Genomic DNA, 565,000 nt, shown 5'->3' with positions numbered 1-565,000 from the left:
GTGGATCGTACTGTGTCTGCAGCAGTCATTAGAGCTTCAGTTGGCACCAGATCGACACGTCGAACTGTAAAATACCGATTACTTGAGGGACACCTCCGAGCCATACGTCCTGCAGCGTTTATGTCACTAACTCCAAATCAATGCCATCTGCGACTTTAGTGCTGTCAAACTAGAGCTCATTGGAGGTCGGAGTGGCGATCTGTTGTGTTCTCAGATGAGAGCCGTTTCTATCTTGGTGCCAGTGATGGGCGTAGGTTGGTAAAGTGAGTGCTTGTAACGAAGATGTCTGTGGCGTCGACACACTGGACCTACAGTACCCCAGGATTTACGGTTTGAGGAGCGATTCCCTTTGACAGCAGGCACACACGTCATTATCCCACAAACTTTAACAGAGGTGTACATCAAAATGATGACTGAACCGGTTGTGCTGTCATTTATTCACAGTACTCAATGGCGAGTTTCCATCATGATAACTCATCCTTATACCGCCGCTGTCACCCAACGTGCTCCACAGAGTGTCGACCAATTCCCTTGGCCGGCGAGATCACAAGACTTTTAGCCCATTGAGCACGTATACCAGCATTAGCCATTTGTTATTTGACTGGCCAAGTGCAACAGGTGTGTTACTCCAACCCACAAAATGACATACGGCACCTGTACGACATAATGCATGCACGTTTGCATGCTTGCGTTCAAACTCGTGGTGACTATAAGGATTATCAATGTACCACCATGCCTCATGTCTTCCAGCGCAAACTTGAACCTGTGACCCGAAAACTTTAATCAAATAGATATATGTTACCTGGACAATTGTTTAGCCTAGATTGCATTCCTCTAAACTAATGTTTTCTTGGTGTTGGGGATTTTAAATTCCACCAGTGCATATTATATGCAGTTAGACTTTTTACAATATACGATATTTGAAAGAATCACATCAATGTTACAACCTTCGCTTTCTGAGACATTTCCTAGACCTTAACTACGTTATAGAATACAGGATATCTCTTCTTGTGTACTCCTAATACATGTGAATGGACGAAGACAGTGAACAGAATCCCCCTCCCCCGGTCTCGGATGACATCCAAGAATATTCGCCCATAGAAATCATCGCAATCACATGCGATAAATAAAAATAATAAAAAACACCATACTCATTCTTACATTCTTACCGCACATGAATGGACGAAGACAACGAAAATATCCCTCCCCACCCCCAGTCACGGCTGACCACCAGCTGGGGACGAGAACATCCGCCCACACCAATCATAGCAATCGCATGCAATTATAGTACGCGTACCTTTTAGTTATACATGACACCCTAGTGCTGAATTGGTCGACGTCAGTTATCTTTGAGATTCGTATTGGCAACCTTTGAAACACAAACTATGAATCGCGTACGCATCGCTATGCGACATCTGGCGTACACTTTAAGTACTCGTACTGTTGTTGTTTACACAGCAAAGCCAAACTGTAGAATTCATGCTAGAAACAAGATTCGCATCGAGAAATGTTATATAATGTGTGTATGACAGAGTTATTGGCTTAAGATAATAAAGGTTTAGAAAATTGATATCGATCGATCATATTATCGATTCAATTCAGATTTCATTTCCATTCAGTTGGCAGTATTACCGGAACCGGGAGAGGTCCCTCCTTACTCCTCACCCCCGTACAAAGAAATATCGCTTAAAGGTGAGCGGAATATAGTTTTGTTGTTAATAAAAAATACCTAAATTATTGCAGCTAAAAGTACTGTCACAGCACATGACTGCACTATCGTTTACTCCTACGGTGCGTTATATAAACTCAGCTTTTTAGGTACTGCCTAGACTTTAACGTCCTAGAGTCTAGTATACCTATACACATATGTTCTTACTACTAACTACATGAATTTTCTCTGTCTTCATTCTGTTTTAATTTCTTTTCCCGCATTCCTCTCATAATATTAGATAGTTTTGCTGTGTTTCCTGATGCCTTCCATTCAGTTTAGTAACTTAGCAACAGTGAAAAGTTCAGGTTCATATTCGATTTTACTTATCTCCTTCCCATCTATATACTGATATTTCTCTCTTACCTTTTTTGTTTCATTCATCCCTCTATACTTGGGTTAGATCTTCCCCATCCCACTATGTTTACTTGGATTTGACCTCTCACCCCGTTTCTTATATATAGGGCAAATGACTCCTCCTGCCATGATTTGGGTACACTCACTCCTTCAAATATCTTATTGAATATGCTTACTATGCTTTCGAGGATAAAATTGTTTTTTATGTACATCTTTACAAAATTCATTATTGACACCTGAAATTTCTCTTGCTCTACCTTTCCACACTTTCTTGATTAAATCTTTTACTTCACTAATTTAAATTTCCTGGTGTAGGTTAGGAAGCGTGCACTCCTCGCGAAATCCCAGTCTTTTCTATATTGGGTTTCCAACTATCCACCTAATAGCCGTCTGAAATGCAGAATTGGTTTATTATAATCCACACTTTCCTACTGCCCTTTCTTTTAGAATCTCTGTTTATTTTCAGCTTGATTCTTCTGTGATGAATACTTTGTGTTTAGTAATAGTTCTCTATACTTTTTCGTTTGCTACAGAATGCAATTCTTGTTTCAAGACCCCCTACCTTCCTGTATGATTTTAAAGCTTTCTTTACTTCCGCCCTTTTCTTCCTTCATTGTACAATCAAGTATTTCTTGGCAGTCCTGTTCCCTTCACTCGCATCTTCTTTCCTGCTATCAATATAGTATGTTCTATAAGCTGTATTGTCACATCTATTTTGGTACCGGTATTTTCAATCGTCCTCCCGCTTCTGTTATATATGTCAAGTTACCCATTTCATCTCCTAGCCACCACCCATTCAGAATATACAGTTCTTCTGCACCATGTACTTCTAGAAATTTTTCACCGTACCTATTATACCCTTCGTCTTCACTTGCTCTCTTTTTAACTGCTCTACCTGTTTACCACACACTGGTTTTCTATCTGCAATCCTTGCATTGATGTCCCCCATAAGCAGAATACCTACATGTTCACACATATTCCTGAATCTATTTCCGTTCCCACCTGAAGGAAGAAATATTTGTTTTGCAAATGGAGAAACTTCCGTAGGCTATGTACAAGACCAAGATATAATTATTTAACCCTGCCCATTCGTCTTTACTTTTAACCAAAGAACTCCTTCCATTTCTGTTTCTATAGGTTCAATTTTCTCCTGTATATCGTCCCTTATTAGGGGTAGTATTCCACCAGGATACCTGCCCATTCGAACACTCCTATATCTTGTCTTGCTATTTATTTTAAAACCGTCCACATGGACTTCGGATCCTGGTGCAATCTAACTCTCAATAAAGGTAATAATATCCATTTCGGCCTTTAATTTCTTCACCTCCTCGTTTCCTATCTTGTTCAAAAATCCCCCTGTGTTCACATATCCTAGTCTCCATTCTAGTTATTTTTACCATCTATCAGATTGGTAGCCTTGCTTCTTGTTACCCTAGAGGTTTCTACTTCTAAAATACTGCCTTATAGTGAACTAATCATTTGCTTGTCCATAGTGTCATGTGACTTGCCCTGTTTGGACCATAAGTCCTTTAAACTTAAACCTTTGACATTGGCCATTGTTTCTCTCCTCCTGTCTTCTGTCCCTCTGTTGGATCATGCACATGACTCGAATCGGCAGTATGCTAGTCCGACGTCCAAGCCTTCTGCAGGTACAGCCGCGTGTTCACATCCTCCCTCCGACATTGCAATGCACGGAACCTCACCATTATCAAATACACTATAGAGAATACGTGACACTTTGGCATATATCGCTAAACAAAGATTGCCAGCGCACCTTTCGGGACGATCTTAAAACTGAGTATAGTAGTAATACCGATCATCTTATGCAGTGTGAAATTTTGATCTTGAATTTGCGTTAAGAAGAAGATTTCCGAGGAAATGTAATTTATCTGGTGACAAAAGTTCTTAGAATTACAATCATACAAGCACTGAACCATGTTTGGTAAAGTTAGTGCTGATTTTGGCTGCAATAATATCTTTTGCTACTTGCTTTACGTCGCATCGACACAGATAGGTCTTATGGCGACGATGGGATAGGAAAGGTCTAGGAATGTGAAGGATACGGCCGTGGCCTTATTAAGGTACAGGCCCAGCATTTGCCAGGTGTGAAAATGGGAAACAACGGAACACCATTTTCAGGGCTGCAGACAGTGGGATTCGAACCCACTATCTCCTGGGTGCAAGCTCACAGCTGCGCGCTCCTAACAGCACGGGCAATAACTTGAACTTGTTCAGCTATAGAAATCTTTCTTCCGCTTTCCTCGAGATAAAACATTGTAAGTAAATTGCAATACTGTAAAATATTAGAGTTCACATCACATTAGGTTTAACATTTAGTTGTCAAGAATTCTTACCTTAGATGAATTACATGAAGAAAATTACAACAAAATACATAAAACAAAAATACTTCTCTTTCTACAGCTTTTCCCAGATCTGTGGGGTCGCGGGTGCGAGCTGTGTCGAACAAGTAGATTTGACCCTATTTTTCGGCCGGATGTCCTTCTTTGCGCCAACCCTATATGGAGGGATGTAATCACTACATCTCGGATTTTAGGGAGAAGTATATTTTGTTCTTGAAGGTAGAACTTAAAATGAAGTTGTATTTACACATTTCATGTATTTATAATGTTAGTGATGGTGGTTCTGTAGTGCCGAAAAATGCCTGAATTGAAGTTAGAACCTATATTTACCTATATTCCTATAATTACTACCTTCGTCCCTAAACCCGTTAACATGCTTTTAATATATTCAGAGAAAGTACAATATTTGCCGACTCGTTTTCAGTATCTTAAACAAAATCTTAAAATCGGAAAGTTGTAAACCACACACCCCGGAAAGCCTCAAGAACCTCCCGCAGCGAACACTTCCGTAGTCTGTAACGAGGCTGGAGACAGTATCCACCGAAAAACTCAATTTCATTCTGTGAGAACATTTCGGTATTCCCGTTTATTCAGTGTGTGAATTACGCTGAAAGTTTCAGGTACCATGTTCCCTGTAAATTAAAAAGTTACATGTGTTTCACTATTTTACATCGGATGTTAAAATAATATTCTGTCACGTTTGCAGCAAAGAGTTGAGGGCAACCTTATTTTAGATTTCTCCCTAACGAGTTATTACCAATTTAGCAAACTAAACATGTAATTTTAATTGACACCTATTAAAATACATCAAATGGAAGCTGCCTAAAAATATTTTAGAACCTATAAGACAGCCAATTTAGGCAAATAAATAACATTTTACCACCTAAATATCGGAGGTCTAGTAATCGCTGTTCCGCATGTTTCTGTGGAGGTTGGAAGTGTAGTGTGTTGTCTGAATATGAAGGGAAAGTGTTGGAACTACACAAACACCCAGTCCCCAAACCAGAAGAATTAATTAGACGCGATTAAAATCTCCGATCCCGCCGGGAATCGAATCCGCGACCTTCTGAAGAGAAGGCCTCAACGCTGACCATTCAGTGAAGAATTCGGACAATACGAAATCATCATAGAGTTTCAATGCAATCATAATTACTTTGTTTCATTATTTCTATCAACTTTAACATGCAACTCGTGTAGCTTCAATCTCACCACCTGACGTTTAAGGTCGGGCCATCAGGTGTGCCATTTTCAACAAGTCTTGCAGTTTAGTATGGGATAATGCGGAATTGTCCAGTATTGTCAATAGTGTATTGGCCATTATCTTCCGTTTCACATGTTGCTGCACAAGCACTATAATTACTCGTAGCAATCTTGCACATTCCTCCACCTGTCGTACGCACCACACTATGCTGTTGCTGCTGTTTCTCATCCATTCTTTTAGCTGCGCTGGTGTCCAAGGTCGCCACCAATTACCATCACCAACGATCAGGCGCTGTCCTCGTATGCACGCCCTGAGTCCTGAGATCAATGTTCTTCCTGCATGTAAATGCAGAATTATCAGCTCCACGATGGTATCTTTGTCCATGTCCCTTCTCACCCAAATTTGTTATCTTTTTATGTTCCTAGTGTCCCTTATAATTGTATTTACCCACAGAGCCGATAATAACCTGTCTTTAACTGGCATTTTTCCCTTCAACCGCCCTACGCTGTGAACGTCATCTATGTTTGCTTCACTGCAATTAACCTTCATACGGTTTTGTATAACATCCAACACCTTATCCACTGTATATTTTATATTTTCAAACTCAGGCTAATAGGCGATGGAGGAGTATTCATCCAGATAATCCTCCAGAACGTGGAATAGCTTACTCAAAGGATGGTAGATAATGTTTATATCCAAGCTTATTTATAAATTCAAGTAAAAGTCTGGGCCTTACGGACCATGGATCCAGCCAGGAAGACTGTAGAAGTCATCACATCATTGGCTGATCTTCGACATTACCTAAGAACATATCTCTTACAGAACTGCTCCAGTTTGAAAATTATGTCCCATTTCTTAAGAGGATGGAGTCTCAACAGTTGTTAGATGTTTACAGCATTTACCCGACTTCTATAAAGAACCAACGTGGTCAAGGAGATTGTCGTGTCGTGTATGCATACATCCCCAAGGGTCGAACCGGCGGACTGTCAGAGAATCGGCAGCCGGGACTCGATCCCACTGAATCGGGAAATGAACAACTCTGTAAAGGAATATCAAGTTGTAATAGGGTATATCTTGTAATGGCATACAATTATATTTAAAACTATTATACTTTTGAATTCAGTAATGAAGGAAAATTGCCTAGTAAACCAGGCTAAGGAATGGTCTTAGTCAGGCGGTGAGCTTGCTTCACATGTTTATGAGTACGGATGTTTGTTATTGACAAACCAATGTTTACCTAGACCGTACAAGTTAATGCGGCTTCGGCAAACAAAGGGAGCAAAGACAGTATTCTCAGTGTAAGGATTTTCGAGCCGTGATAGAGAAGTAAGAGAACAAAGTAAAAGACGGAGATATTAGCGTCCTGAGGACCATCAGAGGGCAACACTTAGCAGGCTAAATGGCTCGGAAATGCCCAGAACCCAGCCCTAAGGTAGTGGGAAGGGACTGACCTTTGCTTAACAGTGGATGAAAAAAACTAATTCAAGATGGCAGGGGGGACACTAGACAGTGAATTTGCATACACTTCTACGTAAGGTGCCGCAATGTAGGGTTTGCGCGGAGAGTATGAGTTTAGTCGGCAAGCTCCCGCCAGGACAATATAGTGATAATTTGTATATATTGTATTTAGCCTAGTTTTCTTCGTTCTTCTATAATAAAATGCAGCATTTTTGTACTTCGTGTTGTAATTTTGGGAGTTCCGGGGCCAATTACGTACCTATTTACCTTCCTACAAAAACTTATAATGGTCGCTGACCAACCACAAGAACTCACAGGACAGGTAGGTCACAACAGACCTACCTTTTGGTGCCAGATGTGGGGTCCCAAGTTCGACTTTCGAACAGTGAACTTACCGGAATAACGCAAGAAAACTGCGGCTTCGTCGCAGATTGCCCTAAGAGAGCCGAGGCTTCACAGATGATTGCCCGAATCGCTCTACCGCGAAAGGTCGCGCATCGCAGAAAAGGGGCTTCGTTATCGCAGCCTACCAAGCAGCGCAGCAGCAGACGATGCTATCCAGTGGACGAAGCAGCACCACAGCGGACTACTCATGCAACCTGCAATCTAACTCAAGCAGGCAACGGAAGCGGACGTGCTGAGTGGATTATGCAGAGTAATGGTTGGAGTGGAACAGTACCCGTCCGTGATAGGAAGGTGGCAATGCCGAATGAAGATGAAAACAACTGAGAAAATGGAGTGTAAGGGAGATTTATGGAAGACGGGAGAGATGGTTTTGGTGGAAGCTGTGTTAACGATGCTGCTAGTTATTGGGGGCGTGGAACTAATACCCGACCTGAATGCTAGTGGCAATATGAGCTGGGACGATATTGAGACTATTAAAGAGAAAGTGAAACAGGTGGTGAAGGAAGTCTGCCCAATAGAACAATTAATGGAGCTGATCCAGAACCAGACCAAGGAATGTGAAGAAATGGATAAAGAAGAAAGCAGGAGAAACAATAGCAGAGACGGGAAGTAATGAAGCAGAAATTGTGAAATTGAAAGAGAAAGTTAAAAATTTGGAAAAGGAGGTGGAGAAATTGAAGAAAGTAGAGGCGAACTGCTGTCAGGAGCGTATGAAGAAAAGCGTATTCATATATGTAGTGAAGGAAGATGTAAAGAAGCTAAAGTAGTTCACATATCCGGTGGTGGAAGTTATACAGAATAACATGAAGATCAACTTCAGCGAAGTGGATATTGACGATGCTGAATGGGTGGGAAAAGTGAAAGGGAATAGGCCAACCTGAGTGAAGTTGCTATCAACTTTGGTGGCGGAAATTATCGTGAAGAATGCGGAAAATCTGCAAGGCGAAAAAAATATGGGTGAAAAGAGACATGGGGAGTGAAATCAGTAAGAGCATGAACAGTTTAATGAGGCATCTATGGAGAGAAAGACACCAAGGACTAAGAGCGCATATCAGTGGCCAGCAGCTGAATTTATCTAACGGCAGATGGGTGTGACGTTGACCGGTGGCGAAGCTGCAACAGAGTGGTGATACACTAAAGCGGGAAGAACTTATGTAAACAAGGCAAGATGACACACAGGCTGCTGACCAAGCAGAACGGGGCCGCGAGGCAAGAGAGGACAGCACGCCTAGGATCAGTGTACAGAGCAGACCAGGAGAAGAGGTGAGTAGTCAGAAAGTGCTGATAGAAGGAGATTCACAAGAACCGGAAAGTTCAAATGTAAGTAGGCAATTGCAAAGTATAGAAAAATGTGCACACGATTAAATAAATGGGCGAGATGCCATGAATAAAGGGAGAAGTTTGAGTTTAAAGGATTTATGGGGAAAGAACTGAAGATAAAGAGGACAAGGTGTGCTCCAAAGTACAAAAAGAAGGCTTGGGAGTAGAAGAGGATAGGGCCATAATAACAGGAAAATAGGGAGGAAATTGAGAGGCGTGGGTGGGTAAGTTATAGCTAGACTGAAAGATAGGGCTCGTAAATATTGAAGGATTATTAAATAAGTTAGGTAATGAGGATGTCATAAAAACGGTGGAAAGTTTTGACATTGTGGTGCTCCTAGGAACGTGGCTTGAAATCGGGAAGGAGATAGAATGGAAAGGGTATGAGGTCTGAGGTCAAGTATAAATCCAAAAGAAAAAGCACGGAAAGGCTAGAATGCCGCGAGGAATAGTGTTATTAATAAAAGAAGAGATTAGTGAACTAATAGAGGGCATCGAAGATCAGATGGAAGAGGTAGTTTGGATCAAGTTTAATATGGGGAAGTTACAAGGGAGAGAAAAAAGATATGTTTGGTTTTGCATATTGTCACCCCCAGAACTCTACTTACGCTAACGAAAAATTCTTTGAGGAATTATTACTAGAAACAAGTATCATAAAAGGGAAATTTGATGAATATGGAATGTTGCTGTTTGGGGACTGGAACGCTAGAATAGGAGAACTGTGCCAAGTATACAGGAAAGAAGGCGAGATGACGATGACGGGGGAAGACGAAATGCAGATAAAGGAAGGAATGGTTATGGATCAAAGCTGTTGAAATTATCTGCCGCAGGGAAATTTTATATTTTGAATGGTTGGTGGGAAGGAGATAGGGGTAAGCTGACATTCACTGCAGGACAGGGTGGTGTGCTATTGATTTAGTAATGAGTTCGGAAGACATGTTAGAGAAAATCGAAAAGATGCAGGTGGCTGACTGGGCGAAATCCCATCATGCGCCGGTATGGGTGATGATAGAAAAATATGAGAGAGAAATCGAGGATGGGGAGGAAAGGAGGTGTATCGAAAAGGGCGATGGACGGAAAAGACAAAACAGGAATTAGAAAGTCTTATAGAAAAAAACTGGATTTAATTAGGTGTGGGTGGGAAGAGGCCTTTAAAAAGGTAATATTGACAGGGTGTCAGAGTTAATTGAACTGAATTGAATACCCAATTAAAGTGGTAGCATAGGCGGATAGAGTCACGAGGAAGAAGAAGAGGGGCGAAGAAGGTTTGTACTACAAGGGGTGTAAAGAATACAGAAAATTAATTACGGAGGCACTAAAAGAATTCAGGAATAATGGAAGGTGTAAAGAAAGAATAACGTTTTGCAACCTAAGAAAAGAATCAAAATTGAAATTTGCCGAGAGGAAGAAAATTTGGATGAAAGAACAAGCCGAGGTAATAAATAGAGAGTGTAAGATGAATTAAACTGAGAAGTTTATTGACAATAGTGACAATAGGGGTATGTTATCCCCTCCCTCTCATTTCGAAACTATCAGATGCCATAGGCAAGGCGACATATTTCTCGACTCTTGATCTCGCGGGTGGTTATTACCAAGTGTTATTGAAACCATAAGATAGTCCTAAGACAGCATTATCTGCACTAGGGCACAAGTATGACTTTAAGCAGATACCAATGGGGTTGAAAGACACGCCGGCCACGTTTACCAGGCTGATGAATGCTGTACTTCCAGGATTATTGCAATTGCCTAATTGCAATTTTCATATCTATTTGTGCTTAATAATGACCTATTGTAATTAGGATACGTCTGAACATAGTTAAAATACTGCTGTAGCGTATTGTAGTGATATTAGACATTAGAGTGCTTATTCTATTATTTTAAGTAGTCTTGCGAATTTCAAACTTTAATTGTAAATTCCACTTCAGTTGTGCTTAGTAATAACCTGTTGTATTACAATGAGGATGCGTCTGAACGTAGTTTAAATCATTGTAGTTTATTATAGTAGGTATCTTATTATAAATTAGTGTGTTTATTCTATTACTGTGAAATATTTGTGTAGTATAGTATCTGTAAAATCTATAGTATCTTTGGTATCTGTATTGACTCTCTTACTAGAATTCTGCTGCAGTAATTAGGGTAGACTTAACTGCAGTTTAGAATTGTGTAGACCTAATTCTTATGTATTACCTTCGGTTTTCAGTAATTAACAGTAATTTTCATTCTGTTAGGGTGTTGTAGAAAAAAAGTTCGCACAACTAAGTAGTATTGTAGTGTAGTAGTAGCTTATATTATTTACCTTGTGGTTTTGTGATCTTTGTGAACTATCCTAGACAATATTTCTTTCCTATTATTTTTATAGGCAATATTTCTTTCCTTTCATTTATATTTTGTACAGAATAAGTTTTTATTTTTTATTTTCTTCCCATTATTCGTTAAATAATGCTAAGGAGTGCAAGTGTAGGAACTGTGTGTGTGGCCAAGCATTAAGGAGTATGAGGGAGGAGTTAGAGAGTTTGAAGGAGATGATTAGGATTCTCTCAGAGGACAGGAAGGAAAGTAGGCCTACCTCAAATAATATACAGGATACACTAGGTGTAAAGGAGGGATGAGAAGGAAATGGGGGAATTACAGAACACAGGTGCTCTAATGTTTTAAAGGGAAGGAGATTGCAGGCTAAGAGCTCTGTTCAGAATCAGAAGTCAGGACAGGTGTCTGTGAGAAATCGGTACGAGTCAGTGCAGGTAGAATAACCGAGGGAAGAAGAGGAACAGGGAAGTTTTGCTGAGATGTGTGGAAGTAGGAGGAAAGGAAAGGTAGGAAAGGGAAATATAGTGTAGTGGAAAGGAAAAGACGGGTGGAAGAGGGTCATGGAGGGAGAAAAGGCAGGAGGAAGTAGCTTCTGCAGCAGTGAGAGGAGATAGGGATGACCAGGAGGGGAGGGGATCAATTGAAGTGGGTAGGGTTGAGGCTCTGGTCATGGCGGATTCCATCGTTACACATGTGGGAAAGTTTGTGGAGGAAAGGGAACCAAGGTAGACTGTTATCCAGGAATTAGGTTGAGGCAGATGTTGAGGAAAGTAGAAGAGAGAGAGGAGGGGAAGGAAAACGTGGTAGTGTTTCACGTTGGTACTAACAACGTAAGGCAAGCAGGTATAAGTACCAACATAGTTGGGGATGTGTGGGATCTGGTAAATGCAGCACGCATGAAGCTTAAGGAAGCGGAGATTGTTGTCAGTGGAATACTGTGTAGGAGGGATACTGACTAGGTGATTGGGGAATTAAATGAGACTATGGAGTGGGTATGTGGGAAACTGGGAGTGAGATTTCTAGATCCTAATGGGTGGGTAGGAGACAGGGATCTGCGCTCAGATGGCCTTCACTTAAACCGCAGTGGTATATGTAAGTTAGGAAACCTGTTTAGAAGGGTTACGGGCAGGTACATTCAGGGAAACGGGGTGGCCTAGGGAGCGGTGATAAACGAACAGGGAACAGGAAATCAAGTAGGGATGACATAAAAATGTTAGTGCTCAATTGTAGAAGCATTGTAAACAAAGGAATCGAATTAAATAATTTAATAGATACATACTTACCAGATATTTAATAGGAGTTGAATCATGGCTGAGAAATGATATAATGGATGCAGAAATATTCTCACGGAACTGGAGTGTATATCGTAAAGATAGGATAGGAATGGTATGAGGGGGGTATTCACTCTGGTCAAAGAAGGATTTGTAAGATACGAAAAAGTTAAGGATGAAAAGATGCAATTCTGGGTGTAAGACTCATCTCTAAAGATAATAGGCAACTTGACGTCTTTGGAGTGTACAGACTGGGAAAGGGTAGCACTGCCGCTGATTCAGAATTATTTGATTAGATAATCAGCTATGTTGGAAATGATATGGAAAGGAATGTTATAGTAGCAGGTGATCTCAATTTATCAAATGTCAATTGGGAAGGTAATGCGTACGACTGGAAGCATGAACAACAAATGGCAAATACGTTAATATGGGAAGGGTAGCTGTTTCAGAAAGTTATGGAACCAACTAGAGGGAAGAATATTTTGGATGTGGTGCTGATAAAACCAGATGAGCTCTATAGAGAAACCGAAGTAATAGATGGTATTAGTGATCACGAGGCTGTTTTTGTCGTAGTTAAAAAGAAATGTGAAAGAAAGGAAGGTATTAAAATTAGGACTATTAGGCAGTACCATACGGCTGAGGGAGTTTTTAAAAAGTAACTGTGATCGCTGAAAATGGTAAATAAAAATGCAAACAGACACTGGGATTGGTTTAAGCAATTGTTGAGGAATGTGAAAATAGTTTTGTACCTTTAAAGGTGGTAAGGAATGGTAAATATCCACTATATTATAACAGAGAAGTGGAGAGACCAAGAAGGAGGTGCAGGTTGGAACGAAATAGAGCTAGAAATGGTTATGGAAATAAGGAGAAATTGAAGGAACTTAGGAGGAAATTGAATCTAGCAAAGAAGTCAGCTAAGGATTACATGATGGCAAGCATAATTTGTGGTCATACAAATTTTAGTGAAAAATGGAAGGGTATGTATAGGTATTTTAAGGCAGAAACAGGCTCAGAGAAGGACATTCCAGGAATCATTAATGAACAAGGGGAGTGTGTATGCGAGGATCTTCAAAAGGCAGAAGTATTCAGTCAGCAGTATGTAAAGATTGTTGGTTACAGGGACAATGTCCAGATAGGGGAGGTGAGTAATACTAAAGAAGTATTAAAATTTACCTATGATAAAAATGACATTTTCAGTAAGATGCAAAAGTTGAAAACTAGGAAAGCAGCTGGAATTGATAAGATTTCTGGGGATGTACTAAAGGCAATGGGTTGGGATATAGTACCATATCTGAAATACTTATTTGATTATTGCTTGGCTGAAGGAGCTATACCAAATGAATGGAGAGTTGCTATAGTAGCCCCTGTGTATAAAGGAAAGGGTGATAGACATAAAGCTGAAAATTACAGACCAGTCAGTTTGACATGCATTGCATGTAAGTTTTGGGAAAGCTTTCTTTCTGATTATATTAGACATGTTTGCGAAATTAATAACTGGTTTGACAGAAGGCAGTTTGGGTTTAGGAAAGGTTATTCCACTGAAGCTCAGCTTGAAGGATTTCAGCGAGATATAGCAGATATCCTGGATTGAGAAGGCCAAATGGACTGCATTGCGATTGACCTATCCAAGGCATTTGATAGTGTAGATCATGGAAGACTACTGGCAAAAATGAGTGCTATTGGACTAGAAAAAAGAGTGACTGAATAGGTGGCAATATTTCTAGAAAATAGAACTCAGAGAATCAGAGTAGGCGAAGCTTTATCTGTCCGTGTAATAATTAAGAGGGGAATTCCTCAGGGCAGTATTATTGGACCTTTATGTTTTCTTATATATATATCAATGATATGTGTAAATAACTGGAATCAGATCTGTTTGCAGATGATGTTATTCTGTACAGATTAATAAATAAGTTACAAGATGGTGAGCGGCTGCAGGGTGACCTCGATAGTGTTGTGAGATGGACGGTGGGCAATGGTATGATGATAAACGGGGTTAAAAGTCAGGTTGTGAGTTTCGCCAATAGGAAAAGTCCTCTCAGTTTTAATTACTGTATTGATGGGGTGAATGTTCCTTTTGGTGATCATTTTAAGTAACTAGGTGTTAATATAAGAAAAGACCTTCATTGGAGCAATCACATAAATATGTTTGTTAATAAAGGGCACAGATATCTGCACATGGTTACGAGGGTATTTAAGGGTTGTAGTAAGGATGTAAAGGAGTGGGCGTATAATTCTCTAGTAAGACCCCAACTAGAGTATGGTTCCAGTGTATTGGACTCTAACCTGGATTACTTGATTCAAGAACTGGAAAAAATCCAAAGAAAAGCATCTCGATTTGTTCTGGGTGATTTCCGACAAAAGAGTAGCGTTCCAAAAAGTTTGCAAAGATTGGGAAGACTTGGGAGAAAGAATACGAGCTCCTCGATTAAGTGGTACGTTCTGAGCTGTCTGTGGAGAGATGGCGTGGTAGGACATCAGTAGACGGATAAGTTTGAGTGGTGTCTTTAAAAGTAGGAAAGATCGCAATATTAAGATAAAGTTGGAATTCAAGATGACAAATTGGGGCAAATATTCGTTTACAGGAAGGGGAGTTAGGGATTGGAATAACTTACGAAGGGAGATGCTCAATAATTTTCCAATTTCATTGCGATCTTTTAAGAAAAGTTTAGGAAAACAACCGGTAGGGAATCTGCCACCTGGGCGACTGCCCTAAAGGCAGATCAGTAGTTATTGATTATCAGATATCAATTGTTTGTGCTACCTGGATGACGTCATAGTGTACGGTAGCTCATTTCATGTGCACAATGAGAAGTTAAGGGATGTATTCCAAACACTGAGAGAGAACATGTTGAAGCTCCAGCCGGATAAGTGTGAGTTCCTACGAACCGAAGTAGCATTCTTGGGACATGTTTTCATGGACGATTATGTCTTTCCAGACCCACGCAATGTACAGCCCGTTAAGGACATTCCGAAGCAACTACTAGCCCTCAGATCAAGCAGTTCTGCAGACTGAGTGTGTACTATATGATGTTCATCCCTAAATATAGTGAAATCGCGAAACCACTATATCAATTTGTAAAGGAGGACGTTCCCTTTGTGTGGGCAGACGAGCAGGAACAAGCGTTTGAAACTCTGAAAGAAAGACTAATTGAGGAACCTATACTGCAGTATTCGGATTTTGAAAAGCCCTTCGTTGTTACCGCTGATGCAAGCAATGAATCGTTGGGGTAGTTCTGTCATAAGGACTTGTTTGGAAAGACTTTCCAATTGCCTACGCAAGCAGAACTCTTAATAAGGCAGAAATGAACTACAGCGTAATAGGGAAGGATTTGTTTGCAATAGTGTGGGCTGTGAAGTATCTCAGGACGTACTTGTTTGGGTGGCATTTCACTGTAGTGACAGACAACAAGCCATTGAAGTAGGTCATCAATGTGGAAGATCCATCTTCACGCCTGCTGAAGTTCAGGCCGAAGCTGGCAGAATACTACTTCGAAGTCGTATACAAGCAAGGCAAACGGAACTTCAATGCCGAGGCCCTAGGCAAAATCCCACTGAAGCCAAGTGCCAAGCACGAGTGGTCAACTCTGCTAGGTACAGACCTCGTCAGGAGGCGGGAATGGAGGCTCAGACCTCAGACGAGAGTAGAGAGGAGGTACTGTCTTGAGAATCCGACGACACGACAGCAGATGGACTTGAAGCAGAAGGTACCGAGTTTTCCGAGAACACTAACGCAGAGGAATTTTTTCCCGAGAATAACTCATCTGAGGAAGTGAATGATTTGGATGAAGCCGAGAAATTGGCCATCGTGAATGAGTGTCACGATTCCTTGGTGGGAGGTCACCAAGGAATAGCTCGCACGTACGCTATTGTACGTGAGCGAATTCAGTGGAAGGACATGAAGGGGGACATTGAGCGCTATGTACGCAAATATCCCTCCTGGCAGAAGAATGAGGGGACCAGACCAGGCTTCATAGACCCCATGGTGATTACGGACACAACTAGCATGGTCTTTGGAAAGATATCCCTAGACCTAGGTGGCCCTCTTCCTTGACTGAGGCTGGGAACAGGTATATTCTGGCATGCCAGGATCAGCTGTCGAAGTACCTCGTGGCGAGTACCATGCCCGATCAAGAGGCAAAAACTGTGGCACGGAAGCTATTCAATAACGTGATAAGTAACTATGGGATACCAGAGCAGATCCTCACTGACGAGGGCAGTACTTTCATGAGTGATGTGTTCAAGGTGCTTTGTAAAATGCTGCGCATCTGAAAAACGCATACTACGGCCGTTATATTGCAGTAGAACGGCAGTGTATACAGATCCCATAAGGTGCTCACGGAGTGCCTACGGCATTTTGCCTACTCAGGGGAGCAAAATGACTGGGACAAGTATATGTACACGGCTAGCTTGGTGTATAACACCACGGAGAGCACAAGTACGGGGTTCATCCCTATGAATTAACTTTCGGAAGGAAACCAAATACCCCAGGTTTGCTGCAATAGCCACCCTAGGCGAGTTGAAATGTGTATCAGAACGTGGTGGAGGAACTGACTGCACAGCTCAGGCGATATCACGAGGCTGCCAGAGAGACTTTAATTGAACGAAAATAATTAGGGAAAGAACACTATGAAAAAGTGCAACATGAGATCACCTATCAGATAGGTGACAAGGCCCTATTCCGCAATGGTGCATTGCGAAGGAGAAAATCCAAGAATTTGAGCCCAACATTCCAAGGTCCCTACGAGCTAATAGAAGTTTCAGGGGTGAATTGCACCCTACAACTGAATAAAAGATGACATAAGAACCGTTTGAAACTGTATTTGTAGGTAAGTAATATGGGAATTTGGGAAGAAAAGTATCTATAGCAAGGAGGTACAAGTCTTTAGAAAACAATAAGCCGTACATTTATGAAATGTGCATATCCGCATACTCCACACAGGATGTGAAGCCGAGTCTCTGGGCAAGAGAACGTGAAGTGAGTTAGTGAATAAATAGGAACGCAGGTAGAAAGGTGACGAATATCTTGACATAGGACGATGGTGCAATTGGTACGATTGTTCCTCATCGTTGTAGCAGTGGTAGTATTGATGTAACCACGTTACGAAATAGCCGGAGAGGTGTTGGATGGCCAGGTGATATCGTACGAGAACATCCAGGGTGTTACATACAGTTATACCACACTGAATTGACATTGGTCACGCATGTGAACTTGAGTCAATTGAATGATGTATTTTCGAATGTCAGAGGGCCCGCACACTGGACATAATTGGGGCCAATAACCTAGCTGTTAGGCCCCTTTAAACTGCAATCATCATCATCACTGGACACAATTAGTATCTACACTGCTAGAAAGAAACACTAATTTAACGTGTCAGCAAGACGTTAAAATGCTAAGTGTACAGTTACAAAGAGTTAAAGAATCAAAAGAAATAATTATTCGGATTACTAAACCGATAGTGGAAATTGAAAATACTAGGCGAAAGTAAGATTTGATTAACGCAGTAGGTTGCATTGCAAAGGCATTGTTTGGAGCATTAAGTCAGAATGATGCAAAGAAATACAAGTCAAAGATCAATGAATTAGAACAAGAGCAACTCTCAATCATGAAAATTGCAAAAGAAAAAATGATAGTAGTAAAGTCTACATTGTAATCTATGAACAGCGCCATTTATGATGTCACCGCAAACGAACAGAGATTAACTCAGAATATTGCAGTAATTATATCTTATCTTGTCAATGGCACGCTTCATATTACGGAAGCAACTAAATAAGCAAAATTAGGAAATCGAGTATATATAAACATTTGATTGAGATCGAACGCCTTCTCTTATAACTGTATAAGTATTAAAGTGTTGTATTGTCAGGTATAATGTATGCACAGGTAGGAGTCCTTCAAATGCAGATCATTTCACCGGATGACATTAAGTATTATAAGAAAGCTCGGAGATTTCCCTAAAGGCTTATCTTTGCCACTTGATTTAAGGTCAGCTTACGGTTACCTGCTCTACAAGGTAGCCACGCTAGAAATGTTCACAAATAAGAATTACTTAATGTATATTATAAGGACACCCCTTACAGATAGAGTGACTTATACGCTCGTCGAATGGGATAACTTACTAAAGGAAACTACGGAAACCTTGGTACGATCGATGCCAAATAGGTTAGCTGAGATTATAAAGAGGAAAGGAAGTCCTACCAAGTATTGAAACGTTCATGAAGGATCAACGAACTGCGTTATATTAATTCAGACCAATACCTTTTAGGTGGCAGTGAAAACGATTGTTTTAAGTTATGATTTTTAGTTAAATGGGCATTGAAGTATGATTTTCGTACAATGTACATGTTACACAAGATGATAAATAATCAAGCATCCTTGTATATGTCAATTTTTATCATAATTCCATTCGATTCCTCATCCTCACATGTAGCATATCTCGATAGACCAACACTTTTTGAGCCACTGTATACAGGGTGGTCAACCAGCCCCTTGCGATCCTGTTTTTATGCATTTTTTCACATTCACTACATTTCTGAAAGACATCCGTCCCTCTACCTAAACCGGAGTAATATAATGAGATGTGTGCTTACGGGCTGGAAGAAAGCAGGAATCGTGAGCGCCACTATTAATTCATTATGGGTACCACGAATGAACCCGTAAAACGAATAAAGATGCGCAGAACACGTACTTAAAAACAGGAGGTGGACGCACAGACCGGGAGCACGGTAATGTATAGGCTGGGAAGCGGGCGCCGTATTTCAACTGTCGCAGTAGCTCACATGGCAAGCGGGTGGGGAGATATGTGATAGTGGCCAGTGCTCGCGGTAGGAGGTTCGAATCCCACATAAGAATATTTTTTAACAGCCAGTTGCCTGGGATGTGGTAAGACGGCATACTTGATAGCTTCCAAGGACTGATTTGTTTATTTGACACTGTATAGTCCGCCTCTGTGGTGTAGTGGTTAGCGTGATTAGCTGCCACCCCCGGAGGTCCGGGTTCGATTCCCGGCTCTGCCACGAAGTTTGAAAAGTGGTACGAGGGCTGGAACGGGGTCCACTCAGCCTCGGGAGGTCAACTGAGTAGAGGTGGGTTCGATTCCCACCTCAGCCATCCTCGAAGTGGTTTTCCGTGGTTCCCACTTCACCTCCAGGCGAATGCCGGGATGGTACCTAACTTAAGGCCACGGCCGCTTCCTTCCCTCTTCCTTGTCTATCCCTTCCACTCTGCCCATCCCCCTACAAGGGCCCTGTTCACCATAGCAGGTGAGGCCGCCTGGGCGAGGTACTGGTCATACTCCCCAGTTGTATCCCCGACCAAGAGTCTTGAAGCTCCAGGACACTGCCCTTGAGGCGGTAGAGGTGGGATCCCTCGCTGAGTCCGAGGGAAAAGCCGAACCTGGAGGGTAAACAGATGATGATGATGATGATGATGATGATGATGACACTGTACTGTAATGAATTAATAGTGGCGCTCAAGATTCCTGCTGTCTTCTAGCCCGTAAACACACATCTCGTTATATTATCCTGGTTTCGGGAGAGAGACCGATGCCTTTCCGAATTGTAGCAAATGTGAAGGAATGCATAAAACTGGATCTCAAGGGGCTGGTGGACCACCCGGTATATATATATCCCCAGAAGAAATTAAGGTAACATTTATGTATACTACCGGTGATATGAGGTTAGCAGGCACTGGTAATCTTGTGTTAAATACAGGCTTTACAAAATATGGCACACATAGCCAAATACAAGGTGTAGTGAAGATAACACTACTAAGAGTAGGGATTTCGTACCAGAAGTGACACTTGCTTATGACTGCTCTGAACAGATAGGTAGTGAAATTAAATTAGAAGAGGTGCCTCAAATGAACAAGTTGTCTTTGAATAATCTTTTGAATCACATTGGCGATCTAAAGTGGGCCACCCATAAGGCAGATGACGTTGAGGAAATGGTGAAATAGAAATAAGAAGAAGAAATGCACATACACATTATGTAACAACACGTTAATGTGTATAAAATTATTGTTTGGAATGATATTAGTATTATAGATTTAATTTTATGATGTTATTGCTGTAATTGTTGCTGTCCCAAATTATGGCTTCTGGCAAAGAGACGGTTGGATGGTGTACGGGTGCGATGTCCAAATATTTGCATAAAGCAAACAGTAATTACGAATGGAGGAAAGATTAAAATCTCAGACGAAAATCCTGGGACGCTGGGAGATGTCTGAGGAAATTACGGAATTACACTCCAGGCCTGCTGGGGGACGCCTTAGTACGCCTATGAGGTTCAAAGAATCAGCATAAATAAATACAAATATTGGCAAGCTTAAAGAACAACCGTCCCCTTCAGCACAGATTCGTAGATCCTTACGCACCGGCGACAGTAGAGTGCAAATTTTATACGACAGAAATGGACGTAACGGATCTTTGCATCTATTTCTTCCCTAAGGGGGGAGATATCGTGTATGCAGACATCCCCAAGTGTCAAACTGACGGACTGTCAGAGAAGCGGCAGCCGGGACTCGACCCCACTGTACCGGGAAAGGAACAACCCAGTATAGGAATATTAATGTTGTAATAAGCTTTACCTTGTAATGGCATGCTATTATATTTAATGGTATTATATTTTATTAATTCAGTAATGAAGCAAAATATCCTAGTAAACCAGACTAGGAATAGTCTTAGTCAGGCGGTGAGCTTGCTTCACATGTTTACGAGCACAGATATTTGTTATTGACAAACCAATAATTAAGTAGACCGTACAATTGTACGCGGCTTCGGCCGACAAACGGAGAAAAAACAGTATTCCCAGTGCAGGGATTTTCCTGCCAAGAGAGAGAAATAAAACTACAGAGTCATAGATGGAGGTGTTAGTGTCCTGAGGAACGTTAGAGGGCAGCACATATCAGGGTAAATGGCTCGGAAACGCCCAGAACCCAGCCCCTAATGTAATGGGAAGGGACTGACCTTTGTTTTGCTTGGGTGGATAAAAACTCGAATTCAATATGACAGGATGGATTCTCGACAGTGCACTTGCATGCAGATGTACGTAAGGTGCCTGAAGGCAGGGTTTGAATTGTGCGGAGAGTAGGAGGTTAGTCGGCAAGCTCCCGACAGGACAATATAATGGTAATTTGTATACATTGTATATAGCCTAGTTTTCTTCGTTCTTCTATAATAAAGTGCAGCATTTTTGTACTTCATGTTGTTATTTCGGGAGTGCCGAGGCCAAGTACGTACCTAACTACCTCCCTACAAGACCGCTCGGTAGAAAGAAAAGTACATCAACTTATGACGCTCGGTGACCAACCACAAGAGCGTCTCACAAGACAGGTAGGTCACGACAGTCGCTCTTCGTTTAAACTCGTGTAGGTCAAATTGAATTTGAGCCAGTCACTGGGTTTAGATTTGTGCGTGTCTAATTGGTTTGTATTTAAATTATAATACCATTAAGTATTGTCGGGCAATGCCCTCGCTCAAGAGTCTCGAGACTGACATCACAGATCTCGAGACACTAGCGAGAATCTCGAGACCTGTCCCCATGTGCTGCGATATTTACTACGCTCCAGTAACTACGAGCGTAAGATTGATAGTATTTCAGCAGCATTTACTGTGAAATTACGTCCTCATATGTAAACGTGTGTGCCGATAAATTTTGTCAAGAGGATGCATAAATACTGCATGTTTAACTATGAGCCCCTTAATACAATTAACGAAAGTGAAAAGAGAATGTCAATATCCTAAACTGTTTACGAATTATTTGAGGTGGTCACCTTAGCTGAATAACCCTGAATAATACGTGAATAACTGTACATAGGATGTACATGAACCTGGCTACCTGGCAATTGTTGTCGACAGGGTAGCTTCTTGTGATGCAGACCGGGCCGGAGGTGTTCTATCTGACGATTCCCCTTCAATGATATTGTGTTTTTAAGTGCCGGATCATCTCCCAGATATTTCTGCTGATGTATTTTACTTCTTTTGAACGAAAAACACAGCGCTCTTCAAAATAATCCCACATCCACGACTTGCTTTGTGTTTCGGACATCGTCTTAAAGTTGTCGCCCACAATCAGATACAGTTACACATTGCGCGGTCAAATGCAGAAGTGCCTAATTATGACGCGAATACTCTATTACATTGTAAGGAATTATTTTCTTTGTCATAAAAATTTCGGCAAACAGAAGCACTGGTCATCTCGATATTGGATATGAGGTCTGATAACGGTATACACCTACAGCAGCCTTCAGATCCTATACTTAGCCTACTCATTCGTGTACTCACCGCTTCATACAATGCCAGAATGCGTAGATATCCTTTATAATCATGTTATATTGTGCAAATAATAGACCTCGATAGAAATTAACACCCAAGTTGTTTGTTGACACGTATATTTTGTGGAATGGAGAATATCTGTGGTAGTTCTTCACATAATTGGCACAAACAACATTCATCTCCGACTACCGGTAGGCCTACGAAACGCTTCTCGCCGCACAATCAGGGGACAGAGCTCTCATGATCTTTCGAAATTTTTCTCGAGAAAAAGTGCTTGCGCTAGTCTCAAGAAATCTCTAGAGCCCGTCTCAGACAGCCCATCACTACCAATAAATGTAATCTAAGATCTTAATTTAACTATTTTAGTTGAAATGACGGTCGATAGTGGGGGTATTTTGCTCGGGAGACTTCCCGGTACTGATTCTACTGAAATGGTGTATGGCTTTTAGTGCCGGGAGTGACCGAGGACAAGTTCGGCTCACCAGATGTAGGTCTTTTGATTTGACACCCATAGGCGACCTGTGCGTCGTGATGAGGATGAAATGATGATGAATACGACACATATACCCCAGCCCCGTGTCAGCGAAAAGAACCAATTATGGTTAAAATTCCCGACCCTGCCGGGATTCGAACCTAGGACCACTGTGACCAAAGGCCAGCACGCTAAACATTTAGCCAGGGAGCCGTACACTGATTCTACTGAAAACATCCTATTAGAAGAGGTTAATCTTGAACAAATGTTATTAATAAATGGCACTGATGAGCTATGTGAATATAAAAAATGTAGAGGATAAGAACAAAGATAACATTAAACCACAAAAACAGAAAAATTATACATCTCATCATATAGGTCCACGTGTAGTTCATGTAGATCCTACAGCACCCAATCTAAAAATAGGAAGGTCTAATCTACAGCCAACAACTTTTCAACCAATCCTGTTATTGACGAAAAGAAATTCTATGGATTCATTCCCTCCTCTAGTGTAATAGAGTAGGAGTAATCCGTAGTGTTGATAAATCACATGCCGAGGACGAAATTGTTGAATATAATGCCCTGATTTACCCTTCTAGATAGCTGGTAAACATGAGGTATCCCGAGGTGGATCGTTCGTTTCAGCACAACCGGAAATTAGGGCATTTATTATTATTAATATTATTATTGTGGCGGTGTCGGAATATGACAAAAATACACTAAAACAATATTTATTTAATGAAATCAAAGTCAAGTTTTTACAAAATCAAATTCTGTTTCCTTAAGGTTTTTTAAATTAACAAAATTTATGGATTTTATTCTCACTCACTTTCCTGTAAATGGAATTATAATATTTGAAAGGAAATATATATGTCTTCCTTTCGTCGACGATGGAAATTAAAGAAGATCATTTTTTTGCTAGGGGCTTTACGTCGCACCGACACAGATAGGTCTTATGGCGACGATGGGATGGGAAAGGCCTAGGAGTTGGAAGGAAGCGGCCGTGGCCTTAATTAAGGTACAGCCCCAGCATTTGCCTGGTATGAAAATGGGAAACCACGGAAAACCATCTTCAGGGCTGCCGATAGTGGGATTCGAACCTACTATCTCCCGGATGCAAGCTCACAGCCGCGCGCCTCTACGCGCACGGCCAACTCGCCCGGTAAAGAAGATCAAAACTCCTATTAGTTAACAAACAATTCCACTGGAATAGAAGTCAGAACTTCCATGCTTCTGCCATAATTTATCAAAACTATACGTTCTAAAATCAATCATATTGATCCTGTTTCTTATTTACAAAGAAATACAAATTTAAGGAGTCGAGTCCTACACTCCTATACTTTTTTAAACCTTTACAATATCGTTTGAAAGTTTCTTGACGTAGAATAAGTTTCCATTTACGCTTACTTAAATCAACACATTAATTAATTCTATCATTCCATTCATATCACTCCTGTTATCAACCTCAGATTCCTAAAATCTGGTTTTACACTTCACCAGTTTCGTTTTAAATCTTATGATTTTCGTCGTATTTGTGTGAGTCCAATTTAACACCTAAGAATGTTAATTATTTGATCTACCCCTGTACCATTAACCGATTACCAAATAATATAATTCAATTCAAACTTCAAACGCTTTAACTAATTACAGTATTCATTAAATTTCCATCATTCAGTCGTTTTAATTCAACATTATTCAAGAACTAGACGACTTTAATAACTGTGTGAAGCTGTGCATAACTTTACAGTGACAAACCATTATTTACAGAAACAATATTTTCAGAAACGATATATTAATTTGACTTGATTCAGCGAGCATAATATGGATTTACTTCCTATTAAACATCCTTCAATTTAAACAAGTTGTAACTAAAATTCAATTTTTGTCATTTATTTTGAAGCATCCTTCCACTTGGCTTTCCTATTCAACGGTGCAGAGTAATTTTTCATGGCAGAACATGAAAAATCTGAGCCATAAACACATCACAAATGCAAGAAATAAGTAAACGATTCTACACAGCATTCGTTCAATCACATGAATTCTCAGGGCACGCGTGTTTTAATTCAAAGTTTTTAACACGTCGTCGGGTTCCTTTAACTTACATCAGATTTAAATCTACGTTGGATTCCTGAATTTCAAAGGCCTAATTAATAAAACAATTACTAATATCTCTAAGCTGGCGGACTAATAATCAGAACAAGGCACAATCATTTCACCAGACCTGGAGTGTATTCTCATGGGTTCAAAACATGGGCCATACATTTCAAAGACACACGCCCAAATGACTACTCTCACAGATACATAATACTCTATTCAATATTCATAATTAACACAACAGGGTTTACTAATATTAACACCGAGCTCGATAGCTGCAGTCGCTTAAGTGCGGCCAGTATCCAGTATTCGGGAGATAGTGGGTTCGAACACAACTGTCGGCAGCCCTGAAGGTGGTTTTCCGTGGTTTCCCATTTTCACACCAGGCAAATGCTGGGGCTGTACCTTAATTAAGGACACGGCCGCTTCCTTCCTATTCCTAGGCCTTTTCTCTCCCATCGTCGCCATAATACCTATCTGTGTCGGTGCAACGTAAAACAAATAGCAAAAACTAATATTGATTGAGTGTATTTTACAATAATTATTACAAACACTAACTCTCTCGTTGCTTCCATACAATAATACGTGTTCAGTCAAATTCCTCATTCACACTATCACGACGAAAATTTAGTAATAACCACCACCAAGGGTGGACCTATATTATTCACGCTATTTAGTATTAGATCAATATCTGTACACACTTCGCTATCTGTGAGACATTAACTGACTAATAGCTTATTAATCACTCAGTTACATTTATGACCTACAGTAACAGCCGTGCGAATTGAATTGTTACTATCCTTCTTCTTTCTTCTTTTCGGCCTGCTGTGGACCACGTTATTTCAACCGTTTGCATCCTTGAGCTTTAATTCTACCCCAGTACTCACGCATTCTCGTTCTGTGAGCCTCCTTTCTTTCATCAGTCCACTTCTTGCCTGTTTTCAACTTTGACCTTTCTTGGAACCTCTTGTATCCCTGCAGCTTTCTCTGGAGAAGAGCACGTTTTTGGATGTCTTCGAATGTGATTCCTATTTCTTGAAGGTCTTTTTCAACTTCGATAAACCAGGGTCCCTTGCTTTTCTTGTTAAGAAAGTAGGAAAAGATCCTATTGGTCTGTCTCTGTGTGCTCATGCGTGCAATGTGGCCATAAAAATTAATCCTCCTTTACCGAATCGTGTCCGTTATCCTCTCCATATGCTGGTATAGATCGCTGTTGTGTCGTCTCCTGTACTCACCATTTTCTTTGATTGGTCCAAGAATCATTCTCAGGATTTTTCTTTCTTTAGCTTCTAGCTTCTCCATAAGACCTTTTCTGTTCATTGCAAGGCATTCTGCTGCGTACAGTGCTTCCGGGCGTATAACCGAACAATAATGCCTAGCTTGGCGTTGATGGACACTGATCCTTTGTTGTAGACATTCCTAGTCAGCTGATATGCCTCCTCCATCTTGTTGATTCTGCACATGATTGCTTCTTTCTCGGAGTTGTTAGGTACTATCCACTCGCCTAAGTACTTAAACTTTTCCACCTGCTTGATTTTTCCCTGTTCCACAATGAGCTCTCTGGGAGCTGGCTTGATGTTGCTTATAAACTCTGTTTTCTGGAAAGAGATTTGGAGGCCAGCTTTTGCTGCTTGGATTCTCAGTTGGTTAATTTGTTTTTCAGCAGTATCTAGGGAATCAGAAAAGATCGCTAGGTCATCTGAAAATGCTAGGCAGTCTATGATAAGATCATCTTTCTTATATCCTATTCTAAGGCCATTCTCAACCTCTTCCTTGCACATCTCCTTGCGCCATTCCTGAATGATTTTCTCCAGAACGCAGTTGAAGAGAAGCGGTGAAAGTCCATCCCCTTGCCTAACACCAGTCTTGATTTCGAAGACGTTCGAAATTTCTCCCCTGAATTTCACCCTGGATGTAGTGCTGGTTAAAGTCTGTTGAATGATAGCTCTCGTTTTGTTGTCTAAGCCCATTTCCTTCTGAATGCGCAGGAGTGTGTGTCGATCTATGGAGTCGTAGGCTTTTTGGAAGTCAACAAAAGTAACTACAAAATTCTTATTCCTGGATTTTAGGTACGACAGGACAGACTTAAGGTTCATGATCTGCTCTGCATAAGATCGTCCTTTTCTAAAGCCTCCTTGGTATTCATCCAACTGTGAATCAAGTTGCTCTTCTCCCCGACTTTGAAGGGCTTTGGGGAGAATTTTGTATGTTACTGAGAGAAGGGAGATGCCGCGATATTTGTTTATATCTTTTTTGTCACCTTTCTTATGTAGGGTATGAATCACGGCTGCTGTCCAATCATTTGGGATTTTCTCTGTTTCCCAGATCTCGCGAATGATCTCAGTTAGTTTATCGATCGCCTTTTCACCTGCAGACTTCCAGAGTTCTGCAATTATCGCATCTTCTGCAGGTGCTTTGTTGTTCTTTAATGATGTAATTATCTGTTTGATTTCCTCTTTTGTGGGGGGGAGAAGAGTCTGGGTTGGGATGTCTGGACTCTTCCAAGATGAATTCTGTTTCTGGTTCTTCGCAGTTAAGAAGAGATTCAAAATATTTAGTCAAGATTTGGTAGTTATCCTTGTCGTTGTAGGCAACTTTTCCATTGTGATCTCGGAAATGTAGACTTGGGGGGGTGTACTTGGTGAGGTTGCGTTTGAAGGTTCTATAGAAATCCCTAGTATTATTATTATTGAAGTCCTGCTCGATTTGTGTCAGTTGTTTTTGTCAAATGCGCGCTTTATTGGCGGATCACTATTGCTGCATGTTTCATAGCCTCCAGAAAGTCTTCATATCTTTCTGGATTCTTCAGGGAATTCCATCTTTGCCAAGCGATTTGTCTTTGTGTTATGGCTTAATCACATTCTTGAGTCCACCACGGATGCTTCTTTGGTTTCTTTAGCAATACTGTCTCCTCAGCCGTTTCAACAATGGCATTTTTCAGTTGTTCCCAATTTTCTGTGTGCAAAGACTGAAGTTTCTGAGTGAATTCTTAGCTGGTTTTCAGCTTTTCTGTATCAAATTTGCTAGTTTTCTTTACCTTAACTCTTTTGGTGTTTCTTGGATGAAGCTTAATTTTGATCTTGGATAGATAGTGGTCTGAGTCAAGGTTAGCACTTCTCAGGACTTTAAGATTTTGGATCTCTTGTGTTGCCTTTCGTGCAATGGAAACATGATCTATTTGAAATTCTCCCAAATGAGGATTTGGTGATATCCATGTCTTTTGTTTTCTCGGTAGATGTTTGAAGGCTGTTGACTTAAGAACAAGATTGAATACCTTACAAAGCTCTATAAGCCTTTCCCCATTTCGGTTGGTTCGTCTGTGGGCTGGATACTTTCCAACGATATTTTGGAATTTCCTTTCTTTGCCGATCTGGGCATTGAAGTCTCCAAGTAAAATGATTGTGTGTTTGTCAGGAATTTTTTATATAACATCTTCCAGGTCCTCCCAGAATTTGTCTGTTCCTTCTGGGTCTTTCTCGTTTGCCTGGTTGATTGGCGCATGTACGTTCACAAGCGTGTGTACGTTGTTCATACTCCAAAAGCTAAGCATCGAGACCCTGCTGTTAGGAAAGCTGAAATCAGTGACTGAATCAATAATTTTCCTGCTGACAATAAATCCTGTGCCAAGGTGTAGAACAGTTTTCATCACACGTTTGGCAGTTTTCCATTTGAAGATTCTATAACCTTGTGATTCAAACGCATGTTCATCAGTAAACCTTGACTCTTGAATTGCTGTAATTAGGATTTCATGATGGGAGAGGACATCCGTAAGATTTTGAGTTTATCAACTTTCAAGAGGGAGTTGTCATTCAAAGTAGCAAAAAATGTCGGTGTTTGTGGCTGATTTTGTTCCTAGGGGTCTCCGATACCTCCTTGCCTGTAGGTGCAGGCTCCCCAGAATCCGAAGGCCTGCTTGCGTCACTCAAGGCGACGGTGGATTGGTTACCACCTGGGGTACAATTTCCTGTTGAATTTTCCTCCATGCTTTGCAGTTGAAAACTTGTAGTTTGGGGCCGGTGTAGCTTTACATCGACCAAGTTACTCCAAGGTTGTAAGCCTTGAAGAGAGCCTGATGTTCGACTCGGGATGGCATTTCCTTCATACCCCATGCTTCGGTTCTCCCGCCGGTACTCGGGTGGCTGATTGCAAATCTAACCAACCCTAATAAGAGATTGAAAGGATATTCAAAATATTCAAACTAATAGGACATACTGTAACGAGGAAGAATATCATATTTTACTCTGCCGAAGAATGAAAAGAATTGAACAATGGTAGATACTATTATTATTATTATTGTACCGGGAGGTACACCTCTAAGCCGCTAGTTTAAATATTGCGCCAATAAGTACTCTTCTACAGGAGATACTCTGAACTTTAAAAACTGGATGAACTCATTAGTTTCTCAGAGGATGTCACTACAGTAAATTTTGTGATTACGAAGTTGTCAATACCGTGTGGAGTTCAACTTGTTTTGGTTTTCCATTGATCAAGAAGTGTGGACAATCTCTCATAGATGTCACCGCCTAAAAACTATGATCATGCACCCTGGTGCGAAATGAAGGAACTTTCCTGAATAATTTTGTATTCATAAGTTTTTGTTTTTACTAAATTTCGTTCTTTCATGTGTGGGTTGGCAATATTAATATTTTCTTTCCGCCTGTTTTGAATTGAGCCAATCCAGAATTTTTGTAATTAATTTTTGACCAATCATGTATTTCTTCTTCGACTTTGAGTGTATTTTGATTATTCATGAAAGGTCTCGAATCCTCCACGAGGGTATATAAACTGATGATTTTCTTGTCTCTCGGCCACATCATCAACATTTAGCTTAGTGTATGGACGTGTAGCAGGGGGAGGGTAGCGCCTCTTCCTTCGGGCAGCAGCTCTTCAACAAGGTAATGGCCGTTTAACATCTTTATTTCTTGCTGGCTCAGCAGTTTAACCCTCGGGGAAGGTCCGAAACCTTTTTGTTATGTAACCTATCTCTTAAACATGTAAAATTTTGTATAACTTCACATATCTTTAACTGTAAATCGGGGATAGAGAGTGCTTTACCCTCTCGAGCTCCCCTTCCTTTTGATTTGAGGTGACTACGTTTTCGTAACTGCTTTTCTACTCTTCCTTAATGTGTTAAATTTATTCTGTATACGAGTCACCTCCATAGTTTGGGAATAGCCCCTGTTTCATTGGCCTAATGCCTCTTAGGTTTTAAGAAGTTTCATGTAGGAGTGCAGATTCTCGCCTCCATTCATTTTGCATTTTGGGCCATTAACTTAACCTGTTATTTTTCTACTAAGGCCCAGTAGGTTGGGTACAAGATACCCCTGTTTCATTTGATGTAAGCTGTGCCTTGATGGCAATTTTGTGTAAAAGTCTGGTATTGCCTTTAATAGGCTGGAAAAATTGAGAGCGGGTCAGCTCTTTCTTGTATTTGGATATGTGCCTCTAGGAGGCTTGACATTACTAGGTGGGAGCAAGTGCTCCATAGAATTAGGGGATTTCTGCCCTTCGGTAATATGTGGTTGTGAGCTGAGTGCTCAGATCGTGTAAAAATTAGGAAATGGCCAGATTGTTTAATTGTCTCTAAATCTTGTCTTTCCTGGTCTTGTACCTGATTTAACTTGTTGTTATTGGTTAAAATCTAAAGTTTTATGTGAAACTTGTTAAGTTTTGCTGTTGTTGAAAATATAACCTTTAATGCAATTTTAATCAATATCTCTGCTTTGTAGTTAGACCCATTCCATCCCGCACCCTCTTTCACCTCTGCATTCCACGGGTAACCCCGTAACAAGTGGTAGCAGAGCGTGGTTGAATGGATCTCAATTAAGCCCCTTTTGACGGCTAAACATTGTCTTTGATTTGAACTCTAACAATTTTCTCATTTGCTGGAATTTTCCTTTCTATTTTTTCTAAATTTGTCAAGTTTTTGTCATCATGTCCGGCCCTCGCGAAGTCCCCCATCCCGGCTATTTGCGCAAGGAGGAATAGATTTATGAATTAACCATTAGAAATGTTCAATCTGGAGGTACGGTTGCGGTAGACACAAACAAACTGAAGGAGTCATTAGAGTTACCAATTTGTATCCCAACATTGGGAGAGAAAGATATTGATGAGGCTCTCTCCACTATCACTAACAATACTACTGAGCTAGCATCTGTAGTTAGTTTTTGAAGTGAGTGATCCATCTCCACATCAACTCAAAAAGTACAGGCTAGATTGTAACATTTTTCCAATAGAGTTAGCGATCTATTGTCTCTTAAGTTAAATGAACTTCAGGGTAAGGAGGTTAGTGCTCTTGTTGAACACCTTTCTAAAATGTCCAGTAAAGTTGGTCAATTGTTATCTGGATCCGCTACTCCCAAAACCGAGCAGCCCGCGGTGGTAAACGTAGCTAGTGAGGAGGATTCGTCCAAGGGTGAAGAAGGTAGAAAATCCGTGGCAACTAAACAAACTTCTGCCCCATTAGAAAATGAATCTGAGCGTCGTACCTCAATACCACCATTTGTGTTGAATAATGCACCCTCTGAAGCAGCTTCTCCGCCCCTTAGGCCTTTACCTACCATGTCACCCGGGTACAGTAGTTTGCCTCATCCATTAGCGATGTTGCTTAGGGGTATTTCCAAGTTTTCCGTTAACTCTACCAGTGATGTCATTTCATTTTTAAGATTTTTTAGTCGAGTTCCAGGATCACGCCCTTGTCTTTTCTCTTTCCCCATGACAAATTCTTCAGATTATTTATCCCTATGCCATCGGTGTCCTTTCAGACAAAATATTAAGAGCCATAGCTGATGAATCCTCAATAGAAAACTTCCATGCCCTCATTCCGGCTCGAGCTAGGTCATCTCTAATTCAAAAGTATTATTATAGAATACAGCGACTGGATGAAAATCTTGCCGACTTCATCCAAGACATTAAATTTTATACTAGGGTATTTGCTCTACATTTCCCTGAAGATCAAATTGTACAGGCCATTGTGGGAGGAATTTCACCATCCTACAGGTCATATATGTGTTTCGCGTCGCGTCCGCAAAATTTTGCCTAGTTAGAGGCTATGGCTGTCTCAGACGAAGGTGTTAGGTATGCTAACACATTACGTGTCGCGAAGGAGCCCACTCCGTCTTTAAGTAATTTTTGGCTTCCACCTAGCCGAACTGTCATTGCCCGCAAATATTATGCGTGTGGGTCGGCAGATCATCTCCGGAACAAGTGTCCCTTGGTTAAATCTAGCGGGACATGGAATGGAGCAGGGTCATCCCAAGGCTCCTTTAAATGCGGCTCGTTTTCCCATATAGCCAATAATTGCCCGAATACTAATTGCACCACCTCCTGCTCAACTTCTGTTGCAACAGCCACCAACACCAATAATCAAAAGTGACTAGTGGCACCGGCTGAGTAGGCACATTCATCTCTCCAAGGCTCAGCCCCGGTTAAAGCCTCCGAAAGCTTGGAACCGGATAGAAGTTCTTCTAAACCGGCAGTTGAATGCCCTAAAGAATGTCTTAGGATTGCGTCGGATTCCCCCGCACCTGTACCATTTCTCAAAATTGAATTAAATAATGAACCTGTTACTGCTTTATTAGATTCTGGGAGTGTTTGCTCCATTATTTCGGTTGAATGGTACTCTCTAAGTTAAAGTCTGTCTGTAAATTTTCTGATTTTTGTTCGTCTTCGTTTCAATGCATTTCGGCTAACACTTCTCCGTTAGAAATTTCAGGTTTCATATTTGCTAAATTTACTTGGAAAGTAAAATTGTTTGTGGCTAAGCACTTGTCTTGCCCCATTATATTAGGAGCGGATTTCATTCTCACACCGGTCTTGTGCTCGACATTCAGAGCAAGTAGTGCACTTTCAAATTTGCTAATAATTTCAAAATCCCCTTGTTAAAATGTAATTCTGTGTCATGTTCATCTGTTTCGCCTACCCTGGATGAGCTGTTGTTAAACCTTAGACATCTACCTGAGGAGCAGGCTGAAAGTATTCGTAAGCTGTGTCAGTCGTTTCCAGATGTTTTCTCCGATACTCTTGGTGTTACTGACCTTATCGAATACAAGATTGAAGTTACGGATTCGATTCCTGTTCGATTTCCACCTTATAGGTTATCTCCACCTAAAATGAAGGCTCTGAAGGAGATCATAGGTAAGATGCTGAAGGACGGTATAATTCAGCCCTCTAAGTCGGCATATTCATCGCCTATTTTCTTAGTCCCGAAACCCCAAGGAGGCTTCAGGCCTGTGATTGACTATAGGGCTTTAAATCGGAAGGTGGTGTTACACACTGTGCCTCATCCCGACCTTCACTCTTGCTTTTCATGGTTTCGAAAAGCGAAGTTCCTCACCATCTTAGACCTTAATCAGGCGTATAATCAGATCCCTCTAGCCGAAGAATCCAAACATCTGACAGCTTTTGCCACGGCTTGGAACTTGTATGAGTACAACCGGGTGCCTTTCGGGCTCCCCACGGGAGCAGCCGTGCTTACGAGACTGCTAGACAGGGTCTTCTCCGACATCAAATTTGAGTACTTATACCATTATCTTGATGATGTCGTCGTATTTTCTGAGACCTTTGAAGAACATCTAGATCATCTGAAAGAGGTCCTTAATCGCCTTCGTAAGGCAGGGTTAAGGGTGAAGTTGTCTAAGGTTGCTTTCGCCAAGCCTTCCATGTCATTTCTAGGGCATATCGTGTCGCCCGATGGTGTCGCAGTAGATCATTCTAGAACACAGGCCATCCGTGATTTCAACCCTCCCAAGGACATTAAAGGTATTGCCAGATTCATTGGTATGGTGAATTTCTTCAGGAAATTCATTCCTAACTTCGCTAATAGAGCGGCGCCCTTGAACTAACTCCGTAGGAAAGGCGTTAAATTCGAGTGGGGGCCTTCTCAACAAGCCGCTTTCGAAGACCACAAATTAGCTCTTTGTAACGCCCCTGTCCTTGCTATGCCTGATTTCTCGAGGAAATTCATCGTCCAAACCGACGCGTCGTCGTCGGCGGTGGCTGCAGTCCTTCTTCAAGAGACTGAACTAGGGAGGCGACACATCGCCTATGCATCTAGGACATTATCGGCTCAAGAACCAAGTATTCCATCTATGAACTTGAAGGTTTGGCAGTCTTGTTTGCATTGGAGAAGTTCCTCATCTATCTGGAACACGTCAAGTTCGACTTGGAAACGGATAACCAAGCCTTAAGTTGGGTCTTAGCCAGGCCGCGTCGTACTGGTTGCATAGCCCGCTGGGCCATCAGGATTTTGGCCTTCCCATTTGATGTTAGGCATATAAGAGGGTCTGAAAATGTTGTGGCAGACGGACTAAGCCCTATGTTTTCTAACGACGTAGAGAACTCTGAACAGGAAGACTATTCTTCACTTCCCGAGTCCATACCTCTGGGGGTTAATGCCATTCTAACTGATGCCCCCACGCTGTTTAGGGATCTGAAAAATATCAAAGTGAAGATCCAGTGCTGGCTCCTATTATGGAAACCCTTTCACGTGGGGAACATGTCGTCCCTTATGCATTGATGAATGGTGTTTTATGTTGCCCGTCGCGGCATGATAAGAAAATGAAAGTTGTGGTTCCAGCTGTTCTTGTACCTATGATCTTCAAGTATTACCGTGAGACCCCATTTGGGGGGCATTTAGGCATCTTCAAAACCCGAGAAAAGATCCGAGAGATGTTCATTTGGAAAGGTGTGGACGGTGAAATTCGTGAATTGTTAAAAGCCTGTAAAACTTGTTGGCTTAGTAAACCTACCATATCCACTAAGAAAGGGCTATTGTCTTCTCATCAAGCGTCGCGCCCCATGGAACGACTCTATATCGACTACGTAGGACCCTTCCCCCAATCAAAGGGGAATGCCAATAAATTCATTCTTGTGTGTGTAGATGGTTTCACAAGATTTTCCTGGTTATTTCCGACTAGGCTGGCTACCGCTCAGTCCATTATTTCTTGTTTAAATTCCATCTTTGCTTCTTTTGGTCCGTGTCAGTATATAGTTTCTGATAATACTAAAGCCTTTACCTCCAATCTCTTCCGTAAATTCTGTTTTGATCTATTCATCTCACATGTAACAACATCAGCGTACTATCCTCAATCATCTCTGGCTGAACGGGTCAATCGTAATCTGAGGTCGGCTCTAATTGCCTATCATCATGATGATCACTCCAGGTGGGACACATCCCTGCATTGGTTGGCCTTCGCTTTGAATTCGGCGGTTCATGAATCTCATAAATTCACTCCAGCGTCATTGATGTTTAAGTTAGTACCAAACACGCCGCTCTCTAACCTTTGGTCTCTTAGTGATATTCTACCTGAGACAATAGACCCTGGTAATATTAGAGATCTATGGAAGAAGGCTAAGGCCGATCTTAAAGGTTCTCATGAAAAGATTAGGGAAAGATATGATCGTGGACGGAGGCCCACCAATCTAAAAGTAGGAGACCAAGTAATGATTAAGAACTTTGTTCCCGCGGGCAAGCTTGCCCCCAGATTTCATGGGCCGTGCATCATTTTAGATTTCCTTACTCCAGTTATATTATTAGTGAGCAATCCAGCCACCGAGAGGATCTGTATGGTTCACGTGTCGCAGGTGAAACCTGTGTAATATCCTTGCTAACTTAGTCTTTAACATTTTGTAAGAAATTAGAAGGTTATATTTTTGTTGTATTTTAAGGCCTTCTGCCCTTGGATTAAGTTCCTTGTGTCTATGTGTTAATTGTACGGTCTTCCCCTCGTGTTGTTCTGCTGTGCCTTGATCTTGTGGCCATTACCAAGCTCCCGTCTCCTGCTAAACCATACCAGTGGCTATTATTTTTCCACGCCGCTGGTACCTCAGCCTCACCCACAAGATCTTACCCTAAAATAAAAGTCACCAACAACACCTTTCTGGCGCCGAGATATTTTTGTATCAGTGCCCTCAGCCGTTCGTCGCCTTACTGCCACCGTGGTGGGGTAAGGGCCCACTCCACTTCCGTGATGTCCTTCTGTGTACTGCGCGCCGGAGGGTATCTCCCGGCACAGGCTGAAGTGCGGCGCACCAACCGCAAACTTATCTGGGGACTGTAAACAAACTTCGCATCTGCGGCGTCCTTCACCACGACCCTTATCATAGTGCGGGAGAGAGGTATCTCAGGGTACTTGAGGGGTCCGGGGGACCTCCACTGGACATCGGCAGCGGCGGCTGGTCTTGCCGCCAAAATGATCATTATGTAGTTGGCATTCTACGGCAACAAAGACGCTCTCAAGTCGGAGTTCAACTAACTCCTAACTATCTACTTCAAAAAAAGGAGACTTTAAAAAATTTTAGTAGTTTAAAATTCTTCAAAATTCTTCTACTAAACTTGAGAAATTCCTGATGTCTTTTCCATCCTCTTCCTCAATTCTATTTGCAAGGAAGCAGGAATTCAACTAACTTCAAATTATCAAGCACAAAAACTTGGAATTTTTTTGGAAAACAACTTTCTTCAGTATTCTTCTGTGACACCCCTTGGAAGGACTTTTGGGGGGGAGGTCTGTACCGGGAGGTACACCTCTACGCCGCAAGTTTAAATATTGCGCCAATAAGTACTCCTCTACAGGAGAAAATCTGAACTTTAAAAACTGGATCAACTCATTAGTTTCTCAGAGGATGTCACTGCAGTAAATTTTGTGATTACGAAGTTGTCAATACGGTGTGGAGTTCAACTTGTTTTGGTTTTCCATTGATCAAGAAGTGTGGACATTCTCTCATAGATGTCACCGCCTAAAAACTATGATCATGCACCCTGGTGCGAAGTGAAGGAACTTTCCTGAAGAAATTTGTATTCATAAGTTTTTGTTTTTACTAAATTTCGTTCTTTCAATCCAGAATTTCTGTAATTAATTTTTGACCAATCATGTATTTCTTCTTCGACTTTGAGTGTATTTTCAGGACGGACCAATAAACAAAGAGGGTGCGCCTTGATAATTCGTTAAAGGTCTCGAATCTTCCACGAGGGTATAAAAACTGCTGATTTTCTTGTCTCTCGGCCACATCATCAACATTTAGCTTAGTGTATGGACGTGTAGCAGGGGGCGGGTAGCGCCTCTTCCTTCGGGCAGCAGCTCTTCAACAAGGTAATGGCTGTTTAACATCTTTATTTCTTGCTGGCTCAGCAGTTTAACCCTCGCGGAAGGTCCGAAACCTTTTTGTTATGTAACCTATCTCTTAAACATGTAAACTTTTGTAAAACTTCACATATCTTTAACTGTAAATCGGGGATAGAGAGTGCTTTACCCTCTCGAGCTCCCCTTCCTTTTGATTTGAGGTGACTACGTTTTCGTAACTGCTTTTCTACTCTTCCTTAATGTGTTAAATTTATTCTGTATACGAGTCACCTCCATAGTTTGGGAATAGCCCCTGTTTCATTGGCCTAATGCCTCTTAGGTTTTAAGAAGTTTCATGTAGGAGTGCAGATTCTCGCCTCCATTCATTTTGCATTTTGGGCCATTAACTTAATCTGTTATTTTTCTACTAAGGCCCAGTAGGTTGGGTACAAGATACCCCCGTTTCATTTGATGTAAGCTGTGCCTTGATGGCAAAATTTTGTAAAAGTCTGGTATTGCCTTTAATAGGCTGGAAAAATTGAGAGCGGGTCAGCTCTTTCTTGTATTTGGATATGTGCCTCTAGGAGGCTTGACATTGCTAGGTGGGAGCAAGTGCTCCATAAAATTAGGGGATTTCTGCTCTTCGGTAATATGTGGTTATGAGCTGAGTGCTCAGAAAGTGTAAAAATTAGGAAATGGCCCAGATTGTTTAATTGTCTCTAAATCTTGTCTTTCCTGGTCTTGTACCTGATTTAACTTGTTGTTATTGGTTAAAATCTAAAGTTTTATGTGAAACTTGTTAAGTTTTGCTGTTGTTGAAAATATAACCTTTAATGCAATTTTAATCAATATCTCTGCTTTGTAGTTAGACCCATTCCAGCCCGCAACTTCTTTCACCTCTGCTTTCCGCGGGTAAACCCGTAACAATTTTTATTATTATTATTATTATTATTATTATTATTATTATTATTATTATTATTATTATTATTATTATTATTATTATTATTATTATATACAACCATTTAACCCTACATTGTCCTGCTCTATGGCTAAACAGTTAGCGTGCTGGCCTTTGGTCACAGGGGGCCCGGGTTAATTCCCGGAGTGGTCGGGAATTTTAACAATAGGTGGGTAATTCTCCTAGCATGGGGAAAGGGCGTATGTCTCCTTTATTATCATTTAAGATTCATCACGAAGCGCAGGGCGCCTTCGGACGTTGAACCAGTAGACCTGCACCGGGTGAGCCGGACACCTCGGACACATTCCGGCACTAAAAGCTATACGCTATTTCATTGCATTACCCTACATTCACAAGACTAGGTAAGAACGGTCCTTAATACGTAAGATAATCACGTCAGAAGAGCATAAACACCGCCGTGGAATTATTTATAATTTGAAACACAAGTTTTTAACATTACTAAAATGTTCTTTGACGGAGTGATCGTTTATTGCTAAGTTTGAGTATTATTCGGAAGAGTTTAACATTATACCTGAAAGAACTTAGTTAATACACCAAGCCAGTCAAATTCAAAAGATAGATCTACGTCACATACACCAAATCTAACCAAACCTAATAAGAGATTGAAAGGATATTAAAATATTCCAACTAATAGGAAATACTGTAACCAGGAAGAATTTCATATTTTACTCTGCTGAAAAATGAAAAGAATTGAACAATGGTAGATACTAGTATGAGCAATGTATGTTCTAAACAACGGGTGCTGAGTCAGCATCTTCCGACGAGGTCACTGACCCATAGATTTGTAGTAAGGTTATGTCGATTCTGGAATGAGGTCATTGACCCCTGGTTAAGTAGTAAAGCTATGTAGGTTCTAGAACATTGAACACGGAACAATGTCATAGCTATGCGCACGACAGCAAGCCTAACATCACAGACTCAATTGGACGGGCCTAATTGGCCAGGGAATGATATGGGGGTACTTTTTGGTCCCCTAGGTGAGGTTATGGTGTCATACGCACACTTACGAGGGAAATGCTAACCTCGCTGGTCACTCTGGAGTGTTGGTGGCCGCTAGGTGTGTTTATGACGTCATACCCTTACGTACGAGGTCAACGCTAACCTCAAGGACCATATCAGAGGAGCCGAATCGGACGGGCCCCCCGTTGGAGGAGCCGAGTCGGATGGTTCACGGACACCCTTGGAGGAGCCGAATCGATCGGGCCCCCATTGAGGAGCCACAAATCGGTTAGGTGATGAGGTTAAGACGTCATTATAACTTGTAAGCCTAACCTTGCGCACGAACGCTAACCTAACCTCACACACAGGCTCCTCTTCAATGAGTTCAATCGGTTAGCTGACTGGTAGTTGAGTTTATGACGCGTTAACCTAACCTCGCTACGGGGAACGCCATCCTAACAGGCGACGGGTTCCCCTTGGAGGAGCCGACCTATTGAGGTGACTTGTAGTTGTGGTTAACACGTGTGTTAACCTATCCTTGGCCTCGAACGGTAACCTAACCTCACACACGCTCTTTGTGGTCTCCCCCTCGGAGTACTGACGGTCTGTGACGTTATAAGCGCGGGCGATTTAAGAAAGCGTGCTTATTTTTACAGAACTGAACGCGCAGGCCTTTTCCTGACAGAGCTGTGACGTGACAGCGTGAAAGTGACTATCAGATCCCGCTACAGATATATCAAAGTGCTCTCGCGAAAGCTTCGTGATTTACTGTAATCAAAAGATTATTAGATCCCGCAAGAGATATAAACAGTGCGCATGTGCGTGTGTACATTAGCTTGAGGTACACTGTGACGGCGAGTTTGCAAGCTACTGTAAAACGGATTACTCATGCACTCACAGGTTCTTTGCCCGGCTCCCCCTTGGTGTAGTGATGGAGCTTTGACGTAATAAGCGCGGGCGATTTAAAAATGCATGCTTATCTTTACATATGCGAACGCGTATGCATTCTTCTGAGAGAGCTGTGAGGTCACAGCGTGGGTGATTTGAAATGCGGATGCTGGCAAATCGTGCATGACGTTATAACTTAACTAGTGTCTATTCGTTGTCCCGTTTATCTACGGTCTTCAGTTTGTGGTGAGATATTCTAAAATGGATTTTTATAACCGCATGCACTTCCTGACGTCAACCTCATCAGGGAATATAATAATATTATATGAATGAGATGATATATGATAGTAGGAAGGAGCAGGTAGTGGCACATAGCCTTCTCGGGAGGTCTGCTCAAGGCTTTACGTCTCCATCGAACGGACAAATAATCATCAACAGCGGTATATACCCTCACTACACATGAGCACTGCTGAGAGGATTGGAATTTAATCAAGGCTTTTTGGACACAATCTAGCAATTAGGAATTGTATACCACCACCTACATTACCCTGCCAGGCTGAGTGGCTCAGACGGTTGAGACGCTAGCCTTCCGTGGCAAACTTTTCAAGTTCACCTCACCTCATACACGACACCGTAGGGATACGGGATAATGGTTGAACATGTCAAAATCGATTTTTAACAGGATGCCCTTCCTGACGTCAATCTCATCAAGGAAGACAATAATATGAAACGAATGACAGGATATATGATACTAGGAAGGGAGAGGGTAAAACCCGGTAGTGGCACTTAGCCTTCTCCTGTCGAATAGCATCGAGAGGTCTGCTCAATGCTTTACGTCTCCATCCGACAGGAAAATAACCATCAACACTCCTCCTCCAAAATCACATCTCTACTTAGTAAAGCATCTATGCCAGAGTTGATTCCGTTTCAATCCTTGTACCACTTTTCAAATTTCGTAACGGAGCTGCGAATCAAACACATTGTACATACGTCATGTGTAGTTCTATAATAGCGGGACTGAGCATGTGCCATACTAAGGTCACACTATTTTAACACGCAGCGATCACGTTGACATGGTTATGCATGTTTAGATTTACTCGTTATAAAGGTGTCTCTCTAGTAATCTCAAGCCTTTATATATCCTATAAGTGAGAATATTTTCTGTAGTTCTAAGATACTGTGATAGAGAGTAGGGCGCTTTATTCCATCATGACAAGAACATTAATAGTTGATGTAGAAGGCTTTAATGTGAACGGAAACAACTTTATCTTGAAAGAGGGCTGTGTTGGATTGCACTGCGTTGTTGGCACCAAAACCTGTCAGTTTAGTATTTATCCCACCGTTCCCTTACTGTTTGGAAATAGATGAAGACAAAAAGCAGACACAATGGATAGAAAATTAGGTCTGTAGTGGGAAGAAAAATGAATGCCTTATCGCTTTCTAGCTATGATCACGAACGCTCTTTTTTCAAGAGTAGATCTTGTTTTTAAAGGGTTGTGTAAAGAAGGAATGGTTGCGTGAGTATCTACTATCAACGTGTGAAATAATCGACATGCATGAATTAGGATGTCCGTCATTAAAACTCTTCTCAAGGAGCATAGTGGAGAAACAATTAAACAGTCTTCACGCCATGTGTGCACGCTCTTTGATTGGTTGTATCCCAGTGCATGCCAGGAGGTGAACAACATATGTAAATTGCAGTGTCAAAATGTCAACAGTGTGAAAGAAACATTTGTAGAGTAAAGACGTCATATCATTTCTATCTGATACTATGTGTAACGTAGTTGAAAAGGCAATGTTTAGATTTACTCGTTATAAAGGTGTCTCTCTAGTAATCTATGCATGCAAAAAGAAACTGAAAACTTTTACTGAAGAAGAGTTGAATGCAATACCAAATGAATTTTTGGTCAATGTAGCTGGGAACTCAGTAAAGAAGATCTGGGATAAGGTGCCACGTGAGTGGACTCAAGAGCCTATTTTGTCAGAACTTCAAATGTGTCTTACGTATCTGTATTAGTAAATCATGAACAAGTGAGTTTAGCCAAGAGACCTTCAGTGAGACCGTGCCATACATGTCAACTCATTAAACTGTATCACGGACCTAGAACTAACGAGTTGTCTTCGCTTATAAACACTTATCATGGCTGCGAAAGTGTAAGCAAGCTGTCGCAGAAAACTGTGAAGAAACGTGCTGGGAGAAAGGTGAGGAAGCATGCTGGGCATGTACTCATTAATAAGGTGATTGACCTTCTTTCTATTGAGCTTCATCTTCCTAGTTACCAGTACTGTGACCCTGGAACTCGACTTGACGTGCGCTTGGCAAGTGGGGATCCTGGTATTAATATGTTAGATCCTGCTTGCAAAAATCGTGGCATTGCTTATCGTCAAAACAAACCTGAACTAATATGTGTAGCTGATGGAAATCTGCTTCGTAAAACTATGCAGCGTGTGATGTCAACTACTACTACAGTTGTGCGAGAAGATAGCAGCACTTGTCGTTGCCGGTGCAATGAAAGGAAAATTGTTACTGGATGGTGGCATTAAACAGCGGAGACAGTAGAAATGATTTATGTAAGAAAGGACAGAAGGGATTTACCTGAAGAAAGAAAAATATACTGTATATATACCAAAATAAATAGACTTTTGAAACATAATGCAGGTGTTGTTTTATTTTTTATATTAATCCTACCCTACAGCATGTCCTAAATTAACTAGTAGTAATAATGTTGACTTGCAAGGTTAAACTTGTCTTATGCAGTAGAAGAAATGAGAGGTAGAAGTTCGAGAATTAAAAAATCAAGTTTTAAAATACATCCACTTTATTAATCCATGAATTGAATTTGTTATTAAAACCAAACCATTTGATATACATTTTATTTCCACAACGACGAATAACACGTTCGATTAAATAGTGATCAGGATACTTCGTTTTCTGCCGTTCTTCGATGTAGAATCCTCCTGCCCTGAAAGATCGCGGAAGTAATTACGTATCTGTATTAGTAAGCTTAACAATCCTAATTTGAAAATTTTCTGTGCTCCAGTTAGGTGTGTATCCTTTGGCAAAGTTAGACCTGCGTTTGCTGATGCGAACGAAATAACCCTTTTTAAAGCGATGGCGACGCAGATCACCGTTTTGATTACAACATGAATAGCATCTAAGCGTGATGTATTCTATGTAACAAGACGTGGCTTTTTGCCAATAGTGGAATGAGGTGTATCGTTGTAGGTAGACACGAGTCTAGGAAGCAGTTCAATCCAACGATAAGAACCTTGAGCTGTAAATTCTCGCCACATCATTGTCTTGACTGTACGATTAAAGCGTTCTCAACACTTGCCTTGAGATTACTGTACGTAGAGTAGTGATGAATTCCAAGTAAGTTGAATAAAGAAGAAAAATCTTCTTGGTAAAACTCTTTACCTTGATCGGTTTGAAGAAGCTTTGGACAGCGTTTTGTTTGTTCAACAATATGCTTAAATGCGTCTTTGACATGAGCTGCTGTCTTAGAACGCACAGGTAGTGCAAAAGCAAACTTAGAGTACACATCGATGCTAGAGGCATATGGAATCATTTCTACTAAGTCTGCTAGCCAGACATCACCTTTTCCGCGTGTAATAACGCGTCTGCGATAGTAGGTGCAACGAGCCATTTTGTGTAACTCGTGTGCGATGCTCATCTTTACGGGTGCGGTCTTATCTTGACGAGCCGTTACTGAATAATACCCGCATGACGTAATTTTCTCTGTATTTCTGGAATTTCTGATTCGTGACCTATGTGACCAGCATCTTGCGAAATACTTAGAAGTTGTAAACGTTCTACGAATAAATTAAGGCAGTCCAGTATCTTAAGTCTACTTACGGTAACAAATGCTTTTAGATAACATTAAGATCACGTGCAGTCGGTCGATGTGACGGAAACAGCGTAGAAATAAACTCTCGATACTTGCGACTCTTATATGCATTTAGAGCTTCTGTCCTCTTGTAATTACGTTGTGTTGCGACAGTAGCAAAAAGTATTCCTTTATATTTTTAAGATCCTCTTGTAAAATTATATCCTTATCAGGTATTCGTGAGAAAAAAAGTTCTAAGAAGCTTTTAGTAGGTATATAGGTAACACCTTTTACGATGAGACTGTTGGCATTTATCTTTACATTTGCATTACCTATTATAACCTTCCAATGTATGTCAGGATAAAGTTGGTAAATACATTGGAAGTTTATGATGAAATTAACATAAATGAAATAATATGTCTGATCATCATACGTCCAGGAATGTCTGAACTCAAGTGACTCGTCCAATTATCTGAACGATAGGCGGCGGATTGAAAGGAGCCGACGGAATGATGATAAGCTCTAAACCCCGTGGTGCCTCGTCAAAATTTCGGTAAATAATAAGACGTCGTGGTACATAATGCAGGATTAAATGAATGTTACACTTTCCTCAAGTAAAGCCTGCTAAAATGCGTATAAATGGCGAAAATATCATTGGAAGAGAGGTATCGGAGGCCATTGAATGAGTTGAATTAATCGGAATAAGCTGAGTTTATATGTGATGGCCATACCTTGTTCATCTAGTCTGGTACGATTCGATGATCGAGATTGATGACGAAATTGTCGATTAATAACCTAAAATCCGATGCAGTAAATTGTTAAACGAGTTCCTTTGCCGACATAAATGATTCGTACGGGATCACTACGTATTATGTGTCATGTGTTTTAATTGTCAAAAACATATGGGAGCTGGAAGTATGGAGAGATTATAAAATGCAAACCGTCTGTTATTATGTAATGTGGAATGTGTTTCCTGATGCGGCGATAAGATTGGTAGTCTTCAACGTGAAATGCCTAAATAGATTTCCTAAAGTAATGTGGATTCGCTGTGCATGGCATATGAATGTTGTGATAAAGTGTTTAATATAATAGTTTCGTTGAAATATGCAAATGGTTAACGTAATGTGAGTTGTTATAGAAGTGTCATTGGGATTACGTATTCTTAGGTTGATGCGATATGAAGGACCTGATGAGTTGTTATGGTAGGAATTGAATCAGCCATGCGTGTGAATTTTGATATTGTTATAATGAATGATAATTATTTGGGCATGAGGCCGTGTTCGGAATAGTATTCTTAGGATTCGTTTCGAGAACATTGATAGTATGATCGTCAAATTACTCCAATTAAATACAATGTAGATATGTGCGCACAGTATCAATGGAAATATTTGGATCTTCACGAAGTAAATAATATTGAATGATATCGGATCACGTTATAAAGGAGATGATCTTCGATGATGGGTAAGTCAATTTTATCTGCTAGTCGAACATTTCTGTAGATTATTTGAATTGGTGCCTAGAGCTGGCGTAGTATTCCAGGCTGAACTTCGCAGAGGACTCCAAAGATGCAGAATCAACGTAGTTAGAAAATCATTGTAGATGTTGCAATATTTCTTTGATGTCCATTATCTAGGTGCAGATGTTGGTGAAGGTCCAAGAGGGATCGAGCTTATTCTTCACCTGTACAATGTTGTTGAATGTTGCATTTTGTAATCTTATGTCATTTGAACATTTTCTTGCCTGCGCGATGATTATGAACCTAATTTACCGGTGTGTTCAAGTTGTCAAGTAGACTTTTCTCAACAGTCAATGCAATGATTTGAATAAGAAGTAACGGAATGTTGAGACATATTTAAGTAGGGATAGTTCTGCGATGCTATTGATTTAGCAATTCCCAGTTACCTGTTTAAAAATATGTGATGGACGATAAACTTTATTCACCTTAAGCCTTCAGCACTGAGATATTTGTTTCTTTTATTTTCGATTTTTAATTGATGTTATTACCAATGTACGAAAGTATATTAACAAGAGTGGAAATTTAGGCATCTTATTTTCCTAATTAACGTAACATTCAGTTTTCATGTCCATTTATGTTGCTTGTCAATTTAATTACTATGTAGTTGTCATTTAAAGCTTATTTTCTTAGTCATTAAACGGAAAATCCTTCCATAAAAGAAATCTTTTCAATGTTCTCATTTATCGTAGTATAAGGATTATTAGGATAATAATTTAATTCAGGATAATTAGTAATAACCATTTCTTCGCATCAACCGTACCAATATTAATCCACCGTAAGATATAAAATTTTCAAAAAATTCCGACACCCAACTGTAAAAATCTGTGACCCAACTCGTCGAACTTGCACGTACCCTTGAGTGGAGACTCAAGTATCACCGCGTGACACCAGCCGAGGCGTACCCAACATTAAGAACCATGAATTGAGAAGTACGTGAAAGGTCACAATATCCAGAAACAGTCGTCTTCTTAGCGAATATCGTATGTTGTGTCAGTTTGTCCTGTAAAAATTGTTTCTATATAAGGAGCAAAGAGAGATCCATACTTATTTTGAATAAAAGTCTTAAACTGATTACGATACTCTGGTGAGATCATAACCTCAGACAAAGAAGTAGATGTTGTGTTGATGTAGTAGGTGTTTCAGCAAAAAAAATTAAAGTTAAAAACTTAACACGCTTAGATAATGAATTATCTTTAATTTCTTCCTCATCTTCATCCCTATCAAGCATCTCCTCTTCTTCATCCTGCTTCTCTTTTTCTTCAGGCTTTTCTTGTTCTTGCTTCTCTTTATCATGAGATATTTGCATAGAAACAGAATTTGTAGTAAACTTGGACAATGAAGTAGAATTAAAATTTTCTTTCAGTGGTGTATCTAGTTGCATTTTATAAAATAAATCAGGGTATGCTTGAATGCGTTTAATCTCTTTGAATTTTCGTCGAATATTGTTTCGAGCACGGATTAAATGTTTTGTAATCTCTTTGCTGTATGTTGTCATGTAGCGGTTTTTGATCAAGTGGAGTCTGAAACTCTGTGTTGATGCATATAAAATGATCAAAACCCACGCGATATAGTCCATTATGAACATCACTTTCTTTTCAATAACTAAAAAGCAGTAACGATGTAATGACCAGCATGTAGCACACATACGTTTAATGTCATGGTATGTCATATCAGTGTTAATATGATCATCATACACATGTCACATATTGCGTTCATCTTGCCGAAAAAGCACAATAATATTTGCGTTGTCGCGTATCGACTGCTTAGGCACACGAGAATAGGGTTGACATAAATAGATGCAATCTACATATTTATGCCGTACCATAATGAAGTATGCACGAATAACGATTTGCTGATGTATATCGACATCGTCAAAGATGATAAGAAAATTGGAAAGGACATCATCCGGTGATGGTACACTTAAGAAAATGGAAATTGCAACACTCAGAAAGAGTGGTGCTATATTCCTGCAATTGAACATGCAGGACAAGTGTTCAGCTCTGATTCGATGATTAGACTTTCAGGTCCCTCTGACCGCAAGTTTGGACAACAATTAATACAGGTTGTGCCCAGCACGAGCTGCAATACATTGATGAATTCGTCGAGGCATGGAGTCAATAAGGCCCTGGATCGCTTCCTGAGGAATTGTGGTCCATGCTTGCTGCACTTCCACGGGTTAGTTGTTCCAGAGTTGTGGGTGGCTGAGGACGGTTGGCCAGTTGTCGACCCATCATGTCCCACACATGCTCAATAAGACTGAGGTCCGGGATCTGGCGGGCCATTCTAAGGTTGTGATGTCGTGGAGAGCTTCTCTGAAGATGCGTGCAGTGTGAACTCGGGCATTGTCCTGCTGAAACATCCCATTAACAATGTTTGCCAACATAGGGACAACCACTGCATTGAGTACCCTATCAACGTACTGTCGAGCAGTCATAGTGCCCTCAACAAGCACTAATTGTGATTTCGCATTAAGGCCAATAGCTCCCCAGACCATAATGCTTGGTGTTGGCCCTGTGTGCCTCTCGACAATAAGATCTGGGCGGCCCCTCTCCCCGGTACGTCGGTGCACACGATTCCGACGATCACTGCGGGCAAGACACAAGCGCGATTCATCATTAAAAACGACCCTATGCCATTCGTCGACCCACGTCGATCCTTCTCCACAACAGGCCAGCCTTACACGTTGCTGTTGTGGGGTCAATGGAATACCTTCTGCAGGGGCACGGGCTCGTAAGCCAGCTGCACGCAGGCGATTACCAACTGTTTGTTGTGTAACGTGGGATGCCACAGCTGCTCGAATTTGCGCTGCTGTTACATGGGGTTCCATCCGGGCCATCCGAATGATGCGGCGATCCTCTCTCACAGTTGTCTGTTACGCTGGGCGTGTGCCAGGTCTACGGGTGCGGGTACCTTCATTTCACCACTGTTGCCATACACGTTGTACCGTAGATGCCTGTCGGCCAACACGTGTAGCGACAGTCCTTAGAGGTAATCCAGCCTCACACAGCCCAATTATCCGAGCCCTCTAAAACGGCGACAGTTGTTGATAGCGTGCTCTCCTCTGTCGTCGAGGCATGTTTGACGGAGAACACATCACTGCACAGACTGCAAGTCAACTACGCTACACCAGAGTCCGTATACTGGAGTTGATTCCTCCTCGACCAATCACGTGGGGAGACCTATAGCAACAATCCAATGGGTCTGAAACTTTGATCGTTTACATATCTATATGGCGTCGTTCCATTTCTTAAAAATCAACACAAACGACCAATGCCTTCATGGTGTTGCAATTTCCATTTTCTTAAGTGTACTTCCTCATGTGCAGTAAACTGAAAATATTTCAAACCATCTTTAACCATATCGTGCATTGCAATTTGTAGAATAGCATATAGTGGTTGATAGAGTGACTATGCAAATACGTAATTATTCTCGAAGCGTATGCCATTTAAAGAGGTAATGCATGTGAAACAAGATTCGTCTTCCCGCATCCTGATGGGCCAGTTATAGTACACCGAATAGTAAAAGGAGACAACGTTCCATGACGTCTTTGTGTAGTTGTACCAGAACTAGGTAAGAGATGTGGCACTATGTCACTAACAGGTATGCCATTTAAAGAGGTAATGCATGTGAAACAAGATTCGTCTTCCCGCATCCTGATGGGCCAGTTATAGTACACCGAATAGTAAAAGGAAACAACGTTCCATGACGTCTTTGTGTAGTTGTACCAGAACTAGGTAAGAGATGTGGCACTATGTCACTAACAGGTAGTGTGTCTTGCTGCTTTATAATCTTCATGGTAACTGATAAGTAAAGTAGCAACAAGTAACTGACAGTTCATAAATCGCTCTTGGCAAGTAAAGTCGTGTGCAGAATGGTGAAACAACGATATCAGAAGGTTATGAAGAAGATAATTAAAACTGCTGGATGGAAAGAAGTTGTAAATGCTGCAGGAAAAGCTACTCGAGGGGGAATACAATCTGCGAGTAGCCAATTCTAAGGCACTATATGCAGCAAGAGTGAGAATTTCTCCAAAGTGCAGAGCAATATTTTGTAAACTTGCACGAATTATTCCTGCTCAAAAACGTGGAGGAATTCTTCCTGCGCTGTTTGCTGGACTAGCAGCTTTAGGGTCTTTGCTGCGTGGTGCTTGTGCTGTAGCAAGAACTCTTAAGGCTGTAGAAGAAGCGAAGCAGGAGTTGAAAGAGGGTGAACGTCATAACAAGATGATGGAGGCAATTGCATTACGAGGCAAAGGCGTACAGATGAAGCTAGCGCCATACAAAAGGTCTTGGCATCTATATATCACCAAAAAAAGTCTACTGAATGCACTGCCACATCGAGCTTTGACCCACGAAGAATATTTTACGTTTGCTAAACAACTAGGAATTCATTATTTTCGTGGTGTGTATATGCGCAATTAACTACAATCATGCCCACATGAAAATGAGAGTGCTGTAGTTAACTTAGACAACAGTCGCGTACCTGGAACTCATTACGTTGCCTGCGTAAATCGTAAATCTGAAGTATGGTATTTCGATAGCTAGTGAGACTTACCTAATCCATTTGAGCTCATACGTTATTTCGGAAGCAGTGCAGACATTGTTTACGATAAAAACCGTATGCAAATGTTCAATACAAGCATGTGCGGACGATTATGTCTTATGTTCTTATATCAAACCCAGACAGCAGAAGAAGAGCATTAGTGTGCGCGTGGTGACCAACGGTGTAAGAACGTTCGTTGTACGCGGAGAAGGACGTGATACAATCGTCTACATTAATCCACCGATCGAACTAGTTCGTCAGCCACATAGTCTTGGACTTGTGTCGTTTGAAAACTACAATAAAATCTATAATGTGCGTGACGGCGTAAACAAGTTTTATTACGATGAGTATGTGCTTACGCTACCGTCAGGCAGTTATTCAGTAGACGATATGCACGACTACATTGAAAGTACTTTAATTCAAAAGTTTAGTGATGAGAGTTTAAGTAATAATAATTACAAGTTCCCAGTTACTGTGAGCAACATCACACATAAATGTGTTATTGAGTCTTCATTCAAGATCGACTGATTCGTTTGGACCATTGCTTGGATTTCCACCAAGAGTGCTCATACCGAACGTACGTTTATGTGTCCGATCAACCTGTAACACTCTTCGATGATCATCATGTAAACAACACTTGTAATATTATTACAGACTTGTATAGTAATCAAGAACCTTCACACGTCCTGCACGACTTTATTGTTGCAGAGGAAAGTGGTTATAATTTTCGTGAGAATCCGTCAGTAGTTCTTTATCATCCAGTGTCTGTAAAACACATTAGTAACATCACACTTAGACTTGTGAATAAACATATTCAGCTCATTAATTCAGATCGGCACACGTACGTAGCTTACAAACTTCATTTTAAACCAGTATGAAAATATCTCTAAAACATGGTGTACAATCAGGAGACATACTACGTTTTTACGAACACTGAACGAGTTAACAGATGACCATAAGCAGATTCTCCTAGTTTAAGTTATACGCAACTACAAAAAAATGGAAGAAATGCTAGGCGTTACGAACACAGTAGGACCTCATGAAGGTGTAGTGCGAAGTGATCTTCATTCTTATAAACCTGTTACGTTTGGACTCAGTAAGAATGATGAAATTCAGTTTATCATTAATTTGCAATATATGTACACTCTACCACGTGAAAGCTACCTCTATATTTTAGGACGCGTAGATAAGGCAAATGGAAGAGGACCAAGCAATCTCAACTAAACAACCATGATCTAGCTTTTCTCTTTTCTGAAGTCCGTTATGAAGAAAATATTGTGGAAATAGATAGATCGAAGGATGTTGGTATTACATGTGCAATGAAACACTACCCTACCTATAGTGGTGAAGAAAGTAATATTTTATGGATGGCAGGATGGTGTCCAAAAGCTACTAACAACTGGATCATTATTCAGGACGGTACTTTTTCTGGTATGTTACCATAAAAAATATTCTCGGCTTTGCTGATGATTTTAGACGTGTTATAATCAACGAGAAACAACAGCTAATACTGATCGGTGATCGAAGGGATTACAATTCTCATAAATCACAAAAATCACCAATAGACTCGAAAATTACTCTTCATCTTATATTGTGTCGGATTCCACATGTAACATTATCTGATCGAAAAAAGTTTCGATTGCTCAAGATTGTAGAAAATGATACACCATTATCTATACGTTTTTTAAAGTTTGTTGCTGCATGAGTATCCTGTGTGACCACCTCCAAACAAGCGTAGCTGGGCGGTTAAATCGTCACGTGTTACTGAAAAGCCTTTGTATCTTATTTGTGGATTTCAAACCCTTCGTAAATTCAGCCATGAAAAAGATAGGTCACAGTTTGATCTCTCTAAATTAAGAAATATTAGACTATATCTCAACGGAATTACGTATCCCTACAAAAACATGGACAATAATTTTGAGAAAAATAAATTTTGGTTGCTGTATGACATGTTTTGTAAATTCCAATCATCTTACACTGACTGAGAGAGCAAATGCAACACCAAGAAGGAGTGGTCAGAACTTTATGCCAATTGCAGGGTAGACTGACGTCACTGAGGTATGCTCATGATGAGAAATGCGCCGCTGTGTTGCGCACGTAGCGAACTATAAATGGGACACGGCATTGGCGAATGGCCCACTTCATACCATGATTTCTCAGCCGACAGTCATTGTAGAACGTGTTGTCGTGTGCCACAGGACACGTGTATAGCTAAGAATGCCAGGCCGCCGTCAACGGAGGCATTTCCAGCAGACAGACGACTTTACGAGGGGTATGATGATCGGGCTGAGAAGGGCAGGTTGGTCGCTTCGTCAAATCGCAGCCGATACCCATAGGGATGTGTCCACGGTGCAGCGCCTGTGGCGAAGATGGTTGGCGCAGGGACATGTGGCACGTGCGAGGGGTCCAGGCGCAGCCCGAGTAACGTCAGCACGCGAGGATCGGCGCATCCGCCGCCAAGCGGTGGCAGCCCCGCACGCCACGTCAACCGCCATTCTTCAGCATGTGCAAGACACCCTGGCTGTTCCAATATCGACCAGAACAATTTCCCGTCGATTGGTTGAAGGAGGCCTGCACTCCCGGCGTCCGCTCAGAAGACTACCATTGACTCCACAGCATAGACGTGCACGCCTGGCATGGTGCCGGGCTAGAGCGACTTGGATGAGGGAATGGCGGAACGTCGTGTTCTCCGATGAGTCACGCTTCTGTTCTGTCAGTGATAGTCACCGCAGACGCGTGTGGCGTCGGCGTGGAGAAAGGTCAAATCCGGCAGTAACTGTGGAGCGCCCTACCGCTAGACAACGCTGCATCATGGTTTGGGGCGCTATTGCGTATGATTCCACGTCACCTCTAGTGCGTATTCAAGGCACGTTAAATGCCCACCGCTACGTGCAGCATGTGCTGCGGCCGGTGGCACTCCCGTACCTTCAGGGGCTGCCCAATGCTCTGTTTCAGCAGGATAATGCCCGCCCACACACTGCTCGCATCTCCCAACAGGCTCTACGAGGTGTACAGATGCTTCCGTGGCCAGCGTACTCTCCGGATCTCTCACCAATCGAACACGTGTGGGATCTCATTGGACGCCGTTTGCAAACTCTGCCCCAGCCTCGTACGGACGACCAACTGTGGCAAATGGTTGACAGAGAATGGAGAACCATCCCTCAGGACACCATCCGCACTCTTATTGACTCTGTACCTCGACGTGTTTCTGCGTGCATCGCCGCTCGCGGTGGACCTACATCCTACTGAGTCGATGCCGTGCGCATTGTGTAACCTGCATATCGGTTTGAAATAAACAACAATTATTCTTCCGTGCCGACTCTGTTTTTCCCCAACTTTCATCCCTTTCGAACCACTCCTCCTTGGTGTTGCATTTGCTCTGTCAGTCAGTGTATTATCGAAAAGAAGATCGTCCGCTATTTTCGCCTGAAGAATTTAAAAATTAAGCACCGATTGTAGTTACAGACTACTCTTATCATGAAGAACCTGTAACAGAATCTCCAGTCGATATTCATTTCGAATTTAAAACATCTGAAAATATTCCTGCTAACACTCATATGAGTGATGTCACTTACCATCCACTAACGAATATTTTACAAGACTATAAATAATAAATGATCATTAGTGTGTGCTTCCACACCTTACACTATGGAACGGAAAAGAGAAAAAGGCTACACTGTTACGGACAATCGTCTTGATAACAAACAAATCTGTGAATGTGCATCCTGTTCGCCTACCAGCGAAACTAATACGCTACATATTATTTACCTCACGCAAGTAAGTGAGGCTATTAAGATGTTCTATAAACAGAGAATCTTATATCAGATGCCACAACATCTTATTCAATGTTTACCACCAGAATTTTTATCTACGTACGCCGCTCCTATCGTAGATAATTTTTGGGTCATCTTACCTATCAACAGTAAGATGTCAATCAATGAAGCTTCACACAGACGCTGTCGACGACATTACGAGCTTCGAAGGGAAACTCACATCGAATGCGATTGCGATGAACATAATCCGAAGTCTGTAAACTGTAGACAGTGTATAGATGAACTTTTCCGTTCTTTACAGTACCTGATAATGATTATGAAAGAAACTAAGCACATGGATGATATTAAGGTAAGAAAGTGCATCAACTTCTTCGCGAAGCATAACATGCACAGTATAATAAGTTTTGAAAACTTAACTTCATAAACAATAAATGTTTTGTTTAATTTGAATGTTGCAGGGGACATTCCAATTCACAGTGAGATGTTAAGGAGTACAGCAACCTTCTCGGCAGCATAACCTAGACTGTAGTATAATCGGAAGTAGTTTGTTTAATTTTGTAAGTAATTATACAATAAATATTTCATTAAAATTAAAACGTTCTACTTATTGCATTCCCCTTCCCCCTAGTCATCAACATTTTATTTTATGAAAATGTAGGCTGAAGAAATTCTAGAATTTACAGAAGGCTGAAGTATTTAGTCAGTATTATGTAAATATTGTCGAACCTGCAAAGTTTGCGACGGAAGGCCAGCCTCTCAACCGTCTGAGCCATTCAGCCTGGCAGGGTAATGTACGTGGAGGTGTACACTTTCTAAATACTAGAATGTGTGCCCAAAACAGCCTTGACTATATTCCAATCTTCTTCGCAGTGCTCATATGGAGTGAGGGCATATAGCGCTGTTGATTGTTATTTGTCCGTCGGATGGAGACGTAAATCTTTCAGCAGGACTCTCGATGATATTCGACAGAAGGTTATGTGCAACTATCAGCTTTCACCCTCTCCCTTCTTACTATCATATATCATGTCATTAATTTCATCTTATTACTTCCCTGATGAAGTTGACGTCAGGAAGGGAATCCGGTTATAAAACCCATCTTAAAAGATTCATCTCACCACAAACCCGACACTGTAGAGAAACGGGACAACGAATGGACACACGTTTAGGTTATAATGTCATGCACCTTTAGCCAGCAGTATGCATTTCAAATCACCCACGCTGTGACGTCACGGCTCTGTCAGGAGAAGGCCTGCGCGTTCACTTATGTAAAGATAAGCATGCATTTTTAAATCGCCCGCGCTTAATACGACACAGCTCCCTCACTACACCAAGGCGGAGATGATAAAGAGCGTGTATGAGGTTAGGTTACCTTTCGTGGCCAAGGTTAGTTTAACACACGTTTTAACCACAGCTACAAGTCACCTCAATAGTTCGTCTCCTCCAACGGGAACCCGTCTGATGTTAGGTTGGCGTTCCCCGTAGCGAGGTTAGTTTAATGCCTCATAACCTCAATTACTAGTCAGCTAACCGATTGGACTCCTCCAAGGGGAGCCTGTGTGTGAGGATAGGTTAACGTTCGTACGCAAGCTTAGGTTACCACGTCATAATGACATCTTTATCTCATCTGCAGATCACTTAACCGATTTCTGTCTCCTCCATTGGCACCCGATCGATTCGGCTTCTCCAAAGGGGTCCGTGACCTTTCCGACTCGGCTCTTCCAAGAGGGCCGTCCAATTCGGCTCCTCCAAAGTGGTCCGTGAAGATAGCGTTGCCCTCGTACGAGAGGGTATGACGTCAATGCTTCACCAGCGGTCACAAACAATCCAGGTTGACCAGTGAGGTTAGCATTGCCCTCGTACGCATGCGTATGGCGTCATAACCTCACCTAGGGTATTACAAAGAACCCCCAGATCATTCCCTGCCAAGATAGTGTTATGTCGAGAAGGGCAACTTGCCTTAAACCACTGCGGTTAGGCCCTCTGGCTATGTCCTCGTTTAAAAATTCCGTGGCGTGGCTAAGTCCCGTCAAGATCATTTAAATTCCGCGCTCCCTACATAGTTAAGATGGTAGCAGTGAGGTTAGCCACGTTCAAAACAAGTGCACGTGTTTAGGACCTGACAACTGTTAAAAAGCACGTGGATTTTAAATTCCGCGCCCTCCACGTGGTAAAGATGGCAACAGTGAGGTTAGGACCTGTTAGGACGGCAGCACTGAAGTTAGCCACGTTTACTTGTTTAAAAACCATGCACACGTAGTTAAGACCTGTCAAGATGGCAGATGTCAAAAGCACGTGGATTTTAAATTCCGCCCGCCTTACATGGTTATGTAAGCAGCAGTGATGTTAGGCGTTGTTAAAATGGTAGCACTGAGGTTAACTACGTTTACTTGTTTAAAATCCATGCCCACGTGTTGGGACCTGTCATCTTAACAGCTGTAGAAATTGCGTGGATTTTAAATTGACCGCCACCACGTTCATAAGGTGGCAACAATGAGGTTAGACCCTGTTAAGATGGTAGCACTGAGGTTGCGATGCTCACTTCTCCGAAAAGGCGAGGTTAGGGTCCGTCAAGATGACAGCTATCAAAAAGCACGTGGATTACAAATTCCGCGTAACTATGTGCATAAGGTGGCAGCAACGAGGTTTAGCCCGTCAAGATGGCAGCAGTGAGGTTAGCGATGTTCTGTTGTCCTTAAAAGTGAGCTTAGGTTCCTGCAAAGTGACAGCTGTTATCTTGACAGCTGTCAAATAGCACGTGGCTTTGTTTGTAAACAATAGCAAGTGGTCATGACGTCACGTTCACGTGGTCATGCCGTCATGGGATCAATGCCCACCGGTGCTGACTCAGCACATAAATGCTGACGAGGTGGCTCAGAACTCACCTAGCCCCTCTACTTAAGTGAGGGGAGACGATGTTTAGCAGCAAATGCTGAGATAATGATCAAAATCTGCTTTCAAGTATTTCACTGTAGTATTCGGATAAAACTGAAAAAGGTGACCTGTATTCTTTTAAAATATGTTTTGAGATGCTGCATGGAGGTGAATGGAAAATAAAAATGTCACGTCCCTTTTAAGTGTTTTCTCGTTCTTCCATAGGCGCATTTATCTGTTTACCTGCTATCTTTCTTGCTTATGTTACTTAAAGTTTTACATGCATTTATTCCCAAACCTGTACACTTTCAAATTTTAACTTTTATGAACAATACAAAGCACGAGATACTACCACCTTTTGAATTTCAAATCAACAAATCTTTGAAATAAATAAAAACTTTTTCCAACACATATATTAATGGAAGTGTGCAATGCAACTCAGGAGAAACTTTATTGCATACAGTTTTGCCCAAATAAAACTGAATGGTTTTATTTGGTATGTATGAACATGCAGGAATAAAGAGTGATGTACGGGTAATATATCTGCCTAAATATACAGGGTTTTCCATATAAACCTTCAACGCTTGCACGTGCCTGAACCAAGGCTGGCTGGCTTCCCGTACACTCGTGACCCGCCTGGCTCTCTGGCTCGCTTCCTGTCCTTCACTTCCCTGCACTTCACTGCATTCTTTACGAATATGGAAGACAGTTACCTTTAGAGCAACGTAATTTTGTATGTATATGTTGTTATAAATACGAATCGGCTCATTATGTTCGGGTGCAGTTTATCGGGAGGTTCCCTGGGCCACTCCCTGCTTCCGGAATTTCAATTAACGATTTTGTGAATAAGTTTGAGGCTACTGGTTCGGTACCAAACCAGAAACACACGCAAAGATATGTTATCAAAAGGATAATTAGATAAATTTGCCGCGAAAACTCCAAAGGTTCACCACGAAAATAACAACTGATAAGAACGCAGCATGTTGGGTTTCAGAGACCTCAGCACATACAGCAAAACGTTTTTAAAACTCAACCTTACAAATGCACAAGTGTTCATAATTTAAATCCAGCTCATCCCTCAGCATGTGTACGTTATTGCGAACCTTATGTTCGTTGCAGATGAGGCCTGCTTCCACCTAACTTGGATTATCAATACACTCAACACACGCTATAGGTGTACTGAAAATCCACATTGTGGATACGAAATTTCTCTGTATATAGCAAATTCGGAGTCTGGTGTGCGATTAGCGCAACACGCATAATTGACCTGATTTTTTACTAGTATACAATAAATGGAGAGCGGCACATAAATGCCATTCTCGCCCTATTTTTCAGTTAGCTAATAGAAGAAGAAAAATCAAATTCTTGGTTTCACAATAATTATGCAAATGCTTATGCAGCAAATGAGTCCATGAATGCAATTATGTAAGTGTTTGAGAATGGAGTGATTAGCGCTGATTTATGGCCCTCCCACCGCCGAGATCTAACAGTCCGTGATTTTTATTTTTGAGGTACCCTCAAGAATAAAGTGTACCAAACAAATCCACGCATATTGCAGGAACTTAAAGAAAACATGCAATGCAATAAGAAACACTACTGTGGCCAAGCTGATCGAAATGTACTAACCCGGTACAATGCCTGTTTAATTGAGTAAGGACGACATTTCCAGCATTTGCTATGAGGCAAGTGTTTAAGTTCAGTGTCTTGTACAGTATATGTAGATTTCCAGAGTCAAGAAGTGAAGACCGAGTAAAAACCAGCTGTGGGCGAGAGGAGGGGGAAGCCGGCGTTTGTACAGTCCCATACGAGCGGTAATTTATAAGCAAAACAATGTAGTTGATTTGTTGATACAAGCAAGCATCCCACCCCGAGCGAACGATCACTATGTTTGGGGGTGAAACCAATCTCTCCATTCCTGGTAAATCAGTTTCCCTTGATCGTGGTTGGTTGCTGGGGTGTTTTCTTCCTACCGTGATGCTCGCTGTGCCTGCCCTGGTTCTGGCAAATCCTTACTTGTCCTGATGAAATTCCTAATTCTATCTCAACACAATACAACGTTACACACACTCATTCCCATACGCATCCTTCATATGACGGTAAACATAGGCTCTGCTAACAATTTCTACCATAAAATGAATAACTAACGCTAACCAGTTCTGGACGAATTTATGGCACAACCATACCCAGTCACTTTGCTTCCACATGTACAAAACAGCACACTAACACTTTCTGGCAATATCTGATTTCTTTCCGACATAATATGCAGCTATACACCAATGCAGGCAGAGTGCTCTTTCCTTGAGTTAAGACATTCGTACTGGTCTCGGTTTTATTTCGTCATCACTTATGGTAGAAAAACTATAGAAATGAGGGAAGGTAATTACTAAAGGAATGGTTAAAATGTTCTGTTAACATCATTTGAAGTACTATGGTGCTTGTATTAGTCACTAGTTTTTATACAGAGAATTTCCAGCAATAGTTCATTAGTTTTGCTTTTATATTATCCGGTACTTCATTTTGAAAATTACTCATTCGAAAGTATTGTAGGTCTATTAAAACCTTAGTAAGTGCGGACGTGTGAGTGAGCTGAGGCGCGCAATATGGGAATAACGCTACAGCAATACAGGCTAAGAATTGGAAGATGGCATGGTGCAAGGCGGTGTTGGAAGGAAGGTGGAGCTGAGAGAGGAAGAGAAATTAGTGGTTACAAAGGACTGTTGGAGATTATGTTGTGTGCGACGGTTATTGCGACGCTGCTGGTGGTAGGAGGTATAGAAAAGAACCCGGGTCCAAACCAGGGACCGTTCGGTTGGGAGGAGATTGAAGAGATCAAGAGAGTGGGGAAGGAAGCGAGCAAAGGAGAAGAAATAAAGGAAATGATGCAGGAACACCAGGCAACCCAAATGAAGGAGATGAAGGACTGAAAAATTTTTATAAAAGAAGAAATTGGAGGTGTAAATGAGAAGTTAGCGGAGATAGAAGATGAGGTAGGGAGCTTGAAAAAGAAGGTGGTGGGACTGGAAGAGGAATTAACAGCAATGAAGAGAGAAGTGAGGTTAGCGAGGAACGAATCAGCAAGAAAAAATGTGTTTGTGTATGGTGTACCTGAGGAAGAAACAGAATCAAAAGTGGAATTAGTATTAAAAGCGGCAGACATAGTTTCGAACAAAATGAAGATAAACTTCTCTGAAGTTGATATAGATGATATATATAGAGTGGGAAGGAACAAGGGACATAGGCCGGTGAAGTTAAGATTAATATCAACCCTGATGGCTGATATAATTTTGAGGAATGCTGGAAATTTGAAAGGATCGAACATTTATTTGAAGGCTGAGATAGAGAAAGAAGACAGGATGCGGTCGGATGTCTATAAACGGCATATGTGGCGTGCTAGAGCGCAGGGATTGCGAGTCAAGATAGTGGGGAGGTGTCTGGTAACTTCAGGCAGAAATTGGTCGCGATCGTGGACACAGGAGGAACTGCTGAGAATGGAAAAATGTGAGGAGGAAATGAGTTGCAGAAATCGAGAGCAGGGCGACATCAGTACGGAGAAGGAAGAGAGAAGACGGGATTGCGGTGTCAGCGGGCAGGTAGCGGAGACAGCAGAGTCCTTGGTGAGTCAGAACAACCCAGGAAGGAGTGAATCAACAAGTAGGACACTAGACCGAAGTGAAGTGGATATAGATAGTGAAGAGGTGACGGGAAAGGAAAGGAGTCAGGGTAGTGACTCAACCACCCCGAATAAGAGAATTGCAGAAAGAAACCTGGAGAGAAAGCAGGCGTTGAATAAGGCGAGATCGTTAAGTTTAAAAGATGTATGGGGTGGGAAAAAAGGCTCTGGCACGGAAAAGGGGAAGATGGGGGGGAGAAGAAAGAGAGGGAAGGGGAGAGGGATGGGGTGGAGCCAAAAGGAAGAATCACGAGAAATAAGGGGGGAAGTGGTGAAATGCAGAAGTATAGGGAGGGAGGGGGAGGAAATAAATAACTAGATATATTGAGGAGTTTGTGGGGAAGTTAAGGAATAAGGAAATTGTGGATTTAGTGAAAGATTTTTTTTTGCTAGGGGTTTTACGTCGCGCCGACACAGATAGGTCTTATGGCGACGATGGAATAGGAAAGGCCTAGGAGTTGGAAGGAAGCGGCCGTGGCTTTAATTAAGGTACAGCCCCAGCATTTGCCTGGTGTGAAAATGGGAAACCACGGAAAACCATTTTCAGGGCTGCCGATAGTGGGATTCGAACCTACTATCTCCCGGATGCAAGCTCACAGCCGCGCGCCTCTACGCGCACGGCCAACTCGCCCGGTAGTGAAAGATTTTGAGATTATTGCTCTAGTAGAGACGTGGTTAGGGAAGGGGGTTGAAATTACATGGGACGGTTATAGAGTAGTTAACGTGTAAAGGAAAAAATAGGGAAGAGGGGCCGAAACCCAGGGGGCATAGTAGTTTTAATAAGAAATGAGATAGCTGAATGGGTGGAGACGTTACAGACTAGGGTAGAAGAGGTAGTGTGGTTGAGAGTAAAAAATGGGGAAGGGGCAGCGGAAGCAATTTGTCTGGTACTGCTTTATAACCATCCGAGCGATTCAGTTTATGCAGATAAACATTTTTTTTTCGATGAACTGATTGAAGAAATAAACACAATTAAAGGGATGCATGCAGAAGATGGGATGATTTTATTGGGGGATTGGAATGCGAGAGTGAGCAATAGAGTACCGGTGTACGGGAAAGAAGTAAAAGTAGACGGGGAACTGCAAAGAAAGAGTAAGGATAATGGTGTAAAAGTTATGGAGAAAGGTTATTAGAGTTATGTGCTATAGAACATTTATTTATTTTAAATGGGTGGATGAAGGGGGATAGTGTGGGAGATTTGACGTATATTACAACAAATGGAGGGAGTGTAGTGGATATAGGAATAAGCTCAGAGATAGCGTTAAGGAGAATAATAAGTTTTGAGGTGTTAGAATGTGGGTTAACGGAACATATGCCTATCAAAATAAAAGTGAGAACTTTGGTTGCTGATGAGAAGGGAAAGATGGAGGAAAGTAGGGAGAGATATAGGAATGGAGGATGGAAGTATGTATGGGATGATAATGCTAAAGAGAAATTGAGACGGCATTTGAAAGAGGAGGGAGATATATTTAGGGTAGGAATTGAAAGGGCGGCAGAAGGGAATGATATGGATAACGTGCTAAAATTAATAGAACACCCTGTATGGAGGGTGGGGAAGAAAGTGAGGAGAAGGGTAGAGGGAAAAATAATAAAATGAATGGATTGTTTGATGAAGACTGCAAGAAAAAACGCGTAGCGGAGTTTAGGAAGGATGGTGTGCAAGAAAAAAGGAAGGAATATTGTAAATTGAGAAGGGAATATAAGGAGGTATTGAATGAGAATAAAAGAGGATGGCAGGAGGCGGAAGCTGAAAAAATAAATATATATTGTAGAGAGAAGAAATTTGAGAGGATTTGGGAGTCAATAAACACGATCAGAAGAACGAAACCGGTGGGGAAGGGAGATAAAATAGGAGAAAACGAGTGGGTTAGGCATTTTAAAAGGCTTTTAGAAGGGGAGGGGAAATTGGGTAGAGAAATAGACAAGTCACATATAGGAAGAGAATTGGAAGTAGTCATTACAATATTGGATGGGGAGATAACAAGGCAAGAGATAATTACAGTATTAAAAAAATGCTAGACCCAAGGCTGCAGGAGGTGTGAATGGTATTTCCAATAGTGTATGGAAGGGGGTTGGGACAAATGAACCGATGTTGAGAGGGATTGTGAAATTCTTTAATAGGTTGCTGGAAACGGGGAAATTTCCTAGAGAATGGAGGAAGGGGGTATTATGCCCTATTTATAAAAATAAAGGAGCTAGTAGCGTTCCTAACAACTATAGAGGAATTACACTCCTAGACTCGTTGTCGAAGGTGTACACAGGGGTTTTGGCGAATAGGATAACAAATTGGGCGGAACAGTACGGTAGGATATCTGAGTTCCAAAATGGATTTCGGAAAGGAAGGAATACAGTCGATAATGTTTGGATTCTGGACACTTTGATTACAAATTATGTGAGGATAGCAGGGCGTAAATTATTTATAACAGCGATCGACTTAGAAAAAGCCTTCGATACGGTCAGTAGGGAGGCGCTATTTTTAAGATTAAGGGAGGTTGGAATGTCGAAGAAAATGAGGGTGGCAATAGAAATTATTTATGAGGAAGTGTTTGTGATGATTAAATTGCAGAATGGAAGGTTGAGTAAGTGTTTTGAATCGAAAAGCGGGGTGAGACAGGGGTGTAAGCTATCCCCGATATTATTTATATTATTTATAAATAATATTTTAGAGGGGCATGGTCGAGACGCATGGCAATGCCCTTGGATAGGGAAAGTGTAGGTTCCGGGGTTGCTATTCGCGGATGACTTATTGATTTTGGCTTTGACGGCAGGTGGGTTGCAAAAAGGGTTGGACAAGGTAGTTGAGTATACTAGGAAATGGTCTCTCAGAGTAAATGTAAGAAAGACTCAGATAATGGTGTGTAGGAAAAGGGGTGGGAGAAAGAATAAGGAAGTTTGGAGGCTAGATCAGGAAGAAATTAGACCAGGGGGAAAAATTGAGTACCTAGGTGTAATAATTAGTAAGAATGCTTCTTGGAAAAATCAGTGTAAGATGGTAAAATTTAAAGGAAGACGAGCGCTTGCGGCAGTAGGGGTATTAGAAAAGAAATTTCCAGACGTTAAATACAAAATTCAGAAAACGGTGTTTAAATCACTGGTAATGGGCAAAATGCTATTTGGGGTTGAAGTATGGGGAATGGAGGAGGGCAGGGGTGAACTAAACCGGGTGGTGGCGAAATTTAGTAAGATCATGATGGACCTCCCAAATTGTATAGCCAATGCCGGTGCCAGATTAGTCTGTAAAGAATCGATAGAGGTTGAAATAGCTAAGAGGGTGTTCAAGTACTGGATTCGATTGGAGGAAGGGAAGGGTGGGGAATTAGTACAAGAAACGTTTAGTTTTCAGAAAGGTATGACGAGTGAAGCTTACTGGGTGAATAAGTGCAAAAAATGGTTACAAAAGATTGGATTGGGGGTATATGGAGAGGTTTGGGGGGGGGGGGGTTGGTAGGAATAAATGGGTATGGGAAAGGATAAAGGGAAGACTACTAGATATTGAAAGACAGAGATTAATAGGGGAATGTAGAGTGAGAGTCTCTTTATCAGTATTAAATAAATTGGTGGAAGTAATAAACCCGAAAACGGAGTTTGAAGGTAGAAGGGATAAGAAAGGTTTGTATTGGTGGGTATTGGGTGTTCCGAGGAATAGGGGATGGGTAGTTAGTGAGAATAGGGATAGATGTGTGTTATGTGGAGAGAAGTGGGAGGACCTGCATATTTTTAACCAATGCCGAGCTTTAGCGGAGATAAAGATCAAACTACTAAGTAAGAAGGAGCTGGACATGGTAGGGGAAAGCTATAAGATGACATCTTGGTTATGTAGAGAGTGGGAGAAAGGAACGAATATAGCGAAATTCTTAAATGTGGCCAGAGCTATATTTATAAAGAAATTGAGGGAGTAACAGGGGTTGTGCAGATAATGTGGTGCTTGCCGAGGGAGGAAGGGGGTAGGCATTCGGTTCAGAGGAATGGATATCCGCCCTGAGCAGAAGCGGGAAGGGTATCATGGTAACCATGATATCAGAAGAGGGGGCTGTAGTGTTAGGGGAAAGGGGGAGAACACTTTGCCCTGTGGAAAGGTGATCCGCCTGGGGCAAATTGTTGGGAAGTAGATAGAGAAGTAGTAGGATGGGAGGAGGTGATTGATTAATGACTTGACGAATATGAGAGTAGATGTCTTTATGAGAAGAGTTGGTAACAAGGGAAAGCCTGAGAAAATTAAGTAAGAGTTGATAAAAGGGCAGGTTGAGTAGGCTTGAGGGTAGTGTAAATTGAAGAAACTGGTATATAGTTTAAGTTTATCGTGGATAGATGAAATGAAGCTTAGGTGGAAGCAAATATATATATAGTGAGATGACTGAGTGAACTAATGGACTTGGAATGGAGCACTGTCTGTTTGTGCGTAAATGAGGAGTGAAAAGGAAAATGGATTGTTTAAGTGTATATGTGGGAGGAGGGGGTATAAGGAAGGTGTATGTAATAGAAATGAGATAGATTAAGTGGGACCGTAGTTAAGGAGAAAATGTTGGCAGTATGGAAATTATGAAAGTAGGTCATATCAAAAAATTAAATGGTGTAGATGCCTTGAGGAGGGGTGTAAAACTGAGGGATTCTTGATGTTTAATGTACTAAGTTTAACAGGATGGAAGAAATGAGATAAGTCTAACAGTCTGACGTAAGTGTGGTCCTGTAGATTGAGAAGACTGAGTGAACTAATGGACTTGGAATGGAAACTGTTTGTGTGTAAAAAAAGTTAAATGGTTTTAAAGTAAGCTGGTATATAGTTTAAGTTTATCGTGGATAGTTGAAATGAAGCTTAGGTGGAAGCAAAAAAAATATATATATATATATAGTGAGATGACTGAGTGAACTAATGGATTTGGAATGGAGCACTGCCTGTTTGTATGTAAATGAGTGAAAAAATGGATTTGTTTAAGTATATTTGTGTGAGTAGGGAGTATAAAGAAGATGTATGTAATAGAATTGAGATAGATTAAGTGGGACTGTAGTCAAGGAGAAAATGCTGGCAGTATGGAAATTATGAAAGTAGGTCATATGAAAAAAAGTTAAATGGTGTAGATGCCTTGTTGAGGGGTGTAAAATCGAGGGATTCTTGATGTTTATGTACGTAGTTGAATTGGATGGAAGAAATGGGACAAGTCTAATAGTCAGATGTAAGTGTGGTCCTGTAGATTGAGAAGACTGAGTGAACTAATGGACTTAGAATGGAAACTGTTGGTGTGTAAGTAAAAAAAAAGTTAAATTGTTTTAAGTGCCATGATGAGGGATTTAATATGGTTGTTAGTTGATGTTTAAGTCTTAAGCTTAATAAGGTGAGATGTAGTGGACGAGAATAGTGCGAGAAAGGAGAAGGTGACGTATCAAAGGGAGAGGGAGGGGATGGGCCTTGACCCACCCCAAAGAAGTTAGGCTGGAGCACGTCTGCACGGGAAGAAAAAGGAGACGGAAGATAGAGAGCTGACAATGAACATAGTAGGTGTGACGTACATAGCGGAAGTGTGTGGCAAGCCATGTGTTGGGTCTGGTTTCCACCAAGCTGGCTTGTCACACATGGTAGGGAGGGAATACATTGCCAGCAAGTGTAGGTGAGATAGGAGATCAGTTCTCACGTGGCGAGGCTGGTGGCTGCGATCAACGGGTTGGTGGGCATGTATTCCATACCAGGGCTGACGCAGCGACCAGTCTACTAACAATTTTTAGGTGGTAGGTGGGAATAGGGGAATAGGGTAGTTTGTAGTCCGGTGCTTCCTGCACGTATGCTGGCTATCCGCGTACGTGTGGGAGGGCACTGAGTAGATGTAGAGGTAGATAATTTAGTTAAGTAGTTTTAGGAGAGATGTAGTGCCTATTGTTTGTTTGTTCTGTGTTTCGCTCTGCCTTTATTACCTGTAAGCCGATGGTGTTTACTAGGGTGGGTAATAAAGATATGTATGTATGTATTAAAACCTTAGTGTTCATCAGTTCAAGAACAAGTTGGTCCATATGATGTCGGTTTTACTGAGTAGTGAAGTGAGCATGACACGAAATTGCTTCTTTATCCGTTGCCTCGTTACCAAGTGAAGGACTGCATACTGCCTGTTTTTTATATTTCAGGAAACCTATTTCACAATTGGAAGCAATATTACGACATTAATCATAAAGGATATAAGTGCATGAGAATTTCACTTTGAAATGAATGTCATATAGGTATTACCAGCATCACTCCTGCAAAGGTAGTATTCTCGTTTGTAGTGATCGTTAATGAATTGTACTGTATTTAACCCGGCAGTGGTCGCACGCTTTCTTAGAAATAAGTGGTCGTGAGTGAGATTTTCCCTCACCTTCGTAATCTCGAGATCTCATCGTCATTTCCTTTTTTCCAATTGTTACTGGGTGGAGGAAAATATGATTCTTCACCTCTTAATTCTGTCTCTCCACCATTCCTCATCCAACACTGTGTTCCAGTCCAGGTTCTGTTATCCTATGCTATTCTTCACAGAATCCATCCATCGTAATCTTTGTCTTCTTCGTCCTCTCTATCCTGTCATCTGTTTTTCCAGTGCTTGTCTTGACAGTTTTTCTTCTTTCATCCTGTTGCATTTCCGAACCATCTGAACCTGTTCTGTTCCAATTTGTCATTTACTTTTTGCACATCTATAATTAACCCAAGAAATCTTTTCGACTTTGCACGAATTATATTTTGGAGCTTTTACTTTTGAGGGTTGAATGAGTGTTACCCTTCGCGGTGATTTATTGTTTTATTACAGTTACCGCTATTATGCGGCTGCAAGGATGGCACATCGCATATTGGCCATAGAGTGACAATGTTTTGTTTAAAGGAAGGTTGTATGAAGGTGTGTGAAAAACAATATAATTCGTCTTTGCCATGTTGATTGTTAATCTATTTTCATCCATCGTGCTGCATTTTCAATTCAATGTAATGGCAGGAATTATCAACGTAGATCCAACTGGCGCTCCTCTCCAGGGTGGGCTGGCTTTTACGAGTTTAAGCCAGCGCGTGTAAGGAGGCAAGCACTGCCCTGGAGGGAGCGTCAGCAGAATTACAAGCGGAGGAGACCCGTAGCCACGAGAGGCGGATGCCTCTCCGTGCTACTTTATTAATCAGTGTCAAATACAAAGGTAAGATTGAAGTATATGTATACAATAATGTCCCCTCCCGGTACGGAGGGTATATAATGACACAGTTGAATCGCTATATACAAAGAGATCAGTACAAAGTAAGTTTCTATTCACAATTTCTTGCAATACTGCCATTGCCCTATATAAGACTGCAGCTGTCTCAGCTGCGTGTATTCTGGTAGGAATCCTAAATGCTTGTGCCCAGGCAAGACGCAGTTCGGGGCAAGTAAAAGCGATGCTATTTAGGGTAGCATCAATAAATACCTGGACCACATGTCTGCCTGTATCTATGCCTTTATCTATCTGTCTTCAAAATTTAGACAATCAATATTATTAATAAATATCAAAACGAGAATTGGGCCTAATCAAATACAGTAGAGACAATAAGTGACACTTACGGATTTAGTCTTGTTAAAAAGTGAGACCGTTCGACGGTGGCGCTCTTAGTGACTTGACCTGAAAAGTCGCGCTAAATTCAAATATAAATGGAAATGCATATACGAAAATGGATAAATAAATTATGTCTAGAAAGAAAGTATTATTGAGATATTAACTTCGAAGTTGCTAAAGCAATTCTGGATAAATGAATGAAGAATTATTTAAAAGGTTATGATTTAGAGACTGAAATTAGACATATAAACAAGATGTGAAATGGACTGCTGTGAAATGGTTTGATCTTTCATTTATGCATTACTTTCTTTGCTTTAGCATTCCTGCCTGAACTTTTACGGTTAGATTTGTCTTTTTTCCCTCTTACATTTTTCCCTCATCACATTAAGACACTTGTCAATAAAAATATCGACACATTCCTTACACACATGATGCAATGAATTAACATTTAAAAGCTGGACAATTTTCCTCTTAACATGAAGCCTGCTAACAGAAAGAAAATCTATATAATCCCGGCTTTAATTTGAGAAGAGGGATAAAAGAAAGAAAAGTATGAAAATGTTGTTGATAGTGATGCTTTGAGGAATATTTACGTACAATTATAGTAAAAATGTAACATACCCTTGGCTGTATAGACGAGGATATCTAAAGTTGCTGGCCTGGAAATGGTCTGAACAGATCTTGTTTGTCCAACCCTTGTCCCGTTTCCCTACGGGGTCGGGTATGAGGTGAGATGAAATTTGTCGTGGCGGTTTTTTTTATGACCGGATGCCCTTCCTGACGTCAACCTCATCAGAGGAGTTAATGGGAGATGAAATGAATGACGTGATATATGATAGTAGGGAGAGGGTGAAACCCGGTACCGGCACATAGCCTACTCCTGTCGAATAGCACCAAGGGGTCTGCTCAAGGCTTAACGTCCCCATCCGACGGACGAATCACCATCAACAGCGTCATATGCCCTCACTCCATATGAGCACTGCGGAGAGGTTTGGAATTTAATCCAGGCTTTTGGCACGCAATCTAGTGATTAGAAATTGTATACCACCACCTCCCCTACCCTGCCGGCCAACATTCAGATGGTGAAAATTTTTTCGACCAACGGGACTCGAACCGGCTAACCTCGGTGTTAGACCGTTTTAGACTTCAGCGCCTTAACGATCATGGCCACCAGGCGGGCTTCTGAACAGATCTTATAATTCTTATATAAGCGTAACGTCCCTTCTTTCTTGTACACCTTATCCAAATCACTTCTGTGACATTTTAAAACCCACAGATCACACCTACAACAACACATCGGTATTGAAGGTTAACTGCTGCACTATACAATAAAATATGCATATCATATTTTAAGCCAGTTAAAATATGGTCGAGCAGGTCAGAAGATTATGAAGTACTGTAAAAATATCTTTGTCACTGGAAGAATACAGTATATATGCAAACAAAATATTACTTACATTTTCTTGTCAGGAGGCAAACCGAAGAAAGACCGCGCATTCTTCTCTACTGCATAGTTACTGCAGCCAAACACAGCACATACCTTTCCCCTCATGTTGAGAGGAGATATCAAGGAATGACACACTCTACTAGTTAATTATGTCAACTTACTGACAACTCATAAATAACACCAAAAACTTCACACACAAATACACGTGCTCTTATGACAGAATCAGTAGTTCTCAGGTCTACCCGCTAGAAAGAGCTCTAGTAGCTGTCCCTCGATATCTCACTGAGTGTCGCGTATTGCTCTACTGTATTTGGCCTAATGTAGGAACGTGTGGTACACGAAGTGAGGTATTTCGCAGAGTACTCTCTTCACCCATACAACTAAAACAGGTAGCGATCGCCACATTACAGTTTCTGCCGGGCGCTGTGGTGCCTGCCGCAGACAATTGTTAGTGTATTATCTGCGCACTTTTTATCGATAGATTTGTGTTTGGGTTTGAGGAGTAAGGAGGGAGCAATTCCGGTTCCAGTAGTACTGCCAACTGAATGGAAATGAAATCAGAATTGAATCGATAATATGATCGATCGATATGAATTTTGATAAACCTTAGTTCTCTTAAGCCAACAACTGTGTCACACACACATTGTATAACATTTCCCGATGCGAGTCTTATTCCTAGAGTGAATTCTATAGTTTGGCTTTGCTGTGTGAATAACAACAGTACTAGTACGTATAGAGTACGCCAGATGTCGCACAGCGATGCATAAGCGATTCATAGTTTGTGTTTCAAATGTTGCCAGTACGAATCTCGAAGATTGCCGAGGTCGACCAATTCAGCACTAGGGTGTAAATCTATTCAGAAAAGGTGACTCCTCAATTACCAGCAGCGAAATTCTGGAACGTGATCCGCATGATAACGCGAACATTCCAATACCAAACTTATTCTTCCTATCCGCGACAAGTTTTAGAAGACTTTTTATATACCCTCGCCCCAGCATCAGTAAATACGCCATTTCTACCCACCTCACAGGACAATTCTCGTTCTTTTACTTCGTTATTAACGCCAATTACATATAACGAACTACAATCTGTATTATATACTGTTAATAGCTCGTCCCCAGGACCTGATGCAATTACTTATCTCATGCTCAGGGCCCTACCCCCTCACGCCCAAATTTATTTACTACAATATTATAATAGTATTCTTGAGACATTACACGTACCAACAACATGGAACGATTTTTTCATAACTCCTATTTTGAAACCAACAAAACGACCTACCGAACCTGAAAATTTTCGTGGCATAGTTTTGGGATCATGTATACGGAAAGTCTTCTGTAAAATCCTCATGAAACGAATGGCGTGGTTATTGGAATATCACTCGCTATTACCTAAGTATCAGTTCGCTTTTAGACGTGGTAATAGTACACAGGAACCTATCATTAGTTTCCTACTCGACATCTTATTGGCAAAATGGCGGAAACAATCTACCGTGGCAGTCTTTTTGGATATTAAAGGTGCCTATGATGCTGTGTTATTACATATTCTCTGGGAGAAATTATTTATTTCTGGATTTCCCATCACATTCCTTTCTATTTAAAATCAACTATTTACCAATCACCGGTTAACCATTAAATCAACTCAACATACAATTGAAAGCCGCTATACATCACAAGGATTACCACAGGGTTCGATACTAAGTGGAATTCTGTTTGCCCTTTATATGAAAGATCTCGAATCTATTGTGACTCCACACGCTCGAATTCTCGCTTACGCGGATGATTATGTTATTTATTGTTCTCACTCCAACATTGACCATTGTAGAGCCACAATATCTCGCGTTTAAAGTTTAGTCCTTCGGTGGCTAACAACCCATAGTCTTTCTCATTCAATCGCTAAATGTGCAGCGATGACCTTTACAAATAAACGAACCTTTGATAAAAGCCCTACTAACTTTGATACCTCTAGCATCCCCTTTGTCCCACAACACTTATATTTAGGCATATATATCGACCAAAGACTTACATGGCAACCCCAAATACAGTATTTAATTCGGAAATCTGATCGTTATATTACTATCTTACGAACGGTAACGAAACGTGCATCGGGTGCTGACTCCTTGTCAGCATTACAACTATATCGTGCAACCATTCGGTCCATACTTGATTATAGCGCCCATATTATTGATTTAACCGCTAAACACAGTTTACTAGCTTTGGATCGTCTTCAATTTTCAGCACTACGTATCAGTGTGGGTGCCCTCCGAACAACACCAACTAACGCTTTACTAGTAGAAACTACAGAAGAACCACTGTATATTCGCAGGATAAAAATTTCAAAAAAATTCCTACTTAAACGTATTAGCAGATCGAACTCCCTTATCGTCCCTAAATTCAAATGATTATATGAATATTATCAACAGCGTCCTCCACCTCATCATCAGTACCCCGCCATATATATGGCGTATGCTGAACTCCACCATCTTACTGAGGTTATACTTCGCACACCACGCGTAAATTTGTATTCATATGACTATGATATTCAAACATTCCGTCCTTCTATTATCATTGCCCCTTCTGATGCATTAAAACAATCAATGTATTCACCTCATCCCAAATTATACGCTCTTAAGAAATTTAAAAGTTCAATAACCTCACCAGATTATCACCTTTTTACCGATGGGTCAAAATCGACTACTGGAGTCGGAGCAGCATTTTATGATCCACATACACAAACTAGCTTTAAATATCCGTTGCCTAATAATTTAACTATCTTTACAGCAGAATTATATGTCATATATCAAGCTCTCTTATATGTCCAACAGTTGCAATCCAAAAAATAAATATATTCAGCGATTCTCAAAGTGTATTACAAGCTCTCCAATCCTTCGCCCATAGTCAAAATACATATGTCTACGAAGTTAAACACCTTATTTTTCAACTCGAAACATCCGGTTTTGTTATAACGTTAATATGGATTAAAGGGCATAACCGGCACGTAGGCAACGACATGGCCGATATAGCAGCAAAAGAAGCCAGTGCAGATACCGCGAACTTATTACAAATCAAAATCCCGTTTTCTGACTTCTTTCCATATATCAAAAATGAAGCTAAACACACATGGTGCTCAAAATGGCGTTTATCAGCTAGTACGAAAGGCCACTATTACTATCAAATACAACCGAGTATTCCCACACTTCCGTGGTTTGCAAATGGTACGTATTCACGACGTCGCATTACTAACATCATCAGACTACGTTTTAATCATGCCTTAACCCCGGTATATTTATCTCGATTTCATATTACGAACGACCCAACTTGTTCCTGTGGAGAACCTCAGGGAGATAGTGACCATTTATTTTTTCATTGCCCCCAATATGCACGCCAACAGGCCATTTTAATGCAGAAATTAATTAATGTCCACATACCTTTCCCTACACGACTTTCAGCTTTGTTGTATCAACCTTCGCCTATGATCATTGCTATCTTAAACGAATACCTTGATAACACTCACATCAAATTGTAATTACGATCTAGATTTTCAGTTGTTTTTTTCCGACATGTTTGTGAAGTGGCATTTCTATATGTTCCGGTTGAGTGGATCTCGCACCACGAGTTTTTATTACTCTCCAATCTTGTACAGTGCAACACGTTTCTATTGCCCAAGATTAATAGGTTATCTGTGTATTCGACCAGTGCAGAAAGTTAATACTTTCATGAACCTACATATACACGATATAATAGTGCTTCTTTCAGTTCATCTATCTAAGTTAAATCGTGCTAAAACCGGTCATTAATGATGTAAATGTGTGCTGTTGTGATATAAGTGAAATATTTCATTGGACTCGTGACTGGGAAAGAATATATTGAGTCCCAAATAAATATCCGCAAGCACTGATCTCTATACCTGGATGGCTGGTAGCTGGGGTAGCAGTAAGCCGAATAGAAGATGACTGGCGTAGTAAGATGGCAGCGCGCGCATGGTGCAATTGACCACGAGGAGCGCGCTTGCTTTGTTTATGCTTAGTTCAGTGATGCCAGGCTTCTTGATTGTAGTTCCACGAGTGTTCTGTGCTGTGTTATTGCAAAGTAAATAGTAGTGTATTTTACGAATTTAGGTTCGTTGCCTTGTAGTATACTTGTGGATTACAATATTCAATTTAAATATGTATGTGTTTTCTGAAATATGAATGAAGAAACGTTCTACGGGGTATTAACATTAGCTTATGGATGTACAAACAGAACCGATCAGCAGAAGGAGAAATCATTTCATCGGGGAGTTTTATACTGTACATAAGAATCTTCCTAGGGTAGTGTTTTGAGTTTTAGGTTTATTGTATCTTTTTTCGCATATTCTTCTTCTTATCTTAATCTGTTTACCCTCCAGGGTTGGCTTTTCCCTCGGACTCAGCGGGGGATCCCACCTCTACCGCCTCAAGGGCAGTGTCCTGGAGCTTCAGACTTTGGGTCGGGGGATACAACTGGGGAGAATGACCAGTACCTCTCCCAGGCGGCCTCACCTGCTATGCTGAACAGGGGCCTTGTAGAGGGATGGGGAGATTGGATGGGGCAGGCAAGGAAGAGGGAAGGAAGTGGCCGTGGCCTTAAGTGAGGTACCATCCCGGCATTTGCCTGGAGGAGAAGTGGGAAACCACGGAAAACCACTTCCAGGATGGCTGAGAAGGGAATCGAACCCACCTCTACTCAGTTGACCTCCCGAGGCTGAGTGGACCCCGTTCCAGCCCTCGTACCACTTTTCAAATTTCGTGGCAGAGCCGGGAATCGAACCCGGACCTTCGGGGGTGGCAGCTAATCACGCTAACCACTACACCACAGAGGCGACTTTTTTCGCATATTCCGGGAGCAAAATGTCAATTGGTTTTTGAAGGTTTCCTTTCTCGAGACCCGAACTTCTAAGATCATGGATTATCAGGCGGGAGAATTGGGAGCCTTCTAAAACAGCTGTTCTCTGCTCGGATGGATCTCGTGAGATCTCCGAAGTTAAGCAACATTGGGCATGGTCAGGAGTTGGATGGGTTGCCACGCGCTGTTGGTGGGGGGTAAGAGAATGGAGGAGCGGAAAGGAACTGGCCACCCTACCGCACGTAAACTCCGGCTCAGGAACACCTCTGCGGAGGTTCGGACCTGCCTTCGGGCAGAATAACCCTTACCTTACCTGCTCGGATCACTTAGAGGAAGACTGTTTTGATAGAAATGGACAAACTGTACACCTTAGAAGTGATGTACAGCCAACTGTTTTCAATTTTACTGAACATTAATTGCAAGTAAAGATTTACTTATTTTTTTTTATTTCTCATAATTAAACTGACGGTTTCGATGAAATAATTGACGTGACCTTATAACAATCTTAGAAAATGAAGTCTGGAGGAATTCTAGACCTTATTTACATCAGTAATAATTATGGGTTTCAGACACTGGAGTGGTGGGAGAAGGGGAAGTGAGCTAGGTGTTTTGGGCTATCCCATTATACTATTCGTGGTATTTGGGACTCTTTTAACTGGTGTTCCATATTTCTGATGATGACTATCAATATCGCTTTGCTAGCTGAATTTAATTAAAGAGGTCTGTAATAGTATATTAAGCTGCAGGTAATGTGATATATTGACAAGTTTTGAATATTTGATGGTTTTATAAATGTGTACATTTGCTTCAGTTATATTTTAATTTGATAATATTCGCGTTATTTCATGGAAACAGGAAACAGAAATTCAGTATCAAGCACCGATTACGATATGTCGAATCTAGGCCTGTATAGTGAGCTACGTTTATAGGTTCATCATTTTAAGAATGCAAAATTTCGTGGCATACATGTATACAATTTACAGCAATGTTTCCAGAAACTGGTTGTCACTCGTATTGTGTTACCGATCGCTAATTGCATGTATTCAGCACCTAAGTTAATATTTGTCGGCCGTTATTATACACTCATGTTTAGTGCTATCCCGGAGATTTACTGACCTCGGAATGACGTGTCAGTGATCCCAATGTCCTTATGCTTTGAGTAAACATGTCTCTATATTTTTAATTATTCCAATGCTCCATTAATTGCGACTTAAAATTGACTATATTATCATTGCTTTCCCATAAGGAGAGCTCTAGGTTGGGTACGCCAACATGGCGAACCGCGCGCTCAACTTGGCGTACTTTCTCCTGCAGCGGAGACCTGTCATCAGCGATCCATGTATAGAGATCAGTGTCCGCAAGACAAGACAAGATATTCAGAAAAGGTGCGCAGATAATACGTGTGCGCGGAGAAGTGATCGCTCTTTGTCTTCCATACGTAATAGCACTGGCGTAGCCAAGGGGGGGGGGGCCAGTGGGGCCGCCCCCCCCCCAAAATGTTTCCTGAAACTAGAGCGAGGATCAGCCGTTGTTTTACGTACGGTACGAACAACATAAAAACTTACGCCGAAATATTAAATTAACGTAGCGACAAAGAATCTACTAGCAAGACTCAATACGGCCATTCATAATTCTCCATATTTGTACTGCTTGAATGAAAGGAAAAACACTTAGGATTGTGATGCGCGGGGAGAGGCCTCAGTATTGGGAATGCAACTGTGTGTTGACAAATGCCAAAAGATGAGGAAAAGGGCAATTAGCCAGGGATTACTCAATAGGGGGTCGGAACGTGACCACCGAGATAACGGTGTCCACGGCCAAAAACAGTTGAAAGCTTACAACATCGTGTCAGATTTTGCAGATCGGTTCCACGAAACTGGGGTTGTACCGTGGTTGAAAGATGTGCTATGTTTAAGTTGCAGCGTCGGGAAGACTGTGACAGGATTGTGAGCTGCACGTTAGTTCCTCATTTTGTGCCATATAAGTAACTTTATTTGTCACTAAGGGCAAAATAATGTGCATCCTCGGTAAGTTATGATTTTTTAAAAATTCTAACAGTAGCAAGACAGATCGCAGATGCGTGCCTTAGTTCTATAGGTAGGTCTATATATTTTGTCAAATGCCCGGGGACTGATTGGAACCTCAAATGGCACCATCAAATGTGCATGTAACTATCTTGTAATTAGCGAACGTGATAACTCAGTTCCAATAGTTCTATCTTCTCATCAAGACGGCCGAGGCTTGAGTTGCAGTCGATGCATGAAACATTTTTAAAATGGGAAGTCACGTTCCATTGATTCAGATTCTACTTAAAACACTAGGTCGCGTGCCTTACCTTTCTTTAGTACTTTTGAGTCATAACCGCATCATTTATGATGGTGTATTTTGAGTATCAACCATTCTTCGGGCTTACCTTGTACCTTAAATGGTGAGTGGGTGCAATGGCGTACCCACGAAATAATTCAATGGCCAAGTCTAGGCCAGTAGCGTGGATACAACTTTTCCTTGGAAGGGATTGTGAAAAGATGTTTTATTTTGTATTTAGAATTTGCTTTACGTCGCACCGTAGCTCTTATGGCAACGATGGGAAAGTAAAGGGTAAGGAGTGGGAAGGAAGCGGCCGTAGCCTTAATTGTATGTTGTATGTTCAGTCTTCAGCCCTAAGGCTGGTTGGATCCTCAACAGCTCTGCCATCAGCTGTCATTAAGGTGTGAAAATGGGAAACCACGGAAAACCATCTTTAGGGCTGTCGACAGTGGGGTTCGAAGCAGATGCAAGCACACAGCTGTGCGCCCTTAACCGCACGGCCAACTCGCCCGGTGGATATGAAAGGAAAGCCGGTCCTACCGATTGCGGTGACGGATCTTCTGTAGATATTGATGGTTTTGATTGTTACCATGTAATTATATCCTACAATCTAAATCATAGCTTCTGTACTCTAAACCGGCTGCATTATTGAAACTCTTCGTAAAATTGATAATATCGTTCTTCGTTTGTGAGGAAGTAGAATCTTCATTTAATTTTTTTCTAAAAAGAAAAGGAACTACTTTGGTACTATGCCCCGTGAAGGTGACTACCTGCCAGGTCGTAGATATTTCGATCACGGGAGAGTCATGGCCAACTCTATTGCACCCACAAACAAGGCTGTATCTTCCCGATCCCATGCCTTTCTTAACTCTGTCAGTGGCGGGCATCGAATTCAGGATGCCTCAAGTCTAATTCTAAAATAAGGAGACCTAAACGTAACAAGCCGACCCCGCGGTATAGGGGTAGCTTGCCTGCCTCTTACCGGAGGCCCGGGTTCGATTCCCGGCCAGGACAGGTTTTTTTACCTGGATCTGAGGACTGGTTCAAGGTACACTCAGCCCACGAGCTTATAATTGAGGAGCTATCTGACGGTGAGATGGCGGTCCCGGTCTAGAAAGCCTAGAATAACGGCGAAGAGGATTCGTCGTGCTGACCACAGGACACCTCGTAATTTGCAGGACTTCGGGCTGAGCAGCGGTCGCTTGGTAGGCGATGGCCCTTCGGGGCTGTTACGCCATGGAGTTTGGTTTGGAAAAGTGTACAGAGAAGGAAGCGACACCCTTGCAATGCTCTTTAGCTTCCAGCTAGTTTTTCCGTCCGTTCCAGTGCATTTAGGACAGTTGGAAAACGTACGCCTTAATAAATGCTCTTCATAAAACCTGTGTAAACATACTAACTGAATCTATTTATAACAATAATCACAAACGCCTCCTTTTTCATGTGGTTCAGTTGGTTGAGTCGCTGTCCTTCTGAGTCCGAGTTCGCAAGTTCAAATCCCGACTTTGGTCGGTGGCCCTCAAAACGGTGTTGAAATGGCAACAGCTCCATGTCGTTCGTTTCTGGCATGTTAATAAAAGTTATACATACGAATATTAGCGTCATGAAACTGTAACTTTGTACTACTATATTCTGCACCCCAGGCTTGCGAGGGAAACGAATTAACAATTTGCTTTACGTCACAACGACACTTTTAGGCCTTATGGTGACGGTGGGATAGGACAGGCGTAGGAGTGGGAAGGAAGCGGCCGTAGCCTTAATTAAGGTACAAGCCCAGAATTTGCCTGGTGTGAAAATTGGAAACCACGAGAAATCATTTTCAGGGCTGCCGACAGAAGGGTTCGAATCCACTGGCTCCCGGATGCAAGCTCACAGCTGCGCTGCCCTAACCGCTAGGGAAACTAACAGGACAAGGTAAACACTCCCTAGCATATGTTGTGACGTATATTTTTCTTTACCAACTAACAAAATATCTATACCCATACCCCTTACATTCTATATTTATTTATTTAATAGTGCCTTTTTTACAGTGGCGAAGTTAGGGCTCGAGGCCCTCTCGTACACTTAACCACATACTAATCAAAATCTTAAATAAAATACGGAGATACGTAAAACAGTTAAAACTACATAAATTAATAGAATTAGAAATAAATTTAAGTAAATTACTAACTAAATTAATATTAAAAAGTGCGGCTCCATGGCTAAATGGTTAGCGAGTTGGCCTTTGGTCACAGGGGTCCTGGGTTCGATTCCCAGCAGGGTCGGGAATTTTAACCATCATTGGTTAATTTCGCTGGCACGGGGGCTGGGTGTATGTGTCTTCTTCATCATCATTTCATTTTCATCCCAACGCGCAGGTCGCCTACAGGCGTCAAATAAAAATACCTGCACCTGGCGAGCCTAACATGTCCTCGGACACTCCCGGCACTAAAAGCCATATGCCATTTCATTTCAGTATTAAAAACTCTTAAAAATGACTAATCCTCAGGCACGCACACATTCACACTTCAACCATTCAGTCAGCTGTCCTTAGCAGGTAGTCTCGGCAGGTGACCTTAAATCTTGATAAAGAGCTAGTTGCTCTGACCTGAGCTGACAAGGAATTTCATAATTTGGCGCCGATCACCACAAATTATCTATTAATTTTATTTGTGCGGTGCAGTGGAATAGAAAGAAAGGATCTAGAACGTGTATTTAAGTTGTGAAATTATGATAAAAAGGTGATATTAGAAGAAATATACAGTGGCTGACTTTCAGCTAACACTCCTAAACACCATCGTTAAAGTGTGTAGCTGCCGGGGTTTATCAGGCTTCAGCCATGAGACAGCCTGATAGTATGGGTTGGTATGAACATCGTACCCGACGTTGTAAATAAATCGCAGGCAGGATTTCAGTGCTTGTTGAAGTTTAAGTGTTTCTTCTCTCGCCATATCAACTAAAACAACGTCACAATAATCAAGAATCCAGTATCCAGTATTCGGGAGATAGTAGGTTCGAACCCCACTGTCCGCAACCCTGTAAATGGTTTTTCGTAGTTTCCCATTTTCACAGCAGGCAAATGCTGGGGCTGTACCTTAATTAAGGCCACGGCCGCTTCCTTCCCACTGCTAGCCCTTTCCTGTCCCATCGTCGCCGTAAGACCTATCTGTGTCGGTGCGACATAAAACAACTAACAAAAAAATATAATCAAGAATAGGGAGAATGAGTGTCTGTATTAGCTTGGCCTTTAGCTCCAATGGAAATATATCCCTCTGCCGTTTAAGAGGGTGAAGCACTCCAAAACTCTTTTTACGTATTTCTTTCGTGTGACCAGAACAATCAAGTGTTTCATTCATAATTAAGCCGAGATTTTTGACCGTTTTACTGTAGGGAATAATGTTACCATTCAGTATGATAGGCGGGATTGGGACATTGTTTGAGCAGCTCAGTAATTTTCGTGATCCAGTTATGATTGCCTGAGATTTTGTGGAGTTTAGTATAAGAGAATTTCGTTGTGCATATATACTGAGTCATCGGAGGTCATTGTTAATATCTTGTCTTGCAGTGTCGATATGTCATTTCCTGTCGCGGATGGTATGTCATTGATATAAATACAGAAAAGTAAGGACCCTAGAATACTGCCCTGTGGGGCACCACTAAGTTTCATTTTCCATTTAGAGGCCTTGTCGTTTACTGTTACTCGCTGTTGATGGTTACTCAAATAATAACTAAAAAACTTAAGTGCAGCCAGGTCAAAATTTAGCAGTTCCATTTACTTTATCATAGTCCTAATTTCTATAGTGTCAAAGGTGCTACTGAAGTCAGGAATGATAAGTATAGTGAGCAGTCGTTTGTCTATAGCGTTTCTTCTTACCTTCAAAATTGCTGCCGCGGTACTGTGACCCTTCTTAAATCCAGATTGCAAAGGGTCCAAAGGAGCATTTTTATTTTGGTATTGCAGAACTTGCTCGTATACTAAACTTTCAAAGGCTTTAGAAAGCGCAGGGAATATGGACACAGGACGAATGTCAGAGAGTGATTGTGGGTCTAAACTCTTAGGTACCAGTATAATATTCAATATTGTCTGTTTTCCAGACAGTAGGGAAAATTCCGTTTAGTAAAGAGTATTTCAGTATGTGCGTCAGTATAGGCAGGACAGCACCCATAATGTTATGTATAAAAGTAATATGAATATCATCTACACTCGTGGCCTTTGATTTAATCAAGTACAAAGCCTTTTTAACCTGATTTTCTGTGACACTGTGAAATGTGAATGGTGGGTTGGCTGGAGGGTAGGGCGGTGAGTCGGTGCAGTTAATTGGGGTAGGTTGAATATTTATTCTACTAGAGTAATCGTTCAGTTCTTCAAGTAGAATGTCAGGAGTTGTCTGGCTCTGTTGATGTTTTCTTATTCCCAGAGCTCTAAATTGGTCCCATGCGCGATTGGAATTAAAGTTGTTAGCTAAATTCCGGAAATATGCACATTTTTTAAATATCTGATTAACTGCTTTGCGCGATTTCTTAAGATGCGGTAAGATTCGAAGTCTGTGTCATCTAAAGTTTGTTTACAATGTCGAAATAACGAGTCACGGTGGGCCATCATTCTTTGGTTTCAACATCTGGCCATGGAGAAGAAGGGCGAGAAACCTTTATTCAACGTTTATGTGTGTGTTTCTTTTCCGCATTAATCGTATAAAATGTCAATTCTTTATAGCTTATCACATGACCATTATTATAATAAAATTACCGTATTTATTTTCTGGCTTGGGAACTGGGTGTTTGTCCCAACATTTTCCTCTTCATATCCAGACAACATACTACACTACCAAGCACCAAAGAAACACACAACAGTGATTACATCCCTCCATATAGGGTTGGCGTCGGGAAGAGCATCCGGCCTAAAACAGGGCCAAATTCACATGTGCGACAAACTTCGCACCCGTGACCCCACACATGTGGGAAGAACGGAAGAAGAAGAAGAAGAAGAAGAAGGAGAAGAAGAAGAAGGAAGAAAAGAAGAAGAAGAAGAAGATGATAATGATGATGATTACTACTAGCTTCCGGAATCTGCACGAATCCACCACTCTTACTTGGATCCAAGGACACTCATTTCCTTTTTAGGTATTCTATACCACCTAAACTCTGGAAGTTTGGACACCTATCAAAATAAATGGCCCCCCCCCAAACTGAAATCCTGGCTACGCTACTGCGTAATAGTATACATTCATACGTTTAAGGATTATTAACAGAATGACGTCTTGCGCGACCTTACTTCACAGATACTGTGAACTTTATATTCACGTTTAAAGAAACACGCACACAGATGAAATTTCCCTCCATTTAATAGATTTTTAAGAAAGTTTCCCTTTACATTCACAGTGTTCTTCTCAGTAATATTTCCCTACGCCGACGAAACTTCCCTTTCTGTGGCAACACTGCGAGTAATGCGGGCACAGCCTCGAAAGGTGGAGGTTCAAATTTTGGTTTTTGGTGTTGTATTATGGTCAAGCCCAAGAGTTAACATGTAACGAGCGAGTTCGTGCTTCATATCGGTACCTGGAGCATATTTTTCGTGCCTAGTGATAAGTAACTTCAACACGACATGGAAGATCTGGACGAAGACGTTATATTTGAGGTACGTTTGCACGAATAGATTGGCGAGGAACTCCTTGATTTTATTTTTGCTCTAGTATTTCAGTTACCGGTACTTGTAGATTACGTTGCCTTCGTTGTCTTATAAAAGATGTTGAGTACTATTTGTGTTGGTAGTTTTTTGTATTTACGTCTTATGCATTTCTGTGCAGCTGATGTAGATGCCAGTTACTTGCATCTCTTAACGATTACAGTGATACATTTTTATAGCATTTCTTTTGTTATATTTCTTGATATGATATTGATTTCAAGAATTGTGATTGATGCAGCTGACATGCACTTTTTCACTATTAGGTATTGTAAATAGATGTTATCTGCGTTTGTAACTAGTTACATCTTCTGTATCTTTCTCAAATACTGCCGTGGTTCTAATCCTATAAGTCATATGATGATCACATCTTATTCGCGTGAAATTGCGGTCTTACTTGCTTCATGTGCTAATTTGAATTACCTGCATCTACTGTTGCGTCCAATACAAATATTGAAGATTCACCATGTAAGTGAAATGTTTGAGCACTTATGCATGAGTTAGAGCTGGGTTCTGAAAGTAACTAGCATTACTGATTGACAGGCCCGGTTTAGTTTGTCTTGAGGACAGGCTCACAGTTTTTCAAGTGTCAGGCCTAAATGGGAACATTTTGATTACATTGGCTTGGTATTGGGAGTGTAAAAATATAGTACGCGAAACTTTTCTTGAGCCCTGAGCTCCATAGTGCAGAATGGGAACTAGGGCTCAAGAAAAGGTTTGTGTGCTATACTTGTGCCTGATTGAAAATGTTTGAGAAATATGTGCCCTTAATATTTATTTGAAATATACTAATAGCCTTAATGTAATGTTTCAGTTTACTTGCATACATTGACTTGATATGATTTGAAAAATAATCGTGTATAGTATTTCTCAGGTCCCAAGTATGGTAAAGGTACATGCTCACATCGCTCAGAATGAGCATTGTTCAAAATACTTGTATTGCTGCTGTACATATTTTCAGTTGAATGAAAATTGTGACATCCGATAGGAACATTTTCTGGTTAACCACAACTTTGAAGTGTTGCATGAACCTCCATGCCTCACTGACCTGGTGATGATTTTAAGAGATTCCACAGTTCTAAACAATTACTGTGAAAGATGTTCTTTAATAAGTCTGTGAAAAGAGAAAAAAAAAAGCTCACAACGTGACAGCCCCAAAAGGCCATGGCCTACCAAGCGACCGCTGCTGAGCCCGAAGTCGTACAGATTACGAGGTATCATATGGTCAGCATAATGAATCCTCTTAGCCGTTATTCTTGGCTTTCTAGACCGGGACCTCTATCATTGTCCAGTAGCTCCTCGATTGTAATCCCGTAGGCCGAATGGATCTCGAACCAGCCCCAGGATTGAGGTGAAAATCCCTGACCTGGCCAAAACTCGAACCCAGGGCCTCCGGATGAGAGGCAGGCATCCTACACCTAAATCGTGGCACAGGTTAAATCTATAAATATAATTTACTGAAACCAGGATCTCTTGATTTAAACACACACAAATGCTAAATAACTGTAAGCTACAAGAATTTATTCTTGCGACTTCCAGTACAGAAGGTCTAAATAACTGCTAATTAGCAGGGGCCGATGACCTTCGATGTTAGGCCCCTTAAAACAACAAGCATCATCATCAAGCTAATTAGCAGGCCACCCTAACATCACTCTTTACTGTAGATTGATCTTAAACTTATCAGTGATGTTAGCTTTATGGTTTCTTTGATAGCACACCTGCTTGAAGGGTTTAATTCTTTATAATTTGGTGATCAGAGCTTGATGCATTACTGGCTTTTAAGTCTAAGTTTTGTTTTTGAGCCAAAGTTGGCATGTTTTATTCTGACTCAGACCGGTGGTGTTTCAAGAGGTTCGAATACGCGTGCTCATGTTGCTAGATTTACCAGCAGTAAAAGAACTTCTGCAGGACTAAATTCTGGCATCTCAACTTCTCTGAAAACTGTTAAATTGGATGTAAAACCAGTAACTTCATTGAGACTATATCTGCCTTTTTGGATGATATTTCTTTCAGCATTAGAGAATAGGCTGCCGGGCTGAGTGGCTCAGATGGTTGAGGTGCTGGCCTTCTGACCCCAACTTGGCAGGTTCGATCCTGGCTCAGTCCGGTGGTATTTGAAGGGGCTCAAATACGACAGCCTCGTGTCGATAGATTTACTGGCACGTAAAAGAACTCCTGCGGGTCTAAATTCCGGCACCTCGGCATCTCCGAGAACCGTAAAGTAGTTAGTGGGACGTAAAGCAAATAAAATTATTATTATTATTAGAGAATAGGCTATATGACTAAACCATTTGGTTGTGTTCCCCACAAAATCTTGATTGATAAGTTAAATTATTAAGGTGTCAAAAGTAGAGAACTAGAAATATTTATATCCTTTTTGAATATGCAAAAACAAGTAGTTGACATAGCAGCGGCTAGATCAGGTGATTTAGAAACTTATCATGGAGCCCCACAGGGATCAGTTATGGGTCCTTTTCTTCTCTTGGTGATGATAAACAGCTTAAGCTATAATATTGTATCCCATACTTCTGCTGTTTTGTATGCTGATGACACAACTAAAGGTAATACTGTAAATGTGCTTGCTTATGCCAGTGTCGATACTTTGAATGAAGCTATTCAGTGGCTCTAATCTAAGAAGCTAATTCTAAATGAGAATAAAACCCAGTCACTGACTTTTAGTTTGAATAATAATATTCATATAGAAAATAATGAACTGTTTAAGTTATTAGGAATCTATTTAGATGCAAAACGTACTTGAGAGCCACATATCAATTTTATTTCCAAGAGACTGTCCAAAATATTGTATCTGGTTAGTCGGTGTTCTCCCTAGGACCTTTTTAAAGGGCCCTGTCGTTTTTATAGACCGCCCAGCTAACATAACCTAGATATGTGCTAGTTACATAATATTAATACATATTTTGGTCATTTGATGCTCCAAATTAAAATGTAAATACTGTAAAACCATAAGTAAAATTCTTTCAAGAATAAAATTTACTGTGTCCACCTATTAAATACAATTATACTTGTAACTTATAATTTATGAGGATTGTCTGTAACTGAATAAGAGAAAAAAAGAATTTAGAATGATGAATGTAGAGCCCACATAATGATTGTAAAGATGAAAGTGTTATACCCCATAAAAGTGGACGAACTTGCTTGTCCAGTCACTTGTTCCGGTTGTGTCGGAACGACTAACCTTGTTACTTCTAGTGAAGTATTGATGCCGTAATGGAGGGGTGGAGCGTAGAGGGGAAAGGGGAGTGAGTTTTAACTTGTGCGCCTGTGTTATTGCCTGAGAGGCGTTACTCGAATTGGATTGGGTGGGTCCAGCATTAGGCGTGGTAATTGGAGTGCATGTGTGCTGTGGCTGAAACATACTGGGGACTTTATTCTTATTTACAGCCTGGATTAACCTTGGAGTTGCCTCATATAATGAATTTTTGTTGTCAATGACGTCGTTAAGGTTATTATTTTTATTATAAGTGTGCTCCAAATAAATGTACAAGTTTTCCGTCTCACTCAATAAATTCCCCTTACCTAGGTTTCTAATTGTATTGAATAGGTGGACACAATAAATTTTATTCTTGAAAGAATTTTACTTATTGTTATCTTTAATACGGAACAAAATGAGATTAGTTACTTATAACTGTAAAACTAATGTATTCAAATGACAAATCTTAATTATTGTCAGCATAATTGCATCAATTACATAGGATTTTAAATATTTAGCTTGACTATCACGTAGTGTCGTGCACGGTATCTGGATTAGCGTGGAATCGTATGTGAGCACTCAATTCCGCAGAACTTCACGAATCTGTTGGCACTCCACAGAAATAGAGTGGTAAGCCCTGGTGTTACATGACTATGAACGAGCAGTAGAACATTAGAAGTTCAGAATACTCTGTTATGTTTTGTTTGCGATAATAACACTAAAATAGTTCAATTTTGCAGTTAATGTTTACCTGTCTAATAATACTTTTAATGCCCTGAGGGGAATAACTTGAAATTTTATCATATTTTTACATATTATTCCCTGCCCGGCTACTCATTCCTGCAGTTGGGCTATATCTTGTGCATTGATCATGCATTTTTCCACAGTATTCTCCAGTATGGCTGGCATTCTGTTCTGGGGCATAGTAGCAGAATAGAGGAAATACTGGTTTAGCAGAAAAAGTCACTGCGCTTGATTACTAGAGTATCTGGGACTGCCTACTGTATGCCTGTTATTGAGCCATCAGGAATGACAGTTATTAATTTATACAAATATAACACATTACTAAATGTAAGACATAAACCATAGAGAAATAAGTTAGAGAGGACATACAAAATCATAATGCTCAAACACAGAATCAATTGGACACACTGTAGTGTAGATTAGAAACGACAGTCTCATTTCTTAATATATGGATTGAAACTGTTCAACAAATTACTGCTAGACTAACGGACAATTCTATACTCAATTTTCATAACAAAAGTAAAGAAATTACTTACTAAGCATCGTTTTTATTCTGTAAGAGTTCCTGGCTCTTGAAGATAACAGTATTTCTGGAAGGTCTACATTAGTGTAACAACTTTTATCCTGCTTGTACAGTTTTATTGAAACTGATGTCTATTTTTATGGTTATAATTCAGTGTGTCATTTATACAGATAACTAATAGTAATTTGTAGGTACTTTCTTATATTCAGTTTTTTAAAGTCAGTCATAGAAACAGAATCAACAAAATATTAAAAATAGAGAGAAGAATACCTAGAACGCATAAATAAAACATATACAAAAAGATGGACAATGGGAATGGGAGATAGTGCCATATGAAGTGGTGTACAGAGAACTGGAGCGTATCACAGATACTATACGGAAGAAGAGGATCTTTTTTTTTTTTTTTTTTTTTTGGTCACATTATTTTATGGCTGGTTTGATGGAAGAGAGGTCTTGTTGGTGTTGAGTATTGGGAGTATTGAGATCAGGTTGTCCTGCAAGTGTGCATTCTTCAGCCATGTTGTATGCTGGTGTCTGACCTTTGGAGATTGGTCTCGTGTATGGATGTCCGGTTGGGACGCTCTGCAGGGTTAGAGATCATTATATGTTATATAGGCCTACCCTATGAAGTGCTATGCCAATGCACTTGGCGTAATACGTGAGTATGATTTCAATATAAAACAAGGAACCAAGCTTGTCACCTGAGTTATTGGAGAGTATGGCTGAGGTACGGTATGGTGGTATTTAACATCAACCTCCAACTACAATCAGTCAACCACTACACATCGATTCGATATGGTGTAACAAGTTATACTGCATAGGTTTGTGATCTCATTATTCAGACTAGCCAGATTGTATACAAATTCAAGTAAAGGTTTTGTGTATATATGTACAGTGAGTTTGGCGTGTGGCAAAGGATGGAGAAAGTCTGAATACAGTGTTGATAGAAATGGTCATCGTACCAGCTAATTTAATAACCTTGGTAATTATGACATGTAAATTCTGTGCGGGTTGTAAATAAGAAGAGATAAACAGTGTATGTCTGATGTTGTGATTTTTGTTTCTGAGGAGGTTAAGTTTGTAAGTATATGTTTATATTTTAATGGACAGTGTGTCATTTCAGCCTTCCTAGAATGTCCTAATGCCTTCATTTTCAGTTCAACAAGTCATCAGGTTAGAAAAGCAAGTTGGTATATCGTCAGCTTATGACCCCACGCTGGAGGATTATTTATTTTCATGCTTATTTCATATTGTGTATAAAGTACACTGGTGCCCAGTCAGTTTTCTTTTGTTAGTTCTGTTCCAGAACAGTGAATTAAATGTAAATGTATTGGGGAGTCCAGAAAGCTGTAGATGCTGATAGGGTGTTACAGCAGTTTTGTTTACATAATGACAGTAATAATAATCATAATAGATGCATGAGCATTATCCTGTGCAGTGCAAGCTTGAGGTGGATGTCTTCAGTTTTAGTTAGCTGGTGATCACGTTGTGGAGCTTGTGTTTGGTTGGTGCAAGTACAGTACTGTTCATGGATATAAATATTTTTATTATTTGCAGAGTTTTATAACCTGAGGAATGCTTGTGGGAGACATATTCAAAACCTTTAGAAATAGCAGTAGCTACAGCCATTATTATGAGTATAACTTCTTTTAAGGAGTCTTTGGGATCTGGAGGCACCTTTACGAATATTTTATGGCACAGGAACTCCTTAGATAATGCTCAGGTTGTTCATTATCAACATTCTCTTCTGACCCTGATGATATTAGGTTTGCACAGCTTTGAGAGTCTACCAGTTTAAAAGAACCTTTGTGTAGCTGGCCTAGCTTGTAGTACCCTGCAAGGGCCCACTGCCAGGGTTACGATGAAGTTTGCAACTGTGGGTCGTCCTTCAGTACGGCAAACTTAGCGGAAGAGCCTTTTCTTCTTGTTGTTAATAAAGGTTTTATAACCTGAAGGATGCTTGTGAGAGAGACATTCAAAACCTTGAGTAATAGCAGTAGCTACAACCATCAGTTGTGCTGCAACTACTTTTTTAAATATGGAAGCCATTTTTCTTCAGTTTTGACTTAGTTAATTTATAATTGTGAGGTTCTTCAGTCTGTCAAAACTAATTCAGTTTAACATAAATTTAGCAAATACAGTACTTGAAAAGAAAACTTTTATTAACAGATTTTACCTGAAAAAATACCATTAATTAAAAACATACTTGAATTATTTCGTGAAAGGGAGTATGAGTATATCATGTTATATTGGGTTCATATAATACAAGTTACTGATTTAATTTTCAACTGTTAGCTGAAGAGAACTACTATTAAAAAATGAAAATACAATTTTCTGAAATATGTTGATGTAGGCCTATTCATTTCAAACCCTCTACAATTAATACTGTATCTCTTTTTAAAACTTCAAACTTATGTCCTGAAATGCAGCTAGTTTTAACTTATACTCTTATCCCTGGTATGAAAGGATTAATGGTATCTTTTTCAGGTATAATCTGTTAATAAATGCTACTACTTTTGCAGAGTCTTTGGGATGTAGAGGCCAGATCTCCAACTAGGGCATCTGGGATGAACTGTACTGTTTGAACATAGGAAGTGAAAACAAACTGGCAAATTAGAGAGTTCACTTCTGGAAAGTTCATCTGCATGCTGAATGTGATAAAGGTGCAACCAACTTATGTACCTGTAATGTCCCAGCAGCCTGGAAAGCTGCAACAGTGTCGAAGTCCTTAGTCATCGTAGATTCTATGCCACTGGATTGGTTTTCGGATCTGTTAGGGACTGTGTGACTGTTGTAGTGCGCCAACAGTTCCAGGATAAAAGATTTCATGGGCAGATGTCTTCCAGGGGACAATAACAAGAAAGTCCTAATGCACAATGAAGTCATGTAGCGATCGGAGAGTTGCGACAGTGCAGGATTGTATTGTCTGGGAGCTCATAATGACAAACCGGCACATAGGTGGCAAGCGTATGATCACTATTTTGCTCAAGAACAGGCTATAGGGTGACATGTGCTGGACTTGTGACCGAGCAGTCCTATTTAGGTTCCACTCTGTTCGCCCTGAACGGGGAGGGGGCTAGAAAATATGCCCCAAACATAGTAAGCCTAACCACTACCTTACTGGACAGCAACATCCAGTATGTGGTCCAAACAAACAAACTACTTTGCTACACTGACACTTGACTATTATGTTGAACAGATATTGTGGCTTGTGCTGGGATTTTTGAAACGAAAAGGCATGCTCCTGTGGTTTGTATTCTGCATAAAACTGGAGGTCCCTTGGCTATGATCACAATATCAAGTCATGTAAAAACTACAAGCTTTGCTTGCAGCTTGTGAATTCAAAAGATTTGACATAGATTTTATGGCTCTGGATGGAACTAGACTAGCGTGAGAGGGTCCGTTTGAGGAACAAGATGGATGACGCCTCTTTGTGGAAAGAGAAAGAATTATATGAACCGTGTATTCACTAAGTTGGATTTTCAATAATGAACAAATTCGTTCATCACCTTGACCAACTGCCTTCCAGAGAAGTGAAAGACTCTCAGTGGTCTGCCTCAAGCTCACCAGCGACCAGTGAGGTACTATAGTTAGCGCTGGGCCGATGACCTAGATGTTAGGCCCCTTTAAACAACAAGCAAACAGCAAGTAATTAGCCCTTATGGTCAAACTTTGTCAGATGATGACCAGATAGAAGACTTCTACTGCCAGTTTGATGAAGTCTTAACAAATATACTGAAAATTCAGAGCACAATCTGAACAAATACACTCTTTTGCCAAAGCAGAGTAAGCAAAAAGCAAACTCATCTCCGTACAGGCCATGAAGGCCCTTGGTGCGGTGGAAGGTAAAGGCTTCCCCTATCTACCGAGCTCGATAGCTGCAGTCGCTTCAGTGCGGCCAGTATCCAGTATTCGGGAGATAGTAGGTTCGAACCCCACTGTCGGCAGCCCTGAAAATGGTTTTCCGTGGTTTCCCATTTTCACACCAGGCAAATGCTGGGGCTGTACCTTAATTAAGGCCACGGCCGCTTCCTTCCCACTCCTAGCCCTATCCTGTCCCCTCGTCGCCATAAGACCTATCTGTGTCGGTGCGACGTAAAGCAACTAGCAAAAAAAAAAAAAAAATTCCACTATCTGTAACCTCGGCGCTTGATGGGGTAGAATGGTTAGCTCTACGCCCGACCGCCTTTGCCCCCAGGAATTAATCTGGTACTCATTTTTGGTGTAGGCTGAGTGAACCTCAGGGCCATGTGCACCTCCGGAAGTGGAAATCTCGTTTCTTAAATTTTACAACGTCCTGACGGGGATTCGAACCCACGTCCTTCTGGGCGAACCAAGCACGCCTTTACAGCCTCGGCCAGGCAGCCCCTTTTGCCAAAGCACTGGTACCTAATTGTTAATTAAGTAATGCACATCAGAAATCAGCGCAATGTACAAATTATGGTAGCCATGATGATTGCTGGACTTTTTTATTATTTGCTTTACGTAGCGCAGATACAGGTAGGTCTTATGATAACGATGGGATAGGAGAGGGCTAGAAGTGGGAAGGAAGCATCCGTAGCGTTCATTAAGGTACAGCACCGGCATTTACCTGGTGTGAAAATAGGAAACAACAGAAAACCATCTTCAGGGCTGCCGACAGTGGGGTTCAAACCTACTATCTTCCAAATACAAACTGATAGCTATGTCACCCAAACCACACAACCACTTGCTTGGTAATTGCTGGACTGATCCCCAGTTGATATCTGTAATGGCTCTGCATATTTCTCGAAAACATTGGAATCAAAACTGTCTGGTAGGGTGTGAACTGAACACCAAACACCTTTAAGTTATGGAACTAAATCAAGCTTCCAGACTCTTCTGAATGAGAAACTATCATCTGACTGCCCAGATGACATTGAATGGCACTGGTCAGTATTTAAGTTAGTGGTACTCTCAACCTGTGAGGAGTCTATGGGATTCGTCAAGAGGAAACATCAGGACTGGTTTGATGAAAACTAGAGTAATTCAAAGCCTCACAGACCAGAAACGCAATTCATAAGCTTAACAAAATGATCCGAAATCAGCTACAAGAAACTTCAATACCAAGAAATCAAAGTTGAAACACAGAGCAGAACTTCAACATTGAAAAACTAAATCGTTTGGCATGCAGAATCTAGCCAAAAGTAACAATACTACAGCCATCTTTAATGCTACCTAAATTCTGTGTGATATAAGATGGCACTAGACTTCTCAAAGACAATGCTTCTGTTACCTCCATTTGAAGATAAATCTCTGAGTAACTCTTACACACAGATTTGCACTTTGACAAAAATGTATTTGCAAAAAGACCTCAAAAATCTATACAGAATTATTTGGGTGAACTCCCTTCTCTTCAAAAGGTTGAAGTAGTCATTCAACAGGTCAGGAACAAGTCAGGTACTTCAGACAACATCCGCACCAAATTTTTCAAGGCAGGATACCACTTGCAATGATTTGATGACATAATTGAGTTGAGAATGAGAATAAAGCAGCACTAAGTGAAATTGCAACAAACAGTTGAGGCACAGCGTAGCATGCATACTCCACTGTCCCTTGTCACCTCCCTGTGGTGAGGGCAGGCAGGGTGGGGATAGTCTGCAATCTCTGCTACACCAACAGAGCAGGAACACTTGCTCACTCTGTGACAGTGAGCAGGAGTAGCACTCCTGAGCTGTTAGTCTGCTTAGCTCTGATTTAGTTTACCACAACTTACAGACTTTTAAAAGACTTTAATGGAGAATATTTTAAAATTATAAAGTATTTATTAACAGGCTTGTTTACTATGGTTCATGGTGTGGGTTACTGTAGTCACGTCCTAGTTCGTGAACCATGGGCAACAGCTGAGTGGCCTAGTAAGTGGTCCTGAGAGTCAGGATACCAGTTGCTATGGAATGGGCATCTCGGACATATTCTGAGTCATGGCCCTTCTTGTGCTCAGGCGGCTAGGACTATACAATTCACCGGTGGTCCATAACCCGCTAGAGGAGAGATCATCCTGCTTCATGAATTTACCGAGCTCAGAACATTTTAAGCAGGCCTTGGACCTATGGGAGTAACTGAGTACCACTCCCATTTGACAGGCGAGGGACTCCTTGGAAACAACTTAGTGAACGAAATGGAATTCGATGGGGAGCTATCAATATTAATGGGGCTTATGGAAGAAAGAAGGTAGAACTGGCTGAGTCAGCAAAGAGGATGCATCTGGATGTGCTAGGAGTAAGTGATATTTTGGTAAGGGGAGATAACGAGGAAGAGATAGGAGATTATAAAGTGTACTTGACGGGTGTTAGAAAGGGAAGGGCAGAGTCTGGGGTAGGGCTCTTTATCAGGAATATCATTGCACGCAACATAGTTTCTGTTAGGCACGTAAATGAGCTAATGATGTGGGTAGATTTGTCAGTTGGAGGAATTAGGACTAGAATTGTCTCCGTGTATTCACCATGTGAGGGTGCTGGGGTGCTGATGAGGATGAATTTGACAAGTTTTATGAAGCATTGAGTGACATCGTGGTCAGGGTCAAAGGCAAGGATAGAATAGTGCTAATGGGCGATTTCAATGCGAGAGTTGGGAATAGAACTGAAGGATACGAAAGGGTGATTGGTAAATGTGGGGAAGATATGGAAGCTAATGGGAATGGGAAGCGTTTGCTGGACTTCTGTGCTAGTATGGGTTTAGCAGTTACGAATACATTCTTCAAGCATAAGGATATTCACTGCTACACATGGGAGGCTAGGGGTTCCAGATCCATAATAGACTATATCTTAACAGACTTCAAATTCAGGAAATCTGTTAGGAATGTACGGGTTTTCCGAGGATTTTTTGATGATACAGACCACTATCTGATCTGTAGTGAACAAAATATCTCTAGGCCTAGGGTAGAGAAAGTGAAATCTGTCTGCAAACGAATAAGGGTAGAAAATCTCCAGGACGAGGAAATTAGACAGAAGTACATGGATATGATTAGTGAGAAGTTTCGAACAGTAGACAGTAAGCAGGTTCAGAATATAGAAAGTGAATGGGTGGCATACAGGGATGCTGTAGTAGAAACAGCAAGGGAATGCCTAGGAACAACTGTGTGTAAAGATGGGAAAAGGTGAACGTCATGGTGGAATAATGAAGTGAGAGCAGCTTGTAAACGTAAAAAGAAGGCTTATCAGAAATGGCTCCAAACAAGGGCCGAGGGAGACAGGGATTTGTGCGTAGATGAAAGAAACAGAGCGAAACAAATAGTTGTTGAATCCAAAAAGAAGTCGTGGGAAGATTTTGGTAATAACCTGGAAAGGCTAGGTCAAGCAGCAGGGAAACCTTTCTGGACAGTAATAAAGAATCTTAGGAAGGGAGGGAATAAGGAAATGAACAGTGTTTTGAGTAATTCAGTTGAACTCATAATAGATCCCAGGGAATCACTGGAGATGTGGAGGGAATATTTTGAACATCTTCTCAATGTAAAAGGAAATCATCCTGGTGGTGTTGCGAACAGCCAAGCTCATGGGGAGGAGGAAAATGATGTTGGCGAAGTGGAAGGGGTGGTAAATAAACTCCATTGTCATAAAGCAGCAGGAATAGATGAAATTAGACCTGAAATTGTGAAGTATAGTGAGAAGGCAGGGATGAAATGGCTTCATAGAGTAGTAAGATTAGCATGGAGTGTTGGTAAGGTATCATCAGATTGGACAAAGGCAGTAATTGCACCTATCTATAAGCAAGGGACCAGGAAGGATTGCAACAACTATCGAGGTATCTCATTGATTAGTATACCAGGCAAAGTATTCACTGGCATCTAGGAAGGGAGGGTGCGATCAGTCGTTGAGAGGAAGTTGGAGGATGAAAACCGGTGTGGTTTTAGACCACAGAGAGGCTGTCAGGATCAGATTTTCAGTATGCACCAGGTAATTGAAAAATGCTACGAGAGGAATAGGCAGTTGTGTTTCTGTTTTGTAGATCTAGAGAAAGCATATGACAGGGTACCGAGGGAAAATATGTTCGCTATACTGGGGGACTATGGAATTAAAGGTAGATTATTAAAATCAATCAAAGGCAATTGGGCTTCAGTGAGAATTGATGGTAGAATGAGTTCTTGGTTCGGGGTACTTACAGGGGTTAGACAAGGCTATAATCTTTCGCCTTTGCTGTTCGTAGTTTACATTGATCATCTGCTGAAGGGTATAAAATGGCAGGGAGGGATTCAGTTAGGTGGAAATGTAGTAAGCAGTCTGGCCTATGCTGACGACTTGGTCTTAATGGCAGATTGTGCCGAAAGCCTGCAGTCTAATATCTTGGAACTGTAAAATAGGTGCAATGAGTTTGTTATGAAAATTAGCCTCTCGAAGACTAAATTGATGTCAGTAGGTAAGAAATTCAACAGAACTGAATGTCAGATTGGTGATACAAAGCTAGAACAGGTCAATAATTTCAAGTATTTAGGTTGTGTGTTCTCCCAGGATGGTAATATAGTAAGTGAGATTGAATCAAGGTGTAGAAAAGCTAATGCAGTGAGCTCGCAGTTGCGATCAGCAGTATCCTGTAAGAAGGAAGTCAGCTCCCAGACGAAACTATCTTTACATCGGTCTGTTTTCAGACCAACTTTGCTTTATGGGAGCGAAAGCTGGGTGGACTCAGGATATCTTATTCATAAGTAACATACATGAAAGTAGCAAGAATGATTGCTGGTACAAACAGGTGGGAACAATGGCAGGAGGGTACTCGGAATGAGGAGATAAAGGCTCATTTAGGAATGAACTGGATGGATGAAGCTGTACGCATAAACCGGCTTCGGTGTTGGGGTCAAGTGAGGCGAATGGAGGAGGATAGGTTACCTTATTGAGGGGAAGAGAAGTAGAGGTAGACCAAGACGACGATAGGTAGACTCGGTTTCTAACTATTTAAAGATAAGAGGTATAGAACTAAATGAGGCCACAACACTTGTTGCAAATCGAGGATTGTGGTGATGTTTAGTAAATTCGCAGAGGCTTGCAGACTGAACGCTGAAAGGCATAACAGTCTATAATGATAATGCATGTGTATGTATGTTGTTTACTACAGTTGCAACAATCTCCCTAACCTTGAGTTAAATAGTTTAACAAATTTTTTTTTCCACTTAACATGCTTCCTGTTCTTGCAACTCGTGAAAGTAAAATGTTCCATGTAGAATACAGAATTGTCTCTGAATTATAAAATTTTGACAGGGTAGAGAAACAAACTGTATTTGTTATATACCAGGGAAGCATTTCAGGGAAAGAAGTTTCAGATTCGACATACTCAACTTCTTGCATAGAACAATGTCTGATTTTTTTTTTTCTTCATACTTTCCCAGTAGTTCTAGGTTCCTTACTCCTGTGATAAATGCCTGCTTTCTGAATACTACCGAATTTCAAGATTAATTAAGAGCCGAATTTGGTGATAGTCAGCAAAATAGAGCCTGCTTGGTTACCGTTGGCTGTGGAGTGACGTTTTCCTCATCGCCAGAGCTTCCCATCTGTAGCACGTGGTGACTGTCTTGTTGGCCATTTGCCTGTGCGGTAATGTTGCATGCAACAGTTTTCAATCACAATGCTATTATTCTACTTTTTGTTGTTTTGTTTCATTGTTTGTCTTTGTTGTTTACCCATTCATAATATTGGTTGTATACTTTTCTTATTTTTTGCTTGTTATCACTTGCTTATTTTGTTGTTTTTGTTAATTGCGGAAATAATCATGTCGACTTCTCAAATGGGGAGACCTAATATCCTCCTCAAAGGACATCTTCCTCTGGCTACTTTGTGTCTGTCCGAGGTCATGTCGGAGAGATTTTTTTTACTCCCAAACAGTTTATCAACGAGGAGAATGAAAGCATACAGCATTCTAATTCTCCTCTCGTTCTGTTCATTCAGGTCACTGAAACAACTGCCACAGCTCTGCAGATAAGCCGAAGAATCATGTCTAAAGTAGCAAAAGGAAAATTGGATGTTATGGAATGCCTCTGCTATCTACTCCTGCAAAGAAACTGCCTAGAAGCCTTACTGTCACAAAGATTGTTTCTTTTCAAGAAGATGCAATACAGCAAAATATTTATAAATATTTCATAGGAGAGAATATCCTACACTTAAGACAGATAGTGTCTTTATCTAACAGTCACTTATTTAAGGGCAGTGAATCATCTCTAAATAATGTTCTGCACAATCTTGGTTTTGTATACCATACTATAGTAGGTAAGTATTGTTAGAGAGAGGGGATATTGTTGCTCTTTGCTGTACATTCTTGAAGGACATGAAAGGAAAGTCTGCTGGATGTGGTGTGATTGGATGAAACCTGAACGAATTTTGGTCCTGCCAGTTTCAAAGGACGGACCAATGATACACCCCTTGGTATGATGCCAGTTGCCTATTGGCAAAGGTGGCAGGTTAATTCTTGATACTGGCACTGCTCTTGGCTTTATCGTTAGTGTACTGCTCCTTTTTAAATCTAAGAAAACAAGAGATTACAAAGAAGAAATGAATCGGCAAACATTTGACACATATTTTGAAACTCATCTGCTCCCTAACGTGAAAAAAATAGCATCAGAGTGATGGACATTGCTTTCTACCATCCCATGCAAGTCAACAAGCCACCAAGAAGGATGAAATGATTGTCTTCTTTACAATGGAGTACATGCAGATGAGATCGTAATGAAGGGTATTTTGCTGAATTTAATCCATAATAATAATAGACCCAGGACTCAGTATCGTGTGGATTTGAACAGAGGACTGACATATCCCATGAAACATGTCAAAAATTAAATCTTGAAGGTTATAAGACTACTCAGTCTCCATCACAAATACTGTTACCTATATGCAAATACATGCAGGATCACTTCACTGTATATATTAAAAACTTGTAGCACACTTTATTTTATTACTTATCAATGATTTTCCTTTCTTGTACTTCACAAGGGTAGGACTGGGTACTTCAGTACAAATAAATGTAATAAAGAAATAAAAATAAAATTACAAATCCTACTAACACAATGTGACTGGCAATGTTAGATAATCCAGTCTACAATAACACTTGTCATTGCTTTAGTTTAAGACACAAGACAGTCACAGAAAAATATGAAACAATGGCTCTTAAGGACCCATGTATGTGAACATACCAAAAGTTACTTATTGATATGTAGGCTATATTAAGTCCAACAGCTCCACCGTCAGCTGTCATAAATACTCTAGCCATTACTGGTGAGGTAGTTTCTCATTGCTTTCTTCATCAAGCCAGAAGTACGGTTTCCAGGCATCCATATTTTAAGGGCAGTGTCCCTGTCTGGATCATACTTTTTTAAATGACAAAATGTCTGTATTTTCTTGTTTTGATATATCAGAATACAGGAAAGAAGTCAAAAAATTACATAGTTTAAATGTCGGTTACTAGATGGCATCACTTTATGCACTATAAAGCCTGTCACAATGTTTTAGCATCAAAGTTAATAACTTTTTCATTTCTTTCTTCTTTAGCAAAGATTTAGAAATTCTGTAAAACAGTATTCCAATAACTTTCCAGTGTGTTCACTATGCTCCTTGCCTTCACTTCGCTATGTAAGCCACGCCAAGCCAAATAATTGCCTGGCGTGGCATTTCTGTGTGTGTAAACTTACAGCAAAGATAATTTTTTTTGTGTGTTGGTTATGAAAACAAGAAGTTAACAAGCTCTTCTTAAAAATGTCTTCTCAACTGTGTTAGAAAAGGAATATCCATTTCTACAGAGAAATACAAATAATGAAAGTGGGAATGAAGATGAGGTCATGTGCACTGACCGTAATTCAAAATGTTCAATTGCATTTGGTGGCCATAGAGACATAAATAAGCACATGGGAAATCAAAAGCATTGCAAAGCTGTTCAAGCTTCTAGTGTAAGCAAGACAGTGGATATTATTTTTAAAAATAAATTTGCAAAGCTTGAAGATTTACAGTGTGCTGCTCGAGAGACAACTTTTATTTGTTATTCTGTGCAGCACGGTTTGAGCTTCAGTTTGGGTGAGAGAGAGTCAAAATTGCTAAATAAATTGTATGATAAAAAGTTTACTAGTGGAAAAACAAAGTGATGCAGTAGCAATTAATAAACAAGTAAACATTAGTAAACAAGAATGTTCAACCTGAACTTGAAGCTGCTAATATTGTTACTATAACCATAGATGCTCCCAATAGATTGGGTTTGAAGTTAGTTCCTATGCTACTAAGATGTTTCATCCCAAATGTAAGGGCTATAATTGGCACGTTAGAATTTGATGATGTTAGTGGTGAAACTTAAGAATTGTTATCACAGCATGTTGTCAGAACTTTAGAGTACAATAATCTCCAGGACAGAATAGTATCATATTGTGCAGATAACACAAACAAAAATTTTGGAGGTGTGAAAAGACAAGGAAAAACAAATGTTCTCAGTAAACTGCAGAATGAACTAGGAAGGAATATGCCAGGAATAGGTTGTAATATAGTTCACGCACCTTTTAGGGATATTTCTTTGTGTGGGGGTGAGGAGTAAGGAGGGAGCTCTCCCGGTTCCGGTAGTACTGCCAGCTTAATGGAAATGAAATCTGAATTGAATCGATATATGATCGATCAGTATGAATTTTCTAAACCTTTATTATCTTAAGCCAACAACTGTGTCATACACACTGTGATAGTACATACCGTTATATCACATCCTCGCACTATATGTAGAAGTGAGAGATATTATTGTCAGTATTCAATTTATTATTATTATTATTATTATTAGTATTATCATCTGTATTTCAGTTGTATATTTTGTCGTAAATATTTGTAAGCTGGGAGGTCTCCATATGTGGTATGAGCAATTTGTTTTGTACAACGGCTGGGAAAACGTTGCTATATTGAACTTGGAAACTTTGCATGAGTCATGTGTATATCCCAGTGTTTGATGAGATGGACTTCTTGTTGTAGTCAGGAAGTTCCATGCATCGTGTGGATAGCCCAGAATCACATGAGCTTGTTGATGTTGTAGTCTGAAATCTCCGATGAGTCATGTGAAACACCCCAGAGTTTGTTATTGTCTTGGGACCAAGAAGAAGTTCATGGCATGGTCTTGACTAGAGGATCCACTCATGTTTGGCTGGCCAGGATCAATCTAGGCGTATCATGTTAGAGGAAGGGTAATGCCGATGTACATTGAGCATGTGACCAAACGGCGGGAAGGAACACACACAGTACGGGAATGAAGTAGTGCTGACACACGATACGGAGTGAAACTGGATATGCTGTACTGGAGTGACACGGCTGCAATATACTGGACTGGACTTCAAACGTTCGTGGAATGTAGTCTTTATATGTTCGTGGGAAGTGGCTGACCGACACACTGTGGAGTGCATACGCGTTGAGTATTGTATCACTTTGTGGCGGCCTGGTATTACATGTTGCTGAAAAGCTGGGAGGCGCTATATCTCAGACTTTCCATAATTTATGTTTAGGAATGACAAGCGTGTGTTTCTGACATGTATGTATCTTTAAAACAAGTGGTAAAATCAGTGAACATAGTATTATGAGGTACAGTATCTGTGTGATATTATAAGTGCCGATTATGAGAATCGGCAAGTCGTGTTGATACAGACACAGTGAAGGGTTCTGATCTACGTATATGTACATTGTTCAACGGACTAATCACAAATGGTGGCTTAGTTCTCGCTTTCGTTTTCCCAGTGTTTTCTTTGTTGTTGTTGTTGTAAATATGGAGTCTTCCAGTAATATTTTGTTTGTGTATTATAAGTGTATTTTGGTGTGTTGATGAGGTGCTCATGCACGGATTTTATTGAGAATATATTTAGTTGTTTTATAATCAGTGGAGTTATTGATGAACCTAGGTGCAGTTCCTACCTATTTAGTAATTTTCAGAAGGTTAGGTAAGGCCTGAAGCAGCTGTAACAGTACGCAGCAATATGTGCACGCCCTGGGAGATAAAGAATTATCATGCTATATCTAAATTCGAGCGATCCATTATGGTGAACTCTGGCGCCCATACTATGGACATTTCGATTAATTATAATAATTTTTGATAATTTAATTTATTTCAAGTATTTTATTAAGTTTTTGAGTAATTTTATTTATTCAGTTATTTATTTAATAATATTATTATTATTATTATTATTATTATTATTATTATTATTATTATTATTATTATTATTATTATTAACAGTAAAGTTACAAATTGCACTCAAGTGTGGGACAATGATTATAGTAAAGTATTATTATTTAATGGCATTTATTTATCAAATAGTTACAATTGGCTGCCCAACGTGGAGGTGAATGATTGGTACATCTGTTAGGCAGGCCGCACACTGGACGCGTCAAGTCATGTCAGCGACACAGAGACATGACGCATCAGAAAGGAGCACAGTGATAAGCAATGGAAAAACAAAAATCGCCGCACGTCTTGATGATATCAGCATCTTGCTGCAGACACGGGCGATAAAACACTGCATGTTCCATTTCTATTTGTCATGTCTTAAGCAAACACTTTCTCGTATAGTTCTGTTCCTGCTTTTTCTGAGCAGTGCCAGTGAACACAAGTGCCAGCATGAACGAAGAACAAATCAACATCAAATTAGTGCAATCCGTGGAGAAATATAGAATAATATATGGTTATTCGCTACCAGGACATTAGAATAAGAACAAGGTGGATAAAGCTTGGCATGCAGTGTCCAAAGAATTAAATTTGAATGGTAAGTAACTTACATTCAGTAACATATTTATTAACCCTTGAACGCCCAAATTTTTTATTTTTTGAAATTTTCAATTTTTCTTAATAAACATTCTTAGGATAGATAGATAGATATGATTTATTTTAACTGGCAAAGTTAGGGACACGTGTCCCTGTCTTACACTTAACCAGTGAAATACATAAATAACATAAAAATATATAAAATACTGAATAAATGAAAAAAGAGACTGACACAGATTACTATGGTACTATGCTATCCTGCTGTACATAAAAATAACTATTATAATACACACTATAAATTAACATTTTGCTTCCTGTGAAGAAATTAACATACAACAATACAACGAATTACAATTTTAATAATAATAATAATAATAATATAGATAAACCTACCAATATTTACAATTAATTTGTCCATTTCCAGAAATATATCACATTGACGAATGTTACAGTTTTCGTGTGTTTACTGTGGGTGAAAAACATTGCAAAATGGGGATAGGGATAAGGATAACTATGCGGGAAACCACAGCTGAGTACTTTCTAACACTATTGAATAATAATAATAATAGTCTAATAATAATAATAATAAGAAGAAGAACCATGGGGAGAAAACGAAGAAGAAGAAGAAGAAGGACCATGAGGAGGAGAAGAAAGATGAAAACGAAGAAGAAGAGTGTCGCACTACGAGCTCGTTTCATAGAGATATTTTGAACGCATACTTTTAAATCTTCCGTGGTTTGATATAGGATAGGGTATTATTCAAGGAATATCCATTATTTTGAAGCAAACATGTTTAGTTTCGGAAATACAGGGTGTTGCATATATGCAACGCTAGGCACTTAAGTAGTAGTCTGCAAGGTACCAACACATATGTTGTTTTCTTCGAGAAAATAATGGAAATAAGAGAACAGTGAGCGTGGAGAAGAAGATATAAATTATTGCTGAGTTGATTATTTACTAAGAGAAAAAATGAAATAGTTTATATACAGTAAGACATTATTTACAGTACCTATTATATATATAGTAATCAAAATAAATATATTTATTGGAAAATGATATTGAAAACTGACAGGGTATTCCGAGTTATTCAGTATACTGGTGTGACCATTAGCTGTGGGTTTCTCTGAAGACTCTGTGATCTGTATGTCCCTTTATGTGGAACGGAATGAAGCAACTTATGCAGAGTCCGTCACACTTTATACACCCTGTACGGACTATGCTAGAGCATTTCTCATATGCACACTGTCTTCTTTTTTTTTTTTTTTTTTTTTTTCTGTGATATACATCACAAGGTGGTCTCACCCGTCGTACCGTACAACTTCATGTACGTGACCTTCCCCCGCGCGCGAGAGCGATGGGCGCCCCGCTCCCCTGCGCTCCGTGCCGTATGATTTGACGTAGTATTGCGCCAGTTCCCGCTTGAACTGAAGCTGCGTCATTTTAGGCCGTGACATGTTGCTGAGGTACCAAGCATTTTGCAGGCTGACGTCTAAAATCCGGGAAAAAATTGTCCACCGCCATTTTTTTTTCTCCTAACATCCACGCGGAATCTGTTGACGCTCTCGTCCATGAGATCTGTTCCTCCCATACATGTATTATAAATTCCTAATGGTGCAGGGTGTTCTGAAAAATTTACTTCCTGGATTTCCTAAAAGAGGTTAATTATTTCTAAATCGTAAAATTATATGGCGAATCTTACCTCTTATGGTATGTCATTGTGAGAGCTGGAACACACAGTGAACTTCAAACATATACCTCGTCAACAATCAAAGCGGTTACTATTGATTAACCGACTCGTAACAAAGCACAACACTTCCCTTTACCGAATAAGCGGTCAATTTTCATTCTTTTACTGGAAAACAGCTTCATACATTGAAACAAAAAGCACCGGCATGCCGTTGCACATATGCAACGCTAGGCGTTCATGGGTTAATTTGGTCTGTGTACAGTAATGACATGTTTAATTATGTAAGAATAAACATTTCTTGCACAACCAGAATTACTGATAATGTATAGTGCAGCTATATTTATATTTATTCTATAGCGTACTTATTCTCCCAAGAAAGGGCTACGTTTGGTTTCATAAAGTAAGAACACAAGTGATTTCTTAATTCAACAGCCTCAACTGTTGCTCTTCTGTTGCAGGGTTGCAATCCCTGCAACACACACATCGTATTGTCAGTATTTTCATCCTTATCTGTTACACTCGGTTAACAAAATACGCCGTCTTTTAGTCTAATTAAGTTATGCAGGACACAAATTGCTCGTATTATGTTGTCTATTTTATCAGGTTTGCAGGCTATAGCTGTACCGAGAACTTTTAAATTTAGAAGCAAGCATTCCAAAACCACATTCTACACTCTTTCTAGCTCTGCTAAGCCTATAGTTAAAAACCCGCCTTTCATTTGTAAGTTCTCGAGGATATGGTCTCATGATATGCTTCTGTAATGGGAAAGCTTCATCACCAACGAAAAAATAAGGAAATGGTGAACAGTGATCATCATCTTTCGGTAGTCTCTTGGGATCAGGTATATTCAGTGTGCCCTGCTGAAGGTTTCTTCCTAAAGCTGAGTTTCGCAGCACGCCACCATCGCTATTTCTGCCATAGTCACCAGCTTCTATAACAATGAAAAGCCCATCTGCATCAACCAAAGCTAATAGAACAATAGAAAATAGCCCTTGTAGTTATAGAAGGACGAGCCACTTTTTTTTCGGACACTGGATATGAACGTGTTTCCCGTCTATGGCACCAATGCAGTTAGGCATATTCCAGAGTTCCAAATATCTTTTGGAAATATTCTCCCATAACTCCTTTGAGGGTGCAGGCATAAACTCAGGTTGAAGTGTTGTCCATACTGCCGAACACACTTCATCCACAATTTTGCCGATTGTTGTTCCTCCTCTTTTAAACTGCTCAAGCATCTGAAGCTGTTGCCAGTAGCTAAGTACCTGGAAATAAAGGACCATGAATACTATTACTGCTAAATTAAATTTTAAAAAGCTTGTCAAAATTATTTTAGCCAAATTAAACTATTGACAATTGCATTCATATACATACATTCTATAAATTTAATATCATTGAACTGCACTGTTTTTGTTATAAAATGTTTGTTGTGAAATTATTTTTTATGTGTTAATAAGCATTCCTTGGTATAGCTATTGTATGTATAGTCTCTTATAGGGCTCTGCCCTCAAGGACATCCCTTATATGAAATAAAATAAATAAATAAAAATTAATAATAATAATAAGTGTATTTTCTCATTGCAGTAGCCACCTGTAAAGACAAATGGAGAAACTGTAGGAACTATTGGTCCAGATACTTAAGGCAAGCTCCTACCAGTGGTTTAGCAGTAGTAACCAAAAAGCCCTACTATCTTGCAAACTACTTGGCGTTTTTGACACCATTTACGAAATCAAGAAGACAAGTGGGAAACGTAGAAAATCCGTATGAAGAGAAGCAATCTGCTACAGGGGAACAACCATTATCAGTGGCCATGACAGAAGAAAGCGATGAGGAGAAGAGTGCTCAAGAAATTATGCAGCCGCTACCTCGAACACGTAGAAGAGATACAAAAAGAAGCGCCAAGGAAATGGATATTGCCGAAGTTTTCTCTTCATATATTCAGATGAAAGCAAATCGTACAGCTGAAGCGGAGTGTAATAACCCAGTTGAGTTGTTTTTCAAAAGCCTGCTACCAGATCTGGCTAAATTATCACCTGCAGCTAAAAGCTTATTTAAGTTGTTTGTGCAGCAAAAATTAAATGACATGCTCTACGGATCAGCCAGGAATATTCAGTGTAGTGATACTCATTCCCATCCTTCAACTTCCGTATTGCAATACGGTGGTGGACAGACAGCCTCCTCATATACTATCTCACCATTATTGTATGCAGTGAATTTACCGTAAGAAAACGAGGAAGAACGTGGTCACTTATACTGATAAGGCGTAGTTACAAAGACAGCACTGTATGGTATAGAGTGAAAAAACCAAAACATTGCACACATATTATTAATATACTTTGTCAACATGAACAATTTCACAGCTGTGTTCATTATCTAATAAATAATTTAATATTTTAATAACAAATTATTATTCTAAGCTTTGAACCTACCTTAGTGTTATAAGTAGCTTTTCATCAGGATTTATAGCCTTCCTGTAGTTTGTGTCTTGTTTTCTTAATAATGGAGGTATTTTCCTGAAGAAGTTCTGTATAGCTTTTGGGATACATTCGGTAGTATGACTGGCATTTTACCGGATCTTTTAGTAAATCATGCGCTAAGGTATAAGCACCATGCTGAGCACATGACACATTAAAATCATGAATCCATTTTCTTTTCCTCTTGGTACGCAATTTCAACCACATGTACAACAAAACATCATCTTCACTCGAAGAGGCCATGTTAACAGCTGATAATGCATAGCGTCTTGATGCAGACACATGCTTCTCCGGTGTGCGGGTACAAGTCTGCATCACGAGTGCAACAGACAAGCGACTCGTTTTTCATGTTGCGTTGCAGATGTTGACGCGTCCGGTTTGCGGCCTCACTTAGGCTTATAAGCGTAGGTGCACTTGTCAGGTGTAAGTGGAATTCTAAAAGATATGTCAGTGAAGTGTTTGTTGTTGTTTGAGTCATCAGTTCATAGACTGGTTTGATGCAGCTCTGCATGCCACCTATCCTGTGCTAACCTTTTCATTTCTATGTAAACTACTGCATCCTACATCTGCTCTAATGTGCTTGTCATATTCATACCTTGGTCTACCCCTACCGTTCTTACCACCTACACTTCCTTCAAAAACCAACTGACCAAATCCTGGGTGTCTTAAGATGTGTCCTATATTCTCTCTTCTTCTCATCAAATTTAGCCAAATCGATCTCCTCTTGCCAATTCGATTCAGTATCTCTTCATTTGTGATTCGATCTATCAATCTCGCCTTCAGCATTCTTCTGTAACACCACATTTCAAAAGCTTCTATTCTCTTTCTTTCTGAGCTAGTTATTGTCCATGTTTCACTTCCATACAATGCAATGCTCCACACAAAAGTCTTCAAAAATATCTTTCTAATTCCTTTATATGTACGTAATATGTAGGCTATGTTGGAGTATGAAGAAATGTTGTAGCGAGTCGAGTACTATAAAATTGAGAAATAGAGAGGTTGTTAAAGTTGCTGGTATTAAGAATCAAGATAAGAGAAGTCAAAAGAATTCCACCACATCGAGTCTAATTTAAGTGAGAATAGTCGAAATGGCTAACAGCAGTGAAGATCAATCGGCTAAGATAGGTGAGTAATCGAGTAATCCGACTCAGACTCAGAATGTAGGGGATCTAGAGGAGACTTCCATTCATAGTATGCTTCAGTTGATTCTTATCTAAAATAAAGAGTTAAGGGTGAATTTAACAGTAAGAGTGATGAATTGTCCAGTAAGATTGATAGTCAGTGTGTTGAGCTGTCCAGTAAAATCGATAATAGTAACGTTGAACTGTCCAGTAAAATTAATGATATGTTGAATTGTCCAGTAAGATCGACGAGGGGGGTAAAGTCTTAAGAGTCGTAAACGCATTTGATCAAGTAGAGCGTGAAATTGATGATCAGAGAGATTTTCAGAATAGGGGGCATGATGAAATTAAGGAAGCTGTGTCGGATGACTTACTTTGTGTTAGTGGTGATGGTAATAGCGGTGTTGCGATCGATAATCTCACAGAAGTTTCTGAAATTGAAAGTGAAGTTTTTTGTGAAGGTGATAAAGGTTGCTTAGTGATTGAAAAGTTTTTATGGAGTATACATCAGAGTGAGGATGTTTTTGTTGATTTAAGTGTACGTGAGAAGATTAAGGTTAGGTCGATTATGTTTGAAAATGGTGACTCTGATAAGAGAGTCGAGAGTAGCAGTGTTGTTGGCATGAAGGTAGTGAAAGGAGCCAGTATGAAATGTAGTGAAGGTGGTTTAATTGTTGAGGCATTAAGTAGTAATGATACCGGTTTCATTGTGAGTTATTATAAGTATTTCAGTAATAGAGTGAGCGTGAGTGAGAATGGAAGTTTGCGTGAGATGAAAGAAAGTCTATTTAAGCGAGTGTGCAATGTTTTATTTAAGACTGAGAGTTGTGTGAATGATTTGAATGACGTACTGAATGATATCGATGTGGAATGTGTGAAAAAGTATGTGGTCTGTTTGCTTGCATTAATTATGGTTTTATGGAAGAGTAAACATAGTACCGAGCTCGATAGCTGCAGTCGCTTAAGTGCGTCCAGTATTCGGGAGACAGTGGGTTCGAACCCCACTCCCGGCAGCCCTGAAGATAGTTTTCCATTTTCACGCCAGGCAAATGCTGGGGCTGTACCTTAATTAAAGCCATGGCTGCTTCGTTCCCATTCCTAGACCTTTCCTGTCCCATCGTCGCCATAAAACCTATCTCTGTTGGTGCGACGTAAAGCAAATAGCAAAAAAAAAAAAAAAAAAAAAGTAAACGTATTGAGATTCCTGCGCATTTCAGAAATAGGGATTTCTTTGTTATGAATGTTCTGAATAGAAGCTTATATGATTCTTGTGTAACTGGATGGGATGAATCTTTGTGTGTGTGAGATAGATTGTATTGTAGACGTAGTTAGATTTTATTACGGTACGTATTGCTAGTCTGTCGATGCTGATGTTAAGTTTATATATAGTTTTTTCATTTATATCAGGGTCCATATACTGTGGACAGTAGAATAGGCAAGTGAGCTTATCAACTTCTAACTTCTGACGACAAAGTCCTTGGGACATTTAATATCTATAGTCTTCGCAGATATAAGAGATACACAATTAGATTATTAAGGAAGGTTCAACCTTTTCAATACAAAACGTGTTGTATAAGATGTTCACAACATATTATTAACAAATGTAGACATAGACTAAAGACAACATTAACCAAAGAAAGACCTAACCCTGCCCTATTCGCCACCTTCACCTTTAACGAAAACATACACAGTGTAACGAACGTTTTCAAGAAACATAATATTAAAATTTCGTACAGAACCAGCAATAGAAACATAGATATAGTTCACAATTCCAAATCAATTAACAGATCTGACATTCACGCAAAGTCAGGTGTTCACTGTTTTCAATGCAATAACTGTTTTTCCTCATACATCGGACAGACCGGGCGTAGCTTCAAAGTTAGATGCTTAGAACACGTCAATGCCATCAGATATAATAGATTTTCTGCAATAGGCCAACACATACATGACTTAAAGCATGATTTTACTACCATAGAACAAGACCTAGAAATTCTCAAAAACATAAATAAAGGCCCTTTACTCGACGTTACAGAGAACTGTTTCATTCACCTAGACCAATTTTTTAACCCTAACTTAAATCTTAACGAAATCTCAGAAAAATCCAATATCCTTTTCGACTTCCTAATCGAAGTCTTTAGAGGTATAAAAACCACGGGAGGAGAATCGATCTTTCACGCTCTCCACAGCACTCTTTTACGTCCCACACCACTACCACTCCGCCCTCCTGACCCGCCTTAACCCCTCAGCGCCGACCTCTATACGTTGTATAGACCCTCTTTTCTTCCGTATCCGCCGACCTCTATACGTGGTATAGACCCATGAATGGCTTCGCATTTACGGCTATAGCACGAAGAGTTTTGGAGTTATGGATTTGCAAATTGTTTTGTTTCCAAGAAGAAATGTTGGGGTTTATCAGTGTTGTAAAATAAGAATGAGGATCGTTAAAATGTAGTTGTTTTTGTAAGGGTAAATATTTGTCAAGTAAGTCTGAGCACTAGTAATCTCTGCTTTTTTAAAACCTGTTTGCTTCATTCTTTCCCACGTAATAAAATAAAGAAATGATGATATGAGAAGTTTGTCTTTTCGTGTGATGTTCTTTGCTCTATTTGTACATTGAGAGTGCAAAATATTTATCATATTGTCTTTATTTCTCGGCTTGTAATATTTTCGTAACTCTCCATGAGCGCTCTGTGTAGGCATCAGTTAGTGCTGCTTTCTGTCATACGATACGAGAACCAGTTGTTCATGGTATATATCTCGCTTGAAAGACGATGTCTTGACCTTTTATCTAAAATATGTATCGAGTTGGTTTGTTTCGTCATGAATGTTATTCCCCTTATTCAGTTTCGTACTGCTGCAGCTTCATCGGTCCGTGTGACGCGACGCGCTCAGCCGTGGGTTGACTGACAGTAATGTGCTTGAAATATTGTATCATTTAGATGAAAGTTTAGTCGGAAGTAGTAGTGACAGTATTATCAGCAGTGATAATTAAATAAATGATGCGGCTGTGGCAGATGCAGTGGTAAATGATGAGAGTGACGATGAGGAGGAACCAGTATTTGGAAATTTCGTGTAGGAGACTATTGATAATTATACAGGTCAAAGGGAAGTTTTCAACAGTGAATTCGGATTCCTAAATTCTCTAATAATATCCAGACAAGTCACAGGGACAAACACTGAGCAGTTAGGCCTATCTTATCGGGTTCAGCTGGAGGAAGGTTTGTTTACATAATCAGTTCGCTCGGCCGGGAAACGAAATATTCAAGGCCGGCGTGCATCAGATAATACAGTTCCAAGGTTGCAGGAAAGACATTTTATCATGAAATTATCACACAAGGGTGAGAAATACAAACCTCAGAGACGTTGTATCGTGTGTTCAAAACACGGAGAAAAGACGACGTCGGTGAACTGCTGCCAGGAGTGTGACATGGGTCTCTGTCTCGAAGAGTGCTTCGAACTCTATCACATGAGACTAAATTACTAAGGTAATGTGAAATAATTGTCATTATCTGCATGTACATAGTTCTATCATAAGGAATTCAAAATTTCTTGAATATCGGGCTACTCTTATAATTGTAGTAACGCTTTAAGTGAATCAATGTATTTCAGTCGCGCGTAGTTGAAATCTCATCCGGCCGCGGGGTAGGAAGCTCCTAAAATTGTTGCGACGCTGAGGGGTTAAACTCCGCCTCCCTACCCCTCTCCTCTCCCCTTCCCCTCCCCTCCCCCTCCCCCTCCCCTTACCACCCCTTTCACTCTACCTTCACTACTTGGTCACACCCGTCTCACTTGTCCACAACTCTTCTCACACTACACACACAGCACGCTGAACAAGGTGAGTCTCATATCCTATCATCCTTGGCCGCGACTCCATTTAGACTTCCATTTCACTAACTTAGCTTTCCTTTCCTTTCTTTTAAGATTCACCACCCTTGTTGAGCTGAGACTAATTTGAAGATCAACCTTATTCAATCACTTAACATCAGGTGTCCCGGCCTTGACAAAATCTTTTTGTTGGTCTTGCCAACCTCATATAACATTGGACCAGGACTTATGTGTCTTAATTGAACAACAGAAGAGTGGACAATTTTACTACATTGTTTTTACTACATCGTTTTATTATCACATTCAGACTTTTATGTTCAAAGCATCAGATCAATTTTATGCACAATACTCACCCATCAAACTACTACGCTTTTATGTGTCACATCACATCATCATATTTTACTCATTTTCTTCTAGCCTTTAAGGAGATAAGTAGTCCATCATTTGTATTCAGCCATGCAAGAGTTATTAATGCAATTTTTATGATATGTACTTTGCCCATTTGTGATTTTTGTAGCTGATGATGACGCTATAAGTGTCGAAACCGGTTCTAATAATATAATAAATAATATGTTGTGAACATCTTATACAACACGTTTTGTATTGAAAAGGTTGAACCTTCCTTAATAATCTAATTGTGAATCTCAGTTCAATACGGGAAAATGAAGTTTGTAACTTATAATGATATAAGAGATAGGATCTGCACCTTGGATGTATATATTATCAATTTTGAATTAAGTGTACAGTAGTAAGAAGGGATTGTGTTCGAGGAGGTATGAAACAATCAGTGTTGCTTGTATATAGCCATATTATCATCATTATTGTTTGGACAAATTGTATTTTGTGTGTGCGAATACAATGCAGTAGACACAATGTATATATCATTACAGTCATTTAAGTGTTCAGTTATATCATTTATGAAGTTCTGTTTTATGGTGAATCATAATATATGATATCATCGATTCACCGAGGGGGCCTTATGTGATAGTACATATATCACATCCTCGCACTATATGTAGAAGTGAGAGATATTGTCAGTATTCGATTTATTATTATTATTATTATTATTATTATTATTATTATCTGTATTTCAGTTGTATATTTTGTCATAAATATTTGTAAGCTGGGAGGTGTCCATATGTGGTATGAGCAATTTGTTTTGTACAACGGCTGGCAAAACGTTGTTATATTGAACTTGGAAACTTTGCACGAGTCATGTGTATATCCCAGTGTTTGATGAGATGGACTTCTTGTTGTAGTCAGGAAGTTCTATGAATCATGTGGATAGCCCAGAATCACATGAGCTCATTGATGTTGTAGTCAGAAATCTCCGATGAATCATGTGAAACACCCCAGAGTTTGTTATTGTCGTGGGACCAAGAAGTAGTTCACGGCATTGTCTTGACTAGAGGATCCACTCATGATTGGCTGGCCAGGATCAATCTAGGCGTGTCCAAGGCCCCACACCGCTGGCTGCGCAGAAGCGTGTGACTGGGGAAGACATGTCCATGCGCGTACCGCCATGTTGCGGGCGCTCCTCAGCTTGACGCGGAGATCGTATGGAATTCATGCTTTAACTTACATTTCACACACATGAAAACATTCGCCTTATAAAATTAATGACAGTCTACACCAACTACCATGTATACACGCAATAAATAAGTTATACATAATATCAAGACTGTGGTAATATTAAAATATACTTCTGTATAAAAACTGAACAATCTACACAAATCCTTTGGATAGCCTATAGGTGGCGCACCTAAAAAAAAAAAAAAAAAAAAAAAAAAAAAAAAAAAAAAAAAAAAAAAAAAGAAACCTTTAGCAGACTGAATAAGAAGACCGAAAAATACACTACTACAAAAGTACACTAGCGGTACCTCGAAAATGATCATGTCGCTCACTTTAATATAAGGGTCATGTTTGTAACTGATGTGTTTGAAAGTTGTACGTATGGCAAGAAGACCAGACTCAAAGGACGAGAATCGCCTGGCAATCTGTCTCTTGAGAAACCTAGGATCAACAATTATTTAGCTTTGTTGAAAATATGAAGACATGTTCAAAAAGCTGTCTACAACTTAAGTATGATTACATGTCATGAGATAAAAATTACATGTTGCTCAGCAGACTGGAGAACACAAATTAAATATTTACAAACTCCTGTACCGATAACAATAATCTTCAATATCAACAAAAAGGGAAGCCTGTAAAATAAAATCTTTCTATGAAAGGTACATAGCTTACTTCGTATGATTCCTCTCAGATAAGTCATTACAGCAAATTTTACTCGATTATCTGAACAGATTGTTTAAAAATTACATGACTGCAGAAATCTTTCTAAAACAATCAGATACATGTTTTATCATTTTCTGAATATGAAATGCCGGCTCTGCGGTGTAGGGATAGCGTGTCTACTTCTTACCCGGAGGCTCCGGGTTCAATCCCCGGCCAGGTCGGAGATTTGTACCTGGATTTGAGTGGTGGTTCGAGGTCCATTCAGCATACGTGATTACAGTTGCGGAGCTATCTGACGGTGACATAACGGCCGAGAGGATTCGCTGTGTTGACCACATGACACCTCGTAATCTGCAGGCCTTCAAGCTGAGCAGCAGTTGCTTGGTAGGCCATGGCCTTTCGGGCCTGTTGTGCCATGGGGTTTGGTTTGGATGTGAAATAACATAATTGGATGAGTAGAAGTTAAATTACAGGTTGTCCACCCGTATGGAAAACCTGGGAAACAGGGAAATGTCAGGGAATTCGATAAATAACGGGAAAACCTGGAAATGTCAGGGAATTCAGGAAAAATTCTGGAAATTCATTCTTGTGCCAGATCCATGTAATATAAACATATTTTTCAGTTTTTATAACGTTACTCTAGGGCATGTCTTTTATGCCAGGAATAAATCGTAATGAAAAGTTAATAAAGTGTGATCTCGAATGTGAAGTAACCAATAATATCAATAGCTATATGATAGATTGATCGAATTTTCAGTGTTTTGATCTGCTTACTATTGAATATTCTGTGTTGTTGAGGAATGGCGAGCTTGATGAATTTGGCCTGTATTGCGTTCTCAGTTTTTCTAATCGCTTACATGCATGGCTTCCATAACAATATATGCATATAGACAAAATTCCACAACCCAACGGATGACTGTTTGTTTACTATGTAATGACTTGTGCGATAGTTACTACCTCGTAAAATGTAAAAACAGACACAAAACACTGACTGAATGCAGAAAAGTGTGAAATTCTCTTAAACTTAATACTTATTCGAGTGCTCATGATCATTATTATTATTATTATTAATATTATTAAATGCGCTGACGTAGGTAAGCCTTATGTAAATGTGTAGTGCATCGTAACACCATTTGGGCTGAGCCACGTTGAGTTTCCAACCTATCTTTCGTGTGAGGGGTTCGGAAGTTTTGAGGCACGACTAGTAGCTTGTAATATCATGTGTAATTTTGCGAATACAGAACAAGATTTAAAATAGTGACATTACATTGTGAGATGAAGGTTACCGGGCAAGTTGGCCGTGCGGTTAGGAGCACGCAGCTGTGAGCTCGCATTCAGGAGATAGTGGGTTCAAATCCCACTGTCGGCAGCCCTGAAGATGGTTTTTCGTGGTTTCTCATTTTCACTCCAGGCAAATGCTGGGGCTGTACCTTAATTAAGACCACAGCCGCTTCCTTCCCATTCCTAGGACTTTCCTGTCCCATTGTCACCATAAGACCTATCTGTGTCGGTGCGATGTAAAAAAAAGGATGAAGGTTGTTTGTTGGTTAAGAGATTTTGAGTTTGTGAAGTATGTTTAGATGTATTCGGTCTTGATCCAGCCAATCCCAAGCTGCCATTCATATCGATTTATATCGGTTGAGTGCAATTTCGAAACCTGGCGGACAATTGTATTGTCTACATCACCATGTGGTTAAGCTACCTCACTCTGTGTGTGTGGTATAGGTTTAATAGTGTTCAGTGTAGATGGAATTGTATTTACATCCATGTGTTGGTTAGTATATAGTTAGTCTGTGTATCATACCTCAGTATAGTTCATGAAAGACAAGTGGCAAGAATGTGACTCAGCAAAAATTGGCACCGTGGTCTCAATCAGCCATATAACATCCTTCCTATGCCAGTCATTATTCGCAAATATTTTCTTTTATTCTTATTAATAATGTACCTATTCTTGTTTGTGTCGGATATTGTTAGGATTTGCGAATTTGTTTTCACTTATGATTCGCATGTGATTTTTGTAGTACGGTATTACATTTTACGAGGGCTGTGTGCCGCAGTTATATTGCATCAGCTGTTATTGAAGCAGTAGAGTGCTGGCAGCATAGATAAGGCAATGCTCACAGGTTTTACGGACTGTCAATTTAGAAGAAAGCTGTGCGGAATTTAGGACTAGTTAAAAGATTTTTACAATATCCTTATCGTTCTTCTTTTTTCAGCTAACAATATCTTCATCAAAGCCAAGGGCAACTTTGTCTAATGAAAGGTGGCTGCTTGATGGTACTTTCAGAACATGGTTGAAACCCATGCCTCAAGACAAATTTTCAGCATATTGCATAATATTGTAATCTGCGTAATATGTAAAACATCATTTACTGTTAGCAACATGAGGAAGCAGGCATTAAAAAGTCACATGGGAGGAAAGATCATGCCAGTAGTGTCAAGTTCAGCCAGTTCTCGTCATCCCTTTCAAGTTATTTTAAAAAGGAACATTCGAATAGTGAAGTAACAAGAGACTTAAACTCAGTAGATAATACCTAGCCACGCACAAGTTGCCCTCTGCCTGCCACAGCTACCACAACGAACTTTATCACATATGACTCCACTTCTTCTTCTTCCATTAAAGAAGGTTCACCAGAGGCGAGATGTCTACAGAATTATCTTTCAAGAGAGCAAGTAACCAAAGCTGAGATTATATGGTGCATGCATACTGTCATGCAACACCATTCTTTACGTGCCAGTGAAGCTAGTGTACGTTTGTTTCCAGTAATGTTTCCAGACTCTGAAACAACTTCGAAAGTTCAACTGCACAGAACAAAAGTTGCTTATAGAATCACTCATGGTTTAGCTCTCTATTTCCATAAACAAGTTCTTGAGTAAGTGCACACATTTCACCGTTGGATTTGACGAGTCACTGAATAAAGTTCCTCAGATGGACCAAATGGATCTTGTAGTTCATAGTTTCAATCCCGATACTAATGAAGTATGCACTTCTTATTTTGATTCCATGTTTCTTGGTCACTCTACCTCCTCAAATTCGTTAAATGGTTTTTTTGCAAGCACAGTAAGGACTCTATCTAAAAAAAACTTACAAATCTCAATGGATGGTCCAAATGTTAATAAAAAGTTACTTCATAATTTTGGTAATTTATTAAATGATGATCTAGATGCTCCTATTTTGTTGAACATTGGATCTTGTGGCTTCCATACTGTGCACAATTCATATAAAATGGCAGTAAAAGAAATCCTAAAAGTTTCCGACAGATCTTCCATTTGCATCACTCCTTTATGAATCTTTTATTGATGATAAGTCATGACAAGGTTTGTTAAGTCTGAGTTGCTGCAGTCTTCAGAAAATGTCCTAAAACGAATTTAGACAGTAAAGAAAATCTTCTGCCTGCATCTAAAATTGACATAGGTTCTGCAGCTAAAGCAGCACTTCATGGCACCCCTGGATTAAATGATAGAGGTATGTTAGTGTTTCGCACATATTGTCTAAGAGGAATGGTAGCTTTATGCCAGAAGTTACTGGAAAGGTCACCGCTGGCATATCATAGTCATCATCATCTGCAGTTTCCAGATGTTGGCTGGGTCTGCTCACCGCTGGCATATAAACTGACTAAGTTAATTTCTTGTTTCGATCTAAGTGTAGCCAAGTAGCCTGTAAGCAGCAGGCTGCTAAGGATAGCTTTAAATGCCTTTGTTGAAAACAAATGGATCTCGGGTAATGAAGCTGATCATGTACAAAGAGGGTTCACTTCTGTTTGTGAGAATGATACTTTGAAAGAAGAAGTGAATTCTTTGACTTCTAAAGACGAGAGGTTAGATCACTTTTGGCTTCGCACTGTTTTTCCAACAGTAAATTTGAAAACAGTAAAGTGGGCTTCATTAATCAAAATGATACCAATATTGTTTCATGGAAATGCTTCACGTGAACGTGGTTTTCCTTTTAATAAAGAAATTATAGTCGAGAACATGCTACAAGTATCCCTTGTAGCACAAAGAATAATATATGATGCTATCCCAAACCCTGGTGGAATTGAAAAGGTCTCTATTAATAAGAACGTGCTCCATGCTGCAAGGAGTGCTCATGCTTTGTATGTTCTAAATCTAAAGGAGAAACGTGAAGCATTGGAAGTAGAAGATTCTTTGGAAAAAAAAAAAAAAGAGAAAGGCCGCTTTGTTGCTGAAAGAATTAGAAGAAAAGAAGCGGAGGGTGATGGCAGAAGCTCGACAGTCGTTGATGGCTATGAAGAAATTTCTTCGCTGAAGCAGTAATGGTAGTACACTAAAAAAAAGAACTGAAAGTGAATTTAATTAGACTAAATTAAACTTCCAAGTTTTGAAATTTAATATGCACATTATTTGCTTTTTTTAAAATGTATTTTAATATTACTGATACTTCCTTTATAATTTTGTTGTTTGTCATTTTGTGTCAGGGAAAAAACTGGTTTTTATGTCTGGAAAACAGGGAAATGTCAGGGAGTTTTAAAATCTGGATTTGGTGGACACCCTGAATTATCATGTCTGTGTGATCTGGATTTAGGTAAATGCTGCCTGACATTCGTTACACTGGTGTTAGTCTTCTGTTGTGTATTTCTTAAAATTAAATTAATGTCTAAGGTTAGTTTGAGTTTCTCTGCGTAGTTTAGGCTTAAGTTTTATTTTCTACAATTTGCTTTTCGTTGCACCGGCACAGATAGGTCTTATGGCGACGAAGGGATAGGAAAGGCCTAGGAGTGGGAAGAGCACGTGGCCTTAATTAAAAGTAGAGCCCCAGCATTTGCCTGGTGTGAAAATGGGAAACCGCAGAAAACCATCTTCAGGGCTGCCGACAGTGGGGTTCGAACCCACTATATCCTGGATGCGAGCTCACAGCTGCGCGGTCCTAACCGCACGGCCAACTCGTCCCGTTAGGCTTAAGTAAGAATGTTACCCTTTAAGATGTAAAACCCTCCTTATAATATTATCTTCTTAAATATTACTGCTTTTAAAAACTCATTCTGAATTAACATTATCTGAGCACATAAAAATTGAAAGTGCGTTCCAAGTTTTCTCTAATATGAGCACCATGATTTACACCAGAAAGAAAATAAAATGAAATTGAAAGTAAAGCACTTGCAAACAAAAAAGATTAATAGCACAGTGAAAAGTTAATTTGATTAGGGTTTTCTAATGCTGACTATGATTGACAAGATTGTAATGAGCTTTGTTTAGACTTTATATTGCCAGATTTTTCTGGAATAGCATATTAGCAATTGTATTCTTTTATTATAAAGCAAGTGGGAAAAATTGGAGAAATTAAGACATACGATACTAATAAATCATTTTTCAGATAATTGATCATTTGAAGCAATACCTTACCCTAATATTAGAAGGTTTTATCAAGTTATATCAATCATATCTTACAGATTCTAGGCCCAGGTTTATCAAATTTGTAATACCGCTACACAGTTTGTATAAAAAATTTGTAGTCTTTTTCAGAACAGCGTTTTAGTTCTAAACAATTATCCCCGATGAATTGGAAAAAGGCAAACAAGAAAAAGAAGCCTAAATATTCTAAATTTCATGTCAATGCCTTCTCTGAATCAACCACCATATAACCTGTTTAGTTCTCGATTATGGTAAATTAAAGTTATTTTTTAACAGTTCAATTTCTACTCACCTGTGAAAAGAAATACCAGATCCCCTCTGATAGCAGTCTACGAATGAAGGCTGCACATAAATTCACCCTCGTAAATATCTTTCCATTCCGCAGGTAATGCCTAATTTTAGGCCTAATATTGCCGATCAATTTAACTAATGTAATGTATCGGCTCCCACATTCCTTGAAAATATTTGACAATATATTATCACTCTGTCACATATTATACCAAACCAGACTCACTAACAGGCATGATTCAAATCGAAAATATGCAAGAGTCTGTAAACATTACCACGTGCTAGCCATGCATTCGAAGCTGAAGCACCCGCAACATGGCGATGCGCGAAAGTGTTTGATATTCCGCTTGGCATCAGCGTGCTCAGTGAGTCTAGATAAGTAATATTAAAGTCTTTGGGCATACCATGTGAGAGGAAGGGGAATGCTGATGTCTATTGAGCCTGTGATCAAACAGCGGAAAGGAACACACACGGTACGGGAATGAAGTAGTGCTGACACACGATACGGGAGTGAAACTGGATATACGGTCCGGGAGTGACACGGCTGCAATATACTGGTCTGGACTTCAAACGTTCGTGGAACGTAGTCTTTTTATGTTTGTGGAAAGTGGCTGACCAACAATCTGTGGAGTGCTTACACATCGTGTATTGAATCACTTTGTGGCGGCTGGGTATTACATGTTGCTGAAAGGTGGGAGGTGCTATATCTCAGACTTTCCATAATTTATGTTCAGGAACGACGAGCGTATGTTGCTCAAATGTATATATCTTTAAGACAAGTGGTAAAGTCAGTGAACACAATATTATGAGGTACAGTATCTGTGTGATATTTTAAATGCTGATTATGAGAATCGGCAACTCGTGTTGATACAGACACAGTGAAGGATTCTTAACTACATATATGTACATTGTTCAACGGACTAATCACAAATGGTGGCTTAGTTCTCGCTTTCGTTTTCCCACTGTTTTCTTTGTTGTTGTTGTTGTTGTTGTTGTAAATATGGAGTCTTCCAGTAATATTTTGTTTGTGTATTATAAGTGTATTTTGGTGTGTTGATGAGGTGCTCATGCACGGATTTTATTGAGAATATATTTAGTTGTTTTATAATCAGTGGAGTTACTGATGAACCTAGGTGCAGTTCCTACCTATTTAGTAATTTTCAGAAGGTTAGGTAAGGCCTGAAGCAGATGTAACAGTATGCAACATTATGTACACACCCTGGGAGATAGAGAATTATCGTGCTCTATCTAAATTCGAGCGATCCATTATGGTGAACTCTGGCGCCCATACTATGGACATTTCGATTAATTATAATAATTTTTGTTAATTTAATTTATTTCAAGTATTTTATTAAGTTTTTGAGTAATTTTATTTATTCAGCTATTTTTTTATTATTAACAGTAAAGTTACAAATTGCACCCAAGCATGGGACAATGATCATAGTTCATTATTATTATTATTTATTGGTATTTATTTATCAAACAGTTACAACACATATAACATTATATAACATTTCTCGATGCAAATCTTGTTCCTAGCATGAATTCTATAGTTTGGCTTTGCTGTGTAAACAACAGTACTAGTACGGGAAGTGTACACCAGATGTCGCACAGCGATGCATACGTGATTCATAGTTTGTGTTTCAAAGGTTGCCAATACAAATCTCAAAGATACTTGAGGTCGACCGATTCAGCACTAGGGTGTTTATGTATCGCTAAAAGGTGCGCGTACTATACACACATTGCTCACAATTGTGTCCATAATTCTGCAGATCAGTTACCCATCAATATTGAAGTTATTGTTGTGAAAATCTATAAATTCTTCTATATCTACACTATCTAGCAGTAGCAGGTTTCTCAGCCTGTTACCAGCAGTCCACAGAATCTTGCAAATTTATGTTTTGAAATCATTATAAATTCATTTCTTCCTGGTGAAATTCATGCCATAATATTGACAAACTATTTGATGTGATTGTGAATCTTGTGCTTATAAAAATGAAAGAAAATGCTGAGGGCACCCCAACTAAAGGGTGTAAGACTGTGGGTTGAACTTTCAAAAAAAACTGAAAGCGAGTAATACAAATATAATTAATTTTGAGACAATTTTGGAACTTATTTACTGTCTTCCAGGTACTTCTGCTCCTGTAGAGAGGGTATTTTCTTTAATGCTAAGTATTTGAACACCTGAGAGGAATAGGCTCCAGGTGAATAAGGTAAAGGCCTTGGTACAAATTAAGGTGAATTCAGAACACTTACACGCAGATTTCTGTGATTTCACCAAAGTAAACACTTCTTTTTTAAAGCAGGTACATTTATCAAAGAAGTATGTTGATGTTGTAAAAGTAAAACTTGAATCTTAATTGGTACCATGTGTGGTAAATTAAGTTTATCAAATTAGCCCAGCAATTTAAAATATATTACTGTTGTTATGAAATTATTTTTAAATTCTCTGGTTGTATGTTCATGTATAGTGTTGTTCATTGTTAGGTAGTAATAATCCATTTTTATGAGTTTCCTAAAAAATAATTTGCCTGAATTTGGGAAAAATAAAAATGTCCATATTTTTGGGTCCAGAATTCTGGCAACCCTAGCCAGAAGTTGCTGTTAGATATTAGTCTGTTGAAGTCATTGAAACTCAAACACCAAGGTACTCTATTGAACAACACTTGCACACCATTTATCACAGGCACTGACTACAAAAAAAAGAATGGTGTTGATGTAACTGTAATGGACTACTATAACTTGGAAACAATTTTCTAACTCATGGGTAAATAATGGAAATATCGAGCTCGATGATGATTATTATTGTTATGATTATTATGACTTGTGAGGTGTGGCTGTGAAGTTGTTTACATCTATTAGTATTATTATTTACGTAGTTATGTACGGACTTTCTTTGGTATAAATCATGATCTATTGTTTGTGAGGTTATGTCATGTAACATCTGCTGTATGTATATTAATATGAGTTTATTTTATGTAAGAACTCGTAATTAATAATATATACTTTATTAATGCCTGTATATATGATGTATAAATTCCTTGCAATGTTGTGCAACACACAGTAATAGTCCAGAACAACGTATCTTTGGAACTAGAGAGTTACAGAAAATTCCATTCATTGTATATAGGTTATTAGAGGCTCTTGAAATTACGAGAAAACATGTTGTGTCATATTCTTCTAGAAGCCTGGCCAGACAATGTGTATAAAAAGGCAATCTTGAGGGTTGAGTGGAGTTGTTTGAGACTTGTAGTGAAGTTGTTAGCCGAGTGTTTGAAGTCAAGTATGTGAACTTTGTTGGGTTGGTAGTTGGTTGACATGCAGATGTTGCAGTCTCCTTCTTCTTCATGGCAGTGTTTTGTTCAGGAGGGCAATTATTAGTTTTGTGTGTGTGTATATAATTTGTAAATAAAACTGTACACAATTGACAGTATTTTGTGTGTGCATTTTTGTAGTTACAACAGTGTTTACGAACATGTCATGAGTAGGGCCCAGATTTTTAGATTAAATAAAAGCAATTTTAGCTGTGTATCATGACACTATTTTTACATTTAAAACATATTTTAAACCCTTTTATAGGAATGTTATGACCCATTTACAATTGAGACATATATCGGGTGGTCCACCAGCCCCTTGCGATCCAGTTTTATGCATCCCTTCACCTTTACTACAATTCTGTAAGACATTGGGCCCTCTCCCTAAACCGGGGTAATATAACGAGATGTGTGTTCACTTGCTAGAAGACAACAGGAATATATGTATATATTAACAAAATAAATAACTTGTAAATGGTTTGAGCCAGTTTTCTGAATTTTGTTATACAAGCAGGTGTACCAGGTAGAAATACACCAGTTATTGCTAAAAGTTGTTTAAAAAATGAGTGTTAAGATTTTAGGGGTGTTGAATGTTTGCTGAATTTTATGAAAAATTGTAGGAAGAAGAAAAATAATTTTTAATTTCTCTCCATATGATGGCCATGTGTCCAAAGACTTTCTAGGACACTGCGGTGACCATAGGAGAGATGTTAGGAAGATCTAGGCAGCACTGGATCTCTTTGACATTGTAAAGAGTTGTTTGTTCCTTTGGATGATTTGAGGTTAAGTCATTGTGGAAAAGTTTTATCGTGATAATGGGTCGTAAAATGGTGTCAAATGAGACAAAATGGCAGACTATTGGGATGCATAAGGTGCATAAGACTTACAAGGAGATTGCAGCTTGTTTGTGTTTCCAAAATGTGTGTGGAATAGACTGTAAAAAGATAATGCCTCTGGAACAGTGCTTGATGCTGTTTGCAGTGGTCGCCCAAGGAAGACATCATCTTGACTTGATAGAACAATTGTTGCTGTAAGGCGAACAGAAACGCTAGCAGTAGTGACGTTTTGAGTACTGTTAAGACATTGCACAACATTGATATTAGCGTAAGGACAATTTCCAATCGCTTACGAGTGGCAGGGCTCCAGTCATTTTACGTGATACGCAAGCCATTATTGAACAACATAGCCAAGAAAAGGAGATGGAAATGGTGTCTTGAAAGAAAGAATTGGCTAAGGGAAGCATGGAGAAGGGTTGTCTTTTCAGATAAATGCCGATTTGAGTTGTTTCCAAGATGAAAGATCGCAGCTTGGCGAACCAAAACTAAAAGTTTCCTCCGTCCTGTGTGGTACCAGCTGTTCAGCAAGGAGGTGATTCAATAATGATATGGGGTTGCATTACTTCTGAAGGACGAGGAGAATGCAGGATTGTTGCTGGGTCAGTGAACAGTATCCAGTATTGTGAGACAATGGAAGAAGTGATGCTGCCTTCAGCAACACGCCTACTGGGAAACAACTTCATTTTTCAGCAGGACAGTGCCCCTTGCCACAAATCCAAGGTCACTGCTGAATGGTTTGGTGCAAATGCTATCGAGGTATTACCATGGCCGGCAAGAAGTCCTACCCTGAACCCTATAGAGAACCTCTGGAACTCTTATGGCCTACAAGTTGGGGAAAATGAAACCTTAAAAATAAGGAAGAAGTGAGGTTCCAAGTCGTGAATCTCTGGAGGCAGATCACCAGGGATGCGTGTCCTAAGCTAATCGGCACGATGCCAGACAGGATCAAGCAATGCAAGAAGGCCAAATGGGGTCCAATGGATTAGTAATGGACTGACACCTGTTGAATAATTTTTTTGTAATATATTACAGTAGAGTCTCGATTATCCGACTTAAACGGGACCTGGAGTACGTCGGATCACCGAAAATGTCGGATAATACGGAATAACTTTGAAAATGAACTAAAACAAACAGGAAGTCTATACTGTATTATGTACTATGTTTTAAGGGGACTCTATTTATTGACTTATTAATTCAATTGTACAGTAGATGCAGTACTCTTTTCTTACTACGTCTGTAGCCAGGTGCAGATGTCTTGGCTTGGGCTGCAAGAGTTATGATGTCAGCATCTTGAAATTCAGCCCAGTCTCATCACAATTAAAAATCTGATCACCAGATAATCCTTCAGCAAGAATTATTTCTTGAAATTGTCTTTTAAATTTCACAACCTCATCGGATTTAGCTGACAGTTTTTCTCCACAGATATTAAGCTGCCCAATGCTGTACCGTTTTTTCTACTGATCAAGCCACCCAGCACTGGCAGTAAAATTAGGGTCCCTTTATTAAACTCCTTCTGGATATACACCGCTATTTCTTGCAGCCCTTTTCCTGGTTTTTAGTGAACCAAAGAAATAGTGCTTCACTTACTTTTTCGTACTCAAATTTTTCATTGTTTTTTTTTTTTTTTTTTTTTCCTAATTTTCAGTGCATCACTTGTTGGTCTGGTAGAGCACCACTTTTCAATTTATTCTCTCATATGTTTCCAGTCTCCCACTGTAACACGTCCAACAGCATAATCTGAAGCCATTTTTTGGAGAGTTTCACCTTTGTCCAGTCTCTTTAACCCACTCTACTTGTCTTCCACAGAAACAATCACTTTCTTACGTGTACTCGCCATACTCATAGAGGATATGAAAACTATAACATCCGCACCCAACCAGTACTACATTGAACAATCCTACCGCATGACTGCCAGTGGTTGTCCCACAGTCGCACCCTCCACACCCCGTGTCCCAGAATTGCATCCACCTAAAGTTCAAATTAAGACTACCAGCGTCGGATAACACGGAGTGTCGGATAAGCGAAGGTCGGTTGAGCGAGACTCTACTGTATTAACTAATTAGTGAGATAAATAAAAGACGTATTTCCCGTGGGTGGCCTTAAACGTTTTGCCAGCACTGTAACTCGATCCAAGTATATATAACTTCTTCCTGCATAAGGTGAGCAGATCAACTCAGTTTATGGATGTGTTTGCGATGACTAAACAGACCAATCTTGGCATAAAACACGCCTACACAAATCACACTGAATGGATGCAGGAGGGTGGGGTTGTAACTGACGGATCTATCTTGCTTGAGATTTACAATATTAAAATTCTTCCACCGTTTTGATACTTCTTTATTTGCCTTTTAGCAAATTTTTATTTGTCAACAGTACATGTTTCGTTCCTACTAAGGAACATCCTCAGCTGTTATGTACTGTACACCCTCATAACCATGTGCAGAGATCTGTACCCTTTATTTACAATCCCATTTATGTGATTAGCCCAATGAAAATCTTTCCTTATATTAACACCTAGATACTTACAATGATCCCCAAAAGGAACTTTCACCTCATCAATGCAGTAATTAAAACTGAGAGGACTTTTCCTATTTGTGAAACTCACAACCTGACTTTTAACCCCGTTTATCAACATACCATTGCCTGCTGTCCATCTCACAACATTTTCGAGGTCACGTTGCAGTTGCTCACAATCTTGTAACTTATTTATTACTCTATAGAGAATAACATCATCCGCAAAAAGCCTTACCTCTGATTCCACTCCTTTACTCGTATCATTTATATATATAAGAAAACATAAAGATCCGATAATACTGCCTTGAGGAATTCCCCTCTTAATTATTACAGGGTCAGATAAAGCTTCACCTACTCTAATTCTCTGAGATCTATTTTCTAGAAATATAGCAACCCATTCAGTCGCTCTTTTGTCTAGTCCAATTGCCAAGTTTGAGATAAAAAATCTGATGTAATGGTTCTTCTTTCTTCAAAAGCTGGAGAAGTATGTACTTTTAGTGTCTTGAGGATAGACTTAAAATGTAAAATTTTAAAATACGATGATCGGAGGAAAACTCCTAAAGAATAACTGAAGTTGAGATTGATTTATGTTTTAAAGTTTTAAGGTGTTGAAGGGAGCCTGTAATGAAAGAAACAAAAATTTGTTTAAAGAAAGGAAAAGAAAAAACCTTGTAAATATACGGTGGTGAAGTGTTTAAGGAACAATGAAAATGCTTATCTCCTAGCTAGTCCTGCTATGTTTACTTCTTCCCTTATTTAATGTCAAGAATTTCATTTTTGGTCCATATTGAATCAAAATTTACAGTTTCAGTTAAGGATAATAGTTTCCACCTGTTCAATACAATAAAATAGTGAGATTATTAAAATATCACATATTTATTATCTGTCATTTAGGGACTGGTTTCAGCACCTTCCTGTGCCATCAATCAGCCTAGGAAATTTTTGCAAGGCTTTTTAAAAGAATTTTGAAGCCTGTTGCCATTATAGATTACACAGGCAAAATGCGAGGGGGTCGATCGTGCTGATCACTACTGCTCATCTTATGGTTTTGTAATGAAAAGTCTGAAGTGGTGGAGGAAATTGTACTTCTGGATGTTGGAGGTAGCTTTGGTGAACAGTTTTCACCTATATAACTTGCAACAAACGGCAGAAAATAAGCCCGAGGTGAATCACAAGACTTTCAGGGACCAAGTTATTATGGGGCTTGTTGGGGACGTTAGGAACAAAAACGCCCGTAAGCGCGGCCGATGGAGCAGCTGTGACAATGAACTTCGACTGAACGGGAAGCTACACATCATAGATGCTCGTCAGGACAAAAAAAAACCAAGGACTGTGCCGTGTGTTCAGACAGGAAAGTCAAAGGAGGCAAAAAGGAGACTTTTTTTGTGAGACCTGTCCAGGGAACCCAGGACTACACCCGAACAAATGCTTCCAGAAGTACCATACATACATACATACATACATACATACATACATACATAATCATTATAGACTGTTATGCCTTTCAGCGTTCAGTCTGCAAGACACTGAGAATTTACTAAACGTCGCCACAATCCTCGATTTGCAACTAGTGTTGTGGCCTCATTTAGTTCTATACCTCTTATCTTTAAATCGTTAGAAACTGAGTCTAACCATCGTCTTGGTCTCCCTCTACTTCTCTTACCCTCCATAGCAGAGTCCATTATTCCCTAGGTAACCTATCCTCCTCCATTCGCCTCACATGACCCCACCACTGAAGCTGGTTTATGCGTACAGCTTCATCCATCGAGTTCATTCCTAAGTTAGCCTTTATCTCCTCATTCCAAGTACCCTCCTGCCATTGTTCCCACCTGTTTGTACCGGCAATCATTCTTGCTACTTTAGTGTCTGTTACTTCTAACTTATGAATAAGATATCCTGAGTCCACCCAGCTTTCGCTCCCGTAAAGCAAAGTTGGTCTGAAAACAGACCGATGTAAAGATAGTTTCATCTGGGAGCTGACTTCCTTCTTACAGAGTACTGCTGATCGCAACTGCGAGCTCACTGCATTAGCTTTACTACACCTTGATTCAATCTCGCTTACTATATTACCATCCTGGGAGAACACACAACCTAAATACTTGAAATTATCGACATGTTCTAGCTTTGTATCACCAATCTGACATTCAATTCTGTTGAATTTCTTACCCACTAACATCAATTTAGTCTTCGAGAGGTTAATTTTCATACCATACTCATTGCACCTATTTTCAAGTTCCAAGATATTAGACTGCAGGCTTCTGGCACAGTCTACCAATAAGACCAAGTCGTCAGCATAGGCCAAACTGCTTACTACATTTCCACCTAACTGAATCCCTCCCTGCCATTTTATACCTTTCAGCAGATGATCCATATAAACTATGAACAGCAAAGGTGAAAGATTACAGCCTTGTCAAACCCCTGTAAGTACCCTGAACCAAGAACTCATTCTACCATCAATTCTCACTGAAGCCCAATTGTCAACATAAAAGCCTTTGATTGATTTTAATAATCTACCTTTAATTCCATAGTCCCCCAGTATAGTGAAAATCCTTTCCCTCGGTACCATGTCATATGCTTTCTCTAGATCTACAAAACAGAAACACAACTGCCTATTCCTCTCGGAGCATTTTTAAATTACCTGGTGCATACTGAAAATCTGAACCTGACAGCCTCTCTGTGGTCTGAAACCACACTGGTTTTCATCCAACTTCCTCTCAACAACTGATCGCACCCTCCCTTCCAAGATGCCACTGAATACTTTGCCTGGTATGCTAATCAATGAGATACCTCGATAGTTGTTGCAATCCTTCCTGTTCCCTTGCTTATAGATAGGTGCAATTACTGCTTTTGTCCAATCTGAAGGTTCCTTACCAACACTCCACGCTACTCTATGAAGCCATTTCATCCCTGCCTTCCCACTATACTTCACCATTTCAGGTCTAATTTCATCTATTCCTGCTGCCTTATGACTGGAGTTTTTTTTACCATCCTTTCCACTTCCTCAAGCATAATTTCACCAGCATCACTTTCCTTCTCCCCATGAGCTTGGCTGTTTGCAACACCACCGAGATGATTTCCTTTTACATTCAGAAGATGTTCAAAATATTCCCACCACCTCTCCAGTGATTCCCTGGGATCTATTATGAGTTCACCTGAATTACTCAAAACACTGTTCATTTCCTTTTTCCCTCTCTTCCTAAGATTATTATTCCCTGCTGCTTGACCTAGTCTTTCCAGGTTATTACCAAAATCTTCCCATGACTTCTTTTTGGATTCAACAACTGTTTGTTTCGCTCTGTTTCTTTCATCTACGTACAAATCCCTGTCTGCCTGGGCCCTTGTTTGGAGCCATTTCTGATAAGCCTTCTTTTAACGTTTACAGGCTGCTCTCACTTCATCATTCCACCAAGATGTTCGCCTTTTCCCATCTTTACACAGTTGTTCCTAGGCATTCCCTTGCTGTTTCTACTACAGCATCCCTGTATGCCACCCACTCACTTTCTATATTCTGAACCTGCTTACTGTCTACTGTTCGAAACTTCTCACTAATCATATCCATGTACTTCTGTCTAATTTCCTCGTCCTGGAGATTTTCTACCCTTATTCGTTTGCAGACAGATTTCACTTTCTCTACCCTAGGCCTAGGGGTACATAGTTCACTACAGATCAGACAGTGGTCTGTATCATCGAAAAATCCACAAAAAACTCGTACATTCCTAACAGATTTCCTGAATTCAAAGTCTGTTAAGATATAGTATATTATGGATCTGGTACCCCTAGCCTCCCATGTGTAACGGTGAATATCCTTATGCTTGAAGAATGTATTCGTAACAGCTAAACTCATACTAGCACAGAAGTTGAGCAAACGCTTCCCATTCCCATTAGCTTCCATATCTTTCCCACATTTAGCAATCACCCTTTTGTATCCTTCAGTTCTATTCCCAACTCTCGCATTGAAATCGCCCATTAGCACTATTCTATCCTTGCTGTTGACCCTGACCACGATGTCACTCAATGCTTCATAAAACTTGTCAACTTCATTCTCATCTGCACCCTCACATAGTGAATACACGGACACAATTTTTGTCCTAATTCCTCCAACTGACAAATCTACCCACATCATTTGCTCATTTACGTGCCTAACCGAAACTATGTTGCGTGCAATGGTATTCCTGATATAGAGCCCTACCTCAGACTCTGCTCTTCCCTTTCTAACACCCATCAAGTACACTTTATAAACTCCTATCTCTTCCTCGTTATCTCCCCTTACCCGAATATTGCTTACTCCTAGCACATCCAGATGCATCCTCTTTGCTGCCTCAGCCAGTTCTACCTTCTTTCTTCCATAAGTCCCATTAATATTGATAGCTCCCCATCGAATTCCATTTCGTTCGCCAAGTTGTTTCCAAGGAGTCCCTCGCCTGTCAAATGGGAGTGGGACTCCATTACTCCCATAGGTCCGAGGCTTGCTTAAAATGTTCTGAGCTCGGTAAATTCATGAAGCAGAATGCTACCCTACTTGCACATAGTCCAAGTGAGGATCTTTCCTCTAACGGGTTATTGACCACCGGTGAATTGTATAGTCCTAGCCGCCTGAGCACAAGGAGGGCCATGATTCAGAATATGTCCGAGATGCCCACTCCCATTCCATAGCAACTGGTATCCCGACTCTCTGGACCACTTACTAGGCCACTCAGCCGTTGCCCATGGTTCACAAACTAGGACGTGACTACAGTAACCCACAAACATGAACCATACTAAATAAAATCAAAGGCAAAGAAGCTTCAATTAGTCAAGTGGCGGAGAAATTTGGAATCCATAGGAACACGTAGAAAAAAATGCATAGAAAACTTGCCGGTAAGTCAGGTGGTCAAACAGTTGTCCTGTGAAGAGCGGTAAGTAATAGTTTCTCATGTGATCGTGCTGGCAACATACAGTGTTCCCGTTACTGTTAATACGGTCATACCTTGAGAGGATAGGCTTTGTAAAATGTTTCACGATCTACATCCCTGAAAAAGGCTGGGTTTTTCTCTTCTTACAGAGGCACAAATGCATTCTGAGTTCTATATACAGTCTTAATATAATATTGTCAGTTAATATTTTGATAATATGTGGGGAGAAATTGAGGGAACTCCTCCCAAAAATCTCTGGAATTATGATGAGACGAATCTACAAGATGATCCAGGCTCCAAGTAAATTCTAGTAAAGAGAGGTCGTAAGTACCCTGAACAGATTAAAAAGCTACCAAGGGTTCCATCTCCATAATGATGTGTGGAGATTTTGCACCTCTTTATGTTATGTATATGGCTGAAGGGATGTACCGATGTTAAACGGAGAGTGGACCTCCTGGAACAAGGTATAACCGCTCCAAATGTGGTTGGTTCAATGTCAGAATATTTGAAGACTGGTTTGAATTTCTGATGCTCCCAATTTTGAAGAGACAGTCTGGAACGGAAGTGTTAATATGAGACAACGTGAGCTCTCATATCAACTACCACGTAATTTCTCTGTGCACTGAACATAACATCAAGTTTATTGCCCTTCCACCACATTCTACACATTTGCTACAGCCTTTGGATGTAGCCTATTTTAGGTCGTGAAATGTGCCTGAAAGATAATACTCAAAGAATGGAAGGAAACAGATGCTGGAACGAGACTTTCGACTATTCCCAAGACACTGTTCCCTCGCTTACTGCAAGAACTTATATCATAGTGGAGAGAGGTGGTGGTGGTGAATATTGTTTTAAGAGGAAGTAACGTAAGGCAACCATCCTCTTCTTCTTCTTCTTCTTTTATGACCACATAGGATCACTTTAGTCAGTCCGTCGTTCAGGTCTCTTTGAAGGGATTGTTCGGGCTTTGCGGTCCTCCCAGTACTTCTTCAGACGCTCCGATCTTCGTGCCCTTTCCTCAGTTGAAAATGTGCGTGTTGTTGGTTTGTTTTGTGTAAGGGTAAAGCGGAGGTTTGTATTCTTGAGTTTTGTATTCAATTTTATCTTATTTTTGGTGTCTTCTGTTGTAACCATCCTCTATATAACACTAATCAGAGGGAAAGAATGGAAGGGGTCCGACACTTCGAAAAATGAAGATATCGGCCAAAGGAAGACAAAGGCCACGACGGGCATGAAAATGAAAGACTCCCTAGGCCTCCATACATAATACCGTAGGGGTCGGAAAAGAACAGTAGTTGACCAAGAGAGGTCGGATAGGATAGACGAAAGTGGGGAGCCTGGCACAAGTGGAAGCAATGCCAGGACTCAGCTAATGGCCCTGTGGTCGTCAACCCATGCTCCAAAGTTCAGAGCCCCTGAGGCCCCTTTTAGTCGCCTCTTACATCAGGCAGGGTATACCGTGGATGTTATTCTACCGCCCCCACCCATAGGGGGAGCGCAGTGGACTGAGAGAGATGGTATCTACATGAAGTCTAGTTTTCGTGCTTGCAGAATTTCCCCCTGGACAAAACTGCTGTGCTGAGTAAACTGAGTGAGAGTGTAATAGAAAGGTCTCCAGACTGCAAGCAAAATATCAGTGACACTTTTCTTGAGGAACTGAGAAAGAAAAGGGTAGAAACTGTTTCAATATCAAGCAGAAAGAAGAAGATCAAGGTGCCAGCCGGAAAAGTGGTGGTGGTGATATTTGTTTTAAGAGGAAGTACAACGAGGTAAGGCTTTACACTTGAAGATCTTCCATTACAGCCAACAGATGTTGAAGCAAGAACCTCTAGAGTCTAGACAAAGGAAAACACAACATGTGTTTTTTGAAAAAAGAAGAAACGGCCGCAGAAACGAAACCATCAAAATGAAGAAGAAACATTGTCAGAAGAACAAGAAGAAGAAACAGTGGTTTATGCGGAAAGTGAAGACAGTTTGGGCTCGTTGGCAAATCATTCAGGCAATGAAAATACGGATGGACAAGAGGATATGAATGTTGATGATCATGAAGTTGAACAATCAGACTTACCTGTACAAAGAACTAATGAGGAGCAAAGAACTGATTTATCCGTAGGAGACTTTGTAGTCATCAGGTATGATGGACAATTATATCCAGCAAAATTATTGACAAACTTCGACAATGTCGGAGGAGTCAAAGAAACCTCTATGACGAACGGGAAATACTGGAAGTGGCCTCAACGTCCGGACGAGTTTTGGTACTGCCAGGAGCAGGTCGTCAGGAAGATACAGACACCACAGAAAACCATGTGACATATTTTTAATTGACATGAAGCCTTAAATAATTAACTCTAGTTGCCAAATAATTTGTTTTAATATTTCTTACTTTACTTGTATATAATCCTGTAATCAAAGAATTTAATAGAACTGAATAGAAATTGTTTTACTGTTATTAAACCCTAAACTAACTTTCGAAAGAAGGAAGAAATTAGAAGTGATTCCTGTGCTGAGAGAGTTGCTTTATACAATTCATGAAATGGTACATTGACATAAACTACACGGTTTTTTCAATATTAAAACCATTTTCATTTTGCTGAATTACATGAATAGCAGTGTAAGAATGTGCCATGGGCTGTTTCTTAGGGAATTCAAGCAAAGGAAAGCCATGTCACATTCTCACCCCACATTGTGGGATGAGAATATGCCAAGAGAAAGTGCCCCCCCCTATACTCCCTTGTGAAAAAAAATGCAAAATCTAACCTGGTACGTCTAATGACGACATTGTAGCTTCCTTCGATTAAATTTTCATTGTATTTGCTTTAATTTTGGAAATTATGTCATAAAAAACAACAAATGCTGTCACATTCTCGCCCCATTTCCCCTTTTTCCTCTAGTACAGTGCCCTGAGGCAACAAAGTAATTGAAGTGGAGCTGGATGAAGGGCCAGCTGTCTCTGTCAACTTTACCCAGTCGTTGTTCTTTGCAGCAGCACGAGTCATCATCTTATTGGTCTGCTGATTTGGCGGATCCCCACCACCAGGCAGGGGCTCAGACATCATACACAACGATCACTCAAGAGTTGTAGCAGAGAACTCGCACACCCAGTCAACTTCTAATCCACATCAAAACAGCAGTCAGTGTGTGCGCACGTGCACCCCCTCCCACACATACACACACACATCTACCCCTCCTCCCGTAAGAAAGATCTCAAATAAAAACGAATGGCTCATTTGAACATCTGCACATACTATTCTACTTCACTTTTGGACTGTGGGTGGAGTGGAGGGATGAGGATTTGTAGGATCCCATTTGTTGCACTGAACTCCTTAAGTGTTGCTGCAATAAGCTGTGCTTGAATTCATCTCTCCCACAAACTGAAAATTTGACATGGCATTTATCACTATTAATCACATTGAGTTCAGGAATGGGCCCATGTAATCCACATGTACCCTTTTCCATGGGCTTTCTGCTGGAGGCCATGGCTACAAGTCTTTCTGGAGTGCATTCTGATGTACTTGACAAGTTTCACATCATTTTATTGTTTGTTTGAAGCCTTATCAACCCCATGCCAGTAGCAGTGCCTCCATACTAGCTGCTGAGTCCTGACCTTGCCCCCATTGCCCTTCATAAGAGTGTGCTACAACAGGTTTCCAGAGAGTTTAGGGAACTATCACTCTGAATGTTTCACCTGTTCCTAGCAGGAGCACTTCTGCTCTAACGGTGAGTCTATCTTTTACTCGAGTGAACACCTGAACATCTTTTGGCAGCTCTCCTTGTACAGGCCAACTGTTCTTAATGAAGGAGCATACCTGTGTGACGTTGCAGCCTTCTCTGTTTCCTGGGCTACCTGGAGTGTGTCAGTTGGGAAGCAGCTAACTGCATCTTCCATCTCCACATCCGGTTGAAGACACTCCTCCTCTTCCTCCTCCCTCCTCCTTCCTTCTGGGTATCAAAACTGTCATCTGGTCCACAGGGCAGCTGGGAGATGATGTCTGTGTTTGTATGCCGCACTGTATTGCAGTACAATATCCTTTAATCATACTTTGACAGAAATAATGGTCAAGGCGGTGATTTTTTCGCTGTATCCTCTGACTGTTTCTTTCTTTCTTTCTTTCTTTCCCAAGTGGAATAGCTGGACCAGCAGTTCGTGGTCTGTGACAATGATAAACTTGATGCCATACTGGTATTCATTGAAGCACCAGACTCCATAAATAATTGCTAATGCTTCCTTCTCAATTTGTGAGTAATCTTTCTGATGCCTTTTTAATGTCTTTGAATCCAATGCAATTGCACCTTCTTCTCCAGTCATCCTTGTACTACAGTGCTGCTCCAAGTCCATAGTCTAATGCATTCGTTGCTAATGTCTCCATTTTTGTGGGTTGACAGTACGATAATTTTGCTGTATTGACTAATGCTGTTTTGATCTTTTCGCAGGCTTACTGACATTGCTTTGACCAACCATACTTCGCTCCTTTACTCTGTAAGGCATTGAGTGGGGCTGCAAAATGTAGCAAAATGCAGAATGAACTTACTTCAGTAGTTTGTCTTTCCTGTGCGTGACTGTAGTTGTCTTGAGGTGTTGGGATGGTTAATATCGCTGTCGCATTTTCTTCTATACCACTGTTGGCAGCCCTGAAGATGGTTTTCCATGGTTTCCCATTTTCACAGTAGGTAAATGCTGAGGCTGTGCCTTAAGGCCATGACCGCTTCCTTCCCACTCCTAGCCCTTTCCTATCCCATCGTTGCAGTTAGACCAGTTGTAAAAGAAAATCTTGTGTGTGTCTGATCCTTTGCTCTACTACATCCCAGGTAGTGGATGTTTGGCTAAAAAAGTTCACATTTGGATAAATTTGCTCACAAGCCCTGCTCCTGTAGCTTATTGAATAACATTTCCAAATTCTGCATATGCCCCTGATTATTTCTTCCTGTGACTGTAATGTCATCTAAGTCATTTGAACACGACAGGATTTGCGCTGTAATCTGTTCCAAAAATCTTCGGAAAATGGCTGCTAATGATACTATCCTAAAGGTAACCTCGGGAATTGAAATAGCAATAGTGGTGTACGAAGCGGAGCATATTGTTTGGATTCCTCATCTAATGGTAACTGCAGATATGCATATTTTTCCACCTTTGAAAAATACTAACACCCTGTTAGTTTCTGGAAAAGTTCTTCTGGCTCTGGAATAGGGAAACTGTATATCTCGAGTTGACTGTTGATGGTCAATGTCTCCATCACTTTTCTCCACCACCGCTAGTGGGGTTGCCTATCTGCTCTTGCTGGTTTGTTAATTCTTCTTTGACTTTTTATTTAAGTGTGAGCAGTACAGGACACTTCTTATAAAATGTAGGGTTGTCTCCACGTTTCAACTGAATATGCATTTCAAAACCCTCTACTGTACCTAAACTGTCCGCAAACACACCGTCATACTTGTTTGTTAAGTGTTATCACGCTGCCTGGTACCAATTGTGAAACCAAGTTTACTCTATCCTGCTGAAAGTGAAATAGGTTAAACAAGCCCATTCCCAGAATATTAGAAGTATTGTATTTATTCATCACAGTTATTGCTCGGCTCCATGGCTAAATGGTTAGCGTGCTGGCCTTTGTCACAGGGGTCACGGGTTCGATTCCCGGCAGGGTCGGGAATTTTAACCTTAATTGGTTAATTTCGCTGACACGGGGGCTGGATGTATGTGTCGTCTTCATCATTTCATTTTCATCACGACGCGCACGTCACCTACGGGTGTCAAATCAAAAGACCTGCATCTGGCGAGCCGAACTTGTCCTCGGACACTTCCGGCACTAAAAGCCATACGCCATTTCATTTTACCACAGTTATTTCTACTGGCCTGTTCACCCCTCTAAGTTGCCTCAGCAGCCAAATTTCCTTTCACATCAGTTTGCTGCTTATCAAACATTACTAAACTGACACCTGCTTATGTACAATTAGGAGCATCCAGTTTATGATATGTTGACGGATTAATTAACGAAACCAGGGATTATGTTGCTACTGTTGGCATAAGCTGACCATTATTTTACCATTGTTATCTTTGTTGAGGACCAAGTCTATTTGGTCTACTTCCATCTCCGTCCTGTTTCCATATTGCTGGGGTCCGTTCCTCTTCTGTTGTATAAACCCCATTTTATTAACCTGAACCACTTGGCCTTCACACATTTACCGTTTTATCTCTCATGGTATGTGTAACAATCTCTTCAAGATTTAAATTTTTGTCTCATCTGGTTGTCTGTTTCCTTATTCCAGACTTCCTTTCAGTCTGTTTGTTGTGTACCTTAGCCATCGCTCGTTGTGTTAATGTTGTTTTATTTTTCTTGCCACTTTGAGACTTGAGCTTTTTTTGCAGATATGTGATCTCAGCTGCTGTCTTCTTCATTATTTCACAAATTGTTGCTATTCTTTGTACGTCATCAAATGGGGGTCACTTTGCTTCATGACATCAAAATGAACCTTTTCTTCAGGAGTGTGAAACACTGTCATGTCCCTGATTAGAGGAGTCACAGACTTCCTTTCTGCAGACAAATTTTTAAGATTTTGCAGTGCTCCTTAACTTTTATCTAATCTGTGTGTATCTGACGTACTTTCATCCTACATTGAAAACAGGGTACTCAGTACACTCCAGCTCACTCCTGGGTGGGGAGCAATTTCCCTGATTGAAGAAAATAATTACTTGCTTAAAAACAATCTTAGGCTGAAATAAACTGTTGAAGGACACAAAGAGAAATAATTACCTGAATATAATGTACTTAATTGTTGAAAAATCTTATTTTGATTTTCCAATACTTTGTGCAAGAATGTACTAAGTGCATTCGCACTGTGATACTGAGCTTGTTTCTCCCTAATAGCAAAACTCTGATTTTTGTTTATACATTAATGTATAACTAAATTTTTTAAGCAGTTTACTAACAATCTGTGTCTGGAAAGAATTTTTTTTGTACATATAAATTGAAAATTTACAAAGATTACATGCGCTTAAAAGATTGAGAATGGTAGCCTATAAATTATAATACTCACGAAATTTTCTGTTATGTTAGTTAGCACTTTTGAGGGATCCAGTTTATATACCTACAGTTCATTACTGACACACATGGACTATATACGCTACATACTACACTACAGGATACTACAGGTAATATTATTTTACAGTCTTCAGAGCATTATGTCTTTTACAGTTGTTGAGTATGATAAACACGGGAGCAGAGAGAGGGACACAGGGGCACATTGTAATATGGATACACAAAGTTTGTCTCTTGCCTTTCCTATTGGGAATCACATACCACACACCTCTTGCTTTTGTGCTTCTTTTTTCCTGGCTAGAAGGGGGTTTCATTTCAGGGAAATGTCAATCTGTGAATCTCGCAGCCAGATTTGGAGGATGTTTGCATATGGTTTGCATGGGAAGAGCCTCCTAAGAAGTTGATCCTGTATAATTTGTCCAGAATATCTTCAATAAGATGCATTCTGCACTGCAGATTTGTGTGTTTTCCTCCATTTTTCCTGTGTATTATGAAGGAGTTGAACACAGTGAGATCCAGTAAATGTCTAAATAATTATTGGTAATATTTCGTATATTCGCAGTAAGGCAACTACAAGAGCATCATTATGAATGGGGTAGGGATCTTGTGATGGCCTTCGTGGACTCTGAGAAAGTTTATGACTGTATGTGTAGAAACAAGGTATGGGAAGCCTTACAGAGGAAAGGTGTTGAGGAACAGACCGTAGAAAGAGTGAAGGAGATGTACAATGGGAGTGTCAGTTGTGTGAAAATAGGAGGAGAGAGAACAGGCTGGTTTGAGCAAATAGGTGGATTAAAACAAGGAAGTGCTATGTCACCTTTGCTCTTCGTAGTAACAATGGACGAGATAATGACAAAAGTGGCAAGGAAAATTGGAGAAGGAAAAATAAAAGTGATGATGTTTGCAGATGAGCTGTTACTCTGGGGAGAAAAGGAAGAGGTTATCCAGCAACAGTTGGATGCTTGGGTAGGTGAAGTGGAACAATATGGAATGAAATGTAATGCCCAAAAGAGTGAGATAGTGATCACAACTAGAAAGAAGGGGAGACCTACGAGAGGGATAATGTTTGGAGGGGAACAGTTTAGGAAGGTAGAGAGTTTCAAGTACTTAGGAAGTATCATAGAGGAAAGTGGAAGAAATGATAAGGAAATAATCGAGCGTGGAAGACAAGCAGGAGCATTCCTGAAAAGTGTCCGAAGCCTGGTTTGGAGCAAGGATGTCCCTCAGAGAAGCAAAAGGGTGATATACAGGATGTACTATATACCTATTCTGACGTATGCAGCTGAGACTTGGGTAATGAGGCAGAGAGCCGTGAATAGAATACAGGCAAGTGAAATGAAATTTCTGAGAAGCAGGATAGGAGTGACAAATGGGATAAGATGAGAAATGGGAAGGTTCAAGATATAATAAAAGAAGAGCCACTACAGAATAGGATAGAGGCATCTAGACTTAGATGGTATGGGCACGTGAAGTGAATGACATAGGAAAGGATACCGAGGAGGATGCACGAAATGGAGATAACAGGTAAACGGCCAAGAGAAAGACCAAGAGACAGGTGGATGAAAGGAGTGAAAGAGTGTGTACAGAGGAGAGGACTGGGCAAGATTGACTAGGGAGAAGTGGTGGGAAGACAAGAGGAAATGGAGAGGCGTATGTTCCAAGCAGACCCAGCCACCAGCTGGAAACTGCAGATGATGATTTCTTCAGCCTCTTCCTTGTAGTGGCATATGAAACAATGTATTGATCGTATAGATCGGCAATCCCCCCTTCCCCTCCATATAAATTGTAATCGATGCATACAAGGGATTTATGTTTCGTTCCACCTGTTCTATCCGAGACCGTTTTCATTTTGCCTTCTTGGATGCTTCTTGGCATCCTGTACGAAACTGAAGCTTCTCCTTTCGTGAGATTCCTTTTCATAACTTTATTCGGAACTTCCTTTCAATTACTTCGTACAGTACCTTTTTCACAATTTGCTTTATGTCGCACTGACAAATAGGTCTTATGGCGACGACAGGATAGGAAAAGCCCAGGAGTGGGAAGGAAGCGGCCGTGGCCTTAACTAAGGTACAGCCCCAGCATTTGCCTGGTGTGGAAATGGGAATCCACGGAAAACCATTTCAGGGCTGCCGACAGTGGGGGTCGAGCCCACTATTTCCCAGATGCAAGCTCACAACTGCGCGCCTCTAACCGCATGGCCGACTCACCTGGTCGTACAGTACCAACGGCATTTGTATTGAATTTGTCCAGAAGATCAAAGAGTTCTGGACTGCTATAATAATTGTCCATGACGATAAGATACACCTGATACAAAATATTTTCAGCCAACGTTAACACAATCCTTGAAGGCTCTGAAATATTCAAAATATCTACTGAAGTTTCTACCCTCTTGGCCCTTTCCATAACAAGAGGTTCTCATCAATCGACACTTTGCCATCAGGGCAGCTTCGAAATATTTTGTTACCAGGTGGTCAAATACAGGCTTTATCTTGTAAATTTTAGGAGGAATTTGTCCATTGTCTGAGAAATGTACAAAGCTAAGGAGGAGGAAAATCCCATTCTGTCATCAGCTCATAGAAAATGGCATGGCCAGCAAGCAATTGCGAGAACATTTTTTTTTTTTAAATTTAGGTTTCTGTACAACCCCCTGCATCATCAGTATGCCCATAAGGAGCTTTATTTCGTCCTTATTCGTCAGACTTCTTGATGTGGACTTAGGCCTATTTCTTTCATCTTACTAAGTGGGGGGTCAAGCCCACTGTCCCCCAGATGCAAGCTCACAGCTGCGCGATTTTCTGCTGGTCATAAAGGTTTGTCTTTCCAGCTATGATCTGGCATATGTCATCAAAAATTAATTCAAATATTTCACTCTGTTTTGTTTACCTTAAAACTCCTTTTACACACTGATGGAGTTTTGGATCAAAGCAGGACCTTCTTTGTCCATTTGCAGTCCAGATGGATGAAGAAGTTACAATGGTTGGAATATTATCAGTATTATTGTTACTGCTTCCACTGTCATAATCGCTACTTGAACTGGAATCGAACACATGTTGTCTCCTTCATGACTGCTGCTCACCTGCTCATTCACATCAGCTGGGCCCGAACCCTGTACATTGAAGCTTGCAGTACTTGTTCCAGGTAAATTCCCATCACCTACGAATTTCCGTTCGGAAGAATTTACTTCACTAAGACCACTATCCTTGCCACAAAATTGCAACATTTCATTTATCATGGCCTGTAAATCATCCTCCTGTAACGGTGGGGGCCACTAATTCCTTTTAGGCCTTTTAGGGGGGAGGGGGAAATGCAAGAAAAGAAGAACCGAATCAAACCCTGGTCCCTGCAGTTTCGAAGAAAATTGTGAATTGTGTCTGTATTATGGAATACATGCTATGATAATAAATACTCTGTAACTTCCAGTATTCCTGGTAAGCACACACTCCTGTCATGAAGGAAGAACTTAAACTGCAGATAATAAATTAGGTCACAGTTCTAACATGTCATCAGAGAGGTCTTTCTGGTATCATATCTTGAGAACCAAGGAATGATAAGGCGATGGCGTAATGCTTCAGCACGAGGCTGTTAGGCCTTAAATCATTGTTGCTCAGAAATAAGTTGCGTTCTGTGTGTTGCAAATTGTGGATGACACACTGGTATTGCAAGAACATAGTTGAAAAAATTCACATCAGAGGTCAGACTAATCTAGAACATGCTGCTAAAAAGAAAACCTCTGCAGGCAGGCAACAGAGAAAATAATCGAATTAGAATCAGTGGATATATCTGGGTACTCCACCAAGCAAACAACTTGTTGCAGCAGATCTCACCTCATCGCCTACCGAACGGGTTAATATGCACTGTCAAACTTGTCATCAGATCTGCAAATGATACCTTTGCAAAGTCGTCTTCTGGATGCTTGATGATGATGCTTGTTTTAAGGGGCCTAACATCGAAGGTCATCGGCCCCTAAGTCTTCTGGACTTAACATCCTTAGCAACTCTCATGTGTCGTAGCCAGCTGATTCAGAAATTGTGCCTGCAGTCTCACTTCTTGATTTAGCCCCATGACAAATCAAATGATGTAGTCTATCTGTATACATGGTCCAATCTACCTTATGTACATCAGAAGTAGGAAATGTCCGGACTGAACTGACCTGCTGTGGCATGGTGACTGCACATAATGCTTCTACAAAAGCAGCTTACTGTTGTTAAAAGAATTGTTGCTATTACAATAACTGTATGACTGTTGCTGACTGATCCTGATTCGCTGTATTAGTTCGCCTCGTTGCCAATTATGTGTTGTGTCGAATCAAGAGAGGCAGCATTCGCACAACATGTCTTTCGTTATTAACACAATTAGCTGGGTTGATTGGCTCGTTCGATCCTGACTCAGTCTGGTGGTATTTGAAGGTGCTCAAATATGTCAGCCTCATGTTGGTAGATTTACTGGCACATAAAAGAACTCGTGTGGGACAAAATTTCATCACCTCGGTGTCTCCAGAAAACGAAAGAGTAGTTTGTGGGGTGTAAAGCCTATATTATTATTATTATTATTATTATTATTATTATTATTATTATTATTATTATTATTATTATTATTATTTATTTGCTAACACAACTATTAAAAAAAATAGTGATGCACAGCTGTCATCCTCATAATAAAAATCTCTACAAAACACAGTGGAGACTATCTGAAATGGCAAAATCCATTTACTCTCATATTGAAATACTGTAGCTTGTAACGTATTAACTCTGTTCAGACAACTCGTCCGCCTGTCCACGTAAGTTCAGAGAGTCTTTCTTAACTGCCACCACAATTTCATCTATAATCAGACCTTCAAGGATGCTTCACATAGTGGGGTGTATAAGATGATGGCAGGTTTGCCACGTAGTGGCGAACTGCATTCTCTGAGCTGGGGACCAGCTTCGATATCCCCCCACGGACTGTGGAACTGCTACGCTAGGCTGTGCTCACATCACGCCGGCGGCGTCACCTCACCCAACAGCGCTCTGTTCTGTTTTGCTTGTGGCCAGCCTGCCAAGTTCAAATCGCATCACTACAGTATGTATGTAACAGGGTGAGCTGGCCGTGCGGTTAGGGATGCACAGCTGTGAGCTTGCATCCAGGAGATAGTGGGTTCGAACCCCACTGGCTGCAGCCCTGAAGATGGTTTTCCGTGGTTTCCCACTTTCACACCAGGCGAATGCTGGTGCTATACCTTAATTAGGCCCATGGCCGCTTCCTTCCCATTCCTAGGCCTTTCCTATCCCATCGTTGCCATAAGATCTATCTGTGTCGGTGCGATGTAAATCAAATTTTATGTATGTAGGTTATCTGATGGAATAGCTCAGTATGGGGGCCATGATCATCGTGCTAAGGTGGTCGAGGTTCAAATCCTGGCCAATGCATGTGGGTTTTTGTATAGATAGGTCACATGCAAGTGGTTCAGATTCCACTTAGAACTATAGGTCCTGTTGCTTTGATCATAATATAAGTATTTACGTGAAACTGCAATGTACCGAGCTCGATAGCTGCAGTCGCTTAAGAGCGGCCAGTATCCAGTATTCGGGAGATAGTAGGTTCGAACCCCACTGTCGGCAGCCCTGAAGATGGTTTTCCATGGTTTCCCATTTTCACACCAGGCAAATGCTGGGGCTGTACCTTAAGGCCACGGCCGCTTCCTTCCCACTCCTAGCCCTCCCCTGTCCCATCGTCGCCATAAGACCTATCTGTGTTGGTGTGACGTAAAGCAACTAGCAAAAAAAAAAAAAAAACTGCAATGTTGCTTTTTAGAATAGATCAGTATATTGGAGTTGTTCAGGTACATTCATGTTCATAAAAAAAAAACAGAACACCTTGCATGACTAGAAATAGGAAGTTCACATTCACGGGACATGTTGATTAGTATGTTCTGCAGAAACTATTAGCATTTCAGTCACCTAGGTTCAGCATGTGTCGTGTTAACCTAGTAGGCACTGGGTCTTCCATGGACACTGATAACTTGGTCCATGCGTGACGGCAGCAAAACGTATAAGGTGCGAATGGCATCTTGGGGTATAGCCATCCATACTGCATTCACCTGGTTCCACAGTTCATCTTTGGTGGCCACAAACCTACTACGCTGGCGTAGCAGGGGGAGAGGTGATACTCCCACGTGACGCGGTCCAGGTGGTGGATAGGGGGGTCCTAACCGGCTTGCCGGCGGACTTGAGGGAAATAAAATACCTCTCGCAGACCAAACACACAACCCCCTGTGGTTGGGGGATGCAGATGAAGAATACACCCACGCTATCCCCTGCCTGTTGTAAGGGTGACTAAAAGGGGCGACCAAGGGATGATTATATTAGAAACATGAAATTCCTTGTGATTAGTACCACCACGCGGGGAACACCATGGGTCGGTTTTCCTTGCGCGTAGTAGCACTATGTTAGGTACGAAATAGGTTTGTGATTAGTAGCAAACGAGAGTGTGACGGATTTTACAGTACCTGTAATTAGTAGCACAATATGAGCGACACCATGGGATGACGGAACCCATGGTTCTGGCTAGCCTATGATTAGTACCCACTATATGAGGAACACCACAGGATAGTACGAGTCCCTATGGTTAGTACACTAGGACACCATAGGTTTGCGTTGCCTGTCAATGGTGCTACACTGTGCAACACACAGTAGGTCTGTAATACATGTGCGAATTTCTTTACCTGTAAGTAGTACCATAATGTGTGGAATACCATGAGTCTACACTACTCTTGATTAGTACCGCAACATGACAAATACCATGGTTCTACTTTTCTAGCAATAAGTACCATTATGAGGAGCCGATGACTTGGATTTTGGACTCCTTTCGACTACGAGCATCATAGATTCAGTATCGTGCTATAGAAGCAGTCCTTTGGTCAGTAATACTATTGTTTTACGCCAGCTTCTGTGCATGTGAGGCACATGGGTCGGTTCCACTGATTGTTTTAAATTCATATCCATCCATACATTCATTCTTCGTTCTCACGTTTTGAATTGTGGTCAGTGGAGGATTTTGGGTTTTTAATTTGTCATTTCATTTAGTCTCACTTCGTACCATTAGGGACCGATGATCTAGATGTTAGGCCCCTTTAAACAACAATCATCATCATCGTCTTTGGTGGTTGGCATTGGGTCACAGCTCTGCACCCGTTGTTTCACCATATCCCACACATTTTCGATTGGCGACAAGTCTGGTGATCGGGTGGGCCAGGACAACAGTCTGACATCCTGTGGCAACAAGAAGGCACGTGTTCGTGCAGCAGCATGTGATCGCGCTTTGTTCTGCTGATATATGGCATCTGGGGTGTTGTGTAGAAAGGGTATGGCTGCGGGTCTCAGGATGTCATTCACGTAGGTCAAACTGGTCACAGTGCCCTGGACACGCACCAACTGTGATTTGTGGTTTTATCCAATAGCATCCCACACCATAAGGCCTTGAGTTGGCGCTGTATGTCTTGTACGAATTCAGTCAATGCTTCTCCCCGTCTGCAGCGAACCAAAATGGGTCCATCATTTTCAAATAAACAGAACCTGGATTTGTCTGAAAACACTATCTGCTGCCATTCCTGTCCCCAGTGATGTCGATCCATACACCATTGCAGTTGAGCATGTTTATGCACATTAGTCAAAGGTAGGCAGAGAAGTGGACAACGCGCCAGTAACCCAGACTGTAATAAACGGCGACAGACTGTCACTCCTGATAGTGTACGACGTGTTTCACTGTTGCGCCAGAGCTGAGGAGGACGCAGATATGTCCTGCAATGCCATTCGGATGAGGTGTTCATCTTCTTGGGGGGTTGGTCTGGTTGGTGCGACCAGACTTGTCTTGTCATGTTCTACGGCCTTCTGTGAACCATTCTGTACACACCCGTTGCACTGCCGACACACTTCGTCCCACACGAGCAGCTATTTCCCGGATGAATGCATCACATTCTCTCGTGCGAATAATGTGCCCTCTTTCAAACCCACTCATTTGATGGTACAGTTCTTCCATATGTGTGCGAGGCATCCTGAATGTCTGCTCAAGTCACACTGATCCATTACCTTTGGTTTATAGCGACAACGAGAGCCGCAAGCATATTTTACCTGTCGATGGTGGTGCACCATGATATTGATGTGGACCTTGAACCTGAAGGCCGGCACGGTTCAAATGCTAACCATTTTTTCAGAACATATCAAATTCACGTCCTGTGAATGTGAACTTCCTATCTCTAGTCTTTCAAAGTATTTTGGTTTTTATGAATATAAGTGTATTTATGGCTTCAGGAAGGAAGTATTAGTATTTATTTACCACAGGTCTGTTGAGAAATATGGAAGGTCTAGAGAAAAAGGGTGAGCCCCCATGTACATAAAAAAATGTTATCTAGACCTATCTTAAGATGAGATATTATTTACATTGTTTACAATATACTTAAATAGTACTGTGCAAGATATGTATAATTTCTTACTACTCTTCTCTCTCAGTGTTCCTTCCCGCTCCACCAGAACCAAAAGAACTTCTCCACATTCCCCACACTCAGCACTCAATACTTCAATGATCTTTCCTAATCTGTCTCCCAACACACTAACAATATTAATAGGAGACAAGTGCTTGATATAGCATCAAATAAAAGCATATTTGAGAGGGGTGTAAATAGTCTCTTAAAGATAAGCTGTTGATGTGAAGGGATTATACAGTCATCTTGACCCATCTTGGCTATGAACATGAACATTCTCATGGTTTTCGATTTGGACAATTGTTATTAGTAGGCTGTGTATCTGATCTTGTTATGTTTGTTATATTTTATTATGAAAGATTACATTTGTTAATTAGTCTGTTGACAGTGCATTTGGCTGTATTTGGCTTTAACATAGTTCTCCTTAAAACTGTCGCTGAAAGTCTCACAGATCTCTTGAGGGTTATTTCCAATTTTACCATTATCGTAGAAAGAGTTAGGTGATGAGTTGCCACATTTAATTTTTAAGAATTTCCGCATCTCCTTGTTATTTTCACTTATTTTAAGGACATAATTGTTGCACAATTCGTGAATGAGCTGCTTCATGACATTCCTCACTCTCTTGTACCTCTCCCAGGTAAGGTCGGTGGTGCAACTTTTCCACTTTTTATACAACAAATTCCTTTACCTGATCAGTTTAATAATGTTTCTAGTAATCCATGGAGAATTTCTCTTATGCGAAATGGTTACTATAGGTATGGCCTGGTCTACACATCGAAAAAAGGTGTCGCATCATTCATTCCATACTAAGTCCATGTCTCTGGCATCCAGTGAGCTTGGAGTGGGAAGATATTGAAGGAACAGTGATAAGTTCAATCAATCATACTGATCGGCATTTAGGACACTCACCCAGGTGGCAGATTCCCTATCTGTTGTTTTCCTAGCCTTCTCTTAAATAATTTCAAAGAAATTGGAAAATAATTGAACATCTCCCTTGGTAAGTTGTTCCAATCCCCAACTCTCCTTCCTATAAATTAATATTTGCCCCAATTTTTCCTCTCGAATTCCCAGTTTATCCTCTTATTGTGATCTTTCCTACTTTTAAAGACACCACTCAAACCTATTCGTCTACTAATGTCATTCCATGCCATCTCTTCACTGACAGCTCAGAACATACCACTTAGACGAGCAGCTCGTCTTCTTTCTCCCAAGTCTTCCCAGCCCAAACCTTGCAACATCTTTGTAACGCTACTCTTTTGTTGGAAATCACCCAGAACAAATCGAGCTGCTTTTCTTTGGATTGTTTTCCAGTGCTTGAATCAAGTAATCCTGGTGAGGGTCCCGTACACTGGAATCATACTCTAGTTGGAGTCAACTGAGCTCAATAGCTGCAGTCGCTTCAGTGCGGCCAGTATCCAGTATTCGGGAGATAGTGGGTTCCAACCCCACTGTCGGCAGCCCTGAAGATGGTATTCCGTGGTTTCCCATTTTCACCAGGCTGTACCTTAATTAAGGCCACAGCCGCTTCCTTCCCACTCCTAGCCCTTTCCTCTTCCATCGTCACCATAAGACCTATCTGTGTCAGTGCGACGTAAAGCAACTAGGAAAAAGAAAAGGTTGGTTCCATCACCACCTGAATCAGTTGTCCTTCCCATATTAACTTATTTGCCATTTGTTGGTCATGCTTCCTGTCGTTCGCATTACCTTCCCAGTAGACATTTCGTAAATTCACATCTCTCGCTACAATCACATTCCTTTCCATGTCATTTCCCACATAGCTGATTATCTTATCAAATAATTCTGAATCATTGTCAGCGCTACCCTTTCCCGGTCTGTACACTCCAAAGACATCAAGTTGCCTATTATCTTTAGAGATGAGCCTTACACCTAGAATTTCATGTTTGTTATCTTTGTCATCTTTAAATTTTTCGTACCTTACAAATTCTTCTTTCACCAGAATGATACTCCTCCTCCTACCATTCCTATCCTATCTCTATGATACACATTGCAGTTCCGTGAGAATATTTCTGCATCCATTATATCATTTCTCAGCTGTGATTCAACTCCTATTACAAATTCTGGTAAGTATACATCAATAACTTTCATGTACCACTGCGGTTTAAGTGAAGGCTATCTGAGCGCAGATCCCTCTTTCCTAACCACCCGTTAGGATCTAGAGATCTCTCTCTCCCAGTTTCCCACATACCCTATAGTCTCATTTAAATCTCCAATCACCCTCCAGTCAGTATCCCTCCTACACAGTATTCCACTGATAACAATCTCCACTTCCTTAAACTTCACCTGTGCTGCATTTACCACATCCCACACATCCCCAACTATGTTGGTACTTATGCCAGCTTGCTTTATGTTTGTACCAACGTGAAACACTACCACATTCTTCCCCTCCTCCTTCATTTCTACTTTCTTCAACATCTGCCTCAAAATAATTCCTGGGTAACACTCTACCCTGGTTCCCTTTCTTCCACACACTTTCCCGACATGTCTTACAATGGAATCCCCCATGACAAAATCCTCAACCCTACCCACCTCAACTGATCCCCTCACCTCTTGGTCAGCGCTATCTTTACTGACAGCTGCAGAGGCTACTTCCTCCTCCATTTTATCCCTCCCATGACCCTGTTCCACCTGAATTTTCCTATCCTCTACTCTAAATTTCCCTTTCCTACAATTTCCCTTCCTCCTACTTCCATACTTCTCATTAACAGTTCGATGTTCCTCATCTTCCCTCTGTTGCTCTACCTGCAGTGACTCGTACTGATTTCTCCCAGACACCTGTCCTGATTTCTGATCCTGAATGGAGCTCTTAGCCTGCAGTGTCCTTCCCTTAGAACATTAGACCACCTGTCTTCTACAATTCCCCCTTTTCCTTCCCATCTCTCTTTTACACTTACTGTATCCTGTACATTGTTTGAGAGAGGCCTACCTTCCTTCCTGTCTTTTGAGAGAATCCTAATTATCTCCCTCAAACTCTCCAACTCCTCCCCTCATATTCCTTAATGCCTGGCCACAGCCACAGTTCCTATACTTGCATTTTTTAGCCGTTCTTTACGGAAATATGAAATGAAAGGAAAAAAGAAAAGAATTATTATGTGCAAGAAAAATGAAAGGAAAGATATATTGAGTAGGATAATACACAAAGATTACACGACAATATACTACTACACTACACTACAATTCTACTCAGTTGTACTCTATTTTTATCCTACAACACCCTAACAGGATAAAAACTGCTGTTAATTACTGAATACCGAAAGGAATACACAAGAATTACACAATTCTAAACTGCAGTTAATCCTGTTCTAATCACAACAGAATTCTAGTAAGAGTTTCTACTGTCATCACTACTATACGCCTACTACACAAATATTTTACAATAATAGAATAAGCATGCTAATTTCTAATAGATATTACTTGTATACTACAGTACACTACAATAATTTTAAACTATGTTCAGTATACTAATTACAATACCGTATGTTACTACCAAGCTCGAACAGAAATTAAATTAAAAGTTTGAAATTTGCAAGAACTACTCAAAGATTACCAAGAAAGCTAAATGCTGAGACATATTATTGTTAGTACTATTTAAACTTATTATGCTCTAATAGATACACACGAATATAGCAGGCAAGATACGGTGCTATCTAACTGTAGGTACTGTATCTGCACTACAATTATCAACTGAAATGTGGTTAAATGATTTTTACTGCTGGTGCATTACTATTATTTTTCCTACTACGCAGGACAGAAAATAAGTGTCCTTAAATGCTCAAAAATAAGAGTTTGTCTACAATAATTTCTGTCAAAACTACGCTGGGGTCTTGAATTGCAATATTATTGGGATGTAGGAATTTGATTATTAACTTTCGCTTGATGAATAAACGACGGTGCAAAGTACAAAGTATGCCGGGAATACAGTAATCAGCTGATTTTTGTATTTGTTTACACAACTACCCTGTGCATGTACTGTTTGATCTAGTCGGAATGCAGCAACAATTGTCAACAATCCAAAGACTGTTGAGAACCGTAATTATCCAGTGAAGAGCCGTGTATTATCTTCAACTTCTTTTTAAATCGAAGTTTACAGGCTGTTGTGTTATTTAATTGAATAAATTATTACTTTCATGATAGTTTGAACGAATATATAGTTCTTTCGGCCTTTTTGTAATTGTGGACTGTCCTTGCCGTGCTCTTCGAATGTGGCTTTTTGAGGTGAAGTGTGACGGTAATAGCTGATTGATAATTGAAACCTGGGATAACTTCAATTTTCTACACTAAGGATGGCTGATTGGTGATGAGAAAGTCTATAGTAATGCGTTGAGTTGGTGTGATATGGTTAGGTTCTGTTTTCAGCGGTTAAAAAAAAAAAAAAGGTAATACGGTAAGGAAGTTGTTCGTGAAAGGATTTTTTGGAATAAGAACTGAACATTGTCAGTCTATATCTAGATTGAAGTTACCTGTTGCATAAATCGCTTTGTATTTGTGCTGGTTGGGTTGCACACTACTGAGTGACTGTAACACTTGATCATTCATTTGCTGTACTGATTTCGGGGCTTGATAAACTGATCCTACGAGAAACTTTGCAGCATTGCTTGTAAATTTTACCCACACGTCCTCTGCATCAGTCTCAGGATACTTCAAGCGAACAGGACACGGTTCCAGTCTTGGCGATAAGCACTCTATCCCATGATGTCCAGGTCCGATCTTTCCAGTACAGGATGTACAAGTCCGGGAACACTTCTCCATCGTGAACGGGTGGGTCCAAAAGTGTTTCTCCAATGTACACTATAGCTGGATTTAGTGCCCTGAGACTCTATCTCAGGAACTGCTGTCTTGAAGTTTTCTTTAAACTGTATGCGTTGAAAGAGTATGGTGAACATGTCATTTTCCTTGGTAGTTATGTCACTATTTACACTATATAGTGTACACTCTTTGATGACATGTTAAGAAACTATTCGGAGAACTGTGGTAATGAGCAATTCCAACAGTGCCACGATTCTAAACCCGAGGTGATTAATGGCAAGTAATACATGTAACAAATAGCTGGTTAATACGACCCTTAGAATTACATAACATACACACCTGGATGGGTGAGTCCTGGGTTCGTCTCTACATCTCCGTTTAGAGCTACAGACAGCACTATGAGATGTAATAATCTTGTAGGCAGTCTGGCAGCCCCGCACTCCCCTAGGTGCCCTCTGCCTTGCTGTCGTAGCTAGTCACCATCCCCCACTTTCACACCACGTTAAGGATTTACATTTCGTTAACACCGGGAGCTCTTCTTTTGGATGTGCAAGTATGTGTAGATAGTCTTCATTATATGTTTGTTTTATGCACAGTTTTGAGGTTCTTACCGCGCTTTTGACTACACAAAATACAAATATGAGTTGGAGAACTGTCACCACAAGACACCTGCTGGCTGCCATCTTCTGCTACTTCTCAAGTTGGCTCAAATTCTGCCTCCGACCATCCTCAAAATATACGTTCATTGTTTCTTAATGTCAGTTATGTATACAGCCCATCATAGAACTCTGCTGCCTTTCTTTCCATCCTTGCAGAGAACCCTTAATTTTTTCACAGTTAACATAGGTTTCATTAACCATTTAAGTGTTGAGTTACCTGTTGACTGTTTAGTACCTCACTGCTGAGTTTTTCCACTTGCACTAAGCTTGATAGCTGCAGTCGCTTAAGTGTGGCCAGTATCCAGTATTTGGGAGATAGTGGGTTCGAACCCTGCTGTTGGCAGCCCTGAAGATGGTTTTCCGTGGTTTCCCATTTTTCACACCAAGCAAATGCTGGGGCTGTACCTTAAGGCCACGGCCACTTTGTTCCCATTCCGAGCCCTTTCCTGTCCCATCGTCGCCTGAAAACCTATCTGTGTTGGTGCCATGTAAAGCATCTTGTAAAAAGAAAAAAAAAATCGTACATAATTTTTTTTTGTAGAATCCTCAAAATTTAACTTTGACACCTCAGCATCTCCAAAAACTGGAAAAGTTCAATCAATCAATACTGATCTGCATTTAGAGCAGTCACCCAGGTGGCAGATTCCCTACCTGTTGTTTTCCTAGCCTTTTCCTAAATGGGTTCAAAGAAATTGGAAATTTATTGAACATCTCCCTTGGTAAGTTATTCCAATCCCTAACTCCCCTTCCTATAAATTAATATTTGCCCCAGTTTGTCCTCTTGAATTCCAACTTTATCTTCATATTGTGATCTTTCCTACTTTTATAAACGCCTCAAACTTATTCGTCTACTAATGTAATTCCACACCATCTCTCCGCTGACAGCTCGGAACATACCACTTAAATGGAAATTCTAAGTTCCCATGAAGGGAATTAGATTCTTTTCCACCAATAGAGCATATAAAAAATCAGATCAAAATTAGATGGATGACTTTTCCGGCGTTTGCTCTATTAACCAGCGTTTCGTCTTAGGTCTGACATCCCACTCTGAAGAGTCTAAGTGTCAGACCTAAGACGAAACGCTGGTTAATAGAGCAAACGCCGGAAAAGTCATACATACCAATTAGTCGAGCAGCTCTTCTTCTTTCTCCCAATTCTTCCCAGCCCAAACTTTGCAACATTTTTGTAACGCTACTCTTTTGTCGGAAATCGCTCAGACAAATCGAGCTGCTTTTCTTTGGATTTTTTCCAGTTCTTGAATCAGGTAATCCTGGTGAGGGTCCCATACACTGGAACCATACTCTAGTTGGGGTCTTACCAGAGACTTATATGCCCTCTCCTTTAAATCCTTACTACAACCCCTAAACACCCTCATAACCATGTGCAGAGATCTGTACCCTTTATTTACAGTCCCATTTATGTGATTACCCCAATGAAGATCTTTCCTTATATTAACACCTAGATACTTACAGTGATCCCCAAAATGAACTTTCACCCCATCAACACAGTAAACTTTAATGGTCCCCGATTTTTCTGCTGCTTGGATGTACCATCCATCTCAAATACTTGCATTTGATTCATCATATAATGCCAAAATGAAAGCATCCACTTCACCAGTTTCCATATACAGTCATAGACTAATCTTTAGTATTACTCTACTAATTTCATGCTGATTTTCACATACAGTAAACTACTTTGATATTCATTCTTAAATAACCCGTCTTCCTTTTTTTTTTCTTTTTTTTTTTTTTCTTTGCGTCACGACACAGATAGGTCTTATGGCGACGATGGGACGGGAAAGGCCTAGGAATGGTAAGGAAGCAGCCGTGGCCTTAATTAAGATACAGCACCAGCATTTGCCTGGTGTGAAAATGGGAAACCACGGAAAACCATCTTCAGGGCTGCCAACAGTGGAGTTCGAACCCACTATCTCCCGGATGCGAGCTTACAGCTGCGCGCTCCTAACCGCATGGCCTACTCACCCGGTCGTCTTCCTTTTCACTGTCTGCTGTGATAATGTAGGCAGCTGAAAATAATCAAAATGTGGCTTTGGTAGTGTATAATTCAGTTTATTAATTAATTCATACATCATTCATTCATTCATTCATTCATTCATTCATTCATGCATTCATGCTTTTCCTAAAGGCAATACCTTGTTGATACAATAATTCACCTCTCTCTTGCGCCGCTCTTTTTGTCGTCACATAATTCCTGAAATAGTTCAGTTCAGTTAAGAACCAATGTTTGGAGGACATACAAACATCCTTAGAACTTTTAGCTAAGAGTGTCTGGTGTCTATAGATTATCAGAATAAGGTGTAGGTATGCATAATTTACGACGGCGTGGGTAAATTTGGTGGAAAGAAGTGTTAACATTTTAAAATAGAGAATTGAGAATTCTACAGGGTGAGGAGATTATTTGTGAAATGTGCACTGTAAGGAGTACAAGGTATAAGCTAACAAGAGTTGGAGATTGGACTCGTGACACTAGTGACTATCTAATAAATTACTATGTATTTGCATTTAAAAAAATAAAGCTACCCTTCTCCTTGTCTCACTGATAGTCCACTCACCCTGTACTACTTGGACTAGGTTTTATCCTAATGATGTGCTAATCAACACAATTTGAACAATTATTTTTAAATTCTGATGTAATACTAAAATAATAACTTTTATCTAAGAAAATGATGAATGGTACCAGTCTATCACTGCTCATGTGAACTTTTCTGTAGTATGGATGGATACTCTGTCGGGAGTAATAAAAATTTATCACAATGATACGTTTACAGATTACAAACCATGTTACATATGTACTGTTCTTTTATGTAAATTTCATTGGAAAAGACTGATGATGATGGTGTTTTTTCCTTTTCTTTTTTTGCAGGGTGATCAATTACATCAGTATCTAAAGGATATAGGCTTCAAGGAGTTCGATGTAATCCAGAGAGGAGCATCATCAAACTGCCTGCATGAAAATAGGCAGAAACCCCCTGACAATAGCATGGTATGTATTTTTTTAATATTATGCACGATAAAGTTCATATTCAACCCTTCACCCTTCCAGCCTTTGAAATGTGGCACCGGCATAAGACTATCACAGGGTCGCTGACTGGGTACTACCCACAGAGACATCTTCGGATGTTATAAACTAACCTTAAAATTATTAGGCAGGAAGGATAAAAGAGAAGAAAAATAATTAAAATAAAGAGATCTGAATGAGAACCTTTTACAAACACAGATTTATTGAAAGGGAATTCTAAACTTTGGCAAAGCAATACCCCTATACAAATCAACAAAATTTTGGACGAAATATTTGTACATCACACTCTACATCATTCGATTCATCTGAATTCTGTTCAAATTTCATTGTCATTTATTATGAGACACTCCTCACGCCATCATTTGTTACGAATTTAATCAATGTAAATTACCAAAATAATGTTTCTAATTTTTTCTTGTCAACTCTGACTATGAGGTATCAACAACATGACTCATAAATTCAAATTTTCTTCCAGACACATTACTTAATTTGATTCCTATTACATCTTATTTTATTTACCACCTTTACTCTACTCCAATACCTCCAATTTTAATTCAATTCAATTTCAATCATATCTGGTTAACACCATATTTCAAATTTATTAATAATAAAACAAATGTTGTTATAATTTACCATCATAACATTCATTAGCTCGTCAGAGTGACCTTTGAAATCGTTAATATAAAACCAAAACTTCATCCATTTATTCTTTGAATCACTTAATCCGTATTTACTTTCCATACTTTCAAATTATTCCATCACTATTTTATGAACCTAATAATTATAATTATTAAATTATTGACTTTATTACAATCTTCCATTCTGAAATTTATGAAGCTATATGAAGTCATTAAATCCAACATTCGCCATATAATTCGTGAACTCCTCATTTCAATTAATTAAATTCATTAAATTATTATTATTCACTAAATTCGAGGTTATCATGTCATTATAATCGTTACCTCTGAAATCATTAAATTATTCAATTACATTTTCTAAAATCCGATAATCCTGAAGTCCAAAATTTGTTAAATTATTAAATTATTTGTCTCAATAATTTATAAAATAATTCCTAATATTATTTAAGTCCGAAATTTATCTGACTTACTCTTTCTCATAACATCCTCCACTCCTATAAATGCTGATAATATAGAACGCGCGCGCGAATCGAAAGTAACCCTGACATAAATAAATTAATTTACTACACTGATTCATTTAAATTATAAATATCCCTCACATACATAATCAGCTGTTTTCATAATACGTATAACATATGCCTACTCTGTAGCAAGAAACCTACACTACTATTGTAATACACAAATTAATCTACACTGATTCTAAAAACAATGGGACAGAACCTCATTGTCGCAAATAAAATCAACCATACGTGAACTGAATTCACACATTAACAAGAAATAATACAACTGCAAACCAGAATTTGCATTGCTCAACACACAGTAGAACATATAACATTGAAACAAACGCAGCATCAGTCAACTAAATAAACAGGGAAAAATCATCATTCATTGACCTTGGCCGGGCATCGAACTCGACCCTCAGCAGAGCATCATTACAGTGACCTATCATTCCACTCGCCACAATGAACTGTCACGAAGTGTACCTATTATTTTAAATTTCAATGTGCTGTCCTAAATTCCTCAAAGAGGACTATATTATGAATGACTTTAATTCTTTTACTTGTAAGACCCTGCCAACGCTGTCTGCTTTCCTCTAATACACAGCATGCCGACACGGGCGACTACCTTATCTCAAGCGCCTCGCTCATTTCATTAACATGACATTTCAACTCGTCCGCACCCAATTAATATTTCTCTCTCTCCGCTATAATGAACTCATATATTTCCTCAAAATCATCTTTCATATCCTTGCTTTCTGGGCGAACAGGAACCATTATATATAACACTCTCAGTGCACATTATTTGTTCCATATGTCACGTGTTTAATTCTACATTCCTCGCTCAACATTATTAAGAAACATGTATATCACTATGCCGGTATTTATTCATATATTGCGCTACACAATCTCATTAGTTCGTCCCCTGCTGCTGGCATTTTATGTCTTAAAGGCTCTACTTCGAAACTGGACTACCTACCATTCAAATAAATTATATGATGAAACCTATTCCCTACAGCACATTTTTCGTCCACTGGTTAACAACACATATTACTTACTGATGACATACACTCTCAAATTTCACTGTAATGTGCCGAAATAACCAAGGTTCGAATCTTTCGGTCAATGAAATTCCTTAAAAAATGAGATTAATTACATGTAAATGAAATTCCTCTCGACGATCTTGCTGAATGCAACATGCTATGCTAATCTATTTATTCCCTTCACTAAAAACTTACACTGATTGCCTCCTATATCACTTTAAATATTCACACACACGCTGGTATTTATCAGAAGATCGCGCACTAAGGAAAACCATATTTCACACACGTTTTTATCGCTATAGAAGATCATTATTAATACACACATATTATTTCATTATTTATGAAGACCATATTCAACACACGCCTCTTATTTACATATTCACTCCCCCAGGCATCAGTATAAAATTTACGCCCTAAACACTAACTATCCTTGCTACAGTAAAATAAAAGAAATACACTGACTGACAGAGCAAATGCAACACCAAGAAGGAGTGGTTCGAAAGGGATGAAAGTTGGGGAAAAAACAGAGACGGCACGGGCGAATAATTGATGTTTATTTCAAACCGATATGCAGGTTTCACAATGCGCACGGCATCGACTCAGTACGATGTAGGACCACCGCGAGTGGCGATGCACGCAGAAACACGTCGAGGTACAGAGTCAAGAGTGCGGATGGTGTCCTGAGGGATGGTTCTCCATTCTCTGTCAACCATTTGCCACAGTTGGTCGTCCGTACGAGGCTGGGGCAGAGTTTGCAAACGGCGTCCAATGAGATCCCACACGTGTTCGATTGGTGAGAGATCCGGAGAGTACGCTGGCCACGGAAGCATCTGTACACCTTGTAGAACCTGTTGGGAGATGCGAGCAGTGTGTGGGCGGGCATTATCCTGCTGAAACAGAGCATTGGGCAGCCCCTGAAGGTACGGGAGTGCCACCGGCCGCAGCACATGCTGCACTTAGCGGTGGGCATTTAACGTGCCTTGAATACGCACTAGAGGTGATGTGGAATCATACGCAATAGCGCCCCAAACCATGATGCCGCGTTGTCTAGCGGTAGGGCGCTCCACAGTTACTGCCGGATTTGACCTTTCTCCACGCCGACGCCACACTCGTCTGCGGTGACTCACTGACAGAACAGAAGCGTGACTCATCGGAGAACACGACGTTCCGCCATTCCCTCATCCAAGTCGCTCTAGCCCGGCACCATGCCAGGCGTGCACGTCTATGCTGTGGAGTCAATGGTAGTCTTCTGAGCGGACGCCGGGAGTGCAGGCCTCCTTCAACCAATCGACGGGAAATTGTTCTGGTCGATATTGGAACAGCCAGGGTGTCTTGCACTTGCTGAAGAATGGCGGTTGACGTGGCGTGCGGGGCTGCCACCGCTTGGCGGCGGATGCGCCGATCCTCGCGTGCTGACGTCACTCGGGCTGCGCCTGGACCCCTCGCACGTGCCACATGTCCCTGCGCCAACCATCTTCGCCACAGGCGCTGCACCATGGACACATCCCTATGGGTATCGGCTGCGATTTGACGAAGCGACCAACCTGCCCTTCTCAGCCCGATCACCATACCCCTCGTAAAGTCGTCTGTCTGCTGGAAATGCCTCCGTTGACGGCGGCCTGGCATTCTTAGCTATACACGTGTCCTGTGGCACACGACAACACGTTCTACAATGACTGTCGGCTGAGAAATCACGGTACGAAGTGGGCCATTTGCCAACGCCGTGTCCCATTTATCGTTCACTACGTCGCAGCACAGCGGCGCATTTCACATCATGAGCATACCTCAGTGACATCAGTCTACCCTGCAATTGGCATAAAGTTCTGACCACTCCTTCTTGGTGTTGCATTTGCTCTGTCAGTCAGTGTATAAAATGAATTGTCATGCATGAAATTATTCACAAGTTAACAGCTAATCATGCACATGCCAGATATAATGGATCAGGGTACTTATCGATTCGGCGACGCTCCAGACTCAGCTCCACGGCCTCATGGTTTCAGGTCGGCCCCTTGATGAACTTAGCCATCATATAGGCGGACTTAACACGTGAACCAATGCCTTTCTCCATGACCATGTTCTTCATTCTTGCAGGCTTTAATGAATTCACATGGCTTCACGAATTAACACACTAAAATACACACAAACACATATATAAGTAACTTATAATAGCACGTTAAACACTTATTTACACCAATAATGAATACTTTGTCTCTGCTCTTTTCACGAGTTTAACACGCGGCACTGCAAAGCGTCCTTGCATCGATCTCGTTCCGGTCTTTCTACTTTGTCACAGTTAATATTGTAAAATCGCCTTCCCAAATTCTGCAAGATGTTCCATCGTTATTCATTTGGAAATGTAGTCTATCGGATCCCGTTGTATCCTATCGACAATTATAGTTAATGGACTGAGAAATGCTCAAGATTGTTAGTCCGCGTTGATCACCATGCGCTTTCCGTCCGAGCCATTCAAATTCACGTAGCAGAGTGAGTCTTCAGAGCGGCACGCGTCTTCTTCCTGCACACGAGCTTCCGGGTACGGAGCTCGGGGAACCCCATCAACAGTGGTGTAATATCCCGTCATGTATGCCTGCATTTATTTATTACAGTAAATCATTAGAAATACGCCGTCTTTAATTCTCATCCACGGGAGAGTTTAACATTGATTTCACATTGTCCCTTGGTGGATTTAATTAATTTTATAGGTCATTAGTACGGCATCCACCTTTACTTTTCCCCCATCACTTCAAACTTGCTATGCTGCTATTCGCTACTCGAAAATGCTGCCAACTTAAAACTGAGTACCTTGATCACACACCTCACGGAATATTCCATTACTTCCTATTGCGTCATCAAATGACCCTGACACGTTGAACTTAGCTCCAAGCTTGGCCAAGCAAAATTGCGTCACACATCCGTCCTCTAATTAAACTGTAGTCCATTCCCTTATACTTTCCTGTAATTTATAATATTTTAAGACAATGCTATGAGCCAATTGGGCTCATCTTTCCCCTACTTTCTTTTTGGAAAAATTGCTGACAAGTGATTTTACCAACCACACATCTTCCAAACTTATCATTGTCTTTACATTTATTTCTTAACAAAATCCACGTTTTAAGCTCAAGTTTTCTTCCCTAAGAAGACTATTATCCATCGTTAACTTAGTAGCCACCTTCTCCATCATTCCTCTAAGTTTAATTAAGTCTTCACAGGCACATTCTCTGTTGGAACTTTCATTTTCATCCATTTCTCCTCTGGGCATTTCTTCAGTGGTATCGTAGGTTAGCATGACATCTTCTCCTTCATCTTCCGTTACATTGTCTTCTCCACCGTCTTCTTCTTCTCCTCCATCTTCTTCAGGATGTCCTTCAAGATCGTCTTCGACTACCATTGTTTCCTGGTCAATATTCCTTCTTGTGGGGTAATACAATTTCGAATGCAGCATTATAAGTGCTTTCAGCTCCTGTCTCCAAGTTTTTGACTTTGTAGGAATTATTCTCATAGTCCTGTATGACTTCATATGGCCCAATATAAAGTTCAGCAAATTTATGATAGAATTTTGAACTAGGATTTGAGACGGCAGGTTTCTTCACGAGAACCAATTCTCCCACGCGTAGGCTGCGGTGGAACCTCTTATTGCGCATTCTTCGTAGGCGTCGTTCAGCTTGTTCCTTCAGATGTTGAGATGTATTCTGGACGCAAAGCTCATGTGAAGGTCTTGGATGACTTGGTAACGGGATTATACCTTCCCATGGTCTTTTCGGATACTCATTATGGTGTACATCAGCAGGTATCTGGCCAGTAGATTCATGTATCGTTGAATTGATACTCTCAGTTATGATAGGCAATACTCTGATCCATTTCCAATGTTCATTTCGACAATAAATTCTACAGAACTTCCCAATCTCTCTCATAATTCTCTCAGCAGGATTTGACTGAGGATTTCTAATTGAGCTGAGTACATGTCCTATTCCCGAATTCTGAATGTCCCTTTTAAAGTTTTCGGATGTAAACTGAATCCCATGATCTGTTAATACAAATTCCGGCTTTCCCATCTGACGTATAATTTTGTTCTTTATTTGAGTAATAACGGCTTTCGTGGTTGCTCTTTGGATAGGACATAATATCACAAATTTTGTAAACCCATCGACGCATACCAGGATATATTTTAATCCTCTACTAGCACGTGGCAAAGGGCCGTAAAAATCCTTCGCAAACAACTCTTTAGGCTTAGAGGGTAACAATGGCCTAGGAATTTGTCTCATTAGAAATGGACAAGGTTTAATTCGCTGACATATATCACACGTCATTATAATTTTCCGCACCATGTGTTTCAAATTTGGCCAAATAAAGGTTTCTTTGATGGTCGCCGTCACCTTGTCAATCCCAGCATGTCCTACCGCATGATGTGTAAGCCAGATCAATTCACATCTCAACTGTGGTGGTACAAAAATCCTCAATTTCGTATGCTCTTCATTAATGAATTTGTGAAGTATCTCATTAAAGAAACTGTAATTTATAGCTTGTTTTTCTGCTTCTCTATATTCAACTGTCCCAGACTGCAATTTCTTCTGAAAATAATCCCTCATTTTCTTGGTCTCATCCCATAACTCTTGTGCTTCCGAAATATTCCTAAGCTTTTCCAAAAACTGATTATCCTCTTGTGTAATTTCAATCAAATTTACTTCTGTTTTTCCAGGTTCAGGATTTCTTCTCAACGCATCTGCAATTACATTTAACTTGCCAGCACAATGTTCAATTGTAACATCATACTGCTGAACAAATAAGCCCCATCGGCTAACCCTCTCGCTTGACATGGTCGTCTTGAAAAGGAATGTTAAAGCTTTATGATCCGTCCTCCGAATAATAATAGGATATCGTAATCTATAATCTTCATTTCCGTATTGATGAATTACACAATTAAAAATAGGAAAGAATTTCCACCAATCAATACTTGTTTTTTTATTGCTTATATTATGCTACAGGACCAGTTTCGACCCCATATACAAGGTCATCTTCAGCTGAACCATGAATACATATTTATATGCTGAAGCTTTGATTAAATTGCATTGTCAAAGGAATGTCATATGATGATGTGCATTTAGTTACATACAAATGGGGCATGTCTTATCGTGAATTGGCATATATGTCAGTATGTACAATATTGCAACTGTATGTCTAAAATATTATGTTGAGGTCCTAAAATTAGTGTATAAAACATATCTTCACTTAAACTAACTTATATATATATATATATGTACAGGATAAAATACAATATATAAAAACATTTCGTGCACATGAACATTCGTGTCTTGCTTGTTGGTCAATTCATCAACCCTCGTATTTAAGTCCCATTTACATTTGTACACTCAGCTGCTGTTCTTGGAGTTTAAAAGATATGGTTGTAAAATTGCATGAGTAAAAGATTTAGTCTTCATGTGGGATAAAACACTTTCCAATTTTAAAAAAAGTTGCTAGATGTATGGATAAAATTCGGCTAAAATATGTTCATCTCTGCTATGTATGTTGCCTTATGTTAGAATCAAATCTTGTTGTCCTGTGGCGTCCGTAAAATTGGGTTCAAAGTAATGGCTCCTTTCCCATTTGTAGCTGTGCAATGGTGTTATGTTTATTATTGTTGGTGTAGCCGAGTTGCGTTTGACTAGTGTACTACTTTGCGTTCTTCTTGGGGGATAGCCATAAATATACTTCCTCCAATGTCCCAATGCTGTAACAATGGCAAGCATCTCCAACTCCGTCGTAGTGTACTTAATTTCGTGAGACCGCAATTTGCGACTCATAAAGGCCAAATAGTTCACTTTGTGATCTTTGTTTTCCGACTCCTGATATAAGACTGCTCCAATTCCCACAACTGAAGCATCTGTCTGAACTATAAATGGTTTTCCAAAATCTGGGTACCCCAATTTCACACTATTAGCTAATAATTCCTTCATCTTCAAAAATGCATTTTCACAATTTTCATCCCATTTCCATTTCTTATCCTTCTTTAACAAATTCTGAAGAGGCGCAACAACTTCCGTATACAATGGACAATGGTCTGAGAAAAAGTTACACATTCCAAAGAACTGGCAGATATGTTTGATTCTCATGGGTCTGGGGAAATTTTGTATGGATCTGATCTTTACAGGACTAGGTTTGACGCCATTGCCGTCCACAATATGACCTAAAACATGATACTCCTTTGACAAAAGTGGGACTTTTCAAGATTTACTTTAAAATTTGCACGATTTAAGTTTTCCAAAAGTTTGTGTAATACTTCAAAATGCTCCTTCAAGGTCTCCGTTGCGATCATGATATCATCAACATATCTGACCGTAGAATCTTTGACTTCCTGCGTTAAGTTCTTATCTAGGGCTCGGATCAGAGCAGAACCAGCTATCTTGTAACCAAAAGGTAATCGGTTAAAAATATACGTCTGTTGGTCGAATAAAAATCCAGTCAAAACCTTAGTAGCTTCATCCATTTCAATATGGTGATACGATGATGTCAGGTCGATAGTCGTAAAGTAATGTTTGCCCAAAATTTTCTCAACAATTCCTTGATAGGAGGGGCCTGATCGTATTCTGGCACAAGTCGTTGATTTATGGCCCTCGCGTCCAAACAAACACGGATGCTTCCATTAGGTTTTTCAACAATCACCAAGGGATTCAAAAATGGTGTAGGTGTCTTAGATATCAGACCGTTATCCTCCATTTCCTTGATTACTTCTTTAATTTTAGGGTAAAACTTTTCTGCCACTGGGTAAGGTCTTTGCTTAAACGGTTCCCAACTATTTACTTTCAGCTCATATTTATAACATGGAATCTTCCCCGGTTTGGATCCGAATACTGTTTTATGGTGGCCTAAAATTCCCTTTAATTTTGACTTATCTTCATCTCCTATCATAGCTTCTGATACTTTATTTTTGACTTTGTCGCCGAAATCTGGTAATTCAGTCTCCCTTTCCAATGCGAACATCATTTCCTCGAACTCTTCTAGAATAGCATCCTGATTTTGATGTATGTTTCTAACTATATCTTCCACCAATTGTTCTGCCAACCAAATTCTTCCTTCTCCCTCAACGTTTGGTAATTGGTTTAACTGAACTTCTGACTGATCACCACTGAGATTGAAATTTATTACGTCCTTTTCCACATCAATAATTGCCTTAAATTCTCGGAGAAAGTCAGCCCCTATAATCATGTTGAATTCCATCTTCCAATTTCTACATCTACATAAGCTTGACTTTTACATGTTGTAACTTTGTCTGGTATTATGCCTCGAATCTTAACTGACGCTACTGGTATAATTGGTATTTGATATTTCTTCTGTAATTCATCGACTAAAACTTGTGATACCACACTAATGCTGGCTCCAGTGTCCACCAAACATCTGACCCTCAGACTCCCAACTCTGACATAAATAACAGGTAACTTCTTTACTTCATTATTCACAAGTTTGTCTTTATCCTCCACAAGGTCTTCTGGTCTAGCTATCCAAGAATCAATGGTTGCAATTGCCCATCCATGATTATCCCGATGGTGACATCCTGTGGTCACACTATCTTGTAGTACTACATTTTGGCTTTTTTTAGCTCCATTTCCCTCCATCGAGAACCTTGGGGCATTTACATTCAACCCCCCAGATTCCTCTCTACGTCTATGGGCCTGATATTCACCACTCTCAGCTCCATGACTTCTGTCCTGATTCCCTTGTTGAATCGCATACTTCCACTGGTCTGACGATACTCCTTTCTTGGCCAACTCCTCAACATATCTTCTTGACTCATTCCTGCTTTCTTGAAGATCCATCCTGTCATTTTCTTCCCTTGTCGGTCTTCCTCTTCCATCACCTGATCTATTATAGGGTGGATAAGGTCTTCTCATCTCTCCAAATCTCCCATATCTATATCGGTACCCTTGTCTTCTGTTTCCTCCATTATTTTGATTATAATTTGACTCTCGACTCCTGTCGTTAAATCGTCCTCTTCCAAATGCTTGAGCTTTCCAATTTCCTCCCTGGTATCCTCCTCGATACTCTCTGTTCTGATTATCATCGTTCTTGTTGCTGTACGTGTTGGTTCCCTGGGTCTTCCTCTCTGTTGAATTTTCTTCCTTAGTTAAGTCAATGGTATGGACTGTTTCAATGTTCCAATTCCTAGGATGATACATGTTCGATGTTTGATCTAGCTGCCTCAACAATACTTCGGCCTCTACAGCTGTCTTCACATTCGCAGCTATCAATGTCCTTTGCACATCCACAGGTAGCTGTCTTTCGATTGAAGCGATCAACTCTTCTTCTGGAGGGAGACAGTCTAACTCCCTAAGCTTCAAAAGTTGCCCACTGAAAATGTCTGCATATCTCGTGGGTACTGTGCTCTGGTATTTCCGTGAATACAATTAAAGTCTGAGTCCTTGTTGAACTTCCTGGCCCCAGTATTTTTGCAAAAAGGCACGCTTGAATCATTCGTAGTCGTCAAAACAATATTTGAAAGCTTTAAACGAGATCAATGGTTGTCCATCAAGAAATCGCTCTACAATCCTCAACTGTCTGTCCGGATGAATTCTGTTATCCTGAATATATTCTGTCATCTCTCTGAGGAAGCTTTTTGGTGTTATCTCGGGTCCACCCGTGAATTTCCTTGGCTTTCCCTCTGATAATCTCATCAATTCGAAATATGGAATTGGTCCCATAATCTGTGGTGTTGAAGTTTGTTCTTCGAATGGTTGGCTGGTAGTTTCAGGTAAACGAGTCTGATCTACTCCATTTCCCAATCCTACACTACTGGAATGGCTTCCTGCCTGTTCTAAGACGTTCTGTTTATTTATCATCGATCGCAAAAGCAGTTCACCCTTAGTCTCCTGTAATTTCAATATCTCGACATCTTACTTAAGTCCCTTGATTTGTCCGATCTCCTCTTTTATCTCTTTCATTAATTCTTCGTGTATGTCCACCTTCACTTCCGTCTTATGGCATTTATGAGCCCATTCACTAATCTGCTTAGTTACTTCGCACCCTTCAGCTCGAAGATCCGATTGCACTCCATTTATTTCCTCTAAAAGTTCTTTCCTATTTTCAGCCATATCTTCTTTCAGTTGGTCTTCTACCTTCTTAACTTCTCCATGGACATTATCTCTCAATTGCAACAACCGGTCATTAAATCCCTCGGCAGTCTTGACAAAAGATTCCTGTGTTTCCTTTTGTAGCTTGGTGACTTTGGCGTCTGTCAATACGATATCTTCCTCAATATCCACCATCTTATCCTTGATCGAATTTACAGCTTTCTGTTGACCTTCGACATTTATTTCGACTTGACTCAGTTTCTCCGACAACCTGGCATCTACTTGCGCTACTGTTAAAGCGACCTGATCTATCTTTTCTTCCAACTTGTCGCTGCGGGTTACGGCTTCCATTCGGACCTCTTCTATCTGCTTCTCTAATCTTTGAGCATTCCTATCGCAGCCCTCTTTAACTATACTTATCTCTGTCGATAGCTGATCCTTGATGCTGACCATCTGGTCCCTAACTTCTTTAAATTGTTCATTCGCACTCTCCTTAACTTCTTTAAATTGTTCATTCACGCCTTGGAATTATTTGTTAACACCTTGAAATTGTTCATTAGTGCTTTCCTTCGCTTCTTTAAATTGTTCATTCATGTCCTCCCTCAATTCATTCATAAGTTCGGCCATAAGACCCTTCATCACCTCCACGTCTACCATATTATCTTTCTGAGAAAACGGGCCTTCCCTCTAACCAAGTGCCATGAATATGAGAAAGAATAAGTTCAGATTTCCATAATTACTATCATATAATTTAATTCCAGCTTCTTTACTTTACATTACGTGAATAATATCAATAAAAAATCTGGCCTACAACATTGCCATCTAGAAGCTGTCTATATTTCATCTACATTCTGCCAAAGTTTTATACAAAGAAAACAAAACCCCAAATAAATTCGCAAACAAATTATTAACACAGCCCCAAAATAAATTTAACATCGAACCACCGAATATCGCGATACTATCATCGGGCTTTCGAATTATTAATTACTTCACATACAGTACATGCCAATATACAAACACATGCCCTCAGCATTACGGCGAATACGACCGAAACAATGGCCCATATCGTCGTAAACTGACACCATAACATTTGTTACTGCCATTTTCCACAACTTGAGACCGAGGTTATCTCATCATTCCACAAAAATCTACGAATGTTATTTAACTATTGCCCCAGGCTGAGATTATTTGAAGAATAAACCAGACATTTTTAACCTCGTTTGGATTTAATACACAATCCCTCTATTTTTTGGGCATTTCTATTAAGTGACTGTCATGAGCCTATATCCATAACAATGGTACTCACGATTTGTTCTCATTCAGTTTCACAAAATAATCTACATTTACATGTCACTTATAAAATATCTAACAAAAATCGTGAAACCCGAAATTTAGTATTTTTCCAAAAAAAAATCCAAAATTTCTATCATCACCATGATCAACTTGGTTCAACTTAATGGATAAACACACAATCGTGCCCCACGTCACGAGCGACAACTCAACCCTTCACCCTTCCAGTCAATGAAATGTGGCACCGGCATAAGACTATCACAGGGTCGCTGACTGGGTACTACCCACAGAGACATCTTCGGATGTTATAAACTAACCTTAAAATTATTAGGCAGGAAGGATAAAAGAGAAGAAAAATAATTAAAATAAAGAGATCTGAATGAGAACCTTTTACAAACACAGATTTATTGAAAGGAAATTCTAAACTTTGGCAAAGCAATACCCCTATACAAATCAACAAAATTTTGGACGAAATATTTGTACATCACACTCTACATCATTCGATTCATCTGAATTCTGTTCAAATTTCATTGTCATTTATTATGAGACACTCCTCACGCCATCATTTGTTACGAATTTAATCAATGTAAATTACCAAAATAATGTTTCTAATTTTTTCTTGTCAACTCTGACTATGAGGTATCAACAACATGACTCATAAATTCAAATTTTCTTCCAGACACATTACTTAATTTGATTCCTATTACATCTTATTTTATTTACCACCTTTACTCTACTCCAATACCTCCAATTTTAATTCAATTCAATTTCAATCATATCTGGTTAACACCATATTTCAAATTTATTAATAATAAAACAAATGTTGTTATAATTTACCATCATAACATTCATTAGCTCGTCAGAGTGACCTTTGAAATCGTTAATATAAAACCAAAACTTCATCCATTTATTCTTTGAATCACTTAATCCGTATTTACTTTCCATACTTTCAAATTATTCCATCACTATTTTATGAACCTAATAATTATAATTATTAAATTATTGACTTTATTACAATCTTCCATTCTGAAATTTATGAAGCTATATGAAGTCATTAAATCCAACATTCGCCATATAATTCGTGAACTCCTCATTTCAATTAATTAAATTCATTAAATTATTATTATTCACTAAATTCGAGGTTATCATGTCATTATAATCGTTACCTCTGAAATCATTAAATTATTCAATTACATTTTCTAAAATCCGATAATCCTGAAGTCCAAAATTTGTTAAATTATTAAATTATTTGTCTCAATAATTTATAAAATAATTCCTAATATTATTTAAGTCCGAAATTTATCTGACTTACTCTTTCTCATAACATCCTCCACTCCTATAAATGCTGATAATATAGAACGCGCGCGCGAATCGAAAGTAACCCTGACATAAATAAATTAATTTACTACACTGATTCATTTAAATTATAAATATCCCTCACATACATAATCAGCTGTTTTCATAATACGTATAACATATGCCTACTCTGTAGCAAGAAACCTACACTACTATTGTAATACACAAATTAATCTACACTGATTCTAAAAACAATGGGACAGAACCTCATTGTCGCAAATAAAATCAACCATACGTGAACTGAATTCACACATTAACAAGAAATAATACAACTGCAAACCAGAATTTGCATTGCTCAACACACAGTAGAACATATAACATTGAAACAAACGCAGCATCAGTCAACTAAATAAACAGGGAAAAATCATCATTCATTGACCTTGGCCGGGCATCGAACTCGACCCTCAGCAGAGCATCATTACAGTGACCTATCATTCCACTCGCCACAATGAACTGTCACGAAGTGTACCTATTATTTTAAATTTCAATGTGCTGTCCTAAATTCCTCAAAGAGGACTATATTATGAATGACTTTAATTCTTTTACTTGTAAGACCCTGCCAACGCTGTCTGCTTTCCTCTAATACACAGCATGCCGACACGGGCGACTACCTTATCTCAAGCGCCTCGCTCATTTCATTAACATGACATTTCAACTCGTCCGCACCCAATTAATATTTCTCTCTCTCCGCTATAATGAACTCATATATTTCCTCAAAATCATCTTTCATATCCTTGCTTTCTGGGCGAACAGGAACCATTATATATAACACTCTCAGTGCACATTATTTGTTCCATATGTCACGTGTTTAATTCTACATTCCTCGCTCAACATTATTAAGAAACATGTATATCACTATGCCGGTATTTATTCATATATTGCGCTACACAATCTCATTAGTTCGTCCCCTGCTGCTGGCATTTTATGTCTTAAAGGCTCTACTTCGAAACTGGACTACCTACCATTCAAATAAATTATATGATGAAACCTATTCCCTACAGCACATTTTTCGTCCACTGGTTAACAACACATATTACATACTGATGACATACACTCTCAAATTTCACTGTACCGGGCGAGTTGGCCGTGCGCGTTGAGGCGCGCGGCTGTGAGCTTGCATCCGGGAGATAGTAGGTTCGAATCCCACTATCGGCAGCCCTGAAGATGGTTTTCCATGGTTTCCCATTTTCACACCAGGCAAATGCTGGGGCTGTACCTTAATTAAGGCCACGGCCGCTTCCTTCCAACTCCTAGGCCTTTCCTATCCCATCGTCGCCATAAGACCTATCTGTGTCGGAGCGACGTAAAGCCCCTAGCAAAAAAATTTCACTGTAATGTGCCGGAATAACCAAGGTTCGAATCTTTCGGTCAATGAAATTCCTCTCGACGATCTTGCTGTCATGCAACATGCTAGGCTAATCTATTTATTCCCTTCACTAAAAACTTTCACTGATTGCCTCCCATATCACTTTAAATATTCACACACACGCTGGTATTTATCAGAAGATCGTGCACTAAGGAAAACCATATTTCACACACGTTTTTATCGCTATAGAAGATCATTATTTATACACACATATTATTTCATCATTTATGAAGACCATATTCAACACACGTTCTTATTTTTTTTTTCAAAATGGCGCCCGGTAATGACAACGTAGTGTTTTATTCTCCGAGTAAATTAACCGTAAAATGTGACGAAAAGTGCGGAAAATGTCGAAAATTAGTGAAAAATGGAATGTTGTGTGATTCATGTGATCGATGGTGGCATTATAAGTGCGGAAATTGCCCTAGATACGTAAAAACTAATGAAAATGTTGACTGGATTTGTGAGCAGTGTGTTCGGAATGTTGTTGTTGGGGACGGCGTTGACGAAGCACCGAAAACAGTCGATGAGGAATATATAAGTTCATTAGAAATTGTAAACATTCTAAAAAAGGACAATGAGACTCTTAAAGTTGAAAATCAAGAATTAAAAGAAAGACTGCGATCGCTAGAATTTGGGACTGACCATTCTTCGAGTGATATACCAGTAGACTGCGATCGCTAGAATTTGGGACTGACCATTCTTCGAGTGATATACCAGTACAAGTAACAAACTCGAGCACGTGGTGTCAAGTAGTTCGTGGATGGCCGGCTAAGAAGAAATCTACAACTGAATTTCCGGAAATAAACATTAGAAATAGGTTTTCTGCCCTAAATAATTTAATCCTGGAAGAAAGTGATCGCGCGCATGAAACCAAATCATCGCGATCCGTTGCCGTGCCGAGTTTAAAATTTTGGCCTAGAATTCAGATTCAAGACCCAGTTAGGCCTAAATCAGCGAAGGTAGCTGTGTTTGGTGATAGCCAAGGAAGGGGAATTGCGGGAGTGATTAACGACGAGAATATAGCAGCAACCGGAGAAATATATCCAGGAGCTTCTATCAGCAGTGTTGTGGAAAACGTAGAAGCAGCAACTAGGAACTTCGGGAGGGGCGATGCAGTGCTTATCATCGGTGGGACGAACGACGTAGCTCGCGACGACGCCAAGAATGTAAGATCACAACTTAAACATACACTAGGGAAGCTGACCCACGCTAACGTTTTTGTAGTGAACGTGCCCCACAGGCATGATTTGAGTAGAGATTCGTGTGTGAACATTGAAGTGGACAAGGTCAATACAGATATTGTTAAAATTTGTAAACATTTTCGGAATACTCAGGTTATTGAATGCAGCAGTTTTGAGAGATACTGTTATACAAAACATGGCCTCCATCTAAACAATTCAGGTAAACGAAAGATAGCAAATATTGTTCTAGATTTTATTAATCTTAAGATATGTACTGTAAAACAGGCAACTCCCTTGAGTTATAATACTGACCAGGAAAACTAGTAGAAAGAGCCAGCTGTACTTCAAGCTGGCTCAGTCAACTAGAAAAAGAAACTCAGGATAGTAAGGAATTTCAAGTTACCCAATTGCAACAGTCAAGTTTTAGGGAGGAAGGGGGTCTGAGATTGCTCTTGGTAAACTGTCAAAGTGTAGTAAATAAACAATTAAAATTCGGTACATTGATGGAATCTTATGAGACTGATGTGGTGATAGGAGTGGAATCGTGGTTGAAAGAAGGGGTGGGTAATAGAGAAGTATTTCCAGAAGGGTACACAGTCTATCGTAGAGACCGAGGAGATAAAAAGGAAGGGGGGGTGTTTATTCTGGTGAAGGAAACTTACTGTTAACATGAATGGTTTACCGATGAAAGGGATGAAATATTAGGGATAAAATTAGTTTGTGATAATATGAAGGAGGTGGGAATTATAGGAACATACAGGCCTGGAAGAGAGGAAAGAGACATGGAAATCTTTGAAAAAATAATAGATTATACTCGTAAAAACAATAATAATGATATGGTAATAATTGGGGGAGATCTAAATTTGCCTGAAGTTGAATGGAAAGGAGCTGCAAGTGAAGCCCATGAACAGAAACTGGCAAATAAGTTAATTTGGGAGGGAGGATTTACACAAGTAGTACAAGAACCGACTCGTCTCAATAACTTACTAGATGTATTCTTGGTTAAACCATGGGAAATTGTTGATAAAACTGAGGTAATTGAAGGAATAGGAGACCATAAGGCTGTAATAATGGATGTAGGACTCGTACCAAAAAGGCTTAATAAGAGGGTTACACAAGACAAGAAATTGTACAGAAAAACTAAAGTTGATGAATTTGGGACTTACCTTAAATCACAATTCAGTTGTTGGATAAGTGAAGGGAGTAACGTGGATACACTTTGGGCTAAATTTAAAGGAATTATTTGGGAAGGAGAGAAGAGATTTGTACCTGTTAAGAAGGGTAAAATGACCTCAGACCCTGTTTATTATACAAGGGAAATAAGAAAATTAAAAAGAAAATGTAGAATAGTAAACAGGAAAATCAAAGAGGGTAGGGAGAGTAGAGAAACTAGAAAACAGCTAATGAGGGAACTGAATAGAGTGAAAAAGGAAGCAAAAGAGAATTATATGAATGGCATACTTCAAGAGGGTAATGACCACAAAGGGAAATGGAAAAAGCTGTATTCATATATCAGGAATCAAAAAGGAAAAGGAATCCAAATTCCTACAATGGTGGGAGAAGGGGGTGAACACTATTTAACAGATACTGAGAAAGCAAACCTATTTAGTAGGGAATTTAGAGATTCAGTAGATGATTGTCAAGAGTTGGAAACCGAAACAGAAGATAGAGAGGGAGAGAGACAGAGGGAAACAAGAAGCTTCTCATTCACAAACGAAGATATTTTCAGAGAAATCCAACTGCTTCAGCAAGGAAAAGCAGCAGGAAGTGATCAAATTACTGGGGAGGTATTAAAGACAATGGGGTGGTACATAGTGCCTTATTTAAAATTTCTCTTTGACTATGTCATAAATAATAGTATAATACCAAAGGAATGGAAGGAATCTATAATAATACCAATTTATAAAGGAAAGGGTGATAAAAGGAAACCAGAGAACTACAGACCAATCAGCCTGACCAGTATAGCTTGTAAAATTCTGGAGAGTTTAATAGCAAAGTACATCAGAGGGATATGTGATGATAAAAATTGGTTCATGAGGAGCCAGTATGGATTTAGAAAGAAATTTTCTTGTGAGGCACAACTGGTGGGATTTCAGCAGGACATATCAGATCAGTTGGATTCAGGAGGTCAGTTAGATTGCATAGCCATTGATCTTTCCAAAGCCTTTGATAGAGTGGAACATGGAATATTATTAAAGAAATTGGAGGGAATAGGATTGGACGTAAGGGTTACACGTTGGATAAAAGCATTTCTAAATTCAAGGGTTCAGAAAGTCAAAGTAGGAAATAATGTATCTCAGGAAGAGAAAGTTTGGAAGGGAATTGCACAGGGTAGTATAATCGGTCCGTTACTTTTCTTAATATACGCAAATGATTTAGGGAACAATATAACATCAAAAATAAGATTGTATGCAGATGACATAATTGTTTATAGAGAAATAAACAATATTGAGGATTGTTCAGAATTACAAAGGGACCTTGAAAGTATCCAACAATGGGTTGAAGAAAATAATATGAAGGTTAATGGAGGCAAATCAACTGTTACAACTTTTACAAACAGGAGCTTTAAAACTGAATTTGAATATACTTTGGATGAGGTAGTTATCCCAAAAAATGGCAAGTGCAAATACTTAGGTGTGAGATTTGAAAGTAATTTGCACTGGAAGGGTCATATTGATGACATTGTTGGGAAAGCATACAGATCATTACATGTCATAATGAGGCTACTTAAAGGATGCAACAAAGAATTAAAAGAAAAAAGTTACTTGAGTATGGTTCGTTCATTATTGGAATATGCAAACAGTGTTTGGGATCCTCACCAAGAATACCTAATAAAAGAAATAGATAGTGTGCAGAGGAAAGCAGCAAGATTTGTAACAGGGGATTTCAGGAGAAAGAGTAGTGTATCAGAAATATTAAAGGAACTTGGGTGGGAAACTTTAAGTAAGAGAAGGGAGAAAACTAGACTTATAGGATTATATAGAGCCTATACAGGAGAAGAAGCATGGGGAGATATCCGTGAGAGGCTTCAGTTGGAAAATAATTATATCGGCAGGACTGACCACAAATATAAAATTAGAAGGAACTTTAGCAGAAGCGATTGGGGTAAATTTTGATTCATTGGGAAGGGTGTGAAGGAGTGGAACAGTTTACCAGGGGTAGTGTTTGATCCTTTTCCAAAATCTGTACAGATATTCAAGAAGAGAATAAACAGCAACAGAGAAAATAAATGAAGTGTTAGAGGGCATTCGACCAGTGCAGGTTATTGTAAATAAAATTTTAAAAAATGTGTGTGAATAAATTAATTCCATCCCCTGGTCTAAGGAGTTTGGACAGCCGAAGTAGGGGACTGCCTGTAGGGGTGAAGTACAGTGGGGACTTCGAGGGCCCTGGGACCGCTACGGTAGCTGTGGAGGCCCTTCAGGAACTCTGAAAAGTGGTGGCAAAAGGGGCTCTGGTTAAGACGCAGCAGGTCGTTATGCTACTTAGGATCCAGAACGGGTAAAAAAAAAAAAAAATAGTAAATAATTAAATGCAATGTAAATATTAATGTTATACCAGTTGTATAGTATCATTTGAAGTAATTCCACATACTGTATATCAGTTGACTATATTTGTAAGTAGTACAGGAGATATTATAAGTAGAATTTTGTAAACAATATAAATTTATTAAGGATGAGCTGTGTGTTTAATAGAAAACATTGTTAGCGTAAATTTTATAATATTGTATTATAGGAAAAATTTTCTTCTCTTGTTAATTTAATATTTAGTGCTTGACAATAATGTATTTTAGTGTACCATTTGCCACCGAGGTAGACACCTCATTTGCAAATAACGAGATTTTGATTTGATTTGATTTGATTTGATTTGATTTGATTTGATTTGATTTGATTTGATTTGATTTGATTTGATTTACATATTCACTCCCCCAGGCATCAGTATAAAATTTACGCCCTAAACTCTAACTATCCTTGCTACAGTAAAATAAAATAAATATAAAATGAATTGTCATGCATTAAATTATCACAAGTTAACAGCTAATCATGCACATGCCAGATATAATGAATCAGGGTACTTATCGATTCGGCGACGCTCCATACTCAACTCCACGGCCTCGTGGTTTCAGGTCGGCCCCTTGATGAACTTAAGCCATCATATAGGCGGCCTTAACACGTGAACCAATGCCTTTCTCCATGACCATGTTCTTCATTCTTGCAGGCTTTAATGAATTCACACGGCTTCACGAATTAACACACTAAAATACACACAAACACATATATAAGTAACTTATAATAGCACGTTAAACACTTATTTACACCAATAATGAATACTTTGTCTCTGCTCTTTTCACGAGTTTAACACACGGCACTGCAAAGCGTCCTTGCATCGATCTCGTTCCGGTCTTTCTACTTTGTCACAGTTAATATTGTAAAATCGCCTTCCCAAATTCTACAAGATTTTTCATCGTTATTCATTTGGAAATGTAGTCTATCGGATCCCGTTGTATCCTATCGACAATTATAGTTAATGGACTGAGAAATGCTCAAGATTGTTAGTCCGCGTTGATCACCATGCGCTTTCCGTCCGAGCCATTCAAATTCACGTAGCAGAGTGAGTCTTCAGAGCGGCACGCGTCTTCTTCCTGCACACGAGCTTCCGGGTTCGGAGCTCGGGGAACCCCATTAACAGTGGTGTAATATCCCGTCATGTATGCCTGCATTTATTTATTACAGTAAATCATTAGAAATATGCCGTCTTTAATTCTCGTCCACGGGAGAGTTTAACATTGATTTCACATTGTCCCTTGGTGGATTTAATTAATTTTATAGGTCATTCGTACGGCATCCATCTTTAATTTTCCCCCATCACTTCAAACTTGCTATGCTACTATTCGCTACTCGAAAATGCTGCCAACTTAAAACTGAGTACCTTGATCACACACCTCACGGAATATTCCATTACTTCCTATTGCGTCATCAAATGACCCTGACACGTTGAACTTAGCTCCAAGCTTGGACAAGCGAAATTGCGTCACACATCCGACCTCTAATGAAACTGTAGTCCATTCCCTTATACTTTCCTGTAATTTATAATATTTTAAGACAATGCTATGAGCCAATTGGGCTCAATATATTAGGCAAATACAAAGAAACTGATGGGGGTGAAGCACATTGCTGCATGACTTATCAAAATGACGTTGTTTACATCAGATGAACATGCATGAGATCTCTGTGTGTTGATCAGTATCTGTACTTTTATTGCTTTTTTGTTGCATACCAATCCCTGGAGGCCTGCAAATTACGAGATGATGCGTGGTCAGTGCAGCAAGTCCTTTCAGCCATTATTCTTGCCTTTTTAGACCGTTATCTCACCACCAAACAGCTCCTCATTTGTTTCTGTATAGGCAGAGTGGACTTCGAACCAGCACTCAGATCCAGAGAAAGAAATGTCTGGCCTGGCTGGGAGTTAGACCCGGGGCCTCCGGGTAAGAGGCAGGCTTGTTTACTCTAGACTGTGGGCCCCGAGTATTGCTGCATGACTTGTCAAAATTGAGTATGTTATGATTTGTGTTGATCAAGAACAAAATTTTCTTTCTTCGCTTTGTCAAACCTTCACATTAAATAACAAGGGGAGAAAGAGAGAGATTTCTCTGTATCATTGAAACTGAAATTTAGTTAGTTCTGCCATAGTATATACCATGTGTAAAGATACATTGCATAGGGAGAGCTAATCCAGAAATGAGTTTGCCTACTTGTGAACAGTGATTTGACTTTCCCTTTGTGCCCTCTCACTTCCATTTTCTGGCATGTGAACATTTTTTTTCTCATGGTGGACCAATAATGACCTGTAAGTTAAGTTTCTTATAACAACAAAAGCAATAATAATAATAATAATAATAATAATAATAATAATAATAATAATAATAATAATAATAATAATAATAATAATAATGTCTCTGATCAAATTCAGACCAATTCTTGCAGACACAAGGGAGACAACCAAACAGATCACATGCTTCAACAATGATACACCTCGGCAAAAGGTTGAGGAGTTTCAGGAGAAGGCTAGACCAAACGACTGACTTAAACAACACCAAAAGTCTCCTTGTTGAGGCCGCCAAAGACGTTGCAGAAATCAAGAGAAGAAAAAATCATGCCTGGTGGAATGATACCTGCAAATCAGTCCACACAGAAAGATTCAATGCGTGGAAACAGTACTACTCTACGAAATCAGAAACTGATTGGGAAACCTACAAAACCCAACATGGCCAAGCAGCAAGGTGTTCAGAACTGAGAAACGTAAATACGAAAAATCTCTCATTGAGAAGATAGACCATAACTTTAGGAAGAATGAAAGCAGAGAGTACTACAGAGCTTCTATACGCAAACTCACTGGCTATAAACTACCATCTCTATGCTTTGAGCGAAAGGATGGCACACTGGCAACGTCAAATGAAGAAAATTGTAGCATTCTGGCAGACTACTTCAAGAATTTACTTAATTGCTCTAAACCGCAATGCCCCATTGAGACCAAGGAGCCCTTACTCAGGTACGCAGATTCCAGACCACCTGACAGAGATGAAATCAAGTGCCACATTGCCCATCTCAAAAACAACAAAGCGCCAGAGGAAGACTCAGTGGTAGCAGAACTATGGAAATATGCCCCAGAGGAATCACTTGATATCTTGCAAAAGCAAATAGAAGAAATTTGAAGCAAGGAGACCCTACCCGAAGATTGGAAAATAGCTTTGATCCATCCATTACACAAAAAAGGCAGCATGAAGGAACATCAACAACTACAGAGGAATATCTTTGCTACCCATGACTTACAAAATTATATCACTTGCTATCCTGGAGCATTTGGAAGCACAAGTCAAACATCAAATAGGTGAATACCAAGGAGGGTTCAGAAAAGGTCTCTCAACAGCCGAACAGATACAAAATCTCAAAGCGATCATCAGATACTGTACATTTAGGTCCAAGCAGTGTGTGTCTGTCTTTGTGGACTTTAAGAAAGTGTACGACTCCATTGACCGGGAAGTCCTGCTAAACATCTTAAATGAATTTGTAGTTGATTTGAAACTGTTGGCATTAATTAGAGCCACCCTGACCGATACAAAATCCAAGGTGAAGTTCCACAGATATCTCTTGCATTCCTTTGGCATCAAAAGGAGTCCGACAAGGTGATGGGCTATCTCCGATACTCTTCAACTGCGTTCTTGAAAATATCATCAGAACCTGGTGGGTGAGATTACAGGAAACCAACTACAGTCCACTAAGAATAGGAACCAAATCGAAGGGGATCACAACAGACTGCTTAGCATTTGCCGATGATGTTGCCATTCTCTCAAACGATGTAGAAACCACTAGAGCTCAAGTTGAGATGTTAAAGGATATTGCCAAACAAACTGGTCTGCAGATATTGTTTTAGGAAACAGAACTAATTACTAACATCAAAGTGGCCCCACCAAAACTCCATACAAAATACGGGGACATCACCCAAGTAGACAAATTCAAATACCTGGGTGAGATCATCATGAAAATGGACTGGACAAAGAAGTACTTCAGGAATGAGTATGCAAACTGGACATAGTCTACCAAACATCCTGCACAATCTACAACAAAAAAAATGCCTTTCCCAAAACACTGTGAAACAGTTCTAAAGCCAGTAGTTCTATATGAAGCCGAAACCCTACCTCTAAAAGCCAACAAAGGACTCCATGAAGAACTGGAGGAAAAAGAGCACAAAATTGTGAGAGGAATCTTGGTTTCAAAGTATAGAAATGGAATCCGTCAAAAGAGATCCAGCGAGGAAGTCTACATAGGGAAAATTGTTGATACAATCCGAAAAAGACGGGCACGATTTTACGGTCATCTGAAAAGAATGGATGGAAGTAAGTTAGCTAAAGAGATCTTTCACTTTTTTGATTCAAACCCCAAAACCACAATTCCCTGGTTTAGAAATACCAAAGAATACCTGCAAATGCTACATATCTCAACTGAAGACGCCCTTAATAGAGATTGCTTTTGCTAGAAAATATTGACAAACGGGCAAAACTGAGACGAGCAACCGAAGAGAAGACACGGTGCCCCTTGGACAGAGGAGCGTAAGCAGGCCCACTCACAAAGAATGAGGGAAATTTGGGCTCTAAAGAAGGCCAAGTTCAATGTCAAATGCAACAAGACTTAACGCGGTCCTTGATGGCCCCAGCGAATTATATATTATAATAATAATAATAAAAATAATAATAATAATTTCATGTGGCTATTTCTAGCGGAGTGCAGCCCTTGTAAGGCAGACCTTCCGATGAGGGTGGGCGGCATCTGCCATGTGTAGGTAACTGCGTGTTATTGTGGTGGAGGATAGTGTTGTGTGTGGTGTGTGAGTTGAAGGGATGTTGGGGACAGCACAGTCACCCAACCCCCGGGCCCTTGGAATTAACCAGTGAAGGTTAAAATCCCCGACCCGGCCGGGAATCGAACCTGGGACCCTCTGAACCGAAGGCCAGTACGTTGACTATTCACCCAATGAGTCGAATAATAATAATAATAATAATAATAATATTAATAATAATAATAATAATAATAATAATAATAATAATAATAATAATAATAATAATAGGAGGTAGCAGGTAGGGACCCTCTTTGGAGGCAGCCCTGCTCAAGGAGTGGCGACCCTGCCTATGTGAGTCCCAGAGCACACTGACCCGGTGTGTATCATCTGGTAAGGTTCCCAGCTCAAGGTTATGAGTGAAGACCTCAACGGCAGTGAAGGCGGAGATGAAGATCATTGGTACGGCGGAACTGGCGGAAGAGGCACCGTTGCTTTTTGGAATAGTAATAAAAAGCCTTTTTAAAATCCAGGTGCATCTGAGTGGTATCCACCGGCTCCCTGATCCGCGTCTGACACCTTGTGGGTGCGGCGGTGAAACCATGCTCCAGGAACTAACAATCCCTGGTTCTAAGCACCCAGCATTGCTGGATCTCCTATTACAAGCCAAAAATGATTTGTGAGCATAATAACAACATTACCCCAGGTGGTACCCAATCCACCCGTCGCATTGAGACGGCAACCAGGGTTTCGGATTCTGGGGAGCCTGGACGACCACGAAAACATGGGAGAGAGTTGGAGCTCTCTGATAAACTATCCCACAAAACCCCCACATACATTGGTACATTCAATATCAACACTTTGATTCAACCAGGAAAATTACTAAATTTAGTCACAGAACTTGATCGGCAAAAAATTCTTATCCTTGCCCTGCAGGAAACTCGATTTACTAATGATGCCACCTTGGATTGTGGAAATTACCATATATTCAAAAGTAAAACAGACCAAAACATTCTAAAAAGGACCCCATTATTTGGTATGAGCTTCGTAATACATAAAAGTATACTGAACTCGATCCAAGAAGTTAATTCCATCAACAATTGCCTAATGATCATGAGGATTCAGTGTGCCAATAAAAAATATACATTAATAAATGCACACGCCTCTACAAATATAGACAACAAGAAGAAGCCCAAAACATGGACAAATTTTAGAACTAACTTGAAAAGGTAATGTCAAAAATTCCAAAGGATGACTTCAAAATCCTCTTAGGTGATTTTCAATGCACAAATCGGCCGAGAAAAGGAACACAGGAAAACTATCGGACTCTACCCGGCGCACAAATTTACCAACAAAAACAGTTGAAGACTCGAACTATGTCAACAGTGCAACCTTAAAATCATGTCCACATCCCTCAGGAAGCATCCCAAAAAACAAAAAACCTGGAGGTCCCCCACTGAATCCATTGGCAAATTTCAGATTGATCATGTAGCTATCTCAGATCCACTACAGAAAGAGGTACACAATGTACAAATGAGAAGAGGAGCAAACATCGACTCTGGTCACTATCTCACAAGAGTTAAAGTTTACTCCAAGAAAATCCAACATCAGAAATTTGTCACTGCTCAACATAACTTTGTTACATTTACAACAGTTCATATTTTCACCATTTTATATGTAAATCATTCCACCACATCCACAGTCCGTTCTTTCATCTCTCATCTCACCGCATAACTCTGTTTTAGGACTATGGTATACACTTATGTATCTTGGCTAGGCTGATGATGGTCCTTATAGGACCAAAACTAGTACATTGTAATGTTTTTGTAAACATCGCATGATTGTCAAGTATTGAGAAGGTGGATTAAAAAAAAAAAAGTATTTATTTTATGTGAAGAAAACTTTTGAAACCACAACACAAGGGATTTCTACAGAACGTTCACAGAAAAAATCCAAGGATACATTCCACAGAACTTGTGTTTCAGGAAACAAGATGGGAAATTGGCGCTTACTTATAAAGAAAACTGTCAAGAACTTGCACGGTACTTCTCAGAACTTCTTAACTGCCCCGAACCCACTGAAGATTTCTGGAAGAAGCATCCAGTTTCACTCACCCAGAATCACCTCCACCAAACCAAGAAGAAATTCAGAGCCACATTAAACGACTAAAGAACAATAGAACCTCAGGAAGAGACGGGATTGTTGCAGAATTCCTTAAGAATCTTGGTCCAAATTCACTCAAGGAACTTACAGAAATCATACAGAAAATCTGGAAAAATGAAAAACTCCCAGAAGACTGGAAATGTGCCTTGATTCACCCACTTCACAAAAAAAGGAGACAAAACTGATGTCAACAACTATAGGGGAATCTCCCTGCTTGATGTTGCTACAAAATTTTCTCTGCATGCCTGTTGAAAAGAATACAAGAACAACTCGAGCATAAGATTGGTGAACATCAAGCTGGGTTCCGCCTTCACAGATCGTGCACTGAACAAATCTTCAACCTCAAAACCGCTCTAAAATTCAGGGCCCTCAGAAACCTTCCAATCATCTGTACCTTCGTAGATTTCAAAAAGACTTATGATTCAGTGGATCGCCAATCTCTGTTCAGCATCCTGAAAGAACAGGGACTAGACTCCAAAACACTAAACGTGACCAAACAGACCCTCACTGACATGAAGTCAAGAGTGAAATTCATGGGAGAAATCTTAGACGAATTCCTGATAAAAAACTGGTGTCCGGCAAGGAGATAGAGAAGAGAAATCTTCAACCTCGTCCTAGATAAGGTGATGAGGGAATGGGAAAAAGAACTGAAAGCACAAAATAGCTGGAACCCACTAAACACTGGGACACAAAAAAACAAGCTTGAAATTCCATGCTTAGCCTTCGCGGATGACCTGGCCCTTTTGTCCAGCGATGAAGTCACAGCAATAAAGCAAGTTGAAATTCTCCAAGAATGTGCCAGAAAGGTCGGACTTCATATTTCCTTCCAGAAACTGAATTTTTCTGTGCAAAACTAGACATCCATAGTCTCAATACAAAATATGGACAAATCAACGGAGTCCCTCACTTCAAATACTTGAGCGAAATCCTTCATCCAACCGGACAAGAGAAAATAGCCCAAAACAACCGTGTCCAAAAACTCAGAAGAGCATATGGGAGAACAAGAGAAATATACAACGTTAAGATTAAACATTACAATACTGTAATCAAACCTGAGGCTTTATATGCAGCGGAAACTCTAATGCTGCATAGAAAGGGCTAGCTGGAAAATATCCTAAAAGAAGAGCGAAAAATCATGAGGAAAATTTTAGGACCAAGACACACGGAAGAAGGGTACTGCTTCCAAACCCGGAAATCCACAGAAAAATGATCTAATATTGCGGCAGACCTCAGGAAAAGAAGGCTAAAATTTTATGGACATGTTAAAAAAGGCTTCCAGAAACTAGACTAACCCACCAAGTTCTTGCAAGTGTTGATAAACTGAAGAATTTTCCTTGGATACAACAAACAAAAGCAGACATGAATAACGCACAAATTCAACCTGAAGAAATTTTGAATCGAAATATATATAGAAAGAAAATTGACAATTTACTCCAGATAATGAAGTACCAAAAAGAGCAGGTACCAAGTGGACGGAAGAAAGGAAGAGGATCTTTAGTCAACAGATGAAAGCACCCTGGATCCTCCGCAAACGAAATCGTAAATAAAGCTTCGTGTGTTCTGAAAGGGACCATTCACGCATCATAATAATAATAATAATAATAATAATAATAATAATAATAATAATAATAATAATCATAATAATAATAATAATAATAATAATAATAATACCAGTAATAAAAATAATAATAATAATTTGTGTCATCACTTAATGGAGTTGATGGTTGTCAGTCCATCTTTTGCAGTTTCAGATTTTTTCTGAGACTGAAAGAAGTCACAGAATTTGAAACTCAATTTAGAAATCTAGGGAAGTTCAGAGAACTTTACTATCATATTTAAAAAATTAACATTGTTTTTGTATACATACTGTAGAATTACCATACTCTTCCTAATGCAGTATGTACAGTACTTACTGTAATAACCATATTGAAAATCGATAGTCTTATTATTCACAATATAAGAAATGTTATCTGGCACAGATATATGGCTTTACTGATGTAATGAAATAAGTACTAAAATCTTCTTTGAAAGTCATTTGTACAATGAGGCAGAGAGAGGTTTTTTTATAAGGTGGTAAGCTCAGGTAGAGTAGCAGTATTCCAGATATGGCAATGTGAACTATAGGTAGCCATGTCTCATTTACATCATTTGAGATGTAAATGCTTTAATAGAAATACTGTATTAATGTGGTGATAACATATTTTGAAAAAAATGTGTGCTATGCATATATTTGTTGTACATGTGCCCTAGAACAACAGGCAAGTCATATTTCAGGCAACATCCTTTAGAGTCAGTAATTTATTTTGATTTTTGTATTGCAGTAATGTTAACCTTTTGTATAAAGTTATAGAACATCAAAGATTTCAAGGCTTCTGCGTAGAGTGGACCATATTTCTAAGTAGTAACTGGTTGTATGGTGTGACCTCCGTAATTCATTATTTTACTGCTTCAGGACTGAGGAAGTCACCTTTATTTGTGCCTGATCACTCATGGTCCTTTCCAACTCTGAAGTTATTAGATGTGGAAAACATACAGTCCTTCTTTTCTTACCTTTCTTGATGTTGTTCTGTTCTTTACCTGATACCCTCTCTCATCAAAAGGTTCGAACTCTTCTTCAGCATCTTGTCATGGGCTACTGATTTGGACTTATGTTACTGCCCCTAAAACAAAGTCAACCATCGGAATTGTTGAGCTGTCTAATTCTGTTAAATGTCATTTATATAAACTCATAATGTATAGAGAATAATTCCCATATGTTATCCAAGTCAACTAAATTGTCAGATGCTAGAATTTATTTCAAACCTACAATGGAATAGCCATGTGATAGAAGAAACTGAAATACTCTCAGATAGTAAAGCTGCCTGCTGTTATTTCTTGATGGATACAGTACTTTTGCATCCATCTCTTGGCACAGGCCAGAGTAAAGTGTAGCTTCCACCGAAGTCCCAGTCAACATCCATGGCTGTGACAATATGGAAGTTGCTGGGGTATGAGTAGTGCTGAGTAATGCTCATAGGGTCTGTCGTGCTGCAATAGTACTTTCTGACCCAGTGAGGAAAGCAATGGCAAACTACGTCACTCCTCATCTTGCCTAGTACGCCTCATTTTGGTGCTGCCATTGGTTTTTGGGGTTTCCTTATAACCGCATAACCTTGGGTGGTGCTATTTGAGGATCCAACCAGCCTCTGGGCTGATGACCTAACAGACAGACAGTAAACATGCTAACAGGTTGGAGTTACCAAGAGCAACAAAGATAAAACAAATATGGAAACACAAATGTAAGGACGAACTTCATACCTTCGGTTCAGAGGGTCGTGGGTTTGATTCCCGGTCGGGACGGGGGTTTTAACCTTCATTAGTTAATTCCAGTGGCCAGGGGGCTGGGTGTTTGTGCTGTCCCCAACATCCCTGCAACTCTCACACCACACATAATACTATCCTCTACCACAATAACACGCAGTTACCTATACAGGGTAGATGCCGCCCACCCTCATCGGAGGGTCTGCCTTGCAAGGGCTGCACTCGGCTAGAAATAGCCACACTAAATTTTAATTTTTAATGGTCTCAATTCTTCTAGAACTATTTCTCTGCCCCAGCAAGCTCACTTCTGCTTCCTAGCTCCAAGTGTTGTAGACATTCATTCCCATAGAAGGGACCCTTTCTTTGAAAACTTAATACTTGATAAACTAGGATAAACATAAGAGATGGGAGAAAGATCAAAAAAGGCTTTTACTAATGTTAAAAGAAAACATGGATGCAGGAAATACAGGAGTAGTTAAGGGACACTTAATTTTTATATACAGATTGGTCTGCCTGACCCTTCTTCTTCTTCTCCTTCTTCTTCTTCTTCTTAATGATGTTGTTATTATTATTATTATTATTATTATTATTATTATTATTATTATTATTATTATTATTATTATTATCATCATCATCTGAGATACTCAGCCCAACAAACTTGTATATCATTGCCAACCAAAAACATTGGTACCTGACCCTATATTGCCTTATACCATTCAGTTCATGCTAGAGAATATAGATGAAATCAGTAGTGCCAATGTTATTTCATTGACTAGGGTCCGGATTTTTTAAAAGTGCATATGCAAATGCATATTTCGAACGTTAGTGCATATTTTGAACGTTAGTGCATATACAGATAAGTTATATTTTTCTATTATTTGTGATCGATTATATAAGATTTCTGAACGAAATGAAAAACCTAATGAATTCTATATATTGTACATCGCTTGGCAACACGAGAAGCCTTCCCTGATCAAGGAAAGTGCTTTCAGTGTTGCAATACAAGCAGGTAGACGGATAATGATACTTTTCAAAACAGCTGTTGCCTTCTTTCTGACATTCCTTTCTCCTTTCAGTAGCTTCCCAAGGTTTTGCTTAAACAAGTTAACTTGCTTCGTCTGTTGCAGTATTTTACCAGATCAAACTGTAAAAGAACCTAAAGATAAGAACTCTAAAAATTTTTTTATTAAATAATGGATATCATGCAATAGTGACTATACAAGTGACAGTGATGCACTGCACTGTCAAGTGTGTGACAAGAGTGTAAAATGCAATTTAAAAAATCAAGTGTACAAGTATTGCCCAGTTATGTCTGTCATTTCCAGCGTATAAATTAATTCTGTCTTACAGCTGAAAGTCTTTAACTCCTGAAAACATTGAAAAACTGTTTGTAACCTATGGCCATGCACCATTTTGCAAGGAATGAAACATGTTTATCAATTTAACACTTGAGTTAAGATTAAATAACGTGTTGGTAAGAGTATTTTGTTTCATTTTAGTGCATATTTTTGTGCATATTTTCAGTATTTTTAGTGCATATGTGCAGGCATATTTTTGGAGTTTTTAGTGCATATGAATCTGGGCCCTATCAATGACATAAACTATAATGAATGTTTAAAACAAACACAGCTGTGAATAATGCTACCTTACATTTGGACAGGAAGTGTCTATTAGGACTACAAACGATTCCACACGTGCCTGTCATACGTCATGGTTCTCCATAGCTAAGGAGGCTAAATCCTGCATTGCTGCTTTTGTAGAGCTAAGCTGCCAGGAAACAGGTTTGAATTCCTGGGCTGGTACAGTAGGACCTCAATACATCATTCCTGAAACTGTCATTTTTCTGTATTGTTCAATTTATTCGGTCCTAAAAATGTTCGTTATAAACTAATGTTAAATTTCCTCGCATCTATCGTTCCTCGAGCTATCGTTATATTGCATTGATCATTTAAAAAATTATTTGTCCTTGGCCACAATTTTTCTGCATTGAGAGTTTGTGAGAAAAGTATTTGCAAAAGTTTTTTAAACTTAAAGCGACAACTCAATACTGTAGCATAGTATAGCAGCAACCTGTTATGCGAGAATTTGCGAGCGATTCAGAGTTGCTAAGCTTGACCTGGTATCTTGACTGGAGCAAGTATCATGCAGTCTGGAGTTTAGTGCACAGATTATTCACACACAGCCACACTAGATAACCATGTCTGTGAACCTCCTGGCGCCAAGACTTCTGCTCGAAATACCAAGGCATCATTGTACTGTTTCATTTATTTCGGAGTTGTCGTGTGCTGTGTCTTGGTTATGTGTGATGGTTACAGTATTATCTGTCCTTCTTAATGAAGTTGTTTTTCACATTTTTGTTTCTGTGTATTCTTGTTTTATAACATGCCACGTCCCATGGAAAAAAGTAAGAACTCTCGAGCGATTGAAAATTATAGACTGAACAAGTCTTAGGCTCATGCAATTGTGGGCTTGCATTTGAGAGATAGTGGGTTCGAACCCCTCTGTCGGCAGCTTTGAAGATGGTTTTCTGTGGTTTCCCATTTTCAAACCAGGCAAAGGCCATGGCCTCTTCCTTTCCACTCCTAGCCCTTTCCTGTCCCATTGTCACCATATGACTTATCTGTTTCAGTATGCCATAAAGCAAATCGTCGTCATAGAAATTTATAGAATTTTAATCGAATCCATTTGAAAAAAGAGTAGAATTCTTTCAAGAATAAAATTTACTGTGTCCACCTATTCAATACAATTATATTCTGTACGGTAGTGATTAAATCCTACATGAATTACAAACACTAATTAGGTTTAGTGATCATGAAGCTGTTTTTGTGGTAGTTAAAAATAAATGTGATAGAAAGGAAGGTCTTAAAAGTAGGACTGTTAGGCAGTACCACATGGCTGATAAAGCAGGCATGAGGCAGTTTCTAAAAAGTAGCTATGATCGGTGGAAAACGGTAAATATAAATGTAAACAGACTCTGGGATGGGTTTAAAGAAATTGTTGAGGAATGCGAAAACAGGTTTGTACCATTAAGGGTGGTAAGGAATCGTAGAGACCCACCTTATTATAATAGAGAAATAAAGAGACTAAGAAGGAGGTGCAGACTGGAAAGAAATAGAGTTAGAAATGGCTGTGGAAGTAAGGAGAAATTGAAGGAACTTACTAGAAAATTGAATCTAGCAAAGAAGGCAGCTAAGGATAATATGATGGCAAGCATAATTGGCAGTCATACGAATTTTAGTGAAAAATGGAAAGGTATGTATAGGTATTTTAAGGCAGAAACAGGTTCCAAGAAGGACATTCCAGGAATAATTAATGAACAAGGGGAGTGTGTATGTGAGGATCTTCAAAAGGCAGAAGTATTCAGTCAGCAGTATGTAAAGATTATTGGTTACAAGGATAATGTCGAGATAGAGGAGGAGACTAAGGCCAAAGAAGTAATAAAATTTACATATGATAACAATGACATTTACAATAAGATACAAAAGTTAAAAACTAGAAAAGCGACTGGAATTGATCAGATTTCTGGGGATATACTAAAGACAATGGGTTGGGATATAGTACCATATCTGAAGTACTTATTTGATTATTGTTTGGTCGGAGGAGCTATACCAGATGAATGGAGAGTTGTTATAGTTGCCCCTGTGTATAAAGGAAAGGGTGATAGACATAAAGCTGAAAATTACAGGCCAGTAAGTTTGACATGCATTGTATGTAAGCTTTGGGAAGGTATTCTTTCCGATTATATTAGACATGTTTGTGAAATTAATAACTGGTTCGATAGAAGGCAATTCGGTTTTAGGAAAGGTTATTCCACTGAAGCTCAGCTTGTAGGATTCCAGCAAGATATAGCAGATATCTTGGATTCAGGAGGTCAAATGGACTGTATCGCGATTGACCTGTCAGCATTTGATAGGGTGGATCATGGGAGACTACTGGCAAAAATGAGTGCAATTGGACTAGACAAAAGAGTGACTGAATGGGTTGCTATATTTCTAGAAAATAGATCTCAGAGAATTAGAGTAGGTGAAGCTTTATCTGACCCTGTAATAATTAAGAGGGGAATTCCTCAAGGCAGTATTATCGGACCTTTATGTTTTCTTATATATATAAATGATATGAGTAAAGGAGTGGAATCGGTGGTAAGGCTTTTTGCGGATGATGTTATTCTCTATAGAGTGATAAATAAGTTACAAGATTGTGAGCAACTGCAACGTGACCTCGAAAATGTTGTGAGATGGACAGCAGGCAATGGTATGTTGATAAACGGGGTTAAAAGTCAGGTTGTGAGTTTTACAAGTAGGAAAAGTCCTCTCAGTTTTAATTACTGCATTGATGGGGTGAAAGTTCCTTTTGGGGATCATTGTAAGTATCTAGGTGTTAATATAAGGAAAGATCTTCATTGGGGTAATCACATAAATGGGATTGTAAATAAAGGGTATAGATCTCTGCACATGGTTATGAGGGTGTTTAGGGGTTGTAGTAAGGATGTAAAGGAGAGGGCATATAAGTCTCTGGTAAGACCCCAACTAGAGTATGGTTCCAGTGTATGGGACCCTCACCAGGATTACCTGATTCAAGAACTGGAAAAAATCCAAAGAAAAGCAGCTCGATTTGTTCTGGGCGATTTCCGACAAAAGAGTAGCGTTACAAAAATGTTGCAATGTTTGGGTTGGGAAGAATTGAGAGAAAGAAGAAGAGCTGCTCGACTAAGTGGTATGTTCCGGGCTGTCAGCCGAGAGATGGCGTGGAATGACATTAGTAGACGAATAAGTTTGAATGGCGTTTATAAAAGTAGGAAAGATCACAATATGAAGATAAAGTTGGAATTCAAGAGGACAAACTGGGGCAAATATTCATTTATAGGAAGGGGAGTTAGGGATTGGAATAACTTACCAAGAGAGATGTTCAATAAATTTCCAATTTCTTTGAAATCATTTAGGAAAAGGCTAGGAAAACAACAAATAGGGAATCTGCCACCTGGGCGACTGCCCTAAATGCAGATCAGTATTGATTGATTGACATGTTTCGCCCTAGTTTTGGGCATCTTCAGCCTAATAATAATCTTAAGGTCAAGTCTTTAAACCTATTAAACATTGACCTTGAGATTATTATTAGGCTGAAGATGCCCAAAACTAGGGCAAAACATGTTCCTAATTAATGTTTGTAATTCATGTAGGATTTAATCACTACAGAATATAATTGTATTGGGTGGACACAGTAAATTTTATTCTTGAAAGAATTTTACTTATTGTTATCTTCAATAAGGAACAAAATGAGATTAGTTACTTGTAAAAAGAGTAGATACCACTAAACGCTTTGGGTTAGAGTCTTCAACTTTACCACATTTACGACAGGCCCCGAACAGAGGCTGCTACCCTACGTAGACGGGATACTTCAAGCCCTCAAGAAAGAAATTACACTGCTGCACTCAAACTACTGCAACTCGAAAAGTATTCAAGATATGGACCTCAAACTTTGAACATGTACTGACTAGGTGTCTTAGTCGTCCTTACAGTATGATGCCTTTCAAAGCAGTACAGTTTGTGGCTCCATTTAATAGTGTTTCTAAGCACAGTGCAGTAGGAATACCCTGTTTGTACCTTTTGTTTACTTACTGTGTTCAAGGGGAAATGAAAAACCACGGCCTGTTTCCAGTCATTCGAACGGGTCAAGAATGGAATGAAAGAAGTCCCATCTAGCGGTGAGGATAGAAATTGTGCTGGCTGCTGAAGCCTGTCACGCTCCTCTGGGGCAATGATTAATGACTAACAGATAAAATTATATTGGAGAGAGTTGCTGGAATGAAAGGTGACAGGGAAAACTGGAGTACCCATAGAAAAACCAGTTCCAACTCCGCTTTGTCCAGCACATTCTCACATGGAGTGACCGGGACTTGAACCACGGAATCCGGCAGTGAGAGGCCGGCGTGTGCTGCCTCGTGGGCCACAGAGGCTCATGTATTAAAGTATGCGAGGATTTCTCTTTACGGTTACTCTCCATTTAGTGTTAGCCATTCATCATTAGAGATATCAAATTCGCTGTCACTTGGCACTTACGATAACCGGTCTGTACATAATTAATCGCAAATAATAGTGTTATCCGTCAGCAACTGAAAGTGCCACGCCATGTTGACGCCCGCGCTAGAGCTCCAGGAAATAGCTCTACATAACCAATATTATTACGTTAAGCAGACATGCCAAGTCTCCCGATTTTTCATAGTTCCACCTGATCTCCCGATTGCCGGGACTGACCTCCCGATTTTCAGAGCAGTATCAGTAATTTTCGTATTATTTTAAACTCCCGCGGATTTCCTTGTTCTATCGATATATGGCTGAGTATGGCTGGTCGATAGTAGTTCTAATAATGATACCAGATGGCAGTATGGGGCACGGTGGCCAGTCATGTGCTCCTCTTCTCTTTCCAAGCGAGTCAAGCGAGTAACCTAACCTCAGAAGTAGCACGCCATAGTCATCTACCCGTGCCAAGACCTGCAGAAGTGCTTGTGTTGTGTCTTAATATTTGTTTTGGCTAAAATGTCAAAAAAGAAATATGATGCAGTGTTTAAGAGTGCTTATAGGGAAGAGTTTTTGTGTTTGAGTGAATCCAGGCAGGGACCAACGTTCATATTCTGTACTATATGTAGGGTGTGATTTTTCAGCTGCGCATGGAAGGAAGTACAATATACTCAAGCATATGCAAACGAAATAACATAAGGAGAGTTTCCAGTGTGTAGAAAGAAACCAGAAAGTGAACTTTTCATTTAAAAACCAAGATGTAAATCCTGTGACGAATGCCGAGGCGTTATTTACGTCATTTATCGTAGGACATAACCTGCCTGTAAATTGGGCCAATCACGCGGGATCTTTGTTTCGCAAAATGTTTCCCGATTCAGAAATTGCTAAATGATATGGGTGTGCTAGAATGAAAACAGCAGCTATCATTACAGAAATGTGCATGGAAGAAAGTACAAATATTGTATCACATTTGCAGGTGAATGCATTTACTGTTGCTACCAATGGTAGCAATAAAAGCGACTTTAAAATATATCCCTTTGTTGTAACTTTTTTAGGCCTGAACTCCATGAAATTCAGAGTTGTCTACTCTCTGTGCCCAATTTAGAAGGGGATGCTACTGGAGCTAACATTGCCAGTCTTTTGTTGTCAGCTGTTCAGGAATTCTGCATTCCATTAAAGAAACTGCCTAGCTCTTGGTGTTGATAATGCTCCAGTAATGGTAGGATTAAAGAATGGTGTGGCAGGATGTTTGAAGCAGGAAAATAATAACATAATCATGGTAGGCTGCTCTTGTCACCTAATTAATCTTGCTGCAGAGAAGGGTGCGGCGTGCTTGCCCGTAAATATAGATGAAAGTATAATTGATGTATTTTATTATCTGGAAAGGAGTACAAAGAGGAAGGAAAAGTTCAGAGAATTTCAGACTTTACACACCACAAAGATCAGGAAAATTCTGAAGCATGTACCTACTCGATGGTTATCACTAAGAAGGTGTTTCGATAGGATTTTGCTGCTGTGGGACCCTTTGGTTACTTTATTCAGGAGCGAAATTGTGAGTAAGGATTCTCAGATGGGAACTTTGAAGACTTACAAAATTCCTAAGCACAGTTTAAGTGCAGATGTGTCTTGTTTGTCTGAAAAGATGAAGGATTGTCATAACATTTCACCACACTCCTCAGTTAAAAGGAAAACCCAGCCATCAGTTTCTAAAAAAAAAAAAAAAAAAAAATGAAACTACTGATGACACTAAGAGCCATGCATTGTCACGTGAAGAACGACTGTTCACGTTCCTTTCATCAAATTTACATAAATCATTATGCCTTTTCCTCTCAAGTTTTATGGATATCTTTGAGAATCCAAATGTAGCTCTTCAGTCAAGTATGCTGCACATTCGCTTATTGAGGTCAGTTTTGGAGGAACTATTGAAGAATGTGATGGCAATGTTTGTGAAACCACGTGTTTTTAAAAGCTCCTCCTCTCTCCTTGATGTAGATTATCATACTCCAGCAAATCAAAAGGAAGGTTGTGATCTGATGATAGGGAACTCTGCATTGTTTGTTTTAGTGAACACCTTGAAGTCTGAGGAAAAGTGCATATTCTTAAGTCTGTTAGAAAGTGTTTCTCTTCATCGTGTGACTACATGGTACGCAAATTTCTGTTCAAAGATGAAGTTTTAATTAATGCAGAAGTTGCAAATATTTCTGCTATAAGTAAGGCATCATTTTCTAGCCTTAGATTTTTCATTAACAAGTTTCCGAACATTTTGAGTAGTGAAACGGCACATTTAGATAAAGAAACTGATATTCTGCACTCCCAGTTCTGTAACTTTCAGCTCAAAGAAACAGACCTCGCAAAAGGAAGAATTGATGTCCAATGGGCACTGGTAGGTCTAATGAAATCAGCCGATGGTGTACTTAAATATGACACTCTCTAAGGCGATGCTTGCTATTTTATCAATTCCACATAGCCGTACAGAATGTGAAAGGATTTTTAGCAGAGTCACAAAGACAAAAACACAGTTTAGATCCTTACTGTCTGAAAAAACTTTGGAGAAACTTTTAACCTTGAAATCAGTTCAGCAAGGCAAGTGCTTTGAGCAAAAATTTTGTTCTGAGTTTCTGAAGAGGGCTAAGTCAGCTACTGGTGTGTTGAACAACAGTTAGTCGTAATGTGATCACCATGTTGAAGGATGAGAAGTCACATGTTCCTGCATTTCAGGTATGTCCAGTATTTAGTATTCACATATAAATGATGAAAAATATATATGTAGGCCAAATAGAATTGTTAATGTATTGAATTGTAATGAAATAGTACATGTTCTGCCATCAGTGATGTGCCATAATACGTCACGATTCGCTGCCAAATTTCTCCTGATTTTTTACTTTTGAAAGTTGGCATGTCTGATTAAGGTTTAAAGAACGAAAGATGCAGTGATAGTGATAGTTTGTATTCATTCACAGGACAAGTCATTTCTTTGTAATGTTAAAGTTGCAGCCTCTTTATCTTGGCATGGTGAAATGTTTCAAGCAACTCTATCTGAACTGCATGGTAACATTATAAACATAAAAAGAATAAAATGATAAGAAATAAGCAAAGGAAAGTTAAACAAAATGCACAAATCAAGAACAACTAAAGGTAATATGAATAGATGGGCAATAGGATGTGGAAGATGCTGGACAACCCTGTTTGGAACGTAACCTGGTGGTGCTTGTTCTGTTGAATAAGATTATCAGGTTCCTTAAAATATAATTTGTTACACATAAAATTCTTTAATAGCCTTCAAAACTTTGATGTTAAAGCTTACATAGCTTAACTATATTAACAGACATCGACACAATGTGTGACGGCACTCGCAAAACAATTTGGAGATAATATTAATGTTTTTATTAATCCAAAATCATTGTCTGCCGTACAGATAAGATTAGCATTAAAGTCTAGGATTACGAAACAATAAGTATTATATTAAGATAATACCTTCAAAAAAGCAATTGAAGGAAAACTATGCAATTGACAGCCATACTTGCAGGCACGTGAGGGTTGGTAGTCCTGCTCTCAGAACTCGGGTGATGTTCCTTGCACCAAATAAATGCCGTCAGGTTTAGAAGTGATATCAAAGGAATTTAAAACTTTAGAACCAAAGATGTCAGGTAGTGGACATCAAGGAGATTCCAAAGGCTTGACCATGCAATTATTTCCATATAATGGAGTGAGGCAGCAGCATATCCAGTTGTAATCATTTTTTGGAATTGAACATTCCTTTAGTTCAGTGGGCTATCTCCATCTTACCGGAAACAGGCAAACAAAGAAAAATACAATGACACTACATTTATATTATGACTAGCAAGATACCCGTGCTTTGCTACGGTATTATACTGAAATTTATAATTGAATGCTTATTGTTTTATATAAAATCAGCCAAAATTTGCGATCTGACTGGTTTTCTGAGAGAATCCGCCAAAATTCGCGATCTGACTCGTTTTCCAATAGATTACGGCAAGTTTCCTCCCATTTTTCAATCTTTCTTTCCAGGAATCGATTTCGTACTTCCCGGGCTAGGTCCAGGTATTCCACCCAGTCAGATGGGTCCCTAAATCTTTGCCATCTTTTCCTATAAGCATTTTTAATATGGATCAAATCCTTGAGGAGATCCGGCGTGGTTTCGTCTTGGGTGCCTTGGCGGTACTGAACCCGCGGCCGGACTGCATTCTTAGTCATTACCCGTCCAGGACCTGTTTCCAGCGTGGTCCGCACATTTGGCGACGGTCCAGAACATTATTATTATTATTATTATTATTATTATTATTATTATTATTATTATTATTATTATTATTATTATTATAGATGTTCTGGACCCCATATCAAGATGCAAGACCGCTACTTGGCGGTAAATTACATCTGCTGCCATTGTTGACATTGTGACCAGCACCATTGTCGCGCGTAGGCAAGTGTGCGGGATTTCTGGCGATACGAATGACGTACTTCCGTGTATTATTGACCTTATTATAGAGGTGAACAATTGGACGGTCAATCTCATTCCTATCGTTTATTTCAAAGGTGTTTAAATTTTTATTTATATGCCAGGAGAATCTACTGTAATCTAAGAACGTTCTCCAAAGAAAAAGATGGCTCTTGAAAACGAACCCAGGAAAGAATAAAAATGATCGGTTTATGATCAGAATAAGTACATCAAAAATCTACAGCCTGTTTCCAGTCATTCGACAGGGTCAGGAATGAAATGAATAAAGCCCCCATCTAGCGGCGACAATTGGAATTGTGCCGGCTGCCGAAGCCTGTCGCACTCCTCTGGAGAAATGGATAATGAATGACAAATGAAATGAAATGATATTGGACAGTGTGCTGGAATGAATGATGACAGGAAAAACCGGAGTATCCGGAGAAAATCTGTCTCGCCTCCGTTTTGTCCAGCACGAATGTCACGTGGAGTGACCGGGATTTGAACCACGGAACCGAGCTGTGAGAGGCCGGCGCGCTGCCACCTGAGCAACGGAGGCTCCTTATAAGTACATTATGAACAGTAAAATCAACTGGACTCGCCTCCTTTTACACCCGACCGCCATCAAGTTTATTTACCCCCCCCCCACAAAAATTTTAAAGAAGGCATGTTTCTTTATGTTTAAAGGAGATTCCAAACACCAATGTTCACGTCTATTACCTTCAGCTTTGGGATATAAATATAAGTATCCCCATAAAAATAATTCGCTTTATTTCACTCCTTTTCACACTCCTCCCCCCCCCCCCCCCGCAAGTGAATTTTTCGGCAAAAAACTTGTTTCTTTAATAGTAAAGGATCTTCTAAATACCAATTATCACGACTCTAACTTCTTCAGTTTTTGATTTCTGTGTCCTCATGAAAGGAATTCAACTCCATTTTACTCCCGCTCCCTAAGATGATTTCCCCCCCCCCAAAACACGTTTTTCTTTGTTTTTAAAGGAGATACAAATACCAATTTTCACGTCTGTAACAACTTTAGTTTTTATTAGATGAAAGTATTCTCATACAATTAAGTCAATTTTTCAATTCTTTCACCTCCCCCCCCCCCCCCCACTTCATTGGATTTTCCGAGAATTTGTGTTTCATTACTTTTAAAGCAGATTCCAAATACTAAATTTCACGTCTGTAACATCTTCATTCTTGAGATATCAGTAGCCTAATTAAAACAATTCAACACCATTTTCAGACACTTTCACCTCCCCCCCCCCCTTCCACCCAAGTGGTATTTCGGAAAACTAAAAATACACGTTTCTTGATTTTTAATAGAGATAAAAAATACCATTTTTCACTTCTGTAACATGTTAAGTTTTTTGAGATATACTGTACAAATTCTCATTTTAATATTTCACCCCCTTTTTAGTTCCCCTTAAGTGGAGTTTCCAAAAACAAATCACCTATGTTTCTTTACATTTACAGGAGATCCCAAATACCACTTTTTACGTCTGTAACACTTTACGTTTCTCAGGTATTTTGTAGATATAATCCTTCAAAAAATTCACCCCAATTTGTCACTCCTGTTTAAGCGCCATTAATTGGATTTTCCAAAAACAAAAAAACACGTGTTTCTTTATTTTTAAAGAAGATCCCATATACAAATTTTCAGTTTTGTAATATCTTCAGTTTCTGAGATATATGTATCCTCATTAAAGGCATTCAACCCATTATTCACCCTTTTACACCACTCCTATTGGGATTTACAGAACACAAAAAAAAAATACTTGTTCCTTTATTTTGAAAGGAGATTCTAAATATCAATTTACATGTGCAGACTTTTAAAGTTTTGAGATATAGATACAGACATTTTAAAAATTCACCCCCTTTTCACCCCCATTAATTGGATTTTCCAAAAACAAAAAAATACGTGTTTCTTATTTTTAAAGGAGATCCCAAACACCAATTTTCAGGTCTGTAATATCTTCAGTTTCTGAGATATATGTATCCTTATTAAAGGCATTCAACCCGTTTTTCACCCCTTTTCATCCTTCCTATTGGGATTTTTTGAAAACAAAGAAATACGTGTTTCTTTTTTTAATGAAGATACTAAATACCAATTTTTACATTTGTAAACTTTCAAAATTTTGAGATATAGATACACTCATTTTAAAATTTCACCCCCCCCCTTTTCACCCCCTTAGCGACGGAATATCCAAAAATCCTCTCTTAGCGAGCACCTACATGTTAATATGAATGTATCCCCAAAATTTCATTTCTGTATGTCCAGTAGTTTTGGCTCAGCGATGATGAATCTGTCAGGACAAGTTACTTTATATATGTAGATTAATATGGATGAAGTTGCCCGCTCCCGAACAAAAAATGTGTCACAGCGCTCAGAAACACTGTTTTGACTAAATGAAATCATTGAATACACGAGATTGCCCCATCAAATTCCTGAAAAGAGAAACATGTTAATTTAAGACATTATAACAAAAATAAAACTTACCTTATCTCCATCATGCTGGAGTCCACATTGGAGCGAAACCTTAAACGAACGACGTCCGCTCTGACTGAGAACCAAGATGTTAATCCCATATGCTAATTTTGTGTCTTAAGATATAAACCCTCAGTTTGTAGGTGCAGAATTTTGTCAGGACAGCATTCGTGTCTTCTTAAATTAGGGTGGAACATTCTCACACCCTCTGGCAGTTGCCGAAACATTCTGACACTTGCCAGAACACTAGAACCAAGGGCTCTTTGTGGCATCATTCCCATACTCTCTGATGTTCTCCAGAACACCAGAAACATGGGTTCCTTCTTGCATCAGTAAGACATGAGAATGAAATAGCCAGGCCTGCTGTAGGGTTTTCAAACATTCATCACCATTCTGCGGCGTAGAACAAAGATTCATTTTTGTTTATAATTATAATAATAGGTGCTTAATGCAAACTGCCATGTGCTTGTTAGATGCTGGGAAAGAAATAAGCAAGTAAATCTATCTTCTCCAAGCATTCCATTTCATATTGGCAGCTTGGTGGCAGGTGTCCCGTCCCAACTTATTGTAGTGAACTGTTCCCATAAACGTGGTTTCAGCTATCAGTGGAAATAGACCCTGCTGAAAATCCGTATGCTAATGGTGAAGATTGTAATAACGATGATGCATGTAATGAAGACTGGGGACAATTAAGCAGTGAGAGTGATGCTGTCCCCATTGATTTTGAAAAGTATGTGTTGATCGATTCTGATGTAGTCATATGTAGACTGGAAACAGTTGAAGTTGTCCTAAGTCGTCCCGAGTTTCGCCGACGTGTATGCTGCCTTAGCGAAAGTGAAATCCTTCATGTAATTGAAAGATATCAGCGATCTTGAAGAAGAGAACATTGTGCAAATAGAGAAGGCTTTGTTTCATCTTAAACGTAGAGCCTTGACAAAACCGAAAAAAAAATTAAAAAATTAAAAAAGAGCAAGTAATGGAATGACAGAGATATAAAATTATACCATTAATGTTTTTCTGCTTATAATAAAACTGATACATATTATAATTAGCATTCTGTAGCATTAATTAGTTGAAGAAATAGCAATTATTAACTGTAAACTGTTTTGATATTTTGTTTGGCAAATTAAATTAAATGTAATTACAAATTATGCCTATATAAATGAACATACATAACCTAACCAATATTACAGCATTCTGTTAAATAAGTAGACTACCGGGCGAGTTGGCCATGCGGTTAGGAGCGTGCAGCTGTGAGCTCGCATCCAGGAGATAGTGGGTTCGAGCCCCACTGTCGGCAGCCCTGAAGATGGTTTTCCGTGGTTTCCCATTTTCATACCAGGCAAATGCTGGGGCTGTACCTTAATTAAGGCCACGGCCGCTTCCTTCCCATTCCTAGGCCTTTCCTGTCCCATCGTCGCCATAATGTCCAATAACGGACCATTTATATTGGTATTATAAGACCTATCTGTGTCGGTGCGACTTAAAAGTAATTGGCAAAAAAAAATTAAGTAGACCAGTAACAGTGTCAGTATTGTTGCCAAGAAAAAATAGGAGCGAACACAATAATGCAAAGAAAATGTGTTTTATAGCCATAAATGCTGTAAATTTTGTTCATATATTTGAATTACAGAATAACATTCCACAACTTTTAAGAGTTTCTTCCATTATTGCTTCGCAGTAAAAACATCGAGTGAACGTTTGTTTTTAAATTTAACAACTTGCAATTATTGTAGGTCTAGTCTAAAAATTGACAAAATATTACAAACCCCACTATTCAAAAGAAATCCTTCGTATTGGTGCATCCCGTTCCCCTTTCCAGCGAAACGAACATTGCCTCCTGTCCTCTGTAGCAAGTAGCAACTGTGCATGTGCGGATTGCGGTTCATCAGCTGGAGGCCGACTTCATGTTGATGATTAAGTTGTTATCTGAAAATGAAAACCTACAACCTGTTTTCCACTCATTGACCGGGTCAGGGATGTAATGAATAAAACATATATAGGCTGTTATTACAATGGGGTCGCCACTCCCAAGGTGATTTATTAATGAGTGATAAATGCTATGAAATGATAATGGAGAGTGTTGCTGGAATGAAAGATGACAGGGAAAACCGGAGTACCCGGAGAAAAACCTGTCCCACCTCCGCTTTGTCCATAAGTTATCTATTTTCCATAAATTGATGACACAGTTCAGGACTGGTGAATGGAGAACGTACACAAAGTTTTCAACCATGTCTTGTGTACAGTATAGAATGAAACCAAGTCTACAAACTTTCATTTTCAATTCTAAATATTGTAAAATTACACATTCTTTGAAATCATTCATATTTTGCTGAAAAAAACAGGTTATCTCTGTAATCTGCACTTACAGCATTAATTTGCAATAAGAGAACTAGTCTTAAAGGTATTCAATTATTACGAGATGTAAAGAAAAGGGGAAATGAAACTGTTTAAAAAACCATGCTTTTGATTTCCATTATGTAGGCTATATCCTGGTTGCAATATTGTGATGCCTCTATGTATTGTATGAGGTTTACATACTTCAGTCACTTACTAAGTCATGGCAACTATATTTTTTTCCCTGCAGAATCCGGGACCACCATTCACATTTTTTGATGAACAGCATTTACATTAGAATATATAGTACTTATAGATGCCGCTAGATGTTGTAGATTTTCAAAACAGAAGAGGAATGCACACACAAGTCAGTCGGCGCATTGTTGATGTTTGTAGTTTGTCAGGTATGGATGCGACTCTACTAGAACACCGTTCATACGTCAAAATAGCAGTGCTTCGCAGTCAGAATGGGAGAGAATCTCACAACTCGTGGAAGCTGTTTGAGGTCGTGCTCTGCCATACAGAACTGTTGCAAGATGGGTAGCAGCTTTCCAAAGTGGACAAGTAAGAAGTGCCAACAAATCTTGTACGGGATGCCCCAGGACTGTTTGTACCAATATTTCTCATGCCGTGATAGAACGTTGCTTTGAGAACGACAGACAATGGTCTCTACAGGAGTTGGCAACAGAAACCGGTATTGACCAGGCAACTGAACAAAAGATTTTACGGCACGATCTGCATAATACCAATATAATGGTCCGTTATTGGACATTATAAATTTTCCAGCCAACTCATTCTTGGTCGCCTGCGTTTCGCCCTCGTGTGCTAAGTCAGGCTCGTCAGTTGGGACTTAGCACACCACCCAAGACGCAAGGCTAGTGCATACCGTGGAGGCCACTGCATAGGCTATTTGAAGCCACCAGCAGTGCCAATGCACTATGAGAGCTATGTCTCATTTCCAAAAATAGATGCCTGCCTGGCCATCAAATGATGTAGATGTTGATTCCCATAGGGAACCTAAAATATTTGTCCCGAATGAGTAAATTTATAATACCAATATAATGGTCCGTTATTGGACGATCTGCATATGCGCAAAATTGCTGTAAAATGGTTGCCACATGCACTAACAGAAACACAAAAGTGGACATGTTACAAAATGTTGTGTTAACCTGGAGCAATACAAACGTGAAGTATATACTTGTGTACTTGCACCGCATTGTGAATTTTAATCTATCTTAACATATGGGCAGCATAATGTCAACATCAAGCTCAACACCGTAGTGACCTGCATTGCAAGAATTCAAGCATGTGCAAATTATTTAATGTCATCAACATAAGCAGAGGCTCGTTTTGTCATGCACTAATGTAACAATCTGACGCGATTTTAAGCGTATGCTTCAAGAAATATTTTTTCCATAGGCTAATTCGTTTTTGACTCATCTTATAGTTATATGGCTTATAATGGCCCAAACATGTAGGGCCAAAACTAGTACCATGTATACAATAATATAAATGTGTACTAATTTGAACTTGTATTGATCAGGAGGAACATTCTTCAATATTATATTTGTAAATACCATCGATATGGAAAATGAAACTCATAAATTACGATGATGATCTGTAGGTAGGTAGCAGGGTACCCTGCATACTCAATGCAGCAAGTGCTCAAAATGTTGACCACCTTTGTTTATACAGATTTCAGCTCTATATTGTAACACTAACAGGATGAAGTCAAGTGGCATAAGGTCGGGTGATCCGGCAGGCCAAGGAACAGTTCTCCCCTTCTTATCCGTCTATTGGGATGAAGCATGAAGGTGTTTCCAGATGTCTACTGATAAGTGAGGTAGGGCCCCATCCCGTTAAAACCACATTCATAATTGATTAGTGGCATGTTCTCCAGCAATTGTGGGAGTTCATTTTGAAAGAAGCGGAGGTAACATGCTCCCGTCTGATGGCCGTCGAAGAAATACGGTCCTATTAGATAGTCGCCCAAGATCCCACACCAGACATTTATGCCCCACCACACTTGGAAATGCATCTTGTCTATCCAATGGGGTTTCTCTGCACTGCAACAGTGCATGTTGTGCTGATTCACAGTGTCATTGCTGCGAGTCCGGCTCCATGGCTAAATGGTTAGCGTGCTGGCCTTTGGTCACAGGGTTCCCAGGTTCGATTCCCGGCAGGGTCGGGCATTTTAACCATCATTGGTTAATTTTGCTAACACGGGGGCTGGGTGTATGTGTCGTCTTCATCATCATTTCATCCTCATCACGACGCGCTGGTCGCCTACGGGCATCAAATCAAAACACCTGCACCTGGTGAGCCGAACATGTCCTCGGACACTCCCGGCACTAAAAGCGATATGCCATTTCATTGTTGCGAAATCACGATTCATCCGAAAACAGGACTCTTAATAAAAAGGAAGCATCATTGGTCACATTGCATAATACCCCTTGACAAAATACTACTCGAGCATCGAAATCACATCTGTGGCGCTGCTGGTGTAACTGTTGTGTATTGATGGGCAATATTTAAAAAAAGATGACAGACCAATGTTGGTCTGTCATGCAGGTGTCTGTGTACTGGTGTGAAGATTGTTCCAGGCAGCATTGGAAACAGCCTCTTCATTTGGGCTAGACTTTATAGGAACATCTCTGACGTGACCCTTCCAAGTGTCCCAGTTGACATCGGTGGTTGTTCATGTTTTTGGAATGTATTGATAGCCAATAGTCTTCAGTCTGGAAAGGGGCATGATCTGCAGTTGTTAAAAACAAAAACAAAAATATTACTCAGATATCACAGGCAACCGGTTCATTACCAGCTCTGCCACAAGACAACTTGACAACTTACACGATACCTGTTAGAAGTATAGAACTGAAGTACGGCCCTTCCACCTCAAAAATTAATATCCTTGTCTTAATTCTTAGTCATGGTTTATGGTGTTCATTTAACTTTTTACCATTACAAATCACATGACATAACCTATTAATTTGATCGTATTATGGGTACATGTGCTATTTCAGGGAGCAATAAATCACATGTTTGTACAGTGGTCCGTGGGATTGGACTGGGAAATTGTGCTTAGTAGTTCTTCTTTTGCTAGTTCCATGGCTCATTTATATTGCTGATACACAGGCAAGAAGCAGAGCATTATTGATATTGAGGAGAAATTTAATGTTGGTTGGGCTTCATAAAACTAAATATAAGTGGCCACCCAGTATAAATGGAATATATGAATAAAGAGAGGAAATTAGCATAAAGATAGGTAGACACTCAAAGGATGCCTCGTATGAAGCTTGGTATTTGAAATGAGCTTGTTTGGGGTTTAGAAGAAATAGATGTAAAATAATTGTCTGCATGAAGAGAAAGGTTATCTGCAGAGTCAATAATATTAAAGGAGGTGGTTTTTTGTAGTTTTTGAGCTTCTGTGTTTGTCCTTGTCTTTTCTTTCTGTTGTTCCCTCTGCCAACTCTAGCCTGTCATTGTCTTTAGCCTTTATGTGCATTCTTGTCATTGGAGAAAGAGGAATTGCATTGTGCAGTTTGTGATGTTTTAGAGAATGAACATTTCTTCCTGCTGGTTATGGTTTTAACATGTGAATTAGTTTTGAGGATGTTGTGATGTCCAATAACCCAGAGAAATCACCCTGTTATATCGGTAAATGTCTCAAGACGTTGCAGTGTCAAACTGCTGGGATCTGGCACCCTGTAGGCTTGAAAAGAGAAGTTTGCCTGGATTGTAAAAGAAGTTACTGTAGTTTTGAAGAACAGTATTGATTCTTTGAGAGGGGCATGTCCTCCTTATTTGGTCTTCTTTTTTTTTTTTTTTGCTAGGGGCTTTACATCGCGCCGACACAGATAGGTCTTATGGCGATGATGGGATAGGAAAGGCCTAGGAGTTGGAAGGAAGTGGCCGTGGCCTTAATTAAGGTACAGCCCCAGCATTTGCCTGGTGTAAAAATGGGAAACCACGGAAAACCATTTTCAGGGCTGCCGATAGTGGGACTTGAACCTACTATCTCCCGGATGCAAGCTCACAGCCGCGCGCCTCTACGCGCACGGCCAACTCGCCCGGTATATTTGGTCATTATAAAATATATTAGCTCATAGAAAGTGGTAATATGATCTGTATACAAGAATTTGAGATACAAAATAATGTGAAGATGAATTTAATAGAATGTTGTTTACAATTGAGTCATTCAGCTATGTGGCCAACAAATCTTGTACACTTGAGTTTTACATACGTTGAACATCTTCATAATGTGCATTACATTAAATTTATCTTGTTCACTAGCATGTAACACTTTTACTCTCCTGTTAAGATCAAGCACAATTCTTGCTTTCAAAGCCATAATGACTACTGCTGATCTATGTCAGTAATGTCAGTTTAGAGATGCTTGAAAGTTGAATTCAAAGCTGATTGTCAAGGGCCGAGACAAAAACAGGCATCTGTTGATTGACAGTTCATAAAGGGAGAATTGGGAAAGGCTTGGACAACAGTAAACAGGCAATTAGCCATACACTTCAACGTGTAAGTTGGATAACAAAAGAAGAAAGATTATTTGCCCATTCCTTGTTAGCTACTGAATCAACTGTTACAGCAGACAAGGTAGACTTTCACAGGGTGCCTGAAAATTTTCTGAACACTGCATTTGGGAACTTGGAAATGTTCCGTTAAATTGCACATTTTTATTTTCGTGGTCCGTGTAACAATTTTGTTTTAATGAAGGAAATTTAACATGTTTTTCACCCCTAAATTCATGGGACCGTCAGATATTTCTGTGTAATCAAGTGTCTGTTTTACTGTATTTGGTTTTATATTTTCCAATTTGTTTTATGTTGCACTGACACTGATAAGCCTTACAGCGACGATGGGATAGGAGTGAGAAAGAAGCAGCTGCGGTCTTAATTTAGGTAAGCCTGGTATGAAAATGGGAGATCATGGAAATCCATCACGGCTGCTGACAGTGGGGTTCGAACCAACTGTCTCCACAGTGCAAGCTTACAGATGCGTGACCCTAATAGCATGGCCAACTTGCTTGGTGTATTTTGTTTTATTTTCGATATGTAACTTTTAGATCTGTGTTGATGTTGATGATGATGATAATAATAATAATAATAATAATAATAATAATAATAATAAAATGTTATTTGCTTTACATCCCACTAACTACTTTTACGGTTTTTGGAGATGCCGAGGTGCCAGAATTTAGTCCCGCATAAGTTCTTTTACGTGCCAGTAAATCTACCGACACGAGGCTGATGTATTTGAGCACCTTTAAATACAACCGGACTGAGCCAGTATCGAACCTACCAAGTTTGGGTCCGAAGGCCAGCGCCTCTTATGTCTGAGCCACTCAGCCTGGCATTATTATTATTATTATTATTATTATTATTATTATTATTATTATTATTATTATTATTATTGTCGTATATGTGCCTTCCTAATTCTGACATCCCACTAACTACTTTTTCGATTTTCAGAGATACTTATATTTTCGTTCATTCTAACTTTGCTACTGTGTTCATTGTTGTAATTACAATTTAAATTTCTTTAGAATACCATTTAGAGTTTGTCTAATGCCCTTTTAATGGGCAGGCTGGTTTTCCTTTAATTTTCCATTACATAACTTTTATTCATGTGAACGCATTTCGTGGAACTGTTTTCATAGTTTATTATTATTATTATTATTATGTATTGTCAGGTATGATTTTGTTACATGTTTTCTTTCTCAGGTAGTTCATAAATTTATTTCTTCAAAATTAGTTTTGGCAGACTGAAGAACCTAACAGTCATAAATTTAGGAATTTTCCTCAATATTTAGGTAGCCCATAATAGTTTTATACCCAAACTCATGATTTCCCCCCAAATCACTCCTAATTTTGATTTGTGAAAGATTTTCCCAAAAGCAGTTATTTTTTTTGTTGGTAAAGTATGGAACAAATAGAAGACAATCACTACTAAACAGTAATTTTTCATTTTATGTTATAAAAAATACGGCAGTATACACGTCAGAAATGAACCAGATGTACTAACCACACAACCACATTAACTACACATTTTTATAAAAGTCATAGTAGTATCTTGGTATAAAGTTCTTCTTAAATAAGGAGAGCAGTTGCTGCTTTTTGGCCTCTGTAATTCCTTTATTTTTATGTTTGTAAGCTTGTTGGCATCTTGAAGATAGGACATGCACAATTGAAAATTCTCAGTCTTTGCAGGAATTTTTATAGAATAGTGTTCTGGGATGCCCTTTCTGTATCATCAGCACATTTATGTCTGACAATCTAACCCGTTTATCTTCTGTGTTTTTGTTGAAGTTCTTCATACCAAGCTGGGTGGCAAGATCTTGAAAATCAAAGAAATTTTCATGATGCATTTCCTCTACAGAATAAGGTTTTCCCATTTTCTTTGCATGCCTTATAAGGGTCACGTAATGCTCTGGCACATAGATTGGTCCAGATTTCTTACATCTGCTGATGCATCTTTCAGTAACTGAATGGGCGCTATCACCCTCACTTTGGATGTATTCTTTTGTTAGAAATTTATGAGTAATTTATTTTACAGACTCCAGTTTTGAAATGGCATGGATGTACAAGACAGCAATAAGCCAATCCTATTCTTATAGCAATTGAGGCTCTCACGGCCGGCATTACAAATCATGTCAGTGTTTTCCGGGCTTGTAGGCCGTGGTCCATGAGCATGTGATGGTTCCGATGTTTAACCGAAGACTGCGTTCGGCATTATCAAGGGTTCCGACTAACTTTGATAGCAGCGAAGCTCTCGTTAGAATGAAGTGATGTTGTAATTCCAGCTGATTATATATTCAAGGCTATGGAGCGCTGTATGCCTATTAGTCTGCAATGCTGAAGGGACAGTCACTGATTGGTTGTTCTTTGGCCGATGGTTGAAGAATTCAGGAGCCCGATTTACATCGACCTGCCTTGGCGGAGACAGGCGACTGATGACCCATTGCTTTTACTGTTCTGGCTCGGCCATTGTGTCCTTTAGGTTTTATGGCCTTAAGGACTGGAAACCATACTTTGTTTACCCGTTCAGATGCCTCCTTACGGTTGAAGCTGTTGGTGTGCTTCAAGATTTCAATGGCTTCCCTTTGTAGCCGGGCGTGATAAGACACAGTATAATGTAGATGTTGATTCCCTTAGGGAACCTGAAATATTTGTCCTGAATGAGTAAATTTATAATACCAATATAATGGTCCGTTATTGGACATTATAAATTTTCCAGCTAACCCATTCTTGGTTGCCTGCGTTTCGCCCTCGTGTGCTAAGTTAGGCTCGTCAGTTGGGACTTAGCACACCACCCAAGACGCAAGGCTAGTGCATACCGTGGAGGCCACTGCATAGGCTATTTGAAGCCACCAGCAGTGCCAATGCACTATGAAAGCTATATTCCTCACACTACACCAAGAATTCATTATATTATAAGAATGTAGCATGGTTTTATCTACATTTAATTTCTGTATCAGAAATATTGGACCTCAAGCAAGACAGATACCGTCTGCGCCAATGTTCAACTTTCAATTCTCCACCTGAAGATACACTCGGAATTCTAGAACTCAATAGAAGCATCTGGACTTTGCATTCACCCGGCATATGACGTTTTTAAAGTGCAATTTTAGAGTATTCACGAACAGGGGCATATTTTAATCATTATTGTAATAATTGCATGATAACTATTCTTACAGTCTAATTGTAAATGACGTAAATTCTAAAAATTTTAATTTTCACTGATAGGTACAACATTATTTTATCTATAACAGTTCATCAATCCACCATTTTATATGTATATTATTGCATCACATACACAGTTCATATTTTAAATCTTATTTCCACAATGTAATTCTGCCTTAGGACTTCGGCAAATCCATAAGTGTATCTTAGTTAGGCTGATGATGACCCTATAGGGTCGAAACTAGTACCTTGATAATATATTGTAATGTACTGTATTTATAAACATTGCAATTACTGTACAGTAATGAGTAGGTGGAATAAACTTTGTATATTATATGTAATCTTAATTCAATACGGAACCAATAATGAAGTTTATAACCTTGAATGGTTATGTTATTCCCCAATCCTTTTACTACAATACCCTATTTTTCAAAATAATCTCCGTTCAATGCTACGCCTTACGCCACCATAATGTGAGCGCCTGTATGGTACCACTCAAATGGCCAGTGTCAGAGCCAACGTCATGCTGCATCAATAACTTCCCCATCAGCCACGTAGTGCTTACCATGGAGTGAATTCTTCATTGGGCTAAATAGGTGGAAGTCAGAAGGCACAAGATCTAGGCTGTAGGGTGGATGAGGAAGAATAGTCCACTGAAGTTTTGTGAGCTCCTGTCAGGTGTGCAGGCTTGTGTGAGATCTTGCATCATTGTTGAGAAGGAGAAGTTCATTTGCATTTTTGTGACTACGAACACGCTGAGGTAGTTTCTAATTTCCTTACAGTAGAGCAATACACTTCAGAGTTCATCATTTGACCACGAGGGAGGACATCGAACAGAATAACTCCTTCAGAGTCCTAGAAGACCATAGCCATGACTTTACCAGTTGAGGGTACAGTTTTGAACCTCTTCTTCGGGGGAGAGTTGGTGTGGCACTTCTCCATGGATTGCAGTTTTGTTTCTAGTTCAAAGTGATGAATCTATGTTTCATCGCCTGTGACTTTGTTTAACAAGAAATTATCACCTTCAGCCTCATAACGAGCAAGCAATTCCGCATGGATGTTCCTTCTTTGCTCTTTATGGTCTCCCGTTAGATGTCAAGGAACCCAGCGGCATCAAAGCTTTGAGTACTCCAATTGGTGGATAAGTGTGTCAGCACTACCAACAGAGGCAACAAGTTCAGCAGCGAGGTGTTTGACTGCGATCCGTCAATCACCTCAAGTAAGGATGTTCGCACATTCCGACTATGCGGGCATCACAGCTGTGTGCAGCTGGCCGCCACGTGAGAGTTCAGACAGGTTTGCTCGACCTTGTTGTGATGATGAAACATGCCGCGCCCAATGACTCATCATGCATTTGTCCACTGCCAGGTCTCCATAGACATTCTGCAAGCGCCTATGAATATCTGTGATGCCCTGGTTTTCCACCAAAACAAACTCAATAACTGCTCTCTGTTTGGTATGCACCTCCTTTATGGACGCCTTTTTTTTGCTAGGGGCTTTACGTCGCACCGACACAGATAGGTCTTATGGCGACGATGGAATAGGAAAGGCCTAGGAGTTGGAAGGAAGCGGCCGTGGCCTTAAGTAAGGTACAGCCCCAGCATTTGCCTGGTGTGAAAATGGGAAACCACGGAAAACCATCTTCAGGGCTGCCGATAGTGGGATTCGAACCTACTATCTCCCGGATGCAAGCTCACAGCCGCGCGCCTCTACGCACACGGCCAACTCGCCCGGTGGACGCCATTTTGAAGTCTAGTTATAGCGCTGCCATCCATCAAAAAAAATGAAACACTAAAAGACAAAGCAGGAATATTCAAAGATACCCCAAACAAAATTCCAATTTTTTTAAAACCGAAATTGGCCGAGAAATAAAATGTGTTGCATTGGAGTATACAGACCGGGAAAGGGTAGCGCTGACGCTGATTCAGAATTATTTGATAAGATAATCAGTTATGTGGGAAACGATAAGGAAAGGAACGTGATTGTAGCGGGTGATCTCAATTTACCAAATGTCAATTGGGAAGGTAATGCGAACGACAGGAAGCATGAACAACAAATGGCAAATAAGTTAATATGGGAAGGGCACCTGATTCTAAAAAAAGTGATGGAACCAACAAGAGGGAATAATATTTTGGATGTGGTGCTGATAAAACCAGATGAGCTCTATAGAGAAAACAAATAGACGGTATTAGTGATCATGAAGCTGTTTTTGTCGTTAAAAATAAATGTGAAAGAAAGGAAGGTATTAAAATTAGGACTATTAGACAGTACGATATGGCTGATAAAACATGCATGAGGGAGTTTTTAAAAAGTAACTATGATCGCTGGCAAATGGTAAATAAAAATGTAAACAGACTCTGGGATGGGTTTAAAACAATTGTTGAGGAATGTGAGAATAGGTTTGTACCTTTAAAGGTGGTAAGGAATGGTAAAGATCCACTATATCATAACAGAGAAGTAAAGAAACTAAGAAGGAGGTGCAGGTTGGAACGAAATAGAGTTTGAAATGGTTATGGAAGTAAGGAGGAATTGAAGGAACTTACTAGGAAATTGAATCTAGCAAAGAAGTCAGCTAAGGATAACATGATGGCAAGCATAGTTGGTGGTCATACAAATTTTAGTGAAAAATGGAAGGGTATGTATAGGTACTTTAAGGCAGAAACTGGTTCAAAGGAGGACATTCCAGGAATCATTAATGAACAAGGGGAGTGTGTATGCGAGGATATTCAAAAGGCAGAAGTATTCATTCAGCAGTATGTAAAGATTGTTGGTTACAAGGATAATGTCCAGATAGGGGAGGTGACTAATACTAAAGAAGTGTTAAAATTTACATATGATAACAATGACATTTACAGTAAGATACAAAAGTTGAAAACTAGAAAAGCAGCTGGAATTGATAAGATTTCTGGGGATATACTAAAGGCAATGGGTTGGGATATAGTACCATATCTGAAATACTTATTTGATTATTGTTTGGCTGAAGGAGCTATACCAAATGAATGGAGAGTTGTTATAGTAGCCCCTGTGTATAAAAGGAAAGGGTGATAGACATAAAGCTGAAAATTACAGGCCAGTCAGTTTGACATGCATTGCATATAAGCTTTGGGAAAGCATTCTTTCTGATTATGTTAGACATGTTTGCAAAATTAATAATTGGTTTGACAGAAGGCAGTTTGGGTTTAGGAAAGGATATTCCACTGAAGCTCAGCTTGTAGGATTTCAGCCAGATATAGCAGATGTCCCTGATTCGGGAGGTCAATTGGACTGTATTGCGATTGACCTATCTTATCGTTCTACGATGCGATTTTATTTGATGTAAATAAATATCACACGAGAACATGTTCACTTCCTTGTGTAAATTACTTTATATACACTGTACATCACAACATACAACTATACACAGTAGCAAAATGACACTGTACAACACTTAATAGCGGATTTCCCTGAAGTAGATTCTGACAAGTACAGATATGAACAACACTGACGCGCGCACTATAACATACTCTCTCTTGAATTCCCCGCCTCACTCACTCACTCACTCACTCACTCACTCACTCACTCACTCACTCGAGTCCAATGATCTGACTTGCTCACTGATTTGACAGCTCGATATTTATAGTATTCGATCAACCATCTAGAATGATCGACTTCTGGAAGAGTTCTTACAACACTCTAATGAAACACACTCGAAACATCAATCAACCAGCTAGTCAAATGGGTACTCGAATGTTCTTTCAATATTTAAAAATGTACATGGAAATATCTACAACATTCGCAATGTCTCTACATGTATCTGGATAATAAAACCTTACAGTAAGTTTCCAGAACCCTTCATATACACCAAATATAGTACAATAAGTCTAACATACGAACATTATGGAATTTTCTAGCGCTATCGACTCTATAGATTTTGAGGTTAAACAATACGTATTTGAGGTTATACAATTTTATACTACATATTTACAGAGGAACCATATACTAGTCATGTTTAACACTTAATAGAAGATAATTTAGCATTAAATAAACTATAATTAAAATATATTAAACATAATAATTGAAGTTTTTACACCAATTACAGTGTCATACGTATGACAATCTAAAGCATTTGATAGGGTAGATCATGGAAGACTACTGGCAAACATTCGTGCTACTGGACTAGAAAAAAGAGTGACTGAATGGGTGGCTACATTTCTAGAAAATAGAACTCAGAGAATTAGAGTAGGCAAAGCTTTATCTGACCCTGTAATAATTAAGAGGGGAATTCCTCAAGGCAGTATTATTGGACCTTTATGTTTTCTTCTTATATATATATCAATGATATGTGTAAAGAAGTGGAATCAGAGATAAGGCTGTTTGCAGATGTTCTTATTTTGTACAGAGTAATAAATAAATTACAAGATTGTGAGTGGCTGCAGGGTGACCTCGATAGTGTTGTGAGATGGACGGTGGGCAATGGTATGATGATAAACGGGGTTAAAAGTCAGGTTGTGAGTTTCACAAATAGAAAAAGTCCTCTCAGTTTTAATTACTGTGTTGATGGGGTAAAAGTTCCTTTTGGGGATCACTGTAAGTACCTGGGTGTTAATATAAGAAAAGACCTTCATTGGGGTAATCACATACATATGATTGTTAATGAAGGGTACAGATCTCTGCTCATGGTTATGAGGGTATTTAGGGGTTGTAGTAAGGATGTAAATTAGAGGGCATATAAGTCTCTGGTAAGACCCCAACTAGAGTATGGTTCCAGTGTATGGGACCCTCACCAGGAATACTTGAGTCAAGAACTGGAAAAAATCCAAAGAAAAGCAGCTCAATTTATTCTGGGTGATTTCCAACAAAAGAGAGTAGCATTATAAAAATGTTGCAAAGTTTGGGCTGGGAAGACTTGGGAGAAAGGAGACGAGCTGCTTGATTAAGTGGTATGTTCTGAGCTGTCAGTGGAGAGATGAAAAATGAGAGTATCCTCCTAATTCAATTGAATTAGGAGGATAGTTGAATTAGGAGGATACTTTTTTTTGAATTAAGAGGATACTCTCATTTTTCACCTTTGTTAAGTGAAAACCGTCAATACGGAATGATTCTAATATCTTGTAGTGGAGAGATGGCGTGGGAGGACATCAGTAGTGTCTTTAAAAGTAGGAAAGATCACAATATGAAGATAAAGTTGGAATTCAAGAGAACAAATTGGGGCAAATATTTGTTTATAGATAGGGGAGTTAGGGATTGGAATAACTTACCAAGGGAAATGTTCATTTATTTTCCAATTTCTTTGCGATCATTTAAGAAAAGGCTAGGAAAACAACAGATAGGGAATCTGCCACCTGGGCGACTGCCCTAAATGCAGATCAGTAGTGATTGATTGATTGATTGATTCTATATTGAACGCCCCTAGTATATTTACACTGGTCCGTTTTCAGACCAACATTGCTGTACAGGAGTGACATCTAGGTGGACTCAGGATATGTTAATCATAAATTTAGAAGTAACATATTATGCCCGTTTACGCCGCGACTAATTACTCGAGAAACACGAGACACCCTCAGGGGTGCTCGGTAAGGGATTTGACATGTTCCAAAAATGGTGTGGATCAAAGGATGTGGGCAGATATCGGCAAATAATGACTCTCCAAATATAAACCAATGATAGATGATTTATTACAAAAAAAAAAAAAAGTCATTCTGAGAACTATGATGATGAAATATGGGTGCTAAATTTAAAATTTTAATTCAGTTCTTGATGTAAATCCAGAAATAAAACAAATGGGGTATTAATAAATTAATAAATTAATAAATGTTAATACATTCCTAATAATTTTGACAAATGTTTCTTTGAACATTATTTCAAATTTGAATAATTATTAATTTAATTTGATAAGAAAGCGGTGCTTGTGCGCATGTTAAATTATGCAGGAAAATCTGGAAAGAGATTTGAAAATATTAAAGTTACGTCAGTGGTTAAAAACAATGAATACAAAATTTCACAATTTAAATTTGACCATAAAATGGTCAGAACATGACTTAATTATGCTTGGTTCTTTGTCCATCATAGTTAATTCAACATTTAAATTACTCTCTGTTCAGCGTAACTTTAAAATACACGTAACTTCACGTGATAAAAATAGGAAAAGTAAACTAAAATAAATCTTTAACCATGTGCAATGACCTTAACATAAAGGTGAAACTTGGGACAACGATGGTGACACACAAATCAATAAACTACACAAAATTAAAGTCGCTCAACCTGTGGAAATAAAATGCAAGTAAGAAATCTCCTCTTACCATCATCTACCAAGGAAAGAAATGCAATAAACTACCACCAAATTATATTAAGAAGATACTATTTCACAAATATACAGCACCGGGCGAGTTGGCCGTGCGGTTAGGGTCGCACAGCTGTGAGCTTGCATCCAGAAGATAGTAGGTTCGAATCCCACTGTCGACAGCGCTGAAGATAGTTTTCCATGGTTTCCCATTTTCACACCAGGCAAATCCTGGGGCTGTACCTTAATTAAGGCCACAGCCGCTTCCTTTCCATACCTAGGCCTTTCCTATCCCATCGTCGCATAAGGCCTATCTGTGTCGATGCGACGTAAAGCAAATTGCATTAAAATATACAGCACGTGTCCAAATGTGTTTCATCTAATTTAATAGAGATGAAATAATCCCATAAATGATGACCTGAAAACAACAGTAATTAATTTGGTCGAAATAGTCTGGGTGATTGTGACTGATAAGGTTGTCACTACATACATGGAACTGCTGTTGTTACGGAAACCTGTTGAATATTAAGGAATTGATCATTATCATACAGCTACGCTCTGATATCATTGTGATTATGCTCATCAAATGTGACAAAAGACTCTAATAATCTCATACGCCCAATTTTATTTCATAAGAAGACATGTGGTTTACCTCGTGGTTCAATAATATCTTGTGAAGATGCTCCCGTCTATGTTTTTCCCTCATGGAAAACAACCAATCGCAGATATGTCAAATGACTACGAATAATCCTTAAACATCCATTCGTCATTATATTCAACATCGTATAAAATACTTCACATATGCTTTAGGATCATGACGACACGAAGATTCGTCCCCACATAGGACATAAAAATATTATAATCCTACACATCTCTCCACATGGCAAAATGTGAGAGGAAGATATCACAATACAATTAACAACATCCATCCAAAAATATAACGGGTAAAATCACATAAATGACTTGAACCATGCGTATGTGTAATGGAATTAAACAATGTCTTAGCTTAAAATACAGAAATCTGTTTTAAAAGAAATCTATCTGTATCACTACTGTACCATTTGCACGTCAGATGAGCTTAATTCCTTATGAAAATATAGCAAACACTTTTGGAATAATATGGGAGAATAAACTCTGAAGAATAAAAATAATACGAAGTACGTCCAGAAAGTAAGTTCCGTTTGGTAATAAAACTAAATTGTGTACAGATACAGAAAAATTATTAATTGCACAAAATTCTACAACTCTTAAACTACTTTTCCACATAACTGCCAAAATTTTTCAGGCATTTGTCATAGCGGGGCACAAGTTTTTTTATACATTCTTCATAGAAGTTTGCCGCCTGTGTCTTCAACCTGTTGGAAACATTTTCTTTCAGCTCTTCGTCACTGTTGAAGTGTTGACTGCCAAGGAAAGACTTGAGATGTAAGAACAGATGTAAATCGCTAGGAGCGAAGTCAGGGCTGTACGGAGGATGGTCAAACACGTCCCAGTCAAATCCCTGTAGGTGGTTTTTCGTCACATTTGCAGTGTGTGGTCGTGTGTTGTCGTGAAGGAAAACAACACCTTTTGACAGCAATCCTCGGCGCTTATTTTGTATTGCGCGGCGCAGTTTCCTAAGTGTCTCGCAATAAACATCTTCTTTCATTGTTTGACCACGTGGTAAGAAATCAATGAGTAAGCTGCCTTTGCAGTCCCAGATCACTGTGCACATAATTTTTCGAGGCTCACATCTGCTATCACGCATGCTTGGTCAAATTAAAATTTTGCAAATCTTTTTGAGTTCAAGAACATTCAGTTGTGAACATTGGCATTGTAACATGTCTAGCACATGGCATACACATGACAGTATTTAATATAGATATGAAATTATTATGTACTTTAGTAATGTCAGTGATTGAGACAAAATACCATTCTAGTTCGCTGCGAAAACTATTTTAAATGTCTGAAGTCAATTTCTGCTGGCATGAAAATTAATACCCAGTTAATGTTGTTGCTACATTGACAAATGAATGGACAAATAGGGTCCTGTTGAAAAAAGCATCCCAGATTTGATGCAGACCTCGTTGGTATGAGACCGGCATTTTCTGGCATGAAGCCTCACTACACCAAGGTTCAAGAAGAGTATGTTCTAGCTTTCGTTCAGCATCATGGTTTTAGTACTAATGAAGCAGAGGTCAGATGCAGCATTTCATTGCAATGAACACAGAAACACACAGTGGCAGTTGACTTGAGGAATTGGTTAAAATCAAGCATCAAACAATCAGTCATCAATGATGTGCATTAGGACTTTCGCCCGGGCGGCAGGTTCCCAATCGATTGTTTACCTAGTCCTTTCTCAAATATTTTCATCGAACATTTCTCTTGATAAATTATTCCAATCCGTTACTCCTCATGCTATAAATGAATGTTTGCCACAATTTGTCCTCTTGAATGCCAACTTTATCTTCTTTCCTACTTTTAAAAGCTCCACTCAAGTTTATTCTTTTACTATTATCATTAAAGCTAAGAAACAATGTTAGGAACCGGGCAAGTTGGGCATGCGGTCAGGGGCGCACGGCTGTAACCTTGCATCCGGGAGATAGTAGGTTCGAATCCCATTGTCAGCAGCCCTGAAGATGTTTTTCCGTGGTTTCCCATTTTGACACCAGGCAAATGCTGGGGCTGTACCTTAATTAAGGCCATGTCCACTTCCTTCCAACTCCTAGGCCTTTCCTGCCCCATCGTCACCATAAGACCTATCTGTGTCAGTGCGACGTGAAGCCTCTAGCAAAAAAAAAAGTTAGGTTATGGTCCACCCAATCAGTACACTGTCGTATGTATGACGCTGTAATTGGTGTAAAACCTTCAATTATTTTGTTTAATATATTTTAATTATAGTTTATTTAATGCTAAATAATATTTTATTAAGTGTTAAACATGACTAGTATATGGTTTCTCTGTAAATATGTAGTATAAAATTGTATAACCTCAAATACATATTGTATAACCTAAAAATCTATAGAGTCGAAAGCTGTAGAAATTTCCATAATGTTCGTATATTAGACTTATTGTACTATGTTTGGTATATCTGAAGGGTTCTGGAAACTTACTGTAAGATTTTATTATCCAGATACATGTAGAGACATTACGAATGTTGTAGATATTTCCATAGGTCTTTTTAAATGTTGAAAGAACATTCGAGTACCCATTCGACTAGCGGGTCGATTGATCTTTCGAGTGCGTTTCATTAGAGTGTTGTAAGAACCCTTCCAACGAGTACCCATTCGACTAGCGGGTCGATTGATCTTTAGAGTGCGTTTCATTAGAGTGTTGTAAGAACCCTTCCAGAAGTCGATCATTCTAGATGGTTGATCGAATAGTATAAATATCGAGCTGTCAGTCAGTGAAGGCAGTTCTTAGTTCTAAGTTCGCAGTTCTTAGTTCTTGGGACTCAGGCAAGTGATGGACTGGGAGTGACTGTTGGGCTCCGAGGTGGAGTCAGATCATTGGACTCGAGTGAGTGAGTGAGTGAGTGAGTGAGTGAGTGAGTGAGTGAGTGAGGCGGGGAATTCAAGAGAGAGTATGTTATAGTGCGCGCGTCAGTGTTGTTGATATCTGTACTTGTCAGAATCGACTTCAGGGTACTCCGCTATTGAGTGTGTATATAATGTCATTTGCGACTGTGTATAATTGTGTGTTGTGACGTACAGTGTAAATAAAATAATTTTAATAAGGAAAAGAACGTGTTCTCTGTGATATTTATTTACGTCAAATAAAATCGCAACGTAGAACGATAAATTGGTGACCGTGACAGGATACTTCAAGACTTCAGCAATGAAGGTCGACCAAATGAGCTTGCTGGTGTTACGGAAAGCGCTGACATTCCGAGGTTTGCCGACGGCTGGAAGAAAAGCAAACTTACAAGAAGTGCTGCGCCAGGTTTTGATAGACAACGGAGAGGACCCAGACAGTTTAGACTTTGAAGTCACCTCGGAGGAAGAAAGCAACGACCGGGTAAACACTATGTTCGCACAGCTAACTGCTTGGATTCAGGTGGAGACCAAAAAAATCCAGGCCCAGACCCAAGAAATAAAGGCCCAGACCCAAGAAATAAATGCCCAGACCCAAGAAAAAAGGGCCCAGAGGCAAGGAATAAAGGACCAAATCAAGTCGTTGGACAACGAAGTACTAGCCTCGGTGGAGTCCGTATTTCAAGGCCCAGAGGAAACAGCGAGTGCGCTGTGTGAAAGTACGACAGCTCTGGAGACACGGGTGAAGCCTGCAAGCAGTGATGGCGGCTCCGGCGTCGTGTAGATGGCAACTCCACGGGACAACGCGATCATTGTAGCGATGGTGGAGTCCGTAGTTCAAGGCCCAGCGGAAACAGCGAGTGCGCTGTGTGAAAGCATGACAGCTCTGGAGACATGGGTGAAGCCTGCAAACAGTGATGGCGGCTGTGGTGTCGTGAAGATGGCAACTCCACAGGACAGCGGGATCATTACAGCGATGGTGGAGTCCGTAGTTCAAGGTCCAGCGGAAACAGCGAGTGCGCTGTGTGAAAGCACGACAGCTCTGGAGACACAGGTGAAACCTGCAAGCAGTGATGGCAGCTCCGGCGTCGTGCAGATGGCAACTCCATGGGACGACGGGATCATTGTAACGATGGTGGAATCCGTAGTCCAAGGCCCAGCAGAAAAGCCGAGTGCCCTGTGTGAAAGCACGACAGCTCTGGAGACACGGGTGAAACCCGCAAACAGTGATGGCGGCTCCGGTGTCGTGAAGATGACAACTCCGCGGGACGACGGGATCATTGTGGCGACGGCGACCGACAAACGAGGGTGCCACATAACCAGGACACTAGTCCCGGCACAAAATCATATGCCGGTAGGAACGTTGAATTCAGCACCCCAGAAAAAGAGGAGACCCAACGGGACGAAGACCACGACGTGCGAGCCTCTCCCGTGCATCACACCAGTGGACTACGAAGACGCGTACGTCCTGGAAGAACACAAAGGCATGACCAAGGGGAAAGTCAGTGGAGTGTCGACTGCCATGCGAGGACATGCGGATCATTGGTACGGAGAACAGGGACACCGTCAACCAGACCCAGCGGATCCCCCATGGGAAGGTGGTGGCCATCGATTGAGCTATCTAGCTGCGATATGTAGACTTCAACAACGCCAACGAGAAGACAGTGCGATTGAGGTGGTCTAAGTGTAACTGAATGGTGAGGACTGAGAGAGACTTAGAAATAGATATAAGGACACCTAGATATAATTTAAGACCTAGAGTAAGGAATGTAAGGGTAGATATTGAAGGTTTTAGTGGGGATAACACATCACTTTACAAGTGAACTATTTGATTAAAAACATATGATGAAGTTCATAAATTGTACTACTAATATCATTCCGCTCTTTCTCTCCGCTGATAGCTCAGAACATACAACTTTGGGCCGGTTCTACCACCTACTGGTAAAGCAGCGCGTAATTTGCCCTCCGCGTAAAAGGATGTTTCCGTTCGACCACCCCCAGGTATCGCTATCGGCAGCATAAATCGTAGTTACCCGGCGCGTAATTTCTCGGCCACTTCGAGGGCCCGATAAGACTTTACCTGCCGGGCAAGTTTTGAGAGTTGAACATTATTAGCTGTATTTCTGGTGACATACAACTTAAATTAGCTTAATATACTGAAAAAGCATGATACTGTAACAGTGGCCGATATTGTATTGCAGGATCTTGAACATTAATGCTTCCCTTGTGTTGCAACGGTCACACCAGCCTCTCGCATCGGTAGTTTAGTAGGAAACACATTTTATAAGTCAAGCTTTCGTAAAGAAACTTTAAAAGGATATAAAATCAAAATCTGTTTGGAAATAATTTCAAATTGGATTTAATTTTCTACTTTTTCAGTTTTTAGACACGAGGTATAACTTAATGTATGTATTGCAACTGTTGAAATGTTCTCGTAGCGTAATGGCTAACACGCTTAATTTGTAATACGAGGTATGCAGGTTCGAGTCTTTATTATGACGAATCTTTTTTATTTCCATTATTAGCGTTGTGTTAATCTGTATGCCTCTTTTCATACGTTCTTTTGTTAGTAATATATTTCAATGAAATATTTAATCACAATATTATGTCTACTAGGAAATTGCTTTATATGTATGCTACGGTACTTATAGAAAGTGGTGTTATGATTAATAGCACATAGGACTGTCGCCCAGGTAGCAGATTCCCTATTAGTTGTTTACATAGTCTTCTTGTAAATTATTTCGAAGAAATTGGAAACTATTCCATTCCCGAATTCCTCTTCGTATGAATGGATATTTATCCCGATTAGTTCTTTACATTTACAGTACAGTACAGTACCTTCCAACTTTAAACATTAGAATGAAATGCTTTATCAATAAATGGAATCATGTGGAATTAAACGAGGTCACAGAACTAGTTGCAAATAGACCATCGTGGAGATAATCAATTCACAGAAGCCTGCAGATAGAATGCTCAAAGACAATCAGTCCGTAAAAAGATGTGTGTGTATATAGGCCTACGTAGCGCCTATATGGAAGCGCGTAAAAGAGAGTTAAGATCAACGGCAGGGAACGAAAATACATTTTAAAATGTAAATTAGAAATACGATGAAAGCCTGCGTACCTTCTATTACGGAGCGAGCGACTTGATCAATCTATTACGAGAATGCTTTTCAGAAATGCTGCCTTACATGACAGGTTATAACGGGCGTAAGAAAATGTAATCTCAAGGATTTTAATCCCAATTAGGTATTGATATTGAAGATCATAGATTAAAATCACGAAAGCTTGACATAAATCGTTGTCCATAACTCTTAAGACTCCCTTTATGAGGCTTTTTGGTGATAATCAGCAAACGTAAGCACAGGGAAATAAGACAATCGAAATGAGTTTCATGCATCTGACGATAGATAGCACCACACTCGAAAGTGAGAAGTCGCTGAAAATCAGTGTAGCCAACTTCGTATATCGGTGTCTAGCCCCGGGTAGCTACCTAGCGCTTGCACGGAGGTGGTTGGACGCAAGCCAAAGTACCAGCCGATTTACACCTCAAGGTAGTTTACCTCCCGGGCAGCTGCCAGCCACTTTACCAGCAGATGGTAGAACCGCCCCTTAGTCGAGCAGTTCGTCCTGAGGAGGACAACTTGTTTGTGTCTTACTGGGAAGGGAATCCATGTTTAAAGGTAGTTTGGCTTAACGAAGTTAGCTATTTCCTGCGATATTCTCAGTCTGTCCAAAAGCTGTTACATGATACCAGCTCTGTAGTGCACCAACAGATGGCTGCACAGTGTTGCGCTAGCAGCTATAATGACCTTCAACCCTGATGAGGTACTGTGCCAGGATACATCGCTGCATTAACATTAGGAACGCGCGCGCGCGCGCGAGAGAGAGAGAGAGAGAGTGTGTGTGTGTGTAAATCAGCCACAGAGACATTGCCACAAATTTAAGATTTGGACATGAGGGCCTGTAGGTGGTTAAATAGGTACTTGCAGCTCGCCTCCATTGAGCGTGTGTCTGAAAAGAGTTGCACCATTTCAAGACAAGGACACAAATTTACATTTTCATCCATACAGCACATCTGCACACTGGTCTCATATGGTTGTTATAATCTTCATTAATAATAATAATAATAATAATAATAATAATAATAATAATAATAATAATAATAATAATAATAATAATAATAAGTAGAGCAAGTTGGCTGTAGAGTTTGGGCCATATAGTAGTTAGCTTACATTTGGGAGATGGTGTATTTTAACCCCACTGTTGGTAGCCCTGAAGTTGGTATTCCGAGGTTCTCGTATTCACATCTGGCAAATGCTGGGGTCTGTACATTAATTAAGGTCATGATCGCTTCCTTCCCAGTCCTATTGCCGTCTTAGTCAGTGCGATGTAAAACCGGTAGCAAAAAAAGTGTGTGATGAATTTGGGCAATTATCCAAACCTGTTAGAACTCGACCTCTCCCTATTTAGATTAAAAGTTCCCTGAAAAGATAGCATTTCATGGATGCTGAAACATTGCATTCACTTTGAAAACACTGAAGGCAGTACGAATAACACTTCTCAAAAATACTTTCAAATACTGTATACATGTCTGAAGAACTGTGTCACGGCACATGGGATCTACTTTGAGGGAAATGACTAAATGAATGCAAAGTAATTGATACTGCTTGCTTAATCCCATTTCTTAGTTTCTTTGTGGCTATAATGTACATGTCATAATGGAATCGGATTACTGAATGTTGTTTTAAGGAGCATAGCAATAGAAACTTACGATGATGCTCAACAAATTTCTCATAGTGTTTTTCGTTAGGTGGTAGTTCCTCCAACTCCTTCTTCTTGTTCTTGTTGTTCTTTTTCTTTGATTATTTTTTTAAGCTGGATGGTCTTTTTTTACTAGTTAATTTATAATAGGTATTGATGTGGAAAAATTACTCTCAGTTATGCCATTCAAAATATTCTCCATAATAATCAAAGAATAATTTGAAAGGCAGTATCTTACAGTGGTGGAAATATTTATTGCATCGCCTCTTATAATTAAGAATTTTTTTTATCATCATCGAATAACTGAGCTGAATTGGCCTGATTTCTTTCTGTTTCGATCAGAAGTGAATATTTGCAATAATGTTTGTCAATTTTATTTTATTCTTAATGTTTGTTTCTATAAAAAGGTCTATTTTTATAATTTAAGACTTTCTTGATAAATGGTCCATAACCCGTTAGAGGAGAGATCCTCACTTGGACTATGTGTAAGTATGGTAGCATCCTGCTTCATGAATCTACCGAGCTCAGAACATTTTAAGCAAGCCTCGGACCTATGGGAATAACGGAGTCCCACTCCCATTTGACAGGTGCGGGACTCCTTGGAAACAACTTGGCAAACGAAATGGAATTCGATGGGGAGCTATCAATATTAATGGGGCTTATGGAAGAAAGAAAGTAGAACTGGCTGAGTCAGCAAAGAGGATGCATCTGGATGTGCTAGGAGTAAGTGATATTTGGGTAAGGGGAGATAACGAGGAAGATATAGGAGATTATCAAGTGTATTTGACGGGTGTTAGAAAGGGAAGGGCAGAGTCTGGGGTAGGGCTCTTTATCAGGAATACCATTGCACGGAACATAGTTTCTGTTAGGCACGTAAATGAGCGAATGATGTGGGTAGATTTGTCATTTGGAGGAATTACGACTAGAATTGTGTCAGTGTATTCACCATGTGAGGGTGCTGGGGTGCTGATGAGGATGAAGTTGACAAGTTTTAAGAAGCATGGAGTGACATCGTGGTCAGGGTCAACAGCAAGGATAGAATAGTGATAATGGGCGATTTCAATGCGAGAGTTGGGAATAGAACTGAAGGATATGAAAGGGTGATTGGTAAATGTGGAGAAGATATGGAAGCTAATGGGAATGGGAAGCGTTTACTGGACTTCTGTGCTAGTATGGGTTTAGCTGTTACGAATACATTCTTCAAGCATAAGGCTATTCACCGCTACACATGGGAGGCTAGGGGTACCAGATCCATAATAGACTATATCTTAACAGACTTCGAATTCAGGAAATCTGTTAGGAATGTACGAGTTTTCCAGGGATTTTTCGATGATACAGACCACTATCTGATCTGTAGTGAACTAAGTATCTCTAGGCCTAGGGTAGAGAAAGTGAAATCTGTCTGCAAACGAATAAGAGTAGAAAATCTCCAGGATGAGAACATTAGACAGAAGTACATGGATGTGATTAGTGAGAGGTTTCGAACAGTAGACAGTAAGCAGGTTCATGATATAGAAAGTGAATGGATGGCATACAGGGATGCTGTAGTAGAAACAGCAAGGGAATGCCTAGGAACAACTGTGTGTAAAGATGGGAAAAGGTGAATATCTTGGTGGAATGATGAAGTGAGAGCAGCTTGTAAACGTAAAAAGAAGGCTTATCAGAAATGGCTCCAAACAAGGGCTGAGGTAGACAGGGAGTTGTACGTAGATGAAAGAAACAGAGCGAAACAAATAGTTGTTGAATCCAAAAAGAAGTCGTGGGAAGATTTTGGTAACAACCTGGAAAGGCTAGGTCAAGCAGCAGGGAAACCTTTCTGGACAGTAATAAAGAATCTTAGGAAGGGAGGGAAAAAGGAAATGAACAGTGTTTTGAGTAATTCAGGTGAACTCATAATAGATCCCAGGGAATCACTGGAGAGGTGGAGGGAATATTTTGAACATCTTCTTAGTGTAAAAGAAAATCATCCCGGTGGTGTTGTGAACAGCCAAGCTCATGGGGAGGAGGAAAATGATGTTGGTGAAATTGTGCTTGAGGAAGTGGAAAGGATGGTAAATAAACTCCATTGTCATAAGGCAGCAGGAATAGATGAAATTAGACCTGAAATGGTGAAGTATAGTGGGAAGGCAGGGATGAAATGGCTTCATAGAGTAGTAAAATTAGCATGGAGTGTTGGTAAGGTACCTTCAGATTGGGCAAAAGCAGTAATTGCACCTATCTATAAGCAAGGGAACAGGAAGTATTGCAACAACTATCAAGGTATCTCATTGATTAGTATACCAGGCAAAGTATTTTTTTTTTTTTTGTTGTTTTTTTTGCTAGGGGCTTTACGTCGCACCGACCCAGATAGGTCTTACGGCGACGATGGGATGGGAAAGGCCTAGGAGTTGGAAGGAAGCGGCCGTGGCCTTAATTAAGGTACAGCCCCAGCATTTGCCTGGTGTGAAAATGGGATACCACGGAAAACCATTTTCAGGGCTGCCGATAGTGGGATTCGAACCTACTATCTTCCGGATGCAAGCTCACAGCCGCGCGCCTCTACGTGCACGGCCAACTCTCCCGGTGGCAATGTATTCACTGGCATCTTGGAAGGGAGGGTCCGATCAGTCGTTGAGAGGAAGCTGGATGAAAACCAGTGTGGTTTCAGACCACAGAGAGGCTGTCAGGATCAGATTTTCAGTATGCGCCAGGTAATTGAAAAATGCTACGGGAGGAATAGGCAGTTGTGTTTATGTTCTGTAGATCTAGAGAAAGCATATGGCAGGGTACCGAGGGAAAAGATGTCCGCCATACTGGGGGACTATGGAATTAAAGGCAGATTATTAAAATCAATCAAAGGCATTTATGTTGACAATTGGGCTTCAGTGAGAATTGATGGTAGAATGAGTTCTTGGTTCAGGGTACTTACAGGGGTTAGACAAAGCTGTAATCTTTCACCTTTGCTGTTCGTAGTTTACATGGATCATCTGCTGAAAGGTATAAAATGGCAGGGGGGGATTCAGTTAGGTGGAAATATAGTGAGCAGTCTGCCCTATGCTGACGATTTGGTCTTAATGGCAGATTGTGCCAAAAGCCTACAGTCTAATATCTTGGAACTAGAAAATAGGTGCAATGAGTATGGTATGAAAATTAGCCTCTCGAAGATTAAATTGATGTCAGTAGGTACGAAATTCAACAGAATTGAATGTCAGATCGGTGATACAAAGCTAGAACAGGTCGATAATTTCAAGTATTTAGGTTGTGTGTTCTCCCAGGATGGTAATATAGTAAGTGAGATTGAATCAAGGTGTCGTAAAGCTAATGCAGTGAGCTCGCAGCAGCGATCAACAGTATTCTGTAAGAAGGAAGTCAGCTCCCAGACGAAACTATCTTTACATCGGTCTGTTTTCAGACCAACTTTGCTTTACGGGAGTGAAAGCTGGGTGGACTGAGGATACCTTATTCATAAGTTAGAAGTAACAGACATGAAAGTAGCAAGAATGATTGCTGGGACAAACAGGTGGGAACAATGGCAGGAGGGTACTCGGAATGAGGAGATAAAGGCTAATTTAGGAATGAACTCGATGGATGGAGCTGTACGCATAAACCGGCTTCGTTGGTGGGGTTATGTGAGGCGAATGGAGGAGGATAGGTTACCTAGGAGGATAATGGACTCTGCTATGGAGGGTAAAAGAAGTAGAGGTAGACCAAGACGACAATGGTTAGACTCGGTTTCTAACGATTTAAAGATAGGAGGTATAGAACTAAATGAGGCCACAACACTAGTTGCAAATCGAGGATTGTGGCGACGTTTAGTAAATTCACAGAGGCTTGCAGACTGAACGCTGAAAGGCATAACAGTCTATAATGATAATGTATGTAATGTATGTATGTATGTATGTATGTATGTATGTATGTATGTATGTATGTATGTATGTTGATAAATGGAGGCAAGTGCATATATCAGCTATTCTGTTCGATCTCCTGAAATATGACTACTAATTTTGAAAGAAGCTCTGCGTAGTAATGTTGTAACATAACACTGATTGTTTTTAGTGTTTGTAAATGCGCTGTTGCCTCATATGAATGCACTGTTGTCATTTAATACTTTGTTATTCCACCACGCACATTAATTACCGCTTGGCATCGTGACGGCGTTGACAGAATTAACTTTATAATGCAATCCTCACTGAGTTCATGAAACCACACATGGATAAGGGTCTCCACCATTTCCCATTTATGCTGTGACTCCTTTTTGGTGACATCATCTCTCATAATCTTCCAACAATTCTCAATAGGATTTAGATTAGGGCTATTTCCAGACCACTCTCAACGCTCGAACCCCATTTTGTCTAAGGAAGGACTTTACCTGAAGTGTAGAAATACGTGATAATTAATCATGAACGTCACCTGTTTCATGCATTTGACAAACATTAATGATAGGACTCGCCTCCAAAACTCTGTGGTATGGAGCGGAGTCATCCTGGAAAATGCAAGAGGAAACATCTTCAAATTGGTCTCCTATTGTTGGCATAAGCTTCCTTTCGAGGATGCTAATGTAGGCATCCACGTTGACAGTGCTATTTATGAAGTCCAGATGACCTACTCCATGATGCGGAAATGCACCCCCAGACCATATATCCTTTTGGGTTTTTGACTGTATGTGCTATACATGATGGCAAAAAATCTTCACCCTTTCCTTCGACGCACAAGTACTATTCCTTCTGAGACATGGAGATTAAATATGGATTCGTCTGAAGGATTATTCTGTTCCACATCAGTGGTGTCCATGTCGCATGTGCTTTTGCCCATTTTAGCCGCTATTGTTGCATTGTCTTGGTCAATAAAGGCTTCTTTTTAGGATGATGGGTTGAGAGTCCAGCTCCCAGTAGTCTATTTCTTACAGATCTACTGGTTTCTAAGATGCCACGTATATCTTCCCAGTCTCGCTATAGTTCAGTTGATGACAGGCGACGATCGTTGAGCGAAAGCCTTTTCAATATCATGTTCTGACTGGCAGTAGACACCCTTATCCGACCTCTCCCTTTCTCATAATCAATATTTCCTTTCTCCCTGTATTTTTCCGTAACCTCGAAATCGTAGACTGATTAAAACCTGTCTAAGAGGCCATACCTTTGGTGCTGAGACCAACAGACGAATAAGGAAATACAGCAGTTTTCATTTCAGGCGTTAATTCAACTGACCTACCCATCTCCTCCCTGCAAAATCTCAACTGAAAATGTCTGTACAAACACGGGCTGCATTGTAAAAGCAAACAACAACAACAACAAAGTTGTATATTGATGGGAAAATGTGAGAAGGAGTCTAACTATCAAGGTAAGAATATGTCGACAAAGTTTAACAGAAATGGGACTGGTATAAACTGAAGCAAACAGCTGTAAGATACAAAAAGACAAAGTAATTCATGGCGATGCAATAAATATTTCCACCACTGTACTCAATTAAGCCTGATAATGGAGAAGAATTTTGCAGTTAATTTAATAATATTAATAATATAATATTAATAATCTGGTATTTGTTATGTGTCACCCTGTAATATGCAGGTCTTTTGGGCCAAGCAACAGTCACTTCGTAGGCGAAGGCCCATCAGGTCTGTGGCATCATGGAGTTTTGTATAGTCTGATGATGTTTTAATTTTTGGTTTAGGCACTGGAAACATCCTCTTCACCTTGGAACTGGCTGTATGAAACAAAGTGGCTGAAAACATACAATAAATATGTAAGTATAATGCTAGTTAACTAAAGATGCTAAACAGTGACTTACTTGCTATGGACGTGGTTGATAGTACATATACATGTAGAAGAAGAAAGTCACATTGGTCCAAAATTGTCAGTATACACAATCTTCGTCTGGTTTTCCATTTTCACAACAGGCAAATGTTGGGGCTGTACCTTCATTAAGGCCATAGCTGTTTCCTTCCCACTCCTAGCCCTTTCCTATCTCATCATCAACATAAGATCTATGCATCAGTGCGACGTAAAGCAAATTGCAATAATCATTGCTTAAAAAGTAATGCCACGTATCTGACAATGCTCGTCCTATCCATTATTTTCCTGTGCACCAGGTGAGTTGGCCATGCGCATAGAGGCGCACGGCTGTGAGCTTGCATCCGGGAGATAGTAGGTTCGAATCCCACTATCAGCAGCCCTGAAGATGGTTTTCCGTGGTTTCCCATTTTCACACCAGGCAAATGCTGGGGCTGTACCTTAATTAAGGCCACGGCCGCTTCCTTCCAACTCCTAGGCCTTTCCTATCCCATCGTTGCCATAAGACCTATCTGTGTCAGTGCGACGTAAAGCCCCTAGCAAGAAAAAAAAAAAAAAAATCCTGTGCGTACGTATAAAGGAAAATGAACCTTATCATACTGTGCTTTAGGAATGGATGTTTGTATGATGTATTTGCGCACTCCTACAGTATAATGTATTTAAGGTTCATTTTCCTTTACATGGAAGCATGGACACCATGAAAATTGTTCTGATGGATTGCATACCCACATGTGGCTTTTCGGGGTCTTCACCTTTTCCGAAAAGATATTCTTGTAACCGCGTCTTCAGTAATTTCTTCTTGCCGTTTGTCGGAAGATTTCTCTTTGTGAGTTCGTCTGAGTTGTACGGACATATTTTCTAGTATCGCTTGCATTTTGTTCTATTTTGCACTTACACTCGTATTCACTTTTAAATTATTCTTACATCCTATTCACAGTCGCCAGTTGATGTATTCACAAAGACGCACACAAAATGCTGTCAGTTGTGTATGCTGTTCTGTTTACAAATTATTTACACACATTCACACACAAACTAATAAGCTGCCATCATAATCATGAAACAAAAAACTACTACGACGAATAAGGATACGGAGAGACTGCAACAGTTGCATGTCAACTACCAACCCCACAAAAACAATTCACATACTTGACTTCAAACACTCAGCTACCACGACTTCCACGTAAGTCTCAGTAAACAACTTCACTCTACTGTCAAGACTGCCTCTTTACATACGTTGGCCGGGCTGAGTGGCTCAGACGGTTAAGGCGCTGGCCTTCTGACCCCAACTTGGCAGGTTCGATCCTGGCTCAGTCCGGTGGTATTTGAAGGTGCTCAAATACGTCAGCCTCGTGTCGGTAGATTTACTGGCACGTAAAAGAACTCCTGCGGGACTAAATTCAGGCACCTCAGCATCTCCGAAAACCGTAAAAGAGTAGTTAGTGGGACGTAAAACAAATAACATTATTATCATTATTATTACATACGTTGCCTGGCCAGGCTTCTAGAAGAATATGACACAACATAATTGCTCATAAATTTGAGAGTTTCAAATAGCCTAGTTACAATGTAAAGAATTTTCTATAACTATCTAGTGCCAAAGATACGTTATTCTGGATATTACAGTGTGTTGCACAATGTCACATTGGATTATACATCATATATACAGGTAGTAATAAATTATATATTATTAATTACCTGTTCTTACATTAAATAAACTCATATTAATATACAGTATATACAGCAGATATTTCATGACATAACCTCAGAAATAATATGATTGTGATTTATACCAATAAAGTCCGGACATATCTACGTAAATAATAATAATACTAATATAAATGGATGTAAACACTTCATAGTCATACCTCACAAGTAATAATAATAATAATAATAATAATAATAATAATAATAATAATAATAATAATAATAATAATAATAATAATAATAATAATATGTGCATTGTTTCCAAATTATATTAGTCTGTTGCACTTGCATCGACTCTTAATATTAATGAACCTGGCTTTCTTTTCTCCAAAGGTTGCAAAATCTCTCCCCCGTGAACCATGTGACCTTGCCGCAGTGGGGAGGCTTGCGTGTCCTGATGAAACAGATAGCTGAACCGCATGCGCAACCATATCGGATGGGTATCTGTTGAGAGACCAGACTAAAGAACGGTTTCATTGAAAGGGGGGTAGCAGCCTTTCGGAAGTTGCAAGGACGGCAGTCTGGATGATTGACAGCTATGGCTTTGTAATAATACTCAACATGGCTCAGCTGTGTGGATACTGCTACACGGCTGAAAGGAACGGGAAACTACAGCAGTAACAGATTCCCGAGGACATACAGCACTGTATGAATGATGTACTGATGATGGCTTCTTCCCGAGTAAAACATTCTGGAGCTAAAATAGACCCCATTCGGATCTCTGGGTGCGGACTACACGAGAGGGGGCAATTATCAGGAAGATTGATACTGACATTCTGAGAGTCGGAATGTGGAATGTTAGAAGTTTGAATCGTCGTGGTAAGTTAGATAATCTGAAAAGGGAGATCGATAGACTAAAGTTAGATGTAGTTGGTGTAAGTGAAGTATGTCAGTGGGAAGAGCAGAATTTTTGGTCAGGTGACTACAGAATTATCAGCACAAAATCAAACTGTGGAAATGCAGGAGTTGGTTTAATAATGAATAAGAAAATAGGGCAGTGGGTAGGCTACTACGAACAGCATAGTGAAAGGATTATTGTTGTCAAGATAGACACCAAACCAATGCCCGCCCCCCTGTGAGTGTGGGGATGCAGATGAAGAATACACCCACGGTATCCCCTGCCTGTTGTAAGAGGCAACTAAAAGGGGCTCACAACTTGGGAGCGTGGATTGGCGAGTATGGGGCCCTTACCTGAGTACTGGCATTGATTCCACGGAGTTGTTCCAGGCTTTTCACTTTCATCTATCCTGTCCAACCTCCCTTGTTCAACTCTTGTTCTTTTCTGACCCAGACGGTATTAGAGCATTCGAGACCTAGGGAGTCTTTCATGGCCCTTGCCTTTCGTTATACATTACTTCATTTTTCGAAGTGACGGATCGCTTGTTTTTCTTCTTTTTCTCTCTCTCTCTCTATCCCATGTGGGTGGGGGCGCAGACGAAGAATACACCCATGGTATCCTCTGCCTGTTGTAAGAGGCAACTATAAGGGGTGACCAAGGTATGATGGTATTCAAACCATAAAACTACTTCTGATTAGCACATCACGCGGGGAACACAATGAGTCGCCTTTACTTGTGAGTAGTACCACTATGTTAGGTACATAACAGGTTTGTGATTAGTAGCAACGGAGGGTGAATCGGTATGGGTTTTACAGTACCCATGATTAGTACCATTGTGAGAAACACCACAGGTCTGGGTGTTGCCTGTGATTAGAACCACTATATGAGCGACACCATGGGTCTGCATTACCTGTGATTAGTACCCACTACGTGAGGAACACCACGGGAATACTGGCACCCGTGATTAGTACACGTAGGTGAGGAACACCATGGGTTTGCGTTGCCTATGAGTGGCGCCATTATGTGAGAAACACCATAGGTCTGCATTGCCGTATCGTAATCAAAAAGACGCACACAAGAGATGCTGTCAATTGTGTACACTGTTTTATTTGCAAATTACATACGCACGTGCACATGCGTGCGCGCACATACACACACACACACGAACTGCTGTCTTGAACTGACTCAAGGAGGAGGAAGAAGAAGAAGAAGGAGAAGATTGTCACATTAGAATGTTAACGAGCTGCCAACACAGCAAACTCACAACATGAGTTCACACACTTACTAACGACTCTCGCTAACTCAACTCCCAAGACTGCCTCTTTATATATCTTGCCTGGCCAAGCTTCTAGAAAAGTATGACATGGCATGTTTTCTCATATCTTCTCGAGTCTCCAGTAACCTATGTACAAATGGATAGAACATTCTATAAAACTCGAGTTGCAAAGGTGCGTTGTTCTACCCTGTGTTGCACAACATTACATCGGATTTATACAGTACATCATATTTACAGGTAATAATAAATTATATGTTATTAATTATGTGTTCTTACATTAAATCAAGTCTTATTAATATACATACAGCAGACGTATCATGACATAATTCACGTTTTGTCACACAAGACAGGGAGCGGGTCAGAAGGCCCTCTCTTTTCAACTTACAAACTATATTATAAATTTTAAGATTCTAAGCTGTTAAGGAAAGAAATACAACTACTTTCTCACCGCCATGACTTAGTGGCCTACACTGAAAAACAAGGGATTTCATACGGGCTTTACTTGTGACAAATGAACCCTAAAAATTCTCTCAGTGGCTGGATTGCTCACCAAAAGGGTGACCGGTGTTAACACAATGCTGTCCGCTCACGTATCAATACGTGTTTCCAAGCACGGTGCTCTGCAGCCGATCACGTATAAAGATGTGTTTGTGCAAGTCTGTCTTCTGATGCCATCTAACGGTTATTGAGGAACTATTTGGAGATTATCGTTGATGTGCCTAAATGGTAGAAAAACTACGCTTCTTTTAGTACTGGTTTTGCCCGTTTTAGTGCGTCAGTTGCATTTGGTTTTGCCTTCGAATATCTTCCGTGTATCCATCAATGTTAGTAAACAAAAATGGCAGTCCCGGTAAAAAAAAACAGTGGACTGACTCCTGGTGATATTATACATGAATTATACGCTGATAATTTGTCATATGTTTCCCGTGATTGTGAGGAGAGTGAAGATGAATTGTCTAATGATAATTCTAGTGCTAGTGTCATGCATTTATGTGGAAGTGATGCGTTGAATGACACGTTTATTGCACCATGTGAGCAATGACCTGATGCTTCAGATAGCAAAGATGGTCTAGATGTAAGTATAGTACCGTTGATAATATTCTCCCTATTTCTGGCAGTGAGTGGCCTAACAGGATATTATACTGTTTTTGGAGTCTTTCTCGTGGACGCCTGGCATTAAAATTTCGCCGAGTGAACCTGAAAATATAGGTTGTGATGTCAAGTTGTTCATTTGTAATGATTTGTTGGTGTATATGGTGGAGGAATCAAACAGCAATACCAAAATGAACCGAAATATAAAATCTCACCAAAAACTTTAAAATGGACAGATATAACTGTGAATGAACCTAAAATTATTAAATTATGATACCCTGCAATTACTCCATGTCTCTGCCAAAACCTTCCGGCCACAGGGGCCAGTTATACGTCAGATGGGCCGGACAGAAATGTGTTAAGAAATCCAAAAAATACACAGTCCATGAAATCTGGGGGCAACCTTGCCGGCAGGTACAAAATTCTTCACCATGACCTGATCTCCGACCTTTAAATTGGTTGGTCTCCTTTCACGATCATATCTCTCTTTAACCTTCTCATGAGAAGCCTTAGGGTTACTTTCAGCTTTTTTCGACAGGTCCCTGATATTACCGGGATCTATTGTCTCTGGCAATATCTCATTGATGGACCCTAGATTTGACAATGGCGTGTTAGGTACAAAATTAAACATGAGAGAAACAGGAGTAAACTTGTGTGACTCAAGAATGGCCGAATTTAACACAAAGGATAACCAATGCAGAGAAGTATCCCACCTAGAACAGTCGTCGTGATGAAAAGCGATCAAAGCCGATCAAAGATTACAGTTAACCTGCTCAGCCAGAGATGGTTGTTGATAATAAGCAGAAGTAGTGATATGGGATATGGATAAGTCAAAACAAAATTTGTGGAATAAATTAGATGTTAATGCCTTAGCATTATCGGAGACCACTTATTGACAAGGACCAAAAGAAGCAAAGATAGCATTAAGGCAAGAAATGGTAGAATGAACAGTAGCCAGCTTATTTAAATCTAAATATAAATATAAATATGTAATATAAATGTCTACATGCTAGCCTATTTCCCACATTTTGGCTGAAGATGACGCCAAACAGCGTCGAAACTAGTTCCAAGTGTAAATATATGTTGTAAATAAACTATAACATTTATTTGTATTGAAAAGTTGGACCCTTTTAAGTTTCCTATCTTCCGTAGCCAGCTTAGTCGGAAATAACCATCGAAATCTGGTGAAACCATCTACACACTCAAGGATGAATTTGTTCGTGTTCCCTTTAGATTCAGGGAAGGGTCCAACGTAATCTATATATAATCGCTCCATAGGGCGAGATGCTTGATGAGATGACAGTAGCCCTAGCTTAGTAGACAAGGTGGGCTTACTAACCAAGCAAGATCTACAGGCTTTAACCATTTCCCTAATTTCGCCATCCATACTCTTCCAGGTGAACATTTCTCGGATTATCTCTCTGGGTTTGAAGATGCCTAAATGTCCCCCTAATGGTGTCTCATGATAATACTTGAAGATCATGGATACAAGAACAGCTGGAACTACTACTTTCATCCTCTGATCATGCCTCGAAGGGCAAAAAAGAAGCCCATTACTCAGAACATAAGGCACAACATGTTCCCCAGAAGAAAGGGTTTCCATAATAGGAGCCAGCACTGGATCTTTCCATTGATATTTTTCGATATCTCGGAATAACATAGGGGCATCTGTCAAAATAGCACCACCAAAAGGAGGTATGGAAATGGAAGGAAAACTTTCCTCCTGTTCAGTGGACTCAACTTCAGCAGGAAACATGCGGCTTAAACCATCTGCGACCACATTTTCAGATCCCCTAATGTGTCGCATGTCGAATTGAAAATCCGAACCACGGATAGCCCAATTGGCGATACGACCAGTTCGATGGGGTCTAGCTAAAACCCAACTTAAAGCCTGATTGACAGTTTCTAACTCAAATTTAATATGCTCCAGATACAGGCGGAACTTCTCCAAGGCAAATAGGACTGCGAGTCCTTTGAATTCATAGATGGAGTACTTGGCTTCTTGAACCGATAAGGTCCTAGACGCATAGGCGATAGGCTGCCTTCCGAGTTTGGTTTCTTGAAGGACAGCAGCAACAGTTGATGAAGAGGTATCGGTTTGAGCTATGAATTTCTTAGAGAAATCTGGCATAGCTAAGACTGGGGCTTGCTGCGATGGCTTCCGTTCAAACTTGACACCTTTCCTACTAAGTAGGTTTAGGGGCACCACCCTATTAGCAAAGTTGGGAATAAATTTCCTGAAGAAATTCACCATGCCGATGAACGTAGCAATTCCTTTAACGTCCGTAGGAAGCTTGAAGTCAGGAATTGCCTGCTTTCTAGAATGGTCTATAGAAACTTCATCGGATGACAAAATATGCCCTAAGAAAGACATAGAAGGTTTAACAAATGCTGTCTTAGATAACTTAGCTGTCAACCCAGCTTTACGAAGGCAATTTAGGACTTCCTTAAGGTGATCTAAGTGTTCTTCAAAGGTTTCAGAAAACACCACGACATCATCAAGTTAATGGTAAAGATATTCGAACTTGATGTCGGAGAAAACTCTATCCAGCAGTCTAGTAAGAACAGCCACACCTGTAGGGAGTGCGAAAGGCACGTGGTTGTATTCGTGTAAGTTCCAATCCATAGCAAAAGCCGTCAGATGTTTGGATTCAAGTCTGATTATACGCTGTGTTGAGGTCTAGGTTAGTGAAGAACTTAGCCTTACGAAACCATGAAAAACATGAAGATCAGGAAGGGGCACTGACATGACCTTACGGTTTAAAGCCCTGGAATCAATGAAAGGCCTGAAACCACCTTGGGGTTTCGGTACAAGAAAAATGGGTGATGAATACGCCGACTTTGAAGTTCGAATAATGCCATCCTTCAACATTTGATCGATGATCTCCTTAAGAGCCTTCATTTTAGGTGGAGGTAGCCTATATATGGAGGAAACCTTACAAGGATTGAATCAGTTACCTCAATCTTGTATTCAATTTGGTCAGTGACACCAAGAGTTTCTGACAATACATCGGAAAAAGACTGACGTAACCTTCAAATACTCTTCAGCCTGGTCCTCAGGTAGATGCCTAAGGTCTAACGACATCTCACTCTGGGTAGGCGAAATATATGAAGATGACGCAGAATTACATTTTAAAAGATGAATATTTACGTTACTATTAAATTTGAATGTGCACGACTTGCTCTGACGATTGAGCACAAGACTAGAATGCAACATGAGTGCGGCCAGTGTCCAGTATTCGGGAGATAGTAGGTTCGAACCCCACTGTCGGCAGCCCTGAAAATGGTTTTCCGTGGTTTCCCATTATCACACCAGGCAAATGCTGGGGCTGTACCTTAATTAAGGCCACGGCCGCTTCCTTCCCACTCCTAGCCCTTCCCTGTCCCATCGTCGCAATAAGACCTATCTGTGTCGGTGCGACGTAAAGCAACTAGCAAAAAAAAAAATAGGAATGCATCATGAAATCGGCCCCCAATATTACAGGGCAAGACAACTGTTTAGCAATGAACAAATTAATTTTCCAATAAATTTAGAAATGCGAACTTAAGCAAAAATGAAGCCTAAAATTTCTAAAGGTGAAGAAACGCATTTGATAAAAGACAAGCAATAATCTAGGAATTTACAACAGGCTTTCAATTTAGAGTTCCCCTCCTCAGAAATAATAAAGCTTACGCTTCCTGAGTGTAATAGCGCAGTGGTGGGTTCATTATATATATGTCAATTTTAAGAAATGGCATGAATCCTGGGGTCTTAGAAGTAATTCTAAGGCATTCCTTTGGGCCTTCAAAGGATAAATAAGAGAGGGTTTCTTCCTCGAAGGTTTCAATGCCTGACTTAACGTGGGCTGAGCCTCGTGAAGCTGAACTTGAAGACTCAGCCGATGGTTCTAGTCACTTCCTATCACCTAAGTTGGTGGATGCAGCACCAGAAGTAGAACAGGAAGGTGTGCTGTTAGGTGAAGTACAATTCTTGGCTAGGTGGGAGAACGACACGCACTTTAAAAAAAACCCTGGGACAGGCCTGCGCCGTTCCTAGTTCCACTAGTTTTTACAAGGGGAAACTTATTGCGAAGATGTTCTGCCGATCCGCACGCATAACACTTGTGTGGAGGGAAGGTTCGGCGAGGTGGTGGCCTAGAACTGTTATATGACAAAGGGGCCCCATAGCGACTCGTAAAGTGTCAGCATATCTCACTCCCTCTGTTGACACTGCCATTGCCTCAAATTCAGGGAAAGTTTGAGGTCGAGAAGCAAAACATAAATACGACCTGTAGGATGGAGAAATTCCTTCGACAGTGGTCTGTACAATTTGATCTTCGGGAAAATGAAGAGTGAATACCCTCGTATAAAATTTTGTCTTGGATGAAATCAGCCAAATTCTCGTCCAACCTTTGGACTCGGAAGTAGTACTTCTGGATTAAAGATGACATTGCTCTAGCTGGAATGAAGTTAGCCAAGATATGGACATGGAAGTCTTCTATAGAACATCTGTCAGTTATTGCCTTCCCAATTTTGTCCAAGAGAATGCCCATAGAATATGGGTAAATTAATTGGAGAATTTTTGAATGAGACAGAGCAAACACCAAAGTATGGTCCTGGAATTCTACTAGGAATCTTTTAAAAAAAAAAAAATCACATCATTAGTTGAATTTACCAAAAATTTGAATATGCCCTTAAGCAACACTAAGGGGTGGGGCAAGCTGCTAAAACTTGGCAAAATAATAGGGGGGCATTGGATGTTGAGGAGGTTCAAAAGCTGTGTTAATGATAAAGAAAGGTGGAAGTTGTTTTAGATGATCAGATACTTGTTCAGATGGGGCAGAAGTTTGTTGTGGAATCCCCGATATCGTACTCTCAGCAGACCTACTAGGATCCTCTTCCGTTGTTAAGTTTGCAGTTTGTATTTGATTGCTTTAGCGCTAGGGGCTCCGGACAACAATTGACTAACCCTTTTGGACATGTCAGAAAGGTGTTGGACTAAATTAGTAGCTTCCTTAGCATGATCATCCTTCAGTTTGAGACAATAGGTCCCTAGCCTTATTGTAAAAATGGAACAATCTAGCTTGTACACGCTTAAGCTGATTTGTAGAAGGGTCACCTCCTTCAAAGAAACAACCGACGCTAGCTCAGTGGTATGGTCAGTGATGGTGGACAGAGCCACATCAGTATCGTTCTCCTCAAATACGGGAATACAGATGAGATATTCTAAAGATTCGTTAAGTTTCGCAATATCTGTGGCAACCGTGCATCCAAACTGGACCTTCCTAATTAAAAGTTCATAAATTAATTCCTCCTTGCGCAGGTATCCCGGTGCAAGAACTTCTCAAGAACTAGACATAGTGAGTGAAAAGCTGACAAAATTTAGAAAATTCCACAAACAAAAAAAAAAAAAATTACACTTCGGTTTCAAATTTTATGAGGTGCTGTCAAAAGGGACTTTATTCAGACCCATTCAACCACGCTCTGCTACTACTTGTTCCAGGGATTCTGTGGAATGCAGAGGTGAAAGAAGGTGCGGGCATGAATGGGTGGATATATAAAAGACGGAAGGTTAATTTAAAACTTTAAAACTTGCCATTATATTTCTTCCTTCCTTTTTTTTTTTTCTCTTTTCTTTTCAAACTTTACACTTTGCTAAGCAAATAACAAAATCAGGTACAAAGTCTAGCTCGTGAGCTTGAGTAACAATACTAGAATAATCAGATAACAACAGTTTTTTTCTTTACGTCGCACCGACACAGATAGGTCTTACGGCAACGATGGGACAGGAAAGGCCTAGGAATGCGAAGGAAGCGGCCGTGGCCTTAATTAAGGTACAGCCCCAGCATTCGCCTGGTATGAAAATGGGAAACCACGGAAATCTTCTTCAGGGCTGCCGACAGTGGAGTTCGAACCGAGTATCTCCCGGATGCGAGCTCACAGCTGCGCCCTCCTAACCACACGGCCAACTCGCCATGTGATAACAGTTTAACAACATGAGCTTGAAGCTCCCTAGTTACAAATTTTAACAAGAGCACTCCTGCTCCTTTCAGCCCACACTCAAGGAGACAGAGCTCCAAATTTTACATCAGTAGGAAGAGCGTCTCTGCTCTACACAATTACTATCTAGGAGACTATTCTCTAAAATTTCAACATTCCGGGCCTATCAAAAGCACAACTTACATTTAACAAAACAAACAGTAGACACTATCTTCTATGCTCAAAAGTCGGATTTACCTTAAAAGGAAATGAAAGAAGTCGACTTTAACAGGGGGTAACAAGTACCCATCCTACGTGTCCTTTGTTAAAAACAAAAGGTTAAAGTTACTGGCCGAAAATCAATATGTTAGGAGGCGAGCTCTTGCACTCCTTGAAATTCACACAAAAATACTTCAAACACTATTTGGGCTTATGGCCCGACTGTAGAGAGGCTAGGCCTATACAACGGAGGTGACTAGATGAAAAGAAAATATTAAGTTACAAAATTATGAGATCAGTTTAAGTTTTATGAAAACATAGTCACCTCAATATCAAATTGAAGGGGAATACAAGAGGGTACCACTCCTTATACCCTTAGTTAGACTAGAGTCCTCAGACTTATTTGAAATTTACATGGAGAAATAAAAGTTGCATTACAAAAAATAATTTTGTAACCTTCCCCTCAAACTATCTTTCTGAGACTATTATATGATTACCCAGAGTCCGCCATTACCTAAGAGCTGGTGGATCTCCCGGAGATGGATGAGGCACACTCTAAACCTCTAGGCTGGAGCGATCATAAAGACAACATGGCCAGAAATGTCCCAGCTTTTATAGCGGAGGGGGAAGTTCCAGATTTCTCTGGGCCGAAACCCTGACACACCCCCAATTTTCATTGGACAATCAAATATCAAAAACCCTGATTGGTTACTTAAATAAATCAATCAATCACTACTGATCTGCATTTAGGGCAGTCGCCCAGGTGGCAGATTCCCTATCTGTTGTTTTCGTAGCCTTTTCTTAAATGATTGCAAAGAAATTGGAAATTTATTGAACATCTCCCTTGGTAAGTTATTTCAATCCCTAACTCCCCTTCCTATAAAGGAATATTTGCCCTAATTTGTCTTCTTGAATTCCAACTTTATCTTCATATTGTGATCTTTCCTACTTTTAAAGGTCACTCAAACTTATTCGTCTACGCATGTCCTCCCACGCCATCTCACCACTGACAGCTCGGAACATACCACAAAGATATAGATGTTGATTCCCATTGGGAATCTGAAATATTTGTCTCGAATGAGTAAATTTATAATACCAATATAATTGGTCCGTTATTGGACATTATAAATTTTCCAGCTAACTCATACCTGGTTGCCAGCGTTTTGCCCTTGTGTACTAGGTTGGGCTCATCAGTTGGTACCTAGCACACCTACCAAGACGCTGGCTAGTGCATACCGTGGAGACCATCATCATCATCATCATCATCATCATCATCATCATCATCATCACAAAGTTAGTTCATTCCCACTCCTCCGAGGAGGAGGGGCGGGCCACCAGCTCAACTAAGGAGCTCTTTGGCCATTAGGAATAGAAAAGAAAAGAGAACAAGACAGCATTAGAGAAGGTATGTATGGTACATACCGAAAAGGAGAGTATGAAAGAAATGGCGTAAGGGGACCGGGACAACAAGGCGGGACCCAGGGGAGACCCGCAAAGCACTCCGGACGAAGAAGACCCCCGCGAACACCGGAAAAAATTGAGACAAGGATTCCTTTATTAGAGATGGTCCCGGGCGCGGATGTGAAGAAGATATTACATTGTATGACAATAGTAATACGTTACAAAGAAGATGTACAAGAGTATTCAGATATGTTGGGCAGAAACAGGTAGAGACGATGGGAGGAAGGTATAATTAGACGGACACGGGTAGTATTGGAGAAGGAAATAATATAGGGTAGTTGAAAGGTTTGTAAAGGAGGTGGCAAGTAGACGGAACAGTTCTAGAATGGTAAGAGGCGGGAGACTGAAAGTGGGTTGTGGAACAGGTGGATAGATCGTTTGCGGCGGTGGGGTGGGTGGTGGTACGGGACGAGAACGAAGAAGGGGGGAACGAGGGGGAGAGCGGATAACGCGGGGCGAGGATCGGGAAGGCTCCACGCGGTAAGTTCGACGGTGAAGATGGACGCCATCGGCGAGCAGGCGGTTGACGTCTTCATTGGTGGGAAGCTGAAGGCGTACCATGTACGTCGGACTGCGATCGTTGAAGATACGGAAGACGCGCCGTGCTGGGACCCCTGCCAGGAGGAGATCATTACGGATGTCCTGTTCAGAAATCGCCGGGTCGACGCCACGAAGAACACAACTCGACACTGAAGGTGGTTGATTGGTCGTGGTATCGCCAGATGCTCCGTGGGAGGCTGGCTGAGCAGTAGTGGCGGTATCCAGCGAATCAGCAAGGGGCAGTTGGGGATTGGGTAGGGTCGTAGTTAGGGAAGGGGTGGTGGTAGACATGAAGGGAGAAGGATGACTGAACGTAAGAGTGGCAGGGGAAGAAGACGGGGAAAGCTGAACAGAGGTAGTGACGGTAGTGAACGTAGAAGTGGTAAGAGTAGGCGTAGACCGATGGACTGAGGAGGTGGCAGTGGTAGGAGGTGAAGTGAGACAGGAAAACGGAATTTTGATAGGGACATTAGGATCAGAGGCCAGTTGTTGTAAGAGGTGTTCGGGAATGGGAAAAACTTCGTGCAGTACGTGAAAGAGAGGGATGGTGCCTTGTGCGATGAATTTCGGGCCGTGAATGGAGTATTCAAAAAAGACCAAAATATCGGGCGAAGGTTGTCCAGATGAGGCATCTTGGAGACGAAGAACACATTTGGTCGCAATGCAGTCGTTCCGTAGTGAGAGCCGGATGTCCTGAGGTGAATAGGCAGTGTCCACATTCTTGATGAGACAGGAAGACATGTTGGAGGAAGGCGACAGCCAACTAGGCGTCTGCCCGTTTATTTATTCTTGGGCCGGCTGAGACAGTGAAGAGAGCGAGGAGAAGAGCACCACCCAGCCGAAAAAATATGTGGACAGAGGATGGACGTGGAGGCCAAGGACCAAGGGGGATGTTTTCATTCCCCTTCCCGAGGGGAAGGGGCGGGCCACCTAGAAGGTAACGCCTTCTCTCTGGCCAGGAGATTCGGCGGGTTTGGGGGATTGCTGGAGTTGGAAAAGGAGGGACGGAGCTTTGTGATTGTTGAAGGAGTTGGGAGGGGGTCTCGACCTCTCGGCTAAGTATTTATTGATCTTCCAGTGTATATACAGTATTTTACAATATTTTACATTTTACATTTGATTGATACATTGGATTATACAAAGGTGTTTGTTCTTGTTCTTCTTCTTCTTCCCTGTCTGATTGTATGTTGTGTTCTGAAGGATATCCTTAACCCCCGGTTTTTTATTTTTGTCTTTATTGGGGGGTTATAAGGATATTTACAAAGTGTTCTTAACTTGTTCATTCTGTACAAGGATTTTATAATATTTGGCTATTTACAATTATTTACAATTATTTACAATTATTTACATGTTCTGACTACATTATCTATACAGAATTATTGAGGTTTTTACAATTATCTAGACAGAATTATTTGTAGTATTATGTTGTTTACATTATTACAACTGGTTATTGTGGTTTTTACAGTATATGCTTCTTTACATTATGTACAGCTGATTATTGAAGTTCTGCAATCTTCACATGTTTGTTGTGTTATACCTCTCGTCCTTACGAGCAATGGGGCCTCGTGTTGTTGACATACCCTGCTTCTGTAACAGAATTGATACAAGTTAGTCACATTGCTTGGGTATAGTTGATATGGGGGGGGGGGGGGAGCTCGGTGGGGACTCTTGGGTTGTTTGATGTTTGTAGGTGTGTGGGGGTTCGGGTTTGGAGAAGTTATGGTGATTTGTCTGCTGGATTAGACATCACAGCCTGTTCCTCTATGCATCGCCCCCATCGGGTGGGGGGAGGGATCGGTGGAGGTGATATGGAGTTTGGACGAAGTGGGGGTTGGGGGGAGGGTCTCCGCGGAGTAGTAGGTTGAGGGATGGGTTATCCCGTTCAAGGGCTCGGCGGTAGGATCTGTGGAATTGGGTGAGGACGTAGGTGTCAAGTGGTGGGAAAGGGAATATTTCAAGTAGGTCGGCCGTGGGGTATCGGAAGGGGAGTCGGAGTGCATGGCGGACAGTACGGCGTTCTATGGAAAGTAGGGGTTGGTACAGGTTCGGGTGGGATTTGGCAACAGCTGCCCAGGTGATGAGGCCATAAGTGATTTGGGGTCGGACAAAGGATTTATAGGTATGCAGGAGCAGTGAGGTTTTAAGGCCCCACCGGGTCCCGGCCAGGCGGCGCACTAACCGAGCTCGGGTGGCGGTCTTGGATTTTAGGTATTGGAAGTGTGGGCGGAACGTTAGATGTTGGTCAAAGAGGATGCCGAGGTATTTGAGGGTGGGTTGGGTTTGGATGGGGGATCTCCGGATCTGAAGTTGGAGGTTGTCCGGGTTACGGGATATACTGGTTTTTCCCCGTCTTCGTCGGAATAGGATGGATTGGGTCTTTTCAGGGTTGAGTTTTAGGTGCCACCGGTCGCACCATGTGAGGAAGGAGTTGAGGTAAGGTTGGGCTGCGCGGTTTATAGCTTGGACTGAGTGTAGGGGGGCTAAGATGGCGGTGTCATCTGCGAACTGTAGGAGTTGGATGGGGGGGGGAGGTTGAGGGATGTCGGCCACAAATAGGATAAATAGTAGTGGGGAGAGGGGTGAGCCTTGCGGGACGCCTAGTGTGAGGGGAAACGTGGATGATAGTTGGTTCCTGATGGAGATTTGGGTTGAGCGGTTTGTGAGGTAGGAGGAGATGAATCGGACATAGGAAGTGGGGATGGCGAAGTATCTGAGTTTAAAAAGGAGGGCGGGGTGCCAGACGGAGTCGAATGCGAGCTGGAAGTCGAAAGTGATTAATAGGGTGGGGCGTGCTCGGTTGAAGTTGTTGGCAGTTGTTTGGACAAGTCTGAGGAGTTGGTCTTCGGTGGATAGTTTTGGGCGGAATCCGAATTGGGATATGGGTAGGAGGTGGTGGGATTGTAGATGAGGGTGGAGGCGGCGGACTAGGATTTTGTCTAGGATTTTTGCTAAAACTGTGATAAGGATGATGGGGCGGTAGGAGCCTAGTTCGGAGGGTGGTTTGCCTGGTTTGGGAAAAAGGAGCATTGTGGTGTGTTTCCAGGGTGTGGGGTAGAACCCAGTGCGGAGGATATAGGTGTATAGGTCAGCCAGTAGGGATAGTAGGTTATGGGGTGCGTGACGGATATGAAGGTACCGGGTTTTGTCTGGTCCTGGAGCGGTGTTCCGGGATTTGGAGAGGACTGATTGAATTTCTGCCGGGGAGATAGGTACGTCTAGGGCGTGGTTCGAGAGGGTATGGTTGTTGGAAGGTGTGAGTTGTGGGGAGGAGGCGTGGTTTAGGTATAGATCGGTGTTGGTTCTATCGAAGTGAGGGTCTCCATGGGTGTTGAAGCGTTGGTGGTAGTATTGAGCAAAGGCTTCCAGTTTTTCCTCGGTGTTTGCTGGAGCTATGCCTCTGTGGATGATGGGGTATCTGGGTGTGGGTTTGGTGCCGAGGAGGTTGTTAAGTTTGGCCCAGAATTTAGCAGGTTGGGTTTTTAGGGAGTCTAGTTTGGTGCAGGTTTGTGCCCAGGAGCGGCGGGTATGGGCTGTTAGGTAATTGCGGATAGTTCGAAGGATTTGGCGATGGAGGCGTAGGAAGTAGGGATCTCGGGACCGCATGAATTCTCGGTGGTAGGAGTGGGATAGTTTTTGGAGGTGTACGAAACGGGGGGGGAGTCGGGGTTGGGAGGGGGAGTGGAGAGTTAGGGGGATACTGGATTCTGATGCTGTGGTTATGGCGGAGAGGATAAATGTGTTCATGTTATCAACGGATGGTTGGTCGGTCGGAAATGGGGGGGGGTTCTCGAGTGCTTGGTTGAGTGAGGCTTGGTAGGCGGGCCAGTCGGCTTTAGAAAAGTTGAGGATTGGTCTGGGGGGTGGTGGAGGCGGACGTGGATTAGTGGATGGGATTTGGAGTAGGACTGGGAGGTGGTCACTTCCTATGCTGGGTAAAAGTTGTACTGTGATGAGGTGGGTTAGGGAGTTGTGGGCAATTAAGGCATCTGGTGTGGTGTTGGAGGCGGGACGGGTGGGGCCAGGGAAGGGTATTAGGGAGCAGTTGTGGTCGCTCAAAAGATTTTGGAGTTCGGTCATGGCTCGGCGGGATCGGTGGGTTAGGTTAAGGTCTGCTATTAGTATAAAGTGGGGGAAGGTGTCGCAAAGGTAGGTGATGAAGTCCAGGGGGAGAGGGATGTTCGACCGGTGGTATATGGTTGCTAGGTGTAGGACTCGGGATCGGAAGTATACGGTTGTTATGACAGATTCTTGGAAGTTGTGGGGGTGGGGTGGGGTGTGGGGGCGGGTGGGGAGGGAGGAACGGATGGCGATGGCTGAGCCCCCTCGTCCTATGTCGTGAGGGTGGTCAGCGCGGTAGATGGCGAAGCCGGGGAGGTGAGCGGACTGGTAAGGACGGAGCATGGTTTCGTTGAGCAGGATGGTGTGGGTGGAATGTTGTGAGGCCAGGGTTTTTAGGAGTAGTCGTTTGGAGTGGAAGGATTGGATGTTGAGGAAGAGAATGGAGATTGGTTCCTGGGGCCGAGGACGCCGGGAGGGATTAAGGGCCATTATACCTGTGTTTCTAGGCGGGTGAAGTGAAAGTGGGTGTTTAGTCCGGAGTGAGAGGTTTGGAAGTGTGCGTTGAGGGTTTGGTTAGCTGCTGCCTGGAGTTTGGATATTACTAGTGATCGGTGGTAGGGGTGTATGTTCATGAGGGAGAGGGTGACAAAGCGGATTATATCTTCTAGGGTTGGTGGGGGGAAGATGGATTGGTTGGGTTGGGTGGGGGCATCTATGGTTTGGAATGGGGCTACTAGCTCAGGTCGGTTTTCTGGCGGTTGGGGGCGGGCTTTGCATTTGAGGGAGTAGGTTGGGTGGGATTCTCCGCAGGTGTTACATTTGGGTGGGAGTTGGACGTTGGGGCATCGGGAGGTGGGGTGCGATTGTGTGCAGTGGCTACATATTGGCCGTTCGGCGGTGCAGTGGGCCGTGTCGTGTTTATTGTAAGTTAGGCACCGCTCGCACCTGAGGGGTTGGGGGCCTGGGGCGCGGGAGGGTTCCACCCGATGATGGTGTCGGTAGATGTAGACTCCTTCCGTGAGTAGCTTGTCTACGTCCTGAGATGTGGGGAGGAGTACCCTGACCATAAATGTAGGCCCTGAGTTGTTTTTGATGCGAAAGGCCTTCCGTACGGGAATGCCTTCCGCGTTCAGTTCCTCTATTATTTCTTTTTCTGAAATGTCCAAGTCCACACCACGGATAACACAGCTGAACAGGCTATGACGGGGTGGTGGGGGTCGTTCCTTAAGGGCGCGTTGGGAGAGGGTTTGTAGGGGTTTATTTGACCCAAATTGGGCTGTCCCCACCGAGTTCTTTAGCCGCTGTGCGGCTGTGTCCCCGTTTACTTTAATGATTACCCCATTGCTGGTAAGCCGAATGTCGGCTATTTCATGTCTGTGGAAGTTAAATTGTACTAATTTTCTGAATATTTTCTGGGGTTGTCTATATTCTGGGGAGGGATTTTCGATTAGGAAGGTGTGGGTACCGGAGGGGGTTTTTTGGAGGGACCGGGAGTTGGTAATGGGTCGGTGGGCTCCGGAGAGGGGGGGGAATTCGGTGTTGGATGCAGTATTGGGTGAGGTGGTGGCGTTGGTGTTGTCTTGATCTCGGTAGGATGGTTGCTGAAGCGCCTGTACTTTTGGTCGCGGCTGGTCGTCTGCATTCCCCATGGGGCTGGAGTGCGCTCTTTTGGCGACGGCCTGAGAGGTGCCGCGGTCTGCGGCTGGAGAGACTGGGAGGTGATGGCTGGTGTTTCTGAGATTATCGGCGTATGTAGGCATGGCTGGATTGAAGGATTGTAGGTCCATACTGGCCTGGATTATGGTGTTAGTGGATGTGGTACTGGTGGCAGCACTGGTGGATGTCATGGTGGTAGCACTGTCCTGATTATAGTTCACTCACTAGTAGCGAACACGTTAATATTCACTGTTCACAGAGTATATTCACTGTTCACAGCACTCACACTACTTTAGCACTGGAGCACTGAAGCACTCGTTATATTCGAATCTGATCGTCTATTGGATGCGAGTGCTAACTGGTGTCGGTACACCTGGAGGAACCTAGGTGCACCCAGTCGAGCCGGGAGACACCTCTAGCTGCCCTCCGTGGGCCCCTACACCAAACCAAACAGTCCTGGGGTGAAACCCCTCGAGTGCCGCTTCGTCCACCTGTCCGTATGCTTTTTTAAACTCCACTGGGGAGTCGCACCGGCTTACGGTGTAGGGGCCCTCGCTGGACGGAGAGAAAAAGAAAGAGGCAGCTTACCGGTGTTGGAGAGATGGTACCTGCTGCTCCACTAGGTTGCTCTGCCGGGTGGATGTCGCTGGCTGGCGGTTCTTCTCCGGGTCGCTAGGAAGCGCTGGCTGGTGAGAATCGCTGGCTGGCAAGGAGAGAGGACGTGGAGGCCAGTGTGTAGGCTACTTGGAGTCACCGGCAGTGCCAATGCACTATGAGAGACTTTGTCTTTTTACCAAAAATTGATGCCTGCTTGGCTATCAGATGATATAGATGTTGATTCCCATAGAGAATCAAAAATATTTGTCCTGAATAAGTAAATTTATAATACCGATATAAATGGTCCGTTATTGGACATTATAAATTTTCCAGCTAACGCATTCTTGGTTGCCAGCGTTTCGCCCTCATGTGCTAGGTTGGGCTCATCAGTTGGTACCTAGCACACCTACCAAGACGCTGGCTAGTGCATACCGTGGAGGCCACTGCGTAGGCTACTTGGAGCCACTGGCAGTGCCAATGTACTATGAGAGACTTTGTCTACTATAGCAACTCTTCATTTGGTATAGCTCCTTCATGCAAACAGTAATCAAATAAGTACTTCAGATATGGTACTATATCCCAACCCATTGTCTTTAGTATATCCCCCAAAATCTTATCAATTCCAGCTGCTTTTCTAGTTTTCAAATTTTGTATCTTACTCTAAATGTCATTGTTATCATAGGTAAATTTTAATACTTCTTTAGTGTTAGTCACCTCCCCTATCTGGACATTATCCTTGTAACCAACAACCTTTACATACTGCTGACTGAATACTTCTGCCTTTTGAAGATCCTCGCATACACACTCCCCTTGTTCATTAATGATTCCTGGAATATCCTTCTTGGAACCTGTTTCTGCCTAAACGTACCTATACATACTCTTCCATTTTTCACTAAAATTTTTATGACCCCCAATTATGCTTGCCATCATGTTATCCTTTTTTTTTTTTTTTTTTTTTTTTTTGCTAGGGTCTTTACGTCGCACCGACACAGATAGGTCTTATGGCGACGATGGGATAGGAAAGGCCTAGGAGTTGGAAGGAAGCGGCCGTGGCCTTAATTAAGGTACAGCCCCAGCATTTGCCTGGTGTGAAAATGGGAAACCACGGAAAACCATTTTCAGGGCTGCCGATAGTGGGATTCGAACCTACTATCTCCCAGATGCAAGCTCACAGCCGCGCGCCTCTACGCGCACGGCCAACTCGCCCAGTATGTTATCCTTAGCTGAATTCTTTGCTATATTCAATTTCCTAGTAAGTTCTTTCAATTTCTCCTTACTTCCACAGCCATTTCTAACTCTATTTCTTTCCAACTTGCACCTCCTTCTTAGTCTCTTTACTTCTCTGTTATATGATAGGGGACCTTTACCATTCCTTACCACCTTTAAAGGTACAAACCTATTTACACATTCCTCAACAATTGCTTTAAACCCATCCCAGAGTCTGTTTACATTTTTATTTACCGTTTTCCACCGATCATGGTTACTTTTTAAAAACTCCCTCATGCATGTTTTATCAGCCATATGGTACTGCCCAATAGTCCTAATTTTAATCTCTTCCTTTCTTTCACATTTATTTTTAACTATGACAGAAACAGCTTCACGATCACTAATACCATCTGTTACTTCAGTTTCTCTATAGAGCACATCTGGTTTCACCAGCACCACATCCAGAATATTCTTCCCTCTAGTTGGTTCCATCACTTTCTTAATCAGATGCCCTTCCCATATTAACTTATTTGCCATTTGTTGGTCATGGTTCCTGTCATTCGCATTACCTTGCAAATTGACATTTGGTAAATTCAGGTCACCCGCTACAATCACATTCCTTTCCTTACCCTTTCCTACATAGCTGATTATCTTATCAAATAATTCTGAATCAGCGTCTGTGCTACCCTTTCCCAGTCTGTGCACTCCAAAGACATCAAGTTGCCTATTATTATTATTATTATTATTATTATTATTATTATTATTATTATTACTACTACAACAACTTCCCCCATGCGGAGGCTGCCACAAGGACAAAGTATGTCGACTACACAGTATTTTGTCTTCTAAGTTACTGTTGACTTTGCTAGTGTGCCAGGTAGAAGATTCACCAAAAGGCTCAGGAATAGATTTGCAATACGGCTCTTCAGATGTTATATAGATGATTGCGGAGTATGGTCACTGAACCTTGTATTGCGGCGATAGCGATGTCATGAATAGAGATGATCCTTACACCTAGAATTTCATGTTTGTCATCTTTAACTTTTTCGTAGCTTACAAATTCTTCCTTCACCAAAATGAATACTCCCCTTCCTGCCATTCCTATCCTATCCCTAGGAAATGCCCTCCAGTTCCGGGAGAAAATTTCTGCATCCATAATATCATTTCACAGCCATGATTCAACTCGTATTACAATATCTGGTGTGTATAAATCTGTTAAATTACTTAATTCGATTCCTTTCTTTACAATACTTCTACAGTTGAGCACTAACATTTTTATGTCATCCCTGCTTTTTATTCCAGTTCAAGTACAAAGTTTCTTATTGGCTGAAATATAAGGTTGGCGGGAAGAGATTGAAGTGTTGATAACTTTAAACACCAAAAACAATCAATAAACAATTCATTTTAGAAAACCTTAACAAACAGAATTAGGGGCTGCCTGGCTGAGGTGGTAAAGGCGTTCTCGGTTAGCACAGAAGGACGTGGGTTCGATTCCCCGCCAGGAAGTCATATAATTTAAGAAACAAGATTTGCACTTCCGGAGGTGCACATGGCCCTGAGGTTCACTCAGCCTACATCAAAAATGAGTACCAGGTTAATTCCTGGGGTTAGAGGCGGCCGGGCGTAGAGCTAACCACTCTATCCCATCAAGTGCCAAGGTTACGGATAGTGGAAGCCTTCACCTTCCACCCCTCCAAGGGCCTTCATGACCTGTACGGAGATGACTTTGCTTTGCTTTGTCACACAAAATTACTATTGCAGTTTCAAAGTTTATGATATAGATAGCCTTCTAAAAGGCGCTTCATTTAAATGCACGGTGTGGGTGTACCTCCAGTACAATAAAAATAACAATAATAATAGTAATAACGCCTACTAATCGAGCTCGATATTTCCACTATTTAGCCATGGGATTAGAGAATTGTTTCCAAGCTATACTAGTCCATTACACTTACATCAACCTGTGTGATGTAGAATACTTGCGAGTATTCGACGAAGGGCTCGTTTGATTGTTTGGATGATCCTTTCCGACCAACCTCCCCACCGGGCAACGGTTGGAGGGTTGAACTTTCACTGAATTCGTAGCAATGAGGCATCTTCTTCTATCTTGCTCCAGTCAATGGATCTGAGCAGGTTATTACTCCCAACAAAATTGCTTCCGTTTTCACTGTTAATTATCTTTGGCCTTCCTCTTCGTGCAATGAACCTACGAAGACTCATAATAAACCCGTCTGTTGACAGAGTGGTTATTAGTTCTTGATGAACTGCCCTATATACGGCACAAGTGAATAGTACAATCCAGGACTTCTGTCCTCCCTTGAGGATTAGTCGACCTGCAAGGTCTGTTCCCACAACTTCAAATACCGATGCATCCCTCACTCTATCTTCTGGGAGAGGGCATTTTACTTCTGGAAACATACTTTTGGCTTCATGTCGTCTGCATTTCTTGTACAATCCAATCACATTTCTAACAGTTCTTCGACCTTTCAGTATCCAGTATCTCTGTCGCAGGTGAGTTAGTAGTATATGAGTTCCATTATGAAGCAGTCTTTCATGTTCCTCCTGAAATAAAAGCTGAACTAGTTTATGCTTGTTTAGCAAGACAACGGGCCATTTGAAGTTATCATCATCCTTCCTTTCCACAATTTTCATCTTCACCTGCAGGATTCCTTCTGCATCCTTGAGGACACACAGAGATTTCAAACTAGAAACCCCTTCTTTGGTGAACGTTTCCTCTTGTACCAATTGTATAAGCTTCTTTTCAGCCCTTTCTATTTCTTGCACTGTTAGCTTCCCTTTATATCTTTCATTCGTTTGTTTTGCACTATTCTTCACAAATCTGAACATCCATGTCACCATCCTCACTATCTTGGTATACTTCGAAAAGCACTCCAGAAACCATGAGGTAGAACTACCATCTGTCATCATTACCCCTTTCTCCTCTTCCTGACAACAGGACTCTATGCCTACAACTATATTACTGGGCCATTCCTCCTCAGGTAGCCTTAGCCATGCTGGTCCCTCCCACCAGGCAGATTCTATGCCGAGCATCCTCGCAACGGCAAGTCAACAGGGTTTTGTTTTCCAGGAACTTGGTTCCACTCATCTCTTTGTGTGAAGTTTAGTATCTCCTTTATTCTGTTCTCTACGAAGGTTCCCCATCTTCCATCCCTTCTATTCCAACTCAATACATTAGTCAAATCAGTACAAAAATATTGAGAAGTCTCCATGAGACCTAAACTGTTCTTGACAGTGACTAGCAGTCGGACACCAATGCAGCAAAATAACAATTCTAGTCTACGCATAGTTACTTTCTTCACCGGTGCAACTCATGTCTTCACTAGTAACAGCTGCACTGTCGTCCCACAATTACTTTCACAATGTAAATACATGCATTGTAAATATAACTATGTATTGCATATATGTGGAAAACTTTTATGTTTATAATTTATATGGTTTGTTGAATCACATCGCTTTCATTTAGTGCAGAACTCGCCCAACCTCTTAATTCAAACTTTGCCATGGCCATCAAAAGAGAAGCCTCCTGAATAAAACAGTTTCATTCTTCTTCCGAACTGACTGAAGCAACACAGTTGTCCGCATAAAATGAATGCTTGAGTTTTTCTGCAGTTTCACAGTACCCAGCAGGACAGTTATCAAGATGATGCTCTATAACAGCTCCTAGAATGAACAGGCTGCAATTTACACCAAATACAATGCGACAGTGGCAAAAAATCTTCATCTTCCTGGTCGCGTAATCATCCCACCAAAGGAATTTCAGATAATGACGATTCACTACGTTCTCAGAAATTTGCAGAAAAGGCCTTCTTTATATCAGACACTACTCCTATTTCCCTTTCTCGAAATTGCAGCAGGATGGATGGTAGAAGTTTGAGCAAATTGGGGCCTTTCTCCAAAGTCATTTAGGGACAGCTTTCCTCCTTGTTTACTGGAAGCATCAAACACGGATCTGCACGTCGTACTTGAATCACTCTTGAAAACTCCACTCTGAGGCATAAAGTATCCCTGCTTGTTTCCTATGTCATCATCAACTTCTTTGTTGATATTTTCTTGTAGCCAGTCTTGTAGTACTGAATGATATTCTTCTTATCTGTTCTCAGAGTCAAGTTTTGAAGTCATCGATGCAAGTCTTTTCTCTGCCACCATTCTGTTATTTTCAAGATCCTCTCTTCTTTCACACCAGGGTAGGCAGACTTCATATCTACCATCTTTGTTAACAGCGACTGTTCTCTTGAAATGATTCAGAATTGCTAACTCCACCTCTTCTCTGTTTTTCCTGTCTCCTGGATCTGTAATCCCGAGCACATCTAACCTCCAGAGTCTTGCCAGATCTTCACTATGTGTTGGTAAGGATGTTACCAGGTTAGCCGTGTTGCCATGCCTTGTATTTGGTGTTGATCTCATTATCACCCAGCCAAGACGAGTTTCTTGTGCCACAAAGCCACAATGTAGTCCTACCATATTTCCCGTGATCAAGCTTCCCGCATAATCAGCTCCAATTAAAATGTCAATAGTAGGATGACCAGCTCCAGTGTCAGACACTACAATGCCTTTTTCCTTTAATTCTTGCAGGCAAGCACTTTGATTAATGCGAGGAATTGAACCACGTATAGAAACATGATCTAAGGCTTCAATCTCACATGAATAATTTCCTGTCATATTCTGAAGTGATACTCGATATCTCTTGTGTACTTGTCTTTGCGACGAGATTCCCCTAAATAGAACTTGATCAGATTCTCAGATCCAACACAAGAACAAGCCGTTTCCAGAGCAGTCTTCTTTTGAATATAGGAACGCAGAGATCCCGTATCTACTGTCTCCCTTACCACACGTTGACCCCCCTTAGCTGTGATAACTACAATTAGAGTCGGCAGCAGGACATCTGGAGAACAACAGTGGTTTGCTCCAACAACACTCGTGTTTTCCCTCCTATTCTCTTCTCACAATGTTGATTTCTCGTTATTTCTAGGCAGATCAGAACACATTATCGGATAATGTTTTTTCTCACAGATCAAACATTTTAGTGAGGATTTACACCCTACAGACCTGTGTCTGGGTTTTAAACATGTGAAACAAGCCCATTTTGATTTTAACATGTCTGTCTTTTCCCTAAGAGACATCCTTTGCACTTTAAAACACTCCTTACTCTCATGAAATTCTCACAAAATACATAAACATTTGATCGTATATTCTGTTTTTTCACCAGTCAACAGATTATATGCAGTAGGTACACTTTCATCCTCTGTTTCTTTTCTTTCATTGGATGTTTTACCTGATCTATGAGTCAATTTAAACCCAGCTTTAGCTAACATTATCCTCTCCTCTCCTTCCACCTCAGCCTTTAGAAATTCTAGCAATATCTTCAATTTTTCACTGTAATTACTTGCCTGAGTCACACTTGAACTACTCCTCATCCAGATTCTCAGAAGCTCCTCTGGAATGCTTAATTCAACAAGTGGAAACAAAATTGCTGCATGCTTGTCAAAAGTCACTTCAATGGATTCCAGTGCTCTTAAGTAACACTCAAGCTTATCGTACAGTTGTAATGTATGTCCCTTACCTTTCACACTGGTGGCATTTTTTATTACCAAACCTAGGAGCTCTCTGATGTAGAACTATGTCAGCAACTCCTTCTTACCACATCTTTCAGTCAGTCCGTCCGCTGCCTTTTGATAGTTTTCTGCAGTCGGTGGATAGCTGTCGATGATTTCTCATGTTCTTGTTCCTGGAACTGTCACCTGGATCAGGTACTGGAATTTGTCTTCTGCTGCTATGTCTTCATCTTCATGGATTCTGCAAAACTGACTCCAAAAGGAAAGCCAGTCCTTTATGTCACCGCTAAATTTAACCAACTCTATTTTTGGTAATTTCATCTTCTTTTTATGTGACTCAACAGAACATGCAATTTCAAACCTATCATTTCCTTTTGTTACACCTAACCTCAGAGTGTGTACTTCTATTTTGAATCTTACAGTGTCTATCTTATCCCTAAATTCTTCAATATTGGTATACTCATCTTCATATTTCTTATCACTCCCTTTTTCCTGCAAAACTAAGTCCAATATTTGCTCATCTAACATCAAAAGTTCTTGAAATAACCATTCCAATTTTACGGACATTAACCTAACATCTTCGTCATTTATCACGTCTCTATTTAGCTATCTAGTAAAAGTCGGGAGGTTTCTCTGAATGATATCCTGACAGGTTTCAGTTTCTTACACAAATTCTCCATTGTGGCATGTACAGTTGTACTTATCACGTCGGGGTCACCAAATCAAATGTTGGGTTAGACACTCGCGCACTACAAGTGTCACAGATCCTTGCACCAACATTAATAACTACAGGACGTCATCTACACATGTAAACACAGTTCACACTACAGAACATACTTTCACACAAGGTTTAATTCTCCAGACATTTACAATCCACAAACAGTCACACCATTTTCCTTTTTACACACTCCCAGAGTTACCCATTTCCAATGAGTACATAACCAAGTTCAAGGAAGTAAACAACACAAGGAACACATATTACTGGTTTCTCACATTTGGGACGAACATTTCAGCCCAACTTAGCGCTCTGGGGTGAAATGCTGGCAACCAGGAGTGAGTTAGCTGGACCATTTATATTGGTATTGTAAAATAACCAACCATTTATATTGGTATTAAGCCGGGGTATGTCGAGAATCATTAGATTTTTTTTGTCGCACGTGAGTTTTACTGATAGCCCTTTTCAAAAGTTGGCAAGTATGTATTGTTTATGATAGTTTCTGGGAAAGTGGTGCATTGCGGGTCGGATCCACTGATTGCTTTAAATTCATATCCATCCATTCATTCTTCCTGATCACGTTTTTTATTCTGGTCAGCGGATGATTTTGAACTTTTAAATTGCCATTACATTTCATCTCATTTCGTATCATTAGGGGCCGATGACCTAGACGTAAGGCTCCTTTAAACAAGCATCATCATCAAACGGGTGCCCACCACAATAGTGCAGGTCTATAAGCCTATTAGTTCAGCAGATAATGAAGAAATTTAAAGAATATATGAAGAGAGCGAGATTTAATTCAATATGTACAAACACATCGTAAAAACTAAATAGACCAACGAAATATATATTTTCTCTCTCCATCATTAAGTAGAATACAATATGGTTTATATTTTAGCCTCTTCAAAGTATCCACCCTTTGCCCTCCAAACAGCTGCACAAATTCATGACATTCTGGAAATAAGATTTTGTAGTGTTTGTGTAGATATTGCAGTCCAACAGCTCTGTAAATTATTCCATAGCTCTTCAACGTTAGTTGACCTCAGTGTTCGGACCTCCCTGTCAATTTCATCCCATAACAGTTCAATGGGATTTAAGTCTGGTGACTGACTTGGCCAAATCATATTTTTCAGTTCCCCACATTTCTCTTTTCTATTGACATACCCTCTTCACAAATTAGAAGAATGTTTGGGGTCATTGACCTGCTGCAGAACAAACCCACGACCAGTAAGCCTCTTGCCAGATGGAACTGCATTGTTGATCAGTATCCTGTGATATCCTTCCTTCTTTAATGTTCCATTAATTCGCACTAGATCACCGACTTTATCACCCGCAAAACATCCCCACACCATAACCGACCCTCCACCATGCTTCACCGTAGGTGTCACACACTGACTCTTCATACGTTCTCCACAAAGTCGACTAACAAACATTCGACGATGGCTCCCAAATACTTCAAACTTCGATTCATCCGTGAATAACACCTTGGACCATTGCTGCACGCTCCAGTTTTTATGTTGCTGTGCCCATTGCATTCTTTTCACCTTATTTTGTGTCCGTAATAAAGGTTTTTTGGCCGCTATGCACCCCTTTAAACCTCATTCACGAAGACAGCATTGCACTGGAGCAGCTCACATATTATTGACTTCCTTCCAAATTTCAGATGCCGTACAGAGTCCTTTGACATTTACTCTGTACACATATGAACTGATCTTCCCTGTATGATGTTACACGGGGTCTTCCAGATCGCGAAACACTTGCATTGGCACCGGTTTGTTTGAACCGCTGCAATGTATACACCACTGTAGATTGGGCTATGCCAACTTTTGTTGCTATTGTTCTGCTAGAATACCCTTCGTGATGCAGAGCTATAATTACAGCACGTTTTTCAGTTCCAATCTCCTGCTTCTGTCCCATTTGGAGGTAATATGGTATGCACCTGATCAGATACACAAACACACTGCTAGCTGCACACAGTGTACTGAAAACTAATGTGAACTGCTTGCTACACAGACAGCTGAAGGAATGAGGCCTATTCGAGTGGACACGTCTTGGGTAAAGACACGTCAGTGTTGTTGTTGTTATTCATCAGCGACCCTCCATGCGGAGAACCGGTCAAATACACAACAGAGTCGTTCCGTCTTTACATGTTTGTGCTTGTTTTATTATCAGAACAGGGCTATGATAGATTATTTAAAACTATAGCTCTGTTTTAACCACAAATCCATAGTTGTGATAGGTGATGGAAAACTTTTGACTGGTAGTGTAAAAGGTGACTAGAATCTAATTGTGATGGGAGACTGGAATGCAGTGGTATAGTGAAATGTACAGTATACCTGAGGCGGTCCGTTCCAAAACTCGCCTTATCCATTTAAAAAAAAAAATGAGTTAGAGGTAGCATTGCCTTCTTGGTGATGTTTGTGATAGTTCTACCACAAAATTGAGCACCAACACTCGCCTTTTCCCATAGAAATCTGTCACCAAACTTAGGCTATTGTTCCATAACTCGCCTAATCCACGGTGCTTGTCGTTCCAAAACTCGCCTTATACAATCAACCTATAGGAAAGGATAATTTCAGCACGTGACTCACGCTACAATTTACCCACGTTTTATGCCAGTCTTTCCACTCTTTGAGTTGTTCTTGAACTGTGTTAGTCTTTCATGCAGTTTTGTGCTGTGAACAGAGTGTATTAAGATGACGGAAAATATTGCTTTTGTTGCAGAAGGTAAAGAGAGAAGGAAGAGTGATTCTGATTCATTGAGAAAAACTAAGGGAAAAAAAGATAGGTATGCTATGAATGTTACATCCTAATAATTTAGTTGAGAGCTGCTACTTTTAAAATACAGTGAAACCTCATAACATGTTTCCGCAGGGGATAATCTTATCTACTGGAAGTATTTTAATTTTGTCTTCATTTGTTAACGATTTAACAATTTTCTCTTCTACATCTCAACTTTCTTGTACACTGTAATGTTCTGTAATTTTATCATTGTGAGGAGTACCTCACATGCCAAGTTGACAAACGAGAATGTTTTTACATACACATGGATGGAGCATGAATTCAAGAAGGGGTCTAATGAAACGTCATCTGCAGTTTACCATCGGTTATCACAAACTGATTTGTCAAACTTCACAACTATACGACTTTGTGCGGATGGCTGCGGAGGACAGAACCACAATTCTACAATGATTGCAATGTGCTCATATTTCTTGACACACACAGCTCTGCCTAATATAGAAAGTGTTGAATTGGTCTTTCCTATGACAGGCCACTCATTTCTGCCCTCTGGCAGGGTATTTGCTCAAGTCGAAAGAGAGATACGGAAATGCCCTATAATCTGTAATCCAGCAGAATATGAAGACATCTTTAGCAAACATGCTGAAGTCTTCAAGTTTTGCAGAGACTGCTCGGTGAACAATTGGAAAATGATTGCTGAAAATATGATGAAAAAACCTGCATCTTGGCACTTTAAATTTCTTCAAGGCCGGTCTTCACTGATTAACATTTAACAACAACGTGTTAAATGTTAAAAGTGTTGAATGTTAACTGGTGACACCATCAACATGTTAAATGTTAAATGTTGAATACTGTTTTATTCAACATTGTGTCCACACTTAATAAACATGTTAAACTTGACTTTCTTTGTTTATATACAGGTAGTTCATTATATCAATTTGCGGTAATACATTTAGGTGGTGTCTAGTATTTTCAAACAAGGAAAATGGACTCAGATGAAGAGGATTTGGCCTTTGTTATTACCACTGTTGCTTCTTGTTATGGTTTAGAAATGCAGTTATTAGATACATTTTCTCCCCTCATCCTGCTCATTGCTTCTAAAGCAAACATCTTTGAACTATAAACTTCGTCCGCTCCCGCCCCCCGCCCCCCGACTTCCGACTTTTTCTGTTTTTTTTTTTTTTTGCAATACTCCACTGTACTGGGAGCGGAGAGACGCTAGTTTTTTTTAAATGCACTCGGAGGAATAATTATAGATAATTTAGAGTTCCTGGAAACTGTCGGCTTTGTTCGCTTTATCTCTGTATTCCTTTGATGAGACATCCCACAAACAAGGCCTTTCTATTATGTCATTAATTAAGTCCAAAATAATCTTGCTCCACTCCACTTCTGACTATAAATTTTAGTATAGTGCAGAGAGAACGACACACGTGCGCGGTACCGGTACTGTATTTGTAGCTTATAACAAAGAGAATGAGTGTTCCGGAGTGTTGTAACTATAATCCTGCTACACGAGAAGCACGTCGTTTGCATCGTCTGGCTATATGTTGACATGGAAACGGTAAGGAAGTTGCCGAAGCTGTGCCAACATCTCACGAACAACGAATTGACTTGACATGTTTTCCACTTGGAGCGGAAAACACGCCAACATGTTAAAAGTGTTAACCTCAACATTCTGAGTTAACATGCAAAGTCAATTGGAAGACACAATCACAATATACATGTCAATTAGAACATGTTAAATTTAACATGTTGGTGTTAAATGTTAATCAGTGGAGACCAGCCTTCAGTGAAACGATTTGTTATTAGCAAGGACTCACTAGGAAATGTCACCCTTAGGGGAGAACCTCATTACAACTCAGACATTGGTTTATGAAAATCGGTAATGAAAAAGGGAAAACGCTTGCGAGATATGCTAATGCCACCTGAATTATTGCCAGGAGTAAACTTGAATCCCACCAAAGTAAAGGACGTAAAAAGTTTGCTTGAAAAGCATTTTGGAATGGATTGGGAAAGGAATGAGTTGCTTTATTTTTATAAGAATCTGTTCACCTCAATTTCTGTAGACGAAAACAATCTTGTTGAAGAAACAGAAGTTCTTTGTGATGGATCTCAAGAGGAGGGAACAGATTTGAGAGTTTGATTAACAACTAAGTGATGTTTTATTGTTCAAGTTATTTCTATTGTGAGTGCAGTGTAGCCTATAAAGGAAGAATTCTCTTCAAATACTATGGATAGGATGTAAATATGATAAATCACACTGCTGTGTTCAGTTTATTAGTGAATATCATTATACTGATAGCAAAAAGGTGTATTAATGTACTGTTGAGTTTTATTACAACATTATATTCTCAATTCTTTCATTTTTCTTGTTTTAAAATAAGTTGTGTGAGGTAATATATTTTGATTTTTTTGGATGCTCCAAAACTCATCTTATCCAAAATACAAATGTAATTTATTGACGTTCTACTAATTACATTTATAATTCTTCAGTAAGACGACCCTATGACATTGGACTTGAATGGGTCCTAATACATTTGAACAAGTGAGACTTAGTATATTACAAAAATTACAGGTTTTTCGCTTTTCCTGAAAAATCACTTATGGTGGATAAGACGAGTTTTGGAACGGACCGCCTCATCTAATGTCTGATGTAAAACAAACACTGGCATGCTAGAGTTAGCAGACAGGCCTTATAGAGATTTACTTCATTGCCTGAAGTCCTAACTCAACATAAAGACATCATATTATGACACGAAGATCATAACCATAATTTTTGTTATTATATGTATTTTAATGTTATAATTATTCCTGCAACATTGTCTTTATATACATATGTTTCAGATATCACATGATCTGTTTAATTTTTATTTTGGCTGAAGATGGCCACTAAGTGGCTGAAACTAGTCTCAAGAGTAATGTAATATTATTCTTATAATTTCCTGTAACCATACAACCTTAACATCCTTAGACTTTTGTCCTTCCTTTGCTGTCCTGCACTTTTTCTCTTCTTCATTCTTTAATCACCTGTATTGTTTTCAACCCTCCTCATTTTTTGCATTCTTCTACTTCGACATTTGCCAATCAGGTTTAGTATCTCCTAAGTAACCCACTGGTTCCTACTTGATCTTGCCTTTCTTCCTAACCTTTTTTCAGCAGCCCTACTGATGTCCTTCATGACTGTCCATTCTTCACCTACTGTGTTTCCTTCAGCCTTTTCCTTTGGTCCTTGTGCAACATGTTCCTTGAAACAATCCTTCGTGCTCTCTTCCTTCAGCTTGTTTAGTTCCCATCTCCTTGCATTCCTTCTTTTCTTCTTCAAATGGCATTGCATGACCTCCCTGTTGTGGTTAGAGTTCACGTCTGCTCCTGGAAAGGTCTTGCCCAAAACCTGGTTTCTGAATCTCTTCCTCATCATAAGGAAGTCTGTTTGATACCTTTCAGTGTCTCTAGGTCTTGTCCATGTACAAGTTTGTTTGTGGTGTTTGAAACAAGGATTGTGACATGTAGACCTGCACTATTCTGGTGAGCATTGGCTTGGTATGTATCTTGACAGAAATAATCTGTTCTCTATGCTTCTCGTAATAGCCTACCCACTGCCCTATTTTGTTATTAATTATTAAACCAACTCATGCATTTCCCTGTTTCATTTTGTGTTGATAATTCTGTAGTTGCCTGACCAAAAATCCTACCCTTTCTGCTAACATACTTCACCTGTATCAACTACATCTAACTGTAGTCTATCAATTTCCTTTTTCAGATTCTCTAACCTACCACAGCAATTCCAACTTGTAACATTCCATGCTCATACTCGCTGAATGTCGGTATTCATCTTCCTGACTATTGCCCCTCTTGTGTAGTCCCAACCCAGAGATTCGAATGGGAGACTATTTTAACTCCAGAATATGTTACCCAGGAGGAAGCCATCATCAGTACACTATTAATTCATACAGGCAACTACATGTCCTTGGAAGTTATTTACGGCTGTTGTTTCCCAGTGCTTTCAGCCGTGTAGCAGTATCAACATAGTTGAGCCATATTAAATATTATTACACAACCATATCGGGCAATTATTCAGACTGCCGCCCTTGCAACTTCTGAAAGTCTGCTATGCCCCTTCGATGAACCATTCATTAGTCTGGTTTCTCGATAGACACCCATCTGATATGATTGCACCTACGGCTCGGCTACCTCCTTAGTACACACAGGCCTTCCCACTGCACCGAGGTCACATGGTTCACAGCGTATACTAATAAGCATAATGTTTCATTAATCCCTCTGTACACTGTGATGCTATTTGGCCAGCGCACCGGAAATAGAATTTGTGTGAGATATACTATTGCCTGCTTTTCATGATGAAATTTTTCAAATGTAAGTGAATGAATATCATAATGGTTTTCAGGACTCCCGTGTGCTGCTTGAACATGTGGATGTTATTCTTCGAAGTGGACTATTGTTTGAAGAGGATGCTAATGTTCTTAAGAGTATGATACCAGCACAAGAAGGAGGAGGAGGAGATGATGATGATGATGACCAACCTCCTGCAGAGCCAGTGTGGTAAAAGCAATTAATTATAGTAATTTTTGTGTGTGTGATGAATTTTGCAAGATTTCAGTAAGCTGTTTTTAAAGTTTATAAGTTTGAGCATTTCCAGTTCCATTGTTAGATACACTTGTGCATGATCAGCTGTTGAGTATGCTCTTGCATTATGGTAGTGATAAAGCAGTTAAAACCTATTAAAATTGTTTAATTTTGTTTGTGTCTGATCCATTTGAAACAGTTTATGTTGGTGTTTAGTGCTTGTTGGTAGAAATTGGGAATAGTGAAGTAGCCAGTTGTTCAGTAGATTATGTTTTCTAGTTTAACCCTTTTAGTACCAGTCGCTTATAGGTGTTCTACGCGAAGAATACCAGGCTTTAAAAAAAAAAAAAAGAAATTGCAGTGTTTCAGTAAAATCATTATAACTTGATTATTATTGAAGATATACCTTCAAAATTTTAACTCATCAAAGAAAAGGAGTTGCTTTACATGTTTCTAAATTCACAAGCTATGTTATATTAACGCTATAAAATATTAAAAAATAATAGTTTAATAATTATCAAAATAAAAATTGAAAAGTCAAAATTTAGATAAAGAAACACAAATCAAAATTAAAATTATGCACTGAAAAATATTATTGTCTGCAAATACATGCTCTTGGTTCACTATTTGCAAAATTTCAATATCCTAGGCACTAAAGTTTCTAATTTAAAAAATATTTTATTTCACTATACAAATGTACACATTTCATGCTGGTTCACTTTTATAGTATTTTTCTACTCTGATGGCGGGCGGCCTACATGCTATCAGGGGAAGCGGGGAACATGGGGCCGACCAATCCAGCACGAGGCGAGAGGCCGTTATGGGAGAGAGACAGAGGCCACTACTACAACGTTGCCAGGAGCGCCCGCGCGCGTTTAAGTTGTGTTGAAATCCACATAACAATGAAATACAGAGCTTCGTATGTTACAGTTCGATTATGGCCCGTGGATGAGTTTTATTATTTTTATTTATTTATGTATTTATTTTTATTATTTTCTTATATCTTCGATGTAGTATGATACGAGTTAGTTAGTAATGCATATAACAAGTGCATGGACAACAGACCGAAAAACAATTCGTTCAAAAGTACAGAGTTACACAACACATTTTCTTACTTTATCTTACCTTATTCCAGCTGAAGGATCCGTGTTACAGCACCCTGACACTCGCCGTCGTCACCAGAGCTGTCACCGGAAATATCCTCATCACTTGACTCCTCACTGTGGCTGTCGTCTCGCAGATTTATGATGATATCGTCCATGACTGTGTCCAATACCACGTCCCTTTTGTAATCGTCCTCTTGAAATTTTTCAGCATGTGACACACAAGCCTTCCACTCCTGCTCGGTTACTTTATCCAGCTGCTCTTCCATTAAAGATTGGACGTCAGTTAGTTTGAACGTTTTGTTCCTTTTCCCTACAGCAGTTTTAACGTTTCCCCAAACCAGCTCTATGGGGTTATATTGACAGTGATAGGGTGGCAGGCGAACAACGGTATGACCCTTTCTGTCAGCAAGTGTATCAATTTCGTACATTTTTGCCTTTGGCTTGAATTGTTTCACAAGAGACAGCAGTTCGAGTCTGGTGTGATTGCTGTCATGAGGAATATTCCTAGCAGATAACCACGATATAATATCAGCTTTTCGTGTGTTCGTTGTAGGAATTCGTTCTAGCTGTACTGAATGGTAGCTGGCATTGTCCATTACAATCACTGCGTCTTTGATGTTCCTTTCGTCAAGAGCGTCTAAAAACTTCAAAAACCACTCTTTAAAAACGATAGCGTTTATATCAGTGTGGTAGTCATCACTGGTCGATTTCACCTTTGGCCTGAAAACCAATTTACATTCCTGTAGAAAACCATTGTGACTGGAACCTACGTGACAAACTATAATGTCCAGTAACGGACCATTTATATTGGTATTATAAACTATAATTCGTCCACCTTTCCCTACAGGAACTTTTAAACCTCCTTTACCCTCTTTATCTTGCCAGATTTTCGTTGGAGCGTAATTCTGATGAATGTAAGTCTCATCTAAATAAAATATATGGGGCGATGGGTCCTTATTCCTCAGGAGATGCATTTTTCTCAAAAACGTTACTCTGGCTGTTACTATATCAGCTCTCTCCATTAAAAATCTTCTCCCGTCGTTGCTTTTTTTATACTTGAACCCGATAGACTTTAGTATCCTCCACAATGAAGTAACTCCCCATTTAAATTTTATATCTCTTTCTAAATCACGAAGTAATTTGTTCAGTGTCGGGTATTCACCCTTTACGTAATAACTGAGGAGAGTTCTTCTAATTACATCTTTATGGAACCCGTCGATTGCCTTTGTTATACAGTTCCTTTTGATTCGTTTGCGCGGTGATTGAAATGAGATGGAACCAGATGACTGGGTACTGTCTTTACCTTCCTTTACTATACGCTGAACGGTTCGCGTACTAACTTGACAAGCTTCCGACACTCTCTGCTGCACTTTATACACACTCACTAAAGGGCCATTATTTTCTGCTTCCTTTTGAAAATATTTAATGAACATTGCTGATAAGTTTTCTACCGTGGCTCCTTATCTCCTTCCTCTTCGCCATTGTACGATATACGTATAGTGCAATTATTTTATAAAAAACAACACAGAGCAACACAAATAGAAACAATAGAAAAAACTAATGTCACATCACATGCCACGAAAACGTTAATCGAAGAATGCAGTAAAGGACGCGGCAAGAATTACTCATAAAACAAACTCGTCAAACAAGCCCTTTGTAATACCCAAAGCACACTGTAAGACTACTCGGCAACACAGCAGTTCGTGGAGCGAAGTGAGCGCGGCAAAGTCTCCGGGCGACTGAATAGTTCTCAGCACCACCGCTAGGCGATCTTTTGTCTGATTGGGCAGTGACATACTGCCCGCACCCCACTTCCCCTGACAGCATGTAGGCCGCCCGCCATCAGAGTAGAAAAATACTATAACACTTGTGATACCCTACACAGATGCCATGAAGACCCTTCATACACTTAGAACAGGCAGTTCGTGATCTTTTTACTGGCCCTCCATCTTTTTTGCTGCACACAACGCATCTTTTCAATAACCTGCCATCTAATTTCACCAAAAGTTCACCTTCCCTAGGTGGATTTACCTTGGGTAAGGCATTGTTTATTAGGTTCTTCTCTTGGATCCATTCCTTTTCTATTGATTCTATTATGGAGGAAGTGAACTTGAGCCGCGTCATAACTTTACTAGAAGTATTCTGTTTATAAATCAAGTAAGAATTCAGCACCATTCGCGCAAAGATACGAAATACCACCTTCTTCCAATATTTTAGTGTTCGGCGCTCGTCAAAGTATGTGTACAGCATCATGTCAGATGCGTCAACTCCCCCCATTGATTTGTTATATTCTAGGACAACAGCTGGCTTCCTTACTTCAACCTGCTGTCCTCGACACCTCTTGACTGTTGTTTTAGTGTGTGCTGTGCAGGATGTAGACAAAAGAAACACTGGATTTTTCTGTGATTTTTTTTCCCGGTACCCAGCAACAAGAATCTCATTACACCGAAAATATTTCTCTTGCCCTACACCAAACTTTCCTTTCAGTCCCTGCGGAATACCTTTTCTGTTGCGTCTGAGGGTGCCTGTTAGGTAAGTGCCATTTTCAAATAGGTACTTGGCCAAAGGAATGCTGGTAAAAAAATTGTCAGTGAAAACGTGCTAGCCTTTCTTCAAATAGTTTCCCATAGTCAGTAATGTATGAACTACTACATGTCCCAAGCCAAACTTCTTAATTTTCTCTTTGTCTACATCACTCTTTGCCCCTCTGTAGCAATAAAACCCCAGGCAGTAATTGATGACAGAGTCGCAAATCATCCAAAACTTAATGCCCCACCTATGATGCTTCTTATTTGGGAGGTACTGCATCAGAGATGAATGGCATTTAGTGCCCACTAACGATTCATCTACACTTAATTGCTGATGAGGTGTGTAGTGAAACCGGAACAGTCTATTGGCATGGTCAACTATTGGCTGAAATCTCGCTCATGGATCATATTTAGGGTGGCCAGGTGGAAAGATGGTACTATTGTCAATAAGGTGGAAAAATTTCAGAATTAACTGAAATCTATTGCGGGAAAACATGGTGCCGAACCAAGGAATCTGTCTTGAATTAGTCGACCAGTATGAAAGTATAGTTGGCCTTCTTGTAATACCCATTTCCTATAATACTACCACAAAGGCTTTTATTTCTGTGACAGTAACAGGTCTCCATTGTCGAGCTGTTGAATGGGGCGACAGTGGCTTTAGAGAAGAGAGGAACTGATTTGCGTACCTGTTTGTTTCCTTCACAATTAAATTCAAAATATATACAGTAAAGAACAGGTCAAAATACTGCACAGGCTCTGCATCAGCGGGAGGCACATGTTTAGGACCGGGTGTTTTGAGATACGGCGGGGAGGGCTCGAACCGAGTGTCATTTCCAACTGAAACTTCACTGAACACTGTGTTATCAATATAGGCATTGTTGTTATTACTGCCTGCATCACTGCCTACACTGTCTTCATTTACGTCACTTTCCGAATCAGCATCACTGTCACTTTCGCTAATGACAATACCACGAGGTTTATTGTACTGTGGAATGTCATCGCTACACTCACTTCCTGTCTCTGAAATAACATCACCAACATCATAATTACATGACCCTGGTATAGCTACCTTTTCATCAGACTCAATATAATCGTCATCGGCACAGACTCTGTTAATATATTCAGCTAAATCGTCATCGTTCTGGAACACATCGCGCGCGGCAGAGGCCATTTTCCCGCTCACAAACTTTTACGGTGTACAGAATATAGCTCGCTTTGAAAAAATCATATCTACGTTAATACAGCGATTGGCGCGATAGTTGTGGTAGATTTAGAAACTACAGGTTCCAAAGAATCTAGATCACCTGCATTGTGCTGCTATCTGTCCGAAAACCGAGAACTACACGCGAATATAAAACTGCTTGCGTAAGGAGCGCTATTGCGTTCCCGGCAATTTTCGCTCGCTCGCCGAGGAACGCTTTTGCGCTCTCTGGTATTCTAAGAGTTAAGTAGGCTAGTTAGGTATACTTTGTTTCGAATTTAGGTTTAGGTAATAATATTAACTCTTTTTAAAAATTATTTTTAAATATCTGTAGGTTCGTTGGTATAATACTTAAAAAAGGAGATTATCATAAGGAGTTGTAACTTCCGCAGCATTTCCGTTATTTTGTATAGATGAAGGTAATAATTTATTCAAGTAAATAACACAATATGCCTGTAAACTTCGATTTAAAAAGAAGTTAAAAAGAATACACAGTATTTCACTGGATAATTCATTCATCGGATTGTTGAAAATTGTTTGCTGCATTCCAACCGAGATCAAAGAGTAATCAAATACAAAAATACAAATACAAAAATCAGCTGATTACTGTATTCTGATAATTTGTAGACATTGCACCTTCGCTTATTCATCGAGTATCAATCCATCAATCAATCAATACTGATCTGCATTTAGGGCAGTCACCCAGGTGGCAGATTCCCTATCTGTTGCTTTCCTAGCCTTTTCCTAAATGATTTCAAAGAAATTGGAAATTTATTGAACATCTCCCTTGGTAAGTTATTCCAATCCCTAACTCCCCTTCCTATAAATGAATATTTGCCGTAGTTTGTCCTCTTGAATTCAAACTTTATCTTCATATTGTGATCTTTCCTACTTTTATGAACGCCATTCAAACTTATTCGTCTACTAATGTCATTCCACGCCATCTCTCCGCTGACAGCTCGGAACATACCACTTTACAAGTAACAATTCTCATTTTGGTTCCATATTGAAGATGACGTATGTCTCGAATATTATTACAATATTTTTTTAAGTCCACCTGTTCAATACAATACAATATAAACCACTATTTCATATGGTTAAAATTTTATACATAATACATAAAAGTCAATGGTACATGTTTCACCCTCCTTTACGGGCATCATCAGCCATATCAATCTTAAAAATAATACATAAGGAGTCTTTCTAATCTTATGAATTATGAATAATGATTTCGTAAAACATACCACTTAGTCGAGCAGCTCTTCTTCTTTCTCTCAATTCTTCCCAACCCAAACATTGCAACATTTTTGTAATGCTACTCTTTTGTAGGAAATAACCCAGAACAAATCGAGCTGCTTTTCTTTGGATTTTTTCCAGTTCTTGAATCAGGTAATCCTGGTGAGGGTCCCATACACTGGAACCATACTCTAGTTGGGGTCTTACCAGAGACTTATATGCCCTCTCCTTTACATCCTTACTACAACCCCTAAACACCCTCATAACCATGTGCAGAGATCTGTACCCTTTACTTACAATCCCATTTATGTGATTACCCCAATGAAGATCTTTCCTTATATTAACACCTAGATACTTACAATGATCCCCAAAAGGAGCTTTCACCCCATCAACGCAGTAATTAAAACTGAGAGGACTTTTCCTATTTGTGAAACTCACAACCTGACTTTTAACCCCGTTTATCAACATACCATTGCCTGCTGTCCATCTCACAACATTTTCAAAGTCACGTTGCAGTTGCTCACAATCTTGTAACTTATTTATCACTCTATAGAGAATAACATCATCCGCAACAAGCCTTACCTCCGATTCCACTCCTTTACTCATATCATTTATATATATAAGAAAACATAAAGGTCCGATAATACTGCCTTTAGGAATTCCCCTCTTAATTATTACAGGGTCAGATAAAGCTTCACCTACTCTAATTCTCTGAGATCTGATTTCTAGAAATATAGCAACCCATTCAGTCACCCTTCTGTCTAATCCAATTGCACTCATTTTTGCCAGTAGTCTCCCATGATCCACCCTATCAAATGCTTTAGACAGGTCAATCACGATACAGTCCATTTGACCTCCAGAATCCAAGATATCTGCTATATCTTGCTGGAATCCTACAAGTTGAGCTTCAGTGGAATAACCTTTCCTAAAACCGAATTGCCTTCTATCGAACCAGTTATTAATTTCACAAACATGTCTAATATAATCAGAAAGAATGCCTTCCCAAAGCTTACATACAATGCATGTCAAACTTACTGGCCTGTAATTTTCAGCTTTATGTCTATCACCCTTTCCTTTATACACAGGGTCTACTATAGCAACTCTCCATTCATCTGGTATAGCTCCTCCGACCAAACAATAATCAAATAAGTACTTCAGATATGGTACTATATCCCAACCCATAGTCTTTAGTATATCCCCAGAAATCTGATCAATTCCAGCCGCTTTTCTAGTTTTCAACTTTTGTGTCTTACTGTAAATGTCATTGTTATCATATGTAAATTTTATTACTTCTTTGGCCTTAGCCTCCTCCTCTATCTCAACATTATCCTTGTAACCAACAATTACATACTGCTGACTGAATACTTCTGCCTTTTGAAGATCCTCACATACACACTCCCCTTGTTCATTAATTATTCCTGGAATGTCCTTCTTGGAACCTATTTCTGCCTTAAAATACCTATACATACCCTTCCATTTTTCACTAAAATTTGTATGACTGCCAACTATGCTTGCCATCATGTTATCCTTAGCTGACTTCTTTGCTAGATTCAATTTTCTAGTAAGTTCCTTCAATTTCAATTTCTCCTTATTTCCACAGCCATTTCTAACTCTATTTCTTTCCAGTCTGCACCTCTTTCTTAGTCTGTTTATTTCTCTATTATAATAAGGTGGGTCTTTACCATTCCTTACCGCCCTTAAAGGTACAAACCTGTTTTTGCATTCCTCAACAATTTCTTTAAACCCATCCCAGAGTCTGTTTACATTTTTATTTACCGTTTTCCACCGATCGTAGTTACTTTTTAGAAACTGCCTCATGCCTGCTTTATCAGCCATATGGTACTGCCTAATAGTCCTACTTTTAAGACCTTCCTTTCTATCACATTTATTTTTAACTACCACATAAACAGCTTCATGATCACTAGTACCATCTATTACTTCAGTTTCCTATAGAGCTCATCTGGTTTTATCAGCACAACATCCAGGATATTTTTCCCTCTGGTTGGTTCCATCACTTTCTGAATCGGCTCTCCTTCCCATATTAACTTATTTGCCATTTGTTGGTCATGCTTCCTGTCGTTCGCATTTCTTTCCCAATTGACATCTGGCAAATTCAGATCTTTATTACATGTAACTAATCTCATTATTAGACCCGTATTGAACTATGCTATGATATACTAACAATTTGTTGGTTATTTTGATCCACCTTTTCAATACAAATTACAGTTTGTGTTGCTAAGTTGTAATGTTACAATAAAAGCGAAACATGTCCCGGTAAATTAGTGTTGTAACATTACAACTTAGCAACACAAACTGTAATTTGTATTGAAAAGGTGGATCAAAATAACCAACAAATTGTTAGTATATCAAATTCAGATCTCCCGCTACAATCACATTTCTTTCCATGTCGTTTCTCTCACAACATAAGGTAAAGTCAAGAGTGTTAGCACGACCAGGGATAAATAAGCAAATTTAAAGGAAATACTTACAAATTATCCCAACAAAGGCCGTCGCTGATTGAGAAAGCACTGGACACAAGAGGCCAAGCGAATCAACTTAAAATAAGCTTAACTAATTGGCTAAAATAATAATTCCTAGATCAATTTAAAGAAAAACTTTAATAAGCCAAAATCATTTAAGAACATCTGACCTCCATAATAATAATTTAAATTTCCGAGCAATTAATGAAAGAAAAATCAATTCAAAATTATAATATTAAAATCAAGTTTTAAGAATGAGCGCTGAAAATTTTCCAGAACAATAAATCAATGTAGTTCAGTTCAAAATTAAAATGCTAAAACAACCCAAATCATTTAAGGTAAGTACCACCTTCCAATCTGTAATTCAATTTCTGATCCCTTAAGTAATGGGAGGTCAACTCAAAATAAGAAAACTTCTCCAATGGGTTATCTCGGTTACCCCAAATGGTATAAGAAACAGTCATAACCCACAACACACATTACTTCAGAAATGAGCCAGAAATAATGCAATGACATGCAATAAATCCACAAGTACCACCATAATTAAATATCCCACAATGAACAGTAACTTCAATATAAATCATTCACACAAGACTGAAGAAAGGGAAGCAACACGGGCAAACAATCCTTCCCAAAAATCAGATGACAGTCAAGACATAATAGTTAGCCGACACTCATGTGTCAGACACAAAGGAGCAACGCCCCCTTTACGTTTGTATTCTGTTACACGGTTGGTGTAACAGAGTGACAACCACCATGATCAAATCCCAACTCAAGTACCGAGTAATTCATCAGAAAAGCTTTCATCCTAAAACTTATTCTTTTCCTCTTACTTGCTCGGAAGAGCTTGAATATATTTAAATAATAACATAATTATTACGATTTAAAGGAGGAAATGAAGTTAACCACCATAAGCTTAAGCAGACACTTCGTGTATAGTAGTTAGTTGGGAGCTCCGCAACGTAAATATACTTTTACTAACATGGAACCTTAAAAAACAGCATTAAAGCAAACATTAATATCTTTCATACACTCGAATTGAAATCCCAAAAGTATGAGTATTACATAAAAGTATTACATAGATATGATGAAGTCCAGATTTTTTTAAACTCGTAAAAATTTTAAGCTCGAAAAGTCCGAAAGATCAGCTGTAGAAAATCTCACATATCGTAGCGTTTAGTAGTGTACATGTCCCTTAACACAATAATTAGCAGCCTTCGATGGGGTAGATTAACCATTATAGATATGCTTGAAGCTACTTACAAGGTCAGACGCAAGAAAAAATGAAATCTCTTTAAGATAACAAACCAGGTCTTCAGACCCTTACGCCCTGATGGAGAAATCCTCATCCGGGATCAAATCCCACAATCATTTTCCTTCTCTTCACGGATAATTTATCTTCAAACCAGGGCAGAAGCGTAGTTTTCGAGGCGTCTTCTTCCAATTCAGCAACAAGAATTATATAAAAAAAAAACTGCTATCGATTTCATTATTGACAAGCCACGATCACCGGCCTAGCAGTGTTAACTACTCCCGACCAGATAGCAGTACCGCTTGGTCACCTCGTACGACTAGTTCCAACTCGACCGCCAGATGGCTCACCATTACCAAATCAGAGAAAGTTCAAGGAATCTTGAGATTTGAATTCACTGTGAGGCTCACAGTAAGGGACGCATGAATAAAATGCTGAACTGATCGTACCATAGCGAGGAATAATTCTAAATCCATTACAGCCTCCCCCTCGAAAGCATCAACATGGGGTGGGGTATAACAAGCAGGCATAGATGAAAACCATCGGTTGTCTCAAGAATATATGTAAGAAAGGTTCCATCTTCAATAATTTAACATAAACACGTCTCGAAGTGAGCAGAGGTATACCTGGGTGATGTATAACACAGTGATACAGACCACTCGCAGTTGTTTAGTGTTCAATTAAGTCCATGTTTTCACGCGCAATATCATCAGCACGCCAATTTTCCTTGAGATGTTCAGATAATACCAAGGTTACTAAGGTAATCGGAGTTCGCTTAATCACAATAAATTTTCAGAGGCACAACCTACACAAGAAAACAGGTCTTACAATGTATTAAACATAGCATAATTCTCATTTGAACATAATTCAGGGCTTCAATTATAGGGAATGACAAGACTTCATGAGTGATAACCATATTACCACATAAATACCCCAAAAGGTAAACACAAGAAGAAGAAGAAGGAAAAGACAAAAATGAATAGGGAAACATAAGCCTCTTCGAGAAATAAGTCAGTGCAACAAACATTAGATAATTCTTTAAGTGACTCATCACACCAATCGCTTTATCATCAGTTTCCTCCAATCTGATCAGAATACCACAGCAAGAGCCGTAACTTGAATATCAGATCACTCACGATAATTATCACATCAAGTTGAAGTGTAGCGAATAAATCAATATATCAATTAAGTTAAAATTTTAACAGACATATCTGTGAAATCAAAACCCCCCCAATCAATAGATGATATACCTTTTATAAAAATTTCAAATCATTTCTTGGCTTAAATTAATATTCCATTCACACAGCTTCAACTTCCATAGCCCTACTACACATATACTCATTCCAAGCAGAAGGTGAAAAACAGGAAACAATAATAACTAGAAGGATACTGAATAACACATTTACAACAGGAAGCTAAGCAAGAGTAGAAGATATGAATGTTTAGAGCAATGGTAAAAGGTTAATTACAGTTGGAGACATATGTACAATTCAGATGTAGGGTACGCGTAAGGTGGGTCATCAACAACCGAACTATCAGCAATTACCAGGCAATCAACTCACAATATCAACACCTACACCGGGACAGAAAATGACCAGGAGAAACACGGGAGACAAACCCATCCAGAAACCACATAATCCTTCTACAAGGCCCCATATTCAGGTAGAGGATCGATGACTGCAATACCGTCTGAATGAGCAGAATAATCCCATACTCATTCTTCTTCATGACAGAACGATAACTTACCATACCAACGACATCATTCAGATGAAACTCCCTCAATAAAATGCCATAGACAGGCAGGTTAATTGAAATGAACGTTTAAATCCACAAGCTTAAGTAAGATGACCTCAGATGAACAAGTTATGGCAGAGAATATAAGACGTTGAACCACAAGTCAGGTGACAGACCCCCAAAATAAATACATAGTTAAGAATTTTTTCCAGAATGAGTTGTAGATACATAAAATGAGTTTTCACCAAATCCACCTTTGACACCAAGAGAAAAATAAAAAGGCAATGTACAACCTCCTCAAGGTGTCCATACTACAACAACCCACATACTAAGTTACTCCAATAACAACAATTCAATACCACTCAAATGATCACCAGTGCCGATGTGTCAGCCTCGAAGGTAAAGGACATACAAATCCTCGACAGCATCCCACAAATCAGAGAGTGCCCACCCAATATCATTACAACAACCGCAATAACCACCATTATGACTTCAGAGGAACACAGTTACCTCTCAACGAAACCATAATGCCACCCCAACATAATTCCCAAAATCAAACCCATAATTCCAAACTTCACCGATACACAAGGATCAGAAACCATACCATAAGGTCAAAAGGATGTACACTCCTTAGGTCATGAATCCTTCATCATCTCAACACTACTTTACCATAACGGACGGAAGAAGGAAAACTCGAAGTACATTACATGAACCTACAACTCACTTAAAGAATGTATAGTAAAACAAGTCGCAATTTCGCCCAAAACACCTTAGAGCAGGGATGGCGAACCTTTTCCAACTAGTGTGCCAGTTTAAGTCTGCAGTATTATTCTCAACTCTCTACTGTGCCACTTGTTATTTTCGTTTGTAATAGCTCCAAATCATTCCCCCCACCCCCATCCCCACCCCCGACTTTCATCCCTGATTCAAAATTGTGTTTCATAATACGTTTTTACATTATGTACATTGTAATAATAATACATTTGATTGCATGCTTCGTGGTCTATTTGGCCAATACCACAATAATTCTTAGTACCCATGTCATTTATGTTAGGTTCATGATTTCTTGTCTTCAATAACACATGAGAAACACTTAGATCTGAACATTTTTTTAATAACTGGATTTACGTCGCACCGACACAGATAGGTCTTATGGCGACGACGGGATAGGGAAGGCCTAGGAGTGGGAAGGAATCGGCCGTGGCCTTACTTGGTACAGCCCCAGCATTTGCCTGGTGTGAAAATTTGAAACCACGGAAAACCATCTTCAGGCTGCTGACAGAGGGGTTCGAACCCACTAGCTCCCAGATGCAAGCTCACAGCTGTGCGCCCCTAGCCGTACGGCCAACTCGCCCGGTAGATCTGAACCAAGACGGTTTTTAACTGTTGACTTCACGACGTTAATTGTAGGAAAGAGCTGCTCGCAGGCGTATGATGACCCAAACAAAGTAACTAGCGCTATAGCAAGTTTGTGAGAGGCTGTTCCGCTGTTCGGTTTGTGGAGAGAGTATTCATCATCAACAGCTTCACCAAGTTGTACGAATTTAACATGTACTGCTTTCTTGAAATTCAGTCAACTCCATTTCTAAACTGGCAATATCGAACCACTCAAAAAATTGGCCTGAATATCACTCATTTGTACAATATGAGGTTCTGAAATAAAATACGACAGTTCCTCCAAATCTCGAAATTGGGGTATTTGGCAACAACTTGTCTTGCGAGATTCAATGAACAGTTGGACACTAAGAATAATTACGCGCTGCTGGCCACCAGATACAAGCCAAAATTCACTGATGCTAGTGAGCAAATGGATTGTCCGCCGGATCTGGCATTTATCTGACCGAGCCCAATAGCAGCAGTCGCTTAAGTGTGGCCAGTATCCAGTATTTGGGAAATAGTGGGTTCGAAGCCCACTGTCGGCAGCCCTGAAGACGGTTTTCCGTGGTTTCCCATTTTCACACCAGGCAAATGCTGAGGCTGTACCTTAATTAAGGCCACGACCGCTTCCTTTCCACTCCTTACGCTCTCCTGTCCCACCGTCGCCTTAAGACCTATCTGTGTCGGTGCAACGTAAAGCAACTTGTAAAAATAAAAAATGATATTCATCTCACTTGACTTCCAGAACTATCAATGTTGCCATAATGCACGTCCGAATGGAACTAGAATTTAGATCTTCGGTGTTTATTTTTTAAACCTGAAACACTATGACTATACGATGCACGTGGTATGAAAAATCTATAGCACAAGAGGTACATAAACACGTTAATATGAGCATGTGGTGTGCCACCGAAATAGCGTTCGCGTGTCACCTACTGACACGCGTGGCATAGGTTCGCCATCCCTGCCTTAGAGGATAATGATAACAGCAATGCATAGTCAGAACACAAGATCACCCTTCGACCCGAAAAGCACCTGGTAATTCAACTAGCTTGGGAACAGAAACAATTTTTCAGTATTTAACAGCAAACCAGGCTACAAATCAATACAGCTAACCCTAAAGAGGTACAGCAACCGGAAGGTCAGTAAGAGAACCCAAGATGAAACTAAGAATCAAACGACCCTTACGAGTAAAACATGAAGATCATCAAAATGAAAAATCTATCCCTAGGAACCAAGAATTAAGATACAGTAAGAACACAAGGTTCATCTACACAGCAAACAGAAACTCATCCCCAGCTCCGGGCGATAGAAATTCATAACAATTAATTCCACACGAATCAAACCCAAGTTTGTCCCAATTTCAACGCTTACAACCAAGATTTCCCACGGACAATTCATTCAGGTCCACAGTACCCGAGATACACACGTTTCTTAATAATTATCACTGCAAGAAGATATCCACACAAGAGAAATTCTCGTCAGGTGCCAGACACATGAGATTTTTTTTTAGAGCACTACGTTATGGAACGCAAACACTCAACATAGGTAATTAAAATCATAGAATTTTTCTAATAGACACTATATCAATACCAATAACACCAAAAAAATTTTTTTTTTTTTAACACAGAAAGTTCTCTTATAGACATCCATCCTGCACACCGTTGAATCATACTACCAAGGCCACATTACTAAAACTGGGAACCACCTCAATTCCCAATTTTTCAATCTTCTATCACAACAGGTCCCAATTAAATTCACACCAATCATACTTAACAATGATAATAACAACATTATTTTAACTTCCATCAATTGATCACTAAGTACTAATTTCACAGATATACCCTACCTAAACAGGATGAAACATCTAATACAGTCTTTCCTACATTTGTCCACTTCGACAAGATTCATATTCACCAAGGATGAAAATTATCAACATACACACACCCCAATACATAACTTCCCAACAACCATATGGACAGCCCAATTTACGCACTTCCATCACCCATTTTAATCAAACAATAACCCGATAAATTACCACCCATTACAAATAAGATTTTGAATTCAACCCCAGACACACAATATATCAAGCCGCTTTCACTTGGGATAAATGAACTCTCCGAATTCTTTTCGCCACAGGATCACTGACAAGCATAGATACAGGGCTCAAAAACTGCAATATCGTACAAGGTCCCTGAAATCTAGGAGCTAATTTTGAAGAAAATTTATTTATAGCCTTGCTGACAGGATAACATTTTACGAAGACTTGGTCCCCAACATTTAGCTTGGTGGGTTTTCGGCCTTTGTCATAGTTCTTTCGTACCTTTTCATACGACACAGCCAACCTCGTTTTGGCCTCATCCCACACCTTTCACACATCACGAGGAGTAGAGACTTCAGGAAGCAGTTCCTCAATTCGAAGGAGATTAGATAGAGGAGAAAATGGAACAAAACTAAACATTAATTCCATAGGAGTTTTCCCATGAGACTCATGGGTAGCAGTATTAAATGCATATGACAACCAATGAAGACAGGAGTCCCACTTGGTATGATTCGAGTGGTGGTAAGCTATGAGAGCAGACTTCAAATTTCTATTCATTCTCTCGGAATATGAGGGGTTGGGATAATATGGAGTAGTGGTCACATGGGAGATGCACAAGGCAAACAAGTACTTCCTGAATAAATGACTAGTAAACCCAGCAGCATTGTCAGATACAAGAAACTTAGGAGTTCCAAAGGAGGCAAAAACAGAATTTAAACAGGAAATAGTGGACTGCGAATTGGTCGATCTAGTCGGGAAGATCCAGCAAAACCTGGTAAAGCCATCAATGCACACCAATGCATGAGTATTTCCTCGACTGGAACGTGGAAAGGGTCCAACATGATCGATAAACAATCGCTCCATAGCTCTGGAAGCTTGAGTCGATGACAACAACCCTACACGTTTGTTTAGGTTAGGTTTACTAATGGCGCAACTTTTGCAAGACTTAACCATGGATGTGATATCCCGATCCATGTTTTTCCAAATAAAGAACTCCCTTATTTTTGACCTAGTTTTGAAGTTTCCCAAGTGTCCACCAACCGGACTATCATGGTAATACTGAAATATGATAGGAATTAAAACCTTGGGGACAACAATCTTTATCCTTTTATCATAACGAGATTGACAACAGAGCACCCCCTTCACCAAGGAATAGGGTTTGATCATTTTACCAGAATTAATCTTTTCCAGAATTTCCTTTAACAGAGGATCATCGTTTTGATGCAGAGCAATATCTTGATACAACATTGGAAGATTAGTCAAGGTAGTATTCACATTCACCAAACCAACTTGAGATACATAATTCACTTCCAAGTTTTCACAACCATCCTGCTCATCAAACATGCGACTAAGCCCATCAGCGATTACATTTTCCGTTCCACGAATGTGCCGAACATTAAATTTGAAAGCAGAAATTCTCAGCGCCCACCTAGTTAATCTCCCAGTTCTTTTAGGTCTTTTCAGAACCCAGGAAAGAGCCTCATTATCGGTCTCTAAATCAAAATCAACGTGCTCCACATAAATACAGAATTTCTCCTACGAAAATAGCACCGCTAAACACTCTAATTCATAGAGAGAATACTTCCTTTCCAGAGGGGAGAGGGCTCTAGATGCATAAGCGATTGGACGTCTACCCATTTCAGACTCTTGCAATAAGACTCCGGCAATAGCCTTGCCTGAGGCATCAGTCTGGATAATGAACCTTTTTTCAAAATCAGGAATAGCAAGTATAGGAGCATTACTGAGAGCTTTTTTCAAGGTTTCAAAGGCTCTTTGTTGTGGCTCTTCCCACTCAAATTTGACATCTCTTCTACGTAAGGAATTCAATGGAGCAGCAATTTCAGCATAATTAGGAACGAATTTCCTGAAGAAATTAGTCATGCCAATGAATCTGGCGATTCCTTTTATATCCTTAGGGGGTTTGAAATCATGAATAGCTTGAGTACGGGCATGATCAATTGAAATACCCTGTGACGATACTATATGTCCCAAGAAGGAGATCTGAGATTTGGCAAAATTGGTTTTGGAAAGCTTGACAGTTAAACCTGCTTTCTTCAATCTTTCAACTACCTCTTGCACATGCTTGAGATGATCTTCAAAATTTGCAGAATATACGACAAGGTTGTCAAGATAGTGAATAACGTACTTAAATTTCACATCTCCAAACACAGAATCCAGTAATCGAGTTAACACAGCCGCTCCCGTCGAAAGCCCAAAAGGTATAACCGTGTATTCGTACAGATTCCAGTCAGTGGCAAAAGCAGTGAGAGGAATAGATTCCTCATCAAGAGGTATTTGGTTGTATGCCTGATTCAAATCAAAGGTCGAAAAATAATTAGCACCATGGAACCAAGAGAATCAAGTATGCAAATCTGGTAAGGGCACAGACTGCATGACGATCTTACGGTTTAACTCTCTATAATCAGTCACTGGCCTGAAACCTCCAGATGACTTGGGCACCAGAAACATCGGAGACGAGTATGGAGAGATAGAAGGTCGAATAACACCATCCTGAAGCATCTTATCGATGATTTTCTTTAATTCAACCATCTTAGGTGGTGACAACCTATAGGGTGGAGATCTAAAAGGAATCTTGTCCGTAATATCAATGTGGTATTTAAGCACATTAGTCAATCCCAATTTATCAGTGAAAACTTCAGGATACCTAGCACAAAGATCACGAATTTTACGAGCTTGATCGAGAGGCAGGTGATCAAGATCTAATTTATTACCTTCGCTTTCCTCAACATCCTCATCCAATGCACAAGCAGAATACCCTTGAAACACTACATCTTCATGAAATTTGAAAATTCTATTAGGACAAAATTTGAAACTAAAGTTCCTATCTTGTAAATTCAAAATCATTCCAACCTTGCCCATAAAATCCGTCCCTAAAATTACTTGATAAGATAAATCAGAAGCCACGAGACAATCTGTTTTCCAAGTAAACTCGGCAATTCTAATTTTGACAGATATACAACCTAGAATTCTTAATCTGCTTCCATTAGCAGTCACACAATTAAGTTTAGAAGTCCTAATTTCAGGTAATTTGCAACAAACCTTCATCCTCGAATACCAAGTCTCACTCATAAGTGACACAGCACTACCAGAATCAATCAATCCCAATGCAGGTTCGTTATTCACTTCAAGACAAATGGTCGAGGTTTTAGAAACAACATTACTAGAAATACCTAACATTCGAGGTAAAGGAAACTCATTATTCACATGACCTTCAACCGACCAGCTCTCATTATCTGCATTAGGCATACCACACGGTCATTGAAAATTACTATTGTTTACCTTAGTGCACTGCCTTTTCATATGTGACTTGGATCCGCAAACATAACAACTACCATTTTGTCTACGACTCAATGTATCTTTTCTTCTCTCGGAAGGGCAATTATTCCTCAGGTGATCTCTAGATCCACCAACGTAACATTTTTTGAAGGAAGAAGAAGGCACAGGATGAGCGGAGACATTGTTAGAGCGAAATGAAACACAGGTAGGGGGATACCTAGTGTGCCGGGACTCATCTCCATGTTTTACATCCTCAGCAAATGTACAAGCTTCCTCGAGTTCTGCAAAACTACTCGGGCACTTAGTCAAGGATAAAAAGGACCGATATTGAGGAGTAATGCCTTTGATTATACGAGCTACCATCTCTTCTTCCGGTACCATGATTTTAAAAACCTCGCAATAAAATTTCAAATCCAAGACATAGGCCAATAGATTTTCATGCAAGAACTGCATCCTATAACAATGTTTTGGAACCAGACTTTGTAACGCAAGGGACGGAATAAACCTTGCCAAGATTAACTCGTGAAATTCATTTACACTTAAATTACTGCTAATAGCTTTAGAAATTTCTCTTTTAAGAACACCTTGACAGTTGGGAAATAACACTCTAAAAATCCCCAGAGCATCCATACACTACACATTAGCCGACTCAGATAATTCTACCAGAAACCGCAGGAATCTGATGGTTTCGTCAATGGATTCTACAGAAAAGGTCATTACATTTTTGAAAAGATCCTTAATAGAATTAGGAGCCGAACATGACCTAATCAACAGATTCTCAACCGCAGGACTAAGTCCGCAACAATGAAATGAGGACGGATTAGTGACGGTCTGAGGAATAATTAACTCATTAGTGGCACCAAGGTTGTTACCTTCATTAGTTTCAATCTCATCACTTAATGACAACTGACCAACCTTCTTCATATTAATCATAAAATAGAGTTCAACCGAAACATTAATTACTGAAGTCAACAACGAAGTGCATTGAGACATCAATTCACCTTCAGGTCCAAGAGAAATCAAATCTTGCACCCTGTTAATAAAGTGATTGGTACGGGCTTTTAATCTTCTCAATTGGTAATCTGATGGACTACACTCTTTTAACTGTTTCATAAACACTAATAATTCGTTAATAGAACTGGACATTGCATGCACTGACTTACCCACGTCGATGCTCATGTTACCTGGATTTACAGGGGAATCAAGGGAAGCCATAAGCAAGGTAACATCACCTTCCATAGAACCAGTGGACACCAAACCCCGAATATCGAGCTCGTACAACAGCTCACCCTTCCTCAGCATTCTTGGCAACAACACAGCACGTGCACTCATATTGATATGAAACAGAAAACGCCAAGGTTAGCACTCAACACAAGCCTGTCTTTCCCTTCACAAGTTTAATTTCCTAGTCTCAATTGACTTATTATTTCAGCCAAGGTGATATCAATGGTCTGACGAAATAGCCAACAGTCACAAGAAACAAGAAGCAAAAATATGCTTTCACAAGATATCAGAACGTAGCTGTACAGAAAACCACGCAATCTGATACCAAACACACTCTCACAACATAAGGTAAAGTCAAGAGTGTTAGCACGACCAGGGATAAGTAAGCAAATTTAAAGGAAATACTTACAAATTATCCCAACAAAGGCCGTCGCTGATTGAGGAAGCACTGGACACAAGAGGCCAAGCGAATCAACTTAAAATAAGCTTAACTAATTGGCTGAAATAATAATTCCTTGATCAATTTAAAGAAAAACTTTAATAAGCCAAAATCATTTAAGAACATCTGACCTCCATAATAATAAATTAAATTTCCGAGCAATTAATGAAAGAAAAATCAATTCAAAATTATAATATTAAAATCAAGTTTTAAGAATGAGCGCTGAAAATTTTCCAGAACAATAAATCAATGTAGTTCAGTTCAAAATTAAAATGCTAAAACAACCCAAATCATTTAAGGTAAGTACCACCTTCCAATCTGTAATTCAATTTCTGATCCCTTAAGTAATGGGAGGTCAACTCAAAATAAGAAAACTTCTCCAATGGGTTATCTCGGTTACCCCAAATGGTATAAGAAACAGTCATAACCCACAACACACATTACTTCAGAAATGAGCCAGAAATAATGCAATGACATGCAATAAATCCACAAGTAGCACCATAATAAAATATCCCACAATGAACAGTAATTTCAATTAAATCAGTCACACAAGACTGAAGAAAGGAAACCAACACGGGCAAACAATCCTTCCCAAAAATCATATGACAGTCAAGACATAATAATTAGCCGACACTCATGTGTCAGACACAAAGGAGCAACGCCCCCTTTACGTTTGTATTCTGTTACACGGTTGGTGTAACAGAGTGACAACCACCATGATCAAATCCCAACTCAAGTACCGAGTAATTCATCAGAAAAGCTTTCATCCTAAAACTTATTCTTTTCCTCTTACTTGCTCGGAAGAGCTTGAATATATTTAAATAATAACATAATTATTACGATTTAAAGGAGGAAATGAAGTTAACCACCATAAGCTTAAGCAGACACTTCGTATATAGTAGTTAGTTGGGAGCTCCGCAACGTAAATATACCTTTACTAACATGGAACCTTAATAACAGCTTTAAAGCAAACATCAATATCTTTCATACCCTTGAATTGAAATCCCAAAAGTATGAGTATTACATAAAAGTATTACATAGATATGATGAAGTCCAGATTTTTTTAAATTCTTAAAAATTTTAAGCTCGAAAAGTCCAAAAGATCAGCTGTAGAAAATCTCACATATCGTAGCGTTTAGTAGTGTACATGTCTCTTAACACAATAATTAGCAGCCTTCAATGGGGTAGGTTAACCATTATAGATATGCTTGAAGCTACTTACAAGGTCAGATGCAAGAAGAAATGAAATCTCTTTAAAGAAAACAAACCAGTTCTTCAGGCCCTTACGCCCTGATGGAGAAATCCTCATCCGGGATCAAATCCCACAATCATTTTCCTTCTCTTCACGGATACTTTATCCTCAAACCAGGACCAGAAGCGTACTTTTCGAGGCGTCTTCTTCCAATTCAGCAACATGAATTATATAAAAAAAAATGCTATCGATTTCATTTTTGACAAGCCACGATCACCGGCCTAGCAGTGTTAACTACTCCCGGCCAGATAGCAGCACCGCTTGGTCACCTCGTACGACTAGTTCCAACTCGACCGCCAGATGGCTCACCATTACCAAATCAGAGAAAGTTCAAGGAATCTTGAGATTTGAATTCACCGTGAGGCTCACAGTAAGGGACGCATGAATAAAATGCTGAACTGATCGTACCATAGCGAGGAAGAATTCTAAATCCATTACAGTTTCCCACATAGCTGACTATCCTATCAAATAATTCCAAATCCGCGTCAGTGCTACCCTTTCCCGATCTGTACACTCCAAATATATCAAGTTGCCTATTATTTTTAGAAATGAGCCTTACACCTAGAATTTCATGCGTCTCATCTTTAACTTTTTCATAACTTACAAATACTTCTTTCACCAGAATGAACACTCCCCCTCCCACCATTCCTATCCTATCTCTACGATACACACTCCAGTGCCGTGAGAAAATTTCTGCATCCATTATATCATTTCTCAGCCATGATTCAACTCCTATTACAATATCTGGTAAGTATATATCTATTACATTACTTAATTCTATTCTTTCTTTACAATACTTCTACAGTTCAACACTAACAATTTTATGTCATCCCTACTTGATTTCCAGTTCCCTGTTCCCTTATCACCGCTCCCTAGGCCATGCCATTTCCCTGAATGTACCTCCCTATTACCCTTCCAAACAAATTTCCTAACTTATACGTACCACTGTTGTTTAAATGAAGGCCATCAGAGCGCAGATCCCTATCTCCTACCCACCCATTAGGATCTAGAAATTTCACTCCCAGTTTCCCACATACCCACTCCATAGTCTCATTTAAATCCCCAATCACCCTCCAGTCAGTATCCCTCCTACACAGTATTCCACTAATTACAATCTCCGCTTTCTTAAACTTCAACCGTGCTGCATTTACCAGATCCCACACATCTCCAACTATGTTGGTACTTATATCAGCTTGCCTTACGTTGTTGGTACCAACGTGAAACACTACCACCTTCTCCTTCCCCTCCTCCCTCTCTTCTACTTTCCTCAACATCTGCCTCAACCTAATTCCTGGATAACGTTCTACACTGGTTCCCTTTCCTCCACACACTTTCCCCACTTGTCTAACAATGGAATCCCCCATGACCAGAGCCTCAACCCTACCCACCTCATTTGATCCCCTCCCCTCCTGTCAGCCCTATCTTTCCTGATAGCTGCAGAAGCCACTTCCTCCTCCCTTTTCTCCTTCCCATGACCTTGTTCCACCTGTCTTTTCCTGTCCTCTACTCTACATTTCCCTTTCCTACCTTTTCCCTTCCTCCTACTTCCACACATCTCAGCAACAGTTCCCTGTCCCTCATCTTCCGTCTGTTGTTCTACCTGGAGTGTCTCGTACCGATTTCGCACATACACCTGTCCTGAATTCTGATCCTGAATAGAGCCCTTAGCCTGCAATCTCCTTCCCCTTAGAACATTAGACCACCTGTCTTCTACAACTCCTCCCTTTCCTTCCCCTCCCTCTTGTACACCTACTGTAACCTGTACATTGTTTGAGGGAGTCCTATCTTCCTTCCTGTCTTCTGTGAGAATCCTAATTATCTCCCTGAAACTTTCCAACTCCTCCCTCATACCCCTCAATGCCTCGCCACACCCACAGTTCGTACACTCGCGCTCCTTAGCCATTCTTTACGGAAAAAAATGAAATTAAAAATAAAATAACTTATTTGCAAAAAATAATTGAACGGAGGGATATATTGTCTGGGATAGTACACAACAATAAGGTAATTAATATATGACTACACTACAATACTACTTAGTCGTGCTCTATTTTTTATCCTACAACCCCTAACAGGATAAAAACTGCTGTTAATTACTGAATATCAAAAGTAATACACAAGAACTACACAATTCCAAACTGCAATTAAGCCTATCCTAGTTACAACAACAGTATTTTAGTAAGAGTTTCTATGGATACCTCTACTACACAAGTACTATACAAATATTTTACAATAATAAAATAAGCACACTAAATTCTAATAGGATATTACTCGTATACTACTGTACAGTACACTACAGTAATTTTTAAACTACTTTCAGACGTATCCTAATTACGATACCAGTACCGTATGTCCCTACTAAGCACAACAGAAATGAAATTTGCAAGAACTACTGTACTCAAAGATTACCAACGAAGCTAAATGCTTAGACAAATTATTATTAGTATTACGGTCTAATAGATACACATGAAAGATATAGCAGGCAAGATACGGCACTATCTAAATGTACTATATCTATACTACAATGTTACTACACTACACTGCGTTTGGTTAAATGCTTCAGTATCGAAAGGATTGCTGTACACGAAGAAAAACACGAATATAACTGGCAAGATACTATCTAATATACCTTATCTTCACTACAATTCTACTGAAATGTGGTTATTTGATTATTACAGCTGGTGGATTACTATTATTTTCCCTACTCCACGGGACGGAGAATAAAAGTGTCCTTAATTAGGCCTACTGAAAAATACGAGGTTGTCTACAATAATTTCTCAAATATTTCTATCAAAACTACTACTACTACTCCAGGGACTTGAACTGCAATTACTGGGATATATGAACTTTATTATTATTAGCTAACCGCTCATAAGTACTGAAAGATCGAGGGAGCGATATATAAATTACGGATACGGTACTTTAACTACCTACTCAGAAGTACAAATGATTGGAATACAAGGTCAGCTGATTTTTATTTATATTTACTTGACTACACTACTCCCTTTGTTCACGACTGTAGCCAACAATGCAATATTTAAATATGAGGAGCGACAATAATCAATAACAATACGACGACTGTTAACTATTACCGTGTAATCTCTTTAACTACTTTTTAAATGGAAGTTTACAGGCGTGTCATGTTTTTTTTTTAATGTAGTAAATTATTACCTTCGCGATAGTTTGGACGGATATCTATACGAAATACCGGAGAAATTTTGGTGGAAGTTATGGTACTATTCCTTATGATAATCTGCCTTTGTAAGTATTATACCAACGAACCTACAGATATTCACAAATATTTTTAAAGTTAATATTATTACCTAAAGGTATTTCGTAAACCTAAATTAGAAACAAGGTACACCTAGCTAGCCTACTTAACCTAGAAAATGTAATTTACTGAAGACCAACTGAATTACTTGTTATAAAATTTAAATAAATATCACTACTCCAAATTTCTACCAACAAGCACTAAACACCACTATATAAAGAGCACTAAATGAATCACAAATACAAAAAATTAAGCTATTTCAATAGGTTTTAACTACTTTATCACTACAATAATGCAAGAGCTCTCTCAACAGCCAACCGTTCTCAAGCGCATCTAATCCCAATAATATTGCAGTTCAAGTCCCCGGCGTACTTTTGACAGAAATTATTGTAAACAACCTCTTATTTTTTAGCATTTATGGACACTTTTATTCTCCATCCTGCGTAGTAGGGAAAATAATAGTAATCCACCAGCTGTAAAAATCATATAAACATATTTCATTTGAGAATTGTACTGTAAATACGATATATTTAGATAGTACCAATATAAATTTACTCATTCGGAACAAATATTTCAGGTTCCCTGTGGGAATCAACATCTATATATTTAGATAGTTCTCTATCTTGCCTGGTATATTTATGTGTATCTGTTGTGTGTGTATATTAGAGCATAGTAGGTTAAAATAGTACTAATATTAATCTATCTTTGCAGTTAGCTTTGTTTGTAATCTTACAGTAGTTCTGGCGAATTACAAACTTAGAATTTTCATTTCTGTTCGTACTTAGTAGTAGCGTATTGTAATTAGGATACGTCTGAAAGCAGTTTGAAATTATTGTAGTATCTTATTAGAAACTAGTGCACTTATTTGTGTAGTATAGTAGAAGTACAGTATCTGTAAAAACTGTCTTAATAGAATTCTGTTGTTGTAATTAGGATACGTTTAACTGCAGTTTAGAATTGTGTAATTCTTGTGTATTCCTTTCAGTATCAGTATTCAGTAATTAACAGTAGTTTTTATCCTGTTAGGGTGTTGTAGGATAATAATATAGTACAACTAAGTAGTATTGTAGTGTGTAGTAGTATATTAATTACCTTATTGTCGTGTGATCTTTGTGTACTATCGTAGACAATATTTCTTTCCTTTCATTTTTCCATAAAGAATGGCTAAGGAGTGCAGGTGTAGGAAGTGTGGGTATGGTCAGGCACTGAGGAATATGAGGGAGGAGTTGGAGAGTTTGAGGGAGATAATTAAGATTCTCTCAGAAGACAGGAAGGAAGAAAGGCCTCCCTCAAAATGTTCAGGATACAGTAGATGTAAAAGAGGGATGGGAAGGAAAAGGTGGAATTGTAGGAGACAGGTGGTCTAATGCTTTAAGGGGAAGGACATTGCAGGCTAAGGGCTCTATTCAGGATTAGAATTCAGGACAAGTGTCTGTGAGAAATCAGTACGAGTCACTGCAGGTAGAACAACAGAGGGCAGATGAGCAACAGGGAACCGTTGCTGAGAAGTGTAGAAGTAGGAGGATGGGAAGAGGTAGGAAAGGGAAATGTAGAGTAGAGGATAGGAAAAGCCAGGTGGAACAGGGTCATGGGAGGGAGGAAACGGAGGGGGAGGGAGCCGTCAAGAAAGATGTGGCTGACCAGGAGGGGAGGGAATCATTTTAGGTGGGTAGCCTCTCTGGTTATGGGGGATTCCATTCTTAGACCTGTGGGGATGGTGTGTGTAGGAAAGGGAACCAGGGTGGAGTATTATCCAGGAATTGGGTTGAGGCAGATCTTGAAGAAAAATGAAGAGAAGGAGGAGGGAAATGAGAAGGTGGTAGTGTTTCACATTCATACCAACAACGTAAGGCAAGCAGGTATAAGTACCAACATAGTTGGGGATGTGTGGGATCTGCTAAATGCAGCACGGGCGAAATTTAAGGAAGAGGAGATTCAGTGGAATACTGTGTAGGAGGGATACTGACAGGAGGGTGATTGGAGATTTAAATGAGAATTATGGAGTGGGTGTGTGGGGAAACTGAGAGTAAGATTTCTAGATCCTAATAGGTGGGTAGGAGATAGGGAACTGTTTTCAGATGGCCTTCACATAAACTACAGTGGTACTTACAAGTTAGGAAATTTGGTTAGGAGGGTTATAGGGAGGTACAATCGGGGAAACTGGGTGGTCTAGGGAGTGGTGATAAGGGTACAGGGATCTGGAAGTCAAGTAGGGATGACATAAAAATGTTAGAATTATTGTAAAGAGAGGATAGAATTAAGTAATTTAATAGATATATACTTACCAGATATTGTAATAGGAGTTGAATCATGGCTGAGATATGATATAATGGATGCGGAAATTTTCTCACGGAACTGGAGGGTGTATTGTAGAGATAGGAGAGGAGTAGAAGTGGGGGAAGGGAGGGAGTATTCATTCTGGTGAAAGAAGAAATTGTAAGGTGTGAAAAATTTAAAGATGCTAAACATGAATTCTAGGTGTAAGGCTCATCTCCTTTCTTAAGATAAAAGGCAACTTGATGTCCTTGGAGTGTACAGACCGGGAAAGGGTAGCGCTGACGCTGGTTCAGAATTATTTGATAAGATAATCAGCTATGTGGGAAACAACATGGAAAGGAATGTGATTGTAGCGAGAGATCTCAATTTACCAAATAGCAATTGGGAAGGTAATGTGAATGACAGGAAGCATGACCAACAAATGGCAAATAAGTTAATACGGGAAGTACAGCTGATTCAGAAAGTGATGGAACCAACTAGAGGGAAGAATATACTGGACGTGGTGCTGGTAAAACCAGATGAGCTCTATAGAGAAACCGAAGTAATAGATGGTATTAGTGATCACGAAGCTGTTTTTGTTGTTGTTAAAAATAAATGTGATAGAAAGGAAGGTCTTAAAAGGAGCTCTATAGAGAAACCGAAGTAATAGATGGTATTAGTGATCACGAAGCTGTCTTTGTTGTTGTTAAAAATAAATGTTATAGAAAGGAAGGTCTTAAAAGTAGGACTATTATTCAGTACCATATGGCTGATAAAGCAGGCATGTGAGGGAGTTCTTAAAAAGGAATAGGAATAGTTCCAGAATATGGTTCATGAAACTAATTGTTATATATTCATTCCAGAATTTGGCATTGGCTTCCTTAGGGAACGTTACGACAGATGATTTCAGCCAGTCGCGAGGATTAGTTCCACTTTGGTGAATACTGTTGAAAAGGTCATCAAATAAAGAAAACAAATTTTTCTATCTCAAGCAGTTTCAGTATCACAGCATACATTTCATCAGGACCAGGAGCCTTCAAATTCTCTGCTGTTCTTATGGCGTACTCCATTTCTGCACGAGTGACCATCGTCTACCCAAGCACCATGATCCGCATTACTGCGATTCATGAAGAGATGTTTTACATATTCCTTCCATTCGTTCAATTTCTCTTCTGTATACAATATGACGTCACCATTTTTTTATTTTTTTTTTACAATCTGCTTTACGTCGCACCGACACATATAGATCTTACGGCGATGATGGGACAGGAAAGGCCTAGGAGTGGAAAGTAAACGGCCGTGGCCTTAATTAAGGTACAGCCCCAGCATTTCCCTGGTGTGAAAATAGGAAACCACAGAAAACCATCTTCAGGGCTGCCGACAGTGGGATTCGAACCTACTATCTCCTGGATGCATGCTCACAGCTGCGCGCCCCTAACTGCACGGCCAACTCGCCCGGTACCATTCTTGTCAAGGAGGACACAACTACATTTGTTGTTGTATGCACCGGTTACTTATTTCACTTTCTTATGCATTTTGGAAAATCATGATTTTCATTCAGATTCTATTTTGTTGCATTTCTCAAAGACCTGTTGTTTTTAGCATTCCTTTCTTTTTGCCATATTAACTTCTACAATGTTTTGTGATTTACAAGATCTTTGTTTTTAAAAGGCCTTCTCTGGTCCATCAGCTTCAGAATTTATTTTGTCATCTAGGCCTTGTTTTTCTTTCTTCCAGTGTCCTTTAATTGTATTTGACTTAATTCATTAATTGCCTATTTGATGTGATTCCAGGTGCCTTCAGCATCATTTACATTCACAATCAATAAGTCACTACTGATCTGCATTTAGGGCAGTTGCCCAAGTGGCAGATTCGCTATCTGTTGTTTCCCTAGCCTTTTCTTAAATGATTGCAAAGAAATTGGAAATTTATTAAACATCTCCCGTGGTAAGTTATTCCAATCCCTAACTCCCCTTCCTGAAAATGAATATTTGCTCTTATTTGACCTCTTGAATTCCAGCTTTATCTTCGTATTGTGATCTTTCCTACTTTTAAAGACATCATTCAAACTTATTCGTCTACTGATGTCATTCCACACCATCTCTCCACTGACAGCTCGGAACATACCAGTTAATTAAGAATGAGTATTATGTTTAATGGTCCACCCAATCAATACACTTCACTTTACAAGTGAGAACACATTCAGTATTAAAATATATTATACATTCTTTGGTACATGTTTTGTTTAATTTGACTTCTTCACCCATAGCGTCTCATAACTAATTAAGATACATAATTATTACTGTCTAATAATTTAAAATGGATGAACCCATGTCCTTTACAAAATGTTTGAAAATTCACTAAAAACAAAACACACTATTTTTCCATAAAACTGTCTATCACTTTCTTGAAAAAATTCTTCACATGTTAAAATTTGATTCTAAATGATATTTCTTGAAATTTGATGTTCAGTGCCGGTAGCCAGTAGCTTCAGTGTATTGACTGAGGGAGATTTGAACATTCTCCTCGGAAATGGGACCTTACAACTGAAGAATATTGAGAGCTTTATTTCTAATGAAGATTCCTTTCAAAAGACAAGGTCTGGAAAGAAAAAGAGAGATATATAATAGTGGGTTTAAACCCTCAGACATTGAGAAATTAGTTTTCGTCATGATTACGTGACACAAAAACTTACCCTCAAAGTTGGTGAATCTCCCTATAGCCGGTTCCCATCAAAGCCTAGCTCTGACTTGCTTCTCGCCATGCTATTGCGCGCGTTATAATTATGTTTCCTCTTGCCCGGCGGAACTTGCCTGGGGGCAGGAGGAGGAGGAGGAGCAGCGCTATTAGTAGGGGCAGGGGAAACTGCTCCGCCTGTATGCAGAACTGAAGGGTGGGTGCTTTGTTTTAACAGAGGTAACTTCAAACTATTAATTTTGCATGATGATAAAAGTAACGGTGTCTGTTCATATAATGGATTTTTATTCTCATGTACATCGTTCAAATTTTTGTTTGTGTTATAACTCTGGTCCAAACCTATATAGATATTTTCTTATATACTCATAAAGTTCCCTTTGCTCACTTTTTTTAATATGGTCAAGTATCTATTTATATCGGTATATTGGTGACCCGTATCTCCCATATGGACACTCATGGCAGAATAGTTCCTGTGTCTATTAGCATTGACGTGTTCCTGATACCTAGTTTGAAAGCTCCTACCTGTTTGCCCGACGTACATGACAAATCTAATGGTTTTGTGAGAGAAATTAGTTTTTGTCACGATTATGTGACACAAAAACTTACCCTCAAAATTGGTGAATCTCCCTATACCAGTTCCCATCCGAGATTAGCCTAGTGGATGGTTTGTAGTACGTGACAAAACATTGATCGCATTTAAGTTTGTAGATTCCTGAACCTAAGTAATTTTCTTTACTGTAATTTACACTATTATAGGTATAAAATAAATGACCATTATTGTTTTTTGTTGAAAATGAAACCTGATAGTCGGGTTTCTTAAATAATTTTGTGATTTGGAAAATCCCTGGGTTTGTAAACCTAAAAGTAGCGTACTTTGAATTCTTACGATTCTCTGGTGCTAGTCTTATGTTGTTCTTCCTTTTTACTTTACTTATCATTTTATTAGTAGTATTAACACTGAACAAATTCACATTGGCTATCTTCTGTATAAAACTTAATTCTTTATCTCTTTCCATATGAGATAAAGGTAAATTGAAGGCTCTATAAACCATACTAAAATAAGCAGCCTTCTTATGACTCCCAGGATGTAAAGAATCATTTTTAATGGTCAACGGAGTAAACGTATCCTTTCTATATACTTTATAAGAGAACTTACTGGTGTCCCTCTTCACGGTCATGTCCAAGAAATTTAAAGAAAAATCCTTCTCTTTTTCAACTGTAAATTTGATTCGCTCATCTAATGAATTTAATAATTATAAAATATTTTTACTATTGTTATAACGTTTATCTATTATTACAAATGTATCATCCACGAATCGTGTCCAAAAATCCAAACCTTGAATGTGTCCAATTATTGTTGTGGTGTTGTAAATGGTCTAAGTAAATATTGGCCAGGATACCGGAGGCTGGAGCTCCCATTGGTAATCCCTCTTGACTATAAATAGTGTTGTTGAACATAAAATAATTGTTTTTTGTGACGAACTCCAGAATTTTCATCAATTGTTCAATTTCTAATTTCCCCACTTGAACAACTTTACTACACTCATGCTCAGAAATTAAGGATAATGCTGATACATGGTGAAATAATGCTATGGTGGGCGGTTTGCGGTTTTAAATCACCTCAGGGTATGACCATGTGGTGCATTTGACCTGCGGTCGTCGCACGGTGGCGCTGGGCGGTTTGCGGTTTTAAATCACCTCAGGGTATGACCATGTGGTGCATTTGACCTGCGGTCGTCGCACGGTGGCGCTGGCAGCAGTCCAAATACGCAGAGGTGTGTTGGTGCATATCAAAGTATGGTGCAGCGAGTAATTGTGCATATGTTTCAGTCGTGCTAATGGTTACTGTGTGGTGAAAATTGCTCAACGAATTCATATTGATGAAGTTACGGGGGGTTAATAATAATAGGGCGACTGGAGGCTGGTCAAACACAGCAGGTCGTAGCATGGGCCCTCCGTGTTCCACAAAGTGTGATCTCAAGATTATGGCAAAGATTCCAGCAGACAGGATACGTGTCCAGGTGCTACGGTACGGGATGTCCGCAGTGTACAACACCGCAAGAAGACCGATTACTCACCATCAGTGCCTGCAGACGGCCACAGAGTACTGCAGGTAGCCTTTCTCGGGACCTTGCCACAGCCACTGGAACAGTTGTCTCCAGACACACCGTCTAGAGACGACTGAACAGACATGGTTTATTCACCCGGAGGCCTGCAAGGTGCATTCCACTGACCCCTGTTCACAGGAGAGCCTGTAAAGCCTGGTGTCAAGAACACAGTACATGGTCACTGGAACAGTGGTCCCAGGTTATGTTCACGGACGAGTCCACATATTGTCTGAACAGTGATTCTTGCCTGGTGCTCATCTGGCATGAAGCAGGAACCAGATACCAACCCCTTACTATCCTTGAAAGGGACCTGTATGGAGGTAGTGGTTTGATGGTGTGGGGTGGGATTATGATTGAAGCATGCACATCCCTGCATGTCTTTGACAGACAAACAGTAACAGGTCACGTGTATCGGGACGTCATTTTGCACCAGTATGTCCGCCTTTTCAGGGGTGCAGTGGGTCCCACCTTCCTCCTGATGGATGATAACGCACGGCCCCACCGAGCTGCCATCGTGGAGGAGTACCGTGAAACAGAAGATAACAGGTGAATGGAGTGGCCTGCCTGTTCTCCAGACCTAAACCCCATCAAGCATGCCTGGGATGCTCTCGATCGATGTATCGCTGCCCGTCTTCAAACCCCTAGGACACTTCAGGAGCTCCGACAGGCACTGGTGCAAGAATGGGAGGTTATACCCCAGCAGCTGCTCGACCGCCTGATCCAGAGTATGCCAACCCGTTGTGCGGCCTGTGTACGTGTGCATGATGATCATATCCCATATTGATGTCGGGGTACATGCACAGGAAACAGTGGCATTTTGTAGCACGTGTTTTGGGACGGTTTTCTCAACTTATCACCAATACCGTGGGGGTTTAGATATGTTTCGTTTGTGTTCACTATGTGCCTATGCTATTAGCGCCAGTTTTGTGTAATGCCACGTTGTGTGGCACCACAATCTGCAATTATCCTTAATTTATGAGCAAGAGTGTAGTTAAGTTCATTCTAATGATTTCTATTGTTTTAGTGAACGGGATATTTGCATACCTATTTGTTACGTCATATGAACATAAGTAAAGATGAGGCAAAAGTTTGAAACCTTCCACACTATTACAAAAATCTACTGAATTCCTTATTATTGATTTATTATGAAAATTATATTTTATGTTAGAAAGAAATTTGTGTACAAATTTGGAGATTTTATATGTAGAGCTGTTCTTACAATTGAAATGGCGTATGGCTTTTAGTGCAGGGATATCCCAGGACGGGTTCGGCTCGCCAGGTGCAGGTCTTTCTATTTGACTCCCGTAGGCGACCTGCACATCGTGATGAGGATGAAATGATGATGAAGACAACACATACACCCAGCCCCCGTGCCATTGGAATTAACCAATTAAGGTTAAAATCCCTGACCCGGCCGGGAATCGAACCCGGGACCCTCTGAACCGAAGGCCAGTACGCTGACCGTTCAGCAAACGAGTCGGTTCTTACAATTAATAATAGGTCTGACACGTACTCCTACTTTATGGTTTTTAGGCAATGCTCTAGCCGCAGGTAACCTGGGGTTCATATTTATCATAACCTTTTTGTTTCCTAGCTATGGGTTCCTTATTAACTCTGGAAAATGAATCGTCAGGCAAAACCTTTCTGTCTTTTCAACAGCTTTAATCATTGAGTGTTACTGAAGGCACCTTCTATGCCTAGAAATGCCGTCGGAGCAATTTCTTTGTATTCTAGGCTTTCCTCTAGTTTGCAAACCAATTGGAGTGCTCTCTCAATGGATCTGCCAGGTCTGTATGCAAACTGATTTTCATGTAAAGTTGAGTTCAGTTGCACCGTTTTTCGGATGTATCTATCCAGTATTTCCCGGTCTAGAAAGCCAAGAATAATGGCCGAGAGGATTTGTCGTGCTGACCACATGACACCTCGTAATCTGCAGGCCTTCGGGCTGAGCAGCGGTCGCTTGGTAGGCCAAGGCTCTTCAAGGGCTGTAGTGCCATGAGGTTTGGATTTATCCAGTATTTTCTCCATTGCTTTTAGCATGAAGGAGTTTAAGCATAATTGTCTATAGGCTTTGGCTTGGACATAGTTCACCCTTCCAGGTTTCGGTATAAATACTGCTTTAGACTGAATGGGTTGCTATGTTCTAAAAAATAGATCTCAGCGAATTAGAGTATGTGAAGCTTTATTAGACCCTGTAATAATTACGATTTCCGACAAAAGAGTAGCGTTACAAAAATGTTGTAAACTTTGGGCTGGGAAGACTTTTGGGAGAAAGAAGGCAAGCTGCTTGACTAAGTGGTATGTTCCGAGCTGTCAGTGGAGAGATGGCGTGGATCGACATTACTAGACAAATAAGTTTGAGAGGTGTCTTTAAAAGTAGGAAAGTTCACAATATGAAAATAAAGTTGGTATTCAAGAGGACCAATTGGGGCAAATATTCGTTTATAGGAAGGGGAGTTAGGGATTGGAATAACATTCCAATTTCTTTGAAATCATAAAAAAAAATAAAATAAAAAAGGCTAGGAAAACAACAGATAGGGAATCTGCCACCTGGGCAACTGCCCTAAATGCAGATCAGTGATTGATTGATTTTACTTTCGGTACTTCGCTGCACTCAAAATGCAAGAAGTATTCATAGTGTACAATATTGCTACAGATGACCTTGATACTTTTTTGATACTATGATAATAGAGTACTAAAATTTTAATATTTTCATCATGCCATTAGTAGCACATTTAAAGTAGTCTCAGGGATCACATGTTTCAAATCATAAGCTTCAAAATAGCAAATAGGTGGTGTGGCAAGAAATCATGCTCATTTATAGCTATAATGATCCTATAACAAAAGAGTTCTTCTTCCAAATTTCTGTAGATGTAGTGCCAGTATGTTTGAAGTACAAATGTCTTTGAAAGTCATGTACCAGGGCAATAAAACATGCCAAATTGTAGCTGCATGATATTTTTTAATGTGTTACTGTACTAATTTGTAGCACTATTTATTTTCAATTTGGATGGGTATGGAAAAAATCATATTCCACCTACAAAATAAGCTAGTTTTGAGTGTAACCAATAAGACATTCAGTAAACACATGCTGTGATCTGTTAAAACTAATAAATCGTGAGCAAAAAAGAAGCGATTTACTGTAGAAATATCTTCACCTGTAGCATGAAACTTGATTTTGATCTTACATTACTATCTTAAAATTTCAAGTCATTTGTTTTGTGGTGCAGGTTACTGTAGTCAGGTCCTAGTTCGTGAACCATAGGCAAAGGTTGAGTGGCCTCCTGTCTTGGAAGAAAGTGTAGACACCCGAGTTAATACGTTAATAAAAAGTTTATCCTTTGTCCCACATAGAAACAAGCTACACCAAATTTTAGTTTACTTTATTCTACGTTTAATTATGTGGAGTAGAAATGTTCATCATACCCAGTTATAATTTTAGTGAAGGTCGAACGAAGAAAGTGCCTGTATTTTTTCCATTTCCACGTAGCGCTCACTTTGAAAATTCGTAACTTTTAAATTATTGATCTGATGGTTACCAAACTTTAATACATCTTAAAAAAACTTATGCTAATCTGTATACCAAATTTTTGTGTCATCTCCTATTTGCAAAAAAAGTTTGTTGCAAATTTTGTGAAACATTTTCTCATTACTGGGTGATCGTAGCCGTGAAAATTCAGCTCATTATTAAGGTCATGAGAATATCAGGCTAAAATTAAAACAGCTTTTTGCCTGCATGCAATTTTTGATTTTATATTGATTTATGCTTAATTGGGTGGTTGTGTGAGAAGAAAGCAGCCTACCAGCTGGTGAGAACAGTGCATTTGGCCCTGAAAGCCCTAGTGACATTGACGGGTTGAACATCATTTGGGTGTTCCCTGCTGTACAATAAGTGGATGTTTGCTGTTTTGTCAGTTGTTTAAAACCTTTATTGGACTAGCACTCGATATATCAATGATAGAGTTACGCAGTATATCTCGTATTTCGCTGTAAGTTCCGGTTTATGAGCAGGATCTCTTCATTTCGTAAGCAATCAATACATCAGTGCACATCGCAGAATTGTTTGGAAACTTACTTTCCTTAGAAGTAGAGAAGAAGTCAAAGTGAATGCTCCATTGAAAATGGAAAAAATACCAACTGTGTATGATAAAAATTTCTACTCCACATATATAAACGTAGAATAAAATAAGCTAAATTTTGGTGTGGCTTGTTTCTATGTTGGATAAACATTTTATTAACGTATTAACTCGGGTGTCTATACGTTTTCTGCTTGCCTTCTGACCCCAACTTGGCAGGTTCGATCCTGGCTCAGTCTGGTGGTATTTGAAGGTGCTCAGATACGTTAGCCTCATGTCGGTGTATTTACTGACACGTAAAAGAATTCCTGCGGGACTAAATTCCGGCACCTTGGTGCATCCGAAAACCGTAAAAGAGTAGTCAGTGGAATGTAATGACAATAACATTATTATTATTTATTATACTTTTTTCCACGACATAAGTAAGTTGCGCTGAGAGTCAGAATACCATTACTATGGAATGGGTGCGCCACGAATCTGCTACACTGGCGTAGCAGGGGGAGAGGTGATACTACCATGTGGCGCATCCCAGGTGGCGGATAGGGGGTTCCTAACCGGCTTGCCGGCAGACTTGAGGAAAATAAAATACCTCTCGCAGACCAAACACACAACCCCCATACGGGTGGGGGACGCAGACGAAGAATTCACCTACGGTATCCTCTGCCTGTCGTAAGAGGCAACTAAAAGTGGTGATCAAGGTGTGATCAAATTAGAACCATGAAACTACTTGTGATTAGAACCACCACACGGGAAACAACATGGGTTGCTTTAACTTATGCGTAGTACCACTGTGTTGGGTACGAAATAGGTTTGTGATTAGTAGCAAACGAGGGCTCGATGGCTTTTACAGTACCTGTGATTCGTAGCACTATATGAGCGACACCATGGGATGAGGGAACCCATGGTTCTGGCTTGCCTATGATTAGTACCCACTATATGAGGAACACCATGGGATAGTATGAGTCCCTGTGGTTAGTACCCTTATGTGATGAACACCATAGGTTTGCGAAACAGCGTAGGTCTGTAATGCATGTGCGAATTTCATTACCTGCGAGTAGTACCATAATGTGTGGAATACCGCGAGTCTACGCTACTCTTGATTAGGACCGGAACATGACAAATACCATGGTTCTACTTTCCTAGTGATAAGTACCATTGTGAGGGGCCGCTGACTTGGATTTTGGACCCCTTTTGACTACAAGTATCATCGATTCAGTATTGTGGTATAGAAGCAGTCCCTAGGTCAGTAATCCTATTGTTCTACGCCAGCTTCTGTGCATGTGAAGCACTGTGGGTCAGTTCCACTGATCGTTTTAAATTCTTATCCATCCATCCATTCATTCTTCGTACTCACGTTTTGAATTGTGGTCAGTGGATGTTTTGGGGCTTTTAATTTGGGGCTTTTAATTTAATTTCATCTCATTCCGTACCATTAGGGGCCGATGACCAAGATGTTAGGCCCCTTTAAACAACAAGCATCATCATCATCATCATCATCATCATCGAAATGGGCGCAGGCGTCTCGGGCATACTCTGAGTCATGTCATTTCTTGTGCTCAGGCGGCTAGGACTATACAATCCACCGGTGGTCCCTAACCTGTTACAGGAGAGATTCTTACAGGGACTATGTGTACCATCTGGTTTCACAGAATTTTCACTGGGCACACTCAGACATTCTTATGCAAGCTTGGTCCAGTGGGAGTAATGCAGTCTCACTTCCATTTCACAGGCAAGGGACTCGGTGAAAACAACTTGGCAAACAAAATGGAATTTGATGGGGAGCTATTAATATCAGTGAGGCTTATGGAAGAAAAAAAGTAGAACTGGCTGAGACTGTGAAGAGGATCCATCTGGATTTGTTAGGAGTTAATGATGTTTGGGTAAGGGGACATAACGAGGAAGAGATAGGAGATTATAAAGAATTTTTAACAGGTGTTAAAAGGAAAGGGCAGAGTGTGGGGTAGGATTGTTCATCAGGAATACTATTGCATGCAACATATTTTCTGTTAGGCTGGCTGTTGGAGGAATTAGGATGAGAATTATCTTAATGTATTTATCATGAGAGAATACAGATGAGGATGAAGTTAACAAGTTCTATGAAGCACTGAGTGATATCTTAGTCAGGGTCAACAGCAAGGATATACCGGGCGAGTTGGCCGTGCGCATAGAGGCGCGCGGCTGTGAGCTTGCATCCGGGAGATAGTAGGTTCGAATCCCACTATCGGCAGCCCTGAAGATGGTTTTCCGTGGTGTCCCATTTTCACACCAGGCAAATGCTGGGGCTGTACCTTAATTAAGGCCACGGCCGCTTCCTTCCAACTCCTAGGCCTTTCCTATCCCATCGTCGCCATAAGACCTATCTGTGTCGGTGCAACGTAAAGCCGCTAGCAAAAAAAAAAAGACCTATCTGTGTCGGTGCGACGTAAAGCCCCTAGCAAAAAAAAAAGAAAGAAAGAAAGAAAGAAAGAAAAACAAAAAGAAAAATTTAAAAAATCAGCAAGGATAGGATAGTGCTAAGGGGCAATTTCAATGCAAGAGATGGAAATAGAACTGAAGGATATAACAAGGTATTGGGTAAATGTGGGAAAGATATTGAAGCTACTAGGAATGGGAAGAGTTTGCTGGACTTCATGCTAGTATGGGATTAGCAGTTATGAATACATTCTTCAAGCTTTCTTTTCACCACTACACATGGGAGAGTAGAGGCACCAGATCCATAATAGACTATGTATATTATAACTGACTTTGAATTCAGGAAATCTGTTAGTAATGTGGAAGTATTCTGGGGATTTTTTGATGATACAGATCACTATTTGATCTGTAGTGAACTAGGTATCTCTAAGCATAGGATAGAAAAAGTGAAAAATATGTCTGCAGATGAACAAGAGTAGAAAATCTCCAAGGCAAGAAAATTAGACAGAAATACATGGGCATCATTAGGGAAAAGTTCCAAACACTAAGACAGTGATAAGGTTCAGGATATAAAAAGAGAGTGGCTGGCATACAGAGATCCTGTAGTAGAAACAGCAATGTAATACCTGGGAATAACTGTGTGTAAAGAAGGGCAAAAGCAAAACAAAGATAACTCTCCATTCCTCTTGTTGCATTTTTCAATTACCTGGCACATACTAAAATTCTGATCCTCACAGCCCCTCTGTTATCTGAAATCACACTGGTTTTCTTCCAACTTACTCTCAATCACTGATCACAATCTCCATTCCAACATGCCAGTGAACACCTTGCCTGGTATAATGATAATGAAATATCTCGATAGTTGTTGCAATCCTTCGTGTTCCCTTGCTTTTAGATAGGTACAATTAGTGCCTTTGTCCAATCAGAAGGTACCTTACTAACATTCCATGCTAATTACCTTACTAACATTCCATGCTAATTTTATTACTCTATGAAGCCATTTCATCCCTGCCTTCCCACTATATTTTATCATTTCAGGTTTAATTTAATCTGCTCCTCCTGCTTTATGACAATGGAGATTATTTACAATCCTTTCCATTTCCTCAAGCTAATATCACCATCATCATTCCCCTCCTTTCCATGAGCTTGGTTGTTCGCAACGTCAACAGAAAGAATTCCTTTTGTGTTGAAGATTTTCAAAATATTCCTTCCATCTGTTCAGTGATTCCACCGAGCTCGATAGCTGCAGTCACTTAAGTGCGGTCAGTATCCAGTATTCGGGAGATAGTGGGTTCGAACCCCACTGTCGGCAGCCCTGAAAATGGTTTTCCGTGGTTTCCCATTTTCACACCAGGCAAATGCTGGGGCTGTACCTTAATTAAGGCCACGGCCGCTTCCTTCCCACTCCTAGCCCTTCCCTCTCCCATCGTCGCCATAAGACCTGTCTGTGTCGGTGCGACGTGAAGCAACTAGCAAAAAAAAAAAAATGTTCAGTGATTCCCTGGGATCTATTATGAGTTCACCTGATTTATCTAAAACACTATTCATTTCCTTTTTCCCTCCCTTTCTAAGATTATTGATTACTGTCCAGAAAGGTCTGCCTGCTGGTTGACCAAGCCTTTCCAGGTTATTACCGAAATCTTCCAAAACTTGTTTTTGGATTCAAGAATTATTTGGTCCATTCTGGTTTTTTCCTCTACCTACAAGTCCCTGTCTGCATCAGTCCTTGTTTGGAGCCATTTCTGAAAAGCCCACCTTCTACATTTACAAGCTGCCCTCACTTCATTAATCCACCAAATGATAAAATATAGTGGGAAGGCAGGGATGAAATGGCTTCATAGAGTAATAAAATTAGCATGGAATGTTAGTAAGGTACCTTCTGATTGGACAAAGGCACTAATTGTACCTATCTAAAAGCGAGGGAACACGAAGGATTGCAACAACTATCGAGATATTTCATTGATCATTATACCAAGGAAGATGTTCATTGGCATGTTGGAATGGAGATTGTGATCAGTGATTGAGAGTAAGTTGGACGAAAACCAGTGTAGTTTCAGATAACAGAGGGGGTGTGAGGATCAGATTTTTAGTATGTGCCAGTGTTTTTTGTTTTGTTTTTTTTTGCTAGTGGCTTTACATCGCACCGACACAGATAGGTCTTATGACGATGATGGGATAGGAGAGGCCTAGGAATGGGAAGTGGGCGTGGTCTTAATTAAGGTACAGCCCCAGCATTTGCCTGGTGTGAAAATGGGAAACCACAGAAAACCATCTTCAGGGCTGCTGACAGTGGGATTCGAACCCACTAACTCCTGGATGCATGCTCACAGCCATGCGCCCCTAACCGAACGGCCAACTCGCCCTGTTTTGTTAGATCTGGAGAAGGTGTATGACAGAGAACTGAGGGACTGGGGGATTATGAGATTAAGGGTAGATTATTGAAAGCAATCAAAGGTATTTACTATTAGGTTGCGGTGAGAATTGATGGTAGAATGAGTTCTTGGTTCAAAGTACTTAAATTTGTTAGAGAAAGCTTTAATCTTTCGCACTTGTTGTTCATAGTTTACATGGATCATCTGCTGAAAGGTGTAAAGTGGCAGGAAGGGATTCAGTTACGTGGAAATGTAGTAAGCAGTCTGGCCTTTGCTGACGACCTGGTCATAATGGCAGATTGTGCTGAAAGACTGCATTCTAATATCTTGGAACTTGAAAATAGGAGCAATGAGCATGATATGAAATTAGCCTTCCCAAGATTAAAGTTATTTCAGTAGATAAGTAACTTACGAGAATTGTATGTCAGAGTGGGAATACAAAGATGGAACAGATAGACCATTTGAAGGACTTAAGAGGTGTATTTTCCCAGTATATTAGTAAGCGAGATTGAATGCAGGAGCAGTAAAGCTAATGCAGTAAACTCGCAGTTGCGGTCAACAGTATTCTGTAAGAAGGAAGTCAGTTCCCTTAGGAAACTGTCTTTATACCAGTCTGTTTTCAGACCAACTTTGCTTTACGGAAGTGAAAGGTGGGTAGGATGGACTGTATTCCTTGTATGCTACTAGCTGCCACCAGTGTAAGTGCACTGCACTTAACTCCCTAAAACATTGGATCTTGTTATCTTCTTCTTATTGTTAATAAAGTTACAGTGCTGACTTTTAAATTCTCAAACTGTGATATGGTTGTTTCATATGTGGTGAATGGAAGAAGATAGGTTACCTAGGAGAATAATGGACTTGGTCACGGGGGTAAGAGAAATAGAGGGAGACCAAAATGACAATCGTTAGACTCAGTTTCTAATGATTTAAATATAAGAGGTATAGAGCTAAGCTAGGCCGCAGGGCTTGTTACAAATAGAGGATTGTGGTGGAGTTTAGTAAAATCACATAGTCTTGCAGACTGAATGCTGAAAGGCATAACAGTCTGTAATGAAGATGTTTGTATGTATGAATGTATGTATGTTTTTTTAAGTGACAGAATCTACCACTTTTGGATGATATATGAGTGATGTTTGGAACTACCGGTATTCCCAATAAGATCCTGTTAGTGATATTCATGCTATTTGCCATATTTATAAAGAATTTTTCCTGCGAGGATGAAAATCTCACAATACTAGCACCCTGAAGGAACATGTCGCCTCGCTTCATAAAATTGTTTTTACTGAACAGGAAAATCCCAACAACAACAAATTGGAACAGTGGAAGTTTAACAAGTTAAGAAATGGCTGTGGAAGTGCCTGAGTCCGTTCATTCTATTTTGATGTCATTGTCCTTGTTACCATTAACATCAGTACTCAAATGTCCGCCTCGATAGCGTAACGGTTAGTGCTGTTAGCTGCTATCCTCGGAGGCCCGGATTTGATTCCCGGTACTGCCAGAAATTTAAGAATGGCAGGAGAAGATCTTTTACTTATATTGACAGTGTCCAAGACAATCCCCATTGTGTACAGTGTCATATCTCATCTTCAGAAGCCATCTCGCATTGGATCAGGAATTGTGACAGAAAGACAGTCATTGGTGGATGCAATTAATATGCAGTACAAAGACATTGAATGAAGCAAAATATGTTCCATTGCAATGCTGTTGGACCTCGACTTGAATGGACAAGTTTTTCACAGTTCGAGTGCTCTCACTACTATAACAAACAAACTGCTGCAACTGGCTAATGAACAGGAGGGTCCTGAATCTACTACTGAAGAGGTAAGCTTGTAACTCCATTTTAATATGGTGTTTATTCCAATCTTTGGCAAAGTTATAGCTTACACTTAAATACTTACTAAAAATAGTAAAGATTTAATAAAAGTTTATTTCAGGTGACCCATTCATTCTTTAGAGCCAGCAAATATGCCTTGGTATATGGTGCTTGTATGGCTGCATTATGCAAGATGATGATACAAGAAATTAATTGTCGGTTAAAACTTCTAAATATGAAATCACTACATACCTGAAAGATCTGTTATCCCCTCTTTCAAATGTTCACAATTATTAAAAAACAAGTACAAAGTTACCAAAGCTGCAAAAACTAGCTGCGAAATATTTATGTATACCACCAGCAACCGTATTTGCTTAGAAACTACTTAACACAGTAGACCCATATGTGACAGAAAAAGAAGTAGGCTTGACCCCGACAGAGTGAGAATACTTGTATTTTTTAATAAAAACTTATAACACTATTGTTACTGCTTATCGTTCACTTGATTTTTTTTTTTTTTTTTTTTAATAGTTTTGAATACTTTGGTAATATCTGGTTTGTGGAAAGATGCGTAACTAACTGCTTACTAAGTAGAACTACATACCACAATATATTTTAATTTAATTTACAGTCGTACAACCAGGCCCCGATTTCAAGTAGTTAGCGCCCTGGGCAAACAATATTTAGCCACCTCCCACACCACTCGTTTTTCTGTTCCTCTAAAAAATAATTGTTTACAAATTAAAGATTACAGTTTTCAAGATTATGAGTTTTAAAGCAGCATATTATGCAAAATAAAGTGAATTCTCATAATTAAATTTATCAAGCCAAATAAAGGTCACAGCCAAATAAGAATCAGGCTGTTTTTTATTTTTATTTTAAAAGCCGTTGGTTCAGTTTGATAGTTTGTGTGTAAGTAAATAATTTTAGAAATAAGACACTTATAAATTACCATTAATTTATTGTAATTTACTTTGATCACATTTAAAAATAAAAGTTTTGCTTATAGGCTACTTGTATGTAATAATACGTTACATAAAATATTTTTCCTTGATTTCTCCTAGCAAACTCGTGAACAGTTTCATCAAAGTTGGTTTTCAGTGTTAAATCTTTACAGTGCACATAAGGACTAATGAGCTTAACTTTCCCTTAAGAAGAGTTGCCCTCTTAGCATGGTTTACTCGAATTAAAACTGAAAAATCCCTGTCTGCAGTACAGTTGGTTATTGGTAAGGTCAAAAACATCCTTATTGCAATTTCAAGGTTTGGAAAAGTACTTGAAAAATTGTTTTGCTTATTGTAAGAGTACACTCTGGGCAAGTTTTGGAATCCGTAGAGTTAAACATACATATGAAAGTGTACACACTCATTTACAAATACTTGACTGATGTCTTCAGGGTACAGCGAATTACGAGTATGTTTCAAAGCAGCGTTCTTCATTTCTGATGATTCGGATGAGCAAGTCAGTAGTAGAGGTAACACTTGAAATCTGGAAGCTACGACTTCATATGCTTCCTTCCTTCTTGCCAAGTTTCCTAAAAGTGTGTCCATTATTTTAAGGAACACATTTTTGAAATTTGTTCTTTCATCTAGGTCTCCTTCAACCCACGTGTTTCATCTGCAAACATTTTCCGTTTTCTTACCCTTGAGTAGCTTGGAACATCACATCCACCTATTTTCAAAGCAGATTGCTCATATATGTCAAACTCATCCCTTTTCACTTTTGTAAATCCTTCCAGGGTTTTCAATTGTTTTACTCCTCCCTCAAGATTAAGATTTTCATACTGCAAGTGTATAGAACACTTGTCAACTCTTTCCGAAATGCCATTCCACACAACTAACAGAAAAGTGGTCTCGAAATTCTGAAATTTATTTTCAAGGTTTTGTGCCTGAAGTCTACAAGCAGGTTTTACACTGGAATCTCCAAATAGCTGCCTCAACGATTGTCGTATTTCTTCATAACCTTTTACCAAAGCTCTGACAGCGTCTGCTCTTGCAGACCATCTGGTTTCTGATAAAGATTTTACCACTGGCGTACCTTTTTTTAATTTTTTTTTTTGCCAAGAATTGCTTCAAAATATCCCACCTGTACGTTGAGACAGGAAAGTAATTATACAACTCCTGGAGAAGTCAAAGAAAACTACTGTGGCAGTGCAGCATTCTGCAGCAGCCGAACCAACAAGATTATGGCCTACATTGGACCACTCTAGCCAACTTTATACAAAGAATTTTTCAGTTTCCTGTCAGCCCAGTACTTCTTCATTCTCTCTGATCTTATCTGTCTTTCTTCATCAGAAATCACCCTTCCTATTGTCTGTTTGTTGATTCTGGGTTGCAGTCTGGTTTGCTTGTCTGTGAGTTTACTGATTTTGCCAGTTTTGTTTCTTAGGTCTTCTACTGTAATTTGTAGTTCATCCATATCTTCCTTGATTTCTGTAATCCACTTAATGTTGCACTTACTATTCGATAATTTTTCTGTTATTGTCCTGATGATCCTGTTCTCTGGTGTCCTCATTAGATGTCCAAAAAATGAAATGAGTTTCTTCCTGATTGTGCTCATTACTGGTTCTATTTCCTTGTAGACTGTTTCATTAGAAGCTACTCTCCAGTGTCCATCTTTTTGGTATGATTTGTTGATGCACGTTCTAATGATTCTTCTCTCTATCTTGAGTATTTTGTTTATTTGTGCAGTGTTAGTTGTTTTGAAGATGGTTTCACTTGCGTATGTTATTTCTGGTTGAGTGACTGTTTTGTAGTGTTTTAATTTTGTTGCTCTTGACAGTTCCTTTTTGTTGTAGGTATTCTTGGTGACATATTGTGCTCTGGTCAATTTATTTATGCTGGCTTTTCATTGAGGTTATATGTTATGATTTCTCCCAGATATTTAAATTTATCTACAATTTTGATTTCTTGGTTTCCTATGGCAATTTTGTTTATGAGTGGTGGGTTAGTAAACATGATTACTGTCTTTTCAAAAGATATTCCAAGACCAATTTTCTGTGCTATTTCCTGTAGTGATATAACTTGTTGTCTGGTTTCCTGAATATTGTTGGACAAGAGAGCAAGGCCATCGGCAAATCCTAGGCAATTTAAACTAATGTTGTCTTTGGGTCTTCCAATTCGGATATCTTTGTGTTAATCTTGTACCATTCCCTCATTATATATTCCAAGGCACAGTTGAACAGCAGTGGTGACAAGCAATCTCCTTGTCTTAAGCCTGTTTTTATTATGAATGGCTCAGAGAATTCCCCTTTGAAGTTTACTTTTGATTTAGTGTTGGTTAAGGTGAGTTCTATCAGTTTGATTAATTTTGGATGGAGCCCAAAATTTCTTAACATTTTCAACATGGATTCAGTCGTAAGCTTTTGTAAAGTCCACAAAGGTTATTGCAAGAGGTTTGTTTTGCTTCTTGTAATATCCTATGGCTAATTTTAAAGTGATGATTTGTTCTGCACAGCTTCTCCAAGGTCTGAAGCCTCCTCGGTATTCACCTAATTCTTCCTTTAGTTGCTCTTTGATCCTCCTGTATAGGATTCTGGAGAAAATTTTGTATGTGCAGTCTAAGAGAGAGATACCTCTGTAATTATCTGGATTGCTTTTATCTTCTTTTTTGTAGAGTGGGTGGATTGTGGCTGTGGTCCAATGTTCGGGAAACTTTTCTGTTATCCAAATTTTTGTTAGGACCCTGTTTAGGGATGTTCGAACTGTATCACTGGCATATTTCCACATTTCTGTGAAAACTTGGTCTTCTCCGCATGCCTTATAATTTTTCAACTCTCTGAGTGCTGTTTCCACCTCTTGGATTGTTGGGGAGTTTATGAGTTCAGGCGGGGTTTTGATGGGCGTGTCTGTATTTATTGCTAAACGTTCCTGGGGTTCTTCACAATTCAAAAGTTTAATGAATGCTTTTGCCATGATTTCAGCATTTTCCTTGTCATTGTGTGTCTTTTTCCATCCTCACTTTTCAACATTAATGTGGGAGGGGCAAATTTTTGTACTTGTCTTCCAAAAGTCTCTGGAATTGGTTTTGTGGTAATTTTCTTCTATTGAGTTGATTAGATCTTTCTGTGATTGTCTCTTGGTTTGCCTGATAATTTGTGTGAACTTTTTCCTGATATTTTTGAGGTTGGTTGCACTTTCTTCTGTTTTAAAAAATACAAACCAAAAAAACTGAAGTTACTACTCTCATTACCTATGTCAGTTAGGATATATTCAGAGACATGTTAAAATACAGCTGCTCTGGTGAAGTTAGTTTTTTGTGTACTGGTACCCAGGGTAAGACTTAGTCAGTCAAAATTATTTCTTAGATAAAAGAACCTGCATTTTGTGTGGTCCACAATTAATTGGCCTGTGATAATTAGGAAGGGAGAATCACAAATGTACACACAGCATGTAAAACTGAATGAAGTGTGGATCCGATGACTACATGATCCCCTTAAAGGAAAGTTTTCTGGGAAAATTTCTGACACTGTCACATCTGTAAGGAGTAATAGCAGTGGATGTGGTTTGTAGTGAATAATATCATCATCATCATCATCATCATCATCATCATCATCATCATCATCATCATCATCATCGTTGCTGTTGAAGCATTCATTTTATTTCTTGAGTTTTAGAGGATAGAATAGAATGGAAACTCCTATGGATTGAAGTTTTTGTGAGAGTGACATAATGTATAAATTAAATCAAGGATTTCTCATTACAGAATTAAAAATGTAATATGTTAGTGTTATATTTTGATAAGAGTATGATTCCTTTTCCATTAATTAATTTATTTATTTATTTTTAAGATTTTTCTCTTATATTTAACTTGTACAAACTGAACTACAAGGTGAATTCTTGTTGTGCACTTCTTACACAAATTCATTTTTACTTACAGGATTAGACCATTCTTTACAGATGCCATGAAATATTCAGTTGGAAGCCTATCGTGGTGCTGTTATAACATGTGGGGTTCAGCTGTTTTACCCATGACTGCTATTTCATCAGTAATATTATTCACTTTTTGGGATTGGACAAAGAACTACAAGAGTAAAAAGAGACTATCTGAACAAAAATCTTTGAGTGGGGCATTGCAGAAATTATTCTTCATCTTGAAGAAGTCATTAAAATATATTCAAGAAAATGAATTAGTTCTCCGTGGCTTCATGCTGTAAGTTTCAAATGTCTTAATACGTTCGTACTAGAATATGTTTATTATATTATTTCATTAGTGAAAGTATTATAACACTTTGTTTCACACAGGGCCAAAACTGGAAGTGCTGTGTCACGCCTCGAAAGTTCAAGACTTCCATGTATGGCCAAACGGTGGCAGAGCATGCCTGGTCTGCGGAAGGGCATTGTATGTGCTATACTAGCAGGTGCAAGTGCCTTAAAGAGAGCTACTCTAGATCTGCTAATTCACTGCCCTCTAAATGGTCAGTTGGATAATACTGGTCACTATTTGGCATGCTTGGATCAAGAAACTTTGGGACTTCCACCTATCGATAATTTTGGAAATGAAGAAGAGCTGACTGTACAAGAACTCAAGGTGAATTAAATATCATCCAATGTATCTCATTGATATGGAGCAAGCCTAAAATTATATCGGCTTGTTTTATTCCCATGGAAGGTACTGATAATGAGGTGGTTTTAACTATGGTTCACGTCATCATGCTTAACTGTAACATAGGGCAGGTGTGTGTGTGTGTGTGTGCGCGTGCGTGCGTGCGTGCGTGCGTGTGTGTGTGTGTGTGTGTGTGTGTGTGTGTGTCTCTCTCTCTCTCTCTCTCTCTCTCTCTCTCATGGATCCAGTGAAATGAACATTAATATGGAAGAATCTACCCTCTTTCTTTTTACATAGTATTAGCATTGCAGAGGTTGTCTAGTAATGTCAGGAATGAAAGCTTATGTGTAATGACAAAAAAGATGTATATCCAAAGAAACTGAAAAATAGCCTGTGAAAATACTGGACATACACTATCACAATAGAGAAGAGGAAATTTTCTTGTATTGAAAAAGGTTAGGAGAGTTTATAGGAACTCGTTAAAGAAAACCAATTGAGTTGGGTATGCATTTTTGGTCACTTAGCTGTTAGGGGAGATACTGGTTTCGAACTGCACTCAGATGTACCAACTCTCTCGATTGAAGCTGGGAAACTCCCGATTTTTCATTGTTTCTCCTGATTGCTGGGACCGATCCCCCAATTTTGACACGTGTTTTGGGAATTTTTGTATTATTTTAAACTCCCACGTGTTTCCACGTTCTATCAATATATGGCTGAGTATGTCTGGTCAATAGGAGTTCTAATAAGCACAACTGGAGGGCAGTATGTGACAGGTGGCCTGCTACATTGGCCAGCCATGTGCTCTTCTTTGGTCTATAATACAGTCGAATAGCTTGATAATAGGAAGTAGAAGTCACAAGCAAGTAACGTAACCTCACAAGTGGCATGCCATAGACATCTACCCGGGGCAGGACCTGCATCAGTGATCGTGTTACGTCGCATAATAGTGCTTCTTGGTTGTTTGTTTGTCGTATTTCGTTTTTGACATTTTGGTCAAAAGAATATTATGATACAGTGTTTAAAAGCACTTATAGGGAAGAGTTTCTCTGAGTCAGACCAGGAAGGGAACAAAGATCACATTTTGTACTATATGTAGGTGTAATTTTTTAGTTCAGCGTGGCGGGAAGTGCGATATGCTCAAACGTGCAAACGAAGAAACATAAGGAGAGTGTCCAGTATGTAGAAAGAAACTAGAAACTGAGCTTTTCATGTAAAAATCAAGATGTAAATCCTGTGACGAATGCTGAGGCTTTATTTATGCCATTTATCATAGAACATAAGCTGCCTGTAAATTGTGCCAAGCAAGCGGGGGCAATGTTTTGCAAAATGTTTAGTGATTCAGAAGTTGCTAAATGATATGGGTGTGCTGGAACAAAAAACGCGGGTATCATTACAGAAATGTGCATGGAAGAATGAGAGAAAATTGTATCACATTTGCAGGTGAATGCATTTACTGTTGCTACTAATTGCAGCAAAAAAAAAAAAAAAAAAGGAAAGCAAATTCAAAATATATCCTATTGTTGTAACATTTTCAGGCCTGAACTCAATGAAATTCACAGTTGTCTACTCTCAGTGCCTAATTTAGAAGGGGATGCTACTGGAACTAACATTGCCAAACATTTGCTCTCAACTTTTCAGAAATTCTGCATTCCATTAAAAAGCTGCCTAGCTCTTGGTGTTGATAATGTTCCAGTAATGGTGGGATTAAAGAATGGTGTGTCTGGATGTTTGAAGCGGAAAATTAGTAACATAATCATCGTAGGCTGCAGAGAAAGGTGCGGTGTGTTTGCCTGTAAATGTATTTCAAAGTATAATTGATATATTTTATTATCTGAAAAGGAGTGCAAAGAGGAAAGAAAAGTTCAGAGAATTTCAAACTTTACACAACACAGAGATCAGCAAAATTCTGAAATGTGCCTACTTGATGGTTATTAAGAAGGTGTTTAGATAGGATTCTGCTGCAATGGGACCCTTTGGTTACTTTATTCAGGAGTGAAATTGTAATTAAGGATTCTCAGATGGGAATTTTGAAGACTTACAAAATTTATATGCACATCTAAGTGCAGATGTCTTGTTTGTCTGAACTCCTCAGTGCACGCAGCTGTGAGCTCGCATCCTGGAGATAGTGGGTTCGAACCCCATTGTCGGCAGCCCTGAAAATGGTTATCTGTGGTTTCCCACTTTCACACCAGGCAAATACTGGTGCTGTACTTTAATTAAGGCCACGGCTGCTTCCTTCCCATTCCTTGACCTCCCCTCTCCCATCATCGCCATAAGACCTGTCTGTGTCGGTACGACGTAAAACAACTAGCAAAAAAAAAAAAAAAAAAAATGAACTCCTCAGTTAAAAGGAAAACCCAGTCATCAGTTACACCCAAAAAACTAAATATGAAACTAGTGATGATGACATTAAGAGCCAGGCTTTGTCATGTGAAGAACAACTTCATGTTCCTTTCATGAAATTTACATAAATCTTTACTTTGCCTTTTTCTCTCAAGTTTTATGGCTATCTTTGAGAATCCACTTACTGAGGTCAGTCTTGGAGGAACGATTGAAGAATGTGATCGCAAGGTTTGTGAAACCACACATTATTAAAAGCTCCTCTCTCTTTGATGTAGATTACGTATTCTTTAAGTCTGTTAGGAAGTGTTTCTCTTCATTGTGTGACTACATGGTACACAAATTTCTGTTCAAAGATGAAGTTTTAATGAATGCAGAAGTTGCAAATATTTCTGCTATAAGTAAGGCATCATTTTCTAGACTTATATTTTTCATTAACAAGTTCCCTAACATTCTGACTAGTGAAACAAAACATTTAGATAAAGAAACTGAATTTCTGCAGTCCCAGTTCTGTAACTTTAAGCTCGAAGAGCAGACCTAGCAAAAGGGAGAATTGATGTTCAGTGGGCATTGGTAGGTCAAATGAAATCAGCTGATGGTATACTTAAATATGACAGACTCTCTAACGTGTGCTTGGTATTTTATCAGTTCCACATTGCAATGTAGAGTGTGAAAGGATTTTTAGCAGAGTCACAAAGACAAAAACTCACTTCAGAGCCGTGCTGTCTGAACAAACTTTGGAGAAACTTTTAAATCAGTTGAGCAAGGCAAGTGCTTTGAGCAAAAATTTAGTTCAGAGTTTCTGAAGAGGGCTCAGTCGGCTATGGGTGTGTTGAACAAGGGTTAGTCATATGGTGCCCAGCACGTTAAGGATGAGAAGTCACATGTTCCTAAAGTTCACGTATGTCCAGTATAGGGATGTACTGAAACACTACCGATAGATGTCTCACGTGTAGTACCCGGTATGCGCTTGTCGATCGTCATTTGTTTGTATGTGTTTTTTAATGGAAGTTACCTAGTTAAATGATGAAGTTAAAGATTTAATATATCGTTACGACAACAAAGACAACAAGAAAATTGTGAGGCCTGACTATTGCTGTGTCCCAATGTCCCAAAATCAAGGTCGACCGTATTCATACCATCAATTTCTTAAGCAGGATCCTTTCCGTAAAAAGTGGTTGCATGTTGTTCGTTTCGTAGGCAGGACCTACGAAATAAAAATGTGACTCCTAATATCAAAGTCTGCTCGAAACCTTTTACAGTTGAAGATTATGTAATTACTGAAAATTGTAAGTAAGCTAATTAGTACTAATTAAGAAATAATTTTAGAATAAGGTAGTGACATTCTGAAAAGTTAATATGACCTATTTCAATAATTTTAGGCGAAAGACAAAGACTTAAGGAGAACGCTGTACCATCGATATTTTTATGGTGTGGCACCGGTACCTTGGAAATAACTCCGAGAGCAAGAAAACATAGAAGTAGGAAAACAGCCATAACACTGTGTGCGATACAGTACCCTGAATCACACAGTGACCTATAATTTGACACTGGAGCCCCATCAATTTCAGGCTTCCTGAACAGGAAATAATTCATTAGTTCCAAATTTGAAATCTTTATATTTGTCTTATGGTCCGAAACAAGATCCTGAAACTTGTGCGCTGCAAGGAAATGAAGTTCAGTCGTACTGGATGTAGCCCGAGGCACTGCTGTCCCACCAATGTCGTGCCTTATGTACGCCTATAACCTGCAAAGAAAAGAAAAATACCGTATTAGGAATGTTTTCGAAATGCTATTTGTACTTTAAGAATTCAGTCTTAACTAAAACGCTATAAGAAGGAGTTGCTGCATTTATTCCTTACCTTTCAATCAACTCTTGCATTTTTCCGGATATTTTTTCGCTCCTTTTCTTCAATTCTGCTTCCAAATCCGCAATTGTCATTACACCTATACCATTTCCCGTCTTGTAAAAAACATTAGCAGAATATGGTAACTCCATTTTAATGCATTTAAAGCAAAAGTTTCGTTTCGATGATCACAAATGTAGGAATACTCCATATAAGTCTCATGTAAAACAATCGAACAGCGGAAAGCGCATACCCGGTATTACCATTACGCTGCCTAGCGGACGAGTTTTGCGTGATACATCCCTATTTAGTATTGACATATAAATAATGAAACATAAATATACTGTATGTAGGCCAAATACAGTTGTATTCAATTTTAATGAATAAGTACATATTCTGCCATCAGTGATGTCATAATACATTCCAATTCGCAGCCAAATTTCTCCTGAATTTTTACTTTTGAAAGTTGGCATGTCTGCACACTGTTCGCTGCCATTAAGATGCTTTTCCATGGTTTCCCTTTTTTGCACCATTCTGTTAATGGTATGCCACAGTTGCTTCCTTCCCAGCCCTACCTCTTTCCCCACCCATCATTGCCATAAGACCTGTCTATGTTGGTGTGAGATAAAATAAATTGCAAAAAAAAAAAAGAAAGAAAGAAAGAAAAAAGAGAATAATTCATATATTTATTAAACACAAAAATTGATTTAAAGAATCACAGGAATTCTTAATTAAATAAAATGTACAGAGAAGGAGTGAAGACAACATGTGCTTCTTGATGTTTTGCAGTTAAAACCTCCTTTTTAACATTTCAGTAACAGTGTATCCTAACACAATGGAAATGGTTACAAACCCATGTATGGGGAGAATGATGTTATGCCTTAGAATACTTGCCAAGAAGATGGTCTGTTGGCCTCCAGAATAGCTTTATTGTGTTCTTTGGTAAATTTATTGGAATGTCCTGGCTTGATATTTGTCTTCAAGCCAGTCTCTCCTCCTTGGAATTGCCATATCCAATATCCTGCATTTCTGATCTACCAACTGCATTGGTGTTGTCAGAATCGCCTTTTCTTTTTATCAGATATCAGAACACAGCAGTTTTACACGATGCAAGAGTCTTGTTTGGTAAACGGTGACACAGTAAGCCCGTTTCATTGGTATGTATATTTGTTCTGGTGTTACGTTGTGCTCCTTCACTATTTCCTCTTTTACTATTTCTTTTAACTTGTGAACATATTCTGCTTCGTACTTCAAGGTCCAATGATTTTATTTTCACCATTTACAACCAACTCTCTGAAAAGGCATAATTCTAGTTGTTGTATCTTATGGCTAGCCCGGATTCCAATCCATCAGCTTGAGGCATAAATCTATGTTGGTTCAATTTATCTCGCACAGTTCTTTTCCCTTCTCCATATTAAAATTAAATTAAAATAAATTCAGTGTATCGAGATTATATCAATGAACTAGAGGTTAATTTAAAATGTGATATAACACATTTGTGGAGGCACATTAAAAGTTAGCGATTAACGTGATCAGGAGGAAATACGTTTGAGTACAATGGTGAGGGCTATGAGGGTGGTAATGTTGTTTGTGGTTTTGCTTGATATTTTTTGTCAGTTTATGTCAGATCATATTTTAATTACATATCAGATAATTTGGCTTTGTATGACATTCCCCTATTTACCTCTGTTGAGATATTACATGTTAGTGAGATCTGTTGAAAAGGTAACAAAGGCCCTTAATGGGAAAAGATTAAGTGGTCCTTATGGCATACCACGATATATAATTAGGTCTTGAGCTGATTTATTGGCTAATCAATTAACTTTCATTTTTAATCTTTCTATTTGCACTTCATCCTTTTCTGAGTAATAAAAAATGGCTAAAATTACACACATTTTTAAGACAGGCAGTTTGTAATGATATCTAATGATCATCCCGTGTGCATTATAAACACCATAGTTAAGGCATACTAACATATATTGCACAATAAGATTTATGACCATATTATGATTGCATTATCAATCAATAAATCAATCAATCACTACTGATCTGCATTTATTTTTTTGCTAGTTGCTTTACGTCGCACCGACACAGATAGGTCTTATGGCAACGATGGGACAGGAAAGGACTAGGAGTGGGAAGGAAGCGGCCGTGGCCTTAATTAAGGTACAGCCCCAGCATTTGCCTGGTGTGAAAATGGGAAACCACGGAAAACTATTTTCAGGGCTGCCGACAGTGCGGTTCGAACCTACTATCTCCCGAATACTGGATACTGGCCGCACTTAAGCGATTGCAGTCGCCCAGGTGGCTGATTCCCTATCTGTTGTTTTCCTAGCCTTTTCTTAAATGATTGCAAAGAAATTGGAAATTTATTGAACATCTCCCTTGGTAAGTTATTCCAATCCCTAACTCCCCTTGCTATAAAAGAATATTTGCCCCAATTTGTCCTCTTGAATTCCAACTATATCTTCATATTGTGATCTTTTCTACTTTTAAAGACACCACTCAAACTTATTATCTGAATTTCAACATGGATTTGTACCCAACAGATCAGTTATCACAAATCTTTTGGGCTATACTCAAAATTTGTAGGAGACCATTGTTACCAATTGAAGGATTGATGTTATTTATATGCATTTCAAACAAGTATTCGATAAAGTTGACCATAGAATTTTAGGTACAAAAATGTATAAATATCATATTCATATTTCATATTTAAGAAATTGACAGCAATTAGTTTCTTTTAACAGTGAAATTTCAGATAATTATATCGGTCCTTCTGGGGCACTGCAAGGTCTTAATCTTGGACCTCTTTTGTTTTTAATTCTAATTAATGATGAACCAGGCAATATTTGCCATTCTGTTTACTTTTTGCAGATGATTTGAAACTTTACAAATATATTAGATGAATTGCAAAAGTACATTGATGAGGTCATTTCTTGGTGTGATATTAATAATTTGTCTTTGAATATTAGCAAATGTACATACATGATTTTTACCAGGAGGAAGGAATTTGAAGCCTCAGCCTATCATATACGCATGGCAAAACTGGATAGGGTTTTAATGTTACTGTAGTAAGGAGCATATTGGAATATTCTGCAATAATTTGGAGTCCATTTGCAAAGCAACAAGTGAATGCTATTGAAATTATACGAAACAAGTTCCTACATTATCTTTATTTCAAAACTTTTAATATTCTTTTTCCTTTCGACACATCGATCCAGTTATTGAGGAATATATTTCAGTTTCATTCATTGAAAAGCAGGCAGTCCTTAATTTCTATACAAATGCTAAGAAATAGGAGGATTTGTTCTTTGGACCTGTTAAACCGTATTTCATTCCATGTTCTGAAAATAAGATCATGTTGGCACCAATTATTTCACGTTCAAAGTTCAAAAACTTTGCATCAGTCAAATTCACCTTTTGTAAAAATGACAATGCTTTATAACACTGTAACAAAAGAAGTTGTATATTCACTCAATCGGATAAAGAATAATAAGAAACTAAAAGCCTGCCTTCACAATTTGTAACTTTTGATAATTCTTTCTTTCTGGTATTCATATTTCCCAGTATACACATATGTGTTTTAAGTTTGTCTGTTTTATTTTTTTGTTTGTAATATCGTGTCATTTCATATCTTTCAAATTGTAAGTGGTATTATACATAATGTTAATACAAATTTTGTTTTTTGTTGATTTTTAACTTTGTTTTTGTTAAAATTTAACTTCATAGACATGGACATGGCTTTTGGGCTTAAGCCGTATATAAAAAAATAAAAAAAAAAAAAAAAAAAAACCACCAAGGTGAAACTCTTGAAGTTTTGCTGAGAACTTGGCTCCGTGTCTTTCAAAGAACTTGACTGTTCCTGAGGAAGTCTTGTATAGTAATGAGGGTTTGAATTTAAGATTGTTTTACCATTGGAGCTGCAGTGGTACACTCATTCGTCACCAGGTGGCTCGCTGTATGCTGGCACAGCGCTCCAAGCGGGAGCTGACGACAACATTAAGCTCCAATTAAGACGTTCATCACGCAGTGTCTGCCTGCCGTCATTTCTTGATGGATACAATACTTTTGCATCCATCTCTTGGCACAGGCCAGAGTAAAGTGTAGCTTCCACCGAAGTCCCAGTCAACATCCATGGCTGTGACAATATGGAAGTTGCTGGGATATGGGTAGTGCTGAGTAATGACATTCAGAGCATGACTAGTGCATCTGAGTGTTATGAAAGGTGCTGCTCATAGGGTCAGTCGTGCTGCGATAGTACTTTCTGACCCAGTGAGGAAAGCAATGGCAAACGATCTCACTCCTCATCTTGCCTAGTACGCCTCATTTTGGTGCTCCTATTGGTTTTTGGGGTTTCCTTATAACCACATAACCTTTGATGGTGCTATTTGAGGATTCAACCAGTCTCTGGGCTGATGACCTAACAGACAGACACACACACACACACAGAGAGAGAGAGAGAGGGGGGGGGGAGTAACAGAAAGGACATCAGATGAATCAGGGACGAATGTGATCAAAGAAATAAATAGAAACTAATAAAATAAAATGCAGCGAAAGACACCACGATAGAACAGAGCTGAAGAATGAAAAGAAAGTACACGGAGAAAACCAGAGTATGATGTGAGATGGTGTTGGGGGGGGGGGGCATAACAGGTTTACACTCATTATAAAAGTATGACATTAACACATAGCTTGGAATGAACCAACTGGTGATGATAAACGTACAAATTTGGAGAACACCGAAACCAAATAACAATGTAGAATGGGCAGGGAAGAAAACTACCTACGTAACACCTTAATGGGTACCAACCACGTATTACTTAATTGATAGCCATTGTCCCTATTGAAATTGTTAGGATTTTTATGTATTTCCACAGCTTCCCATATAATCCTAGACCTGTAGTGTTTAGTGTGGGTAAGAGCTCGAACATCTTGGAACACGACATCATTACCCGACGATAGGGCGTGCTTAGCTATTGCTGACTTGTCTGGATGGTTGAGATGGATATTTCTTTGGTGTTCCTTGATGCATGTCCCAATAGACAGGCATGTTTGGCCAGTGTATTCCTTGCTGCAAGTACAGGGAATTTTGTACACCTCAGGATGTAATAATGGAGACAATTTGTCTTCGCTTTTATCTAAACTTTGAACATTTTTAGTGATGGTGATGAACAGGGATTTTATATTGTGCTTGCGGAGGATCTGGGCAATTTTGTCTGTGGTATTGTGAATGTAAGGCAGGTTGGCAGTTCCCTTCACTTCTTCTTTCTGTGAGCTTTGCTTAGTTGTCCCTCTGTAATGCAGGGCTTTACGAATCTGTACTTCGTTGTAACGTGACTTTGAGTATGTCCATCTTCCTCGAAGTATATGATGGCTCACAAATTTGTGTTGCTCTCGTGGTGAGTGTTGTAAGATTGCCCTGTTTTTGTGCTGTTTGATGGTGAGAATCTGCATATAGGTAACGATTTGTGTGAGTAGGCTTATGATAGATGGTATGTCCTAAGAAACCGTCAGGTGCATCTGTCCGACCCCATTTCCATAATGAATTTAATTGAAGGATGTTGCTGATTTAAATGGTTTAAAAATACATGAAGTTTCTCAGGACCTTCTGTCCATACAACAAATGTGTCATCAACGTACCTCCCCCAAATCATAGGTTTGACGAGCACCAAAGCAATAGCTTCCCTCTCAAAATACTCTATAAAGAAATTAGCCACTACCAGCAAGAGTGGACTTCCCATAGCCACCCAATCTGTCTGTTCGTAAAATTGCCCACCCCACAAGAAATAGCCTCAAGTCATGCAGTGGTGAAATAGCTTAGTAATGTCCTCACAGAACAGATGCTCAGTGAGAGACATGACCGAGTTAATTGGCACTTTAGTGAACAAGGATTCCACATCAAAATTCGCCAGAAGTGCATTGGGTTGAAGGGTGACGGTTGACAACTTATTGACGAAATACAGAGTGTCCCTAAAGTATGAATCAGTACGTCCTATACACGGCTGAAGTAACTTGGTTAGGTATTTAGCCAAAGCATACATAGGAGAACCTTTTGCAGTAACAATTGGTCTGAGGGGAACGTCGTCTTATGGATTTTAGGAAGTCCATATAATCTAGGTGGCACTGTGTCCCCCAGAGTCAGATATTTAGCCTCCTCTTTCAAAATTGAGGATTGCCTTAAGAGCTTCACAGTGGTGTTGGACACACGGGTGGTAGGGTCACGTGAGCTCAGTCTGTAAACAGGCTCTGACAATATAGCTGAAATCTTGTTCTTATACTCGTCAGTGTCCATTAGCACAGTTTCATTATCCTTATCAGCTGAGAGAATGGTCAGTTCAGGGTCATCTTTAAGTTCCTTCAGAGCTCTCCTCTCGCCTCTAGTTAAAGTAAGCGCGAGTACAGCGGCAGACCTTGCAAGTCTCACACATTTCTGTTGTACTTCCTTGGCCTCATCCGTTGGTAGTTTGTGGATGGCTACCTCAATGGAAGTAATTACCTCTTAAGTGGCAATTTTATGAACAGACAGATGGAGTGGCTGTGGGAAGTCCGCTCTCGCCAGTAGTTGCTAATATCTTTATGGAGCATTTTGAGAGAAAGGCTATTGCTTTGGTGCCCATCAAACCTATGATTCGGGGAGGTATGTTGAAGACACATTTGTGGTATGGACAGAAGGTCCTGAGAAACTTCATGTATTTTTAAACCATTTAAATCAGCACCATCCTTCAATTAAATTTGTTATGAAGATGGAATCGGATGGATGCCTTCCTATCTTGGATGTTCTAGTAAGAAACCAGACGGCTACTTAGGACATACAGTCTATCGTAAGCCTACTCACACAAATTGCTACCTCCGTGCAGATTCTCATTACCATCCAGCACAAAAACAGGGCATTCTCACGACACACCACGAGAGCGACACAAATTTATGAGCCATCAAATATCCAGGAGGAGATGGATACACTCAATCACGTTCAGTGTTAACCCATTCACATACCATTTAATTGAACTTATTTATGCCTTGCTCTACCATTTATTTTCATTACTTTACATGATATTATTACCAACACTGAAAAAGCATGCTTTACAGCAACCTAATGAGAGATGTCAGATGTACTTGTGAAGTCCTTATGTGTATGATAGATTGTAAAACAGTCATCTACGTGCAGCACCCACTGGGGGCATTCAGATGAAGATTCCTTCCTCAGACCCCATGTCACACAGACTTTGCATCTCCGTGATGGGATAATCATCTTCGTTGTTGGGGGTATTTTGGTTGGAAAGTGTCCCCAGTGTCTCCCCTGAAGTCTCAGTGGTGTATCCCCAGGGCTTGGGCATCCTCATTTTGGATAGTTAGGCAAGGTCACACTTTCCAACAGCTGTTCGGCCAAATTGATCCAGAAGCTGGTAAAGCCTATTCACTTCTTGTCAGGGTTGAGAAGGCGATGAATGATGCTGGAATTCAGAAGTGCCATGTCTAGCATGTAGAAGTATATTTTTTTGTATCCTTTTACATACTCCCTAATCAAGGGGAATGATGTGAGTCTCTGGTCATGGGAATCAACACCACCCATTCCACAGTTGTAGTCAACAACAAGATTGGGTCTGAACTTCTTTTTGCCATCATATTTTACGACTTCAAGGTAATCTGGCCTTCATTTCTTCCACAGATACAGGAAACCAGTGTTTGTTTTCATATTTATATCCTCGGCAGCTGATACAAGACATTTACTTGCATAAGCATTTGTTTCTTTGGTTAGATGTTCACAAAATTCTGCTGTTTGAAATTCATTCACAACTTGCAGTTCGTTCGGGCATTGTCCTAGGTGCCTTTGTTTGAACAGCACTATTTATTTCACCAGTTGCAATGCATGAATGATACTCTGGAGTATTACTTACGTACTCCCAGTTCCATTCCCTATCGTGTAAAATATGATTAGAAACCATTGGTGTGGCATCAGATGTAGGCCTAAAATTGACACATTTGGCAGGAAAACAGCACTTTGTTCACCCATATCAACGCTCACATCACTGTCACACGAACTACTTTCACTTCCACTTAAATTCTCGCTTATTTCTATATCAATGTCACTCTCTTCTAAAAATTCCCTTATAATCGCTTTGTCACTCAACTTGGAGGCAGCCATGATTTCACTTACGATGAGGTTGCTAAGATACAGGTTATTCTATCCATGGAATAACTGCACAGAAGTGTTTATCGAATACATCAGTGGAATAAAACAGTCCTTCCATCTGTCAAGAGGTTACCTCACCGATATCAAATCCTTTCACAAAGGAAACTGGCATGGAGCGGGTCCGGAAATAAACACTCTGCGCGGGCGGAGAGATCCGTCTTTGTAACGGAGTGCAGTCGAGAGCCAGGACGGAGAGATCCGTCAAAGTACGTCAAGTGGTTAATGGTTACAATGATGTACAGATTCATAGGAGCCCTGCATCCCAGAGGGACAACTAAGCAAAGCTCACAAAAAGGAAGAAGTGAAGGAACTGCCTACTTGCCTTAAATTCGCAATACCACAGACAGAATTGCAAAGGTCCTCTGCAAACACAATATAAAAACCATGTTTGGCACCGTCACTAGAATTTTTCACAGTGTAGGTAAAAGCAAAGGCAAATTATCCCCACTCTTAAACCCTGCAGTGTACAAAATTCCCTGTATTTGCAGCAAGATATACAGTATCGGCCTCACTTTTTTTCGAGGGGTCACCTGACAGTTTAATGCATTGCTATGCCTACAGATGGAGTATAACTTCAGATTGACATACCCTGAATAGCTAAGGTCTCAAGGTATGCTGTACGACCGTTGGAGCCCAATCTACCAAATTAACGTTCACATACCAGACATTACAAAACATGTTCCCCTAATTTTTTTTTAACTGTATTAAGAATTTACGTAGGTAGTTCTCTTCAATGTACTTCCTATATTGTTATTTTGTTTCGGTGTTTTCCAAATTCCTATGTTCATCATCACCAGTTAGTTTATTCCAAGCTATTTGTTACATGTTAATGTCATACTTTCATAATGTGTGTACACGTGTTATGCCCTCCCCACCCCCTTTCACACCATCTTGCATCATCCTCTCGTTTTCTCCTCATACTTTCTTTTCATTCTTCAGCTCTGTTCTATCCTGGTGTCTTTTGTTGCACTTTATTTTATTAGTTTCTATTTATTTCTTCTACCACATTCGTCCCTGATTCGTCTGATGTCCTCTCTGTTACTCCTCACGCACACATGGTGTGATGAACAACTTAATTGGAGCTTAATGTTGTCGTCAGCTGTTGGAGCACTGTGCCAGCATACAGCGAGCCACCTGGTGACGAATGAGCTTACCACTGCAGCTCCAACGTTAAAAACAAACAGTCAAGATTTTCTTCTGTAGACACGGAGCAAAGTTCTCGGCGAAAGTAAAGAGTTTCACCTTGGTTTCTTGACACAGCTTAAGCCCAAAAGCCGATATCATGTCTACAAGTATGGGCCATGAAATCATCAACGTTAGCAGTAGAAACCTTCATAGATATAGATTGATAATGAATGTTAAGAAGGTACTGAATTGGATGCTAAACCTGTGTACTTCCAAATAAATAAATAAATAAATAAATAATTAAATAATCATGTGTTCAGAGTAGGTGCTCCCTCTGACTCTTTAATACTGTAATGTGGTCGCAACAAATGGTAGTATTAAATTCTACTACTAAGATTTATTTACTTCTAATACTTGCACACTGCATAGACACACAAGTACACCAGTTTGCACTCTCTCTACTCTTACTAACTCATTTGCACCAGTTGTTCTTTCTGTCACTTACAGACACGTACACATTGTACAGTCTTCCACTAATGTCGCTTATATTCTAATACAGTTCCACAGTTACTCTCACTGCAAACTAACACTGTTCACAGCTTCTGCATAACAGTCTCATAATTCTGTACATCATACACTGTCCATCAGAACCGCCACTGGCACTTGTTCATTGGTCGTACACTCAAAACAGTTTACAGTCCCTTGCACTGGGCGAGATGGCCTTGTGGTTAGGGGCATGAAGCTGTGAGCTTGCATCTGGGAGATAGTGGGTTTGAACCCCACTGTCGGCAGCCCTGAAGATTATTTTCTGTGATTTCCCATTTTCATACCAGGCAAATGCTGAGGCTGTATCGTAATTAAGGACACGGCCGATTCCTTCCCACCCCTAACCCTTTCCTGTTCTATCGTCGCCAGAAGACCTATCTATGTTGGTGCGACGTAAAACTAATTCTTTAAAAAAAAACACAGTCCCTTGCCTATCCGTCGTCAAACACTCCCACCCTGCACCACACACACAACAGTCACTTCACAGCAGCTGAACACGAGCGATTCAACTCCTCGGTGCCAGATAGAACAGAAAAACAGACTAAGTTCCACGGACAGAATACTCGCTTCACAGCACTGGCTGCACTCACTGCTCTGCTCTGCTGTACTGCTCAACTGACTCACACTCACTGCCAGTACACAAACAGACTACTTGCTGACTTCCTGAGCTTGTCCGGTTCACCTTAAATAAGGAGGCTGTCTCCTCGAGATACTTCCTGATAGAAATCTCCAGAGTTCTCTCGGCAAAGAATGACCTGGGTTTATCTTCCTGGTCTTGCTAGTGTTGTCAGGAGACCTCAAGTGAGAGGACAGAACAATGACAGAGAAGGGCTGGCCTTGCACTCCTGACTGGCTACCTGCGCAGGCGAACAGGCAGGGGTAATAACTCTGAGACATTGCTCGCAGTCGGGGACATAGTTACTTGCTCCTCCCATCTTGGAATCAGCATGGCGGCCAAGCCACCATATTGTCTCCTCCTGCTCCACAATATGGCACCATACGATACAGTTCACTGGCCTTCATCTTCCCATTGGGGATTTGCTGGGTTTGGTGGATGATGTTGTTGATCCTGGTGATCCACATCTCTGTCTGCTTCTGAGGCCCGTGTGGCTTCGTCGTCCACTGGCACGATGCACATGCCTGGCTCACACACTTCAAGTTCTGTCCTGCTGGGTTATCTTCTGATCCCATGGTGTTGTATTCAGTGTTCGTTCCGGCATGCATCTTCATGCTGGGATGAGTATCCTGAACTTGTAGGGTCCTTGTTCAGTGATTGTTGGTTTGGGCTCCACCAGCATGCTGTCTCCTTGTGGGGTCCTTCCATCTGTGCCATTACCATCAGTGCCTCCATCCTCAGGGTAATCGTCAGAGCCCCCTTGAAGGTATGCTCCCTGCCAAACTTCAACCCATGACAGATCTTGGCAAAGGAGAACCCATCGATGAAGTTATCAGCCGCCTTTTGCTAGATGTGATCCTGGGGTGGCCCTTCAAGAGCCATGCGGGCTATACACGTGACCTGTGGCAAATTCCCATGGTGTTTCATCAGTGTGTTGGGGCCTCTCCCGTAGCTAGACATGGTAGGCAGCTGTCATCTGGTGGTCACCATAGTGCCATTGAGCACTCCCACAGTCCCCTCATAGGTGGCACCCGGCTGGAGGCTGTGTAGTACCTCAGTCATCTGTCCATGTAATCCAGCCATCAGGTGTCCAGATCCCCCCCGATGTCCAACCCTGGTGGTCGCAGACTGTCTTGAACTGGGTGTGGAACATTCTCCAGGAAGTGGTCCTGTCATAACGAGGTGGTTTCATCTTCACAATGCTGAAGCTGTCATCACTGTTGGTGGGTTTAATAGGGGTCTGTATGACCATCGCTCCACACAGGACACTCGCTTCGTCCCTCAGGTCTCAAATTCCAAATTCCACAACCTCGGGTATTGCTTCAGACCGCTTTTCATTCAGTTCGTTAACGTCCTGCACAACGTCACTCTTCAACTTGGTTTCAAGAGAGAACACTTCCTGTTCTAACTTCTGCTGCCTGCTCTTGAGTTCACGAAGTTCTGATTTCTGGTTGCACTTACATTTTTCCTGGCTCAATTTTAGTCAACGAATAAGTTGGTGCTGGTTAGATTTAAATACATGCTTAAGTTCCTTAAGTTTGTCTTGCCTAGATTTCAATTCATTCTTAATTTCACTGTTAAGTTCACAGAGCTTATAGAGAAGAGCCTGGATGTTTTCACCATCCACTTTTCTACTCACTAGAGATTTCTACAAACTACGAAGTATGCTACCAGTTCATCCTGCTTCCGGCACAAGTTGTAACGGTGCAGGGGTTGATAGATAAACACACAACTTGTAGCATTAAATTCTACAACTAAGATTTATTTACTGCTAATTCTTACACACTACACAGACACAAAAGTACACATGTTTGTGCTCTCTCTAATCACGCTAACTCAGTCACACTGGTTGTTCTCTCTATCACTTACAAACTAACACTTCTGTCATATATTCATTAATACAGTTCCACAGTTATGCTTGGTGTACACTAACGTAGCCACACAGTTCACAGCATGTGCATAACACAGTCTCGCAATTCTGTATGTTGTGCACTGCCCATCCCAATGGTCACCAGCACTCATCCATTTGTCGTATACTCGCATCAGTCTTCGTTGATTGCCCCTTGCCTATCCCTCGTCAAACCGTCACAGTATACACGAGAGACACAACAGTCATTTCACAGCAGCTGGACACGAGAGACTCAACTTGTAAGAGTTCACAGAAATCCCACCTTACAATGCAAACATCAATTTAATTAAAATCAATTATGATTTCACACAACGTTCCACACAGCACAAGTCAAGATTCTCCAAACCCATAATATAGTATTATAATGTCTAAATCAACAGGATTCATTTTAACAACAGCCCAAGTTGGTGTCTTATTTTACAATCAACAAAAAACTTTTAGACAACAAGGACTTTATATTTTATCCATTTCTTGTTATGTGATACCTTTATCTTTTAGTTTTAAATGGTATTTAAGCTCCAGCTGATGATGTCCATGATATAAGGATGAAACATGTACTAATTCATTTTAATTAAATTGATGTTTGTATTGTAAGGTGGGACTCCAGTGAACTCTCTTATAAGCTTTACAGTGACAATACGGAAACATTATGAAATTTATAGTATGCAATTAGAGACTCAACTCCTTGATGACAGACAGAACATAACAGAATGACATTCTCAGCTTCACAGACAGAACACTCACTTTACAGCACTGACTGCACTGCCCAACTGACTCATACTATTCATCAGTACACACATACATCATTGCCCACTGACTGACTGCCTGAGCTTCTCTGGTCCACCTTAAATAGGGAGGCCAGCTCCTTGAGATATTCCCAAAAGAAGCCTTCAGAGTTCTCTCAACACGGAATGATCCAAGTTTATCCTCCAGGTCTTTCTAGTGCCATTGGGAGACCTCCGGTGAGAGGACAGAGTGATGACAGAGAGAAGGGCTGGCCTTGCACTCCTAACTGGTTGTTTGCATGGACAAGCAGACAGGGCTAATAATTGAGAGATATCGCTCACAGCCAGGGACAGACTTACTTGCTCCTCCCACCTTGGAATCAGCACGACAATGAAACTGGCATAGTACTAAACCATTCATACAGAATCCCAAATTTCTCCATCCTAGGTTTCTTTGGAATATGGCTTCCAGTGATGGCCTTGGTTGGTTCTGTGGTTGAATGGAATTTCAGCAATTTTTCTTTCTACTTATGTATGTCATCTGATACCATACTTATTCATTAATTCATTTGGGCTTTCACCACACTCAAATCCATGACATATATCAATTTTTTCCTTTATTGTTAATACCACTCTATTCCTTTTGTTACTTTCTCCTTCCATGATGCTGTCTGAATATATGTTCTGACAATAGAACAACACAGAACATACTGAGCACAAAACTGTAATGGCAGAGGCAATAGTTAACTTAGTTACGCCTCACCATCTGGTGTATACTCGTAGAATTGCGCAGGATTTTCAAACTCTCGCTGCTGGTTGATCAAATGTGGGTTTTTTTTGTTTTTTGTTTTGCTTTTTTTTGTTTTTTGTTTTTTTGTTATATGTTGCAGCGACACAGATAGGTCTCATGGTTACTACAAGATAGGAAAGGATGGTACTGGAAAGGAAGAGACTGTAGCTTAAATAAGGTACATCCCCCGGCATTTACCTGGTGTGAAGATGGGAAACCGCAGAAAGCCGTCTTTAGGGTTGCTGGCAATGGGGTTCACACCCACTATCTCCCAAATGTGAGTCAGCAACTACATGACCCTAACCGTATAGCCAACTCACACAGTATTTATTTATTTATTCGTATCAGAAGCATTAATACTATAAATACATATACATATATACTCTTACTGAATTAAATACATTATATACAAAGTCAATCTTATCAAAAAACAAAGGTCTATACTACTTTTGACCAGAAATTGGCGACATCCAGTGCATTTTCTGTTGCCTGAAGTAGATCTTGTAGTGTGCATGTTTTAGGGCACTTACTACACTGCAACAAATGAGACGTCGTCTGGATTGCACCACACTCACACAATGATGACTCGATGTTGAAACCCCACTTCTGCAGGTTGCTTTTACATCTAGTCACGCCTGCCCTTAATCTGTTCAGTGATCTCCAGGTACTCCATTTCTCCATGTGACCAGGTGGTAATTCTTCACTTGGTGTCAACCATTCTTCGGAGCGAGTGCAGCTTGCGCGCCACATAGCAGTTCGGGATTGCTGAGGTGTCCCATTAAGAGCCTCTGTTGTTCTGAGGAAACTTTTCCTTGATTTGAGTCTTGGAGTAACTGGCCTGTATCCATACAGAGGGTGAGCTTCAGAAGTTTCCGCCTTTTTCCTCTCGTTTTTTGCTGCAACCTCTCGACGGATATCAGGAGGGGCAATACCAGCAAGACTATACAATTTGTTCAACGGAGTTGGTTTTAGACAGCCGGTAATGATGCGACAGGTATCGTTTAGAGCAACATCTACCTTCCTGGCATGACTTGACTTGTACCATATTGGTGATGCATATTCCGCTGCAGAGTAACATAGAGCAATGGAAGAGGTTCTCACAGTATTGGGATGTGCCCCCCAGGTAGTACCTGTTATCTTCCTTATAATATTGTTTCTGGCAGCCACTTTTTGCTTGGTGTTCGAGCAATGTTTCTGGTAAGTTAGAGCACGATCAAGGGTAACTCCAAGATATTTTGGTGTGCTGCAATGTTCTAATGTGGTTCCTTCCCAAGTGATTTTGAGAGTTCTGTTTGCCATTTTATTTTTGAGGTGGAAGGCACAAGTCTGGGTTTTATTGGGGTTCGGTCTCAGCTGATTCTCCTTGTAGTAAGTAGACAGCACTGAAAGTGCATTAGATAATTTCTCCTCAATAGCGTCAAAGCAGGTGTCTTGAGTGGTAATGGCACAGTCATCTGCATAGATAAAGCTCTGTGTTCCTTCGGGTAGCGGCTGGTCATTGGTGTAGATGTTGAACAATGATGGAGAGAGTACACTTCCCTGAGGTAATCCATTCCTCTGTGATCTCCACCTGCTTCTTTTCCCCTGAAATTCAACAAAAAATCTTCTATTTTCAAGGAGATTCCTAACGAAGCAGGTAAGCTGGTAGTCATTAGTTGCATTATATAGTTTCATAAGGAGTCGTCTATGGTTGACGGTATCATATGCAGCTGTAAGGTCGACAAATACAGCTCCAGTGATCTGTTTCCTTTCGAAACCATCTTCGATATGCTGCGTTAGCTTCAACACTTGAGATGTACAGCTCTTCCCAGTTCTGAATCCAGCTTGCTGCGGTATGAAGATTGCCTCTAACTTCTCCGTTAGCCTATGGAGTATGAGTCTTTCAAGGATCTTGTACAGATGACAAAGGAGCGAGATAGGCCGATAACTCTTTGGATCATTTGAGTCCTTACCTGGCTTGCGAATAGCTATAACTCTGGCTTTCCTCCATAATTTCGGGATCTTGCATGATTGGATGCAGTTGTTCATCAGCTCGATTAGCCAGTGCTTTGTGGCTGGACCAAAGTTCTTAATTTGCTCAACTCTTATATCGTCAAGGCCAGCAGCTTTACCATTCTTGGTTTTGCTCAATGCATAATCAAACTCAGCCTGAGTGAAAGGTTGATATAGAATGCTGGATTCTTGATCAGGTTTTCTCTCAAATGTCTTCTTACTAGTCTTGATGGTTCTAGTAGTTTTACCATTTTCAATGAGCTGGTGTGCAATTTCATCAGCTTTGACATTTGCATGTGTACTTGTTCGAGAACGGTCATTATTTAGGCGCTGTAGCAATCTCCAAGCCTCTTGGCTGCTCCTACTCATATCACACTCTGCCATCAGTTTCTCCCATTGGTCTCTCTTTGCCTCAGAGATTGAAGAGAGGATACGTGTTGCAACGTTGGAGGTTTCCTCACTAAATGGGTTTTCGTTGTATGATTTGTAATATTCATCTAGTAATACTGCTGTCTCTGCAGTTACCCCTTGGAGATAGTTAGTCCTACAGCCTCTTGGGATACATGTCCGAGAGCATAGATTCACAACATCAACAAAACGTTCATATTCTTCAGGTACAGCTGGGATAGTCCGAACTTTCTCATCCAGCATTTCGGAAAACTTAGACCAATTAGCCTTTCTAAAGTTGTATCGTCGCCTGAAGCGAGTTTCTTGAGGTCTAATTACAGGAAGTAGCTGACACATTATTGGTCTATGTTGTGTTTTGGGGATCGGTGAGCACACAGATTTCTGACAGTGTTGTGCTATACTCTCACTTACGAAAAGGAGGTCTGGGTTAAATCCTCGTTGCCATCTTCCACAATTGAAGGATGGAGGTAGTTTGCTGTCATGGATGAGAGAGAGGTGGTTACTTTCAGCCCAGGAAAGAACAGCTTCACCATTTTCATCTTCATGTGTGTATCCCCACACGTGGCTATGACTATTGAAATCTCCTATTACCACAGATGTCTTCTCTGAATAGAAATTTTTAGGTGGGGCAAAGGAGAATCTTTCTGAAGGAGGCTTATAGACGGAGGTGATTACACAATTGCTGAGTTCTAGGGAGATTATCTCGATGTTGTGGTTGATTGTACAGTGGACGCTCTCAACTTGGATCTCTGGTTTGACAAAAACGGCGCTACCATGTTTAGGGTGTGGTATTTCTGCAACTAACTTCAGACCTGGTATATATGGTCGAATCTGATGGTTATCTTTATGAGTTTCCTGAATGCATAAAACATCGCATTTCTGTTCTTGGCAAAGTTCGTATAGCAATTGTTGTTTCGGTGATGACAAGCCTTCGATGTTCGCTGATATTACAGTCAGAGTAGGTTCTGAAAAGAACCGTTTATTAGGTCCCATGATTGGATCTGTATATCTTTAGTTTAGTGCTTCTGGAATGCTGACGTTCAGTTCGGTAATGGATATTTAATTCCAACTACCTTAGCAGGGGCACCACGAGCAGGAATCAGCTTCACCCCCAAACTCACACAGTGTGAACCGGAATGAAGCTCTTGATCAATTTTTCATTTACTGTAACTTTCTTGATTGATTGCTGGATCAAACAGCTCCTACTGTATTCATTGCATTTTCATTTGGGAGAGGTGACAGAACATCTGCAGCAGTAGTACAGCATCAAGGTTTTGCCAGAAACACAAGCAGAAGCAATTTTTAAAAGTGAAAATATTTCCATTAATGGTTTTATGAGGATTATCTAAACAAGGGATTGACACAACGGCTTCAAAGGTCATCACATTTCAGCTAAGTGCAATCCAATTTCTGGAACGTCATCAAGGAGATGCTGAGAGAGTGTAAACTTCAATAATGAAAAATTGTAATCTTATGAATAGAGAATATTGCTGACAGCAGTACTTACAACAGGGAAAAAATGTCCACATTTTCTTCATTATTGGCTTTTTTATTCCAGAACACAAATCACTCTTTGCTGACATGTACCCCTCATTGAACTGACTGTATCATTCTTTTGCTAGGCAGACATTGTAATTCTGTTCAATTGTGCAGATTGTTTCCATTTGTGGACCTCCAAACTTCTGGTTATACAATATTGCTGCTCCAGCTGTCCTAAATAATAATGTGATGAGCACATGGTCCACTATTTCACATACTGGACTACAGGCAACTTATGAAACAAGCAAGGCTGTTAAATTTTGTGTATGCTTGTGAAGGTTTCCTGCACAGCTGTGTGAATTGTTGCCTCTCTGCAATCACTACTTTCCACAGCTAAAATTAAGATTGAATATTTCATACCGGGCAAGTTGGCCGTGCGGTTAGGGCCGCCCAGCTGTGAGCTTGCATCCGGGAGATAGTGGGTTCGAACCCCACTGTCGGCAGCACTGAAGATGGTTTTACGTGGTTTCCCATTTTCACGCCAGGCAAATGCTGGGGCTTTACCTTACTTAAGACCATGGCCGCTTCCTTCCCACTCCTAGGCCTTTCCTATCCCATCGTCGCCATAAGACCTATCTGTGTCGGTCCGACGTAAAGCAAATTGTAATTGAATATTTCATAGACAGATCTTGACACTATGGGGGCTGGCAATATCAAATAGATTCAATCATAACTGTCAGGAATATTTGAATGAGTACATCATAATGTGCACTTACTGACACAGAAAGTGAGCATCCCCTGGATGGTATGGTTGCCTGCAAACACGTACAGGTGGAAGGATAGGACATGCAACATGATGTTGCCAAGTTAAGTTCTATTTCGTTGTCCTTATACTGCTGTTCATGGTTTTCCTTGGTATTGAGAAGGCATATGACAGCATTGCAAGAGAGAAGATATGGGAATGCCTGAGAAAAAGTAATGTGCTGGGGGGACTGGTGAGGAAAGTTTAGTTACTGTATGAGCACTCTTCAAGCTGTGTGGGCTTGAGTGACTGACATTCATCCTTGTTCCAGACCAAAAGTGGAGTCCAGCAACGCAGTGCACTATCCCCATTGTTGTTTATCACCATAATGGATGACATAATTAATAGGGTCACTCTAATATCTTAAATGAAATGGTGCTGAATTCTTGACTAAAAAAAGAGAGAAAAATCTTGTAGTGATGGAAAATTCTTGGGTAGGTAATTAAAATTCTTCGATAATATGGATCATAGGGAAATAAAAATGCAGGCAGTATTTTCAAATATTTATATTGTAACTTCAAAATTATAACTACAAAAGACAGAAATTGCAAACATGATAGACAAGAAAGATATTTACAAACTTTACCTCCCTGCTACCTTCATGCTTTACATTCATAATTGTAGGATGACAGCAATTCCAAATTTGTCATTGTGAGATTAGTTCTGAAATCAGTCAACACACATAATTTTGAAAAAGATCTTCCACAATTTATGTTTGACACCGGATCCCACAATGCCCTTATTGCACCATTAACAAAGGGTTGATGATCTTCATGCATTGCCTGAAGAGTGTCTTCCAGTGATATTTCCACGTTTTTCTTCAGAATATTCTGAAGATCCCTATACGCGAGCACTCCATCAGTGGGAGTACCCTTCAGTGATGATATTTTGCTGAATTTCAATTTGTCTCCTTTTGCAGACTGTGACAACATATTCTGCCTGTAGAAGAGCTCAGACACTGGCTCCAAAAATGTACGGGCTGGGTCCCCGAACATCAGGTTGTCCAATTTTGTATGCATATAGCCTGACGTCGTCTTTATTTCCTCCATCGCTCTGCTCCTAAGATTACCTTTCAGGGCATTCAGCTCTTCCTGGACCCTGTTGCTGAAAATTCCTGCAGCAACTGCTTGTGAACGCTTCTTCAAATTCTCATGTTTGGGATACACCTCTGCAGCAATTGGTTTGGAATTTGTCTCCAGTCTGAGCAATAGAGGTTTTATCACCGATGCTACAGATTTAACGAAAAGAGCTTGCACATGAAGCACTTATAACTCCGATTCCGTTATATTCTGCAGATGTGAAGATGCATTGATGAATGATTCTTTTCCATCATTGGATTCCTACACTGACACATATGGTAAGTTATGTTACTTCCTTTGTTTTACCATGCCAGTATTGACAGTATGTGGGATTATTTGTGGCCCTGAAAATGGCCATTGTGGGGGTCCTCTCATTAAGAGTACCATGCACCACCGTTGTGCACGACCTCTTCCAAGTATGTGGCCATGGAATCAATTAGGGCAGAAGCATATGTATTCTCACCTACCACCTCGTCCCAGACTTCACTGACAACATTCCAGAGAGCATCGTTCATATCTGGCACATGATCGGGTCAGGCCTCCACTATTACTCTCTTCCTCTCAGCCCACACATTCTCGATGGGATTCATGTCTAGCCCAAAAGGTGGCCCGTAGATTAAGCTCGACCTTGCCTTGCCTTGCAAAACACTCTGAACTAATCAGAACGTGTGGGTCAGAGATAGGTCCTGTTGAAATTGAATAACACTGGCGGGATGAATCAGCTTGCAGAACTGCGTTTTCTACTTGAGTATTGTGAAAAAGATCATTCACATAGATTAAGAAAAGAATAGGTCCTTGCGGAACATCCAGGTCTAAGTTTTTCATCTGAGAGTGATAAGTCTCGTTATGCCTGTTACTGTTGCAATGTGAAATTTCAACAAACTGGGGTCGTTCATCCAATTCTGATCTAAACAGTCATTAGTAGGGCTCGGATGTTTAGGAAAAGTCATAATTTCTTCTTTGTCTCTATTTTCTTGCCTGATTGAATATTGGTTCAAATCAGGTGATTATCGTCATAATTAAGTGATTTTTATTTGTCATATAAATGCATATTTTACCTAATTTTTGTCATAAGGTCATATTTTTAGCTATTTTCGTAAAAACGTCATATTTCGGCGATTTGGCGACAGCCGTAGCTGTGCAAGATCATCTTCATCTTATCAAATGTGAACTAGTATCCACAAAACTGCTTCTCGGTATCACATTTGCAGTTAATACAAGTGAAATAGTGTGTGTCTTCTATCAAGATTGCGCAGGAATTCTTTTACAACAGCTTGTCAGAAAGTCTGGCATATGTTAAGTCGAACTTTGGAATTATATCGAGTGCAATTACTCGTTTAGAAGCTGCTAGCTTAGAGATTCATTCAAGTATTGAAATTGTGAGAAGTGTTGAACTTTCAGTACAAAAATCACATGGACTTTTAAAATATGGTGTGATCTGATTTATCTTAGCAAACTTAGTGCTTTATAGGTATGTATTCACAAATGTTTGATAAGTGAATTCAAGGACAATAGACTGTGAATAACTACTTAACATGTATATTCCGAAAATTAACATGAAATTAAGAATAAATAATTTGTTAACAAATATGTATCGAAGAATTGCTGTTTCGATTTATAACTTTTTTTTAATGGCCATATTTTGGTTAATCATTTTCGGGTCATATTTTGTAATTTTTACGTCATATTTCGTCACATTTGAGATCATATTTGCTTGCTTATTAGGGCTATTTTTAGGTCTTAAACATCCGAGCCCTAGTCATTAGCAATTCCTCTAACTCAAATCCAGTATAATTTATGTAAACAATATTTTATGATCAACATTATCCAGTGGCTGAAAGGTCTAGAAATAGACCAATCATAGTTTCATCATTACCAAGAGCATTTACGACAAACTGAGTAAAATGTGATAAAGCAGACAAAGTACTTCTGCTAGCTGTGAACCCATGCTGTGCAGTATTTAGCAAATTATATTTGATTAAAAATTCAATAAGCCAATCTTTCATGGCACATTCAAATATTTTTTAAATAATCGTAAGTATTGGTATAGGTCGGTAATTATGAAATTCAGATGAGTTTCCACTTTTAAAGACTGAGATAACTTCAGCTATTTTTAAAAGATGAGGAAACTGAACACTAGAAAATTATTAATTGATGTTAACAAAAGTTAATGGGTTAATCATATCAGGAGCACGTTTTTAGTGAGTTTTGTGGGAATTAAATCTACACCCATGGCAGTTTTGTTTTTCAAAGACTGTATGATTTTAAGAACTTCCATTTCTGGTGCTGGAGTTAATTGCATAGAATTTTCCACAAGGTTTGGGAGTCCTGGTAATATATTTGATCTATTTGCATTTGCAGAAATACGAAGAAATCATTTATCCGATTGGCCAGGTGATGAGATTCATTCATTTGCATTTTTACATATTTGTTCTGAAATATGTGTAACCTTCGTGATCCATGGGTTTTGGAGTTTTCATTAATTACCGTGAGTTTTGTGGAAGGTATAATTCAAAATTGGTCTTCAATTCCGATGCATGCACCTTCGTCGGCGGTGTAGTCTTTAGGAGATATACACCATTTCCCAACTTTGTATCCACTTCGAAAGGTCCGAGCCACTTGGGAGCCATCCCAGCGTGGAACTTCTGAAAAATGGAAGGGTATGCATAGGTATTTTAAGGCAGAAACAGGTTCCAAGAAGGACATTCCAGGAATAATTAATGAACAAGGGGAGTGTGTTTATGAGGATCTTCAAAAGGCAGAAGTATTCATTCAGCAGTATGTAAAAATTGTTGGTTACAAAGATAATGTCGAGATACAGGAGGAGACTAAGGCCAAAGAAGTAATATTATTTACAAATGATAAAAATGACATTTACAATAAGATACAAAAGTTGAAAACTAGAAAAGCGGCTGGAATTGATTAGATTTCTGGAGATATACTAAAGACAATGGGTTGGGATATAGTACCGTATCTGAAGTACAATGATTCCCAAAAGGAACTTTCACCCCATCAACGCAGTAATTAAAACTGAGAGGACTTTTCCTATTTGTGAAACTCACAACCTGACTTTTAACCCTGTTTATCAACATACCGGAGGAGCTATATCAGATGAATGGAGAGTTGCTCTTGTAGCCCCTGTGTATAAAGGAAAGGGTGGTAGACATAAAGCTGAAAATTACAGGCCAGTAACTTTGACATGCATTGTATGTAAGCTTTAAGGCATTCTTTCTGATTATATTAGACATGTTTGTGAAATTAATAATTGGTTCGATAGAAGGCAATTCGGTTTTAGGAAAGGTTATTCCACTGAAGCTCAGCTTGTAGGATTTCAGCAAGATATAGCAGATATCTTGGATTCTGGGGGTCAAATGGACTGTATCGCGATTGACCTGTCTAAAGCATTTGATAGGGTGTATCATAGGAGACTACTGGCAAAAATGAGTGCAATTGGACTAGACAAAAGAGTGACTGAATGGGTTGCTATATTTCTAGAAAATAGATCTCAGAGATTTAGAGTAGGTGAAGCTTTATCTGACCCTGTAATAATTCAGAGGGGAATTCCTCAAGGCAGTATTATCGGACCTTTATGTTTTCTTATATATATAAATGATATGAGTAAAGGAGTGGAATCGGAGGTAAGGCTTTTTGCGGATGATGTTATTCTCTATAGAGTGATAAATAAGTTACAAGATTGTGAGCAACTGCAACGTGACCTCGAAAATGTTGTGAGATGGACAGCAGGCAATGGTATGTTGATAAACGGGGTTAAAAGTCAGGTTGTGAGTTTCACAAAATAGGAAAAATCCTCTCAGTTTTAATTACTGCGTTGATGGGGTGAAAGTTCCTTTTGGGGATCATTGGAAAGATCTTCATTGGGCTAATCACATAAATGGGATTGTAAATAAACGGTACAGATCTCCGCACATGGTTATGAGGGTGTTTAGGGGTTGTAGTAAGGATGTAAAGGAGAAGGCATATAAGTCTCTGGTAAGACCCCAACTAGAGTATGGTTCCAGTGTATGGGACGCTCACCAGGATTACCTGATTCAAGAACTGGAAAAAATCCAGAGAAAAGCAGCTCGATTTGTTCTGGGTGATTTCCGACAAAAGAGTAGCGTTACAAAAATGTTGCAAAGTTTGGGTTGGGAAGAATTGAGAGAAAGAAGAAAAGCTGCTCGACTAAGTGGTATGTAAAATTCTAAATTCCCATGGAGGGAATTAGATATTTTTCACCAATAGAGCATGTCAAAAACATATCAGATGTAAGATTTTTCAGGCGTTTGCTCTATTAACCAGCGTTTCGTCTTAGGTCTGACGCTAGACTCTTCAGAGTGGGATGTGTCAGACCCTACCCACTGACGCTGGGGTGCATGCAGGTGAAATTATCAGAAGCCTCTTATGAGGCACAGTCTGATAACTGTCAAGATTTGAGAAACTTAGGTACCAACTCTAATTTCAAGCAATCTTTAAGAAACTTAATATCGCTAGAAATCTTGTCTATTTTAATTCTCAGGTTCAAATATTTGTTAGGTTTTATCATTGCCTGGTTGGCATTAATATTACAAGTGATAAATGTCATTCTTGATCCGTATTGATGATATTTGATTGAAATAATAACAATAAGTTAATTTATTAATTTTGACCACCTAATCAATACAATAAATCTTGTCTTTGTTAAATTACATTGACATGTTAATTAAAATGGTACATGTTTCGCCTTACATACAGGCATCATCAGCCATTAGTTTAACCTTGAAATAAAATCACGCACCTGATTTCCATATAAATAAGATAAAACTGATTTATAAAAAGCCTTGAAGACACTTGAAAGAAAATTAACATATAGTAAAAGACTAGTACAATATTGGTTTTAAAGACAATGCTGTGAGTGAGAAGTTTATATTTGGGTAAAGTATTTACAGTAGTAACATTGAAAGACTATTAATATGAGTACAATGAATAAAAACAACAGTTTGTTATAGACTAGCAGTAAAAATGCTGTAAAATAATGTTGACAAACTAGTGGTTGGAACTAGATAATCATGAGAATGACGATTGCAATCGTATTTTTGAAACATAATGTTGAATAAAAGTTCTCACTCATAGCATTGTCTTTAAAACCAATATTGTACTAGTCTTTTACTATATGTTAATTTTCTTTCAAGTCTCTTCAAGTGTTTTTATAAATCAATTTTATCTTACACTTAAGAAAATGGAAATTGCAACACCATGAAGGCATTGGTCATTTGTGTTGATTTTCAAGGTATGGAACGATGCTATTTAGGTATGTAAACGATCAAAGTTTCGGACCCATTGAGTTGTTGCTACAGGTCTCTCCGCATGATTGGTCGCGGAGGAATCAACTCCAGTATACGGACTCTGGTGTAGCGTAGTTGACTTGCAGTCTGTACAGTGAAGTGTTCCCCATCAGACATGCCTCGACGACAGAGAAGAGCACGGTATCAACAACTGTCGCCGTTTGAGAGGGCTCGGATAATTGGGCTGTGTGAGGCTGGATTATCGCTAAGGACTGTCGCTGCACGTGTTAGCCGACAGGCATCTACGGTACTACGTGTATGGCAGCAGTGGTCAAATGAAGGTACCCACACTCGTAGACCTGGCACAGGCCCAGCGTGACAGACAACTGTGAGAGAGTATCGCCGCATCATTTGGATGGCCCAGATGGAACCCCATGCAGCAGCTGCGCAAATTCGAGCAGCTGTGGCACCCCACGTTAAACAACAAACAGTTGGTAAATGCCTGCATGCAGCTGGCTTACGAGCCCGTGTCCCTGCAGAAGGTGTTCCACTGACCCCACAACAGCGATGTGTAAGGCTGGTCTGGTGTCGAGAAAGATCGACGTGGGTTGACGAATGGCATAGGGTCGTCTTTAGTGATGAATCGCGCTTCTGCCTTGCCCACAGTTATCGCCAGAATCGTGTGCGCCGGGGAGAGGGCCCGCCCAGATCTTATTGTCGAGAGGCACACAGGGCCAACACCATGCATTATGGTCTGGGGAGCTGTTGGTTTAAATGTGAAATCACAATTAGTGCTTGTTGAGGGCACCATGAGTGCTCGACAGTACGTTGATAGGGTACTCAATCCAGTGGTTGTCCCTATGATGGCAAACATTGCTAATGGGATGTTTCAGCAGGACAATGCCCGGGTTCACACTGCACGCATCTCCAGAGAAGCTCTCCACGACATCACAACCTTAGAATGGCCCGCCAGATCCCCGGACGTCAGTCCTATTGAGCATGTGTGGTACATGATGGGTCGACAACTGGCCAACCGTCCTCAGCTACCCACAACTCGGGAACAACTGACCCGTGCAGTGCAGCAAGCATGGGCCACAATTCCTCAGGAAGTGATCCAGGGCCTTATTGACCCCATGCCTCGACGAATTCATCAATGTATTGCAGCTCATGGTGGGCACATCCTGTATTGATTGTTGTCCAAACTTGCGGTCAGAGGGACCTGAAAGTGTAATCATCAAATCACAACGGAACACTCGTCCTGCATGTTCAATTGCAACAATGTAGCACCACTTCTTCTGGGTGTTGCAATTTCCATTTTCTTCAGTGTATTTATATGTAAATCAGGTGCCTGATTTTATTTCAAGGTTAAACCCATGGCTGATGATGTCTGTATGTAAGGTGAAACATGTACCATTTTAATTAACATGTCAATGTAATTTAACAAAGACAAGATTTATTGTATTGATTAGATGGTCAAATTAATAAATTAACTTATTGTTATTATTTCAATCAAATATCATCAATACAGATCAAGAACGATATTTATCACTTGTAACTTGTGTTACTATCCGAGTAAAAAGAGACCACGTGTTATATGTGTTTTAGACGTGGAGTGTGACGAATTTGTAACTTAGGATAGGATTCTAGTGATGCAAGAGACAACTAATCTTCCGATCTGCAGAGAATCGAGCCTATTGCAAGTTCAGATTAATGAAATACCTATAATGTAAGTAGGCCTCTTGCTAATTTCCATGGCATTTTATAGCAGTGATAATGTATTTTTATCATCTCAGGCAAAGCAGCTATATCCGTAAATGAACATATTCATATTTGCATAAAGAACACGTGGACCTCGTGGAACGATATTAAATGTTTGTTATTATCTATGATACTTTTTCGATGGAAGGAATTTTAGTTCATTTCAGTTTTTCAAAATAAGCCTTCCTGAAATTAGGGTGCGGGGATTATTCGGCAGCGGGTTTTATTCGCGTAAATACGGTAGCAATCTGAAATTTAATCCACTGAAAACCAAGGCTATAGTTGTCACTACAAGAAGAAATCTGGTAAAGCCACAACTCAAGGTGAACGGACAGGAAATCGCACTAGATCATTTTTTATAATCTGGGTGTCCTACTGGACAAACATTTAACTTTTAGGCCACATTTCAATAAACTAAAGCTTATGTCAGATGAATTTCTTCAGGCCATTGCTATTGCATGCAGGCCATCATGGGGAATGAACGCTGAAGAACTCTTCATTATATACTACACAACCCTTATTCCACTAATACTGTATTATGCTTCATCGTTTCGTTCTACACTCGAATAGCAGTGGGCTAAGGAAAAACTTCTCCATATTCAGAGAGGAATCGTTCTTCGAATTTCTCGTGCTAGTCACACAATATCTACACAAGCAGCCCTTGTCAATGCTAGAATAGAACCCCTGTTCTTTACTGCCATCTGAACGGCCGAACTCACGTTAATGAAGAAAAACGTAACATCTCCTGCACCAATCCTTGAAAGTACAGTGGAGAAAACTGTCACTTCCAGTAACCCAGCCACCCTAGTATCTTCAAGACTTCCTTTTGCAATAGCTGCTTGCTTAACTATGACTATTATATTTACACAGATAGCTCTCGCACACCTAATAACACTGAATCTGACAAAGTGGGATGCGCATTCGTTGTCTATGTGAACAGGGAAGTGTTTTCAGTCCAACACAGATTGTTATTCCAGCTGCTCAGTATTTCAAGCCGATCTATGGGCCATCAAGTCTGCTGTGCAGTGTTGTGAACATAACAGCAGTAGTGCTCGGATACTAAGTGACTCACAGGCTGCATTGAACACAATCAACGACAAGCACAATGTCAATTCTATAGCTGCTACTATAAGATCTAGAGCACAGCAGTGCCCCATGTCTGTCTTTCCTGGATCCGAGGATACACCGGTTCTCCTGGAAATGAAAAGGCAAACATCCTCGCAAAAGCAGCCTCCTCATCCAACATCGAATTTACCTATAACAAATTCCGCCCAAGCTGTGCAAAAGCTCAAATCAAAACACATCTGATAAGACAGTGGAACAAGTAAAAAAGGGTCTGTCCCAAGAGAATTATTTTCCCCCCGACATATATAGCTGACTCCAGTGCAAAGCATTAGTGCCCGAATACATTCTTACTCAGTTTCTCTCCAGCCATGAAAATTTTAAGAACACTTCAAAATTAACATTGCACAGGATTATTTGTGCTTTTGTGGATCTTCACAAACAGTGGACCTTTTACTGTTCGACTGTGCCATGTTTATAAGGACAGGATTCAAATTTGAGTGTCACCTAACATATTGTAATGTGGAAATTTCAAAGCCATTATACCATCTGTTTAAGAAATCCTACTGCTACAAACAGTTCCTTAAGTTCATTCACCACCTCTTCAAAAATTTAGTTTCCTAATTTTGTGTCAAGGACCAATAATTTAAAAAAAAAAAACTGATCGAAACTATAACCTTAATATACTCATACACAGTCAGGTTGAAACTGTTAGCATATTAAATAAATAAATAAATAAATAAATAAATAAATAAATAAATAAATAAATAAATATTCTGTTCAAGATTTTCATTGCTACACCAGTGTCCAGCTAAATAGATAAATATAACATCCTGTATTGAATTTAAAATAACTTGTAATTCTAAAATTTTACTTTAAAGACATTGAATATTCTGATAAAATATTTTGAAGTGTCTATTTCCACCCTCAAAGTCATTATTTATTTCTGAACCCACAGTCCGCCTCGTTGGCTGAATGGTCAGCGTACTGGCGTTTGGTTCAGAGGGTCTCGGGGTCGAATCCCAGCCGGGTCGGGAATTTTAACCTTCATTGGTTAATTCCATTGGCTCAAGCTAGGTGTTTGTGCTATCTCCAACATCCCTGCAACTCACACACCACACAGAACACTATCCTTCAACACAATAACATGCAATTACCTACACGACGGATGCTGCTCACCCTCACCAGAGGGTCCACCTTACAAAGGCTGCACCTGGCTAGAAATAGCCGCACGAAATTTAATTTATTTTTTCTGGACTGAAATGTTTCTGTCCAGAATCTAGTTCAAGTTTCCCAGCCTAGGTAGTTGTAGGACAGTCTTGCTGCTTATGCATCACAGGATGCAATGACTGCTGCTAACAAATTATGTTGGTGTTCGAAAAGGAAGGCTAAATTATGGAGGGGACACTTGCTCGGTGTTGTAATAAATATTAAATCTGAAGAGAGTTCATTAAAATTAAATTTGTTCGGTAATGCAATGCTTTACTTTAAGGTTTAATTCCTTACCCTTCCCTGTCTGACCAGGCTTGCCTGGGAGGTCCAGTAACCCTTTTAAGGGCCCCAAAAATACTTTGATAGATATAAAGCGGCCAGCTCCGCTGGCCGCAATGGCCTCACCCACAGCAAAGATAAGGGAACCGCAATTTGTGCTTGAATGATATGACGTCACGCGTGAGCTGATAAGGCATCTTTACTAGTAATGATGTTACTTATTAACCTGCTTATATATGGCTTCTAAAGTCTATTCAAGTGCATGCCATGCATCGTATGAAAAATGCAGTTTAATTTACCTAGTGTCTAATAGTGTAACATTTCTAAAATGAGTACATATCTGCCTGAATATCACATTTGTGTCCTTTACTGCTCTGTTTATTATTGACCAATCAGCTAAATCATATCTATGAGGCATGTTTGTCACTATTACATTTGTATGGGTCAGTTTACCTAGAGTCTTTTTGAGAATACTTGTGACTTGATGTTCTTCGTTTCTCGCTATGTCGTTGGATCCGCCGACAATAACTGTTACAAGTATTGAACCTCATTCCGGTTTTGTATTGACTGTAAATATCTAAGATAAAATTCTAAAAGAATTTAATTGTATAAAGTCCACCTGTTCAATACACGTTTGCCATTTGATAAATGGTCTGTCTAAAAAGCTACATAGGACATGTCTCGACCTAGCCTAGAGGTCATCATCAGCTAAAATAACATAAAGAAGAAAGACATATACTAAAACACTGTGATACATAAAGAACTTGAAATAAAATTCAGTCAACAAATGCAATGGAAATCTATGTTTAAAGAGGACATGTATAATATTTTTGTGACTCTTCATATTATATTTTACTTCTACTTCATTTTTCATTCTCATACTCAGCCTTTTGTTTCCATTTTTAGATCCTGACTATACTTGTATTCTCCGTGAAGAAATGTAACGACTTTTTCAAAACTTCACTCCGTTCCCAGAAACATGACAAATAGAACAACATGTAACAGTAAAATTAAAATTCAGGAAACTCAATCGTCAAAAATTACCAGTGTTTCGCCCAGAGTGCGGCTTGGGCTCATCAGTTGGATACCGCACCTTTTCCAAGACACTGGCCGGCTAGCACGCCGGTAGCGACACCACTGCAAGCCATACATGTGATAAGCACAATGCATTGCCGACGTACTAGGGGAGAATTGCATCTCCACTTGCTATATTGCCCTCCTGGGCTAGCATGACCAAAATTGGTCAACATGTAACAGTCTTCACAATTTTTAAATATTTCCTCCAGCCAATCTATAGTTGTATTAAATACGGTTGGGCCCACACTTACAACTAAATTCGTATAAGTTTGAAGCTATGTATATTTTAAACACATTTCTATTGCATTTGTTGAGTGTATTTTAAGATTAAAGCTATGTACATTTTAAACATAGATTTCCATTGCATTTGTTGATTGTATTTTATCTCAAGCTTTTTATGTATCACTGTTTTTTGGTATATGTTTTTCTTGTTTATGTTATTTAAGCTGATGATGACCCCTAGGCTACGTCGAAACATGTCCTATGTAGCGTTTTAGACAACCATTTATCAAATGGCAAAATATATATTAAACAAGTGAACTTCATACAATTAAATTCTTTTAGAATTTTATCTTAGGCAGTAACTGTGACGTCATTTGACGAGAGTTTATCCACAATCTTCAAAAGGGGTTTCACTACTTTTGAAAGAGGGGTACCTGGTTGTATTGCACCCGCTCACCTCCTGAGTCCCAGACTAGCCTTAATCTCAGGGGTGATCAGTTCGTAAAATATAAAAAAAATTAATTTAAAAAAATCAAAATATATATCGGCGCACCAGATGAACACAGGGATGAGCGGGGCATGCAAATTAAGGTAACGGGGGATGGCTCATTTATGGATATAAATTATAGACTCCACAATAGGACTGGGAAGTGACAACTTAAATTTCATGGGCTAACTACAATAAAAAGATACAGAAACTGTTTCCTATTGAAATTGCAATAAGGAGCAATTTATTGACTTATTTTGCAAAACTGCACGATGACAATTATTACATTGGGAAAATTCCATCCTGAACAATAAATGACATAATACTTGGATTCACCTCACTACTCTGGTAGTGTACAATATTTGGTGAATACGCCCCATTGGTTACTGGGGGTCGAATCCACATCCGTATGAGTGGACGTTTCACCGCTGGAGATATTCTTTCGGAGACGAAGGCATGAGAGTAACTATTTACTGTCATCTCCCCGTTCCGTAGGACATGAGTCACTTCCGGTATGTACATTCTGGTGAGCCGGATCCCCACTGTGGAAAAATTATCGTATCTAAAACGGGAATTTATAGAACAGACAAACTCTAGCCTATTATTTCCAGATTCACGAACATGCCAGGTATAGCTCTTTAACTCAAAGCTTAACTCAATATTTACTTTTGTCAATACGACAAGAACGTACGGAAAGGTTCATTACTATGCTCTGACAATGAAGACATGTGCCGTCCGTGGGTTAGTTCGCATCTACCGCTAACAATCTCCTCCGTGAAAACCCAACATCTGGTTCTGACCAGTCCGACACATGACGACTGTCCCTATCAATCCTCCTATGATTATTAAATAATATCATTATCATTCTTTATCTGATCATTATCATATTCTTTGATTACCATCAATTATTTTATTATTATCATTAATTTCAATTATAATCCTATATTTGATTATTATCATTTGTCATCTGGGATGATTATATGCTAACACTTGCCGACGTTTCAAAGGAAGTGTCGTTCTTCCTCGTAATTTATCCGCACAAATTAATGATCAGTTTCCTAATAAATTATTATTATTATTATTATTATTATTATTATTATTATAATATTTGTAACAATGAATCATCGTCCATAAAATATCTTAATTTTCTGTCATCACAATTATTATTCTCAAAATACTATTGCAAGTTATTCTTCTTCTGCTTCTTCAACCTTTATTATTATTATTATTATTATTATTATTATTATTATTATTATTATTATTATTATTATTATTATTGGAGATTATCATTATCGTATCACTTATTCATCATGGATTTAATAGTTTACATATATCTCACCATAATTATTCTCAAATTAATCGAATAAATTCTTCCTATTATTATTATTATTATTATTATTATTATTATTATTATTATTATTATTATGGTAACTTAATTTCACGTGTTACACTACCGTTAGCGATATTTATAGTTAATGCATAAGCTTTTACAATTTCGGTCTACTTTGGCACTAAGCAATTGATTTAAGACAAGATTCACTTGGATGATGATTATTATTATTATTATTATTATTATTAAAAATGTAAAGTTTGATATTTTAATTTCCACTCTTTAGAATTCAGTCACATATGTTAAATCCCGTTGTGAACCACCAAGATCTGCTTTATGTCGGTCAGGACAACACAGTATTCAGGACTATACCTTCAAGTTCGTACTGCTGTTAATTTTATGGGGACACATGTCCTCCCAAGACACATCTCACAACCTATGGCGCATCGCGGCTGGGCAAATACCTCCAATGCTGGCGATTGCTAAACTATTCCTTCCAATTCATTCGAAGTCCATCTTTTCTTCATTGGAACTCTTCAAACATTTAATTCGTAAATTAACCCTCGGTGCGTGGATTCTACCACTCATAACACCGGAATCGGCATTTTATATCATCTTAGGCCTTGAGATTCATTTATTTCATCATTACAAACAGTACGGCTCAATTTTATTTCAAGCCGGATTTTCGTCCCTCATGACTTCCAACTCTAAATATGGGCTCAAACCACTCTGGGATTTCCACATATCGTGACCATTCTAATTCACGTGACTCTATCGCTTTTAAACAAATTTTAATGGTTAAGATAAAGTCCAAAAACGTGAAATCAACAATTTACGTAAAATCAAACTTACTGCCCGAATTAAATTCTTTAACGCTACATGTCATCTCCACATTGATTATTATTTGCACTAGCCAACTCATGAAGCACTGTCATTATTATTATTATTATTATACTTCAACTTGCAAACGCACAAAATATTATTATTATTATTATTATTATTAATTTACTTTCCTTTGCCAACTCAAAAACATTATTATTATCTCTCACTCGCAAACACACCCAGCAGGATTACTATTATTATAGAACTTGCGAACGCAGAAAGCACATAAAGCAGTATTATTATTTTTATTATTTTGACCTTCCGTACGCAACACAAATTTTACTCTCTGGTACTTTCATAATCTGGCTGTCTGGTAACAAATATTCATACTAACATACAAATAATCACCGCAGTGATTGAAAATCAAATAAATGGGTTAACACAAAAAGAAATCTAACACTTGAATTGAACTTAAATCAAAGTATACACAAACAGCATGCATTAATTGAAAGAAATATCCCATATTTACATTATATACAACAAACAAATACTCAGTTAATTAATCTAACCCATTATTACGTTAATATAAATTAGTTCGTCCGTCTAACAAAAAAATAAAATCATGGATTCGGGAGGTTAACCATGTTAAGTAACCATAATTAATCTACATTGAACCCCGTTTAGTCGCGATAACATCCCCAAATATTAAATTTGTGTACTCATTCCTATGTAGAATTCCATTGTCTCGTAGCGGATGAGAAGCTTCATGGCTGCATGGTAATTTTACTCGTACTTCATATCGCACTTTATAAATTTAACACAATAAAACACTTCTGGGTGACTACCCATGATTAATACCTTACTAGAGAATTTACACTAATTTATACAAGAATAAAAAAAACACTTATAGGTGCCTCTAGACCCATTACATTTGCACAATTATTCTTCCTTGAGCCCGAATCACATGTCGCAACACATTACGACGAAGTGTCGTTTCATTCGAAACGGCGCGTATCGCGTTCTTTATCCCGCACTTCCTGAAGTATACGACGCCGTCTTGTGATCGCCTCGCTCCTACAGTTCCCTGCTACGATAATTGTTACACCGTCTGTCATGAAATATTTATTTCAGGCTCTGAACACTGCCTTCAAAAAGTATTATCGGCGTTCCTGTCGATCCTTTAAATTCCAACACATGAAATGTTGAGAAATGTATTAATTTCACATACAGTGATACTGATAATTTACGCTCGATATACTGAATAATTATCACTGTTCGTCTTCACCTTGTGGCGTGATAGGTCAATGTGGGGTACCAATAAATATTTTATTCATACCAGTGGCAAAAGGAACGGAAACCTTAGCATAGAAAATGAGATGGTCGACCCACAACAACAAAAATCGTCAAAAGATAATCATTGGGACACCACAACGCTCAAGGTAAACCAAAGTTATTTCACTGGTGGTGACTTGTCGGACCACGGAAAGACTTGTGGTCAATGCCTCGTTGGGTGAAACCTAGTATATCAGATTTTATCATTCACCAATCAGCAGAGCCAGTGGACGCCACGGCGGGCTACCCGAGAGGGGTGTCCGTGGTAAGTACATTTTTTTTTTTTTTTTTAAAAGAAGAAAGGAAAAGGGAAAGGTAAAGAATGAGAGAGAACGCACAACTGACCAAATGTAAGAAGAGGAGAATGGTTTTAAAACAAGTTGTATTTTAAACTTCAGATGACTAGAATAAGCAGGGTACAACAAGCAAAGAGGGGGAATTACAAACTTTTGATAAGGGCTCAGCCCGTTTGACAACCAAGACACAATCAAGAGTAATAATTATTAAGATTTCTTGGGATCAATTATTGTGACTTTCAAGAAAAGCCCAAGAGCAAGGTTCGACAGGGAAAACTATAATCAACACCTATATAAGTACACAAACACTTTAATTAAGAAACAAAGCCACTAAATCTTTATATAAACAATGATTTAAGGCCACCCTTACAATCTCGATTTTGCACCCAAAGGAGGGCAGGAAGGTTATAGCGCATCGGATGACAAGAATTTTTAGTACTCAATATCCGAAAGGAAGAAAAGGAAAGAAAAAGAAAGCGGAGTAAGGAGGGAAGAAGGAAAAAAAAAAGGAATGAAGAGGGGGGGGGTCCTTCCAGGCTGCTTAGACGCTATCACGTTGGCAATGTAAACGATCACTCGGGTCAGTGAAAAGTTCAAGGTGTGGCAACACTACTCTCACTTGTCCAAGCACAGTTGATTCTGGCGTATGAGGTTGATAAAAGGTTCCAGTCTGAAGGACTTAGTTAGAATTGAAACCACGAAACCCCAAATAATTTAACATTCAAAGTTCAAATCTTGATGTTGAGAGCGAAAGATATAAAAAGGTTGTAACTTTTGCTCACCCAGTCTGTTGATAAATCAATGCAGCAATTCACAAATAAAAGTAGGTAAAACGTCGCAACGGACCAGCCGTTGGAGAACAGTTCCGCTCTCTCCACTCGAGTTGTTTTCCAACTGAATGTCTGACCGCCGAGAGTAAGGAATAGCTTGCTTATATAGGTGGAGAACATATTCGAGAAGTTACTCGATGAAAAATACGTAGGTGTGACGTCACAACAAGGAAGCAGCAGTGTGAGATAGCAGGCCAGTTAGTGAACAGCTGGGCGAGCAAGCAGAAGAATGCGGCAGAAGGTAAGACATAGTAGTGCGGTCGTAACATATTCCCACCACTCGGCAAATCCGAAGGATGGGGGAGATGACGATGATGATCCAGAGGTGGAGAAGAAATTCCCATGGTGACCACTGAAGATACCATCGCCGGAACTCGTAGAACGATGAAGCAGAAACGGAAAGCAAAAACCAAACAGGCATAAGCAGCGAAATAAAAGGAAAAGGGAAGAAAGGGAAAAAGGGATGGAAGGAAAGAGAGAGAGAAGAAGGGAAAACAAAGATGGTAGAAAGTAGAAAGGAAAAGAAAGGTGATATGGAGGGAAATAGAGAGTTACAAAAAATAGACATATATACATTAATAAAAAAAGGAGTGGCCTTAATATATATATATATATATATATATATATATATATATATATATATATGGAGAGAAAGATACAATAAAAATAAGTATTTTTGAACAATATACGTAATTTAAAGTAAAGTTTCCCATACGAGAAATAAAGAAAGGGAATGTAAAACCCCTAAAATTTATATATGGGAGAGTCAGACATAGGGGGAGGGTGAGTGGAGAGAGCAGAATTGAGTGAGCAAAAGGAAAGAGAAAAAGAAAATACAAGTATAGAAAACTCAAAATGGACAAATGAGAGAAGATAAAAAACCTAACCAAAAGGAACAACAAAGGCAGCCTGGAAGAAGTCTCTATCCCTAACCCTCAGGAGAGGAAGGAGGGAAAAATTTCTTCATCTGAGAAAAATGAGCTTTTTTAACTTCAGTAGGAGTGTCAAGGAATTGGAGGAGGGCAGTGGTCGGAGAGGGAAAAGAGAGGATACGGAAAAGACCAATCTAGCGAGGGGAAAGCTTTGCAGATAAATTTTGAGAAGTAGAACTAATGGGATGATTCTTTAATAATACAAAATCAGAAACTTGAAAAGATGGGGAACGGACTCGGGAATTACAAGCCTTACGATGAAGATCTCTGGCGTGAAGAAGTTGTTGGAGGGCTTGATTCAGTTGAGTATCAGTGAGAAGATGAGAGGGGGTATCCAATAATGAGGATAAATTCCAAGATAAAGAAAGGGGTGTGTGTAACTCTCTGCCAAGAAACAACTTGGCAGGAGTAAAGGATGTAGATGAATTAATAGTAGTATTTAATGCCAAAACAAAATGGGGGAGTTCGGAATCCCAAGACTTATGGTCAGTAGAATGAAAAATAGAAAGAAAAGTTTTGAGATTTCGATGGTAACGTTCTACAATGTTACCCTGAGGATGATAGGGGGAAGTAAAAACTTTCTTGATACCGTAAGAGAAACAAAAATTATAAAAGGCCTTAGAAGTAAAAATATAAGCATTGTCGGAAATTAATACTTTAGGAAGACCAATGATGGGAAAAATCTGAGTGGATAATAAATTAATAATTATTTGGGAAGAAATATTTCGTAACGGACGAACAATAAGAAACTTGGAGAAACCGTCGAGCAAAGTGAATATATAAGCATTAGCTTTTGAGGATTTTACTAACGGGCCAACAATATCAATATAGAATTTTTCAGCGGAATAAGTGGCAGGAGAAGCGGCATAGGTCCCATAGGGTTGGTGGTTGAGTGGCTTATGTTTTTGACAAGAATCACATAAACGAACCCAAGAATATATGTCTTTTCTCATCTGTGGCCAAAAAAATAAAGAGGCAAGACGAGCATAAGTTTTGGCCATTCCAAAGTGGCCCCCAACAGGGGAACCATGGAAGTACTGAAAAATCATAGGACGTAAATTTGAAGGAAGAACGAGGCGAGAAATAGCACGTGGAGTAGGTTTAAAAATTAGTAGACGATTCTGCAAACGAAAAGGACCAGAATAATTTGGAAGAGAAAGGTCTTGAATGAGCTGTTGACAATACGGATCTTGTTTCTGATGGTCCAGACAGGACTGAAAGGAAAGGGGAAAATTAGTAAGGGAGGAAATAGAGGTAATAGCATTAACAGGCAAAGAATCAATTTCAGAGTCATGGGATTGAGTATCTTCAAAAAGGCGGGATAAAGCATCAGCAACTGAATTATGAAAACCCGATACAAACTTAAGCGAAAATTTAAAACGAGATAACCGAAGGAGCCAACGACCAGTACGACCTATTTTAGGAGCATTATGAAGCAACCAGGATAATGCTTGATTATCGGTCTGTACTACAAATTCGCGATGGTCCAAGTATTCGGCAAAATGTTCAATAGCCAAAAGAAGCCCCAGAGCTTCTCTTTCGTAGACAGAATATTTTCGTTCTGCAGGAGATAAGACGACTAAAATAGGCAATGGGTAAGGTTTGGCCATTACAAGTTTGTTGTAAAACAGCGCCAAGAGCGACGTCAGAGGCATCAGTTGAAAGTTCAAAGGGGAGGGAAAAATCGGGGATTTGCAAGAGGGGGGCATGAGAAAGTTTGGATTTTAAGGTATCAAAAGCAACTTGTTGAGAATTAGTCCAATGAAATTTAACGCCTTTTCTTTTAAGGAGATTTAATGGTTCCGAAATTTGAGAAAAATTAGGAATGTATTTGGCATAAAAGCCCACCATGCCTAAAAAGGAGCGCAATTGTTTCAAATTCTGAGGAGGGGGAATTTTATGAATGGCGGAAACACGGTCAGGATCAACAGCGACACCCTGTGAGCTGAGGATATGACCAAGAAATTTGATAGATGTTTGAGCGACAAGAACCTTGGAAGGGTTAACAGTCAAGCCAACGGAACGAAGACGTGTAAGAACTTCACGGACATGCAGTAGGTGAGATTCGAAATCAGGAGAATAAACAAGGATATCGTCAATAAAAGGAAACAAATATTTGTACTTAAGATCGGAAAATAAAGAATCAACAAAACGCTGCATGATCTGAGATCCAAGATTTAACCCAAATGGAACTTTTTTGAACTGATATAAACCAGTAGGCGTAATAAACGCAGTGTAGCGAGAGCTAACATCATCAAGGGGAATCTGATTGTAAGCGGAGTTGAAGTCAAAAATAGTAAAATAATGAGAATTAGAAAAATGTTGGAAAGCGGATTGTAATTTAGGCATCGGATAGGCATCATACAGTATACGGGCGTTTAATTTTCTATAATCGACTATAAATCGAAAGGAGCCATCAGGTTTATTAACAATGAAGGCAGGAGAGGCATAATTAGAGGATGAAGGAATGATAGTGCCATCACGAAGCATCTTATCAATTAATTCATTAAGAATCTTCATCCTAGGAGGGCTAAGAAAATACGGAGAGGAGCGAACCGGAGTAGTATCAGTCAAATCGATATGGGCTGTGAAGTTCTTAACAGTCCCTAAGTTAGGGGTAATCACATCAGAAAATTCCTGGAGGAGAGACTGTACCTGATCAGAATGAATAGAATTAATTGCGAGGGAGGAAGACTGATGGGAAAAGGGATAATGAAAAGGGTTTATCAACGGAACAGATTTGGATGAAAAATGAAAAGAAACCTGGGAATGAACGGAATCAAGAATGAGACCAGTGTGAGAAAAAAAATCAAACCCTAAGATGAGAGGAGACGATAAATGCTCAACCACAAGAAAAGTAAAGGGCCAGGAAAAATATTGCATTTTAATGTTTAGAGATATAGTGCCAAGGACATGAAGAGGTTGGTTTGATGCGGAAATACATTGCCGAGAAGATGGAGTATACTGCAAATGAGGAAAATTGGCTTTTAAGGATTCAAAAAATGACAAACTAATAAGGGATACGGCAGCACCTGAATCTAAGAGAGCAACTGATGGCAAATTATTCACAGTTATCAACACATGAGAAGTACAAGGAAGAAAAGAAGCACTAGAAGAAAACGGAGGAACATTTTCAGGAGGAGAAAAAGTAAGTGAAGGCAGGTTTTCCCCAATAATACGACGACTGCCTAACGACGTGGGTGGAAGGCGTTTCCCGAAAGTGAGGCAGTACAATACTTAGAAATATGTCCCTGACCTTTGCAACGAAAGCATGTTATAGTTGAACGATTTGTTGATGAAAAAGGAGAAACAGAAGGCGAAGGTAACGAAATAGGTAATAGGTGGGGGAATAGATGAATAATATGAAAGATCTCCTAAGGAATTAATGACATGAGACTGAGCCAAATTGTATAACTGAAGCATGGTAGTGGGGGGGTTAAGTGCATCGAGGAGCTGACGAAAGGAAGGAGCAGCATAAAAACGGACAATGGAAATTAATTCAGAAGTATTACAAGCAATGTTCAATACATCACTATAGGTAGTAATAGAATCAAGATAGTCATGTGTAGATTCAGTAGGTAGTTGGTGGCGACGGACAAACTCAGTGCTTAATTTGTAACGAATCTCATAGGGCAAAAAATAATTATGTATGATAGTCCGTAAGTGAAACCATGAAGAAAAATTAGACATATTATCAAGCCAAAATTTTGAAAAGAAACCAGTAGTTTTAGCTGACAAAAGACCAATTAATTGAGGAAAGGAAGCAAGTGTAATATTTAAAAATTTTCTCACAGAGAAAAGCCAAATGGTCAAGCTGCGAGGATCAGTAGCTTGTAGCTGAGGTACAAGAAGCAATGATTGCTTAACTATCTGAATATTAAGTGCACTGTCAACAGAAGTAAGATGGGGGGAGGAAGAAAAATGGGTTGGTGATGGAAACATTGCATGTTGTTCGACGACTGGAGGAGATTTTATGTCATCAGAAGAATGCATTAGTGAATCCGAAGAAGGAGAAAAAGAAATCAAGTCCCCGATAAGAGGGGTCGGTAAGGACAGATTATGATATGAGGGAAGTGGTGAAGAATTAGAACTGTCACCCAGAGGAAAGTTATCCGAAAAACATGCCATAACGATAAGGAAAAGAAAAACAGAGCGTATAATTAATGGAAAAGATTTGTGGCGTGATGGGTCAATGTGGGGTACCAATAAATATTTTATTCATACCAGTGGCAAAAGGAACGGAAACCTTAGCATAGAAAATGAGATGGTCGACCCACAACAACAAAGATCGTCAAAAGATAATCATTGGGACACCACAACGCTCAAGGTAAACCAAAGTTATTTCACTGGTGGTGACTTGTCGGACCACGGAAAGACTTGCGGTCAATGCCTCGTTGGGTGAAACCTAGTATATCAGATTTTATCATTCACCAATCAGCAGAGCCAGTGGACGCCACGGCGGGCTACCCGAGAGGGGTGTCCGTGGTAAGTACAATTTTTTTTTTGTTTTAAAAAGAAGAAAGGAAAAGGGAAAGGTAAAGAATGAGAGAGAACGCACAACTGACCAAATGTAAGAAGAGGAGAATGGTTTTAAAACAAGTTGTATTTTAAACTTCAAATGACTAGAATAAGCAGGGTACAACAAGCAAAGAGGGGGAATTACAAACTTTTGATAAGGGCTCAGCCCGTTTGACAACCAAGACACAATCAAGAGTAATAATTATTAAGATTTCTTGGGATCAGTTATTGTGACTTTCAAGAAAAGCCCAAGAGCAAGGTTCGACAGGGAAAACTATAATCAACACCTATATAAGTACACAAACACTTTAATTAAGAAACAAAGCCACTAAATCTTTATATAAACAATGATTTAAGGCCACCCTTACAATCTCGATTTTGCACCCAAAGGAGGGCAGGAAGGTTATAGCGCATCGGATGACAAGAATTTTTAGTACTCAATATCCGAAAGGAAGAAAAGGAAAGAAAAAGAAAGCGGAGTAAGGAGGGAAGAAGGAAAAAAAAAGGAATGAAGAGGGGGGGGGGTCCTTCCAGGCTGCTTAGACGCTATCACGTTGGCAATGTAAACGATCACTCGGGTCAGTGAAAAGTTCAAGGTGTGGCAACACTACTCTCACTTGTCCAAGCACAGTTGATTCTGGCGTATGAGGTTGATAAAAGGTTCCAGTCTGAAGGACTTAGTTAGAATTGAAACCACGAAACCCCAAATAATTTAACATTCAAAGTTCAAATCTTGATGTTGAGAGCGAAAGATATAAAAAGGTTGTAACTTTTGCTCACCCAGTCTGTTGATAAATCAATGCAGCAATTCACAAATAAAAGTAGGTAAAACGTCGCAACGGACCAGCCGTTGGAGAACAGTTCCGCTCTCTCCACTCGAGTTGTTTTCCAACTGAATGTCTGACCGCCGAGAGTAAGGAATAGCTTGCTTATATAGGTGGAGAACATATTCGAGAAGTTACTCGATGAAAAATACGTAGGTGTGACGTCACAACAAGGAAGCAGCAGTGTGAGATAGCAGGCCAGTTAGTGAACAGCTGGGCGAGCAAGCAGAAGAATGCGGCAGAAGGTAAGACATAGTAGTGCGGTCGTAACAACCTTATGACTACTAACGTACTTTCAACTCTAACAGAATCTACAATGCGTTTTCTGGTACTGAGTTACAGAGTCACCGTGTCAGCGTATCAAATTATTTCAAACGACTGGTTGATGTGAAGCTCAACTGGTGACTGGTAACAACTGGTAATGTGAGATCCAGCTGCAAGTTATGTTTGGACGATATGGTTTCCCGCCGGGGTCATCCGTGGTCATACCAGGGAGAGGGGGGTTGGTTATCCTAAATCGGTATTTGCTGGTGGATTTGGATCTCTTAATTTATCCCGCTTAATAAACTGGCAATACACATTCACGTGTTGTATTCTGAACTCATATCGTTCGGCGATCATGGAGATATTACTTGATTTCTGTCCTCCACCTTTCGCGCGCTAAGTCGGCGTCCCTGATGGCGTGATCGTCTTGACCAATGGCGAGCTCGCGTGGGTCATTTCCAAGAATTCTTTACTTTAATTTATTACAATTACAATTAATCAACATTGGGATGATATCACAAAAATCCCCTCTGTTCAATTTTGTGGTTGGAATAATTTAATTACTTTTATCGGAGAAGCTAACTGGAATTCATCTTGGTTTCTCTTATGTTGGTGCATCTGCGAGCCTCTGATAAATTTAGTCATTGGCTACCATCGCAGCGGTTAGTTCAAAAATTGCCTACTTGCAACTTGACGACAAAATGCCTCGAGGTGTTGGAAATCCTAGTACGTCATATTCTCCGTATCGGTGATGCACATGTTCAGAAATAAATGCTCTCTCACTTCCTTGTAGTCATTACTTCTGTTGTTGTGAGCTCTAGATTTAATCCTATTAACTTTCTGACCAGGAAATATTCTCCCCATAATGACAGGCTTAACTGTGGCGACGGATTGTCGCGACCACGTCTGGCTATGTCGTAATTCTTCTTTCCACACCAAACTGACACTGTACATAATTTAATATTCCCATATGTCTGCATTTATATTATAATCAAATCATGATATCTAGGGCCCATCTCATCCGGGTACAGTATGAAACCTGTTGTTTCACTGTCACCTCACAGTTCTGTAAGATTTGCAGTGTTCTCCCCAGAAATTTTCGTCAGCCGGATGGCAGGAATGAGTATCTGGGCGGGGAATACTAGGTGGAAAATGAATATGATAAAATTTCAATGTATTCCCCTCAGTTCGTTAACAATAATATTAGACAGGTAAACATTTTAACTGCAAAATTGAACTATTTTTGTGTTATCACGAACAAGACATAACTTCTAGTATTCTACTGCTCGTTCATAATCATGCAACGCTAGGACTTGCCACTCAGTTGCTACGGAGTGCCACACAACTTTGTAATACCAACATAAATGGTCCGTTATTCGACATTATAAATTTTCCAGTTAACTCGTTCCTCATTCGGAACAAATATTTCAGATCTGTATCATCACACAGCTTTGTGACGACATGCAGAATCGAGTGCTCGTATGCGATTCCACGCTAATCCAGACACCGCTCGCACATGATACTACGTGATAGTCAAACTAAACATTTAAACTCTGATATAATAGATGCAATTATGCTAATAATAATGATTTATCATTTAAATTAACAGTTTTACGGTTATACACCTTAATTTGGAGCACCCAGCGACTTAAGTATGTATTAATATTAGGTAAATAGCACGTATCTAGGTTATGCTGGCTGCAACCATTACTATCGCTGTTTTCACTTTCTTCTCCTTTCTCACCTTCTTGTTCACGTTATTAGTGTAAATTTGCTTTTCCTTTGTTGGTTCCATTGGCAAATTTGCGTCTTAGGAGAAAGAAGAGCTTCCTTGCTCTTCCCGAACTTCTCCTAAAACTCTGAATCTGCTGGTTATTGTAGATGATTTCCATTTGCAGTAGTCGGTGATGCTTTTCATTACCATGTTGTAACCTCACTCCCTGACGTGCTAACACTATCATGATGTTTTAGCTTTTCCACCTCTTCAGTCAGATTTGCCTTTTCAATCCGAAATTGTTTAACTACGGAGTTCTCTTCTACCAAATTCTTATGTAGCACTTCTATAATTTTGTGTAGTGATTCAACCCTTTCGTGGACAAGATGGTGTAATTTTAGGCCTAGACAGATGTTTGAATTTGTAGTTATTACCAGTACAACTTTCGCTTTCCAATGATACAGAGTGATTATTTTTACTGTGAATACTTTTTACTGTTCTTCTCATCATCTGCAGTATTTTCTCTACATCTCACAGCATATTTAATTTCATTTTCTAACAAAATCCGGGAGCGCTTGTTGGAAGCTTGCACTGCTGACGCCATGATACTTAGTTCCTCTTTCAATCCATTTTTCACTACCACTCCTACTCCATTTCGCTTTCCTTCATCATTTCCTATCCAGTGCAACCAAAAATATTTTTGCAGCTCTTTTACATTCCCCCTCCATTTAGTCTCTGCCAGCTCTGTTACATCCAATTTTCTTCTTTCCATCATGTCTACAGCTTTTTCTACTTTTCCAGTCAATTTTTGTATGTTCAGTGTACAATTCATAATCCTGTTCCTCACCAGGGTGGTTGTCTGTTTCATCCATTTGGCTAATTATTCCTTGTTTCATTGAAAGTGAGTTAATATCCATCCCTGATTTGCTAGGTCTGTCGTGACTTCACCAGAGCCCCTTTAGCCGCCATCTTTTTAAGGATTTCTGTAGGGCCTTCACAGCTACCGTGGAGGTCTCAGGGCACACACAGTCCCCACTGTACTTCACCTCCACAGGTTATTCCCTACTTTATGATGTTGCTCATCTCCCATTGTGTGGACAAGGGGTTGGACTTGCGGAAGACAAAAAAAAACATTTTGATATTGTTTGAAATTGCCCGAGATGTCAAGTCTCTCATCAGAAGCAACTGTGAAGATATGCAAGAAAAGTAACTTAGTTGTGTTTGTGTGTGTAATAATTTTGTTTCTTAACTTATAGGAATAGAAAAATATTTTGATATTATTTGAAATTGCATATTATAATTTACCTGAGATGTCGCGTTCCCCATGATCTCTTCTGAGATTCACACCACTGATAACCACCTTTGAAAGTTGGCATCTCTCCATTGTTAACAACAGCATACTTGATAAAATTAAAGACATCCCGGTGCTAGATAGTGTTTCAAAAACAGACTTTTTTAAGACGTTATCAAGTTCTTCAAAACATCTCAAGAGAATCTGCAGGAGGAAAAAATCAGTGTGACTGCTGGAACAGTGTTCTGACAGACTTGCCTGATGATCACATCGGTTTTTCTTCCAAGTCCGTGCAACTTCTATGGTTTTCAGTTTCAATGAGCGGTGTCTTGTGTACAAGAGCACAAATGCATGTGAACACCCAGAAACTTGAACTGGGACCCCTGTTACCTTTTAACTCCTTAATTACTGGGTATGTAACTGATCAACAAGAATTTTAATCTGCCGTATTTTAAATTTGCCGGCTTCTACGCTTCAAACATCCAGCACTGCATGCATGTGCATGGTCGTGCATGTGCGAGTGATAGTGACATCATGCCTTATGGAGCAGTTACTGTGTGGTAAGTGCACACATCCAAGTGTGCTCCTGTAACCAAACCTTACTGGATAGTGCTGCCATCTGTATGGATTTTGTTCCAAACTCATACATCTTTCAAAAGTGATAGTCTTTGTTTTAGACTTTGGTATCCCCTGCATTATTTTTTTTATTTTTAAAACTATTTCAGAAAATACGAAATGAAATGGAAATCGTCTGAATTAGGCTATCCTCTGTCCTCACTTTATAGACAGAAGTAATCGGGTAGAAATATCATCTATTTTACTTTAATTCTATATACAAGTTTAATTTTCCTTCAGTTGCTATCAATTTTAAAAGAGATTCTGAGAGAAGCTGGAATGCTGATAATACATTGCTTTGAAAACAGGTTTTTAACATGCCATCTGTATGAGTCCCTTTCATGTTAGCAGCCTTAAATACCAGCTGTTAATCATGTCATTCCAAACATGGAACAGAATATCAAGACTGGAAGATAAAGAAAGAAGCCTAAATAAGCAGCAAACATTTATGACTGACTGTCTTTTAATGTTGATTGTATGTCTATTTTATTTAAAAATAACCTTTAAATTTTTCAACTTATTGAACACAAATAAAATATTACAAACCACTAGTACATACCTACAATGCAAAATAAACAGTCGGATATAATTTTTACCTTGTGTCCCACAGATTGAAAAACTTAGTTTATATTAACAGTGTCAACACTGTAAAGAATGGCTTCCGTACTAACACATTTCATTTTAAGTAACTTCGTCATAATTATGGCATACCATATTTATAAGCATCCTCCGAAATTTCCATGTCCTATCTTTTGAAATACTATTTTTGGATCTGGCAAAATTGATCCTGCAGGCTTTAAGCTGATGAAGACTAGTTAGAGTTAATGTTATTGTTTGGTGTCAGTGTATCAATTGTGTATGCACAGGTTTCAAAATACAGAGTAATTGTGTCCGTCAAATGAGTTTTCATATAGATTTACATACCTGCCAACTTTTACTGATTATCCATTAAATTTACAGATATTGCAGCATTGTACGACTTTGCGGGCAAAAATTTGAAACATTAACATTTTGATAATCACTCCACTTCCGTACAATCGATCGTTTGCATGGCTCGAAGGAAAGTCCACGATAGTCGATAACTCATTCTTTGATATGATTGGTATTTTTAACCATGTGATATTTGTGTCATTATTGGAAATGAATTTAAAATAGTAATGGGCGATACCGTGATTTGTGAGTCAAAGCGTGATTTGATATAGTGATTTTCTGATGTCAGTGATTTTCAGTCGTGACGTGATTACAATCACCGCATCGTCCATGCTGCTTGTTATTTGTAGCTTGTGATCAAGAGAATGCGTGATCACAATCACCGGATCGTCCGTGCTGCTCGTTATTTGTAGCTTGTGATCAAGAGAATGCCTTGTTATTGTGACTAGACTATCTCTGTGTAAACATATATAAGAAAATCAGCCACCTAAGGTTTCGTATTTGATAAACAGCCTACATTTTGGTTGCATTACAGACACGACCATTGCCAATTAGTGTTGGCTACTGAATGCATGATTCGAAGCAGTGTATCGATTCATTCGAGTGTCCGAGTGAATCGGTTCACAGAAACGGCGAGCTCACGGCACACGATTCAACTTACTCACTGGACGTTGATGGGGAGCCGAGCTTCCGCTGGAGCGAGACAGTGAATCATGGCACACTGAAAGAATCGTGAACGAGCGCGGCTCAGTGAGACACATGATACACACGGCTCCTTATCGGCTCACTGGACACGCGGAGAGCCGAGCTTCCGCTGCAGCGAGACATACAGTGAGCCATGGCACATCGAAAGAATCGTGAACGAGCTCGGCTCAGTGAGACACAAGATACACACGGCTCCTTATCGGCTCACTGGACACGCGGAGAGCCGAGCTTCCGCTGCAGCGAGACATACAGTGAGCCATGGCACATCGAAAGAATCGTGAACGAGCGCGGCTCAGTGAGACACAAGATACACACGGCTCCTTATCGGCTCACTGGACACTGGCGAGAGCCGAGCTTCCGCTGCAGCGAGACATACAGTGAGCCATAGCACACCGAAAGAATCGTATGCTATAATGGGCTCTCGAGCTCAGCTCATTTGAAAATAATACCCATTTGCATTCACTGTCCTCTTCATACAGGGAGGTTTAAATAATAGATGGATTTATTTGCACTGTTAAAAAGGTAGTCAAATCATAATTCTGAAGTAGCTAGTAAGTAGGTAGGCTATTAGGTTATACTATTTATGAGTGTAATGAATCTTAGTATTATAACTTAGTTGACATTTGACAATTAAACTCAACTCTAGCCTGCCCTACGACTGTGAGTCATGCTCATGACCACTCAAAAGTACCTGTTTTATATTGGGAAGAACGGCTCAGTATTATCTCAGTTCATATCTCACATTGTTGCACAAGACTTCAATCATATGTGGACAGATGCAATAACTTAACCAACAGTATGTTGAAACAGAAAACCAGCTACTGTACATCTCGGGTAGCCTATACAAAATATGACGATTTAAAAAATCCTCAGCTGATATAAAAATACATATTTTCAAAAATGACTGAGCGAGTTGTCGTGCGGTTAGTACCGCGTAGCTATGCGCTTGCATTCAGGGGATGGTGGGTTCGAATCCCACCGTCGGCAGCCGTTAAGATGGTTTTCCGTAGTTTCCCCAATTTCACACCAGGAAATCCTGGGACTGTACCTTAATTAAGGCCATGGCTGCTACCTTCCTAGTCCTAACCTTTCCCACCCTGCGTCGCCGGAAACCTTCGATGTATTAGAGTAACAAGCATTTTTTCTAAGAAAGAAGTTCATAGTATGAAGACCAGATGGCAGCTGCGAGCACTGAATGCTGTTGCTCGCTGTCTTACCAGCACGTACTACACAGATGCAGTAGGAGCGGTGACTAATGTGCCGTGAATCGGAACACTGTATCGATTCAGTAACGTGAACGGAATCAAATGAATCGAATGTCCCATCACTATTGCCAATTTACTTCTAGGTGTACATACATAATCATTTTTGCATTTACATTTGTTTTTTGTGGACATGGTGAAGTTCAACCAATATGTCAAGAAAAAGATAGGATCAGTATTGGCAACAGTCGTGTTTTATACCGTAATTGATTATTTGGTATGTGCTAGGAAATGAAATTGTACACCTTTATCTAGAACAAGTGAAAAATATAATGATGAATAACTATTCTCAGCCACCTAAATGTAAGGTTAGGGATACCACTGCACCTTTCCCTAGATACCAGTACTGGCAGTAATTTAGAAAGATGTGAGGTCTGGAACGGCATTGACCTAGCAGCGTGAGGGCAATTGGGAAGCTGCAGTGAGCAACGGTCACAGAGGCAAGGCAATACAGTTGAGGGATGTGGTGTGCTGACCATATGCTATCCAATATCTGCAAGCCAAGAGCTGGGCAGTAGCTATTATTGAAAGCCAAGGCCTTTTGAGGCCTGGAGTGTTCTTGCTCTTTATTAACTTTAGAGTAATAGTGGTTTAAATGAAATAATTCAAAATTACAAATTTTATTTATTAGCTATTCCTCATCTTAGTCTGTAATTTTCATCACATTATTGTTTTAGATTTCACAAGAGAAAAAATGTCACCCTCAGTAGCATGCAGATAGTGCCAGTCACAAAGCAAAATCAGCTATGAAAAGTAACATTAGACAGACTCTGCTCACACAAAGTATACCTCCTACAACCCGGAGAGGTTTCTATGCTGATATGTGTAGAGCCCTAGTTGCTGCAAATATCCCCTGGAATGCTGTGCATAGTCCGCTTTTCAGAGATTTATTTACAGAAATACAACCCACAGCACATACCTTCAACATCTACATTAAAGGAAAACTAGTTAGATATTTGTTATAAAGGGGTAATTTTGTCAGTCAGGGAGGATATTTGGGAGTCTTGCATATGGTTTTGTGTGGACAAAACCACCAACTATGTGGGCAAGTACATTGCTAATCTTATAGTAGGAAAACTGGAACCCAATTGGCATCTATTGCTCACCTTCTTTGCTGAAAGCAGCTTGAGAAAGTAGAGCAAAGCATTGTGTACATCATCAACAAGTGGTTGCAGTTGTATCCTGGGAGTGTTGATGATTATAAAGTCCTTCTCCTTGTCTCCAATGCTGCTTCCTACACGATTGCTACTCCACCTCTCCTCAAAACTTTCTACCCTCTTTAATATTCATGTTACTTGTATGGCCCATTCCTTGCATAGACTCACAGAAACAGTTAGGGCCAAGTTTCCTGTAGTAAATAATCTGATGTCAACAATGAAGAAAGTGTTCTGTAAGACTCCATCAAAAATAGCCATCTTCCGAGAGAAATTCCTCTCTATTCCCTTTCCACCACAGCCAATCATTAGCCATTGGGGTTCCTCAATGGAAGCTGCCATGTATTATATGGAATATCTGTGGTAAACAATGTGCCTTTAACAGACAACTCTGCATGTGTGTCGTATGGGCAAAGAGCAGCTAAAGGATTATTCCAGTGTTCAGAGAGACATTCCATATATTCAGGCAAATTTTTCATTTCTTCCACTCACCGTTACAAAAATGGGGAAAAAGGTGAACAGTCTCAAACAGCTATTTTTTGTACTGGTAATTGAGGTAACTTTTAATTTCGTGTGGCTATTACTAGCCGATTGCAGCCCTTGTAAGGCAGACCCTCCGATGAGGGTGGGCGGCATCTGCCATATTTAGGTAACTGCGTGTTATTGTGGTGGAGGATAGTGTTATGTGTGGTGTGTGAGTTGCAGGGATGTTGGGGACAGCACAAACACCCAGCCCCCGGGCCAATGGAATTAACCAATTAAGGTTAAAATCCCCTACCCGGCCGGGAATCGAACCCGGGACCCTCTGAACCGAAGGCCAGTACGCTGACCATTCAGCCAACGAGTCGGACATTGAGGTAACTGAGAATAATATACAAAGTACTAGAAGTAAAGTAGGAGATAAAAGACTGGTGGTCTAGTAAACTGCAGAAGAATCCAGGTAATTCAGTGCAGAAAAGGGTACATCAAGTAATGGATGGGGGAAAAGTAGACCTACCTAGTGAAATTGAACTGAAAAATGTAGGTAAATTTTGCTATGCCCCTCCAACATCTGTGAGTGTGGAGCGCTCTTTTTCTGCTTTCACAATTATTTTAACAGACAAAAGAGACAACCTGACTGTGGAAAATTTGGAGAAGATTATTGTTATGTACTGTAAAGCAAACTACAAATGAAAAGTGCTGTAGGAATGTTCCTCACAAATAAGTAAACATACCAGCACTCTGCATTTACACGATTATGGGATGCCTACAGTGTTGTAATTGTGTTCAGTAATTTTAGTACAGTACTGATCAAGAATTTTTGTACACCTGATCCATAGCTGTTTGTGATAAACTTCTAGATTTATTTATTTATTTATTTATTTGTTTGTTTGTTTGTTTGTTTGTTTGTTTGTTTGTTTGTTTGTTTCTTTATTTATTTATTTATTTATTTATTTATTTATTTATTTATTTATTTATTTATTTATTTATTTATTTATTTATTTATTTATTTATTTATTTATTTATTTATTTATTTATTTATTTATTTATTTATTTATTTATTTATTGTGAACATAACAGGTCATAAGTCCCAATTACAATGTTCACGACAATTGTTACTTATTTGATTGGAATAATAACAATATGTTAATTTATTAATTTGACCACCTAATCAATACAATCAATACAATCACATGTAAAATTGTTACTTAGATGTTAAAAATACCAATTAAAACAAAAAGAATATATAGCTAGAGTAATCTTAAAACTTAATTCCTGTCAAAATAAATGTAGCTTTGGTCATACTAAAAATATCAACATAGGGATGAATATTATTGTAGAGTCTCATTGCTTTATTAATTGGGGAGTTCTTATGCTTTTCAGTCTTAGCCTTTGATAGAAAGAATACCTTTCTAGGATGACTTAGTTTTATGTGGCACACAAAATGTTATTGACTTCAATATGTTTGAGTCATCAATTACAGAATTAATTATTTTATACAGGAAAGTCAAATCTTTGCAGCTTCGTCTGTGGCGCAAGCTATTCACACCATGTTCCTTCAGTATACCTGAATAATTTATGAAGGTTGGGTAATTTCCTGTGATTTTATAAGTCATGAATTTTAAAAACTTGTTTTGAGCACTCTCGATAAGATTGATATTTTTTGTGGTCATTGGGTTCCAAATAATTGAGCCATACTCAAGTCTGGACCTTACAAATGAGTTAAACAAGGTTAATAGTGTCTTTGGACGAAATGATAACGAATTCCGCATAATGAAGCCTAACATTTTAAGAGCATTATTCGTAATTTTTTAATGTGGTCGTTGAATCTTAAATCTTCATTGAATGTTATTCCTAAATCCATTTTCATCTTGACATGAGTTAATATGTCAGTATCCACTGCATAATTATATTTAATCTTCTGTTTCTTCCGAATAAATGTCATGGCTACACTTTTACCTATATTAAAAATTAACTTATTCTGTTTGCTCCAGTCTACAAGAGAATCTAAATCGTTTTGAAGTAGTTGCAAATCAGATACTGTTTTAATAGATTTGTGTATTTTAATATCATCAGCAAAAATAAGAATTTCAGATGATTTTATAGTTTCTGGTATGTCATTAACAAAGATTAGAAATAGCAAAGACCCAAGTTAGAATCTTGAGGAACTCCAGAATTCACATCAAATTTGGAAGATATATGACCTTTGTAACTTACAACCTGAGTTCTATCCTTTAAATACGATACCAATAAGTTTTGTAATGTAGTAGAAAATCAAAAGGAAGAAAATTTATTTATTAAGCAATCATGATTAACCTTGTCAAAAACTTTTTGAAAATCCATGTAAATTACATGAACCTGAGCATAATCATCTAAACTAGCGGATATATATTCAGTAAAGTTGCAAAGGTTTGTTTCTGTGGATCTTCTCGCCATGAATCCATGTTGTCTCAGTGAAATACTATTTCTAACATGATCATAAATTTGTATGTACCTGTTTGTTTGAACCTGAGCATAATCATCTAAACTAGCAGATACATATTCAGTAAAGTTGCAAAGATTTGTTTCTGTGGATCTTCTCGCCATGAATCCATGTTGACTCGGTGAGATACTATTTCTAACATGATCATAAATTTGTTTGTACAATATAATTTCAAAAATTTTGGCTGGAGCACAAACATTAGTAACATGTCTGTAATTACTGAACAATTTGTTATCTCCAGTTTTATATGCAGGAGTAACCTTGGTATGTTTCCACAAGTCAGGGAATGTCTCTGTTTTTACAATTAGGTTGAAGAGAATGGTTAAAGGATATACTAACACTTCTCTACAACCTTTCAAAATATATGGGGGAATATCATCAGGTCCTACTGAATTCTTCGGTTTTAGATGGTCAATTGCTTTAAGGACTTCTTCTATAGTTTATGCTGTATATTAAGTACACCTATTTCATTTAATTTTTCAGTTATTTCTGTTAAGAATAGGTAGCCTATACCACATTACTTACAGTAAAAAAAAAAAAAAGATCACGTTACAGTGTAAGTGTAGGTCTACATTGCCATATTTTAAAGTCTATTTTATGCATATAGTTAAAGCATATTTGAAGTGCCTATTTCTCTTTTATAAAAACCTATTTACTTGTTTAAAAAGCCTATTTTAGTTGCCTAGAACAATTTTTTATAGAGCCTAAAATCCCAGGTCTGTATTATCGGATACATACCGATCAGTGACTACTGCCGTCTGGCAAAGCAACTGAGGGGTGCTTGCATTTCAAATGTTTCTTCAGATTTGAAGTACTTGTTCAATAAGACAATTTCTGTTTTCACATATTACATAATGCAAAGTTTTCATCCACTTCCTTAAAGAACTCATTCTAGAGAACGCCATTTCGGTCAACTTGCCTCCTAATACTGAGGTCAAGTGACAATATGGGAGGTAAGAAAGGGAAATACTCGCTGGCCTTCCAAATACAGGAGAAATACATGTTTGTTACTATTCTAGGCGAATCCCGTGTACCATGATGCAATTTGAATGCGCACTTAAAAATAATACCACACTGGGTCAACTTGACAATTTCCTAAAACTAATATTGCCGAGGATTACCAGGATTTCAGTTATTATATTCAGGAGAAATGTGCTCATTTTCTATAAATACCTACATACTGATGATATGTTGACGCCCTTAAAAATATTAAATTTACAAATGTCCATATGTTTGGTAATCATGGCGATGCTCCTTCCTTCGCGTAAATACCGTTGTGGCAGCACATGTCATGATATCACGACTGATCACAGCATCGATCACAGTCACAGTTTATGTAGCAACATTCTCTAATTCGGTATATGGGGTTAAGAGGATGCACGGTGATCACTTGAAGTGAAATCTTGAAATCACGGCTGATCACAGTGATAGCGTAGAAAGTAAGTCGTCGTTTATATCAGTGAAAAAATCACAGTTCATGAAATATCGGTCATCAGTAATTTAAAGCGTGAGTAACAGTTCTTCCGTGTGAATCTTAGGTTTTGACAGGCTCTGCTCCACAAATTCTTTGTTCCGCTCCATTTGCTTGTTGTGATTTAACCTATATTCTTTGACCACGTGAGTGTTCATTGTTCACGAAGTTGGCGTTCCTTAATTGTTTTTGCCTTTTAAGGTTGTGACATATTTTAATGAAGTTTTCAAGTTTTTGTGTTATAACTTCGTGCTTCGCAGTTTCCTGTATTCGTTGGACTAATTATATTTGTTCCAGTGACTGGGTATACCGCAATTAGTGAAGCCCAATAAATTATAAAGAAGATTTGAGCCTCCGTGGCTCAGGTGGCAGCACGTTGGCCTCTCATCGCTGGGTTCTGTGGTTCAAATCCCGGTCACTCTATGTGAGATTTGAGCTGGACAAAGCGGAGGCGGGATAGGTTTTTCTCCGGGTACTCCGGTTTTCCCTGTCATCTTTCATTCCAGCAACACTCTCCAATGTCATTTCATTTCGTATGTCCTTCTGACCCCAACTTTGCAGGTTCGATCCTGGCTCGGTCCGGTGGTATCTGAAGGTGCTCAAATACGTCAACCTCGTGTCGGTAGATTTACTGGCACATAAAAGAACTCCTGCGGGACTAAATTTGGCACCTCGGCGTCTCCGAAAACCGTAAAAGAGTAGTTAGTGGGACGTAAAGCAAATAACATTATTATTATTATTATTATTATTATTATTATTATTATTATTATTTATAATTTCATATGTCATTCATTAATTATTGCCCCAGAGGAGTGTGACAGGCTTCGCCAGCCGGCACAGTTCCTATCCTCGCTGCTAGATGGGGGCTTCATTCATTCCATTCCTGACCCGGTCGAATGACTGGAAACAGGCTGTGGATTTTCAGTAAGAAGAATTACATTCGTTCCACCTGTGTGTGTGTTTTTACCAATGTGTATATTCTTTGTTCACGAGGTTAGGGACGTGTTCATTTAATGGTTTAAGGCTTTGTGTGCTTTGACATGTTTTAATGAAGTGTTTGACTGCCTCAAGTGTTTATGTTATAATTTTATGTGACTTACAGTGATCCAGGTTCCTTCCGATGTTTCAGTGGATATCAAGACATTTGTTCTCGGACATTTTCATACGCTATATTCCTATTGTAGATTATCATGAATAACTCCAGCAAGAAACTGTTGAGTAAGTTATTGGCATTCAGACTTCGAACATAGTGAATGATCTCCAGGATACAAATAAATCCCTTTTCTTTTCATCATTGAGAAACTACTTTTGTGCTGCCTGTGACTACATCATGAACAAGTTTCCACTCAAGGATGATGTGTTAAAGCATGCTCAAGTTGCTAGGTTAGACAAAATTGAAGATGTACAGTTTTCTTCCATTCGTTTTTTCTTGGAAAAGTTTTCTATCATGTTATGCAAGGAAGAGAATGGAACTACAGATGAGGTGGTTAATGAGCTTCAGAGGCAGTTCACAGCTCTTCAGGTAGATGACACTTTGGTTGCAAATCAAGATGCTGCAAGTTATTCCAGTTGGGCACAAATATCAAGAATTCATGGAGCCGATGAACTTCTCAAGAATAACCAAATTTCTAGAGTAATGCTCTCTATTCTCACCATACCCCATAGCAATGCAGAATGTGAACTTGTTTTCAGCCTTGTGAAGAAAAATAGAACAGAGCTCAGATCATCCATGTCCAACGAATCTCTGGAATCTTTCTATTTTGAAGACCAGGTGTTCTGGCCCCTGTTATAACAAAACATTTTCTCAAGACTTTTTTGCAGGAAGCTAAGAATGCCACAACTATGATTTTAAAGTTGAACTAGCGTGTGATTTGCAGTGTGTATTATATTATTTCTTGCCTGTGTTATGTTAAACAAGTTTTATTGTGTAAAGCCTTTTTCAATTATCGCATATCTGCTTAATTTATCAAGGAAGTCCTGCTATGTATGCTCCAGACTAATATTCACCATGCCTGCTGCTGTTTAACATAGATTTCTTCTTGATTGTTATGTTCATCTACAAATCATTGGCCTGTGATATAAGTAGATATGGTTTCATTGAAATCATCATCATCATCGGTTTGCCCTTCCAGCGAGCCAGGTAGAGTGTTTGAAAACGAGTGTCTTCCAAAGTTGCCTATTCAAAAAGATTTTGTTGTCCAGAACAGATTCCCAATTCCACCCTCTTCTCTCCACGTCTTCCCTCAGTTGGTCCATCCTTCTTCTTCTTGGTCTTCCAGCTGGTCTTCTACCTGTTGTTCTCTTTTCCAAATAAGCACATGGTATCCTTGTGCTATTCATTCTTTTAACATGCCCAAACCATTTAAGTCTAGATAACCTGAGTCTTTCCTCCATCGATTAATTTAGACCTAGGTTAGATCGGATCTCATCCTTTTTCACGTGGTCAAGTCGTGTCTTTTGGAAGGCACCTCTAAGAAATTTCATTTCACAGGCTTGAATCCCACTACAATCCTTTGATGTTAGTGTGCAGGTTTCCAGAGAATATGTAAGGATAGGAATGAAATATGACTTGTACAGGGTCATTTTTGTTCTTTGTGGGACCTTCTCATCCCATAGTAGGAGTCTAACAATACTGTAAAATTTAGAGCCTTTGGCTACTCTGTTTGTTATTTCTATCTCAACTCTATTATTACTGGCCATTACGCTTCCTAAATATCTGAATTGGTGTATACTTCAACTTGGTGGTCCTTTATTTTTATGTTGCATTCTCTATTATGTCTGTATTCTATATGTCATTGAAGTATCCTCTTTAAAGCATGAATTACTGTATTTTATAGCCCAGAAGTATTATTATTTTTGTCAAGCCGGGGTATAATACCAACTGATGAGCCCAACTTAGCACACTGAGGCAAAACGCTGGCAACGAGGAATGAGTTAGCTGGAAAATGTATGATGTCCAGTAACGGACAATTTATATTGGTATTATAGCCTAAATTTACTCATTCAGGACAAATATATCAGGTTCCGTATGGGAATCAATATCTATATCACAAGTCAGAGTATGTCGAGAATCGTTAGATTTATTTTTGTCGCGCGTGAGTTTTACTGATAGCCCTTTTCAAAAGTTGGCAGGTATGGATTTATTTATTGCGACGAGGGAAGGCAATCATAAACTTGGTAGATTCAGTATTAAAAAGGGATACCTTCACATACCAACAGCACAGTTTGGTGGGTGAAAAGAATTTTACTTAATTTTTTATTATTATTATTATTATTATTATTATTATTATTATTATTATTATTAATAAATTTTGTGAACACTCAATTTTGTATTTGATGAGCTGCCACTAGTTTCAGATGTTGATAGTGATAGAGGATTTTCTGTTTACAATGATATTTTGTTAGATTGAAGGGTTTCCTTGCCATGTTCGAGTGCAGAAATTATTCTCAATCAGAGTAGGTAATAATTACCAGATATTGATCAAACCATTCTTGTGTTATGTTTGATGTTAAGGTTTCTCAGTGAATTCCAAGCAAATATCACTATAATATTTAGTTTCCATACCAGTTAAACAAACATGTTAGTTTAACATGTTCATTTTGAAAGTTAATTTTTTGCAGAGTGTGAAATAGCACAAAATTGCCTACATTTCATGAAATATTCACTGAAATCAGTATATTATAAACACCAAAATCATAGTAAAATACCATAATCACTATAAAATCACACCCCTACTCCTATCAGACAGCTCCTCAAATAGGTCTCATGAGGCTGAGTGAACCCATTTCCACACTTGTCAATAAAGACACCAGAATAATACAGATCATCAAATTCCAGTTGTATACCACATAAATATGATGAACGTGACGCACTCACTGAACACCTGTTTTAAATGAAGCAGCAAGTACTGTTACATCTGAAGATGCCTAATCAGGGAAGAACTGTCCATATATTGATGACCTTGTGGCCATTTTTTTCTTTTGTAGTTTTCAGAATATTTACTTCTCAATATCTTTCAATGACTTGCAATCAAGTATCAGTCATTTGATAACCGGTATCCTTCTTGAAATGTATTCATATGTACTAAATATGTTTATAATTTAACTTAGGCCCAGTTTTTACAATCTCAGTTAAAGTAACACTAACATTCTGTTTGTTAACATAGCGTTAAAAATTTAGCAGCATATTAAGATTCTTGTGTTTATCCTAACATTTCCTGTGAACTGTTAGCTAACGCAGTGCTAACGCTCACAAGAGACACGATCAGTAAAACCAAGGCGTGCGAATTCAATGTTTATTAGAATTTTTCATCTTGACTGTGAATTTCCTGTTGCTCTATTGACAGACATGAGAAAAAGCCAAGAAGAGAATGCGTGGTTGAAATTTCCTTTCTTTAGGAATTTATTCCAAGTATATACATACGAAGGGCGTACTATATTGTTTTACACTTTATTTGTTGTATGTCCAGGTATGGTTCACATTTCACTTTTGAAGGTGGTTGACGTGTAACTAGTGTCTTGTCCCACCGTTTGGTAGCAGCTCACGCACAGGGCCAACGAATGCACTCATCATAGCCATTTCATAACAACACTGTCAGCGTAGGAGCAGGCAACATGGAAAGCAACTGTTACGGACAGCGCAATACGACTTGATTCCTATGGAATGAAGGCGTGACCACTGCAGAGATTCATCGGCGCTTGGTGGCAGTCTGTGGAGAACATGCGGCATCACAGAAAACAGTCTACAACTGGGTGGAAGGTTGGAAAACAGGACGCACATCGGTGAACAAGGGAACCAGGTCTGGAAGGAATGTGACAGTGTCAACACCAGCCAATATTGCACAGGTCGAACAGGCCATCCAAGGAAACAAATGCATCACATTTATGGAAATGGAGGCAGCCATGGCAATTAGCCGAAACACCCTGCAGCGGATTGTGCACGGCCACTTACAGTTGGGGAAGGTGTCATCCACGTGGGTGCCTAGGCTTTTATCTGCGGACGAAAAGCAGAGGCATGTAGACGTGTGCAGAGAACTTTTGCAACGCCATGATCAAGATCCAGTCAACTTCATGGCTAGGCTTATGACTGGTGATGAGACATGGCTCCATTTCCATGAGCCACAAACAAAACAACAAGCGATGCAGTGGGATTCACAGTGCTGCCACACCCACCATACTCCCGACTTGGCTCTCGGATAAGAGTTGCAGCCGACGATACCCTTTAATACTTGAACGATCACTTCCTTCCCACTCCTAGCCCCTTCCTGTCCCATCGCCGCCATGAGACCTATCTGTGTCGGTGCGACGTAAAGCAATGTGTAAAATTCTTCCATACTTTTTCCATCTGTTCAAGTTTCTGCTCTTTACTCTCTATTTAATTCAAGTTATAGTCATCAGACATAAACATACAGACAGGTATGTACAACCTGTCCTGAATGTGGATGTTAGATAATATGAATCTTGGTTTTATATAATGAAATTTGCTTTAAACTTGTGAAAATTTTCAAACAAGTTCAAACATTCATCACTTACCTACATTTAGGGCCTTTTTTTTTGCCTTAATTGAGGTACAGCCTGGTATGAAAATGGGAAACCATGGAAAACAATCTTCAGGACTATCTTGCAAATGCAAGCTCACAGCTGCACGCCCTTAAACTCACAGCTAACTCAGTTCCCTATCAATTGTTTATCTTGCCTTTTCTAACATTTTGTTAAGAAGGAAGCCATACCCTTCAGTGACGACTCAGTTAATGTAATTTTAAAGCCTTTCAGTCTGTCGAACCTTATTGATAACGCTATAACATGCTTGTAAAAAAAAGCATTTTTTGTAATTGATAAAAATTCTTTAGAAATGTAGAAACAGTTGTGTTTAAATTCTGTTTATGGTGAACTCCATTCTGGCACAAGACCTCATGGAGCCCCTTTAGAGCGTTTCAAGGACCACCTAAAGAATACTATGAAAAGAGTTTGAATTAACATTCAATTCTGGGATATGTTTGCAGAGAATCATACACTTTGGCACCACACTGTTTCTACATCAATTTCGGCATGATGAATATAAGAACAAGTGTGAGTGGGCAAGCTCCACAGTACCAATCAGCTGGTCTTAGGAATGAAGCCAGGGGAAACATATTACTCCGTAACTGATAAGTATATACACTGTCCTTTACAAAACAATGAGAGATTACAATTAAAATACCACGGGGCTGTACCTTAATTAAGGCCACGTCCGCTTCCTTCCCAGTCCTAGACCTTTCCTGTTCCATCGTCGCCATAAGACATATCTGTGTCGGTGTGACGTAAAGCAAAAAAAAAAAAAACACGATAGGGTACAATGAAAAAAATCATACATGGAAATAAGAGCTACGTCCTTCATCACATGTTATGGAAAGCACAGGTTACTGGAGTGTACTTACCAACTCAGTTTGTTGGTTACTGGACTTTTCGAAAGCTTGCGTGAAGATTTGGTGGTAAATTAGCAAATGTGAGGCACTGCTTCTGGATGTAATTTCCATTTCACACAATAGATATCCATCTTTTCACCATTCACTATAAAATTATCTGATTTTACTATTGAATCATCAGAGCAATGAACATGACAAATTCTGCTATTAAGCGTTAACTCACTGTCCTTCCAATGGAATAGCTGTGGCCCATTTTTCAAATTGATTTATATACTTCGGTGGTGAAAAAATCGCATATCATCAACTAATCTACCATAGCCTGACTTACAGCCAGACACAAAACAGTACGGCATGCAGAACTATTAAATTAATCAAGCCATATAAGATACATGCTTGAAGTACACAAAACATAATGAACTGAGTTTAGGAACTGAAAGTAAAGAAAATTCAACTTTTTCACTGAATCTTGTACAGCAATGTCTCCCGCACTTTTCTATACCTGGTTTGTCGAAACTACTGAGGCACATGTTGGATATAATTGCTTGCAGAGGCGGGACCACAAACTACCATGCTATAGTGGCTGAGTCCTCACACTTGGTGTTATATTTGTCATGGTTTCGGTGTTTGCAGAGGAACGACAGTGCCATGAATAGGATAAATGACAAGCACAGAAGCTCCGTCAAGCTCAGTGCTGCCCTTCCCCAACCATTTCATGTGATATGTGTGGAAGTATGTTTCATGCCAAGATTGGGCTACTTAGTCACAGAAAACATTATTCACAAACCTTTGTGAGTGTGAAAATGTAAACTGATGAAGAATATGTTTACTCGGATAAGAGTGCAGCCAACGATACCCTTTAATATTTGAATGCTAGAACTTATTAAAAAATCCGAGCGAGTTGTCTGTGCGGTCAGGGGCGCGTGGCTGTGAGATTGCATCCGGGAGATAGTGGGTTCGAATCCCACTGCCGGCAGCCCTGAAGATGGTTTTCCGCGATTTCCCATTTTTGCACCAGGCAAGTGCTGGGGCTGTACCATAATTAAGACCACGGCCGCTTCCTTCCAACTCCTAGGCCTTTCCTATCACATCATCGCCGTAAGGCCTATCTGTGTCGGTGCGATGTAAAACCACTAGCAAAAAAAGAACTTACAAAAATGAATCTTAGTAATTAATAATAATTTTTTTAACTACAGTGTACTAAATGAACACCATTTAGTACAGAAAGCTCTTGCCATCAAAGAGCCGAAGAGAGGAAGAGGGCACCCTAAGGCAACATGGAAACAAACTGCTGAGGCTGCTTTAAGGAAAAGTGAAGTTGCATTAGATCTGGTACAAGAACGTCGGACGTACTCTCTCCGAGTCAGACGAGCCGAAACTGAGTGAGCTCGGGACTATGGGTGCATATACGGCCAGGAAATAAGAAGAAGAAATTGTGATAATTTCAAAAAATCTACAAATACACTTCCATGAATGACGTTGATGGCACCGGAAAATGATATACCAGTAAACTAGCCAGCCCATTAAATGCTCATTAAACACCACCTATACAGGGTGAACTTTAATAAAACCGACAAACTGCAGGGACTTATTCCTGACTGGAAATGGAGGAAAAAATGTCCTGTGAACATGTGTTCGGAAATGCATCGTTGCGACGGTAGATTGCACTGACAAATGAAATTTTCTCTGACTACTTGCAGTGTTTCTTCTGTTGCAGATAGTGTGATTGAAGCAGCGTACTGCCGGAAGCAGAATGGTCCAGTATTCATGTCGGGAACAAGCCGAGATGGTGTTTGTGTACGGCCAAGACAATGGAAACGGTCGAGAGGCAGCATGGCTATACCAAAACAAGTACCCTCACAGACACCAACCACATCACACAACGTTTCAAGCCATTTTTGGGCATTTGTGTGATCATGGGTCCTTTCAGACGGCCGAACGTGCTGGGAGGCGGCGAACTGTGCGTACACCAGATCTGGAGGAACAGGTTCTTCAGGACATTGAGATGAACCCTAGTACAAGCTCCAGGCAAGTGGCCCGCCAACATGGTGTAAGCCAGACTATGATTATGTGTCTCCTGCAAGACAACCGCTATTATCCCTATCACGTGCAACAAGTGCAAGGATTATCAGCAGTGGATTTCCATCTACGGGAAGGATATTGTCGATGGTTTTTGCACCAGGCCATCACAGTTATGGGATTCCTGTCGTCAGTCCTCTTTACCGATGAAGCAACCTTTATCAGAAATGGCATCGTCAATCTGCACAATCGTCATCTGTCGGCTACAGAAAATCCCTGAGGAATGGTTGAAGTGTCTCACCAGCATCGGTTCAGCATCAATGTTTGGGCAGGGATTCTTGGTGACCACATACTTGGACCAGTTATTATTCCACAACGCCTCAACGGAGGAACGTACCTGGACTTCCTGCAGAATACTCTGCCTGGATTGCTTGAGAATGTGCCTTTGGCAATAAGACAGGTTATGTGGTTTCTGCATGATGGAGCACCACCCCACTTTCACATTACAGTTCGCCAACACCTCAACAACATCTTCCCCAGGCGCTGGATAGGATGCGGAGGCCCTGTTGCATGGCCTCCTAGATCACCAGACCCAAACCCCCTGGATTTTTACCTCTGGGGACATCTGAAAAGCGTTGTGTATGCTGAACCAGTTCCTGATGTGCAGACCCTTCAGCAGCGTGTTCACGATTCATGTGATGCTATTCGGCAGGAGGCCAGAACGTGCGAAAGAGTGGGGCAATCCATGATACGACGTCTGAACGCATGTATTGCAGCCCATGGAGGCCACTTTGAACATCTGCTGTGACATGGATACGATTCAGCTATGTACTGTGTTCTGGGACTATTTGTTGTCGTTGCACGCACACCGTCCATTTCCGGACACATGTTTGTAGGACATTTTTTCCTCCATTTCCAGTCAGGAATCAGTCCCTGCAGTTCGTCGGTTTTATTAAAGTTCACCCTGTATAATTTCCGAAAAATTTAAAATCCAGTAATAGTAATAAAATAATAACATTAATAATAAAGCCAAAAGTACCATTTGTGAGGTTTGGGTCACATAGCTTTCAGTTTACATTCGGGAGATAGTGGGTTCGAACCCCACTGTCGGCAGCCCTGAAGATTATTTCCTGTGGTTTCCCATTTTCAGATCAGTCAAATCCTGGAGCTGTACCTTAATTAAGGCCACGGCCGCTTCCCACTCCTAGTCCTTTCCCATCCCATCGTCGCCATAAGACCTATCTGTCCATGAACCTGCTACGCAGGCGTAGCAGGGGGAGAGGTGATACTCCCACGTGGCGCGTCCCAGGTGGCGGATAGGGAGGTCCTAACCGGCTTGCCGGCGGACTTGAGGGAAATAAAATACCTCTCGCGGACCAAACACACACCCCCTGTGGGTGGGGGAGGCAGACGGATAATACACCCACGGTATCCCCTGCCTGTCGTGAGAGCCGACTAAAAGGGGCGACCAAGGGATGATTGTATACGAACCATGCAACTACATGTGATTAGTACCACCACGCGGAGAACACCAAGGGTCGCTTTTACTTGTGCGTAGTACCACTATATTAGGTACGAAATAGGTTTGTGATTAGTAGCACACAGGAGCACCGCGCGGTCGGCTTTTGCAGTACCTGTGATTAGTACCACCATATGAGCGGGACCATGGGATGATAGCTACCATGGACCTGCCTTACCTGTGATTAGTACCCACTATATGAGGAACACCACGGGATAGGGAGAGGTCCCTGTGGTTAGTAATCTTATGTGATGAACATCATAGGTTTGCGTTGCCTGTGAATGGGCCGCAAAGTGAGAAAAACATAGGTCTGTATTAATGTCGAATTTCATAATCTTTGAGTAGTACAATAATGTGTGGAATACCGCAAGTCTCTGCTACCATTGATTAGTACCGCAACAGGACAGATACCATGGTTCTACATTACTAGCGATAAGTATCATTCTGAGGGGCCTTTGACTTGTATTTTGGACTCATTTAGACGCCAAGCATCCTCGATTTGCTTTTGGAAGTGGTCCCTTGGTCAGTAATACTATTAACTATGATAGTTTTTTGAGTCGGATCCACTGATTGTTTTAAATTCATGTTCATTCATTCATCCATTCATGCGTTCATTCATTCTTCATGACATTTTTTATTTTGGTCAGTGGATAATTTTGAACTTTTATTTTGTCGTTTCATTTCGTACCATTAGGGGCCGATGACCTCGATGTTAGGCCCCTTTAAACAACAAGCATCATCATCAGACCTATCTGTGTTGGTGCAACGTAAAGCAAATTGTAAAAAGTACAATTCAAAGTAGCTGTTGACATCGCTGGAGCGTGAGGTAACTGAAAGATACAAACAAACTAGTCCGCTAGCCTCACGCCAATGACAGAGTATTACGCCATATTGCAGTCTTTGTTAGACAAGCAAGGAGAGAGGACCTGCTACTGGAACTCTTCATTAAGATAAGTTTTAACTTAGTATTAAAGGGCATAAACAGAATTTAAATTGAAGTGTTACTACATTTCTAAACAATTTTCATCATTTTTAATTTTCTTTTAGTGTGATTTGTTGAAATTTGTTGATGTTCTTTCATGAACGAAACATGTCATTCTTTTATTTAATAATGTTATAGGTGTTATAATTAGTGTTTGACAGGCTAAAAAGCTTTAAAGTTACATTTTATTAAATGATTTCAAGGAAATTGGAAATTTATCGAACATTTCGCTTCATAAATTATTCCAATCCCTAATTCCTATTCCTATAAATGAACATTTGCCCCAATTTCCCTTCTCGAATTTCAGCTTGCAAGTTCGATAAATTTCCAAGTTTCTTTGAAATCATTTAAGAAAAGACTAGGTAAATAATTGATAGGAAACTCTGTTCAATTTCTAAATTATCTATGTTTACCGGATACTGTTTTATTTTGCTTTGTGTTTCAACTAAACTAAAGGGTATTAACTTTTGTATACTGCATGTATCACAGACTAAGAAAAGATTATAATGAACAATACCCTCTCCCTAATCTATGGTTTCCGAGATTATGGGAGACGGGTATTATCTTATCTTAATTGATAGGGAATCTGCAACCTGGGCAACAGCCCAAAATGCAGATCACTGATGATTGATTTGACCTTGTTTGGAAATTTTCACAAGTTTAAAGCAAATTTCAAAATCAAAAGATTCATATTATCTAAGATCCAGACAAATAATAGGTTTTACATACTCACTTATTCATTTCTTTCATATTTCTGCGTGAATTTTATTATATACTGGACGCACTCACCCTCTGAGTCCCAGGCTAGCATTATTCTCAGGGGTGACCTGTTCTTTAATTGGTGTCAATATAGATCAGAATATAAATATAGGCGCACAAATAAATGCAGAGATGAACGGGGCATGCAAATTAAGGTAGGGGAAGGCTCAATCTTAGACGGAACTTAAAGGACTCCACAATAGGACTGGGAAGTGATAACTTAAATTCCATGGGCATACCTGACTAAGTACAATAAAAAGATATTGTAACTGATTCCTTTTGAAATTGCAATAAGGAGCAGTTTATTAATATCATCTGGCAAATTTCAATTCATGACATTTTCACACCTTACAGTTTCAATCCTGTAAAGAATACCTGGTTGCTTCGTTACACCCCTTATGGTGTGGATAACATTATGTGGGTTCGACCAGCTGATCCATAGGGATCGAACCAACATCTGTATGAAAGGTTATGACACCACTGACAATCCTTGTAGGAGACGTGAGTGCGAGGGTAAACTTGAATTACCGTCGCCTTCACGTTGCCTGTGATGAGTCACCTCAGGGTATTTACATTCAGGTAGGCCGGATTCCCACCGTGGAAATGTTATCGTATCTAAAACGGGAACTAATTGGACGGATGGACCCTAGCGTACATACACGAGCAGGCCTGGAGTAGCTCGTCAACTCAGAGCTTAAATCAATATTTACATTTGTCAGTACAACAAGAATATACGGGAAGGTTGAATACTATGCTCGCGTAATTATGACAGGTGTCGTTCGTGGGAATATCTGCACATACTGCAAGTAAACTCCCAATTGGAGTACAAATTATGTGTCCGAAACAACCCGACACCTGACAACAGCCTCGATTATTATCCTCCTATTATTATTATTATTATTAGTGGAGATCATTATCGTAACACTTAATCATCATCTAGTTAATATTTTAATTTCATTATGCACCATTATTAACATTCTCAGAAGTAATTTTGCAAGTTCCTCTCCTTATGCATCTTCGAATAATAATAATAATAATAATAATAATAATAATAATAATAATAATAATTAATTTTTAAATTTTAATTTTCAATCCTAATAATTTAATCACATATGTTAAACCCCATATGAACAACCAAGATCTGATTTCACATCGGTCGGGACACAATAACGGTACTCGAACCACAACCTTACTTCATGTCGTACTGTTATTAACCCTAAGACTGCTGCAGGTTTATCTGTTAAATGCTGCAGTTATTTTCCTCAATATACACTGTGAAAATAAAATCATGCCAGTAAACTCATATTAATCCCAATAAATCCTTATTATACACCAATAGAACGCTGAAAGACTCATATACATGAAGATGTCAGAAATAATTTTTAAAATTTTCACGGGTAAGGGGAGATAATGAGCAAGAGATAGGAGATTATAAAGTGTACTTGTCGGGTGTTAGAAAGGAAAGGGCAGAGTCTGGGGTAGGGCTCTTCATCAGGAATACCATTGCACGCAACATAGTTTCTGTTAGGCACGTAAATGAGCGAATGTTGTGGGTAGATTTGTCAGTTGGAGGAATTAGGGCTAGAATTGTCTCCGTGTATTCACCATGTGAGGGTGCAGATGAGGATGAAGTCGACAAGTTTTATGAAGCATTGAGTGACATCATGGTCAGGGTCAACAGCAAGGATAGAATAGTGCTAATGGGAGATTTCAATGCGAGAGTTGGGAATAGAACTGAAGGATACGAAAGGGTGATTGGTAAATGTGGGGAAGATATGGAAGATAATAGGAATGGGAAGCGTTTGGTAGACTTGTGTGCTAGTATGGTTTAGCAGTTACGAATACGTTCTTCAAGCATAAGGCTATTCACCGCTACACATGGGAGGCTAGGGGTACCAGATCCATAATAGACTATCTTAACTGACTTCGAATTTAGGAAATCTGTTAGGAATGTACGAGTTTTCCGGGGATTTTTTGATCATACAGACCACTATCTGATCTATAGTGAACTAAGTATCTCTAGGCCTAGGGTAGAGAAAGTGAAATCTGTCTGCAAACGAATAAGTATAGAAAATCTGCAGGACGAGGAAATTAGACAGAAGTACATGGATATGATTAGTGAGAAGTTTCAAACAGTGGACAGTAAGCAGGCCCAGGATATAGAAAGAGAATGGGTGGCATACAGGGATACTGTAGTAGAAACAGCAAGGGAATGCCTAGGAACGAGTGTGTGTAAAGATGGGAAAAGGCGAACATCTTGGTAGAATGATGAAGTGAGAGCAGCTTGTAAACGTAAAAAGAAGGCTTATCAGAAATGGCTCCAAACAAGGGCCGAGGCAGACAGGGATTTGTGCGTAGATGAAAGAAACAGAGCGAAACAAATAGTTGTTGAATCCAAAAAGAAGTCGTGGGAAGATTTTGGTAATAACCTGGAAAGGCTAGGTCAAGCAGCAGGGAAACCTTTCTGGACAGTAATAAAGAATCTTAGGAAGTTAGGGAAAAGGGAAATAAACAGAGTTTTGAGTAATTCAGGTGAACTCATAATAGATCCCAGGGAATAACTGGAGCGGTGAAGGGAATATTTTGAACATCTTCTCAGTATAAAAGGAAATCATCCTGGTGGTGTTGCGAACAGCCAAGCTCGTGGGGAGGAGGAAAATGATGTTGGTGAAATTACGCTTGAGGAAGTGGAAAGGATGGTAAATAAACTCCATTGTCATAAAGCAGCAGGAATAGATGAAATTAGACCTGAAATGGTGAAGTATAGTGGGAAGGCAGGGATGAAATGGCTTCATAGAGTAGTAAGATTAGCATGGAGTGTTGGTAAGGTATCTTCAGATTGGACAAACAAAAGGAGTAATTGCACCCATCTATAAACAAGGGAACAGGAAGGATTGCAACAACTATCAAGGTATCTCATTGATTTGTATACCAAGCAAAGTATTCACTGGCAGGGAGGATGCGATCAGTCGTTGAGAGGAAGTTGGATGAAAACCAGTGTGGTTTCAGACCACAGAGAGGCTGTCAGGATCAGATTTTCAGTATGTGTCAGGTAATTGAAAAATGCTACGAGAGGAATAGGTAGTTGCGTTTATATTTCGTAGATCTAGAGAAAGCATATGACAGGGTACCGAGGGAAAAGATGTTCGCTATACTGGGGGACTATGGAATTAAAGGTAGATTATTAAAATCAATCAAAGGCATTTATGTTGACAATTGGGCTTCAGTGAGAATTGATGGTAGAATGAGTTCTTGGTTCAGGGTACTTACAAGGGTTAGACAAGGCTGTAATCTTTCGCTTTTGCTGTTCGTAGTTTACATGGATCATCTGCTGAAAGGTATAAAATGACAGGGTGGGATTCAGTTAGGTGGAAATGTAGTAAGCAGTCTGGCCTATGCTGACGATTTGGTCTTAATGGCAGATTGTGCCGAAAGCCTGCAGTCTAACATCTTGGAACTTGAAAATAGGTGCAATGAGTATGGAATGAAAATTAGCCTCTCGAAGACTAAATCCATGTCAGTAGGTAAGAAATTCAACAGAATTGAATGTCAGATTGGTGATACAAAGCTAGAACATGTCGATAATTTCAAGTATTTAGGTTGTGTGTTCTCCCAGGATGGTAATATAGTGAGATTGAATCAAGGTGTCGTAAAGCTAATGCAGTGAGCTCGCAGTTGCGATCAACAGTATTCTGTAAGGAGGAAGTCAGCTTCCAGACGAAACTATCTTTACATCGGTCTGTTTTCAGACCAACTTTGCTTTATGGGAGCGAAAGTTGGGTGGACTCAGGATATGTTATTCATAAGTTTGAAGTAGCAGACATGAAAGTAGCAAGAATGATTGCTGGTACAAATAGGTGGGAACAATGGCAGGATGGTACTCGGAATGAGGAGATAAAGGCTAATTTAGGAATGAACTCGATGGATGAAGCTGTACGCCTAAACTGGCTTCGGTGGTGGGGTCATGTGAGGCGAATGGAGGAGGATAGGTCACCTAGGAGAATAATGGACTCTGTTTTTAAGGGTAAGAGAAGTAGAGGTAGACCAAGACGACGATGGTTAGACTCAGTTTCTAATGATTTAAAGATAATATGTATAAAAATAAATGAGGCCACAATACTAGTTGCAAATTGAGGATTGTGGCAACGTTTAGTAAATTCACAGAGGCTTGCAGACTGAATGCTGAAAGGCATAACAGTCTATAATGATAATGTATGTATGTATGTATGTATGTCACGATTTCTAACTATCGAAAAATATAGTTATAATTTTTTTGAACAAGGAATTGTTGAAATATTTTGCTCTAAGAGAAGAATTTCTGATAGATAATTTATTCCTGAAACATGATGTTCTGAAACAAACAGGTATGTTCTTACATTTTCCCCACAATTCCTCACTTTTCATTTCAAAGCTAAGCAAAATGTTTTTTTTATTCCTCAAAACAAATTTTGAGTTCTTTTCTCGAATTTCTAACCTACAATTTATCTTAGTTTTCTTAGGGCAGTATCTTTTTATCGAGTCTATTGATCAAAGTATTAATAACAATCTATGCAAATATCAAAAGTTAACATTTATCCCTTCACTGATTTCTTCAAATATTGACATACTGCCAATAATAATATAACCTGCACGGCCTTGAACATCATTCCGGTTATTGGAATTTCCCATTATTTCCGAGGCACCTTGTATGTCTTTGTCACTTTTACTACTTTCAGGAATAATTTCCTCGTTGGAATTAACACAATAATCGCTGTCACCATTAGTACTGTCACTGAGATCTTAGAAAATAAAATTTACTGCCTGAATTAAAGGCTTCCACATGCCGCCTGCGATCTCCACATTTAAATTACTTTACCTTGGAATCTCACAAAGCATTATTATTATGACTATTTCCGACCTTCCGTACGCAAACACATAATTAAACACACTGGCACTTTCATGTATGTAGATTTCTCATAACAACAATACCTAAATACAGTACCTTAATTAGCAGAGTGATAGAGAAATCAAGAAATAAAATAAACTGGGTTAGCATAAAACAAACCTAACACTTTAAATGAAATCAAATCAGTGTATTGACAACAAGCATGCATTAATTGAAAGAAATAACCCATATTTACATTATGTACAACAAACAAATGTTCAAATAATTAAAAACATTAGTCCATCCGTCTATCTTAATAAAATCATGGATTCGTAAAGTGATCCATGCGTTCCGTTAAGTAACCATGATTAATTTGCACATATCCCCATCTTATCATGATAACATCCCCAAATATAAATCAAATTTGGTTACTCATCACTCTGTAGAATTCCGTATGGCTAAGATGGATGAGAAGCCACGGACCCCCACATCCATCTACATGTTCATCTCGCTGGTCGTCATAACATGGATGAAAATCACTCCTGGGCGATTACCCATTACTAACACCTTAATTATTACTGTACAAATTTTTACACATTAATTTCATTATAGGTGCCTAAGACCCATTATACTATCACACATGTGATCTTCGTTCTGCGTGCACCAAAACTTCGACACTCACGACGACGTGTCTTCTTATTCGACCCGGCGGGATTCGCGATTTTCAACCGGCACATCCCAAAATATGTCTTGGCCATCTAGTGTTCGCCGTGCTTCGTCGGTTTCCTGCCCATGATAATGTTTTACCGTCTCAGATTAAACTGATTACTTCAGGCTAGGTATTGTTCCATACTCACAATAACTCGTGTTCATTCGGCGCGGAACATTCTATACAGATTCGTGGCTCTGACTTACAATGAACGAGATACTGACTTACAATGAGATGAGGTTTGTTCCAATCAATCGTGTTTATAGATGATGAGCCCTTCCGCTTGGTTCATCAGAGGTCGCTCCCAAGAGAGAGGAGGGGTGGTTTCCGTCAGTCGGCACTTGGAAGTCGATTTGAATGTTTTTGAACTTATCCCACTTAATAGTCTGGTAATAAACACTCTCGTGTCGTAATCTTATTCAAATCCAATCGTAAATTACGAAGATATTACTGGATTTCTGCCCTCCACTTTTCGTGCTCTAAACGGCGTCCATATTCGCGTGGTATCTTCTGACCAATAGCAATCCAGCGGTGCTCAATTCCTAGAATTTGGTACCTTAATTCATCAAACTTACAATCAGTTAACATGGGGATGACATAATACCAATATAAATGGTCTGTTATTGGACATTATAAATTTTCCAGCTAACTCATTCCTGGTTGCCAGCGTTTCGCCACCGTTTACTCATTCGGGACAAATATATCAGATTCCCTATGGGAATCAACATTTGTATCATGGGGATGACATCTAAAAATTCCCATCTTTGCAATTCAGTGATTGGAATATTTTAATTATAATTAATTTAGAAAACATCTGGAGTTCAAGTTTCATTATGTCATGTTGGCACATCTATGGCATTATAGAATTTTTGTCATTGGTCAGAACTGCAGCGGGCCTTTTAAATATTTGTTCTCACCAACTTGACAACTAATATTGCCTTGTCCAGCAATATACTTTCCGTCACTTCCGTGGAGCAATCATCCCCTTTGTGTTGAGTTTTCCCCTTTCTAATTTCTTAACTAATGGGACTGCAATCTTGTTTACCAGTTGTTCAGATAAGCCTCTTACTTTTTGACATGGAAATAGACACCCATTGTACTGGCTTAATTTCACTGGCTCCAACTTGTCGCATGTAGACTAGCAAATGTTGAAATCTTTTGCCAGCCCAAATAATTTCCACTGTGTATTTCATTGTCTCAATATCCTTCAATTTATTTCACTCTATAAAATCATGATCAATTATGAATCATCCCACACAGGTACAATACATAGTCAGAAGTGTAATGGTCTCATTATATGAGCTATTTTAATGCTGTAATATTTTTCTTTCCAGAGGCTACATCATATCTACTTGCTCCTCCAGTCAGAATTCTTGCGACGCCTTGGACTTTGTTTTCTTCCACGTTTGTGGAAGGAGGATAATTTTGGACAGATCGAGTCAGTGATGAAGAGTGTTCATTTCTTAACTGATGTTTGTTTGACTGTTGCTTCAAATTTAACACGAGAATACAATGTATTCTATTCGTACGGAGTCGGTGATGGAGCTCAAAAGAAAAGACCTCTTCCCATCAGTGAGCATAAGCATTTTGCATATGCTGACACATACGTGGCAGTCCACAGTGCTGGATTACATCTTCAAGCTATGCTTTTGAGAATTAGAGGAATGGAACAGAGTTTGGAATCTGAAATTGAACTTGAATCACCTGCTATAACTAAAGATTTGCTTAGTAAGATGGAAGATATTATGCAGGAATTAGATCTGTGCAAGAGTTGCTGTGATGAATGTGTTAGTCAACTAAGCAAAATGGAGACATCCAGCAAAATTATTGAAAAGCAACCTCACATTGACTCTGCAAAAGCAGCCTGTAATTCTGCTGCTTCGATATCAGAGCCCGTACTTGTAGGCTATACAGACTTGGATCCTAAAGTTGAAGATGAAGTTTATGAAGCTGAAATTTATAATGAGAATGATGATAGAAATGTTGACCATGATTATTTTGACTATGTTAAAATCAGTAAGGAGGACAGAGAGAGGGAGAAGCAGTTATCTAAAAGGATGCTCCAGGAATTAAAATCTGTTTTGGTCGATAGGGCACAAGAATGGAAAGAAAGAGAAGCTAAAGCTTTAGAAAATAAACAGGGTAGGTATGAAGCATTCCATATGAAATCTGGAAAAATATTAAATAGTGATACTCCACCAAAATATAATCAGATTAAGAAGGGATCAGAAAACTGCATAGAAGTTGGTTCATCATCTATCATTTGCCTTAATTCTCATAATCCAGCCTCATTATGTACCTGTCTCACTCATAATGTATCTCCTGATTCAGGAAATAGTTTGAGAACAACTTTTAATCCTGTTCAGTTGAGTAATGATGATTGTCAGCACTCTAAAAAGACCCCTAGTACTGTTACTTCTGTTCAGAATATTAGAAATGACACTTCTGTGAGAGAACAGGTAAGAACCACAGGAACTGAATCTCCGCTACTAGAGAATAACTTACCTCAGATGATGCTTGGATCTGTATTGTCATTAGATGCAGTAGAAAGATTCAGGAGCAATGAAAATGCCTCTCTTACAGAAACATTTGTTAGCATGGGAGATAAATCTGATAGTGAAGAAAGCCTCTGCAGCCCTTGACTGTGAATTATGTTGTAATACTGAGTATTTATTTTCTGGGCAATTCCAGTGCAATAAACAAGTGACATTATGCTGCCACTCTTCGATAAGTTCATCTTTTACAGCATTCAGTCTGGTTTCTCAGTTGTGTGCATGCAGCATGTGAATGTTTAAAATACAATTCATAATTTTAGTGATTGTGAGTATAAGGTATGTTTCTGTAGTTATTTTTTCTGTAGAAAAATTCTAGAAGAAGGTAGTATTTCAAGTTCTATTCATATATTTGAAGACAGTGACCAATTATGTAGTTTTGAATATACAAGGTATCCAGAAAAGAACTCTGGGGTTTAATGTTAAGTATTTTAATACTATCAAAAATTAAGGGCAAAATGTTACACATGGTTTGAAGTTGTTTTTGCAATTTAGTGCAGTTCAGTATGTGTCTCATTTGTGGTATGGCCTACATCCATCCTACCTGACGTCATTTGTTTCAAAACACTTTCAGTTTCTTGAAAAGCACAAAGCCATTAACAAATGGTTTTGTCCATAGGTACATCACCACCATACTAGCGTCGAAAGTTCCACTGTACACTAACAGCCGATCCAGTTTCTATGAGCCATATAACATACTGAGCCTTCTGTTGTGGCATCACCATTGTACTGAACTACACTGAAAGGGTTAGGCTGCTCCTCGGTCACTTCAAGGTTTGCACTCACAGCGCTCATGTCGTGCATAAAACTTTTTGAGATACGGATTTAATTGTTATGATTGTTAATTATTATTGTTATTATTATGATCTAATCTGACTTAACTGATGCCGCTTGCTCGCTATGATAATCCCTTCTGTGGCAACTATCACCCCAGACATGCTGGCAACGATGTGGCTGTAGGTGGATTAATGTTCGGATGTAAGCCGTGCTACAAAGTTGGCACATATTGAACTGCACTAAACTGTAAAAGAAACTTGACAATATTACCTTTCAAACCATGTAAACAATTATCCTTAATTTTTGATTTCATTAAAATATTTAACTTCAAAACCCCGAAGTTACTCCATTACTGTTCCTCTGAAATAATTTCAAATTCAAACTTCTGACTTTCAATTTGTAATTCCAAAATATTCTAACTTAGAAACTACTGGTTATGACAGTTTTAGCCTCATTGACGTTTATCAATCCTTTATGTATCGGTTAAATCGTGAAGACTAATTTCTTCAGGTCACACAATAATATTGGAGGCATTTACAATACTGCTCAAGACAGCAATTTTAAACTGAGGCTGTGCAATTAAGGTCACATCGATGTGAGGTTGTATTCAGGAAATGGTGGGTTCGAATCCCAGCTCTGAAAATGGGTTTTTGTGGTTTTCCCACTTTCACACCAGGCAATTGGTTTTGTCCATAGGCACATCACCACCATACTAGCATTGAAAGTTCTGCTCTACATTAACACCATTCCAGTTTCTATGAGCCATATAACACACTGAGCCTTCTGTTGTTGCATCGCCATTGCACTGCACTACACTGAAAGGGTAAGGCTGCTCCTCAGTCACTTAAAGTCTTTTTTTTTTTTTTTCCTTTGCTAGTGGCTTTACGTTGCACTGACATATCTTAATTAAGGCCAAGACCGCTGCTTTCCCAGTCCTACCACTTTCTCATCACTTCATCACTGAAAACCTTCAATATGTTAGTGCAGCATTAAACCACTAGCAAAACAGGAACAAAGAAAGGAGATTTAATGACTCTCTTAAAATTCTTCATCGGGAGCTTTTCGTACAAGCCCCATTGCTAGTTTTCTCGCTGAATCTGGTGTGCCGCCTTTACACCTGAGGCACCAGCAAATGCTTCTCTCCTATGCTGCAAATTTGTGACAGATGCCACGTCACCCAAGCTATCCTTGCGTATTCCTTAATGGAAACCATTGGCTGTATGCTGCTTATCATCGAGCAGTACGGCCAGTTGGAATACACTTAGACAGCAGTCACAGATCAGACAACCAAGTGGGGTACCTCTGTGGAAAATACGGCGACCTGAAATTATCCTGAATCTGCACACTGGCCCAAAGGAAAACTCGGACCCCTCAATTTATCGGAAGCTCTTCCCATCCGTTGTTGGCCGGTATCCAGATTCAGTCGTCATTTATACGGATGGTTCGAGGGCAGAAACGAAAGTGGGCTGCATGTTCGTTGTCGACCATAACAGGTTTCTTTTTCCTTTACCAGAAGTCTAGTGTGTGCAAAGCAGAGCTCTGTGCTCTCTCTGAAGCTCTGCGGTACACACTGTCCAATGACTGCCAGCACTTTCTGCTCTGTACTGATTCCTTGAGGTCCTACAATCTATTGATACGTGTTTCCCTCAGCACCCTCTGGTACAGCGGATCCAGGACCTGCTCGCCGGGTGTTTGGATGCCGGCACCAGAATCACGTTTATGTGGCACCCAAGCCACATGGGTGTAGAGGGAAACGAGTTGGTTGATAAGACTGCCAAGGAGGCTGTTACATTGCCCCCGTTGCCTTACAAGGTTCCAGCAAGTAATATTCGCTCTCAGCGGAGACATTTGATGCTGTCCCATTGGGAGATGCAGTGAAAGGCCACTCCACTTCCAAATAAGCTGAGAGCGATAAAAGGAACGTCCAGCTCCATGGCTAAATGGTTAGCATGCTGGCCTTTGGCCACAGGAGTCCCAGGTTCGATTCCCGGTGGGGTGGGGAATTTTAACCTTAATTGGTTCATTTTGCTGACACGGGGCCTGGGTGTATGTGTCATTTTCATTATCATTTCATCCACATCACGACACGCAGGTCACCTACGGGAGTCAAATCAAAAGACTTGCATGTGGCGAACCAAAACTTGTCCTCGGACACTCCTGGCACTAAAAGCCATATGCCATTTCATTTCATTTAATTTCATAAAAGGAACAACTAAGGTATGGAGGACTTCCCTTCGGGCTTCTCGGAGGGAAGCAGTGGTCAGAGTCCTGCACAGCTTTGGCAATAGACAGCAATGGGCTTTAGAAGGCTTGAACATGTGAAGCCCATGACGTTATCACACGGGCCAGGCTGGGCAGCTCAGCGGTGAGCCAAGGACAGCGCTGTGGTAGTGCTATGGGCTGACAGCTTCATTGTGTACAGTGTACTGCATGTCGGCAGAGTGAGTTGCATTACGGTCAAATGGAGATGATCATGTTTGCTGTCTTTTTATGTTTGACTTCCCCGTTTATCCTGTTATCAGAAATGAATGGACTGTGGTTCCAAAAGAAAAGAAACCGTGGCAAGAAAAATTGAAGTAAAAAAACTAGAAACCGCACAATAGAAGACTTCTGAACCAGATCCTGATCTTAAAAGTCGTATTTGGTCAGTATTCAAGTCTGTACAGTAGTTGACGGTGATGGGAAAGACGTTAATTTTGTGTGCTGTTCGATCTGCGGTGAACTTTGTGCCCACACTAAAGGGTTGAACAGCACGTCGCACATTTCCCATCATCCGTGCGTATCTAGCAACTAAACATCTCTCATAAAAGAAAATCGTCTTCCTCAATCTGCTCAGGACTTGATTGTTGCTAAATGTGTTGGTTTGTGTGCTCGAGACTTTTAAGGTCATATGAGACAGTTGGAGGTGATGCTTTTCTGGATCTGGCTCAGACATTGGTCGACACTGGATCGATGTATGAAAAGGTATTCGCAACAGATATCATACCTCATCCAACAACCGTATTCCGACACATAGGTAGTGGTGGTGATTATTGTTTTAAGGGGAAGTACAATTTAGCAACCATCCTCTATATAACAATAATTTAGCAACCATCCTCTATATAACAATAATCAGAGAGAAAAAATGGAAGGGATCCCACACTTCAACAATGAAGATATTGGCCGAAGAAAGGCAAGGGCCACGAGGGGCGTGAAAATGAAAGACTCCGTAGGCCTCCATACGTAATACCATCACGGTCGGGAAAGAACGACCAAGGGAGGTCAGATAAGGCTCAGCGGGGAGCCAAGGACAGCGCTGTGGCATTAACTTATCATATAGAACTCCTATGACCTCCATCCATCTTATTCATGCAGCATTAATCCTTGCCTTTACTTCTTTGTCAATGCAAGCATCGTTTTGCAGATGGGAATCAAGGTACCAAACACTATTTGCTTCAGGTAAAGGAACTCTGTTAACTTGTATAGAACCGTGGGTTGGACAGGTTTCTGAGTATTCGGTTTTCTGCAGATTAAGGGAAAGGCCAAAGTGGCTTAGGCGATCGTGCCATGCTTATCCTTGATGAAAGTGAGAAATCTGTCACCAGTAAGTGGAAGTAATCCAGGACTCAGCTAAGAGCCCCATGTTTGCCAACCCACGCTCCCAGGTTGAGTCCATGGTGTGCCTTTTAGTCACCTCTTACGACAGGTAGGGGATACCATGGGTGTTATTCTACTGCCCCCACCCACAAGGGATCCCAAAAGATAGCAGAAAGTGATAAACGTGTACGAGATTCAGTTATGCCGGAGGTACTCGACATTATGATTAGAAGGGAATGTGCAACCACCACAGATATGTGGACATGTAGCGCAAAAAGTAACCATTACGTAACGTGCACGATTTCTTATTTTATTGAAAGGGAACTCAAGTCTCATGTCTTGTTCACGACCAGGTTTCTATTTATGGCTCTTGTTGTCACCAGGACCGTACTAAAGGATGTGCCTTTTACAACAGATCAAGGTGCCAACATAATCGCCGCACTGCGTGTTTGTACGAAACTGAATTGTGCCTGCCATATGCTCACACAGTGCTAAGAAATGCGTTCTATACCCAGTTTATGTCAGTTGGTTGCCCTTACATTGATACCCTTATGTCTGCGACGAAAGGACTTGTTACATACAAAAAACAAAGCGGGCTAATAAACGCTCTTGAAAAATCATTGCAACAATCCAACGACTCTCGCCAGAACACTCGTTTAACGATGTTAGAATCTGTACAATGTCAGTATTCGGTGTTGTGGGTAAAACTAACTGAAAAGTGATATAGATAATGTGATTAGTCACCCACACTTCACCTTGGCTTACCATGGAAAAAAACACTCCTACAGCATCTGACTCGGGAGCATCATATCGGGGAAGCCTCTGAAATAGAACTTTTGCGGAGTCACATCACATCGTAAATGGAAGAAAAGTTCACCATTCATAAGAACGATCGGAATATACACTACAAATTTGAAGTTTAAGTTTGGGAAGGAAAGTTATAAAGATCAATGTCACTGATCTGGAGGAAAACTGGATAAAAGTCCAATAGAAAGAGCAACAGGAAAATTAAGCAGGAAATGTGAATGCTAAAATGGACCTTGGACATTTTACTTCTTGAGCACAAAACGAACACCGTCAGACAGCAGATTGGCATAGCACCAATCAGTGAGAAGTTAAGCAAATACTGGATAATAGGAGACCAGTGAAGAAACTATTTAATATGGTACAGCATTGGCTTTGGAGCAATGTTGTTCTGTCCATTGCACTGAAAGGAGTTTGTCATTCATTGCACTTCAGACTTGTAATATATAAGTTGGCACAGCAAATAACTAGACTGGTATTATTATTATTATTATTATTATTATTATTATTATTATTATTATTATTATTATTATTTATGTCCTGCAGGTGGGGAGTCCATTTCATGGATCCTTGAATACCACTTGGCTCCGTTTGTTGCATCTTGGGGCACAGTTGTGCTTCTCTCATATGTATGTTGATGGTGTCTTGCCTTCGTAGTCTTGGACAACCACAAGGTCTTCTTGTATCGAAATGGAAGGCAATGCCTGTGATGCTATTGTTCACTGTTCTTATGATGTGTCCATACCAGCAAATCCAGTATTTGCTGAACTTCTCACAGATTGGTGCTATGTCAATCTGCTGTCTGATGGTGTTGGTTTTGTGCTCAAGAAGTAAAATGTCCAAGGTCCATCTTAGCATTCACATTTCCATGGTACGGAGGTATTGTTCTGCACTTCCCTTGGTATCCCAGCACTCAGTGCTGTAAGGCACAGCTGATTGTACAACTATCCGATACACCTTGGACTTCAGACAGATCGGCATTAACTTATCATATAGAACTCCTATGACCTCCATCCATCTTATTCATGCAGCATTAATCCTTGCCTTTACTTCTTTGTCAATGCAAGCATCGTTTTGCAGATGGGAATCAAGGTACCAAACACTATTTGCTTCAGGTAAAGGAACTCTGTTAACTTGTATAGAACCGTGGGTTGGACAGGTTTCTGAGTATTCGGTTTTCTGCAGATTAAGGGAAAGGCCAAAGTGGCTTAGGCGATCATGCCATGCTTAACCTTGATCTTGCAAATCTTCCGTGGTAGTGGTGTTGGTAGCAATCATAACGTCATCAGCATAAAGAAAGGTCCACAGAATGCCCTTCTGCAGATTGCAGGTAATGGTTTCCATGACCAAAATGAATAGAAGTGGAAAGAGTGCTGATCCTTGGTGCTTGGCTACTGTTGCAGGACCTACAGAGCAACAAAATCTATTTGTATTTACATACAGCATTTTGATGCAGTTAAGAAGTGTTTCAGGAACTTCAGTGAAGGAGAGTATACCAAATCAGCTGGTGTGGTACATGTTCGGAAGCCTTTTCCAAGTCATTGAAGGCCAGGTGACGTGGTTTTTCCTTCTCCCGATGCTTCTCTGAGGTAGTGAGCTGCAAATATGGTATCTGTATTTCCACCTCCCTTGATGAAGCCACATTGGTTTGGGTAAGGTTGAAGATATCACAGAGGCATTGGTCAAGGATTCATTCAAAAAATTTCAAGGTGTGTGACAGGAGCCAGATTGGTCGATAATTTGAACAATCTGCAGTGTCACCTTTATTCTTAAAAATAGGTATTGTCACTCGTCTGGAACATGGTTGGAGTTGATCGTAGTATTGAAATATTCTGGTAGCCAGGGTACTGCCTTTCCATGGAGTTTTAATTTTCCAGAAGTCAGATTGCGACCATCTGGTCCTGGGATTTTGTGTTCTTCATTTCTTCGTGCTACTGTAGTTATCACTCAAACAACTTCAGATGTGATGTGTGAGGTTGGTGTGGTGGTTGTTTGGTCATGGGAAACTGGTGGATGAGGAAATTCAACATTTTATACATCACTGAAATGTTCTTGCCACCATTTGAGTATCATCAGTCTCAAACAGTCAAAGACTAACTTTATCTTTCACACACAAATTGGTCATTGTCCAATGCTGCCTTTAACTGTGAACGTGTCGGTTGGTATATTTCCTTTTCATGTTCTCTCATTTCCAAACGGTTGTATAAGTGTCGGTAATGTACATCTTTGGCTTCAGCTACTGCTTTTTTAAGCTTTTTTTCTATTCTGATGGTTGTCCATTGCCTTCAGCCTCCATTTCTTGTACTTTTCATACTTTATTTTGCACTTTGATCCATCTATAACAATGTTTGTTAATTTGAAGTCAGCCTAGCTTTGTAACACCTAAAATTTGCTGCTGTGATAGTGATGGAGTGGCAGAGACTTGACCAGGGGGAGTCAGTTTGTGAAATGTTGACTGGGGTGAAAGTATAATTATCAGTAATTTTATTGTCTTTCTGTTGCCATCTAATTTCCACCATTTGATTCTTGCTGGTCCAGTTGTGTCAGTGTCCAAGTACAGGAAGACACTTGCTATTATTCAGTTTGTTGTTCCCTCTCCCAAAATAGTTGTGTAAATATGCAATTAATACAGTATATCTCGGAGAGTGAGAGAACATTTTGCATGGGCAACAAGGTATGTCAAGGTGTATCTACTTCTTTTTGATTCCAATTAATTGGAAAGGGCTGAAGTGTGAAAACAAGGCAAAATGCAGTAGTATTAATATGTGTGTGTACAAAAAAAAATAAACCAAACCCCTTGGCGCAATAGCCCTGAAGGGCCACGTGGGCCACGTCTATGATATAAATTTCATGGTTGTCAGTATTGATGATTCCTTGATTAATATAGTAACTAAAATAAAATGTAAGATTATAATTTTACAAATGTAAATCTTTGTTTATTGATCAGGTGGAACATCTGCCTTCTAAATTAGTTACTATGTTAATCACTGAAAGACCATGGCCTACGAAGTGACTGCTGCTCAGCCTGAAGGCCTGCAGAATACTGGGTGTCATGTGGGTGGCACGAAAAATCCTCTTGACTGTTGTTTTTGGCTTTCTAAACCAAAGTCGCTATTTCACTGTCAGATAGCTCCTCAGTTCTTATCACATAAGCTGAGTGGACCTCAAACCAGCCCTCAGATCCAGGTAAAAATCCCTAACCTGGCTGGGAATCAAACCCGGGGTGGGTAAGAGGCAGGCTACACCACAGGGTTGTCCTGTGTGCGTTCAAAGGAAAACCAAAACTGGAAAGAGAATGCCAAATGAGTTCAAAATCATCCCATAAAATCAAAAAACTTTCAGAAAATGCAGATAATGCCGTTATCAGTGTGTGGTGGAAAAGTGGAATCGCTCATTTGAACTGGTGACAAAAACTAACCTCACTGCTGCGCTAAAGAATGCATTTTTGTTACATGTGGCTGGGCCTCAAGGGCAAGATGCATGTTACAGTATACATTGAATATGTATTGGTACCAGCCAGTGGAGATGCAAGATGCATGTGCCCTGGCGAATCATGTTACATGGCAGAAACACGGAAGAGCATGATGAATGACTGGAAGTTATATTGCAGAGATTTTGGGAAAGGGGACTTACTCTAAATTATCTAAAGTACATTTCTAAAAACCGTGTAATGCCTTCATAGGGAATCACATCTCTAAGAAGGGGAGTCAACCATTGGAAAGCAGTAAGGATACCATAAGCCAATTCACCAACCAAAAAGTGTGAAAGGAATGAGACATTTTCTGGGACTCGTACATTTTTCAGGATGCTTCATTCCATACTTAGCAATGAGAAGCAAACCTTTACAGCAGGTGACCAGGAGAGTCATAGTGTTTGTGTCATTTCAGGTTTAAAGAAGCATATGTTACAGGCAGAAGTTCTTGGATTCTGCAACAAGAATGCTGAGACCAAAGTGATTGTAGGCGTATGCCAAAGGGACTTGAAGCTTTACTCATTCAAATACCAAAGGAAGGAACTCGTACTTTGATATGCTAGTAGAACATCGATTTATGTTGAGTGAAGATATTCACAGACCTTAAAAGAAGCCTTACCTGTAATATGAGCATATGAAAAATTCCATTTACAGTAGAGTCTCGGAAATCCAAAGCTCCGTTAAATCCAAACGTTACTTGAATTTTCCTTTTCGCAAATTTAAAATGAATTTTATACAATATTTAATTCCCTGCTTATTTCTGCAATGTCATCATACTCTGCCTCCCCTCTACTGAGATCACACGCACATTTGTTGTCGTGTCTGAAATTAAAACATTTTTGAGAAAGAAGGGTCTGCCTATTAAAGCAGTTTTATTGCTGGACAACACATGGTCACATACAGATAAACAGAACTGGTATGTGATGGGATTCATGCTCTTTTTTTTTTCCCCTCATGTAAGAAGTTTAATACAACCTATGGATCAGGGCATTTTGGAATGTCTACATTCACTCCTATAAGCAAAAGAACATGAGGAAAACATGTATTGGTTAGCAGAATCATGGGATGAAGAATCCAAAGATACTCACAAAATCATGTAAGAAGACTAGGAAGTGCTGTGTCTGCTGACAGGAATTCTGATGACAGCAATGATTATGACATACCAAATTTGTCAGATCTAATGTCACTGATATCCGGATGTAAAGAAGCTAGTGAAATCGAAGTTATGGAATGGATGAAGAGTCATGAACAGTATGAACTTACCGGTGTATCAATCATTGAAATGTCAAATTAACCAACAGAAGGTAACGAGGAAGAAGTTTTAGTAGAGACAGCGTCAAATATGTCTCATAGCGTGGGTCTCGCTGCATTGGAGGCAGCACTACACAATGTAGAACAACCAGAGGCAACTCCCACAGACACCCTGATCTTCAACCAATGGCATGACATTGCTGCACAAAAAAAAAATGCAACATACCATAATGAGGAACAAGGAACGTTACCAACTGATTTTATTAAAAGTAGAACAATTACACTCCCCAAACAGAGGAAATGCATGCAATCGTTCGAATGATAGAACATTAGCGATCCCTTCTCATGTTTCTAACATTTTTACTTATCGTCATTAAAGGCAGAATTAGAAGGAATATAGAACAAGAATTGGGAAACGATCAATATGGCTTTAGAACATGGAAAGGAACTAGGGAGGCTATATTAGTATTACGTCAAATTCTGGAAAGAAGGATAGAAGTCAGCAGGAAAACTTACGTAGCATTTATTGACTTGGAAAAAGCCTTTGATAATGTTGAGTGGAAATTGCTTTTTGAAGTGATGAGAAATATGGGACTTGACTGGAAAGACAGGTGCCTTATTCTGAATCTGTATACATCTCAAACCACGGAAGTTAATATTAATGGTACTACAAAGGAAGCAAAAATTAGAAGAGAAGTATGACAAGGCTACCCACTGTCACCATATCTCTTTAACCTGTTTAGAGAAAATGCCGTTAGAGAAATCAAAGAGCATACTAACAGGGTGAATTTTAATGGTATTCAGGTGCACAGTATCCACTTCGCAAATGATATTGCTCCCTTAGCTAATTTTGAAAAGGATCTGAATAAGATGCTAAGTACATTCAACAAATCCAAAGAAGAATTTAAACTAAAAGTAAATATAAAAAAACAAAATTCATGATAGTAGACAAAAAGAAGCCTACAGGTAGAAAACACTTAAAATTAAATAACACACCGATAGAACAAGTCACAGAATGCCCCTATTTGGGTAGTGTAATTGCCTCTGATAACAATCCCTTTCAGAAATCAAGAAAGGAATAGTGGTAGCAGAACAAGCCTTCCAAAATAAGAAAAAATTATTGCTTAACAACCATCTCATGGAGACCAGAAAATCATTTCTCAAGACCTTTATTTGGAGTGTGCTACTGTATGCATGTGAAACCTGAACATAAGGGAAATGGGAAGAAACAAAACTTGAGACTGCTGAAATGTGGTTTTGGAGAAGAATTACAAAAATAAGTTGGATGGATAAAAAAACTACCTTGTTTTAAAGAACATAAAAGAGGATCGATGTTTATTAAATACGATAAAGACGAGTAAAACAAAGTTCCTTGGGCACGTAATGAGACATGACTCTCTTCTCCAAATTATCATTGAAGTACTGGGAAAGAGACCCAGGGTATGACCGAGGATGTCGTACATCAAGAACTCCGTCAGTGAAATGGCATGTGGTTCATATTATTACAAGATATTAGAATCATTCCGTATTAACGGTTATCACTTTACAATGGCGAATTGTAAAGTGTGGTTCATATAGCAACATGAAGAGGCTAGCAGAAGATCGTCAGATGTGGCTACAGGGGCAAGGCATTGCCTTTAGTAGATGGTGGTGATGATGATACCATAACACTGCTAGAAATGACAGTACAGGACCTTACCTTCAATTGGTGCCGATTGTTTTCAGATTATCGAGACTCTACTGTGTATCCATATGGAAAAGATTTTGAAACTGTCTCGGACTGTAAGCTGCTTGAAACACTTTTCAGTCTAAAACTGAAACCTTGTGTAAGAATGAAGAGGGGGATATTGAGACTGCAGTTATATAAATTTTGACTTGTGTACAAAAGGGCAAAATCGAACATAGCTAATCCATTATTAACTGCTAGACTTGCAGATAGTTACTGTAATATGTAGGTGGGTAGGTAAATAAACATGCAACTGGTAGCGTTTACTCTAGAATTTATTGACTAACGAATACTTGCTTACACTTACAATCTAAAACAATCATACTACACACTCTTCCACAACTGTCATTTAGACCCTAGAACAGTTCACAATTGCACTCACTGTACACTATCACGGCCTCATAATTCAGAGCTTGTGCATGTGCAATACAGTTCTACAATTCCGTATGTGATACACTGTCCATACACTAACAACAGTCTTCGTTCGTGTCCCTTGCTGCTCAGCTATACTGTCCCGCACTTGCCATCGGTACACACACACAGCAATGACAGCACTCAGTTGTCACTGTCCATTGACTGATCCAGTGCTCCACAGTAGCACTCACTCTTTGACTGAACTCAACCGAACCAGTGACAGAATTGAACCACTGAAGCTCATCTGGCCTGCCTTACATAGGGAGGCCGGCCCCTCCAGATACTTCATGAGAGGAGAAGCCTCTGGAATCCAAAAGTCTGGGTTCACATTCTAGTTCTTTCTCACATCACTGGGAGGCCTCCAGTGGGATAACTGGGCTGTGACTGAGAAGTTGTAGAGGGGAATGGCCTCGCACACCTAGCTCGTTCCTGACTGGTTGCTCCAGCGGCGAGCAGGCAGGGCCCTAACTCGGTGATGTCATTCACGGTTGGAGCCAAGCTAACTTGCTCCTTCCAAGGCCTTGCAATAAAATGGTGGACACAGTCACATTACTTTAGAAGATTCTTTGCAAGAAAAATTCATAAAATTGTAGAGACTTGCAATAAGTACCAGAGACTTTTTCAGAGTGGAATCAAACAAGCTACAGAAAATGATCCTGAACTTCAACAAATGCAGAAATTTATTGTGACAGCAATATGTATGCCAAAAGTGAAAAAGTATGAGCTAAAAAATGAATAGCTGGCTGCTATTGAAGGACCATTTAGTCACCTGTTATGACAGGCAGGGTATAACATGGATGTATTCTATTGCACCCATGTTCAGGGGGAACAAGGTAAGGGAAGCTATGATTGAATATACTCATCTTGTCGATTTTGAAGCCTTCTTAGCAATTATAGTACATACAGCTCTAGCTGATTGGAGACAGTAGTACAACTAAATTCACTGGAAGGCATCATAGGTAGTCTTTGACAGTCTTACATTTGCTTAATGAACTTGAATGATTATAAGACTGCTTTGAAATGAGGAGCAATTCTAGAAGAATTTAAAACATATTCAAATTCATCAAATGAACTCAAAATGTTTTCAGTGAGAGAAAATGATGCCGCTAGCGGTGTGCAGTGGAAAAAGTGGAATCACTCTTTTGACCTGTTTCTGGTGGCAAAAGCTAACCTCACTGCTGTGCTAAATATTAGATTAGAATTGAGGAGCTATCCGATGGTGAGATAGTGGCCCCGGTCTCAAAATCTAAGAATAACGGCCAAGAGGACTAGTCATGCCGACCACACAACACCTCGTATATGCAGGCCTTTGGGCTGAGCAGCGGTTGCTTGGTAGCCCATGGCCCTTTGGGACTGTTGCACCATGGAGTTTTTTTTTAAAATAGAGTATTAGTCATGAAATATAACAAATAATATTCTCTGAATACAATATGGTTGAAGAAAATGATGAATGCTCTTCAGTTATCTCCTACGAAATTACAGTACAGTATTTAGTTATCATAGTTATAAATAATTCACTTGTTAATTACTTACTCAATAGTTACGTACTGTTTAACACTATGCAAAATGTTTTTTAAAATTGTTTAGCAGATAATACATAGGATTCATTTATTTTTATATATAAATATATAAATGTATATAAATAATATATAAATGGATTGAGATATAGTACCATATCTAAAGTACTTATTTGGTTATTGTTTGGTTGAAGGAGCTATATCAAATGAATGGAGAGTTGCTATAGTAGCCCCTGTGTATAAAGGAAAGGGTGATAGACATAAAGCTGAAAATTACAGGCCAGTAAGTTTGACATGCGTTGCATGTAAGCTTTGGGAAAGCATTCTTTCTGATTATATTAGACATGTTTGCGAAATTAATAACTGTTTCGATAGAAAGCAGTTTGGTTTTAGGAAAGATTATTCCACTGAAGCTCAACTTGTAGGATTCCAGCAAGATATAGCAGATATCTTGGATTCTGGAGGTCAAATGAACTGTATTGCGATTGACCTGTCTAAAGCATTTGATAGGCTGGATCATGGGAGACTACTGGCAAAGATGAGTACAATTGGACTAGACAAAAGAGTGACTGAATGGGTTGCTATATTTCTAGAAAATAGATCTCAGAGAATTAGAGTAGGTGAAGCTTTATCTGACCCTGTAATAATTAAGAGAGGAATTCATCAAGGCAGTATTATTGGACCTTTATGTTTCCTTATATATATAAATGAAATGAGTAAAGAAGTGGAATCAGAGGTAAGGCTTTTTGCAGATGATGTTATTCTGTATAGAGTAATAAATAAGTTACAAGATTGTGAGAAACTGCAAAATGACCTTGATAATGTTGTGAGATGGACAGCAGGCAATGGTATGTTGATAAACAGGGTTAAAAGTCAGGTTGAGTTTCACAAATAGGAATAAAGTCCTCTCAGTTTTAATTACTGCACAAATGGGGTGAAAGTTCCTTTTGGGGATCATTGTAAGTATCTAGGTGTTAATATAAGGAAAGATCTTCATTGGGGTAATCACATAAATGGGATTGTAAATAAAGGGTACAGATCTCTGCACATGGTTATGAGGGTGTTTAGGGGTTGTAGTAAGGATGTAAAGGAGAGGGCATATAAGTCTCTCGTATGGCCCCAACTAGAGTATGGTTCCAGTGTATGGGACCCTCACCAGGATTACTTGATTCAAGAACTGGAAAAAATCCAAAGAAAGGCAGCTCGATTTGTTCTGGGTGATTTCTAACAAAAGAGTAGCATTACAAAAATGTTGCAAAGTTTGGACTGGGAAGAATAATTGGGAGAAAGAAGATGAGCTGCTCGACTAAGTGGTATGTTACCTGTTATAGACCTCATTTTTTGTCCATATTGAAAAATTTACAGTTCAGAAATAATAAAGTTGTTCCGGGCTGTCAGCGGAGAGTTGGAATGGAATGACATTAGTAGATGAATAAGTTTGAGTGGCGTCTTTAAGAGTAGGAAAGATCACAATATGAAGATAAAGTTGGAATTCAAGAAGACAAATTGGGGCAAATATTAATTTATAGGAAGGGGAGGCTAACTCTGGCCCGCATATTTATTATGTTGTCAACACAGCCAGAATGAGAATCAGGCAGAAACTGTATATACCACTTTGTAGAACTTTTATAACAGCTATACCGTGCGTTCGTGTTCTCTGTCGTTTTCTCGAACTTATAGCAGCTTATTTTTGCACGTGTTCACTTCTACACTCCATGCTTCCAGCCTTGCTTCCAGCTGCTCAAGGCACGCACTTTTGTTTACACTTTTGTTTTGTTTACGCAGTTTTATTTACATCGTGCAAAGTTTCTAGACTGTGATTTGTGTAGAGATATAGGTGAGCTTTGGGTTTCTGCAGGTAATTTAAGCTTACTTCAAACTCGGATTATAACAATTGTATATTGAATATTATATCAGATTGGTTCTAGCATGGAACTATCTTGGGAAAGCGGACCACAGTAATAGATCCATTCTTTTCATGGACAACCGTTGGCTGCACTGTAATTTACCAAAACAGCTGCAGCTATTCTCTTCATAATTTAACTGTATAAATTCCCATTTGGAGATGAATTGTCAATAATTTTGAATCTTTAAATACTGAGTTTTCTACTGCAATCATGATGATGATTATTGTTATAAGAGGATTTACAGTGAGGCTTCCAGAGATATTAAAATGACTGTGGTAATTATTCTTAAGTAGTTGCGGGCTTAACTTTGTACACTAAATTCAGCATTAAGATTAACTTAAAAAAAGGACAGAAGTAATGGTATGTGATAGCTAGCTAATGGACATAAATATCAAAATTAAGGGCATTCCGCTAAAACAAGTTAAAACTTTTACATATCTAGAGCATAAAATTACTGCATATAGACAAAGCTCTACCGATATAAAAAGGAGAAGGGATCATTCAATAAGAAAACCACTAAAATCCTTCCTGAAGAAGTGAAAGTAAAATTTGTAAAAAGTTACATGTGGAGAGTCCCTCTTTTTATGAAACAGAAACCTGGGCCATTGGCAGAAATGTAAAGAGAAGATTGGAGGCAATCGAGCTAAGATGTTACAGAATAATGGGAAGAATACTCTGAATGTTAAAGTCATTAACTTACCAGAGTTGGAGAAAAGAAGTCTTAGGAAGGAGCTACTAAAATGAGATTAGTTTGTGGAGCAATTGTACTGGCAAAATGCGTGTATGGCTAATGTTCTGGAAGGAAAAAAGAGGAAGAGGTAGATCAAGATTGCTGTTCATTAAACAAAATCATAGATGATGTGAATGCAAAATACTACATTGTAATGAAATGTAAGAAAGAGAAGAGTGGAGAAGAATAATTGCTGCTGACCCTCTTTGCATTAAGGAATGAAAAAGAAGAATTAATCTTATATAAGTGGTGGAGAGAAATGAAATGGCGTTAATCTTTAAAAAGTGAAGGTTAAGGGAGGGAGGCGAGATTGAGACAATGTAATAGATATGGTGACCAGCTGTCCTGCATTTTAAGGTATTTTGTAAATGTCCCATGAGGGACCTCATTTGTCGCACAATTGTCTCGTTTTCTATGTGAACAAGTGTTCATGATATTGTCATTGGCATGAATTTTTACAGTACACAACTGTCTTGCTATCTAGCTTCAACTAAGCATAAGTGTAACTGTTGCCAAGAGTATGATTTTGAAAGTACGAAGAAGCTGCTTATAGCATCTTTGGAGAAGTGTTCCGGATCTACTGAATGACAAAGAAATTTTGGCTTTTGCAAAAAGCGCCAATTAATACAGTTTCAAGCAAGATAAATGATGTACGGTAATAGTTTTACTTATGTTGAGGTTTTCATTGTTTCTCTACGTAGTAGTCATAAATAGAGTTTGAAATTTACAATCATTGCTGATACCTGTTTGCTGTTTAAAGTGGCCTAATATCTAGATCATCAGCCCAACAAGTGCTGTTAGAAAGTATTTCTTGTAACTGATAAAACTAAGAAGTGCCAAAAATGTGTATTTTTATTTACAATATTTTTAAACTTGTGTTAACATTTTAGACTTTATAAGGTTCAATATTTTTGTTATTTCAGGATTTGTTGACTTTTGTATGTCTTCATTTAGATGAAGGGTCTTCAACCCACAGACTGGAAAAGAAATTGTACAACAACGATGTGTGAAATGTATTTTTCTATGTTATTTCAGTAAGAGTACTCTTGGTCAAAAAGAGGGGGAACTGGCAAAACAATGCTTTTGAAAATGTTAAAATGTTTATCTTTTTAAAATTACAGCTAAAAATGTAGCTGTCCCCCAAAATTGTGGAATGTCTCCCTATTTTTTCTTGTCTTGTCCCTCATTTCTTCCTTCAATAGTTTGTCACACCAGTAGTAGATCAACTTCAAAAGTTACTTGAAGAGGAATAAAATAGACCAACGTCAATGTCTTGGGAATGTTCATCCCAAGCCCTTGAAGTGCTTTTAGAACACCCATGGTGTAAATACAGTTATACAGTATGTATCATAGTAGACTTGTTCAAACAGTTCTAAACCAGTTATGAACTAGTTCAGAATGTTCTTAATGAGCATGCACAACTCAGAACGGTTGCAGAACTCATTCTTGGTAATGTTTTGTTGGAATATGTTCAAAATTGAACTTTAACACCATCATCTGCAAATTACGTTACACTTTAAGACGGATGGTCAGCGACTTTATTATTCAAATGAGAAATAAGTATACATTTCCATTTATTTAGGAACAACCTCCTGTATTTACTGGCTGCCACTAAGTAAAAGGTAAAACATATCAAATGTTGTGTACAGTTCTATTAATTGAAGAAAACTCTAAATTATAAAGGAACAGTATAATTTGTGCGGCATTTCAGAGCTGTAGCTGTAGAGGTAGTCTCTCAGGATCTTGATGAAGCCTCGGAGGACGAGAGTCGCAATTTCGGGGACAAGCTTCATTGGGAGTTGGAAGCGCTTCCATGTGGTGACAAAGTGACGAGGTACGGTACCACGAGCTCTGACCATTATCCCTATTATTTCGATGTTCATTGTTCAGTGGTTGAATATAATGTGCATGGCCAGAACATGCCTTTGCTGGCAGGACCTAGTATTTACAGTGCACTATGTCTTCTGGTATAGGCTAGAGCAATTTTGTTATTTTCATTGATCTGTTTCTGTCTTATCCTTGGCTTTGACAATATCAAAGTGACTGAGGTATGAGCAATGCTAGTAATACCATTCCTTATGCAGCCAGTCCCTGCTCTGCATGGTGTGAAAATGTTGCTGCTCATATGGTCAGTTGGTGCATGCATTTCAGTGGGCTTGACAGAGTGATATGTAATCGCTACTCCTGGCTTGGTGAGGAAAGCAACAGGAAACTACCTCACTCCTCATTTCCCTAGAACGCCTCTTCAGTGATGCCTAGGCCATCTATGACAGCTGATGGCGGAGCTGTTGAGGATCCAACCAGCCTTAGGGCTGAGGACTGAACATACACATACATGGCCAGAACTCTCAGCCTTGGTATTGATCGAGAACAGCCAGAATCAGTTCCAAACTGGTTCTGAATTTAGTTAAGGAGTATTGCTGCAAACCATATTATGTCCATCTATGAATGAAATTGAGTTTTATGCAATTTTGTGTATTTTTCATGTGCTCCTTCATGCTGTGATATCAAAGTGTGTCAAATCATGCTTCTTCCTAATGTTAATAACGCTTGAAAAGTGACTGACATTTCAAATCTTATTTCGTCCACTGAAATGATTAGAGGAAGCCGTGTTATGTCCACTGACATATTTTGTTACATTGGATACAATGAAATTTCATTATATTCTTGTGTCATATTTTGTGCAAATTAGGTGGCATTTGCTTGTCACAAAACTGGACAGACTGAGCACAGTTGCAGTATTATGATGGTGTAAGATCTCAATGTAGGGAAACACAAACCATGAAAAACCATCATTTTATACACATTTTAATCTATACTACTTCTTGTAAATGCATTAATTTCCTTGAGTTAAAGTTCTGTAATTTAAGTAATTCAATATAGTGCAGTGTAGATCGAATCGTATTACATCTGAAGTGTTTTTCTGATTTTCATTAAGTCCAATTCTGAAATGATTTCGTTTCCTGTGGTTTCTGGGAGCATGCATGGTGAGGAAAAACTCCACTTTTACTGTTTCTTGCTTACTTGCCAGGTTTGGCTTCAATCAGTTTTTCGTCTCTTGTAATTTTTTTTCATTGGATTTGTAAAAAATTCCTCAGTTGGAACAGTATGAATTCTCAAAGTTCTCAATTCAGAATTGATTCTGTAAGTGTTGGAACAAGCCTAATATATGGGCCTCTATCTGAATACGAGTCCCATTGTACCTTATTACAAAGTTATCGTTAGGCATTCATATGATGGATCTTGGCAAGTGGTGGGTAGGTGAGTTTGCTGTAAGGCAGAGGAACACAAATGGCACTGTTTGGATTTTACAGCTACCTGTACACATCCAGCCGTACCACACTTCATATCACATGTACTGTGGACTAGCTACTATGTGTGGGTAATAGTTGTGCACCAGCCAAAGCAAGATTGATTTCTTAAAATGAGGAAATAACTGATGTGCATTTGATGTCTGGACTTGCCGAATGAAATGCAGTAGAAACTGGACACATGTCAGTCACAGAAGGCATCTTCCAGGCAAGAATACATTCCAGTATTAGCACAAGTAACTGCAAGCTATAGGATCGTTCAAAATTGTGACAGGTTAGTGGCCAAATCGTTGCGCTCGAAGAGCGTGTTTTGGTGCTTACTGAAGAAAATAAAAGCGTATGCAAGATGGTTGCCAGTGGATCACATGTACTCCCAGTTCATTTGAAATAGTTCAGGATTTTCAATGATGATGACTGAATGCTTGCATTCAAGCCACTGGTGGTCATTTTGAGCATCTGTTGTTATGGTAATCATTTTTACCATAGTTGCAACAGCCCTGGACCAATAACTCAGAAGCGTGGTACAGTAAGTTGCACATTCATATACATAACTAGCTGATGTACCCGTGCTTCGCTACGGGACTCTCAGAAAGACTGACTTGGTGGCTTTCCTAACTGAATTCAACATAGGTCATTACCTAAAAGGTCAGTAGGAATGTAGCGATTGAAAGCAATGTTATCATATAAAATACTTGATCAAATGAAAAACCGCACACTTTCTCACTTTCAACGAACAGTACTACGGTGTCGATCTAAGAGTCCAAAGTTCCAGAGCTGGAATAACCAGGTCGCAGACTGCCGTGAACACTCCTCTGGCATTATTCCTTTAAATATGCACACTACTCATTCCAATCAGTAGCTCAGAGTAGGGATTGTATAGCTCGAATACTATGATGAACCAGTGTGTTACGTACCAGATATATCAGAAAATGTATGAACCAGAGGAATGGCATGCTAAAGAAGAAAGTTATCTTACACCCCAGCTACTTCCCGCCAATATACAGGCCGGCTGTTACAGTCGGTACGACCAGGCGAGTTGGCCGTGTGGTTAGGGGCGCGCAGCTGTGAGCTTGCATCCGGGAGATAGTGGATTCGAACCCCACTGCCGGCAACCCTGAAGATGGTATTCGGGAGATAGTGGGTTCGAGCCCCACTGTCGGCAGCCCTGACGATGGTTTTCCATGGTTTCCCATTTTCACACCAGGCACATGCTGGGACTGTACCTTAATTAAAGCCACGGCTGCTTCCTTCCACTTCCTAGACCTTTCCTATCCCATCGTCGCCATAAGACATATCTGTGTCGATGCGACGTTAAGCAAAAAAAAAAAAATGGCATTCCGTGGTTTCCCATTTTCACACCAGTCACACCAGGCTGTACCTTAAAGCCAAGGCCGCTTCCTTCACACCACTATTCATTTCCTATCCCATCGTCGCCATAAGACCTACCTGTGTCGGTGCGACGCCAAGCAAATTTTAAAAAACCTTGGTACGCTGCAGTAATCCTATCTATCGGGGATGAGAGGAAACAGAAGACAAAAAGCACATCACAACAAACAATGGTCAATGTAATGTTATTGTTGATAAAGAGTATAAGCTTTCTATATTGCAGGCCTTCACGTTAGTTTTCTTTCGACTCTGTGATATTAGGGTGTCTTACAAAGTTATTTATATCATAGACTGTAGTTCCTTATTCTCAGACTTTACATGCCGATTTTCATTAAATTCTCTTTACCCATTTTCTCGTGACTCGGCGCTGATATGGACTTAGTAACAAAAATCCAAATTCATGAATATCTCCGATTATATGCGGTATGGTAACAATGTATAATACATAAGTGATTGGAAATTTAATTTCTTACATAACTACTTCTAATTTACGACATAACTAAAGGTATGTTAGTTATCGATACGACCACTAATAACATAAATAATTTATTTGAGAATTACATTTCAGACCTTCCCCTAAACTACCATTTCACTCAGCGTAAATAAAATAATTTGCAGCCTAGATTGCAGTGGTTCATCACCCGACATTACATACCGATTTTCTTTAAATTATCTTCACTCATTTTATCGTGATGCGTGTACATACATACATACATACATACAGACAGACAGAAATTACGGAAAAGTAGAAAATGAATTTCGTTGTTACTGTGGACATGACCGATACAGAAATACCATTCTTTTCAAATTCTGAGTAATGTACAGACAAAACTCTTATTTTATATATATAGATTTATCGATACGACCACTAATAACATAAATAACTTATTTGAGAATTACATTTCAGGCCTTCCCCTAAACTACCATTTCACTCAGCGTGAATAAAATAATTTATAGCCGAGCTTGTAGTGGTTCATCACCCGACATTACATACCGATTTTCATTAAATTCTCTTCAGCCGTTTTCTATTGATGCGTGTACAATCATACATACATACATACATACATACATACATACATACATATATACATACATACATACAGACAGACAGACAGACAGACAGACAGACAGATAGACAGAAATTATGGAAAAGTAAAAAATGCATTTCCTTGTTGCTGTGGACATGACCGATACAGAAATACCATTCTTTTCAAATTCTGAGCAATGTACAGACAAAACTCTTATTTTTATATATATATATATATATATATATATATATATAGATTACATTTCAGGCCTTCCTCTAAACTACCATTTCACTCAGTGTGAATAACATTGTTGATAGCCTAGATTATAGCGACATATTCCCCGACATTGCATACCAATTTTCGTGAAGATACTACCACTAATAAAATAAATATTTGACAATTAAATTTTAGGCCTTCTCCTAAACTACCATTTTTCTCAGCGTGTATAGCCTATATTGTAGCGACTTATTTCCCATCTTTGCCTAGCGATTTTCATTAAGACACGACCACTAATAACATAAATACTTGAGAATTAAATTTCAGGCCTTCCCCTAAACTACCATTTCACTCAGCGTGATTAAAATAATTTAAAGCCTAGATTGTAGCGGTTCATCACCCGACTTTACATTCCGATTTTCATTAAATTCTCTTCAGCCGTTTTCTCGTGATGCGTGTACATACATACAGACAGACAGACAGAAATTACGGAAAAGTAAAAAATGCATTTTCTTGTTACTGAGGACATGACCGATACAGAAGTACCATTCTTTTCAAATTCTGAGCAATGTATAGACAAAACTCTTATTTTATATGTATAGATATGATACCCACTGCATACGAACTATTAAGTACCCTGGTCTTCAAGTTATTTCTTGTGATGAGCAAGGAATGAATGAAAACCTACAACCTGTTTTCCAGTCAATGGCCGGTTCAGGGATAGGATGAATGAAGCCCCCAACTTGCGGCGAGGATAGGAATTGTGCTGGCTGCCAAGGCCTGTTGCACTCCTCTGGGGCAATGAGTAATGACTGACAGATGAAATGAAATGATAGTGGAGAGTGTTGCTGGAATGAAAGATGACAGGGAAAACCGGATTACCTGGAGAAAAACCTGTCCCGCCTCTGCTTTGTCCAGCACAAATCTTACATGGAGTGACCAGGATTTGAAGCACGGTATCCAGCGGTGAGAGGCCGGCGTGCTGCCGCCTGAGCCACGGAGGCTATTGATGAGCAGGGAATAGTGGGGTAAAATTTAACTTTTACCTACTGTGAAAGAATCTTCAAACTGTAATCCATTTTGTTTAGTTGTACTTTTCAAAGAAATGTACCCGTATGTTTCTATGAAGTGACTATTATCATAATAGGAAGACTACAATTGCATCTGTATTCTTCTGATTTAATAAGAAATCTAGAGATGTAGAAGCACTTTGAGGAAAATTTTATCTAATAGGTACTATTACTCAAAGCGCTAAGTGAAGAAGTTTTTATTTTTAAGTAAAACATTTTTTTAATGTTACTGGAATGGGAAGTGGATAAACAAAGGAAAACAGGATTAACAAGCAACTTCCCACATAGACTGACAATCTGTCAAGTGTTTATGCCTGCCCTCCTGTGTGTTCCTGTTTTTTTTTTTTTTTTTTCATTTATTTATTTATTTATCTATCTGATGGCATAGACACAGATGAACACCTGAAAATATAAGTATACAATAATAATGAAATTTGACATTAATTAAATAAATAACATGGTCATGTGAATTGCAACCACTGTCGAGCCTCATTAGATAAAGTGACCCAGGTCTTCTGTAACACTCAAAATTAATGTGTCAAATAGTCATGTTCATCTCTCCACAGCCACAACAATGCAAAATTTTGGTATCCCATTTATGAAACAACCAATTCAAACCCGTTTCTGCTGGAGATCAAAGCCTCCTGGAGTATCTTTCTTGCTTTCTTGTTAAAATAAAAGCTGGCAGACATGTGGAGAAGCACTGAGCCATTCTGAGAGTCAATCGTCTATTCTGTCATATCCTCTGGAGATAAGTCGTTAGGCTGTTTTAATTGTACGACCTTGACTTCAGGAATCTTACTGCTGAATCCCTATGTATTACGCTATACAGGGTGGTTGGAAACAGCGTGAACCGAGTATATGAATGTTAGAGGATTGGTCATACTAATAAATAATTTGTACAAATTAATTTGATATCTCGTGCAGTTGTTAATCTATTAGCCTCTGAATTTAGCCAAGCAGATCGCTTCACCTGTGAATTCAGATAGGCTTTGTGAGGCGCTGTTGCTAAATCTGCACATGACTTAAGACGGGCTTGAGAGCTATAATACCAATATAAATGGTCCGTTATTGGACATTATAAATTTTCCAGCTAGCTCATTCTTGGTTGCCAGCGTTTCGCCCTCGTGTGCTAGGGTGGGCTCATCAGTTGGTACCTAGCACACCTACCAATACGCTGGCTAGTGCATACCGTGGAGGCCACTGCGTAGGCTAACTGGAGCCACCGGCAGTGCCAATGCACTAAGAGACTTTGTCTCATCACTAAAAATTGATGCCTGCTTGGCCATCAGATGATATAGATGTTGATTCCCATAGGGAATCTGAAATATTTGTCCTGAATGAGCAAATTTATAATACCAATATAAATGGTCCGTTATTGGACATTATAAATTTTCCAGCTAGCTCATTCTTGGTTGCCAGCGTTTCGCCCTCGTGTGCTAGGGTGGGCTCATCAGTTGGTACCTAGCACACCTACCAATACGCTGGCTAGTGCATACCGTGGAGGCCACTGCGTAGGCTAACTGGAGCCACCGGCAGTGCCAATGCACTAAGAGACTTTGTCTCATCACTAAAAATTGATGCCTGCTTGGCCATCAGATGATATAGATGTTGATTCCCATAGGGAATCTGAAATATTTGTCCTGAATGAGCAAATTTATAATACCAATATAAATGGTCCGTTATTGGACATTATAAATTTTCCAGCTAGCTCATTCTTGGTTGCCAGCGTTTCGCCCTCGTGTGCTAGGGTGGGCTCATCAGTTGGTACCTAGCACACCTACCAATACGCTGGCTAGTGCATACCGTGGAGGCCACTGCGTAGGTGTGCTAGGTACCAACTGATGAGCCCACCCTAGCACACGAGGGCGAAACGCTGGCAACCAAGAATGAGCTAGCTGGAAAATTTATAATGTCCAATAACGGACCATTTATATTGGTATTATAAATTTGCTCATTCAGGACAAATATTTCAGATTCCCTATGGGAATCAACATCTATATCATCTGATGGCCAAGCAGGCATCAATTTTTAGTGATGAGACAAAGTCTCTTAGTGCATTGGCACTGCCGGTGGCTCCAGTTAGCCTACGCAGTGGCCTCCACGGTATGCACTAGCCAGCGTATTGGTAGGTGTGCTAGGTACCAACTGATGAGCCCACCCTAGCACACGAGGGCGAAACGCTGGCAACCAAGAATGAGCTAGCTGGAAAATTTATAATGTCCAATAACGGACCATTTATATTGGTATTATAAATTTGCTCATTCAGGACAAATATTTCAGATTCCCTATGGGAATCAACATCTATATCATCTGATGGCCAAGCAGGCATCAATTTTTAGTGATGAGACAAAGTCTCTTAGTGCATTGGCACTGCCGGTGGCTCCAGTTAGCCTACGCAGTGGCCTCCACGGTATGCACTAGCCAGCGTATTGGTAGGTGTGCTAGGTACCAACTGATGAGCCCACCCTAGCACACGAGGGCGAAACGCTGGCAACCAAGAATGAGCTAGCTGGAAAATTTATAATGTCCAATAACGGACCATTTATATTGGTATTATAAATTTGCTCATTCAGGACAAATATTTCAGATTCCCTATGGGAATCAACATCTATATCATCTGATGGCCAAGCAGGCATCAATTTTTAGTGATGAGACAAAGTCTCTTAGTGCATTGGCACTGCCGGTGGCTCCAGTTAGCCTACGCAGTGGCCTCCACGGTATGCACTAGCCAGCGTATTGGTAGGTGTGCTAGGTACCAACTGATGAGCCCACCCTAGCACACGAGGGCGAAACGCTGGCAACCAAGAATGAGCTAGCTGGAAAATTTATAATGTCCAATAACGGACCATTTATATTGGTATTATAAATTTGCTCATTCAGGACAAATATTTCAGATTCCCTATGGGAATCAACATCTATATCATCTGATGGCCAAGCAGGCATCAATTTTTAGTGATGAGACAAAGTCTCTTAGTGCATTGGCACTGCCGGTGGCTCCAGTTAGCCTACGCAGTGGCCTCCACGGTATGCACTAGCCAGCGTATTGGTAGGTGTGCTAGGTACCAACTGATGAGCCCACCCTAGCACACGAGGGCGAAACGCTGGCAACCAAGAATGAGCTAGCTGGAAAATTTATAATGTCCAATAACGGACCATTTATATTGGTATTATAAATTTGCTCATTCAGGACAAATATTTCAGATTCCCTATGGGAATCAACATCTATATCATCTGATGGCCAAGCAGGCATCAATTTTTAGTGATGAGACAAAGTCTCTTAGTGCATTGGCACTGCCGGTGGCTCCAGTTAGCCTACGCAGTGGCCTCCACGGTATGCACTAGCCAGCGTATTGGTAGGTGTGCTAGGTACCAACTGATGAGCCCACCCTAGCACACGAGGGCGAAACGCTGGCAACCAAGAATGAGCTAGCTGGAAAATTTATAATGTCCAATAACGGACCATTTATATTGGTATTATAAATTTGCTCATTCAGGACAAATATTTCAGATTCCCTATGGGAATCAACATCTATATCATCTGATGGCCAAGCAGGCATCAATTTTTAGTGATGAGACAAAGTCTCTTAGTGCATTGGCACTGCCGGTGGCTCCAGTTAGCCTACGCAGTGGCCTCCACGGTATGCACTAGCCAGCGTATTGGTAGGTGTGCTAGGTACCAACTGATGAGCCCACCCTAGCACACGAGGGCGAAACGCTGGCAACCAAGAATGAGCTAGCTGGAAAATTTATAATGTCCAATAACGGACCATTTATATTGGTATTATAAATTTGCTCATTCAGGACAAATATTTCAGATTCCCTATGGGAATCAACATCTATATCATCTGATGGCCAAGCAGGCATCAATTTTTAGTGATGAGACAAAGTCTCTTAGTGCATTGGCACTGCCGGTGGCTCCAGTTAGCCTACGCAGTGGCCTCCACGGTATGCACTAGCCAGCGTATTGGTAGGTGTGCTAGGTACCAACTGATGAGCCCACCCTAGCACACGAGGGCGAAACGCTGGCAACCAAGAATGAGCTAGCTGGAAAATTTATAATGTCCAATAACGGACCATTTATATTGGTATTATAAATTTGCTCATTCAGGACAAATATTTCAGATTCCCTATGGGAATCAACATCTATATCATCTGATGGCCAAGCAGGCATCAATTTTTAGTGATGAGACAAAGTCTCTTAGTGCATTGGCACTGCCGGTGGCTCCAGTTAGCCTACGCAGTGGCCTCCACGGTATGCACTAGCCAGCGTATTGGTAGGTGTGCTAGGTACCAACTGATGAGCCCACCCTAGCACACGAGGGCGAAACGCTGGCAACCAAGAATGAGCTAGCTGGAAAATTTATAATGTCCAATAACGGACCATTTATATTGGTATTATAAATTTGCTCATTCAGGACAAATATTTCAGATTCCCTATGGGAATCAACATCTATATCATCTTGAGAGCTATGTCGAGAAATCAATATCAAACACAAACCCTGTGGGTTTCAGCCATTGTCACCATAGCACACTTGCTATGATGCGACCCTGTCAGCTCGGAAGTCCGTGTTTCAATCTCTCCCTGATCGAAGTTTATTTTTATTCGATTGGTGCTCTCAAGGCAGTCTTAAGCCACGTTCAGATTTTGCAACACCACCTCACAAAGCCCATTTGAATTTGTCCATGAAGCGAACTGATTGGCTAATTATAAGTTAAGAACTTCATTTTCCTGTATTGAACTGAGATTCACAATTAGAATTAAAGAAGGTTCAACCTATTCAATACAAAGTGTGTTGTACAAGGTGTTCACAACATGTTATTTATTATTACTAGTACCGGTTTCGACGCTTAATGGCGTCATCATCAGCTAGAAATCACAAAGTGGGCAGGGTACATAACATAAAATTGTATACATGATACATGCATTGCAAAGCACAAATGATTTACATTTTTTACATTAAGAGGTAGATGAATGAGAATGAGTTAGCTGGAGAATTTATAATTTCCAATAGTGGACTAATAATTGGAACTATGAATTTACTCATTTGGGACAAATATTTCAGGTTCCTTACGGGAATTAAAATCTATATCATCTTATGGCCTAGAAGGCATCAATATTTGTAAAAGAAACCAAGTTTCTCATAGTGCATTCTTACTGCCTGAGATTCCAAGTGGCCTATGCAGTGGCCTTCACTGGGTTGGTACATGCAGAGTGGGCCTCAGCCGGTAAGTGGCCATGGCTGGTCCATGGTCCAACAGCTCTGCACTCTAACCGGCCAACCAAGCAGAGGAGGGGGTGGCCACGGCCCTACCGTGGCTCTACGCCTCTGCATTCAGGAGACGGGACAGGGCTGGACCTCATGGCTGGCCCCAAACGTCGGCTGTCCTGAGAATGGTTTTCCGAGGTTTTCCATTCTCCTGCACTAAGGCGAATGCTGGAACAGTTCCTAGTATAGGCCACGACTGCCAACCCCCTCACCTTCTCCAAGCATCTCCTTCACCGTAACAAATATCAAGGCCTGAGAGACGGTGTCACCATCTAAGAGGCCCAGATCCCCCTTCAGGGGAGGAATAAAAATATTTTAGTTGTTCTTGCCTTCACTCTCCTAAATTGGTCAGTATTAGTCAATCCCATTTCTTTGTGAAAACATCGAACCTTCTAGAACATTCTAGAAAACGTCTTGTGGAAGCAGCTTCCAGAATCATGAGTAGGTCTCTGCCCAAGTCTCCAGAGAATATGGACACAGAAACTATCAAACAGGCCAGGAGGATCTCTCCTGAATCAGATTGTGAATGGAAAAAGTGGTGTGCTCAGGCTTCCTCATCATCAGTGAAGGGGTCCACATATACTTTGTCTAACTCTATTCTCAGTCAACCTTCAGTCTCACATGTGCCAGGTACTTCACTGCTTTTCAACTTGGATGAGGCCAGCATTGTGGCCCTCTTTCATCTTCCACCTCGATCACCAATTTTAGCATTTAAAGTGTGTAACTATGCTGACATAATGACAAATCCAGCTCTTGCTGCTTCATCAAAGGAGTGTCCTTAATCCTGTGCCAGTATCACCTGCTCCATTTTTCGCCACCAAGCTTATGCATATAAATCCGGCAAAATCCAATACCTGAGCAATTTGCCAGATTATTACATGGTTTATGGGAAACCATTCTGAATAAACCTCGAAATGCAGCGGACAAGAGATGGCTATTTTAATATCAAGACCAACAAACCTTTCTCAAATCATTTCACAACAAACATTGGACGGCACATTTCAGCTCGCATACCAAGGCCATACATATCATGCAGTGAGCACCAGCTCCCTTGTACTGTCCCAGTCCTATTCTCTTTAATTAGTTAAATAACCTCTTGACAAAAAATATATCTATCATTCTCTGGTGGCATATGGGGTCAACAGGGATTGAAACGATGACAAGGTAGGGACATCAGATATACAAGGTCTTGTCTTTTTTTTTTTTTTTTTTTTAACCACTGATGGGCTATAAAAATAAAACACATTGTCATAACTGATTTTATCACTAAAAGTTTAGTAGTTCCATACTTATTTTTCCACATAATCGCTAAAATTATTTAGGCATTTGTCATATCATGACACCAGTGAGGTTATGTGCGTCTGGACAGCCTCCTGAAGTTTTTTGTTTGTCTGCAACAAATGGAAGTTTATGATCAGGGAACTTTCTGCAGCAATCCCTGACATATCAGGGTCTTCTCTGTATACAATTGTGACTCAACACTTAGGATACCAGAAACTTTGTTCACGCTGGGTCCCAACAATGTTCACTGACGATCAGAAACCTCAGCAAATGGCGTCAGCTGTAATGTTTCTCATTCATTACCATAGTGAGCGGGAAGAGTTTTTAAAGTCTATCGTTACTGGTGATGAAACTTGGGTCCTGTATGACACTCCAGGAACCAAAGAACAGTCTAAGAAGTGGATGCATCCTCCTCCAAACAAATAAAAATAATTAAACTGACACTGAGCAACGGGGAAGCAATGGCTACCATTTTTTGGGACCATAAAGGTGTCATGTAGGTGGACTTGAGGGAGCAGGAGGCTGTCCAGACGCACATTACCTCACCAGAGGCAGACTTCTTTGCAGAGGGCATTGGAAAGCTGGTGTCACAATATGACAAATGCCTAAATCGTTTTGGTGATTATGTGGAAAAATAAGTATGAAACTACTAAACTTTTAGTGATAAAATCATTTTATGTTAATGTGTCTTTTTTTTAACAGCCCATCAGAGGTTGAAATAAAAAAGCCATCATACAAAGTGGAAAGGATCCACAACACCCAACGTCCAACCTCCCTCATCAGGATTCTGTTGAGGAACGTTACCACGCTGGATGCCTTCCTGTGAGATGGAGTGGTTATCTACAGACGTCGCCACTTGAGTGGAACCTTCATGTTCGGCACTGCCCAAGAAGACCAGATGCAAGCAGTGCCAGCAGTATGATCATCCTACTGGTGCCCTGTGTGTCCACCCGCAGGTATATGGAATCTGTAGCCAGGAACTTCCAGCAGTCCATTCAAAGCCACCCCAAAATGTGTAAATTGCGACCAGCCCCAACCTTCTTTATTCTGTAAATGCAAAGAACCACCTAAACCCGAATATGTTATACAGGGAGTATAGTTTAAGACTTCACACTTCTGCTCACAGGTCACGGAATTCCCAAGCGAGTGCCATATGGCTTGTGTCAAGCTTGGCGTGATAGTAAGACGCAATAGCCGATGCAGCAGTTTGTTAGCAACTATTGGACTTAAGAGGTGTGTTGTGAGGTTATCGTCACAATGTTTAAGTTAACTACAGCACAGAGAGTATTTTTGATAGATTGTTATTTGCACAAGAAGAAGAAACCAGGTAAAAGGTGCTTACATGCAACAACTAGTTCACAAATGGCATAGAACTGGTTCTGTAACTAATTTTTTAAAAATCAGCGAAGGAGAACAGTATCATCATAGGTTGGAAGATGCACACACCAGACTGCAAGTCAGTCTACATAAGTTGGTTTGGAGAGTAGCTCCAGAAACTGGTATTTCACATTAGTTGGCACGTTATGCAACAAATCTATTACATTTACGATCTTACTGCACTCATTCAATCCATAACATACAGCCTACAGATTTCATTGCAAGAATAAGATTTTGGAGTTAGCTATTGAATAGTGTCTACGATGGTATCGTGGATCTAAGCTTTTTCATGAGTAACAAAGCATGGTTTCATTCACAGAACAATAGGATCTGGGAAATAGAGAACCCACATATTTTACAGCCAAGACATCTAGCCTACACGATGTGAAGGTGGATGGTGCTCTATTAGTGCCCGACAAATTGTTGATCCAATATTTCTTCAGGACACGATTTCACAAGATTCTTTACGTTGAACTGGTTGAAGAAGAGAAAAGGTACGGCTATTTCCAGCAGGATGGTGCGACACGCAAGGATATCTAATGCAAAAAGTTGGCCATAATTAATTTGTGGTATTTTTTTGTACTATGACACTGTAGAGAACACGTGTTAGGATAATAAAGTAGTTACATACATTATACAATGAATAAAACAACATGATGGGATTGTTATGAGATTCTTTATTTCTTAACTAGAGTACTATGTATTATTCAAGCGATGCTTTCCAGTCTTGTTCATCGGAGCAGTCTGTGATTATTGGGGACTCCTCTTCATCATCATTTTCAGCTTAAGGGATCTTCCTAATGTATCCTTGGCTTGAGAGCAGTAAATGTAATGTTTCTTTAAGAAAGGTTTGCTGTTTTTCTTTGGCTTTGATCTCGTACCTGTTATTGATGTCTCAGGTGTCAGTTAATTATGTCCAGATTGCATGTTTCGCGTGAGAATTTCCTGGACAGACTTCATCTGTACAAAGTTCTTATTGTGGGCCTCAGCTGCTTCTTCTGATTAACTGCCTATGGGTAAGAGGGCATATTCAGTGACAGGTGGGCCATGCATCAAAATCTTGTGTACAGTGGGAGACATACGATGCCATGGATATAAATCAACATACAGTCTTGCAGTTTCAACAGTATAAGCAGAAAATTTGTCTGTGATGTCTACTGGAAACAGCTTCTAGAATAGTCCTGAATCGACTGACGGGTTGCAGATCTACACCTGTTATTTCTGCTGATGTTTCAGGGTCTGCAGAAAATCTCCTGCTGGTATTTCCATCATTGATATTCCCATAGCCTGGCTTGGAAACATATACATTTAATCAGTCAATCAATCACTACTGATCTGCATTTAGGGCAGTCGCCCTGGTGGCAGATTCCCTATCTGTTGTTTTCCTAGCCTTTTCTTAAATGATTGCAAAGAAACTGGAAATTTATTGAACATCTCCCATGGTAAGTTATTCCAATCCCTAACTCCCCTTCCTATAAACGAATATTTGTCCCAATTTGTCCTCTTGAATTTCAACTTTATCTTCATATTGTGATCTATCCTACTTTTAAAGACACCATCCAAACTTATTCGTCTACTGATGCCCTCCCACGCCATCTCTCCACTGACAGCTCGGAACATACCACTTATTACAAGTGATGAAAATCATTTTTCATCCGTATTGAAAGTTTCATAAACTGTATATAGGATAATATCTTTTGTTTATTTCCACCTATTCAATACATTACAAGAAGTTGGCATTTACTTTAAAACATTATTCAGATGAGACATGTTTCGCCTCTCACTGTGAGGCATCTTCAGTCATTATCAAAAACCTTATTATTTTACCAGGCATCTGGTTAAAGATATTCAAAAATGTGTTTGATGATTATAAGAGAGGTAAGATTTACGTTAGTTATAAACATGTTCATGAAGTAACTAAAAATCAAATATATTGATAAAAACATATGTAGTTCTTTGTTGAATAGGATTTGTTTGATTCTACTATAGTAAGAGAAGGTGGCTTGAAGCCGTAGTCGTTAATAGATGTCAAATAGATAGTGGAAGGCATAAAATATCAGTTCTATGAGAATATACAATACATTCAAATGATACTAAAAACTAGTGGAATCAAAGGTAGTACATATAAAATGTTCAATGAAATAACTATAGATCTAATAAAATGATAAACGCATATGTAGTTCTTTGTTAATTAGGACGTCGTAAGATTGTACGGCTTAAAGCCGTAGTCATTAATAGATGTCTAATACATAGTGGAAGGCATATGAAATCAGTTCAATGAGAATATATAATACAAACAATTGATACATAAAAACTGGTAGATTCATAAGAGGTACATTTAAAAATGAAGGCGTCATGTGACTATAAAAGACAGTTGATGGCTTAAAGCCGTAGTCAAAGTTTGAAATGTAGGTCAAATAACTGCTAAATATATGGTAAAAAGATATAAGTCAAAATATACAGCTTAGTATAAAAAATATGAAGGAAAAACATTCCAATTGCTTGACAAAAGTTACTTGACGTTGGCATGCGTATGTCCGTGATATTTATTGGTCAACATTTCGTAGGTTATTTTAGATTTATTCGGCAAGATTGCGTTGACAAGAAGTTCACCAGATGTTTATAGTTGGCCTAATTTGTAAAAAGAAAGTTGCAGAGATGATGATGGGTGGAAATTCTCAACGTTGGTATGGTTTTTTTTGACGTGAAGGTTGGAGAGCTGTTGTGTTCTTCTTCGATGACAATATATTTTATAAAACGTTGATTGTAAATAATTTATACTATTGAAGAGTATTATGGAAGTTTGATGAAGCTGTTGAATTATTGTTGTTATAGAATGGTTCTGAAATGAAGAAAAAACTGTAGTTAATTTTGACGAAAATGAAAGAAAACATGGGAAGGTTTTGTTTAAGTGTTGTTAGTGAGAAAATGTTGGTGCTTACCTATGGCGTTGTAGGCCCATTTAACAAGCTGTGTGAGGCGCTATTAGGATACTAATGGTCACTAACGGTTTTTACTCCTTGTGTTGTACGTATGTCGTCTGGCTAGAGGGGGGTGGGTAGGAGGGGGCGGAGTTGTAGGCTTGTGATTCGTGAACGGGAGGGAGTTGTGAATGGTAGGGGAAGCGGAGGGGCGTGTATCATTTATTGGTTTATGAATGGCGCGTGGAGGGGAATTGCGTAAGATGGGAGGGGGAGGGGGGTATGATGTATTTGTTGACGTAGGGGTGTTTGTTGATACTGTTTTGAAAATATTAAAAAACTTTTTGTCTTGAAGGTTTACATTATTGAATAATGTTACTATTTGGTCATATAAAGGGCTTCTATTGTCTATCGGATCATTTAAATTCTTATTAGCATTGAATTTTTGGTCCAAAAATATGTATAAATTTTCGAATTCGGTCATGTCTACCTTTTTTTACTGTTTTTAAAATTTGAAGGTCCTGTTCAATTGTGGTAAAGTTGTGCCCTGTTTCTTTCATGTGATTGCTCATTGTTGAGTGTTTATTATGTTTCTGAGCATTGAAATGTTCTGTGTACCTAGTTATGAAGCTTCTTCCTGTTTGTCCGATGTATGAGCTGAGGCACTCATTACAGTTTAATCTATAGATACCGGAGCCTGAGTATTTATTATTTTCTGAATTTATTGTATTATGGTTGAAGAACATTTTTTGGTTTGAATTTTGAGTTTTGAAAGCTATTTTGATCTCTTGATTTTTTAAGGTGTTGGTTACTTGGTGTATGATTGGGTTGGTGTATGTAAAGGTTGCGAACTTTGATTTTTCATTTTTTTTATTGGGGAGAGGTTTGTGGATAGTTTCAATTTAACTTTATTGATTAGTGTGTCTATGATAGAGGGATTATATCCATTAAAAGTGGCTATTTCTTTTATTGTATTTATTTCTTTTTTAAAATTGGTCGCTGAAAGGGGAATTTTTAGAGCTCTGTACACCATACTATAAAATGAGGACTGTTTGTGTGATTGTGGATGAAGTGAACTTTGTTTAATAGTTATAGGTGTGAATGAGGGTTTTCTGTACATTTGGAAATCAAACTTATTGGAAGTTCTTGTTATTGTGATGTCAAGAAAATTAATTGATTTGTGGTTCTCGTCCTCTTTAGTGAATTTAATATTGTTATCCAGATTATTTAAATAAGTTAATATGTTTTCACTATTGTTAAGGTTTTTGTCAATTAATACTAGCGTGTCATCAACATAGCGTAGCCAGAGATTTAATCCATTGATGTTATTTATTATTTTGCTGTTTTCGAGGTTTTCCATATAAATTTCAGCAAGTATTCCGGATAAAGGGTCTCCCATGGCCAGGCCTTCCTGTTTGTATATTTTATTGTTGAAAGTGAAAAAGTTGTTTTGTAAGACGAAGTTTAGTACTTTTAAGAATTCTTCTATTTTGCTTAAATTGTTATGTTTGGAAAGATTGTTTTTTATTATTTCTATAGTTTTTTAGCGGGAATGTTTGAATACATGTTAATAACGTCGAAAGAGCACAATGTGTGATTAGGTTTTAAGTTAAATTTTTTTAGAGTTTCACATAGTTCTATTGAATTTTGGGGGTGTTTGTTATGGAATTTGAAATGTTTTTTGAGAAATTTCTGGAGGAATTGTGAGGTTTTATATGTCGGGCTATTTTGGCTTTTTATGATTGGTCGAATGGGAACGTCCTTTTTATGTACCTTCGGTAGTGATCTGACAGTGGGTAGTTTGGGGTTCATATTAATGAGACTTTGGTATTCATGTTCATTAAATAAAAATGAAGAGGTTTTTTAAAAGTGTTTTTAGATTACGTTGAGTTTTTGTAGTGGGATCCTTTGAGATTATTGTGTAGGTCTCATTAGAGAAGAACTCCTCTGTTTTATGAATGTAATCTTGTTTTTTCATTAAGACTACAGTATTGCCTTTGTCGGCTTTAGTTATTATTATGTTATTAGTGTCCACTTTTTTTCTTAATTCTTGGATCTGTTTTAGTGAGGACGAGTTATTTTTGTTAAAAATTTCTTTTACAAGGGCAGGTAATTTCTTTTTAATTTCGTATTTTATGTCGTTTTGTTTGTCTGCTGGAATTTGTTTGTTTATGTTTGTTTCAGCTTCGGCTATTGTAGTGATTATATCTTCTGCTTTATGTGGGTTGGGCCAATTATGTTTTAAGCCTTGGTTGAATAAACGTGTTTCTTTATCTGTAAAGGTGACGTCGGATAGATTAATTGTAGTTGGAATATTGTTCCAAGGAGAGGGGGATATTTTTATATTACTGTTCCGGTTCATTGATTTTGCTTTTTCTTCTTTTAAGTGTGTCATTTTACGATTTAGTGTTTCTTGTTTTTTGTTCAATGCAATCTGTATTTTATATGTAATGTGTTGTTGATAAGAAAGCCATTCTAGCGGTGATAACGATTGCGCGAGAATCAAATGTTCGCGATAAAGTTGTGTATTTAATAAGGATTTCTTTCTATACAATAGTTTTTTCTCATTTTTGAGCCAAAGGTTGTTGATTTTGTTTTGAATATCGTTAGATTTATGTTTCGGAATGTTTTTCCTTTGAGTCGATTTTAGAAATTTCGGCACTAGATTGGATCTTACACATTCTTTCAGGAATTGAATATCTTTTGAGATCTTGCTAATTTTTGTTTTAAGGTTTAGATACTTGTTTTTATTAGCCTGGTTGGCTTTATTATTACAAGTGATGAAAATCATTTTTCGTCCGTATTGAAAGTTTCATAAACTGTATATAGGATAATATCTTTTGTTTATTTCCACCTATTCAATACATTACAAGAAGTTGGCATTTACTTTAAAACATTATTCAGATGAGACATGTTTCGCCTCTCACTGTGAGGCATCTTCAGTCATTATCAAAAACCTTATTATTTTACCAGGCATCTGGTTAAAGATATTCAAAAATGTGTTTGATGATTATAAGAGAGGTAAGATTTACGTTAGTTATAAACATGTTCATGAAGTAACTAAAAATCAAATATATTGATAAAAACATATGTAGTTCTTTGTTGAATAGGACATGTTTGATTCTACTATAGTAAGAGAAGGTGGCTTGAAGCCGTAGTCGTTAATAGATGTCAAATAGATAGTGGAAGGCATAAAATATCAGTTCTATGAGAATATACAATACATTCAAATGATACTAAAAACTAGTGGAATCAAAGGTAGTACATATAAAATGTTCAATGAAATAACTATAGATCTAATAAAATGATAAACACATATGTAGTTCTTTGTTAATTAGGACGTCGTAAGATTGTACAGCTTAAAGCCGTAGTCATTAATAGATGTCTAAAACATAGTGGAAGGCATATGAAATCAGTTCAATGAGAATATATAATACAAACAATTGATACATAAAAACTGGTAGATTCATAAGAGGTACATTTAAAAATGAAGGCGTCATGTGACTATAAAAGACAGTTGATGGCTTAAAGCCGTAGTCAAAGTTTGAAATGTAGGTCAAATAACTGCTAAATATATGGTAAAAAGATATAAGTCAAAATATACAGCTTAGTATAAAAAATATGAAGGAAAAACATTCCAATTGCTTGACAAAAGTTACTTGACGTTGGCATGCGTATGTCCGTGATATTTATTGGTCAACATTTCGTAGGTTATTTTAGATTTATTCGGCAAGATTGCGTTGACAAGAAGTTCACCAGATGTTTATAGTTGGCCTAATAATTATCACGGACATACGCATGCCAACGTCAAGTAACTTTTGTCAAGCAATTGGAATGTTTTTCCTTCATATTTTTTATACTAAGCTGTATATTTTGACTTATATCTTTTTACCATATATTTAGCAGTTATATGACCTACATTTCAAACTTTGACTACGGCTTTAAGCCATCAACTGTCTTTTATAGTCACATGACGCCTTCATTTTTAAATGTACCTCTTATGAATCTACCAGTTTTTATGTATCAATTGTTTGTATTATATATTCTCATTGAACTGATTTCATATGCCTTCCACTATGTATTAGACATCTATTAATGACTACGGCTTTAAGCTGTACAATCTTACGACGTCCTAATTAACAAAGAACTACATATGTGTTTATCATTTTATTAGATCTATAGTTATTTCATTGAACATTTTATATGTACTACCTTTGATTCCACTAGTTTTTAGTATCATTTGAATGTATTGTATATTCTCATAGAACTGATATTTTATGCCTTCCACTATCTATTTGACATCTATTAACGACTACGGCTTCAAGCCACCTTCTCTTACTATAGTAGAATCAAACAAGTCCTATTCAACAAAGAACTACATATGTTTTTATCAATATATTTGATTTTTAGTTACTTCATGAACATGTTTATAACTAACGTAAATCTTACCTCTCTTATAATCATCAAACACATTTTTGAATATCTTTAACCAGATGCCTGGTAAAATAATAAGGTTTTTGATAATGACTGAAGATGCCTCACAGTGAGAGGCGAAACATGTCTCATCTGAATAATGTTTTAAAGTAAATGCCAACTTCTTGTAATGTATTGAATAGGTGGAAATAAACAAAAGATATTATCCTATATACAGTTTACATACCACTTAGTCGGGCAGCTCGTCTCCTTTCTCCCAAGTCTTCCCAGCCCAAACTTTGCAACATTTTTGTAACGCTACTCTTTTGTTGGAAATCGCCCAGAACAAATCGAGCTGCTTTTCTTTGGATTTTTTCCAGTTCCTGAATCAAGTAATCCTGGTAAGGGTCCCATACACTGGAACCATACTCTAGTTGGGGTCTCACCAGAGACAAATATGCTCTCTCCTTTACATCCTTACTACAACCCCTAAACACCCTCATAACCATATGCAGAGATCTGTACCCTTTATTTACAATCATATTTATGTGATTACCCAAATGAAGATCTTTCCTTATATTAATACCTAGGTATTTACAATGATCCCCAAAGGGAACTTTCACCCTATCAATGCAGTAATTAAAACTGAGAGGATTTTTCCTATTTGTGAAACTCACAACCTGACTTATATCCCCGTTTATCATCATACCATTGCCTACTGTCCATCACACAACATTATCGAGGTCATTTTGCAGTTGCTCACAATCTTGTAACTTATTTATTACTCTGTACAGAATAACATCATCTGCGAAAAGCCTTATCTCTGATTCCACTTCTTTACACATATCATTGATATATATAAGAAAACATAAAGGTCCAATAATACTGCCTTGAGGAATTCCCCTCTTAAGTTTTACAGGGACATTTAAAGCTTCACCTACTCTAATTCTCTGCGTTCTATTTTCTAGAAACAGAGCCACCCATTCAGTCACTCTTTTTTCTAGTCCAATTGCACTCATTTTTGCCAGTAGTCTCCCATGATCTACCCTATGAAATGCCTTAGATAAGTCAATCGCAATACAGTCCAATTGACCTCCTGAATCCAGGATATCTGCTATGTCTTGCAGGAATCCTACAAGTTGGGCTTCAGTGGAATAACCTTTCCTAAACCCAAACTGCCTTCTATCAAACCAGTTATTAATTTTGCAAACATGTCTAATATAATCAGAAAGAATGCTTTACCAAAGCTTACATACAATGCATGTCAAACTGACTGGCCTGTAATTTTCAGCTTTATGTTTATCACCCTTTGCTTTATATACAGGGGCTACTATAGCAACTCTCCATTCATTTGGCGAAGTTCCTTCATGCAAACAATAATCAGTCAATTACTTCAGATATGGTACTATATCCCAACCCATTGTCTTTAGTATATCCCCCAAAACCTTATCAATTCCAGCTGCTTTTCTAGTTTTCAACTTTTGTATCTTACTGTAAATGTCATTGATGTCATAGGTAAATTTTAATACTTCTTTAGTATTAGTCACCTCCTCTATCTGGACATTATCCTTGTAACCAACAGTCTTTACATACTGCTGACTGAATACTTCTGCCTTTTGAAGATCCTCGCATACACACTCCCCTTGTTCATTAATTATTCCTGGAATGTCCTTCTTGGAACCTGTTTCTCCCTTAAAGTACCTATATATACTCTTCCATTTTTCACTAAAATTAGTGTGGCCACCAATTATGCTTGCCATCATGTTATTCTTAGCTGACTTCTTTGCTAGATTCAATTTCCTAGTAAGTTCCTTCAATTTCTCCGTACTTCCACTGTCATTTCTAACCCTCTTTCTTTCCAACCTGCACCTCCTCCTTAGTCTCTTTACTTCCCTGTTATAATATAGTGGATCTTTACCATTCCTTACCACCTTTAAAGGTACAAACCTACTTTCACATTCCTCAACAATTGCTTTAAACCCATCCCAGAGTCTGTTTACATTTTTATTTACCGTTTTCCACTGATCATAGTTACTTATTAAAAACTCCCTCATGTTTGTTTTATCAGCCATATGGTACTGCCTAACAGTTCTACTTTTAAGACCTTTCTTTCTTTCACATTTATTTTTAATTACCACAAAAACAGCTTCGTGATCACTAATACCATCTATTACTTTGGTTTCTCTATAGAGCTCATCTGGCTTTACCAGCACCACATCCAGAATATTCTTCCCGTTAGTTGGTTCCAACACTTTCTGAATCAGGTGCCCTTCCCATATTAACTTATTTGCCATTTGTTGGTCATGCTTCCTGTTGTTTGCATTACCTTCCCAATTGACATTTGGTAAATTGGGATCACCCGCTACGTCACGTTCCTTTCCTTATCGCTTCCCACATAGCTGATTATCTTATCAAATAATTCTGAATCAGCATCTGCGCTATCCTTTCCTGGTCTGTACACTCCATAGACATCAGGTTGTCTATTATCTTCAGAAATGGGCCTTACCCCTAGAATTTCGTGCTTATCATCTTTTTCGTAGCTTACAAATTCTTCTTTCACGAGAATGAATACCCTCACCCCTGCCATTCCTATCCTATCTCTACGATACACCCTCCAGTTCCGTGAGAAAATTTCTGCATCCATTATATCATTTTACAGCCATGATTCAACTCCTATTACAATATCTGGTAAGTATATATCTATTAAATTACTTAATTCTATTCCTTTCTTTACAATACTTCTACAGTTGAGCACTAACAGTTTTATGTCGTCCCTGCTTGATTTCCCGTTCCCTGTTCCCTTAACACTGCTCCCTAGCGCACCCTGTTTCCCTGAATGTACCTCCCTATAAACCTTCCAAACAAATTTCCTAACTTATACGGAACAGCTGATAAAAGATTTGTAATTACAGTTGCTCCTCAAAAAGATATTTGACCTCAAGGGAGAACATATCCTATAAAAGCTGTTCCTATACCTAAAAATAAGATTACAACACCTGTAGATCAAGTGTGCATATAATTATATGAACCGTAGTATATACCACGACCTACATGAAGGTAAAGGCAGATGAAGAAGAAAAAAACACCATTGGCATGTAAAGTGCTTAAGAGTCAACCGTAGTTGACATCACGACAGATGTGAGCTATTTAACATTAAGAATTTCATTCTTTAGGTTCCGTATTGAATCCAGATTCACAATAGAGAATTGGGAAAAGTTAATATCTACCTTTTCAATACAATGTATTACGTGAGGGTTTTACATTTAAAACATCACGTTTATTTACATCTGGTACCGGTTTCGACAATGTTTGATGTCATCATCAGCCAAGGACAATTGTACAAAGAGATATTACATTAATCATGACTCCTACAGTAATATAACATGTAATGATTATAAACATGAAAATAATTAAAAATATATACATATATAAGCTGACAGTCAATGGGATAAAAGATTGTTTTATAAGGTGTACACCTTAGTATTTTAGTTAAAAAAGGAGAAAGTATTGAAAGTGAAGTATAATAATCAGCTTTTAGTGACATATTTGTCTGTTGAACAGTATGGTTGTGTTTTTGGAGGCTTTATAGCCATGTTTAACATTATAAAAGTAGACACATGCTTAGTTATGAGTGTTTCTAAATAAAAATATGTACAGTAAAATCTAGAAAGTATTCGAATGTGGCTTGAGCTTGAGCTTAAAAGATTGAATGTCACTGCACATTGATGTTGGCATATAAAATGTCCGTTGGTGGATTCTATGTATAAGTTGTTTGTACTCTAATTTATATCATATTAGATAGAGCATTTTAGATTAAGAGCAGTTCTGTTGTAATGGTATTGAAGAGATTCTTGTGCTATGAGTTGCAAGTACATAGGTTGTTCGAGAAGGATCTTGAACCAAGGCGGAACCTCAGATGCCAAGCTAGTATCAGATGTGTCAGAGAGGAACCAGCGTTTAACCAACGGACATTTTATATGTCAACATCAATGTGCAGTGACATTCAATCTTTTAAGCTCAAGCTCAAGCCACATTCAAATACTTTCTAGATTTTACTGTACATATTTTTATTTAGAAACACTCATAACTAAGCATGTGTCTACTTTTATAATGTTAAACCTGGCTATAAAGCCTCCAAAAACACAACCATACTGTTCAACAGACAAATATGTCACTAAAAGCTGATTATTATACTTCACTTTCAATACTTTCCCCTTTTATAACTAAAACACTAAGGTGTACACCTTATAAAACAATCTTTTATCCCATTGACTGTCAGCTTATATATGTATATATTTTAAATTATTTTCATGTTTATATTCATTACATGTTGTATTACTGTAGGAGTCATGATTAATGTAATATATCTTTGTACAATTGTCCTTGGCTGATGATGACATCAAACATTGTCGAAACCGGTACCAGGTGTAAATAAACGTGATGTTTTAAATGTAAAACCCTCACGTAATACATTGTATTGAAAAGGTGGATATTAACTTTTCCCAATTCTCTATTGTAGATGTGAGCTACACTAGAGAAAGCTAGGTCTACATTAGCAGTATAGTGTATAGCTAAGAAAAGACCTGTGGCAATTTGGATTATTAAACAAAGGCCGAGGAGTGATCCAAAGTTTCACCATGCAGAAATATTGGAGGGGGCAGGCAGATCTACTAAGGCATTATTAGCAATTTTAAAAAGGGGGTGTGATACTCCTATAGGTTTGGCCATTAAAATTTTTGTCGCAAAGGACCTTGAAAGATGTTTGTAATTTTTACAATTGCGATTAAGGTGAGGAATAAGTAGTTTACCAATATTAAGGTAATAACATGATTGGGTTTCTTTTTATTTGTTTTTTGAAAGTAGACTAATCCCTACTTTTTTGATTTTAGGTTGAGGGTATCAACCCGAGCGGTTACAAGCTGGGGTATACTTATTGTTTTATACTTTATTGGCTTCTTTACCTTTATTAGTCGGGTTATTTAATGTGTATAGAATTTATGGTAATTTGGATTTAAGCTTATTGAGAAATGTAAGTTTGTTTAATGTTATGTTTTACTTGGTTTTAATCTTGGCCTTTTTAGTAAAAATTCCAATATTTCTTGTTCACTTATGATTACCAAAAGCACATGTGGAAGCCCCAGTATCTGGATCTATAATTTTGGCAGGTGTGTTATTAAAGTTAGGAGGATATGGATTGTTACGTGTTTATTCAATAATGCTTTCTTTGGGATTAAAGTATAATTACGTTTGAGTTGCTATTAGTTTGGTTGGGGGTGTAATAGTAAGTTTAGTATGTTTATATCAAACGGATTTAAAGGCTTTAATTGCTTATTCTTCAGTTTCTCTTATAGGGATTGTCCTAGGGGGGTTTAATAACATTAAGAGTTTGAGGGTTTAGAGGAAGTTACACACTTATAATCGCTCATGGATTATGTTCTTCTGGTCTACTGACACTGACCTTGCCAACATCCCCCCTCTCACCCCGTTACCTCTCACCACCGGGTTGCTCCTCAAACAGGCATTATCTCCCTCTACCAACTGTTTACAGTGCTGCCATGTCAACGCACTCTCCTTGGTAGCGCACTTCAACGAAGTTCAAGCCATAGTGAGGGAAAATAATATCCATATTTTTGCTATTAGCGAAAGCTGGCTTACACAGAGCAACAACTCGACCGGTATTCCCTCTTACGGCATGATAGATCCGATGGCAGAAGAGGAGGTGGGATGGCCTTGTACTGCAGAAACGACTTAAAAAGCCGGGTGATATGTGTATCTAACAATGCACAGCTAGGGCCAAAATTCATGTTTGTTGAAGTCATTATTAACCAACAGAAACTCCTTATAGTTATTGTATACAAGCCGCCCAAAATAACAAATATGACTGAATTCGATGTTCGTTTACTTGACCTACTGCCTAGTTACGAGCATATTATTGCCATAGGTGACTTCAACATTAACCTACTTACTAAAACGCACGAAACTAAACAATTTATTGACATGTCTTCTTCCTGTGTTATGACCATCCTCCATTTAGAGCCTACTAATCACATTTACACAGAAAACTACGAAACACACACGCTCATTGACCACATTGTGACAAATAACCCAAACAAAGTTATAACTCATGGCCAGTTACCAGTCCCAGCCATCTCCACTCATGAGCTTATCTACCTATCTTACTTCCTTCGAATGCCAAAATATAAACCTAAGTATGTTATTTACAGAAACACAAAAGACATTGATATGGACGAGTTAAGACATGACGCTTACAATCTACCCTGGAATGACATACTCTTATTGGACGATATAGACGCGAAAGTAGACAAGTTTAACTCCCTTATAATCACTCTGTACGATAAACACGCCCCTAAGCGACAGATAAAAGTTACTCGCCCATCTTGTCCCTGGCTAAATAATGAAATTAAAAACATGATGGCCCACCGCGATGCACTTTACCTCCGCTTTAAACGAACTCGTGACCAAAGTGACTTCGAAAATTATCGGGTCCTTAGAAATAGAGTTAAACAGTTCGTTAGAAACCGTAGATTTACTTACTTGCAAAACATGACTGCAAACATGAATTCTAGCAGTGCTTGGAACACGCTTCGTTCCCTAGGCATAGGGAAACCTCAGCAACAACCTCATGTGCCAGACATACCACTCGATAAGTTAAATGAATTTTTTTCTGAAGAAAGAACACCACCTAATGTACTAAATTCCCCAAACTCAGTACCCGACTCCGTTATGAACCCTTTACCTGACCAAGAACATTTTACATTTCGCCCCGTTACTGCTAATAAAGTTAAAAAGGTATTATATTCTATCAAATCAAAAGCTAGAGGAGTGGATGATATCCCTATAACTTTCTTACACAACATTATTGGTGCTGTTTTACCAATGATTACCCACATTTTTAACTACTGCCTTAAAAATGGAACCTTTCCTTCACGATGGAAACTAGCTAATGTTATCCCTCTGCCTAAGAAGCCTGACCCCTCCCTACCATCCGACTACATTACCTGCGATTTCCAAAGCACTCGAGCGTCTGGTTCATGAGCAGGTGTTGGAATACCTAAACAACCATTCTCTGCTAGACCAATTGCAATCTGGCTTCAAGAAGGGACACAGCACAGCAACTGCCCTGCTTAAAGTGACTGATGACATACGACACGCAATGGACCAAAGACTGCTGACAGTACTTACTCGCGATTTCAGTAGCGCATTTGATACTATAAACATCCAGACTCTACTAAATAAGATGCAATCTTACTACTTCGATCAACGAACTATTAATTTCTTTTCATCGTACCTCAAAAATCGCGCGCAACGAATCATAACCCTTGATCAAACCTCTCACTGGCTAACCAGGAAGGAAGGCACGCCGCAGGGTAGTGTTTTAGGCCCATTGCTCTTTATTTTGTACATAAACGACATTTCATCTAATTTAAAGAATTGTAGCTACCATCTTTATGCGGACGACTTACAAATTTATTGTCACTGTAAGACCTCGGACTTGCTTCATGCCGTAACACGCATCAATGCTGACCTTCAGCGACTTCATGCTTACTCCTTGAAAAATTCCCTCCTTCTTAACCCCTCCAAGACACAAGCAATCATCATTGGCTCTCAAAAATTGTTGGCCACACTACGGTACGAAACTATTCCTCCAGTTATACTGAATGGTAGAGTTATTCCATTCAGCCAAACTGTGAGAAATCTTGGAGTGACAATGAACGAAACATTAAATTGGACTGAATATATTAAGAATGTGTGTAAAAAAATATTTTCGATACTCCATTCGGTTAAAACAAACAGCGATATTCTACCTTGTAATGTGAGAGTCAAACTCATGCAAACGCTAGTGCTTCCCGTCCTCGACTACTGTGACGTCATTCTGGTAGACGCAACAAAAGAGCAGACTTTGAAACTTCAGCGAGCGCTTAATTGTTGCCTTAGATTTATATACAGTCTGAGGTATGATACGCATGTCACCCCATACTATCACACTATTTCATGGCTGAAACCTGACAAACGACGAACGTATCACATACTGATACAGATATACAGACTGCTCTCTGAAGACAGACCACTATACATTTCTTCCCAGCTTAAGTATTTGTCCTCCTTTCACAGCAGTAATACCCGCTCTGGTTCCTCCCTTTCTATTCCTGTCCACCGATCCTCTATGTACAACAATTCCTTTGTTGTGGCGGGTTCTAGACTTTGGAATTCCCTGCAGTCAGTGTCAGAAATTCCACCTCATTACCTAAATTCAAGACTGCTTGCCGAGACTACCTGCTAAATGCAGCTGACTAACTTGTATGACTGGAAGATCGAATGAATGTGAGTTAGAAAAGTGTAATGTATTTTTGTGTAGGTTATTATTTACTGTATAATAGGATGTACTCAAACTGTATCACTACAGTGGTTAAGTGTAAGAGAGGGCCAAGAGCCCTAACTTCGCCACCTACAAAGGCATAATAAATAATAAATAAATAAATAAATAAATAAATAAACAAACATCTGCCTTAACCTAATTCCTGGATAACACTCTACCCTGGTACCCTATCGTCCACACACTTTCCCGACATGTCTAACGATAGAATCCCCCATGACCAGAGCCTCAACTCTACCCACCTCATTTGATCCCCTCCCCTCCTGGTCAGTCCTATTACTTCCTCCTCCCTTTTCTCCCTCTCATGATCCTGTTCCACCTGTCTTTTCCTTTTCTCTACTCTACATTTCCCTTTTCTACCTTTTGCCTTCCTCCTACTTCCACACATCTCGGCAACAGTTCCCTGTTCCTCATCTTCTCTCGGTTGTTCTACCTGCAGTGACTCGTACCGATTTCTCATCGACACCTGTCCTGAATTTTGATCCTGAATGGGGAGCCCTTAGCCTGCAGTCTTCTTCCCCTTAAAACATTAGACCACCTGTCTTCTGCAATTCCCCCATTTCCTTCCAATCCCTCTATTACACCTACTGTATCCTGTGCATTGTTTGGAGGCCTACTTCCCTTCCTGTCTTCTGAGAGAATCCTAATTATCTCCCGCAAGCTCTCCAACTCCTCCCTCATACTCCTTAATGCCTGGCCACACCCATAGTTCCTACACTCGCATTGCTTAGCCATTTTTTACTAAATAACGAAGAGAAAAGGGAAAATAAGATAACTTATTCTGTGCAAAATAAAAATGAAAGGAATGAAATATTGTCTAGGTTAGTTTACAAAGAACACACGACAGTAAGTTATTTAATATAGGCTGCTACTACTACACTACAATACTACTTAATTGTACTATTTTTATTCCTACAACACGCTAACACTATGAAAATTGCTGTTAATTACTGGAAACAGAGAATAATAAACAAGAATTCCACAATTCTTAACTGCAGTTAAGTCTACCCTAATTACAACAACAGAATTTTAGTAAGAGAGTTACTACAGATACCACAGAAACGGTACTATACTATACCAGGACCGACTAGATCCCTCGCTGAGCTCCTCTACCGGCCTTGACAATGGCTTGTGAAGCCAAGCATAGGGGCGGGTGGTCCACAATGATACACTTTTTCTTTGATAATTTTTAGAATATTTATTTTTCATAAAACCCTATGGAAATTTACATGAGATGATGTGATTAACTCTTATTCACATACAAAAACATAATTACTTCTGATTTTCTAACAGAAAATTAATAAAAAATGAAACTCTCAGCCATGAGAAGTTGTCTCACTGTACCCCACGGTGGTCCACAATGAGACAGTGTATGGTCCACAGTGAGACAACCTACTTTACATTCAGATTGCAAAACTTAATTTCAAAACTTAAATAATTGTTTTGCGGTTTGGTTCTTCCAAACAATTTTGGTTTAGGTAGGATCATTTTAATGTCTGTTTCGACTGATGCAACATCTGGAGTCCCTGGATGTATGAATTTGTCTGTGTTTTTAAACCTTCTAAGGAATGATATCTCAATATCACCATCTGTATCTCTCTCTTTCAAAACCTCTCCAGTGTAGTATGATAAAGTTGTTTTTCCTTGAAATTCAACCAGAACGTAATCTACAACTGGGTGCCTAATAAGTTCTTCAAAACCTGAAAATGTTTCTTCATTATCCATAACTGAAGAACCGGAAGAGATTTCAAAATTGTCATCTGAAGAATTTGAATCTGTGTCCATTTCCTCAAACAATCTTCGCTTGTTTGATTTCTTCCGTAAAACAGTTGACTTGATTGTTTTAGGCTTACGCTTTAATGCATTCTCTTTTAGTTCATTCTTTTCCGGTGTGTCAGTAGCTATCGTGCTTCTGCCTTTCCTTTTTGGATTGGATTTCCTAGGTTGAGCCTTCGGGATCCCCCCGAGCACATGTGGGCTTACAATTTTACGATGTTCAGTCTCTGGCCATGAAATTACATCTTTACTAACTGTATGAACACATGGTGATTTTGTATTCTTTTCACCATGTGATGTGCCTTCATCTGTTGCTAATTCATGAGTTGAATTTGACTCATTAATAGGCTTTATATTACTGTCACTTTGAGAATCACTATGGTTTGAACATTGTGAAAGTGGTGTGGATTCCTCTGCCTCAGCAGCCACATTCATCTCCGAGATGGATCTATCAGTGACACTAGAGGGAAGAAAATCATTGTCGGTGCATATATTTCTGTCATAAGGAAATATCCCTGTTTCCCTAAATCCAGATACAATGTTGGATGGTGTCATTGAACACTGAAAAGCTACTTGGACACAGCTGGCAATATCATATTGTGAGCGGAGTTCCAGGATGGTTCACAAGCCAGAAATTGACTGCTGAATTGTAATGAGACTTGAAGGAGAAATAAACTCCTACGTCAAGGGGTTGAAGTCTATGTGTACAGTGTGGGGGAAATGTTAGCATTGTAACCCCATTCTCTTTTGCTAGATCCAAACAGCCAACAGAAAGATGGCTTTCATCGTTATCCAGAAGGAGCAACGTTGGATTTTCTCTAGATGAGCACGTGTGTTTAATAAAATGTCTCATTACATCACCAAAAAGTTCTGCATTCATCCATCCAGATGGTGCAGCTAAGCCAAGTGTACCAGGAGGTGCTTCACGGATCATGTGGTTTTTAAAATTTGTGCGAGGAAATACCATTGCTGGCGGATTGGTATTTCCTAGAGCATTAATGAAACAACAAGTTGTTACTAAAGCCCCCTTTTCACCACTTGTTGCTTGACTAACTTGCTTTGTACCCTTTCCTGCCACTACCTTTTTTGTTTTTTGCACAGTTGTTGTTGCAGTTTTATCTAAATTCCACATACGAGAATCATCTGCAAACGAATCAGTCCTCTCCAAAACAATTTGAAGTTTGTCAAAAAAACTATCTACATTAAATCTGTTGAAAGAAGTAGCCCTAGAGAGACTACAACCTTCACGTTGCCTTATACTGAGAGTTGGATGCCTTTTCAAAAAATTCGAAACCATTCTAAACCTCCCATTTTGTTCTCTTTCCACTGATCTGGAATACTAATATTGTTCTTCACAGCTACCTCATATGCTAAACGGCGACAGTCTAATGTTGTCAAAGGATAATTCATTTTAGCACTCGTTAAAATATAGTCTTCCAAGACAGCTTCTTCCTCATCTGACATTATTTTGCGGCAGGTATAATTTGGACTCATACGAACAACACCCTCAGGGTTAGCACGTTTTTAGGTACATATCTGGAAAGAAAGAAAGAAAGAGTCTAGACCAGGTATATGTCTAGTACTGATGAAATTCTTGGTCTACCATCTGTATTAATGAACAGGAATAACGATCTTACCTTGCCAATGTCTGAAAAGAAAGATTAATTTGGTGAGCTGCTTGTCGAATACTGAAGCCTTGATTCACAACCAACTCAACTGCTTCTTTCATGCAACCAGAAGAAAATGCACCAATGTTCGTTTTTCTTCTTCGATTTCTAGCCATCTTCTGTAATAAAAAGGAAACAACTAGTGGTCCTTTATTAGTCAATTTAAAGGCTCTATCATATTATAACATACAAAGTGGGGTTATATAAAAGGTTATTTTTAAAGTTAACCTTAATTTGTTGTATGGGGCACAGTGAGACAGTCAGTTTTAAGTTGTCTCATAGTACCCCACCTAGCTATGTCTCATTGTGACCCACATGTAGTGCTTTTGTAAACAACTGTTTTTCTAACCAAAAAGCAACCAATAGCAAAGTTTCTTCTACAGCATTTTGTACCTATTGCTAGCTATATTCTATTAGCAACATTTGAAAAGTAATTATATTTTACTATAAAAAGCTAGAACACACAAAGCAAACAACAAAAAATTTACTTTACTTACATCAAAAGTAATCTGCTGGAATAACAAAGAAACTATTTCTTCAAGATTCTAGGATCAGGATAGCCAACATTGATTCTAGTTCCTGTTTTAACCACTAGAGTTCTTCCTTCCACAGAAAATTCAAAATGTTTAAAATCAGCCGTGTCTCACTGTGGACCATTCTCCCCTAAAGCTGTAATTGGAAAGTTTTTCCATAATGCCGCTGGAGCGCTGGCCTACTACCCACTGACAGGAAGCTGTACACTGCAAATTGGCGCATTTCCACTTTTATTTATATGGTTTTGCTGTCGTAAATGTTGGCAATGTGTTCGCCATGAGGTGCTTGTTGGCTGGATATTGAGATCTGATAGTTATGCGCCAGTGAGTTTATTTGTTATTGTGTCGTGTGGTGATTATATTTTTTAAATTGTGTTTACAAATCTTGGAATTTGTGACATTCTTGTGCACCTTTTCGTACTTCGAGCAGAAAGTTTATGGAAACAACAAAAAAGTGATTTCTCGCTGTAACTTCTTCCTGAACAAGGATTTTAATTTATGCGCTAATTCGTTTTTAATGGTGTGGTGATTTGCTTTTCTTTAACTGTGTTAGGAAATATTCGAATACATATTGCTGTGTGCCTTTTTTGTATTCCGAACATGGAAAAAACAGAGCAAAGGGACACTTATCATTCACAAAGTCTCTGTAGACCAGGACAAAACTACGGAGTGGCTAAAAGCAGGTAGCACACTCATCTTAGTTTTCCGTTTCTATTTCGGGTATTTACCTTCGTTCTTCCTTCCTTTCTTTCTTTCTTTCTTTCTTTCTTTCTTTCTTTTTTATTTCTTTCTTACTGTGTTTACCCCTCTAGGGTTGGCTTTTCTCTCGGACTCAGTGAGGGATCCCACCTCTACCACCTCAAGGGTAGTGTCCTGGAGCGTGAGACTGCGGGTCGTGGGATACAAATGGGAAGGATGACCAGTACCTCGCCCAGGTGGCCGCAACTTCTATGCTGAACAGGGGCCTTGTGTTGGGGATGGGAAGATTGGAAGGCATAGACAAGGAAGAGGGAAGGAAGCAGGCGTGGCCTTAAGTTAGTTACCACCCCGGCATTTGCTTGGAGGAGAATTGGAAAACTATGGAAAACCACTTCGAGGATGTCGGAGGTTGGAATCGATACCCCCCCCTCTACACAGTTGACCTCCCAATGCTGAGTGAACCCTGTTCCAACCTTCGCACCACTTTTGAAATTTAGTGGCAAGGCCAGGAATCGACCCCGGGCCTCCGGGAGTGGCAGCTAATCACGCTAATCAGATATTATTTCCCTTGAATTTTCTTTCATAGAATAATCCTTTAGGCGGTGTGGTATTTGCCATATGACAGCAACACAACACATTTTTATCCAAGATAATCTGAACTTTAACATTTAAACATTGACAAATAAGAATAACTACTGCTATGACGGTAAGGCCAACGTATGAAGTGTTGTTACCTGAGCAATGGGGCCGATGACCTAGATGTTAGGCCCCTTTAGACAACAAGCATCATCATCACCATCGAGCAGAGAACAGTTTACAATTTATTTACTCAAAATACTCTTCTCTCACTGAATTTTTATTGAAACTTTCTTCTTTTTTCGCTATTTGTTTTACGTCGCACCAACACAGATAAGTCTTATGACGCCGGGCAATAGGAAAGGGCTAGCAGTGAGAAGGAACCGGCCGTGGCCTTAATTAAGGTACATCCTGATATGAAAATGGGAAACCAGGGAAAACCATCTCCAGGGTTGCCGACAGTGAGGTTCGAACCCACTATCTCCCGGATGCAAGCTCACACTGCACGCCTCTAGCCGCGCCGCCAACTTATTCCGTCCTACTGCATTTCAAGTAAAATTTATTGTCTGAATTTAGCATGACGAACTTGCCCGGTAAGCCTATTTAATATTCTAGTGGAAGGTATGAATGAAATGTAATTTGAAAATATTCTTTCTTTTCTTCTTTCTTTTTCTACCGCTTATCCCACACCTGTGGGGTCGCGGGTGCGATCTGTATCGCACATGTGGATTTGGCCCTGTTTTACGGCCGGATGCCCTTCCTGACGCCAACCCTATATGAAGGGATGTAATCACTATTGCGTGTTTCTGTGGTGGTTGGTAGTGTAGTGTGTTGTGTGAATATGAAGAGGAAAGTGTTGGGACAAACACAAACACCCAGTCCCCGGGCTAGAAGAATTAATCAGAGACGATTAAAATCCCCGACCCGGCCGGGAATCGAACCCGGAACCCTCTGAACCGAAGGCCTCAACGCTGACCATTCAGCCAATGAGTTGACAATCTGAAACTATACATTATGAAATTAAAATTTAAACATGTTTAAGTCAAAATATTTATGTTATGCATACAACAAATATGTAAAAAATGTAAGACTTTTATGTTTTGTCCAGCCGTCTTCCTGAGAGCAGCGCTTGAAGAATTTTAAAACTCTAATTAAACAATGACTCTTAATCTCAAGATTAACATCAGAAGACAAAAGTATTGTGGTAAGTTCTGCTATGTATCTAAATGACATGATAATAAAAACGATTACTATTATTCCTCACAGCTAAGGAACGTCAGTTGGACTACTCCATCTCTCTGCAGTTTCATTTCACGACGTTATTTTGGCACATATCAATGAAAGTAGCCTTTAGGATTAATCATTTTAACAATATTAGTCAATGTAACATACTATTTTATTCCCTAAATTACGATACATCGGCAATCAGAGTCAATATCAGAACGTCAGCTGGACTAAGTCATCTCCCCGCAGTTTCATTTCACGACATCATTTTGGCAAATATCAACGAAAGTAACCTTTAGGATTAATCATTTTAACAGTATTAACCTATGTAACATTCTCCGTAACTCTAAATTGTGATAAATCGGCAATCAAAGTCAATATATTTTCCATAAAGAAGTATGCATTGCTACCGCAAATAGGTCGGCCGCCAGCGCCACGTGTCGAGCTGTGTAACTACTCCGATTACAGTGCGTGGACCCGATTGTCAAGGCCGGTAAGGAGCTAGTTAGAGCGACGTATCAAGTACGCCGTGACTATACAAATATTTCACAGTAATAGAATAAACACACTACTTTCTAATAAGATGGTGTAATACACTACAATAATTTTATACTACGTTCAGACTAAGTACAGATACTACAATACACTACAATAATTTGAACTACTTTCAGACATATTCTAATCACAACAGGTTATTTCCAAGCAAAAACAGAAAAGAAAATTACCATTAAATTTCGAAATTCGCAAAACTACTCTAAATTGTAGAATAGGCACACTAATTTCTAATAAGTTACTACAATAATGTTAAAACTACGTTCAGACGTATCCTAGCTTCTTACTAAGCACAAATAGGAATGAAAATTCCAATTAGGCCTAAATTTAGATATTCGCAAGAACTACCAGTAGGTACTCAAAGATTACCAACAAAGTTAAACACGTGTACAGATTAATATTAGTACTACTTGCCCTACTATGCTGTAATAGAAATGAAACTTGCCGTTTGCACAAAAATACACACGAATATAACAGGCAAGTTACTATCTAATATACTGTATCTACACTACAATTCTCAACTGAAATGCGGTTATGTGATCTTTACAGATGGTGAATTACTATTATTTTTCGTACTCCGCGTGACGAAGAATAAAAGTGTCCTTAAATGTTGAAAAATATGAGGTTGTTTACAATAATTTCTCATAAGTATTTATGTCTAAAGTACGTCAGGGACTTGAATTTCAATTATTGGAATGTACGGTAGGAACTTGATTATTAGCCAACCGCTCATAAATACTGAAATGTCGAGGGTGTGAAATATAAATTACTTTAACTGCCTACTCAGAACTACAATGATCGGAATACAAGAATGAGCTGATTTTTTATTTATATTTTCTTGATACACTACACCCTTTGTTCACAGACTGTAGCCAACAATGCCAATATTTGAATAAGAAGAGCGACAATAATCAATAACAATTACGACTGTTAACTATTTCGCCAGTGAAATACTGTCTATTCTGTTGAAATCCTTTCTTTAAACAAAATTTAGAACAGTATTGCGTTATTAAAAGAAGTTATTACCTTCGTGATAGGTTGGACCGTTGAACTGCTATTTGAAATACGGTACCCTGTCAAATGCCTGCACTACCGTAATAGATATAACCGCTGCCGAAGTTACGACTCTTTTTAATATCCCGTCTTTGTAAGTACTGTATTTTATCAAAAAACCTATTGATATTTTAATAATATTATTAAAAAGAAAGAAATATTTCTTCTTTCACGCAGACCTAAATTACCGGTTGTAGTCTAGCGAACGCCTACGGAACTATTCAGTGTGAAAACTGTAAATAAGGGCTGGTTTACACGGGTAGAGTAGCGAGGCGAGTAGAGTAGCCACGTTACTCTACTCTACCACTGTCTGGTAGAGTTGGCATTCGTGTCGTTCATACGGGAGTAGAGTCATACAGTAGAGCAGAGTAGTAGCAACATGTCAAGACGTAAGCACATAGTAAGACAGTGTTTAAAGAAATTTGCAAACATATCAATGCAAGAGGTTAGTGAATCGATTTCAGAACTGTTCTTGTTTGACCCTTTTCCTCTCTTGAACAGTGTTCCGTTCCACTTTTGAACGGATTTGGCACGTCTTGATGTTTATTTTATAGGACAAATGCATCAGAAATTCGACGGGCCGAACTGAAGAGCTTCTGTATGTACTACTTTGGTTTTTGACAAGTCATTGAAGTCATTGTAAATGTAGCATCTCATTGTCGATGCTGTCTCCGCTGCTGCCTTGCAGACCTTTGCATCTACCAATGTGTGTGTTATGGATAAATCACCCTCTGTTCTTGAAATTGTTGTTTCTTATAATGTTTCAATTTGACTGTTTATATAAGCAATTTCTTCCTTAGTAACATCAGCTGTTTCATAAATAAATCCAATTCTTACTGGGCTGCGATAGCAAGAAGATGATGGTGTAGGACTTTTCCAAACAATTAGATCTTTATTCTTGCAGCTAACAAGTTGCAGAGGCACTAAAGATGAATGAAATATGTCCGCATAAGGATCAGTTTGTTTTCAAATTTTTGTTTAAACTGAATTTGCTGTGAACCATCACAACTTCATTTGTAGATAAGTTCCAATGATTATATGTCATCATGTGGAAGACCAGTAAAAACCTCTTCCATATATATAATATTAATTGTGCAAATGTATGATTAAGCAAAGCTTGAAGTTGAATCTCGATGCATGTGGCAGTCACCTGATAGGAAACTCTTAACAGGGATAGACCTTCATATCAGCTGTTCAGATTATTTTGTATTGTTTCCTTGTCAGCGGGGCTTCCACAAAGATTGACAAAGCTTGGATATGCGAAAGTCTTTTTTTGTACCGTGAGTCTCTGAAACTACTCTGACCTAATGCTTGTCTGTATGTAGCACCTCATGTAGGAGACAAAGTAATATCTTTAATTGCTCGGGACGCCTCAATATTTCCGTATTCTCGGAGCTTCATTTGACTGGCATACCTTAATTCTGTGGCGTCAAACTTGCTTCTCAATAGCTGTGTCTTACGCCTCGCTTAACTCTACAAACTACTTTGATGGCCTACCAACTCGAGTTTTGCAACGTGGAATTGTTATGGTACTCTGCAGCCAACTATGGTTCTTTTTTAAGGAGGTACTTTCATTTTTATGTGAAGCAAGCCATCCTTTCTTATTTATTGCAGAAATGCATTGGTCATAACTGACATATCATTCTTCTAAACAAATCGTGCAAAACCAAACTGCGGTATTCAGCAGCTAAATTTGTATATTTCCTGTAGAGGAATGATTTGTCTATCACACTGCATTAAAACATATGCAGGGAAATACCCAGAACTATAACAAAACCCTTGCGTTACTGTACTTATTTGCTTCACATATTAATATTATAATTTAGGTCCACCTTATTAAATACATAAGAATTGTTGCGTATATGTAATTACAACATATATATTTCAATCAGTAATAGTTTCGATGCCCCACTGCTTCATCATCAGCTGATAGAAGTTTGTAGAAAAATTGACAATCATATAAGTTTATTAACGTCAAACTGATCACAATTTAAAACCATATTAACAACATGAAACTGTGTAAAAAATATACTGTCTCTTAGTTCATATTTTCAACAAGTCAAAGACTTGCGCATCTTATGCCATAAACTGATAAAAACATATGCAAACCGGTTTGCTCACTTATAATATAAAGTTGATTTAAAAAGAACAAATTATAAAATAGAATGGTCTTGAAACACTATGTGCTTAATTTTATGGCACTTCTTAAAACTTCACGTAGTATCGTAGTAGAAATAATTCAATAAAAGCTCCAGTGTCCCTTTAATGGAGCAATCCTAATGAGGTGGAAATGTGCAACTAAGTCCTTTGAGATGTTATCAAGAACAACGTTTCCAGTTCAATGCGGACCTCAGAAGGTCGCTGTCTATGCGAAGCGCAATGAAGCACAGCAAGCAGTGTACTTTTTATGTATTGAATAAGGTGGACCTAAATTATAATAAAAAGGTGTAGTCTTGGTTCAGTACGGACAAACAATGAAGTTTATTAATTTAACTAATATTAATAGACTTCTTACTTATACACATAGTAAATAATATTAATGAAATTAATTGTAATTAACAGTACATACCCGGATCTTCAGAATCCTAAACAATTTTCACCCCGCTTCACGTCACAACACATTACAGTCACAAATTCAGAGTGATTTGAAGCCAGTAGAGAAGCTTCAGATGCACTGCATGCGAGACGTAACTATAGAGTAGCTCGACCTCTTATCAGTGCACAATACGCAAACACAGCAATACCCCATCTATCAGACTATCACAGGAATTTATGCATTCCGAGGAGTTCTCGCATTTTAAAAATGGACTATTGACCAGCTTTTTGGGCCAAATGCCGGTGTATGGCTTTATGCCACGGTTGCAGGAAGATTTCAATTATGATCAGATCATCAGTGAAGGCCTATGGTTGATGCATAATAACTTGGAAACAATATTCTCCAATCCATGGGTAAATAATGCAAATATCGATTATTATTATTATTATTATTATTATTATTATTATTATTATTATTATTATTATTATTATTATTATTATTATTATTATTACTTGTGAGGTGTGGTTATGCAGTTGTTTACATGTATTATTATTTACGTAGTTATGCCCGGACTTTATAAATCACAATCGTATTATTTATTATATTATCTCATGAAACATCTGTCGCATACAGGGTGGCCCACTTAAACCTTTCACTGCAGATATGTCTGGAACAACAAGAGATATTGAAAAAATGACTTTCATGGGCACGAAGGCAGGGTAGGGGCTAATTAAAGTAAATACTATGAGCCAGTCCAAAACGTAGGAAAATAGTATTTTCAAGATCAACTTACGTTTTTTAAAAGGGAAACCCTGTATTGTTTCTTGAGCAATCGTTAACATGAAAAATCACATAAGTAATGGCGTTTGTTTCATCGCAATACGTCAATTACATCCCGAGATATTGCAGCGTTAAGTTGACGCTTGAGATAAACGAAACGCGCAGCAGTTTCACATCCCGAGAGTCCAGCGCGAAACTCTCGGTCTTCTTACTCGCGATGTGATTGCCGTACTACGATGCGACAAGCGCTGTACTTAATGCTATTTGCACTGTTATCAAGAGGGATGAAAATAAGAGAAGAGTTTCCTGCCACAGCAAAAGGATATGTAAATAACGGTTTATCTCTTGGGTGTTTTATTTACCTACACAGTACAGTGCAGTACTCTGTATTGTACTATTTCAGAATGTAAATAATTCATACAGCGAAGTTACTGTAACGAAATTTAATGTCACCGGTCAGTCTAAGCCGACCCATTACATTACCCAATAAACCCCTCGCCTCTGAAGGTTTGTACTGGAACGGAACGATATGACATCACCGCTGTGTAGTGTGCGAAAGGTTCTCTACGAAGAAGGTTGACTTGTTGGAGGTTCGTTCGGGTAAATGACAGTGGTGTACTGTAGTGATGGGCAACGCTCTCGCTCGAGACTCTCGAGACTGACGTCACAGATCTCGAGACTCTCGCGAGAATCTCGAGACCAATCCTCCTGTAGTGCAGGCTGTGTGACTACCAGTAACTACGACTGTAAAATTGATAGTATATCATTGGCAGTTATTGCGTGAAATAAGGTTCTCCTATGAAAACGTGTGAGCCAATACATTTTGTCAAAAGCCTGGAAAAGTACTGCATGTTCAACTATGAACCATTAACTAAAGTGTAAACAGAATGTCAGTATCTTAAACTGTTCCCGACTTATTTGGGGTGGACATCTTAGCTGAATAACCAAGCATAATTTGTGAATAACTGTAGATAGGATATACGCCTACTTGGATGCTAGAGGCGTGCATTATTCGAACCTGAGACGGTGAAGATGTGCTTTGCTACATACGCAACCCCCATTACACATGAGTGGAACGTGTAACAGGGGTGATGGGCAACGCTCTCGAGACCGATTTCGTGTGCTGCGAGCTGTGAGACGTCCCAGTAACTACGAATGTAAGCTTGATAGTTATCATCAGCAGTTCTCACATGGAAACGTGTGTGACGATAAATTTTGTCAAAATCCTATGAAAGCACTGCATGTTGAACTATGAGCTCCTTACTATTAAATAAAGTTAATGCAGAATGCCAGTATCTTAAACTGTTCACGACCAAGCTCGATAGCTGCAGTCGCTTAAGTGCAGCCAGTATCCAGTATTCGGGAGATAGTAGGTTCGATCCCCACTGTCGGCAGCCCTGAAAATTGTTTTCCGTGGTTTCCCATTTTCACACCAGGTGAATGCTGGGGCTGTACCTTGATTAAGGCCACGGCCGCTTCCTTCCCACTCCTAGCCCTTTCCTGTCCCATCGTCGCCGTAAGACCTATCTGTGTCGGTGCGACGTAAAACAAGTAGCAAAAAAACTGTTCACGAGTTATGTCAGGTGGACTTCTTAGATGAATAACCCGTATAATTGGTTAATAATTATTATTAGGATGTAATCCTACCTGGATGCCTCACAATCGTTGTCGGCAGGGTGGTTTCTTGTGATTCAGACCGGGCCGGAGGTGTTCTGTGACGATTCCTCTTCATTGATATTATGCGTTTGTAAGTGCCGGATCATCCCAGAAGTATTTCTGTCGATGTATTTTACTTTTGAATAAGCAACACAGTGGGCTGTGCTATGTGACATCTCTTAAAAATAACCGACATCCACGACTTACGTTGCGTTTCAAGTTGTCGCGTACAATTCGACACAGTTCACATTGCACTGTCATATATGAAGTACGGTACCTACGTGATTATGACGCGAATACTCTATAGCAATTTAGATTGCACATTCCACTCACGCGTAATGGTGGTTGCATATGCAGCAAGGCGCATCTTGCCTCGTCTCGAGTTCGAATAATGCACGCCTCTAGTATCCAGTTACGTGTACCTACAGTAGCCGTCAGGTTCTGTACTGAAACCACTCATTCGTGTACCTACCAGTGCACATAATGTCCGAATGCGTATCCTTTATAATTATGTTATACTGTGTCAAAATAGATCTCGGTTTAAATGAACGCCCAAGTCTCCTTTTGACACGTATTTACGAAAATGAGAAGGCCCGTGGTTGGCTATTCGCATATTCGGAACAAACAACATTCAGCTCCGACTACCTGCAGGCCTACGAAACGCTGCTTGCCGCACATTGCGGGTATAACGCTCTCGAGATTTCTCGAAATTTCTCGCGAGAAATAATGGCTGCGCTAGTCTCGAGAAATCCCGAGAAATCTCGAGACCTCGTCTCAGACTGCCCATCACTAGTGTACTGTTCACAGTAATTGGTATCACTATTTTAAACGTGGCATTAATTTACCTGACCATCCTTTCTAGGCATTTGACATGGTTTTCACAAATTAATAAATGGTTGACATGTTATTACTTTACGGAGAATGTCACCAAAATGGCACACGAGCAGCACAACTGTATGCACAGCGTTACCCGAATAGACATCACTCAACCCGTCCTACCTTCACTAATATTGTTAGAAGACTCCGCGCGACAGGAAGCTTGTTTCCACGACCACGGGTCCGAAGCAAGAGAGTAACACATTTAGTAGCAGAAGTCGCTGTTCTGGCAGCCGTTGTAATAAAACCTCATGCCAATTCTCGTGAAACAGAAAGACAGATTGGACTCCCTCGAACAAGCATGTTCACAGGCATAAATACCACTTGTCACTACATCAAGAGCTTTATGGCAATGACTTTCAAATTCGTCTGGAACACTGCCAATGGGTTCTGCAGCAAAGCCATGTCGTTATGCGTAGGGTACTCTTTACCGATGAAGCCACGTTTACAAACCATGGGAACGTGAACTTGCACAATATGCATTACTGGGCAAAGGAAAACCCACATTGGCTTCGTCAGGTAGACCATCAACGTCAGTGGAACATCAATGTATGGTGTGGTATTGTACGACAGCACATCATTGGCCCGTACTGCATTGATGACACTTTGACTGGGCGAAAGTAGAGGCAATTCTTGAGACGTACCTTACCTGTACTACTGGAAGACCTACCTCTGAATTTGCGTCAAATAATGTGGTATCAGCATGATGGATCCCTGCGCATAATGCCATAGTGGCAAGAAATGCACTAAATCAACAATTCCCAGTTCGATGGATAGGACGAGGCAGTCCTGTTCAGCGATTACCAGCACGATCGCCGGACCTCACCCCATTAGATTTTTTTCTTTGGGGACATGTGAAAAATGTGCAGTATGAGCAGGTTCCAACAAAAAGGGACAACATGTAAGACCGTATTACCACTGCACGTGCTGCAATAACACCAGAAACACTGGCAGCAGTGAATCGATCAGTGTTGGAGCGTGCACAACGGGGTTGCTATGTAAATGGCGATCTCTTCGAACATGCTTGGTAGAGTTTCTGTTGTGAGAAATCCGGTTGCATACCGTTCATGTTTGTGTGTTTCTGAGAATGTTGCTCGTTTTTTACGTACTACTGTACAAACATACGTTTATGTTATTACTTCACCGTGTGCAAAATTTCATGTGTAATGTAGTAGCCTAATTAAAAATGGTTAGTAACATCTCCTGTACTTGTCATGGAACATTAAGTATTTTACGTTCAACTACGTACAGTAAACCGGCATTTTCCTCCTCTGCTAGATCCTCGGTCAGTGGTTTGATTTTGTAATACCCCGACCGGTGATATTCTATTTCGTTACCATTATGTCTATTCCAGTACTGTACAGTAGTAGAGATCAATAGAACACGAACGAGCAACTCCTTTCTTCAGAATTCCATTGTGTGTGACTGGAAGTAGGTATTGTTTCAAGCCTCTTCATAACAGTGCAAATAGCATTAAGTACAGCGCTTGTCGCATCGTGGTACGGCAAGCATATCGCGAGTAAGAGGACCGTGAGGTTCGCGCAGGAATCTCGGGATGTGCAACTGCTGCGCGTTTCGTTTATCTCAAGCGTCAAATTCACGTTGCAATATCTCGGGATATAATTGACCTATTGCGATGAAACAAACGCCATTACTTACGTGATTTTTCATGTTAACGATTGTGCACGAAATAACACAGGGTGTCCATTTAAAAAACGTAAGTTGATGTTGAAAATACTATTTTCCTATGTTTTGGACTGGCTCATACTATTTACTTTAATTAGCCCCTTCCCTGCCTTCATGCCCGTGGAAGTCATTTTTCAATATCTCGTGTTGTTCCAGATATATCTGCGGTGAAATATTTAAGTGGGCCATCCTGTATATTAATTTAAGTTTATTTAATATGAGGACACATAATTAATAGTACCGTATATAATTTATTATTACCTGTATATATGATGTATAATCCACTGCAATATTGTCCAATACACTGTAATAAGTCTAGAACAAAACATGGTGCGACTAGATTTGTATAGAGAATTCTTTACATTGTAAAGAGGCTATTGGGGACTCTCAAATTTACGAGAAAAACATGTTATGTAATATCCTTCTATCCTCTGTGGGTGGGGGATGTAGACTATACCCACAGCATATCCTGCCTGTTGTAAGATGCGACTAAAAGCGGCGCCCAAGGGATGATTGAATCAGAACCATGAAACTACTTGTGATTAACACCATCATGCAGGGAACACCATGGGTCGCCGTTACTTGCGAGTAGTACTACTATGTTAGGTACACAATAGTTTTGTGATTAGTAGCAGCAGAGTGCGGTTCACTATGGGTTTCCAGTACCTGTGATTAGTACCACTATATGCGGAACACCACGGGATTACGTTGCCCGTAATTAGTACCATTATGTGAGAAATGCCACGGGTCTGAACGTTTCCTGTGGCTAGTAGCACAATATGAGCGACACCGTGGGTCTGCGTTGCCTATGATTAGCACCCACTTTATGAGGAACACCACGGAAATACCGATGCCCATGATTAGTACACCTAGGTGGGGAACATTATGGGTTTGCGTTGCCTATGAGTGGCGCCATAATGTGAGAAACACCAGAGGTCTGCGTTACCTTTGCGACGTACAATACTTGTGAGTAGTACCATAATATATGGAACACCGTGAGTTTCCGCTACTTTTGATTAGTACCACAACATGACAAATACCATGGTTCTACTACTTTGCTAGCCATAAGTACCCTAATGAGCGGCCGATGACCTAGATTTTGGACCCCTTTAGACAAGAAGAATCATCGATTCAGGATTGTGATCTGAAAGCAGTCCCTTAGTCAGTACTACTATTGTTTGAAGATAGTTTCTGGGAAGGTGGGGTATTGCGGGTCGGATCCACTGACTGTTTTAAATTCATACATTCATTTTTCATCATCACGTTCTGAATTCTGATCAGTGAATGATTTTATACTTTTAAATTGTCATTGCATTTCATACCATTAGGGGCTGATGACCTAGATGTTAGGCCCCTTTAAACAACAAGCATCATCATATCCTTCTAGAAGCTTGGCCAGGCAACGTATATAAAGAGGCAGACTTGAGGGTAGATCGGAGTTGTTTTAATGAGACTTGTGTGGAAGTCGTGTTAACGGAGTGTTTGAAGTAAAGTATGTGACGTCACCATAAAGGCTAGTACACACCTAGCGACAAAGTCGCGGGACATTGTATGGGGACAGTTGCGAGACACTGTCCCTAGACTGTTGCGATACAATGTCCCTCGTCAACATCTATAGAGCCAGTTGCACCGCAGGAAATGGTGCAAGAAATTGCTTTTTATTTTGTGAATCTTTTTCTCCATCTCGTGAATGGACAGTGTGAACATTTTAGCCAGAGATTCCATTGCTTCCCTCTTTTTGTCTCTGTTTTTATACTCGGTAGACATAACATCCCAAAGACAAGGGAGGGTGTGTAAATCATCAATGATTTTTAGAGTAGCTTCCATCGTTACACAACAGAACACGAAACACAACACCAACACGTGGCGGCTATCTGCACACTGGCATCGGCGTGTCCCGAGACTTTGTCTCGCGACACGTGACGACCACAGCATGTTGCGCAACATTTGTATCATGTATCCCATTTCAAATGGGAGACCTGCGACAAGCAACTTTTGTATCGCGACAGTCCCAAACACGGAAAAATATGTCGCAGGACATCCCTGGAACTTGTCGCGATTCACGTGCTCCGCAACTTTGTTGCTTGGTGTGTACTAGCCTTAAGACATATCTGTGTCGGTGCGACGTAAAGCCAATAGCAGAAAAAAATCCTTCACCTTCTTGATCCTCTTCCTAGTTTCCACAAAGTGTTGCCAAGCACTCTCGTCCTTTTTGGTTTTCCAGATGTGACACGCATTCTTCCTCATATCAAGTAGTCTATCACACTCTTCGTTCCACCATTTGTGCTTCTTCGTCCTGGTAACAGGTGCAAGCTGCTCTGCCTTGGTTATAAGAGTATTCTCCATTTGCTTCCACTCCTGACCTCCTAGGTCGCTGGTTAACTTGCCCCAGTCCCCCTTGTTCTCCCTTATTTTTTCCGGATCATATCTCCTTCGTGCAAGGTTCTTCCTTTGAAAGTTACTCTTGGGGATGATCTTCAGTTTCACTTTAGATAAGTAGTGGTCCGAGTCGAGGTTGGCCCCTCTGAGAACCCTAACATTTTGGATTTCCTTATAAAATTTCCGTTTTATCGCAACACAATCTAACTGGAATTCTCTCAGAAGAGGGTTAGGTGATACCCACGTCTTGTGTTTTCTTGGCAATTTCTTAAAGCTAGTTGACTTCAGGACCAAATTGTGTGCCTGGCATAATTCGATGAGCTTGACACCATTTTGGTTGGTCCTGTTATGTGCTGGGTAACACCCCACTATATGCCTGAACATTTTCTCTCTCACCACTTGGTCATTAAAATCCCCTAGAAGGATGACGTTATGTTTATCAGGTATCTTCTGGATCGTGTCATCTAGTTTATCCCAGAATAGTTCCACCTTCTCCTTATTCTTTTTTAGTCAATGTTTATAGGGGCGTAAACATTCACAATTTATATACTTTGTTGGTGGACTTAAACGTGAGTGTAGATAGCCTTTCAGATGAGGACTCAAAGCTTGTAATGGAGTCTAATACTTTCTTGTCGATTACCAAACCTGTCCCAAGATGGGGGACATTTTTCATAACTCTTGTCCCTGTCTTACCCTTAAGTATCCTAAATCCTCCCGATTCAAAGCTGTCCTCATCCAAGAATCTGGTCTCTTGCACAGGCGTTATGATGATTCTATGTTCATTTAATGTGTGTATTAGAGTCTTAAGTTTCCCCACTTTCAAAAGAGAATTTGCATTAAAAGTGGCTAAGTAGTTTGCTTTCCTGTATTTTATTTTGTTTGAGCTTCCAAGACGCTCAGATTCGTCTTTGCGTGACGTTGCAGACTCCCCATAATCCGAATGTTTGCTTGCGCACTTATATGCACCTGGGATAATTAGTTTCACATCACACTTTCCCATGATTGATAATTCCTTGAATTCTGGGGGTGATTTCGAGTCACCTTTTGTTACAACCGAAGTTATTAACCCCGGAGGATTATTCACAGCCGCCCCTTACATGGAGACAGACGCTGACCAAAGGCCGCCCAATTTGGGAACAGTCGCTTTTGGATTTTGATTTGATTTTTAATTCGTGGTGAACTCCACTAGGCTCTTCCGCTCCCCGCCGTTGGGAATCGGATTCCTCTTCCGCCTTTGAGACCGTTGACCAGGTTTCACCTAGTAACCCTAGGCAGGGGCCCTTACAGGGTGCTACCATCCGGAGCAAGATGGAACCTCGTTTTTCCTCATCACTGGAAAGCACTTATTTATATAATAATTTAAGTTATCTCTGTGGCCTACTAGCGGCCATGATGCTGGCCGTAAAGTAATATTGTAATGTTGAAAGGTGGGACTAGTGAAGCGAAGATAACTAGTAGCTATTTTGTTGGTCGTAAAGTCTTAACTGACAAATACATTATTGATATAGAAATATATGAGCATACAACATTTTCCATAAGACATTTCTACTGATAAATTTGTTTGATTAAAAATGTAACCACGAAATGAAAGGTTAGTAACCAGGAAAGAATAAACACGAACTATGTGATATTTTAGGCGCAATCATCTAACTTCCATGGTGACTTCAATTTTCGCAATGAGCGAACGGAATACTTAATTACGGAACAAGCGACAATCACGTAAAAAGTTACCTGACTAACCGCTTCGACGAACAGGAATCCACATCACAACAAAAGAAATAGAAAAACTACACACACTTCCAGTCCTCCCTGGCAAAAGCTGCACTCACAACCCAAATTTGTAAAAACATGTAAGAACAACGTATCTCTCTCTATATATATATATTTACAGGAGCTCTTTCCTCCACCAGTCGGTCAAATCCAAGGCCCTCTATTATTATTTATTTACTGTTTTATTTGTTATGTTTATTTCTTTATTTGTCCTGAGCATTTATGCGGAAATACTAAAATAGTTACCGGAGTTCGACGGGTCTCTCAACGTGTTATGTACTGTAGATTGTGTACCTGCACTATTTAAAATCAAATAAAAATAAAAATCTCCTTATTTGCAAATGAGGTGTCTACCTCGGTGGCAAATGGTACACTAAAATACATTATTATCAAGCAATAAATATTATATTAACAAGAGAAGAATATTTTCCCAAAATACAATATTATACAATTTATGCTAATAATATTTTCTATTGAACACACAGCTCATCTTTAATAAATTTGTATTGTTTACAAAATTCTACTTATAATATCTCCTGTACTACTTACAAATATAGTCAACTGATTTACAGTATGTGGAATTACTTAAAATGATACTATACAACTGGTATAAGATTAAAATTTACATTGCATTTGTTTACTCTTTTTTACCATTCTGGAACCTAAGTAGCATAACGACCTGCTGCGTCTTAACCAGAGCCCCTTTTGCCACCATTTTTCAGAATTCCTGAAGGTCCTTCACAGCTACCGGAGCGGTCCCAGAGCCCTCGACGTCCCCACTGTACTTCACCCCTACAGGCAGTCCCCTACTTTGGCTGTCCAAGCTCCTTAGACTAGGGTATGGAATTAATTTATTTACACACATTTTTATTTACATTAACCTGCACTGGTTGAATGCCCTCTAACATTTATTTTCGCTGTTGCTGTTTATGCTCTTCTTGAATATCTGTACAGATTTTGGAAAAGGATCAAGCACTACCCCTGGTACACTGTTCCACTCCTTCACACCCTTCCCAATGAATGAAAATTTACCCCATTCGCTTCTGCTAAAATTCCTTCTAATTTTATATTTGTGGTCAGTCCTGCCGATATAATTATTTTCCAACTGAAGCCTCTCACGGATATCTCCCCATGCTTTTTCTCCTGTATAGGCTCTATATAATCCTATAAGTCTAGTTTTCTCCCTTCTCTTACTTAAAGTTTCCCACCCAAGTTCCTTTAACATTTCTGATACACTACTCTTTCTCCTGAAATCTCCTGTTACAAATCTTGCTGCTTTCCTCTGCACACTATCTATTTCTTTTATTAGGTATTCTTGGTGAGGATCCCAAACACTGTTTGAATATTCCAATAATGGACGAACCATACTTAAGTAAATTTTCTCTTTTAATTCGTTGTTGCATCCTTTAAGTAGCCTCATTATGACATGTAACGGTATGTATGCTTTCCCAACAATGTCATCCACATGACCCTTCCAGTGCAAATTACTTTCAAATCTCACTCACACCTAAGTATTTGCACTTGCCATCTTTCGGCATAACTACCTCATCCAAAGTATACTCAAATTCAGTTTTAAAACTCCTGTTTGTAAATGTTGTAACAGTTGATTTGCCTCCATTATCCTTCATATTATTCTCTTCAACCCATTGCTGGATACTCTCAAGGTCCTTTTGTAATTCTGAACAATCCTCAATATTATTTATTTCCCTATAAACAATTATGTCATCTGCGTACAATCATGTTTTTGATGTGATATTGTTCCCAAAATCATTTATGTATATTAAGAAAAGTAACGGACCGATTATAGTACCCTATGCAATTCCCTTCTAAACTTTCTCTTCCCGTGATACATTATTTTCTACTTTGACTTTCTGAACCCTTGAATTTAGAAATGATTTTATCCAACGTGTAACCCTTACGTCCAATCCTATTCCCTCCAATTTCTTTAATAATATTCCATGTTCCACTCTATCAAAGGCTTTGGAAGGATCTATGGCTATGCAATCTAACTGGCCTCCTGAATCCAATTGATCTGATATGTCCTGCTGAAATCCCACCAGTTGTGCCTCACAAGAAAATTTCTTTCTAAATCCGTACTGGCTCCTCATGAACCAATTTTTATCATCACATATCCCTCTGATGTACCGTACTTTGCTATTAAACTCTCCAGTATTTTACAAACTATACTGGTCAGGCTGATTGGTCTGGTTCCTTTTTATCGCCCTTTCCTTTATAAATTGGTATTATTATAGATTCCTTCCATTCCTTTGGTATTACACTATTATTTATGACATAGTCAAAGAGAAATTTTAAATAAGGCACTATGCACCACCCCATTGTCTTTAACACCTCCCCAGTAATTTAATCACTTCCTGCTGCTTTTCCTTGCTGAAGCAGTTGGATTTCTCTGAAAATATCTTCATTTGCGAATGGGAAGCTTCTTGTTTCCCTCTGTGTCTCTTCCTCTCTATCTTCTGTTTCGGTTTCCAACTCCTGACGATCATCTACTGAATCTCTGAATTCCCTACTAAATAGGTTTGCTTTCTCAGTATCTGTTAAATAGTGTTCACCCCTTCTCCCACCATTGTAGGAATTTGGATTCCTTTTCCTTTTTGATTCCTGATATATGAATACAGTTTTCTCCATTTCCCTTTGTGGTCATTACCCTCTTGAAGTATGCCATTCATAAAATTCTCTTTTGTTTCCTGTTTCATTCTATTCAGTTCCCCTATTAGCTGTTTTCTAGTTTCTCTACTCTTCCTACCTCTTTGATTTTCCTGTTTACTATTCTACATTTTCTATTTAATTTTCTTATTTCCCTTGTATAATAAACAGGGTCTGAGCTAATTTTACCCTTCTTAACAGGTACAAATCTCTTCTCTCCTTCCCAAATGATTCCATTAAATTTAGCCCAAAGTGTACCCACATTACTCCCTTCACTTATCCAACAACTGAATTGTGATTTAAAGTAAGTCCCTAATTCATCAACTTTAGATTTTCTGTACAATTTCTTGTCTTGTGTGACCCTCTCATTAAGCCTTTTTGGTACCAGTCCTTATGGTCACCTATTCCGTCAATTACCTCAGTTTTATCAACAACTTCCCATGGTTTAACCAAGAATACATCTAGTAAGTTATTGAGACGAGTCGGTTCTTGTACTACTTGTGTAAATCCTCCCTCCCGAATTAACTTATTTGCTAGTTTCTGTTCATGGGCTTCACTTGCAGCTCCATTCCATTCAACTTCAGGCAAGTTTAGATCTCCCCCAATTATTACCATATCATTATTATTGCTTTTATGAGTATAATCTATTATTTTCTGAAATATTTCCATGTCTGTTTCCTCTCTTCCAGGCCTGTATGTTCCTATAATTCCCACCTCCTTCATATTATCACAAACTAATTTTATCCCTAATATTTCATCCCTTTCATCGGTAAACCATTCATGTGAACAATAAGTTTCCCTCACCAGAATAAACACCCCCCCCCCTCCCTTTTTATCTCTTCGGTCTCTACGATAGACTGTGTACCCTTCTGGAAATACCTCTCTATTACCCGCCCCTTCTCTCAACCACGATTCCCCTCCTATCACCACATCAGTCTCATAAGATTCCATCAATGTACCGAATTTTAATTGTTTATTTACTACAATCTGACAGTTTACCAAGAGCAATCTCAGACCCCCTTCCTCCCTAAAACGTGACTGTTGCAATTGGGTAACTTGGAATTCCTTACTTTTCTGGGTTTCATTTTCTAGTTGATTGAGCCAGCTTGAAGTACAGCTGGCTTTTTCTACTAGTTTTCCTGGTCAGTGTTTATAACTCAAGGGAGTTGCCTTTTTTACCGTACATATCTTAAGATTAATAAAATCTAGAACAATATTTGCTATCTTTTGTTTACCTGAATTGTTTAGATGAAGGCCATGCTTTGTGTAACAGTGTCTCTCGAAACTGCTGCTATCAATTACCTGTGTATTACGAAAATGTTTACAAATTTTAACCATCTCTGTATTAACTTTGTCAACTTCAATCTTCACACACGAGTCTCTAATCAAATCATGCCTCTGGGGCACGTTTACTACAAAGATATTAGTGTGAGTCAGCTTACCTAGTGGACATTTAAGTTTAGAAATGACATTCTTAGCGTCGTTGTGAGCTACGTCGTTCGTCCCGCCGATGATGACTACTGCATCACGACTTAAGAGATTTCTTGCTGCCTGTTCCGTGTTTTCCAATACCTTCTTGATTGGGGCCCCAGGATAGGTGACGGCCGATGCTGCAATATCTTCATTGGTCATTTTCTCCGCAATTCCCCTCGCCTGGCTATCACCAAATATAAGAATGTTCGACACTTTCGCCGGTGCACTGTGTGGGATTTTAGGCCTAACTTTGCCGCTTCCCGTAACGGATTTTGCGCTATACGTTTGACTGCTTCCCATACGGATAAGTCCTTGCGTATCGCTTATTTCCCTCAGGGCTGAAAATCTATTTTTGGTGTCGATTACAAAGTTGTCCTTATTTAACTGTACACTTTTCTTCCTAGTATCTGAAGCAACTTGACACCACGCGCTAGAATTCACGGAGCTACCTGCGTTCTGAATGTTTACTGGTACCGATACTTTCGATTCCAGTAAACGTACCTTCTCCTTTAAAACCTCATTCTCCGCCTTTAATGCTTGTAAATCCTGTTGCAATAAAGAGAGAATTACAAGTATATTATCATTACCTCCATCCTCCAGGGAATGAGACGCCAGCGATTCGTTGACCGTTGTAGGCCTAGGTTTGTTGCCGCTATTCAAATTGCTCTCGCCACAGCTCACACAGGTCAAGTATCTTCATTTTTAGCAAAACCAGCACTACACATACACTCAAAAGTGTACCAAATTAAACAATTTTCACACTGGATACCATTCTTCACTCGCTTCTTGTTTACACCACACTTATTCCCGATTATTTCGCAAGAGAACCGGGAGCTATCTTCACTTACATCCTTCGCTGACACCATCTTGGAAACCTTTTTTTTAACATATTTAACAAGATTGTCACTCAGTGACATGAATTTTAACATTTCCACCAAGCTTTACTTTGAAATAAAATTCCAACAATAACAACTATTTTTTTATTTGCACTGGTTTACCGGTACCATGCATAGAGTAACCTGCCCAGTAATGGACATCCTTAAGGAAATTTTAACTTTAATAATTTTTTGCTACTCCCCAGTCATTGTCAGAGATAATTTGATACTCTATTGTGATACCTACTGGCTTCCCTCATCAGTTCTGCTTATCCTCTTCCTCCTCTATATTTAATGCTTTACTGAGTTTACATATCTGTAAAATAAATACAAAAATGCTAATAGTGGATACTTTGAAGAACAGTAGTGGACACCGAATTTTGGACACTGGTTGGGACTGAAGGAAAAATCAACTTTATGAACAATAAATACCTCCGATGTTAAAAATTAGAAAAATGAACTTTTATTGACGTTTAAACACAAGAAAAATGTCATGTCACCTTATCATTACAAAGAACGTTTCACTGGCACTCAGTACCTCTGAAGTAATGTCGTCCCCCTAACAATTTGGTATGGTCGCACAGTTTTCAAAATTTGACTTATATTTACATTGAACATTTTCAACATAAGGAAATATGTAAACATTATCAATCTGGGTGTATTTTCTCAAACATTTTGCTTGTTGCTAATCCTCCACCTACTTCCACCACCAACCGATGAAGACTTTCTTCGTTTCTCGTTTAGTCTTCTCATTATACACACATTCATACATACATACTGCACCGGTCACTAGGTCTCCCGGTGAACAAGAGACACCCCAGGGGTGCTCAATTCGACAGGATTACTGACTTAATAAATACAAGTGGCAGGATTTGACATGAGGTTGGGAAAATAAGAATATTTGATGTATAGAAAATCATATAACATTTTTTTCAAATAAAATAAAACTTTCCTGATATCTATGATGATGGAAAATGATCGCTATGTTACGTTAATTTACTGCTGAATCTTGATGTGACATAAAAAAGAATACTAACAAATGGGGTGGTACACGTGACTTAATTTTCCCTACAATTCTAACAGAGTGTTGAACATTACATAATTTCGTTTGTTAATATTAATTTAATAATTATTTGAAATTAATTTAATCTGGAAAAATGAGATTGGTGCATCGAATTCCTCGAACAATCTGGAAAATACATTAAATTTTAATGAAGTGTGTAAGATAAAATATGCAAAATTAACAAGTTTACTTCTTTTATCAAAATATTAGTGAAATTATGTTCATCAAAATTTTATTAGCATCTGACTGAAACTTGAATTTGCTTTTGTTTCCTGATAAAGTTAATTCGAGACGTCGAGTATATCTGTTCAACGTCTTTCCCACTTATCTCATTGTGAGAACTAACTTTACTATCGCGTGATCATCATGAGAAACTGAAATTATCATTATTACTCCTCAAAAAATTATTAAATAAAAATACTTCATCTACGTGGAAACCCTGTCCACAATTATAAATAAAATTTCACTAAAGTGTCACAGATTATCCCCTCTGTCAACACATCACATCACATCACATCACATCACAAATGCACAAGAAATACCTTAGCACTAGAAAATGTTACTAATTCTACAACTAACTACTGGAAAATTCCAAAAGAAGAAATATTTACAGTATCTACATGTCACATTCAGGTACAAATCGACATCACCCCTCTCCATTAAGTCCATTTAGAAATGTCATTGAAAATGTAGTCTCCACGTGAGTACGAATTATGGCGATAAAAAGTGAGCTCGCCTGGTATCGAACTATAATCTTACCAGGACATTTATTTGAGAATCTATTTTCCAGACTTAAGGTCCTCCAGTAAGATTTACACATGCATTAGAAACTTCGAATTGCTGACTTCCATGAGTTATATCAGGATAAGCTTATACCAGAATATTAAGGCCGAATTATGGAGCACATCGATCGACATAGACTTATTCTTATCATCATCGGAAGACATTACTACAGAGACTACATCTCGCATAATCTCGAGGATTCATTATCTCCTTCCTGCCATGATCAACATGATGTATAAAATATCGTCGCACTAACGCGTGACAATTCAATATCAAAAAGACTCATATCACATGTACTAATTCCACAGAGATTCCGCGTACAGTAACAACATTATAATGACGACTAATATTCATCATAACCACATATCACACAATGTGTAGTCAGAAAAATCATATAATAACCTGTTATCGTCCAAAACAAGTCTTATTCCAATTAAATTTGTCTCGATGACTAAATAATCCATTAATAATTATATATCACCGCGCATGTACTCCTAATAAATCCATAATCTCGATTCGGAATTAATATCCTGATAACATGCTATCATTACCACGAGGCACGAATATAAGTCCATTTATCATGAAAATGTTAAAATATTGGGAAAATATTACCTCGATAAATTCATCTGACACAGATTAACTCACTAATATAATTAAATTCGTGCAATAAGAAAGGATGTTCCGATAACACATGGATAAGTCAAACTGATCTGTCATTTCCGAACTCAGCAACACGTGGTCAGGAATCTAAACAAGTACACGAATTAAGTTTCAAGTCCTATCTCACATATTAGGAAATAATCACTGAAATATCGTGAAAATGAAATCAACTATAGACTATACGACCATCCCACCAAGAAAGAATAAGAATAGAAAGAAAGAGCTACAGAGAACAGATATTAATAAGACGTTGTCGACTTAACTTATACTGTAATCTTCATGTTGAATTCCTGGGGTCCTCAATCGAACATTCTAGGGCTGAAATCCTTGCATTCTTCCGTTGTTGGCGCCAGTCTATCGACTTAGAAACTCATGATGGAATCTGTGTAGTCTCTGGCACGAACTTCTATCTTCTGGCGATGAATAATGTAGAGGTCGTCTTCCACGTTACACTCTCTGATGATTCCTAAAACTTGTATAGAATAAATTAAGAAAAATCCTGAGCACAATCCTGGAAGTTGTTATAGAAAGACACGTACTTTTATGAGTTATCTGATATTTTCGACATCTGTTGGTTACACTAATTACAGTCGTACGCTGGCACAATTTGAAGAGTTGAACACTGGAAATGAGTCCACTATCCCTGTCGATGGCAGTATTTCCAGTGATGTTCTGCGATGAAATAAGCTGGAGTGAAGTGAGGCGAAGCGAACGAAGTGACAGAAATGAGTGAGTGAGGACTTGCATGCGTATGACTCGCTTTAAGTTCCGTAGTATTTCACTTGTTGTAGGAAGTAGAGTCAATTCAAGTACTGAATTCTCATTGGGTTCATTAATTAAATTCACCTTATTTTCTGCCCATATTCCATTCAAATAAAATAAAAATTCAGTTACTAATTATTACAATTCACACGTGATATCATTAACACTGTCCAGTCAAATATAATTATTCTACACCTTCATAGTTACACATATCACGCCATCGAAGATATTATAATATTTCCTTTGCTTTAAATCCAGCGTGACTGCAGGCGAACATATTCTAACTATTTTCATCTCTCGTCCACTTTTATTTTTATTTTTCGAGCCAGCTACACTCCCCTTCAGGTTAGAAACAGCTCGCCACCTGGATCAAGGACACACGCTCGCCATGCCGACAACGGCTAGACTCGTGACACACTGCCCCATATTTAACCAGCTGAGACCAGCATACGGTCAACATAAATACATTATCATTAAAGACTGTTATGCCTTTCAGCGTTCAGTCTGCAACCCTCTGTGAATTTACTATACGTCGCCACAATCCTCGATTTGCAACTTGTGCTATGGCCTCATTTAGTTCTATACCTCTTATCTTTAAATCGTTAGAAACTGAGTCTAACCATCGCCGTCTTGGCCTCCCTCTACTTCTCTTACCTCCATAACAGAGTCCATTATTCTCCTAGGCAAACTATCCTCCTACATTCGCCTCACATTACCCCTTCACCGAAGCCGGTTTGCGCGTACAGCTTCATCCATCAAGTTCATTCCTAAATTAGCCTTTATCTCCTCATTCCGAGTACCCTCCTTCCATTGTTCCCACCTGTTTGCGCCAGCAATCATTCTCGCTACTTTCATGTCTGTTACTTCTAACTTATGAATAAGATGTCCTGAGTCCACCCAGCTTTCACTCCCATAAAGGAAAGTTGGTCTGAAAACAGATCGATGTAAAGATAGTTTCGTCTGGAAGCTGACTTCCTCTTACAGAATACTGTTGATTGCAACTGCGAGCTCACTGCATTAGCCTTACTGATTCAATCTCACTTACTATACCTTATTGTCATCCTGGGAGAACACACAAATTCTGCAACAATGAAATTGCCTTTTTCTAACACTCCATCAGAAGGTTGGGAAGATGCTACCACACCTTCATCCTCACTAATCGTATGCTCAGAAGCATCAGACTCATCATGCACCGAAAAATTTGTATTATCATCACTCTCTTCAATGATCTTTTTTTCTTGACATTAGCTTTTTCTGCCTTCTTAGCCTTTCTGTCCTGCTTTCTGCTCAGTTTTCTCTTTCTTTTCCCACTTTCTCTCGTTCTTTCTTCTCAAGGTAACTCACGGAAGAATCTGATGTAACAACAGAAGGTAGGCTTAGGCCTAGTTTCCTTCTAACTATTTTGTCCTCACGTTTGGGGTAGAAGAATGTTTTAAAAGGAGATGGAGTTTTGTAGTCTTTGAACCTTTCCAGCACTTTTGGTTCACTCATTGTTGTTTGATCAATAGCTTCAACACTACAGTCATTGTTGGAAGAAGAAGCTGAGGCTTCCCTTTGTTCATTAAGCTCAGAGAACCCCTCGCCGTAAGATGCACCATAATTTGGTTGTCGTTCTCTTTTTTTGTGATCTCCAGAGGTTGTGCAGCAACAATGCTTCTTCCGTTCCTTGCCAAACATTTGGAAAGCACTCATTAAAAGTACACAGTAGTTCATCGTTGATTTTCTTTTCTAATTCCGTAAAGAATAAATCACCTGATAGTTCTTTCACCTGTTACTTCTCCTCATTATCTCCACGACATCGAACTTCAATGCATTTCATGTAGTCTATTACATTTTCATCGAATGGGTCAAGTCCACATTTCCTAAAGCTATTAATAATGCTCTCTTTTGTAGTATTTTGGAAAACAGTGGAGAGAAGTTGAGCAAAGATGTGTCTGGTGACTTCTTGAGGGAAATGTTCATTTTTTTTGCTATTGGCTTTACGTCGCACTGACACAGATAGGTCTTATGGCGACGATGGGACAGGAAAGGACTAGGACTGGGAAGGAAGCGGCCGTGGCCTTAATTAAGGTACAGCCCCAGCATTTGCCTGGTGTGAAAATGGGAAACCATGGAAAACCATCTTTAGGGCTGCCAACAGTGGGGTTCGAACCCACTATCTCCCGAATACTGGATACTGGCCGCACTTAAGCGACTACGGCTATCGAGCTCGGTGGAAATGTTCATATTTCCACACTTTTACAACTTTCGACCAACCTGTCTTAAGAGGCTTGAACACTCATCAGCAGGTTGTAGAATGTGAGTGCTGTTAGGGTGGAGATTCGCGAGCCTTAATCCCAGACTTCGACACAGTTCACTTGTGTGTAAAGTTGGATGCGAGCGGCGTCCGTCAATGAACAGAAGAATGGGAAAAGTGACACCTTCCTTTTCGAGATAGGGGATAAAGTGATTCCCGATGTACTCGAAAAATATCTCTCCTGTCATCCAACCCGATGGAGTAGCTCCGATTCCCTAGCTGGAGAATGATTTCGGGCGATGGCGCAGGGGATCCGCACATATGGATATAATACCATAGGCGGTACTATCCAACCGGCAGCTGAAAATGCAGCCATTACTGTCAACTGTTCCTTGCTGTTGTTTTGTTCCTCACTGTAAAAATCATTCTTCACATTTAGTCCAATAACCTTTCCATTCTTTGGGCAAAGAAGAAAGCCCGTCTCATCCGCGTTAAAAATACGAGTGGGATCTTCTAAAATATGGAAATAGCCTTCTTGTTTTAAGTAGACTGCAAGGTCATTGAACCAACTTCTTATTCCTGCCTGTGTGACCTCAGCTCGTGAGCGTGTTAAGGCTTCGGCAGTTTTTTCCTTTACCTCAGTATGCCGAGACAAGAACAACTGCCACCACTTCTCACCAGGAATGTTATCCTTGAACAGTTGTTTTGAAGGATGATTAGGTAGTTCTTTTTCCTTGTCATTCAGAAATTTTTTCACCGTCATAAACACCATGTGCCGTGTCACGGGAAACCCTTGTTTAGCTAGGTCGAGCATCCATTTCTTTATCTTCGACTCCAACTCAACACCAAGAATTGGATCTGGCCCCATTTTCCTCTTCTCTTGGCTTTCTACTGATAATTTTCTTATTAAAGTGGACCTGGAGTAAACAAAAAAGAACTAGTTTAGTATGTAACTTAACTGTTCAGTTGTTAGATATCAATATTAATATATTTATTTTCGAACACGTGTCTGGGAATTTCGAATGCCCAGCTGGCCTCCTTTTTTGACATGCCATTTCTCACTGTTTCGATGGCATTTTTCAGGTTATCCTCTGTGTAGTTGAAGAAAACCCTTCGAGGATGACGCTTGTCCATTTCTGTTCTGAAGTAAAACTGTGGAAAATGAACAGTATTTAGGAAATGAATGAGTTTAATAAGGGTGTCCACTGCTGGGATTGGTCTTCCGGAGATGGAGATTCCTGTGTCCATTACTGGAATTTTCGCTAAATTAACCTACCAATAATGGACACCCCCATGAACGTGCTTCAAAGTCAACACTTTGAAATTATTAAATTAAAACATTAACATTTATATTATCTTCATGTGGAAGCCATGTTCTAAAACATAATCAAACAAAAATCTAAATGGATGCGATTGGATTTGAGTAACTACTCACCTTAACCTAGAAGACATGGAAACCGGGCGAGTTGGCCGTGCGCGTAGAGGCGCGCGACTGTGAGCTTGCATCCGGGAGATAGTAGGTTCGAATCCCACTATCGGCAGCCCTGAAAATGGTTTTCCGTGGTTTCCCATTTTCACACCAGGCAAATGCTGGGGCTGTACCTTAATTAAGGCCACGGCCGCTTCCTTCCAACTCCTAGGCCTTTCCTATCCCATCGTCGCCATAAGACCTATCTGTGTCGGTGCGACGTAAAGCCCATTGCAAAAAAAAAAGAAGACATGAAATAGTGCTCTCATAAGCTGTCAGCCATGTTTATTCTCCTTCCTGCTGCAGGTGCACCAACTTACTGTATTTAATACCAACATTTCACTTGTAACACGAATGGTAACATACTAACGCACACTTCAAACCAAAAGTAGTGATAATATTTATTTTGTAGGCCTTTTTTGCCGGCTTGTGCCCATTACTGGCTGGGTGTCCATTACTGGGTAGGTTACCCTACGGTATTTCTCCGAGTCCAAGACGACGGTTTCTTTCTCAGAATTGCATGTGAAAAAGGGTCGTCCTGCATTCGCGAGCTAACAGTAATTTAGTGTCTTGGCGGATACAAACTGCATAGCAGTGCAGATAATTTTGCTGATAATTTCTAAATAACGACGTTTATTGACTTTTACTCAGGCATGCTCTTATGTTTGCTTGTGGTTAGGCAACCCTTGACATGGGAGAACGGTGATATATAAAGAGACTTGAGACCATAAAGCCGTAAATCCGACCGACGCCTAACTGGCTCCTGCCTGCAATTGATGGAAGGTAGAAACAAAGGTCAGTACGTCGGTAGAGAAAATATCTCATAAAACTGTGACTAGGGGTTCTGGTGCCGTTCCAGTGTCTTGGGTGTAATATGAAAATCCACAGCCTGTTTTCGGAGGCGAGGATAGGAAACGTGCCTGTCGCACTCCTCTGGGACAATGATAAATGACTGACAGATGAAATGAAATGTTAATGGAGAGTGTTGCTGGAATGAAGAATGACAGGGAAAACCGGGAGTACCCGGAGAAAAACCTGTCCCACCTCCGCTTTGTCCAGCACAAATCTCACATGGAGTCACCGGGATTTGAACCACGGTATCCAGCGGTGAGACGCCGGCGCGTTGCCGCCTGAGCCACGGAGTGGGTGTAATATACTGTAGTTAAATATTTACATTATCCGCGGATAACCATGTGCGGATGCGGAGCGAAATCTGACCTGAGCCTAACTGGCTCCTGCCCGCAGTTAGTGGAAGGAAGGAATAAAGGTCAATACATCGGTAGATGTCGCAAGAGAAAATCTCTCATAAACATGTGACTAGGGGTTCTGGTGCCAGGTGTCAGGCCTTATGCATTATCTAAACAGATCTATCCGTTCCAATACCTTGGGTGTAATATACTGTAGTTAATTGTTTACAATATCCGGGGATAACCATACGCGGAAGCGTATGAAGGACATGCGGAGCGAATGAGGATATTATTTTGAATATTCGCGCAGGACCCTAAATATAGGCAGGGATGAGGCTCATACTAAGCAATTAAGACACAACATCCCTCGGTGAAGACGACGAAGCCATTTTTGTTGTTTTAATTCCCGTTTCCAGCATACCTAGCAGCATAGCGCACACCGTTAATACATGAATTCCATTGGTCAATTCTGTCGAACTTGGAAATTCTTTGATCGATTAGAACATTTTATAGTTCACTTTCAAGACTTCCCAAGTATTGCAAGTGGTTTGATAAATAAACTTGAGAAGACTTGAATTTGGCAAAAAATTGATCGTATACAACAGGCTTAAGCTTGACAGTATATCATTAGCTGTTATTGCTTGAAATAACTTTCTCGTATGGAAACGTGTGTGCCTGTGGCGTATGCTGGGATCAAGACGTGGGCTACCACTAGAATTAGGTGTTTAGTGAATGCCAAGTCTACAGCGTATTGAGTCACCAGAGTAGCCTGCTGTTTTGTTAAATCTGTTTCACAAGCTCATGCCCTGGCCTCTGCCACTGCCAATACTCAACGCCTGATCAGTGGAAATGGTACGCAAGTCAGTAGCGGACTCCCGGAGTGTGTCCTGCCTAGAGAACGAAAAGGTTTTTTTTAAATTTTCTCTCGATATTTGAAGTAAAAAACTGGACTCGAATAACGCTATGAAAATTACATTTCATTGTAAAACTGTAAATTGTCATCAATAAGGAAATGAAATGGAATGGCGTATGGCTTTTAGTGCCGGGAGTGTCCGAGGACATGTTCGGCTCGCCAGGTGCAGGTCTTTTGATTTGACTCCCCTAGGCGACCTGCGCGTCATGATGAGGATGAAATGATGATGAAGACGACACATACACCCAGCCCCCATGCCGGCGAAATTAACCAATTAAGGTTAAAATTCCCGACCCTGCCGGGAATCGAACCCGGGACCCCTGTGACCAAAGGCCAGCACGCTAACCATTTAGCCATGGAGCCGGACATCAATAAGGAAGACCGTTAGGCAACATCAAAATTAAGTGAGTGACTTTTAGCGCGTAGTTCGTTTATAAATGTTTTCAGGTTGAAGGTAAGGCACGGACTCTCTAGCTTCCGTCCCAGGATATAGTGAGGGTGAGGAGAGAGAGATGTAAGAGGGAAGCACGCCGGTGGACAGATTCGGAGGGACGAAGGGTGCGGGAAAAGGCTTTAACCTCGGCAGAGTCCGTAGGAGTAAAGGAATCTTCACAAACTCCTCTACGAACAACGGCCAGCCATGGCTGAATATAATGACTTCGAATAATAATAATAATAATAATAATAATAATAATAATAATAATAATAATAATAATAATAATTCATGTCCTTGTTTGCCCCATTTTGAATTATATTTGAAGACGAAAAATAATAGTGAATGATAATGAAATGTAATATTTGAGACCAGGAATGTCGATTGAAATTGCAAAGGTGAAGTAACACAGGTCTCCGGCTCACATCTCGCGTTTCGTGAGGGTTGGCAGCAATGAGCGTGTTCGTTTTCGTGCGGAAGACTTGAATGAATGCGGTGGTACTGGTCCGTAGTTAAACACTTTGTTTGTAATCTTCCTTTATGTTCGTGGTGATTATTCTGTACGCTGTTAATCTTTGAAAGTAGTGTTGTATTTATTTACCGGTGCAACTATGATTTGGAACCACTTGTTGTGATAGTTATATCCTCGCGACTTCTTTATCTGTGTTTATTGATTATGATTTTGCTGCTGTGCTCTAGAGTCGAACTGATGAGTTGTACTCACAGTGCTTAAATCTTAAATGCCTTTCTTTTTGTTATTGTCATACTTTATTCTAACAATGCTTATATCTTAGGATGATTAATTATTCCTGCTTTTAAAAATGAATTCTGTGGGTGGTATGTTCAAAAGCGGATGTCTTTCTTTTGGCAATAGATTAGAACTTAAAAGACTAGGACCTCCGAAACCCGATTTAAATACTACACAGATTCAGAATCCATGCAAAAGTAAATCGTGTAAGCATGCAGACTGGTGGTGTGAATGTGAGATAAGGAATGCGTTATTTTGCTACATGAGTTTGGCTATGAATTCTCGTGATATTGCGTGGACATTAACTGGTGTTACGGACCTAAAACTCTTGAATGAGTTTAAAAAACATAAATCTAGTGAAAAGCATAAAAACATCAGTTTTCAGTTCGCGATGCTCGGTAAGGTAGACATCAGGAGCCAGTTAGATAGTGCGTATAGGTTGAAAATTAAACAGTTCAATGAGGACGTATCGAAAAACCGTTACATACTCGGTAAACTCATCGACTGCATTAAGTTTTGTACAAAATCTCAGTTCGCACTGCGAGAACACAATGAAAGGAATTCATCCGATAATCCTTTAATTTTTCTTGGGTTGGGCAAATTAACGGTCGAGCTAGACACTACTTTAAAGGGGCACATTGAAAAAAAAGCTTACAGTCGTGTTTTTCTTGGACTATCGAAAACTATACAGAAGGCGATTTTAGACTCAATCTATTCCGTGCGCTCTCAGTTGATACGCGACGAGATTTCTCGGAGACAACCGGAATAACCCATACAATCTTCCAAAATCTCTGTTCAGTTCATTTCTGGAGACGAAAGCAGTTCTTACGCATCCTGCCCTAAAATTCCATCTAATTGCAGAATTTTTGGGGACTCGTTCCTAACCGATCTCATCTAGTACGGCTGTCCATTTGGAAGATTTGGAGAAAAACGTGCAAAATCCTTCTAAATTGCTATTTTAAAAACCTTTTACGTGCTTGTTGGGTTGCAGCGTGCTCGATAATCAAGTTCAATTGATGAGCGTAACAATGAACAAAGTGCGCATGTTTGTACACAGCCTTCTTTCTTGCATGTACACATGTGTGTTGCCCGCTTAGCAGATTCCAACTACCATAGCTCTGAGTTATTACTTTTCCAGGGGACGTATCTACCTCCAGTCAATCTAGTTCGGCAAATAAAGCTTGACTAATTCCGTATATACGTAATTTGCACATCAGACCCTCGGTGATGGCATCATTTAAATGTAATCATCATTGTATATCCAAATGGAAAAATAGCTGATAAGGGCAGCTTTAAAATCTCAATTTGGTCTTCTGTTTTCTGTCAAAGTTTTCAAGAAAGAGGTGTGTGAAAAAGTACTGTGCCCCTCCCCCTCCGACCTAGCAGTCCACCGGCCGCCATTGACCCAAGTGTTTAGTAAATTGAAGTCCTTGGCAAATTAAAGTCGGGCTTTGTGGCTAAATGGATAGAATGCTGCCTTTGGTCCGATGGCCCCGATTCAATTCTTGAGATCAACCTACTCGCATTCTTAATTCCTCTGAGACGGGCATTGGATGTTTATGACGTCTTCACCATTCCTTTCATCCTCATTGGGTCACCATCAAGCCTTTCCAGAGGCTCAATTCTGGCATTCATGCAGCGGTAAGTACGCAAATGAGTAGGCTAAGTACAGAAGCTGGCGGCTAATGGAGATGTACATCGTTATCAGACCCCACATTCAATATCCATATTTCCAGTGCTTGAGTTTACCGATATTTTGGTGACGAACGTAATAATTCATTACAATGTTATAGAATATGCGCGTAATAATTAGGTACTTCAGTATATGACGGTGCAGTGTGTAATTGTCTGATTGTACGCGACAACTTTAAGACGATGTTCGAAACGCAACGTAGTCGTGGATGTATGTTATTTTGAAGAGATGCCACATAGCACAGCCCGCTGCGTTTTTTTATTTAAAAGAAGTAAACTACGTCATCAGAAATACTTCTCGTTTGATCCGGCACTTAAAAACAATATCGCTGAAGGGAAATCGTCACAGAGAACACATCTGGCCCGGCCTACATCAAAAGAAGCTCTTCATTCGACAATTGCGAGGTACCCAGTTAGGTGTACATCCTATCTGCAGTTATTTATAAACTGTGCAGGTTTATTCATCTAAGAAGTCCACCTCAAATAACTCATGAACCGCTTTAGATACTGACATTTTGTTTTCACTTTCGTTAATGGTGTTAAGGGGCTCATAGTTGAACATGTAGTACATTTCTCGGCTTTTGACAAAATTTATCGGCACACACGCTTCCATATGAGAACACTCGTAGTTACTGAGGCGTCGCACAGATCGCAACACTGGAGAATCGGTCTCGAGAGCAATACTCATCAGTATCCTGTCGAAAGAATTGGAGCAAACTCAGGCATTTTAGATTACACGTTCCTTTCATGCGTAATGGTGGTTGCATATACAACAAGGCGCATCCTGCTCTGTCTCAAGTTCGAGTAACGCACACCTCTAGCTAGCGATGAGCAACGCTCGAGACCGATTCTCTCGTGCTGCGAGCTGTGCGACATACGACTAACTACGAGTGTATACTTGATAGTACATCATCAGCAGTTATTGAGTGAAAGAACGTTCTCATATGGAAACGTGCGAGTCAGTCAATTTTGTCAAGAACCCAGAAATGTACTGCATGTTAAACTACGAGCTCATTAGTACCACTAACGTTAGTGAAAATAGAATGCCAGTATCTTAAACTATTCACGACTTATTTGGGGTGGACAGCTTAGCTGAATAACTCAGCATAATTTTTGAATAACTGTAGATAAGATATACACCTAGTTGGAGAATAGAGGCGTGCATAATTCGAACTTGAGACCGGGAAAGATATACTTTGCTGCATATGCAACCACCATAACACATGAGTGAAATGTGTAATCTAAAATGCTCGAGTTTGCTCAAGTTCTCCCGACAACGGTGATGGGCAACGCCCTCGAGACCGATTCTCCTATGCTGCGAGCTGTGCGACGTCGCAGTAACTACGAGTGTAAGTTTGATAGTACATCATCAGCAGTTCTCATATGGAAACGTGCGTGACGATAAATGTTGTCAAAATCCTAGGAAAGCACTGGGTGATGAACTATGAACTTGATACCATTAACGAAAGTGAAAACAGAATATCAGTATCATAAACTGTTCACGAGTTATTTCACGTGGACTTCTTAGCTGAATAACCAGTATAATTTGTTAATAACTGTAGATAGGATATACACATACCTGGTGAGGTAAGAGATGAAGTTTGCTATCATACTGAGGTGAGATTGCTCTGTTATCTTACTGTTCTGAGGGGCCCGATTATCAATATAGTGGTAGTGAGAGTGTTCAGGAATAATACAGATACCCTCAGCTATCGTCGTAGGTACATATGAAGCAGATATAAAATAGTATACAATATTAGTTGATAGCTCAAACATAGATGTGGTAGAAGAAGCAGCACGATATAATAATCATAATAATGATAATAATAATTTACAGCAGAATTTGCGCAGTGAGAAGGAATAGGACCAAGATAAAGTGACAGGAACAAGAAAATCTCGAATTTAACAAAGCAAACAGGATATGTATTTAACAGATAATAAAAATAGTAAACATATCTCAACAAGTTTAGTAAATCCCAGACAAGAGTTTGCTAGACTGAAATATATAGAGGAAACTTTGAAAGACAAGGAAAATGTGCCACATTTACAATATAAAATATAGAAATACATCAAAACCGTATGAATAAGTATAAAGGGTACGATGAAGAATAATATAAGTCGATATAGAAGAAGCAACCTGAAGGAAGAAGTGAAAAGAAGGAAAAAGGATAAAAATGAAGTAGGGATTGAACTGGGAAAGGGATTCTCTTCGCCGGGTGAAGTTACGCTGCAGAATGTGTTAAATAAACATATACCAAAAGGTAACGATGATCCAAGGAAACAGATATTGTGATTTCAAAATTCCATTGTCCGTAGTACAGTTCGTGTTTGAAAGATTTTAGTCGAAATAATGTCTTGCATATATATTTGATGCCGTAATAAGCTGGCCAAAGTAAAGTTCAAGTGGGGCAGATGGCCCAATGAAGAATTTAATGTCCAAATAACATTTATGATAAAACTTGCTCACCGGATAACCTGAAGAAAATAACAGTCCAGATGGTAAATGACAATATCGAACGTAGCAGTAGTATGGCTGCTTCCACCACTCCGTAACGAAGCCAGACTCAATATTTTGAGCGGTGGAGCGAGATTATATAATCGTACAGAAACATCGAGAAGAATAGAGAAGTTGAAAACCAGCATATTCCAGAAACGTCATAATCACGTGTCCAATAGAGGTTAGCGGAAGCACACGCACAGGTAGAGGAGGCGGTGCGTGGAGAAGAAGATGACGTCAGGATCACGTGATGAACAGAGTAGGCAGGCGACAGGTGAGCATAGCAGAAGAGTGAATGAAGCAGTGGCGGCGTGATCGGCGAAAACCAGCATGCGAAGGTAGGATGTATACGTAGCGGTAGCGGAGATCGTAACACTGGATACCTCGCAGTTGTCGACAAAGTAGCTTCTTGTGATGCAGACCTGGCGGCCGAAGGTGTTCTATGAAGATTCCCCTTCATTGATATATGTTTCTAAGTGCCGGATCATCCCAGAAGTATTTCTGCCGACGTATTTTACTTCTTTTGAACAAACAACACAGCGGGCTGTGCTATATGGTATCTCTTCAAAATAATAATTTCGTATGGCTATTTCTAGCTGGGTGCAGCCCTTATTAGGCAGACCCTCCAATGAGGGTGGGCGGCATCTGCCATGTTTAGGTAACTGCGTGTTATTGTGGTGGAGGATAGTGTTATGCGTGGTGTGTGAGTTGCAGGGATGTTGGGGACAGCACAAACAACCAGTCCCCGAGCCAAGAGAATTTACCATTTAAGGTTAAAATCTCCAGCTCGGCACCCCTGTGACCGAAGGCCAGCACGCTAACCATTTAACCATGGAGCTGAACATTTCTTCAAAACAACCGAATTCCAAGACTTGCGTTGCTTTTCGGACATCGTCTTCAAGTTGTCGCGCACAACTAGACACAATTACACATTGCATCTTCATATACCGAAGTACTCGTTATGACGCGAATACTCTATAACATTGTAAGGTTGTATTTCCTCCGTCACCAAAATATCGGCAAAAACAAACAGTGGTCATATGATATTGAATGTGGTTACTGACAACGATTTACACCTACCTGTCGAAAGAATTGGAGCAAACTCGAGCATTTTAGATTACACATTCCACTAATGCGTAATGGCGATTGCATATGCAGGAAGGCGCATCTTATCTCGTCTCGAGTTCGAATAACGCACACCTCTAGTATCCAGGTAGGTGTACCTGCAGTAGTCGTCGATTTCTGTACTTAGCCTATTCATTCGTGTACATACAGCTGCATACAAGGCCAGAATGCTTACTTATCCTTCGAACTTGAGACGGAGAAAGACGTGCTTTGCTGCATATGCAACCACCATTACACATGAGTGGAACGTGTAATTTAAAATGCCCGAGTTTGCTCAAAGTCTTTCTACAGGAGTGATGGGCGACGCTCTCGAGACCGATTCTCCTATGTCCAGTATCCAGGTAGGTGTACATCGTATCTACAGTTATTCAAAAATTATGCAAGGTTATTCAGCTAAGATGTCCACCTCAAATAAGTCGTGAACAGATTTAAGATACTGACGTTCTGTTTTCACTTTCGATAATGGTATTAAGGGGTCCATACTTGAACGTACAGTACTTTCCCAGACTTTTGACAGAATATATTGGCACACACATTTCCATATGAAAACGTTATTTCACGCAATAAATGCTGAAGAAAGAAAGAAATGAAAGAAAGAAAGAAAGAAAGAAAGAAAGAAAGAAAGAAAGAAAGAAAGAAAGAAAGAAAGAAAGATTTCTGCAAGAGGCTTGACCTTTGGATTGCTATCACCTGTTTTAAGAACCATAAAGGGGGCCGATGACCTCGATGTTAGGCCCCTTTAAACAACAAGCATCATCATCATCAAGCAAGAACCATAAACATGGAAGAGTTCTGGTGATACAGCCAGATATCAGATAGATTTTATTAAACTCAATCAAAGGTTCAAAAACAGCATAAAAATGGCTAAAACATTCCCTGGGGCAGATGCAAATACAGACCTCAACTTGCTAGTGGCAGATATAAGAACACGACTGAAACATATCAGAAATAAACACTCTGGAAGGAAGTGGGACGTAACAAAACTGAAGAATGAAAACGACGGGTGTTATATAAGAAGGACTGAAGAAAAGTTGGAAAACTCGAGAATGAATATGGATGTAACACAGGAATGGCTTACCATCAGGACTGCAATAGTAAAAACCTTAGAAGAAGAAGTAGGTAAAGTCGGAAGGAAGAGAAATAAAAAGGAGTGGATAACGAAGGAGGTGTTCGATATTTTTTATGCTAGTTGCTTTACGTCGCAACGACACAGAAAGGTCTTATGGCGACGACGAGGTAGGAAAGGCCTAGGAGTTGGAAGGAAGCGGTCGTGGCCTTAATTAAGGTACAGCCCCAGCCTTTGCCTGGTGTGAAAATGGGAAACCACGGAAAACCATCTTCAGGGCTGGTGACAGTGGGATTCGAACCCACTATCTCGCGGATGCAAGCTCACGGCCGCGTGCCCCTGACCGCACGACCAACTTGCCCGGTGGTGTTAGATAAAATGGATGAACGCAGGAAATGGAAAATGACTCCTCACATGAAGGAAAAATACAATACAGAAAACTAAACAATGAGCTGAGACGGACAACTGATAAGACGAGGGAAGAATGGATGAAAAACCAATGTGAAGAAATAGAAAAATTGGAAAAGGAGGGGAAAATAGAAGACATGTATCGAACAGCAAGGAGTTTGTTGAGGGAAATCCAAGGAAGATAAGCAAGCAAGGAATAATAAACAAACACGGAAAGATGATGACATCAAGTTTAGAATAAAATAAGGAGGTGTGGACGGAATATACAGAAGATCTATATGATTATCAAGCTGATCATGAAATAATGATACTGGAGAATGAGCAGGATTGTGATGAAGAATCCAGAGGACCAAGGATAGAAAAATGGGAAGTGAAGAAGGCAATCCAGAACCTGAAGGAAAGGAAAGCGATGGGCTGTGACCAGACACCATCTGAAGCATTAGAGGCTTTAGGGAATGGAGGAATATTTAGACTGACCAATCTGTTGAACACAATATAATATGCCGCATTTGGCCAGAAGATCATAGGACCATTATAGTTCCCTTACCGAAGAAATGCAATGCTAAACAATGTAAAGACTATAGGGCAGTTAGTTTTATATGTCATGTTACTAGGGCAGTGACAAAGATAGTGCTGAAAAGAAAGTTGAGAAAATATGGGAGATGACCAGTTTGGTTTTAGAAAGGGAAGAGGAACCAGAGATGCAATTGGATGCCTAAGGATGATTGCAGAAATGATGTTAGAAGTGAATAGGGAAATGTATATATGTTTCATTGATTTGGAAAAAACGTTTGACAGAGTGAACTGGTGCATTCTGATGAGGATTCTGAAAGATACCTGTGTAGACTGGAAAGACAGAAGACTGACAAAAGTTTTGTATAAGAATCAGAAAGTGATGGTTACAGTAGATGAATATGAAACAGAAGAAGTGGGTATCGGAAGAGGAGTGAGACAGGGATGTTGCATCTCACCGACTCTGTTCAATATTTATGCCGAAAAACTGTTACAGAAGGCCCCGGATAAAGCAAGAGGCGTTGTAGTGGGAGGAGAACCAATGAAGACCATAACATATGCAAATGATGTGGCGGTATTAGCGGAATCAGAAACAGATCTGCAAGTCATGTTGGAAATATTGAGAGAGTGGTTAAAGAGTTCGGAATGAATATAAACATTGGGAAGACTAAGGGGATGAGAATAGAAAAGGAACCGAGCTCGATAGCTACAGTCGCTTAAGTGCGGCCAGTATCCAGTAATCGGGAGATAGTGGGTTCGAGCCCCACTGTCCGCAGCCCTGAATATGTTTTCCGTGGTTTCCCACTTTCACACCATGCAAATGCCGCGGCTGTACCTTAATTAAGGCCACGGCCGCTTCCTTCCAATTCCTAGGCCTTTTCTATCCCATCGTCGCCGTAAGACATATCTGTGTCGGTGCGACGTAAAGCAAAAAGCGAAAGAAAAAAAATAGAAAAGGAGGAGATTGCTGTTAATGTAACATTAGAAGGAAAGAAATTGGAACAATTAATGTCATTCAGATATTTTGGAAGTTTGTTGACATGGAATGGAAACTGTACAGAAGAAATAGGAAGCAGAATATCTGTGGGAAAAGACACTTTCGGAAAGGTGGCTTTTGACATCTAAGGCATTCCCTATTGATTTCAGAAAGAGGCTTACAAAGTGTTTTGTGTGGAGTGTAGTGTCATATGGAGCTGAAACGTGGACAGAAAGAAAGAAAGTATTTGAGAAGTTTTGAAATATGGTTGTGGAGGAGAATGGAAAAAGTGAAGTGGTCAGATAAAGTGAGAAATAATGAAGTGCTAAGAAAGGTAGGAAAGAAGAGACACTTGATGGAAACGATAAGGAAGAGGAAAATATCCGAGTCACATACTACGTATAAATTTTCTTCAACAGAGGGTGCTGAAGGGAAAAATAGATGGACGAAAACGAAGAGGAAGAAGAAGGTATGGAATGTTAACTGATGTTAAACAAGGGAGAAGCTATGAACAATTGAAGCAAGATGCTCAGGACAGAGAATCATGGAGGCTGTCCAGTTGATACCTGTCTTAAGACAGATTCACAGAAGTAGAAGAAGAAGAATACCATCAAGCTTACATTCGTTGTTAGTGGAACGTCGCAGAGATCGCATCACAGGAGAATCGATCTCGAAATTCTCGCGAGAGTCTCAAGATCTGTGACGTAAGTCTCGCGCGAGAGCGTTGCACATCACTACTATTTTACTTAATAAATATAGGAGACACTTAAAAAATGAAGAACTCCCTACAAGTTTGTTGGAAATTATACGTCGTCATCACGAGAGGGCAAATTCATATGCATTAAAAACAGCAAAATATCCATGCACTAAGATACCAGTACTTACAGTATATGAAAAATAAAATATATACCACCAAATACGTAGTAATTGTGCATATTTGTCAAATATTTTAATACATTGCACTGCATTAACGTTACCTAAAGATGAACGTACACACGTATAAACAGTTCGTTACTAAGAATACCAGTATTTATTTACAGTCACAATCAGTTGGGTTTCCATTACAGTAAAGATTTAAGTACGGTACTTCTCCAAATTCTCAGGCGACAGGGATTTTCTTTTATATGTGAAAATGTTGTTATATGCTGAAAATGTCATTTTGGCTTAACATGAAGGTACAGGTGCATATATCATTGTAGCAATATCTGAAGCTGAATAACCAGAAACGTCACAACCACATCCACCTTTCCACTTCAAGCAGAAATTCTAGCTCAGGATTTCTTGCTTCTACGTTTTGCACATTTACCTTTGTAGCTATTCCTAGTCCAGTAGCCAAAAGCATTCCTCTTTCCTCCAATCGTGATACAGCTGATGGAAGTCCTCCAAAATTCGTTGTGGTGAATACTAATTGACTCGGTAATTTAGGAATATAGTTCATTTTTGTCTGAATTATTTTTTTACTCCAAATATCCATTCAGTGGAGATGGATTTAATTACTGGAAATATAGTCTTCTCCGTCTAAGGCTCCCAATATCCGCAAAAAGTGGGAATTTTGTTTCTTGGGCACACATTATTATTCCAAAATATAAATAATTCATTCATTAATTTCCATAGTTTTACCTCTCCCTTATAGGTACATTTACATGACCCATGCTGACCGGGCCCCACAGGGCTGCGACCTATAGGGAGAGGAATTATACTCTGGATCACGTTCAAACTTTTTGATTTCACAAGGACTTAGGGGCCTCTGAGGATGGATAATCAGTCCTACACTAGGGCCTTCACCGAGACTAGACAGACATTTAAAATGACAACGAAACAATATTCTCAGATATATTCAAACACAACAAAGAGAATGAAGGTGATATGGTGGCCAAATGATATCTGGGGACCAAATGGATGTAAAGATTACTGATATCCACCTTAAGGGCGAGGAAAAACCCCAGACAAACTTCACCCAGGAAGCTTTCCTCGACCTGGCATCAAATCAGGAACCACTCCGCGAGAGGTGCTGATGCTAACCCCTATACCATGGTGGAGGACCATTTAAGTAATAATATTTTAATATTAGGATTGCCAACTAAATTTGCCCATAATTAATCCTCAACCTATTCCTTATGATCACAGTAGTATATAGATGCGTTTACCCATGGGCCCTGCTGATGGGCAGTCTGAGACGTGGTCTCCAGATTTCTCGAAATTAGAACAGGCGCTGTTTCTCGCGAAAAATTTCGAGAGCGTTGTCCCCGATTGTGTGGCGAACTGCGTGTTGTACGCGAAGGAACTGAATGTTATTTGTGCTGAGTATGCAATTTTTTTTTTGCTAGAGACTTTACATCGCACCGACACAGATAAGGTCTTATGGCGACAATGGGATAGGAAAGGCCTAGGAGTGGGAAGGATGCGGTCGTGGCCTTAATTAAGGTACAGTCCCAGCATTTGCCTGGTGTGAAAATGGGAAACCACGGAAAACCATTTTCAGGGCTGCCGACAGTGGAATTCGAACCCACTATCTCACGGATGCAAGCTCACAGCCGCGCGTCCCTAACCGCACGGTCAACTCGCCCGGTGGTATACAAATTGCCAATCCCCCGGGCATTCTCCATCCCGTAAATATAAGTTCCATTCAAAAAGAAACGAGCCGGAAACTATAGAATGAAAACCTGTACCGTTATTTCAAAAGCATTGCCCAGCACTGTTGAGGCATATGTTCCACTGCTAACACAAGGCGGTGAATCGCCGTCTCGTATAATACCTGGGGTTGCGTTGTGAACCAGTTCCAGCCTTCTTTAGCTCACCTCGGATTTTTTGGGTCGCGGCGACCTGCATGCTTCCACTTGAGATTTTATCGTTTTGACTCGGGTTCAAAGTGATGACACCGTGTCTCGTCTCCAGCGACCACTAGTGACAGGAATTTCCCCATATTTGGCATAGTGCAGCAGATGTTCAAGAGAGAGGTCCATTCGACATGCTTCCTGTGCTGTTTGGATACTGTGAGGCACCCATTGGGCACATATTTAGCGACATTTCAATCTGCCCTTAATGATGGCTTGAACGATTCCGACGTTCACTCCGACCTCTGCGGCAATGGCTGCTACCGTAGCTCGCCGATCCTTGCATAATGACGGCATCCATCTGCTGGACAATGGCATCGGTAATGCGGTGTGGCGTTCCTGACCGTGCATCATTGGCAAACGACATCCGTCTTTCCCTGAATCGCTTGTGCAACGCCTTGACACTTCAATCAATCAATCAATCAATCAATCAATCAATCAATCAATCAATCAATCAATCAATCAATCAATCAATCAATCAATCAATCAATCAATCAATCAATCAATCAATCAATCAATCAATCAATCAATCAATCAATACTGATCTGCATTTAGGGCAGTCGCCCAGGTGGCAGATTCCCTATCTGTTGCTTTCCTAGCCTTTTCCTAAATGATTTCAAAGAAATTGGAAATTTATTGAACATCTCCCTTGGTAAGTTATTCCAATCCCTAACTCCCCTTCCTATAAATGAATTTTTTTCCCCCGTTTGTCCTCTTGCAACGGCCACGAAGTGTTCTCCGTACACTTGTGCCATTCTTCATTGAATGTTGGTTCCCCTCACAGCCTATGCTGTTAGGAAACGCTCTACACCCTTTGCTTTCCTTGTGCAGCCTCCATTTCACTGTTGTCAGTGCGACTAGCTGCAGTGAACGATCAACGGGCGCGTGTGCTTTATCTGTCGTCACGTGATATGCACCCACGTCCCTCCAGCAGCGAGTTTAGGGCCTCAGTTCTCTTATAGGGAACACATCTTCATCCGCAGGCAATCACATTATGGTTCTTTCAGCGGTTTTCATTTTATAGCCTCCAGCTCGTTTCTTTGTGAATGGCCCTCATACGTATCAAAACAAGCGACTAGTGCGTTTATTTCCTTCATTTATACCGAGGTTTATTTTGACGCAGTATAACATGGTTATAAAGGATACGCATTCTGGCATTGTATGGAGCGGTAAGAACACGATTGAGTAGGCTAAGTACAAAAATTGACGGCTACTGCAGGTGTACATCGTTATCAGACCACACATTCAATATCCATATGACCAGTGCTTGGGTTTACGGATATTTTGGTGATGAAAGATATAATTTCTTACAATGTTACAGAGTATTCGCATCATAATTATGTACTTTGGTATGTGACGGTAATTCTAAATGTATGCGACAACTTTAAGACGATGTCCGAAACGCAACGTAAGTCGTAGATGTAGGTTATGTTCAAAGATGCCACATAGCACAGCCTGTTGTGTTGTTTATTCAAAATAAGTAAAATACGTCATCAAAAATACTTCTGGGATGATAATAATGATCCGGAACTAAAAAACACATATCAATGAAGGGGAATCGTCACGGATAACACCTTCGGCTCAGCCTGCATCATAAGAAGCTATCATGTCGACATCAATTGTGAGGTATCCAGGTAGGTGTATCAATCATCAATCAATCAATCAACATACTATCTACAGTTATTCACAAATTATGCAGGGTTATTCAGCCAAGATGTCCACCTCAGATAACTCGTGAAGCGTTTATGATAGTGACATTCTGTTTTCACTTTCGTTAATGGTATTAAGGGGTTCATAGTTTAGTTCAACATGAAGTACTTTTCCAGTCTTTTGACAAAATACATCGGCACGTTTCCATAGGAGAACGTTATTTCACGCAATAACTGCTGATGATATACTATCAAGCTTACGCTCGTAGTTACTGGGACGTCGCACAGATCGCAGAACAGGAGAATCAGTCCGGAGAATCTCGAGACCTGTGACTTCAGTCTCGAAAGCCCATCACTAATGGTCCCCATTTGATTAGTGTTGGTTTTGGAGGCAGACAAACATCTGGCAGGAGATACTTCAACGTTTGACCATATATGGTGCTTTACAATATCGTTGGCCACATAACGATGAAATCCTACGGGATTATGCGGTAGAAAAGAGACCTTTCAGCCCGTTTAAAATTTGGAAGAACAAATTGGATGAAAGATGCCCTATTTACATTTGAGAGGCGAGAGACAGCTTGGAGAATCAAACCAGTTAACCGTACGGTGAAGGCCGCGCACCTGTGAATTAGAATTCGTCAGATAGTGCATTCGAACCTCACTGTCAGCAGCCTTGCAAGTGGGTTAACGTGGTTTCCCATTTTCACACCAGGCAAATTCTGGGACTGTACCATACTTAAGGCCACGGCTGCTTCCTTTCCACTCCTAGCCTTTTCTTATCCCATTGTCGCCATGCGATCGATCTGTGTCGGTGCGACGTAAAGCAAATTGTTAAAAAAATTCGTGAACGAAATTGAATTGGATGGGAAGCTATAAATATTAATAGGGCTTACGGGAGAAAAAAGAACTGCCTGAGTGGGCAAAGAGGATGCGTCTGGATGTGTAAATAATTTTCGGGTAAGGGGAGATAGCGAAGAAAGGTTAACGGTTTATAAAGTATTCTTAACAGGCGTTAAAAAGGTAAGGACAGATTCATAATAATAATAATAAAATAATAATAAGATTAATAATAATGTTATTGGCTTTACGTCCCACTAACTACTTCTACAGTTTTCGGAGACGCTGAGATGGCGGAATTTAGTCCTGCAGGAGTTCTTTTACATGCCAGTAAATCTACCGACGCGAGGCTGACGTATTTGAGCACCTTCAAATACCACCGGACTGAACCAGAATCGAATTTGCCAAGTTGGGGGTCAGACGGCCAGCGAGACGGCCAGCGCCTCAACCGTCTGAGCCACTCAGGCCGGCGGAAGGATAGATTGTGCGGTAGGACTGTTCATCAGGAATACTGTTGCTCGCAACATAATTTCTGTTAGGTACGTAAATAAGCGTAAGATTTAGCTGTTGGAGGAATTAGGAGGAGAATTGTCTGTCTCAGTCTACTCAGCATGTGAGGGTGTAGATCAGGATGAAGTTGACGAGTTTTATAAAGTACTGAGTGACGTCATGGTTGACATTGAGGATAAGATACTGGTATTGGATTATTTCAATGCAAGAGATGGAAATAGAACTGAAGACTATGAGAAAGTGATAGGTAAATATAGGGAAGATATGAAAGCTAATAGGAATCGGAGGTATTTACTGGACTTCTGTGTTAGTATGGGATTAACAGTTACGAATACATTCTTCAGGCTTAAGGCTATTCACCGCTACATCTGGGAGGGTAAGAGCATCGGGTCCATAATAGACTATATTATCATAAATGACTTTAAATTCAGGACATCTGTTACGAATGTGCGGGTATGTCTGATCTGTAGTGAACTAAGAATCTCTAGGTCTATGATAGACAAAGTGAAATCTGTCTGCAGATGAATAAGGATAAAATAATCCAGGAAAAGGGAATTAGGAAGAAGTGCATGGATACGAACAGAGAAAAGCTTCAAACAATAGACAGTAAGTAGGTTCAGGATATGGAAAGAAAATATTGTACGCGCACTTTTTAGTGATAGATGGACACCCTATTGCTGAATCGGTCGACCTCGGTTATCTTCGAGATTCGTATTGGCAGCCATTGAAACACAAACTAAGAATCGCTTATGATCGCTGTGCGACGTCTGGCGTGCACTTTACGTACTCGTACTGTTGTTGTTTACACAGCAAAACCAAACTGTAGGATTCATGCTAGGAACAAGTTTCGCAGCGAAAAATGTTATATAATATTATATATTGTGTGTGCGACACAGTTGTTGGTGTAAGATAATAAAGGTTTAGAAAATTCATATCGATCGATCATATTATCGATTCTTTATTTTTTTGCTATTTGCTTTCCGTCGCACCGACACAGTTATATCTTATTGCGACGATGGGATGGGAAAGGCCTAGGAGTGGGAAGGAAGCGGCCGTGGCGTTAATTACGGTACAGCCCCAGCATTTGCCTGGTGTGAAAATGGGAAAGCATGGAAAACCATCTTCAGGGCTGCCGACAGTGGGGTTCGAACCTACTATCTCCCGATTACTGGATACTGGCCGCACTTAAGCGACTGCAGCTATCGAGCTCGGTTATTATCGATTCAATTCAGTTTTCATTTCCATTCAGCTGGCAGTATTACCGGAACCGGCAGTGCTCCCTCCTTACTCCTCAACCCAGTACAAAAATCTGTCACTGAAAAGTGTGCTAATAATAGGTGGCATACAGGGATGCTGTAGTAGAAATAGCAAGTGATTGCCTAAGAACAACTGTATGTAAAAATGGGAAAAAAGCTAACATCTTGGTGGAATGATGAGGTGAGAGCCGCTTGTAAACATAAAAAGAATGCATATCAAAAATGGCTCAAAACAAGGACAGATGCAGAAAGAGAATTGTACGTAGATGAATGAATCAGAGTGAAACAAATAATTGTAGAATCCAAGAAGTCGTCTTGGAATGATCTGTAATGACCTGGAAAGGTCAGGGGAAAACTTTCTGAACAGAAATAAACAATCTTAAAAAGGGAGAGAAAAATGAAATGAACAGTTTTAGGGTAAATCAGGTGAACTCATAATAGATCCCAGGAAATCGCTGGACAGGTGGGAGGAATATTGAAAATCTTCTCAACGTAAAGAAGGAAATTGTTATAGTGTCCTCCGCCTTGCAGCTATGCAGCCCTCTCTCGCATCGAAAGTCCTGGAATGAGCGTGTGTGTCCAGCTAGCGCGCTGACTCATTACTTGTGATATCAGCCAGCCAGTATAAATTGGAGCTCCGATTCCGCCGCTGTAGGCGAGGACGAGTTTGACTGCCGTAGTGGAAGGACGTGTTCCTCTCATTCGCTTTCTCTCTCCTCGCCAGGCGATCTGTACTTTTCAAGTACCAGCCAGGCAACTGTACTTGATCGTGCATCTTCCGAAAGAGCATTGTCTACTGTTTGTACTTTTAAGTACGCAGTACGAGCATTGTCAGGAAGCACTTCTCAGTGCTCAGGTTTACTTCAGGAAACTTCAGGAATGGCGGAACTGCTCGACGACCTACCAGAGGGCTACAGGGAGGTAGTAGCTGAGCTTGTTCCGTGGGTCGACCACAGGTCCGTCCCCCTGAACCTGGCCCTCCGTGCTCTGGTGGTCTAGTATCGACCGGGACACGATGGCTTCAGCGAGGCCTACCTCATCATCGAACTCCTCAACAGGCCAGAGGGGGTGCAGGGAAGGACCTCTCAACCGACGCCATCGGGAACATCCTGAACTGGGCGATAATCATTCGCCCCGTGGACCCAGGTCAGATCGGCTTCTATGAGAGGAACTTTTCTGCCTACTTTCAGGTCATCCGACTACCAGGCCAGAGAAGCTGCCCAGCCGGCATCGGCAGCCAGGAGGCACCCGCCCAGATGGAGCCAAGGACCGAGGCCGACAGCGGCGCGACCCCTGATGGGAAGCTGTAGTTCACGAAGTACACGAGACCAACAAGGCCGCCAACCACGAACGTCGACCACCTGCCAGGGTGAAATGGACGCAGACCCATGCCTACCAGGAAGGGCCTGTTACCAGGGCGCAATCCTGGAAAGCACCCCTGAAGACGGACGGCAGCACAGCAGTGAAGGAGGACTCCCCTTTGCGTAAGGAGGCCGTTATCTAGGTCCAGACTGCCAGCGTGTGTGTCGAGATGCAGACACTGATGTGCGCCCCACAGGACAGGGAAGGCAGTCGGATGTCATTACCGATCGACGCCACCGCCGCCAGCCAGGACGAGGGAGAAGACGGCGACACAGCGGGATCACCAGCTACCTCGTGGCCACCAGGACGGGAGGAGAGCCACCAGGACGAGGCCTCTTCCCCTGCCGAGAAGAGACCCCCGGGAGGAAGACGCCGTCCCCGGACCAGGAGAAGGAAGACGACGCAGGCCCACCAGGAGTGGGCCGCTCAGCCGCAACCCAGGACTGACCCCAGGACAGCAGTCGACCGAGGAGCCAATCAGGAGAGGACCTCAGCATGTAGCGGCAACCAGGTAAGATTGAAACGTCCCCATCAACAGCTCTTGCAGTGTTTCCGCTGTCTGAGGTGGGGCCACTGTCAGGAGAGGTGTGGGCTCTTAGTGAGGTGCAACCGTTGTGGTAGTGATCACAACTACACGGCCTGCGCAGCACGTAAAGAGGCGCCGGTGTGCGCCAACTGCGCGGGGGGCCACCCGGCCTCCCATTGCAGTTGCCCTGTATACCTGACCATGGCGCGGGCAGAAAGGAAGGAGGCCCGGCGCCATGTTCCGCATCCATCGAGCAGGTCTCCGCCTCGGCGGGCTTGGACTCATTCTCCGGGATCAGAGACTGGGTACGAGGGACCCCAAGGGAGTCAGGGGGTGCGACAGGCCCTAGTGGCTATTTCCGCATGGCTCGGCAACCGGCAAGGCCCGCGCTAGCCACAGCAGTGCCCAGAAGAACTGATCCCCTCAATAACTGGACTGGCGAGGAATAGGCTCATGACTTGTGCATGATAAATATTCCCAACTAACGCAATTACTTGGACCTCTCCAGAACCACGTCCTTGCATGTGCTATCTACAAAATGTCAGGTTTTACATGTAGGCATCTTTCCATTTCCGCCTATGGTTTTGTCTTGACCTTAATTACCTAATTACACCACTATTGATACCCATCACCACATCTGGCCTAGTAACATGCTGAGCATGGGGACAGGCAGATATTCCTGTAGTGTCACACTCCCATCCCTCCCTGCTATATTTCTCTTCTTAGAACTAATAACATGTCGGAGGCAATGTAGAATAGAGTCGATTGCCACGCGGGAGGAGCGCGCACCGGGGGCCCCCCGCAAAAAATGCCGCTGTAAGCAGTCAGCTGTGTCCAGCGATCTGCTCTACGTCGTAAGTCAGACACCGAGCTACCCCTTTTGAAAATGTGGACTGAATAGGCGGACGGAACTTTGATCGAGAGGTCTCAAATCCGGACTAACTACCGCCTCAAGATTCCCGCCTTCCTTATAACTTAGCCTACGCAATTATAGCATTCTGCTAAAAAGAACTTTGCATTACGTTCAAGCCAGACTTCCAGACATTAGATAGCCATCAGCTATCAGAGACTTTCACATGTTAGTGACACTCTACATCATCAGTATAGATCCAATTGTACATATAGGACCAAAGATGTATAAATGTAAATACGTCTTGTTTAAACAGCAAACTTACGCTATTATTTAGTGTGTGCTCCACAATAAGTATCAAGCCTCAAGTTCATTTAGTTTGTGTATTTTACGAAAGATTGCAAGAAAATAAACTTTCAAGTTGTGTTATATATATAGTGTTTCTTGTATACAACACAACAATATGGCGAAGAGGAAAATTCGGAACACCATTATTCACAACATTATGACGAGGACAAGCAACATTATCGCCACAATACAACATTATGTTCACTCAGACCACTAGGACGAAATTACATCACCAACATTTTTGCGGTGAGAGATATATTCCAGTCCTACGAATTTCAAGATTTTATTCCAAGTGTGTGCACCCAGTCGAACAGCCAGCATTGGGCATCGAACGCAGAGCACCATTTCACGTCGAGGATGCACAGCACTAGTTCCTACCGTGGGTTCATTCTCCGCACAGGCTCTTCCCTTTTCGCACACTGAAGTTCACGCTTACAGCTCGCCCTTCCCACAGCGTTCTCACCCCTTACATACCAGCCTCCGACCGGCGTTCTACTACGCGCTACTCGACAAGTCGTACAAACTGAGTCCTACATATTATACTTCAGCATTGCGAATGCAGATCAATTAGCAGCTATCCTCCAGGCGTTACAACAGCAGCAACAACAATTTATGCAGCAATCAGCATTACGTACGACCCTTCAGCCTCTGTCTACGTCCCAGCAGAGCAATGCAGTTCTTTCATTTGCTTCTTTCGACCTAGATAAAAAGGAGTGGTCTGTCTATTTTGCTCGCACTTCATCTGTCATGCCATTACAGACGAGAAGCGCCAACGAGCTCTCTTCCTCAGTCCTGTGGGAAATGCAACCTGCGAATTACTAAAGAAATTAAGCCAGGAAGAGCAGACCTCGGAAGTTCCTTTCACTCAGCTCCTAGCTCGCCTCAATGAGCACTATTCTATGGATCCCCACATTGTCGCAGCTCGCCATAATTTTTTTCATTGCCGCATGAAACCGCAACAGACTCACGCGGAAAGGATTGCGGAATTACGTGGTATCGCCAAGAGCTGCCAGTTCGTCTATCATAGGGACGGTTTTGGCACGCCATATACTGACTCACTCATTCGGGACATGGTCATTCTCCATACAACCCAAGACAAAATTCATTTCGACGCTGTCAAAATCAATAACCCTTCCTTAGAGGAAGTACAGCCTATTGCCACAGTCTATGAAATGACCACTAAGACTGCAGCTGCGATATCTAACAGATACGAAGTGACTCAGATGTCTCATACACCCAACAAGCATTCTACTTCTCCGAATCACCAGATCAGCTCGCTCATTTCGAAGCGCTCCCGCCAGGTTTCATCTTGCACTTCTCCGAAGACACGGGTCACTAAGCACACACCGAAGCTCCTGCCTTCATGCAGAGGATGTTTTGAACATCACGACCGACGTGACTGCCGAAAGTTCAAGTTAACCTGTGATCGCTGCCATAAAATAGGGCATATTAAGACTGTTTCTCAGAGTAAGTCCCGCCCTGAACTTCCTACTGAGAAGAAAACATAGGACATCGAAGTCGATCAAATCAACCTGGTTCTGCCTACAACCAATTTCAGCAAGATCGTTATCCGTCACCTTCCCTAATTACTCGACCGATTTCCAATTGGACACTGGATCGCCCGTCTCCATTATCAATCTTGATATCTATCACAGCTTAGGATCGCCGTCATTTTCTCCAGCTGATGTCCAGCTAGTTACATTTAACAAGAAGAAAATTGACATTAAAGGCAAAATCAATATCCAAGCAAGTTATAAGGACATTCATAAAGTAGTTACCTTCGTGGTTGTCAACAACTACACTGCATCCAACATTCTAGGCATGGATCTCGTCAACCTATTCGGATTTAAGATACACGACGTCAATGTCGTTTCCGAACTACACTAACCTGCTTGAACAATTTTCGGAAGTTTTCGACTCCACAGCCAAAGGGTACACAGCTCATATAAGCTTAAATCAGGAGCCAAGCCCCGTTTTTATACGGCACGTCCAGTTCCAGTCGCGCTCCAGTATTAAGATAAACAAGAACTACAGAGATCGCTAGCAGCCAGTATTGTAGCACCAGTTAACTCCAGTAAATGGGCCACACCTCTCGTCGTAGTCAAGAAGGCAAATGGTAGTATCCGCATTTGCGGTGATTTTCGCTCTACCGTCAATTCTCAAATTGAAACAGACGTTTTCCCGATTTCCCGTCCTGAGGATTTATTTCGCCGTTTATCCGATGGACAGTTCTTCTCTAAAGTTGACCTGAAAAAAGCTTATACAGCTACTCTTAGATGATGAGTCTAAACAATACTTCACCATGAATACACCTCTTGGTCTTCTACAACTACAGCGCCTGCCTTTTGGTGTATTTTCTTCCGCCGCAATTTTCCAGCGATATTTAGAGCAACTTACAGCCTCCATTCCCTGTTGTGCTGATTATCTTGACGACATCATTGTCACGGGAAAAGATCATCAAGATCATCTGCATAATCTACACCTGTCTCTCACGAAATTGAAATAAAATGGCCTGCATGCTAATCTTGCTAAATGCACCTTCTTTCAATCGCAAGTTCAGTACCTGGGACATATCACTGATAAACAGGGCATCCGGCCCAGTGAACAGAACGTCTCTGCCATTATCAACATGCCCGCACCGCAGAATATCAAACAAATACAATCCTTCATCGGTTAACCTAACTACTATCACAAGTTCATTCCGCGCTTTACTTCGGTAGCAGCTCCTCTGAATGCTCTACGCACGAAAGGTACTAAATTTCATTGGTCTCAGCAATGTCATCATGCCTGGTAGATCATCAACAAGGCCCTTGACGAGCCGTCAAGCTTACGCATTTTCAGCCCGGTAAGCCTTGGCGCAGTACTCTCGCAGAATGATAGCCACGGACAAGAGCGTCCTATTGCCTTCGCTTCCAAGCCACTCAGCAAACACTAACGTCACTATTCTCAGATAAAGGAAGAAGCGTTAGCAATTATCTTTGGCATTCGCCGCTTCAATGAATATGTGCATGGTAAACATTTCCTTATAATCACGGACCACAAGCCTCTTGTTCACTTATTTCATCCTGGTAATAAGGTACCTGAACATTCTCTTCGGAAATTTCAGAGATGGTCAATATTTTTCTCTGGCTACTTTTATCAGATTGCCTATCGTAGCACCTCCCAGCATTGTAATGCTGATGCTCTCTCTCGTCTATCTGCTGGTCCTGATACTACTTTTGATGCTCAAGAATCTGAATGTCTTCAGTTCGACATCGAACTTGAAGAAACTGTCTCCAGTTTTCCTATTGACGCCACTTGCATCGCCAAAGCAACAGATAAGGATAGTACACTGGCTACCATTCGTAGTTATATTCGCAATGGTTGGCCGCTTCAGTACTAACTTCCTACCACACAGGCACCTTATCACCATCTTCAGCATCGTCTCACAGTACTTACAGGAGTTATCCTCTTAGAAACAGGCACACTATTAGAGTGGTCATCCCACTTAGCCTTCGGAAGCAACTTCTCAACTTGTTACGTGAAGGTCTTTGGGGAATTTCACGTACCAAGGAACTCGCCCGTCAACACTGTTATTGGCCTGGTATTAACGGTGATATTGAGAAGCTCATTCGCCACTGTGAACTATGTCAAGCACACCAGAATGTGCCTACGTCAGACGACCTCGCTCCATGGCCCCCAGCTAGCTCTCCATGGGAACGTGTACACATAGACTTTGCCGGACCCTTTCTCAACTCTAGGTGGCTCGTCGTGATTGACTCACTATCACATTTTCCTTACGTCGTAGAAATGCATTCTACAACTTCGGAAGCTACTATTCGAGCACTACAGAAGATTTTCACTACTGAATGTTTACCCCAATCCTTAATTTCCGACAGTGGACCTCAATTCACTGCTGCTAAACTCCAAGACTTTTGCACCACTAATAGCATTAGGCACATTTTGGCACCTCCTTTTCATCCGCAATCTAATGGTGAAGCCGAACGTTTTGTCCAGACTTTCAAGAAGAACATGAAGAAAGTTGTGTCCTCAGGTTTAAACAAGGACCAAGCCTTATTACAATTGCTAGGGAGATAGAGAACGATGCCTGGTACAGACAACCTCACTCCAGCACACAAGCTACTTGGACGCCCTCATCGAACGTTGCTTTCTTTGTTGTAGCCTCATCCTAGCCAGCCGCATCGCTCGCAACCCAAGTTCCACGCCGCCGACAGTGTATATGTCCGGACATTCAAGCCCAATCCTCCCTGGATCAATGATGTAATCTGCCGTACCTTGGTAAATCGTCTCTAAGACATCCAGACCGCGAGAAACGCATCTGTCGCCACCGAGACCAGCTCCGCCTTCGCTATCGTCCATCACCTGATGTTAATTCCCTTGTCTCCCCTAAAAAATTCATCGCAGAAGTGCTCTGGACAATTTAATCACGATGAGTTATTTTCATGATGAATCTACGCTCCACCACCCGGAGCAGGCTACGGACACCACAACCAACACGCCTGACTCACAAGTTCTGCTTCGCAGCCGCCACCAGCGCCGTCGCCTTTTCACGCCGTACCGGCGCAATTAGTAGGGGGTGGTGTTGTAGTGTCCTCCGCCTTGCAGCTATGCAACCCGCTCTCGTAACGTAGCTCCTGGAATGTGTGTGTCCAGCTTGCGCACTGGCTCATAACTTGTGACGACAGCCAGCCAGTATAAATTGGAACTCCGATTCCGCCGTTTTAGGCGAGGACGAGCTTGACTGTCGTAGCGGAAGGACATATGGGCCTCTCGCTCCGCCGTCCCTCTCCTCTCACCGAGATCATCTAGAGGCGTCACCAACTGTCCCAACCGGTTACCGCTTCTCGGTACCTAGGGTTAGTTATCGAATTCTGTGGTCCAGGGACCCGCTGAATAACAGATCATCCCGCGCCCACTAGCTTGCCTTAGAATGTCCCCACATCAACACACACGGAAACACGCTCGCAATTCCCAAAATAGCAATAATGCGCTTCGGAAAGAACAATTTGTCGGCGAACCTGGGACCACTACAGACATAATCGCCGATCTACCACAACGTCCAGAGGCGACCGATAGGGAATAGCCGCTGTTATCACAGCGCACTGACCAATCGGCTGTCGCCAATACTACGGCGGGGAGTGAGACCCCCTCACCTCTCTATTCGACTCCGGCAACGCTGTTTTCACAGCGCTGCAATCTCTACACCACATTTCCGTGGACACAGTTTGAGGACAGGCACACAGCAATGGCCGCTGGCAGGTGTACTAAGCCAGCCTTTCTTAAGGCTAACACAAGTAGCCCTACCACACGCGGCCCCAACCGGTCACAGACGACCCTCGCTCCGGACACTGACCTCGTAGAGCAGGGTATTAATGTGACAGATGGTGTTTCACTCCACTCACGAAACACTACATATTACACATGATAGACACAACACAAACACGACCTCGAAAGCGAACCGGAGCATAGGCTCACACCTTATGCTCAGGCCCATGCCGCCCCACGCCGAACGCTGCATAGCTGAACCCGCAGCCGGCGCGGCGAAGACTGTCGGCGAAGTAGCGTCCGGCCCGGTGGCTCAAGAGGCCAAGACCAAAACGGAGAGCACCTCTCCCTCCCCAACACAATCCAACCCCTCCTACCCAACCTGGTGGTCGACATGCCATACGCCGAGAAAACAGGACCGAGTCCCGCCAACCCGAGCGAAGAGGCGATCCTCCGTTGAATGAAAGAGGGCAACAAGAACCGGACTCCGCGGATAGCGCTATCTAAAGTCCAACGCCCCCTGAGCAAGCCGGCAAATCGGACTCCGAGTCGGATGAGGCTAACCTGGTGGTAGACTTATCAAGCTCATCCCAGGAGGCCGACTCTGAAAGCTCGGAGGGAGAAGAGCTGCGTGAGCGCGGAGAGACCTAAAATTTGGACCCAGCCAGCCGAGAGACTGGGGCTACGGCTACAGGGAGGCTAAAGGGAGGAAGAAGGGGAAGGGGAAAGGCAAAGAACCCCAGCCTCTGAGCGGCAAGGCTCAGAACGGCGGGGTACGCAATCCCAGCCGATAGCAGCACCGAAACATCTATCGACTCAACCCAACCACCGCCCACCAAACTGCAGTACACCACACACAAGAGGTAGACTCGGCAGTGCCCAACTCAACCACCACAAACAACGAAACCAACCACCCATAAGGGGTCAACTCCCCCACCCCTTACGCTCTACACTACCAACACGAAGACACTCGAAATAGAGCTCCTCAGAAAGCCACCGCAAGACCAGGGAAACGATTACTTCTCTAGGCCGAGAGTTGACGCACGCGAAGCGATCCGGTTGCACACGGCGAGCTTTGAGAGCTGCGAATTTGCTATCGGAGTGCTAAAAGGGCTAAATAGTAATTTCGTAAAAGTATTGCCCAACAGCACTATGAAGCGATTTGTAGTGAGGACCCCCACAAACGGAAGTAATGCGGACGAAATCCAGCTAGCAATGAAAGCGCAGGATATCCCCGCATTCTCCGTCGTGCGGATGAGAACAGGGAACAGGCCAGCCAAAGTCAACCTATTCCTAGTTGCCGTGGCGGACACCCCAGGAGCAGACAATCTGCGGACACCCCAGGAGCAGACAATCTGCGGAATATGGGGATGCTCGCGAATATGCTGGTGTCAGTCGAGCCGTACCGCTCCCCAGCCACTGGCCCCCGATGTGGAGTATGTCAGAAGCATGGCCATCCAGGTGCGGCCTGCCGACTGGAGCCCAGATGCCGCAGATTCGCCGCCTCCCACTTGTCTCGCGGCTGCCCCCAAGGCAGCGACCCCGCTAACTGCGGGGGGAAACACGCAGCTAATTTTAAGGAATGTCCCAGCCGCAGGAATTTCGAAGCCGCTTATCAAGGCAAAGGGCCAAAGGGTGACAAGCGTGGCGACCCTAAAGCCCAAGCAGGCCCTTCAGGCACAGGCGCTTCACTCAAAAGGCAACCAGGCCCCTCAGGCAAAAAGGACCTTTCAGGGCCAGAAACAAGGCCCGTCAGGCAAGCAAGGCCCACCAGGCGAAGGCATTCTAAATTTTTAACCTACACGGACGGAGGGTGAACACAACCCCGGGCCAACAGAACAACCAGCCCCTACCACCGTCCAAGGCAAGACCTCCAACATTAATAGCAAGAAGGCCCAGCAACATACAACGAACAAAAGGCAGGTTAAGTCCACGCAAGATCCCCCCGAGCTGCCACATGGCCCGCCCCAGGCCAGCTCCACCCCACAGGAAACCTGCAACTAGAAAACCGGCATTAGCACCGCCACCCCAACGCCCGCCCCCCGCGAGACACCAACCCGACCCATCTCACCAAATACACACGAAACACCGAACCAGGTACAACAGCCTGAAGGGAACACGGCAGGGAGAACGTTCAAGGAAAGGATAGAAGAATTTTTTAAAACCATGTTCCCGAACTTGAACCTCACTGCAATCATAACCTCTCTAGTTATGATAGCCAACTTGCTGCCGTTTCCCTGGCTGAGGGACCCGGCGAATGTGATCTACGAACTCCTAACCCAAGATGGCTGAACAACCCAACGACGATAATAATAATAATAATAATAACAATAACGTTAACAATACACAAGGGCTTCTAGTACTAATATGGAACTGCCAGGGCGCCAGGACAAGAAAATACGAACTCGAACCCTTCCTAGCCGCGAACACTATCTCAATCAATCAATCAATCAATCAATCAATCAATCAATCAATCAATCAATCAATCAATCAATCAATCAATCAATCAATCAATCAATCAATCAATCAATCAATCAATCAATCAATCAATCAATCAATCAATCAATCAATCGATCAATCAATTAATCAATCAATCAATCAATCAATCAGTTACTACTGATCTGCATTTAGGGCAGTCGCCCAGGTGGCAGACTCCCTATCTGTTGTTTTCCTAGACTTTTCTTAAATGATCGCAAAGAAACTGGAAAATTGTTGAACATTTCCCTTGGTAAGTTATTCCAATCCCTAACTCCCCTTCCTATAAACGAATATTTGTCCCAATTTTTCCTCTTGAATTCCAACTTTATCTTCATGTTGTGATCTTTCCTACTTTTAAAGACACCACTCAAATTTATTCGTCTACAGATGTCCTCCCACGCCATCTCTCCACTGACAGCTCGGAACATACCACTTAATCGAGCAGCTCGTCTCCTTTCTCCCAAGTCTCCGCAGCCCAAACTGTGCAACATTTTTGTAACGCTACTCTTTTGTCGGAAATCACCCAGAACAAATCGAGCTGCTTTCCTTTGGATTTTTTCCAGTTCTTGAATCAAGTAATCCTGGAGAGGGTCCCATACACTGGATCCATACTCTACTAGGGGTCTTACCAGAGACTTATATGCCCTTTCCTTTACATTCTTACTACAACCCCTAAATACCCTGATAACCATGTGCAGAGATCTGTACCCTTTATAAACAATCATATTTATGTGGTTACCCCAATGAAGTTCTTATATTAACACCTAGGTACTTACAATGATCCCCAAAGGAACTTTCACCCCATCAACGCAGTAATTAAAACTGAGAGGACTTTACCTAATTGTGAAACTCATAACCTGACTGTTAACCCCGTTTACCGTCATACCATTGCCCACCGTCCATCTCACAAGACTTTCGAGGTCACCCTGCAGCCGCTCACAATCTTTTAACTTATTTATTACTCTGTACAGAATAACATCGTTTGCAAACAGCCTTATCTCTGATTCCAATAACACTGCCTTGAGGAATTCCCCTCTTCATTATTACAGGGTCAGATAAAGCTTCGCCTACTCTTAATTCTCTGAGTTCTATTTTCTAGAAATATAGCCACCCATTCAGTCACTTTTTTCTAGTCCAATAGCACGAATGTTTGCCAGTAGTCTTCCATGATCTACCCTATCAAATATCTTAGATAGGTCAATCGCAATACAGTCAAATGTCATAGCGGCATACTCCAGACCGAAAAGCCTAAACACACAAGACATACAAGCAGTACTAAGGCTAAACCTAAACACGATACTAGGAGGAGATCTAAATTCGAAACACGCCAGCTGGGGCCGCCTGTGCCCTAAGACAGCAGGCTCAAGGCTGTATAACCGATTGCTATCCCAGTACTTTGTGGTGACAGCCCCAGCGAGCCCACGTTCCTAGCACCTAAAGGACAGATCTCCGACATTCTGGACATAGCCCTACTGCGACATATTCCTCAGGGGTATAGCATAACAGTAGTGAACAACCTTGGGTCGAGGCAACCAGTGATACTTACATTAAAGGCGAACCCAGAGGAATATGAGAACAACCCCAAGCCCCGGCTCAAATATAAAGCATCCAAATGGGGTACATTCGAACACAAACTAGACTCACTTCTACAGGGATGCGAGGTAATGCTATTAAACAGCACAGCCCAAATCGACGAAGCAGTCAAAACCCTAGTAAAGGCAATTAAGTCAGCCCCAGCAACGAGCATACCAGTAAGCAAACACAAAGTATACCCTCATTTCGAAATTCCAGCCCACATTAAGGAATTAATACGTAAGCGCAACAGCCACAGAAGCAACTGGGGCGACACCATAGAGGCTACAACCGCGTTATGAAAAATGAACTTAACACAAAAATACAAACAAAACTACGGGAATGCAGGTTGCGAGAATGGAACAATAAACTCCGTCTATTCGACACGAACACCAGGCCTGTGTGGAACTTAGCTAGACACTTCACTCGAGAAACACAATGCATCCCTACTATTAAGGGACGTAACGGCCCAGTATACGAGAACCGTGATAAAGCGGAAGTCATAGCGGACTCGATCGAGGCGGCATTCACTCGGAACGAAATACCATTGACCCCGCCTTCACCAGGCAAACTGAGGCAAAGGTAGCAGAGTTCCTCGAAAACGCACCCAAGCCGGAGGTTAAGAGGACAAATATACACGAAATTAAGTGGATTATAGGTCATCTTAACCCCAAGAAAGCGCCTGGCCCAGACGAGATCCAAGATATTATAATAAAGAAACTAACCCAAAAAGCCCTTACACTACTCACTAGTATCTTCAATGCAAAGTTCAGGCTCCATTACTACCCTGAACAATGGAACATGGCAAGGATACTCGTATTTGGAAAACGAGGCAATGACAAGTCAGATCCAAACAATTACAGACCCATCAGCCTTCTGGACGCCCACAGTAAAGTATTCGAGAAAATACTACTGAGAAGGATAATAGGGCATATCAAGGAAAAAGGAATAATTCACAATGAGCAATTTGGCTTCAGGAACGGGCATTCTGCCTCACAACTACTCACGCGATTCACAGAACAAGCTACCATAGGTTTCAATAAACGAAGGGACACGGGTTCGGTTTTCCTTGAAAACATTTGATAAAGTCTGGCACGAAGGCCTACTAGCAAAACTTACAGACCTCGAATTCCGCCCAGGCTATATAAGACTAGTAAAATCCTATCTGGAGGGCCGAGAGTTCCAAGTGGACGTACACAACACGCTGTCAAGCACTCGAAGGATTACAGCGGGCGTAGCCCAATTGTCCCTTATTGGACCAGTCCTCTTCATCCTATATACAAATGACATGTCAACTGCGGAACTTACTACCACATACCTCTACGCAGATGACAAAGCTATCACAGTCCAGCACCCACAACTAGCGTGCACTCAGAAGAGGCTACAAGTAACACTACGAACTCTCTAGCCATGGCTAAGAAAATGGCGCATTAAGGTTAATGTCGACAAGTGCCAAGCCGTGCTGTTCACTAGAAAGAACAGACGCACGCGCAGTCCAGTCCACATTAAACCACTAATGCTGTTTAACCAGGAAACAGCATGGCACGACAAAGCCAAGTACCTACGAGTAGTCCTAGATAGAAAGCTTACCATGCTCCACCACATCAAAGACATCCACAGAAATGCACACATAAGACTCAGCCAGCTATACCCAATACTGAATAAGAAGTCCAGTATAAACACGAACGTAGCTATAAACATGTACAAGGCCTTAATTAGGCCAATAATCATGTATGCAGCTCCTGCGTGGTGGTTCACTGCAATGACGAACTTAGATAAGCTGGAAAGAATACAAAATAAATGCATTCGAGCAGCGGCCAGACTCCCTTTCGACACACCAATACGCTACCTACGCGCTATTGCGAAAGGCAGCTCGATGAGGCACAACATACGCAAACAAACACTAAGAATGTCCTCCAAGTCATGGGGTAACAAGATCAACTCACTAGTAAGTGGGATGGGACGCTACGACACTGATCTCTACACCAAGTACCCCACACCGAAATACATTCTGTTCAGCCACATGTTAGGAGGCGGGAGGCCGATAGCCGTCCCCCCTAAGCTGACACATACACACCACACAAATATACACTACACTGCAGACACCATGTATCTATGTAAATATGTTCCTTTGCTTACAGCTGTCTTTACACCCAGGGACTCAGGCGAGGAAGGATTGATAAGAAACACAACACAAGAAGACGACGGCAACGAAGCCAGGCGGCCAAGGTCGAATCAATCCACCTCCGCCCCCCGACAGAGACACGGGTGCAGAACAACCAGCCCGCGCCTTATAACGAAGACAGCAGTGGCAGTACCAATATAGAAAGTTATTTTGTGTTACTTCACTCTTTATATAGGTAGAATCCGGGACATGATAGCAGGCAAGCAAGCCGGCACTCCAACGAACATCTGTATATATATTGTATTTAATAACCTTAGATTAGTTACAGATCTACAGTGACAAGTGTGCTTCAGCAGCACCACATAAGAGGGACATCACCAGGCGGAAGAAGATAGTCCCCTGCACCATGCAATGACTTAATCCCACCCTCCAAACGGAGACTTGGCACCAGGGACTACTGGCTGCTGGAAAATGGGACGAACCTGTGGCCCAAAGCCCAGACACTAGTGAACCCGAGCCGATCCGGCAGTGACAAGAAGGACTGATCCCCATAATAATAGACAATGGCAAGGAAATGGTTATGATTGCATGACACATATTCCTAACACAACCTCTGGACTTTTCCAGCCAACATCCTTGCATGTGCTATCAAAAGATGTCAGGTTTTACAATGTAGGCTCTTTCTCCTTTCTGCCTATGTGGTTGTCCCCTGACCCTTAGTACCACACCTTAACACCACTTCACCAACACAAACTCTAGCCTTGGTAGCGAGTCGAACTCGGAAACCGGCAGATACTCCTTGTATCACTTCCCACTCTTTCCTACTATCTTTTTTCTTCTTAGAAATTAATTGCATGTCGGGGGCCATGTAGATTGAGTCGATGGTCACGCGGGGGGAGCGGGCATCGGGGGCCCCCGCGAAAAAAAACGCCGCTGTAGGCAGTCAGCTTTGTCCACCGATCAGCTCTACGTCGTAAGTCACACACGGAGGTACCCCTCTTGGAAATGTGGACTGAATAGGCGGACTGAACTCTGGTCGAAGGGTCTCATCTCCGGACGAACTACCGCCTCAAGATTCCCACCTTCCTTATAACTTAGCCTACGCCATTATAGCATTCTGCTAGAAAGAACTTCTCGTTACGTTCAAGCCAAACTTCCAGACATTAGATAGCCATCAGCTATCAGTAACTTTCACATGTTAGTGACACTCTACATCATCAGTAGAGATCCAATTGTACATATAGGACCAAAGTTCTATAAATGTAAATCCGTCTTGTTCAAACATCAAACTTACTCACGCTATTATTTAGTGTGTGCTCCACAATAAGAAGCAAGCCTCAAGTTCCTTTGTTTTGTGTATTGTACGAAAAGATTACAAGAAAATAAAGTTTTAAGTTGTGTTATATTTATTGTGCTTCTTGTATACAACAGAAATTATTCTGAGGATATCGCAAACAACTGAGCTCATGGGGGCAGGACAATGATGTTGGTGAAATTATGCTTGAGGGACTGGGAAGGATGGTATATAAACTCTATTGTCACCAAGTTGCAGGAATAGATGTATGTATACATGAAATCGTGGAATATAATGGGAAGGCAGGGATGAAATGGCTTCATAGAAAATAAAATTAGCTAAGGGAAGATTATTAAAAGCAATCAATGCATCTATATTGGCAATTAGGCTGCGGTGAGTAATGAAGAACTTTCCTTATATTACTACATATGTAACTGCTGAGATCCCCATGAGATATTTTCATCCCATCAATACAGTAATTAAAACTGAGTGGTTTTTACGTCTTGGTGAAACATACAAGCTGACTTTTCACCCAATTTACCATCATATCATCTGCTGTCCATCTCACAACATTATCAATGTCTGTTTGAAGTCGCTCACAATCGTGTAACATAGTTATTACCGTACTATTTACAGTATAACATCACCTGCAAAAAGACATATCTGATTCCAGTTCCTAATTCATATTATATATATAAAGATTACATGAAGGTCCACATACACTGCCTTGAAGAATTCCCATATTAATCGTTAAAAGGATCAGATTAAGCTTTACCTACTCTAATTTTCTGAGTTCTGTTTTTTAGAATTGTACCCACTAGTCACTCAGTCATTCAGTCCGATTGCCTTCATTTATGTCTGGATTATCCCATGATCTACCGTATCAAAAGTCATAGATAGGCAGTGACAAATTTCCCATACATGCGATTGATGTGTTACATCCCTTGTATTTTCAACGAAAAATAAATTTTTATTGCTCATATTTTCATGGAAGTTAATTATATAAAATTCAGTGGCACAGTTACCGATAGTCAGAGATGAAGGTAACGAGCGTGGCGGGTTAGAGACTATTACTAATTATTGCAAAACTACTCCAGAGATGGCAGCACGATAACTGAACCCTTGTTGGTTGTTAACCTCTTCCGTGGGTTTGGAATGCGGAACAAACAGGCACATCCGTCCAGAGGGCTGTGCAAGCTGGAATCCTGTAAGTTACCGTGCGTGGTCGGGGTTTACTTGTTATTTCGTGAAATACTGGATTTCCTGCTTGTGAGCGGTTCTGTTCTTGTGCTATAAATGTTGATATATATGACAAATAATATAAATAATTTAGTTTCGTGTGTTTTATTGTAAATATCAAACAAAGAAAATGCGGGAATAATGCAATTTTGAAATGACGTCACACCGATCAGAGAGTAGCTCATCATAGTGAAGGGCAGTCTGATACTAGGCCTTGAGATTTCTCGGGATTTCTTGAAACTAGCGCAGGCATTATTTTTCGCGAGAAATTTCCAGAGATCTCGAGAGCGTTGTCCCCGCATTGTGCGCCGAACAGCGTGTCGTAGGCCTACAGGTAGTCGGAGCTGAATGTTGTTTGTGCCGAGTATGCTAATAGCCAACCACGGGCCTTCTCCATTTCGTAAATACGCGTCAACAAGCGACTAGGGCGTTAATTTCTACCGTGGTTTATTTTGACGCAGTATAATATAATTATAAAGGATACGCATTCTGTCATAGTATGTGCTGGTAGGTACACGAATGAGTGGTTTGAGTACAGAAGCTGACGGCTACTGTAAGTACATCTACCTGGATACTAGAGGCGTGCATTATTCGAACTCGAGACGAGGCAAGATGCGCCTTGCTGCATATGCAACCACTATTACGTATGAGTGGAATGTGTAATGCTTAAGTTTGGTCCAATTCTTTCGACAGGTAGGTGCACATCGTTATCAGACCCCACATTCAATAACATATGACCACTGCTTGTGTTTAACGATATTTTCGTGACGAAGGAAATAACTCCTTACAATGTTATAGAGTATTCCGGTCATAATTAGGTACTTCGATATATGATGGTGCAATGTGAAATTGTACTAGTTGTACGCGACAACTTGAAGACGATGTCCGAAACGCAACGTAAGTCGTGGATGTCGGTTATTTCGAAGAGATGTCACATAGCACAGCCCGGTGTGTTGCTTGTTCAATATAAGTAAAATACGTCGGCAGAAATATTTCTGGGATGATCCGGCACTTACAAACGCATAATATCAATGAAGAGGAATCGTTACAGAGCACCTCCGGCCCGGTCTGAATCACCTACCCTATCGACTAGTGATGGGCAGTCTGAGACGAGATCTCGAGATTTCCCGAGACTAGGGCAGACACTATTTCTCGCGAGAAATTTCGAGAGATCTCTAGAGCGTTGTCCCCGCATTGTGTGGCGAGCAGCGTGTCGTAGGCCTACAGGTAAACGGAGCTGAATGTCGCTTTTGCCGATATGCGAATAGTAAACCACGCACCTTCTCCATTCCGTAAATACGTGTCAACAAGCGACTAGGGCGTTCATTTCTCTCATTTCTAGCGAGGTCTATTTTGACGCAGTATAACATAATTATAAAGGATACGCATTCTGGCATTGTATGCACTGTAAGTACACGAATGAATAGGATAAGTACAGAACCTGACGGCTACTGTAGGTACACCTACCTGGATATTAGAGGCGTGCATTATTCGAACTCGAGACGAGACAAGATGCGCCCTCTGCATATGCAACCGCCATTACGCATGAGTGGAATGTGTAATCTAAAATGCTTGAGTTTGCTCCAATTCTTTCGACAGGTAGGTGTACATCGTTATCGGACTCCACATTCAATATCATACTATGACAACGGCTTGTGTTTACCGATATTTTGGTAACGAAGGAAACAATTCCTTACAATGTTATTCGCGTCATATGTAAAGTTAGCACAATTACCCAACAACAACAACAACAAGAGTTCAACAAGCAATTCCATGGAAAGGAAATATTACAAGAAGTACTACTAATTTAACATTATAAATCCAGCATCATCATACACAAATTCAGTATTTCCAGTGCTTAACACTACCGCTTACAATACTATAGGTTGAGCTTTCTATTAGCTTAACATTACAAGTGATAATAAAGTGAAGTTAAACCATCATTACCCTACAACTATAACGACTACAACGAAAGAAAATATGACAAGAAGTACTACTAGTTTAACTTTCTAAATACAGCATCATTATACACAAATTCGCACACATCTTAAGTATTTCCGTTACTTAACACTATGGCTTAAAATACTATAGGTTGAACTTACTACTTGCTTAAGACTACAAGTGATATTAAAGTTAAAACATAACTACCCAACAACTACAACAAGAGTACAACAAGCAATTCCATGGAGAGAAAATATTAGAAGAAATACTACTAGTTTAACATTTTCAATCCAGCAGAAAGTCACAAATTCAGTGTCCGTCGTTTACAGCTTTTACTTTTCACTTTACACTAGCTCTAATCATCATCTTAAACGATTTGATACCGGAAGAGAATCTATCAAGGACTGCTGCAGGTAATTTATTCCAATCCCTTATGGTTCTGTTTATGAAGGAAAACTTCCCCACATCAGTTTATTTATTTATTTATTTATTTATTTATTTATTTATTTATTTATTTATTATTTTTCTCCATACCTACTGTATACAAATACCAAGTTGATCTGTTAAATGAGAAAAATAACAATGTCCAGCCTATAGCCAGATTTAAACTACAAAGATATGAACAACAGATATTGATAAATGGCCATGCACAACTCCTTACCGGAGATCCGATGACCCTGGTACTGCGGCATTAACGGCACACATATTACAAACAGGCAATTTAAAAATAATGGCAGTGTTGAATACAATAAAATAAACTACAATAAAATGAAATGAAATGCGCCACTGTAAGGTGCAAAATTAAATTAAAATGATCGAAAGATTCTGATAGTCGGTTGACTTGACAATTGCACACCCGCTGAGGTTACGCAACATTGGCCGTGTCCCAGATTTGCCTGCCTGAGTAAGCTAGTCTGGAAGACAATTCCACTCTTAACAAACCCTGGCAAGATCACGTTTACTGCTGAGTGCGCCGGCTTTTATGTTTACATAGGACAGACCTCTAACATTTAAATTTCTTAATGACATTGTTCCACTTACTCAATCTGATACGATGTACTATCACTGTTGCCACACAAGCATTGCATTGTTTAGAGTTCCGTACTGCAATTAATAACAACTCTAGGTAATTCCAATCTGTTCTTATAAATACACTACTAACATCAAATACCAAGTATCATAAACCAATTAACCACTTTTCTTAGCCTTATGCCACCATAAACTCTCCAAGCTCTTACCTTCCGCTCGTCTCTTATTCATCCACTTAATATACATACCAAACACATATCACACACAAATATTATCTAACATGTCATTACGCTAATTATTCACTCCTCAACCTTCAATTGCTTTCATGCTTTCAACATCAATACACAAAATACACACTGTTCTCAATCTATACCATCATATTCATCATTTCATTACTCATACCAAACATATTTCGCCAACGAATAAGATAAGATTGTCATACTTCACTCCTAAATCCAATAAACAACTCGCTAATTACTTTTTCAGATCTCCTTCGCACTTCCAGACTCCCTAATCTCCTACTTCACCTTTCATCTCTTATTCAAATATCATACCAAACACAAATTCATATACAATTGACATCAACTATTATTACACCCATTAACCACTATTTCCAGTCTTGTACCACCCTAAACAAACCTCAAAACAAATAACACTCTCAAAAAGCTCACTAAATACTTATCCAAATTACTCACCAAATACTCACTTCTCTCAATCTTATCCCGTCACATTCATCAGTTCACTATTCATCCCAAACACGATTCACATACAAATAGCATAAAATACCATACTTCAATCGTTCTCACATATGACCCCAATCACCTTTTACTCCTAGCTTATTACATCACAAACCAATTTAACCATTCACAAACTCCGCCTTAAATCACAGTACATTAGCCTCTATAATTTTCTCCATCCACACCTACCTAATACCACATTTACTGTTCTATTTACTCTAATACCATACGCGTACATCTGATACAGCTGTTCTAATACACTGCAAACATCAGATACCAACTATCAATACACCAATTAACCACTTTTCTTAGCCTTATACCACCATAAACTCTCCAAACTCATACCTTCCCCTCGTCTCTTATTCATCAACTTACTATGCGTACCAATCAACCACTTTTTCCAGCCTTATACCATCATAAACAAGCCCCCAAACTAATAACATTATCAGATAACCCATTAACTACTTACCCAGATTACACACCAAATACTCACTTCTCTCAACCTTATACTACCATATTCATACCAAACACAAAATCACATACAATTGACATCAAGTATTATTACACCAATTAACCCCTTTTTCCATCCTTGTATCACCCTAAACAAACCTCGAAACAAATAACTCACTGGTTACTTATCCAAATTACCCACCAGATGCTCACTTCTCTCAACCTTATACCACAACATTCAACGGTTCACTATTCATATCAAACACAATTCATAAACAAATAACATTATACCAATTAACACTTTTTTCCATTCTTAAACCACCATAAACAAGCCTCCAAACAAATAACATTATCAGATAACCCATTAATTACTGCAAACGGCCGTAGCCGTGTTGAAACACCGGATCCCGTGAGATCTCCGAAGTTAAGCAACATTGGGCGTGGTCAGGAGTTGGATGGGTTGCCACGCGCTGTTGGGGGGAGGGTAAGGGAATGGAGGAGCGGAAAGGAACTGGCCACCCTACCGCACGTAAACTCCGGCTCAGGAACACCTCTGCGGAGGTTCGGACCTGCCTTCGGGCAGAACAACCCTTACCTTACCTTACCTTACCTTACCATTAATTACTTTTCCAAATTACACACCAAATCCTCACTTCTCTCTGCCTTATACTACCATGTTCATCAATTCACTATTCATACCAAACTCACCTCATATACAAGCGGCATAACAATTTTCTTACTTCTTACTAGCTTTATTAGCGTTTTTACTTCTTGTAACAGCACCCTTCTCATTTCCGCCTAATCTCCACATGTCACTTAAGGTTTTGTACCTTCCTTCGTCTATTCTTCCTACGCCTCGTAAACCTCTGCTCAACCCTCGCTCCAATCTCCTCCAACTTGCCTCCGAACATTCCCTTTCTCTCTGGGCCGCCATTCCTTCACTGTTACCACTCCGCTGATTTTCTTTGCCTCTAGCTGCGACTGTGTCTGTGTCCCTAGGCCTACCTACTCTCGCCTCATTGTCCACTGCTCTTTCCTTATCCTTGTTTATAATTGCACTTTCACTTGGCACCTCTCCCTGTCTCTTTTCGCACATCACACTGATACTTTCGGTACTTACATTTCTACCGCCCCCATCTTCCCCAGTATCACTGTCTTTCACTTGCCTATCTTCCCCACTAATCTCTACACTTCTCTCTGTTTCTTCGTCTTGTTTCATCCTCATTTCTAGGTCTATCAACCTATCCACCGACCAGATTCTACTCCAGCTGCTGCCTGACACCACCAGTTCCTGTCCCCTGATGAATGCTCTCAGCCCATGATGTCTAGCTCGTATCATATGTTTTCTAAGAATTTTTCGTTCCTAATCGCTTCAGTTCCCATGTCCCTCTTGATCCATATATTTTCCCTCTGTATGTTCTCCGCATTGCCGACCACAATATCAGCCATCAACGTAGAAAATAGTTGTACTTTCATAGGCCTGTTGCCTCTAATTCTTCCCACTCTTTGCACATCGTCTATGTCCACTTCACTGAAATTGATTTTCATTTTTCCCCTGAATTAGATCCACTACTTTGTAAATTTTAAGCACTTTGTCCTCCCTCTTCTCCTCAGGCACACCATATATAAATAGGCATTTCTTCCTACGATTTAGAGCGTTGGCTTCCACTTCAGCTTTCAGTTTCCGCGACTCCTCTTCTAATCGTCCTATTTTCTCTCTTAATGCTGCACCTTCTTAGGTATTTTTCTTTACTTGCGCACATCAGTATATGTATGTATGTTCAGTCCGTCAGCGATACCGCTGGTGGGATCCTCAACAGCTCTGCCATCAGCTGTCATAAATGGCCTAGGCATCGCTGAAGAGGCGTACTAGGGACGTGAGGAGTGAGGTAGTTTCCCGTTGCTTTCCTCACCGAGCCAGAGTTGCTATTACATATCAGTCTGCCAAGCCCACTTAAATGCATACACCAACCGACCCTATGAGCAACATTTTCACACCATTCATAGAAGGGACTGGCTGCATAAGGACTGGGCATCGCTCATACCTCAGTCACTTTCATATTGCCAAAGCCAAGGATATTGCAGAGATAGATCTATGAAAGTAACAAAATTCCTCTAGCCTATACCAGAAGACATAGAGCACTGTAAACACTAGGTTCTGCCAGCAAAGGCATCACATCAGTATGTTGGTTATTATTACACTACTGAAAGTATTGCCACCGGGATATTTCACATTTGCGACGTATTTGATAATAATAATAATAATAATAATTATGTACTTCGGTATATGACAGTGAAACATGTAATTATGTCTAATTGTACCCGACAACTTGAAGACGATGTCCGAAATGCAACGTAAGTCCTGGGTGTCGGTTATTTTGAAGAGATGCCACATAGCACAGCCCGCTGTGTTGTTTATTCAAAATAAGTAAAATACGTCGGCATAATACTTCTGGGATGATCCGACACTTAAAAACACGTAATATAAATGAAGAGGAATAGTCACAGAACACCGGTCTGAATCACAAGAAGCTACCCAGCCGACAACGATTGTGAGGCATCCGGGTAGGTTTACATCCTAACAACAGTTATTAATACATTATACGGGTTATTCAGCTACGAAGTCCACCTGAAATAACTCGTGAACAGTTTTCAGATACTGGCATTCTGTCTTCACTTTCGTTAATGGCATTAAGGAGCTCATAGTTCAACATTCAGTGCTTTCCTAGGCTTTTGACAAAATTTATCGTCACACACGTTTCCATATGAGAACTGTTGATGATAACTATCAAGCTTACACTCGTAGTTACTGGGACGTCGCACAGCTCGCAGCACACGATAATCGGACTCGAGAGCGTTGCCCATCGCCCCTGCTGAAAGAATTGGACCGAAGTGCAGCATTTCAGATTACACGTTCCACTCATGTGTAATGGGGGTTGCATATGTAGCAAAGCACATCTTCCCCGTCTCAAGTTCGAATAATGCACGCGTCTTTTATCCAAGTAGGTGCACATCCTGTCTACAGTTATTCACAAATTATGCTGGGTTATTTAGCTAAGATGTCCACGCCAAATATGTCGTGAACAGTTTATGACACTGACATTCGGTTTTCACTCTCGGTAATGGTATTAAGGGGTTCATAGTTGAGCATGCAGTACTTTTCCAGGCTTTTTACAAAATGTATTGGCTCACACGTTTTCATATGAGAATGTTATTTCATGCAATAACTGCCAATGATATACTATCAATATTACAGTCGTAGTTACTGGTACGTCGCACAGCTTGCACTACAGGAGGATCGGTCTCGAGATTCTCGCGAGAGTCTCGAGATCCGCGACGTCAGTGTCGAGAGTCTCGAGCGAGAGCGTTCTCAATTACTAGTTCATTAGGCAGGGATGTAGGAGCGCCAGGGTCACGCATTTCTGCTGCGCAATCCGAATTGAATTATTCTTGCAATTGTGTAATCGAACGATTATTAAGAGAAACATTTAATATGCTTTCCCTTAAGGAGAAAAGCAGAATTATAAACGAAGGACAACCTCATCCAACTCTGAATGAAATTACACAACTTAAGTCGTGTGTTCGTCATTTCAACAGATATATTTATAAACAGGCCATTGGATTTGTGGATGTGAGATTTTAAATAAAGTTGTTTGTTGGACCTGTTTGTCGTTTACTTTTGGGAAATGTGTTTGGAATGACGGTCCGTTTACATTGATATTTCCAATTTGTTTTCGGTTACATCCCCTAAACCAGAAGCCAGGAGTCACCACTGTAGATAGGTCAATAACAATGCAGTCTACTAGCAGGGGCGTATTCTCCTTGAATGCAAGGCATTCGTTGCATGCGTTATGATAACAGAGAACTGTTTAAAGTACGATTTTAGGTTGTTTCAAGTAAAATATTAACGATTTCATCTCTCAGAAGTTGAAAAGTTCCGCGCAGCTGTACTAGTTAAGTTGCTTGACTACGTGTGGTGCTGGTGTAGTCTCGCCATCTATTCCACTCTAGAAAGAAAGAGAGAGCAAATGAAGGAGTTAAGGATGTAAGGCATTCAATCCTAAAATTGCATTCGGTGGCAGACAGAGTTCTAAAACCCTCCGAATGATGTCACTGCAATTGAAACTTGGTCAGACTTTGTCACCCCATACACGTGCTACCCTTTGCCATCTGTTTGCAACTTAGACAAAGTCGGCTTCTCCAAGTTTACAGCGAACGGGACCCACAGATTACCCCCCAGCGAGGACTCAACGTGACGAAACTGACCAGTGTCACTGGGGTGACTTACGTCCAGTGCTTGAGTTGTAGCTAACTAGTGATTTCATTCATTGTGTGTATTGCTGCTTAGTGAGTTCATTCTGTGTGTGCTGGTCCGGTGCTATTCGTCGTTTTCGGTGTTTTATTATATTTTGCGCATATGAGGTATTAACGATGGATGAGTCTAAAACTGATATACACTGACTGAGAGAGCAAATGCAACACCAAGGAGGAGTGGTTTGAAAGGGATGAAAGTTGGGGAAAAAACGGAGTCGGCACGGAAGAATAATTGATGTTTATTTCAAACCGATATGCAGGTTACACAATGCGCACGGCATCGACTCAGTAGGATGTAGGACCACCGCGAGCGGCGATGCACGCAGAAACACGTCGAGGTACAGAGTCAATAAGAGTGCGGATGGTGTCCTGAGGGATGGTTCTCCATTCTCTGTCAACCATTTGCCACAGTTGGTCGTCCGTACGAGGCTGGGGCAGAGTTTGAAAACGGCGTCCAATGAGATCCCACACGTGTTCGATTGGTGAGAGATCCGGAGAGTACGCTGGCCACGGAAGCATCTGTACACCTCGTAGAGCCTGTTGGGAGATGCGAGCAGTGTGTGGGCGGGCATTATCCTGCTGAAACAGAGCATTGGGCTGCCCCTGAAGGTACGGGAGTGCCACCGGCCGCACCACATGCTGCACGTAGCGGTGGGCATTTAACGTGCCTTGAATACGCACTAGAGGTGACGTGGAATCATACGCAATAGCGCCCCAAACCATGATGCCGCTTTGTCTAGCGGTAGGGCGCTCCACAGTTACTGCCGGATTTGACCTTTCTCCACGCCGACGCCACACTCGTCTGCGGTGACTATCACTGACAGAACAGAAGCGTGACTCATCGGAGAACACGACGTTCTGCCATTCCCTCATCCAAGTCGCTCTAGCCCGGCACCATGCCAGGCGTGCACGTCTATGCTGTGGAGTCAATGGTAGTCTTCTGAGCGGACGCCGGGAGCGCAGGCCTCCTTCAACCAATCGACGGGAAATTGTTCTGGTCGATATTGGAACAGCCAGGGTGTCTTGCACATGCTGAAGAATGGCGGTTGACGTGGCGTGCGGGGCTGCCACCGCTTGGCGGCGGATGCGCCGATCCTCGCGTGCTGACGTCACTCGGGCTGCGCCTGGACCCCTCGCACGTGCCACATGTCCCTGCGCCAACCATCTTCGCCACAGGCGCTGCACCGTGGACACATCCCTATGGGTATCGGCTGCGATTTGACGAAGCGACCAACCTGCCCTTCTCAGCCCGATCACCATACCCCTCGTAAAGTCATCTGTCTGCTGGAAATGCCTCCGTTGACGGCGGCCTGGCATTCTTAGCTATACACGTGTCCTGTGGCACACGACAACACGTTCTACAATGACTGTCGGCTGAGAAATCACGGTACGAAGTGGGCCATTCGCCAACGCCGTGTCCCATTTATCGTTCGCTACGTGCGCAGCACAGCGGCGCATTTCACATCATGAGCATACCTCAGTGACGTCAGTCTACCCTGCAATTGGCATAAAGTTCTGACCACTCCTTCTTGGTGTTGCATTTGCTCTGTCAGTCAGTGTAATTGTAAATCAGTTTGAAAAACCATTTACTGACCGTTCGCTTGATGAAAAGATTCAAATAGTTAAAGCCGGGAGACCTCTACCTTCCCTCGCAAATTTAAAAACAGAAAACAAGAATTGTGTGCGCACGTTCACTCCACAAACTTACAGTAAAACTGTTTGGCTCGAGTTCACCTACATGTAGATATGTTGAGTACAATTCGAATTTACTTAATACATTGTGTTACTGCATGGTTACTAGTTGCATGCCACGGTGGAGATTCCAGGATACGCCACTGTCTACTAGGCCTGAATCTAAAACATCTGGTATATCTTGTTGGAATTTTACAAGTTGACCCTCCCTGGAATAACGTCTCCTGAACCCAAGCTCCCTTCTGTGAAACCAGTTAGTAATTTTGCTAACAAGTCTAACATAATCAGAAAAGTGTTTCCCATAGCTTATATGCAACACATTACAATTTGGCTTCAAAAGAAATGTAGGAACACGTGAAGCAATCCTGACTTTACGTCTGATCTTAGAGTATCGAATTAAGAAGGGCAAGCCCTCATATATGGCGTTCGTACATCTTGAAAATGCATTCGATAATGTTGATCGGACCAAGCTATTTGAGATTCTGACGGTGACTGGGATCCGATACCGAGAACGAAGAATTATCTACAATATGTATAAAAATCAGTCTGCAGTGATAAGAATCAAGAGCTTTGAAAAAGAAGCAGCAATCCAGAAAGGAGTGAGGCAAGGCTACAGATTGTCCCCCCTACTTTTAAATGTTTGTATAGAACATGAAATAAAGGAAATCAAAGAGGAATTTGGGAAGGGAATCACAATCCAAGCAGAGGGAATAAAAACCCTGAGATGTGCTGAGGACATTGTTCTTTCATCTGAGACTGCAGAAGACGTGGAGAAATTGCTGAATGGTATGGGTAGAGTCGTGGGTAAGGAGTACAAAATGAAATTATTTACAATTTGCTTTACGTCTCCCCGACACAGATAGGTCTTATGGCGACGATGGGGCAGGAAAGGGATAGGAGTGGGAAGGAAGCAGCCGTGGCCTTAACTAAGGTACAGCCTGGTGTGAAAATGGCAAACCACGGAAAACCATTTTCATGGCTGCCGACGGTGGGGTTGATGAAAATAAATAAGTCCAAAACAAAAGTAATGGAGTGCAGTCGAACGAAGTCAGTTGATATGGGAAATATTAAATTAGGAAATGAAGTCTTAAAGGAAGTTGATGAATATTGTTAATTGGTTAGTTAAATAAATAATGATGGCAGAAGTAAAGAGGACATAAAATGAAGACTAGCACGAGCAAAGAAGGCCTTCCTTAAGAAAATAAATTTGCTCTCTTCGAACATTGATATAGGAATTAGAAAGACGTTATTGAAGACTTTCGTCTGGAGGGTGGCATTGTATGGAAGTGAAACATGGACGATAACTAGCTCAGAAAGAAAGAGAATAGAATCTTTCGATATATGGTGTTACAAAAGAATGCTGAAGGTGAGATGGATGGTACAGTCAGTCGTCAAAAATACAGAAAACTTAAGAAACGACTATTTCACTGGCAGATGCATTCAAGAAAGTATGCAGTTGAATAAAAACGTTATGTACGATACTAAGAAAAAGGACACTTCACTTTGAGAGTACTGCCTTTTGAAATAGTAGATTCACTAACAGATCAAGTGAAATATAGATTTGAAGAATTTACTCATCTAATTTCCATTGCGTTATTACGAGAAAATGAGTTTAAATATTACACCGAAACATTTCCTCAGAGAATAAATTAGATACTTTGGTAAAACTCTATCCATTCTTTAATGTTAATCAATTACTAAATGAACTTCACATTTTATGTGCAGATCATACATAGCATTTAGCTCCAAGAGATCCTTTAAAGTACTTTGTTATGAACGGCCTTGACTTTAATACCTATCAGGAAATAACTAAACTACTACGCTTAGTACTGACTATTCCAATTACTACAGCAAGCTGTGAACGCAGCATGAGCACGCTGAAAAGAATTAAAACATACTTTACAAATTCTATGAGCAATAGTCGCTTGTCGTGTTTAAATTCTTTGGCTATTGAAAAACAGTTGTTAGGTGAGCTTACTTCAAAGCTCGCATTTCTTGAACATATCATAGATGTTTTTGCTAAAAGAAAGAAAAGACGGATGGAGCTGATGTACAAGACTGTGTGAGGCATGTGTCAATATCGTTCGTATTAGTAATGTGCTACAGGGATTTGATTTGTTCCTTAGTGTAACTGTTGTTATAATCCTTGATTCCCTGGCTAAAAAAGTTCACGCTACGGCACTGTTATTGGGGAACTCTCTCACGGTGAGAAAGCGGCCCCGGTCTAGAAAGCCAAGAATAATGGTCGAAAGAACTCGTCGTGCAGACCACACGCCACCTTGTAATCTGCAAGCCTTCAGGCTGAGCAACGGTCGCTTGATAGGATATGGCCCTTCGGGGCTCTTAAGCTTTGGGGTTTGGTTTCTTGTCACTCATACAAATAGTTTATGCAGTGCGCAAGAATTGCTTGGAAGATATTTCTGAGGATGAAATGAGAACATTTTGCTTTTAAGTGGCTGCATATCTGTTTTAAAAAGGATGATATACTGGGAGGGCCGTAGCGATCCTTACAAAGAACTTGTTGCTAATTCTGTGTCACAAAATCACGTTGAATTCATTCTGAACCATCTTCATTGTTGCGAAAATGAGAATTTAGATAAAAATTATAACTTTGCCTAAGTCAGGCTTCTCATTACATCAGTGAATATTTTTTTAAAGGATTTTGTTCCTCATCATTAATATCGTAGTGTCAATGAGGCTATGGTTTCCTACTTTGTAAGGTGTTCGTAGGAAACCAATCTGTTTTGGATTCAAGCTATGGGTTGGGGCTACAAGTACAGGATATAAGCTCACCCCTGGAGAAATCAATCAATCAATCAATCAATCAATCAATCAATCAATCAATCAATCAATCAATCAATCAATCAATCAATCAATCAATACTGATCTGCATTTAGGGCAGTCGCCCAGGTGGCAGATTCCCTATCTGTTGCTTTCCTAGCCTTTTCCTAAATGATTTCAAAGAAATTGGAAATTTTTGAACATCTCCCTTGGTAAGTTATTCCAATCCCTAACTCCCCTTCCTATAAATGAATATTTGCCCCAGTTTGTCCTCTTGAATTCCAACCTTATCTTCTTATTGTGATCTTTCCTACTTTTATAAACGCCATTCAAACTTATTCGTCTACTAATGTCATTCCACGCCATCTCTCCGCTGACAGCTCGGAACATACCATTTAGTCGAGCAGCTCTTCTTCTATCTCTCAATTCTTCCCAACCCAAACATTGCAACATTTTTGTAACGCTACTCTTTTGTCGGAAATCACCCAGAACATTTGAGCTGCTTTTCTTTGGATTTTTTCCGGTTCTTGAATCAGGTAATCCTGGTGAGGGTCCCATACACTGGAACCATACTCTAGTTGGGGTCTTACCAGAGACTTATATGCACTCTCCTTTACATCCTTACTACAACCCCTAAACACCCTCATAACCATGTGCAGAGATCTGTACCCTTTATTTACAATCCCATTTATGTGATTACCCCAATGAAGATCTTTCCTTATATTAACACCTAGATACTTACAATGATCCCCAAAAGGAACTTTCACTCCATTTGTGCAGTAATTAAAACTGAGAGGACTTTTCCTATTTGTGAAACTCACAACCTGACTTTTAACCCCGTTTATCAACATACCATTGCCTGCTGTCCATCTCACCACATTTTCGAGGTCACGTTGCAGTTGCTCACAATCTTGTAACTTATTTATCACTCTATAGAGAATAACATCATCCTCAAAAAGCCTTACCTCCGATACCACTCCTTTACTCATATCATTTATATATATAAGAAAACATAAAGGTCCGATAATACTGCCCTGAGGAATTCCCCTCTTAATTATTACAGGGTCAGATAAAGCTTCACCTACTCTAATTCTCTGAGATCTATTTTCTAGAAATATAGCAACCCATTCAGTCACTCTTTTGTCTAGTCCAATTGCACCCATTTTTGCCAGTAGTCTCCCATGATCCACCCTATCAAATGCTTTAGACAGTCAATCGCGATACAGTCCATTTGACCTCCAGAACCCGAGATATCTGCTATATCTTGCTGGAATCCTACAGGTTGAGCTTCAGTGGAATAACCTTTCCTAAAACCGAATTGCCTTCTATCGAACCAGTTATTAATTTCACAAACATGTCTAATATAATCAGAAAGAATGCCTTCCCAAAGCTTACATACAATGCATGTCAAACTTACTGGCCTGTAATTTTCAGCTTTATGTCTATCACCCTTTCCATTATACACAGGGGCTACTATAGCAACTCTCCATTCATCTGGTATAGCTTCTCCGACCAAACAATAATCAAATAAGTACTTCAGATATGGTACTATATCCCAACCCATTGTCTTTAGTATATCCCCAGAAATCTGATCAATTCCAGCCGCTTTTCTAGTTTTCAAATTTTGTATCTTATTGTAAATGTCATTGTTATCATATGTAAATTTTATTACTTCTTTGGCCTTAGTCTCCTCCTCTATCTCGACATTATCCTTGTAACCAACAATCTTTACATACTGCTGACTGAATACTTCTGCCTTTTGAAGATCCTCACATACACACTCCCCGGCATAATTTAATACCCTGTAGCTCCGCCTCTGCGCTTTATAACCGCCTGGATTCAGTTAGGAAGTGTGTCTACAAGACTTTTCAGGTACTTCGCAACCAGGTTAAGTCACTCGCTGAGAATTTTATATCGCATTTCCACCAAAGTGCGGGATGCTGCTGTCGGCGTTTTACGCGCTGTTTTAACATGGCTCACAGATTTTCAATGGAGTTCACGTCAGGTGATTTTTCAGGCCAATCGAGGTATAATAGGGTGGGGGAGTGTTCATAAAACGAGTCACATATGCGCCCAGACGACGAACTTTGATGTTGTCATCTTGACAACTCGGCGTATCAATAGCTTACTCAACATGCAGAAGTTGATTGAGATACAAACACCTGATTATCCAGAATGTTCAAATAAACATGCTGTTTCATGTTAGTGGTCACCTCAGTGAGCGGGCCTAATCCATGATACGAAAAATACCCCCAAAACATCACAGACCCACATTCGACTTGAACCTGACTTTACTCACATCCAGGATGAAATGCTTCATTTGGCCTTCGGTGCACTCGTTGACGTACGTCATTGGAATACAGGCAAAAACGTGATTCGTTAGACCACATTATGTTCCACCAGTCAGCTACTGTCCACGTTCGTTAATTTCTACCCAATTGAAGACGCGCAGCTTTATGTGCAAGTGTGAGCAATTGCCTCCTGCGAGGTGACCGACTCCAAATGTTCTTTGCATGCAGTTCCCGTCGCAATTTTCTCTCGCTGACTGGTTGGGATGGACCTTCACTCACTGACTGCAGCAATTTCTGTCGGGTTTGGGAGCGATTTTAATTCACAAGCCCTCAAACGCTCCCTAAGTCCCTTTCAATCAGGACCTTTCTTTCGACCACAATTCTGATGTCGTGTTTCGTGGCCACGTGTAGTGCACCACTTCTTGTAGACAGTTCGAACACCAAGAAATCCACCAAATTTACGCACCGTATGGCCATGGGCACATCCAAATAGGACTGCAAATTTTTGCCACTCTGTCACATCCTTACATCTACCCATGTTTACCACACTGTCCTCTTGAAACTTGGATGTTTCACTGATCGCTACTTCGTAATGTTCACGTAGAGGCAGACCGCGTGCAGTTGAACACCGGGCTCGTTCGCTGCGTCATCTGTTCAGGCTTAACTATCCATCTGTGCATGCGCACTAGTTGACTAATTTTTTGTCTGGTGATCTTATAAAATGGATGGAACCACATCAAGGAAGAACATACTGTGCATGAAGATATTACAGGAAATAACTTTCTTTAAGGCCAGCTGTAGTTCTTCAATATGTTGATGTACCTTCTAACATTGGTTCTTTCGATTATTGTGAGTTCTTTGACAGTTATTTTACTATAGTTCTACTTTTGGATGAGCTGAGTTCAAGAGGAATATAAGGTACTGGAACAAAGGAGAAAACAGAATGTCAAAATGCCCACTCCTCTCTAAAGATGAGCTCAGGAAGAAAAACCGATGTGCTTTCGATTTCAGATCAATACGTGATAACAGAATAGTAATGGCAATTTGAATCGACAACAATTTTGTATCAGCTGCTCAAATGCAGTGTCAGTGCTTCCAAATTTTCTCACCAAGAGCTATTCCAGAACTGAGAAATAGAGGGTGACAGTAGAACAACCGCAACTTTTTAATATGTACAGTTGTGGAGTGGGAAGCATTGATAGATCTGACCAAAACGTCACTCTGTTATCGCGTGCCAGTTTGAGGAAGACAATGGTACTTTAATCTTATCCCACATTATTGATATGTGTGAGCAGAATGCTTCGCAGTTTGGTATACCACAAAAAAGCATCCATGAGGTGAAAAAAATTGAACGTGACTCTACATGTGAAGTGTGTTGAGAAGTACCACCCTGTCGTGTAAAAGCACCAAGGCCCTTTGAAATATTACATTTTAGTGGACTTCCTTCAGTTCAAAATCTTTCAATTAATTCTATATTTTTTAAACTTGCATTTTATTTTTATCGATTGCCATTCAAATGTTATACAAATACCTAGGAAGTGATACAAACTAGTTTCACATAATATTCTAGACAAAGAAGGTACTGTACTGTGTTTTTAATTTTTCTCTGTTGAGGATTTAAAATCTGTAACGTGTTCGAATTCCTGTTGCAGTTTCTCAATTCCTGCAACAAAACAAAACAGACACCAACAGCAAAAAATACTACTTATTACAAAGCACTTATATAATGTCCACACATTTCGTTGACTCGGGGAGCAACAAACTTCCATCTTGTTCTCTTCAGATATGCACATTAAATATCTTTGTCCAGCTGTCCATCAGTAGTTACTATTTAATGGACAGTGTGTCCAATTATCCAGAGTGTAGAATTGTGTTTCTTCCTTTTGGTAAGGAGGTAGTCTGGTCTTATGAATTCGTCCTCTCTATTGTTTGTGAAGTCATTTATTGAAGAAATGCTTTTGCTTGCATACGCACCGGTCTGACCCTCAGACGAGTGGTCAGTCTGTGAAGTATTGAGTCAACTTGAGCACAATATGAGCAGGAGTCCGAATCAGTCATTCATATTCGATATAGCCGTTCCTTTGTTGGTACAATTTCATGTACTGCCATATAACATGTAGATCGCACATTAGCAGGAAGGTGAGGAGCACTAAAGTTTCACTAAAGTTATTGAAAGTCGGTGTTTGAACGAACTAGCTGAAATAAACGCATGAGTGCTGTCGGTGTTAGACGAAATAAATCAGCATAAACCCGACGTGTTTCTGAATTTCTGGTACGAACTTGGCTTCCGCCAAAAAGCACCATTCTTGCAAATGCGAAGATACTTCAGGGCGGGCGGGACAATCAAAAGATCAAGTGGATTGCGTAAGTCCGCCACAGTAGACCAGTGTTTCTACCAAGCAGATGAGAATCTCCGGTGGTTCATTTCTACTTTTCTTCCACGAATCAAGAAGAGAGCTTGACGATTAATGATGACGTCTACCAACCCAAGTCCAGCAGCTGTTGGCTGAAGATACAAGGTAGTTATCGCTACTCGGAAGACAATTCCATGCCAAATGTACAAGGAACTAGCAAATATTATCTGTCTAGCAAACGTTACAGGCAATGATAGTAATTGTGCAAGATACCAGCATTGTGATAGAAGGCATGTGTGGTCAGTCCAGATCTTTTGGATTAGAGAGAGGTGTCGGCAGTAGAGTTCTTTTACATAGACTTGTATCTTGTTGACAACAGGTTCCCAGTTTTGTTGATTCATGTCACTGGTCTTTCGAGCGTAATATATTCCAAGTATCTTGTGTGATTCTACTCTTTGTAGGGGTGGGAGTTGAGGTAATGATGCCCAGTATCGTAAGGGAATCACTTTCGATTTACGATAGTTGATAGACAACCCAGATACTGCATAGAATTGTGCGAGGCCATTTCGCACGTGGAGTACATCGTTATCCGATGTTGATATTACACTGACGTTCTCCGCATAAGCAGCTACCACGAGCTTTGCACTTCCTTATTTTATTCCTCCTATTTCCTTATGTAGCTAGCAGATGAGAGGATTTATGGCCAAAGTAAACAGCACCATCGAAGCTGGACATCCTTGTTTTACTGACCTCGTAATGGGAATGGTCTTAGTGTGAAAGCCATTAATTTTCAAATTCGCAGAGTCGTTTGTGTATAGATACTGAATGTAAGAGATAAATGTGGGACTAACACAATGCCATTTTTAACATTTTAGCAGATACTGATGATTCACACTGTCAAATGTACGCTGATAGTCTAAGGACGCGATAAACTCTGTGAATGATTGCGTTCGATTGACGCCACGTAATCACGCAGCGAACAGGTAACATAAAAAATTGTTCCTCCAGGCACGCCGCAGTGTTTTACAGAGTGAATGATGGATGATAATAATGGTCGTAATCAGATGACGAAAATTCTGGCTAATATTTTGTAGTCATAAGATAGATAGTCAACGAAAGTGGTAGCTGTAGAGACCTTATTTATCAGTACAACAATCGCTCGACTATGTGATTCACACAGTTGTTCCCTATGTAAAACAGCGTTCAGGACGCAGGTGAGGTCTTCTCCGATTATGGACCTGCAGACAGGGTAAAACTCTTGAGGCATTCCATCCATCCCAGGTGTTTTTGATCTCTTCCATTGACGGAACGCTTTTAAAACTTCTCCTTTGGTTATGCGTCTTTCAGAGCTTAAGTCATCCTCTTCTCTGGGCGGTGCAGGCTTACAGTCAGCAAAAAAATATCTTCATTGTCTTCGGTTGGCTCGGTATTAAACAGTTGACTATAAAATGAATCGAAATCCTGATTTATAGTTGGTTGTGTTGTGTACTCTTGTCCTTCCAGATCTTGAACTCTCAAGATGAGATGATCTGCGGCGCTTGAAGTCCTTCATTAAATTATATTGATCCGTTCATTTTCGATTGGTTCGTTGACCCGACTGCGTATCTTAAGTCCCTGCATTCGTTGATGATATATAGCAAGAATTTTTGCTTTATAGCGGCTGATTTTACTTCTTCTCTCTGGTGATAGCTGGTGGTTTCCTTGAAAGTCATACATACACATAAAGTATTTATTGTACGTTCTTAGACTGGTTGCATTGGAATTAAGGAAAATATAAATATTGAATCACATACACATCCTTCTTGTTATCGTATTCCTGTTCTTTTGCCAATTGTCGTTTTTATAGGACTCCCTCTCCTGTCCATGTAACATACTTGGCCTTGAAATATTTACCATTGGGGTCAATCACAGCATCTGGAGGACAGTTATATACCATTAAGAATCAAATTCAGGCAAAACAATTTACGGACAGGTCGGGGTTAATCTCTATTAGAAACTATTTATTGGCATATTGTGTCTCTGATGTATATAAAGTAGGGTTTGTATAGTGTTGGGCAGTCTGAAACAGGGTCTCTAGATTTCTAGAGACTAGCCCAAACACTGTTTCTCTCGATACATTCCGAGATATCTCGACAGCGTTGTCCCCGCAATGTGCAGCTAGCAGTGTGTCGTAGACCTACAGCTAGGCGGAAATGAATGTTGTTTGTACTGAGTAGTATGCGAATAGCCAACCACGGGCCTTCTCAATTCCATAAATACGTGTCAACAAGCAACTAGGACGTTCATTTCTTTCACATCCCCCGAGGTCTATTTTGACGCAATATAATACGTATAATTATAAAGGATACGCATTCTGGCATTGTATGCAGCATTAAGTGCACGAATGAGTAAGCTAAGTAGAGAAACTAACGGCTACCGTAGGTGTATGTCGTTACCTAGGGATGGGAATTACTCTTGCCCGAGAGTCTCGAGACAAATAGTCAAAATCTTGAGAATCTCATAAAGTATCTTGAGAGACAGTGAATAGTGTTAAACTCTCTCGAACGCGTCTGCGAATTACAACGAACTGTTGGTGTTAGGACTTCTTGCTCGAAGCGCGGCATTCGGATACTTTTAAACGATCTCATTTTTTGGTTGATCTGCCATGGAACACGCGGAATATTTGCTTTGATCTCATATTTAAGTTCATATGAACACAACTACTTATTTAGAGAAAGGAATGACACAGAACACAAGTTAGTTTAGATGGCCTTCGGGAAAAAGAAAAACATAATAAAAATCGAATCCAAGTTATTTCATTCCTAACCTTCGTGGAGAACTAGACCGATCATCAGCTAAACGAAGTATTTCTTCGCCGAGGAATATCGAATTATTATTTTAATGACGTAATACTTATTATGATGTGCGTCTGGTACATACATAATGGGAATTGGTTGGTAGCCTATGTGTTTCTGGTGCGGAAGTCACCGAATCAACTTTCCGTTCCGCACTCACTCAAACGGGAATCCCACTATCTACCGTCTACTGAAAATAATACATTTTTCAAATTCATACACATACCTAAACAGTGGGTAAAATTTACATTGAATCGTACAATTATTTTGGATTGAAGACTCAGACGATATGATCTTGCTGTTATTCAACTCTGAGGTATTACGCAAATGACTACTGGCGTGAAAATTGTTTAATTGTTAAAAAACATATTTATAAATACATCATTATTGCACTTTTTAACACTTTGCCTTGAATGTATGAAAGAAATTGCTTGATTTACATAAAAAACGCAAAACATTTCCATTGTAGGAACTTCCTTAAACTAGCATGACTTTGACACTGGGCATTAACACGATACTAAATCGTTCTACGCCAGAGTCCTTATTGTATTTTTTAATAATTATTGGCACATAAACAACAAACAAATGTGTTGTTTTTTCTATTGAATAAAGTCGTCTGTTAATCTTCCCTTTAAGTAGCCTATGGTTTATATTGTCTTTTTCACAAACTTTATATATAAGATTAAAACTACTTAGCTGGAAAGAAGGAAAGAAATATACGAATAATTTTTAACATTACACTTAACGGTATACATAACAGCCTACTCGCAAACACGGCGAAAGGGAACACACAACATCATTGCAGTTTATTTCCAGGAACATACAATATTCCCAGGTCCGTGATTTCCTCTTGGAAGCCATCAATATGCACTAAGAGTAGTGCATTGCATTCGCACCATTCAAATGATTAGGCTCAAATAAAATGACGGATTTTTCTTCGTTGGTTGACTGTGATGTTGCAGACAGTCTTCTAGCTTATTCGTGTATTATTCCCTGCAAATAGAAGGCCAAACTTTCGTTTATGACTCAGCCTGTTGTTCCATTGGGCAAGATGTGAAAGCTGGTTTTTCTCAGTGTGCTGCTTAACCGTGACGTAAGAGTAGTGCTTATGTTCCCCAGAGTTCCATGACCATGACGTAGTGACGGGAAATGCTCTCGCTCGAGACGCTGGAGAATGATTCTTCTGTTCTGTGATCTGTGCGACATCCCAGTAACTACGAGTGTAAGTTTAATGCTATATCATCAGCATATATTGCGTGAAATAACGTTCTCACATGGAAACGTGTGTGCCGATACAGTTTGCCAAAAGCCTGGAAAAGTACTTCATGCTGAACTATTAACCCCTTAATGTCCGGCTCCATGGTCGGAAATTTCAACCATAATTGGTTACCTTCGCTGGCACGGGGGCAGGGTGTGTGTGTGTCGCCTTCATCATCAGTTCATATTCATCACGACGCGCAGGTCGCTTACGGGAGTCAAAATCAAAAGACCGGCATCTGGCGATCCGAACTTGTCCTCGGACATTCCCGGCACTAAATGCCATATGCCATTTAATTTCAACCCCTTAATACCATTACAAACCTTCTTAAAAGAAAACTAACCTTCACCTCCTGCCAAGATTCAGTGGCTAATGTCATACACCAATGAATTTATACTGTTTCACCTGAGAAAGGTGAACCCTAAAAATCCTCTCTGTGGATGGGTTACTGAGTAATAAGGTAACCGGTGTTAGGAAATCCAAAATGATTCACGGCCCATAAAATCTGGGGGCAAGCTTGCCCGCAGGTGCAAAATGTTTAACCATGACCTGATCTCCGACTTTCAAGTAGTGGACCTCCGTCCACGATCATATCTTTTTCTAACCTTATCATGAGAAGCTTTAAGATTACTCTTAGCCTTCTTCCATAGATCTCTAATATTATCAGGATCTATTGCCTCTGGTAATATGTAATTAAGTGACCAAAGATTAGAGAGATGCCGGAGTGAACTTGTGGGACTCATGAACAGCTGAATTTAGAGCAAACGCTAACCAATGTAGGGATGTATCCCACCTGGAATGATCTCCATGATGAAAAGCAATTAAAGCAGATCGAAGATTGCGATTGACCCGCTCAGCCAGAGACGGTTGATGATAATTAGCGGAGGTCGTTACGTGTGAGATAGACAGATCAAAACAGAATTTGCGGAATAAGTTAGATGTGAACGCTTTAGCAATATCAGAAACTATGTATTGACAGGAATCAAAAGAAGCAATGAAAGTATTCAAACAAGAAATTGTGGACTGCGCAGTGGTCAGCTTAGTCGGAAATAACCATGAAAATCTAGTGAAGCCGTCTACACACACCAGAATGAATTTATTTCCGTTCCCCTTTGATTGTGGGAAGGATCCGACGTAGTCTATATATAGGCGTTCCATGGGGCGAGACGCTCGATGCGATGACAGTAGTCCTAGCTTAGTGGACAAGGTGGGATTACTAAGTAAGCACGATTTACAAGCTTTCACTATTTCTCTAATTTCACCGTCCATATCTTTCCAAATAAACACCTCTCGGATCTTTTCCCGATTTTTGAAGATGCCTAAATGACCCCCTAATTGGTCTCATGATAGTATTTGAAGATCATAGGCACAAGCACTTTCATTCTCTGATCGTGCCTCGAAGGGCAACACAAAACCCCGTTCCTCAATACATAAGGGACGACATGTTATCCAGAAGAAAGGGTTTCCATAATAGGAGCCAGCACTGGATCTTCAAGTTGATATTTCTCAATATCTCGAAATAACATAGGGGCATCAGTCAGAATAGAATTGATACACGACGGTATGGGCGTGGGAAGAGAAGAAATATCTTCCTGTTCACTGATTTCCACCTCATTTGAAAACATGCGGCTTAGTCCATTAGCAACTACATTTTCTGATCCTTTAATGTTTTTTTGCTAGGGGCTTTACGTCGCACCGACACAGATAGGTCTTATGGCGACGATGGGATAGGAAAGGCCTAGGAGTTGGAAGGAAGCGGCCGTGGCCTTAATTAAGGTACAGCCCCAGCATTTGCCTGGTGTGAAAATGGGAAACCACGGAAAACCATCTTCAGGGCTGCCGATAGTGGGATTCGAACCTACTATCTCCCGGATGCAAGCTCACAGCCACGCGCATCTACGCGCACGGCGATCCTTTAATGTGCCTCACATCAAATCGGAATGCAGAAATCCTGATGGCCCAACGGGCGATACGTCCAGTACGACTAGGCCTAGCTAACAACCAACTTAAGGCTTGGTTATCCGTTTTTCATTCAAATTGGACATGTTCCAGATAAAGGCAGAAATTCTCTAGGGCAAGCAATACTGCCAAACCCTCAAGTTCATAGTCCATAGATGGGATACTTAGCTCCTTGAGCCGATAAGGTCCTAGAAGATGGGCCGCCTTCCGAGTTCCGTTTCCTGAAGAAGGACAGCGGCAACAGCCGATGACGAGGCGTCTGTTTGGACAATGAATTTCTTAGAGAAATCTGGCATGGTTAATACAGGGGTGTTACATGAGCTTATTTCAGATCTTCGAACGCGGCTTGCTGCCAAGGTCCCCATTCAAATTTGACGCCTTTCCTACGCAGTAAGTTCAGGGGCGCCGCTCTGTTAGCGAAGTTAGGAATAAACTTTCTGAAGATGTCCGCAATGCCTATGAACCTGGCAATGCCTTTGATGTCCTTAGGAGGCTTGAAGTCACGAATTGCCTGAGTTCTTGAATGGTCTTTGGAACACCATCGGGCGACACGATATACCCTAAAACGATATAGAAGGCTTAGCAAAAACTACCTTAGACAATTTAACAGTCAACCTAGCCTTACGAAGGCGATTGAGTACTTCATTTATATGATCTAAGTGTTCTTCAAAGGTCTCAGAAAACACGACGACATCATCGAGGTAGTGATACAGATATTCGAATTTGATCTCCGCGAAAACCCTATCAAGCAGTCTAGTAAGAACAGCTGCATCAGTTGGGAGCAAAAAAGGCACGCGATTTTATTCATACAAGTTCCAATCCGTGGCGAACGCCGTTAGATGTTTCGATTCTTCTGCTAGAGGTATCTGGTTATATGCCTGATTAAGATCGAGGGTGGTAAATAATTTGGCCTTCCGAAATCATGAAAAACACGAGAGAAGATCAAGGAGGGGCACAGATTGTAACACCACCTTACGGTTCAAATCCCTGTAATCAATCACAGGCCTGAAGCCACCTTGGGGTTTTGGCACAAGAAAAATGGGCTATGAATACGCCGACTTGGAAGGTCGAATGATACCAACATCTGATCGATGATTTCTTTCAGAGCCTTCATTTTAGGTGGGGACAGCCTATAAGGCGGAAACCTAACTGGAATACAATTTGTTACCTCGATGTTATATTCGATAAGGTCAGTAACTCTAAGGGTATCTGAGAATACACCAGGAAAGGACTGACACAACTTTCTAATACTTCCAGCCTGATCCTCAGGTAGATGACTAAGATCTAACAACATCTCACCCTGGGAAGGCGAAATAGATGAACATGACACAGAATTAAAATTCAAAAGTGGAATAGTACAGTTACCAGCAAATTTGAAGGTGCACGACTTGCTCAGAATGCCGAGCCTGAGACCAGTATTAGACATGAAATCAGCCCCCAATATTACAGGGCAAGACGAGTGTTTAGCGACAAATAACTTCACTTTCCAGGTAAATTTTGAAACACGAACTTTAGCCCAAATAAAGCCTAAAATTTCTAATGGGGGGAGTTAGCCGAAACACATTTAACTGAAGAGGGACAATAGTATGAAAATTTACAACAGGTTTTTAATTTAGAATACCATTCTTCAGAAATTATGGAGCTCACACTTCCAGAGTCTAATAGAGCCGTGACGGGCTCGCTATTTACTTCAATTTTTAAAAATGGCACGAATGCAGGGGTCTCTGCCGCAATCCTAAGATATTATCTGGGGCCTTTAAATGACAAATTAGAAGAAACAGGATTTTTACTTGGTTTAACGGGGGCTGAGCCCCGGGAAGACAAATACGCTGACTCAGCCAAGAATGCTAGTCATTTCCTGTTATCAGGGTTAGCGGAGGTAGCACCAGAAGTTGAGCAAGATGGTGTGCTATTGAAATTGGTGCAATTCTTGGCATTTATTTCAAAGATGGTCCGTTGACCCACAAGCATAATATTTGCGAGTTGGAAGGGTTCGGCGATGTGGTGGCCAAGAATTGTTAGAGGACGGAGGGGGCTCCTTAGCGACCCGTAATGTGTCAGCGTACCTTACCCCTTCGGCTGACACAGCCATTGCCTATAATTCCGAGAAGGTTTGAGGTCGAGGTGCAAAACATGGGTACGACCTACAGGGCGGAGAGATGCCTCCAACAATCGTTTGCACTATTTGGTCTTCGGAGAAATGAAGAGCTAAAACCCTGGTGTAAAACTTAGTGTTTTGAATAAAGTCTGCGAGGTTTTCATCCAACCGCTGTACTCTAGACCTTTTGGATTGATGATGACATTGCTCTGGCCGGAATAGAGTTTGCCAATAGGTGGACGTGGAAGTCTTCTATAGAAGATCGATCAGCTATTGCTTTAACAATTTTGTCCGAAAGGACGCCTACAGAATAAGGATTCATAATTTGAAGTATGTGGGAATGCGAAAGGGAAAACACTAGCGCATGGTCTTGAAATTCTACTAAGAAAGGAAGGATATAACTTCATTAGATGAATTTACTGAAAATTTTGAAATGCCCTTAAGCAACATAGCCAATGGGTAAGGTCAATTCTAAAACGCAGTGACATAATAGGTGACGGAATAGGAGATTGAGAAGGCTCAAACGCAGCAGTAGTCAAAAAGAAAGGTGGAATTTGTCTTGGATGACCAGACTCGGTTTCCGCTGGGACAGATGTTTGATGAGTACCGCCAGATTTCCTACTTTCTATAGCTTTACTAGGATCCTCCTAAGTAGCTAAGTTTATCAAAGGGACTTGGTTGCTTTTGAGGGTAGCGGCCCCAGACAACAATTGACTAACTCTGTTGGACATATCTGATAGATGTTCAACCAAATTGCTAGCCTCCTTAGCATGACCATCCCTTAACTTTAGAGACAATAGGTCCCTAGCCCTACTGTAGAAATGAATCAGTCTAGCCTGAACTCTTTTAAGTTGGTTAGCAGATGGATCACTCACTTCAAAAAACTAACTACAGACGCTAGCTCGGTGATATTGTCTGTGATAGTGGATAGAGCCTCATCAATTTCTTTCTCACCAAAAACTGGGATGCAAATAAAAAGTTCTAATGACTCTTTAAGTATGGCAATATCTGCCACAACTGTTCCTCCAGATTGGGCCTTTCTAATGAGGAGCTCGTAAATCAATTTCTCCTTGCGCAAGTACCCGGGAGCGAGGACTTCGCGAGAACCAGATATGTTGACAGAAAAATTTAATAATTTGGAAAAAATTCCAGTAACCGAGAAAATTCTTAGGGTTCGCAGCGGATTCTACGTTTAGCCGTCAAAAGGGGCTTTATCTAGACCCATGGAACCAGCTATCACTATCTCAATGATGTCGTCGTATTTTCTGAGACCTTTGCAGAACACCTAGATCATCTAAAGGAGGTACTCAATCGCCTTCGTAACGCCGTGTTGACTGTCAAGTTATCCAAGGTAGCGTTTGCTAAATCTTTTGTCATTCCTAGGGCATACTGTCTCGCCCGATAGGGTTTCTATCGATCAATCCAGAACACAGGCCATCCGTGATTTCAAACCTCCTAAGGACATCAAAGTTATTGCCAGGTTCATAGGCATGGTGAATTTCATCAGGAAATTTATTCCTAACTTCGCTAATAGAGCGTCGCCCTTGAACTTACTTCGTAGGAAATGTGTCAAATTTGACTGAGGACCGTCTCAACAAGCCGCTTTTGAAGATCTGAAATTAGCACTTTGCAACGCCTCTGTCATCGCTGTCTGATTTTTCGAAGAAATTCATTGTTCAAACAGACGCCTCATGATCGGAGGTGGCCGCTGTCCTTCTTCAGGAAACTGAACTCGGAAGGCGACCCATCGCCTGCGCGTCTAGGACATTATCGGCCTAAGAAGCCAAATATTCCATCTATGAACTTGAAGGTTTGGCAGTTTTATTTGCGCTAGAAAAGTTCCGACTCTATCTGGAACATGTAAAGTTCGACCTGGAAACTGATAATCAAGTCTTAAGTTGGATATTAGCTAGGTGCGTCGTACTGGTCGTATAGCCCTTTGGGCCATCAGGATTTCTGCCTTCCAGTTTGATGTGAGACATATCAGAGGATCTGAAAATGTTGTGGCGGATGGACTAAGCCGCATGTTTTCTCATAATGGCGACCACCGAACAGGAATATAGTTCTTCTTTTCCTACGCCGATGCCTTCGGGTATTAATGCCATCCTAACTGATGCCCCTATGTTGTTTAGGGATATTGAAAAATTTCAACGAGAAGATCCTGTGCTGGCCCCTATTATTGAAACCCTTTCTTCTGGGGAACATGTCGACCCTTATGTATTGAGAAAGGGTTTTTGTGTTGCCCGTCGAGGGATGACCAAAAGATGAAAGTAGTGGTTCCAGCCGTGCTTCTACCTATGATCTTCAAGTACTATCATGAGACCCCATTAGGGGGCATTTAGGCATCTTCGAAACTCGGGAAAAGATCCGAGAGATATTCATTTAGAATGGCTAGGACGGCGAAATTGGAGAATTAGTAAAAGCTTGTAAATCTTCTTTGCTTAGTAAACCCACCTTGTCCACTAAGCTAGGTCTATTATCGTCTCACCAAGCGTCGCGCCCCATGGAACGCCTCTATATAGACTACGTCGGACCCTTCCCATAATCGAAGGGGAACGCCAATAAATGCATTCTAGTGTGTGCAGATGGTTTCACGAGATTTTCCTGGCTATTTCCGACTAAGCTGGCAACCGCTCAGTCCACCATTTCCTGTTTAAATACCATATTTGCTTCTTTTGGTACCTGTCAATATATAGTTTCTGAAAATGCTAAAACCTTTACATCCAACCTCTTCCGTAAATTCTGTTTTGATCTGTCTATATCACATGTAACTACTTTGGCGTATTATCCTCAACCATCTCTAGCTGAGTGGGTCAATCGTAATCTTAGATCGGCTCTCATCGCATTTCATCATGAAGATCATTCCAGGTGGGATACTTCCCTGCATTGGCTGGCGTTCGCCCTAAATTCGGCGGCTCACGAGTCTCACAAGTACACATCAGCTTCTCTTATGTTAATTGTTCCTAACATGCCGCTCTCTAACCGTTGGTCACTTAATGATATCTTACCCGAGACAATAGATCCGATAACATTAGAGATTTTTGGAAGAAGGCTAAGTACAATCTGAAGATTTCTCATGAAAAAGTTAGGGAAAGATATGATCGTGGACGGAGGCTCACCAATTTAAAAGTCGGAGATCAAGTCATGGTTAGAAACTTTGTTCCGCGGGCAAGCTTGCCCCCAGATTTCATGGGCCGTGCGTTATATTCGATTTTTTGACGCCAGTTACATTATTGGTAAGCAATCCAGCCACAGAGAGGATCTTTAGAGTGCACCTCTCCCAGGTGAAACCGGTGTAATTTCAATGTTGACTTTGCCATCAACATTTAGCAGGAGTTTGAAGGATATACCGTATTTTTTTATTTGAGGCCTTTTGCACTATTGTTTTATTTAATTATGTATTTGACCTGTCATGTACGATCTTCCCTTCTGGTTTTCCTGCTGTCAATTCCTTAGTGGCCATTACCAAGCCCGTCTCCTGCATCCACGCACTATTGGCACACAAGTACCTTCCACGCCACCCGCCCCTCTGCATATTCAATAAAGACCGTACTCTCCTATCTCAGTCAACGGCCGTAGCCGTGTTGAAACACCGGATCCCGTGAGGTCTCCGAACATTGGGCGTGGTCAGAAGTTGGATGGGTTGCCACGCGCTGTTGGTGGGGGTAAGGGAATGGAGGAGCGGAAAGGAACTGGCCACCCTACCGCACGTAAACTCCGGCTCAGGAACACCTCTGCGGAGGTTCGGACCTGCCTTCGGGCAGAATAACCCTTACCTTACCTCCTGTCTCAAGCAACAACACTTCTCTGTCGCCTAGATCTTACTGTTTCAGTGCCCCCTCAGCTGTCTGCCGCCGTACTGTAACATCTTGAGAGGAACACGGGAGAGGAGAATGGGCTCACTTCGCTCTAGTAAGGCCTCCTTTTGAATGGCGCGCTGGAGTCCATCTTCCCGGCAAAGGCTGGAGTGCCGTGATCCTATCGCCAATTTATCGGGGGACTGCAAGTAAGCATCTCATCTGCGGCGACCATCACCACGACTACCCCTCTCATAATAACGGGAGAGGTGTATCTGAGGGTACGTGGGGGGGTCCGGGCGAGCTTACCCGGGTATCGTCAGTGGCGGCAAGATTTGCCGTCATACCTAATCATCATGCAATTAACTTCTGCTGTCACAAGATGACTTCAAAAGTTATGTTGGTTAAAATTTTCTACAAATTTACTTTTTAAAAACTTATAAATTTTTCAACTGGAAAAATTTTCTCAAAAATTCTTCTGCGTCACCCCAAGGAAGGACATTTGCGGGGAGGTCTGTACCGGGAGGTACACCTCAACGCCGCGCATTCAAAATTAGCGCCTAAATGAACTCCTCTAGTGGTCAACCAGAGAAACTGATAACACAACAAGATGGAACTTTAATCAGAAGATGTCACCAATGAAATGTTAAGTAATTTTGTTATTGTGAAGTTTCCTAAACTGACTGAATTGATCCTTGTTTTGTTTGCCATTCACCAAGAAGTTTGGACATTTTTCCACAGATTTTGTCCAGTTTGGACATTTTTCCACCCAAAAACTCTGATCATGCTCTCTGGTGCAAGCCGAAAGAACTTGTAACTTAAAGAAGTTTTGTATTCCTGGGTTTACCATAACTGATCTATGTTCATTTATTTTTGGATTGGCAACACTTCCTTTTCTTTCCGCCCGTTTTGAATCCAGCCAATCACTAATGATTGTAATTAATTTTCAACCAACTCCGCATTTCTTGTTCACCTTGTATTAACCAATAACAATTAAGGGGTGTGTCCTGATTAGTCTTGAATGGTCTCCAACATTCCCTGAGGGTTTATAAACTGCGGGTATTCAAGTTTTCGTGCCAATGGATCGTCGTCTTTCTAAGTGTGTGCGTTTAAGCAGGAGGCGGGCGGCCTCTTTCGTCGGCAGCAGAACATCTATAAGGTAATGGCCACATAACTTCATTCTTTCTTGCTACCTCCGCAAATTATTCCGAGGGTAAGGTCCGAATCTTTACTATGTAACCTACCTTTCTAAAATGTAACTTTTCTTTTGGCTAATGTTAAAATTTCATAAAATCTTTAATTGAAAATTGGGGATAGAGAGTGAGTTACCCTCTCGAGCTCCCCTTCATCTTAGTTTGAGGTGTCTGCGATTTAGCAACCTTTTTTCCTCTAATGTATTACCGTTATTTCCATGAGAGCCACCTCAAGTAGCTTGGGATTAGCCCCTGTTTCATTGGCCTAGAGCCCTGTAGGTTTTTAATATTTCATTATCTGGAGTGCAGTGTACGCATCCATTCAGTTTGTGTTCGGGCAAGTTTATTTAACCTGATCTTTGTCGCAAAGGCCCTGTAGGTTGGGTACTAGATACCCCTGTATAAAATTATTTTCTATTTGTAAGTCGGGCCTTGAGAGGCCAGAGATTGCAAGATTTGATGTTGCCTTGAGTAGGCTGGAATAAATTGAGAGCCTGTAATAAGCTCTTTTCAAAGTTTTGTCAGCAAAGTGTGACTTTGGGAGGCTATATATAAATATATATATATATATATGTTGTAATTTAGGGAGCAAGTGCTCTTGAATTAGGGGATTTCTGCCCTTAACTAAATTATACCACTTCCATATGTAAAATTGTAAAACTAAGGGCTTGTAGCCCAGAATCTGCAAAAATCACTAATCTTGGACTTTCTCGGTCTTGTTTCAAGATTGCTTTTGTACCTGACATATTGTTATTTGTAGAGTTGTTGTTCGTTTGAAGACATATAACCTTCCGTTCAAGTTTTAAATTAATCTTTATATTGTAGATAGACACATTCACCCCGGCACCTTCTTTCACCTCTTTCTGCTCCACGGGTAACCCCGTAATAATAATAATAATAATAATAATAATAATAATAATAATAATAATAATAATAATAATAATAATAATAATAATAATAATAATAATAATAATAATAATAATCAGTACTTGCATTATTTACCCATGGGTTAAAGAATATTGTTTCCAAGTTATATTAGTCTACTAGCAAGATACCCGTGCTTCGCTACGGTATTATACTGAAATTTATAATATATTAATATATAATCCGCCGAAATTCGCGATCTGACTCCTTTTCTGGGAGAATCCGCCAAAACATTATTATTATTATTATTATTATTATTATTATTATTATTATTATTATTATTATTATTATTATTATTATTATTATTATTATTATTATTAGTATTATTATTATTATTATTATTATTATTATTATTATTATTATTATTATTATTGATGTTATGGAGCCCACAGCAAGATGCAAGACCGCTACTTGGCGGTAAATTACATCCGCTGCGATTGTCATTGCTGAAAATGTGACCAGTACCATTGTCGCGCGTAAGCAAGTGCGCGGGATTTCTACCGATACGAATGATATATTTCCGTGTTTATTGACCTTATTATAGTGGTGAGCAATGCCACGGTCAATACATTCCTATCGTTTACTTAAAATGTGTTCAAATTTTTATTTGTATGCCAGGAGAATCTACTGTAATCTAACATTAAATTCTCCAACGTAAAAGTTGGCTCTTGAAAACGAACCCAGGAGAGATTAAAAATGACCGATTTGTGATCAGAATAATTACATTATGAACAATAAAATTATTGGTCTCAACTCCTTTTTCACCCCACTGCCATTAAGTTGATTTACCATCCCCCAAAATAGAAGGCGTGATTCTTTAGATTTAAAGGAGATTCAAAATACAAATGTTCACGTCCGTTACCTTCAGTTTTAGATATACGGTAAGTATCCCCATAAAAAAATTCACTTTTTTACTTCCTTTCACGCCACCTCCCCCCCCCCACCCAGTTAAGTGAATTTTCCGCAAAATATACTTGTTTTCTTAATAGTAAAGGATCTTCTAAATACCAATTATCACGTCACTTTTACCCCCACCAAAGTGTTTTCACCAAAAACAAAAACAAAATGTTTCTTTATTTATAATGGAGATAATAATAACATTTTTCACTTCCGTAACATGTTAAGTTTTTGAGATGTACTGTACAAATGCTCATCTTCAGTTTTGAGATATGTGTCCTCGTAAAAGGAATTCAACTCCTTTTCAGCCCCGCCTCCAAGGCTATTTTCCCCCAAAATGTATTTTTTAAAGGAGATCCAGATACCAATTTTCACGTCTGTAACAACTTCAGTTTTGATTAGATGTAAGTATCCGCATACAATTAATTCAATTAATTTTTCACTTCTTTCAACCCCCCCTCCTTCATTGGATTTTCCGAGAATACGTGTTTCTTTACTTTTAAAGCGGATTCCAAATACCAATTTTCACGTCTGCGAAATCTTTCGTTTTTGATATATCTATAATATCAACATCTATATCATCTGATGGCCAAGCAGGCATCAATTTTTGGTAATGAGACAAAGTCTCTTAGTGCATTGGCACTGCCAGTGGCTCCAAGTAGCCTACGCAGTGGCCTCCACGGTGTGCACTAGCCAGCGTATTGGTAGGTGTGCTAGGTACCAACTGACGAGCCCACCCTAGCACACGAGGGCGAAACGCTGGCAACCAAGAATGAGTTAGCTAGAAAATTTATAATGTCCAATAACGGACCATTTATATTGGTGTTATAAATTTACTAATTCGGGACAAATATTTCAGATTCCCTATGGGAATCAACATCTATATCATCTGATGGCCAAGCAGGCATCAATTTTTGGTAATGAGACAAAGTCTCTTAGTGCATTGGCACTGCCAGTGGCTCCAAGTAGCCTACGCAGTGGCCTCCACGGTGTGCACTAGCCAGCGTATTGGTAGGTGTGCTAGGTACCAACTGACGAGCCCACCCTAGCACACGAGGGCGAAACGCTGGCAACCAAGAATGAGTTAGCTGGAAAATTTATAATGTCCAATAACGGACCATTTATATTGGTGTTATAATAGTATCTTCATACAAATTATTCAACTAATTTTTCAATTCGCCCCCTTTAAGTGGATTTCCGAAAACAAAGCTACATATTCCTTTATTTTTAAAGGAGATTCCAAATTAAAAAATTCACGTCTGTAACATCTTCAGTTTTGAGATATCAGTACCCGAATTAAAAGAATTCAATCCCATTTTCAGTCACTCTTACCCCACCAAAGTGGTTTCACCAAAAACAAAAAATACATGTTTCTTTATTTTTAATAGAGATAAAAATAACATTTTTCACTTCTGTAACATGTTAAGTTTTTGAGATGTACTGTACAAATGCTCATTTTAAAACTTCGCCTCCTTTTTAGTTCCCCTTGAGTGGAGCTTACAAAAACAAATCACCTGTTTTTTTACTTTGACAGGAGATTCCAAATACCAATTTATACGTCTTAACATTTTACGTTTATGAGATATACTATAGTCCTTCTAAAAATTCACTCCAGTTTGTCACTCATGTTGAACCCCCATTAATTGGATTTTCCAATTACAATAAAATACGTGTTTTTTTATTTTTTAAGGGGATTCCAAATACCAATTTTCAAGCCTGTAATATCTTCAGTTTCTGAGATATAAATATCCTCATTAAAGGCATTCAACCACATTTTCACCCTATTTCACCCCTCCTATTGGGATTTCCGAAATCAAAAAATACGTGTTTCTTTATTTTTAAAGGAGATTCTAAATACCAATTTTTACATCTGTAAACTTCTAAAGTTTTGATATATAGATAAACTCATTTTAAAAATTCACCCCCTTTACACCCCTCTTTAAATGAATTTTCCAATAACAAATAGTACGTGTTTATTTTTAAAGGAGATCTTAATACCAATTTTCAGGTCTGTAATATCTTCATTTTATGAGATATAAGGATCCTCATTAAAGTAATTCACCCCCTTTTTCACCCTCTTTCACCCCTCCTATTGGGATTTACCGAGAACAAAAATACATGTTCCTTTATTTTTAAAGGAGATTCTAAAAACTAATTTTTATATCTGTAAACTTTTAAAGTTTTGAGAAACAGATACACTCATTTTAAGACTTCACCTCCTTTTCACCTCCTTAGCGACGGAATATACAAAAATCCTCCCGTAGCGAGCACCTACATTGTAATATATATATATATTCGTTTACGGCCATTAGAGACCACGGTAGATAACAATTACATGTTTCTGGAAGCCTTCCTCACAGCCCAGAACTTCAGCATCCTCTCTCTGGCACCCTGTCTTCTTTCGTCCGTCCACCCACGGTTAAGTTTTGGTTCGTCATGGAATCCCTGAAATCTGTCGATCACTGACCTAAACTTTGTTCGGTTTGAGATGTCTTCCGAATTTAGTTCCACCTGTCTGAGATCCTTTCTCACCTCCCTGAACCATTTGTCCGACACTTTAGGTCTGCTGTCTAGTATTGTGAAAATCCTTTTCGTTAGTCTCTTCTCATCCATTCTAAATAAATGCCCATAGAATTTAGGTCTCCGTTTTCTCATGGACTCAGTTAGCCTTTCATTGTCTCGGTAAAGTTCTTCCGTTCCTCGCAGCCTATACTGTCCATCCACAATCTTTGGACCCATTATTTTGCGAAGGATCTTTCTTTCAAATTTCTCAGCTTCTCTCAGTCCCACTTTTCCTGTCATTTGGAGGCAACCCACATTGTAATATAAATGTATACTCAAAATTTCATTTCTTTATGTCCAGTAGTTTTGGCTCGGCGATGATGAATCCTTCAGTCAGTCAGTCAGTCAGTCAGTCAGTCAGTCAGTCAGTAAGTAGTCAGTCAGTCAGTCAGGACAAGTTATTTTATATATATAGATTACACTTGCATCAATATCCCCCCTATAACTTGAAACAATTTCAAAAGTCTATCATACTCGTCGACTTTGCCATGGTCGTAGATTGTATCTTCCTCGACGTCGCTGGATGTACTCTCCTCCTCTTGATGACCAGATTGTGCTGTGTCATTAGTAGCCTCTCCTCCAGGTGGACCCGTGGCAGTACCCGGCTTACTCTGTATGCGCAGTTGTTGGGTGACTCGCCGCAACTCCGATGCGTGGACCTTGACAGGAGGGTTGGTTTTTAGTAAGTAGGCCCCATGGCCCAGCTGCTTATTCACCTCTACGCGACCAACACACTTAGGTGCGAGACCTGCGTGAAAACTTCCAATCTTTTTACTGACTGGGTGGTTACGTCACAGTACTTGTTGGCCTGGTAGGAAGATCTGGGTCTCTTCGACATCTTGAGACTTGGCCTGTGTAAGGGATCGCTTCTCGCAAAAGCATGCGTTTCCTCGATGTTTTGCTGCTGCTTATGCTGCCACTCCGCTAGGGAAACAGCTGCAACTTCTTGACAAGGAGTGTGTGGTGGTAAAACTCCCAATCTCAGGTGCCGTATAGCTGCCTCGCTGGGGAATAGCCAGTGACACGGCTGATGCATCGTCGCAGGGCGAAGGGTGACTCTGGTATCTGGCGGTCCCACAGTCGATGTTCCTTTTCTATCAGGTGGACCCGTAGCAACATGTTTAGCTCCTGGTTCCGTCGTTCCGTTGGATCGGCCCTTGGGTTGTAGATAGGGGTGGTCCAGTGCTCCACACCCCATTCAGTCATCATTTGTGGCCATTTCCGTGACGTGAACTGACTCCGGTTATCTGGCGGAATGCATCGTGGATAACCATATCGGCTGAATACCTCATTTTGTAGAATACTGGTGATGCGTCCCGTCGTGACTTCTGATATCGGAAAGGCCTCAATCCATCTTGTGAAGAGGCCAGTGATTACTAGGAGTCCTGTTTTACCACGTGGTTTACTGGGATAAGGACCCATGAAGTGCAATGCTATGACTTCCCAAGGGCGTTGCGGCCGTCTTCCTCGCTGACTGGAGCCTGCCCTCATGTTGTTCGTCTTGGTGCAGGCGCAGATGTAGCACCCTTTCATATAGTCCAGGGTGTCTTTCCGCATGTTGACCCAGAATAATCTTCATCGGATAAACTTCCTGGATGTCCGGCTTCAGTGCTGTCGTGGAACATCTTGAGGATGTGTGCTGTCTATGGATCACCACTACTGCAGGTGTGTCGGAGAGGTGCGAACTGTATATTAAGAGATCTTCATCGACACGGAATTTCTTGTAGCACATCTTGAATTCCCTCGGGACGAGTCGACTATCGGTGTTCCAACCCTTATCCACTGTGCCATGGTCCTACAGGGCTTGTCTTGTTCTTGCCATTTCTTAATTACTTCCAGATCAAGTTGGTTCTTGATGGATATAAGGACAGTGTTATTGGGTTTGTTCTGGTGATTTTGTGGAAACTCCCTCTCGACAACGGTGCACCTAACTTCATGTTCCATCGCCGGGTGCCTAGATAAACTGTTTACTCCTATGTTCGTCGGTTCTGGTACATGGCACACATCACAGTCAATTTCTGCGATTAATAGAGCCCATCGTTTCAACTTAGATTTTGAGCCAGAGACCGAGTTCAACCATTTGAGAGCTGCGTTATCGGTGTAGAGCTGGAACTTCCTTTCCTCCAAGTAGCCCCTGAATTTGCCCAGGGCCCACACCACGGCTAAGGCTTCCTTCTCGACAGTGCAGTAGCATTATTCGGAGGGCGATATCTATCTGCTGGTATATTCGATGAGGTCTCTTCCGCCGTCAATCCTCTCCTGGAATAACAGGACTCCTAGGCCGGAGTCGCTGGTGTCCGTCTGCAGGCACATCTTCCGTTGAGGGTCGGGAAGGGGTAGCCCGGGAACTTTGCACGTCGCGGCCTTTCTGCCTTGGAATGCTGCCTCTTCTTTGCTAGTTCATCGGAACGGGCGATTGTTATAGAGTAAATCGAAGAGTGGCAATGCCTTCTCTTCAACGTGTGGCACGAAGCTACAATACCATCCACACAAACCAAGGAACTGACGTACTTGTCGCTTGGTCCGCGGGCGTTCAGCTTCTTCGATAGTTCGATTCTTCTCCGATTGCCTTTCTAAGCCTTCAGATATTAGGACATGACCAAGATATTCTACGCAGGACTGGGCGAATTGGCACTTCTCTAGTTTGCAAGTCAGTCCATGAATCTTCACTCGTTCCATCACTTTCCTCAGATGTACAAGGTGTTCTTGAAAATTCTTGCTGTCGTCTTGATGTCGTCGAGATACACTTGGCAGAAATCTCAAACATATCCTGATAATACCTTATCCATCAGTCGCATGATGGTTGCAGGAGCATTCTTCAATCCAAAAGACATTATGGTAAACTGGTACAATCGGTGTCATGAAGGCGGTCATTTGTCTAGAACTTTCCTCGACCTCCACTTGCTAGTATCCGGAGTTGAGATCCAGCGTGCTGAAAATCCTAGACCCTCTTACTTGTTTCAGCGAGTCTTTCAGGTCAGACATGGGGTGGTATGAATAAAACGTGAGTACTTACTCAAATTATATACTCATGAGCATGGGCACTTAGTAGGAGTATATTGTCAGCCCAAGTAGTATGTACTCCATTTGGTAAGATTAAAAAGGTTCTCCTCTGATGGAGTAGATATTCAAGCGCACCGCCATGTGGATCACTTGAAATTGAATAGGTACTCATGCTGTGTACGATCGTTTAATTCAATTGTCCGTATAAAACGGAATTAGCGAATTAAAACTTATTTTCGTTTTTTTCGTAGGAGCAACTGCGGTTGGAGTAGGACTTCCTGAAGTTCATCCAGAAGACATTCCTCCACCTGTAGTGGAATTTGTAGTATTGGAAAAGGGAGGAGAAGGAGGGAGTCCTAGAGAAATCGTGAACTCTCCAATCGTGAACCTTTTCGTAGGAGCAATTGCAGTTGGAGTAGGGCTTCCTGAAGTTCAGCCAGAACTCATTCCTCCACCTGTAATGAAATTTGTAGAATTCGAAGAGGGATAAGAAGGAGGGAGTCCTATAGAAATCGTGAACTCTCCGACTGTAGCCACCCCTAAACAAAAAAGAAGTGTTTTGATTCCTATCGCAACATAACCTCAACTACATCCGGTTTAGTTTGTAGTTTGCGCTGATTGTTCTTTCGTCAAGTTCGTCGATATGGGAAGTATTCCTCCGATAACCTTTGCGAATATATTTCGGGAACATGTGGTACTTTTTAGTAAGTCACTACTGCCGGCTGTTCGGAAAGAAAAATCCGAATCGTTGGAGGCAATTCAAACGAAATTGATAGCCATGTGCGGCAAGAAAGTTGAGATCGGCACCATAACGAAGAGGATAAACAACATGAAAATGAGGGTGAAACAAAAGTGCGACGTAAACCAAACGGAGAATAAAAGGATAGTTCTGAACGACTGAGAGAGTATTATCCACGAGCTGTTGTATCCAACATTGACAGGAATTCCAGGTATGTTCCCAAAGTATATTCACGATTATTTTCTTGAAAGGTTTATACAGTTTGTAGGAAGTAGAGTATTTTGTGTGCCAACACTACAAATTTTTAGGATAAGATATTTTTATTTATTGTTTCATCAGAACTAAATGGCACCTAGGCCTTTGGTTCGGAGTACCCGGGTTTGAATCCTGGGCCTGGGTTTTAGCTCCGTTTTTTCAATTGTCCGTATAAAACTGAATTAGTGAATTAAAACGTATTTTCGTTTTTTTTCGTAGGAGCAACTGCAGTTGAGTAGGGCTTCCTGAAGTTCAGCCAGAACACACTCTTTCACCTGTAGTGGAATTTGTAGTATTGGAAGAGGGAGGAGAAAGAGGGAGTCATATAGAAATCGTGAACTCTCTAGCCACCCATAAACGAAAAAGAAGTGTTTTGGACGACTACGAAAATGACGAAACCAGAACTCTTAATAATACAGAACTGCAGAGCTTGGTGCTGTTAAAGCAGATAAGAATGAGGAAATTCACGGAAAGAAGTTAAAATCAGAGATGAAAGAATGATAGTGGAATATATATATTTTAAAAATAAATTGTTTTGCATATATTTTTTATTTTCTTAGTGAACAATGAACAGAGTGATAGTGATACTTGCTGCAACTCAAACAACTTGATGTATTATTTCTGCCAATTCGTTTCGCCTAGCTTCACCATTCCACCTGATATTTGCAGCAGCTGCCACGTCATCCTCGCTTCCATCTTCTAATCTCACATTGCCACCTAACGGTGTTAGTTCATGGTCCTCATCTTGTAAGTACTTAGCAATATTGTGCACCACACAGCAACAAATGATAAGTTTCGGGACTTTATTTAAAGACAGGCGTACTTTGTGCTGAAGAATTGGGAAACGTTGTTGTAGTTGCCCAAAACATCGTCCTATCACAACTTGTTCTTTGGTAATGCTCCTATTATAAGCAGTTTCTTGAGGTATTTCTGGATTTCTAAACGGTAGCATAAGCCATGGTGCAATACCATAACCACCATCCGCTAAAGGCAATGCATTTACTCTATTTTGACTTAATCTTTTCTGGACAGCTGAATTTCTCCAGACTCTTGAATCATGCACAGATACAAGCCTTGATGCATCGACACCGGTGAAAACTTCCTTGGCATTGCATTTTGCCTGTAGCGTAATACTTGCATACCCTTTCCTGTTTATGTATTCATCACCATAATTTGGAGGCTTATTAATTAACAAATTAATGAACAAACAACCATTCTATGAAGACATTACCGACAAGTTTGCAGCTTTAAACGACCGGAGGATCGACTTGATGTACAAAAAATAGGTGAGGTCACTTATTAAGGAAAACAATTAATATAAATACATATTTTCTTTACTACTATAAATTTTTCGGTTTCTAGCGTCAGTAAACAGCTGTGCGTCGTAAATGAAAACACGACAAAATGTCCAGCTCCTCCCGAGGGTGCCGCGCTTCCATAATTGTTAATCTCCCGGTCAGATCTTATCTCCAGTTTGCATTGTAGAGCAAAGGCAGCCACATGGTTGCCGCGCTGTGACGTTACACAACGCTCCGGTCTGTATACATTTTTGGTCACATGCTGGACCCTCCGCCAGTCACAGGTACGAGGTGCGAGTACAGAACAACCAAAAACAACACGTACTTCCTAAATCTGTCGCTCGAAACCGAACGGGTTATTGCTCTTCACCATACTTTAGAGCTACGAGCCGCCACTGCGAACAATAAGGAGAGACTGCAACAGATGCATGTCAACTACCAACCCAGAAAAACCAATTCACATACTCAACTTCAAACACTCGGCTGACGCGGCTTCCACACAAGTCTAATTAAAATAACTCAACTCAATCCTCAAGACTGCCTCTTTATATACGTTCCCTGTACAGGCTTGTAGAAGAATATGACATAACATGTTTTCTCGTAAATTCGAGAGTCTCCAATAGCCTACTTACAATGTAAGGAACTTTCTACTTACTTCTGGTCGCCCATAGAATTGTTCTGGATTTACTACAGTGTGTAGCACAATGTTACATTGGATTATACATCACATATACAGGTAATAGTAAATTATATACTATTAATTACATGTACTTACATTAAATAAACTCATATATATACAGCACATGTTTCATGACATAACCTCAAAAAATAATGCGATCATGATTATACCAAGTACGGTTCGTATACAACTACGTAAATAATAATACTACTTGAATGTAAATACTCCATAGACATACCTCAAATTCATAAGAATAGTAATCATAAAATAATAATATTTGCATTATTTACCCACGGGTTTAAGAATATTGTTTCCAAGCATCAAACTATGAGCCCCTTAATACCATTAACAAAAGTGAAAACCCAATGCCAGTATCTTTAGAGGTTCATGAGTTATTTGAGATGGAATATCTTAGCTGAATAATCCTGAATAATTTATGAATAACTGTATATAGGATGTACACCTACCTGGATACCTCGCAATTGTTGTCGACAGAATAGCTTCTTGCGGTGCAGGCCGGGCCGGAGTTGTTCTCTGTGACGATTTCCCTTTAGTGATATGTGTTTTTAAGTGCCGGATGAATCCAGAAATATTTCTGCTGACGTATTTTACTTCTTTTGAACAAAAACACAGTGGGCTGTGCTGTGTTGCGTCTCTTCAAAATAACATACATCCACGACCTACGTTGCATTTTGAACATTGTTTTAAAGTGGTCGCGTACAATCAGACAATTACACATTCATATACCGAAGTACCTAATTATGACACGTATACTCTATAGTATTGTAATGAATTATTTCCTTAGTCACCAAAATTAAGAGGGGAATTCCTCAAGGCACTATTATTGGACCTTTATGTTTTCTTACATACATATAAATGATACGAGTAAAGAAGTGGAAAAAGTGATAAGGCTTTTTGCAGATGACGTTATCCTGTATAAATTACAAGATTGTGAGCAACTGCAAAATGACCTTGATAATGTTGTGAGATGGACAGTGCGCAATAGTATGATAATAAATGGAGTTAAAAGTCAGGTTGTGAGTTTCACTAATAGAAAAAGTCCTCTCAGTTTTAATTACTGCATTGATGGGGTGAAAGCTCCTTATGGGAATCATTGTAATTACCTAGGTGTTAGTATAAGGAAAGATCTTCATTGGGGTAATCACATAAATGGGATTGTAAATAAAGGGTAGAGGTCTCTACACATGGTTATGAGGGTGTTTAGTGGTTGTAATAAGGATGTAAAGAGTCTCTGGTAAGACCCCAACTAGAGTATGGTTCTAGTGTGTGGGACCCTCACAGGATTACTTGATTCAAGAACTGGAAAAAATCCAACGAAAGGCAGCTCGACTTGTTCAGGGTGATTTAAGACAAAACAGTAGTGTTACAAAAATGTTGCACAGTTTGGGTTGGGAAGACTTCGGAGAAAGGAGACGAGCTGCTGGACTATGCAGCATGTTCCGAGCTGTCAGTGGAGTGATGGCATGGAATGATATTAGTAGACAAATAAGTTTGAGAGGTGTCTTTAAAAGTAGGAGAGATCACAATATGAAAATAAAGTTGGAATTCAAGAGGACAAATTGGGGCAAATATTCGTTTATATGAAGGGGAGTTAGGGATTGGAATAACTTACCAAGGGAGATGTTCAATTAATTTCCCATTTCTTTGAAATAATCTAAGAAAAGGCTAGGAAAACAACAGATAGGGAATCTGCCACCTGGGCAACTGCCCTAAATGCAGATCATTAGTGACTGATTGAAAATATCACTAAACAGAGGCAGTGGTCATATGATATTGAATGTCGGGTATGATAATGATGTACACCTACCTGTCGAAAGAACTGGATCAAAATAAGGCATTTTAGATTTCACGTTCCACTCTTGCATAATGGGGGTTGCATATGTAGCAAGGCGCATCTTGCCCAGTCTCAAATTCAAATAAAGCTCACCTCTAGTGCACAGGTAGTTGTACCTACAGTAGCCGTCAATTGCTGTATTTTTCCTACTCATTCGTGTATTTACCGCCGCAAACAATGCCAGAATAGGTAGTGCGTCAAATAGACCCTGGTAGAAATGAACGCCCTAGTCGCTTGTTGACACGTATTTACGGAATGGAGAAGGCCCGTGTTGGCTATTCGCACACTCAACACAAACAACGTTAAGCTCCTACCACCTGTAGGCGTATGACATGCTGCTCGCCACACAATGCGGAGATAACGCTCTCGAGATCTCGAAATTCTTCGCGAGGAACAGTGGATGCGCTACTCTCGAGAAATCTTGAGACCAATCTTAGACTGCCCATCACTCAAAAATGGCATCATCTACAAAGTACGAGGGCTGATTCAGATGTCACATCAACTCTATTCTTTCTCTCAAAAAAGCTCAACATAGGAAATTAACTAAGCACATTTGAAAGTATAAGAGTACATCATGGCGCCCAATACCAACAATGGTATGCGCAGTTCCTGCAATGTGTCGCTCAAGGAGAACGAAAATTATGTACAGTGTGACGGGAAGTGCAGTGAAACGTTCCATTTAAACTGTGCGCGTGTTTCAAATGTTATTTTTAAGGCAGTGCTGTCAAATCCAGGGGAAATTTTGTGGCATTGTAAACAGTGCAAACATAACTCTACTTCTGCTAAATCGCCTTCATACACTTTTCAGCAGAATAAAGTCAAAGCGGACAATACAAGCCTATGTGAAGCTGTGAACAACATGTAGAAAATCCTGAAAGATGTCTGCAGCTCACTGGAGTTTCAGTCCAAAAAAATTGATGGACTGCCGCAGCAAAACAGCGAACTTAAAAAGTGTATAGACCATTTAACCAGCGAACTGAATAACAGCAAGGCTGAAAATAGTGCTCCCAAAGAACAAAATCATCATTTGAAGGATCAAATCAATGATCTTGAACAGTATTCTGAGAATTATAATTTAGAAATCGCCGGCATACCAGTCTCTAAGGATGAGAATATGTATGACATAGTAACTCAAGTTGTAGGTGCAGTTGGAGTGGAATTTTTTTTGCTAGTGGCTTTACGTCGCACCGACACAGATCGGTCTTATGGCAATGATGGGATAAGAATGGCCTAGTAGTTGGAAGGAAGCGGCCGTGGCCTTAATTAAGGTACAGCCCCAGCATTTGCCTGGTGTGAAAATGGGAAACAACGGAAAACCATCTTCAGGGCTGCCGACAGTATGATTCGAACCCACTATCTCCCGGATGCAAACTCACAGCCGCGCGCCTCTGACCGCACGGCCAACTCGCCCGGTGAGTGGAAATTCAACCTGACAGGGACATTGAATATTGCCAACGACTATAGATAAGGAAGGATGTTAGGAAGGAAGGAAGGAGATTCCTCTCATCATCGCGAAATTCTATTCGCGTAAAACAAGATACATCCTGGAGAAGAAAAGAAAGCATGGGAAACTTCTCTGTGCAGATATTAATGTCAGTGGGGACACAGCTCTATGTTTAAATGAACATCTAACAAAACAGAACCAAAATCTATATTGGCTAGCCAGATGTACGAAGCACTCCACAAACTACAAATTCGCTTGGATTAACAACGGGAAAATCTGGACGAGGAAAATTGAGGACAGCCCGATACTGCAAATCAAGACTGCAGCTGACTTACCAGCAGCTCCTATGAAGAAGATGGACTGAGGATTAAAGTTAGGATATATATACCTGAGCCTAGTGAATCATAAATATACTTACATTGAAGTTTTCTCTCGAAGTGTGCACCAAACAATTACAAATAGTAATTACTACACAATAGGCTATGGATATTGTACAGGGCGGTACACCTCAACGCCGCGAATTCAAATATTGCACCAGTTGAAATCCCTCTACAGGAGGAAGCCTGAACTTTAACAATCTGTATTAAATCAAAAGTTTCTCGGAAGATGTCTCTACTGTAAATTTTGAAGTGCTCTGAACTATGTCTGTTTCGATTTGTATTTGTTTGCTCTGTAGTCAGAAGTGTGAACATTCTCTCCTAGATGGCACTACTTAAGAACTACAATTGTGCACCCTAGTGCGAAGTGAAGGAACTTTTTTTTGAAGAAATTTGGTATTCATAAGTTTGTTCTTTGTTAAATTTCTTTCAGTCATTGTTTGGGTTGGCAGTGTAACCCTTCTCTTTCCGCCAGTTTTGAATTTGACCAATGGGTAATTTCTGTAATTAATTTCCTCCAATCATAGCTTTCTTCCTCAGGTTTCCATGTGTAATTCCTTGTCCACCAATAAAGTTGAAGGGGTGTGTCTTTTTCATTCTTGAAAGGTCTCGAATTTTCCACGAGGGTATAAAAACTGCTGATTTTTGGTTTCGGGGCCACTTCAGTAACATCTTTCGCAGTGTGTGAACATATATAGCAGGGGGCGGGAAGCGCTTCTTTCTCCAGGCAGCAGTTCATCCACAAGGTAATGGCCGTTTAATAACTTCATTTCTTGCTAGCTCAGCAGTTTAACCCTCGGGGCAGGTTCGAAACTTTTCTCATGTAACCTATTTTTAAAATGTAATAGACATTTGGTAAAATTTCGTCTCTTTGACTACAAATTGGGATAGAGAGTGCCTAACCCTCTCGAGCTCCCACTCATATTGTTTTGAGGTGACTACGTTTTCATAACCGTTTTTCTTCTCTTCGTAATGTAATAAAGTTTTCTTGTCGTGACACCTCCATAGTATGGGATTAGCCCCTGTATAACTGGCCGAGTGCCACCTGGGTTTTCAGAAGTTTCATGTAGGAGTGCAAGCTACGCCTCCAGTCAATTGGTTTTTCGGGCCATTTAATTAACCCAGTGTTTGTTTTCTTCATGTGAAGGCCCTGTAGGTTGCGTACAAGATACCCCTGTTTCACGGTATGTGTGCCTTAAGGGCAGTTAGGAATAAAGGTTGTTTTAGCCTTTGACAGTCTGGTAAAATTGAGAGCGGGTCTGCTCTTTTCATCTTAACATTGTAATTAGGAGCAAGTGCTCCTTGTACTTAGGGTTTTTTTGCCCTGTAACTATTGCGGTGGTGATCTGAGAGCTCATAAATTAATCTTGGGGCTCTGTAAATTCCTAAATTGTTAACTTGCTACTTGGCACCTGTTACATCTTTGTTATTTGTTGTTAGTTGTTGATTTTTAAAAGAAAATATAACCTTTGTTAATGTTTTAAATTAACTTTAATTTCGTAAGTTGAGACCTATTCCCGCCCACACCTTCTTTCGCCTCTAACTACCACGGATAACTCCGTAACAAGTGGTAGCAGAGCGTGGTTAAATGGGTCTCAATTTAGCCCCTTTTGACGGCTAAAGTTTGCTTTGATTTGAACTCTAACAATTTTCACTGTCGCTGGCATTTTTCGATTTTTCCAAATTGGTATTCTTTTGTCATCATGCCCGGTCCTCGCGATGTCCTCCATCCCGGCAATTTGCGCAAAGAGGAATTGATCTACGAATTAACAATCAGGAATGTTCAATCTGGAGGCACGGTTGCGATAGACACCAATAAGTTAAAAGACTCCCTTGATTTGCCTATTACCATCCCGACTTTGCGAGAAAAAGAGATAGATGACGCTCTCTCCACGATCACTGACAATGCTACTGTGCTAGCATCTGTAGTTAGTTTTTTTGAAGTAAGTGATCCATCTACTAATCAACTCAAAAGAGTACAGGCCAGATTGTACCACTTTTATAATAGGGTATGTGATCTATTGTCCTTGAAGTTAAATGACCTTCAGGGTAAGGAAGCTAGTGCTGTTGCTGAAAACCTGTCGAAAATGTCTAGTAAAGGGAGCCATTTGTTATCTGGATCGGCTATTCCAAAAACCGACCAGCCTATGGTTGTAAACATCGTAAGTGGGGAGGATTCCTCTAAAGAGGAAGGAAGTAGTACTGGGGAGGGTACCCAACGAACATCTGCCCCATTAGAAACGGTGTCCGATCGTCGCACGTCCATTCCACCCTTCGTGTTAAATAATGCTCCTTCTGAATCTGCTTCTCCGCCACTTAGGCCCCTTCCTACTACGTCCCCGGGTTTCAGCAGTTTGCCCCCATCCTTTAGCAATGTTACTCAGGGGTATTTCCAAGTTTTCGGTTAACTCCATCAGTGAGGTAATTTCATTGTTGAGATTTTTGGTCGAGTTCCAAGATCATGCCCTAGTATTTTCCCTCTCTGCTTCCCAAATTCTTCAAATTATTTATCCGTATGCCATAGGTGTCCTCTCAGACAAAATAGTCAGGGCAATTGCTGAACAGTCATCTATTGAAGACTTTCACGCACACCTTCTCGCAAACTTCATTCCGGCTCGAGCTAGGTCATCGCTTATTCAAAAGCACTACTATCGGGTACAGCGTCTGGACGACAGTCTTGCCGACTTCATCCAGGACATCAAATTTTATACCAGGGTGTCTGCTCTTCATTTTCCCGAAGATCAAATTGTTCATGCTACTGTGGAAGGTATTTAACCATCCTATAAGTCATATTTGTGTTTTGCGACATGCCCGCAAACCTTTTCTGAGCTTGAAGCATTGGCCGTATCAGCCGAAGGGGTTAGATATGCTGATACATTGCGTGTCGCGAAAGAACCCCCTCCATCCTCTAGTAGTTTTCGGCCTCCTCCTCGCCGACCCATCACACCCCGTAAATGTTACGCTTGCGGGTCGCCTGACCATCTTCGCAATAAATGTCCATTGATCAAATCTTGACTTACTTGACTTAATTCCTGTTGTTCCTTGTGGAACATAGGGCATCAACAAAGCATCTCCATCTGATCCTGTCGTCAGCCAACCTCCTCACCTCTCTCCAGGTCTTGCCTTCTTCAAATCTAGTAGGACAAATAATGGAGCAGGTTCATCCCAAGGCTGCTTTTAAATGCGGCGCGTTTTCACATATTGCCAAGAACTGCCCTAATGCTAGCAGCACTCCCTCCTGCTCAACTTCTGGTGCAACTTCCACCAAGGCCCATAATAATAAGTGACTAGTGGCTTCGGCTGAGTCGGCGAACCCTTCTTCCCGAGGCTCAGCCCCAAGTAAGTATGTCGAAATTTCAGGGAAAACTCAGTCTTCAAATTTATCTTTTGAAGGTCCCAAAGAATGTCTTAGGATTGCGGCGGATACCCCCGCACCTGTTCCTTTTCTCAAAATTGAATTGAATAATGAGCCAGTAACTGCTCTTTTGGATTCAGGCAGTGTTTGTTCTATTATTTCGGCTGAATGGTACTCTAAATTGAAAACTGTTTGCAAACTTCCTGATTTTTGTTCGACTTTGGTTCAATATGTTTCGGCTAATTCTTCTCCTTTAGAAATTTTGGGTTCTTTAAATGCCAAAATTCGTATTTCTAAATTTACTTGGAAGGTTAAACTGTTTGTGGAAAAGCACTTGTCTTGCCCCATTATATTGGGAGCAGACTTCATGTCTCACTCTGGTCTACTGCTCGACCTTCAGAGTAAGTCGTGCACATTCAAATTTGCGGCTAATTGTAAAATCCCCTTGTTAAAATGTAGTTCTGTGTCATGTTCATCTGTTTCGCCTACCCAGGATGAGATGTTGTTAGATCTTAGACATCTACCTGAGGAACAGGCTGATATTATTCGTAAGCTGTGTCCGTCGTTTCCAGAGGTGTTCTCGGATACTCTTGGTGTTACTGACCTTATTGAATACAAGATTGAGGTTACGGATTCCATCCCCGTCAGATTTCCACCGTATAGGCTATCTCCACCCAAAATGAAGGCTTTGAAGGAGATCATTGATCAGATGTTGAAGGATGGCATTATTCGGCCCTCTAAGTCGGCGTATTCATCGCCTATTTTCCTTGTTCCGAAACCGCAAGGTGGCTTCAGGCCTGTGATTGATTATAAGGCTCTCAATCGGAAGGTGGTGTTACAATCTGTGCCCCTTCCCGACCTTCATTCTTGTTTTTCATGGTTTCGTAAAGCTAAGTTCGTTACCATCTTAGATCTTAACCAGGCTTATAATCAGATACCGTTAGCAGAGGAATCTAAACACCTGACGGCTTTCGCCACTGATTGGAATGTGTATGAATACAACCGCGTGCCTTTCGGGCTCCCCACGGGAGCAGCTGTGCTTACGAGACTGCTAGATAGGGTCTTTTCCGACATCAAGTTTGAGTACTTGTACCACTATCTTGATGATGTCGTCGTATTTTCGGAGACCTTCGAAGAACACCTAGATCATCTGAGAGAAGTTCTCAATCGCCTTCGTAAGGCTAGGTTAACTGTGAAGTTGTCCAAGGTCGCCTTCGCTAAGCCTTCCATGTCATTCCTAGGGCATATTGTGTCGCCCGATGGTGTTGCAGTCGATCACTCTAGAACACAGGCCATCCGTGACTTCAAGCCTCCTAAGGACATCAATGGTATTGCTAGGTTCATTGGCATGGTGAATTTCTTCAGGAAATTTATTCCTAACTTTGCTGACAGAGCGGCGCCCTTGAACCTTCTTCGTAGGAAACGCGTCAATTTTGAGTGGGGACCTTCTCAACAAGCCGCTTTTGAAGATTTTAAATCAGCTCTCTGTAATGCCCCTGTTCTTGCTATGCCTGATTTCTCGAAGAAATTCATCGTCCAAACCGACGCGTCGTCATCCGCAGTAGCGGCAGTCCTTCTTCAAGAGACTGAACTAAGGAGGCGTCCCATCGCCTATGCCTCTAGGGCTCTATCGGCTCAAGAAGCCAAGTATTCCATCTATGAGCTCGAAGGTTTGGCAGTCTTATTTGCTTTAGAAAAGTTCCGTCTCTATCTGGAACATGTCAAATTCGACTTGGAGACCGATAACCAAGCCTTAAGCTGGGTCTTAGCTAGGTCGCATCGTACGGGTCGTATAGCCCGCTGGGCCATTAGAATTTCTGCCTTCCAGTTTGAGGTGAGACATATTCGTGGTACTGAAAACGTGGTTGCTGATGTACTAAGCCGCATGTTTTCCAATGATGTAGAGACCCATGAACTGGTCGATAGTTCGTCACCTCCCGAGTCCATACGACCCGAGGTTAATGCCATTCTAACCGATGCTCCCATGTTGTTTAGGGATCTTGAGAAATATCAACGCGAAGATCCAACGCTGGCCCCTATCATGGAAACCCTTTCACCTGGGGAACATGTTGTCCCTTATGTATTGAGGAATGGTGTTTTATGTTGCCCGTCGAGGCATGATCAAAAGATGAATGTTGTAGTTCCAGCTGTTCTTGTACCTATGATCTTCAAATACTACCATGAGACCCCAGTGGGGGGGCATTTAGGCATCTTCAAAACCCGTGAAAAGATCCGTGAAATGTTCATCTGGAAGGGTATGGACGGTGGGACACGTCCCTGCATTGGTTAGCTTTTGCTTTGAATTCGGCGGTTCATGAATCTCATAAGTTTACTCCAGCTTCCTTGATGTTCAAGTTTGTTCCCAACACGCCGCTCTCTAACCTTTGGTCTCTTAGTGATATTCTACCTGAGACAATAAATCCGGAGAACATTAAATATCTTTGGAAGAAGGCTAAGGCCAATCTTAAAGTGTCTCATGAAAAGGTTAGAGAAAGATATGATCGTGGACGGACACCCACCAATTTGAAGGTAGGCGACCAAGTAATGGTCAAGAATTTTGTTCCCGCGGGCAAGCTTGCCCCCAGATTTCATGGGCCGTGTATTATTCTCGATTTCCGTACACCCGTTTCTTTATTATTAAGCAATCCAGCCACCGAGAGGATCTTTAGGGTTCACCTGTCGCAGGTGAAACCGGTGTAATTTCCGTGCTAACTTAGCTGGTTTTTATTTTTTCCACCTTTTGAAAGAAATCTGAAGGTTATATTTTGGGTTTCATGTTGAGGCCTTCTGCCCTTTGAGTCATGTTCTTTGTATTTAAGTATTCATTGTACAACCTCCCCGTCAGTTGAACTGCTGTCCTGTCCACCATGGCCATTACCAAGCTCCCGTCTCCTGCTCAAACACACCAGTGACTACTTAAAATGAAATAAAAACCTCCACGCCGCTGGCCCCTCAGCCTCACCACAAAGACTGTACCCTGAAAACATTTCTGTCCAACAAAAATTCTGCCGCCGAGATCTTAATGTTTCAGTGCCCCCGCAGCCGTGCGGCGCCGTGCCGCCACTGTGGTGGAGTACGGGCCCGCTCTACTCCAGTGAGGTCAACCAGTGTACGGAGAGTCGGAACCCTCCTTCCGGCCAAGGCTGATGTGCGGCGCACCACCTGCTAACTGCCCACGGTCTGTAAACATCGCCGCGTGTGCGGCGTGCTTCACCACCGCTACCACTCATAGTAGCGGGAGAGGTTATCTCAGGGTACTCAGCGGCGACTGGTCTGGCCGTCAAACTTAATCAACAAATAATGTACTTATTCAGCTACATGGGCATTTCATATCAACAATTACTACGTTTGTGGATTAAAACATCAACATCTGGCGGACTTAGAAAAAAATTCCAAGAATTAAAGTTTTCCTTTGGAATTCAACTACTACAACCATAGAGACCTTTTCATCAAATCTACTACAAAAGTTTAAAAACTGGATTTTATTTAATCCCACTCATATCAAACTAACTTCTGATTTTCTCTTCTAAATTCTTCAACTCCTCAACAAAAACTTGGACTTTTTTAAACAATTTTTTTGTTTTCTCCTGTGTCACCCCCTTGGAAGGAATTTTTTGGGGTGGGAGGTCTGTACCGGGCGGTACACCTCCACGCCGCGAATTCAAATAATGCGCCAGTTGAAATCCCTCTACAGGAGGAAGCCTGAACTTTAACAATCTGTATTAAATCAAAAGTTTCTCGGAAGATGTCTCCACTGTAAATTTTGAAGTGTTCTGAACTATGTCTGTTTCGATTTGTCTTTGTTTGCTCTGTAGTAAGAAGTGTGAACATTCTCTTCTAGATGGCACTACTTAAGAACTACAATTGTGCACCCTAGTGCGAAGTGAAGGAACTTTTTTTTTGAAGAAATTTGGTATTCATAAGTTTGTTCTTTGTTAAATTTCTTTCAGTCATTGTTTGGGTTGGCAGTGTAACCCTTCTCTTTCCGCCAGTTTTGAATTTGACCAATGGGTAATTTCTGTAATTAATTTCCTCCAATCATAGCTTTCTTCCTCAGATTTCCATGTGTAATTCCTTGTCTACCAATAAAGTTGAATGGGTGTGTCTTTTTCATTCTTGAAAGGTCTCGAATTTTCCACGAGGGTATAAAAACTGCTGATTTTTGGTTTCGGGGCCACTTCAGTAACATCTTTCGCAGTGTGTGAACATATATAGCAGGGGGCGGGAAGCGCCTCTTTCTCCAGGCAGCAGTTCATCCACAAGGTAATGGTCGTTTAATAACTGCATTTCTTGCTAGCTCAGCAGTTTAACCCTCGGGGCAGGTTCGAAACTTTTCTCATGTAACCTATTTTTAAAATGTAATAGAAATTTGGTAAAATTTCGTCTCTTTGACTACAAATTGGGATAGAGAGTGCCTAACCCTCTCGAGCTCCCACTCATATTGTTTTGAGGTGACTACGTTTCCATAACCGTTTTTCTTCTCTTCGTAATGTAATAAAGTTTTCTTGTCGTGACACCTCCATAGTATGGGATTAGCCCCTGTATAACTGGCCGAGTGCCACCTAGGTTTTAAGAAGTTTCATGTAGGAGTGCAAGCTACGCCTCCAGTCAATTGGTTTTTCGGGCCATTTAATTAACCCAGTGTTCGTTTTCTTCATGTGAAGGCCCTGTAGGTTGGGTACAAGATACCCCTGTTTCACGGTATGTGTGCCTTAAGGGCAGTTAGGAATAAAGGTTGTTTTAGCCTTTAACAGGCTGGTAAAATTGCGAGCGGGTCTGCTCTTTTCATCTTAACATTGTAATTAGGGGCAAGTGCTCCTTGTACTTAGGGGTTTTCTGCCCTGTAACTATTGTGGTGGTGAGCTGAGAGCTCATAAATTAACCTTGGGGTTCTGTAAATTCCTAAATTGTTAACTTGCTACTTGGTACCTGTTACATCTTTGTTATTTGTTGTCAGCTGTTGATTTTGAAAAGAAAATATAACCTTTGTTCATGTTTTAAATTAATTTTAATTTCGTAAGTTGAGACCTATTCCCGCCCGCACCTTCTTTCACCTCTAACAACCACGGATAACTCCGTAACAGATATAAAACCATATCATGAGTTAGGGCTAAGGTTACAAGATGATATCACCACTGGCATTGTAAACACCCCTCAAGACTTGAACAAATCAATGGAATTATGCAATGCAATGGAATTATGTGGCATCATAACAAATTTTGAAAGCATGCTAGTTATGATAAATCAACTGGACCATAAACCAGGCATGATAATACTATCTGAAACCCAACTGATTAGGGATATACCCTTCTCTATTTTAGGATATAATGAGTACTTCATACCCCCACAAAATTCTACACATGACAGTTTAAAGATATACACACATGTAACCTCATACAAAATGTTGCAATACCTACTGTGAGAACCCTAAAAGCAGCAAATGGTAGCACACTCAACTTAAAATATAATAAAGAAAGTTAATTGATACTTGCTATGTACAGATCACCCTCCACAAACACAAAGTTATTCATAGAAGAACTAGGAAATACACTCCAGCAGCTACCTGCAGCGACACATTATATAATAATAGGAGATATTAACATAGACATTTTAAACCCAACTAGTGAGTATGATCAAAATTTTAAAAATGAATACAAAAACACCTTAAGTGTAAATGGTTTCATTTCATACATCAACTCTGCAACAAGGATAACCCCAAAATCTACAATATGTATAAATCACATACATGTTAAGTAGCCCAGAAATAACAATTTTGAGTCATATGTTCTACATACTAGTTTCACAAATCACAGTCCTATTTTTCTCACACAAAAACAATCCCAGAAATATCATATACCACAAATGGAAGGAAAAATACTGAACACCAGAATAAATTATGAAGCTTCATATAAAGCCTTAAAAAATGGAAAAATGAGCATCTGGCCTGAATGAAAATGATGTCCACAAAGAAACCGGTAGTTTTATTGGGCTATTAACTCAACATATCACTTAACACTCTACTAACATTACATGTAAGATCAAAATTCAGAAAGGTAACACCATGTATCACAACTGGAATCCTAACTTCCATTAGAATAAGGGACAAATTACACCAGACAATTGTAAAACAAAAGGTGAGGTTCTCAGGTAATGACGAGATTACAAACACTATTAAGAAACACAAAACATACCGAAACTGGATAAAGAGGCTTATTAATGTAGCAAAAGAGAAGTACTATTCAAATAAAATTATGTCAAGCTCAAACAATTCTAAAATCCTATGGAAACCATAAATGATATAACATGTAGAAGGGAGAAAAGAAATTCAGATATAGACAGCATAAATATTACAGACTCACAAGAAACAATCCAACCATCATTGCAGACAAATTTGTAGATTATTTCAGTGGTATAGGAGTAGAACTTGCTGACAAAATAATGAATACCAGCAAAGAACCTAATGACACATGTACATATGACATTCATGCAATACCTAAACCAAAATCAATCTTTTTTCTCCCTGTACCGTGAATTATCACTGGCAAAACCTACAGAAGGTGCGGCCTCCATAGGATCTTGACTTTTCGAGGATATAGTACCACCCAGAGGGCAAGAACACAGATACCGGAGGAAATCAGGTTAACAAGTTTATTAAACAAAATAGGTAACACCAAGAAAAGTAAAAAAGGATTAAAGTATTTAAACACCAACATCACTCAGGTTCCTCCGACACGTGCCCTATTGTAATTTACAGGGATCCAGCCCTGTTCACAGTTCATCACCAAAGAACAGTGTAAAAGATAATTCTAGATAAGGCTTATTGATAAAGCGCCACCTCAGGTGGCTCAAGGAGGAGCGCAAATTTCCCTTAACATGACATACCATGGTACCATATACGTCTATATACTTTCAACCACTAAGGGCACAAACACCCAATAAGTTAAGTTGCGGTAAGACTGCAATAAACAGTCCCAAGGGGTTCACACATACCTTACGATTTGGAAGCAACTCTGCTTTTATAATACCTTGAAACAACTCCAGCGCCTATTCAGTGGTTTACAATCAAATAATGTCCTCCCATCGTCTGTAATTGTTAAGCAAGTTTTGGGTGCTTACCTCCCATACCCCTAGCGGTCCGGGGTTCGAAGGCGGGTGCGTGAGATGTTGAAGTCAGAGAGCGAGGCAAGAATGACACTTGCTCCCAGCCAGGCCGCACGGCCTGGCCAAGAGTAGCCGTGACGCGAGACCACGTGACGCAAGGCGACACGGTCAGGCTGCGTGATAGAGCTCGGCGCATCCGCAGGGGTACGGGAGGGAAAGCAAAAGGGAGGCAGCACAGGCCGGGCCGTTCCCAGGGCGGAAAAGGTTCCTTTACCCTGGGACCATCTTTTAGGAATAATTTATTATTATTATTTGCCCAAAGGGACAACAACGGGCGAAAAACACAATAATGCATAAAAATTGAAAAACATTAAAACAGGCACAATAAATAGTATAAGAGGGGAGGGAATATCAAATACATGGCTCAGATCTCCCTCCCCTAAAGCACCAACCAGGGTGAGCAATAAATTTTCATCAATAAAATACTCTTGCAGTATAGTCCATTCACTTGCTCATAGGCTAATAATATAATAAAAATCTTGCCTTACAATTAATAAGCTTAATGAATAAATAACTTGGAGTACAATAGAGGAAATTCTTGCAGTATAATAGACAAAAGTTCTTGCAGTATAATAGACGAAAGTTCTTGCAGTATAATAGACGAAAGTTCTTGTCATAATATCCCGGGATGTAGACAAGTAATAGTTTCAGCTTAATTCAGTTAGTTAAGTAATAGCTTCACCAAGTGAGATCTCAGTAGATTATCGAGACCAGACCGGCCTCACACACCATCACCAATACAACGAAAAATATCTTCTCAAACAGATGGACAGTTCTCGTGGCAGAAACACGCCACATGACGAAAGGCAGTAGCGACCTGCACACACTAGGTCAGCAGTAGGCTGGCAGTAGATAGTCCAACAAGAGCAAGGTCGAAGGGCTCGGGAACTGGAGACGAGGCACACCAAGGCAGCCCACACGGGGGGCCCTTCCCATGCAGACACGGGCGAAGATAGTCACTCCAGTACACTGTAAAACAAATCAAGCGCCAGCAATTGTGTCGAATGGATGCCCAGCACATTGGGGAGATACAAGCAAGAGATGGTTCGAAGAACCGGACCGGGGTATGGGAGTGATAAGGGAGAAACGGGACTCCGGGAGGACTCACATAATCATTAAACATACCACTAAAATTTTAAATCCAAAGAAAATAGCTCCTCTTTAGGCAGAACACGTGTCAAGGGAACCGAAGGGAAGGTAAACACAAGGAGAAGAATAACAGAGAAAATACTCATAGCAAACAAAATGCCATGAAACCTAGATAGCACTAGGCAGCCTTAACCTGGGACAAATGGACTCGGAACACTCTCTCCGTGTCTGGATCTTTCACCAACAGGGTGACTGGTGTCAAGAAATCAATAATCTCGCAGGGCCCGCGAAAGCGAGGAGCGAGTTTCCCCGAAGGAACGAAATTCTTAACAAACACCCTGTCACCGACGGCAAGATCGGTAGGACGGCGCCCCTTATCATAGCGCTCCCGTTTCTTCTCATACGAGACCTTCAGATTTTGCTTAGCCTTCCTCCAAACGGCCCTGATGTTAGGGGGATCAATCTTTTCAGGCAACAACTCATTTATATTCCACAAGTTGGTGAGCGGAGAGTTAGGAACGAAAGAAAACATGAGAGAATTAGGGGAAAATTTATGAGCCTCGTGTACCGCAGAATTGAAAGCAAATGCAAGCCAAGGCAACGACGTGTCCCACCTCAAAACATCGTCGTGGTGAAATGCAATGAGAGCAGACCGCAAATTTCGGTTAACCCTCTCAGCGTAAGAAGGTTGTGGGTAATAGGGGGATGTGGTAACATGAGAAATGGACAAGCTGAAACAAAATTTCTTAAACGGGTTCGATGTAAAGGCCTTGGCGTTATCAGAGACCAAGTACTGGCAAGGACCAAAGGACGAAAATATAGACTTCAAACATCTAATAGTAGTCTCAGAAGTGGCTAACCTCGTCGGAATCAACCAGGAAAAACGGGTAAAACCATCCACACAAACGAAAACGAACCTATTACCATCAGTCCTAGTTTTCGGCAAGGGACCTACATAATCGATATAGAGCCGCTGCATAGGGAGGGTAGCTTGGCTAGAAGACAGTAAGCCTACACGTGTGTTAGGAGAAGGCTTACTGAGCGCACAAACCTTACATGCTTTAACAAGTTCCCGTACTTCAGCGTCCAACCCTTTCCAAATACAATTTTCCCTAATCTTCTCCCTGGTCTTAAATACTCCTAGGTGGCCACCGAGAGGAGTTTCATGAAAGTATTTAAAAAATCATAGGCACCAGGACTGAGGGAATAACGACCTTCATTTTATGATCGTGACGGGCGGGACAACACAGTACGCCATTCCTTAACACATAAGGATCAATAATTTTCCCTTCCTTAAGATCTTGAACAATCGGTCCCAAAATAGGGTCCTCCACTTGAAACTTAGCAACGTCATGATACAGTAATGGGGTATCAGACAAGATAGCCCCCGCTGAGGGTAAAGATAAGGGAACCTCAGAACTTGACGATTCGCCCTCCTGAGAAGGCTGATCCGAAAACATGCGACTGAGAGAGTCGGCGACTACGTTGTCCGAACCACGGATATGACCTACGCTGAACTGAAAAAGTTGAGATCCTAATGGCCCAACGGGCCAGACGGCCGGTTTTCCTAGGTTTCACTAAAACCCAACTCAGAGCCTGATTATCAGTCTCGAGTTCGAACCTTTCATGCTCTAGGTAAATACGAAACCTTTCTAAAGCGAACAATACCGCCAATCCTTCTAGCTCGTATACAGAATACTTGGCTTCGACAGAAGACAAGGTCCTAGAAGCATATGCAATGGGACGTCTCCCCAATTCCGAGTCCTGCAAAAGGACGGCCGCAACGGCAGACGCCGACGCATCGGTCTGAACAATGAAAGGCTTGGAAAAGTCAGGCATAGCCAACACCGGAGCGTTAGATATGGCCAACTTTAAATCATCAAAGGCAGCTTGTTGGGAGGGCCCCCATTCAAATCTAACCCCTTTACGTCGGAGGGCGTTAGGAGGCCGGCTCGATTGGCAAAATTTGGAATGAATTTTCGAAAAAATTCACCATCCCAACAAAGCGAGCAACACCCTTAACATCCAGAGGAGGTTTGAACTGGCGAATGGATTCGGTACGAGAATGATCAACAGAGACGCCATTGGATGACACAATATGTCCCAAGAAAGACATTTGGGGCTTGGCAAAGGATACCTTAGAAAGTTTGACCGTAAGACCAGCCTTGCGAAGACGGGACAACACTTCCCTCAAATGGCGGAGATGATCCTCAAAGGTTTCGGAAAAAATTACGACATCGTCAAGGTAGTGATAAAGATAGTTGAAGTTGATGTCAGAAAACAGTTGATCAAGCAGCCTAGTGAGTACGGCAGCGCCAGTGGAAATACCGAAGGGCAAACGGCAAAATTCGTAAAGATTCCAGTCCGTAGCGAAGGCTATCAAGTGACGAGACTCTTCAGCTAACGGAATCTGGTAATATGCCTGATTTAAATCTAAAACTGTAAAATATCTAGCCTTCTTGAACCATGAGAAACAAGAATGCAGATCAGGGAGAGGAACTGACTGCAATACGACTTTCTTATTCAAAGCCCTATAGTCCAACACAGGTCGATAACCACCTTGAGGCTTCGGGACAAGGAAGATGGGGGAGGAGTAGGCAGAAGTAGACGGCCGAATAATGCCCTGATCCAACATTTTATTAACTATCTCCTTTAACGCTTGCATTTTGGGAGGAGCCAAGCGATAAGGCGGTGACCTAACCGGAACCGAGTCCGTGACCTCGATCTTGTACTCTAAAAGATTCGTCATCCCCAATTCTTCGGTGAAAACGTCCGGGAAGTCATCACATATTTTCCTAATACATTCAGCTTGATTCTCGGGCAAATGACTAAGGTCTAATGCCATTTGGTCCTGAGGAGGTGAGGCAACACATGAAGAAAGAGAATTACACATAAATAAGGGTATCTTAGTAGCCTTGCAGAATTTAAACCAGCAGGAGCCCTCCTGCATATCCAACAGGAGCCCAGTATGTGCAAAAAAATTAGAGCCGAGGATTATAGGATATGGCAAATTTTTAGTTACATAAAGGGGAAATTTCCAGGAGAAATTAGCCAGTCGAACTTTGCACTTTACCACGCCGGAAACTTGCACTTCGAAGAATTTGCAGCAACAAACGACAGAAACAGGCAGTACATCGGAAAATTTACAAACAGAACTATTGAGAGCAAACCACTTCTCACTGATAAACGAGACTACGCTTCCCGAGTCCAAAAGGGCCGATACCGGTTCATTATTTATCTCTACCTTGACGAAGGGGGCTAATCCCTTGACCTCGGTAGATATGGCTAAACACTGATCAGGGCACCCAGGAGAATATTCGCGGGAAGAAGGGCGAGAATAACCTGATTCTACAGGCGCTAGATCGGGGAGGCCAACACTTCCCGCTTCCCGATCTAGTCAACTAACATTTGGCTTACGCGAACACTGCCGCGCCACGTGGCCAGGAACCCCACACCTGAAACATACAACATTAGAAGGCCTAGACAGAACCCTGGTGCCCGAACTGGCACTCGACACCTGTGCGCCAGTAGAACGAGCAGGGCACTTATTTCGAAGATGATCGGAAGCCCCGCAACCAAAACATCTTTTTAATGGGGCAGGTTTATTAACCAACGAAGAACCAGAATTATCACAGGGCAAGGAAGAAGTATTCTCAACTCGAAGTGAATCAGCATGCCGAAAACCCTCCGCAGACACAACCATCGCTTCCAACTTTTCAAAATTACGAGGCTGGGACGCGAAGCATAAACATGAACGGTATAAGGGAGAAATGCCCTCCACAATTGTAGCTACAATTTGCTCTTCAGTGAAATTCAGCGCAAAAACCTTGGCATAAAACTTGATATCCGAAATAAACTCCGATAGAGACTCATCCAGGCGCTGCACTCTGAAATAAAATTTCTGGACTAACGAATGAAGAGCCCTAGGAGGAATGAACTGAGCCAATAAATGAGCATGAAACTGATGTAGTGAGGATTGACTCGAAATAGCGTTTACTATTTTATTTGACAAAACCCCAATCGTATATGGGTAAATAATCTGTAGAATTTGAGCATGCGTTAACCCAAAGACTAAGGCATGATCCAAAAATTCAACCAGAAACCGAAGAAAAGAAACCACATCGCTTGCCGAGTTTACTGAGTAACGAGGGGCACCTTTCAACATCATATTCAAAGGGTGAGGCATATTCGAAAAAGGTGAGCTCAAAGATGGCACAGTAGACTGTTGATTCAACGGGCGACAATCAGCAGGAGCATTTAAATGAACAGACTGCCGCGGTGGAAGCGAAGCCCTCTCCTCGTCAAGCTCACAGCTACGAGACTGTTGATTCAACTCGCCTTCCACCTGGGCAGGTGGGGGAAGAACGGGCTTAGATTTAATGGAAAGCCCTGCTAACCAGGCCTCCACCTTCTCTAAAAGGTCAGCTGATGTGTCCTTTAATTCGAGAACCTGACCCGATATCTCTTCCTTCAAATCCAGGGAAAGGAGATCTTCCACTCGTTGACAATAATGATTTAATCTACCCTGTAGTCTCTTGAGTTGATGAGGAGAAGCCACGTCATTCTCCAGAAAATCCATCACAGATGCAATATTAGAAAGGTTAGCCTGAATAAGGGACAGCGCGCTAGCGACCTCACCTTCAGCATAATGGGGTACCGTAATCGGTCTATTTAAGTTATTCCGTAACAAAATTTCATCGGCCTTGACGGTGCCTTTAGACTCTAAGTTACGCATCCCAAGTTCATACAAAAGCTCCTCCTTCCGCAGGGAACCCGGATAAGGTATGTCTCGAATGGACATGGTTCAATTGATATAAACCACACAACAACTAAAGAAATCCCGGAAACGGAAAGAATGTTACGGGATCAAATTCCTCGGCTAATCGAAAACAAGTCCAGATCCAACAACGCTCTGCTACCAGTTTTTGTACCGTGAATTATCACTGGCAAAACCTACAGAAGGTGCGGCCTCCATAGGATCTGGACTTTTCGAGGATATAGTACCACCCAGAGGGCAAGAACACAGATACCCGAGGAAATCAGGTTAACAAGTTTATTAAACAAAATAGGTAACACCAAGAAAAGTAAAAAAGGATTAAAGTATTTAATCACCAACATTACTCAGGTTCCTCCGACACGTGCCCTATTGTAATTTAGAGGGATCCAGCCCTGTTCACAGTTCATCACCAAAGAACAGTGTAAAAGATAATTCTAGATAAGGCTTATTGATAAAGCGCCACCTCAGGTGGCTCAAGGAGGAGTGCAAATTTCCCTTAACATGACATACCATGGTACCATATACGTCTATATACTTTCAACCACTAAGGGCACAAACACCCAATAAGTTAAGTTGCAGTAAGACTGCAATAAACAGTCCCAAGGGGTTCACACATACCTTACGATTTGGAAGCAACTCTGCTTTTATAATACCTTGAAACAACTCCAGCGCCTATTCAGTGGTTTACAATCAAATAATGTCCTCCCATCGTCTGTAATTGTTAAGCAAGTTTTGGGTGCTTACCTCCCATACCCCTAGCGGTCCGGGGTTCGAAGGCGGGTGCGTGAGATGTTGAAGTCAGAGAGCGAGGCAAGAATGACACTTGCTCCCAGCCAGGCCGCACGGCCTGGCCAAGAGTAGCCGTGACGCGAGACCACGTGACGCAAGGCGACACGGTCAGGCTGCGTGAAAGAGCTCGGCGCATCCGCAGGGGTACGGGAGGGAAAGCAAAGGGGAGGCAGCACAGGCCGGGCCGTTCCCAGGGCGGAAAAGGTTCCTTTACCCTGGGACCATCTTTTAGGAATAATTTATTATTATTATTTGCCCAAAGGGACAACAATGGGCGAAAAACACAATAATGCATAAAAATGAAAAACATTAAAACAGGCGCAATAAATAGTATAAGAGGGGAGGGAATATCAAATACATGACTCACTTCCCATAATAGAAACAGAAATAATGAATCATAGCCAATGGCTATGACAATATCTCAAGTAAAACACTTAAAACAATTAGTTTATATACTCTACAGCCTCTGCATTATATTTTTAATCTATCACTAATGAAAGGATAAATTCCAGACCCATTCAAAATTACTATTATAGTCCCAATATAAATCAGGTGATAAGACAGAGTTAAAAAATTATCACCCAATTTCTCTCACAACCCACCTTTCAAAATTAGTAGAGAAATGCTTTAAAACCAGATTACTTAATTACCTGAATAAGTATAACATATTCTTTCCAAATGAGTTTGGGTTTAGACCAAACTAGCTGATGTACCCGTGCTTCGCTACGGGATTCTCAGAAAGACTGACTTGGTGGTTTTCCTAACTGAATTCAACATAGGTCATTACAAAAACGTCAGTAGGAATGTAGCGATTGAAAGCAATGTTATCATATAAAATACTCGATCAAATGAAAAACCGCACACTTTCCCACTTTCAACGAACAGTACTACGGTGCCGATCTAACAGTCCAAAGTTCCAGAGCTGGAATAACCAGGTCGCAGACTGCCGTGAACACTCCTCTGTCATTATTCCGTTAAATATGCACACTACTCATTCCAATCAGTGGCTCAGAGTAGGGATTGTATAGCTCGAATACTATGATGAACCAGTGTGTTACGTACCAGATATAACAGAAAATGAATGAACCAGAGGAATGGCAAGCTAAAGAAGAAAGTTATCTTACACCCCAGCTACTTCCCACCAATATACAGGCAGGCTGTTACAGTCGGTACGACCAGCCGAGTTGACCGTGTGGTTAGGGGCGCGCAGCTGTGAGCTTGCATCCGGGAGATAGTGGATTCGAACTCCTCTGCCGGCAACCCTGAAGATTGTATTTGGGAGATAGTGGGTTCGAGCCCCACTGTC

The 565,000-nt window shown here is 40.1% G+C and overlaps 1 protein-coding gene, 1 long non-coding RNA gene and 1 pseudogene across 6 annotated transcripts; 1 reads left to right on the top strand and 2 right to left on the bottom strand.

The window, feature by feature from the left end:
- Positions 1-81,860: 81,860 nt before the first annotated feature.
- Positions 81,861-387,827, top strand: LOC136864205 (vezatin). 5 transcript variants are annotated; one of them, XM_067140896.2, is made up of 8 exons: positions 81,861-82,042; positions 96,456-96,773; positions 153,609-153,728; positions 227,158-227,229; positions 261,309-261,463; positions 308,535-308,807; positions 308,900-309,185; positions 386,250-387,827. In XM_067140896.2, exons 3-8 carry the CDS (start codon positions 153,726-153,728, stop codon positions 387,555-387,557), a joined length of 2,097 nt encoding a protein of 698 aa, XP_066996997.2. In that variant the 5' UTR covers positions 81,861-82,042; positions 96,456-96,773; positions 153,609-153,725; the 3' UTR covers positions 387,558-387,827. The 5 variants fall into 5 exon arrangements, with proteins under 5 accessions (XP_066996997.2, XP_066996995.2, XP_066996996.2 ...); XM_067140894.2 differs by lacking the exon at positions 96,456-96,773; XM_067140895.2 differs by lacking the exons at positions 96,456-96,773; positions 227,158-227,229.
- LOC136864859 (piggyBac transposable element-derived protein 4-like) lies at positions 264,436-266,292 on the bottom strand (annotated as a pseudogene).
- A 47,705-nt stretch (positions 387,828-435,532) lies between the features above and the next one.
- LOC137498363 (uncharacterized) lies at positions 435,533-438,293 on the bottom strand. The gene is made up of 3 exons (XR_011017759.1): positions 438,250-438,293; positions 437,723-437,871; positions 435,533-437,621 (listed from the first exon to the last, which is right to left on the bottom strand). It is a non-coding gene; the product is annotated as an uncharacterized lncRNA (long non-coding RNA).
- Positions 438,294-565,000: the final 126,707 nt, after the last annotated feature.

Source organism: Anabrus simplex, chromosome 2 (assembly GCF_040414725.1).
Source record: "Anabrus simplex isolate iqAnaSimp1 chromosome 2, ASM4041472v1, whole genome shotgun sequence".
Lineage (NCBI taxonomy): Eukaryota > Metazoa > Arthropoda > Insecta > Orthoptera > Tettigoniidae > Anabrus > Anabrus simplex.
The sequence above is the reverse complement of the archived record's forward strand: the minus strand, read 5'-3'. Positions and strand labels throughout refer to the sequence as shown.

Bases quoted from the DNA above. Each gene is read 5' to 3' on its own strand.
- LOC136864205 (XM_067140894.2), top strand. From the start codon at position 82,010: ATGGAAGATCTGGACGAAGACGTTATATTTGAG. The intron at 227,230-261,308 runs GTAAGTATAATG...AATGGTTTTCAG, and splicing joins TGAAAACATACAATAAATAT to GACTCCCGTGTGCTGCTTGA. The intron at 309,186-386,249 runs GTGAATTAAATA...TTTTCTTTCCAG, and splicing joins TGACTGTACAAGAACTCAAG to AGGCTACATCATATCTACTT.